The sequence below is a fragment of the Leptonotus elevatus genome, chromosome 9 (genome assembly GCF_054856555.1).
Source record: "Leptonotus elevatus isolate MCC_2025b chromosome 9, RoL_Lele_1.0, whole genome shotgun sequence".
In the NCBI taxonomy this organism is placed as follows: domain Eukaryota; kingdom Metazoa; phylum Chordata; class Actinopteri; order Syngnathiformes; family Syngnathidae; genus Leptonotus; species Leptonotus elevatus.
Genome location: NC_141247.1, coordinates 19,080,883 through 19,556,719, shown reverse-complemented (window position 1 = coordinate 19,556,719; position 475,837 = coordinate 19,080,883). Strand labels below are relative to the sequence as shown.

General features: G+C 39.0%; 19 protein-coding genes and 1 long non-coding RNA gene across 41 annotated transcripts; 12 read left to right on the top strand and 8 right to left on the bottom strand.

Annotated features, from left to right (window-relative positions):
* The first annotated feature begins 28,699 nt into the window (after positions 1–28,699).
* Positions 28,700–41,246, top strand: eda (ectodysplasin A). 2 transcript variants are annotated; one of them, XM_086084959.1, is made up of 8 exons: positions 28,700–29,146; positions 36,533–36,632; positions 38,305–38,343; positions 38,735–38,905; positions 39,233–39,267; positions 39,373–39,424; positions 39,629–39,753; positions 40,015–41,246. In XM_086084959.1, exons 1-8 carry the CDS (start codon positions 28,820–28,822, stop codon positions 40,273–40,275), a joined length of 1,110 nt encoding a protein of 369 aa, XP_085941085.1. In that variant the 5' UTR covers positions 28,700–28,819; the 3' UTR covers positions 40,276–41,246. The 2 variants fall into 2 exon arrangements, with proteins under 2 accessions (XP_085941085.1, XP_085941084.1); XM_086084958.1 differs by having other exon boundaries at positions 39,629–39,759.
* Positions 41,247–43,465: 2,219 nt separating this feature from the next.
* LOC147168691 (transforming growth factor beta activator LRRC33-like) lies at positions 43,466–46,062 on the top strand. Its single transcript, XM_086084450.1, has 2 exons — positions 43,466–43,583; positions 43,693–46,062. Exons 1-2 carry the CDS (start codon positions 43,497–43,499, stop codon positions 45,568–45,570), a joined length of 1,965 nt encoding a protein of 654 aa, XP_085940576.1. The 5' UTR covers positions 43,466–43,496; the 3' UTR covers positions 45,571–46,062.
* Positions 46,063–48,355: 2,293 nt separating this feature from the next.
* On the top strand, positions 48,356–59,965 carry LOC147168690 (uncharacterized). Its single transcript, XM_086085567.1, has 9 exons — positions 48,356–48,846; positions 49,967–50,099; positions 50,208–51,246; positions 51,457–51,593; positions 52,929–53,089; positions 53,796–53,950; positions 54,494–54,579; positions 55,029–55,098; positions 57,999–59,965. The coding sequence occupies exons 1-9, from the start codon at positions 48,706–48,708 to the stop codon at positions 58,789–58,791; spliced, it is 2,715 nt and encodes a 904-aa protein (XP_085941693.1). The 5' UTR covers positions 48,356–48,705; the 3' UTR covers positions 58,792–59,965.
* Positions 59,966–60,556: 591 nt separating this feature from the next.
* LOC147168689 (gap junction alpha-3 protein-like) lies at positions 60,557–68,618 on the top strand. Of its 4 annotated transcripts, none has more exons than XM_086084692.1 (4): positions 60,557–62,842; positions 62,916–63,203; positions 65,055–65,208; positions 65,323–68,618. In XM_086084692.1, exons 3-4 carry the CDS (start codon positions 65,080–65,082, stop codon positions 66,142–66,144), a joined length of 951 nt encoding a protein of 316 aa, XP_085940818.1. In that variant the 5' UTR covers positions 60,557–62,842; positions 62,916–63,203; positions 65,055–65,079; the 3' UTR covers positions 66,145–68,618. The 4 variants fall into 4 exon arrangements, with proteins under 4 accessions (XP_085940818.1, XP_085940817.1, XP_085940816.1 ...); XM_086084691.1 differs by having other exon boundaries at positions 65,055–65,522; positions 65,628–68,618; XM_086084690.1 differs by having other exon boundaries at positions 62,916–63,094; positions 65,055–68,618.
* Positions 68,619–71,215: 2,597 nt separating this feature from the next.
* Positions 71,216–109,122, top strand: LOC147168685 (uncharacterized). Of its 4 annotated transcripts, XM_086084563.1 has the most exons (5): positions 71,216–71,450; positions 89,778–89,902; positions 104,931–105,085; positions 108,125–108,225; positions 108,293–109,122. In XM_086084563.1, exons 3-5 carry the CDS (start codon positions 105,023–105,025, stop codon positions 108,573–108,575), a joined length of 447 nt encoding a protein of 148 aa, XP_085940689.1. In that variant the 5' UTR covers positions 71,216–71,450; positions 89,778–89,902; positions 104,931–105,022; the 3' UTR covers positions 108,576–109,122. The 4 variants fall into 4 exon arrangements, 3 of the variants coding, with proteins under 3 accessions (XP_085940689.1, XP_085940691.1, XP_085940690.1); XM_086084565.1 differs by lacking the exons at positions 71,216–71,450; positions 89,778–89,902 and adding an exon at positions 96,841–96,939; XM_086084564.1 differs by lacking the exons at positions 71,216–71,450; positions 89,778–89,902 and adding an exon at positions 102,611–102,754.
* Positions 71,853–73,997, bottom strand: vma21 (vacuolar ATPase assembly factor VMA21). Its single transcript, XM_086085128.1, has 3 exons — positions 73,821–73,997; positions 73,556–73,665; positions 71,853–72,545 (listed from the first exon to the last, which is right to left on the bottom strand). Exons 1-3 carry the CDS (start codon positions 73,880–73,882, stop codon positions 72,406–72,408), a joined length of 312 nt encoding a protein of 103 aa, XP_085941254.1. The 5' UTR covers positions 73,883–73,997; the 3' UTR covers positions 71,853–72,405.
* LOC147168687 (uncharacterized) lies at positions 74,563–77,418 on the bottom strand. Its single transcript, XM_086084140.1, has 2 exons — positions 76,655–77,418; positions 74,563–75,780 (listed from the first exon to the last, which is right to left on the bottom strand). The coding sequence occupies exons 1-2, from the start codon at positions 77,369–77,371 to the stop codon at positions 75,397–75,399; spliced, it is 1,101 nt and encodes a 366-aa protein (XP_085940266.1). The 5' UTR covers positions 77,372–77,418; the 3' UTR covers positions 74,563–75,396.
* Positions 84,816–99,608, bottom strand: mtnr1c (melatonin receptor 1C). Its single transcript, XM_086084562.1, has 2 exons — positions 98,927–99,608; positions 84,816–87,130 (listed from the first exon to the last, which is right to left on the bottom strand). Exons 1-2 carry the CDS (start codon positions 99,117–99,119, stop codon positions 86,265–86,267), a joined length of 1,059 nt encoding a protein of 352 aa, XP_085940688.1. The 5' UTR covers positions 99,120–99,608; the 3' UTR covers positions 84,816–86,264.
* neurl1b (neuralized E3 ubiquitin protein ligase 1B) lies at positions 103,392–137,826 on the bottom strand. Of its 2 annotated transcripts, none has more exons than XM_086084560.1 (6): positions 137,646–137,826; positions 112,379–112,620; positions 110,596–110,929; positions 107,090–107,824; positions 104,927–105,052; positions 103,392–104,179 (listed from the first exon to the last, which is right to left on the bottom strand). In XM_086084560.1, exons 1-6 carry the CDS (start codon positions 137,731–137,733, stop codon positions 103,932–103,934), a joined length of 1,773 nt encoding a protein of 590 aa, XP_085940686.1. In that variant the 5' UTR covers positions 137,734–137,826; the 3' UTR covers positions 103,392–103,931. The 2 variants fall into 2 exon arrangements, with proteins under 2 accessions (XP_085940686.1, XP_085940687.1); XM_086084561.1 differs by lacking the exon at positions 137,646–137,826 and adding an exon at positions 119,025–119,320.
* Positions 137,827–147,400: 9,574 nt separating this feature from the next.
* Positions 147,401–150,924, bottom strand: dusp1 (dual specificity phosphatase 1). The gene is made up of 4 exons (XM_086085440.1): positions 150,335–150,924; positions 149,954–150,099; positions 149,645–149,864; positions 147,401–148,407 (listed from the first exon to the last, which is right to left on the bottom strand). Exons 1-4 carry the CDS (start codon positions 150,741–150,743, stop codon positions 148,052–148,054), a joined length of 1,131 nt encoding a protein of 376 aa, XP_085941566.1. The 5' UTR covers positions 150,744–150,924; the 3' UTR covers positions 147,401–148,051.
* Positions 150,925–153,998: 3,074 nt separating this feature from the next.
* ergic1 (endoplasmic reticulum-golgi intermediate compartment 1) lies at positions 153,999–176,304 on the top strand. The gene is made up of 10 exons (XM_086085767.1): positions 153,999–154,155; positions 160,363–160,424; positions 164,379–164,451; positions 166,146–166,240; positions 169,576–169,700; positions 171,012–171,116; positions 171,220–171,280; positions 172,213–172,313; positions 173,266–173,388; positions 174,562–176,304. The coding sequence occupies exons 1-10, from the start codon at positions 154,136–154,138 to the stop codon at positions 174,667–174,669; spliced, it is 873 nt and encodes a 290-aa protein (XP_085941893.1). The 5' UTR covers positions 153,999–154,135; the 3' UTR covers positions 174,670–176,304.
* Positions 176,305–178,104: 1,800 nt separating this feature from the next.
* On the bottom strand, positions 178,105–276,650 carry flt4 (fms related receptor tyrosine kinase 4). Of its 4 annotated transcripts, XM_086085761.1 has the most exons (35): positions 276,536–276,650; positions 265,864–265,953; positions 257,429–257,701; positions 255,580–255,633; positions 253,777–253,982; positions 237,192–237,289; positions 218,392–218,488; positions 214,361–214,635; positions 209,344–209,480; positions 209,096–209,261; positions 205,621–205,760; positions 205,371–205,542; positions 204,385–204,502; positions 204,041–204,225; positions 201,876–202,041; positions 199,929–200,064; positions 199,411–199,519; positions 197,874–198,224; positions 195,646–195,792; positions 193,155–193,286; positions 189,950–190,056; positions 189,515–189,650; positions 188,998–189,102; positions 188,337–188,450; positions 187,976–188,064; positions 186,766–186,931; positions 186,578–186,672; positions 183,672–183,794; positions 183,471–183,582; positions 183,205–183,304; positions 181,793–181,898; positions 181,589–181,713; positions 181,097–181,220; positions 180,191–180,276; positions 178,105–178,649 (listed from the first exon to the last, which is right to left on the bottom strand). In XM_086085761.1, the coding sequence occupies exons 7-35, from the start codon at positions 218,466–218,468 to the stop codon at positions 178,427–178,429; spliced, it is 4,122 nt and encodes a 1,373-aa protein (XP_085941887.1). In that variant the 5' UTR covers positions 218,469–218,488; positions 237,192–237,289; positions 253,777–253,982; positions 255,580–255,633; positions 257,429–257,701; positions 265,864–265,953; positions 276,536–276,650; the 3' UTR covers positions 178,105–178,426. The 4 variants fall into 4 exon arrangements, with proteins under 4 accessions (XP_085941887.1, XP_085941888.1, XP_085941885.1 ...); XM_086085762.1 differs by lacking the exons at positions 265,864–265,953; positions 276,536–276,650 and adding an exon at positions 263,853–263,961; XM_086085759.1 differs by lacking the exons at positions 237,192–237,289; positions 253,777–253,982; positions 255,580–255,633; ... (1 more) ...; positions 265,864–265,953; positions 276,536–276,650 and adding an exon at positions 236,024–236,253.
* LOC147168681 (uncharacterized) lies at positions 201,655–220,840 on the top strand. The gene is made up of 4 exons (XR_015096034.1): positions 201,655–201,991; positions 204,078–204,161; positions 220,473–220,601; positions 220,688–220,840. It is a non-coding gene; the product is annotated as an uncharacterized LOC147168681 (long non-coding RNA).
* Positions 268,037–274,222, top strand: npy7r (neuropeptide Y receptor Y7). Of its 3 annotated transcripts, none has more exons than XM_086084059.1 (2): positions 268,037–268,244; positions 269,754–274,222. In XM_086084059.1, the coding sequence occupies exon 2, from the start codon at positions 269,803–269,805 to the stop codon at positions 270,916–270,918; it is 1,116 nt and encodes a 371-aa protein (XP_085940185.1). In that variant the 5' UTR covers positions 268,037–268,244; positions 269,754–269,802; the 3' UTR covers positions 270,919–274,222. The 3 variants fall into 3 exon arrangements, with proteins under 3 accessions (XP_085940185.1, XP_085940184.1, XP_085940186.1); XM_086084058.1 differs by having other exon boundaries at positions 269,751–274,222; XM_086084060.1 differs by lacking the exon at positions 268,037–268,244 and adding an exon at positions 268,252–268,327 and having other exon boundaries at positions 269,751–274,222.
* On the top strand, positions 276,040–279,296 carry prelid1a (PRELI domain containing 1a). 2 transcript variants are annotated; one of them, XM_086085768.1, is made up of 6 exons: positions 276,040–276,165; positions 276,556–276,675; positions 276,853–277,078; positions 278,032–278,145; positions 278,328–278,406; positions 278,786–279,296. In XM_086085768.1, exons 2-6 carry the CDS (start codon positions 276,584–276,586, stop codon positions 278,905–278,907), a joined length of 633 nt encoding a protein of 210 aa, XP_085941894.1. In that variant the 5' UTR covers positions 276,040–276,165; positions 276,556–276,583; the 3' UTR covers positions 278,908–279,296. The 2 variants fall into 2 exon arrangements, with proteins under 2 accessions (XP_085941894.1, XP_085941895.1); XM_086085769.1 differs by having other exon boundaries at positions 276,065–276,111.
* A 157-nt stretch (positions 279,297–279,453) lies between these two features.
* mxd3 (MAX dimerization protein 3) lies at positions 279,454–284,868 on the bottom strand. The gene is made up of 6 exons (XM_086085770.1): positions 284,696–284,868; positions 283,796–283,895; positions 283,639–283,668; positions 283,438–283,552; positions 281,844–282,009; positions 279,454–280,524 (listed from the first exon to the last, which is right to left on the bottom strand). The coding sequence occupies exons 1-6, from the start codon at positions 284,763–284,765 to the stop codon at positions 280,406–280,408; spliced, it is 600 nt and encodes a 199-aa protein (XP_085941896.1). The 5' UTR covers positions 284,766–284,868; the 3' UTR covers positions 279,454–280,405.
* A 1,037-nt stretch (positions 284,869–285,905) lies between these two features.
* On the top strand, positions 285,906–299,355 carry fam193b (family with sequence similarity 193 member B). 3 transcript variants are annotated; one of them, XM_086085766.1, is made up of 10 exons: positions 285,906–286,213; positions 288,087–288,365; positions 289,867–290,065; positions 291,384–291,602; positions 292,509–292,920; positions 293,006–293,189; positions 293,690–293,923; positions 295,369–296,407; positions 296,505–296,580; positions 298,050–299,355. In XM_086085766.1, exons 1-10 carry the CDS (start codon positions 286,043–286,045, stop codon positions 298,144–298,146), a joined length of 2,910 nt encoding a protein of 969 aa, XP_085941892.1. In that variant the 5' UTR covers positions 285,906–286,042; the 3' UTR covers positions 298,147–299,355. The 3 variants fall into 3 exon arrangements, with proteins under 3 accessions (XP_085941892.1, XP_085941889.1, XP_085941891.1); XM_086085763.1 differs by having other exon boundaries at positions 285,914–286,213; positions 289,867–290,053; XM_086085765.1 differs by having other exon boundaries at positions 285,914–286,213; positions 295,369–296,383.
* Positions 299,356–299,606: 251 nt separating this feature from the next.
* Positions 299,607–307,055, top strand: ddx41 (DEAD (Asp-Glu-Ala-Asp) box polypeptide 41). The gene is made up of 17 exons (XM_086085776.1): positions 299,607–299,789; positions 300,224–300,310; positions 300,385–300,535; positions 300,616–300,690; positions 300,777–300,837; positions 300,917–301,053; positions 301,170–301,242; positions 301,425–301,578; positions 301,738–301,874; positions 302,478–302,640; positions 302,904–303,035; positions 303,113–303,184; positions 303,255–303,351; positions 304,849–304,998; positions 305,554–305,625; positions 306,498–306,608; positions 306,698–307,055. The coding sequence occupies exons 1-17, from the start codon at positions 299,763–299,765 to the stop codon at positions 306,832–306,834; spliced, it is 1,836 nt and encodes a 611-aa protein (XP_085941902.1). The 5' UTR covers positions 299,607–299,762; the 3' UTR covers positions 306,835–307,055.
* Positions 307,056–313,931: 6,876 nt separating this feature from the next.
* atoh1b (atonal bHLH transcription factor 1b) lies at positions 313,932–314,576 on the bottom strand. Its single transcript, XM_086085283.1, has one exon. It carries the CDS (start codon positions 314,535–314,537, stop codon positions 313,932–313,934), a length of 606 nt encoding a protein of 201 aa, XP_085941409.1. The 5' UTR covers positions 314,538–314,576.
* A 6,282-nt stretch (positions 314,577–320,858) lies between these two features.
* On the top strand, positions 320,859–463,325 carry LOC147168673 (uncharacterized). 6 transcript variants are annotated; one of them, XM_086085119.1, is made up of 6 exons: positions 320,859–320,915; positions 323,316–323,379; positions 323,545–323,625; positions 349,994–350,145; positions 394,843–394,934; positions 457,784–458,281. In XM_086085119.1, the coding sequence occupies exons 2-6, from the start codon at positions 323,352–323,354 to the stop codon at positions 457,908–457,910; spliced, it is 480 nt and encodes a 159-aa protein (XP_085941245.1). In that variant the 5' UTR covers positions 320,859–320,915; positions 323,316–323,351; the 3' UTR covers positions 457,911–458,281. The 6 variants fall into 6 exon arrangements, 3 of the variants coding, with proteins under 3 accessions (XP_085941245.1, XP_085941246.1, XP_085941244.1); XM_086085120.1 differs by lacking the exons at positions 320,859–320,915; positions 457,784–458,281 and adding exons at positions 321,030–321,220; positions 463,043–463,325; XM_086085118.1 differs by lacking the exon at positions 320,859–320,915 and adding an exon at positions 321,030–321,220.
* The last annotated feature ends 12,512 nt before the right edge of the window (positions 463,326–475,837 follow it).

Sequence of the window (475,837 nt, the reverse complement as noted above, 5' to 3'; positions counted from 1 at the left end):
TAGTAACTTTTGTGTTACACTACTACTTGCTACTCAAAACACTGTCCACACAGTTAAAGGTGTTATGAAGGTGAAAGCCAGAAGGAATGACTTAAGCTTTATTAGTCTCATTATAGAGATCCGGACATCACATGACTTATTCTGAACACGCCCCCATGCGTCAGGGAAGCAGCTGCGCAGCTTAATGGACTACAACGGCGAGGAGGGCAAAACCTAGCGTTTATCCGTCAACTTTCCGTCCAAGAGGGTTGACAGTCACTTTGATGAAAAGGACATGATATACTTTTTGCGCGAGGTGGACATGTTGGATTGCTGATGAAGTGGCAGGAGTGATTTTTTTTTCAACTTGGTGATGCTAGCTGCTGCTAATTCGTCCGCGTCCGCTGTCATTTATGCCATAAAAAGTCTTTTTTATGGTAATATCTATTAAACCGTAGCGAAAAAGATTATTTCCCCCACATTTTTAGCATCTGCTGATTCAGCTACCATGTACAAAGTGCCCCATTAGCTACGCGTTGGTTCCTCTTTTGATAGCCTTGAGCATGCTCATTCCTCTTTTTGCCCTTCTCGTTGTGGCAGCTGTTTCACAACAGCTGTCAATCGTTGTCAAAGTGTGGCGTTTGGCGTTTACTCAAAGTGGCAGACGGGTTTTCTATGCTGCCAAAATGGCTACGCTAACGCCCGTTTTCGGGACGCGTGACATCAACCTACGGATCTCTCAGTTCACCCATTGTTTCTCAGGAGAAAAGACAAAGCAACAAAAATTGAGGAATCACTTCAGGGCCAGGTTCTTTTTAGGGAGCCAAACTTAAAGAAACGTCGAACGAAGAAGAGCCGAAACTCCCACCACACGTACTGTGGGGAGGATCCCAGGAGCAAAGGAGATACATTCTTCTTACTGCAGTCTTAAGCACGGCAATACCTTTGGGAATTCAGGTTTGGGCTCTTTGAAGCACCTTTTAATGACTTCAGAGACAATAAAGATGTAGCGTGAAGACACGTGGAGATCATCTGTAAAGCCTCTGACAAGGAAGAGGAGGGCAGAATGAGATATAAAAACAAATATTGGCACAGAGGCGCCTTTGCACACTCCAGACAGACATTCTCCAGACAGTGAGTAATGCAGGTATGACTCAGATCCCATGCAGATTGTAGGAAGATCATTTTCAGTACACCAGAGAGGCCGAGAACATGATGAGGCATCAATGTAATCCGTACATGCTCTTATAAAGATACAAATACACTCAATCAGAAATATTTGGGCTACGAAATATTAATATCATGTTAATTAGAAAATTTTCTGTAGCTTGGAATTTGTTTACTTTATTTCCTTTTCAAATTTGGGGGGAATAACTTGGAAGTCAACCAGTATCAATTATCATGGACATGGCTCACTCAGGCCTACAACATTGGGAGATTCTCGAAAAGAATATGAGCAGTTACGCTTCCAGTCAAAAGAGTTCCTTGCTAAGAGAATGCCAAATGTATATCATTTGTCTTGTATCGATTTCACCCATTCCTGCTTTTATGGTTTTCAAAAACATGTGTGGGAGATGGCCGCTTATATTGGACAGGCATTGTTGGATCAAGAAGAAAAAGAACAAAACGTAGTCACGCAGAGCTTTATTAAATATCCTCCTACAGAAATTATAAGTAGCTCAGTCTGAATTCACATCTGGACGTTGCACTTTTTAGTTTCCATTCATGCCAGGAAGCATTTATACAGTATTAGAGGTGGCTTACATCTGATTTCCAAAATGTAAAATTGGAAAGGAATTACAGTTAAGATGGCGACATACACTTAAAAGACATTTACATAAGTCAAGAATTTCATTTCTCACTTAATGCTGGCTTGGCTTTGTCTCTGTTAAAGGCTTCAGCTAATGATTAATTCAAGTATCTTACTATGATGTTAAAAATACTCCAGCCGCAAAGATGGAGGGAAGATCGGTAACCGTGTCATTTTCATCATTATGTAATTATTTGTTGACTCAGCTGTGTCATCATGTCTGGGCCGCACTTGGGCCATGTTCAGAACCCTACCAATACCATACAATCATATTAAAATAGATAAATGTACTTTTTTTCATCATTTTCTCCCACCTCCACCTGCATATAGGCAACCACATTAAATGAAAGCATCCTGACGCACGTTAACATGATCACATGATGTTGCTGTCTTAGTGTTTCCCAACTTTTATTGAGCCAAGATAACCATCATCCAAAAGTAAAGAAGATAGAGTAAAAATAAGTGATGATTTCAACTGGTTGGAGATGAATCATAAAGTATTTTTTATTATTATTATTTTTTTAAATCAGAAGTGATGGTATTATATAGCAAACACTCGTCTAGAACCTAATTAGAGCTTGAAGAGTAGGCTAATATTTTTTTGTTATCCAGGTATGTGATGAGAATGAACCCCACTCAACTCCTCTGGGCATTTACCAGAAGATCGATCACTGCTTCCTTCCTTTTAAAAAGCTTTGCTCCATTTTAATGAGATACACCAAGGTTTAGTGAAGGAGACAGAGCTGCCTGCTTTGCATATGAAATATTACAATAGTAATGTTAATTAAGGAAATAATAAATCATGATTAAAAAGAAAGAATATAATAGCAAAAACTTTTTTATATATATAAATATACTATTTGTGTCTGGTTAAAATTAATTATTAAAGTTATCTCATTAATTATAAAAGCACATAAATATTTCAGCCAGTGTATGAATTGACTGCAAATGTGTCTAGGTTGTGAAAGGAAAATGAACGAGTTTTGAGGATGAGTTTCACAAGGCTTGGGGGGGGGGGGGGGGGGGTTAAGGAATGCTTAATCGGCTATTTTGAGTCTGTAACAGAAAGAGACTTGACATTGCACCTGATATTCGGGACATTGAATTAGGGCTGTGCAATTAATCGAAATTCAATTACAATTTCAACTATTACACTCCACAATTACAAAATCAGCATAATCGTAAAAAAAGATTCTTAATACTAATTTTTTAGTTGAGTTTATACATTTGCACTTTTTTTTTGTTTAAACAACTAATTTAATACATTTTGTTTCATCCAAAATTAACATGCATAATTATAGTTTTTCAAATAATTTTATTTGTCTTAATATTTTTTATTTGTTTTTTACGTTTAAAATTGTTCTTGTTTTGTACCAAAAAATAAATGATCGTCCTACTGCACAGTGCACATGCTGCACTCCAACTTCATGTTTTTGCCAACATAAATAAATAAATATATATTATTATAAATTAAGTTTGGTCCAAAAGAAACTTACACAATTATAGTGTTTCTATTTTTTTTATTGGTCTTAATAGTTTTAAATGTGTAAAAATGTTCTTGTCTGCACAGTGCACAAGCTGTACTCTTTGTAACATAAATAAATACATTATTATAATTATATATTATTATAAATTCTGTTTGGTCCAAAATGAACTTATATAATTAGTGTTTCTATTTACTTGTTATGTACCAAAAAATAATCGTTTGAATAATCGTGATTTGAATTATTGCCAAAATAATTGTGATTATTATTTTTTCCGTAATCAAGCAGCCCTACATTAAATGTATGTCCCCTGTTGAAAGAAAATAACTACTGGGACAACATTAACTCCAAAGTATAATATGAGGCTAGAAACACTACCTCCCCCAAATTCATTGCAATCGTTGTTTCAAGTGGAGTCATCAGCATATTTTTAAATTCACTGCCGTTTCCTTCATTGACCATAACAGCACTTTATCTGCTTTGCTGCTTCACCGTTGCAAATCAACAGGGAAGCTTACAGTCTGCATAGCAGGAAGGCCTCATCCAATCACAGGGCAGGGAAAGCAGTTGATGAGAGCGATTGTTGCATAACAGGACAATGTAATATATAAAAAATATATTCCACACTATATAGAATGTCACTATTTCATTCTTGGGGGTAACCAGCGGGGGACGCTTTTGATTGAGTCTCAACTTGTTTACGCAAAAGAATGATATGATATAGCCACGCTGACACAACTCTACTCAATAAGGAAATGGCGTCTAAACTGAAGTTCATAACCCGTAACAGAAATATGTTTGAATCGCGGCTGTAGTGCTCTTTTTTTTTCCGCCGTCACGGTCTTGACTCTGACTCCATGGCACTCGGACTTGACCATTGGACTCGCAAAAATACTTGTATTGACTCCACTGAGTCCAACTATGTGTTTATTCTTGAAAATCCACATCCACCTTCAAAGGCACCTCGACACTTTTGATATTGTTTTTGTTGTTTATTTACACACACGGTTTATAAAGTAAAGTGTTCCACGCCAAGCGTGTTGAGCATGAAATTTCTCGAATTTTGTGGCCGTAAAAAAACCCGAATTTTTCTGTCTTAAGCTTTACTCTTGATCTCATCTGGACTTCGACTCGAACATTTGTGACTCGAACTTGATTTGGACTCGGTAAGAGTGGACTTGACTACAGTCCTGGTGCTAACTGAGCATTTTTATAATTACATGAAATATCAAACGCCCATGCTTAATTTCTATAAATCACTTTTCAACACATTGCATGAGGTAACACACACTGTTAACTGCATATTATTGTGTCGTAGAAATGGACCGTAGGATATTCAAACATTACTCTCCAAATAATTTAACGGCTCTTAACATTTAACAAGCTTAAGAACTGGTTTGCACTATATTGAGGAGGTGTTGTGGCACCTCCAAGCAAAACTCGTGATTTTTTCCGAGATAAAAGGGTGACCAATATAAACGTCAATCTTTTCCCTTCTTCCTTAACATAGAACTGTTGTTACATGCATTCTTGAAATTTTTCAAAGACAAATTCAATTTATGGGATTTGTCAGTCGTGCGTCAAAAGCTATAGTTGAGTTGTCTCCCACTGAAATAGCCCGCTTTAATAGAACAGTCACAGGATACTAGCCTAGAACACAGTTCAAATTGATTACTCACTTCACGAGGACTGCAGACTTTGATAAAGGGTTGATTCATTTTGCAGAGGGCTTGAAATAATAATCCTCCGCTAAACCTTCTTGGCCTTTAGGCTGAAACTTTTAATAATGTTATCAGAGATATGAGACTGGTGTTTGACTCCAGGCCTACTGCAGCTTTTCTTCACCATCCTGCAAAATAGTTGTTGTTGATGCTTCATGGTATCTTGTTTGTGGGGATTGGTTGGAAAACCATTCAGGAACGTGCCCTTGGGTTTATTTTAAATGTCATCAGCGCATTCAGACAGTCAGGAACATGAATGTCAGTCGTGGTTTGAAGGTCCACAACTGTAAGGATTAAGGAGTGATTAAGGTAGCTGGGAGGTCCGACCAGGACAGACCAAGAGAGGATAGCAGTTACATGCTTCACAGGCTGCGACCGAATGCTAATTTATGAAATGCTGGGTTGAGGGCACATAACAGAAACCGTGATATAAACAAACTAAAATGGTTTTAAAGTGCCTCTGGGGCTCATAAAAACTCAATAGAATCTGTGCTAAGTGTGAATTATTTAAAAACCCGAGGGCAATGGCCTTACAGATTGTCCAATCTTTGTCAAAAAGAGAAGCAATGAGAGAAACTTACAAAGTTGGTAACATGTTAGAAGTCATATATTCAGGAATCTATGCTGAAGCTCTTCTAATATAAAATTATTTGAGAGAAAAAAACACACACAAAAACAGATGTTGTTGTGTAATTGCATTGGACTTCTTCAAAAGGCTGGTCTGCTTCTGGATCAAGGGTGCATACATAGTGCTGATGTTGATTGAAGCCCTTTGTGATTTTACGCTATGTACAGAAGTTGACATCTGCTTAAGTGCACAGTACCAGAACTGCGCTTGTTTGGCAGCTGAACAAAGAAAGGCACGCATCATTAAAAAAAAAAAACTAAATCTGAATAAGCAAAAAATGATTTGACACTTTGAGTTAGTGAAAGCCAGCTGGATAAAAAAAAACATTCCCAGCATTTTGGTTTGGTGAAAGTTATCTAAAGCAGTTGTAGTAATTAAGAACCAACAAATACCCATTTAGACTGCCCCATTCAGCAGTTATGGCTAAAACAGAGTAACCAGATTTTCAGAATTAAAAACAGGCCACTAAAATTGTGCTGAAAATCAAATATATAATAAATTCTCACCGATGACAACTTATAACAATCACTAGTCAAGCTGGTGACCGGTGGTTGTGTTATTACTTTAGCTAATGCTTAATGCTATCTTGGTTGACAGTTCAACAGCGCTAAACTATACAATGCACCCACCATTATTTTTGCTCTGTCCCGGTGTTGTGGAAATGTAGTTAGCCCCGAAAAAAAAGGCGTCACTTAAGTTGACATGCGTCTGTTCCAATTTTGGTGCGTCAAATAAATCATAAAATATTTCTATATTTTCTATATTCTATATTTTAATTTTGGTGCGTTGAGTATTTCTATGGATGTTTTGAGATGTCCGACTGAGTACAGTACTGGGCAGCTATCGATTACATTGCCCATGATTCTTAACCACAGACTAGCTGACCCATAGGATTAGAATAGGTGTCAGGTCTTACCAATATGTTAATATTTCACCAGATGGTGCACGTCTCTCACAGCCACAAAAGCTCATTACGATTGATAACTGATAATGTCACTTAATCACGACAGGACAAAGGCTTTGACCATCCTTACCAGCGCCGCAATTGAATTAATGGCATTCATTTAGCCCCAGTGTGGGCCTTTAACCTTATCCCGCCAATTCATCTTCTTGATGATTGACTGAGGTAAAACATGAGTAGGGGGAGGGAAGCAAGAAAATGCAAGAATGAGCCCTAAGAGGGAGAAAAACAACAGCTTGATTGAAATATTCCCACTTGGTGGGATGTGGTGACAAATGTTGATTGACAATCTAATGCCACATTTGAACCCGACTGGAACATGTGACAACCACAACAGAGAGGGCCCAATCTCTTAGTCCTCATTAATAAAACAACCCAGTGTCTTAATGTGTGCTCAGAGACCTCAGGCTCAGTTAGAGGACATCATTCATCTTTAAAAGCCGCGCTTGCTTCAGACCATGCCTACTCAATATTACCGTAAAACAGTGGCAGGCAGTGCATTTTGTAAATGAGCCTTCAGTGGGGATTTACTAGGCTTAATCTACCTCTTAATACCGTCACTGTCAGGTCACAATTATAGAAACAATCATTGTTATACAAAAACAAAACACAAGTGTGTCATGTAGAGTGTAGCATCTTCTTCTTCTTCTTTTTTTTTTTTTTACCTCTGTTACAACCTGATTCCGTAGATAAGAATTTGTCCAAAATAGAAACCAAAAAAAAAATTGCATCCTATACCAAAAACAGCATGTTCGAGAGACTACACAAGCTAGCAGATATATGACTAAGTAAGACATTCTTGTACTAATCATAATAATGATTTGTTTGTTGAGGTCTAGTTTTGAAGTGGTGACGTGAAGTCATATCAATATATCAGGTGCCAGATGTGTTTTCTTTTGTTTTTCTTCCACTGAACTGAGCTCATTACTTTTGTTGAGTTTTTGGAGGAAATTAAAAAGTTATTTGAATTTCATTTAGTAAATCTCTCCATTATCATCCTCCAAAACCTTAGTGTAAAACAGAAGGTTTGTGTTTACTGGCCAAAAACGGGTACCGGTACTGAGAGAACTGAACAAGGCCTTCTTTCTCCGCCACTGGGTGAAATCTAACATGATTTATTTTAATGCTATCACCTCTTTGACCTCATGGGTTTTAAAAAAAAAATGGTTATATTCAAACAAATATTCGTCATAGTGTACTGGGGCTCGTTTTGGAGGCATATGGTTAAAAATGTTGACCTAGAAAAGCTTAAATGGTGATATGAAATAACACAAAAATAATTTGAATGAATTGCTATCACATGCCATCTAAATTTAATTACAGTCTAATAAATACTCTGACATATCATGAATATTGAGTATTTGGAATTTTGATGTGATTTGTCAGTGGAAACTTTGTAAAGGATTTGTAAAAGTTGATTGATGTGAACCATGAGTCAAGCTGAGTAATCAGGCTCACTAATTAAAATACATGCAGTTATATGGAACACGGCTTCCTCAAACTAGAGCATTATGTCCACTGGGTGCAACTCGCTCACAACAAAACTCAACCCAAACTTTCTACAATGTGCAACTTCTGAAAATAATCATGAACAAGGGACACAAACAATACATCTGTTCCTTGCACACTGCAAACTAAAACTCACATTTATTTTGATTAAGTGAAAGTATTAAATGAGTCTGCAACACAGATTTAATCATCTCAGATGTCTGCAAACAAAGCACTCTTCACTGCTGAACCAATGCACTTTTTTTGTACTTTTCACTTGATGATGACTCAACAGAAAGGAGTAAAAGAAAGGTTATGTTGTTATGCTACAGTGGTTAGAAGTTCAATTTAAAAACAAAAATGTAACATTTACCCCCTCTTTTTTATGCAGTATTACCATACTCTCTTCCTTGAGGTATAGTCAACAGAGCAAAAAGTGCCGCAAAATCATAAAATTGTAGACGTGCGGGTTGCTTGTGTAGCTCACATTAATCTAACCGTTAACATAAGAAAACTCCTAGTTTGCAGTTTTGATAAGAAATACACTTCTGTGACACCAGTCCTGAAACTTTTCTGACACACCTTACATGCTGCAAACACACATTTCATCAATTTAGTCACAGCAGTCAAACGAGTGCTTATTTTGCAAAGCTTTATTGGGTCATCTGCAGAGAGACAGAGGGAAATGAAGAGCTCCTCTCGGGGTATTACAATTTTATGCAGCAGCAGGGGATACACAAGACGAATTTGAAACATGTGCAAGTCTGGAGCAGCTAAAAATATAACCTGAGTTCGGAAAGGCCATCTTAACTCCGGTTCAGCTGACACAAAACCAGCCCACATCAGCTGAATACCCAGTTACTTGCTCTTTTCATCCCCTTCCATTAGCCTTGATTGTCATTTAGGGTGACTGCTGCTCCAGTCTTGTACTGCTTCCCTACACATCTAATTAGAATTGCTCTGCTTTGTGAGATCTGTCACTGCTGCTTTACACATTTTTAATGTTCCTTGTGTGTGATATTCAAAGTGGCGGAAGACAATTAAGGGAATGTGTAACCTTCATTTGAGCAACTCCAGTGTGAGCGTCTCGTTGCAAAGCTTATTTCCTGTGTCATGCACACATTTATGACATGGGAAGATGAGAGAGTGTTTAGTTAATAAGGAACAGAATTCTGCACACAAAAATGTTAGGTAACATTTTGGGGAAAATATACCTTAAATGTCGCACAAAATCTGATCTTTTTTTTTTTTTTTTGCAAGATGTCGGTATTGCAGAAATTAACATGATACTTTTACTTCAAAAATTGGCTGTTCTCTTAACTCATTCACCCCTGGCCATTTTCACTGAAGCAACCCCCTTCGCTCGTGGCTGTTCTAATGGATTTTGACAGATTTTGCAAGGCCCACAGAATATTGTGTTCAATTGCTAAAGAAAGATTAGAGTATCTTCTTTCATCAGGAAAAAAAAAAGTATATTTTTATCTGTTTCCGTTTTGCAGGCCATTTTTGTAATAACTACCATTGCTTTAGACGTTCTCTTCAAATTTGTTTTGAAATCTGAACAAACAAACAACAATTGACCAGCATCCCTAGAACAGGTTATGTTTGACCTTTGAGGTTTACGGTATTTATCCAGATTACACAGAGATTAATTTTAGCAAGCAACCATCAATGAGTCTTCTCATACACATCCATGAATGGACATCAACCTTGATGCAAAGTAGGCCATTTATCTAAACAATAGTCATTTTTCAAAATAGACAATACAACAGAGAGGGTCTACTGTTTTATGTGGGCTTTAAGTACTCAGTTCAAAGCAGTCTTCCTTCTCTATTTTCATTAACTACCACCCTCCACAGCAGCGAATCATCTGTGAGCCTATTAATTAGGCCAATCACTGGCAAACAGACCTGTGTTATCACTGTTGCACAACATTCTTCCAGAGCTGAAATGAAACCATGCACACTGTCAGTGCCAGGGAGAGGAGTAATTTAGCTGCGCTTGGACAAACCACAGCCACTAAGCAGCACTAAGTGCTACCACTGGTGTGACAAAAGAGGAGAGGTCAAAGTAAATGTACGGCTTCTATGACAAAAGAGGCCATGATAGCAAAATGATGACGACCACTTGGGCTCTAAGTGGTCAGAAACTGAAAAGTGAACTCTAAGATTTTAAAAGGAATCCTGACTATGACAAGTTTTGATGATTTATTTGGTTGTTACTAACATAACTATGAAATTCATTTTTCAAAAATCATTTCCAGCTTAATACCTTTTGTAGAAACTTTATTTGTACGTACGCTGCCATTGTAATTTACTTCGCAACGTAGTCAGTGCATAGTGACAAAATGGCAGATGGCTCTCTGCCAAACAATGCGAAACGGATATAAAGAAAGTGAGGTAAGCCTCGTAGCGTTCCTAAAGACACAACATGCGATTGGGAGAGTCACCTTCCCCCACGCCGTGCCCTCGTCATTCACCAGATGCATTCAAGTGTTTTGATCATCCCTTTAGGAACGCTACGGAGGTTTACCTCGCTTTCTTTATACCCGTTTCGCATTGCTCGGCAGAGAGCCAGCCGCCATTCAACATCACTACGCACTGAATACCTTGCGACGTAAAAAACAATGGCGGAGTACGTAAAAATACATTTTCTACAAAGTGTATAACATTTTTTGAAAAACAAATCTCATAGGTATGTTGGTAACAACCAAATAAATCAAATGGAACAAGCTTGTCATTACAGCCAGGGTTCCTTTTAAGCAAAGAGACATGAACTGCGAAAATATGCGAATTAGGTGAAAGGAACTTACAGACTTTGACTGAGATATGTATTTTTATTTTTTTTTATTAAATAGACACGTCTATGGTTGGTGCTCCTTCCTTAACTCATTCATTCCCTGCCATTTTCACTGAAGCAACCCCCTTTGCTCCCGGCTGTTTTACTGGATTTTGACAGATTTTGCAATTTTGCTATAAAAGCATGGAACCTACTCAAAGAAAGATTAGAGTCTCTTCTTTCATCAGCAAAAAAAAAAATAATGTTTGTATCTGTTTCCGTTTTGCAGCAATATAGCTAAGTTTCATCATTATTCACAAACCTGTTGGGAAAAGAGCTTGTTGCAACATGGCCCTGGTTGATCTCTTATACTCTGCTGCCACCTGCTAGCCGTTTTGTTTGTAATAGCTACCATTGCTTTAAGCAACTTCTTCAGGTCAGAGGCTGCATCAAAGCCTTCTGTATGCTCTAGCATTAAAAAAACAAAACGAAAAAGGTATAAATATGTCTTTGGGACCATGGCAATATTTAAAATAGAATGCTTTTATATGTTTCTGGGAGCAAATGAGTTAAGTTTATCTGGCGATGACTTTCTGAGAGTCTCTAGGAACGGTGATCTTAAGTCTTCTATGCCCCCCTAAAAATGTGGATGTCAGAAATAAATCCTTTATTTTTGGGGTGTAGGAGGTTGGCTGTACCTTGCTTTATTAAACCCATCTATCACTCAAGTCTCCTGAATCAATGGGATGCGGAGGAAAGCAGTGTCAGCACAGAGGCACGGAAGGATAATACAGTAACTTCCACCGTGCAAGTTAGTGGAGGGAAGAGCATCAAATCCAGAATACATCAGCCCATCCGTCAAACAAAGTGCATGGCTGACGACAAAGGTTTATTATGAACAAACTCACTTGACGTCGTTGAAACTATTGAAGAAGAAAGTGTGGAAAGAGTCTGCTGCAGTATGCAAATCAATGCAGTCAGGTAATTAATCTGACTGTATGTGCAATTAGCATTAAAATATGCTAGGTCATCCCGTATGGGGCTCATCGAGCAGATCCCAGGGTGAAGTGCTTCAAACCAAGCCCATCTGGAGACTACCCTCCCTGGGATTAGTCTCCCATGGTTGAGATGGGCGGAACACATTCTGCAGTTCCACAGCTGCCACAGACGTCCAGGTGCTTGTTAAATAAGCCTAAGCCTGGGGAGTCAAAAGGATATGGAAGCAGTCTGGTGCTGCAGAGTGAGACGAGACAGCGAGCAGGGAGAGAAGAAAGTTGGTGAGCAAAGTGAGAGTGGGAGGGGATAATTGGGCATCTGGTAAACTCCATTTTTGTGGTGAGAGGTGAGAGCGTTGCTATGCAAACAAACATCAAAGGTAGGTTTATTTGAGTTGATCCCTTTTGTAAACGTTGCACCTGCTGCTTCTCAAGGTGAATGGAAAACTACTAGAAAATGTGGGCAGATCTTTCGTTGTTAGGAAAACCCCATTCATCAAAATCCATTGTGTCTCGATCATTAGTCTCCATATCACTTGCAAAATAACTACAAACTACCGGTAAGTTGATTTTGTAGCTCACATATGCATGTTTTTTTTTGGGGGGGTGAAGTCACATTATCATCAAGTTGTACAGTTCAGTTTAATTCACCATGGTACAGTTCAGACATGGATTAATGTGCAGATGGGAAAAAGATAGCTGCTTTGCTGGAAGTGTTTTACTTGAACGAGTTCACCAAACTAAAGTTCATGTATTTGTACTTTTACTTACCCATCTGGAATTTTTAACTTCAGTAAAAATTGGCTATCAAACTTTGAGCAGCCAAGTGTAACGATTTGATTTTGAAGTTTATTTCCCTTACTTTAAAACGTAATGAGGATTAGGAGCTTTAATATGTTTCCTGACTCCATCAACACTGTTTTGACAAAACCTATATAAATGTATCAAATAACTTTCACACGAACGTCAGTCAAAAAGGCCACAAAAAAATGTTGGACCAGTCAACACAGAGTACATCAGATGCACGTAAAAAATAGTGCTGTCAAGCGCTATTTTTTTTAACTAATTAGACGGACAAATTTCCGTAATAAATCGCGATTAATAAAATGTTTCTACTTCTTCTACTTTTTTCTACAAAGCTTGTAACAGACATTTCTTGAGTAAAATCATGAAATAGAAAGTATAGAAAGAAAGACTGTTCTAATAGCTTTTTTTGATCCTTGAATAGTATTCCTCTCCTGTAATATACAACAAGTGTTGCACAAAATGATCAAAATGGACTTTATAGTCTCTTTTTTCTCATAGAAACATTTCTTAAAAATTCTTATAAATTCCCGCTTCCAGCTTTAGTTGTGCCCACAAGTAACGCATTTCAGAAGGGTTGATTTGCAAGACCTGCTGGAAGGAACTTAAGAGGGGTATTTTGCTCTGAGATGATACATCAAAGATGGACAACTACAGCATTTTAGTCTAATATGCTATTTGAATTTGGCTGTGAAAAGTGTGCATATTACTGGAGATTTCTCCGACAAGCATCAAGAAAGTAAAACTGAAAGTAAAACTACCTATAGTCCGTGTTTGTCCATCCTAACGCTTTAAAGAATTTGATCCCCAGAGTGACCGTTTAAATTTTGACAGCCCTAGTAAGAATGGAGCAAAAACGGCCAAATAAGTAAGACAACTATTGCAAGCTGCATCATCCATCAGGCCAAACAAGAACGCTCTAGGGTACACATGTCACAAAAGAAGCGCACGCAGACTATCTGGGGAAGCTTAACCGTGTTTACTGAAGGGTCAACACCCAGAAGAAGCAAGCTCACAGGAAGGTCAACAGCACACATTACTCTTGCTACTCTCTCGTAACCATCAATCACCATCACTAATTCAAATATATTGCTGGCAAGTCAGGCAATTACGCAAGCCTAATTACAAGTAATGTCAGTGAAAGCTGAAAGTCACATCGAGAAATGCAACAAAATGAATACAGAATCAATTCAGACAGAAACATAACAGCTTACAAAATGTTTGCTTGGTAAGTATTCAAACAAGCCACAGTTTCACAATAAATAAGCAGCGGTGTTAAAACATGCACAAGAAAGGCCCAGTGAGCCACCAAGACCCACGGATAAAACAAACATTTTGAGATGTCTGACAAAAGCTCTAATTTCGGAATTTTAAAGACTTCTCTTGGCTGGGAAAGTCATGGGGCGGCATAATGCTCATGCATAAATCATGCAATCATCATCAATGCATATTCAGGGAGGTGGTATCACTCTGCTTCTCTATGGGAGATAAGAAGGAGCTTGCAACAAAAACCAGATGATTACAATTTGTTTTGGGGGGGGGGGGGGGCGTTTACAGCACCGACAGAACAACTTAAAATGAATCCATGATATCAAAGCCCTCCAACTGTAGCGAGGAAGTATAAAGTTTCCATTGGACCCTAAATTGGACCTTGATATGGGAAATGTTCTGATGCAATGTGAAGGAATTCAAAGGTAATGGGTGAAGCATGTTTTCAATAATTGGCTTCCCACTATTAAATATGACTCAGCCTGTTTAATACACCATCCCCATTGGAAAGTGTTAGATAAGTGAGAGGAAGGAGGGAATAAACACTGGAACAGAAATTATCTACCGAGCTCAAGCTAAAAGCATGTGCCTACGCTAAAATGAGTGGGCAGAGCTTAGTAATTCTTAGATTTTGTGCGCAACTTTATTAGTCTGTATTGACTCCCCATGACTACGCAAAATCAATGTATCACTTGGGCATAGAGGCTGGATTTTCAGATGATAGTTTGCAAATTCAACCAAGCAAACATGTTTGCTTGCGGGATGTATCATCTGCTTCAGGTTGTCACCTTGAATAGCTGCTTGCCACTCGGTTTTTTGAGCCAGATTCAATGAGCTCCCCATTCATTTCTCGGGAGCAGTACATTTGTCATAGTGTTATTTCATACAAACTTGTAAGTCATTGTGACTGCTGTTACAGGCTCAGCTTCAGAAAACAGTTGAACTGTGATTGTCCGTTACCTGAACCCTGAGAAACTGTGATGTCATCTTGTGTCGAAAGCAAGTGGCAAAATTGCAGCACCCTGAGATGCAATATTAGCTCATTCACTCCCAGCCATTTTCACAGAAGCAACCCCCTTCGCTCCCGGGTGTTTTACTGGATTTTGAAAGGCCCACAGAATATTGTGTTTTCTTGCTATAAAAACATGGAACCTACCAAAGATTAGAGTCTCTTCATTCATCAGGAAAAAAAAGTATATTTCTATGTGTTTCCGTTTTGCAGCATTAGAAAATAGCAAAGTTTCATTATTATTCACAAATTTGTTTAAAACAGTTGGGAAAACAGATTTGTTGCAACGTGGCCTTGGTTGAGCTCTTATACTCTGCTGCCACCTGCTGGCCGTTTTTGTAATAACTACAATTGCTTCAAGCATTCTCTTCAGTTCATTGGCTGCATCAAAGCCTTCTGTATGCTCCAGCATAAAAAAAAATGCATAAAAAACTTTGGGAGCATGGAAATATTTAAAATAGAGCGTGTTTATACGTTTTTGCGAGCAAATGAGTTAATCAGAATTAGACTAGTGCGGCTGCAAAGAACATTTCGTCTCGACTTCCTCTGTAGTAAGGGGGGGGGGAAATCAAAATCAAAAATATATACCTAGCAGTTTACTAAGATTTTATAACAATAACAAGGACGTGACTGGCACGTCCGTAACTTCCACTACATATTCTTCTTTTGTCAAAACAATATTTAAGGCTAGTCCCTCTCTTAGAATAAGAACCACAAAGAACCCACAACGAACCAAAGAACAAGCAAACCGCACATGCCAAGTCAATGTTTTCATGCTTCCTGAACTGAGATCTCGTGCGATATGATGTCACCTGTGACATCAAGCATGACTGCTACTTTTGGCCGCTCATATCAGAAGTTTCACAACCTGCCTTGCACCATATGATTGAATTGCAAAACCTAATGCTACTGGTCACTTGACAGATATATTGACAAATCGAAATGCCAACTGGCAGCCCGTTTATAAGCAATGATTGGGCAACAACGTAGTAAAAGGAGTTTAAAGAGCCAGGCTCATTGATGTCAGACATCTCTCGGCAATGAGAAATGTAACTATGCCTCCCAACAGGGGCCCCTATCCCCAGTCAAACCGCAGAAGGGATATTTTTCCTGGGGGCCCTTCCATCTGGACACGCCACTGAGGCCTAACGGCTATCAATTGCAAAAGTATACCAATGCATGTAGCAAAGTAACCCGACTCCAGATATGAACAGACTTAAATCTCCTGAGTTGAAAATCTGCAGACTGACTGCAACGCCAAAGAGCAAGGCCTGTTGGCATGGTAGCGAGATTGTGCACACGACTGACGTGATGCCACAGTCTGTCACAAGCTGTTAGGTCAGTTCATTAACCTTTTGATTTCAGCTCAGATCTGAACAGATGTGCAACAGCAGACTCCCTTCAAATTAGCACCATATGGTCAAAATGCAAACATAAACTTGATGTAATTTTTAAAAAAAAAAAAGTATTCAATTCATGGCATAAATTATTCATATATTTGTTTTACATAAGTTTGAGGAAACATCTGATAATCACCAGAAAAAAAGACGGTTTTAATAACAGTTACAGTAGATCTGTTGTTAATTTAAATCTCACACTGTCAATAAAAATGCCTGCAATGGAAAGTTAAAGTTGACAAATTAAGTGCTGGATTTTTACATCTAAGACAATTGGTCATTTCACAGCAGAAGAGGTCAGTGGCTGACATGTACAGGCCCCTGCGGAAGGAGATGAGATCAGTGGACAAGATCGGTTTTATTTTAAGAGATCAGATGATCACTGATCCCCCAAGGTTATGGAACTCGGTGCCGATACCGACCGATCGATCGGTCGGTGCAACCCTAGCCATTACCCCTTTTATGGTCAACAGAATATGTGACAGGTCTCAGTAATCAAATGTATTGAATTAAAGTAGCACTAAGGAACTTTTCAACCTTAATAAAATATTTTCACAACTCTTGTGATGAAACATTGACTTAAAACTAGTTGAATGGAACTTTTGCCTTGGCCTGAGAGGGTCTGTATCATTTTTACTAGCACTTGACATCTTTAGGGAGAATGGTAGGAACACTGTCACACAAAAAACTACAAATGTGCTGACTGCTTTATGGCATACGTCACTTCCCCCTTTCCCCATTCGTTAAGCTGTAAAACAACTGAAACGTTTTGTCTGAGAACACAAAAAAGAAAAAGGGAAGCAACCTGGATAAAAGAACAGTCAAGGATCAATATTGGCCCGGATTTCACTCGCTGGCGTGAGCTAAAAAATGACACAATGTGCTTGTCCTCATGAGAAATGTGGTCTTCATTCAGGCATAACAATACCGCTTTTGTCCATATGGCGCCGCCATAATCAATGTAAACTGAAAGTTCCTTAGTGTTGCTTTAAGTTTGGTTAGTATCTGCCAAAAGTTAGTCAATTGCCCTGAATATTATGAGTGAAACTTGAATTGGTCCTGAGTCCACTTAAACAAAATCAGGTTAGATATTAACTTCATTTGCATAGTGTACTCCCTATCTTAATTGAAAAAGGATTCAGATGAGACACACCTCTCCTACTGCGGTTGATGCCACTGTAATGTTTTTAATTAAACAGTCAATCAGATAGCAACAGCACTAAAGCAAAAATTAAACGCATGCAATGACGGCTGCTGCTTTGAAAATACCAACTGTGAAACTTCCGTAGCTTGTCTACCACCTGAGAACTTCTGGCCAACTTTGATGACACTTATAACCTGTATCCCTTCTTACTGTGTATCTAACTTGCCCTGTGGTTCTATTACCTGGACTGCTAGAGAGGAAACGCAATGCCCAAATGAAGTGAAGCTGGGATGAGACGAGGTTAGCTGTTCCGAGGTTGACGAGATCATAAATGTAAATTCCTTCCTCCGTGTCAAGACAGATGCAAGGATTGGGCAGATCTCATTCCAGCCATATACCTCAAAGACATGCTGGGGTTGCTCATTTTAAGGCTCATCCACTTTTTGGGGGGGAACATTCAACATTCTGTGATAATGGAAACTGGGTCAAACTAGCACTCTCATATTCCAGTCACATAATTTCCATGGTGAGTGAACTTTTGAACATTTCCATTGTACTCTCGAGTGCTGGAAAGAGGAGAGGACTTCAATTTGGTAAGTGAACTTTGGTGACAGGTTTTTTTCCAGTAAGAAGTGGAAGGAGTTAGACCACTTAGACAACTAGGACATGGTAACAGAGCATGGTGGAATAAGCATTCATTCTTCCCTAAGACTCACCTAAAAGACAGGTTAACAAAACAAAAATCTCAAAATTACAACAAAACTGTGCTGTGCTCAACACAAGTAAAATACAAGAAACATACAAGAAGAATTCATACCCGAGGATTCAATATGAGATCAGGGATGCCCCAAAGTAATTTACTTCTAATGACCCAGTATATGAATAATGAACAAAGGACATGAAATGGTGAAGAAAGAACTAAAATGGTTTTACTGCAGCTTCAACAAACTATCCCAGGAGATGTGACGATACAAAAGAGCCATATGGAACATGCAGCTAGCAGAGTAATAAAAGCCATAATAAACTGCTGACAGCAGTAAATATCACATGCAGTTTAGCTGGTGATAAAAGGCACTGATGACATAGTGACTTTGTCAAAGAATTTGGAAAACACTTTTATCATTGAAAAGCTTAACATTTCTCTGACTTGGTGAACACATTGGAGGTATCCAGTTCAAAAAGAAGAAGAAAACTAAGAAAGCGAATACGAAGAAATTCTACCCGAGTAAAGACTACAGGCAGTTATTTAGATGCCACACGGACAACCTGGAGCAGGTTGCAGTGAACTCACTTTAGAAATGGGTGACACGGCTTAGCATTAACTGGCATTTTACTGCTCATTCATGGACAATGGTGGCATGTTATAGTTTGTCAGTCTGACAAGGGCACGTTTCCTGTCCAACCTGCACCACTTCTGCAAAAGCTTACAGAATAGTAAATACTGCATGGCTGTTTAAGCTACTGCAAGATGCTCTAGGGGGCAGAACAATTATACAAATCTTAATGGGGATTATATGTCACATTTGTATAAAGGGTATTTCTATTTTTGAACAAATAGCACCGTTGATTGAGTAATATTAAAAGCATGTAAAAATGGTGTCACTCAATGTTGATCCAGCTTTTTGTCTCACGGCTGACAGACGTTCCCATCCTTTGCATCCGGGTCACGGCACCAATTGAAAAGTTCTGTACAAACCTTCACCCGGTCGTTTTAGCTCACACTATTATGCTAAGAGTAACGACGAAAAGATAACATATTCTCAGTTTAACCTTTTTACTGGATGCCAGAAAGATCGAGTACGCAGCAGTGAAGCCTTTTTCTCTTAATGCGGAAGAAGGCCTAATTTGTCCAAAATGGTTTCTACTCTTATACTGCCTTGGCCACCCACCCACACGGGAGGCGGCTCAGCCTAGCCCTTTTAACAATGTGTGACCCAATGGTCTTAACTGGCTTCAACTATATAAGTGTACAGATAAATAGGAAGGTGCCATGCCAAGACAGCGAGACAACGGCCAAGCTCAAGTCCTCCATCTATTTCTTAAGAGGCCTAATCTTGCACATCCTCATACAAAGCTCCTTGATGAGATCATGCAAGCCCTTTTTTCCGTCTCTCTCTCAAACTTTGAAGACCTAAAGTTGACAGTTTTGTTATTGTTTACATATTCAGGGTGTTGGCAATCATCTTGCATCCTCACAACAAGGCAGGCATTGCCATATACAGTAGTTTTAGGAAACCAGCCAGCAAAATGTCTTTGTGCTTCTTTTTTTTTAAGAAACAACTGCAGACACCTTTATCTACCTTTATGAAAACTCAGATTTCAGCGATTTCTGAAAACTTTTTTACTCCAAATGACTCCCCAGGGTGCTCAACAGAATATCAGAGAAACTGGTGCTTTCTCAGTCTCTACACACAGCACTAAGGGGCCTGCTAGCAATGCATGTATTAAATGTGGGTGCAGCCTAAAAATGGGATGCCTCTGCTGCAGTATTTTAAAATCAGAGCTAACCAGCTGAAGAGCTCTAAAAAAAAAAAAAATGTTGCTCTTCACATGATTATTTAGGTGCAGCTCGTCCTCTTGCAGAGATCTGCGCTTTGGTTGGCTGAATCCCATCCTGGTATCAGCTCTAATAAGCAGCAAGTTAATCGAGAGCACAGACCAACACAGATTCCCCTTGGGAGAAGCAAAGCAGTGCGGCTGACTGTGGTGCTGACAGCCAGAGCGCATTAAGCACACTGCGGCCCAGTGCAAAGACTCAGTGAACCATGACGGTGTCGTTTCTTTTAATAGGGCTTCTATCTCTCTACCAGTCCGTTTCCTCATTCCGCGCTCTTCTTTTGAAGGAACTTATTTTTCCTCTATTGTTGTGACAACAAACAGCCTCATTTCAAGGTTTCACTTCCTTTATTCCTTAAATCCCCAAACTCATCGGGCTACTTTAAATGCTATACACGGGGATGCAGTTGTTGTCAAAAACCTCAGCGGAGTGTGTGGAACTTTAATTGGTTTGCTTAACCTTCAAAACCCAATGAGTGGGGCCGTAAGGCTCATGATTCAAGGCCATGTAATAAAGCTGAAGACGGCACTTCACCCAACGGTGCAGACATGCACATACAGTACCTTGAGAGGCCCTGAGGAAAACAACTGCATATGAGATTTAACACAACATCGGGAGCATGTTGTCAGAAAGGCGTATGGTCCCTAATAAAGCTTGCGGCTATTAGACTTCAGGGAAGTGATTTTTCAACAAAAAATGTGCCAGCAATATGATGACCTGGTGCTGATCATTTTAAATGCTAAATGCCAGAAGGCAAACGTATTTTGGCATGTGGCATTTAACTACATAAAGATGTGTACTCAGCAACTTCTTAACACAAAATCTGCATTTGTTTTTTTTGTTTTTTTTTTACATTCACTTGTGGCCTGAAGCCAAGTTATATTCCATGGAGGGTGTTCTGACAAAAGGCTTTCAGAGAGACAACATATCTGGCACCCAGATAAGACACAGCATAGGACTAAAGGAAACTTATCAGCACCACAGGGGCGACTTTTTTCCCAGAAAGCTGAATTAGCGTGTGTGAGTATTAAGGGGAGTGTGTGCATGTTTGTCTTGTGCATCTTTGATGACTATTTTTAATGAACTGGCACACTTCTCGGATATTGCCGTGTCAGGGTATAGTTTGGCTTATAAGGGCTTCTGAATAAGTTATGATATTTGGAGAGATAATGAGATGGAGGGAAGGTGATAGAGGACGAAAAAGGGGCTGAGATTGTCAGCAGGAAAGTCTCACCACAAAACTGACGGACGGAAGTTTGAGGCACTTTTCAAGGTCAAACTGATTACTTAAAAGTTTTTGTATTATTTTACAGCAAGGGTTCTCAAAGTGTGGTACACCAGTGGCACGTGGGCACCCTCTAGCGGCACATGAAGGAATGACTGACTAAGCAGAGTTTAGTTGTATTTAACTCATTCACTCACAGCCATTTTCACTAAAGCAACCCCCTTCGCTCCCGGCTGTTTTGCTGGATTTTGACTGATTTTGCAAGGCCCACAGAATATTGTGTTCTATTGCTATAAAAACATGGAACCTACTAAAGAAAGATTAGATCTGTTTCCGTTTTGCAGCAATTAGCATTAGAATTTAGCTAAGTTTAATCATTATTCACAAATCTGTTTAGAACTGTAGGGAAATCAGCTTGTTTGCAACATGGTCCTGGTTAATCGCTTATACTCTGCTGCCACCTGCTGGGCATTTTTTTTAAATTATTATCATTGCTTCACCCGTTCTCTGCAGTTTAGAAGCTGCATCAAAGCCTTCTGTATGCTCTTGCATTAAAAATATATATATAAAAGAACGTATAAATACGCCTTTGGGACACTTAAACATTTAAAATATAACCTATATATACGGGTTTCGGAGCAAATTAGTTCATTTCTGAATTCAATACGTTTGTAAATACTTGTTTTAAAAAAATATATTCACATTTTTATTTACATTTATGTACAATGCATTTGAATTGAATCATTATTTAAGTACAAAATAAATGTTAAATTCTGTAAGTTATGGACAGAGAACATAGGTGTGCCGTAACTTAGATTAGAAATGTATAGCCTACACTAAAACCAAAAACTGCATTGGTTATTCAACATGTTTACGCTCTCCCGCTCTGTTGACAACAAATACTCTGGTCAGTTGGATCACAACTCAAAGATCAAAATGGAGTAACCATGTCTAATGATGATCACTTGACCTATGACCAACCAGCAGAAGACTGTTTCGATATTTTTTTTAGCGATAGTGATGATAAAGTTCTGTTCTATATTCCATCTTCAGAATAGGTGATGTGCGACGGCGTTATCCACCATAGAGCATGGATAAACTCTAAATACAGTAGGATCAAAAGATATTTCCTTTTAAACAAGTTCATTTCTGTAGCCATGCCTACAAACGCCTGACAGTGCCACATTTTACTTGGAACCATAGTGGTGGAATGACATAGTGGCATCTGCATTGTTATTTTAAGATGGAATAACATATGCTGGCCTGGTGTCGAGCCTTTGAACTGTGCAATCACTTCAGCGTGAAATGTGGTGAGGGGAAAAAAATTGAATAAGAGCATATCAGATGAGTTTTCTTTTCCACTGTCACTTTTGGCTGTGCCCAGTCGCAAAGGATTTACATTTTGATAGAGTTTAAATACAACGCCAAATCGCACTTGATATGACCCTTTTCAATTGTGGGCCTAAAGCAGGCTGGCTTCTACGATGCCTCGCAGACAAAAAGCGACCATGACGACTTACCATCAATAACACTGAAAAAGGCATTTAAAATGTTTATAGTCTTTTGGCATTGAACCGCAGTCTAAATAACAGAATTGTAAAGGCGACTTTCTCTTTAGTGTTTTTATTTGGTACTTTATGACCTCTGACAAGCACATGCACATAATGATTTCATGAATGTAGATTTTGGTGCTCACTCTACAAAACTAGAGAGGATTGTGCTCTAGCGCCCAAAATGAAATGATTAATTGATGAAAGAATTGTCAAATTACTTACCCTTTCTTTCATAAAATAAATCAAAATGAAAACACACAAAATACAAAATGAAAGTATATTTGTAGAAAACGTAATGTTGACATGCTATATGTTTCAGTCATTTCTAAAGACAGATGATGATCAACCTGCTGCGTTCTGAAAACATTGATTTATTAGGGGTATCAGGCGATTAAAATTTTTGCTCGTAATTAATTGCATGACTTCAATAGTTAACTCACGATTCATCGCAAATTTTAAATCTGTTCTAAATGTACAATAAAATGTATAATAATAATGTTTTTATAAGTTTTCATACTCTGTAAAAATGTTAAATAGAAATATTGCATATTTTAGTCATTAATACAGTAATTTCATAATAATTAATAAAATTGAGTTAAAATTAAAAAGCTTTACTTTTCTGTAAAAAAACAAGTGTGATATTGATTTGTCTTGAGGTCATTTATTCTGCCACTAGATGGCATAATTGCATTTGTAAGTCGGCGACAGCTCAGTGCATTTTTCTTTTCATATTAAGAACTATCTCATCTTTAACATGAAGTAACTTTGCGAAATTCTGCACATTTTTAAAATTGTAAAATACAACTTGACCCCAGTCTCCACGGATATATGCATTATTATAAAATGTATTAATACTAAATTTTGACGTGGACGTGTCTGCTGCGTTGTGACTGGAATTTCCCCAGTACAGGCTTTCCAACTAATGGGCGGTCACCGGTCAATTGCAGATTAACAAAATTAGTGCCGATTAAGGAACTTCAAATTAACTTCAAATTAACGCACTAGTTTTGATACCCCTAGAAATTACACTTTCAAAGAAGGTATCCGAAGTAAAACCGTGGAATAGCAGTACTGATCCGAGGTCACCTTTATGCTTGATTATACATTCATGTGATGAAGATTTGGTTTTTAACCTCAACTGAATATTATGTGTAATGGACCTCTGAGCACAGTAAAGCCTCAACAATGAGACAACCAAAATTGGAAAACAGAAGTGAAACATTGTCCCTCCCTTTCAAAGCAATTTAATCAGGAAAAGATTGATTAACCAGTGTTTGTTCACTTGCCTTGTGGAGCAGTTTCCGGCAAACAATGGTCCTCGCCGTAAGAGAGGCAGTCTAAGTGCGCGTTTTAAAACGAATTAGTTCATTTCCAGTGATTGAACCCGTGCCCTGCTGCCCGCATGGCCAATTTAATAGGTTGCTCTTTTCCTGCAAACAACGCATTTGACGTTATTTCTTCTCTCTGGTGAACACGGCAGCAATTATTTTCTTTGGCTGGCCCTTTCACACTACCATTCACATTTTTTTGTGCTGGTCCATTCAGCTGTGTAGAAGACGCTTGATTGTTAGATTTAACGCACTGCAGCCATTTCCCAGTCTGGGAGCTCAAGTCATTCATCTTGTAGAGTGCTGGTGAACACACACAAAATATAATGTGCACAACAGACATTTCTTTCCCTCCAACAATGATTGCTGAAATGTGGAGGTATCCGAGTTGAGAATATGAGATTGAGGGAGAAAGAACAAGGTGCGCGACGAAGTGCACAGTTGATGGCTTCGGAAATAGACTAAAGTTCCTTGGTCTTGGAGAGAAAATATGAAACACTGACCTTTGACGGTGACACTTCTCATGAAATGATATTGCTGAGGATCCAGAAGTTGAATGAAGAGCGTGACGCTGCAATTGCAATTTATCCCAGGTGAAAATATAACCAAATAGAGCACCGAAAAGATGATGGGAACAGGTAGGCTGAAGGCTAGATTACCTCTGGGTTCACCTGAGGTGCTTCTCTTGATTTGGCCGTGACTTCGAAGCTCTGGTGTGGGTAGTGATTGTTTATTGGCGCTGGCAGAGAGGAATGTGACAGCCTAATACAAGCCCAAAAAGCATCATGGCAAACACCCTGGGAAAAAAAGAGACCATAACGATCATCCTGGCACATATAAAAGGCTCATATAAACATGCATCTGATCGCACTCATATTTCAACACTTTATTGGACTTGGTTTCAGTGTCTACAGGAAGAGGAAAGTCTTCATTATTGTAAGTAGATAACATGATGTGTTTATTGGGGTGTGGGAGCTATTTGTACAAACACATTTTTATATTCATTTCAAATCATGTATTCATATTTTGGCACGGAGAAACGTGATTAGCGCATCTACCTGACAGTCAAGAGGTTTAGGTTTAGAACCTTAGCTCAGAAAACTCTGAGTCTAACTTCTCTAACTCTTGGAAGTTATAACAAAAATAAGAAACAGTAATCTTCTAAAGCATTTTAACAGGGAACTCAAATAATGGAGGCCATGATGACGAATGTTGTTTCCAAGGGGTAGAATGTAAAGGATAACAAGATGACCCAGCACAAAGAAGAGAAATTGAGAAGAAGCCAAATACTTTTTCACGGCACTGCAAAGTATTTCCAAATGGGGCTACATTTCCTTAACTAAAATGTTTTGCTGTTTCAAATCTTGAGAGAGACAAGTAAGGTGAATCGTCGACTGGTGAAATTATAATAATTAAATAATCAAACAATTATACACAAAACCATGACACATATAGGAAACAGGAAAGTTGTGTGCTGCCAGTGCTCAGTATAATGAGCTATATCAGAAGATGTGAAGGCAGGTGATAGGTGGAATAACAGGTGGGTGGAAGCAACGGGGAATTGCGCTACTTTCATCTACAACTCCTCAGAAACTAACTGCTTCAGTTCAGTACAGAGTCACATGAATATCTTCGCCCGAATTGGTCTGATAACATCAACCTATTAAATAGATGTAGGTTTTGCATCATAACGGTTGAGATCCGTTTTCAAAAGTTTGCATTTTCAGTCTCCAAACCCTTGTTGTATTGTTGAGGGCGTGTTAAGCATTTGTCAGGGAAATGAGGGACAAGGTTACATTTGTAAGCATCAAATCAAAAGGCCCCTTTTCCACCCACTATGAAGATACAAAGGCTACTGAGCAGCTAATGCACGAGTCACTTCATTGCCATGAATCACTTCACTTCAATGTGTCCTTATAATGGCAATTAGAAGTCCATTTTAGACCATTTTCACAAAAAGAAGACAATGATATATAGCACATCATAGCAGGGACCAAGGCAAGCATCATCTTCCATTAGCGAGCTTTGGCCCATCCCACAACCCTTCATGGCAGAATGTAACATATCTATTCTGCAAACCTCATCTGGCAGGGAAAGCCTCTAAATCTTGTTATGAGCTCAGGGAGGAACGTGGCACACCATTTATACAAGCTGCATAGAAGCCCTGCGGATGGAAAAGGAATTACTGCTGCTTGCTATTGCCTCAGAAAAAGAAACCGCTTTAATTGTCACACTCTTGCTCATTTGTGTGTGTGGGTCCCTTGACATTGACCAAAGAAACGGAAAAAATCAAGTCAATTGATTGTCATAATGTTTCCTGTAGACTTATATGTTGATATAAAAAAAAAAACAGTCATGTATGCACTGTCTATTGTGAACGTACTACTTCTCCCTGTCATTGTGCGTGCCGCTCAGACGAAGAGCGTAACAAACGGGCTTGGGCTGAGCCCTCACTCACTCACTATGAGGGTTACGTTTCTCTGCCTTTGATTCCACTTCTTCAATCTAAAAGGAGTGGGTGATGATTGAAGAGTATTCCAAAGACACACTGCATGCAACAATAAATCTGTATATAAAACAACATGCTGTTTTCATATCATCAATCTTGCATTAATTAAGCATTATTGTGAATTCTGTTAAACATGATACTGGTATGCAGTTTAATTGATTTACGGCTTGGCAATGCTGCCCTTCAGTGGCAGCTGACTAGAAGCACTTTTTTTAAGGGGACAATACAAAGATGAGAAACAGACAGTGATACAATGACAGTCTGAACAAAATGAGCCGCAATTCACTACTCCAGAGCCTGCAGCATTCTTAAAGTAATCAACTCCATGCTGAGAATATCTCCCAGACATGGAGCAGCTTTTCATCCCGCATCATCATATTCCTATTTTTCCTCAAAACACACAATTACTCAATGTCAGCCGTGTAATTCGATAGAACATATTGTTTCAAGGTTCAGTCCAAATTACATAAATATTTTTGCAACAGTTTCCAGGGAAGTAACCCACAACGGTGATCCATCAAGGCCAAAAATGTAGTTCTTCTTCATGCAATGGTTTGTGAAGTCATGGATGAACAAGTATGGAGTGCCTCTCGTGTCAAAAATCAAAACCACTACGTTTGACAAGAACAAAGCTGCTTTAGGTGGTAAAAAACACATATTAAATCAAGTCAAAGCAATGATTTCCAACAAGGGTGCTGTGAGAGATCATCAGAAGCACTACAATTAACCATCCATCCATTCTGTGTACCAAGTTATCCTCACTTTAATATGAAAACATATTTGTTCATTTATGTCAACCATGTCGTGACAAGCAGAACAATTACATTTCATTGAATGGTGGAAGGTACAATAAACTTGTTGCCTTTCATACAACAGAACAAGTTATGGATCCTTGTGCGTATATACGCATAATGTTCAATTAACCATGCCTAAAATTCAGTAAATTTGTTAGTAAGTTGAGACAAGACCATCAATATTTCAGTATTTATACTTTTTTAATAATCATTATTATATTTGGTGGTGTACCGTGACATTTTTTATAGTGTAAAACGAGTGCATTGCAATAAAGGTTGTGAAACATTAAGGTAAAGCAGTAATGGGAAATTCAAATGATGGGGGGGGGGGGGGGGCGTCCTTGAGAGCCCCTATCCAGCCTGATTTCCATGTCTCCCTCCTTCAGCGCAGCTGAATCTAATGATCAGCTCATCAGCAAGCTTTGCAGAAGCCTGACAATGACCCTGATCATGAATCAGGTGTGTCACTGGAGAGAATCATGGAAAACAGGCTGGATAGGGGCTCTCTAGGACCGAACTTGGGCACCCCTGTATTAGACCATTTACTCCCTAAAACGTGATTTATGCCATTTAGTGGTGAATGGTGATATTACAATTTAAAACTATATCCGCCGGATATTCACGGGGGATAGGGACAGGTCCAAATATTAATTAAATTAAAGAAAAAATAAAGTAAAACGTTTTATTTTTAATGCTGATAAATGTCCGATATGCATTTTCAACAAAAAAACTTTCCGTTTTTGTGTGTGTAAAAATATTGAAAAAATATAGCCGCAAAAAGGTGAATCAGTGGGTGCGTCACCATTGGATCCACTGTAACAGATGAAGCAAGTTCATAATCCCCCACCCAAAAAAAAAAAAATCACATTAGTCACACCTGTTCAGTGGTTTGGATTGGTTCCGCATACCACCCACCCACGATAACACAAAACAAGGTGCCAAAAATGGTAAATAGCACGTTGAAAGTCTGGACAAACAACATGCTTGGCATCAGTTACCGCTCTAGTGTGTTCACACTCATGTAATAGACAATAAAACAAGAATGAGGTCGCTAATATTTTTTCCATGTCACAATGAATAACAAACAGGGTATTATTCTCACAGCATGTAATCAGTCCCACTCGTTGCAGTACCGCAATAAATCCATTTGATGTCGCCCCATCACTGCCTCTGATGCTCCCGGCTTTCCAACCTCTTTGCCCGATCTATAAACCAATCAGAGATGGGGGGGCGGGTCCTAATGTGTCACTACAGATACTGGAAGAAGTTTGCACCGACCTGCCGCCGCTGCTGCTGCTTCAACACTTATGAGTCTCCACGTAAATAAATAGCTGCGGCTGACTATGCCGAGTTAAAGAGCATCTTACTCGCGCCCCCTGTCCAAAGATGACACGCAATGTACTGCCCGTGGATGGTTTCACGGGGAAAGCGATGCCCAGAGGTGAGCCCTGTACGTGTAGCGCCAACTGCCGGAGTCGGAGCAGCAGTGTCGCCTTCCTCGGATTATTCCTCCTGTCACTCTCCCTGCACGCGGTCACGCTTGTCTGTTACTTGGACCTGCGCTCCGAGGTCAAAAGGGAAATAATCCACCAGAAGCGGGACTCCATGTTGACACTCGCGGGGAGCGACTCGGGCAACGCGGCGTCTGCGGCATTCCCTCCCGACCCCCTGCGGTTCGAACCCGGCAGCAGCCGCTCAACAGATGATCTCGAGGTAAATAAATATTAACTGGCAGACTTGATTTAAAATAAAAATATATATACGAGTACATACACAGTTTAGCAGATTTTGTGTGAGCTGTCACTGGCATTTTTCTTTATTTCTGTAAATGTTTGGGGAAAAGTATAGACAACTTTACTTACAGGGCTTTGACAATACTGCCACAGCTTGGGAACATTGCCTATACCCATCTGGATCTGTAACGGGTTCTCTTTGACTCCATTAAGTACAAATACAGATTGTATCTTGAGGGACATATAAACTAATTCACTGTGAGCATGACTGACATTCATGAGAATACAATGCTCACTGTTTTAACTCACCTGATAGGAAACTTTAGTAAATATCGTGTCTAGAGGGCGAGGCAGAACAAGACCTCTTAAAATGTGCTGTTACTTTTTCTGTACTTTTTCGGTATCTACTAAATAATTTATATTGAAACACTATTACATGATAGCATCATAAACGTTTGCCTTTAAGGCAAGTTTTCAGTTCATTTTGTGGGATGACGGTTACAATTTGGCTGAATTCCAAATCGTTACTTTGGGGGCGATTAACTTTGGAGGTGGCACTGCACTCTGGCTTTGTTCTCGCTGAATCAAAACACATTTGAACACAAATGTGTTGCTTTCAAAGCTCCTCCTAAGTAAATAGATTGTTGCACAAGCGTCAGGTTGGTTTTGCAATGAAGGTCAAGTCAAAGTGCTGGAGCAGGTGGTCAGCCAAATAAACATATCGCCTACGAGCAGGTGCATAGCCTGAGGCTTGATGTGCATTCATTGGCACTTAGATGGGCCACTTGGGACTGAGGCCAGCCTCACCTTTGGTTTACTTTATTGTCAGCAGTCGATTTGATGTTCATTATGTTGTCAGTGGCTTTAGAAACAACACTCCTCACACCATTTTACTCGCCTAGGTTCAGCAGCGAAAGGAGAAAGTTTAAATTGTACTACACATCCTAATATCTCCATTGTTTGTGGCTGGCTAACTTTTTACACTGACCAAAAGTGTCAATTAAGATGCAAAATAAATGTCATAGGATTTAGGTGTTTGCTAATCTTTGACACTTTCACATCTGCACAGCCATTTCCACTGAAGCAATCCCCTTCGCTCCCGGCTGGTTGACTGGATTTTGACTGATTTTGCAAGGCCCACAGAATATTGTGTTCTCCTGTTATAAAAAAACATGGAACCTACCAAAAGAAAGATTAGAGTCTCTTCTTTCATCAAGAAAAATGTATATTTCTATCGGTTTCCGTTTTGCAGAAATCAGCATTAGAAAATAGCTAAATGTCATCATTATTCACAAATCTGTTTAGATAAATCAGCTTGTTTGCAACATTGCGCTGGTTGATCTCTTATACTCTGCTGCCACCTGTTGGTCGTTTTTGTAATAACTACCATTGCTTCAACTGTTCTGTGCAGTTGAGAGGCTGCATCAAAGCCTTCTGTATGCTCTAGCATTAAAAAAAACATAAAAAAGTATAAATACGTCTTTAGGACACTTAAAACATTTAAAATAGAACGTATTTATATGTTTTGGGAGCAAATGAGTTAAAGATCAATCATCATTTTACCAGTGTTGTTGAACCAAAGGTGAAATCACAAAGTTGCACAGTGCACACCAATCTCAAGTACAGACATTTTTACTCAACATTAGGTATGTCTATGTACAATTTCCTTTAAGAAAAAATAAACTGCAAAGCTGAGACTATCCAATGAATCTCCCGTGTCCTTCGCTAAATCCATTTTAGATAGGCGAGATACCCGTGGTTGAATCTGTGGAGATGGGCTTGGTATTAAGTCCAGATGGTGACGCTTCATGAGGTAAAAGACTAGCCCAGCTGTAAATATTTAAGCGCCCTGTGATGCTGTCCTCTCCAGATGTCTGCATTAAACAACTCTGATTACACATCCAACAGTTTACATAGTTGGAGAAACAGGAGCATGTGGCGTTTGGACGCAGCTGCCGCACTTGTTAGCTTTTGAGACTTTTCTTTGAAGAATCTTTTCGAAACATTATTCATCGGATTTTTCATCTAAGTCTTCATCAAAGGCACTTTAGCAGCATCGCAACGATTTAAAGTGTGGATATGCAATAAGGGATGATGATGCATACTTGGGAAACTGGAGCATATTTGAGAACAAAGACATACAGTACCTTTTACATGGCAGATACAAAGTGTATTGGCTGTCGTTGTATCATAGCAGCTCAGTAAAAGGTTTGTGACTCGTGTGAAATCCCATCATATAACACATTTTCAATGTCACTTGGTAGATTTCAAACAGGTCGCCTGTTGTTGTTTTTTTGCTAGCACGCATTTTCGGTTAATTGAACAAGTGTGAACGTGAGCATCAACGGTTGTTTCTGTCTTCTGTGATTGACTGACAACCAATCCAAGGTGTACTTCACCTCATGTGCAAAGTTTGCTGTGGAAGGTTGTCAGTTACCCACGACCCCAATGAGGAGAAGCAGTATGGAAAATGTAGGGACGGATTTATAACCAGGAATGGGGAATCCATGTCAAGAAGGTAAAAACCCTGCCACAGATTGGCGTTAGCGTGAAAAGATGCTCCTGCTCAACTGGCAGGTAAATAAGATCATCTCCACTTGTTCTGTAGAAGCACCTGTGGCTAAAGCCAAACTGTTTCAGGGGTTTTACTTCTTGGACGTGGATTCCACATCTCTGTGTTAAGACACTTTGGATTTTGCAGAATATTGACCATTCTAACATGTCACAACAACTTTATATATTGCTACGCCTTTCATCTCGAACAACCACTACGTCACTCTACTGATCATCTGTCAAATCCATCCATTTTCTAGACCACCTGTCCTCGTGAGGGTCAGCTGACTTTGGGCAAGAGGCGGGTATACCCTGAATGAGTCACTAGAAAATCTCAGGGCCTTTGCTGGTCATGTCATTGCTTAAACCACAAGCCACATAAAAGAGTTTTCCCGATCAGACCATGGCTTGTTCAATGTTTCGTCATCTTCTCAAACATTTGTAAATAGTTTGCTCTTTTTTTTTTGCCTTTTGCCTTTATCTCAGTCATGAGATATCTCTTATTTTATCGGATCGTTCCACTAGAACAAAATCTGAAAGTATATTTTGACAGGAAAGTTGATTGCTTTTCAGATTTTGAATAGATCCTCTATTTATCGATGTTGGTCATGCGGTTGAATTCTGAATAAAGATATACATATGATCCAACTTGTTTCATACTAAGAGCAGATGATTTTGGTCATGTGATATCACTATGAACGCAAACACCACCCTCCCTTCAAACAGACACAGGTACCCTAGTGTGCCCTCCAATAACATAGTAAATCCCAGCTGTCTAGCAGACCTGCCCGACTCAGAACATTAAAATGTTTCTCCAGGCTGCGTCTTGCTCTAAAGTTTGGAGATAGGTGTGATGCAATTTTAACTTAAAAAGAATGCAAGTATTTTACATCATGACCCTCTCACTCTTGTAATCCCATTAATTGTGTTTTAAGGGCATTGAGTTGTCTAAGAGTGTTAGGAATGAGACTTTTGCATACCTTACAACAATTGTATGAATTTTATTTTCTGCTCAGATGTTTGCCTTTAAAGTCCTGCACAAAACAGATGTTGAAACATCTGGAGTCCTGTTAACAGCTATCAAAAAGTCAGCTTGATGGGGCACCAAGTCCAGCGTACATGCTGTGGCAGCACCCGGGTGGGCTGTCACCAGCATCTAATTTACTGTAGAACAGAGCCTCCAATATCAGGGATTAATCAGGAGACTCGTAAAAGCACTCGGCTACTTACATGAAGCTGCAACCTTGTGGGAAAGATGGTAGCAGTAGTGTCGATTTGTGTAACATTAGGATGGCTTTCTTAGCTTCCTTTGTGTACATTTGTCCATCTACTTTTTGTGGGCATGGTGAGGGAAGGGGGGGGGGCTGCAACCAACTATGCAAGACCATTTTTCCAGATGAAGAATTTCAGACACATCACATATTAATCTGACTCGGGACCAATTCAGAACGTGCTTAATCTGAAGTGTGTACCCTGCTTTAACATCCCCTTGGGACATTTGTTGTCAGAATTTGCAAATAATGTTACACATTTGACCTGTTTGCCTCACTGCTAGAATTACCTGAGGTTTGAGCACTCATGAGAAACCCACACATGAGTCGGGAGCACATAAATCGTCACCGATATGCATCAAGTGTTTGCTGCCAATGTAACACTGACGGGCACCCACTAGTTTTCACTGTGCATCTGGTGTCTTAAACTATATCCCTCAGTTTTACCTTGACTTTTCAACTGCAATTTTGTGGTTGGATTTCTCCACTATTAAGCAGTTTTGGATAATTACCGGTACCCCTAGAATTCCACATTAGGGCATCATGAGTGAGACCACATTGAGGGCATCGTGGGTTTAATAGTTGTGTTTCCCTCTGATAATCATTTTAAAATGTTTATGAATTCCAGTAGTTTGGAGTGGCTAAATGAAGGGAAAACACAAACAGTTGTTTTACTCTGTTTATAAAAAAATCTTGTGATCATAAAATTACACATCCCCAGGGTGATTGAAATTTAGTCATATCCTCACAGAACAACGGGGAATCGTGTCTTTGACCCACACCAGCAGCCCCATCTCTTTGAAGATTTGAAAGCCCTCTAATTATTAGCATTTTCTCCCTGTGTTGAAAAAGAATGGTTTACTCAATAGTTGGCACTTGGCATACATACCAACACATTGTCTTCCTGATTTACTGTAACGTAGCATTCCTTTGAAGAGTACGAAGGCTATAAATGTTCTAATGAAGTTGTTCTCCTGAAATCATTTCATGTTACTTTATCTAAAACACCAGTTTTACCTAAGTAGCAGCCTGGCAGATACTATAGCTTGTTTGCTTTTTGGCATTCGGCTGCAGTTTCATCTCGGGCCAAAACCTGCATGTGGAATGATGATGTTTGGCTGTCAGAACAGACGAAAGTTTAATGCCATATGCCTGAACATACACCCACAATTCTTTGAGAGGTAACAGGCGCTTGTGCCAACAGCTGTAGTGGAGCTGTGGAGACACCTGCACACCAAATGAAACGCAAACATCTGGAGGCCTGTGTGACGATAAACCATAGTAGCCACACTCTCCCCCATCAGCCTGAAATCCTCAGAAGGTCAGACATGTATATCAGCTTGTCAAGATAGAGATTCCTTGTTAGGGTCCCTGTCAGAAGGAACAGGGGAGGATTCTTATATAGATTTCACAGGTTTACTTTCAGTTTTGTACAATGGTTCCAAAAAATGTATATTTGTTGGTTTGCTTGTTTGTTTGATTCAATCAATTAGCTCAGCCTTATGCTTAGGGCACCGATTAGTGACCGTTTTAATCACTAATTTGAATGGATTATTTTAACAATTATTCAGTTAATTGTTGCATCTCTATTTGTGTTTATATCAATGAAGTTAGGTCGTGTAGTTGTTGTTAAAAGCATTGAGTGCTTTATTGTTTTCCCTGTGATGTCGAACAGCAGAGGGCGCAATTAATTCAGGTCCAGCTAAAAGTGTATGCATTTGACTGATAAGTATTTTCTATTTCTGCTTTTTGTTTATATTGTGAAAAAAATAATGTCAGGATGTTTTAATGAGAGCGTTGGATTTTGACTTTGTTCTGGGGAAAAAATGGTTATGAGATGTAATCTGTTTTACTGTGGACCTAATTTGACCAACTAATCCATAAATGTATTGGTTAACAGTTGCAAAGCATTAGCATCGTACTGTTAGGAAAATATTCCTAATCTTCATGCCCAACTGCATACTTGTGCAATGATAAGAAAGTCATTATAATATACTAATATAAATTGTCAACAAACAGTACATGTATGATCCACTATCAGCAATGACATTGTTTTCTACGTTTAAGCTTCTCATGGAATTATGAATAACGTGAAGTGGCCAAAAACAACGGGCTGTGTCCTTAAACATTCTCAGAAAGGAGGTCCATATTGCTGGTAAATTTTGAAGTACCCGGAAATTCCTTCGGCAGGATTCAATTAAATAGCATCATCCTTGAAATCAATCTGTTTGAGGATCCTTTCCTTGACATTGACATGCATCATTTAACTACTGTGAGGTGCTTCTCTGTTTTCGTATTATGGTGTTTCAGTCTGCAGAAAACCACATGGAAGTTCTTCCAGCTTGGAGGACACATTTCTCTTCGTTGGGGATTGTGTTAACTTGAGTTATGTTCACTTCACTGAAAGCCAAATGGCTAAACGATACAGAGTTATGTACAGCCTTTTGAACTAAGTTAAGATACTGCACGTGTCCCGGCTTTGAGGATGTCCATTGCATTAGCCTCCAAGCAGATGTTTAGTCTCTGAGTCTTGGACCACCATTTATGCTGACAAAGTGCGACTGAACTCTTGGTTGATCAATGGGTGGTCTTGTTGTGTTTCCAGTGTGACACCACTTTCACTTCTTTAACTCTTTACTTTTATACTGATTGTGCTGCAGCTGCTCAATCTGTAAAGACTCAACTCTTTAGCGGGGCTTTGGGAACAGAAGGTGGAAGGTTTAAGACTCACTATGGACCTAGAAAAACGATGTATAGAGCAAAAGACTTGCTACTGATCCAAACAAATCTGGAAAGTGAAAGTGCTTCTGAACATTCCTATTGAGTTCATTGTTGTCTTCTTGGTCTGTAATGATGCAATGAACCGAGGTCCAAAACTTGAAACATTCCGCTGCCATAGTTGATTTTGTCTTAAAGTATAACACTCAGGTCAGCATGTCATCTAGAGTTCACTTGACTGTAGGTCGAGTAGACACAGTCAAAGTGCAACACAAGGCATGCTCCTGAGAACTCACTCCCCAATGGCGTTCTTTTTTTTTTTGTATATAAAACTCGAACTCACAACAACTACGTCAGTCCTTTCATTGACTCACAGTCCATTCACGCTATAACTGTGCAGGCATGGGACCAGGTGCCACATGAATGGGTAGTGATTCTCAGACTAAACACAATTCCTGTCCTCCTTTTGTAAATGAGCGTGAGTTTCACAGTGTTCGTGACGAAGCGGATGTGTAGAGCGTCTACACATAGACAAAGGTGGCTTAAGTTACAGGATAGGTTACAGACCCAGTGGGATAACACAATAACTTGGCAGTACACGAATGCTCTTGCTCCCACATCTTTTCACCACAAACTAACGTTCCGGCCTGCTCATGTTTTTTAATGGTGTTGGAAAAACACTGCTCAATTGTAACCATCATCAGGTGCCATCAATCATTATCTTGTAAATACAGAACATAAGGCGCAGTGCTATTTTAGAATAAAATGTTGTCTGTATAAATAAAAGTGCAGGGAATAATTGGTACCTATTTTTCCTTTCCTAGGGACAATTACTACACAGGAATAGAGACATCCTTGCCACAGAAGATAACAGAGGCATAACTCAAAGGGAGAAAAGAAGTCCCGGCAAGCAGCCAGAAACAGGTATGTGGTATTCCACCGTTTTTATGTTAGGCTTGGTTATTTTTCAGTTATAGTTTCCAAAAACTTCAATGAATCATAGAAAAAAACAGCAAATGCACCTGCAGCCTTTTTGAGCTGGCAAGATGTTTTTTTGACAGATAAATGTGTCCTCTAATTTAATGTTCCTTTGGAGGTGGTTCAGTAGTGTCAATAAGAGGCTGATGTACCGATTTAAGGCCTTTAAATATTAAAAACAGATTGTTAGTGGTTCTCACATTTGGTTGACTTTTTTAATACTTAAAGCTGCTGTCCCACGTTTAGTATTATGCAGCATGCAAGAAAATTGAATGGGATTGATTATTACTTGGATGCAAGCAAGGATAGATTTCACCACACAGAAAAGCATCTGTTGATTTCCCCTTTTAAAAAAAATATCATATCCCTGAAACATCTTTTTGAGATTTCCATTGAGCAAATAGGCTTCATATTATCGATCAATCTCCACTTTCAGTAAACAGGATATTGTAAAAAGCATGGTTTTGAAGATTATGCACTTTTTCAATCAACCATGCAATCATCTGCGGTAATCATCTGAGACTCTGGTGGCTTTCATAAATCTGGTGGAACTGATTCATCATAATCGATGGCTAGACAGCAAACCACATGGGCTGATATGTTTGAATTAGCTTTAGTATCTCTTTTTTGTTTTTGTTTAGAATGTTATGCAAAAAAAAAAAGCAAACCCTTTGATGTTTCATGAGAGAAAGCAACAAGTGCTACATGATCACAAAGCATTCCGACGTCTGTGGCGTGACACTGAATACTTGGGAGGAGGGGAGTTGGTGATTGTGTTTAATTTAGAAGAAAAAAACTCACCTTTGAGACTTTATACATAAATCAGTAAAGTCCCGAGCCTCTAAACACTAATCATTCCCAGCTCTCTCCACTGCTCATACTATACGGACAAAGGCATTTCTAATCCCAGCCTTAGATGTGTGTTTTGTGTATGTGTGTGCGTCAGTGTGTGTTCTCTGCCCTCCTAACGGGCACCAGATTTCAGATAGGGCTGCTCGTTAAGAAAAATCTATGCGGATGCATCCAGTCATGTAGCCAGAGGAGAAATTCTGGCCATATGTTCACAGGGGACTCAAACTGTGAGGTTTTAAGGTTAAATGGCCTTTGTAGTTGTAATGGCATGGTAAACACAAGAGCAGCGAGACGGCCTTTTGAAAATAATTCTTAATCTGTGCGTACAAAAAAAAGAATGCTAACGGTAGGCTCACGCACTGACATGGATGCCCCACCGTAGTCTAGCCGCACACATATGCGCATGGCCGTAAAATAAAGACACATAAACTCACATGCACATTCACACACTTTCATCTGCATTCTCCATCTGGGCTTAATTCAAAGAAAAGGATTTTGGCAGGATAAAGTATCTCTCTAATGATCTTCTCCAGTTCCACTGCCTGTGAATGCTTAAGGCACTTGTTCATACAGATGAGGTGAAACCACATTTACAAATTGCTACACTAGACAAACCCACAGGACTAACTTCAGAGCTCAGTGCCCAATGTGTCAGCATGGAGAGAATACCTACACGGAATAAACTGGACTCTTGAGATGGAATTTAAGATAATGATTGGTACAAAGTGGATTCAAGAGCAATCATTTTGTTTTTCTTTTCTTCCAGAATCGACAGGGAAAGAGAAAAGGAAAGAGAAGAAAAAAGGTAATCAAATATTCTTACAGTTTGTCTATGAGAATGCTCAGTCATCTGGATTATCTAAGGAGGGTTCAACTGAGGGAGACAAGAATATAGATCCAGTTTCAGTCATCAAGGTCACAGTAATCAGCAAGTTCAAAGACAATATCTTCAGTCACCAAGAAGTCGAGTTGTTTTTGTTTCGACTTCTGTGGCTGCAGATCGTTATTTCGATCGTAGCTGTTTTCCAATACTAACCACATTCTTAAAACTCAGTAATCCAGATTCCACACACCATTTATGAATCCCTCAATCGATGTCTACCTTGCTTTATATTGACCGTTGGGCCTTTCAGATCATCACTGTCAAATAATTCACTTGCACAATTTGCCACCCACTTTGCATTTTATCTTCTTAGGAAGGAAAAGATCAGTGCCAGGTCCACCTGGTCCTCCCGGCCCCCCAGGCCCCCAGGGCCCACCGGGAATCCCTGGAATCCCGGGGATCCCAGGAAGCAATGCAGTGGGTCCTGCAGGACCTCCCGGACCCCCTGGGCCACAGGGGCCTCCAGGCGCTCAAGGCCCCGCAGGTACCAAATACAAAATAGAAAATGAGTGGATACTATACTACAATAGCCCAAACTCGAGTCTCGGGGCCCGTTCTTGGATTACACAGCATGAGCCTACATGTAGCTGTGTTCCCACGCTTGGAGGAGGCTCAAGTTGTCAAAATGAATAAACTCATCGCCTTAACAGTGAGATTTTCTAATGCAGGGTGTCAAACATTGTGTGGGATTGCAGAGATCTTTTTGTAGTCTATGGCGTTGCTTGTTTTGATTGAGTCACAATGGTGTCAGATTTTCTTACGTTGCAGTGGTATGGGCCAAAATCCCATCATGTCTCTCTTTTTGTTACAGGAGTTCCTGATCGGACAAAAACAAAAGAATTCCAGGTAGTGTGTGTCACCTACAAAAACAGTCACAGTACACGCCATACAAGAACACTGATATCAATGCCTGTGCATCCTTGTCAATGACATGGCATGTTCACTCTTTAGCCTGCGGTGGTCCATTTGCAAGGACAGGAAACGACCATCCAAGTGAGAGAAGGTGGGTTATCTATTGTTGTGTTTCTTATATGTAGACTCTCTCATAGTTACATATCTTTCTGGATGATGTCAGTGGCAATCCAAACAGAACATTATCTTCGCATGTCTATCTCGACTCAATCATTGCTCTCTTTTTTACAAAGTAGTTCAAGGTAACGACCAGTCTTAACCTTTGCCTTTTCCTGGTTTGCTATGATATGTTTAGACCTTTCTGAAGGCATCCTCAGGAACTGGAAGATGGTGTCCATACACCACCGTGTGTTTAAAATGCACTCTCGCTCTGGAGAGCTAGAGGTGCTGTTGGACGGTGTCTACTTCATATATAGTCAGGTAGAAGTGAGTACGGTCCTTGACGTAACTCTTGTAATTCAATGGTCATTTTAATATCCAAATCCTGTTTCCTTCTCTTAGTCATAAATTTTTACATTTTGAAACCTACTTTTGTACTTCCATCCATGTCTAAATGTAATTTTTTTTAATAGAAGCCCATGTCAGCTACTCAACTATCCAAATGTTTCAGCTGGACACAATATATCTTGTTTGGGCGAGCCTTCAGTCTTTCATAAATTTCCTCTCTCTGCATTTCACCAGGTGTACTACCTCAACTTCACAGACATTGCCAGCTACGAGGTGATGGTAGACTCCAAACCGTTTCTCCGCTGCACCTGCAGCATTGAGACAGGCCAGCGCAAGTTCAACACCTGCTACACAGCTGGGGTGAGCCTGCTTCGTGCTGGCCAGAAAATATCTATCCGCATAGTATATGAGGACACGCTCATCAGTATGACCAACCACACCACTTTCCTGGGAAGTGTCAGACTTGGAGAGATGCCATCTGCTGGACAGAACTGATAACTACTATAATCAGCCCTCTCATCGCAAGGGTGTCTGGATTTGAAGAAAAGGTTAGATCTGTGTGTTGAAACTTCCAGTCTTGCCCAGTGAGATGTGCTAGGACGACACTGAAACCCTGTGTGGTGATAAAGTTGAGGATCACTCAAGCTCACTTTCACAGCCCGGTTGAAAACAGGACGTGATGGACTGTTCTGCTTGTGCTTCCACTGATTCAGTGCTATTGGCCTTGATGAGCTGAATGTCTGTTTGCTCATCAAACAAATGTCACTATTTATAGTCGCCAGCCTCTCTGGCTCTCTTAATAACAAGGAAGGATACTGCTCAGACAGGTATTTTAAAATAATGAAATACTGTTGAAGGGTAATCTTGCATCTCCAAAAAGCACCAGCAATTACAAATTGTCATATTGTGATTTATTTGTACACTACTTAATTTAACTATATTACTACCTACTTGTGGTTTGCCATAAAAAGCAATAGATTCAAGCGCTAAAGCCCGTATTTTACGGAGTGGCAATGGCTTGCAAGTGTTTGCGAAGGTAGCCGATGTCGGGTTCCTTCAAGATTGCAAAGAGCCATAAAGACATTGGACATCTTCTGTTTGCAACCCTCAAAACGGTTTGTGAACGTCTTTGCGACGGTTTGTAACATTGAACGAACCCTGACGCAAACCTTCACCGCTCAGTGAGATCCGGGCTTTAAGTAAAAAAAAAAAAGGGTGGGAAAATCCAAGCAACTGGAGTCAAGAAGTATTCAGAGCATCAGCACTATTTTTTGCGCACATTTTGCACTACAATATCCCTGCAGAATATCAGTGATTTGTGACAGTGCTATTGTTGAGTTACCGTATGAATGCATACACGTGGAAAAAAATTTGTTTATACGTCTGTGTACATACTGTATATAAAAATGGGATATACTTTTGTAAATTGAGCTGATTGATGGATTAAAATGTTTTGTTCTGTCTAATTGTATGTCATTTATACTTGAATAGCCTGTGGTTACTGATTCTTAAGTTTTTCTATTTTCTTTCATGTGGAACTCATCTGTTACGAGCCTTTAAGTGATGTTCTGAGAGAGCCCATTGCCTTTATCCCTAAGGATAGTGTTCACCTTAGCAAAATTTTGAAACACATTTATAAGCAAGTATCTATGTTAGCTGTATGACTTCCTCCAGTGGAGAAATAATTTAACATTACATCGAGTTTTTTTTCCTCCTGAGTTTTTGGGTACACCGTTCCAGTGTTTGTAGAATAAAATATATTTTGCTTTCCAACAGTAAATGAAACCATCCCAATTTATGTGGTAAAAGGTGAACGAGCATATTGACAATATAATACAATAAGCAAAAAGTATTCTAGGTCAAGATGGATGTTGTATTACTGAGAGTTAAATCATTAGTGACGACCCAGACAGTGAGGTTAACAAAATGTTCTCTTCATGCTTTATTTTCCTTGGGAATTAATGCTGTCCAAACTACTCTCTGACTCTGTAATATGCCCAGAGGGTAAATCAAGAATATACAGAGCATGTGATCTGTTTCTAATAGCTGAGCCATAAATGCATTAGAGAAACTAATAGAAGTGGTGATATAGTTATTTGCGGAAAAAAAATATATATATATTGCCCCACCATAACTCAAGTATCATTTATAAATTATGTAAAGATAGGGGCCCCACAACAATAGTGAGGAGTTCAACAGTCACTTGTACTACTTGCAACAGATAAGCAATGCAAGTCAAAAGAAGTCTGCCTTAACAGTTAGATGAAGAATCAAAGTTTCGAATTTGTATTTGATAGCGGTTCTTGAGAACTCTCAAAATGTGTTCCAAAGAGGTGTCAGTGCAAGTGAAAAGGCTCATTTAGCAGTGAAACAGACCCAAAATAAGCAGAAATCTAAGGAGACCAAATCTATAATCTGGAAAGAATGCACTGGCCAGCATAGTAACAAAAAGATCTGGAAACATTTCACAGTAACTAAACAAGTCGGGTGTTCTACCGAGAAGCTTGGTGTATCATCGTCAAACTCTGCAAAAATAGATGCCTGAGGGTGAACATGAGGTCAAAATCACACTCAAAAACAGTTATACCATGCCTGCATGTGTGTGATCTGGTTATCTGTGTTGTGTGCAACACAAATATATAATGGAGTATGTTGAATTCCCCCTAAAGGGGTTTTAATCTTTCCATTAATCTATTTTTGATTTTCTTTTAGTTCATTATAGCTGTGGGTGAGTTTGAGCCTATCCCAGCTGACTTCGCAGGGCACATATAGAAACACAATCATTCCCACTCACATTCAAACCTAAGGACAATTTGGAGTTCTCAAATCCAATTTATTTGGTTGGTCACTGGAGATAGAGTCTGGGTGTGTCTGGGTCGCATCAAATGTTCCACAAAAAAGGGGCTCAAGTATTTTAAAAAGTACAACTATTCCAACCTTCTCAGTTTTAATTATTAACAGTTCCAAACATTAACGGTTCCTCAAAAAACTGTTAAGCTTTCATTTTGATACAGCAAATAAATGAAGATAAAGTTGACGCCTGTTTGCAGGATGCGGCAAGTGGAGCTGTTTGAGATGATAACAAACGGGCGACAGGAGCAGGAAACTGGCTGCCTCTGAGATCCAAATCAAAATAAATTAAATGCCCACCTCGGTTTTAGTAGTCATACGACTCATACTAATGTAAAGAAATTACTTGAGTTTAAAAGGATTATGTTTTCTAGCTCTCTTGGTGCATATGTGCCGCATCTTTGTTTACATCTGCTAACACCTCAGCCTGTTTAAGCATGTCTCTTTATACCTCGGCTGTGCTTCCATCCCCCTCCACACTGCTTGCTTGTTCTTCTCTGGACAATTTTAAAATATTTTCTAATTTGCCCATTCAAGAATACGGAAAGCATATACATTCATAATTCTTTACAAATAAAACTAACTAGCAAATAAAGTGGGCTAATACAAAATGTTGTAAACTGCTTCAGTAAGGTTAAAATATTGCTTATGCATGGGTCCACTATAATGGGTCCAACATGCCATAAAACATGATCACTTCAATGTGTAAAAGGCCATTTTAGACATAACAGTTATCCACTCTGCATGCATTAATTTTCTAAAAATAGCCTATCTAGTGTCCACAGCTGTTTCCCTTTTTTTATGAAGCGTGGCAGTAAAAAGGGTGTGTAAGAGGATGACAGTAGCAGTGGAACAGCAGAGGAAACATGGTGAAGCACATGCTTGCTAATCTCCTACTACTATGGTCACTAGGCCGTCAGCTTCAAACTGGGAAAATGGATGATGGTCCAAAGGTAGGCTCAAAGAGAGGAAATCATTAAACTCCTCACTTTATCTATTCATATAAATTTCTTCTGTGATCTTAAAAGTATGCCCTGATGATGATTAATGTTTCATTTCAAGGCGCAATCTTGGAGAAACCAGAACCTTGATTCTATCCCTCTGGATTTGGATGTACGACTGAGAAGCCTCGACCTATCCAATAATGTCATCAGGCGGTTATGCAAACTTGATTTGCCATACTTGGAGCAGCTGGACTTGAGCAGCAACCAGCTGGAGCTCATCTCTGAGGGAGCTCTCGGAGACCTGGCTCTGCTTGAGAAGCTGAATTTGTCTATGAATGCGCTGAACAACAACCTTGACAAAAACAGCAAAGGCCTACAATCCATTGGTGGACTGAAGAGTTTGGACATATCACTGAACAGTTTGGGGTATGAAGCGATGAAACTGTATCTACGAAACAAATCTTCTCTTGAGCAACTCAAGATGAGTGGGAATTCTTTAACGTGGCTCGCGCACTATTTGTTCAAAGAGAATGAAAACCTAAGGAGCATTATTATCGATGACAATCTGATATCAACAATTGATAGCGGAACATTTGAACCGCTCGGAAAACTAGAAAATCTTAACCTGGCCAAAAATAACCTTGCTCACATCTGTGATTTTAAACTACAGAAAGTTAAATATTTGAATCTGAGTAGAAATTCCATAGAGTTCTTTGTTACCGCTGAGGATAACCACATGTACAGTCTTGAAATACTTGACCTTAGTCATAACAAACTACTTTACTTCCCAATTCTCCCAAAATTTAACCAAATGAAATACCTTTATTTACATCATAATCTGGTGGGCACTTTAACTTCAGAGAAATCAATGGTATCAGAGGCTAATACCCTTTATAATGAAGTCGTCAGAAAGGGTGATTTTACAATTAGAAAAAATAAACTCCACTCAACCTGGAGAATGATGCCGCTGATCTATATTGACCTCCGCTACAACCACTTCACATCTTTTCCCCTGGAAACATTGAGCCTTCTCTCATCTTTGGAAGGGCTTGATTTCAGTTTTAACTGCGTGCAAAATCTCACATGGAATGTCCGACATGACAGTGCATCGGAATACCACAGGCAGCTCTATTTTCACTCCTTAAAGTACCTGAACATGCAAAGCAATGGACTTGTATCTGTTTCGCCGCTCTTTCTCAAGGCGCTCACACAAGTCGAGACAATAAATCTCCAAGACAACTCGGTGCAGCCTTGCGCTCCCGTGGGCCACGTGTACAGCTCCTTATCACCACAACAACTTAACTTGAACTCATCCTGTGTTTCCTTTGGAAAATTAAAAACTCTCAAACATCTGAGCCTTGAAGATAACAACATAAAGATTCTTCAGGCAAATGCATTCCAGGAAAGTTCTTTGGTGTCCCTCAACCTAGCTAGAAATCCTCACATGGTCATGCAAGTTGATTCACTGGATGACATACAAGAAACTCTTCAGTCGTTGGCGATCAGTGAATTGAACATGACCAATTCCGAACTGTTCTTGCCCTGCATGCCAATGCTAATGCATCTGAACATATCCAACAATAATCTAAATGTTTTACCGCAGAGTTTAAATTGCTCTCCTCTGAGAGAACTCAGCATAAGGAACAATGCCTTTGTGTCTTTGAACTACTCGTTGATTCTAGCGTTATCAGCACACCTTGATGTTTTGTATTTGAGTGGAAATCACTTTACCTGTTGTGACAGTAATTGGCTGAGCGCTCTGAATAATTCCAGGATTAAAATGCCTGACATCACTCACACTGAATGCTTTACCGGTGACGGCAGTATCCCTATCGAAGAGTATTTGAAAAGTTATTCGCTGTATTGTACACTTCACATGAAAGGGATTTACTTTGGACAAATCATAATAGTTGTTTTGTTTGTAACTGTATTGATAACGGTGTTCATTATGTTCGCTCGAAAAATGTGTTGTCGAAAAACGTCATTCATAGTGTGACAAAACTGTGCAGTGTAAAAAGATTCAAGATAAACCTGTATCAAAAAATATTCTGTTTAAAGTGACAATGTCAAATTAGCAGGATGTGTATTTTTTCATGCTGTCAGAAACGCGAGTACAATGGCGGTGATCCTGCGCTGTCCAGCCACATCTACGTGCGTGACAGCACTCACCATGTTTCAGCACGCCATCCAGACCCAGCCAGCTCCCTTGCGGTTGGATCTTCCTGTCTGATAAGCCTGTTGATAAATTGAGTGTGAGCAGAAGAATATACTGTATATAAGCAATTAAACAAACTTGCATCCAAATCACTAAGAAATCAAACTATGAATAGTAGAGGTGAAGTAGCAGAAGCCTTAGCAATGGATTTGACCATTAGCGCAATGCACAGGATGTCTGGCTAGCTACTATGCGTCCGAGTATTATGACATCGCCATTCAGCATTACGGTTTTTTTGTGTGATTTTTTTTCCATTTGATTTACAATCAACAGGTAAACTCGAGGGGCTGGTGAAAAAAAAAACATTCTAAATGTTGGTTTCAACATGTGCAGTTAATAAACATTTTTTGGTAACAGTTTGACCACAGAACACTTCTATTTCCATCCGACTTTTTAAACTACTTGTCCTGAGGTCGAATCTAGAACCTTTCGCAGTGGAAGAGGTGTACAACCTTGACCGGTTGCTAGTCCATCACATTATTTCTATTTCTATATTATTTCTAAAATGAAAATTGATCTCAAAACCAAACAAATTGGAAGTAAAGTTACTAAGAAAAGATTGTGTTTAACCTCTGACCCTTTAAGTCCTTCCGTGCTGTATAAATAAGTAACTGTGTTGTTCCTACAACAAATCTCCCAGAAATTGCACCCTCTGTGACTAATGGTGATAAAATTAGCAGTCTTCCGTTTTCAAATCGATGTGAAATGCTTCTTTGTGACCTAAACTGCCTAATTGCAAATGACCAGAATAGCATTTGTCCTGGAGCACATTGAGACCACTGGCAGAAGTAATAAAATAAGGTTAAAATAACAAATAAATGGAGTGTCATCTCCATTAAACCACTAATGACCCATTTAGTGAGGGATGGACTGGTTACAAATTAAAAGCAAACATTTTTAAGATTCGAGACTATTTTACCACCTCGGTCAGCAATCCTACGCTTGTGCTTGCAGACACATGTCTCATTTTCAGTGATACTAGCGCCTTTAGTAGTGATAACAGTAATAATGAACGAAAAGGGCCAGTATGCTCTTGAGCAATAAAACAGCCCCACCCACATTTGGGGTACTTAATCAGATAGCAGCCTGACAAGTCCATGCAAAAAGGACAGGAAAGTGATTGTATTGAATGTTGGTGTAAAATAATGGGAATGTAAGGATCAAATTATTTCAATTATTCTCAGGTGGTGATTAATGGAGCCTGGAATTCAAATCGAATCACCTGTTTGCGTGAACTGATAAACTTGCGAAGACTTGCCATCCATGCCCAATTAAACATAACTTAATACTGAATAGAATCCTGTACACAAAGAGATGCTATATTTAGGATTGTGGTGAAACCAGGTGTCTACTGCTGAAAAGCTGTTCCAAGTGAATGCCAGATCACTCACAATGACAAAAAAAAAAAATTGCTTTGTATTGTATCGAGTATATTTCTATCCAGAGAAAATGAGAGCTTTTAATTATCTCTTGTCATGTGAATCAAAGTGAGGTCTCTCGTATGGTTCATGGTATGGTTTGGTTGAATGTTTGATATTTGCCCTGCGATCGACTTGCAACCAGTCCAGAGTTTGGACTTCCTCTTATTTACAGTAAAGTCACCTGGGGTAAGCCACTAGGTGACCTTAAATAGGGCTTGCACCACATCCACAACGGTGGCCTGGCTAATATTTGCCATATTTGTCATTGGTTGCTCTTTCATATTTTTCTACAGTAGGCCTACAGACTACAAATATTTTACTTTTTTTTTTTTTTATGTTCATCTTTTAATTATTTTTACCAGGAGAAACCAAGCTTAAACTTTAAGGAAGTAACTCCAAAAGGTTGTACTTGTTTGTCACAAATATACTTACTGCAAAGTCTCATCGTGGCAGAATTCAGGGGCTATTTTCTCCAGCAGGAACTGGGGTGTCAGTCAAAGTGGACGGAACTATAAAAACAGTACAAGTACCAGTCAATGTACAGTATTGCAATCTTCAAGCTTCTTCTAGGGAAAAAAATATACCAGGAAAAGCATGCTCGAACAGCTGAACTTTTTCTGGAATCAATCAGATACTGTATTTAACTTGAGTTTGAATGTGTTTATTATTTTAATCTGACCACAGCCAGAGTTAACTAAATGATCTGTTATATCTATTATAGTTTTGTTTTTTTACTAATTTAAGTTATACGGGTTATAGGTCACATTGATGGTGTTAAAGGTTTTGAAGTGATTTACCTTGGCCTCATTTTTTTACAACCCAAAAACCTGGCATTTGAGTATGGGTCTGTGCATTTTTATATCCACTAAATGCTCTTCCATAATATGGCAGAAGGTACAATTAAACTGTGTATTCACTCGTTGCCCTTCGGACAACAGAATATGATTTATGTTTAACTGAACATGCCTATATTTTACACCAAAGTACATTTGTGAATAACGGAAACGAGATAATTGTTTTTGGTTTGTTGACCTGCCATCACATTTTTATAGAGTAAAACAGTGTTTCTCAACCTAGATAGTAGTGTGCCCCGAGAACCAGGGTTGAGAAACACTTGTGTAAAATATATGCGCCTTTAACCTACTTTTGTCAGAAGAGAATGCACGCTAGCAAATAACACGAAGTAGTCCAGAATTAATTAAAAAAAAAAATGTTTCCGTTGATTAAAAAAAACGCTAATGTCATCTAGCTAATGGCTCGTAGCAATGTCGGACAACATGGTGGACAACCTCTTCTCTTGATTGTCTACAGGTGACGTCGACTTCGACAACATTTTACACCCACAGTCCAAATAATATAACCAGTAAAAACGGTTAGGAAAGGCAAAATGATGTTTTCCTTGTTTTTCATTATTGTTTTTATTTCTCTGCGAGCGGCCGAACTAGTGTAGTGATTAGTGAAGACGTGTTAGCGCTCTGCCATACGAGTACAGAAAATGATGAACTCCTCACCAACAATGACGCCTCAGATACTGCTGCTTCATTCCCACGCTGCCAACCAGATACTTTTAAAAGTTTTGCTGTTGGAATCTGCTCGGAACAAGCTGGAACAGGAGCTTCGCGTCATCACTAACAAGGTACAGTAACGACTAAAACGACAATCCAGTAGGACATTAGCTAGCAAACAGGTGGTCGACCGATCCCTCCCGTGAAAATAACACCTTTTAAAAGGGTTACGTTATGAAATGTAAACCTATTTGTACCTTTTATTTTGTTTTAGAAGCCCCATAATCTCGCGTCTCGATTTCCAAAGCCAATTTTGACGTACGTGTATTTTGTACAATATGTCGCCATTATATAGATGTGATAATGTCGTTTTTCCTCCACAAAAACATCGCATAAAGCACCAGGGGTGGCTCAGTTAAAAACACGATGTTCATTATTTGTACTTACCGGTGAACTGCTGTGTTTTGTTTTTGTAAGTGTTAAAATAGGTTAATCAAAATATTACCAACGTATTTTAATAAGGAAGTGCAATTCTGTACAAAGGTTGACACGTTTTGTGTGTGCGTGTTTTAAGACATAGTAAATATCAGAGATGGGTAACTTAAATGCTGGAGGCCACATTGTTTCATCAGTGCTACTGAGGTGTGTGTGTGTGGGGGGGGGGAGCACATTGCACCACACACTTGCTAAACCAATGTATGACAAATATGGACAGAATATGTGCCAAATGTGTGCTCTTAATGTATTTCATTTTTGATTTTGGACAATTCCTCAATATCTGAGCATTGCTGATATTTCCGCAATGCATTGTGACGCTTCCTTTACACGGTGAAAACAGTGTGTTGTATTGCTTTTGCCTGTGGCCAGAATACAAACTAGGCAGATTGGTGTAGTAGTCAAACAGACAATTCATCAATTTTTGGAAATAAATAATAATCCTCACAAATCAAATACAGCGTTGTCGTATAGCACAATAAAAGACCCAGTGTAAGCGTAACTAAGACATGTCTGCCATCTAGTGGTGATTGGTGATGTTACAATTTAAAACCACACGGATTTGTGTTTGTTTGTTTGTTTGTTTTCTTTCATTCTTTTTTCAGATTTTGGGTTATTCAATATTTCCCCCCAGGATTTTTTTTCCCTATTTCCCCCCTTTTTTTGTAATCGGATATTGAATGTTTATGAGTGTTTTTTGCGGCATTATTTTGTATTAAAAATAATAATAAGTTGTTGAATTGCTCTTCCATGAAGGTATATCAAGATGTCCAAGTGTTCCTGACGTCGTCGTTTTCAACAAGTGTCTACAATGACATCTCCAACGCTTTAGATGAGAAATGTCAATTAATAGACAGGGTCTCAGTTCTGCTGAAGGACCTAACATTCGGTAAGTCAACTAGGAAAGCCTTAAGAATGATACCACATTTGCGATTTAGGCAGTATTTCCTGTTCAGCTTCATTCATCTGATTACTCTCTTTCCCTGCCTTCTGATAGAACCTAAAATTTATCAGCACCCTTTACACAAAAGTGGGGTAACAGCAAACCTATGCCAACCATTTGAAGTTAAAAGGCCCCTGTACGCGGATGCACTCAGGTTTGGGCCCTTGCAGAACTCCATTATGGCTACTTCCATTGTCAAAGCAGTCCAGGGCCTGAGAGCTAGACTTGGCGTTCAATGGCTGACTGGGTTCCTCACCACTCACATCCCAGCAGTACAGATGGATAAAAGGCCAGTTGAAAACTGCTGTGTTGATACTGTCTCCTCGCCATTAAGCTATAATGTTGAAGAGCAAGAAACACAAATACAAGTTGAAGAGAAATGCCAACCCGAGGCTGCGATTGTTCCTGCTGCCCTCATTAAGAGCCTTAAGGTCAACACAGAGTCAACTCAGAAGTTTATTTGGGGGCCTGAAGATGTTGTTTATATGCAACACAATAAAAAAACTACTACCCAAATTCTACACATCCTAAAAGCAAAAGCAAAAACCGAGGAGTCACTGGATGCCTTTTCTTTCACAGTGCTCGGAAAGCCGTCTGTGGAAACACACCGTGACGGTCCTCCTGTCAGACACACGTCACGTGAGCTGATTGATGCCAATGCTTCAAAGACGCTTCTTGCAGATACATTAGACCACGTCCCTCTTTTCAAGCTCAAAAGGGTGGATTCAAATGGCTTGCTTACATATTCTTGTGTGATTGCCACCAAGACTGAATTGTGGGATTTTGGAGCTATTGAGGCAATTGTCACACCAGATGAGGCCAAGGAAAAAACAATGAAGCGGTGCTCTGACAACGATGACCGTGAAAAGTCTGAGGGAGACGAGGCTTGCATGACTAAATCCCCAACATTCCCATGTGAAAATTCTGAAAATGATTCTCCCAAAAATCCCCAAACTGAGTCAACAAAAATTCCCAAGTTCCAAGTGCGCAAGTTTGAAGAACTCGAGGTTGTTGTGTCCCATATTCTGAGTCCAAGCAACTTCTACATCCAGCACGTCGACTCCATCACCAAGCTGCAGGCGCTTTTTACTGGGTAAGTTATTTCATCCCCATCTGCTTTTTCTCAGCTTTTTACAGCCCTCGCTGATTCTGTGATCACATTTTCAGAACTTTCGGGGCACTTATCCTTATTGTTCATTACTGTTCTTTGTAGATCTCCCTCCTCCCCCTGTTTTTTTTTTTTTTTTTTTTTTTTAATATTCCACATGTTTTTGATTGCTATTACGTTTTTTCGGTCCTCAAGTTGCAGCTGGGAACCCAGTAGTTCATATGCGGAGCAGAACTGCATTCCAGACATCGGAGCCCATGTAATGGCCCGGTTCCCTAAGCAAGAACAATGGTGCAGGGCTCAGGTGACAAAGATATGTGGTGTAAGCAAAGGTGGGTCCTTGTATTTGTGTTGGAGGTTTGTAGAGGTAACCATTAGGTTAGTCATAAGCAACTGGCAGAAGTCATCCACTCTGCAGTTGGACACTGAGTCTCTTGTTTATTCAAGTAAATGAAAATAAATGTTGGGATAAAAACAATGTATTTTTTTCTATTTCTAATTCAATTATGTTCTATGCACCCCCACTTGTTTAAACACGGCATTCTGATTAATACTGTTTTGGGGAATGTGTATTAAGCAGAAAAATCCACCCATTTTTTATCCATTTCAGGGGGCAGCCATTTTGCCACATGCTATTGACAGAAAATGACATCACAGTTGCTCACGGCCGAGGTAATGACCAATCACGCCTCACCTGTTTCCTGAGTTTGGTCATGTGGCGTTTGCAAGCTGATTGGGTCGTTATGTGATATTGTCAGTCAACAGCAAGTCGCAAAATGGCCGTCCACTGAGATAGATAAAAATGGATGGATTATTCTCGAGCTGGGTATCGATTCTAATTTCCTCAATCAATTCGATTTCGATTCACAAGAGTTTGATTTCGATTTATTTTGCCCTATTCGATTAAATCCGATTCACTTCCCTTCAATCTGTGATATTGATTAATTGAATAACATCAATTCTTCTTAAATATCAAGGATATGATTAAAAACTCCACAAACATTCAATTTTGTGGAGGCAGTAACTGGTTAAATGGTTTAGTTTATTAAAGAAAGTAACATGTTATAATCACCGACACAAACACTGACACCAGCAAGGATGAGATGAAAATATTTTCAGAATTCAAATTTAGTAATTGTAAATATAAAGTTTTAAAAAATCTGAATTTTCTTAAAGTGCAATAAGTCAGGTCTTTAAGAAATGTGAGAATACTTTTAAATTAATGTGAACAGTCAATTTCAAGCAAACAGTAAGATACAAAAAATGGCCTTTAAAGTTCTATTTTATTATGAATTTATGGGAAAAAGAGATATTAAAATAATTGAATCATGGTTTTATGAATCAATATCGGGATTGAAAAGGAAACTCGATTCGATATCGATTTATTTATTTATTTTTAAACCCAGCCCTAGATTGTTCTGCTGTCCAAATACTAATAGAACATATTATTGTAAAGATAACTTTTTGGTTGACATCCACTTAAAAAAAAAATAAAAAATTTAACTATTATGATGGTAGGTTGCATTAGTGGGTTCAAATTACAGTCTGGCCATTTTAATAGTCAAAGTTGCCCATCCCTGCTACAGGTGAGGTCGTAGCGTCTCATTTCACTTGTCTGCTGCCTCCTGGCGGAGACACCTTTATGTATTCTGGCTCTTAATCACAAGATGAAACCACTGACGGGGCCGAGTTTGAGACTTCCATCAAGGTGGAGGTGAGGAGGCTGGATCACGGCGACACCGCCTGCGTGTCACTGTATAACCTCCAGGAGCCGAGCCCAGAAATGTGCAACTTACCACTCCAGGCAACACAAGTCTCAATGGCAAATGTGAGTAGCTCCTTTTTAATTATTTTAACAGCAATATTGCCTTCATGATGTTCCACACGCATGGAAGATCATCAAAAGCGCCAAGACTGTTTCGAGACCACATGTGTGAACTGATATGATCGACGTTAATGTGGTTCTATCAACAGCGCCGAGGCATAAAATAAGGCTGCAATCACTTTTTGTGACCAACAGCGTCTCAGATGAAAGTTGATTTGCTGATGCTCAATCTGCTCTGCTTTCTGTCCCACATGCTGGGGGCGGAGGCTCAGCAGACAGAACAGCTCACAAAATGACAGCTTCAACATCATCTAGTGATTATGACCTCGTCCTCTCCGTGCAGCAGATCTTTGGATCTGTTTATTTTTATTGTTTTTTACAAGGCCAAGAAAATAAAGGAAATAAAATACGGGAGTCGCTGCTCATCCAGGAGACTTCTGAGGGAGGCCGCATCCGTTGTATTTGTGCACTATATTCATATTTTTTGGAGGAGAAAAAAAGTCAATAAGTTACTAACAGACCACTTGGGGTTTCTCAAGAGACCACCACTGGTCTGCCGACGATACTTTAAAAAAACACTTCATTTTCTCAACATAATTATTCACACTCTTATCCCTTACCAAAGATACTGTAGCTACTGAGAAAGGAAACTTCTTCTTCTTTTTTTTTTCTCCGCATGTGTTTTGTCTACTGCCTCCCCTTTTTATAGGTGGTTCCTATAAATGGGACAGACTGGTCCGAAGAAGCAGTTGACTGGTTTAGAGCAATGGTGCACAACCGGACATTCTATGCCAGAATTTACACAAACGAGCCCGGCGTGTCAGTAGAGCTTTTCTTGGAAAAAGGGAAGCTTGGAGTGATGAGGTACTGTGAAGAGTGGCCAGTTAATCAATTAAAAGCATATGATTATCTCATTTCTAAATCGATGGAAAACCTCATAAAGTTATGTTGACACAGGCTAACTTTTTCCTGATGATGTGTTTACAGCAGTCTTTATTGAGCCAAGGCACATGCTTCACATTGGAAAAATCTCACCGCCTTCTGTCATCTCGTTAAGAGCATTGAATTGTTGTGCATGGTAATCTACATGGTTGGTAAAGATAAATTAACACAAACTGGTTGAGAATAGAGAATAGTCTTTGTTTTCGCAATACTGCATATGTAGTCATACACACGCTAATGACACACGCTAACGATGATCGGATATATAATAGAGGGAAGCCACTATTTAAGGATCTACTTTACAATTTGTCAAAATGGTTGCTGTGGAAAAAGGCAACTAAAACAACAAGCTTGGGATTGCCTGCTTTTGCACAGTATACTGTACAGTATTTACGCATATAGTATACAGTATAGGGATGTAACGATATCCGTAGCTACCGGGTCTGTGTCATTTGTGCGTTGCAGGAGGGGCCCGCCATTGTCTTTGCGACTAGCCCAGAACGGACATGCAAAACACAGCAAACTGAAGAATATTAGTTTCCAGAAAAACAGTAAGGATTTCAACTCAGAATGTGATTCTACTTCTTCTGGTTGCATACATACAACTGCATAGAAAGTCGGGTCGGCTAGTAGCTGATGACTAATTTGATATGTTTTCACTGTACTATAAAAAAAAAAAAAGATAATTTAAATCACAGGAAGGAGGTATTGCGTTCGAATAATCAATTTTTACCGAAAAGGAACAGCTGATACATCAAATTTATGCAGAACATGCATAAACAAGAGTATCAACATGGCCTTGGCCCTTGGTGAATGCTTGCACACTGTTGCTGTATGCGAGTCTGCCTCCTCCTCAAGCCAAAAACACGTGATTAGCGACTAGTCGACCCCATGCTCTCGACTGCACTATGAAGTAGGAAATTTGCCAAGTCTGTACAACCCGTACTACTAGCACTACGCTGTCAGATGGCTACTCCTAACTAGATCGTTTACTTTTCAGACCGTGTTCAAGTCCAATTGAGAAAACAGGATTCCGACTGGGAGAAGTACCTCATCTCATGCTACACTCAGCAAAAAAACTAGCCGAAAGAAAAGTTATGTATGCTTTAATGTCTTAAAATAGGTGATAGTGATGCTTTGTAGAAGGTTATTCTTAAATAGGGCTGTTTCTTAAGTGAACTGACTTTTGTCATGTATCAGCAAGCATGTGTAGTTTTATGTAATGGCTTAGAACAAAGTGCACCCATTTTTAGCCACTATTGTTGTTATTAAAACTGTGTTCTGCTCTTTCATTTTCAATTTGACATTTTTAGTTTATTCTAATATTGACTAAGGCTCAACAAAGTTTAAAAGAAGTCTCGTTATTTCAGGTTCCTGTCTTCCAAAGACGTCGTACATCATGGTTTCCATCAACTCAGGAAATAGTTCTTCCGGCAATTACAAGTAGTCGGTGTCAGATTCAAGACTAAAGCGGAAGTGAAGTCAGTTTTCTTTACAATATGTTCTTTGCCCCACTTGTCTAAAAATACAATTCTGATAATTAATATTGGACTGGTGGAATATTATTTAGTAAAAAAAAAAAAAAAAAGTACCACTGATTGTCACACCCGCCTAAGTGGGGTGAAATTCAAAATCACCAAATGATTCCTGAACGCGGCCCTTGCTTTTGCTCACCGCTCCCTCAGCGGTTGGGTCAAATGCAGCGAACCAATTTCGCCCGACTTAGGTGGGTGTGACAATCAGTGGTCCTTAAACTTATATATTATTTAAACAGCAAAATCCACCTGTTTTTATCAACCTGACAAAGTGGTTATTTTGCCACTTGCTGTCGACTGAAAATGACATCACAGTGTCTGCCCTAAGGGCTCGGGTAACAACCAATCACGGCTCACCTGTTTTCCCGACTTGGTCATGTGACGTTTGGATGCTGAGCCTTTAGGCATTGTGATGTAATTTATATTGACAGCAACTGGCAAAATAGCCACTCCTCAGATAGATAAAAATGGGTGGATTTTATTGCTTAATTAATATTCAACAAACACAATGTTAATTAAATAGCGTGTTTAGAGTAGTGGAGCTGCATAGAATTTTTTTTACTTGACTTCTGTTTTAACTTTTTGTCTGCATAAATTTTACTTTGGTTAATATTGAGTACCTATACAATATCATTTCAGTCTACATACAGTACAGTGTATGCACCACTGCTTGTTAAGAGAGGGGGAAAAAAGCTATTTAGAGAATGAGTGAATTGAAAATGTCAGCCGGCCACCTCTTCCCTCCCACTACATTGTCATGAGTGACGCACTCAGTCTTTGTACACTGCGAACAATCCACCATGTTTTAGGGGTTTTGTTTTGTTTTTGTTTTTTATTTTGCCCGTTCAGATGTTCAGCTGTCGTCAGAAGAGATGCAAATTTCTACTTGATTTTCGAGCCAAATGATGTTTGAGAGTCAGGCATGTGAGCAACCAGTATCTTCACAGTGATTGCATTAGCTTTGCTACCAGAAGCATTCTATTATGTTACAGTACAAGAAGTGAGGTTTTGTGTCGTGATGTTGTTGTTTAAGACTGCAAAGTGACTACAAAAAGTAATTCTGTCTACAAAAATGTTTTACGGTCACAAAAGATTTTATTTTTAATTATGAGAGTCATTTAAGTGAATATATATTACAATTCAAAGTTAAAATGTATACTTAGATCAGTCTTTGTAGTGTTTATTTGCATATCTGATGAATGTTAAATAGGTTCTAAACAAATTTCAATCACAATATTTCAGTTAGGCCATATAAAAACTTCTTACCCCCAAAAAATAGGTCTTTATTGAACTACACTTTATCTATTTGAGTAATCTGACCTTTTTTTTTAACTCCTTCGTCATCTGGGGTAGTTGAGGCCTAGGTAAAGTTTACCTCTGAGAAATGTTACCTGACTAGGTTAGAATTTAAAGACTGCTTTAAAACTTTATGACTCTCGCATCACGACTTCTTCCATGAAGGGTTGTCCAGAGTTGAAGAGTTAATACATCATCTTGACACGTGCAACCTGTCAGTGACAGCAGCTCAGGTCAAAGGCCTCCTTCAGCCTTCTGCCCTCCCTAGCACAATAAATAATGAGGCATGGTTGTGTCCACACAGATTCCTTCTTAAGCCCGGGGGTAGGCGGAAATCGAGGCGTTTGATGTGAAAGAGTCTTGTTGCAGCGCAATAAAGAATGCTATTGTATGGTAATGCTTTAGACAAGACCATATGACCACTACGGTGCAGGGCACTGGCTTGTGGCGGAGGAATGATTAGCATTTTCCCAACGCATGGTGTTCTCAACACTGCATTTTGATTTGCTGAAAAAGAAAAACATTTTCAATTCATTTCTCCCTGGTTTGTACACTTTGCGTGTACCATCACCGCTGAAGGTAAAATGCATGCTTTTATCTTTTGCTTGTATTACTTTTAAAGAGGTCAGAACTGGTGTGGATAATTGCCAATATTACCCAGATGACCGTCTAACTTTAAATTGTTTGCAACTGTATCGGAACATCTTTTCAATAGCAAAGTCGGTGGTTAAAAGTCTTTTGCAAAAACAATAGAAGCCTTTCACTCATGTCTGCTTCCTTGGAGGAATTTGTTGGCATTCTGTCTGGAACTGGGCTGTAGGTCCGTTTGGAAGTTCCGTATTAATACAGGGCGAGCTATCACGTGGCTCAGCGGGTGTTCGACAATTGGCTTCGACTTTTTGCGTCTTGTGACGGTGCTAGGCCATCGCCCCTGCTTTTATAGACCCAACGCACATCTTGGCATTTCCTGTCGTCGATCATAGTCAACTCATCGGTTAGGATGGTCTCCTTTGGACCGGGAACTGCTTACGCCGCTTGCACAGCCGGCTAAGCCTGGTAAAGATCGAAAGCTAATATTACAACTTTTAATAAGAAGTAATAAGTTGTTGAAGGAATTTCAACGACATGTAACATGTTCTTCATAAGTGTAAATATTTACAATTGTATTGTTTTTCAGCTCTGGAGTCGAAAATGAACTGGGGGTCCTTTTACGCCTTAATCAGCGGCGTAAACAGGCACTCAACGGGCATTGGACGCATTTGGCTCTCCGTCATCTTCATTTTCCGTATCCTGGTCCTGGTGGTTGCGGCGGAGAGCGTCTGGGGAGACGAGAAGTCTCAGTTCACCTGCAACACCCAACAGCCCGGCTGCAACAGCGTCTGCTACGACCAGTTCTTTCCCATCTCGAACATCCGCCTATGGGCGCTTCAGCTTATCCTGGTCTCCACCCCGGCACTTCTTGTAGCCATGCATGTGGCCCATCGCCGCCACATTGAAAAGAAGATCCTAAAGCGGGCGGGCCGTAACAGTCCGAAGGAGCTGGAGCACATCAAGAACCAGAAGTTTCTCATCACCGGAGCACTTTGGTGGACCTACATGATCAGCATTGTTTTCCGAATCCTCTTTGAGGTTGCTTTCCTTTACATTTTCTACATGATCTACCCTGGCTTCAGGATGGTGCGCTTGGTGAAGTGCGATTCGTACCCGTGCCCCAACACGGTGGATTGTTTTGTTTCCAGGCCCACAGAGAAGACCATCTTCACTGTTTTCATGCTGGCCGTGTCCGGAGTTTGCGTGTTGCTCAACCTGGCCGAGGTGGTCTACCTCATGAGCAGGGCGTGCAAACGGTTCCTTCGCCGCAATGAGGAAGAGTCCAAAGTGGACTGGATGAGTCAAAAATTGTCTTCCTACAAAATGAGATCAATCAGCTGATAATGCACTTTTTTTTTTACTGTGAGAGGTGATTCTTCTTTTAAACTAAATATCCACAGAGAATGTTGCTCAGTATTCATGCTATACTATTTATTTGCAGTGTAAAATTTATTATAATTATTTATCAGCTGTCAGCAACAGTTTTTCAATTTCAGTTTTTACTAACGTGGTATTTGCGTCATATCTTGAAGATAGGTAAAAATATGTGCACCCTATCAGTTCTAGTCTATGTTTGAATTAAAAACAACTCGTTCACAATTTGAACTGCTGTTAACAATTTTCTTTGGTACGTATACAGTAGGTATAATCAGAGCCGGTCCAGGGCATAGGCAAACTAGGCGGCCGCCTAGGGCGCTATCTAGTGGAAATTGCAGGCAAAAAAAAAGGATACAGGAAAAGGTCTCATAAACCGGTCGGAACTGACGTAAGTAGCCGACGTAGCGCCGGCTTCCAAGTGCAGAGAAGACATGTGCGCGCCACAGGAAATCTGAGAAAACTAAAGTTTACAACTAATTCAGTGAACGTTAGCACCTGGCTGAGAAGGGAACGAGGTTCGTATTGGAGCAATGTTTCATTGTTGAACTAATGTTGCTATTTTTCATGTTCATTGTGTAATTTATTGCATAATAAAATGTTACAGTTTTCGTCCACTGGAGTGTGCTAACGCTCCTTAGTAAATATTTAGCAATGCTATTGCTCAAAATTCTGTTTTATTGACTAAGAATCTGTATTTCTGTATGGTTTATTTTTGTTTTAAAGCAAGGTTCAAATGTTTATTTACAATATAAATTGGACTCAAGAAATTGCCGAGGCTAAAAAATGTAATAATTTAAGGCAATTCATTTATATGTATATGGTAGGGTGACCAAATGTATCCTCTTTGGGAGGACAGACCATTTTCTTACGTCCTGTTGGGACGTCCGGGGTTTTTATAAATTCATGAAAATGTCCAGTTGGCATTGCGTGGCTAATAGGAGGTGAAGTACGCTGTGTCTGCGACTGTTACCCCAATTTCAAATGGGAATATGGTCACCCTAGTATATGGCTTAAATACGGTAAAAGGATACACAAAACATATTGTTTGAGTTATTAATGGCAATTTTTGTTTATTTGTATTGTAGCTCTTACAGTGTGTTCACACAAAGGAAGATTTAATAAAAGTTGAAAACCATCAGTTGGAGAGACCACCTTTATTTCAACCAAGGATGCTACAAAATGTTATAGAGCATATACATTTTAGTTATTTTACATTATTATGTTTTACATTATTTATATGTTATATTTTATATAATAGTTATTTTTTTATGACTTCTAGTCCAAATAAATATGAGATCATGACCTGGCACCCTGAATCTGACCTGCTGCTGCTGTTTACAGTGAAAGTTAGGGGGAGGGGTCGCGCATCATCTCGGAGTGTTAGCGCTATTGATAGATGGATGGCTCGCTTATGTTGATGCCTGTACATCAAAAACCTAATTTGTTGGAATTAAGATGTTTCTGGGGTTGGTGAAAGACTCTGGTTGGTAACCCGGTGGGTAGTAGGTGATGTCTGGTCGGTGCTGGATTTCACTTTCCTTTCTTTTCTTTGATCCTTCCTCGGGTTTCCTGACAACCTCACGACTCTAGCTGGATTCTGCACATACTCGCGCACATACAAAATAAAAAAATAAAATATATATATTAAAAAAGAAGAGAGAGAGAGAGCAATGATGATGACATGTCGAATCGGTAAAATTACCGAATGAACAATACTGAGCTCTCTCTTAAAAAAAATATAATATATATATATATATATATATATATATACATCAAAAACCTTTACAATGAAAAGGGCCAAGCCCTCGGGTACTGCATTAAGAAAGCAGCGAAAGGAGGACCAAGTCACCTAGGGCCGGCACCGGGTATAAAAAGTCGACACAAATTCCAGGGTTTTGTGATTTAAAAAAAAAAATGAGATCAAGATACCTGTAACAACATACTTTTTTTCAAGAGGGGAAGTGCAAGTAAGAGATGACAAAATCTCGCAACACACTTGGGGAAATGTGTTATGGTTCCATAAATGGTTGAAGGTTGAACAGTTTTTGTCCTAATTCCATAAGTGTGTTAGACACAAAAAACAAAATTGCTCACTGGAGTGAAATGTGGTGGCAGCATCATGTGTTGGGGTTGTTTTTCATCAGCTGGAATTGGGAACGTTGTCAAGGTTTTTAAGTTATGAACATTTCAAAATCTTCTTTGCAGGAAAGCAAAAGTATTTTATCATGAAAAGGTGAACATCTGAACTTTATTCAGGTTCACATTTCAAATGGCAAATATTTGCTGACTCATTTTACATGAGTTTGATTGGTTAATTCTGAACACGGCTACATCCAAGTTATAAAGGCGTGCACACTTGTGCAAACACATTTAGTTAATATTCTTGCCTCCCCAAATTTTTTTAAATAATTTGGGAGTCTCATTTTCATCACAAAAAAGTGGCATTTGAACAGGTTTTTTTTTTCATCCACTGTGCCATATACCCACTTGTAATCATGTTCATGTTTTAAATCGCATCCGCATGGAATTTCACTGCATTGTACTGACAGCAAATATTTGAAAAAATACTAACTTGTATTAGATATTCTTGGATTGGGTTTTTGTTCTACGGTTCTTATAAAATTAGTGTATGTTGAGTGCATCTAACCCCAAGTGTCATGCTGACACATGTATCAGAGGGTTTAAATCAGTTAATCCCAAAGTGTGGTACGAGTATCATTAGTGGTAGGCGGTCTCCCTCTATAGTGGCACACAAAAGAATCATGGAATTGTTTTTTTACTGAACTTTTATATGCAATACATTTTATTTTGTAGAGTGGCTTACAATAATGCAAAATGTACTTTTCAGGAATAAAACCTCTGCATTGCTTTTAATGAGCACTTGGGCCTATTCTGCTTCTGTATTTTATTGTTGGTCATTATTGTACTTGGAGAGCAAAGTAAGTATTTTATTAGTGGTGTAAAAAGATTGAGAATGACAGAGTAGTGTAATTCATACAAAATATTGTACAGAACAGCTCTTAAGTCCTTCTGTGGTTGTGTAATCTTGCTGCCGCTAATGTTGCATGCATGTGTTCGTGATTGAAATAGTTTATTGGTGCCAGAAAACATCATACAGCAATTTTCCAATACTGTTTTTCACATGTTAGTGCATTACCAACAACTACTGGTGAAACCACAAATTATGCTCAGCTGCTTCGTTCAGTAGCGCATTGCAAGAAGCAGCATTTGTTAGTTGATGCGGCTAATTAAAAGTAAATGCAGCATCCCGACATCTTGTGTGACATTATACATTGATGGTTTTACCTTTTTGACTTTCATTTTTACCTTATAGCTTTCAGCAGCGGAGCAAAAACAAGAAGCTGGAACGGATTGGAGACATATCCATTCGTTTCTAAGGGGAAAGTGTTTTGCATTACAAACTCTTATCTCAAGGCACCATTTAATCTAAATCTCCAAATTACTAATCATTGACTATGTTCCTTTTTATTGCTGATCATTGCTGCTTTTGCTCCTTTCTTTCCACTGTGAGGATGCAAAGGCCTACTCATCTCCAAATCATGCCCCCACCCAATGATAGTAGAGACCCCTGCACTATATTTAGCCACCAGGACCACTTGTGGCCGGAACAAACTGCAGTCGAGCGCCTCATTGGACAGCTGCCCTGTCGCTCACGCAAACAACCAAGTGGACAGGCTGTAATAGTTTACATTCGAGTAACACTGGGCCAAATTTAACCGCAGGGGGAGGGGCGGGCTGGACATGGTTGAGAGTTTGTCTATTAGTGTGTTGTGGTCAGTGGAAGAACCTCGATTGGGGGCGTCCTGGAACCTGCCCGCCTGAGCCGCTCGGTGTGGAACTTAAACTGACGCTGTGGCTGGTAGAAGTCCACTTTTCCTGTCCATTCAAGGGCATTGCTGAGAGGCCCCCAAGATCACGTCGGCGCGGCGGTCGGCCTCATGGACCCTCAAAGACACGTAGGAGTTCAGTACAAGGGATGTAGAAGGTGACAAAGGTGGGTGAATTCTTAAATATTGACTTGTTTGAATATTGAATGGACCACCCCATTGTTGCCCAATGCTTTCTAGGTGCTGACATTACTTCCGTGGTCCCATTATGAACTTCAACCTCGTCTAGCTGGTGTTCCCTTTCACTCAGCGCACCGATCACGTTGCCACTGCTGGGGCCACGAGGGCCACGACTTGCAGGATCATGACTGGAAGCTGCCTTTCCCTGTCTGCACATGCCAAATATATACCCTCTTAAAGTAAATATAATCCTGTTGTGGTCTAGGTGGAATAGACGAGTAGCCCGCCAAGTTGTACACTTGTTTGAACAACCTGACTCTTGAGACTCATTTCACTCTGCTGAACTTGGTAAGACATTTTAGGGGGTGGAGGATACTTACTGTAAGTGTTAGTTTGTGTTATTTTAGTCATGTAATGTACACTATATAGACAAAAGGATTGGGACATGTCGTCATTACAACAGGACTTTGAAATGGAGCGAAATATGGAGTTAAGCTCACTTTCGTAGATTCCGCTCTTCTGGGAACAATTTTGACAAGATGTCGGAGAGTATCTGTGGGATTTTTTTGTTCATTCAGCCAGAGAAGCAGGGTTGAGGTCAGGGCTTTTGTGCATGTTGTTACACACTAAATTCATCCATTTGAACGTGCCTTTATGGACATTCCTGTAGGCTTTCCCTGTACAACTTTGACTTTTGCGTGCTCAATACTCCCCATTAAGCCCTCTTAAGGGCGCCGTCTTATCATTTTGCCTCGGCTTGAAACCGCGAAAGACCATACAAAATGGTGGACGTAAGATGGACACGCCCACTGGCTGAGTGCTTGGGAACTATCTGGCCAAACTAACAGTAATCCTCCCATATTATTAGTAGTAGTAGCAGAAGTATCTACTTATACTAATACTATTACTATTGTTCGTAGTAGTACATAGTAAATTTTGTTGAGTAAATTTTACTCTGAAGAAGACTATATTCGGTCCCAGTATAAACTTTATACTCGGAAGAGAGTAAAATATTCAACAACAACATAAATAACTCAACAGTTGAACAACCACAGAACCTTCATGTTAGGAGACAGCCAATCTAATCACTATATCACAGGTGTCAGGTGGAATGCTCGTATGCCTCCATTTTTAATCTCCTTTGGGACACATCAGCAATATGTTAGCTAACAATAAGTCTAGCATAGAGTGGCTGCCTTCCATGCTGAAGGTTGTGGTATCGTTCCTCAACCCTTGAGCATTTTATTGTTGTTGGGGTTTTTTGTTTTGTTTTTTAGTATTTTACTCTCTTTCAGGTGTAACCATTTACTCTGTTTAGAGTGGGACCGAATATAATCTTTTTAGAGTAAAATTGTGCTTTAAAGTATTTTTAGTGTAGTTATTGGAGTACATAATGTTTTCTTATGTGAACTATAATAATTGTAACATATAAGTTATTAGTAGTAGTAGTAAGTCTGGGAGTAGTCCTTATATTGGTTGTAATAGTTGTACACAGTAAATTCTGTAGAGTAAATTTTCTTCTAAACAGAGTCAACTTGGTCCCACTCGAAACAGAGTAAAATTTACACTTGGAGGAGAGTAAAATATTACTCAGTCTTTTTACTGTGTACAATAGAATTGGCATATCCCATGACAAAAACCTAGTAATAAAAAAAATGCTGAGATTCTAGGTACATTTTAAAATGATTTTTTTTAGTACATTTATTAGTTCATAAAAAAAAAAAAAGTTACACAGGGGTTGAGAAAAGAACACACGGTAGAGCGGCATACCTCAGGGAGTAGATTGGCTAACATTTAGTCAAAATCTCTCCTTGCAAAATGTACTTAGAATTTCTGAGTGAAAAATCTTTTGTGAAATATATTTGTTTTCATGGGGTAGGCAAATTCTCTTGTTCACACTAAAAATACTTAGAGTAAAATTTACTCTGAATATTTGACTGTCTTCCAAGTGTAAATTTTACTCTGTTTAGAGTGGGACCATAAAAACTCGTTTAGGATCAAATTTGTTATCGGTGTAAATTTTACGCATATAGGTGTGGTATTAATGAAAAATACAACTATTAATAAAAATGAGTTAATTGTGGTAGTATTCAACCATTTTGAATATCCACTTTGATTTGTAAATGTTGAAGTTTTAGCCAGATATAGTAAAAAGACATTTACATTTTGTACTAAACAGCCTTTTCCTACTCCCTCCAGTCCCAGCTGTGTGCTCGCAAAGACCATGGGGGACTGGAACCTGCTGGGGAAGCTCCTGGAAAACGCCCAGGAGCACTCCACTGTAGTGGGCAAGGTGTGGCTCACGGTCCTGTTCATCTTCCGCATCCTGGTCCTGAGCGCCGCCACGGAGAAGGTGTGGGGCGACGAGCAGTCGGGCTTCACCTGCGACACCAGGCAGCCCGGTTGCGAGAACGTGTGCTACGACAACACTTTCCCCATCTCCCACGTTCGCTTCTGGGTGCTGCAGATCATCTTCGTGTCCACGCCGACGCTGATCTACCTGGGCCACATCCTGCATCTGGTGCGCATGGAGGAGAAGCAAAAGGAGAGAGAGAAGACTCAGCCGCCAGACAAGCCAGCCCTCGTGGTGAATGCCCACAAGCATAAAAAGGCCCTGATGAGAGACGAGAGAGGACATGTGCGCCTGCAGGGGGAGCTCCTGCGCACGTATGTTTTTAATGTCATTTTTAAGACCCTCTTTGAGGTGGGCTTCATCGTGGCCCAGTACCTGTTGTACGGCTTTGATCTGAAGCCCATGTACACGTGCGACAGGCCGCCGTGTCCCAACGTGGTCAACTGCTACATCTCCCGCCCCACCGAGAAAACCATCTTCATCATCTTTATGCTGGGCGTGGCCAGTGTTTCCCTCTTGCTCAACCTGATTGAGATCTACCACCTGGGCTTCACCAAGTGCCGCCAGGGCATCACCTTCAGGAGAGGCAACCAGTCACTCAGCATCATGTCCAAGGCGCACAGCGACACGGAAGCGCCGTTCGGCCCGACGTATGACGAATACTTCCACGAGCATCGACCTCCCAGCTACAACCTCGCCTCGACTCTGTCCGCCGCCGCCGCCGCAGACTCATCCTTTCACCCCTGTAACAGCAAGGCGGCCTACAAACAGAATAAGGACAACTTGGCGGTGGAAAGGAGCGGCAGCAAGCTGGAGGAATGTGACCTGAAAGGGAAGACGCGAGGATCCGCCCCCGGGTCACCCACGCAGAGCAGGCAAAGCCGCAGTGCCAAGTACAGCAACAACAAGACTAGAATAGATGATCTGAAGATATGAGACATTGCCGGCGAGGCTCTTTGGAAAAATGTATTCATAATGCAGGTTTGACTCATTCCAAGTAAGACTTTCATGGTCCACAAAGTTGATTTTGTGAAACATTTCGTTCACAATAGATGCAGGAAATGGCACATGGTCCACTTTTTTGAGGCAACACAGGACAGAGGAACCTGTAAAGTGTTGGTTGTCCTTAGTGCTGTTCTAATTTCACAGTAATTTCTCCATAGAAATTCATTCATTCATCAAAATTTTTAAGTGATTTCTTACAAGCATGAGAAATTAACAACTCATTAATAAAGAAAGTATTGGTGCACTTAATGGTAATACACACACACAGTACGCCCCGCGCCATCACGGGGTTGCATTTATGGCACTTTTTTTTTAGATATAAGGTATTTAAACACACTTTAAAATAACACATTTTTATAATACCTATATATATACTGAGAAAGAGCCAGAGCAATGCATAAGACAAAAAAAATACACAGTGTACCAATTTCTCCATGTGTTAGTAAACAATTCCAAACTAGCAAATCTAACTTATGTCACAATATTCATGATGTACATTAGAAAATGAACCTACAGCCATCACGTTCTGAAGTCATAAAACGCAGGGTGGAAGAGGATTGAGACGTTGAATCTCTTCCTAGCCTAAACTTAGCAAAAATTAGGCTGAGCTTGTAATACTTCCTGTTTTCATTCTACTTCTTCCAAGTTTACACAGTTAAAAATAGTGTTCCGTCATCTACTGGACTACCGTGGAATTACAACCAAAAACACTTTCCTATGTTGCTGTAGTTTTTTTTTTTTTACCATGACCTTTCTGTAGTGGTATTAAAAATACGCACACACGCTCACAAAAAACTAAAAATACTTTTAGAGCTAGTTTGACTTTCTAAAGCGATATTGCAAATGCCCAACACTCGTCCGCCTTCTCACCATGATTAAGACAGACAACGAGGCACTCTAAAAAGCCCTTGCCAGTCAAATCCCCAGTTCATACACTTTCTGTCAAGTCAGACTTTTTTTTTTAAGTATCTCCTCACTCCCCGCCTTTCATTAGGTGAAGTGCGCACACTCACAGCCAACAATGAGGCGCTCTGATTTGGCCATGCCTGCAGACTATCCATAGGGAAGATGCATTTTCGAGGTGTATGCATAGCTAACTGCATGTCGCACTTGTGCCAGATAATGCTGAAAAGCTATTGCCGTTGTTTATCAGCACAATTCGGTACTGCCTAGTTGTCAGTCTACAAGTTTTAAGCAGTTATCTTCAAACAAATCTCTGAATTCACTTTACAGGGTCTTTAACTGATTTGTGAACACTTTCTACCACTGACTGAGATCTCTTCAACTGCACATTAATACAGCGAAGTAGAGGTCTGCTCAGGTTTTTGAATCGAATTTTGTTAAACTCCATGTGAAAAAAAAATTCCCTTTACTAATTCCATATGTTTATTTCTGACTTGCACACTTTTTTTTTTTTTGACTTGCACTCTTGATGAAACAAGACAGGGTGAACCTTTTCCAAGTGTCAGCATCCAGCATAGTTGTCAAGTGTAATGTTGTGAAATAACTGGCACTGGTCAAAACACTGTATCTAATTCCAGGGCGTGCCTCAGTAGAGATTGCGTTCGTCTCAGGAGTTTCCATGTTTGTATTGTGTCATTATTTTATGACCCAGCAAAAACATCATCCAAAGTCGAATTGTCAGTTTTGATTGCTGTAAAGTAGCTACTTGGTGACACTCATCTTTAAAAAAAAAAAAAAAAAGAAACATGTAAATAAAGCTGTCTTAAACTTTCCGCTTATTTAAGCATTTCGCTTCCCTCCTGATAAAAGTCAGCAAAGGCTTAATTCACATATTTTCGTGTGCAATTATCCCGTGGTGTGATGTGTGTTGAGAGTGAGTTTTCGGAAAAGCACAAGATGCAAATTGATTCGAACATCATTCACTGACGTTAGCACAGATGACAAATGGAGATTTTGCGTGCAAGTTTGAGTTCTAGTATTTGGTATTATTGTAAACCACTGTAACAAAATGCTGGACATTTTTCTCGGCATTAGGCAACTGAATCTACCGACGTGTTTTTTGTTTTTATTCAAATTTTAAAAAAGTACCTAAATAAATAGAACTTGGGCTGTTATAAAAGTAAACGCAAATGTCTGCGCTTAAGTCAAATTCTGTTTAAAAAAAAAAAATGTTTAAGCGACTGTAACATTATGTACAGTTTATTTTGTGTACCACACTTTCAGAACCACTGCCCTCAAGTCATTATACTGTACACAATAAAACTAAAAAGAAAAGTCGTCAACCGCTACCAGATAAGCTAACATTTAGCCTAGCTTCTTCAGCTTCTTCTACTGTTTTTATTTGTATTTTCCATCAGACTGGATGTACTGTGGCACTACACTGCCTCTTACAGGTCAGTCTTGTTACTACAGCAGACATGATTAAATGTGTTGGCCATCAACAGGTGATTTTTGTCATTTTATAAATCTGATGTTCAGAATTGGTATGTGTACACGTTATTACTCATTTGATTGTGGTTGAAATAATGTTCACGAATTGTCAAAAGCTGATTTGTTCTCCACTAATAATTGTGATGTGTTTACACCCACAAACTGCAAAGACACTTTATTGTTTATTGTTGTATCCAGGATATCATGTCGGTGCCTCTGGTTTTTAAAAAAAAGAAAAGAAAAAAGAACTAACTTGTAAATGAGTTAACAACATAGCATGTTCATGACGACAGAGATTCTGACGGGTGTGATAATAATATTCGTGTTAACACTTGTCAAGGGAAGACAAAATGCGTGTTTGTCCTAATATAAATATATTACAAACAAACAAACATCATTAGATTTCAGATGCCGTGGCGTATGCATGTATTTTTTTCTTGTTCCACTTATTGTTCAATAAGAAACACATTTTGGGCTCATATGGCATTTGATTTGTCAAAGAAAGGAAAATGAAACCGGGGGGGGGGGGGACAAAGTGGGAGCATTATTTGTAACTTGGCTTTACAGTAGAAACTAGTAAAGTCAACTTTCATAATATCGTTTTGCAAATGTATTGGATGTTTTGTTAGAATGATGTGGCCAGGAATTATACAATAAGACTTTTTTTAAGGCATTCCTGGATTTTTGGGGAAATCTGTCAAAGTTGAATCTGACTTTTCTTTCCTCACCAAAAACAAAACATTTTACGCCTTCCGCGCTAATAATGCCGTTAACCACAAGTGAGAAATGTTTCATATGAATTACTAATTCATGAAGTGCTTCCTAAAAATGTGCCCAGGCGGGGACACCTCGCTGATTCTGTTCTTAACTCTAAGAAACACCTGGAGAGAATTTCATGGGAAATAACATCTTATTGTTGGTATTTAGTTTAAAACAATACTTTACACTACCTTACTTAGGGATCTATTGTCATCAGCGATGCTGCCGCTCTGCCATCTGCTGGCCACTATGAGAAATTCAATTTCCCCAAGCGCGCACAGAGCAGATATTGTTACTAAAATTCCAAAGTGACTTCATCATCGGTTCAGTCACAACAAATGCAAATAAAACACTGGATTAAAACCATCACGAACAACTGAAGGGTTTATTTAAACCGTCGACTCGAGAAGTGTGTTGTTCATCTTCGTGCCTGCGTTTGGACCTCGTGATGTGCTGACTAAACGGGTCTTCATCACCAACACTTGCACGCCATGCGCCCTCCGCAACTTCACGACCAAAAACTACATTTGCAGAGTGGAGAAAGAAAGAAGCAGCTGCAGACATGCTTTATCAAGCAGAAAATGTTCATTAACTGTGGTTTGCTGCCACCATGTGAGAGGCGGAACACACTTGAAAGGGCATCTGCTTGGGACTGTCGAATTGATTTTTTGGGGACCATATTTGCTAGCACGATCCAAAAAAATAATTGGGGTAATGCATTTTAACGTTCCGTTTGGTCACACTTAACAAAATATATCATCATAAATTCACAATAAATAATTTTTGCGTAAGGGTTTTCCATCGTTGCCTCTCAGACTGCGCGTTACATTTTGTAAAATTGCTTTGGAATTAAGTACATTTAAAAAATATATATCTGATTAAAACATAATGACAACTATTCACAGTTGTGTACACATATTTTGTTGTTTTATATCAGGGAATTTTATTTACTGTATTTAGTGTTATCGTTCAGCCCTAGAACTTGCATGAAGGGTCACTAGTGACGTGTCTCTTCTAGTCTGCGCGTGCGCAAAGGCTTTTCCCGCGCTACCGCCTCTGGCGGTCGTTCAGGACTCATAGAAATGAGAACCTTAGTTACAAACGTAACTTTCGTCTCAAAATACATTTTTTACATAATTCCTTAAACAGTGACTGGGTTGTTTATTTACTCAACTGCAGAGTTCCAGGCATCAATTTGGGGTTAAATGTAGTTTGTCACAGGGAATAAGAACCGGCTGCAAAACCACAAGTTATTTACACCCCTGGCATTGTTTTTCCAAATATAACTTTATGTTAATAGTTTATACTATAAATATGCCAGATTGGGAAAAAAATCAAATGCATTTTATGACACTATGTTTAAAAATAGCAACAAAAAAAACAAGTTATTTACGCCCCTGACATTGTTTTCCCAAATATAATTTTATTTCTGAGTTTAAACATAATTCGTTCCTGCGAAGTGTTCAAAGTCTTAATTGTTCAACCTCCGAAACAATTTCTTCCCATAGGAAATAATGTAAATGCAATTAATCCGTTCCCAAGCTCCAAAACCAGAAAATCCATACTTTAATTTATTTTTATGTTTTTTTACATTTACACCCTGTACAGTATTTAAACAATAAATTAAAAAAAACGTACCTTTTTTGTTGTGGTGTGATGGCATCAGTGTATGATAAATGCCATGTTAATGCTTGCTATAGTTGACTGCTGAGTTTGTGTATTTTACTTTGGGCATATTGTTAGACTACTAAACGGTCCTTGCGTGCGTTGTTTAACGTCAGGCACGTTGTTGAACAGCTAAGGGGGGGGGGGGGGGGTTCCTCGAGCCAGTATTTAAAGAAGTAGTCACGGTAGTTACAACGGCGCGATTATCTCCTTTCTAATTCCACTGTGGTACGTAGCACTGTATGTTTTTCTTTGCTGCCACTGGCACTGTTGTCTTTCTTTGAGCCCATGGCGAAGACAATTGTCGTGGAAATATCCAAACGCACTCAAGTATGGAGCACCTACGGGGGTATTCGTCTCAACTACCGCAACGTGAGCATTCGGCATTGCTCGGCTTCACTCGGCTACCCGTTTTCAAGGTACGTTCGGCTAGCTTGCTTTGCTTGGCATTTTTTACTTTAATTTTTTGGTAGAAGTCCGATTTGTACGAGTTACGAGACGTTCAAACTGCGAGGTTCCACTGTAATAGTTTAAACTATAAATACCAGTTTTAAAAAAAACTAAATCAAGCACATCTTACAGATTTTAAAAAGTGTGCATGTATAAATAGGTGAAGACTGTCATGACTTCTACTAACAACCCTGTTTTGGGTTAACTTAATGGCAGTGTCAAATGTCAGAAATGAACCCTCAAAATAAAGTTACTGTTTTATGTGACTAGCATAGTTTTGTTGTTGTTTTTTTACAACAATATAGACACATTTATGAAGATAATCCACCAGAACAAATGAATAGCTAGTGAAAAATAATCAAACAAAGAGGTTCACATTCTACTTCACAGGTTTATTCAACTTGTTCGCCAATCGGTTTCACACTGACGTCTACGTATCACAAAATAACAGCCGTACGAAAACGCTGTACAATTGGATGTTGGAGGCGCCACGGAACGTCTCTGAAGCGGAACAAAAGTAAAACAAAAATGGTGGCATGCTAAGACAACTTGCAATTTCTTACTTGCGTGTGATACGTTGAACTCAACAATATTGAACAAGTAAGCAAATTGAAATGTTGATGGTCAAACCATTTTGGAATCCAGCGGCTCAACAAAGCAAAAGGGAAGATGTTTTGCTACATGACAGACTTGTGACAGTTCGACAAATGAAAGAGAAAAAAACCCTCCTAAAAACTACCCTCTTAAAAGAAGACAAAAGGGTGGTTGCGAGACATCCAACAGCCTCCACGTAGTAAATTCAAGCCCAACACACACCAGAACCGTCTCATCGGATGTTACGTGTTGAGGCGAGGTAGCGCTCGTGGTGCTTGGGGCTGTTCTGACGACCCCTTCCCAAGGTTTGCGCATCTCCTTGGCTCTTCCTTAATCGTCTTTGGGTTTCCCTGTGGGCGTGCCTTCGTTCCAGGCCACGTAAACAAACATGGCCAGCACCACGTGCACGGCCAGCACGGCGACGATGGCGGCGTAGAAGTAGCTATCCGTGCTTGACATCTTCATTGAGCCTGAGAAGAAGACACAGAGGAGATCAATGCATTAAACTGTGCATAATTTAAGTGTCTTAACGATAAAACTACACATACTTTTCCAAAATAATACCTCTGCCTTACTATGCTACTGTATTGTATACTGCATATATACTATACTACTATACTATATAATACTGCATTTTTTTAGATGGTAATTGGTGTAAAAGATTTAGAAATGCTTCTCTAAAGAGGAATTCCAAAGTTAAATGTTTTCCCCAGAAAACATTTAATTGTTATTTTGATTCACGGTGATAGTAAAAATAAAAAAAACAGTACAAGTTTACATTTATTTTTTCTGTATTATTATTTTTTTAATGGGAATGAACACTTTTTCTATATTAATAATATAATGTATAGTTGATGGTTTTGACAAAGTATCTGCAAAATAGAGGGATGTTCTATACCACTTTTTTTCTTTCTTTTTTTAAGACCGATGCCTGTACGAGAACGCAAGTCTTGAGTAGTCACCGATGCTTAAACCACTAGTAAGTTTGATACATAAAAAAAGGAGAGGTAATTTTGCATTAAGACCTATGTATCCCAAAAATAATGTAATTAAAAAAAAACGTCTATACTGTATAAAACATTTTGTTTAAAGAAAAAATGGGGAAAATATTCTGGGAAAAAATGGAAAAAGAGGGGAAGGTTATTTAAAAAAAAATAACTAAATAAAATTACAAAAAATATATATATATAAAAAATATATATTTCCGTATTAAGTTCTATATCATAGTAATCGGCAAAATTTTAAATGAATACTTTTCTGACAGTGTTAGAGATATCTTTGTCAACTTGCTTAGCTGCAACTCGTTTTGATCGCTTATGGTATGTAGATGTGTCAAGGAATTTTTATACAGCAACACACAAACTATTTTAGTATTTCTTATAGGTTATGCAATGCATGTATTGTTTCCACTTAAATAAATCACTGAAGGTAGTCAGGCTGTCGCAAAACAAACTCCAGACGGCGCTGCACAAAATCTCACCTTCAAATATGTAAGCCTTTGAAGCGAAGTATAAGCCAATCGGTAGCGTGACCATGAGGATGGTGAAGAACAACAATGTCTTGAGGGCTGAAACCAAGGAGCCTTCATTCCTGCAAGGAAGCCAAACAAACACGCACGCGCACAAGTCAGCTTTTGTTCCCTTTGCTGATATTTGCCGTCACGCTGGCAGCAGACTGCAGACGCACAAATAAGCTAACTATGGAATGGATACGAGAGGGGGCATAAAAAAAAAGTCATTTCTTACGTTCTAAATTGAGGCGGGGGTCCGCCCAGGGTGTCCGATGACGCGCTGATGGATCCGTCCATTGTTTTATGGATACCCGACGAGGTAATTTTTTAAAAGAAGAGGAGGAAAAACCTGCAATCGACAGCGCAAACGAACCTTCTTTGTTTTGTGTTACTTCCGCATCAAGTCACGGGACCGTCACATGACCACGATCAGTATCGCGGGAATTGGGAGGTGACGTTGATAGGCACATTTTTGACCGTCATTTTTGTTTTATTTACTTGTTCTAAAATGGTCACAAGATTGCAACGTACACATAATTAAAATGTCCTTATTTTTTTCCCTTTTAAGAGCACTAAATAAATAATTAAAATAAAAGCATTCTATTTACGGTCACCTTTCACAGCACTCATACAACACACAATAAGAAAGACCATAAAATAATTTAATAAAAGGTGTACAAGTCTGATGGTGAATTTAACAATTAAAAAGTGTGTACATTACAACCTATATGTGTCAGAGTGATTCTGGAAAAAGAGAACAAGCAGGCTCGAGGTACAGTGAGGGAAATTGAGGAAGAAGAGAACAGGAAGGAATGTAGTTAGGGCAATATCAGGAGTTATATGTATTTGTTTTAATATATCAGAAAAACTGATCCAAGGATTTGTTCAACCATATTGAAAACAAATGCATTTTTCTTATTTGATATTCAAAGTATTCTCATTTTTTGAATACGTGGAAGAATTTAGGTACACAGATAAACTTTTTTGGGAAGGCTTTTATTGTGAAATGCCACAATTAAAAAATAAAAGTATGCAAAATGATTGAGCAGTGTGAGCTAAAGCTCGCTTTACACGGACTAATGCACTGTAAAACTTGTGAAATGTACAGCAGTCATGAATGCCATTTTGTTACAATTATCGCATGTCAACCCGCTATAAGGGCTAATAAGAGGGGTGCTGATGAATTTTCCATGCTGGGTGATAATGTACAATACATTCATGCTCTGCTAAAATATATATATACTGTATACACTCATAAAAATGCCTCAATCTAAACACCATTGTGAAATAACTGTAAATCTCAGTTTTCCTTTTGAAACATGTATTTGAATAAAAATACATAAACAACACCATCAATATCAGTCTTTTTGGCCAGGCAATTCAAAACAAAGGCATATTCAAAAAAAAATGTGTTACTTCTGTCACGTTTGGAGATTTTGCGTAGTGGTGTGCAGGCATGAGGCTGACCCAAGAGTAGGCAAGAAAGCAAGGGACGCAAAAGAGTCTTTATTAAAACAAAAAAAGGGGGAGGGGGCACAAGGTAGCAGAATAAAAAAAGCACACAACTATCAAGTTAAGAACAAAACTGTTAATGGAAAATGGAACAAAATACAGACAGACAACAGGACAAGACAAGTGGGTGGAGAGAGCTAATTTGCTGAAACAAAAGGGGAGCAATGTGACATTAAGCATATTTTTTTTTTTTTAAGTGTCAGTGAATAGAATGATGTACTCGCATTCCCGTCTTCACTTCAAATTTGCATCTTCCCGAGTCACCGACAGGGCAGACCGAGTTCTCACGAAAGCGTGCGCTAACACCGTCGACAACAATAACAATGGTCGGTCCCATTGACGCAGTTGTGCTGCAGTGGCTCCTCAATGTGAGAATGGTTTGTTGATGTATTGTGTGCGCACGTACATGGTTTGGTGTCACGCGGGGACATAGCCATGGACGATCCGTTGCTGTTACTGTGAGACTGTGCTAATAATTGCCTCAGCAGTGAAAAGCCTTCCTGTATTGCGTTGTTCAAGTGGGAAATGTTTGCAGTGATCTGCTGCATGGCGTCTGCGCTCTGTCTCGACGAGTCCTCTATTAGCTTCAACATCCTCTTCTTTAGTTGCAGGTCTTCCGGCACTTCGGGGTCAAGTCCACCTTTTCTTTTCAGCTGGCTGTTGTGGTGGTTGCTCAGGTTTGCCTTGAGAAAAAAAACAAAATCCGAAAAAAATAATGTCATCGGGGTTGAACAATTCATCAAATTCAAATTGATATTGCAATGTAGTAGAATGACATGAAAAAAAGAAGAAGCAAAGGCTGTAATTTGGAACATCTCTTATAAGCTAAAGAAAATTAAAATTAAAAATAACCTCGCCACCTCGCCGTACAAATTCTGTGCCAGTGAATGTGTACTAGCTTGTAGCATAATAAGTGCAGGGTCACAGGTTCAAATCCAGGTTGGTATTTTTATTTATTTATTTTACAACAGCCTATATGCCTTGAGGGTTATAGTTATGGTTATAGTAGCCTATATTTGATGACAAAACAAAATGAAAAGCTCGGCGATTGACCAATCAGAGCCATTCAAGGCAAAAATAGCGCTAGCAAAAGCGTGTTGTGCCAAAGTAATTACCCCACGAAAAAGAAATGTGTATCACCTGCCCCGGGATATTATAACTTTTACAACATAAAAGTGGCGATTTTTCAAACACTTCAAACATGTGGAAGAAAACCGAAAATATATTAACATTAATCAGTCGTTTGAGCTTTTTCGATGTATAGTGAGATTTCCTACTGCGTGCGTGGTTATTGAACGCACCTAAAGTCCATTGCAGAATTTCTTTTGTTTATCTGTGATTAAATATTATCTTACTTGTTACATATCCTTGTTTCTAAAACTCACAAACACACGTGTCTTCATGCGTTTACTGAAATACGCGGCAGGGGATACAAGTTTCCCCCCGCAGGTAACTACTTTGGCACAGCACCTGTTACGGCAAAAATATCCACTGGTTAAAAGAACAAACAAAATTTATTCGGAAAAAAAACGTTTCTGTTTTACGGAGTAAACCTACCCGGGGCAAGGCACTGCATTGGTTTACAACTGCAGGAGGAGGAATATCGTTGCTTTCGACTGATTGTGGCGAATCTGTAGAAAGTCCCAAAGTGGGAGATGAACTGGAAGACGGTTCTTCTTTTATGTCTTCTACTTTTATGTATTCTTTTTTTATGTCTTCTTCTTTTATGTCTTTATTTATGACATCTTCTTTCATGACATCTTCTTTCATGACATCTTTATTTATGACATCTTCTTTCATGACATCTTTTTTAAAGTCTTCTATTTTTTTGTCTTCTTCTTTTACGTCCTCTTCTTGTTCTTGTATGTCCGCCGTGTCGTTACCAGCGTCTACGGGACACGTGCCAGGCGACCTCCCCCAAATGTCCTCACACAGCTCGAAAAACAATAGCACCGCGCTTCCGTGGCCATGTCGGCGTCCAGTCTGCACCGCCTGTTTGTATTTTACTCGAATGTTTTTTACCTTAGCGGTGATCTGTGCTTTCGTTATGGCATTGGCGTGGTGAGGGAAATCCTTGCCAATCGGATGCCTCGGATATTTTGCCAGAAATGCGTCCGTTACGTCAGCATATTTTAACGGCCAGGATTCCCAGTCAACATTCTCCCGCAGTTTTGCCGTTTTGAAGTCACGCGTTACCCGGAGCAGAAGTTCAACCTCGTCGTTAGTCCACGTGAATGACTCAATTTTCCCGTTCTTCGCGAAGTTCGGCGCCATTGTTGTGAGTTTGTTTGTGTCGGTCGGACGGACTTCCTCTTCGCTGTTTTGGTGACTTTATGTTACAGCGCCACTTACAGGCTTGGCATATATACTACACAAATTAAACCAAAACAAAAAAACATGGCACGTTTTGTTGCTGTTGTTGTTATTGATTAATAGTAAAAGTTGAATGAACACGTCAACAAGATTATATATGAAAGAAAATAAATGTAAATTTTTAATTTGGGACTCAACATTGATGCCCTTTGAGAGACTTTTATCACGTTTTTCCCCCCCCCTTTTAATCTCATTTTGATTGGGTCAGTTGCAATTTGCAAGTAGTTGTTGAGTCATGAGATGTCGATGAAAGTCAATGTGACACATTCCCAAGAGGCACCATAATCAGGCAGAGCTACATGCATTCAGCCTCCTTGAACTAACTATCTGTATACTGTACATGTATATTGGTATCAATATGTAAAAACAACTGAAGGTGAACCATTTAAAATAAGTACATTGAATCAGATATTCATTCTCCATTTTTCTTACTGTTAATAAGACATGAGGTGGCTTTGAAAGTAATATTGGCACGTGAACTTGACTTAATTGAACTAAGATTACACAATGTTGTTGGATGTAATTAATATAAAATCATATGAGGTGGTGGCAGGCCCATATTTAGTTTCTCCAATAAACTCCATCACCTTGGTATGATAGATGTAGATCTGTCAAAAGGACTTTATTAGTCCCCTTCATTGCTCAAGCGTTGACAAATGACAATGAGGATCTTATCGGAGTTCATTTAGGGATGGAGGTTATTGCAAGGCTACGCTAAATTATTTTTGGGCTCATTGCAGACTGACTTCTGACTGTACTTCAAGCATCAGAAATGAATAAGACAAAAGTCAGTTCCACCACTTTCTGCACCGTTATTGCAAATATTGACAACACCGGCTCACCTATTCATGTATTTATTTATTCATGCTTCATTTTAAACCTTTAAACTGTTACTTTAGCACAAATGGAGTCGACACAAGATAAGGAGATGCATTGCCTCATTCATTTAAGACTGTATATTATATATAATATATATAAGACACTGTATGTGGTATAATACAGCCTGAAAAAAATAAATGTTGAATATGCCCAATATTATTTTGAATCCATAAAAATACTAAGAATGTGTATGTATGTAGGATTTTTTGCTATCTTGACAACACGACTGAATTTTGTAAATTTAGAGATGGCGTACTGACTGTTTTTCTGGCAGTGTTGATCTCCCCAGTGGAGCAGCACTTTCTGCTCCAGTTGGCTTCTTTTCTCGCTGGTCGGCTCCTCAGCCGGTTCCTCAAAACGCATTTCCGATAAAAAGGGCACACAAAAGACACAAACCTGTTGAGAAGAGAAACGTAGATGCCAAGAATTGCAAAATAGAACAGGAATTATTTTAAGGTTGTTTTATTATCATGGTAGATGTTCAACAAGTGATTATATCAATTTTTGGATCATAAATAATGTACGATATGAGATGTTTGTTGGTAGCATTGTTTATCTATTCTGCAATGGTGGCAAATGTTCTTCTAATTGATTGAAACAAAATGAGATCATATAATTGCAATCACAAACTTTTATTAGAAGTAATGCCTTTAGAGGAAAAGTCAACCCCCCCAAAAATGTTTTGACAATAACATATTCAATGCAGCCCCACTAATCTAAACATGACATTCTGATTGATATTACATTTGTGGAATATGAGTTATGAAGCAAAATCCAGCCGTTTTTATCCATCTCTTGGGGCGGCCATTTTGCCACTTGCGAACGACTGAAGATGACGTCAATGTTGCTCAGGCAACGACCAATCACAGCTCACCTGTTTCATAAAGCTGAGCTGTGATTGGTTGTTACCTGAGCCCTGAGCAACTGTGATGTCATCTTCAGTCGCCAGCAAGTGGCAAAATGGCCGCCCCTTGAGATGGATAAAAATGGCTGGATTTTGCTGCGTAACTCATATTCCACAAATGTAATATTAATCAGAATGTCATTTTTAGACTAGTAAGGTCACATGTAACATATTATTGTCAAGAAATGTTTAAGATTGATTTCCAACTTCCTTAAAACTACTCACTAGAGCACTGACAGACAGATAATGGAGAGAGAACAGGAAAGTGCTATCTAAGATATGCTGTCACTTTGTGGTGTTTTATTTGTATTACTGTAATTACATGGCACTAAAATGTCTGTACTAGCTCTGCGGTTACATCAGGGTACTGATGGAATTTAAATTTATGGTCTGTAAAACACAGTCAAATTAAAATGTGACTTTTGTTGGCAAGTTTCCAGGTCATTTTCATGCTTGTCATGAGCCTTTTGGGCTGCTTATTTACATTAAGATCTGCTTGTTCAAAAATTTATTTGTGGAACTAATTGCTATAATTTTATTACTCATACAGCCAGCAGCCAGACATTATGTTTGAATACGTTTTGTACAGATATAATCGCACTTCACCATCATTGGCACAAAACGACAGTACTCTAAAACTCGTGTGGTTCACTTTTTGAAGTACAGTTGTCCACAAAACTTTGGTTGAACTCCAAATTGTACCATTTTTAGGTCATTTGACTTTGGAGGTTCCACAGTACAAGCTTAAAGACCCAGTGTGTAGTCCTTAGCGTCATCTAGTGGTCAAAGACTAGCATTAGAAGCACGCAGAAGCACGCACACTACGGTGGCTCAGACCACATTTTGCAAGCCTACCACCAGTTCTTATTTTGCGTGAGCAAACGAGCATCTCAACGAGCGACTTGGGAGCTGTTGTAAAGCCCGGTGAGCGACGCCGAAAGACCGAGCGAGCCGTAATTAGCCGGAGCAGCTAACAAGAGCGGCTAGCGGAAGTTAAGTCGGAGCCATAGGCTGGAGTGGCTAACAAGAGCAGCTAGCAGGAGGAGCTAGTAAAAAAAATAAAAATAAAAAGATAGAAAAACTTGCGAGAGCAAATGTGTCAAGCGACGGGTCCGAATCACGGGAGTTAGTGATGACCACCTGCAGGCACTACCCTTGGAAGGTAAGCTGCGGTCGACCCATTGGGTCCGACACTCGAGGCAGGAACCTCACAGGCTAACTACATTCGCAAAGTTGTCCTTTGGGCATCTTGTGGCGGCGAAACATGGCAGCTCTAGTAAAGTCAGACTACAGCCAAGTAATATAGTAAGATAATTAGTGATTACTTAACATATTTTTTGCATACTATTGACATAAACAGTTTTTTTTTTAATGAATAAATTATTAGTTCACCACTAGATGGCGCTAGGGATCAGCTGCAACTGTCTCCGGCCACATGATCGCCCCCATTATGGTGGGATTAGAAATTTTAATAAAACAACCACGTCAAAAAGAGGAGCTTCATAAAAGGTCATGTTCTCAACGTTATTAGAGTATATAGAATTGGAAGTTCAATAATGGGTTGGCTTCCCTCTTGGCTTGGCACCTCTGACCTTGCGAATAGGATTTCCCATGGTTCCAGCGATGGCCTTTTGGATTCTTCATTTCCTCCATGCTTGCAGTCAAATGAGGCTCCGCACGCTACACCTGTTGTTTGGCTCGAACGTGTTCTAAGCGACTTAGGATAAAATGTTTATATAAATAGATTGGCAGCTGAGTATACGCGTCGCAATTAAAAGTTTGTTTGTGAAGGACTGTGAGACGGAAAGTTGTACCACTGTGACGTTTGCCATCTTATTTTGGATGTCATTTAAAAACAACAGGCTTTGATATGCAATAGTCCCAGAGGAGTGGAACATTACAAACGGGAATAGCTTCATTTTTATTGTGATTCTGTACAGTGAAATTAAGTGCTCTGTTTAATGCAATTTCATATTTTTAATTTTTTTTTAGTACTTGTCCATTTGGTCGCCAGTAAATGCCACTTAAAATGCAACATTTAATTCATTAAAATGTGTTAATCTGCCACTTCTCTTCTATACCAATTTGTTTTCCCCATCTTAACTCATCCAAACCCAAAAAAACGTATAAATACGTTTTAAATACTTTGTCCTTCACTCCACTGACCTGAAGAGGTCGCTTAAAGCAATGGTAGTTATTACAACAACAAAAAACAACCAGCAGGTGGCAGCAGAGTATAAGAGATCAACCAGGGCCATGTTTAAAAAAAGAAGCTATTTTCGCCACTGTTTTAAACAGGTTTGTGAGTAATGATGAAACTTTATTCTATATTCTAATGCTAATTGCTGCAAAACTGAAACAGATACAAATATACTTTTTTTCCTGATAAAAGAACAGACTCTAATCTTTCTTTTGGTAGGTTCCATGTTTTTATAGCAACAGAACACAATATTCTGTGGGCCTTGCAAAATCCATCAAAATCCAGTAAAGCAGACGGGGGTTGCTTGAGTGAAAATGGCTGTGAGGGAATGACTTAATAACTAATAAATATTTTAAGAATTTACTATCCAATCAATATTCCATTAATTACTGTACTTGGATAGTTGCCCCGCCCCCCATTTCGTGGCAGAAATGTTTGTGTCAACCAATTTCTGTTAGCTGATTTTCCCCAAGTCCTTGACCAAATTTGTAAGCATCAAACCTACTTTCAAGGCTTACTGCCAAATGCTATAGAGCAAGATGGCTGCTTTTGTTTTCCGCCATTTTTTTCTTCATTTTATGCTAGCACAAGATGTTTCTGGTATTCGTCAAATAACAAATTGACGTAGCTGAGATCATATCTCGATACTGTGCCGTTTTTGTTGGTGATCTGCCAACAAATAAAAACGTCTTGCGCTATTTTCAAGAAACAAGCATGGGAAGACTTCATTAAGTTATTTAAACACTATCACACAAAATCCCCACGGCTCTAGATGAATCCATCTAAAATAAAAAATAAGTCAAAACATTTGATGCAAACAATGTTTCGCCTCCTTGGACCCATGACACCTAAAGCCCATTGGGACATGTATGAACACATTATATGCATGAGAACACATGGAGGACTAAATCTGATGCACAAATCCATTAGGAGACTGCAGTCGCAGAGACGTGTGCTACTGTAAAATGCAATGGTGTGCAAGAGCTGTAGAAATGCCTGCGTGCCAAGACGAGCTGCATCGTTGCAAGGCCATCAAGTCCATCAAAATGCTTCATTGCGCTTTCATTTTGTGCTAATTGTGTTAGAGGCGTCAGTTTTCCAAATCCTCTTTTATCTCTTGCTAATTACCTTTTTTCGGGGGGTTATTTTCAGCGTGATCACTTGCCATCATCCTTGGAAACAATTTTTGCATGAGCGGCTTTGTGATAAACGTTCAATGATGTGAAGTAGTCGCACAACTGAGCGCTTTTATTGAATGACATGACGTAGAGGTCAAATGCATCCAAATCGATTTTCAAAAGTTTATGAGAAACCGAGGCTGTTTCTCAATATAAAGAACGCAGTGCACTGTGTTGTGAACTCACCAAGTGCGTACTCAAGAACGTTCTTCACAAATCTTGTTGAGAATTTGAATGGCTGTTTACTTATATAATATTACTTATAATTACTTATTATACTGATATTTTCACAAGCGAGCATTCACAAGTAACAACAGATGCATCCTTGGTTTAAGCTAGCTGACAAGAACAACAACCCGGGTATTCCGTAGTCCTTCATGAAAGAACACTAATTATCCTTTGTGTTTGATCAAAATACGGCATTTGAAAACATCTGTTTTTAATTTATTAACCAGTGATTGGTGTTTCTTTTGTACTCTGTATTCATATGGTAAAAAAAAAAAGAAGAAGTGGATTGCTGTTGTTGTTGATGTTACCGGTTCGGTCATTGATTGAGTCAAAAAATGCTTTTTAATGCAAAATTAAAATGAATTAGATTAGTCGATTAATCAATTGAATAATCGATAGATTGATCTATTCTAAAAATATCCGATATTGACAGCACTAATTTCCGAAACAAATCCGGTTGGAATTCAGATCTATCTTGGGTGGGTGAAAGATTCTGGACTTGTAACTTTGTTGGTGGAGGTTTGTGTCTGGTTGGTGCTGGATCTCACTTTGCGTCATATTTCCTTCCTTTGGTCCTTCTTCTGGTTTCCTGGCAACTTCACAATTCTGGCGGCACTGAAGTATCCAATTAAGGTGAAGGGTCTTGGATTTATAACAGGTTGACTCGGGAGGGCTGCCGAATGAATAATACGGAGCTCTCAAAAAGAGAGAGAGGGGGAAAAAAATACTAATTCCAAATGTTCTTGCTTTGCAACGGTAACTTACTTGGGCGGCCCGCGACTGATGAAATTTCACGAGATCACATGGACGTACATATTGCGAAACGGCTAGACTCCAAGCTTATATAAGGGCGGGTAATGCTTTGAACCCTCAGCAGAACGTTAGTTAAATGCACAAAGCACACACCAAAGTTGTTCAGGAAATTGATTGACTAACTGGCTGCAAACTTCTAATGTAACTTTGTAAGGGGACTTGTTCAATTTCAACATGCCGGAACAAATTAATTTCCACCTTTTAGGACCCCGTGCGCGACAAGTGGTGAGTGGGAGGAGTTTGTCTATGTCGATAGATGAGAGGAGTAAAGTGTGATAGCAGGGAGTGGAGGAGGAAGGATGACCCTTGCCATTAATCTGTGACTCTTTTGGTGTGGTACAACCGAGGCCGTCATCCTCCCCGGAGCTCCTTTAGCCACTCATCTGTGGCTGACCTTGCACTGGCATGTTGGATATTTCTTTTCCACATCACAGATGCTGACTCCAAAGTTTGTGCGCACAGGTTTAAGCCATTTTGTTGCTCTGCGAAGTGACAGCATCTGCACCCAAAACATAGTTTGAGTCACGTTGGCATTATCCTACGCTTCTACAAACATTTCATTTGATTTTAGTCGCAGCTTAGTGGTAGAAAACCTGAAAATGGAGCTGATGGTAAAACGTGCTGAGAATATTAAATTGCAAAATGGAAATGAGTCATTCATGTTTTATCTCAAGAAATCTTTGGGGCTTTTCTGTGAGGTGAACCACAGATAAGATTGTTGGGAAGTTATGCATTATCACGTAAACACACCACTGGCTCCCTGATTTATATCATGCCTCTTTGCCTGACTTTTAATATGCATGAATGTATGCCTTGTCTTAGCATCTGCTTTTTAATTTGGTTCGTGTGTATGAAGCAAAACCCTGAGGAGTTTTGTTTTCAGCAGTAAATCATTTGAGGAATTATACTTTTTAATGGATTGGAACCACAGAAGTCCAACAGTATCAAAGCTATTATCAAGTCATTTGCTCCCCAAAACGTATAAAATGTTTTATTTTAAATATTGCCATGGTCCCCAAAACGTATGATGCAGCCTCTGATCGGAAGAGGTCACTTAAATCAATGGTAGTTATTACAAAAAACGGCCAGCAGGTGGCAGCAGAGTATAAGAGATCAACCAGGCCCATGTTGGAAAAAAGCTATGTCCCCAGTGTTTTTTTAAAAACAGATTTGTGAAGAATAATAATGAAACTTAGCTATATTCTAATGCTAAATGCTGAAAAACGGAAACCAGATACAAATTTTTTTTTTTTTTATACCTGATGAAAGAAGAAACTCTAATCTTTCTTTTGGTAGGTTCAATGTTTTTATAGCAATAGAACACAATATTCTGTGGGCCTTGCAAAATCAGTCAAAATCCAGTAAAACAGCCGGGAGCGAAGCGGGTTGCTTCAGTGAAAATTGCTGAGAGTGAACGAGTTAATGAAGTCCACATTCTCAGTGAAAAAAAGCTTGTGTTTGACATCTATATGCATAGATGATGAAATATTACAGCAGTATTACATTCATTGTATTTGCACATCCACCGTTTAATATTCTTGGCCACTACATTCCAAGCAGGCGTGTAATCTTTGGGATCTGAGCTAAGTGTTGAATGAATCCCACATTGGATGGATAAAAGATTGCACTTAAAAAGATCAAAACACACACTTATTCTCTTTCTTTAGTTGTTGACATGCTCATAATGGATCCGACCAAAAGATGCTGTGAGTCAGTAGCACGTGTTTGATGGGCTTTTCGGTTGTCCAGTCTTTGGGTGATCTGATGCTTTTTTTTTGGTTGGCTAACTTCTAATATAAATGCATCATTGGTAATGTAGTGGTTCACACACTGTAGCACATAGGTCTTGAACTCAGGTCCTTGAGGGCGGCAGTCCTGCATGTTTTAGAGATGTTCCGTCTCTAACACAACTGAATCAAATGATCAGGATCATTATCAGGTTTCTGCAGTTTGCTGATAAGCAAATCATCTAAAACCTCTAAAAGCCAGAGGTTATGGGTTCGATCCCATGCCATTGTGATCACCCTGGAGGTATCCTTGAGCAAGATACTGAACCCCCCGTTGCTTCTGATGCTACGTCATCAGTAGGTGAATGAGGAGTCGAATGTAAAGTGGAAAAGCGCTATATATTAATGAAGTACCATTTACCAAAACATGAAGGACTGTGGCCCTCAAGGACCAGAGTTTGAGACCTATGCTGTAAAGCAGTGGTTCTCAACCGCGGTCCCCGAGTACCTCTATCCAGCCTGTTTTCCATGTCTCCCACAGCCAACACAGGTGTTTCAAACGATCAGCTAATCAGCAAGCTCTGCATGAAGCCTCAATAATGATCCTCAGCTGTGTTGGCTGAGGGAGACATGGAAAACAGGCTGGATAGGGATGCTCGAGGACCGGGTTTGAGAACCAGTGCTGTAGAGGTATGGATTGATTCACACTCAGTGACCAACAGTCCAGGGAGGAGTCTGTCTTTTGCTCGCCTGTTGTGACCGTGAACAGGATAAGTGCCATAGAAAATGAATGGCGTGACTACTGCCATGTCTAAAGGCACTGGTTGAACACAAGATTCCCGATTTCCCTCAGGACAACAGTCTGCTATACATTTATCTCTGCTACATTATTGTTTGTTACAGCAGCTGAGGGTTTACTCTTTAGGCCCTCTGTGGCACATCTGGAGGTTTCCACCAGGAGCGAACGTGGGACGCACACAGCAAGGAGAATTGTCTTGTATTCTTTTCGAAAGTTTTGGTTGAGTAGTCCGTAAATGATGGCATTGAGGCAGCTGTTGAAGTACGCCATGAAGTAGCTGGTGACAAAGAGCCACTGCGGTATACTGGGTGCAACCTTTGCTGGGTTTATTGCCACCGCCAAGCCGATGAAGTTCAACGGCGCCCAACAAACGGCAAACAACACAAAAACCATGAACATAGTCAGGAAGTTCCTCACGTCGCTTGGTTTTAGCTTGGCCCCTTGCTCTGGTTTCACCCGGTGCTTCACTTGGATCACCCGGACCCATATCCTCAGGTAGCAGTAGGACACCACCAGCAGCGGGATCAGGAAGTGGATGACCACTACTGAGATTGTGTAGTACGAGCTAACAGTCTGGGCAAAAGTGCAGGAGTATATTCGAGGGTCGTACTGCAGCGAGCCCACAAAGAAGTTGGGCACCGTGGCGATGGCGGTGAAAGCCCAGGTCAGTCCCAGGTAGCAGCAGGTGTTCCTCAGGCTGAACACGCGGTCATATTGCAGGCTGTGGCAGATGTAGCAGTAGCGGTTGATAGCGATAGCCATGATGTTGAAGATGGAGCCGATGACGCTGATGCCCATGATGAAGCCGCTCGCTTGGCAGTGTAGGTCCCCCATGGTCCAGTCGTCGTGAAAGATGGCCGTCAGGACCAGAGGGTAGGGGTACAGCGCCACCACCAGGTCCGCAACTGACAGACTCACCACAAAGATGTTGCCTGGAGAAACAGAGGATGCTTAAACATTTAAACAACAGAACAAAAATAGCCACAGCAGACAGATTCCCTCAAACTGTGACTCTGGAAGTCTAACTGTGACTTCCTCTCATATAATTGAGGCTATTGTGCCATCTGGGACCTGTTTTGCCCAAGAATCAGGCTCAAGCGATCATAGCCTCAACTGACAACAAATATCTTTTATGCAACATCCATAAACTACTGGAAATGCGTAAAAACAGATCCCTTGGGGATTGAGCCTGCGAACAAGTACCATCTTGACTTTAATCTGAGACTTCTTTGACAAATCATTGCTAGTTGTGCTTTGTCAATTGTGTCTTCACTTCTTACGGAAAGCCCATCTTGAATTCTCTTATTATTAACTCTGGAAAATGTCTGAGGCATTCATGAATGCTCGGGGATGAATTCTCAGAAAAAGTGGTTACACAACCTCAGGCTTGTTTTTAACAAAGCAATGATTAAAAAAAGAAGAAAAAAAAGATGATAGTCACAAACTTTGATCATTCAAAAAATTTTGGGCAATAATATGTTATATGCAGCCTCAGTAGTCTGAGCATGACATTCTGATTAATTCTTTTCGAGCGTCATTTTAACAAAACATGCTTTACATTTTTTTATTTCTAGTCCATTAAAACACTTTCTGATGCCATAAAAAAAAGTTTACTGAAAACGTGTTTAATGGGCTGCTGTGGATGAACTTTACATTCAATTCAAGGCCCACCTTGAAGATCACATTTTGCAACAAGAAAGTAATCGGTCATTTTCACGTCATAAAAATCCCATCCTCAGAGGATATTGCCTTCAGATTGTGTAAAGTTAAATGAGGGGCAAAATAGCCGTTTAAAGACCAAGTCAGGATTTTGATTAGGATCGCAAATAGCTGATTTGGACGAAAGTGTTTCCGCCTCTGCTTTGATATGAACTGATTTAATATGAGGAGAAAAGAATGTGCCTTGCATTTAAAGAGGAAAGTGGCACAGTTGCTAGGATGCATTTTGCATAATTTGAACTGCCTATAGCCAGCGCGGCACGGAAGTGGTTAGCAAGTCTGCCTCACGGTTATGCTGTCCGAGTTCAAATCTTGGCTCTGACCTTCCTGCGAGGATCAAACATTTTCTATGTGGATGAATTGCAAACTTTAGGAGCTGGATCCTGTGGGCCTCACTTGGCCCCAATGCAAGCAGACCGTAACGTAAATGAATACCTCTAGCAGTGTTGATTAGAGACAAGCATAGTTATGTATGTAAATGCACATTTTTGAATGCAGATTTTGAATCGGATTTCGTGCAGTGTACCTAATTCAATGGTGTGTTAGTGTGTTACACAATCATATAAACAATACCAGAAATTCAAATTTGCATTTCATAATCCAGACTGTATATATATTTTTTCTTTTCACATCTATTTGTGAGGAAATTGCGTTGGAAGACTGACAGACACACGGACACAGACACACAAATATGGATTATGATTTTAATGTTGTCGTGTGTGTTATTATCCTGTCCTCCTTAGGTCAAAGCTGGAGGTTGCGTGACACTGGATCATCTCAGAGGGCATGAATCATAGAAAATGACGTCTGATGTTGTTACAGTGCAGCTGTTACTGGGCCAGGAAGATAAAATATAAATCAATTGTAATGTTGTGTCAGATTGCATATCAGATAAGGGAGATAATATACAGTGGCGTCTCAATTCATTCTACAGTCCATGAACAGCTCAAAAACACATAAGTAGCCACCCCCCCCCCCCCCCCCCCAAAAAGAAAGAAAGAAGAACATGTCTGTTTGTTTGGTTAACATAGTCACTGTCCACCTACTTTGCAAATAATCTCGATCAATCATTCAATAAATTAAGTGGTCCAAACGTTATCGGAACAGTCAGACAAAAGGAATTGGAAAAAGGAGTTCATTGTAGATAGTGCATAATTTAATTCTCAACATGATGGCTTGCCAAAGCCTGTTACGATCCTTTCACCCTTCATTAATCCGGCTTTTGCTTTATCTATGTATTTTATGGGCTAATTCAGTAGCATTTTCATGAGTGCAAAACAATGGTGGGGCACCAACCACTTAAATAGGAACCATACCAAGAAAAATACAGTACATACTATTTTTTCTGGCATTTTTTTCTTTTACGTTGAATAGCTCTGTGCTAAATCAGTAATCACGCACAAAATGTGTTATCTCTACAATTTTTGAAGGTAAGCTTGCTAACATTAATTTCTAGTTACTTTAGCTTGAGATATATATATATATATATCTCAAGCTAAAGTAAGCTAATTTAAATTAATGTGCTTATTTTAACACTGGAAGAGCCTTCTAAATGTTTCAGCAAGCGTAAATTAAAAGAGTAGAAATGCTTTTCATGAATTCCAATGAAGATATAAGAATAAAAATGAAATTAAATATTTATCTCTTTAATACTTTTGTTTTTTACCATTAGTATCTTCTCAACGGTGGCCCCAATTCAGGTATTAGCTGAGCATCAAAAAAACAGCCCAGGCCGTCGCTCAGCCTTGTTAAAATAAAAATAAACAAATTTGTTCTTCCTTCTTGAGTCAGCTCACTGGAAAATCCTGTCAGTTTGCATTTGTGCCACTCAACTCGCTATGCGCATTTGTCATTGTGCAGGGGTTTGAATTCTGGCTGACATGCTGCGGCACAGTGTTAGCGTCTGCACTGACTGGGCGGGCTGGCCTACAGCCTGAACTTTGGCCCGCTCAACCGTCTCTCCTCCTTATTGTCAAGAGAATTAGGTAAGTACTAAAACACAGCTGGGAAGATAGGGACAATTTATTTACACACGACTTCCATCACTGTTCTTAAAAAAGTCTGTATATGTAGCAATTCAACTTTTAAACAGTTTAATCGCCAACATCATTTGACAAGGAGAAGAAGTAGTAGAAGTAAGAGGAACGGACTGTGATAGACCAGCCTCTCATGTTGTGCTAGCGCTAGTGCTAATGTACAAATATAACAGTTAGCTATAGTCCCCCCTTTTACTGTTGATCTCCATGAAAGGGGTAAGAAACGCCATCACAACTATACAACGCAGAATTGAACAACACTAATCTAAAGTAAGCAGGTAATATTTATGTTATTGTAAAAATATACATTATATATAGACAAAATAACCGGAGCATAGCTAAAAGGAAAACATGAAAACTCCACTCAGGATGACAAGAGTCAAGGATCGAACACAGAACCTCAGAAGCAAAGTTGATAACCACTCAAACACTGTGCTGCCAATTGTCATTGTTGTATAGTGCAGTAAAATGTTAGAATAGTGTAACTGCTTAGCATCGAGCAGGATACTGGATAGTAAAGTCATGTTCGCTACTATGTGAATTAATTTCTTATTATACAGTCTATGGGTTGTGCCTTCTGTGTATTTGTCAGGAACATCTTAAAAAAATGTTGGAAATAAAAAGGCCTCAAGTGGGGTTTTTTTTCAAGCTATTTACATTCCCTTGTGTCCTTACCACCAGTTTCTTGTTATGTAATGAGTCTGTGTGTCGTCTCCTGTCTTTGTTTATTCCTTGAAGCAAATATTGTGCATTTGCATGTTGACTGCTTCTTGCTTTGGATTTTGCCCTTTTGTATTTTTATTCTTATAAAAGTTTTGACCGCCACATGATCCTCATCCGCCACAGGAGCTCATCACAAACAATATTTCAGAATATACATATATATTGGGGGGGGTGTAACCTGACTCATTCGCTCCCTTCTAGCCTACAAGCTTGCATGCCGGTATAAAAATAGATTGCGTATGTTGGCATATTAATGGCACATTGCGTGAGCCGTGCAAAATGGAAAGACAGACACAACAAAAACAAAGACACAATTCACATCAATGGGGAAGGATAAACATACAGCGAGACAACTTGCATGGCTGCACATGATTCTTCAGCTTCTCTGGTTTTTATATTTGCCCCTCAGTCTCACCTCACAACTAACCTAAGAGCGCCGTAAAGCATTCCTTTAATATGACTGAATGCCAGCAACACCTTATTGTTGCCTCCAGTGGTGTATTGGTCCCTGGAGAAGTGGGTATACTCAAAATTATATTTACCGGCACTGGTACTTTAAAAAAAAAAACACAAAAACTTTTTTGTTTTGCTTCTAGAAAAACACCCTGTTTTAAGTAAGTCGGTTAAAGTAAAGTAAATGTTTCCCACCCTACCAGTTACTGCATGCGGATGGAAAGAGAGTACAGCATAATGCGATTGTCGTTTTCTTTACTGATGTGATTTCATCGGATTATTCTAACTACTTCCATGCTTACCACATTAGAAATAAATAAAATGTCATCTTTTATTTAGCTGCCTGGAAATTATGACATATCTAATGTGACATCTTAAGTGATATTCACCAAGGAGCTGTCCTGTCAATTTAAGATGTCCGGCCTGGTTTGACTCAGTCAGTCCAATAACTCAATTAACCCCCACTGCACTCCTCGAACCCTCTGGGACACCCCAGTGTTGAGGTTTTATTCGTGACAACAGCGTATAAGCTGTATTATGAGTTAAAATAAATAAATAAATAAGCCCCTCCCCACATTTACATGAAGCGCCTGACGTGGAAGTTCAAGCACAAGTCATTCTTTCCACCATCTGTTCCCTCTGAACCCTTTTTGTGAGTGTATTTTTAGTTAGTTTAACCCCACCGGGACATCGTAACTTAACACCCCACTGTGGCAGTGTCACGTGCCCCCCGTTAACGGTCACTTTGGAGATCCTCGGCCATTTTGGCACTTTAGAGCGCCCGAGAGCTGAACAATTAATCAATTTCAAATCGACGTCTCATAGCAATAAAATGCCATTCTTCGTCAGTCAGTAGACTTTTTTTTTTTATATATACTTATATGTGTTTTATTTATTTATATACTTATATTTGTTTTATTTATTTATTTATTTATTTATTTATTTATTTATTTCATGACTAGATAAGTTCAGTGCTTAAGAAATCCAGTCCATGATTAAATGTGAACGTTTAAAAGACTGTCAGTCAAACTCCTGGCCTGCGTGCAGGCTTAATTGTTTTGATACATGGCATGGGTCTGGCCTGCACAATAAACACAAAACATTGCTAACAGAAGGGATCCATGCGTTTATAAAGAAAATTACATTGTTATTAGACTTGGACTCATGCATAGAGTGCTTCCCGAGTGTCATCAATAGCACTGATATTTTCACTCAAAGTTCCAGATTATAATAATAATACACCATGCCTTTACAAAATAACACTTCAAAGAGGCATGACAGGTCAGTCATTTGATTCCATGTCACGCCCCAATATCTCTTCAAATGCCAAAATGTTAATCCAAAGTTTGCTTGGAGTTTTGGTTTTGGAATTAAGTTTGACATGCCTCAAATGCACATTTCGCATGTTCTTCTCGTGATTGTGTTGTCATATTCCGAAAACATGTATGTTAGTTTCAGAATGAGAGTAGGATTCATCTGTAAAGCTGGGGTTTAAAGAGAAAGCTTTTCGCAGCGGTGCATTCTGGAGAGAGAAACACAAATATTTAGCAGATTTACATTGACACTAAAAGAATGAGGTAGACGAGCTTGGGAGAATAATTTTTACAGTAGATTTACAGTATTCCACACACAGGCCTAAATATTGTGCAAAAAATGAGAAAGAATCTTCCCTTGAGGGAAAACCCAACACTGTGATTTGTGTTTCATAATAAAACTTACGAACTAAAATGCGTATTGGAAAGAAAGAAAAATAGCACCTTCTCCTGCACTGAATGTGGATCAAAATGTGTCTGTTGGCACGAACACTCCCTCCAATCGGCAACAGCTCAACCTGACCCGTATCACCCCCAAACTTCGAACATTGGGTCCAGTTCTGCTGTTCCTCTGTCCTGTGCTCATCTGGGGCCAAACATGTTTTCATATCTCATCAATTACTGCAACGACCATCACATTTAGAGTCTTCATTTAACCCATAGGAGTCAAACTCCAGTCCACGAGGACCTGAGTCCTGCATGTTTAGATCAGTCCTCCCCATTCCTGGTCGGTTGGGCCGGTTCTGCAGGTTTGAGATGTTTCTGTCAAGCTCTGGATCGTTATCAAGCTTCTGCAGAACTTGCTGATGATATATATCAAGTGTGTTGGAGGACGGAAATATTTCAAACGTGCAGGACTACGGCCCTAAAGGACCGACGTTTGACACCTGTGGTTTCAGAGATGGCAATTCCAGGTCCAGAAAGTAAAAACCCTGCCACAGTTTGCCTTTAGCCACTGGTGCTTCTACTCAACCAGTAGGTAAGAGCTTGTTTACCTGCCGGTTCTAAACTGTGGCAGGGTTTTTACTGTCTGGACTTGGATTTGCCACCTCTGAAACCACGAGTATCAAATGCCGGTTGGGCCGGTTCTGCAGGTTTGAAATGTTTCCGTCAAGATCATCGTCGTTATCAGGCTTCTGCAGAACTTGCTAATGAGCTGATGATATCAATCAGGTATGTTGGAGGAGGGAAATATCTCAAACTTGCAGGACTCCGGCCTTTGAGGACCAGAGAGTAACGCCTGCGGTTTCAGAGGTGCCAAATCCAGGTCCAACAAGTAAAAACCCTGCCATAGTTTGTTAGGTAAAAACTCATTTACCTGCCGGATGAAAGCTAAAGCCAATCTGTGGCAGAGTTTTTACTTTCTAGACCTGGATTTGCCACAGTTTATATAACAGAATAACTCAAGCTTCCAAGAGTCCAAACCGATTTTCGCTACGAGGTGACAGTACTAAACAATCGTCTTTGTAATGGGACTGCTGTATAACAACTCCGAAACGCAGCCAGCTCTTAAGAGGAGATGAACTAAACACCAACGAGAACTTGTACAGCTTTGTTCCAAGACTTTGCCTTCCTTTAAGGAAATCTGTACAATTAAACATTCATATGAAAAAGCCGACACTATAAATAGGTTCTTAAGAACAGAGCAGAGTTTGTTGAGACGCAGACAGTGCTGCAAAATACATTCACTTCAGAGAAGTAACGGAAAGGAAAGGAAAAGGACGGAGAGCCCCCAGGAGTGAATATGGAGTCTTTCGCACATGCCAACTAAATGAGAAAACTGTAAACTACCATGACTGCGCTCATCAGTCAGTCCTCCTTGTTTTGGTGTACAGTGTCCATGTGCAACAGACGCCATGTTACCAGCCCACCCGCTCGCATGCAAGACTTCTCAACGGGGCTTTTTACCCACGGCGCTCTTGTCCGAGACCAGCCAACCGTGTGATTTTCTTTCAAAATCGATAATCAAATTGTCCCCCTTGGTGCGACGCTTCTTGCCAACTCGCTTTTGGCACGTGAATATAGGAGACCATCTTGTTATGTAATATATTTGAAACTGTAAAAGCTCATTATTCCAAGCACTCTCTGACCTAACATACCGCCGCCTGCTTCTCATGTCCTCATTAGCATCACTGCGCGAAAACGACGATTGGTCATTGGCTTCTCACAAGACTTTACAACCTTCACTGAGGTGGCATGGCGCAAACGGTCTAGTCTTTTCAATGCAGAACCTTTAAAAGCAACATATTGACAAATAAGTGCAACAACAGAAATTAATAACAACAACCCTGCGTGGAAATTGCTTGTTCTTCCTCTGCTTTGAGTAGGTTTCCTTTAATTGAAGACTTTAAATTGATTGAACAGCGCAAAGTTGCAATGGTTGATAGCAGAGGTGGGCATTCCGTCAATATTGACAATGACGGACAGCCATTTTGTTGACGATTGCCAATTGATGGGAAACTGTAACCTTCAATCCGTCAATGACGGACGGGCCATTTTGCTGACGGATTTCCGGAGCATTGATGGATGCCCACGTCGAACGATGGAAACATTGACGGACGCTCATTTTGCTGAGCAATCGACGAATGACGGATTAATGATTACAAATGAAATATTGACGGACTGACGATGACGTAAGAGTATCCCGACTGTCGCGCCCACCTCTCTGGCTGTTAGTTTATATGTGACCTGCGATTGGCTGGGACCCATTCAAGTTCCGTTCAAGGGTCGGCCAGGAAAGACTCCAGCCCACCCATGACACTAATGAGGCCAAGCAGGCTAACCCTAGCATGCTTTTTGATATTTTGATTCATCCAGGTCCTTTCATTCTGGACTAGTGCTCTCTTTGTCCTAGAAGACGTTTCACCTCTCTTCCCGAGTAGGCTTCATCAGTTCATGCAACAATTATTTATGTTGCAGGTTAGAGACACGCTCCAATCACAAATATTATCGCTCTGTTAGAATGCGAAACGACACGAACGCTAACACTAAAGAAAATGGATGAATGTCAACCTACTTGTAAGAAACATGAATTGAATGAAACCCCTTTTTGTCATTTAATGTTTATTTATCTATCCCTTTTTAGACACCAGTGTTTTTGGCTGTGAAATTCCTAGGCAGAGCGTTTTAGGGTTTGTTGTGTGCTCCGTTACTTTCTCCTGCACAATTTTGGCGTCATGTGCTGTAGGTAGTGTTTTGGTTGTGGTATTTTATTGACTAAAGATGATTGCTTTTGGGCTTTCACCATTAGTCGGGTTTCCATCCAATTGTTTCAAATTTTTGAAGCAAATTTACTGAAAATTTGCAAAATGGACATGCGGCTTATGCCCGTTTCCATCTGTTCTTCTTTTGCGAATATTGAAAGGGGACTCCGCCGCTGTAGGTGGCAGTATACACCGTAGAGATGTGATCCACTAGTACTTTAAAAAAAGAAGAACAGGAAGCGACTGCGCGGTGCGATGACGTCGTATGAGTTTGCTTTTGTAATTTTTGATAAACCGTAGCATTTCTTTGCGGTTTTCCATCTAAAATTGCATTAATATTCGCTTATTTAATTAATTTCTAAAAGATGTCTGTTTTGACACCCCCCCCCCCCCCCCAACATATCTTACTTTATCGTCTGACATTGCTTTGTGATGTAATATCCGGTCAAAACGTACGACCTTGCAAATTTCTAGCGTTTCCATTCAGTTTTATTTTCGCATTTGTTGAAAATTCAAATATAAATGGGTAGATGGAACCCCCACTATTGTCTGCCGTGTGGGGCCAACTGATGTACATTTGATAAAGAACGCAATTGACGACACCCAGCGTTAAAATGAAGTGAAGGGAAGTGACGGAGAAGACTAAATGTGATAAAGATGATATCAGTCATGGAGCTAAAACACTGCTCTCCTTTCATTGGTCCACTCATCCACTCATCCATTCTCCATACTCTTTATCCTGTTTGCAAGGTTGCTGTGAGCTGGAGCATATCCTAGTCTAGTCACCGTGCACTTTTGATTGGTCGAAAGAGAATAAGCCATTACATTTGCCACCAAGAATGAATTGGAATTTGTCTCCTTTTTGTGTAATTTTCCATCTATGTAGCCGGCGCAGCGATTGCTAGCAGCTAATTCGTCCCTTGGAAAAAGCACAAGAATCTGGTTCAACCATGAAAGTAACATAATAAAACTGACCTGATCTGAACTGTACCGCTCCGTGTAAACTAGTCTAAGTGTTCTGTTCTGCATAATAAATCACAGCCGTGCTTTGTTTTGATAATACCCGTTAATGGAAACTAAAAGTTTTAGTTTCTTCCACATCGTCGCTCTAATTTAGTTTGACCATCAATAGCAGGATGAAAACATACTGTCACTGACCTTCCCTGCCAAATAATTTAATGGTTTTTTTTATTTATTTTTAGAGCCCAGCAACTAATATCCTAAAAGCCACAATGGCAGGACTTTGTGGCCAATTGAGACAGAGGGTCATTCGAAGGACTGCATGTTCTCAAAAGTAAGAAAAAAGTGACTAATAAACATCTTGCTCACCTTCACACTGCTCCTGGGACCCCTCAAGTGTATGACAACATGATATGATGTCGTGTGAAGTGATGCAACAGTCCCTCACCTTGGCAACTCGTGAGCCACTGCAGGTCCTAATACAAGGAAGGATTTAATTTATCAGGGATGGTGGACCAAGGATAAAGCCAAATGGAGGGAAGGGCGTGTTATTATTTATGGAGAGATGTGACAGAAGACCGGCAAGGCTGCGGAAACTCCGTCACATCTAAAAGGACTCACTTTAGATAACAGTCTGTCAAGCGCAGGATTGACTTCAAAGTCACATAATGAGCTTTTTAACCCATTCACTGCCATTGGCGACTATAGACGTCAAAAATTCATTTGAACTATTTATTTTAGTTTAAAAAAAATCCACTTTTGTTAATTTCTTCTTTTTTTTTAAATAAATTTTTTTTTCAAAGAAGAAAAGATTATTACAAATTAGTGGCGTCAGGCAATTACAATTTTTAATGGTAATTAATCGCATGACTTCACTAGTTATTTTATTTTATTTTAATAAAAGATTAAAACAATTAAAAAAAATAAAAAGATTATAAAAATTCGGGCCGTCAGTTTATAATCGTAATTAATCGCATGACTTCACTAGTTAACTCACGATTAATCACAAATTTTATATCTCTTCTAAATGTACAATAAAACAAAAATGTCTAGGTTTTCATACTCTTGTTAACAAAAGTGGGGGAAAAAAATGTTAAACTAATAGAAATAGTTCAAATGAATTTTTGACGTCTATAGCCGCCAATGGCAGTGAATGAGTTAATAGAAGATTTAGGTGCAACCGAGCTGCTTACCGCTAACATTTAAAGTCGTTGAACCCATCTGAAGGTAACAGTTTCAACTTATGATATTGTAATCTTTCAATCGCAGCATCAGTGACGTCACACATGTCTGCTGCAGGAGCTGAAGTTTAAATATAAACAAACAACTGCAGTTTTTTTAATAGCTGTTTGTTAATTGGTGTTTAACATACAAACAAAAGGAATGGTACAAATCTCTTGTCCCATTTACTGTCGTTTCTATCATTTTAATTCCATCCATTTTTAGCGCAGGCTCTCATCCCTTTCCATATGTCCTCTAGAATTCATTCCTCACCGAGGAGATGCACGTCACCCGGCTCCATGTTGGGGCTCGGCATCATAGACAAACGGCAAAAGTCACAACCAAAACACTTTTCATAGTACAAAAAAGCTAACCCAATTGTTGGCGTCAAACTGCCGATTTACAGGCACACACACAAAAAAAAACAAGCATCGATATTCTCTATTCAAAAATGGCGAAAACTCTACAAAAAGTTCGCTGTGGGTTACAATGCAAAATGAATACCAAATGGTAAAATAAAATGGAAAAAAAATACAAATAAGGAGAAATAGCGAAACTGATTTAACAGGCTGCTAAGTTTTTTTTCTTTCCATAAATTATCATAATGTATCTTACTTGATAAGCTCTATATTTCGTTGCTAAAAATGATACAGTAATAATATTAAGCAGTCATAATTGTTATTGAGTTTAGTCGTGATTTTCAACCCATTTATTTACTATATAGCACTTATTTATCCTAGCAGGTGACCAGACAATCACAGGGCACATCAACCAAGCATTCAAACTCATGTTTACACATATGGACAATTCAAAGTCGTCAATGAACCCAACATGAATACGGAGTACCTGGAGAAGAAAGCACGGGGAGATCCGATCATGCAGAAACATGTGAGATTTGAACCCGGAACCTCAGAACTCTAAAGACAGACGTCCTGACCAGTGACCCGACGACTGTCACAAATGATTCCTGCAAATCCCACTTGATAAATTCTGGATTTTGGTCTTCAAATCTTAAATTTAGGGTGCAGGTACTGGAGGGGGGAGGGGGGGGGGGGGCACAAATGTTCCTCCCCACTCAACGTCTATTTCAACTTTCTCACCTGCATTCCGAAGCTTTTTATTCCTGTACACGGACAAGATGACGAGCACGTTGCCCAGGATGTCGACCACGATGGTAAAGATCAGCACGCTGGCCAGCGCAGTGGACAACCCTGCGGAGGCGCTCAGACCCGCGTCGCTCTCATTCCGGGACAAACAAGCGGAGCCGTTCAGCTCCCTCGCCTCCAAATCCATCTCCCCTCAGGGCACGGCGACCATAGCGGACGTCTTCCTCCCTCTTTTGAGTGGCGTTTTAACAAATTAGACTTCACCAGAGGGAGTCTGGAACTCTCTGGTGGTCCGAATCCAAAAGCGCGCTCCGACGCGTGTGATGTCGGGGCAGCAGTACTGAGAGTTCGACGCCATTCAGGGAAAGAAGTTGGCAGGCGAAGTGTCAACGAAGGTCCTCCGGTCCACGGTACCGAGCCGAGTACTACTTAAAGGGGCCCATGTGAGACCTCCGGTGCGTATTGGAAGGATACGATGGAGCTTCATCACTCTTGCACACGCAGCAGCCCCGAGTCCCGTGTTGGGTTTTTTCCCCCCCACCCTGCCATCTATATAAAGACTGCACTTGTGTTCACTGTTCACGCTCTCCAAGGCAGATGACTTGTGAGCGCCTTTCATTACAAGCGTGCGCGTGTGTGCGCGCCCTGTGCGTCCCGATAGGGACTCTCACACGCGCCCGCCCTGCCGCCCGATTAGATAAAAATCCGATGTAAAGTACGTGCTTTAAAAACGTTTAGAGATTATTGATCTCCGCACGTGATGAGAAAATGGCGCCTTCGTGTGTCCACAGGAGATTCTTACAACTGATATCCCTTCCAAAATGAAGAAATGATTGCCTTTAAACGACGTGGTTTGACGATTTAATCAGTAAATATACCAATAAAAAATAATAAAAAAAGGTCCGTTAACAGTATCACCACGAACAGATTTCACAAAATAATGTATTCAAGCAAGTTTATTGCAAGACGATGAAGAAATGATCTTAGATCCTGCAAAGTCAATTTGGAGGCGACCCTGGCCATATTTTGAGTTCAACTTCATTTGTATTTGTCTTTTTAGCTGCAAGTGGCAAAGGGAATGTGTAATATGAAGGGAATGTATAGGCTACACATTTTCTTGACAAAAAAGTTACATGGCCAGATTTATCAATGCTCTCTTACAGGGATAACCAATGTACTAAAAGTTTGAAAGATCGTTCTAAATGCATCTCAAACTTTTTCCGTACCGCCATGATCAATTTCCAGTAAGTTCATTACAAACAATAAACCGATATTTGTATGACAGTATTTTAAGCCACTCGAACGTCATGCTACGTTTGAATTTCAATGCTTTATTTAAACGTATAGGGAAGATATAAACCTACTCAATTCATCATGCAGTCAAAATATAGTGCTAATTAAAGCAAAACAAAGTTCTTAATTAGCTAAACGTTGACAAAAAAGTTTAAACAGTTATGTAGTGTATTGTACATGAAAAGTAAACAAAAAAAATGCTGTTGTACTTGATTTGAAAAAAAAAAAAAAGCGTAAACAGGCTTTTTGCATAGCAAACTTCATTCTAATATTTTTTTTAGGGGTCATCAACTCCAGTCCTCCAGGGCCCCTATCCTGCATGTTTTTAGATGTTTTGCTCCTCCAACACACCTGATCCAAATGATCAACTCATCCTCGAACTCTTCAGTAGCCTGATAACGATCCGGATCATTCAGGATGTGCTGGAGGACGCAAACACCTCAAACTTGCAGGATTTAGGGCCACAGTGGCCCCCAAGGACCGGAATGGTGACCCCGGTTGTGCATTTTATTCCAATTTAATTCTGTGATTCTTCGGCACACCTCATCACACATAAGGGAATAACGTTTCTAGGTTATGCTAGAAGTGATCAGGATTATTTGATTATGTCGCTTTAAGTAGAGCAGAAGACATCATAAACACTAAATTAATTCAAAGAGCAGTCCGATCAATCAAATATATATCAAAATAATAATGAAAGTAGGCGTAAATGATGTCAATACTCATTAACGTCAAAATAATTATGTCGCCAAAACATTCCATTTCCTTCCAGTCCTTAATCAGAAATACCAATAAAGAAACGATAACAATTTTCGGTCCATTTAGGAAGTTCAGTGATGTGTTTAGAACAAAATAGAGTGACAGCACTTAGCTATTATGTTGAAAGCTTTTCAATCATCGCAGCTTCCAAGGGCAAAAGATTTCTTCCAGTTCCAACCAATGGCACTTTTCACAATTTTACAAGCTAGCCCTCGGCGACCACATGAGTATATAAAGATCATTTGAAAAAAAAGTTTGTTATTTCAGTAGATTGCAACAAATTAGTGGCTCTTGGTACCCAAGGCGTAGTGGATAGCAAAGTGCATCTAAACTAGAAAACTGGTACGGAGAGTTGAAAATGTGGAGAGAATTTGTGCATTGGAACAGAGTTCCTGTCTTTCACTGGAAAAACAGCCTTTGACAGCATGTTCTAGTTTTGTCTCAGGAAAAAAGGCGACAGACTAGAATGCGTGTTTGCTCTGATAAAGACATCTTTATTTTGAACAAGCCTGAAGACAAAGAATGCGGCATCACTGTTTCATCTCCCACCGATCGACTCATAAGGCACTACTGTTGAAAAGCACAGCCGGATTTCATGGATTTTAAACCATCCAACAAGAATTTAGCCTCACAATGCAGTTATTGAGGTCGTAGTAATTTCTTTTGAAACTTTCAAGCAGCCTTCTTTATTTGAAAAATGTGCATTCATAAACAAAACACAATTTTTCTGCCTAATCCTTTTAAAAAAAAGCATTAAGCATGAATTCACATGGATCACATTAGAATACAGCACAAGTCTAGAAGCAAAGACTGCCTTTTTGCCAATTATTAAAAATACTTTAAGAAAGCAGTATAACGCTGCACAATTAACTTACCATTTTTTTTTAATGCTAAGAATAATGTCTAATTTCCATTTGTTATTAATTGTATTGTACACTTTTCAAGCTTTAGTGTAAAAACTAACCCAAAATAGGCGAAATAGATAACCCAGCGCTGGGTCAAAAAGGCCTCAGCCAATGCTGGGTTATTAATATTCCCAGTGCATTGGGTTGAGGATTTGACCCAACATGCTGGCTTTTGTGCATAAACATTACCATTCAAGTATGGCACAAAACTGCTGAAGAGCAAGTCATTTTATACATTGCCCCCCCCCCTTCTTCTATGTACAGTGGTTAGCATTTCTGCCTCATAATTCTAAGATTGAAGGTTTGAATGTTTGTTAATAGGCGTTAGCTGATGTTTTTTTTTCCTAGCTAGGAAACATTTCAGGTGGTTAGACAGCACCAATGAAAAAAACAACAGGGTTTTTGTTTTGTTTTGTTTTTTTGCTGTGGCTCAACATAAATAACCTTTATCATATTGGAAGTTTTAGTCAAAGAGCTTCCCAAAAAGTGTTGTTTCTTTTCCATGAATGAGAATGAAATTGAGTTCAATGTACAAAACGCTGGAATTGATCTTGCCCGACCGGTCGCTTGAATCTGGTTATGCCACAAACGACCACAAGAGGGGGATAAAGTCTTAAATGAAAAAAAAAAAGTATTACGTTGGGGAGAACAGCAAGCAAGAGCTTGCGAGCTTGAGAGATCGGTTCCCAGCCAATCACAGGGCTTAGGTAGACGAACAACCGTTCCCACTTAAGGAAGCTTTAGGCTTCCGTGAACTTAGCATGCATGCATTTGGAATGTGATAGGAACCCCCACAAGAATCAGATTCTCCATTCAGAAGGGCCAGAGCCCAGATCGCACCCAGAACCACAAAACTGTGAGGCAGGTATGCTAATCTTCTGTTTTTTTACATTTAAGTTTCATGATGAACCATTCATCCATTAACCGAAATCCTTTTTTTTTTTTATTCAATTTGATCTCAAATTTCCAGTTTAAGAGAAGCAAAACAGGCATTTGAGGTTGAGAGCTATGGACTTTAGTTTATTTCATAATATATTATGTTAAAGTTTGCTCACTGAGTATGGTAAATTTTCAAAACCAACGATAAACAATTTCTCTGGCTCTATAAACAAACAAAAAAAGAGAACAAGAATAATTTTGTTTTATTAGTTGCAAAATCTAGTGTCACATCGTACCCTATATAGTGTGACAACTTACCCATTGATGGGGCAACACGTCACATGTTTACTCCCTCTATTTGATGGCTTATAACTCTGCACTGACACAAAATATAAAAATGACACGAATACAAAAAATATACCTAAGACTTTTGTCTTTTATCTGGTATACATTTTTTTTAAAATATATGATGTATTGATTCCACGAAATATATAGTATAAAAAGTGATACTAGCCCCGGTCTCCCTAATTGTGTGAAAAAAAATTAAAACCCACTTTTAAAGTGGTAGATGCATGTCTTGTGTTGAAACAAAAAAAACATACAGACATTTTTTAACTCACTTTTATTTTCTCTCAATGTGCAAAACCCGACTCTTCATTTCCAACAACTTCTCCCAACAACGACTTCATTAACCCATTCACATACTGCTTACAAACTCCGGGGTGCCTTTTAATCACTTAAATTCTTTCATTTTCCATGACAAAAAATATGGCCTGGATTGTCAGTTAATCACTTGGACACAGAACAAGACAAAATAACAATCTAAGGCACTAAAAGTCTTAACCACGTTTTCCAGCTGAAGCGTCAAAAGATTTGCAACAATAATCTTAACACTTTATCGTTTTGTGAATACATGTAGCAACATCTGAGAAAGCACACTGATGACGATTAAACAACAGTGCCACATAATACATCGCATCGTTCTTTACCAAAAATAACGGCGCTCATTTTTGTTAAGACAGTGAAGCTTTGTTTCATGTCTCCAGAGATGATTAACATATAAAATCCCATAGGCACAATGATGTCCTCTTATGGCTAATCTTGCAGTTGGCATCCAACCATGCCTGAGAGAAGGAGACGAGCGCTTTCCACGCCAACAGTCATCATGGCCGATATGTTTTAATTACATCTTTGATGGGCCTCCTGCAGATTGGGCAGCAGGGGTTGATCTGCTTCTTGAGCTTCAGTCCGCAGTCGTTGCACAGGCACATGTGGCCGCACGTGTAGATGACCGTGTCCACTTCTTGGTCGAAGCAAATTGTGCATTCTCCGTTCTTTTCGCAAGAGGGCCACTCTGAGCCAGCCAGGCCGGGAGAGACGGGAGGGCTGAGAGGGGAACTGGGAGCAGTCACTACATGGAAGAAGAGAGAATGTTTAAACTGTTGGGCAGATGAATAATAATTAGTGTTAGTTACTAGACTCTTTAACCCCACAAAAAAATACTTTGAAAAAGTAATTTGTTTACTTTACTAGTTACTTTAATTTAAAAAAGTAATTAGTAATAGTTACTAGTTACTTTACCCCCCAATTACTTTTTAAAAAGTAATTACTTTAAGTTACTAGTTACTTTATTCTTTAAGTAATTAGCTTTAGTTACTAGTTTAATTTAAAAAAGCAATTCGTTTTAGTTACTAGTTGCTTTAACCCCCAAAAAATACTTGAACAAAGTAATTAGTGTTAGTGACTAGTTACTTTAACCCCACAAAAAATACTTTAGAAAAGTAATTAGTTTAAGTTACTAGTTACTTCAATAAAAAAAAAAATTAGTTTTAGTTACTAGTTGCTTTAACCCAAAAATTACTTTAAAAAAGTAATTAATTAGAATAAAGTAAAAAGTTACTAGTTATTTTAATAAAGTAAAATAAAACGAATTAGTGTTAGTTACTAGTTACATTTTCAGTGCACCATGTACACTGACTGTGTACATGGTGCACTGTTTTGGTCTTTTGGAGAAAACCACACAATATAAGACCTAAAAGTAGACACACACACCGATTTTTTTCCCTGGTCATATGTGGGGTTTCTCACATTTTAAAATTGGATAAGATGTTGAAAATCACTACAGCAATAGACTATATACTGTATGTGTTGTTCTCACCCAGAGAGGATTCAGACGCAGAGGAGGATCTGTTGACGCTGAAGGCCAGATCTGAATCGCTGTCGTCTGGACTGCTGCTCTGGGAAGTGCTGGGAGATGTGGAGGGAGGACTTGGCTGCAGCGTTCCTGGGTCACAAAGATAAAGACGCTAATGAAGAGGTATGCGTAGATGCGCGCTCATATTCATTATTATGTCTTAGAGTTTCACTGGGAGGCTTTATGCTAATGGGGTTGGATCTAAAAAGGTGGTTCCCAGATGATGGGAGTTTTGGGGGAGTTGTGGGAATGGAACGCAACATGAGGATTAGGTGTTGTTTTGAACACCATCGAAAGACACACTCTCTAATGCCGTGGATTGAGAAACCATGCCCAGGCTAAAGCACAGGTTAGCTGGAGTTTACCCTAGCGGATTTCCTGAGCTAATCACGAGCCATTTACACTTACAATCACTTAAGGGTAGATTTGGTGTCTGCAATCAACCTAATGTGCATGGTTCCAGGATCTGGGACATTGAGAAACTCAACATAGGAAGATTACGTCACAGTTCGGCACCATGTGCGCTATCACAGATTGTTTACCCAGCCATGCAAGACTCTCTGGGTTTTCCGTGGATTGATCTTCAGTTGACGATCCTGTCCGCCTCTGACTTTTCCTCCATTGTCGTTCCCCTCGGTAATCCCCTCGGTCTTCTGCCCCCAAACATGAGTTCTGCCTTAGCACACTAGCCTGTCCTCGTGGCCGTTTGGTGTTTTGCTTCAACAACAACAACCTCAGTGTCGGTTTCCCCATCCTGCTATATGTGGATCATGAGGCATTACATGACCTTGCCCCAAACCCCTTCCCAATCTCTAAAGACTCTTTATCGGGACTTAAAAGTTAACCGCTCTTTATCTGGACTTTGAAGGGAACTGCTGTGCTACTTGTTGATAGACTTGCAGTTGTCAATTCTAGCTAATCCTGTGCTCCAATGTACTGCATCTGGTGTCAAATCGTAGCTGAGATTGGTATCAAAACGTCACTCTGAATACTCATGTTATAATTTGCTCAATTGATCTGTTTGTTCCTCATTTTAAACATGATTGTTGTTGATGCTAATTGTGCACGCTGATGGTAGAAACCTCCATGATCTTGTGTCTTAAGTCACCCTTCTCAGTGAATATTCCCATTTTACTATCTGAATCAAGATGGAATTGTTTTCTCTAATCCCCAAATCATAAATGATGTAGTCTCCTAAATTATGTCAAATGGACGGACAAACAAACACAAATACTGTATGTATAGTGCTCCATGACTTTATTTTCCTTGGGGTATTTATTTTCTCATTTTTGCTGTTCGAGTCACGCTGAAACAGTTTCCCGCGCCCCAGAGTTAAAAATGGATCAGTACTGTAATCTTAGGCCATTCTCCATGTGGTAGGAAATAGCCCCCTCTTAATAATGTTTTCCACTTTGCCCATTTGTGTCACAATGGAACCATTGCTCTGCAACAGAATCATAAATGGTTCTGTCTTGCGTCATCCTGTGTCAACCAGGAAAGGGCATTTTGGGAAACAGAAGGGCATAAAAACAATAATAAAGTGCTCCATGAATTTTCACTTATTGTACAATTTAACCTTGTTGTTATGTTGTAAGTCAGTTCGACTTCAGTGTTTTTTAACTTTAACACAGGTTAAGATTTTGCCTGTCATTGGAATACAGTCGATTATAAAGTGGCAAATTTGCGAGTTTAGAAAATGGCAAATTTGCCACTTTATAAAGTGTCAAATTTGAGAGAAAAAACTTTCTTGCAAATCTGCCACGGTATAAACCTGCAAATTTGCCACTTTCTAAAGTCGCAAATTTACTATTTTTCTCTCTCAAATTTGACACTTTATAAAATGCCAAATTTGCGACTCTATAAAGTAGCAAATTTGCGAGTTTTTTCTCCTTTGAATATTGTCCCCGCCCTCTAAAACATGCATATATATATATATATATATTTATACATGGCCCTAATACGCCGTCGTAGCTGAAAGATGTAGTCAATACTGTAAATCTTTTCAGTCCAATTGTGCCGCGACAGAACATCATGCCACGGCAACGTTTTTCAGAATCACTGCTTGGCTACAAATTTTAGGGCTCAAACAGATCCCATTTTCGGCTTTACTTTACATATTCTACTTACCAAGTATCCTGAGTCTGTTGACAGCCCCATGCAGGGCGAAGAAGGCCCACAGCACCTGAGAAGAGTCCACGCAAAGCAGCCTGCCACGTCCCACTCCGTTCACCCCGTGGTGCACCTCCCCGCTGGGCAGCAGGCTGAAGCTGAGTACGTCCCCGGAGCACGGCATGGGAAAGCCGCGGTGCACCACCCAGTACTCCTTACGGTCCAGCAGAACCTCGGGGTCGGCCGGCAGGTCCCCGGCATGTAAACTCGCCGGGTCACAGGACGTCAACCCAAACAAGAGCGCCCCAAAGTACGGCAGACCCAAGTGGCCAACCTCTACGTATAAAGTCTCTCCCGGGTGCAGCGGCCGGTCGCTGAACACGAGAGTCCGACTGCTGTCCAGAAAGTGGATACAGGCGGCCGAACGGTCTGCGGACAGTATGATGTCGGAGCCGCGGATGGGGTGAAAGTGCAAATCGCCGTCGAGCGGGGAGGGAAGGCTGCGGACCACCCTGGAGAATCCGGTGGAAGCAGATGAGGCTGGCGCGGTGGAGGACGAGTTGGACGAGAAGCAAGGAATTAGCTGAGTGTAAGTATTGAGCTGGATGTTGGCCATCTTGGCAGCGGCGGCCTGGTTGTTCTCCAGTTGATTGTTGTTGTAATTGGCTGAGTCGTGGCTGCTCTGGGGCAGATAGGCACTCAGGCGGGCGGCGCTGAGACAGCTTGATCCAACGCTCTCAGCAAACGTGCTTTCTGAAGGGTGAAAAGAAGAGCATGATTTGATTATTTAAGGGTCATCTTTGTGGAAACTCACTTGCTCTTAGGCTAAAAATGTGATCTGCGTGTGTCATTGAGGCCTCCTGATGTTCGTGTTCAGTCTATATCGTTTTTAACATTAATTGTCCCATTGAAGTCTCACTGCCTTGAAATCAGTCCAGTGAATATTCTTAGCCTCATCTCACGTTGTTTGCCACTGAACACCCTTTGCTGACGATTCAAGGTGTTAACTTGTTCATCCATTCATCAATTTTCTGAACTGCTCGTCCTCACTAGGGTCACAGGAATGCTGGAGTCTATCCCAGCTGTCATTGGTGGAGAGGCAGGGTACACTCTGATCTAGTTGTCAGCCAATCGCAGGGCACAAACGGACATAGGTAGGTTTACCCTGCAAGTTTTGGGAATTTGGGAAGAAACCCAAATCTACTGCTTATCCGGGGTCAGGTCGCGGGGGCAGCAGCTTCAGCAGGGAAGCCCAGACTTCCCTCTCCCCAGCCACTTCAACCAGCTCCTCCGACGGGATCCCAAGGCATTCCCAGGCCAGCCGAGAGACATAGTCTCTCCAGCGCATCCTAGGTCGTCCTCGGGGCCTCTCGCCAGTGGGACATGCCCGGAACACCTCACCAGGGAGGCATCCAGGAGGCATCCGAACCAGATGCCCGAGCCACCTCAACTGGAAACCGATGTACCCGGAGAGAACCCATGCAAGGTCAGATGCCGGATTTGAACCCATGACCTTAGAACTGTGAGTCACATGTGGTAACCAGCAAGCCTAAATTGTCAACTGTTCCATGTAACATTGCAATTGATAACTGAGACTCTTTTGGAATATATGTCCTAAAAAGCCAAAGAAAAATCTTCCTTTGTCCGCGAGGTTTTCCTTGGCAGCATTTGTGTGAGTTTAGATAGATACTTCCCTCTAAAATTTTGTTTTTGTATGACTTCAAAATGTTGACTTTTCACAGTTTTTCGTAATGCAGGTTGCATAATTAGCAGGGATTTTTTCCAATTTGATACAAATAAAACTTTTTTATTACTGTCCCCATGACTTCCCTTCCCTGTGATCAAGTCACTACACTGCAGCATTGTAAAGGTTTCATAACACAAGCGCTGTAAACTAATCTGGCACGAGTCGCGTCTCATTTGACTTAGGGTCCATTCCTTTATGACTATTTCTAGTGATGGCGTATAGCAGATGAACACACTGGCCCCTCACCAAAGCTCCTGGGATCTGCCGCCTTGACCAAACATGGCTATAGCTCCTGTCAGAGTGAATATAAACACAGTAAGGGAGGGAACTACAGGGCAGGCGCTGATGGAAATAAAAGGAAACACAAAGGGGCCCAACAAAGCGCGGCAATGAAATGACGAAGGTCTGTTGAAGGAGTCATTAGGACTGAGAGTTTTTGGCAAAATAGAGACTGGGTATCTCCTATATGTTGTTGCTTGCTCAGTGATGCTGCTGCCTATATGTTCAGTCCAAAGTTGACATTGGAACTGGGCAGCACAGCTGCTCTCTGCCCTCTCTGGAAGCTGCTTAAATTAGCTCTGTATTTATTGACACTATGTAAATATGTTCCTGAGGTTTAGCAGTCAACAAAGCCATGTTCAACCTACATGGGCTTTCAAGTTGACCTTTAAAGCTGTCCAAGTGAGTCTAATAAAAATATTGTTTTAATCATCTTAAAAAAAAAAAGCATCTCAGATTCATTTGAGTAAACAATTGTCAACAGTCTCCATGAAGTGATCACAGATAAGCAGTAACAAAATGGTTGAAAAGGAAGACCATGTAACATGACAATCTCTTTACTTATTTTTTAACTAATTTGCTCCAAAAAACGTATAAATATGTTCTATTTTAAATATTACTATCGTCCCAAAAACATATTTATACGTTTTTAATGTGTTTTTTGTTTTATGCTAGAGCATACAAAAGGCTTTGATGCAGCCTCTGAACTGAAGAGAACGCTTGAAGCAATGGTGGTTATTACAAAAACGGCCAGCAGGTGACAGCACAATATAAGAAATCCACCAGGGCCATGTTGCTAAAAGCTCTTTTCCCCACTGTTTTAAACAGATTTGTGAATAATGATGAAACTTCGCTATATTCGAATGATAATTGCTGCAAAACGGAAACAGATCTAAATATACTTTTTTTTCCTGATGAAAGATGAGACTCTAGTGTTTCTTTTCACACGGCCATTGCGGTTTCCCTATCAAGATAATTAGATGTGGCGTCAGCGTGACGGTGACATTTGCCTCAGACAGATGTGGGAACTGAGTCTCGAGGTGTTAAACTTCACACACTTTTCTCTGATACCATCAGAGGCCAATACCTCATGTGAGAGAGGGACCAAGACAAAAGATTGATTAACTTGCATTGTCTTAAAAAAACAAATCAATAATAATATCATTTTTTCCATACAATTTGTCATAGTAAAATTATCATTGTAAAAATCTTTTGTAACTTTAACATATACATACTTTTAATTATATCACAGTATATATGATATATTCTATAATGATCAAAATAAACCACAATAAATATACTCACAAATATCATCAGTGTTCTCGAGCTTTATATAAACATGTTGACTTACATTTAAGCCGTCGGAGCGATACAATCTGAGTGTCTTCATAAGGTAGGATTTATGATACCGCACTTGAATTGTGCATCATTTTAATAGTGTTATGAATGCTGCTAAGTGTATTGGCTCATGTTAAGGAAGTTTGTCGAGGCAATTTACCAAGCAGCGTGACCTCTTGAGTGATGCCGTAGATATCTATGATGGCCCAGAGCGGGCAGCCGATGCTGAGGCCGCAGTGGAAGAGGATTGGCTCGCCGTCGTTGATGCTGTAGAACACCCTCCCGTGGCGATCAGCCCAGAACGCCAGCACGCTGTCCTTCAGGGCAAGTCTCTCGGGCAGCGCCTTGGCCCAGTAGCCGGGCCGCGTCACCAAATCTGGACAAGCGTACTTGGGGATGTCGGATATAATCAGGTCACTGGGGTCGAGACTGGTGAAGCCAAAGCGTAGAGCTCCGCTCCAGCCGCTGTGTACGCCGGTGAGACGAAGCCGCACCTGAATCAAGAGAATCGTAATATTCAGCGGTGTACATAAAAAAAAATATTAAAAGCACAGCAGAGTCAAGTGTGGCACATTTGCCTACCAAGCATTTTGCGTGAATTATTCCGTGAAAGGGGTCGTCCGTTAGAGCCGATCGCTCGTACTTTCTTTGTGGCTTAAAAACATTCAGTACAACAGGGTGACCATATTTCCATTTCCCCCCCCAAAAAAGAGGACACTTTCCCCAGCCTTGAAATTGTGGTACCAGTCGCAGTTACACAGTGTACTTCATCTGCGTCACGCAATGCCAACCGGACATTTTCATGAATTTATAAAACCTCTGGACGCCCGAACAGGACGTAAGAAAATGGTCTGTCCTCTCAAAAGAAGACATTTTGTCACGCTACTTACAGTTCAATTTATCGTTTTGTACTTTTTTCGTAGCCTCAAAATTCCTAATATAATACAAGACTATTGTAAATAAATACTATAAGAAAAAAAAAATCTTGGGGCTTGGGGGGAGGATAATGGCGTTACATCGGGTCGCATTTATGAGTTTGTTAGCGCATCTTTTTTTCACCTCCGTTACGATTAGATGCCATAAATAAGATCTACTGTATCAAGAATAGCACGGTCGATGGTGCGCTACAGGCTCCAGTAGAAACGACAGCCATTCATAGAAATAGGTTGATAAAATATGCTTCTTTTGCGCTAGCTACATACCTACGCCAGATGCTAAGCTATTGTCTATGCTACATTTGAAGGGACTCTGTCCCGCTAATGTGGCCACCGTGTTTGTTTATACATTGCTGTTGATGGGAAAGCCGCCTGTGCCAGCATAGCTGCCACATTGGAAGATTTTAGCCTGCTCGTGTCTGCTGTAAGTCGGTTTGTTTATGACAAGAGAGCAGCACAACCTGGAAATGCATGACCTGTTCCTGTCTGTTGATGGCGGCCATTTCTAGAACAAACAGACTTAAACGGCTACCTCAGAAGGGGTGTTTTGAGTGTACCGGACACTATTTTCTGTCCATTGAATCCGGTTATCCGTTAAATCAAGGTTCCACTGTATTTCACCTTTCACCTTTAATAATGATCCATCTTAAAGTGGGAATTGTCAAACCTAACACAGCCAGCATTGCTGCCACACTTGACCATATGCGTAGGTCAAGCTTGTAGCTAGCTTGTTTACATTAGCTCCACGAGCCAGCTTGTGTGTGATACAGGCACAATATTTATCTATTTCATATTGAAAAACAGCAAAAAAAACAACAGCAAATGGATAGACATACAAAACTCTAACAGGTAATGAGAGAAAAAGAGTTTTATTTACCAAGGGTCTGTTTGCTCGTGGTGCCATCAGAGCTACCACCAGGAAGTACGTGTGAAGTCATGGTGAAAAGGTCTATTTATTTTAACTGCTCAAATATGAACTGTTGTGGACAATGGAGGAAGCAAACTGACCTTCTCGTAGAGGTGGACGGGCCTGTGACTGAAGGTGATTCCATTGCAGAAGCTGTTCTTGCGAGTGGCGCGGCGAAGCTGCCCGTCCAGCCTGATGTTCTTGCCTTTGGCGTGGGGGTGAAAGCGGGGCGACTCCATACTGATGCTAACTGGATGCGCCGACCTTCTCTCAAGTCCGGTGCCACTGTTGGGCAAGGTGTAGTACTGCCTGCTCGCCACCGAGCGGGTTTGCAGAGTCGCATCTGCAAATTTAGAGCAAACCATAGAAAAAGGGTTTTATTTTTCTGCTTCAAAAATACAATTCAACGTCAACGCATGCCAACAGCAAGTTTGACATTTTTGTGATTACAACAATGTCAAACCATTCAAGTTGGAGACAGCAACTGCTGGAAAAAGAAGCAGGTGAATTAGCACCCAATAACTGCGCTCTCAAAAATAAACCAATTATGAGTCAAATAGGGAGCACCACATGACCAAATTACCAATGACCGCAAATTTACTCAACTTTTGGGGTTATTCATTTAACCCCAGAAGTTGGGTCAGATGAAACTATTTGCATGAAGTGGAACTGGACATTTTTCCCGCGGCACCCCTGATGAGCTCTCACGGCACTATGTGCCACGCCGCCCTGTTTGGGGAATCGCTGCTTTACAGGGCAGAGGCCAAGTGTGTAAAGGAGCCCACACAGTCTTCGACACTTCCTTTCCCACACTGACACTATGTACCTCTCAACAACTTTTTTGAGCATGCATTCTAAAGAACTTGCTGTACCAAACACTGCAGTCCTACAAGACCACAGAATGAATACCACGTACAGTGTTTCCATACAAAGGCAGAAGTACAAACACCAAACTGTTTAAATAATAATAATAATAATAATAATAATAATAATATTGTGACACTTGTTAAGGTTCTGCATTGAAGTGAGGAACATAAGGAACTAACCCATATTCCATATGAAAACAGCATAAAATGTGCAATCTACTGACTGATTACTTTTTAGCATTCAACGTCGTCAATCGGTGACAACTGATTATATGAAATACAATACAGAAGAAAAAAATACTTCCAACTCCAAATATTGCTCGTAGCAAAAGAGTATTTCCAAATCTACCACCGGAAAGGTCACATCATCGCACGAGACAAACGATAATCGCATCAAGAGAAAATCACGTCGTCACGTGCCGGTGTTTCTCTTATTTATGTGCAAAGACTGACGACATCCTTGGCCAGCAGCATAAACAAACTGAATAGCCCTTTATTGTCTCCTCATAGTCCAGGAAATATTCACACTATTCAAAGGTTTTATCTTTAATTGTGTTGTCATACGAAGACATCACATTATATTGAATTTAACAAGGGTTGGAAATCAAACAAGAATGATTTGGGTCAATTTATTTTGTATCAAATTAAATTGAGCTGTAAAATATCATATGAGCAATAAAGTCAGCTGTTTTAAACAAAGTAGCCTTTATGCAGAAGAAAAATATATGAATTACTGTAAAGGCATTACATCAAAAAAAAATCTCATAATTCATCATTTATAATACAGTTCATAATTTAGGCTTTGCTACAGATAATGGTTGAAATAATTCGAGTAGCTATATTTTTTTATGTATTCAAACATGGTGTCTTCATTTAAAGCAACAATGATGAATGTTTCAAGGGTTGTCGCTGTTGCCATTTGTTAATTGATTAGCCACTTAATTAGTTTCCAGGACGACACACAAAAAAACGACACAATTAATTTTCATGCAACTGTGACGTGTCGAGCACGCGGCGCTCAAATGTTGGTCCAAATCTGAAAATGAATAGTCTATTAGCAACATTAGCAGTTTTTCCATAGTCTAATAACTCGAACACTAACACTGGCGTCAAAACGGGCAATGAAACGGCATGAGACTATTCTTCTGAAAAAAAATGCAAGAATCATTTGATATTCATTCAATGATCATTTCAGTGTGTTCGGAAAATCTTCCCCTCAAACGACCGTCCTCTCTTTCCATTGAGGAGCTTCAAGCAATTCTCAATTTATTGCTGGAATTTTAGAATGCCAAGTGTAAATAATACATTTGCAACGCTCAACCAATTTTCAAATAGAATTTAGATTAGAACATACCGCTCTGGCTTCCATTTAAGACTACTGATAAATTATGACCCTTCATTAGTTTCTTGAAGAATCAGTGGTGCTGGGCGGCTGCTAACACTAATGGAATCATGCACTTTATATCAGCTCTCTGTTTTTTTTAGAGGTGGATTATTCAAAGTCCTTCACTGGAGGGGGGTTCGTCTCCTTAGTCTGCCTGCCCACACGCAATCATGTCTGTTGCACAGGTTACCTCAGTTCATAGTTTTCACACAGTTAGTGTACAGGTTCCTTTTCTCATCCTTTGTGCTGTTAATGTCTGAGTTTTTAGATATTTGAAGTCAGACTTAGGTAATGAGGGAAAAAAATCATCTGTAGGGTCGGTTGAGCCCATTGCTCATTTTACTGCAGGAGGAGGTTCGAGGTCCAGACTCCTCTGACGGTGGGTCCAAACAGAACAGTCGATGCTGCAGTAGTCACAATTTAAAACCAAAACTCGGCCCTATGTGACATCCTTGGCTCTGGTCTACAAGAGGAAGCAGCGTTCAACGTGGTCAAATGCCAAAAGCCAGTGAACGGGAAGCCTCCAAAACACCTCAAATGATGAAGATTTTGCCCAACATCCACCTGCTGTGTACACACCGTCCGATCCCTGTGGATGACGTGCTCCTCTCGGGCAGATGGCCAAGGGTTTAGAAAGTTGTTTTATTTTATCCCCTAGACATCTAATAGGTCATGAGCTAAAATGTACCAGCAAGCGGTATAAAATTTTACTGTCAAACCATCAGGACCAGGAGCCTTACTTCATGCTTTGGAGGGCTGTAAAAAAAAAAAAAAATGACTCGTGGGTGTTCCAGCTGTAAAAAAGATTCCTTAGAAACCTGAGGTAGCTCTCTGCAGAACAACTCAATCAGATTTTCATCACAGGGAACTTGAATACTTTTTGGAGATGAGTCTATGAAGGGATCTTATGCAGTGCCAGCAAAATGAGTTGAAGTTCGAAGCAGTTCTTGGCTTGGTTTGCTTCGTCTCGGTTATTTTGTAGCAATGTCGTCTTCAATGTTATTCATCTTTACGTTCTTCTTCTTCTATCACGCTGCATGTTTTCCAGTAGAGCTTAGTGATTCCCAGCATGTTGCACCACTTCACTTCCTTGTTTGTATACAGTAAAAAACCCACAAAAAATAAATGGTAGCTTGAAAATCCAAAAGATAGCACTAATATATATCCCGGGGAATCACTTTATTCAGCTAGCCATTTTGGTGCATAAATGCTTTGTGGTGCCCCACCCCGGACAGAAATGAACAATATCTGAGTATTTGTCAGTTTTGCTTTTATTTACAAAATAACGTATCAATATTAATGTTTCAAAAACTTTCACAAAAATATGACTTTTCTTTTTGTGGAAGTTTTGGAATAAGAGACCTACTGAAATTCACTTTTGGATATAAACGATTTCATCACAAAAAATTTGGTGACACAACTATTGCAAATGGGCATAGCTTTCTACCTATTTCTGTGAAGTCGTGAGTAGCCCTTCACTCATGTGTGTTGATTCTACAAAGGTAGAGTGGAACATTTTACACATTTCATTAATTTGAGCTTTTAATTCTTGAGCTTTGCCTTCTTTGTTTCTCAAATGAATATGCTATATGAGTATAATAATAATCATCAAAATAAAGGATACACACAAAAACTCTGGAGCTCTTTTGAATAAGTTCCCTGTAAGCAACAGGTATTAACAGCATGAACAGAACACTGAAGCTATAGCATTTTTATTTCATCACTCATCTGTGATGATGGAGCAAATAAATAATAGAATGATTCCACGTACTCCTTGCAATGTGCTCACGTAGGACTAGTCATCGCTGTTTGGTGCACTAAATTCGGTTTTCTATGGAAAATTTGAGATGTCTGGCAATTGTTGTGGTTACTGAGGTCAGGCACACCTGGATTAATCAGTTTGTCCAATCATGAAAGACAGGAAATGAAGGAGTGGTACTGAGTTCAGGAAGTAGTGGATTTGTGCAAAGAGCCCATATGGGCTCCAGGAGAGGACGGCAAATTTACACGGGGAACGAACCAGCGATCCCGACGCTCGACCTTTGCCCTTAGCGCCGCTATTTATTTAATTTCCCTCAATATGGGCAAAATAATTTTATTATTTTAACATACTGATATTATTATAATTACTATTATTATGATTTTTTACTAGCTTGATTTTGTTTTTGGTGCCCCCGACCCCAGCCGGTTGATGCCCAACGCGCAGTGCGTGATAAAGTATGCCGAGCGCCGCGTCTGACTATAATCATACGTCACAAGACACTTTGACGTAATATGAATGATGTGCTTAAATAACGTGCCATTGTCAACATAAGTAGGGCCTTTATTCTATTTCCTCTCCAGGCTGCACTCTGAAGAGCCATGAGCTTTAATGGAATGAATGAGAATTTCATGGTCTTATTTATTGAGTCTTTGTTAAAGGACCCCGATAGCATTATTTTTTAAACTTTTCATTAAAGTGACTGTTAAGATTCCGTAATTTGACGATAAGACATTTAAATTAATACAGATTGTGTGTCATGCAAGCAGTGAACAGTGACTAAAAACAGTGACTCGGGTGCTGGTAGCGGTAACCACATTGTATCTTTGCCTGAATGGGGGCGTGGGAGTGGAACAGGCAGTAAATCAAAGCATCAGGAACTGATGATCAAATAATGTTCTTTTAGACAGGACAATATTGTTGATGGGAGTGATTCAATTACAATAAATGTTTACAATTACAATGTTTGATGGCCTTAGGTTAATTAAAGTCTACACATAGCCAATCGGTGTGAATGAGCCTGTGAATGGTTGTTTGTCTACATGTGCCTGCGACCAGTCCAGGCTGTAGCCCTCTTCTTGCCTAAAGTCATCGAGGAAAGTCTCCAAGTGGTATACCAACTACACGTCTTTCTCTTGACATTGGCTAAGTAACATTGTGTTTTATACTGTATGTCACATGAACTCATTCACTGCCATAAATTCATTTAAAAAAAAGATTATTAAAAATTAGGGGCAAGAGGCGATTAAATGTTTTTGATTGTAATTAATCACATGACTTCACTAGTTAACTCATGATTAATCACAAATTCATACTCTTGGTAACAAAAGTGGAAAAAAATGTTAAACTAATAGAAATTGATGTTTATAGAGGTCGGCGGCAGTGAATGAATAAAAAAAAAAAAGAGAACATTTCATTAAAAATTCGGGGCGCCAGGCGATTAAAGTTTTGAAACGTAATTAATCGCATGACTTCACTCGCGATTAATCACAAATTTTATATACAAAACTAAATCTATATTTTCAACAAAAGTGGAAAACATTTTTAACTAGCACAAATAGTTCAAATGAATTTTTGACGTTTATAGCCGTCAATGGCAATTAATGAGTTAAAGGGTTCTCCCAAGCAGTAGGTAGCAGTAATGAGCATTACAACTAAGAAGAGAAATCTTGCTATCTCCGTTGAATTTGTTCTTTGTTTTGCAGCAGACCAAAGACAAATTTGACTGCACTATTATTATGATCAACATGTAACAATTATCTGGATTGTGAACATAATCTTATGAGCTGATGATTAAAAATTGTTGTAACTTTCAGTATTATTATATTGTTGATGTGCACGAGGTAAAACCAGGTGAAAAAATATTGTCTATAATGCTTTTTTTTTTTTTGTTACATGGATTTAAAAGTATTCACACTTGGGCCTAAGTTCAGTTCTGTGGCAGTTTATACCATGTGCGTGCAGCATAACAGCTAAATGCTGATGCACCATGTTTGCTTTGAACTCTGGTCCCCACTAATTGACCTGAGTTTGCTAGCAATTTTACATTACAATTTTACACAGCTGGTAAGATTTTTTTTTTTTAATGATCAATTATTGATTAATAAATAATTGTGTCTCACTATAGTAATTAAATGTAACACATTTAATTAAATTTAGGGTCACGGGCACGCTGGCTGCTGACTTCGGGTGAGAGGAGGGGTACACTTTGTTGATCAACCAATCACAGGTCACAATTGAACAAACAGCCAATCACATTCACACCTAAGGGCCATTTCGAGTCTTTAATTCTGCTTTTTATGTTATTGTTCATCTAGAACCTCAGAACCCACATTCATGCTGCCCGTCAGTCTGTGTAATATTTCAGTTGATATGATTAATGAAGTTTAGTATCTTAAAGGTAGTCAAGGTCGTGTTAAAACGACCACCGCCGTGAGCAGGTGACCCTTAGTTGCACTTGATCACTTCTGGAACACTAATGTTATATTATTCGATCAGCATTTACGCGCAACAGGTGATGAAAAATATTACAGTCAGAGAAAGATGCAGTATCTGCAGGGAAACTCCATTGGAGTCAAGCTCAGCTCCCCCCGTGATGCGCGACTCGATCCCAAAAGCTCAATCGGAGGAAATGGCACCAAAACCACGCGCTCGCGCATTCACACACACACACACACACACACACACTCACACACACACACACTCTCCAGTAAAACAATAATCATCACAAATCTCACCTATTAACGGTTTGGGTGTCGTATTCCCCATTATGTCCACAAATTCCGCGCACCGGCTGTGAAATTAATCCAGATTATTATTGCAGCGTCCGTCTGCACATCCATGGGGAGAAGTATCCCCACACGCTCTCTTTCTTCTTCTTCTTCTTCTCTCTTTCTCTTCCACTCTCTCTCTCTCTCTCTCTCTCTTGGGTTCTTTCCGATGCTGACGAGAATCTGCGCGAATTTCGATCAAAACCGCCACCGTGAGCGCGTCTTGAGCGTGTGCCTTCGCGTGGACGCGAGGCAGGCAGCGTGCAAAAGCAAAAGTACCCCCCCCCCCCCACACACACACCCCCACCCCCCACCCTTCACTCCCCCCCCCCCTCTCCTCTCTTTAGGAGCGGCTCCCTTCCACGGTCCGCACCACTTTAAAGACACAGCAAGCAGAAATAGTCCCCAAATAAAACAACAATGCTTCAGGCTGTGGGGCTACAAAGGGTTCTTAAACGTTTTACATTAAATACCACCTCAAAAATATTGAGCTCGCCAAGTACGCGACAGTTTGAGCATCAACACTGCAGGCCTACTTAAATATCAGAAAATAAATAAATAAATATAATGGTTTTTTTTTAATGCATTGCACATAAAAGTGAACTAAAAATTGTACACCAAAGAAGTGATTTGCGACTCATTTTTTTTGTTTCCTGTCAGACCCCGATGTACTTAACACATTTACTGTATTGAGCTTTGAGAATCACTTCCTTTCTGCAAATTTGATGAGGATAACGAGGAACATTTGAGCATTCATTCTTTATCCTTCATTCTTAAAACTGCTGGGTCAAAAATAACCCAATTTTGGGCAAGAATTGGACCGAACAGCTACAAATTTGACCGTCTTTCTGGGTTGTTTTGTCCAAAATCTTTCTATTTTTTTGTACACACAACCCAAAATTGTGTTAGATTGATTCAGTTAGCGGGTCAGTCCCCCCTTTTTTTTGTTTTCCTTTATTTTCCTCAGCAATTTTATAGTTGATTAACATCCATCTTATGCTCTTAAAACTGCTGGGCAACCCAAATTGGGTACATCTGAATTGCTAACCAAAGGCTGGGTCCAAAAAGGGATTGAGCCAATGCTGGGTTATTGACAGCATGCCTAGCAAATTGCACTCTAAAAACAGTTGAGTCCAAAGTAACCCAATTATGGATAAAAAATGGACCGATCCACTTTAAGGGTCGATTTGACCCAACTTTCTGGGCTGTTTTATACAAAATGACCCAAATTTTTGACGCAAGTAAACGATCTGACCAATATTTATGAGTTGTTTTACACTAAAAGACCCATTTGTTGATTCAGAGTTGGGTAAAATTGATCCAAATAGGGAATCGGTCCTTTTCTGACCCATAGTTGGGTTATTTTTCACCCAACTGTTTTTAGAGTGTGGCTTGAAAATTTGGCTCAGCACATTGTATCAAGATTTTGGGTCAAAACTATACCAGGGGTAATCAGAATCGTTATCGGGCTTCTACAGAACATGCCGATGAGCTGATCATTTGAGTCAGGTGTGTTTGAGGAGGGAGACATCTAAAACAGGCGGGCCAGTGTCTCTCGAGGACTGGCTTTTCAGGGCCGCAGGGTAGCAGGTTGTATCACGAGTCAATCCCACGAGTCAATTGAATGGAGCATTTAGCCGTATTTGGGCTCAGGCCAGATAAATGAAAGGCTGCTATGTGAACCACTGTTCTAGAAATAACTTTTAAACAACCCCGATGTGGTCTTAGAGCCTCTCCAGTAAAATTGTAAAAAACAAACAACAACAAAACATTTCTTTGAAAAATTCTAGTAACGTTTTTTTGCTCAGAAATTGTAAGTAAATTTAACAAGGAAAATTTTGAGGACATTTTACCAGTTTATTTATTTATTTAAGAAAAAAATGACTCAAGGGTTGAGGAACTAAACCACGACCTTCAGGTTGGGAGACTCTACTCGCTACCACCTGAGCCATGCCGCTCCTGCTGCGTGTTATTATATTGATGGTGTCAGACGGAATCCTTGTACCTCCAAGAGACAATTTTTTTGTTTTATTTTGGACACACCAGCAATGCAGTACAGTGGCAAACAGCAAGAGTGGCATGGTTCAGGTGGTAGAGTGGAGTAGAGTCTCCCAAGGTGAAGGTCATGAAAATTATTATTATTATTATTATTTTTATAAACTGGTAAAATGTCTTTGAAAGAAAGAAAATAGGTTTTTCAAATATTATTACCTTTCTTTTTTTTTTTGCAGTGTAGGTCAAAATGTCATTTTCATGTGACCGCGTCAAACTGCCCTACATGCAGGGATTCACGTCGATGTCGATCCCACAGCAGTGATCATACGTTGCGGCAAATAAAAGACGGCACACTTTTGATAAAAGTCTGGGCCATCGTATGAGGAAATCCACGTTTTCCCCCTCAACCCCTCCCGTGGCCTTGACTGCTGGACTTCTATCAAGCTGTTTCCTGTCTTCTGGACCACACTGCTCTCAGAGGAGTCGTGGCCTGCAGGCTTCGGAGGACTGACTCAGACGATCAGTGAAGGGGAGGGTCTTGACCGTTAATTTAGCTTTAGTCAAAATCTTCCGATCTCATTAAGGGAAGTGTTCCCATTGCACATATGCGATATATTTATTCATATTTGCGCAATGCGGAAAAAGCCCTTCGGGTTTCAGCCGATGCCAACGCGCTCACAGTGATCTTGATGCCATTTGCATGAAGGCAGCTCCAATCTAAATATATCTGCTAAAACAAAAGCATTTGTTTCTAACTCGTCAGCGCTGTTTGTTTTAGCAGGATATGGTGGCTCCTTATATGAACCTTTGCTTGAATGGTGTTTGGGTCCAAGCGGAGTAGAACTGGAATCTCCCAGCCCCCCCCCCCCCCTTCCCCGCCACGCCCTCGTCGTGGCATCAGATCGAAAAAAGAGCTGCCACGGCAACAGGGGGATCAACGCAGGAAGTGAATATGGAGCGCCGCAATCAAGCCTTGCCGGTAAACAGCCGAGCCACAGAAACGAGTGCTGATCCCCCATGATGCTTCACATACACGCTTTGCGTCGTGTTGATGAGAGTGTAATGACGGCTGTGTTGATTTGACTCCAAACGCCATGGATTAAACGGTCGTTAAGGAGACTGTTGAATGCCTAAAAGATGTCGACATTAGTTGAAAATGTGTCAACGTTATTAGCGAGGAAAGGGTGCGCGTTTTGAGTGTGATAACTTGTGTTTTTATAAGCAGTCTCGTGCCAGACAATCAGCAAAAACAGGCCTACACTCAAATTCCAACTCACGCAGAACAAATAAATAGCCTGCGACGTAAAGCCAAAGCTAACAATTCCGTTTCTCACACTGAAGAGATTGCCTGAAAGCTACCACGGGAATGATCACTTCCTGATTTATGGCAAGATTTTCAAACTACATCATGGCCTTTATGCCCATCAATCATAGACGGATGCTACTTTGTATCATTTTTTGCTCGTTCATCCGCCACTTTCTGTTTGTTCTCAAGGTCCGATTTGTGAATATATTACATGAATGGTCGTCAAGTATGGTTAGTTTGCTACAGAATGCTCAGTTTTGATTCCGATTATGGAGGTGCGATTCAGCTGCTCAGTGGAAGGGCGGATGTATTCAAGTGGGATGCAGGGCCGCAGGCCACCCTAAAAAAAAAAAAAAAAATCATAATAATAATCCTCAGCTACATTTTTTGCTTTATCACCTTACACAGAAAGCCTTGAAATCTAAATTTAAAAAATCCTCAGCTATTTGCTTTATTACCTTACACAGAAAGTCTTGAAATCTAAAAAAAAAATTAAAAAAATTCTCGGCCATTTGCTTTATCACCATACACAAAAGCCTTGAAATCTAAAAAAAATTAAAAAATAAAATAAATCCTCAGCCATTTGCTTTATCACCGTACACAAAACCCTTGAAATCTAAAAACAAAAAATTTAGCAATTTGCCTTATCACCTTACACAGAAAGCCTTGACGTAGCAGTTTTTCAAAAGTTACATTATGTAAACAATGTATAATTGGATTGATTGATTGATTGATTTTACCATGTTTAATAAGTTGAGTATCCCTTTCTTCCGTCTTCTTTTTCTGTTTTTCCACATGCGGCCCTCAAAAGGAAAAAGTGTGCACACCCCTGCTCTTGATGCTACCAAACTAGCTTAATCCAAAATAAACAACTTAGGGAACAAAGGCCACATCAAGATTGATTAACTCCAAATCCTAATTACAGTGTATTAAATATATCCACTTACTGTCAGCAGTGGTGCATTTGAACTGGCTGCAATGTGGTCTACATATGAGCTTGGCTTGACTCTATCCAGATGCCCCCGGTTGCTGTTAGCACAGATATGTCACTCTGATTGCGTTGACAGCATGACAGAAGCCAAGCGGCCTACGGGAGGTCACAGAACAGCAAAAAGCACATCCTTGCTGATTTAAAGGCAGAGAAAGATGTTGGAATAATTTGCCAGGAGACATTGACTTAGTCGGCAAAAAAACATATAAAACAAGCAAAACCAGCAAGAGAAAGGGACTGCATTTGCTTACAAAAGCGCACAATCAGAGTTATAATAGTTTTGGATTTTTCATCATAGTTATATTTTTTTAATATTGTTTTGACTTGTGCTTTTTATATGTAAAGTAGTTAATTTTTATTTTTGGAAAATGCTTAATTTTAGTTTGGTTTTTATTACTTTTATTATTAGTTTTAGTATTAGTTTGAGTTTTTTTTTTTTTTTTTTTTTTTTTTTTTTTTAAATACATGTTGTATTTTAAATACATAGTGAATTTGTGGGGTGCAAAATATATTTTTCAAATGTCACAAAGTATTGTGTAATAAGGTAAACAAAATTACAATTCCCAAATGACTGTTCAGCCTTTTTTATTACAGTGGCAGCCGTACAGTAATACCAACATAAATACATTTAAAATAAAACCAACAGTTTGTGTTTTAAATTAATTGATAAAGATGAAAAAGAAGGACATTTTTAGTTTGTTTTATAAATTTCAAATGCAGTTTCAGTTAGTTATCGGTTTGTTTGTTTTTAAGGACTCTCTTTATTTCGTTAACGAAAATGTGCTTTTCAATTTTAGGTAAGTTATTTTGTTACTGTACTCTACTACCTTTTACTGTCGACAGCAAGTGACAAAATGGCCGCCAGTTGACAGCAAGTGACAAAATCGTCACCCCCATACGATTGATAAAAACGGGTTATTTTGCTGCTCAATTCATATTAGACTACTGGGGACACATAAAGCACATTGCTGAAAATACATGTTTTTTACCAAAAACTTATAAAAACATTCTGTTTTAAATAATGCAATGGTCCCAAAAAAAGTCTTAATATGTTTTTAATGGTTATTGTTGTTGTTTTTTAATGCTAAAGCATAAAGAAGGCTTTGATGCAGTCTCTGAACTGAAGAGAACACTTAAAGCAATGGTAGTTATTACAAAAACGGCCAGCAGGTGGCAGCAGAGTATAATAGATCAACCAGGGCCATGTTGCAACAAGCTCTTTCCCCCCAGTGTTTTGAACAGGTTTGTGAATAATGATGAAACTTAGCTATATTCTAATGCTAATTTCTGCAAAATGGAAAAAGATAGAAATGTAAATCCTGATGAAAGAAGAGTTTCTAATCTTTCTTTTGGTAGGTTGCATGTTTTTATAGCAATAGAACACAACATTCTGTGGGCGAAGGGGGTTGCTTCAGTGAAAATGACTGAGAGTGAATGATAATAACCTTGCGTGCAAGGAAATCATATTTATTCAGTCGATTTTTCTGATAAACGTTTAGAGATATCTATCTGGATTTACCGTAGAAAAAAAGTTTTAAACGCAGACTGCATAATTAACCTAACATCCATTTTTGGGGAAATTTCTTACTGAATCCGGGTGGAACTCCCGATCATAACATTGCATTGGAAAGCTTTTTTATGTCGTGGTTCTCAATCTTAGCAAACGGCTTCTCTCCAAACCCCAAGCATTGCACAAATGGACCAAGTGAGTCATACCACCTTCAATGTGAACCCGGCCATCACACACCAAAACAACAACTATGTTCAATCCGAGAATTTTATATTTGGTGGAGTTACGTTTTCACTGGAGCAGTCTGTTCTACTATAGTGCACTCACATCTGGATCATTTGCCTTTTAAATGGAGCAATATTGGGCTTGAAGTTATTGCCATGTGCTCTGTGCCCTGGCAGATTGTTCCAATTTCGCAAAACCTCAAATCACGAGACTCAACACAAAATGGCAAAAATGTTTGGTTTCTTGGGGGCAATTTTGAGATTGGGATCGTTTCAGAATGCCATGACAATTAAAAAGAAATGTTCTGTTGCGGGGGGGGGGGGGGGGGGGGGGCTCAGGCGGCATCATTATAAATCAATTGAGAGATGAACACAACCCATTCACTGGATTTATTATGGTTTTCATTTTATATGAGCAGGTGGTAGTCATTTTTTTTTTTGTTAAGTTCCAAAATAGGATATCAGGAGTCAGGATTCTTAGTCAAGGTCAATTAGTCAGTGGTTGATCAGTTATTCGGTATGGATTATTTTTGACTGGGTTCCACATTATTCCGCATCATTAGGAGTTTTAATCAAATGTGTGCATGTTCCTGAATCTAAATAATTCCCACATTTACGCCACTTTTGTAACGATGGCTCCTGAGTCTGACCACGACAGAATGTGATCAAATTAGTGCTGTCGCTATCGAATATTTTTTAGAATGGATTGATCTATTCAATCGATTATTGCACTCATCGGATTTATTAGAATTTTGTGTATTACAAAAGCATTTCCCCCCCTGATTCCTGTTTATTAATCAGCGATCGGTGTTTATTATTCCGACGGCGTATTAGGGCCACGTATAAATATTTTTTTTAGACGGTGGCATTATTCCGAGAAAAAAGCTCAGAAAATTACTACAAATACACGTAGCGTAGCTATAGTCTAATGTGAGGATTCGTTGGTGGTTAATGGGACACTGTTTATAAAATAAAAAGGCAGCATGGAGACGAATTCATTCTTAATTTAAACTTTACTCGTCACACACGGCAGCTAGAGCGACAACACTTCCTGCTTCCCTATCAGCTGACTAAACACTAACCAATCAGAAGCTAGCATACTTTAAGCAAATGCAAGTGAATGACGGAGAGCAGCAGATTCGACACATCAACAAAAGAAATACTAAAATGTATGAATGTGTAAATAATAATTCTGGAAACATAAATGTACAAGTAAATATTTATTTTAACAAATTAACTTAAATGCTTGATCCTCAGGGTGTGGACCTTCGCAAAGCAAGGCATCTTTGTCGCTGGCAGTACTCAACGCTTCAAAGTGCGAATGCTTAACATGATATGGTTGAAGCCATTACGATGTCCTTATTTGAAAACCCGATCGAAAAGTGTTGGCACAAACATCCGAGTAGTACACCACGTGTTTTTTTCTCAGAAATCTGCCACTTTATGAAGTGAAAAATTTCTCTGAATATTGCCCTCGCCTTCTAAAAAAATAGATATGTATACGTGGCCCTAATACGCCGTCGTAATTTTGTACTTCGCATTCATATAGTGATTTTTTTCTTCTTTTTTTACAAAGGTGGATTTATGTTGCACTATGTGACCAGTTCGGTCAAGTAAAAACAGATGTTTGTAAATGCCTTATTCTGATTAAACATGGAAGATACTCAGTCTTCTTTCATCAAAGACTACAGAAATTAGTGAACAATTACTGTTGATATGCTGAAATCAGAGGATTTGGACCATTTTAAATTTAAAAAAAATCCAAACGGCTCCAAACGATTACTCGATTATTAAAATAGTTGTGGATTAATTTTGACACTTCTCGATAAAATACAGAATTGTGGAGACACACGATCCCCACACCCAATTGGAAGTTTCAGCCGCATTCTTATGGAAGCCTTAATGAACACATTAATTTACTGGGGCGTCGTGAACTTGCGGAGTTTCTTCTCGGTGTGTCTCAAAGCGTGTTGTTGCGTAACATGGCAGCTCCAGACACTCAAATGGCCCCCGCTACTGAAACACAATGTGAGCAGTCAGGCGTTGAAAAAGACAGAAGGAACAATCCTTCATTAGTCCCACAGGAAAGTCAACAAGGTTACATTTGAACTTCTTTATGCTTACTGCTCATGGTTAGAAATTCCTTTTTTTTTTTTTTCACTTTGAGTGATTTTCTGGTTCTAGAGTGCAGGAGAGCAGCAAGGCTTTTCTTCTATGTTGTTTTCGGCCGCCGAGTCAGTGGGAGATGTGCTAAAAATGGCCCATCAATGCATTTAAACCAGATGCATGCATGGACAGTGTTCTTCCTCCATCTGGTCTATTGTCTCAGCGTTATGTGAGCTGAGGAGCGGATGCGCCACTGATGGTTAAGCAGGAAATACTCACAGCCTAAAACAACACTCTCACACGTCTTCTCGCCGAGTGCAAAATGGCTGCAGATGCTCGTACAAAATACAAAGTTCATTCATATAACGTATAAAAAATAACATAACAATGGGTCAAAAATGAACCGATCCTTGACTACTTTGAGTCAAGAAATGGGTGTAAAACAACTTGTAAATATTGGTCAGATCCTTTACTTGGGTCAAAAAATTGGGTTATTGTGTATAAAACAATTTGACCCATAAAGTGGATCGTTTACAATAATACTACACTCATACTACACAAAAAAATTTTTTTTAAACCTTTTTTAAAACAATTGACATTTTAAAATTATTATTATTATTATTATTATTATTATTTTCAGAGGAGCAGTAGTAATAAAAATACAAATAATTATAATAGTTTAGAAATGTCAATTATTAAAAAAAAAATCAAATTATCATTAGTATTATTATTAATAATAATAATAAAAAAATGCAAATTGTTTTTAAAAATAATCAAATTATTATTATTATTAATAATAATGCATTATATTTAGAGGCACCTTTCTAGGCACAGTTTGTTGGCAAAAATAAATTGAATAAATAAATCATGTTCAAACTACCTGTTTATAAAACATAATTTCAATCCATCCTTTTTCAAATATTATCCTCACAATTTTGTTGTTTTGCACTTAGTAAATCAAGGGACCATTTCACAACAAGAATCCCCAACAAGTCAAGCTTTTCTTTTTTTTCTTCTTTCTTTTTTTACTCTAAAGTGCTTCCACAGTCACATGCTTAATGTAGCGGAAATGACATGACTCTGCTGTTGCCACTAATCGCAACTCTGAGTGGTGTCCAGTCTCTTGGCAAAAAGAACAGGAAAATCCAGTACATGTCAAGTTTTGCAGTTTTTTTTTTTTTTAAACATGACTTCACTTAACACACAAGCCAGGAATAACTCTTCTGGTGAAACATTACAATTTACAAGGCTTTGCTATGCATTTTTAATCTCCACTTTAAAACAGATCAAATATTCTGCCTTAATAAGACGATAGGAATTAAAATGACAGTAAATGGTTTACATAATGCATGTTTTGTGAAAGTAACATTAAAAAGATGGATGCGTGTTGTTCAACTGCAGCGTTTCAATTTTAGCACGGTTGTAAAAGAATCCAGCCATATATGTTGGGAACACGATACATTCTCAACATATGAAACAGCACCGTTAAGACGCTCCCAATTAGGCCTGTTAACATCATTAGAATTTATGACACAAAAACAAAACGGCTTCGCAAAGCAATTCAAGGTTGGTCGGGATTTTGGCCTCCGGCTTCTCAAACGTTAACCTCCAAATGGCTTCACTTGAAGTTTCGGGACGAGAAACCAATCCAAAATCTCATTAAGGGAACTTGAGCGGGTTGGGGAAATTGCGGAGGAGAGCAATTCAAAAGCTTTTAACTTTTAGTTGAATCTATAAGGACCTTTCCCACCAAAAATACCAGCTTTTAGTTTCTCGTATGTCCTCCAATAGGTTTTTGTTGTTCTGCATTCCCACAGCAGTTTCTAGAACATGTCGCCGTCTCATTATCCGTTTCGTTTATTATAATTTTGTGACCAATAATGGCTCACCTGTTTTCTGGGTTTGGTCAGCAAACTGAGCAATGATTGGTTGTTACCTACTTCCTCAGCACAGATGATTTCATCGACAGCGAGTGGGAAAAAAAATAGTTTTTAAAGATATTACCGTAATTGTACATGAAAAATAATGAAGTTATCAAATTCATTCTGGACAAACTTTTTACTGCTGAAAATAGCTAAATCCAGCAGTTTTCATCAGTATCAGAAGGCGGCCATTTTGCCACTTGCTGTTGAGTGAGAATGACATCACAGTTGCTCAGATTTCAGGTAACAACCAATCACAGCTCAGCTTCAGAAAACCGATAAACTGTGATTGGTCGTTGCCTGAGCGCCGAGCAACAGTGACGTCATCTTCAGTCGACAGCAAGTGGCAAAATGGCCGCCTCCTGAGATGGATAAAAACGGCTGGATTTTGCTGCATAACTCATATTCCAAAAATGTCATATTAATCGGAATGTCATATTTAGACTAGTGAGGTCACATACAACATAATATTGACAAGAAATGTTTATGGTTGACTTCCACTTTAAGTCATGGTAGTCAGTAATTCTGGATTAATAAGACACTCATTTTGTTGACATTTTTTCATTCATTGTGAAATCCAAACATGAATAAAATTGGACAGTTTTAACTTGAGCGGAAAGGATGTTTATTTCTACTTTCTTCGGATAAACGCGGTAGTCAGTCTAAAACTTCATCTTCCCAAATTCCTTCTGTTGGCCTCCAAAATTTCAGTTTGGACCAACAACAACGCCTGCACCTCGTTGCCTGTCCACATCTGTGGTAGCTTTTTGGGAGTACGTACTCGGCACTTCATCTCGTAGATGCAAAAATATCAAATATAAAAAGAGTAAGAACTGATGTTGACCTTTAAAAAAAAAATAGGGCATTGCCATCCAACCAGAAATATTATTAAGGGTTGCAGACCCCGCCCCAAACAAGTTTGAGATAAGATCAAATATTTTTTCCTTAAACGCACAAATTGAGCTACACTGACACTCAAACTAGACCACTGGTGTCCAAACTGCGGCCCGTGGGCCAACAGTGGCCCACTTTCCTTTTTTTTTTAGCGGCCCGCAGCATGCCATGCCAATAACGTTTGACATGCCATAAATGCATAATAGAGGAAGTGCTATGTTAAATATGTAAATGTTGCTAACTTGATAGCATTCTTGATAGATATCATTTGTAAGTGTACTCATTTGATTGTGTTTATTATTTAACCTAAGTTTAGTTATGTCTATTTTGCGTTAATTTTTCCTATGCCCAATTTGACAGGCATCCTTAAAAAAAAAACAAATAGAGAGCTTAGCGACCCAATGAGCCCTCGGGGTCGTGACCTGACATACTACTGCTATTATTAACCTTGCGTGGTCACTCGGTCGAAGCCACAAAAGACATCCAGGCCTGCTTGTGGTAATCCCTTCTTCAAAGAAAGATTGCAATGTGTCCCCCCTAAATGAGAGAAGTTCAAGAGCAGCCAGCAGCTGTCATGTTCTATCTCATTGAATGGCCAAGCATACAGTACATACAGTATGGCAGGAATGCCGAGATGTCACGTTGCATAATAGCAGATGCTCTTCCTGTCGTTGGCATGGACGTGCGCTAGCTTCAATGCCAGTTTTCCTGTCAAATGTTGACCATTCTGTTGCGTCTCTAAGAGAAGGCGGAAGCAGCAGATGACCTACGCAAATGTGCTTTTCAGCATAATTGTTATGTATCGGTGCTTATTGCTAGTAAGTATGTGTGCAATAATCCTCTGGTAACTTAAAGTGGAAGTCAACCATAAACATTTCTTGACAATAATATGTTATATGTGACCTCGCTAGTCTAAACGTGACATTCTGATAATGATGAATATGAGTTATGAACCAAAGTCTAGAGGGCGGCCATTTTAGTTTTAATCAGTTTCCAGGGAGGTTCTGTTAGTTTTTATTAGTTTTAGTTATTAAAAAAAGTTTTAGTTTTAGTTTTGGTTTAGTTTTAGTTTAGTTTAGTTTTAGTTTAGTTTAGTTTTAGTTTAGTTTTAGTTTTAGTTCTTACGACGGCGTATTAGGGCCACGTATAAATATGTTATTTTTAGAGGGCGGAGGCAATATTCCGAGAAAAAAAACAACTCGCAAATTTGCCACTTAATAAACTCGCAAATTAAGTGGAAGATTTGTGAGAGAAGAAACGTACGAGAAATACACGTAGCGTAGCGTAGCTATAGTTTAATCATATGAGGATTCGTTCTTTACTCTATACAAAATAAATAAATAAATAAATACAATAAAACTAATAAAAACTAACTTCAAATGGAGCATCCCCCCCCCCCCCAAAAAAAAAAAAGATCAAGCCCAAGCCACGTGAACTGGACTGCTCGAATAACAAATGTACACATGAATACAAAATTAATAAATGCTTAAGGCTAAAGAGATAAACATTTTTTCCATAACAATATGACTTTAGGCCAATCTTGACAGGCTGCCTGTGTATCGTTGGCATTTAGACATAAATGAGCTCTTTCATATTAATTTGGTTGTTCATTTGCATTTATTTTAGCACAAGCCTGAGCTGTAAGACCAAAACATTTACGGATAATAAATGGAATATTGTTTATTGTAATACCAATTAATTTATTCCTTGTGGGGTTTTTTTTATACATGCAAGATGACCTAGAAAAAAAAATAATAATAATCGCATATTAAATTGCAATTGCAATATTGAGAGGATGGAGGATGGGGGGGGGGGGGGTCGAAATAGTTCATTCCTAATCTGAATGCCAGCACAATGAAGTAATAAAAACAACTGTAGTGTTTTTTCCTGTCCAAAGGACATAAACCACCCTTTTAAATCTGAACTATCAACACAATCAAGCCTTCAGCAGTCATGTAAATAAAACACTTTCAACACTTCCTCTTTGGCAGTTTGAACTGTCATCATAAGAAAGAGAGTGTGCTGTCGTTTTTCTATTAACGTGCTCGTTGCAAGTGTTTGTTTTTTACTGATACAAAACCGTCACTGATGCCAAGAGCTGTATGTCTGCCACTCACTGCTGATTAGAATGCAAGCGCGGCGCTCGATAGCAGGTGCTGTTAGTTGACGTCTCCAGGGAAACCGTTCCCATGGAACTCGTGTCCTCGTCTGTGCCGGCCGGACGGATGGATGCCCTTCACGGGGGATTACGTCTGGCTCAACTATCCCAGTCGTCTGACCGTAACATCGCCAACGTGGCCAACACCGTTTGCGTGTGTTCCCGTGTTATCTTTATTATATTTTGAAGAAAAGCATCCATAACTGTTTCAGCTCTTGTGATGGTGACAACGTGCAGCCCTGTAGCAGTAGCACATGAGCCTCAAAGCAAAGACGAATCGGCGGCAAAGGCTGGCTTTGTTTTTTCCGTGTGAGAAAGCGCGCTTTTGGCTGACCCACTATGAAGTAGAACAACATGAACACGAGTGCCGATGTCTTCAAAGGGGGGCAGTTAGTGGGGAGAACATGTTTTTGTTAAAATAGGCTAATTTGGAGGTGCCATCTGATAAAAACCTGTCTGGCTGAATCACTTGACTTCCAATGTCACTTTGTTTTTTTCTCCACTCGGCCAAGGATGACGTGCACCAATGGGAGACCTATGAGAGACTTATGTTGTTGTTTTTTGCATCAATTGTTTACAGTTTATCTGTGAAGTCGTCTTTCTTTTGGCGTTTTCGTAGATGGGCCAATGTACACTCTAAAAACAGTTGGGTCAAAAATGGACCAATCCTCTACTTGAGTCGATTTGACCCAACTTTGAGTCAAGAAATGGGTCTTTCAGCGTAAAGCAACTCATACATTTTGGTCAGATCCTTTTACTTGGGTCATTTTGTATAAAACAACCCAGAAAGTTGGGTCAAATTGACACATAAAGTGGATCGGTCCATTTTTGATCCATAATTTGGTTACTTTTGACCCAACTGTTTTTAGAGTGTAGAAATATTCTTTTGTGCCGTTGTGGGAGTGAACACGACCGACTTGAGTCCCGGCTAATCGAAGAGGCTCCCCTCATTCCCTTTGAATTCAGCCCAGGAAGAATAACAGACTTACTGCAGTAATGTGCAGGATTTCGGTGCGTCAAAGTACGTTTATAAAGAACTGCAAAAAGATCTCCACTTGCAGAATCTGATTGCGTGCGTCCTTACTTAGACCTGGTTTCACCTGGTCTAAATTCTAATCGACTTTCTGACATCAGATGCACAGTAAGCGTGTAATAGAAAAGACCCTTGGTCCACTGGAATGCCTAGCGGTAAACGAGACTTGCCCCAGCACAAAAATGAAGATACAGCAGCTTGACTACAAAAATCGGGTCTTACAAATTGATTGTATTCTAATAAGAGCCCAGCAACTTTACATATGGTCAATTTCCTATGACCAAAAATGTGATGGTTTACACGATTACACTCTAAAAAACAGTTGGGTCAAAAATAACCCAGATTGGTTAAAAAATGGACTGACCTAACTTTTTGATTATTCAACCCAAATTAAATTAATAATCCACAGAACACCCCGAACAAATTGGGTTGCTTTATTCATTTGACCCAACTGTTTGGGTTAATTGAATAACACAATTGAATTGGGACGAAAAGGAACCAAATTAAATAAATAACCCACAATACAACCCAATTTTTTGAGTTATTTGTGGGTTACTTATTTGACCATTTTTGGGGCAGTTAATTGAATATCACAATTGAATTGGGTCAAAAATGAATCGACCCAACTTTTTGTGTTAATTGAGCAACCGGTCAAAAATGAATCGAGCAAACTTTTTGAGTCATTTCATCTAAAATGCTGGGTCAAATTAAATTAACAACCCACAAAGCAACCCCATGTTTTGGGTTGTTTTGTGAGCTTTTCATTTGACCCAACTTCTTGGGTTAGTTGAATAACCCAAAACGTTGTCGGTCCGTTTTTGACCCAATTTAGGTTAATTTTGACCCAACTGTTCTTAATATGTCCATTTCTTAACATTTTAACATAAAAGCAGAAAGACGAGGTTTCATTACCCGTGCAGTCATGTTGCTTGCTATCAGCTATCTTCTATCTGAAGGCTCACTCGGCGTATCGGCACCACATACCAGACATCAAAGGTAGCCTGTCACGGAAGGGAGCGAGCGAATGGGAACCTTGTAAGCTGAGCTGGCGAACAGGACATTTATTTGAGCGCTTACAATGTACACTATGCAGCTCCTCTGCTCCAGCAGGTAAACAAGCAGATGCGGAAACAGGTAACTTGTGGCCTCATTTAAGTTGTCATAATGTCATTGAAACACGTAGGCAGGATAAACATTCTGTTGCGTAACACTTGTCAAAGAGTCAGGGCGGGGACTTGGGATCAGTTTCAAAGGTACTCCGTTCAACATGAGCTCATCTATACTGCTGAGCGCTTCCTCCTATATTTCCTGTTCCCAACCACCGTCCAGAAACCTTCGGTCCTCGCTTTGATCTTACTCATTATTTTCCCTCCCTCGCCTTCAAGTTGTTCCCACCTCCTTTCCATTCCTGAGACCTCTCCCAGACTCCCCCGGGTTCTCTTGTCATGACATTGGCGTGTGACACATGTGAGAAACTTCTACAGGGCCCCCCGCTTTGGACAAGACACCGATATACTGAGAGTGCCGGGTGATGAGGCTATTTTAAGGGCTTGTAAATATGAGAACTTCCTGTCCCAAAGTCTATCTAACGTCTCGGGGGGGATGCTAGATGCAGAAAGAGGCCAGAGTTCTTGTTGATTTGCCCAAAGCTTCTTGTTTTTATGATTTGACCTTTAAGGCCTTAACTAAAAAAATGGAAATTTGCACATAGCTGGACAGTGACAAGTCGTTCTCTAGCAAGAATTCAATTGACATGTAATAGAACATACAGAAGGTATACAAAATATATGAAATATGTATTTTAGTGGCGTCAAAATGAATTTAAAGTTCCTTTAATGCTACTATTTTTTTAACACTCGATTAAGGTCCGCCCCTTGCACTGTGCTTTCATCAAAGTCCAACATGAAATGCCATCTACTGGCAGAAAAATAACCTCAACGCAAATCAATGTCTCACACGCTTTTTTTTTGCTTTTTAACTTTAAATAACTTTATGAATTACTATGAAATTACTGTATCAATAAACTAAAAGATACAACCATATTTGTATTAGGGTAACATGTTTTTCCCCTTTTATGTTGACAAGAGTATGAAAAACTGGGGGGCGGGGGGAGAACATGTTTTTGTGCATTTTATTTTATTGTACATTTAGAACGGTTAGAAAATGTGCGATTAATTTGCGATTAATCATGAGTTAATTATTGAAGTCATGCAATTAATTACGATTAAAAATGTATTTGACTGACAACCCTAATATATATATATATATATATATATATATATAGTTTCATCACAAGTAAATGTATAATACACACGTGCCGATGTAAGCTGCCTTTGACAACAACACACAAAGCAGTCATGTTGGAGACTTACGCGACAAGTCCAAACTGCAATTTGACATCCCTCAAGACTCAAGTCAGCCATTAATTTGGGGATTTCTAAAAAAAAAAAAGTTCTGACATGTATACACAAGGACATAATAGGTAGCACTAATTTTTGGTAAAAGCCCTCTTGTTCCGTGTAGTCTGACATCACCTGTTACTCGGGTTCTAACACGTCGCCATGGAAGAAAAGAATAAACATTGATGTTGCGCAGTGACTGCAATCATCTCCTTGAACCAAAAACCTTTTCTGCCAAGGCCACATTTTGCAACACTCTTTTGGCGCACAAAGCAACACCGTCGAACAGCACAGCCTTGTGTTGCGTAGCGGTACACGCACACAAAAAAGGGATCCAATCACGAGTCTCATTTCAAGTTGAGATGACCTGAATGGACCTTATTCTTATCAGTATAAAAAGAGCATTCAGGCATCCTAATGGAAATTCCACCAGGCTATTAATTCTGTATCACATTATTATATTGGCTGGGTTGCTTGAGAAAAACAATATCCTTATCTACTGTTTAATTACATATAAGTAGGGATGGGCATGGTAATGGTTGAATGCATTATTAATTGGGGGGCGTCCAAATGTTAACCTCAGAGGGTTGTATACTGAAAAATGTAAGGATTTAAGAATGAGCTAAAAAAAATAATACATCAAGCAATTATAGATTGGCCTTGACAAAGAGCAGAAAGTGGAGCAAACCAGTTTTTGCTTTCTTTTTATCAACAAAAAAATAGTGCTACTATTTGACACAAATAACATTGGGGTTGTGTCAAATGTTACTTTAAGACTTTAGACACCGCTTGGTTACTTTTTGATTACTTTTCCCCTTAGAATTCTAGTCTATTCAGGACAGGAAATAAAGATGAATATTTAATACGAAGTGAGGAGGAGCCTCCACATACTTTAGCGTCAAGACCGTGTTGTTTTTGTTTCATTTGGCCTCCTTTTTGCCTTTCGGCTTGTCTTATTCCCATCGCTCTGCCCTTGCTGGGTTCTGGGAAAACCAGGACTTCATCTTTGTCAACACTCCGAGTGACTGCAGCTGAGGGGCAGGCATTTCCTGTCTGTCCTCAACTAATAATAACAATGTGTAATTGCGATAGTAGCAACTGGAACAGTGCCACTTATCAAACGGCGGTGGCGAAAATTCCCAGCTCACGGTTGATATGAAAAGTTTACACACCCCAACGGCAGTTATTTTTTTTTGTGATAAAAAAAAAATGAGACCAAGACAAATACAATACTTTCAAAACTTTTCCACCATTGATGTGACCTATAACGTGTACAGCCTGATTGAAAAAAAATATATATATACGGATACTGTGGTTGCACAAGTGTGCACACCCTCTTATGATTGGGGATGTGGCTGTGTTTCCAATAAACCAATCATATTCAAACTCATGTAAAATGGGAGTCAGCACACACCTGTCATTATTTTTAAGTGTCTCTGATAAACCCTAAATAAAGTTCAACTGTTTTAGTGGGCTTTTCCTGACCTTTTTATTGTCACATCTCACACAAGCCAGGTGTGTGCTGACCACCACTTAACAGGAGTTTGAAGTGATTGGTTAATTCCAAATGCAGCCACAACCCTCAGGTAGTTTTTTTTTATAAAAAAAATATATATATTTTTTTGGCTATTTGGAATTCACCCGGAATAGATTGGAGAAGAAAATAAATGTTACCTATATTTTAATTTATATTTTTAAAATATAGGTAACATTTATTTTCTTCTCTAAATTAATTTATATATTTAAAATATAGGTAACATTTATTTTCTTCTCCAATCTATTCCGGGTGAATTCCATATGGCCTTAAAAAATTAAAATTAAATAACATTTTATTTTATTTTATTTAAAAAAAAAATTCTGTGGTTGCACTAATAATAATTTGGACAAAAAAAATACCAATACTTGTAAGAAAAAGCTGCATGCAAAAAATTATATATATATATATAATTTTTGTACATTATTATTATATTAGTAATTCATTCATGCACATTTCCTATTAGGAAATTAAGTCAAATCAAAGTAGTAGAACAAGTAGAGAGAACTGTCTTACCATCTTCTCTGCGTCTCTGCTCTTTTGCTCTGTTCGAAAACGACAACAGACCGATAAGCTGAAAAAGTGAAGGCTGTTTCTTCCCCATCTTGTGTCTGGTTCATTAATTCTTCCACCAAATGCGTGACGGCAAGTTTCCTCTGCTCGTCTGCTCATAAGAGGTGTGGATTTACTCCTGTTATTCCGCTCCAATACCAAATCCCGCCTGAAATTTGAAGGCATGTAAACATAAGCATGTGGTCTTTGTTATCTCGATGTTCGGGCCAATGAAATTCAACCTCCGAGGTTCAAGTCAGCACGTGTGTGTCGGTGTGGGTGTGTAACTAACTGGGTGTATGTGGACCGTTAAAAAAGACATGTAATGACTGGCTTCTGTTTGTGTTCCGGTTGTGCAGGATTCAAATTTATTGTTTGATCAAAGTAAAATAACAAATTATGTTTACAGATATAGTACAGTATTACAAAAATATAAAAGCGACATTACATAAATATATTTATATATATATACTTTTTTTTTTTTTTTTACTAAACTTTATTCTGATACAGTACTTATATCGAGGTATAAAGCCCCGCAGTGTTTTAGTTCTGCATTTATATTATAATGAATATCAGGACTGAGTACATATTCTAAAGGCAAACAAAATTGTCAAATTACAATGAAATGTGATCTGCATTGACGCTTTGAGGGTTTATTTTCCTTTTATCATTCATTTGATTTGATTGTCAGGAAATTACTGGTAGCCGCTACTATTAAACGATTGGCTCGGGTGACGTTCCCGTTAAGAGCAGCGTTACTTATTAACATTCCGGATCAACGGTCAGCAACCAGTTCAAACAGATTCACACATTTGACCAATAGGCTTTCGGTTAATCAAGGCCATTTTTATTTTCATCCACTAACATATGCTCAACTTGAATTTAAATGTGATGAAAGTATGCAGTGCATGTGATTCATCATTGTGTCAACTTGAATGCAGCCCTTCATAGCGAAAGGAACTACATTTGATAAAATGTATTTTGCAGTACCAAGAATGACCTGTGAGAGGCAGTGTGTTGATACAAATACATGTAGTAGAAGAAGCTAGGATGGATGGATAGATAGATAGATAGATAGATAGATAGATAGATAGATAGATAGATAGATAGATAGATAGATAGATAGATAGATAGATAGATAGATAGATAGATAGATAGATAGATAGATAGATAGATAGATAGATAGATAGATAGATAGATAGATATGAATGGGTGATACTGTAGGAGCTTTGTACTGTTGCAATGCACCACCCCCTCCAGGAGATGGCGCTCACAACCAAACAAACATTGCGTGTGAATGCCAGTGTGTGTGCTTTGGAATCATCATCATGTTGCCATCTCAGATAACCACTCACCTGACTCATTTGTCACATTAGTCACCTGCACAACTCGTTTTGAGGAAATCTGTATCCAACCAGCACCTTTTCCAGTTAGTAGTCAAAAGTGCTTGACGAGGTTTCTCTCACGCAACAGGTTTGATTTGAAGAACAGAAAGATGATTAATACATCATGTCATATCATAGCAGATGAGATACCACGCGAGTCAAATTTTTGGATCTTTTTTTTTGTGGACCTTACTTTAATGGTGTAAAAGCATTCTAAATCGTTTGAAATGTGTAACATTTGTAAAGTAAAAAAAACACACACAAGTCAAAAATAGTAGGAAGAAGACCCATTAGAATCCCCCGTTTCTGCATTAATTATATGAAAACACATTTGTTTGTTTGCTAATAGTTCAAAGACACTGTACTGTGCATATCAGGGAACTGAACTCAAGTCAGACGAGCTAACCCCTACACCATTTGTGACCTAAATTTGAATTGTCATTAACTGGGAAAAAGTGAATTTTTCACAGCGATAAAATACAAACATAGATGAATAGAAAATAGAGGACGCATAGCATTACATGGTGCTCAAAGTGCTTTATCACCCATTTAACTCATTCACTGCCATTGACGACTATAAACGTCAAAAATTAATTTGAACTATATCTGAGTTTATAATTTTTTCCCACTTTTGGTAACAAGAGTATCGAAACCTAAAAAACATTTACATTTAGAACAGATATAAAATTTGTGATTAATCATGAGTTAACTAGTGAAGTCATACGATTAATTACAATTACAAATTTTAATCGCCTGACACCCCAAATTTTTAATAATGTTTTCTTTTTTTTCTTTTTCTTTTTTTTTATTCACTGCCATTGACAGCTATAAACGTCCAAAGTTCATTTGAACTATTTCTATTAGTTTAACAATTTTTTTCACTTTTGTTATCAAGAGTATGAAAACCTAGAATTTTTTTATTGTACATTTAGAACAGATATAAAAATTGTGATTAATCGTGAGTTAACTAGTGAAGTCATGCGATTAATTACACTTTAAAATTTGAATTGCCTGTCGCCCCTAATTTTTAATAATCGTCTTTTTTTTATTTATTTTTTTATTTATGAGTTAACTCATTCACTGCCATTGACGGCTATAGATGTCAAAAATTCATTTGAACTATTTCTATTAGTTTAACATTTTTTTTCACTTTTGCTAACAAGAGTATGAAAACCTAGAAAAAAATATTGTAAATTTAGAACAGATTAATCGTTAGTTAACTAGTGAAGTCATGTGATTAATTACAATTTTAAAAAATTATCGCCTGACGGGCCTAATTAAAAAAAAATTTAAATTAAAAATAAGGGGCATTTAATAGTAATTAACCGCATGATAATTTTATATCTGTTATATCTGTACAATAAAAAAACTTCTAGGTTTTCATTAAAAAAAATTATGAAAAGAAAAAAATGTTAAACTAATAGAAATACTTCACATGAATTTTTGACGTCTATAGTCGTCAATGGCAGTGAATGAGTTAAAGATATGGCGCTACTCTGAAATGACCAAAAAGGTCAGTCAGTAAAAGCTGTCATCAATGGTTCAAGGGAGAATACGTTTAACAGATGAACTCTCTTTGCTATCTGAACACAATCACTGAATCCTTTTGTTGATTTAAAGTAAACATTTCAGACGTGTAGTCAAAACACGAGACAAAATTGTTGTCGCCTGTAGCCTGCGATGTACATCTGCTTTCCTACGTATGCTTTTCGGCCGTGACATCACAGTGAGCGCAGAATACGCCAGAAGCTTCCGCACATTCCTCGAATGCTCCACACAGGATCCGACTGCTGCTTGTGAACACACCCCCCTCGGCCTGTGGCCAGTGGAAAAATACAAGCTTGTCTTCAGGGTCGCAGGGGCAAACAAGGCTCTCGGTGGGGTCTACGACTGTTTGGCCGCCTGCGGAATATCTTCTGGGTTCTGATTGATGTCATTGTTTTGCCATTTCGGTGCCCGGCGTGAGACATAGCAGAGCTGCACAACTTCAAACATTTATATACAATGGTGGAGTTGATGAATAGTGGAACAATCTGTGTGTTTAAAGAGCTGACATAGTGTCTCTTCTTACATTGCGCTTTTGTAAACATAAGTCAATGACAACACGTAATGTTGTGACGTTCTGCCGGGCTGTTCATGTGTCGGGCTATCGGGTTAAAAATCTGGCCTTATCTCGACCCTCGTCACGCAACTGCAGCTTGTCTGCTTTCGTTTGCTTTGGAATATTGCAAAAAAAGAACGCTTTTATCGTCGGTGGCGAAAGACGTCAGGAAGTGGTCCTATCTTTAACGCACGTAGCCTGCAGCAATGCGCCGCGCGCGTGCGACTGTCTTTCAAGGTTGACGGTTCAAGGTTTCTCTTGAGTTGTCTCCCTCAGAAGCAAAGGATTGCTTGTATTCATCATACGTCAATGTCACGTTTAATATACATGACAGGAATGTAAAAACTTGACATCCAGCAGCACTTCATCCTATAGGTTGCTCTTATTGTACTGTATTTCCATAGTAGCATTTCGTATCTTGGGCGAGGGCTGAGCTATTATGGGGGGGAAAAAAATGCTAATCATTTTTATTCATTAGCTTCAAAACTTAGTATTTCTTCACCTACAAAAACTCTAATTCAACTAGGACTTAAAAGAACAACCAATAAATATTTTTTTTAGTAGAAGAAAAATACATTAAAATAATAATAACAATAAATTTAAAAAGTGACGTTGTTGGGCAACATTTAACCCTTTTACGCACAAATTATGATAAACTACATCAGGATTTTTTTTCCTCAACTCATTTTATTACTCTTTAGGCATGGAAAAAAAGAATAATTACCTTCATTTTTTTGAAACATACATTTTTCAAGGAGTTGGTGACATGTCCACTAGAGTGGACAATGAAGTGCATTTGAGCAACTGATGAAATACGTTTGTAAGAAAAGAATAAATAACAAAAATAAATGTAAACACTATTGAAAATGTCTGTTTGATTCTTAACATTATGTTCACATACTACATATAATTTTTGGGAAGTACTAAAATATTGCTAAAATAAAAATTAAATGATGATTTAAAGCACCCAAAAAAACAACAACCTGCAGATGAAGTATTTTCAAAAGCAACAAAGTTACAGCAACACTAAATTGTAGTCACAAAACAGCTAAAGATGTCCAAAGTCCAATTTAGGGGACTCATGATCAATCGCCATTTCCTCAAATTACAAAATAAATACTTGGATATTTTAACAATTATATTATACTCCTTAGTTGTTGCTTGATGCCCAAATATATTTTTTCTTACAAGGGCCTCCTGGAAAAAATAGAATTCCTTCCTTACACGTCACATCTGAACTTCTGTCATCAATCTTGTTGTAGGTCTTCTTTTTTTTTTGCACTTACAAACGTTGACCACTGGATGGCAGTGTATGTCAAGACTACACTAGTGTCCACTGGAGTGACTAATGTCCAACTACGGCAAAAAAAGATTCATTTGTATAGGAGAAAACAACGTTTTAATAGCTGTCCACTGTAGTAACCACTATCCATGAAAGGGTTAAAATGTCTTATTCCTATTTATTTATTTAGTCTAGCTAACATGCATGTGCTATTCAAACGTAAATAGCTACTCACTAGTTACTCATTACTTGAGTAGTTTTAAGTACTAAATATGTACTTAATGTAATTTATTTGGAATACTTTTTTCTTTTTTCTTTTTACTTGTTCTTGAGTCATATTTTTCTAACGTGACCTCTGAATATAGAATAGATAATGACTTTCAAGGGAACTATTAATGTATAGGATAATATTTCATTTTTTTTGTAGGGCGTGTGTTTGCGTGTCTGTGTTTATGTGCACATATGGTGGGGGTTTCAACGAGCAGGAGGCCTTCCTGTCCCAGCTGTAATCTTCTTACAGATTTACTGCAGGTGAGTATTTTGCCATGACATCAATGTGCGGACTAAATCTTCTCGGTCAAGATATCCCGTGTGTGTCCTTACGTCGGTGTACGAGAGATGTAATCCAGTTTTAAGGTCCAGTGAGGTCAGCAAATTGGATGTGATCATGATTCATGGCAATTCGTAAGCAGAAAACCAATAGGAACCTTCTATTTGGCTATCCGTTGATATGACAACATTTTACCAGCTAAATGGCTTCAATGATGAGTTGAGTCTTATATTTCAGCTGTTAAATTGATTTAAAAAAAATAAAATAGGCATAGTTACCACAATCATTGAGCTTATTCATTGATTGACTTAGATTAATGGCAAATGTGTTCTTTTGGCAGCCAAATAGCATGCTATGGCGCTAACGTTAGCAAGCAGGTTAGCCTTTATGTTTTGCTAAATTACTGTCCTATGTGACATTTCTTTTACACTTACACAGGCACAAAAGCATATTGCCAGCTAAGTATGAGCGTGTCATGTGTATTTTACCATTGTTTCTATGTAAACAGGTAGTGTTTTGACAACAGCATCGCTACTGAAATTTCTTAACAGCTTCCTGTTGGGCCACAGCGGAATTAGAGCTGTCCTCAGAGGGACGATATTATAAGTCATCATAATTACATAATGGCACCTGCCTATTATAATGATTATTTTTTATTTCATATATATCTTGTTTGCGTCTGTCACTAACGAATCTTTTTAGAATCGATTATTCCATTGATTATTCATACTTTATTCCATTACTCGTGGGTTTGCCAAATTTGGTGTCATTGAACACAATTTTTTATGTAAACCTGAGTCTGGTGTCATGCTGCTCCGATGGAAGTGGACGTGAGGACTATACTCAAGGATCCGGCTGTGACTTTATTTTTCGCTCACATTTGTCACAATAATCACATCACTTTACACTTAAACTCAATCGCTGCTTCGCGACGGTGGTGAATCAAGCAATGCTAAGCTAGGTTAGCCGGAGAAGCTTTAACATGCTCCAAAACGAGTTCCAATTCAATTCAATAAAAAAAAAATTAAAATCATTCTTTAAAAGAAAAAAAGAAATTAAAGGGGACAGAAAGAAGTAAAACTTGTGATATCTGCCCCTAATCAACTCCCCAAAAAATTATCAACACAAAATAAATTACAGCAAACAGTCGAGATGCTTTCAAAGTTAACAAATAAACAAAATAATTAAATAACATGAACTTGTGCTAAATATATTTTGCCAGTAATTGTGCTTTTAAATTTGCATGTTAATTGGTCAAATTTGTATTTGAACGTTTTTAGTTGTATAAATATTGGCATAGTGTGGTCTCTGTATCCACAACCGAAAACGACACGAACAGCACGTTTCTGTAAATGAAAAATGGGTTCCGCTTGGTTTAACTGGTCACAACAATTTAGTGGAAGACATTTTGCTCCTTAACCATCCTTTAGCTCCCTTTAATTTAAAATAATTGAATTACCAAATCATCTCTGCACAGTTTTCTGAAATGTTGAATATTGTGTTCAGTTGACCATGTCGTCGTAGTCGTACATAAAGATTAAAGAACACAACGTTTTTGAGTTTTCCAGCTTCTTTCATTGTACTATATGACTTTGCAAATACAGAAGTAGCAATAATGTACCGTGTGAATGCTACAGAGGCGCACATCTACCTTCCCACCACTCGTCAATGTATCACAGAAGAGAAAAAATTAACTTGAAGTTAGCCTGTCTGTTTCCATGTCCCCTTTGTTGTCTTTCTCTTTAAATTGTAACGAGGAGGCTCTGATGGCCAGTTATTAAAAAAAATAATAATAATAAAACAGAATCTAAAGAACCCTTTTCCAAATAGAATTTAGAGTACATTTGCAAGCTATGGCGACTGAACTTTATCGGCCAAACTTTTAAGTTTTACAGGCGATACCGGAGTCTGTACGCAACAAATGAAGTGGCCAGATCAAATGTGTTTTTCATTTTGTTTTGGATAAAAAGATCTCTTCCTGTATGGTATGCATAAAACGGAATGATTTGAATGACTTCATGTTAAATTCCCATGAGAACGTGATGATCGGAACCATCCCATCTCATATAAAAACCTCCGGGCCATGTGTCACATTCACGTGACATCACCGAGCAACAACAACGTGATTAATTTCCTGTGGTAAATATTATTTGCTTTGCAAATTATGTCATGTGATTTGTTTTAACCGTGACTATTCAGTGCATAAACTGCTCTATTGATTAAAAAAATCAAATAAAGTATTTGATACATTAGCTCACTTCTGACACATTTCAAAACACTTCTTTTGCATGGTGTTAAATAAAACGACTCTGAAGTCAGAGCTCTGTCGCGAAATGAAAACAAACAAATGTCATTACAGTGTCTGACTGAAAAGGCAACACGAGGGAGACACGTAAGAAACAAAGCGTAGTTTGCGTCTTGATGTGACTGTCCGGATTTTGCACCCGTGTCCTACCTCATGTTGACAGACACTTTCCCAGCCCACGTGGAAAGCAATGCTTTAATGTCTCAATTTGACTATTGACAGAGCCTTTTTTTTTTTTTTTTTTTACTCTCCGAGTGACTTTCACACGCATACAGACAAACAAATGCGCAGGAAGTTCAAGGGACACAAAAGGCGAGTGGGCTGGTGGTCGTTGGGGGGGGGGGGGGTTGCGCATATGTCGCCTATGTCTGAGGCAATTGGTGAGGTCATGGGTGAGTGTTTCCCACAGACGCGTCAACACTACTGATGCTCTGTCTCAAAGGCTGCTTACATGGCAGCGTTTAGGGCCTGTTTACATAAGATTGTTTTAAGAATAAAAAACGTTTCTCGTTTCTTGTTTACAAAAAAAAAAAGTGCTACTGCGAAGAGTAATAATGTGCATTTCCCATGCAAACATCGATGGACCATTATTATTATTTTCTAATACAGAGGATGAGTTCAGATGTATTCATTCATAAGAAAAAGAACACAGGACAACAAATCCTGCTATGTTTTATTCACCTCACGAGCCATTTTGTCATTTGGGCTCAGCTTGCGAACATCGCACGGTGAGCCATGACGGTCATTACCTGAGCCCTTCGACAGCGTGATGTGATTTTCAGTCAACAGCAAGTGCCAAAATGGCCGCCCCCATGAGAAGGATAAAAACGGCTGGATTTCTTCTTCTTTTGTTTAATTCAAAAATACTCACTCAGTATTAATCAGAATGCTCTAGTGGGGGCGCATGGAAAATATTTTTGTAAAGAAAACGTTTAACTTCCCCGATATGTAGGCCTATGTATGTTTTGATTCATATGATCTAAGTTGACCCTGTTGGATCCGTCTCGGGCACCAATGAGTGCAGATGGCCATTTTGTTCTTTAACGCCTTGAGGTCCAACCACTTTTTTTCTCACAGTCCACAAGAAGTCGCAGCCAATGTTGTGGCTAATTTGCAAACCAAACATATTGCTTTCCCTTTCAGAGGCACCTCCATAAAAATGCCACCCACCCCCCCACCACCCGTTCCCAACTAAACACCCCCTCGACTGCCATTGGCATGTGAGAGCGGCGCACGACTGAGCCCTGAATGCTCTTTAGTGGTCACACTTTTCCCAAACGCCTTGCAGCTGCTCCTATTGTGGGCCCCGTAGGGTGGGCTCCTTCGCCAATTCTTTGGGCCTCCTGTCGTTGTCCGGGCCTTCACACTGATTCGAACAGAGGGGAGTATGACCCCCGACAATGGAGGACGTCGTGACATCATACGTTTTCTGTGGGTAGAAAAAAAAAAAATCTCATGATAGGATTCCATTGCATGAACAGAGAAGCAGTTGTTTTAAATATTTATATCAGTGCTGTCAAGCGATTACAATATTTGAACTATATCGCATAGTTTTCCGTGATCAATCGTATTTGTGTACTTCAACTACTTTCTACCAAACTTGTAACAAAAATGTATATCTGTATTTTGCTCTTTGATGATACATCACGTACAAGTAATATGCACTCTAACAACGGTTGGGTCAAAAATAACCCAACGATAGGTCAAAAATGGACCGATCCTCTACTTGGGTCTATTTGATCCAACTTTGAGTCAATAAATTGGTCTTTTAGTATAAAACAACTCATAAATATTGGTTAGATCATTTACTTGGGTCAAAAAATGTGGTCATTTTGTATACAACAACCCAGAAAGTTGGGTCAAATTGTCCCATAAGGTGGATCGGTCCATTTTTTGAATTTAGCTTTGCAAAGTGTGAACTTTTATTTTAGTCCATGTTTGTCCATCTTTGCACCGATGACTCTAAGCTGAGCTGCACACTGTACTTTTTTGAATTGAGGTCTCCGTGTGTCATTTTATATTTTGTGTCCAGCATTTTTGGATTATGCATTCATCGGGCTGATCGTGGTATAAACAACACAAAGAAAGGGTCACTATTAAATGTACAAAGTCATATCGCATTTATTCAGTGGTATAAAAACATTGAAATGAACATATGCAAAAATAGATATACTAGAGAAATATATTACTTTAGTTCAATAAATATGTCACATGGCAATCATTGCAGACTAGCCGCCCACCACGGGGCTTGCAGTACACAGTACAGAAACATGAGGTATTTAATGGTCACTTTCCCCGTCACGTCAGGATCGTCACATCGAGCAAAAAAGGCAGACATTTGCATTCAAAATTGGCCTCTTCTGCCGCATACACAATAAACAGCGGGGATACATTCATTGTTCTTCAAAATGAAGCAGTAACTTGTCACCATCGGTTCATAATTGGATCCCTTAATTAGGAAGCAAAATAGATATTTGGGAGGTCAACATTCCTGAGACTGCTGTTAGCCCTCTGATTTGTTATTCATACATGATGATGATTATCAAAAGCATTTGCCTTCACGTAGCAGAATCCTTTTCACATACAGCCTCACTGAGCTGTTACGCGTCAATACTGATTTGTTGGTAGCTGCCACGTCTCCCCCCCCTTGGATTGACGTCGGGAGTCAAATGCGCATTTCGTGCAGTGATACCAGCACCGCGGTTTTAAGAGTTGTTGAAGTCCGCATGCTAACATCCCATGATGCATCAGCAGCTGGGCGAGGTCGTGATGGGACTGTGGAGGAAGGAGAGCTGACTGGCCGACGAGTGCACCGGGATGGACACCGGGAAGTTGAAAACGGTGCCGCCGTTGCCGATAGCCGGGCTGCCGGCCTCCGACGAGCAGGTGGAGGAGGCGAGCACTTGCGACTCGAACTGGAGCAGCTGGCCCATGAAGCTGAAGTTGGGCGAGATGATGCTGCGGCGCTGCTTGACGAACTCGAAGGCCTCGTCCAGTTTGACGCGGTTGGTGCGCATGAGGTAGGCGAGGCAGATGGTGGCCGACCGGGAGATGCCCGCTTGGCAGTGGACGAACACGCGGCCGCCGTTATTGCGAACTGAATCTGCAAAGAGAGAAAAGGTGGCAATTTAAATTCAACGCCCCATTAAGACACAGGAGCGCGGTTAATGGGCCAGCGGCACTAAAAACAGTTGGGTCAAAAATGTGACGAATTTGACCCAAATTGGGTTGTTTTTGTCCCAGGCGTGTACACACACAAAAACAGTTGGGTCAGAAATAACTCAAACTGGGTCAAAAAAGGGGCCAACCCAACTTTTTGGGTTATTCAATTAATTTAAAAAGTTGGGTCAAATAAATAGCCCACAAACAACTCCCAAAATTTGGTGGCTTGGGTTATGAATTTAATTGGACCTAACAGTTTGGGTTAAATAGCTCAAAAAGTTGATTGGGATCTTTTTTGACCCAATTCAATTGGGTTACTCAATTAACCCCAAAATTGGATGAAATTAATAACCCACAAATAACTCCCCAAAAATGCGGTTGCTTTGTTGGTCATTTAATTTGACCCAACTTTTTGGGTTAAATAACTAAAAAATTTGGGTTGGCAAAATTTTGACCCAATTTAATTGGGTTATTGAATTAACCCAAAAAGGTGGGTCAAGTTACTAACCCACAAAGCAACCCCAAAAAATTGGGTTGCTTTTTCCATCTATCCGTCCATCCATTTCCAGAGCCGCTTACTCCTCACAAGGGGTGGGTTGATTTTTGATTTATTAAATTAATTTTTAATTATAATTAAATAAGCCACAAAGCAGCCCTATTTTTGGGTTGTTTTGTGGGTTAATTATTCGGCCAAACTTTTTGGGTTAAATAAGTCAAAAAGTTGGGTTGGTCCATTCTTGACCCAATTTGGGTTATTTTTGCCCAACTGTTTTCAGAGTGGGGGTGTATGCCCGTGGGGGTTATGCCTAAAGGGGGCGTGGGCCGTGTACACAAAGAAAGGGAACAAACCCCCCCAAAGCGGGCTTATTGATCTGGGAGGAAGGCCGCCAGTGAGCGAGGAGAAGTCGCCTTTTGTGAGGACACAACAAAAGGACGGCGCGGCGCCACGGCCTGGCAACTCATTTAAAAAGCCTGGATGTGTTTGCGTGGGGACGTAGGGGGGCTTTTCTACAATTGAGGGGTGATGATGTAACCAAGGGGGCCATTGCTGAGCCAGCTGGTCACTTTTTGGAGGGAACTTTTTCAAATTTAAATCAACGAGTGAAGGGGGTTGTTAGGTTTTTTTTTGTGCACTCACTTTGCTATTAACCGAAAAGCAGTGTCAAAAAAATACTAACCGATAAACTCAATGGCCTCGTTGAACCAGGAGCTGATATCCGCTTTGTGGTTGTCCTCCACCGGGATGCTCTTGTACAAAAAGGAGTCCTCAAAATGGTTGGGGCAGTTGGCGGAGACGTTGATCAGGGCGGTGATCCCCAGCATGTCTAGCATGTCTTTTCGGGACGCATGGTAAGCGCTACCCAGGTACAGGAAGGGCAAGATCTCCACGGGACCTCCCTAGGAAGAGAGGACAAGTGGACACAGTCAGTCATGGGAGGTGAAAAGTACATTTTTGATGTGATCGTGTCGAAATAAAAGACACAAACCTGATCGTAAAGTGGGGTGTTGCATGGACTGCAGCTCGGATCTGCGCTTCCTGGATGGTTGGAGCTTAGAGGTAAACTGAGCCCCTGGGAGGGAGAAGGCTTGGTGCACATGTCTGGATATTCTTTGGAAAACGCGTCAAATCCACCTGAGGACCAAAATAATAAAAAAATAATAATACATAAGAGCGTGTTGTAAACTCATAACCAAAAAAGGGAACAAATGCTTTGTAACAGAGAAGCCGGAGTCTATTCCTGAATTGTTTACAGCAGCACCAGCTGGTACTGTGACAGCTGAAAACCGCATTTGTTGCTACACACACACACACACACACACAACAAATGCTTGCGAGACACTTTTTTTTTTAAATGATTTATTATTACCTTTCAGGATGAATACACTTGCGCCGCACGGGTCCCGGCAGAGGGCTGCTACAGCCAGCATCAAAGTCCCGTCTTTCTTGGCTTGGCCCAAGTCACAACTGTGATCGTCCAGCAGCACCACCGACTGGTACTCGCCGGACAGGAGGCGGCTCCTGGTGTCCTCGTTGGGGACAATATGCTCGAGTCCCAGGCCGCCCCTGGCGCGTCTTCGCACGATGGTGCTGAAGCGGACGTTGGTGGAGGCCGCGATGTGGGAGCCGTTGAAGGACAGGAACGAGCGGCAGTCCAGCACCAGGCAGCCCGGAGCGTCGGCCTCCAACAGAGCACGGAGGGACGCACAGTCGATGGCGGGCACTTCCATTATGACCATAGTAGGGCGACGGGAAAGGAAAGTTAGATCCAAATACATATAGCTTGAAGCTTGAGGCTGGTTGAAGTTGTTCCGATTAAAACAAGCAAAACAAAAAAAATCTTCAGACGAAACACACACACAAAAAAAAGTAACTTCTGGAGTGTATCCGCTGCTTGTTCTTCCCTCCTGGTGTGACTGTAACAGTAGTTTGCAGCGAAGTGACTGGAAGTCGATTTGAAGCACTTTCTTTATATACGACCGCAGCTTGTGAATGAGAGGCCACTGACGTCACGAGTCCGCCCTCACTGGCGTCCTGCCAGACTGTATGACGTCAAAGGCACGCGCCCGCCTGCAGCGAGTGAACCACACGGGCGCGCGCGTTCAGAACATTTTGGTCCAGGCACGCACACGTCGTCCACGTCCGCCTTCATTTCTCTCTCTCTCGGCGCGGGCACGTAAAGTAACTGTAAAATAATGATGATGATAATAATAATAATAATAATAATAATAATTGATCTACTCTGGTAAAAGTAGTACTGATTTGACTCCTTTACTAAAGTTTTTTTTTTAAGTACAAAAGTCAATTATTTTCTACAGTCTATTATATAGGTTACAACAAAAAATATATATATATATAAATATATATATTTTTTATAATATATAAATATTTTTTTTTTTTACGTCCTACCACTGGTGTTGCCTCCCCTAAGCAGTTAGTCATTTTAATTACACGTTGGTGACATCATGTCATGAAAACACTCATTCTTAGTGACTTGACAAGAATAACCACTGGCGAATGAATAAGTATTTTGTCTGATGTTAGTTTAAGCCAACTATTACATTTACATATTCATATTTGTGTTTTACATTTAAGATTGTCCCTCTGCGCCATATTGATTTAAGGTAAATAGTATTTGCTGACTGAGATCATTGGTTTTGCATAAGCTTTGTGACTGGATGAAATACTTAATGTACATTAGCAATATATACTTCAACGTTTTAAACTGGAGCTTCTGCTAGCATCTTTGTTTTTCTTTTGTTTTACTATCAGTCATTGTATTAAATACAGTGCACTGTATTTAAGCGTTACTATCTGTACAAATTTTCCATGATGTTAGTATATAACTCAATTTCTGTTTTGCCTCTTGACCTGAGAGTTGACAAATAAGAAAATAATATGTAAATATCTGGCACGGGGGCCCATAAACATTTATTCTTTGTTTTTATTAGTCGGAGGTACATAATGTTCAATGCCCCGAGAGTGAAGGCAAACCATAAAAGTTAATCACTGTATAGAAATCTCAAGTCCAGTAAATTTCCACACGCTGAGTACCAAAACACGGACGACGGGTCTTCCAGGAAGACAACGGCACATGGAGATCTTTTTGACCAGTCAGCTGTGACCTAATTGAAGGAAGCAAATGTCATTTTGTTGTCATTAACTTTTTTTCACATGACAGCCACTTGGAGAAACCCTTTTCATTCGATGCCTTGATGACTCATAATGAGTCCTGCTGTCTCATGATAAGGAAGCAGGAGGGTCATTGTTGACAACAGGCGATGTGACTTGGGGCTGCACGAGGTAAACGCCAGAGTGTATGTTGTTGTTGCTATACATTAACTCCCCTCCAGCATGCTTTTTGAGTTTCAATTCAACATGTCTCACCTGTTGTAAATCTCTAAATCCACTGATTCGCATAGTCTTATCTTGTACTGTATGAGTGAGGGCCAACTTTATATTATCTTTTCAAACGTCATTCTCACGTGAGAGAAACCTGAGTAGCACTATCAAGCATCCCAATCCACATGCGTGCCATTATGATCCTGGGTTTTACCTCAGTAAAAGAAAGGATAATGTATGTGTCCTGTGAGAAATGGGGTGAGTGGTGGATGGGAAACCAAAAGGGCAGAAACGCAACTAATCACGACAGAGTGCAAAAACTCTCCAGCCGGTTTAACCTAACGCTCCTGTGAGATGAGTCAACAGCAAACCAAAAGCAACAGAGTAGGAATGTTACACACTTTCCAGGGGAGGAGGGGCTGGAGACAGGCTGTATCCAAACATTTTGTCCTAAATGAATGAATGTGGCCCGCCAACTCATGATGAGTGGGGTAAGCAAAGAGAAGTTCACCCTTTATACTGACCAGCAAACAAGGTCAACTGTAAAAGTAAAAGAAAGTTGAAATTGTTTGTCTATGCAGAATATTGTCATATAATCAATTATAATACAATAAACCACACTAGTTTAGACCATGGCCTGAGAACTGAGCTGATGCGTCAAATCCCATCAACTACAGTCTGTAATGTAAGTCTTCTTCCAGAAAGGGAAGTGAAACAGAGGGCAGCTGCATTTTGCTGTCACTTGTTGTCATCCTTACGCGTTTACTGTCATTGTCACTATAGGCAACTCCAGAGCAATCACGGGAAAACACACAGCCTATATCCAACAACTGACATGTTTTTTTGACCGGAATGTGCTCAATTTCCTAAACCAAGCTAGAAAAAAAACAGAGAGAGAGAGAGAGAGATGACACATTTCGCCAATGTATATCATCATGAGGGAACATTGTGAAAAAATGTACAACTGCATGTCATCATTGTTTTACAAAAGTCAACAGTGATAATGTGAGTAGGATTCAATGTTTGCTTTGGTACACTATTCCAGTAAAAATGTGTCATATCTTATTTTTCCCATACCTTTTTACAGAAACACAAACAATTCTGAGTCATCATTTCTTGCCTAAATTGGCCAACATGACCAATTATACCCAAGAAAAATCCCACGAGTCACGTCACACAATTAAACAAAGATGTTGCATAAGTCTCTAATCTCTTCTTGATTATTCATAAATTTACAATTATTTCCTGTAAAAAAAAAAAAGGGCCTGTTTGATTAAGGAACACAAGGTGATATATTCACAGGAAGACATGAATGATTATCTTGTATAAATGGCAAACAGTGACAATACAGATTTATTCTGTTATTGTCAAACAGTCCCACGTGATTTCTATATAGTTGTTATTTTTTATTTTATTTTTTTAGAATTTGTGTTGTTGACCTTAATATTTTTGTTTGTACTAATAACATTGCTTTGAACCAAAAGAAAATGTTGTTAAAAGTCAGTGCTTACGTTTTGTGAACACGCAGCTATACAATATTAATTTATAGGTGTATTTGTAGACACTTAAATTTGTTTTATCATTTAAAAACAAAACGTTTTCATTCTTTATTTCTGATTTTTTGCGTTCCTTGTCGCCGGAAGTAGAATCTGACCAACCGGAAGCAGCTCTCCGCCAATCGCATTGTGCAAAGCGTCCTAAGGTGACGTCAACCCGGTACCGATGAACAACCGGTAGCTTTGAGAAGAACCGTGTGCTCGCTGTTGTTTGTGGCTTCTTCTTTTTTTTTTGTCCGCTAATCCATCTCCCCGTATCCTGTGCGAGCATCATGCCTTTCGATGTCAGGAGGTGAGTACTCGACTTCCGCTGCTATTTTGGTTCGGATGTGAGGCTACAGTTAGCATCCTTGGAGCTCCTGGAAGGAATGAACGGTGCCCAACGAGCCAGTCCAACTTGCTCCCGTCATCACATCTGGAATGAATATGTGCCATTGTGGCTTTTAAATTGTTTACTTGATGCTTTGCATCAGATATGTTTTCTCAAACCACCCTTATGTTCACCAGGTGAGGAAATAAGGATTTTATAGCCTCAGGGCTCACCGGCTAATGTTGCTCGCCACAGCTGCATGTTTATGCAACAATGCTGCTTTGTGAATTCATTTCACAAAACGAGTAAAAGGCTCCCGATATACATGAATGATTTTGCTGCAGCGGAGAGTCAGCCTGCCCTATACAGAACCAGAGCTGTTGAACTTGTCAATGATGCACACCCTCAATTCAAACAAAGTGCAGGATGTTGACACTGAAACGAGCAATGTGATCACTAGAGGGTAGCATTAGAAATGTGCTTATATTCATCCTTTAGGCTTAACATACTTTTTTTTACATGACCAAATTGAGCATATTATGGAATTTTTTTTAAAGTTTTTTTTTTTTTTAAGCAAGTTAAAGCCAAAAGATAGCTGCAGTGTTGGCACAGATATGGCGTCAGCAAACATGTTACAGTGGCAGATTGTAACGAACCCCATTTTCCAAAACAGAATAATCCACTGAAATCCTTGCAAATAACAATCAAATAATATCTATAAATAGGGCTGCACAATATATTGAATACATATCTAATCTGTAATCTGATTTATGATTTGCTGATTTATATGAAACTAGATCGGTAGAATTTTGTTGAGTTGTCGTAGTGAATACTCGAAAGACTGCAAGCCAAAGTTTTTGTTAACAACTCTAATCGAAGTAGATTAAGCATTTCACATTTAATTACATGGTTCATTTGCCTTTATTTTAGCTTCAGCCTAACTTATAAGACCAAAACATTTATGCATAATATGATATTTATTGTGATACGGTATAATTTATTGCATGTCTTTGTAAAAAAAATATATATGCGGGAAGACCTCGAAAAAACAATCGGATATTAAATCAATCTCAATATTGACATTAAAAAAATCACAATTGAATTAAAAAAAATATCGTTCAGCCCTAAGTGAAACAAGCATTAAAAAAAAAACAATCAATACAAAATCATGTGAAAAGTGCAGTTTTATTGATTAGAACACACTCAGTCATCAACAGTAACAAAGTCACTATCAATAAAGTAGAAATCAAACATTTTACTGTTGCTCTGCTTTAGCAATATATGCAAAAATCTAACACTTCTATTCTTATTATTGTAAATGTCACATCAGTTCATAGCTTTGCTTGTCACAAAAGGTGAACTGTAAAGCATGAAATCAATCCGTTGTGTAGTTTTGGTTGTGACAGAGCCATTGAGTCACCGAGGTTATCTCGTGGTCAAATCCTGTTCAAGTGTTGCGCAGACTCATGCAAAACTTGCATTACAACACCGGGCCAGAAATCCGTTGACCAATTAATTAGCGTAGGTTTCAGCAGAGTGTGTCACGCCTCGCTCTCAATTGCGCCATAAGTTCAAGCTTACGTTTTCCCAGAACGGCGTGCCGCGTACGCAGGATGTCCCATCACACAAACCGCAATAAACGTGTGCTTTCTCATCAATGTCTACAGAAGTTCGATGACATCATTTAATGATGTGTGACCGCGGGAGTTTCTCGTGTTTTGTTAAAAGCACCCCACCTGTACTCCATGTGCTGTATGCGCACCATTTACATTCAATCTTAGGTGCATTTCACAATAGCTTTAAACATTTGGTTTCAGTCTAGTCATTTATTTAGATGACTGGTGCTATGGGTTTTGTGTACCGTATAAGGATAGAAGAACTGTTGGACTTTGAAAAAAATGTACTTTGAAATATATGCATTCACACAAATTACTGGCTTTTCTCTCAGCGGTGTTTAATTGGAGCTACACATTGCCAACTACTGGCCTGGCTTGTGCGTCACGCCGTTAACAGCCACCTTTGTCAGTGCTCTCGTGTCACCCAAGGCTCAAAATAAGCGGCTTCGCATTACAGTTTGCGGGTCAAAATTTGGATTTTGCACCCCATTAAAACACATCGGGTAGCAAAACCGAGGATCGCAGATTTGGACGTTTTCCTGAAATGCTGAGACTTTCCCAAAAAGCTTCGCTGGGCTGGGCCTGGACACACGCTTGTTAGTAGGACAACGACTGTCGAGGCAAGCTTGCGGCACGACCAGCTAGCTAGCAACAAGCTTCGCCGGCTAGTGCGGCTAAAAACGTTGCGGATTCCCTCCCGAGTCAGTATTCATCACCCCCATTGGCGGCGAATAAGCTACGCATCTGTCAAGTATCGTTCTCACAAAGGAATGACGAGGAAAGATGGAGAAGCAATGCTAGTTGCTAAGCTAACCTAAAACTAACATTTTTAGCATTTAACACCCAAATGAAGCGCTTAGAGGGATTAAGTCTACTTTTTCAATTTATAGATGTCTGAATGGAACCGCGTTAAAGCGGAGAACATTTAACAGAAGAGCAGGCAAATTCATCTTTGGACCATGACTTGGTAGAGAAAGTCCACTTGCTAAACAGAAATGAACGACGCTACGCTAACAGCGGACAACAGCCAGGAGGAGTGGCCTAAAGGCTTAAAATATTAATAAGCTGTTAGGAAAATGAATGGATGATACACAAGTAGTATAAAAAAATATTTATGAAAAGAAAAGACGCAAAGCAATTGCTAGTTGCTAAGCTAACTTAAGTCTAACATGGTTAGCATGTAATTACTTTTCGTAGATATCTGACTGGAACCGCGTTAAAAGGGGAGAACATCTAATGTTGAAGTTCGAATAACAAAAGAGCAGGCAAATTAATGTTTGGACTTGGCATGGAAAGTCAACTTGCTAAACAGAAACGGAAAGGAACTACGCTATGCTACTGCTACGGCCTATAAGCTTAAAAACAATAAGCGGTTCCAAAAATGACTGAATGACACACAAGTAGTATAAAAAAATATTTATGCAAAGGTCAGGGTCAGTTACTGTACACCATTCATGAATCATGAACAAAAAGATGATACAAAAATATATTTTTCAATTGGGTAATTGTGCTGGATGATCTCACACGCAGACCCCGGGGGCTTGATTTCTTAGGAAACACACACAATGATGTTTTTAGACTTTTTCTTTAATTAAACTATTAATGGAATTGATTAAACGTTTTATTTTTTTTATGTTCTTGGTATAATTATCATTTCTGTGTAAAATCAGTCACATGAATCAGGCCACTAAATCGAGTCGGTGTTTTAATTTGTGCCTCAAATGGTGCATCATGTGTGGATAAAGTCCAAGGCAAATGTGTTTCTTAAGCTCAAAAACCTTTTTTGTAAGTACTCGTGAACAACTGACTCATACTGACTCATTTGCCTCATAGAAAGCGTTTGATAAGGTTCCTTCTCTAAAAAGCAACGCCGTGTTTTCATTTGTTGGGGTCAGCAGAGTGTGCACGGTACACAATGTCCTCACTAATCACCACACGATCGAGCCCGTTCACGCGCTGACTGCAATTCAGGAAATTACAAGCGTCGAGGATGGCCTCAGAGTCAACATCAATATTCATGATCACATAGTGTCCTAAAGGTAGGAAATGAGCGAGCGTAGCGAAGGTGTGATTCCCCCTGGAGAGTGTGCTGAACACACACAACGTACAGCCGATCATCTTGATTGTCGTCATGAGAAATTCAGACACACAAAATGCTTAAAAAAATCGAGAGAGTGGGAAAAATGTGTCGTTGGTTTGAAAATGAGCGACAACAGCATCGCTGGTGTTCAAATGTTGAATGTAGTCATAATTTCACCTTCAGCTGAAAAACGAGAAGACCCTGTACAGATTGAGTGTTGTGACATTTTTTGCCAAAAATGCAAAATTACAACATAAGTGCCTGTCACATGGCATGTGACTATGAATGTGGAGACAAACGATGTTGGGTAACATCGTGCGTATTCATCCGCTGGTCCAGTTTTAAACGTTAAAACGTATTTGCGAATAGGATCGAACGTATTTGCCAGTCAAAAAACGTTTACTCTACATTGGCGGTCCCACACTTCCATACGTTTTAATATTGAAAACGCAGTCACACGGTCATGCCACAGGGAGTGCATTTTAATGAATTCCGGTGCAGTCCAAATAAGGTAAATGCCGATCGAGCTCAGCGTATTAGTGTGACGGTTCATACCAGCGGGATGCGTGCAATTAACCAATTAAAGTGAAATGGCATGCAGTGCGGTGTGGTGACAAGCGTGGAATCTTATTTATATTGTAATCTAGAATATTCTTTTCAATCAATAACTAAAAGGCAGCCAGTTCTCTGTCAAACTATGAATGTGAAATTTTGTCTAGTGCCATACTTTGTGCCATGAAAAGAATGACTTTTTGAAATGCATTTAAAAAATAATAATTTTTTATCGTATACAAAAATATTATATGCCGTATTTATATATTATAAATACATAATATTTCGTTTTTTGGCACAAAATAAATATAGGCCTACATTGTTCAATTACTTTTTTTATACAAACAATATTATATTTATATATTATAAATACATGATATTTTGTCTTTTGGTACAAAATAAATGTACATGTTCAAAAGGATTTGGATGAAGTTAATAACTTATCAGCCCTACCCTTAATTATGAGTACAGGTTATGTTTAAGATATTTTGGCACCTATTATAATGAAAATGCAAAAAAAAAAAAAAAGTACCGTAGTTAAATGAATTGAACGTTGCAACTTTGTCAAAATTGGGAAATTGAGGGTACACACAAACACAGCCCAGATATATACATTTTTAAATATTCAATTTACACAAATCCTAAATTGGTCAAAAGACAACATTTCCTTGATCATCCGGAGAGAAAATTTTACGTATTGATTTCTAAATGTCATGTACTGTTGTACAGCACAAAATTTGCCGCTTGGGGGAATTTCCATCGCGAGGATGTTGGTCAAGTTCACAACGCTAAATGTTTTGTTCTTCTTCACACTGCTAACTAGTTCAGATTGAATCAGCAGCGCCCCTGCTGGTAACAGCCACGTACTGCACGCCATTAAACCACAATTGCTTTGAAGCCCGATTACTCAAATGCCCTCAATTGACTGAATTCTTAACGATAGGTTAATCGATTATCATGCCCATCCCAGCTTTGACATTTTGTTGGTCTGGAATTCAATTCAGGAATGATGAAATAGCACATCATAGTTCTCAGTTGAAGTGAGAGGCTGAACCTCACTTGGACCCTGAAAAAGGGACGAAAAAACCCAAAGTGAAGTAGCAGAGTCCGGGGCGGGACAGGAAGCACCTCCCTCCCGCTTCCTCCCCCGCCCTGCATTGCCTCAGCCGTCGTGATTTCACTGGCAGAAATGTCAACAGATGTGACTGTTTTGGCAGGAGATGAGGAAGGAGTGCGTGAGCTCGTGTGCTGTCAGTGGTGCAGTTTGAGCCGAAAAATGTAACGCAGCCCAAAAAGGACTTGCGCGTGAGCTCATGAACTTAAATAGTTGTGATGTTAAGTCGCACATTTTCCCTCCTCTTCACTCCTCAAATAGGCTTGAATAACATTACTAGAGCAAGATCATTTGCACAATTTTAAAACGGCAATCGTGGGCAATGTTAACGGAGTAATCCTGCTCAATTCAACAAATAAAATAAATCAAAATGGCAGCTGTCACTTTAGGGCAGGTCGTTTCCCTTTTCCAGCTGCTCAGGTATTTTGTTTAGTAGATGAATTGTCTTCTCAATGCGCTTTATCACGGGTTATATCCTGATGCTGTCACTGGTTTGGTCAAAGTCGCACCATCTTATCGTGACTTTGTTTTTGTTGGTCTTGTACTTTCTTGTGTCAATGTTATGTGTAAGGGATTTGCGTTGAGGTCAGGTCAGAAATATAGTGCAAGCAGCAGGGGTGTGTTGCAAGCAGGCCGTCTGGGCCTGTATAAGTCATGGCAGCGTTCCAGTGCTAACATTCCAGCACTCCTCTGTAATATTGCACAGCTCGACGGGTACAAAGTGTTCCTCTCTTCTCACCACGTCGTGTTTACGTTTTCAATATTTTTTTTTCTCTCTCACCCCGCTTTCCACCCCCCCCCCCCCTTTTCTGCCTTTTTCTTCTCAGGTTGGATATCTACAGGAAAGTGCCCAAAGATCTCACCCAGCCCACGTACACAGGCGCTTTCAGTGAGTGCATTTCATGAAGTTTGTTTAATTATGCAATTTCTTCTCTATTGAGGTGGCAGCCTATGCGTTCATTGTTCATTTTGTATGCATGCTTATTGCATAAAACGTAATCAGCCAAATAGGAACCCTTCAAAATCGTAGCGAAAATCCACATATAGTTGGCAACCATTGAAATGCATTTGGGATGGGGAAAAAAGAACCATTATACATTTCTTAAATTAATCATCCGAGTAATGGGTACTTTATGCTGCCCAAAATCTGTATTGAGATCGGCCTAAAAAAACAACTCCATATCGGTCGTGCCCTACTTAAAATCATGATGATGAATGGCCTTTTGTGTCTTAATGTAATTTCCCGGCTTCAGGATATAACCACTTTTTATTTAAAAAATCAACAACTGGTAAACTCTGTCATGAGGTTTTTTTTCCATCCACCTATTTTTCACAATCACACTTTTTAGTCTTTATTTTAGTCCAAGAAAATATGATTTCATCTAGTTTTGGTCAACAAAAACTGTCAACATTTTTTGTTTAAATTTAGTCAGGACAATCCTTTTACATTTTTTTTGTCAGCAGCTATTATTGAACATTTCCATCCAATCTAAAACTACTTCACATAAAGTTTTCTCATCTTTTTGATTTAAAACGACTTCACACAAAATTACAGTATATCAACAAGTGGCTATTATGACTCCATGCTACAAGCTAGCAAGTTAGCAAGCACTAGTTAGCATTATTGTTGGAACGTTATAGCTGTAGGATTCATGTTACGTTATAAACCACCACCACCAAACTTTTTGTTATATTACCACAATGTCGTTGTGGTAAACAGCGAGGTCTTTCTTCAAGGTTTTACCAAATCATAATTTCCGTCTCATCTTTGTTTGTGAACTGAAAATGTTCACAGATTTTAGTCCAGTCTTTATTAAGTGAGCTACATTTTCGAGCTACGTCATCGCACGGGGCAGTCGCTTCCTGGTCTTCTTCTTCTTTTGAATTATTGGTGGATCACATCTCTTATTGTGTATACCGCCACCTACAGCGGGCGGAGTCCCCTCTCAATATTCGCAAAAGAAGAACAGATGGAAACGATTTTCGCCTCGTCTTTATTAGTCGACGAAAATGCACACTGATTTAGTTGCAGTTATTGTTTATTTAATGGAGGTTTTAGTCTAGTTTTCGTCCGGTGAAAAATGTGTTGGCAAAAATATTTGTATTTTAGTTTTTGTTAACGAGATTAACACTAGATGAGTGGGTGTATTTTTGCCCCAGTTTGACTGTCTTTCAAAGAACCAGTTTTGCAATTAATCTTTTTAAAGAACAGCAATTAAAACACAATGTGGGAGCTGTTATTATTCAAGTCCCCTTAAGCCCATAATCATGTAGCGGTGTGAACGCACGTGCCGCTGTACCTGTTTAATCAACGACTATGACAACAATGTTAATGATGGCCGCAGGTATTTTGGATCCTGAATACTTTTCCTCCCACGCTGTGTGTTTGTCACCACTAAGTCATCATCTAATCATTTCAAATTTCAAACCACTTGCGAAGATCTCATGACACACTTTGGGGCCCCTCAGTCATCTTCTCGCATCGGTCGCCTGATGAAAGCGGGCGTGTGGAACAAAAGGCCAGTCTCCGCAGACCCGGTGACATAATGGTCGAGCGCTGCTGATTACAAACACCTTCCTGGATGACAGGGAGGAGAATGAGGTTGCTAAAGATGTCCGTTTCCCAACCTAAGAGGAAAAGGATGCGAGTAGTTCCTTGGCCCGGTCGGTCACCACCCTTCCTGTCGCCATCTACTGTCTGGTGCTAAAGGCCAGCCGCTTCTTGTGGATGTTGGGCCGACTGGCCTGGGAGGGAACTAGAAACGACCCCCCCTTCACAGCACAAAAGGCCGAATGTTTGACCCCCGGGCACGGTAGTTGGTCTGTTTTAGCGGCACATTCCTTTGGGGTATGGTATTTGCGTTGAACAATGCGTCCGTTTTTAAACGCAGTGTTTTTTCCGGAGCCCCCCCCCCAGCGAGATGCGTAATATTTGTTTGGCCCGCCTGAGCCGATAGAAAACTCTCATTGTTCTCGTTTGGTGTTTAAAATGGGCCTCGGGCAGCGTAACTGGAAAGGTGCGTCTGTTTACAGGAACGCACGACATGGCATCAGACTGTGGGACCTTTGCTAATGTTCGTTTTCAACCTTCCCGTGTGTGAACACTAGGAAGGATGACCTCATGTTATATTGCTCTACTTGTCACTGTTTCCAACTGTACCCCCCCCCCCCCCCCCCCGCCCCCGTCCCCCCAGTAACCTCAGGAAGTAGAACTTTAGAAGTCGTCGCTTCGAGCTGAATCGCTGACTCGTGTGTCATTGCGACACTGTTGTTTGGCAGTCAAACATTACCCAAAGTTGATCCCCCAACAGCCGCAAATTTGACTGTGAGGCCTTGCCAACCGCGAGGTCACGTGAGCGTGATCCTTGGAGACGGTTGCCATGTAAATACGCCTCACCTGCTCGGTGAGAGCGTCCTGGCCGAGGAGACCGCTGTGGTGAGAACCGGTTGAGCAAATGCGTCACCTCCTTCCCTTTTTTTAGTACCAGCACTTAGCTGATTAGTTTTCACTTATTACATTTTTCTTTCAAGCACACATTTTTGTCGAATGAATAATGAATGATAACCTCTGTTAACAGTAGAATGTAAAAGTAATATACTCGGTTCTTATTTTAAAGCATATTGCAAATTCTGACTTTAATTCTGACTTTAATCTCAGAATTCTGACTTTAATCTCAGAATTTTGATTTTGAGAATAAAGTCAGAATTTAAAGTCAGAATTCTGACTTTATTTGTGCTCCTATTACTATTATTTTCACTTTGAAGTGAGAATTCTGAGAATAAAGTCAGAATTCTGACTTTCAAGTGAGAATTCTGAGAATAGTCAGAATCCTGCCTAACTTTTTTTCTCTCTCTTCACTGGCCCTAATCCTCTTCCGTACATATTTTTCTCACTCTCCTTACACACACAAACATTTCCCAAGCTGTGGATTTTGCATAGATTGGGTTAGTTTCTCTCAAAGTTGGGTTCATTATTTTGACCCAGCAGATTGATTGCGTTGGAGATTGGATTTGGGGTTGTTGAACTGTTGAAGCTTGTCACCATTTCAGACATTTTTGTGTACTGAAGTCAAAGTACATTTACACAGAGGTTCAAATATAGTCAGAATGAGCGGTAACATCCAGTTGGGTTCCAAGTTCACAACAATAAATCTTTTATTTTGTTATTAAATTAAAAAAAATTTTTTTTTAAATACATGTAGAATATGTTATATTTTAAAAAGCTGTTTCAAATAAATTTGACTGTCCACGTGCATCCCTAATATTAACATTTTTCCGCGGCCAACCCAAAATGCATTGGCGAACCACTTCCGAGAATCACAGACTTAATTGGTGGTGCACCTGACATTTGAACACATAAATGCCCCTGACCACTCGAGTAAATATTTTTGAACGCCAATATTTTGTGCAAGGTGCCATGGAAAAAGTAAAATATTTCAGGCGGATTTTGTGAGTCACGAGCGTTTACGTCTTCTCAGGAAACGTAAAGATGAGCGTTTTGCCAGACTACATGAGCTCACCTCCTCCTTGCCGCTGTGGTATGGTGGCATTTAATGTGTAATTAGTGTAGGAGGGTGTCTAAAAACAGTGCAACAGCAAGCCTGAGCACCGCCATTAGAGCTGCTATTTACAGCCTCAGTGATTTCATTAATGTCAGCACCGCAGCTCATCCTCGCCTCCCTCGCGGAGCAGACTGGCTCATTTGGTTTGCATCATCCCTTAAAAATAGTGATGTCATTTGAGATTGATATTGGAGAAGTACCATATGTCATGTACGGCTTGTGTGTGTGTGTGTGTGTGAAGCAAAGATATTCATTTACATTCTGCTCCCCTCTGCCCGCAGTTTCCATCCTCTGCTGCGCCATCATACTCTTCCTCTTCCTCTCGGAGCTGACAGGATTCATAGCCACTGAAATGTAGGTACCGCGGCCTACGTTTCCTGAAGTGTATGTTGTCACATCCCGTGACACACTTGCCACCTCGTTGCCGCAAAAAACCTGCAGTCCAGAATGCACAAGAGCGAAACGTCATCAGCCGTGTCACTGACCGCCTTTTGATGCGTCGTGTCGTCAGAGCTAATGAGCGGTCGTGTGTTTTGTCACAGGAAATTGGCTTCGATGTGCATGCATCAGGTCCGAGGCCATGTGTAATTAGGCAAGCCGTGAAGCAGGGTGTGACACAACACGGAAATTACACTGGCGGGGATACGCAAATCCTCACAATAGGTGTTGACAATAACTGCCGATGGATGGATGCGGACAATAAATATTATTCTCTACTAAAAGCATATGACACTATCTTATAAAAATAATGACATCCAGTAATCTCTAGATAAAAATAAATATGGTATTTAATTCATCGTCTTTAATTCAAATGTCTTCGTTATGTTTGCGTTCTCATTTTAATCCGCATGTAAATCGCTAGCAGGCGTCCATGTTTTAGTCATACCGAAAGTCTAAGAATCATGGGAAACATAACATAATGTAAATGACACAGAAAGCTTCCAATATTTGCCGGGATCAAGCAAAAAAAAAGGTTGGGTCATGGTGAAGGTTATTTTAGTAAACGAAAACTAAAGGAAACTAAAATAAAAAAACAAACAATTTTAACAAAATAAAATAAAAACTAAAATGTTAAAAAAAAAAAAAACTATTACTATATAAGTGTGTCACACAGATGTGACGTCATCTAGCAGCAGCCAATAGAAAAGCACCTTATGATGACGTTGCTCCTAGGCGAAATCCAACGCTAGGTAAGAAATGCGTTTCTTTTTTCCTGAAACTAACTAAAACTAAACTAAAACTTAGCATTTTTCTAAATAACTAAAACTTTTAAAAACTAACAGATCCACCCTGAAAACTAATTAAAACTAACTAAATGAAACATACGATGCTTCACAAAGATAATGCACCTTATAACATGGTGCACTTTTTGTATGAAAATGTTTAAAAAAAAAAACGTTCATTTATATAGCACCCAAATACACGGTGCGTAAAATACAGTAATTTATAAATAATGAAAATGGAGAAAAAAACAGTAGCCATCATAAAACCTTGATTTACTGTACAGGAAATGTTTGAAAGTAACATTTTAACAGTGACAGTATTAAAATTGTTAACCACAGTCCATAGAAAACAAAAACTATAAAACAGTCTTACAGGAAAAAGACGACAAAGGCACAGGGTTGCGTCGCAGATCTACTTTTGGAACATTCCGAAGTCTTACAAGTATGAAAAGAATTTGAGCGCTAACGATAATAAAATATGACAAAACCCAAACAAAACTTACAGGAAGATAGCAAGTAAGAACTTGCCTGGTGACGCACAAGACTTCCGGCTCTGAATAAGAGTCACATAACTTCTGCTAAATATTCTCAGTTAAATCTAAAAAAAAGTCTGCTTCCCTTAGGGAATTGGCAATTGATTTGAAGCAGACCAGACTCAAGGAGATTCATAGTAAACATCGGCAATTATTATAAATTACAGACAATCCGTAGAAAACGGCGACATTTCATTGAAAACAACAGAATGGAAATATAAACTCTAAAATAATTTGCTATAAGTAAAAAAAATTTACAGAAGGCAAACTATCTGTGTTCTTTTCTTCCTAGTGTAAATGAACTGTATGTGGATGATCCAGATAAAGACAGTGGTGGGAAGATTGAAGTGAGTTTAAACATCAGTTTGCCAAACTTACACTGTGATTGTGAGTATAAACGCAATATATACACACACACACCATTTTGTATACCTTCCACATTTGCATGCTGTCTGTTTCCATCCCCTCTTTTTCTCCGTCTTATCTTTGCCAAGCCCTTTCTTTGAGGCCTGCGTTTTGGCACGCTCCCACAAATATCCTCGTCCGCCCCCGTTTGATGTGTCGCTGCCACGCGGTCAACGTCCGCCTTTGACATCGAGGGTCCCCCCCACCCCCCTCCCCCTCGGCGGTGTCAGGACGAAGAGCAGTCTCTGTTTATTTTCTCTCCTCATGACTGCGCTGACAAACTATGCCGCCTGCCACAAATCAAACAAGCAAATAGAAAACTGAAGCCCACAGACTTACAAAATCATGACTAGAATGACAGCGAGTCAGAAAAACGGGGTCCAGATTGCTATGAAAGAGGTTTTTAGCATGCAGGAATGCAATAGATATAAGTATTCATAATTTATTATCTTATGTACACATGCATTATTAAACGCCAACAAAATGTGCCTATGCTTAACGGTTAGCAATCGCGATTACCATTACACTTCAAGTAAACAAACAATAACTACCATTTATTATATCTACATTATACCTGTAATAGTGTCTTAAAAGTAACTTACAGTCGATGCGTCAACATTTATTCATGAGTAAACGAGGGTATTAGTCTTTGCTCAACGGTTAGCAATCGCGATTAGCATTAGCGCGCTAGTGATTACCACTTCAGGTAAACAACTAATATCTACCATTTATTATATCTACATTGTACATGTAATAGGGTCTCAAAAGTCACTTAGGTAGATGCTTCAACTTTATTCACGAGTAAACAAGGGTATGAGTCTATGCTAAACGGTTAGCAATCGTGATTAGCATTAGCGCGCTAGCGATTGCCATTTAAGGTAAACAAACACAACAACCATTTAGTTCACACATACATCATTATATCTGCATTACGCATGTAATAGTGTCTTAAAAGTCACTTATGGACGATGCAATATTATTATTATTAATATTATTCCTTCCTGTTCCTGTCTTCTTCTGGGCATGTTTAGTGCATGACCGCCCTCTACTGGTTAAGTGATGAACACCTAAAACCGAGTGGCAGGTTTTATTTTGGAATGATGACAGCCCAAGTGCTTTTTTTTGGACGTTCAGAACTTACTTTCCTGTGCTGTATTGCCTTTAATAAAAATCCACTAAGTACTAAGTCAGTGAATGTTTTTAAGCAGGCAAATAACATCCGCTATTTGGTCACTAGATGGTGAAAGATCAGATCACAACCGCCGTTCCAATACTGTGTGCGTCTGCAAAAAAAAAAAGTCAGTGTATAAAACATGGACGGCCCAAACATGGTGCTGGTGGAGCTTTGCGGCATAACATTTTTGGGGGGCCTATTTTTAAAGTCGGTTTATCCGACTTGGTTGCTTTTTTTTTCGCAGCTCTACAGGAAAACAGCTGTTGACCTTGTGTTATGTATGACGAGATCACTCATGACACGCTCAACAAAAGCCAGACTCAAATCTTAATGATTATGTTCATGCAGCTTGAACTTTGTGATTCTCTGCTTGAGAAGGTTACATTGTATATTTTCCAGCCTTCTTAAAAGGTCGCCATCCATTACCGATGCACTTATGGCGAGTCACGTCATCACGGAAACCTCCTTCACTTTTCAACATCATCTTCCTCCACTGACCTTTATAACATGTTGCAGGGTCTTACTTACTTGCATGACTCTTTGGAAAAGCAGAACCGATTGTAATAACCTCATCATCATCATCCCCCTCCCCAGCCCAGATTCCCTTCTTGCACCTTTTAATCTCTTAAAAAGGAGAAACACTGCTTCATAACTCTGCTGTATTTTGAGATCGCCGTTAAAAAAGAAAACGCAGCAAACGGGCGTCCAACATGCCTTCCACGTCAAAGGTCAGACAGACGGCATGCGGGGGTCTTTAGCGGACATCCCACCGAATGCTCGCGGTCGAAACGTAGCCGGGCGCTGAAAATAGGCCACTGCGAGTGGGCCAACACACACCAGCCTAGGTGGGGTTCACAAGGAGTGGCTAGTGACGACGGAAAAACACAAACAGAGACTGGCATGGGGGGGTCGACGAGGCTGGGTAATATTTCCTCATCGTTAGCCATATGGGTCAACGTATAGTGCAGCGGTGGCCAAACTTTTTCCTTCAAGGGCCACATAGAAAAATCCAAGAACTTTATTAACTCCCAGCCATTTTCACTGAAGCAACCCCCTTCTCTCACGGCTGTTTTACTGGATTTTGACTGATTTTGCAAGGGCCACAGAATGTTAGAAAAGATTGGTCTCTTCTTTCATTAGGAAAAAAAAAAGTATATTTGTATCTGTTTCCGTTTTGCAGCAATTAGCATTAGAATACAGCTAAGTTTCATCATTATTCACAAACCTGTTGAAAACACCGGCAAAAAGAGTTTGTTGCAACATGGCCCTGGCTGATCTCTTATACTCTGCTGCCACCTGCCGGTCATTTTTTGTAATGACTACCATTGCTTTAAGCCACCTATTCAGGTCAGAAGCTGCATCAAAGCCTTCTGTAATATGCTTTTGCATAAAACAACAACATAAAAACGTATAAATACGTTTTTGGATGATTGCAAAAGTCATTTTCTATATATGCTGGGGCCGCTAGAGAATGGACGGCGGGCCGCAATTGACCCCCGGTCCGAAGTTTGGACAAAACTATTGCTTTTGTATGGAGAAATTTTAATTAAAGACGATTTTAACCTCTGGCCGGGAACTTTTTTTGGTATTGTGCCATTCCAGTTTTGGATAAAATGTTCTCGATGGCCGTACTAATGTTCACTATTTCAAATCAACATTTATAGGCTAAATGTTTTTTTGACTTTTTTTTATTTTTTAAGTAGCAGTTTCTTTGAGGTTTTATCAGTTTTTTAAATGGCATTTATGGCCAGCCCCCCAAAAAATTCTACAGTACAATATATGGAGGCTCAAAGATATTTGGAAAAAGTAGCGTCATTTTAGACTTGGCTGTAATTATGTAATTTGTTATATGTCACTATTTTTAGCTTGCTGCCGGTTTGTAGGTCATGCTACCGTCATTTTTGTCTTCAGTAAATAAAAACATGCTATATTGGATGAAATAAAGGTTTGACTTTGCCATAGAAGAATATTCTTCAAAATTTACATTCATGCTAATGGACACTTCAAATCACTGCATGTTGCCAAAGTTTTCCTATAAAAAAAAAAACCCTCATATACTTTGATCCACACGATGTTGTAAATTTAATTAGATTTAACTGTCCCAAAACCCCCTAAAATTGACGGCTATTGCGTATGTTTCCAGTGGTGGGCTTGGACATCCAAGACGAGATGGGCCGCCATGAAGTGGGCCACATCGACAACTCCATGAAGGTTCCCCTCAACCACGGAGCCGGTTGCCGCTTCGAAGGCGAATTCGCTATCAACAAAGTAACGTCTCGCCACACGCGCTCGTTTGCAACACAATCCCACACGTCTCGTGCGTCAGTCTCTCCAAAGGGGTTACAATCATTAACCCAGTAGTCGGGCATTTAACACGTTCGCCCGTGGAATGATTGGAAATGTGTCAGTGATGTTTCACGGTGGGTTAGGAACATCAAGTTTCCGATTCACTAGGTTATTTGTTAACATCTGATGCATTTTCACTTGCACAATGTAATTACCATCAATTTACAGAGATACAAACCCCAGGAAAAAGTTGGAGATGAAGGTGATATTCTCATTATTCCATACATTCCTGAAAAAAAGAAAGAAAGAAAAAAAAACATTTAAATTGTTGAAAAGTATGTGTTAGTATGTGGTATGGCCTGGTTCATACTAGCTCTGGGAAAAAAAGATTCAAATTTCCACTTTCACAAAAAAGAAAAAAAATATAGGCCCTTTTTTTTATTACATTAACACATTCCAGCATGAGACCAAAATAATGATATTCAACCCCCCCCCCCCAAATAATGGCCAATTTGTTCTTGTTTTTTCTGTTATTAACTCATTCACTGCTGGTTAAAATGGATTTTTGACGTTTGTAGCCGTCAATGGCACTGAACAAATACTAAAGGACAAAATATTACAAAACAGCCAAATGTTCTTCCCGTAATTAATATTTGCATTGTTATAAGATAAGTTGACACATTACAGCATAAGACAAAGGTAAGGATATTCTAATTTTCACCTCTCCCCCAAAAACACACTCACAAAAAAAAAAAAACATTGGCCAATTTGTTATTAAGTTAAACAAATGATAAAGGACAACATTTTATAAAACAGTCAAATATTTTGCCCGTAATTAATATTTACATGGTTATAAGGGTTCAGGGACCAAAAATAAGTCATTTTAATCCATTGCATGTTTTTAAATTAATCGGCCGATTTATCAGTAATCAGAGTTTTATTCTGCCAAATATCGCAATTGACTTCCGAAAATCCATATTGGCTGGTTGTGATCCATATTTGTGATTGTGTACAACTGCACTATAAAAATACTGCGAGGCGTTTCTAATATATTTTGCTTACCCCCTTGCGATGGACAAAAGAATAGAAAGAAAAAAACCCTCTTAGTACTATAAAACCAGATGAATCCAGTATTGTCTCTCTGACATTGTCAGTCAAACGTGTTTATTACAGACAAGGTGAATGGACTTTTATTGCTCCCAAGCGCTAATGTGTTGCGGTTTAGTTGAGTTGGCACGCTTATAACTCTGTTGACACCATTTGCATACTGTATTTGTTCATGTGTGTGATCAGGTGCCAGGAAACTTCCACGTATCCACACACAGTGCCACCGCGCAGCCCCAAAGTCCTGACATGACTCACAACATCCACAAGCTGGCATTCGGAGAGAAGCTTCAGGTAGAGAGTGACACACTTAAACACATAAACAACACAAAATGTAAAAATGATAATAATAATAAAAATTTAAAAAACTCATCCGGGGCTTTGTTTGTCCGTACAGGTGCAAAAAGTCCAAGGCGCCTTCAATGCTTTAGGAGGAGCGGACAAGCTGGCATCGAATCGTACGTAATTGCTCACTGCATCTCGCTTCATCGCGTGCGATGACACTGTGATTCAGCGAGATGGAATGCTGGCAGATTGAATGCAAATCTGATGTAAATTTGATCATAGATGACATCAGGAAGAAGGGAAATAAATTTCTTATTTACAAGAATGTCCCAATACTTTTGGAATATGCGCTAAAACGCACAAAATTGAGCCGTTTTTAAATCCATCTCGGGGCGACCATTTTGTCACTTGCTATTAACTGAAATGAGATCACAGTTTCTCAGGGCTCAAGTAACGACCAATCACGGCTCACCTGTCTTGTGAAGCTGAGCTGTGATTGGTCATTACCTGAGCCTGTCCAAATACTTTTGGAATATGAGCTAAACCGAGCAAAATCCGTTTTTAATCCATTTTAGGTGGCGGGCATTTTGTCACTTGCCGTCGACTGATGATGACATCACATTTGCTCAGGACTCAAGTAACGACCAATCACGGCTCACCTGTTTTATGAAGCAGAGCTGTGATTGGTCATTACCTGAACCTGCCCAAATACTTTTGGAATATGAGCTAAACCGAGCAAAATCCACCTGTTTTTAATCCAGCGCAGGCGGCGGCTATTTTGTCACTTGCTGTCAACTGAACAACCAATCACGGCGCACCTGTTTTATGAAGCTGAGCTGTGATTGGTCGTGACCTGAGCCCTGAGCAATTGTGACGTCATCGTCAGTCAACAGCAAGTGACAAAATGGCCGCCCCCTACATTTTGCTGCTTGATTCATGTTCCACATACACAATATTAATCAGATTATTGTGTTTAGACTATTGGGGCTGCAAACACTATATTATTGTAAATACATTTTTGGGGTTGACATTTAAAAGCTTCGTTACAAAAATTACTAATAAATGTAATTTTTTTTGTTTTGTTCCTGTCTTTCTCTCCTTGCAGCTCTGGCCTCACATGACTACATCCTGAAAATTGTTCCAACAGTTTACGAAGATCTATCGGGCAAGCAGAGGTTCTCCTACCAGTACACGGTGGCCAACAAGGTGCTGTAGTCCGCCCCCTTTTATTTTTTAGAAGTTCCGCTTCTGTCATTGATTGAGAAACAATCTTCAGAAAAATTATAGATGAGCCTCATTTGAAGGTGGTTTGTTTGTGTTGAATAATTGAATACACGGTTTATGTAACATGTGTTCCTGATTGCGTACATGCTAGAAGTATGGAGTTTGTGTTTTTTGTTTGTTTGTTTGTTTGAATCTAATGTCTATTTCAAACCCTTTTTAGAGGGCGTAAATGGACAGATTTTTGCTTTTATCGCCAGGCTATGCTCCCTCTCCCCAACTGATAGCGTGACTTCATACTTCTGAGAATCGAGCTTTGGGCTCATCACTGCCACTGATCAAGCAGTGTGCGCGAAATGTGTCAAAATTGTACCACAGCAGTTCCTTCTTCTCACTTGATACTTCCTGCATCTGATTTGACTTAACTCATTCACTGCCATTGACGGCTATAGACGTCAAAAATTCATTTGAACTCTTTCTATTAGTTTAATATTTTTTGCACTTTTGTGAACAAGAGCATGAAAACCTAGATTTTTTTTTATTGTACATTTAGAACAGTTATAAAATTTGTGATTAATCGTGAGTTAACTAGTGAAGTCAGGCGATTAATTACGATTAACAATTTTAATCGCCTGACGTCCATCTTTTCTTTTTTCTTTTTTTTTAAATTTTGGATGGTAATTAATTAACTGCGATTAATCATAAAAAAAATGTTATCTTTCCCCCTAGGTTTTCATACCCTTGTAAGCAAAAGTGGAAAAAAATGTTAAACTAATAGAAATAGTTCAAATGAATTTTTTACGTCTGTAGCCGTCAATGGCAGTGAATGAGTTAAGATTGATTCTGATTCACAAGTGACTTGATGCCGTTATGAGTCGGAAAGACGTCCAGATAAGGATGAATTAGCGCTAATACGTAGCATGCGCTCTTTTCGCAGGAATACGTCGCGTACAGCCACACGGGCAGGATCATACCGGCCATCTGGTTCCGTTACGACCTGAGTCCAATCACAGTCAAGTACACCGAGAGGAGGCAGCCGGTTTACCGCTTCATCACCAGCGTGAGTGACACTTACTGTGGAAAGTCATCCAAACGTCACTTGATTTACATTTGCTGTCCGTAAATGGTCATATTGAGCGGAACGTTCTTCTGTTTCAAATATTTACATGTGGTTTACATAAATGTGCAAGTGTGAATCCAAATCGAAACTTGGTCAGCCGTGACCTCCCGTTGCCGTCCAATGAAATGAGGCAAGTCTGCTCAAATGTTGTGCTTACAAAAGTTTTGGCAGTCCGCTTTATTTTCATTGCATCACCCGCATTTTTTCCCGCTGACTGACAAGCGCGGTCAAGGCGAAATTGGCCCCTTTAGATGATGAGTTCCACCCTAATTGGCCCTTTGTGTTGTTTTGAGTACGGGGTGATTTAAGGGAACTTAAAAGCAGGCGATGACTTGTGCTCTTAGCGCACTCGTGAGTCATTCGTCGAGATCGTGAGTCAAGTATGAGACTCTTTGCTTGCATTCCAGTTTACTCTTACATCGCCTAACACACATTGTTAGCAGGTTAGAAGCCAGATTGTGTGTCAATTTGTGTTAGGGCTCAATTATTTAGAAGAACAATCTATCCCCCCCCCCCTTAATATTGGGATGCACATGAAGCATGAAATAAAATGAATTATTATTTATTTTTTTAATCTACATCAATTTCTGAAAATTGCACTCTGCTACACTGTGAAGTTGATTTGGATCAGATTTGTATTTATTTATTACAATTTAAAAAATATATATATTTTACGTTTAATTTTTTTAATTATTGTTTATTTAAAACAATTTTTTTTATTTATTTATTTAATATATTATTTATTTTTATAATTTTTTGTTTGTTTTTTATTAATAATAATGAATAATTTATATCTATATCCATCTATCGATCAATCAATAGATGGATATATATTTTCTTTAAAAAATTGTTTTTGATTAATAATGATTAATAATTTATATATATATATTGATGTAGATATAGATGTGTGTGTATATATATATATATATATTTATTTTTTTATAAATTGTTTTAAAATTATAATTTTGTTTCTTTTTGATTATTTTAGATTGTTTTTACTTTTTATTTAATTAATATAATACTTTATTTTATTAATTAATAATAATAATATTTTTAATACAGTGTGTGTGTATATATATGTGTATGTATTGTTCAGCCCTATTTTGTGTGCAGATCTGTGCCATCGTCGGAGGGACGTTTACAGTGGCGGGCATCATTGATTCCTGCATTTTCACCGCATCAGAAGCCTGGAAGAAGATCCAGATTGGAAAAATGTCCTAGGACTAAAACCTAAAAGCGACCTTTTTATTTTTTTCTTCTTCCCCCTACCCCTTACGTTATTATTTATAGGTGCAAAGTAGCCCGATAGCTAAACCCAATCCTGCTTCCTTGTGGCGACTGTATCCTGGTGACCAGTGAGGGGCTCAAAGCACAGGATTTAACTTTCAGGCTACTGGCGCTCATCTCGGTTAGCGACGCTGCCCTCAGGCAGGCTCAGTGCGCTTCGGTGACGTGCGGATGCCGACTATCGCATGTCCGCTTCCTGCGGCCAGCTTTACAGTGTGTCAGGGGTCAGCCAAGGGAGCGACAGAAACTTTCAGTTTGTCTTTTGAAATGCTCTTTTTTTTTTTTATTCTTTTTTTTATTGGTCAAACAGTATGGCGAGCCATGCAGGTCACTAAAATGTGGCATGTGCTTCGAGTTTCCACAATCATCTTTATGTTTAGTGGCTGCTGAAAAATGTTCTGAAATTTGTGAATAATGAAGTTCCTCACCACCAAAGCACTACTTTTACATAAGATACAGGTTCGGCCTGGGCAAAAAAGCTGTGACTTAAGTTTTTCAGCAAATAATGGAGAATAATTTCAACAACAACAAAATTCTAATAAATCGAAGGATAGCTGAATTCGCAAATGGAATGCAGGGGGATAATAATAATAATAATAATAATAATAATAATAATTTGTCCCCCACACATACGCTCTCGTGTCATAGTTTCACTTTACACAACCGTGTCCTTTTTGGACCATTTTACAAAACCATGACATTCAACTTTCTCTTTTGTTTGTATTTTTGTTTCAATCAAATTTTGGTAACATGACATGTTTATAACGTTTATGCTGTAATTTAAATTATTTTTTTACATTTGAATAGTGTCTTGGCCACATTGAAATGAAAAACAGTAGTATCATTAAAAATATTATAGGACTATTAAGTCTTCTATTATGATTGTTAAATCTCATGAAAAATTTATTTTATGAAAATAAAGTCCTAGTAATGAGTTATGCTGAAGACTTGCTAAGAAACATTTCTGGTAAAAAGTTCAACTTTAGTTGTAGTTTAGCCAATGCAGTAGTTAATGTTTTGATTTTACACCTGTTTGTTCCAAGTGGGGAAAAAACTAAAATGGCCTTGTTGATATTGTAAACGGAAGTATTTGTAACTTTTTTTTCCTTCCACGAGGATTTGGAAAGTAGCCACATTGACATAGAAACTGCTGGGCTTCGACTTTTTCAGGTCATGTGAGAATTTGGACACAATTTCCAAATATGACCCCCTTTTTTTTTTTTTCATTTCAGTGTGGCCATAATGTTTTTTTGTTTTTTTTTTGTTTGTTTTTTGAGCAAACCAAGTATTGTCCTGCTTGTTTCTTTCTGTTACCGGAAAACTAGTTAGAAAAAGACTGATGTCAACCATTTCCCAATTTGTATTCAATTCTTGTGTTTGATAAAGGTGCCAATGAAGTTACTGTCTCTGACTGAGATTAAATTATTTCTGACATTCTTTGTTTTTGTTTTTTTTAAACTTGATTTACTTTGAGAGAACTCGCTCCCAGGTCCAATTCACAATATGGAACTTTTGTAGTCTGCAACGCAGACGAGATGTTTCATTTCTTAATAAAAGCTCAGTAGCGGACGTTTTTTTCGTCTTTGTTTTGTCGGGGACGTCCAATTCAGGTCAAAACGTGACCAAACAGTCGACTTGAACCTTTGCATCTCATTTGGCGCGCACGTGCGCGAGGTGGACCTTGCTCTCCGGGCCGTCATGCGTGATGTCAGCTTGTAAGAGCTTGATAAGCCGTCACCGTGCGTACGCGCGGCGCCGATAAGAGCCTCTTAGTGTGACTCAACGACTTTTTATTCACCGTAACGTCTTTCAGGCTCAGGTGGCCTCCTCCGTCACCACATTTGCAATGCGCCGCCTCCGCTAAATGACATATTTGGCGCTAATTGGCGCCCGCTGTGTTACGCGAATCATCGCTCAGCTTGTCAATCAGCAACGGAAGCTTATTTAAGATGAATCAATACATCCAGAAAGTATTTTTTTTTTAAATAAATGTAATTTTCCATGACAGTGAAACATCAATAAAATATTGAGTAGAGGCTGTGGGGATTTACAGTGGATATAAAAAGTCTACACACCCCTGTTTTTAGGGGGGGGGGGGGGTGATCTATAACCTGTTCAACTCAATTGAAAATCAAAGCAAAGAATAACCTATTTGCATAAATATGTACACCCTCAAGTTAATACTTTGTTGCAGCACCTTTGGCATTTATTTGATTGGATTCAGGTTAGGATTCTTTTGTTGCCTTAAAGTTTTAGATATTTTGAACTGTTTATAATTCACTCAAGTTCCATCTTAAGTAAAACACACCCAAATAAATCAGTTGTCTGCTATTTGGGGGTGTCAAATTAGTGTGTTAATTTGAAGTTAATTTAAAGTTCCTTTATGCCACTCATTTTCTTAACACGCGATTGCTCGGAAAGCCTGTACTGAATTCCAGTCACAACACGTCCACGTCAAAATTTAGCAGTATTAAATGTAATAATAATAAATGCATATATTTGTGGAGACTGTGGTCAAGTTGTATTTTACAATTTAAAAAATGCGCAGAATTCCACAAGTTACTTCATGTTAAAGATCAGACAGCTCTTAATATGAAAAGAAAAATGTACTGAGATGTCGCCAATGTCTTACAAATGCAATTATGCCATCTAGTGGCAGAAAAATGACCTCAACACAAATCAATATCACACTTGTTTTTTTACAGTGCAGTACTGTACATCTTTTTAATTTTAACTAAGGTTGATGAATTATTATGAAATTACTGTATCAATGATTAAAAGATGCAGCCATATTTCTATTAGTTTTTTTTCCACTTTTATGTTTATGAAAACTTTGATTTTTTTTTATAACAGATATATAATTAGCAATTAATCGTGAGATAACTATTGAAGTCATGCAATTAATTTGGATTAAAAAATGTAATCGCCTGACACCCCTAGATCATACCCTTCACTTTTACTAAGACTCCAATTAGAGCTAGAAAAAAAATCAAATCATGTTGTACATCAAATTTTTGAATTTGGGCCAGAAAGATCAACCTTTGTTTTTAATCGGACTTTATTGCATTAGGATTTTTTTTCCCCGTTGTAAGAAAATCCTTCCATCTTTCATCCTACCTCGTAGTCCAAACAAATGACAAAGACGGCAGATTGTTGGCAGCTCCTTCATTGTTGCCTCTATACCAGTTTTCTTCTTCTTCTTTTTTCAATTTTGAAAGGATGTCCAGTTATCGGTAATGTCACTGTTTGTGCCATATTTTCCTCCACTATGCGATGACGTCACTGTGTAACCTGATATATGGAATCTAGTGGAAAATCCTGTCACCCTCGAGAATGGATAAACTTGCACCATTGATTTGAAAACAGACGTGAGGAGATACATTTCTTTATATCTTCCCGTTTAAGGAAACAGTTGTACAAACGAAGCACTTTGAATACAAAAGCTAAAAAATATACAATACATGTGTTATGAAAATACTTTGGTTTGGTTTTGTAGTCGTAATACTGCCACCCAGTGGCTGCTGTGCTGTCAGGCACATGAATTACAGTCCATCCATCAGTTCCAAGTTCACCATGCGTTTATATATTATTTACACTAACATACTGCAACGGAACATACTAAGCTGGCCGCTTAATTTTATTGTATTTATTTTTTTAATCTTTTCTTTCTTTTGCCACACACGTGTTTGGGTCACACGTTGGTTGAGGCAAAGCAGGGTGCATTTGGCGAGGAGAAGAAGTCACTGGCGCAGAAGCCCTCCTCAGACAAGTGTCCGTACTCGTTGTTGTAGAAGGTCTGACCCGACAGCTGGTTGAAGAAATGTGGACGCGTGCAGCCGGTGGAGCCGAAGTTACGACCGAAAGAACCGCTCGAGGCCGTCAGGGGCTCCGTGCTGCTGCTGCTGCTCATGCGTCTGAAAACGGGACACCGTGAGCAAGTGAGCAAAAACATGTAGCAAAAAAAAAAAAAATTTGGGGGGGGGGGGGGATCGACTTCCACATATGACGTTTGATTTGTGTCATATTTGATACATCCGGTCACAATGCTTTAAATTCTGTCAAAAATATAATAATAAACAGACATATCAAATGTATTAGTATTCCCCCAAAAATCAGAAAGAACAATTCCCACTATTAACTCATTCACTGCCATTGACTATAGATGTCAAAAATTCAAGTGAATTATTTCTATTAGTTTAACAATTTTTCTTTTCATTTTTTATGAATACCTATATATTTTTCGTACATTAATAACAGATACAAAATTATCATGCGATTAATTATGATTAAACGGCCCTTATTTTTAATCATTTTTTTAATTAGGCCCGTCAGGCGATTATTTAAAAAAAAATTGTAATTTATCACACGACTTCACTAGTAATGAATAATCACAAATTTGATATCTGTTCTAAATTTACACAATTTTTTTAAACATTAGAAACAGTTTAAATGAATTGTTGACGTCTATAGCCGTCAATGGCAGTGAATGAGTTCATATGTACAGGTGTCCCTCCTTTCTCAATTGGGGCGATCTTGCAAGATCGCTGGAAAAGCTGGGTGATACTGCCCTCTAATGGATCATCCGTGCAATGCATGTGTCAGATCCTATACGTCAGGGTTTTAACGGGGGGGGGGTTTGTTATACGCATGAAATAGAGGGCTCAAAATGTCTTGTATTTCATATGATACGTTTGGCTTTATAGGGTTAAGGAGTGTTGTCCACATGTTTACATCGTGTAAGCTTATCCGATAAGACCCAAAATATTTATGCATAATAAATAAGATCCAATACAAATGATTACAGATTGATTTATTACTTGTGTTTGGTAAAATAAAAACATGAGAAGAGCACCTTGAAAAAAAATTAAATATTAAGGGAAATCAAATAATACCTGGACTTTTTTGAGTCTGTAATCAAGTACATTATTATCATTATTATTATTATTGTGGGAATGCTATTTACCGTCTGATTCCACATTACTTACAGTATTCGCACAATTTAACGTTAAATATCAACTTTTACCCATTCATTTTCAATCGGGTTTCCATCTAAATGAATGGAGGGTACTGCATGCCTAGGTGGCGTTATTGAGCGATTTTTTTCATTTTTCCGTTGGATATCATTAGTTCCAGTTTTCCATTTAAATGAATGGAGGGTACTTTCAGATAACACTTTTCCATATAAATTTCAACTTGCTTAAAAAAATCACACATGTTCTTTTTATTCTTTTATCTTTCAATTACAAATAATGCTTTGTAATTGTCCACATAATTTATCTTTCAATTTACTTCGTAAGCATTTAGCTTAGCATTCAGCTTTCAGCATTCCCACGCAATTTCTGCAGAAATTGCACTTAGTCTAATTATTATTATTATTATTATTATACTAGTTTTCTAAATAGTTCAGTCCTAAGTAATAAAAAATAGGAATAAGAATGACAGTTGTGTAATTCACCTTTTTGCCACAGCTCCTTTGTGCCTGTGCTCAAGTCTCTCCAACTCCTCCGAGGCTAAAACCATCCCGCTGTCCGTCTGGTTATCCTGAAGAAATAACGTCACATGAAATCTTGTGATCCGCTGACCTCAGCAAAAGCAGTCATCATGCCCTAAAATCAACTTTCTTTCTCATTTGGACGACTGAGAAGATTTTCTTTACTATGTTTATATTTATTTTTGATTGAATGACATGTGAAAAAAAAACTTTAGTTAAAAAATATATCTATATTTAACGCATTCAAACCCAAAAACCTGTAAAAACGTTTTAAAATAATTTGTCCTTCCCTCCCAAAAACGTGTTTACATGTTTAAAAATAAATAAATGCAAGAGCAAACAGAAGGCTTTGATAGAGCTTCTGACATTAAAAGGTGGCTTAAAGCAATGGTAGTAAAAAACTGCCAGCAGGTGGCAGCAGAGTATAAGAGATCAGCAACAAGCTATTTTTGTCAGTGTTTTTTACCAGGAATGTGAATATTGACAAAACCTTTGCTGCAAAACGGAAACAGATAGAAATATAAAAAAAAATCCTGATGGAAGAAGATACTCTAATCTTTCTTTTAGTAGGTTCCATGTTTTTACAGCAATAGAACACAATATTCTGTGGGCCTTGCAAAATCCGTCAAAATCCGGTGAAAACCGCCAGGAGCGAAGGGGGTTGCTTCAGTGAAAATGGCTGAGAGTGAATGAGTTAAGTGTTGAGCAAGACCAAAATACACAATACCGTACATTATACTGCCTCCCCATCTTATACAACTCAAAATCAATATGCTTTCCGTGGAGCTAAAAAGTGAACAACTTTTGAAGGTGAAACGAGGCCAGAGACACATTTCACCAAATTGCTAATAATAGCATAAAAGTTCTTACCTGAGTGCTGTTCTGAGGCAGAATCTCTAAAGGTAGCTCTTCAAACGTCTGCACTCTGGGCCGGCTCGCCTTTGAGGTTCCCGCGAGCACGCAGCCGGCAAAGGGCACCAAGTTATAATACCTGCTGGAAAAGACGAGCGAGAGGTCAGCGCGCCGAATACGTGACGCGGCGTCGCAAAGAGACTTCATTGAATTCAGTCTCAAATCGAACCTCAGCTGACCTGCTGTGCTCATGGAACACGTCACGGACAGTTAAATGAGCTAACCCTCCCCGAGGGCTTGTAAGTTTAATGAGCATACTCCCAAACTGTTAGGTCATTTCACGAGAGAGAAAAAAGAAAAGAAAGAAAGAAAAGACTATTTAATGGCAAGAAACTGAAAAGACCTGTTAACAAAATGGTGTCAAACTCGTTATACTCATACAATCAAGCCACGCCCACCTCTGTCAGTTATCCACCCTATGCATTCTATATGAAATCGCATCATCGGTACCTGGTCGGCAGCGCGTTACAGGCCAGCCTCAACTCCTCTTCAGACGGAGGCCGAGATGACCCCTGCGAGAAGCCGTCGTCTTCAGAGCTCTGCGAGTGGTTCAGAGGGATGTAGTCCTTCCCATCCTGAGAGCAAAAAGTTGATATGATCAATAACAGGAAGTACTTTTCGCTGATATTATTTTTTTCCACAGGTGTATCTGACAGGCAGACTGTTGTCCTGCAGCAGGTCTCCCAGGGTTTGCACCAGGGCGGGGAAAGGGGGTCTCTCTTTGGGCTCTCCGTGCCAGCACGCCAACATGATGCCGTATCTGCCAGCAGAGGGCGGCAAAGTCACGCAAAGGACGCTCAATAAATATAACCTCCATCTCTGCAAGTGGTGTCAAATTCTCTTTTTAGGACTCTAAGTTGATGGTATCGTTTTAATATATATATTTTTTAATTATGCTTATGTGGTAAACAACTGTGCTGCATCACGAGGTGACGCTTGGAAAAAACATACTTCATTTCTACATACATGTTAGCTGTATATGATTAAAACTGATGTTATCGTCTCCACGAACATAATAGAATGGTATATGTTAGTTTAACACGTTTTAATCATGTGCAAGTTAGCAAATTAAGTTAAGTGAAATGACTTTTTTTTTTTTTATGTAGTTAGATCAGCATTTAACTTAAAATCAACAGATGGGCCAGCTCATTCATGAGGTAAAAGGGGGAGAGAAAAAAGAAGTTAAAATGTTCATGTCTTTTTTTAACAGTTCATTTTAATAATAAACAATTATTCGGATTTTATTCATTTACACTCTAAAAACATTTGGGTAAAAAAACAACCCCAATTTGTGTAAAAAACTAAACAAAGCAAAACAAAACAAGGACTACTTAAAAAAAAAAAAGGGGGTTGCTTTGTATGTAACAACCCAAAAAATTGGGTCAACAACCCAGAAAGTTGGGTCAAATTGACCCAAGAATTTTTTTTTAATGCAAATTTTGGATTTGAGGGTAATTTGATTATGAATGAATTCATTTATTTATTTATTGAATGTATATATAATAACGCTGGACTGTTTTCCCAACTGATCACTTGGTAGCTGTGCATTTTGACCAGATTGCGTTACTTTTCCCCAAGGCTGGGTTCATTATTTTGACCCAGCAGATTGGGTTGAAGATCAGATTAGGGCGGGTCGAAGAGCTGGTCGCCATTTTTGACAGTTTTGTTGTGTACTGAAATCAATGTAATTTTTTTTGCTTAACATATCATATGAGTGACTTGCTGTGGCGACCTCTGACAGGAAAGTTGCTAGAAATTCGTTGTTTTTTTTTAAACTACATACTAACAAGCTGGTAACACATTTCTTGGTAACTTTAACTCATTAGCATGGTTATTTTTTAATTGTTGTTGATTAAAATCTTGACCCAACACGCTGGGTCAAATCCTCAATCCAATCCAATCAACCATCTCTAAGGTCTTTTAATACGTACAATTAATCAATGAACTCATTATTTAATTAAACAAACAATAATAAAAATAATAATCATATCTAAATTAAGCAGTTTAATAAGTAAACAGTTAATACAACAAATGCCTCTTGATAATCCAGATGATAAAGATCTTACATTTCAGGTGAGGCCGTTTCTGGCGATCTCATTCTGACGCCATCTTTTAATCGTTTGCAAAAGTCCTCATCAATTTGCACTCCCGGATATGGAGAGGCACCTGCAGCAAAGTGCAGATAGAACAAAGAAACTAGTGCATGAAAAATGAGGCATGACGATTTTAATCTCCCGCAAGAAATCCAACCAAATTCTGCTCCGGGCGACCCCACAATGTTTGAACTTCCCTTTCTTTTCAAATACGTGTCTTGATAAAAAAGTTGCTGTACCAAGTGAAAAGATTTCCCAGAGGAGCACTCCAAAGGACCACACGTCACTCTGGCTGGTGTACACTTTGTCAAAGATACTCTCTGGTGCCATCCACTTCAGAGGCAGTCGGGCCTGTAAGGACGTCAAAGCGGCAGACCCAAATTTCAGGCAAGACAGGAGAGTAAATAGTAACCGCGCAAATGTAAGCGGAAACACCGTACGTTGCCTTTCCTGACGTAGTCCGGGTCTTTGTATATGTCTCGGGCCAGGCCGAAGTCGCAGATCTTCACTACGTTGTTTTCTGACAGCAGAATGTTGCGGGCCGCCAGGTCTCTGTGGATACACTGCGGATATACACACACACACACACACACACGCATGCATCACATGCGTTGTTTCCCACATGGAATTTAATCTTTTGTTAGTTTTACGTCGTTGGCCTGTATACTGATATGTGCGACTGGACTTTGTCTGCCAGCCCCTGCCTGCTTGGCCTACAGTAGCATATTAACTCATTCACTGCCATTGACGGCTATAGACGTAAAAAAATTCATTTGAACTATTTCTATTAGTTTTTTTCCATTTTTGTTAACAAGAGTATGAAAACCTAGGAAAAAAATGTATTGTACATTTAAAAAAAAAAAAAAAAAGAGCAATGATGATGACATTACCGAATGAACAATACTGAGCTCTAAAATAAAAAAAATAAAAAATAAATAGTTCAAATGAATTTTTGACGTCTATAGCCGTCAATGGCAGTGAATGAGTTAAAAAGCCGGCGACCGACAGTCTGCTGGTAAAAAGTTCCGCGTATTGTTTGATATGTAAAACGCCTCACTCTGATGTATTCAGCAATTAGAATAAGTTGAGTGTGATTCTATGAAGTCAGTTTCCACAGAAATGTCTGAAAGGGTTCAAAGAAAAAATGGAATGTCTTTTTTTTTTTAATGATCTCCCTCTCTCCCACATAAAGACAAAATCAATTGGGGCAAAAACAAGCAGAATTGACAAAAGTACATATCACTGCTGCTCAGGTTGTCGAAACTTGTCTCATTAAAACAAAGTTGGCGGCGATTCTCTTTCCTCTAAGACCCTTTAAGTCAGTTTATGTGGACGCGTGTTCAGCCAACACGCCCAGGACACGGGCCACGGCTCAAAATGATGGGGTCTTTGAAGCTGCAGCTCCTCGTCTGAGGAACCTCAGACGGTGTTTTTGTTTAAAAAAATTTTTTTTGAAAAAGACTTAAAACCTTCCTTTTCAGAAAGGAATAGCAACTTTGATTTGTATGATTGTTTTTATTTTATTCACAGTGGTTTTATTGTTTCTACTGTTTGTTGCTTTTTTTAACATAATGGTTATCTTGTTGTGTTTTATGTTGTACCCATTGTAGAACTTTGAGATTTGATTTCAAATGGAAAGTGCTTTACAAATAAATTTTATTATTATTATTATTATTATTATTAGCTGAAAAATTTATAGAAATCAAATCGACATAACAATGTAAGACAATGCAATTTTTAAATCGTAGAAGAAAAAAAGTATTCATTTTGCGGTTGGCATATGCAACATTTTCTAAAACTTTTAAATCAACTAAACAAAACATTTTTGAAAAAAAATCTTTTAAGTAATAAAAACAATTTTAATAAAAATTTAAAAAAGCTCTGAAAATGAATTAAAACAAAATTTACACAAAACAAAACAAACTTAAAACTAAATAAAAACTAACTATAATGAAATAAACTATTACAATCCTGCTCTAAGTTGGCTTGTCCGCTTTTTTTTCACAATCCCGCCATGTTGTTTGTGAAAATCCGAGTCCAGAAAGTAAAAACCTTGCCACCGTTTGGCTTTAGCCCCTTGTGCTAGCTAGCTAGCTCCATGGCAAGCAAATAAGCACCCGCGGCGCTAGCTAGGGAGCTCGCTAGCTAGCATCTGTGGCTAAAGCCAAACTGTGGCAGGGTTTTTACTTTTTGGACCTGGATGTTGGATGTTCTTCAAAACATTTCCGAAAAAGAACAACATGGCATATTTGTTGTTTGTGTACAAAAATCAGACGTCTATTTCAGTCGCGTCACTTGCAGCTGGCTTGCAAGAAACCTTTTCAAAATATGCTTTCCTCACTTGTTTACTTTACTACACACACAACTAAATTGTGTTAATAAGTCAAAAATCCTTGTCAAGTGAAGCTACAGGATGTTTAGCGTCAAACTTTGTTTAATTAAATGATTACATAATCTACCAAGTAGCATTAGTACATCTAATCCTACATTTAGTTTGATGGGGTTTCAGATGGGCAGACGAAAATATGTTTGCTGCCATTTACTGTCATTCTTGTCCTGATTGGACAGACTGTTATTTGCCGCAATGTGATTGAACATTTCTTCTCTTGTAGCGAGTTTACCATATTTTATTTTTTATTTTATACGTAAGGTACATTTTGCTGACAAATCTGTAAATCACACGTTCCACTCTTAACTCATTCACTGCCATTGACGCCTATAGACGTAAAAAAAAAATCATTTACACTATTTCTATTAGTTAAAAAATTTTGAATGAAAACCTAGACATCTTTTTTTTTTTTTAAGAAAAGAAAATATTATTAAAAATGAGGGGCGTCAGGCGATTACAATTTTCAATTGTAATTAATCACGACTTCAATAGTCAACTCACGATTAATCATAATTTTATATCTGTTCTAAATGTACTATACATTTTTTCCTAGGTTTTCATACTCCTGTTAACAAAAGTGCAAAAAATGTTTAAACTAATATGAATAGTTCAAATGAATTTTTGACGTCTATAGCCGTCAATGGCAGTGAATGAGTTAATTTCAACAATGGGATTTGTGTAATCAAAGCTTTGTGGATAGGGCTGATATGACCTATTCCAGCTTCTATTCATCACATTAGTGATGTAGTGTCACGAAAAAAGGCACTAATGCCTAAGTTTTTGAAGGGACAGATTTGGATTCAGTCCCATTCTATCTCGGTTGAAAAGAATAACAATTTGCATACGCTTTCTTTAACTCCGTAATGATCGGAGCCACAATCTCCTTCCTGCAAACGCAACCCCGAGAGACAAATCACCGCTGCTCGCAGCCTAATTGCTACAGTGCTGATAATGAACCTTTCTCGATGCCAGGAACTCCATCCCACGGGCCACTTGGAAACTGTAGCAAATTAGATCTTCTATCGTCAAAGGCGTTTTCCACAAATCCTCCACTGTGGGGAGGAAAAACAAAGATGAAAGTCACGTGTTAACAACCGCACAATACGTTTTTTATTTTTTTTATTTGTTTTGCCAGTAGGACTCACTTTTCTCCACGACGGGTTTCTGACCGGCCGCGTCGGACGACGGCGTCTGAAGGCCGACAAGCGGGGAGGAAGAAGACGGCGAGGGGGGGTGGTGGCGAGCTCTTTGCTCCGTTTGACCGGCTTCGATCATCCGTCTAACTTGGCTCTGAGTTTTGGGAGAGCGATCCTGAATGGAGGAATGAGTGAGAGCTTTAATTGGAGAGTCGGAATCATGTACCTATTTATTAGGGGTGTGCCCAAAAAATGGATCCTCATAAGAATCACGATCTCATTTAGGACGATTCAGAATCGATTTTATTTAAATTATGTTATACTACTATTCAAAAATAATTTGTTTCTCCCACTGGTCACTGAATCAGTAGAGGTTGGCGTTTGTGGATCTTACTCTGCTTCATCTATCCTTCCTCCCTTCCTTCCTTTAGTCCTTCCTCTGGTCTATTGATGTCTCCCTAATCCTGTTGGAATTCAGATGTATCTGGGAGTGGTGAATTATTTTGGATTTGTAACTCTGGATGGAGGGTGATGCCTGGTTGGTGTTGGATTTCATTTTGCTTGATATTTCCTTCCTTTGATCCTTCCTCTGGTCTCTTGACAACTTCACGACTCTGGTGGAACTCTGAAGTATCTGGTTTAGGTGAAGGGTTTCAGGTTTCAGGTAAATGAAAGAGCGCACGCACAAAAAAAAAAGAGCGATGACGACAAAAATGTTTTTATAATGTCTTGTCCTTGTTTGTGTGTGCCTTTATTGGGAGCGCTGTTCATGTTGTACCCGATTTGGCCATTTAGGGGCAGTGTGGTTCCACGCGTTCTGGTACACTGTAAAATTGTAGCCACATTAGAGAGTAGAAGGAAAAAATCATGATCAAATTATTCCGATAAAAGTTTTTTTTTTTGCAGCGTACAAAGAGCATATGCCGGCGAGTAATGTTAAGATGCTTCTCTGTATCCATTCCTGAAGCGTTTTGTATGAATAGCCGTTCTTTTGGGTGATAAAAGTGCCGTGAGTAGCATTAGCATTAGCATTAGCGAGTCAAACTGGAGTAGATCATGACGATTCCTTGCGCATCTATAAATTGAAGCAGAAATCATTGTCAACCAAATCATTTTGAATAAAAAAATCGTTCTGAATCGAAAATCGATTCTGAATCGAATCGTAGACCCAAACATCGGATTGTGATTCCCACCCCTACTGTTTGTAATTGGTTGATACCCTATAGGGGAGGAAAAACTCTCTCTTTGCTCGCAGGAAGTTGGACAGATTCCCATACTTGCAGTATTCCACGATCACCATCAGCGGACCTGTTTAGACAAAACACAAACGAGACCAAATTTGTATTTCTACTTTCCTAATGGGTAAAAAAAAAAAAAATGCCGTGATTATATAATATTCTCGTTTGCGCTTTAAGGATAAATGCCACTGGAGAGAAACAACACTAAAACGGTTCTGCCGTGAGCTCACCAAGCGACAAACTAACAGGAGAAGGGTTCCCGCGAGGACAAAGCATCTGTTCCAACAGAGAGCCAAAGAGCGCAAGGGCTCATTGGGTGCATCCGTGCGCTTCAAAACTGACCGTTTGCTTTGGTGCAGGCTCCGAGCAGGTTGACGACATTCAGATGGTTGCCAATGTGGATGAGGATCTTCAGCTCAGACATTAAAGCTTTGTGCTCGCTGGCCGTGGCGCCGTCTGAAAGCGCACAACGGAAGGTAAACAGTCGCTGATCCGAAATGAAATGTCGGCCTCGTGTGACGCGCTCGACGCGTTGGGTGTGTTTTCACACACACACGCTCGAGAGACGTTGTTGTGGTCTTCCGAGATGCACAATCATTTCACTTGTTTATCTCGTAATTTTGTCTTAATTACCCCTTGGCAAAAAGTAATTCAATTAAAAAAATCAATCACAGTGTGAGTTTCTTTTGGACGAGAACAAACTGCCTCATACAATTAGGGAACATTGTCTGCTGTAAGTGAAACATGAGCTCAACAAACTGCACTATTGTTTTCTTTCATAAGGCTCCTGGTTGAGTGAGATTTAGCAGATTTTATTTTCTCTAAAAAAAGTTAGTCTTTTTTTTTTGGTTGCTTCAGTGAAAATGGCTGGGAGCGAATGGGTTAAATCCAACTAGGAGCGAGTCAAGCTCTAAATTTAATATGGGAAGTGCTATGCCCCAATACATTTATGCATGCAAAAGCATTGGGAATACGGTGATGCACATGAAAAGACGACTCTGACCTTTCAGCATCTTGACAGCAACAGTGTCCAGACAAGCGCTCTTGCTGATTCCGTAGATCGACGCCTCAATGACCTTGCCGAAGGCCCCGTGGCCCAAAACCTTCCCTGTGTCGAGGGGACACCAAGAGGACGGAATATTTAGAGCCATTGATAATCTCAGTATCATGAAGACGTCTTGGCAACGGAGGAGATTGAAAATGCGACTGCATCTGGCAGCAATGGAGACCAGCCAGAAAAATTACAACCTCAATTGCAGCGCTCGGAAAACAGAACGCTCCAATGAATTGCGGCCACGGAACAGATGCTTTTTTTCCCCTCAGGGTGTTGTTAAAGAGCCGTGCAGGGAGCGAGTGCAATACTAAACATTAGCACTTTTCTTGGCAGGCTGCAATCTAAACTCGCCCATTAAGAATTCACGGAAACGTGATTTGGTTTCAATCCATATATTCTCGCCTTTGTTTTCCACTCGTCATCCCAGCATGCACCTGTGCTCATCCCCACCTTGCGGGTCACTCACCCAGTCGCAGTCGGTCCCGGGGTATTTCCCACTGGGAGGAGTCATAAGGCAGGTATTCACACTGTTCGTCCAAGGGAACCTCCAAGGGATCCATGATAATTGACAGATAGCCTGTTTTAATGTCTGCTGGGTTAATCTGAGGAAGAGACGAGAGATGATGCATTTGCCGTCAGCCGGAATTGAAAAATGAATGCGAGCGAGTATTCCCACACGTCACGCTGTGGAGCAGCTGCGTGGTGATGTCATTTGTGACAGAGTGAGCAAAAAAAAGTAAATAAAAAGGCAATTTGGGAGCCATCACGCTCGTCCTTGTTATGAGGGTTAAGAACTACAAATTGGACTCCGAGGAGAGGAGGCTGATTTAGAGGTGAGGCGGAGGTTAGAAAGGGTCCGTCTCATTTCGTCCCGCAAATGCGGAAAGGAGGGGCGCCTGACCCGTTTCACGTTGCAGAATATGAGGATGAGCAAGGCCCAGAAGAACACGGCAAGCGCTCCGGTTCCGATGAGGATTATGATCTCCACGTTGGCTTTATCACTGGAACCTGAGCAGAACGAGAGGAAAGGCATCTCAAGATGGGAATTTTTTTTGGTGTAAATCTACAGAGCAAAAAGCATGGACAATTAATGGTTTAAATGTGGTTGATTCAAGGTGTCTCACTCAAAGGGGATTTTTTTTTTTTTTTTTTTTTACAATAATATGTTCTATGCAGCCCCACTAGTCTAAATATGGCATTCTGGTTAATATTGCATTAGTGAAATATGAGGTAAGTAGCAAAATCCAGCAGTTTTTATCAATATCAGCGGGCGGCCATTTTGCCACTTGCTGTCAACTGAAGTAACGACATCAATGTTGCTCAAGGTCTCAGGTAGCAACCAATCATAGCGCAGCTTCAGAAAACCGGTGAGCTCTGATCGGTCGTTGCCTGAGCCCCGAGCAACTGTGATGTCATCTTCAGTTGACAGCAAGTGGCAAAATGGCCGCCCTTTGAGATGGATAAAAACAGCTGGATTTTGCTTCGTAACTTAAATTTCAAAATTGTAATATTAATCAGAATGTCATGTTTAGATTAGTGAGGTCGCATATAACATATTATTGTCAAAAATGTTTAATGTTGACTTCCAATTGACCTAATTATGAAATTACAGGAAAATGTGATTAAAAAAATAATTAAAATAAAGAATGAGTTTGCCTATAGAGAATAAAATAATTAATTATTCATAGGATCTCTTATTGCAAATTTATGGATATTGTGCATTTGAAGACACTGGAAATGCTTTTTCGTGCAGTGAACAATTGCCTACCTGTTTGTATTCAGATTTTTTTTAAATTCCGAGAAGGAAGCATAAATTTAATTCATTTTAATGTAATTTTTTTTTTAGGGATTTACCAATATTAAATACAGATGTGTTTCAGTTTTGGGTGTAAAATTGTGGAATGGACTTGATGATGCGTTGAAGCTGAGTAGTTCTCTATGTAAAATAATGAACGCTTATATTGCAATTGATAAAATGCTAAACATTTTCAAATTATAATGTGACCGTAGTATTTATTTTGTTCTGTTGGAATTCTAGGTGATTTAGCCGCGCTTCAGTCTATTCCTTTTTCGGTTATTAATAAAAAAAAAATTCCGAAAGGATGTTTGTGTTTTCTTTTCTGTACCATGTGTGGAACCAAAATAAACCACTCATTCATTAAATCATTATTCATTTTTATTTTTGACCTGATTTTAAACTAAACTAAACTTCATTAAATAGCATAATTCAGACCCCTTCTTTCTCAATTTGAGAGGGATTACAAGGTTTTACTGTCCCAGGAGGTTTAACATATCTGGTGTTATGTACACTGTATGTGTGCTCGTGGACTGAAATAATGAGATGTGCACAGAATCTTGGGAAATGGGTGGCCACGAAGGATGTATCCTCCAATGAAGAAAAAACCATGATGCATCTGCGAGCTGTATTTAAAGGAGCCTTTGTATGCTAATACAGAACTATTGGCCTTCAAATAGAAAAGTGATTATGTACATTAGAAATGATCATGGTGAAATGATCACGGGTGATAAATGTCTTGCGATGACCCGGTTTGACCCTCAAACAGATTTACTTCTATTTCCAAAAATATTGGGACATCACCAGGGTTGTTATAGTTTTGGAATTTTCATTTTAGTTAGTTTTTATTTCATTTTGTATTTTAAATTTAACTAGTTTTAATTAGTTTTCAGGGTGGTTCTATTATTATTTTTTATTAGTTTTAGTTTAAAAAAATGCTTAGTTTTAGTTAAGTTTTAGTTAGTTTCAGTATAAGTTTTCTTTTTTTTAATGTATATTACTTGTGCGCAATATTTAATAAACACCATGGCAAAATGAAAAAAGTAACACATTTTTTATCAAGCGTTGCATTTCGGCTGAGTTAAATGGAAAAAACAGGCAAGCCTAACTAGCCATTGGAGCCAAAAGTCAAGCATGAAAAATTGTCGCTTAGGAGCGACGTCATCTGAAGGTGCTTTTCGATTGGCTGCTGCTAGATGACATCACTTCTGTGTGACACATTTTCAAATGTCTTTATTCCGGTTGATATCGAAATAAAATTACTTAAAATAACATTTAAAATCAACCAAAGGCTCATGTATGAAATTAATTACCAAAAACTAAAATGAACGACATTTTTGCTATAATCATAGTTAGTTTTAGTTAGTTTTGTAAACATAAAATGTAGCTTCAGTTACTTTTTGTTTGTTCTAAAATTTATTTTTTAATTTTAATTAGTTTTTTCATTAGTTTTTGTTAACTAAAATAACCTTGGACAATACCAAAATGAAAGGAAGGAAAAGCAGAAAATTTAAAATACCAAACAAATTGCCAAAAATGTCACAGAATTGAATTTAAAAAAAAGGTTGAAAAAGTTTAAAAAGTAACTATAAAATTTCCCAAAACAAAGAAATCCCGAAAATTACCATAAAATGTCCACAAAACGTTAGAAATTGATAACAAAAAAATACAAAAATAAAAAAATACAGAAGAATGGCATAAAATTACCATTATATGTCCATAAAATTGCCACAAATGGCAGAAAATCAAAAAATGTATGAAAAATGAAGCATTAAAATAATGGGAAAATTAAAGGTACTAGAAAATGAATCTCAAAGTTATCATAATGTTCAAATGTTTTGCAGCTCCAGACAGATTTTATTGTTATTTATTTGACCAAAAATGGCTCTTTTCCCCAAAAATATTGGGACATCACCAAAATGGATTACGTTCAACCTTCAGGTTGTAGTTAAGGGTATTTGATTATGATGACACAGCATTGACAGTCAAGGCTGCTGCTACTTCAATACAGTCGACTGATATTTGTATTCTTCTAACATCCTGACATGAAATCTTTAAGGTGTCGCAATGAGAAAATCATCAATATGATCAATTACCCATGAAGCCCTCCACTGCAAACCTATTGAATTATTCATCCTGGCCACACAATTACTCCAGCGGTCAGTGAACTTGATTTTATTGCAATGGTGTGAACATGCCTCCGGCGGTGACGAGTGAGAGGTGACTGATTAAAATTCCGACCTGTGCATAAGCGGTGCGTCAGCATTGAGAGGGTTCGACTCGGTTTGCCCATTGCGGTTGCGTGTCTCACCGATGACGCGGACGGCGGCTGTTGAGTGGACACAGCCGCGCTGGTTGCAGGCGGTGCAGGTGTAAAGGCCGGCGTCCTCCTCCCGGACTCGCTGGATGCTGAGTGTACGGTTTGAGTCCTGCAGCTGGATCCCTGCAAAGGGTCGTATCGTCAGGGGCGGAGCCAGAACTTTTTCAGTAACATTTTTGCATGTGCACATATACGCACTTGTTTCATCACAACTCAGATTATGAGATTTGCCTTGGTTACACAGCACACAGACAGAACCTTGCCGAACAACATACAAAAAAAAAAGCGTTTTTGCTGAGCTTAACTCATTCACTGCCATTGACGGCTATAGACGTCAAAAATTCATTTGAACTGTTTCTATTAGTTTAACATTTCCACTTTTGTTAACAAGAGTAAAAAAAATTATGGTCTTTATAGAGTAGGTTTGTTAGTTTAGATGATTGATATTTAATTTATTTTTCATTATTTATTTTTTGTACATTATATTTAATGGGGGATTTGGCCAACAAATAGCGAAAATCCGAGAATAATTGACAGCCATTAAAATTCAGTCCGATTTTTTTTTAATGTTTTTTTTAAACAAATTTTTTTCCTAAATGCTGATAAACCTCTAATATGCGTTTTACATGAAACACATGCCAAATTATTGTACATTTAGAACAAATATAACATTTTTAATTAATAGTGAGTTAACTAGTGAAGTCATGCGATTAATCACAGAAAAAATGTAATCCCCTGACGCTCCTAATTCTTAATAATCTTTTCTTCTTTCTATCTTTTTTTTAATTTTGTTTTAATTTTTTTTATTTCTAATAAAAATCCAGTAAAACAGCCGGGAGCGAAGGGGGTTGCTTCAGTGAAAATGGCTGGGAGTGAATGAGTTAATAGACTGTGGCTGGTATGATAAGCAATGGCTTCTCAAACATGTTAGTTGTGTACTAATTTATGAAAGTAATGTTGTTGATTAATGTTCACTAGCATCAAATATTTCACTGTTATGGAAGACAATTTCATATTCTGTGTGCAGCTCAATAGTGTCAACAATTACTCAGGCCGGCTGGGGCTACCACTGGCCACCAAGTAGCTCCGCCCCTGCTAGTTTAGCACGACACGCAATGATGCACTTTGTGTGCTGCAACTATTCCCCAAACTCTCACATCATTTGCATCATTATAGCCGTTTTTTTTCATGGTGTCCCTGCTTCAATCTATATTCATTAAGCTCGCCTCCTATCTGTGTGTGTGCGCATGCACAATACACACATGTGCAAATGGCGTTTGTTTGAAACAATTATTCAACTGTATAAATGCATGAGAGGGTTGTGGGTGGACTGGATGACCCCAAAAAAAGATATAAACATCTGTCAGTTGATTGTCCTTGAGTAAAAATGAACAATGGTGTATCGCTTTTAGGTCTGAGTGGGAATCTTGATCTGAACAATGTCCCAAAATATGCAAACTCGGACAATGTGGGTGTTTGAAAGTGTGTACAGCTTGCCAGGTGGGTGTTGAGCTTCTGTTTAAAAATAAGCATTACCTACTGTAATGTTCCATTACATTTGTTGATTTTCCAATAGCTGTATATAAGTAGAATGTCTGTCAAGCCAAGGCTGAACTGTTTGTCATTCTGTTTGTCTGTCTGAAGAAGGTTACGAAGGATGTCAAAAAAGATGAACGGTGCCATTACCACTCCAGGTGTGGATATTTCCACATTCCAGCATGAAATTGAAGGTTTTCTTGCACAAGCCGTGTTTCTCGGAAATGGTTTACGAAATGAGTGGAAAAACACGATTAATTCTGTGACACAGGTTGAATTAGAAATTGTTCTAATTCTATGAAAAAAGATTTCCCCGTAGTTCGTTGCTATTTTGTTTAGAATTTTAAGTTCATTATAGAGTAGGTTTGTTAGTTTAGATGATTGATATTTAATTTATTTTTCATTATTTATTTTTTGTACATTATATTTAATGGGGGATTTGGCCAACAAATAGCGAAAATCCGAGAATAATTGACAGCCATTAAAATTCAGTCCGATTTTTAAAAAAAAAAAATTTAAACAAATTTTTTTCCTAAATGCTGATAAACCTCTAATATGCGTTTTACACGAAACACATGCCAAAAAGCCTTAATAGCCCCCCCAAAAAAATACTTAAAAAAATTATTTTTTAAATATATATAGATTTTTTTTTATTCGCAAAGAGGTGAATTTGTGGGTGCCGAACCACGAAAATGTAGATGTAAAACTATTCATCCTTCATCCTTCCTTTCGCCATTTCAATACTGTCACCTTGTGGCATTTTACAGGTATTACAATAATAATTTCTTCTAGTATTTTTCTGGAAAAGTATGACTTTGGAGATTCCTCTGCCTTTTGTCTCTGTACAACTATTGGCGGTTTTCCGAAATTAAAAAGAATGTTGACAACGGGGTCATAAAAACAACAAAGCCCGTTTCTGATGGCCAATGCAGACGTGTTGACGCACCTGACATCTGGTGGAGCGGCTGGTTGTCTTTGAACCACGAGAGGTGAGGCAGAGGTCTTCCCTCCACGTCGCACTCCATGTGCAGCGATTCCGTCACGTTCACCGTCTGGTTGGTGAGACTGCGCTTGTAACGAGGCGCCTCCAGGCCTGAAAAAGAAAGGACGCCGATCAAAAAATAAAATAGAGCTATTGCGTTTGTGCGATGCCATGCGTGAAATACATCATCAGTCATGTAAAAACTGTATAATGGTACAGAGTGAACCGCCGCGTATTAGCGCATTTTTAAGTATAGAGTGTTATTCAGCCTACTGTAATACTATTGAGAAGCCTCATGTGAAGCCAATTTATATTGAACTAGATGAAGCGATTTCTGGAAAAAAATTGCGTGTGAAAGCTGAAAAGTTGAAGTAGAAACGTGGAATCATATTGAATGAGGTGGAATGTTGTTGAAAAATATGGATTTATTTCGAATTTCATAAATTGGAATTATATTAAATGATATTAAGGGTATGTAAAATGTTGTTGAAAGATAGTGGAATGATATTAAATGATAATTAATTATATGAAATTAAGGGAAATAACACTGGTGAACCGAAAGAAAAAGATCCCGGATACAAGCGGCCGAAATGATAGGACTTAGTGTCGAGCCGCTACTCTTCCGCGTTGAGAGGAACCAGTTGAGGTGGCTCGGGCATTTGGTTTCGGATGCCTCCAGGACGCCTCCCTGGAGAGGTGTTCCGGGCATGTCCCGCCGGCAGGAGGCCTGGGAACGCCTTGGGATCCCGTCGGAGGAGCTGGTTGAAGTGGCTGGGGAGAGGGAAGTCTGGGCTTGCCTGCTAAAGCTGCTGCCCCCGCGACCCGTCCCCGGATAAGCGGTAGATAATGGATGGATGAATGGAATATTCAATATGTGAGTGACAAATGTGGAATTTTTGGTATGGCGGAATTGTGGGAATGTGGAAAATCATTCCCAAGGTGATATGAGTCAGCTGAACATTTTCAATGTAGAATGGGAACAAATTGCTGAATGGGGAATTTGTGGGTAAAAAATTTAGAATTATATGGAATGTGGAAAGATTTTGTATAGTGAAATGCATCAGATTGAAGCGCAAGGTGAATTGAATGAGGTGAACATTTTAAAATTTAAATAGGAATTAAATTTCTTATAGAAACGATACAAACCCTAAGTCCTAACCGTTACCCGTGCACCTAAGAAATTGTGTTGGTGAACAATATGCAATTTTTGCCATGTGGGAATTGGGAGAGTGTTCACCATTGATTCCAAGATGAATTGAATGTGCTGAACATTTTGAAATTCCAAATAAGAGTGAATTCGTGAATGTCTCATTCGAAATGAATGGGGATTTTTGGGGTGAGAAATGTTGAATTGTGGTAAAACGGTGCAAGTTAGGAATGATAACAATAATAGCCCGTGAAGAATGAATTTTTGGAACATGTTGAAGCTGGAATGGTTTGAATTGGTCCAGAAATGTAAAAGGAGTTGAAGGACAAAATGAAGGGATTCTAGAGGTGAAAAATGTTGAACTGTGCAAAAAAGGTGAACGTTTGGAATGAGAACAATAATAGCTCACGAAGCATGAATTTTAGAAACATGTTGAATTTGGAATGGTTTCAATAGCTTGAGAAATGTAAAAATAGTTTGTGGACAAAATATGGCGGAATAAAAAGATATAATGATAATGATACTACTAGATAGAATAACGTGCATTCACAAAATAATTTAACGACTTAAGTCATTCATGTAACATGGGTTCAACATTGTGTACATGCTTGAAGCATGGCGTTGATAAGTTTATGATCATCTGCTATTTTGTGGCATTCACACCCAATTACAAAATAATTATCCGCAGAGGTTTCACTGTACTCAAAGTCCACACACGTGACGGCAGTGAGAGCAGAGGTGAAGAAAATTCCATTCCATTACATCACATCCAGAAGGCGAGCCGAGCAAGGTCATAGGATGTGAAACATTGTTTTGTTCAACCCTGCGGCCCCCACCGGCTCGACTTTCAACGCCGTTGATGCTACTTTCTTCATTATGTGGACTTGCGTGGGCTGGCTCCGGTGCACCCGTGTGCATTTGCAAGCCATGTCCACCGAGTGCGTTTTGCGGGAGCATTTCATGCTTATCCAGCTGTTTCTATTTGGCTATATAATATTGCACGCAGAAAATTGAGTCTGCCGGCTCCATCTCTTTTGTCCCTCACCTCTGACAGACATATATCTGAACAGACAATGCCTCTCGCCGCTCCGTCTGCTCTGGGCCTCGCACGCATAGTGACCCTCATCCTGCAGCTGTACGGCGGGCAGGGTGAAATCCAGGACCCAGCTGTTGGACGCTTCCTGGAAGATGAGCTGTCCGTCAAGGGCGGCCGCGTGGAGGTGCACGCCTCTGCAGTCAAGCTCCTGAGGCCTTCCCTGCAGGGCATGGGGGTCCAGGCGGTACCAGCGCAGCTGCTCGTAGGTGTAATTGTCAGCACGGCAGCACAACGACACCTTGTCTTGCTCCAGGGGATTCTCTGATGGATGCACAGCCACGCTGAAGCCCTCCGGGATGGCTGAGGAACACAAAACAAAAACACTTGAATGGGACATTTAATGGAAAATGGAGGTTTTGTTTGTATGAAAAGAAAGGGGTTTATCATAGTTTTAAAACGTGATGAAATTGTTGATGACGCCCGTGGTCGCCAGTGACGGGACGTTGTGACGTAGGAATGTTGTTTAAGTGATCATTTGAAAACGTAAACACTTGCAGAGAATATTGCCTTGCGGTATTGATATTTAGATGGTTCCTGCCTCGTTAAATAAGTGTTGATGAATATTGTGAAAACGTATTAACATGATCAGATAATTAACAATAATAATTACAAGTAATTCAACTACTGTCTCTCTTCGGCTAGTAACCATGTTGTATTTTTACTCCGTCTCCACAAAAAATAAATAAACAAATAAATACAATAATTCAACGAGTCGCTTTTCTGACGTCACGTCCACTCTTCGCTCATTGGTTCAGTCGACCGTCTGTTAGCTCAGGTTTTTGCCCCGCCTCAGAAATGAGACCGATAGGGCGGTTGACCAGACTCACTCTTCGGCAAAGTTCCAGGCTAATAAAAAGTCTACACACCCCTGTTTAAATGGCAGGTGTCTGTGATATGAAAGAAAAAAATATATACCATTTCACATCATTTTTCCCAACATTCATGTGTAAATATAACTTGTACAACCCAATTAAAATGTCTTTACTTTTTAAGAGGGGGAATAAACATAAACAGCTGAGATAATGTGTTGGTTGCACAAGTGTGCACACCCTCCTATAAATGGTATGTTACTTTGTTGTGTATAGCACAGTGTCTACACTACTGAACACTACAACCACAATACATCAAAAAGTGTGAATCAAAACTGGGTATTACTATATTTGTAAAGGCATTCTTTTCATATATATTGTTTTATATAACAGGCTTTTCCAATTACAGGAAAGATGCCTTTGCAACACCGTCCCACTCAATAATACATCAGTGTTCTCGGGCTGAAAAGGATTTTTCTGTTGAATTTTTCAAACGGTGCCTTCCAACGCTGTAAGCGCAAACAAATGTGCTGTTTCTGCAAGTGTCATGGGGTGCCGAACTCAGAAATACTGACAATTCAAACATGTGCGATGAACACCAAAGCAGACAGCATCCATCAGTCGCACCGGGGAAAGGGGAAAGGGGAAAGGCGAGCTCAGTAGCATAGCCGACTCACTGGTTACGTAGAAGTATATGAGCCGTTCATCTTTGCCGACTTTATTCTCTGCAGAGCACTTGTACAGGAGAGACACGCTGGCGTTGCGAATCTGCAGCCGGCTGACTGTCTGCGGGTGAGAGGAAGGTGGAGGAGAGATGAAGCTGGCTGTCAAGCGCTGCTGTGACAAGAATATGACGTGTTTTGACAGCTTAGCACAAAAGCAGACTTTACTCAGTGTTCATCGAGTACTATGTCAGTTTCTTTTTGTTTTCCTGCAGTGATTTCCTCTTCTGAGGTGGTGCACATGTGTGTGTGTGTTTACATGTAACCCTTGCAGGAAGCCTGCAGAGGAAAAACGTTCTAAATATTTCTACTGTGGAAATGGGTTTTGATTGACAAATTTTGTTATGGAGATCAGAAAATCAGGAAGCGTGCACAAAAACATCCCTAGTTATGTAAATCATCGTCTATCACACACGATCACATTTTGCAGTGTAAGAAGTGTGACAAGTCATAATTAAACAGCCTTGTTTAACCTTCTGTCTTCCGTCCACGAGTTCAACAGATGTTTCGATCGCCTCCAAGTTATTCACAGCCCCATCTAAGCAAATGTCCTGCCAGTCCTGACAGTCTGGCGCGGTGTCACCGCGGCCCTTCCTGTCTGGTCGGACCCTGGAGAGAAACACATTGATGACATCTACCCTCATTGACATTCAGAGCGGAGAGTGGACAGTGGCGGTAAATGAGAACCACATCAAAACAGATATCCTGACGTGATATGAGACCCCCCAAACCACCCCCCCCCCCCCCCCCGTTCACATGCTGATTTGCTTCATATCTGAATATCGACATTACTTTCCGCTTTGTCCCCCATGGATGAACGTTACTATCAGTTATGGAAATTTAATGTATGAATAGCATATTAAAAACTCTGTGAGGTCTTTTTCTTAATTGGTTTCAAAATATATTAAATAGGTTTGACGATAAGTGCTGAAAACGTGCACAGACTGCAAACAAAGTGGGGGGGGGGGGGGACGTCTTTTCCTGTGAGCGGTAGCTAATTTACAAGACTTTAGATTTTGTAAATGTCTCTAAGGCACAACATAATGGTGACTACTTACAAGTAAAGATAAAAAGTCATTTTAATAAAGTCCCAGGGGAAAATTACCAAACAAGCAAACTAGGTCCTGCACTTTTTCACAATACAAACCGAAATGTAGCTTAAGGGTCTCTCATGCTAGCATGCATACAATGGATTACCGCTACTTTCTCATCCAAACGAGAAACTTTCTTGTACTAAGTAGAAACTTTCTCATCCTAATCAGAAACTTTCTGGTTAGAACGGGAACGTTTTCTCTTCCTAATGAGAAACATATTGAAAATTTCCCCCCAATGTCACTTAAGGGGTGACAGCTGTAAGTTATAATCATCAAAACATCATAAAATACTTCCCTATGTGCAATAAATCTACATATTAAACATAGCTGTTTAGCTAATGCTAAGAAAGTTAGCATGTTTTTGTCTCTACTATGGTAAGACAGATTAAACAAAGTATCTAAGAAAAGATTAAAAAAAAATATAGCCACATTCCAAAATATTTTACATAATAGGAAGACATACCTGTTTTCATAGCATGCTTTTGTTTATAAATCACAGACCTGGGGTTGTGAATATAAATAAGCTCCAGGCTAATGTGACCAAACAAGGATAAAGCATGTTTCGCCTTGTTAGACCATGGCAGCAGAAAAAAATCCGTGAAATTCAAGAAAAGGTCAAGAAAAACATACCTCAGGGTACATGAAATTCTACCAAAAATATTTAAGATTAATAGGTGACCTATAAGGACGCACTCACCCACACAAAAGGTGAAGCGATATGAGATCGCCTGAAGCTTGTATGAAGCGAAAATGTAGCCTTGGCGAAAGATGGTGAACAGAAGTTAATATTCGAATAATAAAGCAAGCGTAACACCTGGGGTTAAAAGAATATGAAAAAGCCCAACAATTTACTATGCATGGTGGTGCAAAGGAACTATTCGATCATGTCAAGGGATTGAGTGCAGATGGAGAATGGGAGAAAAAAGCCCAAGGCGGGGAAATATATGCTTGGTAATAAACGTGTGTATGTGTGAAAAGTTGGGCTGGTGCGTGATTTATAGCAGCCAAATATGAGCTCGCACACACTCGGGTGGTTTGCCGTTCTAGCGTATTAGCATACGTGTGGCGGTTGCTGTTAGAAAGCATGAGGGCTGCTGGATGGTGGTAACGAAAAAGAGCTGAGAAAGATCCAAGGAATCAACTCCAGCGTTTGTCTTTATCTTCTCCTCCTCCACTAGTGCCCCCACCTTCATCCTCTCCTCTTCACTCACCCTCACACTGTCATCCTACTCTCTTTTTTTTTTTTTGCGGGTCCGATCGAAACTGCTGCTCACACCAATTACAGAGACTAAAAGCTGTCCAAGTCAGGGTAATGTTTTCTCTTACGCTCTACTGCGGGTGCTGTTGAGGACACACGGGCCCCACTTCCTCCACTGCCAGCTGATGGTGGGAGCTGGGAGACCATAGGCGGTGCACGTTAGCGTCTGGCTGCCGCCGCTGGGGTAAGGACTGGACGGTTCTGCCACTTCTTTCTCATTTATCTGCGGCGCAACTGCGGTAGAGGAGAAGGAGGGGTCATAAAACAGCCATATTCATAATCGCTGGTTCTTTATGTGTCAGCTGTTCTTTACGAGAGCAACAACTTTTTACTTATGCCTTTGTGTTCATTTTGTTACACTCTGTTCAATGAAACGATTCCAAGTGCGCGCCGGCAGCTTTGTCCGTCCTTGACCACTCGTGGCGGCATCGCAATACGTTTGAACTAGCGGAGCTAAGCTAAGCTATATTTAACTAGCTAACGGAACAGTGCAGCAGACGCGCTAACCACTTTTTGATTGTGCCGCACCAGACATTTTTATTAGTCCCCATAATAGATATCCACCTGCATTTGCCTGAGTTTTATTTCAAGGGGACATTTTAACAAGATCACTTTTAACGATAAAACGGAAGAAAAGTAAGCTTTTACACAAAGACTGCACAATTAAGAGTCATAACAGTCAATGTGCCGCTTATACAGAACCCAGAAAAGCCATTTATGGCCAATACTGAGTGCATCATGTCAGCAGCAATGTCTGGTATGCTGCATAAAACACCCCAACTACATTTCTTTCATCATAACGTGAAAGGAGAGCTGAGTGGTAAACTTCTCACTCCAATGCACAGTCAAATTAACTCTCTTACGGCTCTGCAACTAAACTGCAGAAAATTGCCAGATCAACTTTGCCCCCGATTTCTGTGTCATTTTTACAAAACTATAAGATGGAGGGGGACTTTTTTTTTTTTTTTTATTATTTTTGCCTTGGCCTATGCCACACAGGCCATTCCGGTAATTGTCATGAAAATCATTTCGATGCATTTTCCTGTGATTCTGCTGGCAAAAACAACAGCTTGGTGGAGGTTTGTAATTACGTGCAGGGGATTTGGTTTGAGGATGAAATATACCGACAACCATCCATTCATTCATTTTCTACACTGCGCATCCGGGATAACTGGAAAGCTGGAGACTATCCCAGCTGGAAACAAAGTGGAGGGGGAACCTCTAAAATCGAATGGCCATGAAGTCAAACGGTTCCGAATTAAGACCAGTCACACGATAGTTTGACTCGCCTTTGTTGTTCATCATTAAAGTAAAGTCTGACTGTGACACAAAAAGCGCTAAACTAAGGCGGCGAGTCTTTCGCGTACCACTGGAGGGAGTATGTGCACCATGCTTTTAGAATCACTGAACTAATTTTCTGATATTAATATTGCCTTTCTGCACTCTATAGATATATATTAGGGCTGTAACAAAAACCTATTAGAATCGGAAATGTAAAAGATGTGAGTGCATCGACTCAAACAGAATACAACCATTCCACGATTATCATATATCGAGATACGCATCGAACTGTCTTATATAAGATATATCTCAGAAGGAAGTGGCACTTCTGCAGTAGTGACAAGTTCATTCAAATGTATGTAAAAAGAAAAAACAATTGCATCATACCCGCTACAAATGAGCCGTATCATATTGAATGAAATCGTAATCCCAATGAGTCGAACCGAATCGAATTGTTCTACTTTCAAATTGAACCGTCCTTGAATCGTTTCGTACCCTACGTATCGAAAACCGTAATAATCATCCTTTGTGGAAAGATGTGCACCCCTGAGATAGATGGACGGACGGACGGACAGATAGACAGAGAGACTTTGACCAAATCAACAAAGAGCTGTAGTGTTGCATATTTGGAAGAAGAAAATCAACTTTTGGGAAATATTGCCTAAGTAGAGAAAACTTTGAGTTATTTTTCTGAGTTTCTTCACTTTCTGAAATATTCCTCTCTCAGCAGGTTTGGGCATGTTTTCACGGCCCCTTCAGCTATCCAAAAACAAAACTGGAATGAAATCTAGCCAACAAATGGGAATAAAGCCCGCACTGTTTCTCTAGTCACCCGCCATTTAGGCAAATATTTGGGATTTAAACCAACTTTCTCCACAAATCTAAATAACACATATAACCTCTGCTTTGACACATAACCGCATGGCCATATGGCTATAGGGCGAGCAGTTACCATTGACAACAAGTGTGATGTTGAGTCTCCTCTCCAGGCCTGCTGCAGTGTTCTTCAGCACCGGGGTGTAGAGGCCCGCATCCCCGGGACCGACGTCCTTGATCTCCAAGGCGTGGTTAAGGTGAATCCTCATACGCTTCATTTTGAACTCTGGCCGCTCGTTAATCAGCTTTCCGTCTCTGTACCTTTGACACACAACACAACAAAGCGCAGCTGCTCCAGTGCCTCCCGTTGAGGTGCACTCCCCCTAATTAAGTGGGTAAATCTCAAGGTGGGGAGGCCTAATTATGCTTTTAGTGTCTGCCTGTTAGACTTAATGGACACAACGGGGAGCCTCAACCTACCATCGTGTTTCAGGTACGGGGAACGCAGACACATTCACATGCAATTTGAATGACTTCTGGCCAGATGTTACCTCCACCAGTGGTCCACTTCTGTATTCCAGGTTTATAAATGGCTTTTCTAGGATGAAAGACAAGATATTCTACTTGGCATATGATATAAAGAGCATCAAAGATAGCCCTTATTGGCCGTTAACTTGTGAAATCCGACAAGAGGGCAGCGCATATTTAAATCATGACCGGCGGTTGAAAGCGTCTGCGGTTGAATTCACTTTAAGTATGACTCATTTTGTTCTTCCACAGCTATTTTATGGTAATTGACTATCAGTCAAGAGGTTAGGTTGCCATCCATTCTTTTCTTTTTTATGTGCTTATTTGGGTTGTAAAACTCACCTATCCCTATTAGTTTTAGTATTGGTTTTAGATTTTTCAAATACATGCTGTATTTGCGTAAGATAAAAAAAAGTGGCAAAGTAGGTAATGTAAAAAAACAAGCCCTAAATGAGTCATCATTATCAAAGACAAGTATTTAAAAAAGCTCTAGGAAGCTAAAAATGTCAGCACATTGTCATGACATGTAAAGGTTCAAATTGGCACCATGCGGCAATTTCTTAAACTATTGCAAATGGGAGGGAAGATTTATACCATGTTTCTTTATACAACGCCCATTTTGGTCACATAGACTCCCATTATAAATATAATATTATATTATATATATATATATATTTTTATATACTATATACAATTTTTTTTTTAAACGGCATGCATAAAAATATCTGCTGTTATGATGTATTGACGTTTTCAAGTCATATAAAAAATTCCAATTATAGCATAGTTATAGTTTTGTTCATAGCACAATACTGCCTTTATTGTCCATAAGGAGCATAAAAAAATAACACAAATCTAGTAAAAGCATAAAATAAAATATGACCCTCGGGCTATTGTGTATTTATTTTTATATCCTTTCTCTGCCATGAGTGAGTCCATACCGTGAACTATGACCTGCATTGTTTTGGTTTGTGTGGAGTCCACGCTTGTGACGTTGCAGGTGTACGGGCCAGAATCCTTAGTAGAGGCGCTTTGGATGGTCAGGATGTTGACTGCTTCTGTGGCGTGTGACAGTGCATCCCGATGGTATCTCGTGTCTACTGAGTTGTTGGTCTGGTCAAAGGGACCAAAAAGAGCTTTGTTGAACATTCTGCAAATTTGGCGATGTGATACGGGACAAGTTCTGCTAACCCGCTTCCCTGGGTAGGACCACTCGATGGTCACCCCAGCGTCGAACTCCACCTGCACCGTGCAGTTCAGGGTGAGGGCCTCCCCCGCCATCATCTCCACGGGCTCTTCGGGAAACAGCTTGACATCGTAAACCCGACTTCCTGTCCGGGAAAAGACAGAGGGAGGGAGACAGGGAGGGAGGTCACAGTGACATGGTCAGCAGTTTTTCCTTCCTGACACGACCAGAGGAAATGGCTCTCTTTGGACCGTTCCACTATACACAAACTCACAATGTTTCCATTGATGTGTCAGAATATTGACATTAGGAGGATGTAGTGAAGTCTCAATTGTAGATAAAAGACACACAGTAAGATATCTTTGGACGCTACCATCTGCGGTTCTTAGAAATGCCATTTGGTGTATCGTATACGTATAGCGCTGCTAAGCGCGCAGGAGTCTGTGGTTGTGTGATTGTTTTAACGGCCCATTAACGTTCCAGCTCAACGTTCCCGCTCCTGACTCACGTGGCTGTTGCCTTTGGCCGCTGGCACCAGCTATAACTTTCGGTTTACCCTTGGAAGTGAAAGATGAACAATTTCGCACAGGGCTTACCTCATAGTGAGAAAAAAACCAAACATGAAATCTCCCTTAATTTGCTCAAAACCAGTGGAGAGCCTTAGGGCGGCAACAGTGAAATGAACTAAGATTATAGAGTGCTATAATAACACAAATTACGAGCTGGCGCTGACGCAAAAAGGTGGAACTAGCGCACGTGGATCAATATTCTATTTGGATCTGTCGTATTTTGTAGAAAAGGGCTGATCAGACGGCGAGGCGTATTACACAATGCAATTTCTCAGGGCAATAAGGTTGGGTAACACTCGGGGAAACATCAGCAGAACATATCATGTAGGAAAGCCCAGCCTTTAAAAGAAAAAAAGAAAAGAAAAAAAGAAAAGAAAAAAAAGAGCAATGATGATGACATTACCGAATGAACAATACTGAGCTCTTTAAAAAATAAAAAATAAATAAAAATAAAAACACGCCATTACGCAAAAAAACCACTAAAAACATTGGTTAGGAATATATTTTGTTGAAGTAGAAGTTGCAAAAATTCACCTGAGAAAAAAAAAGTTGATGTCCTCTTAAGTAGATTTCCTACTCCTAGCTAGCGTTAGCTAAATGTAGTAACAACAACACAAAAATCAAGCAGTACTGCAAAGGTAGCCAATTATATAAAAATGTTATTCATACACTGAGCTGCTGTAATGTGTGTATAGGGTGGTTCGATTTTTAAAATTCTCTTTTTGATGCAAGATTATGACATCATACTTCTCCTCATTTTGAACTCGAAGCAACGGGGAGGGATAGCCAACATTTCCGCAACCTGCACTTGAAATAACATTTATTATCATAGGCTACTGTTATGAGTTTACTTGGTTTTGTGTTGCGGTAAGGTAACATTAGCGAGAAGCAGTTTGAATGCTCCCCTCTTATTGGTTGAGAACCGCCACTGCTCAAAACACAATTATGACTTTATGTGTTCTTCGCCTTTGGTTCTGTACACATAATGGCACATGTGGTGGCATAAAAGAGGGAAGTCACTTTTGGGGAAATGACACGATGGCAAGAAATAAAAGAAATTGGAAGCAATAAAGACTAATTGGTATGCACGATGATGGCATTTTAATTATTCAACAACTGTGCGCATATTTGGCGGACAGTAGTAGAATTGGTTCAGTTGTGTTTTTGTGATTTAATATAAAAATTTATTTGGAATTGGCCTTCTGAAAACTATGTTTTAACACATTACACAGCGACTCACTACCTGAGTCGAGCTACTGAAATCATTGATATTCCAAATCATTTGGATGATTTTAGATCGCTTCCTGGGGGGGCGGACGCTTCCAATTTGGATGAAAAGAAGCATTACTGAAATCCTGCTGTGAAGAGCCAAATTAAAAAGCAAAGTGTGTTCCAGCAACACAACAATCAACCTTGCCAAGACATCCCGTCATCCCCATATTAGCATAACAATATTGATAACGCTCTTGAAAACATTTGAAGGACAATTAAATCTGCAAACAATTACGGGTGACTAAACAGTACTTAATGATGAGATCTTTTTTCTTCTCCTCTTTTTTGTCGTATGGGCTGTCGCGTCTCATCACAACTTTCTGTGACTTTCAAAAGTTTAATGAGATCTTATTTTATTTCTCCCAAGTTATCATTTATTGTGCGGTATCGATTTAGCCCTGTCAATCTCTGTCAAGGTTACAATTTAAGGAAATTGATTTCATGTCACTGTTGTAGAGATTAAATCCTGTGTTTGTTAAAAGATTATACACAGGAATCCTCATTTTTTGTTTTACTTTTTGTGAGAACTTGATGTTTGACATCTCTTGCAGACTGTGTACATGCTTCGGTGCTGCTGTTTTGGTTAGTGACAGAGTACTAATACACAGTAAATCCTGTAGAGTAAATTTGACTCGATGTAGATAGGGATCAAATCAGACTCGGTTTCAGAGTAGGCTAAGGTTTACATTAGGAAGAGAGTAAAATAAATAATTGAAAATAAGTAAATAAATAAATAAATACACAAATAAAAGTCATTCAAGGGTTGAGGAACGAACACACAACCTTCAGCTTGGGAGACTGCCGCACTACCACCTGAGCTATGCCCCTCCTACTGTTTTCTTATCTCCAAGAGACCAAATATATCGTTTTTGGTCTCTTGAAGTAAGAAGATTCCAGCTGGCATGAGTGATATACTAACACACAGCAGGAGCTGCGTGGCTCAGGGAGTAGATGGGCTGTCTCCCAAACTGGAAGTTGTGAGTTTGTTCCTCCACCCTTGAGTGACTTTTATGTACCTTTTTTCTCCAATTCTTTGACTCTCTTCCAAGTGTAACTATTACTCTTAAACTGAGTCTATTTGGTCCCACTCTAAATAGAGTCAAATTTACTCTACAGAATTTACTGTGTAGGCTCTGCAGTTAGCTTTCTAATCCCCCTGTGTGAACTGAGGTAATTATATATTTTTTCCTAATGGGAAAACGGAGTCGTCTTTTTGACAGAGGTGTTTTATCTTAAGTGGACAATACACCCGGTGACTAATCGTGGCACAGAGTCCATTAGATGGAAACTACTTGTGGAAATACGGCAGTTTATATCCAGACAGTTGCTAACATTCATTTTGTGTTTGTGCCTGCATTTTGAGCGGAATGACCTTTGCTTTACTTTGCCCCCAACAGTTAATCCCTTGTACATTTTGTCAAATTCTGGCAATGCAGGTACTTCCCCTGATGGAAAATAACAGTCCGTTAATTCCCAGCCTACAACCAATGCTGTCATCCGAGTATTCACCCCAATCCGTGTTATCTTTAAATTGGCACAGCCAGTGGTTATTTCACATGACCTCCTTCCGAGTCGACTCCCCTCATTGATATTCCATCGCCTCCTCAAGCATGCGTGCGTCTCCTTCCTGCTCATTTACCTGTGGTGTGGATCAGGTAGTTAGCCGAGTGGTACTCTTTGCCTTCGAGGACAGCCGCGCACGAAAAGCCGATGAGCAACGGCGCGGCGTCGACGACGCGTCTGGGAATGGACCACCCTCTCTTGTTGTCCCACGACAGCTCGTTCTTGTCCAGTGGGTTGGGATACTGCGATCGCAGAAGCGTAACAAGCTAGTAAATGCTCAATCAGCTTTGATGAGAGTGCTAAAAACCCGGCGTCCCTACAAACCGCATAGAGTGTGACGTTGAGGTCGGGCACTGTCACCAGACACGGCACGACGATGTCCGTGGAGTAGCGTGTGATAAAAATGGTCTCCAGGTTGTTTTCATTGGCCTTGTCCCTCCTGAGGAAAGGCTGTTCGGGGTCTGGGTGCAGATGGAAAACAGCAGGTCATTAATGAGATGCCCTCATAGCTGCCGGGATAATGGCAGGCATTACAGTGCGCCAAATATACTGCAGCCTCTTAATGGCCGCAAAGGGCATACCATAACGGCACGTTTATTGATATTACTATAATATGCGTAAACGTACGGCGTCACCCGCCCCCTCATATTTTGATGAAATCTCCAACACCTTGATTCACCTCCTTTTGTGACTCAATGTGGCAGCTAATATGGCGGTAATGTTGTGTCACCCATTTACGCCGCAGCTGTTATCGCCGCAAATGCCCATATTGCCGCAGCGTGAGCGCACGCCGGCGCGCTTATCTCGTAGCGCGCTCCCCCCCCCCCCCCCCCCGCCAGCCACAGATGATGTAGTACGGCTGAAAATTACTCACTTTTTATTTATTTATTTATTTTGCCTTCTCGTCCAAGGCCATTTCTGTTATTGCCGTACTCAAGTGTGAAAAGTCAGAGTCGGCGCCGCTGAAGGATGGACGGACAAATAATACACAACTACTCGGAGGCAATCACAACTGGTATTAGGCAAGAAATGATCGAATTTGAGTGATGGTGGGTGCATGTTGTCCAGGGCAGACGGGTTCAAGGGCCACCATCTGGCAGGGTTAGCAGCATCCGCATGCGGCCTCATCTCATCCCTCCTCTCGCCGGCTTCTAATTGACGACTGAGGCCTCATCTGCTTCTGATCGGCTCACCTGGTTAGATGTGTGGAAACTGTTTTGGCATCTTGTCAGGGGGTATAAACATGCATTTCACATGAGTGGACCTGTCAGTGGGCTTCTTTGTGATATTCCCTCCTATTCTTTTTTTTCCCCAGCAAAAGCAGCAAGACAAGACCTCAATGTAATTCTAACTAATTTACGTCAACATGTTACATCAGATGATCAGAAAAATGCCAGGTGTCAACATCCATTTGCAGTGACACACCCTGATAATTGCTTAAATTAATATGACGCTAAAATCTTGGGATCCTTTCGCTGAAGCGTCACTTCAGAATTAGTTGCCTTACAAATAAAAATGTCCTCACAAATAACTTTTTTTCATTTGATATTTTAAGGTTTATTGTTTCATTGAATCAGGGGTGTCAAACTATGGCCAATGGGGCCAGAACCTGTCCATCAGGGAGTCCAATCTGGCCATGGCGACAACTTAAATGACATTCTGGAACTGGCTGCTACTTAGAATTTGACACCTGATATTGATGTTTTCATGCACACAATTATATATACATTTACAAAGTAAACGGCTAATTCATAATAGACATTTAAGTTTGCATGGTGTGTTGAAGTTGTCAAGATTTCCAGATACAGAACGTTTCATACATTTAAAATGATTATCTAGATCTTAACAAGCTGTTTTATAAATGGACCGGCACATATACAGATCCACTTTGATCTGTAAGTACCTCAAATTGCAATTGTTTTTGTTTGGATATTTCAGATTTCTCATATTATTTGCAACAAGATAATAATCCAACAAATGTGAATATTTTGAATGTACACGTTGTAATTATCTGCGCCAAAACAAATGTTTTGAATGCTTGTTATTTAATGCTTATTAAGCCACCACATATACATTCGTCAGGCTAATTTAAGATCAAATTGGGGTGAACGTAGACCGTGAACTAAAATGAGTGTGACAAAAGCTGCTCTAAATTGTCCAAAAATGTGAGTGTGAATGATTTGTCGAAACAGTATGTGCCCTGTGATTGGCTGTTGACCACTTCAGAATGTACCCAGCCTCTTGATTAAAGTCAGATGGGATTGACTTCAGCTCACCCGTGAAGGAAGAATCCTAAAACCTTTAACAACGGTACCAGGAAGTAACATTTTAACATTCCTAGTTGTAAAATAGATTCCAAAAAAAGAGGTAACCCTGTTAATGTCACGCTATCTATGCACAAACTTACATGGCCAGATTTAATGAGGTGCTCACAAAGTGCAGACTTACATGGTGCCGCCAGTCACATTTGACGAGTGTGGCTCAATTTGGAGATGCGGCAATGAATTTTAATATTATGCCGCACAATGTGAAACCAAGGGAAACAGAATTCACAGTAAAAGTCATTTTTCATTCATTATCATATCTGACATATTTGTCTTCTCAGTGATTTCGCCGGAATGGTCCTGGGAGGAGATGAATATGCAGAAAAAAAGCTTCATAGAGCGCTATTCATAAAGTACTAAATAACCTCTCCAATTAACTCATTCATCGCCATTGACGGCTATAGACGTCAAAAATTCATTTGAACTATTTCTATTAGTTTAACTTTTTTTTCTTCACTTTTGTTAACAAGAGTATGAAAACCTAGAAGAAAATGATTGTACATTTAGAACAGATATTACATTTTTGATTAATCGTGAGTTAACTATTGAAGTCATGCGATTAATTCCAATTACAAATTTTAATCGCCTGACGCCTCTCATTTTTAATACTCTTTTCTTTAAAAAAAAAATAAAAAAATAATAATAAATATATATTTTTAAATGTCTAGGTTTTCATACTCCTGTTAACAAAAGTGGGGGAAAAAAAGTTAAACGAATAGAAATAGTTCAAATGAATTTTTGACGTTTATAGCCGTCAATGGCAGTGAATGAATTAATACAAAATACAAAATATGGATAGAGCTGCCCATGCAAACCATTATCAACCGATTTTAATCTCTAATTTCCAAATTGTTAATCGAGCTCGTCTCTGGGGTCTAACTGATGCAAAGTCAACAACTGCGCGCCTAATTATGTTGAAGCAGCTTTGGTATTGCAATGATAATCGAACGGGGAGAAGTGTTTTGGTAGAAGAGCTGATTTGTTTTTGTTTTTGTTTTTTTTGCCTAAACTCCCAACAAAAAGAGAAACTGAACTCCAAGCCCAGATAATCAGGCCAAAGATCTGCTGACCATCTTTGGCGGGAGGAGAAATGGTTTCTTCAGCGAGAGAACAAATCAAGGCAAAACACAAAGTGCTGACTCACTGCAGCAGCAGTAAAAACAAAATGATTGTTCAAACGCAAAAAAGAGGGCATTTTCTCCAAACCCATCCCTTTTCAAAAACATACCTTGTATATAAACTTTTTTTTTGCAGCGTTTCCCTATTTTCTGTTTTGGATGAGCGTTCTCCAATTTTAAGGCTCATTGCCTTCTAAGTTTTGGCATACATTTTACTGATGCCTTTCTTATTTAGCTAAGTCGTGCTGCCTTTCCCCTACCTCCCAAAAGGCGAAGTTGTACACTGTATATAATGCGATGAATAATTGTTGCTGAGCCTTAAATGAAGGGTGTGTGTAACAGTGATAACTTCATTCGGTAGTAAGCTTTTTTTCGCCAATGTGTACAGAGAAGTGGTTTCATCTATGTATCCATTTTTTAACACTTACCCTGGACTGGTTGCCGGTCAGTCACAGGATGATTTGGAAATATACCGGTATGTAAATTTAAAAATATTAGTTTTACCTATTCTGTTTATAACACAGTGTACTTACTGTAAATCAATATACTTCTAGCAAATCTATTCTTGTGGGTTTGTGTCTATAATGTATTTAAGAGGAACTAAACTTGTTTTTTAAAAGCGAGAATATATTGCATGTATTAGCAGTACTCTAAACATGTGGTGCCTCGAGATACAAGTTTAATTTGCTACGTGACCACGCTCAAAACATTTGTAACTCAAATCACATTTTTTCACTCAAAGGAATGAAAATGCGATTTCAGGGAGTCCTCAAGTTAGGGCGGAGTTCCGTTCTGACGCTGGCGATGTAACCCCAATTTCGACTTAAGTCAGATTTCCTCATTAAAGTTGATTATTACATCAAAATACTTTAATTTGGGGGGGAAAAACAGATTTGCGCGACCCGGACGAGCCGGAACCAAAATTGTGTGTTTCCGCACGGGCATTCATTGCTGACGGAGGGCAGAGTGGCGCTAATTCTAATTTAAACACGGAAATGTGACGCGCCTGGTGGCGAGCCGACCTGCTGATGAGCGTCCGTTGCTGGAGGTAACAACAACACAACTTTAAATACAGTAACTTTAAAATGGTGTGATTACTTTGGGAAATTAATGAAAAAGAAGGTAAAGTCGAAACAACGTAGGTCGTGTACGACGTAACTCAAGGACTCCCTGTAATCCAGTCCAGGCTTCCCCCCAAAAACTGCAAAAAAATTTGTAATGTATTATAATTGTCAGTGTACATGTCCATCCTGCACCGGTTGTGCTCAGATATGCTAATTAGTGTTAGCATTAAGCTAGCACGAGGAAAAAATGGAAGGTGTAACTTCACATCAATTTTGTATAATGTGTAGTTTGATGGCTAAATTCAGCTGTGTGGCATTAAACCTGCCAAACGTCTGCCTGTTGTGAAATAAGTTGAGATGCCCCTAAATCTTAAAAATATTTCCTCGCAAGTCTAAAAAAACACACACAAAAAACCTCAATACCATTGAGAGAATGCCAAAATGGTGTTGCACTGAATGGAGCCGTATGAATGCTTACAAACAAAGACATGGAAGCTAATGCGGTCTTTCTGTTTTCACATCTAGAAAGTCCAATTTTATTTGAGGGCGCCGAGTACATCAAGAAAAGAACTGCTGCAAAGTACTGTACTATACGGTACTGTACGTGTGATTACTGCTGTCATTTTTGGCTGGGCATACTCCAAACGAATAATTAATGACACATGGACTAACAATTCACCCAGGGGTATAAGCTTAGCCCACTTGGAATCCCTTCTGAACAGGTACTAAAAATAGCATCAATTATGAGTGGAACCGTGACAAGCTAATTAAGTGGAAAAACGGGAATAAGTGGTTGGTGGTCCAGCATTTTTGTGTGTGTAGGACGATGACTCACCCCTGACAAAGATATAAGTGCTAACAGCTGTGGTGCCGTCGATGATGGCCTTCACGTCCTTGTAGTAGCAGCGATAGTAGCCGGTGTCCCGGGCCTGCACCCAGGTAAGGATCAACTTCTTGCAATATGGCCTCCCGCGTTGGCCTGGACACTCGCTGACCAGGACTGTCCTCTCCCCCTGGGGCCTGGTGAGAGGCGGCTGGCCCTGACGCTCGCTTAGCTTTTGTCCCATCAGGGAGCGGTCAGGCCAGGCCCAAGCGAGAGTGCGTTGTCCCCTTAGAGAGCCCAAACAAAGGATAACTGAAGGTTTAGAATTTTTAATAGGAATGATAAATTTGTAATAAGAAAAATACAAACCTCAAGTATTAACCCTAACCCATACGCCTACCCTAAGAAATTTTGTTGGTAAAAATGATGCAATATTTAGTTGAAAAGGTTGAATTTCTTCTATGGGCCAATTGGGAGAGTGCTGAAAATTGATCCCAAGGTGAATTGAATGAGCTGAATTTTGAATCAGGGTGAATTTTGAATGTCTCATTGGAAATGAATGGGGATTTCTGAAGTGAAAAATCTTGACTTATGGGAAAATGGTGAAAGTTAGGAATGAGAAAAGTAATAGCCCACAAAGCCTGATTTTTTGGAACATGTTAAAATTGGAATGGTTTGAATCGGTTAAGAAATGTAGAATTAGTTGAAGGACAAAAAAAATGGCGGAATAAGATTTAACCGGGTATAATTTTTATGTTAATTTCGATGCAGGGTGGTCTGTATCTGCTAAATGTAACTATTAAAGTAACTTAGCTACCTTTTTACCTTAATGACCTAACATAGTTACCCTTTAAAGCAAGTAACTAAAGCTACGTTTACACTGCAGGCAAACGCGACCCTAGATCGGATTTTTTTGCTCAAATGTATCTGACTTTTTTATGGCAATCTGAATGACTCAATTCCGATTTTTTTTCATATCCGGACTGGGTCACTTTCATATGTGGTCCTAGATCAGATACGTATCCGAATTTTTGCAATGCAATGCAATGCTGGCTGAATGGCCAGGGCGCATATATCCGATCTCTACGTCAGCAAACGTGGGCGGGGGCATTACTCGGAAGACGTACGTGAATCGGCAAAGTTGTTTTGAGTAACAGTTGTGACTTTATATTTGACATTAATTTAACCCCACTTGAAACACGAAGCATAAAGTTGACATTTGTAGTGATATAAATCATTTAGCCATGCAGATGGCTCATTTAATACGCGCGGTAGTGACGTGGCGTCATCGTTAGGGGAGGGGGGAAAAAAAGGAGAGGTCTCCGTGAGATGAGGAGCTTGAACGAACAGGCTCGCCTAATTTTCACAAAATATTATTTCTACCTCCTCCCGCATCACTCCTCTGTAGATATGAGATGGTAAAAATATGAGCCCCAACGAGGGACTCATAAAAGTCCGTGGCCCCGATACCATGTACGTATTTACTTCCACAAACACAACGTTGTAACTTGTGAGTGACTCGGTATCTTCTTCTGCGCATGCGGGTCGCTTTGCGGTCGCATATACCGTTCACACAGCAGACAGACTGAGGTCGCAATTAACTGCCATTGACGGCTATAGACGTCCAAAAATCATTTGAACTATTTCTATTAGTTTGAATTTTTTTTTGACTTTAGTTAACAAGAGTATAAAAACCTAGAAAAAAATTGATTGTACATTTAGAACAGATATAAAATTTGTGATTAATCGTGAGTTAACTATTGAAGTCATGCGATTAATTACAATTAAAAAAATGTATCGCCTGACGCTCCTAATTTTTTTTAAATAATCGTGTATTTTTAAGAAAAAAAAAAGATTATTAAAAAAAAATTGTTGTTAACAAAAGTGGAAAAAATGTTAAACTAATAGGAACAGTTCAAATAAATTTTTGACGTTCATAGGCGTCAATGGCAGTGAATGAGTTAACAAGTAATGTGAACGCTTACTCAAAAAAAAAAAACGGATTTCACCCCAAAAATCAGAATTGAGCATTAAGACCTGCAGTGACTGTAAACGTGCCTAAGTTACTTTTATAGCAAGTAATTAGCGAAGTAACTAAGTTACTATTCCAAGGTGACTGTAGCAACACCGGGTCATATATAGTACAAGTTATTCAGGATGTTAATTTCAACGACACGTAAGACCGACAATAGTTGCAATTGTTTGCGTGTGCGGTTCAGTGGATGCCTGTCGGGTGTAGCGTGTAATTTCCTTTGTGCATCGATCCACACATCCCTGTTTGTTTTATGGCTTAAATTGAGTTACATGAGTACATTTAAACCTGCAGGCACAATCTGAGCACTTTCCCCGCCTACGCATGTCCACATCTGTGGACAGTTCTAAATGATGATGACTGGAAATAACTCTGGAAATGGAGATAAAAGTATTCTTTGGGCTATTTTCCAATTGTTGTGAGGTATCACTTTTTGGATCATTTTTCTTTGTAAAAATTTGATTGACAATGAAGACTTTCCCAGAAGATACTGAAATTTTATACGAGAAAGACCAAATAAAACCCATGTTTCCCAACACGGTCCAGGAGCAAAAAAAGTGATTCCTAAGAGGGCAATTTTCAACAGGGAAAGAAAATGTGTGAATGATTGACAACTTGGCAGCAGAATGCATGGAAAATACTGAATAAAAACTGTCCTGCTATCAGAATCAATTCGCATAATGGCTGATTATCAGGTGGAAAAAAAAGTATCTCGGTGTTGACAATTCGTTTTTTGTGCTGGGTTTTGCTTTCAATTCATGCAATGTTCCTTCTGCTGAAATGTAGACAGGGTTGACATTGTCATGACATGACATTGTCTACACATTTCATGCATATGATCAACTGTTTATCATGGAAAGGTGTTACACGTAACCTAACAGCATTTACAGTTACAATTCTTTCTGGGCTGGATTTCAAATGTGGCATAGAAAAAATATTGTGAACATTGTGTGCCTTGAAACTTTCATTGTATCACTGGACATTGTGGAGGCAAGGTCTGATTTACAGTATATCACAAAAATGAGTACCCCTCCTCACATTTCTTATATATTTTCATGGGACAACACAGAAGAAATAAGACTTCGACACACAATGAAATGTAGTCAGTGTGCAGCTTATATAACAGTGTAAATGTATTGTTCCCTCAAAATACAAAATGCAAGACACACTTGTCTTTGTATTCATCACCTGGTCGCCGCAGCTCACGCTTAACTCCATCCGAACTAAACACGTTTATCTTGGTCTCATCAGACCACAGGACATGGTTCCAGTAACCCATGTCTGTAGTTTGTTTGTCTTCAGCAAACTTTTTGTGAGCCTTCTTTCTGAGATGTCATTATTTGAACACGCTCTCTATTCACACCTGAGACCTTGTAACACTAACGAGTCACATGACATTGGGGAGGGAAAATGACTGTGCTCAGTTTGGATATTTTCACTTTGGGGTGTACTCACTTTTGTTGCCAGGGGTGTAGCTTCTAATGGCTGTATTTTGAGTTATTTTAAAGGAAGAATACATTTACAGTTATATAATCCGTACGGGCGGCACGGTGGCTGACTGGTTAGCACGTCCGCCTCCCAGTGCAGAGGACGTGAGATCGAGTCTGGGCTTCGGCCTTCCTGGGTGGAGTTTGCATGTTCTCCCCGTGCTTGCTCCTCCCACATTCCAAAGACATGCATGGCAGGTTCATTGAACTCTCTAAATTATCCATCGGTGTGATTGTGAATGTGGATGGTTGTTCGTCTCTGTGTGCCCTACGATTGGCTGGCAACCAGTTCAGGGTGTACCCCGCCTACTGCCCGAAGCCAGCTGGGATAGGCCCCAGCAACCCCCGCAACCCTTGTGAGGACTTAGCGGTTAAGAAAATGGATGGATGGATGGATAATCTGTACACTGACCACCGTGCCTTATGTCTTCAGTGTTCATGATAATTAAATAGCTGCAGAAATTTGAATTATAACCAAAACAAGTTATGCACAGCGTTGCTTCCAAAACACAGCACGCACATACCTGCATGTGATAGTGAGTGTCTGATTGACCGGAATCATAAGGTCGTCTCTGGAGCTGTCAAGAACAGGCGGCGTCATAGAAAAGCCGATCACGAGACCTGTAGAAGGGAACAAGAAAGCTCTGTTGGATTCATGTGTCATACAGGATCAACCGTTTCAATGGCGCAACTGCGCTGCCGTCAAATGTCAGACACACTTCAGTAATCTGTAGGCGGACCGTAAAGCAAGTTGTTCATTACAGTTACAAGCTACAAGGAAATGGAGGGATAACGTTTCGCGGGCTTTTGTGCTGAAAAACAACCAGCCAGACCAGCTGTGGGTCATTCAAAAGGCCACACAGCACTTCAGACTTCTTTTCATGATTGAAGGGCCACAGGTTCTAGATACGATTCGAGACAAATTGGCGAAGAGATGCAACACTTGGACACATCACCAAACATCAATAACAACCAACAACAAAACAAAGACAACTTCATTGAGCAACCAAGTTTAACTCACTTACCAGAAGTTAACACTGATAGCTAATGCTAATCTGTGCGTTTGGGAAAAACAAAAATCAGAAATTCAAAGTAGCTTTTATTCAATTTTGGCTTCATTTCAAACAATTTACGGCTAAAAGGGACAGATTTTCTTCTAGCCCAACAGCCAAGTCAAGCGGAGAAACTTGATGTGAGGGAAATTAGTATATGTTGTACATCTAAATTCAGAATGGCTCACTCACAAACTCATTTGCGAAAATAGGCTGAACAAAAGATTGACTTTGTTTAATTTCACACTTGATGTTCCACAATATCTTTGCTTTAGAAATTAGAAGCACACAAACAACCACAACAAGATACCCTTGACTCCTCTAACCTTGAATGTCGCGTCTCCATGTCGGCTCAGAAGTGTACGATAAAAAGCATTTTCGCTATTGTTTGTCACCGGCTGCATACAATTGAATAAAAAAGGTGAAATGAAAATCAAAGTACGGCAGCAAAACTGCAGAAAATCATTTAATGAAAACATATATAATGAGTCACAAGCTGATGCAAATGTAGTTATCCAACATAAACAAGAAGGGACAATCTGTGGCCTATTATGGCATATGATTATAACAACAACAAAAACTAATAGGCTATGTTCACGTTCAATGTGACGTGATGTCATTCATGCTGTTGAGAAAACGGCTTTATTTATTTTTGTTCCGTCAAAGAAATCCAAAGACTTTTCAAATGGTAACTGAGGGAAATAAATTTCCATACAAACACTCAAAAGGCAAAAAAACTCAACAATGAGTCGGCCTCCAAAATGGTGGTGCGTGACGTCGTGAGAACACTAAACTATTAAGGGTGTAAAGAAAACCAATTTGAATCAGATGATCAAATTAGATTTTAAAAGCTGAATGCATTGAATCGAACCAAATTGTTCGTCTTTAAAATGTAAAGTCCTTGAATCATATCACACCCTGTGTATCGAGTTACGCATCAAATAGGATTTTTATTGGCTCGATGCACACTCCTAAAACAGACAGACAGATAGATTTAAGCTAGATTGCTAGCTAGCTATTAAGCTAGATTGCGAGCTAGTTCTTAAGATAGATTGCGAGCTACTTCTTAAGCTTGCTAGCTAATTATTAAGATCGATTGCTTGCTAGCTAGCTATTTAGATAGCTATTTAGACAGACAGACAGACAGACAGACAGATAAGATAGATAGATAGATAGATAGATAGATAGATAGATAGATAGATAGATAGATAGATAGATAGATAGATAGATAGATAGATAGATAGATAGATAGATAGATAGATAGATAGATAGATAGATAGATAGATAGATAGATAGATAGATAGATAGATAGATAGATAGATAGATAGATAGATAGATAGATAGATAGGAAAATTGCCTATAATTTTTAGGACAACTCATTACATTAACTGTTTGAGTAGATCAGTGTAAGTGATGTTGCCATTTTTTAAATGAAGTTGTAGCTCACATGCTTTTCCTTTGTCATAGCTCTTTGTGTAAAAGGGTTAGAGACTCCTGCTGAAGGCCAACAATTATTTGTTGCTAAAAATCTTTTGTGCCTCTCCTTCTCACAGTGCTGTCTCCTTGGCAACAAAATCAGAACTCCACTGCCCCACACAGCAAAGAAGATCAAACAGGAACATACAGTGCACGTCACGCTGTATACTGCAAACTCAAAGACACAATTCATATTAAGACGAGAGGCAAGAACACATTCTGGCAACACACAATCTGTTGCCAGCCTGGGTCAAGAATGCAGATTAATTTAGTTTCTCTTTCTCCACAACAGTCATAATAGATCTGGAATTGAATCATGTGGGTGGCAGCCAGAGAACTTGGAGAAACCCCACGCAACCACGGGGGAAACCTGCAAGCTCCACAGAGGACCGCCTCAGAACCTTGAAGCTCTGAACTGTAAAGCAGAAATATATTTTGACCTAGACCCGGTATGCTAACATTCACCAGATGGACAAATAAACATCGATATGGTCCCCTGTGACATGAAAAAAAAAGAAAAAAATTGCCATTGTCGTTCTTCGAGTATTTCTTGATTGTTTTTGTTCACAATTGAGACAACCAAACCAGTGAGCACCTTGGCAAACAAACAGATAAAAGTGGGAAATAGTGTTAGGCAATGATTCCTTCGCAGCTTGAGACCCAGCAGGCGATTCCTGCGGCTCCTTCACCGATCCCAAGCTTTGCTCCTAACGACAAGGAAAAGCCATCCTAGGTCATTGTCTCGGGACCGATGTGAACTTACCACCAACAAGAGTCCCATCAGCACCCCTCCAACACATGGAGGCTTTGTGTACTGTTCCTCACACCCGAGACGCTGAGAGCCAAACAGCAGACTGGCAGGTTAAGAAAAACAATAAATGATTGATCCTGACTCAAAGTAGATTAAAACGTTGACAGATAAATTGTATTTTCTTGGACTAAAATAAAGACTAAAATGCTAGATTTATAGTCGACTAAAAAAAGACTAAATCAAAACGGGATAAAATTAACACTACCGTGCGCCCCGGTTTAGATCGTAATATGTATGCGGGAGTGATTCTGTCCGCTCACGCATGTAAACAAGTTAATCCCGAATCTTTCACAAACCGGAATTTTGACTTTAACCCGAATATTGATTGCATGTTAACGTAGTCCCTGTTTTACGACTAACCCGATTTGCGGCCTTCAACGAGGCTGCCCCGACTCCTGGGAACATTGTGTAAACATAGCTTTAATTATAAATGTAGCCCAGGAAAAGTAATAACATAATTTTGGTGTATGTTGCCGGGGGGATACTATTTTTAGACGCAACCTATTTTGTTTGAGGTTTTTCTGTTCTACCGCAAGAAACGGCTTAGCTCATCATTTTCATAACAATTTCCACACTATACACTCGAGTACCCTTGAGCCTTACAGACTTCTTTAAAGTACTCCCAATTTACACGGTGCAAAAAGCGTGTATAACACCAAGCGGGATGTAATGAGCACCATTTTTCCCAATGCTTAATAGTAAAAGGTTTATTTTTAAAATGATATATTCAAGTAGATTACATGTAAATTAATATTAAAACACTTTTGCCGGTTTGTATTTAGTGAAGTGTTTTTTTTTCTTTCATGAACATGATCGTACCAAGAATTTCCCAAGTCCGTGCGTGCATATAGACAAGCCGGCAACCAAATACTAAACAAACGACTTTGCTTGAATATTTCTGGGTGAATTCCAATGTACATACACAAGCGTTGACATTATTATTCCTTCTGGAAGACGTGTACCGAGTGATAAGCCTCCAACGTGACAGTTTCCGTGACGAACGCTTGCCTCCCCAATTCAATCAGTTGTGAGATCGTCCACTGACAGACAGGATGCAAATTAAGAGTCTGTTTGAAATGCCATGACCGACTCGCATGCGCTCACAAGTCCAACGTCGGACCAGGAACGCAAAAGTAAAGACGCGGTTGTTCAGCCCTCAGCTTTAACTCTTGGGATTTTCTAGCAGCCACTAGCCGCTCCCCCACACGAAGATAGCTGACTAGTACGAGTAGTCACCGATATCTATACCAAGTAAAGACACCACTAGTAAAATGATTAAAGTATATCCGAATATAGCGCATTTTCTAGTTCCTGATTGAAAAATGGCCACAAGTTTGGGTGTAAAAATGGTTCTTCCTGTTCATAAATTTGAAAAGAATCGGCATTATAGCAATCGATCTCTGTGACGTGTACAGGAATATCTGAAATACACTTTCGTTGACCAAGTCCACAAAATGTTATTAACTTGTAGAAGTAAAAAGTTTGAAGTTGAACCATGACGAAAAGACCAGTCCTTTGTCGTACATTCGCTATTTGGTGATTCAAAAATAATAATAATAATAATACTGGAACGGTCAGAGTAACGTGATTATTAATAGAAGATCCTTGAGTTTTAAATACCAGCAAATTATTGTCCGTGTGTAAAATGCCGTCAATGAATTATTTTTCTAATCTTGAAAGGGCAGTCTTTTGTTTAATTAGTTTTAGTACGGCAAGGAGCCGTGATTTCTTTGTAAGGTCACACTCCATGAGACTTTTATGGGCCATTGTTTGGCTGTACCGAATGCTGGAAGTTATTAATGTGTTTTTCTCTCGTTTCCACCCACAGTTGAGATGACACATTTTAAGAAAGAGATTAGGTCGACAACCCTATATTCTTCTCTCAGAAACAGGCACAAATAAGTTATCTACAACCATGACTTTACACTTCACGCTTTGTTGCAGCAGACAGTTTTTCACTGCCCTCTGCAGCCTCTTCTATTTATACATCCATCCATTTCCTTCCGCTACCCTTAATCTCCTCTTGAATACAAATTATTTTTCTGTAAGAGGAGAGCCTCATTCGACTTTATTTTGTTGCTGTTAGCATACTGACTGGCGCTAGATTGTTTTCAGAGTTTGCCACGATCATTCACACTCATTTGGAAACCTATTGAGTTTTCAATAAACGTAACATTTAGCTAGCATACAGCTAAATTGACATTTGTAGTAAAATATAGACAAGACATATCAACAATAAAATCCTTCAATAATTCACACTTTCACATTTAAAAAAACATTTTAAAGCGCCTAATTATAAGTAGTAGTGTTTTCAGTCGTTTTTAAGTGCAACAGTTTCTAAAAATGATACAAATAAATAATTTAGGATTGGTCCTGTTGGTCCTCTCATGCAACTGAGCCATTATTCCAACCACAAACTCTTAACTTACGACCAATTATGCCATCATGCTGTGATTCTCAAAGTGTGGCACATGGGCTCCCTCAAGTGGTACACAAATGAATTACTGCCCAAGTACGGTTCAGTTGTATTTAACTTTTAAGTTCAATACATTTGCAATTATGTTTAAAACTTATTTTTATTTTATTTTTTAGTACAAATTCATTTTCGTGAAAAAAATAATTGAATAATTAATAATAATATATATATAAAAAATATTTTAATTTTTGGCTTATGACATATACCCTTATATTTGGACTTTAATGGCATAAATGATAAATGTTTTTCACATGAAATAATGACTTTATTGTATAAAGTTTAATTTAGATTTTACTTTTCATAATTTTTGTAGTGTTCCATCTTTAGTCAGATTTTTTTTTCTTGGAATATTTCATCTTCTTTATTCCTGTAAACCCCACGTCATTATAATGGTACTATAATTGGTAGATCCAATTATTTTTTGGGAGTGGGAGGCCTACTTGGTGTCAAAAGTTTGAGAACGGCCTATTCAGTGGCAAAAGTCTGTGCAATATATGAAATGTAACTTTGTCTCCACAGTGGCTTTAAAATAAATTACAACTCACCGGAACTAATGATTTCTTACTGCTGCTTTAGCAAAGCTTTAGAAAGGAGATCAGCCCAAGGGCTGTAGCTGAGCTGGCCAGTTTGAAGAAGCATGCAGAGGAGAAGTGTTTGGCAAGGAGATGAAATAGATGTTTGCATGTGCATTTAGTAGGGCCTTTCAAAAAAAAAAGAAAAAAAAGAAATGTGTTGAGTAAATCCATTAATAATATAGGCTGAGTACGAGGGGGTGCGTGGTTATAACCATTCCAGCTAACCCTTGATTGAATCGGTATTTGCAGAAGGCTTTCGCGACACAGCATTTTCCAGAAGGATTACCTAAAAACTGTATGATGGCTGGCTTGTTGACAGCCACGTTATAAATTACACACGTACCAGGGGGCCAACAAATAACGAAGCTTCATGCTCTGGTTTCCCATGCATTCCTGCAGCTGGCACAAAGATAAAGCGTGCCATCTTTCAAATACGATGATCACTTCACATTAAATCACAGCTGGAAGAAAGAAAAAAAGTAAAAGCTTACTAATTCTGGACATTTATTTGCGAAATCGAGACATTTCTCCTGAGATATGCCGTGTTTGCGCTTTTGTGAAGCAATGTCGAAGTAATGTGCATGTAGTCTTCGCCAGCTCGTCCAAGCAAATATTTAAAAAAACAAAACAAAGCTGAGTGGTCTATAAAACTTTGAGGCTGAACTAAAAGAGAAAATAACTTTATTATAGAACATCTCTATGGCTGGATACAAGACTATTTTTCACCCATGAGGAGAAATCAGTCAGAAGTACAGCAAAAGTAGTCAGAATGTTAAGGTTGCTTTAGCCAGCATGAGTTTGGTTAGCCATTAAGCTAACATGTGCTAGTAACTAACGTCACTTATTAGCTAATTCAGATCTTCCAATATGCCACAAAATAAAATAAAATACAATAGATATAATCATCTTCTACAGAGCTTATAGCTGCGGCTTCGCTTTCAGGCAAGAACGATGTGCAACTTGGTCGCTGTTAAACTGAAAAACAGAAGCCAGATAAACATTTGTAATTGGGTATAAAGGGAAATAAAACTAATTAGTTTGGGATATATATATACAAATGCCTGCAAAATATGCTGATACACTTTCTGTGCATATTTGCCTCAAGCTCAGATCCTGCTTTAAAACTGTAAATATCTTTCATGGCGGCTTAATTGTCTTTGCATAGCTTCCGCTAGTAATTTGTACCCCGCTGTGGCGTGTTATCCTCCCTTTTCGCATTTACAGTCCTGGTCTGATTGTAAGACCTAAAAAAGATGCGCACGCACACACTCAGAGAAGGGATGAATTTTAAATATTGCCCCCATTCCGATAGAGCAGAAAGTCAATGGATTTTTAAAAACAACACCCCGCAAGCAGAGGTTTATCCACCAAATGAAAAGAGGCTTACGAAAATGAACATTCCCATGTATATTCATTGCCGATATTAACATGTTTTTTTTTTAAATTCCCATTTCCAACCATTTGAAGAAAACAATTTAAGATTTTCTCAAGGCAAACAAGGCTGATCTCAAACTTTGAATTGGTCGCAGTGTGCTATGCTAATGCGACAGTCTATCCACAGTAGACAAATCAAGATACTGATGACAGAGTGATATTCCGCACAGTGTCTGTGATTTAAAAAAATAAAAAGGAATAAAATGTAATTGCGCATCCACTACAGTAGGTGGCAGTGGCGCTCTCATTGTCAGAGAGTGTGCAAGGATTATTAGCTCCTCTGCAGAGGTGTACTTTTGTACAATTTTACAGACAAACTAGACAGGGTTGCAATTTCTGGAGAAATTGCATGGGAATGCGGAATAGTTGAATGCTAATAGCTGAATGCTAATATTTGATATGCATGTGGAATGCTTTATTATAACAATAATGTTACATGACATTGGGGGAAAAATGGATGTTTAAGTTACTGAGCTCGGAACATCGAATTTTGAATTGCTACTGCCACCTGTGGCCCAAAAAAAATTAAACAGTACTGCTCTATACAAAGATCTAGTTTATGCAATATGCTATCTCCTCTATGTATATATATATATATATATATATATTTTTTTTTTTTATATACACTGTATATATAAATACAATTCATTGTTTGTTCATTTCCCCAAATGCAGATTAAGGAAATGTAGTCAAATTCTCATCCTGATCAATTTGTACAAGGGATTGGTAAATACCGATACCAGGTATCACTTTTAGGCTGCGGTCTAGAAATGAGAAGAATAAAAAATTGGCATTAATGCAGTTTTAAGGGAAATATTATGTAGGCCTTTCTTTAAAATGTTCTGTTCATTGAACTCTTGTATTTATATCTAAATTATTTTGTTATACTTTAACTTGTGACTCATCTCTGTGTTTTTACAAGCATCAACCAACATCCTGGCTCATCCCTCCGGTGAATGGATTATTGCATACAAAATATTCTTCCCGCATTTGGGAACTGTTAGGTTTGTTTCCCCCCCAATAAGATAAAAATAAAAGCCCCAACCAAAAGGGTAGGTTTATATTTGATTCGTCCACAACTCTCTTCCAAATTGTTTTTCTAAAATTATCATTTTAAAGAGTTTCCTATTTCATCTATGAATGAAACATATTGTATGAGTGTATAAATAAAACACAAGCGCAAATATTGCGTAAGAAAAGCATTCAGATACATAGACATTTGGCATTACGTTAAAGTGTCGAATTTTAATTGATCTTCTATATTGCTGAGCTTTCTTCCTCGTGGTTTGGTCTCTCCGTCAAGGATCACTGACCTCTCGACCTTCAATGTGGGGACACACCTGCTGACTATAGATAAATCACACGTGCATGTGCAAATAAAAAGCTGCCACAAGGCACTCTCAGCCAGTTAAAAATGTAAAGCTCCTTTTTGACAGGCAGACGAACGCGAGGCGAGCGTCATCAAAGGTGCACATGAAGACAATCCCTTCTCTTCATGGGAACGGAGGAAGGCGCATGAAAAGCATGCGTGGAAAGCGGCGATATGTTTTCCACGGCCAGCAAATTTCCTGTTTTCTTTATCATCGTCGCTCGTCTCCCACTTCCCTTTTTCACGGACGGCGAAGGAGATGTTGCGCCGCTCGCGTTTCCTCGCGCCTCCGTCGTTTGCTCCCTGAGCTGTCGTACGACAGGAAGAGGAAAAGAGCCGCATTGCGTAAATAAACAAGCATAAAGGACGCATCATGGGAGTTATTAAGGGATTTTTTTTGGGGGGGGGATGTATATATGTTGTAGCGGATTGCTGTACAACACCATCTTGTGATTGACAGGCTCGGCTTATATTCCCTGTTGAAGTCGAATACTTGAATGAGAGAAAAACGCTGAACGGATCAGTACAAGAATAACAAGGACTGACACGCGCTTAATGGAACTGCCAATGCGGAGTCAACATTTTTGACTGGCGAGTATACGATCAAACGTATTTTGTGAGTACGTTCGAACACACTCGCAAATACGTTCGAACGTACTGGTAGGCTAAACGCTACAAACGGGGTATTACTTGCGCACGCGCTAGTGAAAAAAGGTGTTTTTAAGCATTTGGCCCACATTATTCAAATACGGAAAATATTTATTCAGAACTTTTTTATTGTTATGTCTGCAGTGCATGATTTAGGTTCGGCATTTTTCCCCATAATGCCACGGGGTATTGACTGTTGCATTATGGGAAAATAAGCTATGTTTGTAGCATTTAGCATACTAGTATGTTCGAACGTATTTGCGAGTACATTGGAATGTATTGAAATACGTTTCCAATGTACTCGCCGGGTCAGTTCGATTTGATTTGGATTCACTTCACTTAAATCCATCAATTCTTCTTAAATATTAAGGGACATGATAAAAACTCCACAAATATCAAATTCCAAATAAAATTTTGCAGAGGCAGTAACTGGTTAAATGATTTAGCTGATTAATGGCAGTAACATGTGTTATAATATTGACATCAGCAAGGATGAGATGAAAACATTTTCAAAATTCTAATTCAATAATTGTAAATATAATATAAAAAGGATTCTGAATTGTCTTAAAGTGCAATAAGTCAGGTCTTGCATACATGTAAGAAAATACTTTTGAATTCATGTGAATAGTAAATTTCAAGAAAAGAGTAAGATACCAAATTATTAATTTATGGGAAAAAGAGTCATTAAAATAATCGATTTATGGTTTAATGAATCGATATCAGGCTGGCATCTTGCTCAAGGACACTTTGACATGGTAACCACTCACCAGGTGTGAGGATCGAACCCACAACCTCACAGATGGGAGACGCCACTCTACCACAGAGCCATGCCGCCCCATGCCTGAGCTATGCCCTACATTCAAACGTACTCGCCAATCAAAAATGTTTCCTTCACATTGGCAGTTCCACGGTCCGTACATGCCAGTGACGAGAAATCTGGCCAAGGGCCAAAACTGGGCCCACTCTGCACCTCCGGTGAAGGACGGGAGGCCATTAAGGCCACGGAGCAGACCCGCTCTGTGGATGTGGAGTCAGTCACCCGGCCTCGGTCTCTAATGTACTCCCTCTGACTCCCCTAAAAGAAAGGGTCCGCTTCCTCCGTCATCTGGAGCCAGGAGATGGCCTGACTGGCAGCTCGGCTTTGATTTCATTGTTCGCACGAAGGGGGATGACATCCACTACGTCGCTGTCCTCGCCACTATTGGGGGCATTTTGGTCTTTCCAACATCCTGCCAGGGGGAAGGGTGCCAAATCAAGGATGCGGCCGCAAGCCATCTGGCTCGGCTTCCTATGTTGAAATCGTCGGTCCCAGCCTATTTACTTCCTGTACCTGCCTCACAGGAACACTCTCTGTCGCGATTCATTTTTTTGCGTGCCATCATTTTTAGCACCGTCCCCCTGCTGAGGCATCCAGTGTGAGTGATGACATTTCAATGATGAGGCAGTGAAAATTTCCCTTTGAGCACACAAAGCACCAAAGACGAGGGCTCCTGTGATGTCTCCAAAGGTCCTAAAACTGTCAGGCTGCAGTAACTCCCCCAAAGGTTAAACTTTCAAGTGCGCTTATTATCCGATTCCTCGAGACCGTGCTCACGTAGACACAGTCTACGCCGCTGACAGCTGAATCACACAAGTCCAGGACAGAGGTTAACAGCATGCTTATTGCCTAAAAGGAGGGAAGCTGGTGATTTAGAAAAGTTTTCCCAGTGACCTCTTACTTATGAATGTCAAGCATCTCCACCTGATAAGGCAAGAGGTGCGATAGGTTAAGAGTGCGTATGCAACCACATCACAATCACTGGGAAGCAATTGGAACATAATAGCAAAAGGTGGCTCTCTTTACGCTTCCGAGTGTTCTAATGATGCTTGTTGCTAAGCAACATGGCACTTCGGAGCATTGTAATGTTCACGGAACGGTCCCCGTGTTTGGGATACAGTTTCCGTTCGAACGTGTGTGGAATGTTCAAGCAACGGAAGCTCAAGACGGCAGAAAAAATGTTCCTCGGTTTGACTTGCACTCGTTCAATGTTTTCAAGATGTATTATTGACATCGATATTGATTGAAGAAGGCTTTTGATGGAGTGGACGACTGCATTTTTATGACAAAATTGCAGGAATTTCAAATGTCATGCGCGAGCCTGGAAGGTAGAGAAGATGATGTTAGGTCTATTATGCGTTTAAATGACCTCGGAGCAACGAAAACTAACAAAAAAAAATCACCCCAAATTTTTTTTTTAATTTGTTAACGGAATTTTAAAAAATGAAAACACTTTTAAAGAAACTAAAACTAATTGAAACTACATTTTATGTTTACAAAACAAACTAAAACTCACTATAATTATAGCGAAAATGTCCTTCATTGTAGTTTTTGGCAATTAATTTAATATATGAGTCTTTGGGGATGATTTTAAATGTGATTTCAAGTATATTTATTTCGATATTACTCGGAATAAAGACGTTTGAAAGGGTGTCACATAGAAGTGATGTCATCTAAGAGCAGCCAATAAAAAAAGCAGCTTCAGATGACGTCGCTTTTAGGTGACAATTTTGCGTGCTTGACTTTTGGCTGCAATGGCTCGGCTTGCCTGCTTTTTCATTTAACTCAGCCGGAATGCAACGCTAGGTAAGAAATGTGTTACTTTTTTCATTTTACCATGGTATTCATTAAATATTGCGCTAAAACTAATATTGAAACCAACTAAAACAAAGCATTAAAAAAAAACTAAAACTAATAAAAATTAACAGAATCTAAACACTAATTAAAACTAAATAAAAAAATAAAATAAAAAAATATATATAATAACCCTGCCTTGGAGTGCCTCAAGGTACTGTTTTGGGTCCCTTATTGTTCACAATGTACATTAATGACTTTCCAGTTTTTGTTACAAAAAGTCTTCAACAAAAACTCACCAAAAAATAAAAAGCTGAGCTAACTTGGGCACATTTACATTGTAAAATATTGTAAATAAACTGACATTCAAACACAATGTGTGAAGTTGTGAACTCGTCTAAAATGGTCAGCAATGCAGACCATGTCAACTTCATGATAATTTACCACAGCGGAAGCACTTGCGTTGTGTCTAATTGTGCGCACTTTCGATGAAAGGTTCATTACGTGTGAATAAGTTATAATGAAATGGATCTCTTGTAGTTGCTGAGTGCAAAATCAAAGTCAGGTGCAAAGTGGTTGGAACAGTCGAAAAACAGAAAATCAACATGGAAATTAATCATTTACCCTGAGTATGTTTTGGTTTTTCCAAAGAAAACAAGCAGGGGATGGATGGATGGAAGTAAGACAGCAAAGTGGCTACAGTGCACGAATGAATGAGTGAATTGAGGGAAGAAGTGAGGCTAATAGAAGGGAAAAGGAGATACTGGATTGCTGTGAGGAGTTAATTGGGTGAGGAAGGATGGACAGAGGATTAATGGCAGAATTGATGAATAGCTACATTGACGGAAGGAATGTGGGTGGAGGGATTGATCTTTAATTCATTCATGTGATGTTAGCAACCCATCTAGAAGATAAGAGCGAGCTACACACTGTATGATATGATGCGTATGCTATTTTGTCCAAATGGGTGTCACAAAAATGCCAGTGCAGCAGGTAAAGTCGATTTTTCCCTGCCTGTTTTGTAATGAAGCTGTCACGGATTAAATGCTTCATTTCAAAGATGACACTACGTTTTTACATATAGATGCACAGAAAATGCAAAAAAAATGAAAACAAAAAAACGCCACAGATGGTTTCCATCAACAATCTTCCACCAACGAGGTCACATTCTTGGCCTTGTGTGTAAATTCCTGCAGTTAAAAGAGCTTATCTCTCAACTTTGGTCATGTTTGGGCTGTTGGTGCTCTAACCTGATGTGAAAGCGACTGACCAGACATGTATATGCCCAGAGAGGCCGCTAGTGCTGAATGAAGAACTGGTCTCCATTTATTTGGACTGCGGCAAAATTCACATGTGGGCCAGCAGAATTCCTCCCTCCTGGGTTTTACTCTCCAGCTGATAGAAGAAAAATATTCGAGGACGTGCCCTCGTGCAGTCCCCGAGGCTGTTTATCGTGAGATCAGCGCAAGGAAAATCTTGGTTTGTGTTGGCTCAAATGAGTCAACCATAAAAGTGGACCACCGCAATAACAGCCAGAACTGAGAGTCACATTTCGCCTATGATCCGATCAAGTGGAGATATGCGTACTTAAAACATCTTAAAGCAACATTGACACCGTCAAAGATCTTTCCGTTTCTCGCGCCTCGCTTCCTTAATCAGCACGTCTTTCAATGGCTAATTACGCTTCGATAAATACAAGGAAGCCGAGCAGAGATGAATCTTTCATTTACTGCAGACTCAATGCAAATTAATCTTTTATACCAGCCAAGTTGCACTTTTTTACGAGGCAAGGAATTCTGCAGCACTTTTAATAGGAGCAGCGTCTTTCAAACTCAAGGCAGGGAAGCGTGAAAGACAGATATTAGAAAAGTGATTTGAGGTTTAAGGCTTGAAGCTTGGCAAACGTGTCAGCCCGTCTCTCTGTGATAACGTTATGTCGGCCCCAAATGGCCAACCTCCACGGTCGCCCTTCCTCTCTCTCTCTCTCTCTCTCTCTCTCTCTCTCTCTATGATGACAACGATGCATACACAACACTTATGTCACCCTCACGCATCTCCCGTTCTTTTCATATCAAGACTGTGTATGGTAGAAAGAGCGTGGAACCGTTAAGACGGTTAAGAGAAGCGTGGGTTCGAAGACCATCACCGATGCCTGCGATTGGCTAGCGACCAGTTGAACGTGTATCGTGCCTCTTGCGTAAAGTCAGCTTACTGAAGACTGTGAACAGGCGCTATAGAAAAAAGATGGATATGTTTCAAAAGCACGTCAACCTTGAAGTGCAGTGTTGTTTCCAACAGTGATGACGTCATAATTTTCTCGACAAGCTAAACGTGTATTTTCAGAATTAAAAAAGGTGACGCTAGAATTTGGCTAAAAATCGAATATGCAATAAATTCTCACCAGGAACTAGTTATAGCAAATGTAATTGCTACTCTATCTGGTGACTGGTGGTTGTTATTACTTTAGCTAATGCTAAATGCTATACTGGTTTGGAAGTTCAACAGCTGTAAATAAGTCAATGCACTCACTCATTATCTAACCTTTTGTCGCTTGGTTCCGGCAGCTATTGGAATTTTGGCTGTGCTGTTTACGTCGCGCCAGTTCCGCATTGTAACATTGGAAATACGCCGCCAGAAAAGCTCACCATGCATCGGGTGTGACTGACAACTGTAGCATAAGGCCAGTAGGACTGTATTTTAAAGACGGAAATGTGCCAAATTACAACCAAGTGTTATGTATGGTAGTTTAGTGACCCCTATCGGCCATGTAAATAGTAACGGGAATGATAACGGGAGTTACTGGGACTCGAACCGTGTATCCATCTGACTGATCAAACAGGCCAGTAATATTTTTACTGTTGACTACATGTTTTGTAACGTCATTTACAACCCCACTGTATCCCATCCCAGAAGTGACGACGAATTCCCAAAAGTGACGACGAATTGACGTCAAGAAGGAACATGCGCAGAACGTGCCAACGTCTTGTTCGTCATATGACGCGGGCGACCTGTGCCGGAATCCGCTCTATTTGGTCGTATTTTCTAGAGCATACTTTGGGCTTTGATGCAGCCTCTGAACTGCATAGAACGAGTGAAGCAATGGTACAAAAACGGCCAGCAGGTGGCAGCAGAGTATAATAGCTCAAACAGGGCCATGTTGCAAACAAGCTGATTTCCCCACAGTTCTATACAGATTTGTGAATAATGATAAAACTTAGCTATATTCCAATGCTAATTGCTGCAAAACGGAAACTGATATAAATTTATGTTTTTCTTGATGAAAGAAGAGACCTTCATCTTCCATTCTTCCAATATTCTGTGGGCCTTGCAAAATCAGTCAAAATCGAGTAAAACAGCCAGGAGCGAAGAGTGAAGAGCTTCAGTGAAAAATGGCTGGGAGTGAATGAATTAATTGTGCGTCTTGTTCCTCTAGGGGGAGTTGTCGTGGAATACGCTCTATTTGGTCTTTTTTTTTTGTGCATGGCAAAATAACCAATAAGGTCGGATTTGTTGGAGGAAATGTTGATATTTCCCATGATTCTTAGACACAGAAGCAAGCAGTAGTTCTAGTACCGGCATGACGAAACCACGCCTTCTAGCGGATGAGAACAAGAATGCAAACACGAAAGTAAATAGGAAGGACTTTAACAGTGAAATTCCTTTTTATTTGGTTAATTGAATGAATTGCTATGAAAACTGTGTGATTGACATACACATGGCCCAAACAAATGGCTTAATAAGTATCATTGGGACAAAACAATAGAGCTGGCGAAATGTGCTTGGACTTGGACTCAAAAGTGGGAATGTCCCGGTTAAACCGCCACCTCTGGTCACCCTATATTACTTGCCAATGGACAAACTAACTGCTGGTAATAACAAAACTGTTCACATTCAAACTTCCGCCCACAGCAAAGATCACAATTGAGATTCAGCATCCCTCATGGTGGTCAGTGGCCTTCTCTCTCTCTCTCTTGACAAGTTCAAACAAAATACGGACAGTGACAATGTAGTGGAAAGCAGGTTTTAGGACATGTCATCATTTGCAGTGAGCTGTCTACACGTGCAGTACTGTTCACTCCCCAGTTTGTGAAATATGCTACATATTGGAATTGGGATTTTAGAAAGTGACTGTACCTAAAAAGTAAAAATAAAAAAATTTAAATTAATTAACAGCTGTTAAGCAGTAATGAGTGATAAACAACTCCAACGTGCGTATCAAGTCTCTCTGAGCGAGACTGCAAATAAGCTCAGCTGTACTCACACATCGCGCAGCTTTCCAAAACTGATTTGCAGCTTCACTTCACAGCCAAATAACAAAACAAGTCGGTGACATCCCCTCTCTTTCCCCCAACGTAAGACAAATCGGACCCTCTGTTACTCCTACCCACTTCAATCCAATCGACATCACTCTGACACTGTATTCACAGCACAGCCTACATGCACTGGATGTGTCGTCAGTCCTGTGGCGTTAACCCACTTAAAGCAATTGGACAAGCATTAACAAAACATTACATTACACATGACAACATCATGCCTCCACCTGGTGCCCTACAAAATACTGCGGGATTGCTCATTCTGTCTATCTATCCATCTATGGCAAGCTAGCTAGCTACGTCGCAATCTATCCATCTATGGCAAGCTAGCTAGCTACGTCGCAATCTATCTATCTATGGCAAGCTAGCTAGCTACATTGTAATCTATCTATCTATCTATCTATCTATCCATCCATCCATCCATCCATCCATCCATCCATCCATCCATCCATCCATCCATCCATCCATCCATTCATCCAAACACCGATGGTATTTGTTATTGCTTTAGCTTGATCTGAAAAGCTATTTTTCACGGTTGCCACTTTTTTTGCACAGCATTACATTCATTAATGCTGATGCTGTTTCTCATGAGATAACACGTTTGACATGGTGACAAAAGTATACTGTCTAACCATAATGTTGGACAGCCAGAAGCTGAGCTGCACTGTGTTTGTTAACGGACTAAGTGTGTAGTGAGAACTCGTACCGAGTAGGTTCTGTGAGGGAACACACATTGTTGGGCCATTACCCTTGCATTTAATTGATTAGTATAAATGTTTTAATGGATAAGTATATATGAACAAAATAACTTAAGAAAATGACGTGGAGGGCCGCATCTGGCCCACGAACCTTCAATTTGACACATGTGCTGCGAACCGTTGTACTGTACTGTTAATCAAAGAGCACTATTGCAGTGTGTAGTGACAGTGAGTGATCCAAACATGGTTCCGAAACTGATTAGGAAATTGTCCATAACATAAAACAAATATATATAAAATAAATAAATAAAAAATTGTCATTTGTTGTACATGAAATTCATATTTTGATGGACCTGAACAAAAAAAAAAAAAAGCCGGGTGAAGCAAAAAGCAAAAAGCATGGAGAACCTCTGCACCTTCATGTCAGGTTAAATAAAATGTACTAATATGAAAACAAAGCATAAAAGAAAAAGGCCACTGTCGTGTCAATGTTCCCTTTCCATGAAAGTTATTTTGTTCTCTAATAGAACATTTGACTTAAACTGTAAAAAAAAACAAAAAAAAACTTCTTCTTTTTTAATCTATCTATCTATGTTAATAATTATCCCAAAAGAAAATAGACACTTTGAAACTTTGCGCCCCTCACGTCCAACTTTTAGCGCGCGCTAAAATGAGTTTTTGAAGTCTCCTCACCTGCTGCACAAGCAACTCCAATCCACGTGCGACAGAAAAACTTCAAATGTGTCTTCATCTCCAATAACTCCTCTGTCCAAGAGCAACAGGTTGGCCGACGCTTCCACTAATTTGCGTCCGTGGAAATAATTAATTAAAGGAGAAGGAGTGGGGTGGGGTGGGGGGGGAAGGGGGAACTCCTCCGTGTGGGGTTGATGTTGTTATGAGTCCACGGCGGAGTTGGCTCAGGTGAGACTCGGCCAGGCGACGCGTGCGCTGCCTGCGTGCATGTGTTCTGGCCACAGGGCAGATCCCAAATGCTGCATGCGTTTGTGAGTGTGTGTGTGTGCGTGTGTGTAGGGGGGGGGGGGGGGGGTACTTTGTGGAAAGGATGCATAGGAAGTGAATGAGTTCCCTTTTCCTTTGCTCGTGACTGGAGCAATCATTGGAGCGTGCGTGTACAATAATAAAGTTTAATGTCATCCTAATGGCTTAAAGACAGTGACATTCAAAAGTATACTCACGCTCACTCTTAAGTATAAGTAAAGGTCATTTCACTCAAAGTGGAAGTACACAACTCTAATACTTAAAATTTAAAAGTACAGACCGACGTGTTCTGCAAATAAAAGTGCAAACAATATTTTACTGTGCAGGCAATATTTGAAACCTTGATACAGCAATGCAAAAATATTTCCATAGATGTGCTTATGTTGTGAAATGACTAACAACAAATTTAAATTAGCTACTGATAACAAATTACCTGCATGTGTTTTCCATAGATTAGACGATGAATTAAATGATGATTATGTGTAATAGGAAGCATGCATTGTATGTGCCTAATAAAAACTAGGGATGTTTGATACAATCAGTAATTATGATACATAAAATTTCCCAAAAAACAATCACAGATATCCCAACTACAGCAAATGTCCTTAAAATTGAATGAAATGAATGATAATTAGATATTTTTTTCAATTTGCTCATAAAAGTATTTTTAAATAAAGCACACAATAAAATGAAAAAAAGAAATAAATAAGATGAAACAAATAAAAAAATAATGTCCCAATCAAAATATGTGGTTGTACAACTTATTTTTAATACATTGAAGTGCAAACAATTCAATTCAATACAATAGCGCTTCAAGTAATTAAGTTTATTTGCTTTTTAAAACAATAAGGTTTGCATTTACCTTTAACTAGCTGTATGTAGCCGGTGTGACAGGGCGGTCATGTGACGCGCACGGCTTTGTCCTCCGTGGATGTAGCCAGCTACGTCCAGCAACATCAGCTGCCAAAAAAAAAAGAAAAAAAGACGTGTCATAGCAATCAGCTGACAGCTTCTGACGAAGGCGGTAAAAAGGTAAATACAAACGTCATTGTCTTCTTAAGGAAAAAAAAAAAAAAAAAGATTGTATAGACAAGATGAACGTTATTGACAAGACGTCGAAGCGCGAGCAGCGTCTTGCTAGCTAATACAGCGGGCTATTGGATTTCGGCTGGGAGATTGTTGAGAGCGTTTTAATCGTTCCATCGTGTGTACGCCATGCGTGAGATGAAAACCATCAGAGGAAGTGTAGCGTAAACGCGTTGTACATCAACTTGTCGATGTGAAAGAGATCCGCAAAAATCAAATCCAGATTGCTTCATATCTCGGTCTTCAGATAGCAAAATATAACTGGATCAGACATGGGCCAGATGTGCTACAGAATTCAGTCCAAATATTCGCAAAATGGATCCAGTCCGGTACTCGTGTCTTTTTCAACAAAGGGACTGTTGTGGTCGAGACTCATTTCCCAGATCTGCAACAAATTTGGACTCGAACTGATCTAGAGTAGCAAAGATGATGATGTAATAACAGGAAGTTTTGACATCTTTGGGTTAAGTTCCCCTTTGTAATATTTATAATTAATGAAGTTTAAGATAAGAAAATTTAATGAAAATGGCAAAACAATGCCAGTTTCTCTTTGATGTTATTTTGTGAATACTGAGAGGAGACTGCAACAAGACCTTAGGCTGCCTTGTTTTTTTGTTTTTTTTTACTAATTCCAGAAATATTTCAATTTCTTCGTCCCCCCCCAAAATTTTTTGTTGTATGTCGTATGACATAATATCCAATCAAAATATGCGGAATGGTATCCAGATCTGTCATCATTTATTTGCAAATCCTGTTCTCATAACCAAGATTCACATTTTGCTTTTACCGATAAGCTGAAAAATCCACAGAATATATATTTTTTTTATGTTTGGCCTTTTTTCCATTCAGGTTATTTTTCACACTTTTTTTTTAATTAAAAAAAAATAGATGGATGGATGGAAACCTTACTATTATCACACAAGTGTACAAAGCTGTTAACCAGTGTACATAGTTCAAAACAGAAACGTTAACATTTCTAACACTTTCATGCATGTTTCTGCCATTCAGTGTGGGGGAATGCCAATAAAATGTGCGCCAAACCTTGTCATTATTATTGATGTCCTCCTTACAAAAAGTTGTTTTTGTATAACCGTATACTTTCTGACAAAAAAAATGAATGCAGAGAAAACATCCCGTCCTTGGCTGAGGTAACTATACCGTATGTCCTTGCGCTTGTGCCAGAAGTATTTTGGGGGAATTTCTAATTGCCCAGCATTCCTAATGTCAACAGACATTTGAACAGAGTTACCGCAGGCATTTAGAAGATGCAAATAAATGCAAGATGAATCGCATTCTGCACCCATATTGTAAGGTCAGCTATTATTTATCCACAAGGTAATAAATCTCTCCAATATCCACAAAGCTTTATCTGTGCAGGTTAAAGCGTCTGCTATTCTTTTCTTTTTTTTGAAAGCACACTAACTTTTGGACTGTACATATTGTTCTATACAATATGAATTCCAGACAAGAGAAAGTAATTTAAGACTTTTTCTTGCTCAGACCAACACAATATATCTCGTTCACACAGTCTCTAGAACGGGCGTCAGCAACCTTTCCTGGCAAAAGAGACACTTTAGGCCAAATGAATAGCAAAAAATCTGTCTGGAGCCGCAAAACATTTGCACATTGTGATGAAGGAAACAGTGTGTTATTAGTGTTAGCATTCTAATGTACAGATGGCCAAGAACTAACAGAAAAATATGCAACATCCGATACGTAGAGATTGATTTTTTCTACCTTTTGTCTTCTGTTTTTAATTTTTTTTAGTGCGTGTGTAAGTGTAATTTTTCAGACTTAGTTTATTTATTTTTTTACTCATTTTTAGACTTTTCCAGCTTTCTGTCAAGTTTCTGACATTTTAGGCAATTTCATGGACACATTCTTCCTTTTTTGGGAAATGTTATGGATATTATTTTTATTTTATTTATTTATTTACATTTTTCTGGCTTTTTTTGTGCTATTTTTGGCTTTTTGAACATTTTCTTTCCTGCCCTTTTAAAAAATAATGCTTCTAACTTTTTGGGCAATTTTGTGTACGTTTTGCGGTAATTTTATGCCTTTTTTTTCTTTTTCTTTTGGGACATATTATAGTTACTTTTTAAACACTTTATTTTCTGCTTTTATATATTTATATATATACATATATTCTAACTTTTTCGCAAATCCCAAAACATTTTATGGTAATTTTCTGCCCTTTTTTGCTTGTTTTTGGACATTTTATGGTTACTTTTTGAACACCTTTTCTGCATTTTATTTTCCTTTTTTGGACATTTATGGTAATTTGGGGATATTTTTAGGTAATTTTTGAAACTTTTCCACTACTTCAACATTTTGACTGAATTTATTATTTATTTATTTTTTAATTATTCATTAATTCATTGAAGTCATGCAATTAATTGCAATTACAAATTTTAATTGCCTGATGGCCCTAATTTTTTATAATCTTTTCTTTCTTTTTTAAATTAGGGGCATCAGGCGATACATTTTTTTAATTGTAATTATTCACATGACTTCACTAGTTAACTCACGATTAATCACAAATGTTATATCTGTTCTAAATGTACAATAAAAAAGTCTAGGTTTTCATACTCTTGTTGAGAAAAGTGGAAAAAATGTGAAACTAATGGAAATGGTTCAAATGAATTTTTGACGTCTATAGCCGTCAATGGCAGTGAATGAGATAATAAAGACCTGCTTGTTGGGATAATGTAAACGTACAATACAACTTATTAAAAGAGAATACTGTATTTTTGTGTTTGCCCAACCCGACAATTTCTGAGGAGCAGTTTGTTGCCTGCGTAAAGACATCAATGTCGAGGCTCTTGCAAAATTACACTTTGGTGTCGGTTTCCAAAAAGATGAAATACTCATCCTTTTGGCACATGAAAAGCATATTATTATTATTATTAGTACCAGGTTGTGTTGAGCTCGGTGGAGGTAATAAAGCAAAAAAGTTTTCCCTCACTAAAGTCTCTTGGCAGAGGTGCGGCAGTTGTCAGATGAGCGATGTTTGCTGCCACAATCTAAGCAAAAGAAGAATGTTCTATATATAAAAGCGCTGGCATGCTGCACACTGGCATGCACCTCATAGTAAACCACTCGCAAGCGTGAGCTACATCCTTCCTTTGCCCCTCGCTGTGGATCCCTAATGTGTTTCCTGGCCTGGAGATGAGTCGGATGGAGTGTTGGCACCTCAAGGACGCGTCCTTGACTCTTTAAGTTGTCTCTTAGGAGCGTGCTGCATTAGAAACTTATGGAAATGACACAGCAGGGACCACCTCGGAGCCCCGCGCGACCGCCGCTGTTGTTTGTTATCGGGGTTTTTATTTGCACGGATGGCTTGTCTAAATGCTGATGTGCGCAATGCAATATTCTATTGGACACTTGAGTGTTTTCTCAACTTTATGACATTATTGGTTTTATATTTGGGATGAGATTTGGTAACTCCCAGCATAACGTTTTGTTAAACTATCAATGTGATTTAGTGTGTTTATCTTGCTGTGAAGCTACGGAGCCGGGAGGTGGGGGGGTGTGAGGGGGGTTCGAGAGCCGGGGAACATTTTAATTACAACCATTCAATCTCAACATTGTGCTTTAAGGTCACAGAGGTGGCTTGCCGTGAGGGATCCGGAGGAAAAAACAAACACGATGACCTCACCACTGCCTGTTAGTCCACACACTCCTGATATTAGTTTCTTTGTGCCTGTGGATTACTCGCTATCACTGAAGATAACAACGTAATAAAATTGAGAAAGATAATCAGGCTTATACTGGGATTCTGTTCGGTCACGCAGCTATATCATTAGGACCGAGGATTTCAAATCGTGGAGAAAAAAAAGAAGCTCGTCAATTTTCTTACGGTGAGGGGAATTGAACATCGATCATACGTGGGTTTCAGTCAGACATTCTCAACAAATGACACACCTGGGCACAGTGTGTGTTGAGTGTGCATCAGTTATAAGCATCCCTTGTTATATGACATCATCCATGTGTTTACACAATCACATTTAACGGACTCACTTCCCTTCAGGGGACGCAAAGTAATGACACAGCAGGGAGTAACCAGTTTGTACTTTTCTTCTATATTGTGCTAAACTCAACTCATTTACATTCTAGAGCAGAGGTCTGCAACCTGCGGCTCGGGAGCCACGTGCATTTAGTCCCTCGCCTGTGGGTCGCTGTATTTAGTAGAACTTTTATTAATTTTTTTACATATTTATTTTAAATTTTTAGATAAAATATTCTTTAAATTAATGGTTTAGATTAAAATAAAAATGTTCGAAAAATGTCAGAGTCCAAATTTGACGAAAGGTAGATGAATATGTTTTTTTTTATGTAAAAAAAGACCATAAAATGTCCCAAAAGAAAGAGAAAAAGCACATAATTACCATAAAATGTACATAAAATTGCCCCCAAAAAGTCTGAAGGCAGGAAAGAAAATGTTCAAAAAGTAACCATCAAATGTCCCAGAAAAAAAGAACATTTCCATAAAATGTCTATGGAATTGCCCCCCCCCCCCCCCAAAAAGTCAGGAAATTAATTTTTAAAAAGGCTGAAAATAAAACGTTCAAAAAGTAGATGTAAAATGTCCAAAAACATAAGAAGAAATCCCCCCAAAAAGACCATTACATGTCCACAAAAATGTCACCAAATTGATAGCAAAAAGGGCGGAAATAAATGTAAAAATAAAAAAAATAAAAAAAATAGCCATACAATGTCCCCAAAAAAAGAAGAGGCAGAAAATGACGTTTGTAAAATTGCCAAAAATGTCAGAAATGTAACAGAAAGGGAAAAAGAAAAAACTAAAAAATTTATGAAAAACGAAATCTGAAAAGTTACACAAACTCAATCAAGGACAAAAGATTAAAAAAAAAAAATCTCTATGTATTAAATGCTGCATATTTTCTGTTCCAGTGCAGCTCTAATCAGGGCTCAAAAAAGATCGGCTTGCTTTGATTTGAAGCTAGCCTCAGATGTTGGTAAATCACACATCTTTGGTATTTCATTCTCAGCTTATACACAGTGGCCGCGTGGGCGAAACCGCGGAGATGAAAAGTGCACAAGTCCAGGCACGCAAAAAAAAAAAAAAAGGACAAAATGGCCCAATGTGTGTATGGTGTGTTCAACATGTCACACCACCCTCACAACATCATTTTCCCCTCTCTGTTCAAACGTGTCTGTTTTCACAGCCGCCTGTTGTACTGAAAAATCATAATTTCAGAGTACAACAGGCGCCTTTGGGTCACAAATATTTGAATTGCATTGTGCAATGGCACCACATACTTAGCTGCGGGTAAGTCATGCACAATTAAGTGTTTCAAATTCGGCGTAACTGGTCAACCGAACGGTGATTTATTATTTATTATTATGGTAGCATTTAAACAGAACCTATCATTGATATGTGAGCAATTATGTTAGCCCAGATTGCTTGTATGCGTGGAAAACATCTGCATTAATATGTAGCAATAGAGCGCCACGCAGGTCAGTCAAATAGTCACATATTTCTGTTCCTGAGGGAAACATTTGGCTACAGAATTCTGTATTTCACAAGCTTGTGTGGCGTGTGGTTGACAGTGGGTTATCTGAGTGGTGTAATCTAATTGGACAGGCCTTGCGCCTCAGGCTACGGAATATTGGACTTTAAGCACCATGATCGGGGAGAGCGATACAGCAGAATTGACGTGTGCCGACGTAAACCAGCCAAAGAGGTATATCACAAGACAAGAGTGATTAACTCATTCACTGCCATTGACGGCTATAGACGTCAAAAATTCATTTGAACTATTTCTATTGGTTTAACATATTTCCACTTTTGTTTTGTAGAGTATGAAAACCCAGGAAAACAATTATTGTACTTTTAGAACAGATATACAATTTGTGATTAATCGTGAGTTAACTATTAAAGCCATGCAATTAATTACAATTAAAAAATGTAATTGCCTGATGCCCCTAATTTTTAATAATTTTTTCTTCATTTTTTTTAAATTAGGGAAATCAGGCGATTAAAATTTTTAATTGTAATTATTCACATGACCTTACTAGTTAACTCACGATTAATCACACATTTTATATCTATTCTAAATGTACAATACATTTTTTCATACTCTTGTTAACAAAAGTGGAAAAAAAATTGAAACTAATGGAAATAGTTCAAATGAATTTTTGACGTCTATAGCCGTCAATGGCAGTGAATGAGATAATAAAGACCTGCTTGTTGGGATAATGTGAAAACGTACAATAAAAAACGTATTAAAGATTATTATTATTTTCGTGCCTGTGTAAGTGTAATTTTTCAGACTTTGTTTTTTTTACACATTTTTAGACTTTTCCAGCTTTCTGTCAAGTTTCTGACATTTTGGGCAATTTCATGGACACATTCTTCCTTTTTGGGACATTTTATGGATATTATTTTTATTTTATTTATTTATTTACATTTTTCTGGCTTTTTGTGCTATTTTTGGCTTTTTGAACATTTTCTTTCCTGCCCTTTTAAAAAATAATGTTTGTGTACATTTTGAGGGACAAAAGAGTCACATGTGGCTCCCGAGCCGCAGGTTGCAGACCTCTGCTCTAGAATGTAAATTAGTTGAGTTTAGCACAATATAGAAGAAAAGTACAAACTGGTTACTCCCTGCTGTGTCATTACTTTGCGTCCCCTGAAGGGAAGTGAGTCCGTTAAATGTGATTGTGTAAACACATGGATGATGTCATATAACAAGGGATGCTTATAACTGATACACACTCAACACACACTGTGCCCAGGTGTGTCATTTGTTAAGAATTTCTGCCTCTGACTGAAACCCAGGTATGATCGATGTTCAATTCCCCGCACCGTAAGAAAATTGACGAGCTTCTTTTTTTTCCACACGATTTGAAATCCTCGGTCCTAATAATGTAGCTGCGTGACTCCAGACTCAGTCACGCTTCCGAACAGAATCCCAGTATAAGCCTGATTATTAGCCAAAAATAGCAAAAAAAAAGCCAGCAAAATTGGCTTTTTTTTTGTTGCTATTTTTGGCTTTTTGAACATTTTCTTTCCAGCCCTTTAAAAAAAAAAATGTTTCTAACTTTTTGGGCAATTTTATGTACATTTTGCGGTAATTTTATGCCTTTTTTTCCTTTTTGTTTTTCTTTTTGGACATATTATAGTTTTTAAACACTTTATTTTCTGCTTTGATATATATATATATATATATATATATATATAAATATATATATATATTCTAAATTTTGAGCAAATCCCAAAACATTTTATGGTAATTTTTTGCTTTTTTGGAAAATGTAATTACAATTAAAAATTGTAATCGCCTACCGGCCCTAATTTTTAACAATCTTTTCTTTTTTTTCTTAAAAATAAAGATTGTTAAAAAAATGTCTATGTTTTCATACCCTTGTTAACAAAAGTGGGGGGGGGGGGGGATTTACAAATATAGAAATAGTTTAAATGAATTTTTGACATTTATAGGCGTCAACGGCAGTAAATGAGTTAATGGCGAAAACAAAGCAACGTTTGTCCTCCTTTGGAGAATGCTGAGTCAGGTTTTTGTCTGCGCTCATATCCACACATTGGAACTATAGCAATGCAAATGAGTACGTTTGGGGTTTTACTAGGCCATCTGCTCTAAAGGTACATCAATCCAAAACTTTACTTGGTTATACAACTACGTCCAGATTCTTTATTTTACTCTCTTCCAAGTGTAAATATTATAAAACTGAGTCTATTTGGTACCAGGCTAAATAGAGTCAAATTTGACCTTTCATAGGAAAGATGTATTTTCAGGGTGCAGAATGCTAGTCTACTAGCTAGCTAGCTGATGTAAATGAAAGTGCTCGAGTTGTCTTATTGTTGAGAAGGGGAAACTCATGCCAGTTGTTACTGGGCATCATTTTTGCAAAAATCTGGAAAACTTGAAATGGTGAAAAACAATTTATTCTCGAGTCAATCTGGTTGTGTTAATACTTTAGCTAATGCTAAATGCTATAACCTATTGGTTGACACTTCAACAGCTTTAAATAAATGTGTGCACTCACCATTATCCAACCTGCTCGGTTCCAGAAGCTATTGGAAGATGGCAGCACTGGTTCCACATTGTAAAATGTTAACTATGTCGCCAGAAAAGCTCAATTTGGGTTGGGTCTGAATGGCGAACGCAGCATTAGCCTCGTAGGGCTACATTTCCCATGATTCTTAGACTCGGAAGCAGGAAGTAATTCTAGTTATGGTATGACAAAAACATGCAACGGACAACAAGGGATACTTGACTCATTGTCATTGAGCCATTTTCAGCAGTCAAAAATTTATATTTTGTCCAGAATTAATTTGATAACTTCATTATTTTTCATACATTTTTCTACTTGCTGTCAACTGATGATGACATCACCTGTGCTAAGGAAATAGGTAACGACCAACCGTGTCTCACCTGTTTTCTGGGATTGGTCATTAGCTGTTTCCTCAGCACGGGTTATGTCATCTTCAGTTGATACCAAATAACAAATTTAGTTTTTAAGGGCTCCGGGTGGCGGAGTGGTACCGTCACTTGCCTACGCTGCAGTGGGCGTGGGTTCGCTTCCCTACCTGGGAGACCGTGTTTGTGTGAATGGGTGCAATTTTAGGTATTAATTGTTAATGAAAAATATTGAAGTTATCACATTAATTATAGACAAAATAATCTCTTCTTACTGCTAAAAATGGCTCAATGAGTCAAGTATCCCTTTAAATTCATTTTTAATTGGTTTCTCACAGGAATCACTATGACAACTGTGTGATTGGCATGCACATGGCCCAAAACAATTGGCTTTCTGACTGGACGTTAGCAAAAACAAAACAGGATGCCGGGATGGGACCTTTGTTAATGGTGGGACAAAACACTGTGGCTAGTGAAATCCGCCGGGACTTGTGACACAAGGCTCAAACTGCAACTGTGCAGTTTAAAGCGGACAGCTGTTCATCCTAGAGTACTAAATACTTTAAGTCACAGCGGTTTCGAACAGCAATCATGTATTTTGAAACAAATCTCGGAATTAATTGTCCAGGGTCTTTAAGAGATACAAATACAGTCACAACACAATCTAATGAGATCCAGCAGCAGAATTGTCCATCCAGCTTTGGCATTATTAACTCATTCATTGCCATTGACGGCTATAGACGTCAAAAAATCATTTGAACTATTTCTATTAGTTTCACATTTTTTTTCCACTTTTGTTAACAAGAGTATGAAAACCTAGAAAAAAAATATTGTAGATTTAGAACAGATATAAAGTTTGTGATTAATCGTGAGGTAACTTGTGAAGTCATGCGATTAATTATGATTAAAAAATGTAATCCCCTGACGCCCCTAATTTATAATAATGTTTTCTTTTCTTTTTTAAATAAAAAATAATAATTTAAATTTATATTTTTTTATTTTTAAAGAAAATATTATTTAAAAATTAGAGGCATCAAGCGTTTAAATTTTTTATCGTAATTAATCGCATGACTTCACTAGTTAACTCACGATTAATCACAAATGTTATATCTGTTCTAATACAACAACAACAAATTCTAGGTTTTCATACTCTTATTAACAAAAGTGGGAAAAAAAATTACAACTAATAGAAATAGTGCAAACGAATTTTTGACGTCTATAGCCGTCAATGGCAGTGAATGAGTTAATCAATGTCCCCCAGAACATCCTTTTACGAGCTGGCCCCAAACATCACATTGCCGGGCCTTGCATCATAATAATACGGGTAGCCTTTTAGGCAACGGATATTGTTGTGATTTCCCTCTGGATGAAGGGAAAGTTGAGTACCAGGCGACAGACAACTAGAGCGGTTGACATTTCGATGTGATACCCTGAGGCGTACTTTTGCGCTGACCGTTATGCATGACTGTTGGTTCTACTACCGTGCCATTTATCCAGGACTGCAATGGCGGCTTTCTTACCCTTAAAGATCTACCCTGAAATAAGAAGAAAAAAAATGAAGCTAAGGGCATTCTTAGCTATATTAAGCTAAATATTACATTGAGGGACGCCCAAAAATGTCGGAGGTTCGATTTTTCAGGCAAGAGGTTGGACTCAAAAGCCAAAGGGCATTCTCTGCAAAGGTTTCTCTCTTGTTTGTGATGTGGAGTTTTTGCACTGTAAAAAAAAGTGAGGAGAATAAAATGCTATAATAATCGTATTGAATAAAGGTTAGAAATAACATGTGGGAATGCTTCAGCATTCTCTCAATAAAATAAAAAATAACTACAAAGCAAGCACATTTCGACAAAGCGCACTTAACTTGGATTTTCCATGTTCAAAAGTGGGAAGAAGTCACACTTTTCCATGTTTACTTAGTTTGCATTTCTATTCTTCATCCATGGTAAAAATAAATAAAATAAAGTAAAACTCCTATTTTTCTGACTAATTGTTTTGAGGAGCTTTGTTTTTTGAGTATTTTAATTGAACATGTTTTTCAGATTTTTTTTTTCTGTTTTACTGAATGTTTTTTTTCTGTCAAAAATGATTCAGAAAAACAGGCTGAAAAAATTATTCAGAAAAACAAGAGGAAAAGTTACTCAGAAAAAGAGGGATTTAGAAAAACAGGTAAAAAAGGGGGGAAATTATTTTATTTTTATTATTTTATTATATTATTTATTATTTTATATGCAATAAGATGGTCATGTTTACTTACTGGCTCTCAATAAAGGAATGAATGTATATTGTGGTTTGTTCTCTAATCTTTGAGGGGAAAACCCCTTTAAAAAAAATATTCAGAAAAACAGAAAAAAAATATTTAGCAAAACAGGAAAATAATTATTTTATAAAACTACTCAGAAAAAAAAATTACTCAGAAAAAAAAATTACTCAGAAAAACCGGGGGAGGAAATATTCAGAAAAACAGAAAAATAATATTTTAAAAAACAGAAAAATTATTATTTTATAAAACAGGGGGAAATTACTCAGAAAAACAGGGGAAAAAATATTCAGAAAAACAGAAAAAAAAACATTTAGAAAATCAGGAAAATTATTATTTTATAAAACATGAGGAAATTACTCATAAAAAAAAACGGGGGGGGGAGGATATTCAGAAAAACTGAAAAAAATTATTTAGAAAAACAGGAAAATAATTATTTTATAAAACAGGGTAAAATTACTCCAAAAAACAGGAGGGAAAATATTCAGAAAAACACGAAAATATTTACTAAAAAAAACTGGGAAAAAAATATTCAATAAAACAGAAAAAAATACTCCAAAAAACAAAGCTCCTCCAAAAAAATGTGTCACAAAAACAGGACTTTTTTTTCAAATGAATGCAATACACTTCCGTACTTTACTTACTTTGTGTCATTTTCTATCGCGCTTATCCTCATTTACGCTCACAGAGCTGCAGCCTTCCAGCAGAATTGTTGCTTAGAGACCATTTACACCCTAGCCTGGTCGAGTCCATCGCGTCCGCGTATGAATAATTAATTGCCTCACTACATAAGTCCATATGACCCGCTAGTAATCTGCACAAACCACCGCATCGGTAATAAAAGATCACCCCGGTGGTGTAGGTCAACTTCTCAGAGTCAGTCAGCGACATCCTGCCAAGCCATCCCCACTGTCATTCTGTTTGTGTGACCTTTGACACGGCGGGAGGAAACAGGACGCGAGTGCCCCGGCGTGTTTGTGCAGATAACCACGAGGAGCGCACTTCGTCTCGTAGTTTGAGTGTCAAGAGATGAGCCCGTGTATCCTATCCAGGTGCCCGGCGGCCCTTACGACTGCCTTCGCTGCCCGTTCATGGGTTTGAGCTTTGATGGTGTTTCATTGATTAGTTCCAGCTAAATCACCACTACAGGGGTTTATTCTTTAACAGGACACAGGCAAGAAAAAAAAGACATATCAGTATTTTATTGATACAGTACATAATTATTGGACAGGGGTCGGCAACCTTTCCTGTTAAAAAATCCATTTTAGGCCAAATAAACAACTGTGTGGAGCCGCAAAACCTTTGAACATTATGAGGAAGGAAACAGTGTGTTAGTGTTAGTCGACTGTACTGAAAGCCCAAGAGCTAATTAGAGCTGCGCCATAACAAAAAATATGCAGCATCCAATACTTTGAGATTCATTTTCTTTTACCTTTCATCTCACGTTTTTGGATTTGTGTGATTTTTCAGATTTAGTTTTTCGTACATCTTTAGACTTTTCTGTCAATTCAGTCATTTTTGGCATGAACATATTATGTAGCGATTTTCTGCCTGTCCTTTTTTAGACATTTTTGGCATTTGTTTCTGCCCTTTTGCTGTCAATTTTCTGATATTTTTGCTATTTTGACATTTTACGGTAATTTGGGGGATTTCTTGTTTGTTTGTTTTTTTACATTTTATAGTTACTTTTTAAAGTTTTTGTTTCTGCCTTTTTAACTCATTCACTGCCATTGACGGCTATAGACGTCAAAAGTGTATTTTAACTATTTTTATTAGTTAAAAAAAAATCCACCTTTGTTAAGAATATGAAAACCTAGAATTTTTTTAATTGTACATTTAGAACAGATATAAAATTTGCGATTAATCGTGAGTTAACTAGTGAAGTAATGTGATTAATTACAATGAAAAATTTCAATCCCATGACGCCCCTAATTTTTAATCATCTTTTTTTTTTTTATTGCGTCAGGCAATTAACATATTTAATTGTAATTAATCGCATGACTTCAATAGTAAAAACATGTTAAATTAATATAAATAGTTCAAATGAATTTTTGTTGTCTATAGTCGTCAATGGCAGTGAATGGCAGTGAATGAGTTAACAATCAATTTTCAGACTTATTTGGCTATTTTGTGTACATAATATGGTATTTTTTTTAGGGGTGTGCCAAAAAATTGTTGCTTCTCATAAGAATCGCGATTGTCATTTAGTACGATTCAGAATCGATTTTAAATGTCCCAAAATCGATTTTATGTAAATTATTTTATACTGCCTTGCCTTTGTCTGTGTGTTCCTTTATTTGGAGCGCTGTTTATGTTGTACCCGGTTTGGCCACTGAGGGGCAGTGTGGTTCCATGTGGTCTGATACAAAAATCGCTCTGAATCGAAAATCGATTCTGAATCGAATCGCAGATCCAAAAACCGGAATCGGGATTGAATCGAATCGTGAGACATTCAAAGATTCCCACCCCTAGTAATTTTTGTGACTTTTGTTTTTGGACATTTGATAGTTTATACTTTTTTAATGTTTTTTTCTGCTTAAAAAAGAAGAAGAATTTTCTTACTTCTTTTTGCAATTCCAAAGACATTTTATGGTATTTTTCTGCCTTTCTTCTTTTGATTTGTACATTCTATGGTTACTATTTGAACATTTTCGTTTCTTTTTTTAAATACAAACTCAAAGAACCACAATAAAGAAGGGAATGAGCATTGGAGCTTAATACGCAGGGCTCATTATTGTGCATAAAAACTGGCGTATCCTGATGTTCATGCTTTGATGCATTTGTTTGGGAATTTGATTTACCTCTCTGCGCCATGGGCGTTCCAAAGTGTGCGGGTTCGACAACTCGTTTTAATCAGTCGGCCGATGGTTTTGCCGCGTTGCTATCCTCAGTCTCTTCTCAAATAGATTATCTTCTTATCCATAAACCTTAGAAGTGATAACAGCCTTTGATTAATAAAAGAAGGAGTAGCTTTATATTGATTGCAACTTCATTATTAAGGTAAGGCAACAGGTGAGTAGTGGAGGTGATCGATGGGCCAAGGCCTCTGGCCGCTGCCATTGATCTCGGGACTGAAGAAAGGGAATGATTTGCCACCTGGCCCTTTGGTGGAAAAAAAATGTGAGCAGGTCATCGGCATACCTTCCTCCTCAACACCTACTAACTGAACCTTTCAACAAGGGCTCTCTTCATTTTCTTAGCCCCTCCCCCTGGGCATCACATGGTACCATTTTATATATATTTAAATAATATTTCGTTCAGAAGGCATTTTAGTTAGTAGCTTTTCATATAATATAGTCCCACATTGTCCACTAATAAATGATGACAAAAGCCATGTTATTTAATCAAATAAAAACGTTCAAACTTTTTTTTGCGATTAATCGTAAGTTAACTATAGAAATCATGTGATTAATTACGATTTTAAAAAATTATCGCCTGACACCCCTAATTTATATACTATATACATTTACTTTATATGTTAAACATATAATGTCGTTTGTTCTTCAAAGCATTCACATTTGTATTACTTTATTTTGTTCTAGCACACTGGGTGACGGGTGAGGCCGTTTCCCATGACACCGGAAACATGTTTGACGACACCATCACATTCCGCTGCCAGCGTTTTGTCTTAGAAGCCGACAATACTTGGTTGCTCTGTCTCCACGTTGAAAGTTAATGGCGGAAGACCTTTCAGGTGAAAGAATCCATTAACTTGCTGCACTGATAATATTTTATGTAATGGCTTTCTAAATTGAAAACATCGCCAGCCAGTGGAACAATAAATTCATTAGTGTCGTCCATCTACCCCTTTAGGTTTGACACCATAGCAATTTTCTTTGCGGCAATTAACTCCCTTTATGGAAGCTGAGATAGTTTTCAGTCCAGATCTAATTCGGGTCTAATGAAGCCCACAAACAAATGATCACCTGATTTCTGTGACTGGAACGTCTTTCTCCATGTGATGTCTCGTAACAGAGTCACATATTTATTTGAATTAAATAAAAAATTAATAAATGATAATAATAAGTAAATAATAATAGTAAATAATAGGGGTGGTATTCTTTGAATGGCTCACCATTTGATTAAATTCCGATTTTTGGGCCTGCGATTCGATTCAGAATCAATTTTCGACTCTCTAATGCTAATTAGCGCGCTTTTATCACTCAAAAGCACGGCTCCACGCTGCAAAAAAAACTACTTTTATCAACATAACTTGATCGTGACTTTTTTCCTTCTACTCTCTAATGCGGCTACAACTTAACAGTGTATTAGACCGCGTGGAACCACACTGCCCCCAAGTGGCCAAATCGGGTACTAAATGAGAATTGCGATTCTTATGGGAATCGATTTTTGAGCACACCCCTAGTAAATAATTATCTTAATTCAAATCAAAAAAAAATTAAATTACAAATTAAAAAAATAATTATTTTTAATTAAATTACATTTAATTTAATTTAATTAAAGCAACCCATTAGTCATCACAACAAAAAGAAAACATACGTAGTTGTGGGAGCTACAGAAAATAATTTTTATTTATGTATTTATGTATTTATTTATTTATTTTTGTTGTTGTTTTTTTAAACTTATTTTTATTTTATTTATTTATTTATTTTAAACAGGAGGGAAAAATGTCCATTAATGACTGACAACTCAAATACACTTATTATCATTAATGTGAGGTGACAAAGATGACTCTGATGTTTTTTTTCAACATTCTGCATTATACAAAGAGCACAAGTTTCACTGACACGTCAAAACTAAAATAAAAATTCAAATATTCACGTCCCGTCTGCTCGTTTATTGTCCTGACAAGGATTTATTTCACAAAACACTCCGCTGCCCGCGAGGAAGGAAGGCACATATTTCTTTTCTAACCTTCTTCCAGGCAGCAGCATTCAGCGTTTCTGCTACTCCAGCAGTTTCAGAGCAGCGGGAGGTCGCACTTCAATTGTCAAATCCTGCTAATTGTGCTATTGATTTGGAAAGCTAACATCTTCTCTCCCACAGAATTTCTACCAGCATTTTGAAATGTGCTTTAGCCACACCATTATTATACGGGAGTATTCACGGAACAGAAATAGGATGGATGGATGGAATATTTTCAAAACCTGAAAGGACATGCGACGGTGATTTGTTTGATTCGCTTGCTTGCAGGGAGGAACGTTACCTCTGGGAAAGCACTAGTTGGAAAAATTGGAATAGTGCAGAATATTTCAGTTATTTTCCACCAGTATTTTGTAAATAGTTTGACAAATAACACACTGACAATAAAGTGATTTTTTTAACGAATGTAAATGTTGAAAAATGAGATGCAACTAAGATGTCATGACAATAATATGTTATATGTGACCTCACTAGTCTAAACATGACATTCTGATTAATATGAAATTTTTGGAATATGAGTTTTGAAGCAACATTGGTTGGTTCCATCAAGGTAGAGTCAGTTTCCAGAATAATGGTAACCTTACATATCATGTTTTTCTTTCGCATCTTGGATTGAGCCTCACTCAAAATCTTTTGACAGATCCTTTGACAGATAGCTTTGATTGAGTCAGATGATCTCCTATTTGAAATCAATAAAGCGCTTGCATGGCCAGGAAAACAAAATGGAGGTCTTACTACAAGTAATCGTGAGGAATATTGTCACCGAGGGATACACTTGACTTATTTCACGCACCATTTTGCCATTAACGTCTCACCTCAACCATGGCTGAAACCTCCACGGCGGCTCAGCGCCGACCCGTCATATTTTCCTCCATCATTTCGATGCGCTCCACATGACGCCGGACTTTCTCCATCTTCGCCTTTAAGTGCTCCAGCAGAGAAGCCTCCTCATCACGCAGGATCTGATGGAGAGTTGGTAATTCCCCACTGATGGGGGGGGCTGCTGATCCTCTCCGACCGGCTGGAGTAAAGGCAGACCGCTGGGATCACGAAGCAGCTTTGGATGCATTTTTTATTACGAGCGGGAATTTACAAAGACTATGAATACTATGATGTTATTCTGAGAGCGCTTATAACACTTCTGCAAAAGTACACATGTGAAGAAGGTGTCATGAATTCATTCTTAGACTCGAAGGTCTGCTTGTCAAACAACTAGAGAATGTTTACAAAGGGTCGGGCACTTATCGTCCATCTGTAACGCACTTAATGTGTTTTCATTGGCATACACCTTTTCTGCGTCTAAATGCACTTTTGTCATTTAACTAAACTCACCTCTTTTTTTTTTGCATTTGACGCGGCTGTAATTTTTTTTACATGACAAATTCCTATTTACTTTTTGTATTTTATTTTTTTTATCTTAACCTACCAAATAACCTAATATGATAAATATTCATTAGTCTAATAAAGCGTATTTATTAGAAAATGCATAATCCTCAGGTTTATGTATTTTGTATTTATTTAAAATACATAAAGTTTATTGTTTGAATTGCATAATAATCAGTTTAACTAAACTTGATAAATAGCATATCTTCGCTGCAATGTGAAAAACACTGATGTCCATTGTTTTTTTTGTTTTTTTACATTTTTATGTTTTGGGGATGAAACTGAATGCAGGCGTCCCAAAAATAAAAAATAAAACAGAAAAAGTAATTATACTTTATTAATACTAAATACATAAACCTGAGGATTATGTATTGCATATGAATAGGCTTTATTAGACTAATGAATATAATTCATATAAGGTTTATTTGGCAGGTTTGTGTTAAAATGATCCACCCCAAAAAAAAAATAAGTAATTGGGAATTTGTCATGTAAAAAAAATTACATACATTTTAAGTTAGACTTGAAATATTTCTGTGAGCGCAGGCATCCGAAAAACTTAAAAATAAAAAAGTAATTATACTTTATTAATACGAAATGCAGAAACCTGAGGATTATGCATTTCAAATAAATAGGCTTTATTAGACTAATCAATATGTATCATATATGTTTTATTGGGTAGGTCTGTGTTAAAAATATCAACATTTAAAAAAAGTAAAAGGGAATTTGTCATGTAAAAAAAACATATAAATCTTAAGTTAGGTTTGAAACATTTCTGAGTGCAGACATCTAAAAAACGTAAAAACAAAAAAGTAATTATACTTTATTAATACTAAATACATAAACCCGAGGATTATGCATTTAAAATAAATAGACTTCATTAGACTAATCAATATGTATCATATTGTCACCCTTTTAAAATAATTGCCTAAGTCATTTTTTTTGCTTTGTTTTGTTTTGCCTAAATCGTTTCTTCATGATGCAAATGGTTAAAGGAATTTGTTATGTAAAAAAAATTATATATATATTTTAAAGTTAGGCTTGACTATTTCTGTGAGTGTATTAGGCAAGCAAGCTGTAAAACAGTCATCGCACACACCAAAGCACGCGTCACTTACTGCATTTGCAAATATCATTACATATATGCAATGGCATACTGTACACAGCCATTATGGAGGGACGCTTGCATCCTTATCTGCTAAGTGCTCTGCAGGAGTGCACCTTTATGTGGTACCTACCATGAAGCCGTCTTTCCTCAGGCGATGGCCCCGCACTGCCTCTTTCAGCTGTTTCTGCGCAACAAAAGATATAGAGATCAGTGCTACAACAAAGACATAATAAGTGTGCCTCATTCAGTCTTGTCAAGTGAAAACGCAAAATCGATGTGACCAAATTGGAAAGGTTATCGCTTTCATTTCTGGCAAAGTTTGGATTAGAAATGCAAAAAGTTTCTTCATTTTCATTTCTTTCTTTTGGGGTGCATTATTCCTTTTTGCTGGAGTGGAAAACTTTCCTACTACTCTGTCAGGATGAAACTACATGCAAAACACCTACTAGATTTTAACATCTATTCAATTTTAAAGATTCATTTAGCTAACATGGACATTTTTGGGAAGATAGGAAGCAAAATCTCACAAAAACACAGGGAGAATTTTGTCAGAATACGAACTGAAACGAGACAATGGCAAAAATAAAATAAATAAATAAATTATATGTATGTGTATATATATATATATATATATATATATATGTAGTGTTTAAAAAGTAACTATAATATGTCCAAAAATAAAAACAAAAACGAAAGAAAAGCATAAAATTACCACAAAATGTACACAAAATTGGCAAAAAAGCCTGAAAAATGTAAATAAATAAATAAATAAATGAAAATGTCCATAAAATGTCGCAAAAAAGGGAGAATTTGTCCATAAAATTGCCAAAAATGTCAGAAACTTGACAGAAAGCTGGAAAAGTCTAAAATGTATTTAAAAAACTAAGTCTGAAAAATTACACTCACGCACAAAAAATATTAAAATATTAAAATATTAAAATATTAAAATATTAAAATATTAAAATATTAAAATATTAAAATATTAAAATATTAAAATATTAAAATATTAAAATATTAAAACAAAAAATAAAATAAAAACACCAGATGAATTAGTTGATGACAAAACATGGAATTTCATATTGTTCTGTGTTTTGTTTTTGTTTTTTTCCCCCGTGAATTTTCTGAACTCGATCTGAAGCACACCTTGAGGCTGAAATGCACAAAATACGCAAGGGCTAGACTGAGGCTTTGTCCACCAGGTGAGAGGGTCATTAGAGGCACTTATCGCTTTTTGTTTGTTTGTACAAGAACTGACTGCCCCCCCCCCCCTCACACACACTTCCCCAACCCCACTTACTTTCTCGTGCTTTATGGTGGACAGCAGGCTTTTTTAAATTTTGTTTTGTTAACTTGTCCCAGGAATGTTATCCAAATGATGCACAAGATTCTTTAATCCACTTTTTTCAACATTATACATTGGCACCTGATCAAGGCATGAACTCTCTTCATTTATTTATTTATTTTTTGCATCGTCAGAAAGATAGTTTCTGACAGGAAGGGTGCTTAGATAGATAAAATATGTTTTAATATCTTTAATATTTACCATCATATCTAAATGTAAATTTATTATTTTTTGCATCCTTAGAAACGTAGAAAATATGCTTGGTCAAATATGTGCTCCCTCCTTTTGCCTGAGGCGCTTAATAATAAGCTTCGCAGACGGGCTTTGTCACGTCTGTCGGCTTGCCCTGGCTGTTGACAAGGTACCCAAAACGTTTCCAGATTTCACTGCATGCTTCTTGTTTCTCTGGGAGCAGCACGCTTTGGGAGTGAAAAAGACGCAACCTACTGTAGCCGCGGAGAAAATGGAGAGCTACCGTGGTCTCATTTTATTTTTGACAGAAGCGTATCGCAATACTATTTAATTCACATTTGTGACTAAATTGAGATTTATAACTATTTCAGTATTCCAAATTTTTCCTGACATTTTAGTTTTCTTGTGTAAAAAAAACTAGCGAAATGATCCCTCGTGGCCTCACCTCAACATGATTAATCTAAGTGCCCTCGCTCATGGCCCTGACTTCTCCCACCATGGTAGCTGCGTCGTAGTACTGGCACATGAACTCCTGAAGGCACTGTGGCCAGGTCACGGGCCTTTGTGTTACCCCTCAAGTTTCTGGAGATGCATGCAAGCTCCTGGAAAAGGTCGCAGCAAATGGCACATGTCAGCTGCTCCCGAATGTTGCCTTTGGTGGGTTGTGGAATTGATGGTGTTGCAGGAACAGCCATGATGAAGTGACACTTTCTCCAGGCTGGAGGGACAGAGAGAGAGAGAGAGAGAGAGAGAGAGAGAGAGAGAGAGAGAGAGAGAGAGAATGATTTTCAGACACACATCTTGTTTATTTGGACTTGATTTGTTACAAGAAATAAAAGGACAAACCAGAATAACACGAGTAGGCGCATAAATGATCTCAGACAAATCTGACGATAACACAACAAAGAATGCACCTATACAAAATAAATGTTCGGCTTCAAATACAGGCAACAACTATCTGAAATGGAATCGGATGATCTCAAATTATTCGTTTAGCTTTTGGCCCACTAGAAACTAATAAAAAGACTACAAAATATATCAATTCTGGGCAAATAAAATGATGTTTAAAGCAAAACATTTTCAAGTTCTTCACTTTGTTTTGCCACAGCATGAAAAGTGTAGGTGGAACTGAAAGTACACTCCTGTGATAGGCCCATTCGGGTGGCAATTAAGTATCGGCAGTCATATAGGTATGTGTTTATTAGGGAGGCTGCACAAAAGCCTTCTGTATGCTCTAGCATAAAAAAACAAAAAAACATATGTTTTGGGGAACACGTCGGGTAATTATCATTTAACTGTTTTGTTATAGTGCACAAATAATGTAATTAATTCAATTTTAATAAACTGCAAACAAAGGTTTTAATTCAAGTATTTACCTGACCAATTTATGTTGCACACATCACCACATCACACACATGAAAGGTGGCATGTCAACAATCTCTTCTCGCTCAATTTTACTGAAAGGACCTGGAAGGGGCTACAATTTTTTTTTTGTCAGCGAATACATTCAATATGCTTCCAGCTAACATAAGATAATATCACCACAACACAAAACCAAGCATACCTGCAACTGTAGCGTATTTTAGTCAATGTTATATATAGTCTGGCTTACTGAAATGTTTGTCCACGTTAGGCATTTCGCTCAAACAGTATACACATTTAAGAGGCTTAAGACTATATTGGTCAGAGCAATAGTCAAGTCACAACTTGTGTTTTATTGTCATTGTGTTTTTCATCAGTTTGACAGTTTGGTTATTTAGGTATTTGACCACTATAGGAGGCGCAATTGAATATGAGAGAATGATCTTTTGCTCATAAAAGTTGACATATTCCAGGACAAATGTCCCCCCCCGCCCCACACTTTTAAAATGATGGCTATGCCCCTGCATGTGTTGTAAAGATATTGACCCTATTTCTTCAACAGTTTGAAAGCAGTTGTATTTTGCCACTGCGCAAACATAGAAGTCATTAGAAAAGTCAATGTGATTCATTGTCGGATCGGCACCTCTCACGACAGCCTGGAGACTTTATTGACTCTAATTTGTGTAATTTACCCTTGCAAATTATTAAAGCTAAAAACAATAAAAACAATAATGATGGTTTGGAAGATTTTTTTAGGCAATACATTTCATAATAATGAAAATTTTGCAGCTTTTAAAAAAAACGGACTTTTAATCATACATTGCTCAAATAAATAAAGGAAGCACATCATTACCACACTCTAAAAACAGTTGTGTTATGTTCAGGTGTTGGATCCCAAAAACGCAGACACTAATAATAGTTTTCACATTTATTTGTAAAAACAAAAACAAATTTTGGGGTTGTTTTGTTTTGTTTTTTCATTTGACCTAACTTTTTGGGTCCATTGAATAACCCAATTGAATTGGCCCAAAAATGAACCAACCCAACTTTTTGAGATATTTATCCCAAAAAGTTGGGCCAAATTAAATAAATAACCCACAAACCACAGACCAATTTATGTTGTATTGTAAGTTATTAATTTGACCCAACTTTTTGGGTTCATTGACTAACCCATTTGAATTGCGTAAAAAATTAATCAACCGAACTTGTTGAGGTATTTAGCCCAAAAGCTTGGGTCAAATGAAATGAATAACCTACAAATCAACCCAATTTGGGTGTTATTTTGTGGGTTAACGTTTTGGTTTATTCAATTAACCCAAACTTTTTGGGTCCATTGAATAACCCAATTGAATTGACCTAAAAATGAACCAACCCAACTTTTTGAGGTATTTAGCCCAAAAAAGTTAGGACTAATTAAATAAATAACTCACAAAGCAACCCAACATTGGGGTTGTATTGTAGGTTATTCCTTTGACCCAACTTTTTGGGTTAATTGACGAATCCAATTTAATTGAAAAAAATAACCAACCCAACTTGTTGAGGTATTTAGCCCAAAGAGTTGAATCAAATGTAATTGATAATCAACAAATCAACCCAATTTGGGGGTTGTTTTGTGGGTTAACTTTTTGGTTTATTCAATTAACTCCAAAAATTTAGTTTGGTCCCTTTTTGACCCCACTTGGGTAAATTTTGACCCAACTGTTATGGAGAAAGGAGAAACAGGAGGAGAGCCTCTGTTAAGGCAATTCCAGTCAACACCTGAGTTGTCAGACACATCATTGACACCCTGGTCTCTTTCCAGATGAGATCACCTTCACTCTGAGCGAGAGATGAGAGAGATGCTTTGGAGAACATTCTGCTGGTGGCGACATCTGAGCTGACTGATGATCTGAATCCTCAAGGTTCAGATGAAGAGCCCCCACGAGATCATTTTTTAATCTCATTTTAATATTCAGATACATATATAAATCACATAGTGTACACAACATTATTAGTTATCTTGATTTGATTTTGAGTATATGATTCGGAATCCAGTCTAGCTTTTTCATTGATCGTTTATTCTCGACTAATTACTGACGATCTGGCCAGATGTGTTGAGAAAACAAATGACGAAAAAAAAGATATTATTGATAAAGTCCTTCATGAAAGATATCTACTCACTCCTCATCAGCCCAGACTCAAATCAAAAGAAAACAGTGGGGGATGCAATCAAAGCATCCCACGCAATTGTTTACCCGGCATCCAATTAGAAAACTTCACACACAGTCAGTCCCTTTAATCAATTCTTAGTAATGAGTGAAGAAGAACGAAAGGCCATCTGTCTTGGAAGTCGAGGCTGCAACAAGGTCATGTTTTCCTTCCATTGAAAGTTGCATAAGAAGCCTGATTGACATTCCACATTTCCATTCTCTCAGTAAACCATAAGGCCTACACTTCACACAGAAACAGACAAAGACAGAACTCGCCAAGCTGTGTGTGCATCGGGTTTTGTGTCTGTGCGACGAGAAGGCGTCACAGAAGATTACTCTAGTGCACTCAAATCAGTCTCACAGCCCCGGACAGTCACAAACCACCATTAGATGTTAAGTATATATGCAGAATCCGTGCTCAGGGTTTGGGTTAACACTGATTTATACCGCCACTGGTGAAGCAGCAAAAGAAGATTAAAATCACCTTCGTTGAGTGGATTGTTCAGCCCCGGCACTCTTTAAAGCCTGCCCGGTGCAATTCAGAGGATTGATAGAGATCACAAAGTTTCTCGCAAGGACATACATCGCATATTGCAGGCAGGTCAAGCAAGGATATCTGACAGGTTTCACTGCAAATTGACTCAGTACACATAGAGAGAGAGGTCGGGGATGGCTCTTGCAATTGAAGGGAAAAATTGAGGTGGAGAGCCAGGGTGCCCTGGTCAATACAAGGCCAGCTCATGTTGCTGAGGCAATCATTATTGTATCATTAAATCCCACTTGCACGACACAAAGATCACCTGGGATGATCAGTTAAGAGGCAACAGCTCAGATGCAATGCTCCTGGATGACCTCACATTCTGCTATTCAATTCCCAAGACATAATTTTAGTGGGTGAACTCTTAAGCTGGTCAAAGTCTTCCTTTGATGGCAGCTCCGTCTCTGAATTATCATTAGTTAACAATCAACAGGTCTTCGGCCTCATAAAAGCAAGTCACTGCTTTGGCTGCATGGCTTTCTTTACTTTCCTTATATGCGTGCTGAGAATGTTTGCTCATGGGTTTCATCTCAATTTGTTTCATCCGTTTAAGATACTAATTCAATAGCCTCGGCTGTGTAAATGTCAAAATGATCTCCAAACCCCATCAAACAGTCACACCGCTCCATGTTGCTCTATTGCATATGCCCTCGGGCAGAAAATGTATTATTATTTCCTCCCAAATACCATTTCTTCGCCCATATTTCAACCCGGAAAAGGTTAAAGTTGTGTCTCATGACTCAGAACATGAAAAGCCATCAATGGTGGTGACCGTAAACAAAAGAGCAACCACCAAAAGTTGGAAACAAGCAGGCCAACAAATAATCTTGCATGTGTCTGCCTCGAGCGGAGACTAAAAATAGCAATTTGTGTATTTATGTAGAAATTTTTTTGGTAGCTATGGGACTTACTGTAATGGCTTTTAAGTCTGCATGTCTCTTCTTATATCCAATTGAATCCATTTTGTTTCTATAGCACATTTTATAAACAAGTGTTTCCAAGGCACTGCACATTGAGATCCGCACACTATCATACACATAGTAAAAAACTATAAAAAAACAGCCAATAAAATACAAAAATACAATAAGTAAAATAAAAATAAAAAATACATATAAAAATATATATAAATGAATACATGAAAATAAAAACATAAAATATATATTTTTTAAATCGATTAGAAATAGAAATAAAAATAAATACATTAAAAATATATATTGAAAAAATAAATCGATAAAAATATAAAAAAATAAAACATGAAAAATCCCAGAGGACCACACTGAACTAAAAGTCAAGGAATAAAAGTGGGTCTTAAGACGAGACTTAAAACACTCCACTGTGGGAACACAGTGGAGTGTTTGAAACGTGGATATATCAACACAGCTTTAAAAGTCAGTGCTCTCGCTCAGATTGTTAAAGTCGGATTAAAATTAAGTGACCTCTTTTTAGCAGACAAATCCTGTTTTTGAGACCCAAAAACCAAATATCCCTCAATTTAAAAAGTGAGAGTTTCAGTTTGCATGCGTCTTTGCATTCTACCATGGCTTGTGTTTCTACTTAAGTCCAACTTTCCTTCATTATCTGACTATGAAAACTGCCAGAATTTCAGCCGCTGTGTGTGCAGTCATTAATCGGCTTCATTCCAGGCTGGACTTGTTATGTGACATCCCATTTATGCAGGGGAAGTTGGGTTATTTATTGGTTTTTTTTTAAGGCCAAACATTGGACGTGAAGGAAATTACGATTATTTTCCAAAAAGTAATTTTCGGTTAGCCTATGGCGCTGTGCGCTTTCATTTTGCGAGCAAAACAAATGTCTTCCTGGAGGCAGCTATGTTTCCTTTGAAACATCCCAACTAGCATTTTGGTTATAACCTGATTACTGATTTCAGAGTCATATTGAAATGCACAATAAATATAACAATAATAAGCTCTTTGGATTGACTATTGCCTCAAAAGGAAAACGTTGTATTACAAAACAGTTCAGGCAAGCTTGTCCTTGTTTTCATCAGCATCAATCAAACAATCGGTCCTTTACTTGTATAGCACCCTTCATACAAAAAAATCAGCACATAGTGCTAAATTAACATATAACATAACTAAAATAATTATGATTTATTAATAGAAAGTTGTTTCATAGGTTAGTGCCGCTTCGCAGTCGGTCTGAGTTCTGACTTTATATTGCTAATATACTGATACCAGAGAATTTGAATATCCATCTGAAAGGGTATAAGAAGATAGTCCAAGACCGTGAAATGTTTTATAAACGTATAAAAGAACCTTAAAATCGATCCTGAAATAAACAGGGAGTAAAAGGCAGGGCCTCTCCGGTGTAACATATTATCTCTTTCTGGTCTTTATCCACAGATGGGCTGCTTAATTCTGCAGTAATTGCAAATGACTAATATTTTTTTTTTTTTGAAAAACTGGCTCGAGATAAAAGCATGCAGTTTTTGCAATGTTATTGAAGTGTGGGATGGAATTTAGCTCAGAGTCAAATATATCGCCCAGTGCTTTAGCTTTGTTTGATGTACAGTAGTTAAAAAGACACTTGGCCCAATTTTTTCCTCTATGAGCCTCGAACTAAAACATTGCACAGTTTTCTATGTCCGCATGTACCGAACGTCTATTTTGCTGGCTGGCTACTCATCAAGAAATTCTCACTTCATAAAACAAGTCGTATTTCCTGGTGTTGAATACAATTACAAAAGGCCCACTTGGCATCCAAATAATGTTATATGGTGCATGAAATGCGGGCTGCTTAAAAGTTTGCAAATAACTTACTTGGATTTAATGTTCCTTCGTAGCTGGAGGTGAAGAGAACAAATGATGTGTAACACCCTCGCTGGTGACAAATTGTTTCCTCTTCAGATAAGGCAGATGCAGAAAGGTTTGTAAGAAGCTTTGGGCCCGCATCCACTCTTAGTAAGCATTAAGAGAAATGTGTCAGGGTTAGAGTTGAAAGCATGACCGGCTTACTAAACTATCAGTGATCCAAAAGTCCTTGTGAATGACTTATAAATGTCTCAATAATTGACACGTCATTTATAACAGATGAGGATCAGGTCTTAGCCGTGATAAATTAAAATATCATTAGGTGAATGTTTGAAGTCAAATAAAGACCGGACACCAGTTATAAAGCGTTATAGATTCATTTTTACAGCCGTTCCTTTGGCGTTTTGCATGTGACTCACAAGGAAGAAGCTGTAAAGATAAATGACTTTTAAGCTGATCTGGCATATCATTTATTTCCTGTACAATGATAAGCAGATGAGTTGGAAAAGTCATCACAAATGTGTAAATGCTGCATAAATCTCTAAGTACTGGTGGGTGGGGATGATGGAGAGCGGAGACCTGCCTCAGACTTCACGCTATGGAGCTCGTACAAGTACTTGACGGTATAACCTAAATACATACATGATCGACTTGTCCCATACTTGATTGTAGACCCTTTGGCCGTGCTTCGTAATTTACTTTATGAGGACATGCTTAATGTACTTGAATCACCTGCCTCATGTGTGATGGAGGTTTTTGACCTCATGCCGGTACTTGATGGTAAGGCTGTGCCATTCATAACAGTTTCATATTTGATTACCCTCTCTTATATATCTGCTAATGGTGTGAATACGCTGACTCTTGGACTTTAAAGCAGATAATCAAATGAGTGCAATTAAATAGGAGTTAACCCTGTAAAGCCTGAACCATGAAATATATGAGAGAAAATTCTGATTCTTTGTAAATAGAGTATTTATTGGTCCTTTTGAACAAACAATTTTTTTTTTTTAAATCAACTTCCACATATGACTTTTGATTTGTGTCATATTTGATACATCCGATTACAATGCTTTAAATTTGTACATTTGTAACTGTCAAAAATATGATAATAAACAGACATATCAAACATATTAGTATTTCCAAAAATCAGAAAGAACATTTCCCACCAGTAATAAGTATAAGTGTCTGTTCTTTCTCAATTGGAGTGATCTTGCAAAGTCGCTGGAAAAACCATCAGCCAGAGCCATGTGTCATGTGACCAGCAGTTGACCAATCACTACGCTGTGATTGGTCAACCGCTGGTCACATGACATGTGAACGCCATCTTGTTACCCTGCTGAAGTTGGCTCTGCCATCAGCTGGATGATACTGCCCTCTCATGGATTATCCGTGCAATGCATGTGTCAGATCATATACGACAGGGTTTTAATGGGAAAAATATATATATTATAAAATATATATATTGTACTTGACGTTGAGGACTTGGCTCAAATGTGATGGAACTGTCTCACACCTGATCATGAGGACCTGTCACATAATTGATCGACTTGCCTCATACTCTCTATATGCTTTGCCTTTGCACCTACCTGATACTTGATGCTACATCATAGTTTATAACGTTAGTCATTATAGTCCCTTGTGGGGGGTGGGGGTGGGGGGATTCAGCTAACAATCTGACGTATGCTTTGTAATGCACACCACACATGCAGTAGAACCAGATCACACACATGCAGGCATGCTAGGAGAGATTCCGAATGAAAGAATGTTGTTCCACTTGAGCTAGGATAAGGCAACAAAGTACATCCTCATGACAGTGTTTAACAGTGTGGAAAATGTATTATGTCTCCTACTTGATTAGGAGGACCTGCCTAGTACTGTACTGCATAGACTGATGGATCTACCACACGCTTGCTGCTGTTGACCTCATGCCAGCACTTGATGGTGTGGCTCAACCTCATAATTGAGGGTCCATAGTGGCCTCGTACTTGATTGTCTTTTCTAATATGTGATTCGGACCAACCTGATACTTGATGATGTTTCTGGACCTGTCTCATTCTTGGTTGTGTAGACCAGCCTCATTCTTGAGCCCTTAAGACAGTCGTTAAAATCCCTGTAAAGTGAAAATAAAAACGTCTTGTCAATTTGGCGCACCACAGAGAACAGTGTTGTTAACAAGCCTGCCAAATTTGAATGAATAAATAAATCGGCAAGTATTTAAAATGAGGCTCAAAATCATGAAAAATAAATGCCTTCTTTCCAGTTGTCAGGCGTTGTGGTCATGTCCGCTAAATGCGCTGATAACATGCCCTGCTGGATTCTTACTTGTCACTCAAATACGTTCTTCCAGCATGTGTGCAAATAGTGTGAGTCACAGCCTGAATATCGTGTGCTGCTGTGTTTAATAAACAGTTAACTTTTCCCTGAAGTGGCTCTGTTACATGGACCCTTACATGGCACAAAAAACAAGCTAGCTAGCTTGCGGGCTATCTAATGTAATAGTTAACTTTCCCTGAAGTGTCTGTTGTGTGGGCCCACATCAGTCAACGAATCAGCTAGCTCGTTAGCTTGCTACCTTGCGGAGACACTGTAGCCCAAATACCACAAAACACATACAACTTCAGTTATGATGCCTTTATCTAGCATAGCTTGCTAGCTAGCTGCATTCTTTAGTGGTACAATTAGGTTATTATTACTAAGTAGCTCACAATTGTGGCAGATAGCTACTAATAGAATGACGCTCAGTGCTCAGTACTTCAATAGTGGGAGACGGCCAACTCAACCAGAAAGCCCAAGTGCGTACTTGGACTTGGTTTTAGCCATGCCCAAAAATCCAGACAAGTTGAAATTGTGTAATATGCTAGCTTAGCAATTCTTAATTGGTCTTTGCACACGTTTTCAGCGCTTATGTTCAAATACGTTAAATGTATTTAGATACCAAAAATTGAATTCACTTTACATGGTCTTTAATGGCGTGGCATGTCGCATACTTGATGGACTTATTTCACGTATATGATAATGAGGACTTGCCTCATGTTTGATGAAACTGCCTCATGCTTGATGATGAGGACCAGTCACACACCTGATGGTAGGAGGACTTGTCTCAACATTCATGATCCTACATCTGCTTCATGCTTGATGGTGTAGATCTCATTTCAGTATGGTGTGAACATTTTCGACACTTTTCTTTTAGTGGCACAGAAGCATAAATCAAAAGAGCCGGTTATTTTGACCTGAAATGTGCCTATTTCGTTGATGGGAAAACCACAAGTCATCACTCATGTTTCTCATTCGACACAACAAAGTCAGTGATGCAGTTTTAGATTTGAATTGAAATACACAGTAAGATAGCACACACACAAAAAATGGTTAGTTCACTGCAAGATACTATGCTGCATTCGAGGAAGGTGAGAAGTCCAAAATATCCCACTTGGATTGTCCTAGTTCCGACTTCAAAGCGCTCAAGGTGAATATAAACAACAAAGATGACTGATTCCAATGAATTAATTGTTGTTCTGGTTTAAAACAGACCGTGTTGTATTACATGAAGTTACTTTTTTTTTATAACTAAATTAATGTAATAATAAATAGTGATGTTCACAAGCTTGTAAATTAAGTTTGGCCATTCACAGTCTATGCCTGGGGGTCGCCATGTTGAGTGATGTCAAATTGAAGCCAGTCAGTGAAGTCAAAGTCCTTTTTTTTTTCTGACTTCGCAACTTGGACCTCCGAGTCTAAAGGGGCGTTCCGGTGCAGTTCTCCTGGTTGCAGTTTGGAAAAGTCCGACTTCCTACCTTCCTCAAATGCAGCATTTGGTCAGCCTTTGAGACCCCCCGACTATGGTGGCCTTAAAGACACAAAAGGTCAAGGTGTTAACTTATTTATGAATTTGTGACTTTTCTATACTAATGAGTTAAAATGTGTGTGTTTTTTTTTAATAACAATACGGAAAAATAGACAAATAACAGCAACTTATAGAACAGCATAGATTTATATAGTAGGCTATCTTACAGGCACTTGTCACAAGTCTATTATGTAACGTTTGCTCTTATTGTGTTTATATCAAACTTGCAATGTGCATTATGATTAGAGGTCCCCACCCCAAACATTCTCGTCCTAGATTGCCCCCTGGGCGTGTCTATCTGATTATGAGGACCTGCATCATACCTAATTATGCAATATGCTTGGCACTTGCTTCCCATTCGATGGCACGTACTTGACGATGAAGACCGAGCTGGTTTAATTCCGAGCCGCCTGATGCTTGATGTGCTCGGGGACTCAACGCTGAGCCACCCAAGATGCGCACCAGGAACTTACAGCTTGGGAGGAGCTTGGCATATCCCCGCTTGTTTCTTGCCACTGTCGGGTGAAGACACGCTTCGGAGAGGCGATATAAAGCGAAAGGTGAGTCCACTGCTCGTGTGATTTTCAACTTTTCAATGACTGCCGGTGGCACGGATCTCTCCGTTTGAAAGAAAATCGATTAGGTACTGTTTGGCGTTACTTGTGTCTGCGTAGACCTCAAACCAATTGTTTGTGGAGGGTGTCAAAAAAAAAAAGAAGTACAAATTGTACCGGTCAGTCACGGGTTGTTTTATTTGTGAATGTGCACCTGTCGGACATGCGTAAATGGAAAGTATTTGAAAAACGTTCGCTCGGATGGAGAGCAATTACGCACGGAATATATCATTATTAACATTCCAATGAACTAACTGAGGATTTCGCTCCAGCAGGTGTATTGGACAGATCAGCAGACTGGACATCAAGATTGATCAGAGAGGGATGTTTTTAACACGTTGTCGGTGTTTAGAAAAGTACTTAGTGCTTATCGTGCTTTGATACGCAGACTATTCAAGTTATTTTATGTTACATTTCATCTTTTTTGTTTTGAGTTTTAATACAAGCAAACAGATGTAGCCTACCTCCAAATTTGAGACACACGCATGCATGCTTTAACCCAAATGGAAATAGCGACACGGTTTACCTTGCATAATGCATCCTTATCAAAATGTCAACAAAGCTGCATGTTTCTTTCTCTGAAACAAACCAGAAATCCTACATTGGCTTTATATAAGCAATTCACTGACAATGTATATAGTACGTTATGTGGTGTTCAATTTGATGAGAATAAATGGTATATTTTAATGCCCCAAATGTATATTTTAGTGCATCTGCAGGTCTAATGGTGCATTGAAATGACTGACATTATCATTATTTCCTGTAGCCCATAAAATGGCACAGGGTTTGGTGCATAACAAAATAAACATTCACGAAGCAGACGATTTAACAAATAAAATAAAGGTAGAAATAGGAGCATATTTGATTGGCGGGTCTGTGCATGCAAAAACTCATTTTCATCTCATTATGTCCCTCTAATGAGTATATTTCATTTGAAGTGGAGGAAGGTGAAACTAAATGCTGAAACCTACAGGAAGAGGCATATATATATATATATATATACTGTATGGGTTTTCATGACATATTTTGGATTAAGTGGTTATGCAATAATGGGATGGCGGGGGGCGCAAGACCTTATTTTCTTGACCGCCTTATTTACTTGAATGTATCCGTGTTGGAATGCTTCAGGTTGCTCCATTTGGCAGTATTTTGCATAATGAAAGAAACAGCAATGAGGTTCACTTGGAAACAAACAGCATGAGAAATGTTTAGGTGATCCACATTGAAATAAATAGGTCTGAGATTAATTTTCAGTTTGGGGAGTTTGAATGAGGAAGGCCATAGAAGGTTTAGGAATCTTTGCTCAGGATATACCCTGATGATTTGGGTTGTGTGCTGAACGTATAGAATTGTGGCATGCCGGATGGTTTCAGTGCAGTAGACATGACAGTAATTGGAAGGAAAACAAATATTCTTGCAGTGACTTATTTCGTTGTTCTCTGTCCTTGACAGAAGCAAGGCGGGCCCGATTCCCTCTCAGGTGTTTGCACAACCTGGAGAAGAAATGAGCCCCCCGGATGCATCCAACGGCACAGGAGAATGGGAGCCTGATGAAACGGGCGTGTGGATTCTCCCCAACGGAAGCAAGGATTTAAGCAACCGCGGCTTCGAAACGGACATCACCAAGCACCTCGGGGTGCAGATCACCCTCATCACGGCTTACTCCCTCATCATCCTGCTGGGGCTTCTGGGGAACGCGCTTGTCATCTACATGATCATCCGCTACAGGAATATGCGAACGGTCACCAACTTCTTCATAGCCAACTTGGCGCTGGCGGACTTGCTGGTGGACACTTTGTGCCTTCCCTTCACGCTGGTCTACACGCTGCTCGACGAGTGGAAGTTCGGCGCCGTGCTGTGCCACATGGTGCCCTTCGCCCAGGCCCTGAGCGTGCACGTGTCCATCCTCACCCTGACCGTCATCGCCCTGGAGCGCTACCGCTGCATCGTCTTCTACCTGGGCCAGCGCCTCACGTGGCACGCCAGCTTCCTCATCATGGCTCTCACTTGGACTATCTCGGCGGTCCTGGCGGCACCCTTGGCCATCTTCAGGGAGTACCGCTACGAAGAGATCCCCAACATTAATCTGCACTTCGCCGTGTGCTTCGAGAGTTGGCCGCATGGGACCAGCAGGGACGGCGTCATCTACAGCCTCTCCATGCTGCTCCTACAGTACATTATCCCCCTAGCTATCATCAGTTATGCTTATATCTGCATCTGGGTCAAGCTGAAGAATCACATCAGCCCGTCGACTCGCAACGATGCCATCAAGCGCCGCAAAAAGACCACCAAGATGTTGGCTCTGGTGGTGGTGGTGTTCGCCATCTGCTGGCTGCCCTTCCACGTTTTTCAGCTGGCCAGCGATCTGGACCTGATCTTCGTGTTCAATGAGTATAAACTCATCTACACCGTCTTCCATATCGTGGCTATGTGTTCCACCTTTGCCAACCCGCTCCTCTACGGCTGGATGAATAAAAATTACAGAAATGGATTCTTAATGGTCTTCCGCTGCGAGGATAAGCCGGATTCTTTTCACCCCGAGGGCTCTTTCAGGACTCGCTCTATGAGGCGGCTGACGCTCAACGGCCGTAACGGCGGACACCCGCCGACTGCTGTGTGAGATGCCGGAAGATAGTTCAACATGTTGCTATTTTGCGGTACTTGTACAAAGTAGGGATGGGCATTTCACCAAATTACCTTGATATTTTTTTCCAATGGGACTGCAGAATCTCTTTCTGTGAATGTTCTGGACTTCTAGTTCCATGTCAGTGTTGTAATGAGCAAACTCATAAAGCACGCAGGGGCGTATTTGGGGGCCCAATACACATCTAATCACAGGGCCATACGCAATAAATTTTGTAGAGTACATTTTACTCTTAAAACTCATTCACTGCCATTGACGGTTATAAACGTCAAAAAATCATTTTAACTATTTCTATTTGTTTAAAAAAAATCGACTTTTGTTAACAAGAGTATGAAAACCTAGATTTTTTTTATTGTACATTTAGAACAGATATAAAATTAATCGTGAGTTAACTATTGAAGTCATGCAATTAATTACGATATATATGCCCCTAATTTTTAATAATCATCTCGTCAGGCGATTACATTTTTTAATTGTAATTAATCGCATTCAATAGTTAACTCACGATTAATCACAAATTTTATATCTGTTCTCAATGTACAATAAAAAAAAAATCTCTAGGTTTTCATACTTTTGTCAACAAAAGTGGAGAAAAAAATGTTAAACAAATAGAAATAGTTCAAATAAATTTTTGACATTTATAGCCGTCAATGGCAGTGAATGAGTTGAGTGGTACCACTCTCAATTTTATTCTGTTTAGAGAACTGAAAAATGTACTCTACAAAATTGACTGTGTGTATATCAGGCAAAAAAATATACATCTATTTATATTGATGTTAATCATGACTAAAAAGTATAGGGATGGGAGAGTACCGATACCAGGCATCCATACTCGCGATAGCAGCTGATAAAAATTAGTAAAAAAATAAAATTGCCATTAATTTTGTGTAATATAAAGGAAACATTCTATATTGGGATATATAGCTTATTCTTTAAATGTATCTTGCATAATTTTTTTCTGGGAGAAATTTTATATATCAAAAGTACTTGTGGTTATCGGTGAGTAATCATACTGTTATCAGCCTGAAAAAAAGTGGTATCCAACATCCCTACTAAAAAGTGTAAATGTGAGAAAATTCACCTATTTTCTCCGCCAGGCAAAGTCCTTCAAATCTGTCTATTATCGCATTAGTGAATCATCTCAATCAACATTTAATATAGTTCACTATTTGGACCGCTCAACTGACACTGACAGCAGTTTGACTACTGCTAGCAAGAGCATTTAGCTTTTGCTAATCGCAGTTACATATACAGTAGGTCGGTAGTCCCACCTCTTCATCGCTATTCTTGGACAGTAACTCCGTCTCATTTTCTTCACAACAGGCCAACTCGTTTATTGTCGTCAATCAAGTCAGGACATGTGCAGTAAGATAATGGAATGATCCATTGCATGACAAGCAGCACTTGACACGATGATAAATTAATTATTTGAATTAAGACTAAAACAATAGTAGCTGCTTTAAATCAAAGAAAACATTATTAGTTAGCTTTTATGAGACGTTTGAGGGCCTCTGGAAATCTCGGGACTCCAGGCAATTGCCCATGTTTGCCTAATGATAAGACCGCTCCTGTTTTACATGTTCTTCATGAGACTACAAACTAGTTGAGACTGACTCAACAGCGCCTTTGCTGGTTGCAGCCAAGCAGTGCACTCCATTTTCAAGATTATTCAAGGACACTGGTCAACAGCAAATTTGAATCAGAGATGGATTTATGGGTCAGTAAAAGTATTTTTGACGCTGATTTGAAAAATGTTTGTATTTTCTTTCTTTCTTTCTTTTTTTAACGTTTGACCTATAAAAGCTTGTGCAATATGGATTTTACCATGCGTTGTAATTTATAGCTATGACGTTTCAGAAAATAATTTCACCTGTTGCTAAACCTAGCCTTTAATTCATAAATATTACTAAATATTTGACATCGGGCTAATGCCCTGCCTTACTTCAAGGTATCAGTACTTACAGCGACGGCCACCCTCTTGTGGCTTTTTTTTTTTGCAATCAGAAACTAGAAATTAAAAGATGAGGAACTGCCATTAATGTCATGCACTTTTAAGGAAAAAATCCATATTGAGATATAAAGGTCTTTCTTTAAAATAATCTGTCTGTCTGTTTTTCTTTTGGAAATTGTATGTATCAAAAGCACCAGTGGTGTTGGTACTTGGTATCGGTGACTACTCAAGATCTCGTACTGGTATCAGTCTGAAAAAAAGGTAGAACATCCCAAATTGTTATATTATGAAAACCTGATGTGGTAGGAAAAAAAAGAAGAATCAGGGCAGATTCAAAATCAGCGCCACAAAAAAAACATTGAGAAAAGTTTACTTTCATCTCAAATAACATTTGTTAACCGGTGTAAAACCGATGCAATAGTCAGAATTTTTTACCATCGCTAATCGATGAATTGATTGTTATGCCCATCCCTGGTACAAAGGTAGCATTTTGACCTTAACAATCTGGCCTTCAGTCTGTGACTTGCTTTATGTAAAGCAAATATTTCATTTGTAAATGTTCATAGTGAACTCATTGTATTCAAATGATGCCCACGAGTGTGTTCATTATTTCTGTAATCTGTACAATGTGTTTCCTTATTAATGCAAATGGCTTGTCTGTACGTAATGTCCACTTAATTATGAAGTCGGCTGCGTTTGTTGAATAATATGTCCCTACTTCCTGTAGGAAGAAGCTTCACTCTTGTGATTACAAGGCCAATTTTATTTTTCTAAATGCTCATTTCTTTATTTGCCAATTTTATCGTGGTGGAGTTTTACCGCAAACTGAGTGACATTTGAATGTACGGCGTCTACTAAAGGCTGATGCCGCTGCTGCTTTTTCTGCCTCCGCAGGAAGTTAATTATGCTGACCTGAAAGCGCTCCAGATCAGATGCAACAGCGTGATTCCTTTTAACGCAAGTGAGAAACGGGATGGTGTGAATAAAGTGCAACGAGGTGTCTCGGAGAATGTGCGAGAGGGCTCTTAAAAGGGATTTCAATTAAGAATCTCTTTTGCTTTCTTGTTGTTGTTTTTTTTCTTCTAAACTATCAGCTGCTGAACTGCATGTGCTTTGCTGGTTGTGTTTTATCAACAACACATCTATGAGCTAAACTGGCACTCGGAACATGGGACACCATGTCAAACGGAAACTTCTGCTAAAAAAAAAGGCACTTAAGACGTGCGTCGGTAAATACAGTAATGACAACGCCTTGTGGGGTGGGGCCTATAACCCTCATCCAAACAGAAGACCGTTTGCTCATCGAAACAACTCCGCCCATAAACTTCTTGACGGCTTTCCGAACAATGCAACAGAGTAATTAACAGCAAATAAAGCATTTGAAAAACAAACAATTGTGGGCTCATACTAAGCGTGTGTTTTTATTTTCCTGCAAAGAAAAGGCTTGTAGCCAGAATAGAGGATAGCTACACAGAACACCCACAGGATGGCTTAGCCTACATATTCCTTTATGTTCCAGAGAGTCACATATAGAAGCTGCATTCTTTGACCTATATCATCTTGGGGGAAAAGACATAAAAAAACATGCCTTGCGCCTTGCATTTGATCTTCCTTTTTTTTTCTGATGTTTTGAGAAATACTCAGTGTGCACAATTAATTAAACATCTGTTCCCTTGTGGAAATTGCTTAAAGGTGATTATAATTTTAAAAACAAGAAGGAAAAAAAAGTAAATGAGTAGATTTACATTACATACTGTAACTTGCCACTTGCATTCAAGTGTAAACAAATTCTTCGTGAGGATTATAAGTAGTTAATTAATCATTAAGAATCAGATAGCTATTTTCTTAGTTAATTAGCTAATTCAGCACAAGCACATACCAATTATGATTATTATAATGATTAATATACTAACAGTCCATTCATTTTCTATTACACTTGTCCTCATTAGTGTCAAGGGTGACAACCAGTCAAACTAAAATATTCACACCTATTGATTTTATTGAATAATTTGGAGCAAATTTCTGATTAGTACAGTACTCCCAGACATCTATTTTCTTTAACCACTTATCCTGTTCAGGGTGGCAGGGAGTTGGAGCCTGCAGCTGATTTAGTATTCTCTCATTTGCGTTTAAGTCATTTTTTTACGCGCTGTAACCATACGCAGTGTGGCACCGCGCCACAGGGGGCGCCTCCGTGTTTTTGTTGGGCTTATGTAGCACTTTTTCGTTTTTTTGGTTGTCAATGTTTACGCGGTGGACGTGTACGGTTATGGTTATGGTTATGGTTATGGTTATGGTTATGGTTAGGGTTAGGGTTAGGGTTAGGGTTAGGGTTGTTTTTTTAGCCTTTTAACTCATTTGCTCCCAAAAACGTATACAAACCTATTTTAAATATTGCCATGGTCCCAAAAACCTAGTTATAAGGGTTTTTTTTTTTTTTTTTTTTTTTTTATGTTTTCTTTATGCTAGATTATAAAGAGGGCTTGGATGCTGCAAAACGTAAACAGCCGCTGATCTAACAAGCTACCTTGAAAGAGCATGAGCCTGATCTGACGGCGGCACATGAAAAGCCATATAGAAAATGGATGGGTGGACATTTCATAAAAGTTAGCAACCTAAACTTTTGCTTTTTATAATGGACAGATGAGCCAGGTCATTTATTGTATAAAACATAAAGTTAATACACAATTGATTTAGTTATAATGAATTAAACAGTTATTTAATCAAACTATTTAAAGAAAAAGTTCACTTTTTACTGATATATTTCATTTGACCCATTTCAGTGGAAAAGACCCTTGATAATGTGAATGGTCGGGGGGAATGGCCATATATACTGTGAGTAAATAATTAAGTACATTTTATTATTATTATATTTTCACAAAGGACTTGCTTGCAAAGTACTTCACATAGAACCAGTCATGCTGTACATGAAATCCAGTCACATTTAGGTTAGGTTAGGTTCCAAATAAATGAACAAAATAATACATAATACTTAACCCAGATGTTATATTGCAAAGCGTAACTTTAGTAAACGGTTAGTGTGAATGAATGTACAGTTGTTTGAGCAATATAAAATACCCGCAGTCTATTTCTACCCTCAAGTGGCCAAATGAAGATATCACAGGTTCACATTATACCGGACATGACGTCATCGTGTGACCTTCCCTTTCGTCCGTGTGGCTTTTGACAGCATTTGTCACACGGATAACTACAACCTGGTACGAGTAGGGAAAAAATAATATACTCGCCCTATGAAGATTTTTTCCGTTGAGGTAATTATTTTTACCTCTGGAATTAGCATCGATCGTCTTTTCTAGGTTTGAGACCGCACGTAGTTCTCGAGCCGTTCATTCATAATTTTCCGAATGCTAGGCTAGCGCGGGCTAGCTATGCTGGTTAAAGAGTGCGGACACGATACGACAGCTACGCTATTACACATGAAATGTATCTTATTCATTCTGACTATTACTACGTTCTCGCGTGGGTAGCCAGACGTTTTAACTTTAACTCTCAAATGTACTACGCTCCCTTGAAACTAAAATGTTTTGGCTGTAAGGCGAGTGGGCGAGGCAGCTATTTAATTATTCTCATATCGGCCATAGTTCCTCTTTATGTCGGAACTTTTTTTTTTTTTGAACTCACCTCACGTTTCGTCTCCACAGGTTGTTTCCACGCCAACCGGAGGGAACAATGGTGAAGTATTTCTGCTGCGCGGGTTTGCTGAAAAGCTCCTGGGACCAAGTTTGCGTTGCTTTCTGGCAACGGTATCCAAACCCCTACAGGTGAGGTCAATGGTCCAACTGATATTGACTTAATCAGTTTGCCTAAAAGTACACTGAAAGTGAAATGTAAAGCAAAGCAAATGATGATGACATTCTTCAACACAACTATTGCTTTTTGGTTTAATCCTCTTTACCTTTAATCCTCCTGATACCAAGTTGTTTTCGTGTCCCTTTCAGTCACCATGTCCTGACTGAAGACATAATTTTCCGAGAGGTGACTCCGAGCAACTGCCTCGTTTCCAGACGTCTTTTGACCAAAACGAGCCACGCTCCACGCTGGATGGAGCGCTATCTTCCAAAGCACATGGCCAGCTGTGCGTACATCGTGGAGGACTCCGTTGTGGACCCTCAGAAAAGAACGATGACCACGCTGACGTGGAACATCAGCCACGCTCGTCTCATGGTGCGACAACCATATAATTGGCAAAATGTCAATTTAAGACAGGCTTGGATGTATTTCTTTGTAGGGTCTGAGCAATCAATCGGCCAACTGATTTAATTGGCCGATATGATATCTTAAAATTGGCTAAAATTAGCCAAATGTTATTGGTTTTACACATTACTACACTACACTACAATCTCAGACAAAGATAATGACATTCAATAATGCCCCCCTTTAAAAAAAATTTACTATTTTTCTCTGTTGTTATTAAACTAAGGGAAGGCAGCTTTATTTTTAATTGTTTTTTTATTATTTTTGTTTCATTTATTATTTCCTTTTATTTAATAATTGATTATAATATTGTATAAATATAATGTAATATAATATTGAATAAATAAATAAAATATTAAAATAATATTTTCAGCCATTTAACGTAAAGTAGATAAAAAACAATTTACAACGTTGTTTTTTTTAAGAATGTACGGCACAAGAACAAAATTATAGGGAAACAAATATAGAAATGCTTTAAAAGACCTTACTCATCCTTTACATTTGGGGCTAACTTTTCTGTTGGCAGCTTATTTCATTTGCGTGCAGCATAACAGCTAAATGCAGATGCACCATGTTTGTTTTGAACTCTGGTCCCCTCTATTGAACCGAGTCTGCTAAAGGACAAAGTACTGTAAAACAGTCAAATGTGGTGCCTGCAATTCATATCTTTGTTGTTGTAACGTAAACGGACCAAAAAAAGAAGTTAATTTTATTGATTACCGGTATATATTTTTAAAAATTTCCAATGAATCTGGATTTTGTTCTGCCCTATATTGCTGCAGCTCCCGTAAATTTGCTGTAAGCTCTTGGCACCCTCACTGACCAGATTTCTTCATCAACGTTGTTTCTCGCCTATTCGTGTCGTATTAAATGACCTCATGTTGCCTATGCTCAACCATCTTTGCCCCCCCCCCCCCCCCCAGTCTGTGAAAGAGCGGTGCGAATACCGAATTAACCCTGAGAATGGCAGCTGGACGGAGATAAACAGGGAGGCTTGGATATCTTCCAACGTGTATGGACTCTCGAGGGCTGTTCAGGTCTGTAACGCAAAAACTATCCCAACCAACATACAAGAAAGAAATTGAGTAACTGGTATGCACCTTTGGATAATTGGTGCATAATATAGTATCGTGTGATGGAGTATGCCCAGATTGGAATGGCTAAAATCAATCTGTCTGCTTTGAATTCAATAAAAAAAAAAAATGTTTTGTCTTTGCAGAAATTCGGTCTTGCAAGGTTTAAGAAGAGTGTGACCAAGACCATGAAGGGTTTTGAGTACGTGCTGGCCAAAATGCAAGGTATGAAGGACGTAAAGTGGTACTATTAGAGATGAGGTCAAAATGGATTCTATGGCGTACTCTCGGTTGGCTGCTGTCAGTGACAGCGTTCTTTTATCTAGTAGTGCGTGTAAAACATTAGCACAAAGCTTGAGTTGCGTAACGGTGCTCTAAAGTGGGGCATTTTGATAAGAGGGATTGAAAACCTATTTACAGATGGCGTCAAAAAAACAAAAAAAATCTGTAGTTTAAGTCCAAAAGTGAAAAATACTTTCCCGAATCCTGATGGCTGTTTTTTTCCTAATTTCGAAATAAAGTCATTTTGTTTTTCCTATATTTTGAATAACTACAGTAAACAGCCAAACCCGACTGCAACTGCCTCTTCTGAATTGTCGTGCAGGTGAAACGCCGTCAAGAAGTTTAGCAGAAGCAGCGACAGAGCGTGCGAGAGAGACGGCACTAGCAGCTAAAGAGAAAGCCAAAGGCTTGGCCTCGCAGGCTCAGAAGAAACAATACGTGTGATGATTCCTTCGCCTCGGATTTCGGGGGACACTTTTGTCATTAATCCCTCCTAAATGCAACGATGCATTTTGGAGAAACCGACTGATCTGACTAGATGCCTCTGTGAGGAAGCAAACTGCTGCTGCGGCGGGTGGACCACGTGAATGACCGAGCCGAGCCTCTTCCAGCCCACTCGTACCTGCGTCTGTCATCCTGATCATGTTCCGCTCCACATCAGCTCAAAAAACTGTTCCTGTTGCCTTCATGCAAGCATCTTGTTTGCATTTAATCTTGTTTTGCTTGCTTTGGTCAACATTTCAGAATTCAATGTTTAATGCAGATTTATTACCTGTGTCAGATTTTTATCTTTTTTTTTTAAATTTAAATTATTATTAAATTAGCTAAACAGCTGGCAGATTCCTTTTGCATGACTGATTGTAATGGCTGTTTAGTAATATAACAATTGCACTTAGAGATATTGTTTCAAAAAAATCAATGGAATATTCTTACACCATGTTTTTACCTATGTGTTCTTTTGTGTTGAATAAATAAGGACAAACATTTTAAATATAGAAAATATTTATTCATAAAAAGCTTACATCATTACAAAAAAATAATTGCTACATAATATTACTGGGCGGAGAGAGTCCGAATGCATACATAAAACAGCATTAGAAAGGTAATAAGGCATTTTGCATATACAAAAAAAGTGAGGGCAAAATGTGCCTTCGGTTATTAAATAGAGCAATATACAATGTCATACAGCAAAACCATTACCTAAGGAAGTTAATAGTGATCAAGAAGAGCCATGGCTGTGCAAGAATGGACAACTCTCACACGTCATAACAGACTCGAGTGTGTAAAGAAATACACCAAATGAATCTCAGGCACAGTCACGTCATTGTGCAATAATGACCACCAAAATCATTCTTGTTACCTGTGTTTTCACTTCAGATTTACTCACAACTCTTAGGAGACAAGTGCAATGCGAGGATGTTCATGTGCAACGAAAGAAAACATAAAATGACATGGTGTATTATAAACCATAGCAGAGATTAATGTTTTAAGTGCAGGCCACGTGTGGCCTTACCAAGATAAACTGTAAGGCTTAAGAAAAGCTCTAACAATCAACTAGAGCAAATCTAGTTTAAGGCTGAAGTCAGTGTAGGCATATAAAAAATTTAAAAAAAAGTCTCTGTTATGTTTGGGGGGAGTTTTTTCTTTTTACAAATCCCTTACAAAATGAATGTCTTCATGGCTTTGGATATGTTTGATACAGCCATCCTAGCCCAGTGATGTGAACTGCTCTTCAGTGCAAATAGACACAGCTCATTCATAACCGAAATCATGATTACGCTTGTGATGTAACATTCAAGCAATGTTGAAAAACTGCCTTTGTAGAAATAGGGGGTCGTTCACTTGTGCAGTATCATTGTCCTCACCCTGTTCATTTTTGGAATGTTCTCTCCTCCTCCCCTCTCCACTGCCATGATGATGACGAGAATGATAATAGCTGCTGTCATAGCCAGGTTTTGTCCATAGTGGAGTAGCAGTGATCAGCAGCGCTGCATGCAATGTGCGGCTCGTCAGAGTCCATGCAGTCAAACACGATGCTCTCCACGTCCACCTCTACGTCCTCTGAAAGCAGCAAAAAGACAGACGGCGTCAAACAGGAAGGAGGACGTTTTAAGTTCACGCATACACCCGTTTTAATTTCTAACCATTGTGCAGTACCTGTGGCGCCATCAAAAGACTGTCTGGTCATGTGTTCCTAGCTTGCGCTGATCTATGGCTATAAATAAACTTACAGTAGACTAGAGCAGGCTGAAAGCACAACAATGTGGCAGCCATGTTTGCAGGGGCGAATGTGCCATCAACGGTAATGTAAGTCAACAAGCCTGCACGTTAGCTTAGCATCACCGTAGGCTGTTGTTTATAGGGCTTGACAGATTAAGCGGCCGACGATTATAATCGGCCCATTATTGCCCTTCAAACATCTGCCAAAACAATCGGCCAATTTCCCTTTAAAACGCTATAATCAAAGAAAAACAAAATTTCCGACGCTGTGAAAGTACCCTGAATGCACCATTTTTGCTTGCGTAGCATTAGCAACTAGCAAGTGTGTCGCGTATGTTATTCTGTTGTCCCTAAGCGTCCTTTAAACCGTTTAATGACACCCCAGTTGGAGTTAACTGTAAAACTAAAACAAATGACAGTAACAATTACATCCACTGTATATTTAAATACATGCTTTGTTTTTAAAACATCGCTAGCCTAGCGCTAATGCTACAAGTGAAGGGAGGATCCCATTCAAATGCTAACAGGAATAAATAAATATATATATATATATATACACACACACACGATGACACTTATGTAGTTAAGCAGCTTTAGTAGTTGAATAAATACTAAGTTTTGAAATCACAAATTGTTTTAATCATGATTTCAATCTCAATCAAATATTCTTGATTGCTATTTTTCCAGCCCTGTTATATACTCTTACCATATACAGTACAGCAGTTGTAAGCAAGTAAGAACGGTTTTATTATTGACACATAAATCTATACAATAACCTTGTATACTTCATTAAATTTGTCAGCAGAGAAAATCTTAGCGAAAGTTCGTGCGTAAGTGACACCCATTGAAAAGGAATGGGGGGGGACGGGGGTGATTTTATGCATTATATGATTTGTTTGCTAATCTGTATTTTTTTTCTGCCAAAAATCGGTATCGGCCTCAAAAAATGCATATCGGTTTACACAGGTTCTAGTTGTGTACACGTCTCTCGAACATGCTATTTTTGGTACAGTACTCAGTTGTTTTTCTTTAAAGCACTTCTCTATGGCATCTAAACATAAGCGATGTGAAAAAAGGAAAACGCGCGCGGGGGGGTGGGGGGGGGGGGGTTCCATTTGTAGAAAAAATCTTAAAAGTTACTGCCAGGAGATAAAACTCACCTCTGTCCGAGTCCGACCTCTCTGACGACATGGTGGAGCCTTGGCTGTTGTTCCTCATCCGCTCGGCCCTTCGCTGCAGCTGCTCCAGACGCACCTGCAGCTCCCTCTGCTCCCAGCGCAGACGACCCTTCAGCTGCTCCGCCCGCTCATCCTGCTCCTGCAGCTTCTGAAATGAAAAAGGTCGGCGTTCAGCGGAGATGTGAGCAAACGTTAGGGGGCAGCTACAAAATGATCAGGGCAATATTTAAGACAATATTGTAGTCGTTTTCAGACGTGGACAACTTCACTTCGATATTTTGACTCTCTCAAGTAGTTAACAAGACTGAAATATTATGAACAGCTGTCAGTTTGCAGTACAGAATGTAGCATTAAAATGTGAGCATTTTTAAATATTTAAATCACTCGTGGGAAAGCCAAACCATGCACATTGTTATGACCACTTCCACAATATCACAAGCGCTTCATCAAATATTCTGTCTCTCACAAAAGAATGTTGAGTGTTGATTGGTCAGAGACGCATTCATTTTGGTGAAAGATTCTGGTTGGTAACCCGGAGGGTAGTAGGTGATGTCTGGTCGGTGCTGGATTTCACTTTCCTTTCTTTGATCCTTCCTCTGGTCTCCTGACAACCTCACGACTCTAGCTGGATTCTGAAGTATTCGGTTTAGGTGAACGGTATTGGATTTTTAATAGGTTTTAGGTGAATTAATGAGTACACACTCACACACAAAAAAAAAGAAAAAGAGAAGAAAAGAAAGAGAGAGAGAGCAATGATGACATGTCGAATCGGTAAGATTACCAAATGAACAATACTGAGCTCTCTCTTCAAAAAGAAAAAAGAAAAAAAGAGACGCATTCATTTAACAAATGATATGATCGTGCTTGTAATTTGCGGGGGTGTAGAAATGCACTGCATCTAATGAGGGCCGAGTGGAATATTATGTGCTACCAAAAGTGTTTACATGAGAGAGTCAAAATATCGACTGCCCCTACCAGGTTTATAAAATTTGGGATTTTTCAGAATACAGTATTACGTTTTTCTCATTTTCAATAGATTTTTAAAATTCAGTTTGTTTTTAGTGCAGGTTTGATTATTTATTTATTTTAATGCTTAATTTTACTTTATTTTTTAAGTTTTGTCTAGTGCAACATATAAAAACGTGACTAAGTATTGTGTAATAAAGTAAAGTAAACTACAATTTCCAAACATCTGTTTGACCGTCCTTAAATACGGCCATAGAGTGAAACTTAAATAAATATATTAAAACGAACCCTGAAAGCTCATGTACTAAATGTATTGACAAAGATGAAAAGATTTTCCACTATAATAATTATAGTTTTATAACAGTAAAATGTAGTTTCAGTTAAGTATTTAAAAAAAAGGTATCTTTTTTTTGTTAATGATTTTTTCTTTCAATTTTATTTTTATTTCGTTAGTTTTCACAAACTACTACAACCTTGGCCCCTTCTTGACCTCTCACAAAAGACACCACAGCTTTTTCCACACTTCTTGCATGAAAACTATTTTTTTTATTAAGGTTTCAGTTTAGTGTTTGATTACAACTCCTCGTTTTCACGCTTACTACTTTCCTACCTTGATGTGCGACTGGGCTCGCCTGAGCAGGTTGAGCGTGGTGTTCCTCACCGAGTCCGACGATAGAGGAACTTGCTTCTTGAGCTGCTCCAGGCACTGCCTCAGCTGCGCTCGTCTGCAAAGCACAACGACAAAATTGTATGACCGCAAGTCGTTCCAAAACGTGGCTCATTCTTCCCCAACATATTAGTCAATAGTCACCTGTTCTTCTCTAGCTCATTATGCGCAGACCTGCATTAACAGCATAAGAAAGGTGTGTTAATTCAAACAAATGACGGTAATCATAACTGCCACGCTAAAAGCCAAACAAGCACACCACGCCCTGGTGTCAGCTGTGTGTATTATGCAATGCATTCACCTATTGCCACCAGCAGATATCTTCTTGCTCTTCTGTTTGCTTCTCTTATCAGACAGAGTCGGACTGGGAGGCAGAAGTGAAGCGTAGCCGTGTTCAGCCTCTGGAAAACCCATCATCACAAATATGTCAAACTCCCTCCATCCTACCCTTAAACTGCTGACAGGAGTAAGAGTCTACATGTGGCCTCCAAGTATGATATTTGATTTTAGACATCCTAATATAGAACGAGGAACGATTCGGGAGGAAACCCAAGAACGTACACACTTCACATGGGAAGGCCGACATTCGAACCCTGAACCGCAGGACTGTAAGGCAGACGTGTTATCCACTAGTCCAATATTGACGCAGCCATCAAAACTCATCACTCCTTATCTAAATATTTTTTTATAGATGTTAACTGTATCGAACGTTTACGATCGTTTAAAATAGACGAAAGTCGAGTCCGTCATAGGCATCAGCTGTGTTTGATTTTGGCGCCATCACCCGCCTCAAAATGTCCACTGTTCAAAATGCTAACATCGGAAATCTCTCGCGTAAAATAGCCTTAAATGCGAACATAGTACTGCCGATGAATTAAACAGCGCAAAATATTTTCTTGGATGTGCTCATTCGCCGTCACAATCGCTAAAGGACGCTCGGATTATTTTTGAAAGTAGAGCAGATTGGCGCCTTTGAGTACAATGATGTGAGCGATATGTAGGTCACTGAGTCAAATGGAGAGCTCGTCCAAAATAGCTGGACATGCATATCGATCAGCTCGCGTGCTATTGCTCCTATTTTCGTCCTCATATCATGTTTGCAGATCATAATTGCACTCGATCCACTGTGCGTTTTGTTGTTTTGACGATAGGCAACTTCGCCGCCTTTACTGACGTTTGTTGTGAATAAATAGACACTGACCTCGCTCTCTCCTCTCCAGGAACTCAGCAGCACGAAGAAGCACCTGGATGTTGCAAATGGACCCTTCCATTATGTTATTTATTTATTTTGTTCAAAAGAACAACCTAAAACAATCAGGAGCCTAAAGTGGGTGAAGCACTTTCAGTCTGACTGTAAGTGTGCAACGTCCTCAATCCAGTCACTAAACCCCAACACTGACGCTGCATTCATGGTTCGGGCTAAACTCGGACATCTGAGAACTCCCAGAAAAAAATGTCCGTATTAGTACAATATTTGTCAATGGAAATACATAAATGTAACGTATCATATTTCTTTTACTTAATTTGTGCACACATATGACAATTATTAAAGTTTTGTGTTAAAAAAAAATTCGCATTCGTCCTCTTTAGTAAAAATGACATTGTGCATATATATCAACCAATTGTTAAATAGAATCAGATTTATTTTTAGAAAAACATAGCTTAAACATAACACCTATGGGCAAGAATTTATAGAAAATTCATTTTTATGGTGCGCCTTTTCTGTCATAAAGTCTGCGACTGTACGATTTTGCAATGTCTTGAACGCATTCAGAGACAACGACAAACTTCACCGTCGCGCCCTCTCCACCGCCCTCCCCTTTTAAACAATAAATTACTCTGAATTGATATTGTTTTGAGTTTTGATCAATAACACATTGTACAGTACTGTATATTGTTTCCCCCTCGGCTCGGCATATGCAGTAACAATGTGTGTGCACAATCAAACTCACAAATAAAACAGGTTCCAAATACAGCACAATTCCGAGCGGGCACTTTTGTAAATGTACAAGCTATTATTTTACGCGGTATTTGTATTTATTTTATTGTATTTTTTTTTGTAAACTAAAACATGTTAAACGTTAAGATGAGAAATAACGTAGGTACGTCTCTTAAACTTCACAACAGCAGTCTTTTTTTTTTTTAAATCTTCAAGATCAATTTGAATTTAAATGTGAATATTGTGTTAACGTTTTGAATTTAGTTAAATATCTAAATAACACAAAAAAGTTGATCGTGTAATATCTTATTTATCATATCATTTTCAGTAATGAGGAGAGGTTTGCCCTCACTAAAGCTGGCGGCGCTAGCTTCAATTCCCGCGTAGACTTCAGTTGTATTCGCCGTACAAAGGCGAAGCCGCCTCGCCAGCAGTATCTGTAACCTATGAACTCCCGAGTGTGCCAGACCAGTCCTCCGCCATATTGACTGTTGTCTTGACTGGAGGAGAGAGAGAAAATTTTGTGGTCCGAAAATAAACGAAAGTGTGCTCTTGGAATTACTGAAACTGGTGCAAACTTGGCCAAAGCGCTTTGCAGCCCCGATCGCGATGGCAAGGAAGAAAAGCAAGCAGCAAGGCGTCGCTCAGAAGGAGCTTGCACCCGGGCAGCAGACCGTACCGAAGAATACAGTCTCTCCCGGCGATGCAACTGGCGGCGGCGGCGGTGGTGGAGGAGATGCTGGAGTGGAGAGGCTGACCACCACCACCAGGGCGAACCAGGCAAGCTACTTACACATTTCACAATGGGCTAATTCGACTACGGTTCGCCCCGCCTCGCTTAGCCTTCATACTATGTGCCTAATGAAAACAATTCCTCCCACAAGCTAAATTGTGTATTTCTTATCAATCGATCGGTTTAAAAGCGAACACAATAACAGTGGATGGAACGTTAAGAGTCCGACAAGCTTTCAAGCAAACGTGTTTTTGCTTCACTTCAAGTGGCTGTGCTACACCGCCTGGCTCGGCTGCTTGGCATCGTGGCCGTGCAAAAGCCCATGTCGTGTGCCAGACAGGTGACATTGTGCTTCAGACAGGTCGTCCAGTTTCCAATGTTAAACACACAACAGTGCAGCCGCCCCCGCTCATGTTAGCCGCGAAGCTAGTCGTGCTATCGGCGGGCTAGCACGCAAACGTGCTTGCTAGTTGCTACCTTCACTTTGCGCACATTACAGGAAACGGCGGCTAACTACGCTACCAGCTAATCGGGCTAGTTAGCGCCGATGCATAACGGCTTTGTAACGGTGTAGCTAACACTCTCGACGTTTTATCCTAGTCGCACCCGAAACTGTAGTCTTTAATCCATCCCTCAGACGCTGGAATGCATGGTGCAAACATTTTGAATGGTAGAAAATCATGATGGCATGCTTGAGGCGAGATATCTGTCAAGTCCACTCACCTTACCTGGTACCTCTGAACTTGGCTGCTTGCTAATGAGTAATTACATTTGAACCCATGCACTGGGAGGTAGAATAATATTGTACTTAGACCCCCCAAAAATGCTTTATTTTGGTCGCTAGGCTTTATTTTATGTTGTAAATATAGTGTTCAGCGCCTAAGAACTGCAATCCTCATGTTTACATTTCACTGTTCATGGAATATGGAAATGTTAAAGTTATAAAGCCACAGATTTGTTTGCATTATTGTTGTAATCGTGACAGATACTTATATTTACAACACACTTTTTTGGTAGAAGTTTGCAAACTTGTCATAGTGAATGCTTAAAAAACTGTGAGTCACTGTTTAGTAAGTTACAACTCTAATTGAAGTAGATTAATAAACTATCTTTCATATTATTTCATGATAGTATTTCATGATCGTGTTTATCGTAATACCGATTAATATATTGCTTTTGTTTGTTAAAAAATAAATGGGAAGAGGACCGTGAAAAAAAGAAAGAATCATATATGAAATCACATGATTGAGAAAGCAAAAACAAAAAGAAGAGCAATCCAAGCACTTCTAAAATCCTCTATAAAATTTAAATTCTCCGAAATACAGTTACCTGTGTATCCACCTGTCATCATTTATGCAGCATCATCTTTGTGTTTAATTCAACAGGACTGGATTTCACACTTAGACAAGACATTTTTATTTCAGTATTTTTGTTTGGTGGTGTTCCATGTCTCAGTAAAGGTTTGGAAACACTGCCCATAGATGCGAGTGCCCATGTTAGACCAATGTAGGTGACGTGGCTAAGTGTTGTGACGTACAACACAGGGTATAAATTCAACCAAATTTGCATTTAATCCGTTTAGTTTTTTAATCATTAGTTATCCTGCGGGCAGATATTTGTTCCAACAATTAATAATGTGACATTGTAGTAACGAGTTGTTAAATCATTACTTCAGCTCAGCCAATTATGTAGTTTTAACTACAATAATATAATGCACACTGTATCTTACGAGACAAAAAAATGACCAATTTAATTGCAGCTTGTAGTTAAATTTGAACTTCCAACATGAAGCAGCACACCCCGTTATTTCAGGTTATGTCATGTCTTGTTAATTATCCAGGAAAGTGACGTCTTCCGTGTTGCAGTTTGACAGCTAATAATGTGCTATTAAATCACACTGGTATTCTTTTATGTCCTCAGCCGATGCATACCTGTTGCCTCCTGTGCCACCGTGAATATAAGGACTGGGGGGCGAATTCTGTGAACGGGCTCCCCGGGGGACATGGCACCAAACTGGCCGACGCCGTGCCCGCACTCTCCCAGGCCTTATTGCGCGAGGCGCCAGGGCGTAAGCTGGCCGATTCGGTGCCCTCGCTGTCCCAGTCCCTGCTGGGTGAGGTGCCGCTGTGGATATGTCAGAGCTGCTGCAAGAGCGTGGAGGAGGAGGAGAGACGGAGCGCCCAGGAGCAGCCAACTGGGGTAAATTCAAGTGAAGGGAACTGGCTCGTACTGTATGCCGGATGATATATTTGCACTAGGGGTGGGAATCTTTGAATGGCTCGCGATTCGATTCGATTCCGATTTTTGGGTGTTCGATTCAATTCAGAATCGATTTTCGATTGGGGCCGATTGTTTATTTATTTTTTCAAAATGATTTGATTGCCAATAATTTTTGCTTCAATCTATAGATGTTCAAGGAATCGTAATGATCTATTCCAGTCTGGCTTGCTAATGCTAATTAGTGTGCTAATCGCGACACTTTTATCACTCAAAAGAACGAGGTCCACGCTGCAAAAAACAACTTTTATTGGAATAACTTGATTGTGACTTTTTCTACTCTCTAATGTGGCTACAACTTAACAGTGTATCAGACCGCGTGGAACCACACTGCCCCTAAGGGGCCACATCGGGTACAACATGAACAGCGCTCCCAATAAAGGCACACACAAACAAAGGGAAGACAGTATAAAATAACCTAAAATAAAATCAATTTTGGGACATTTAAAATAGATTCTGAATCGTACTAAATGAGAATTGCGATTCTTATGAGAATACACCCCTAATTTGCACCTTTTTAAAAAAAATTAAATTACTAATTTAATAAAACTTGTTTGGTCCAAAAGGAACTTGGATAATTATAGTGTTTTAAAGAAATGTATTTGTCTTAATATTATTATTTTTTTTACATGTTTAAACATTTTCTTATTTTATACCAAAAAAGTAATGATTCTCCGAATCATGATAACATTTATTACCAAATTAAACATGATTAATATTTTCTTCATAATCGAGCAGCCCTAACAGCTAAGTAATAAAAACGGAATAAACTGAAATGGACTTATTGCAATACAGAAGCTAGGAGAGGGAAGGTATGTCACACTTTTTCACATTCTTAACTCTCATGTAAGTATAAAAGCAGTTGTCTTTTATGTCTCCTTTGATTAATGATCGCAACTAAAAGTTACTTTAGCCGTTTAGATGACTGGTTTTACCATTGCCGTCACATTTTTCCTTATCCACTTAAAGTGCAAATCTGACTTTATTTTCTGAAGTCCTACAAGATTTGCGGAAGTCGTCAATGCTAACTGTTCAACTTCCGAGTTTTTGCGTGACTTTACAAGCATTTCTTACCAGAAACGTGCTCCAATTCCGAATGATAGTATTTGCGAGTTCTGCTTTCTTGTCTGGACAACCTCATTGTCTCAGTTTACTTCAACCTTTGAACAATTTTTGAAACGTTTGAAGTTTTTTGGGGTCAGATTTTCTTGGCAGTTCCAAATGCTAAAAATAGTTGAATGGTATGACTGCAGCAGAGTCTCTCCTGTTATGATTGTGAACTTTTGCAGTAGCTTCCATCCGCACATATTGAGTCACTAACAGTCTGATTCCGTTTCAACACCTACTTACTGTTGCTGCCAGGGATAAACTACAAGGCATGTGCTGAAATAATTGTGCGTGTGTGTGTGTTTTCTTATTGCAGGTACCATTGTCACACTCTTCCTCTTGCAAGTTCCAGGGCTGTGGGAATGGTTACCCGGAGCAAAGTACTGTGGATTGGGACCCGAGTTCCTTCCTGTCAGCCCACAAACTCTCTGGGCTGTGGAACTCGGCCCACACCAACGGGGGAGAGCACTGCAGCCACAGTGCCTCCTTACACCTACAGCAAGGTTTGTCGCCTCGTGAGTGACGTTCATTCAGCAGCTCCGTTAGTTTTTTTCCCCCCCTTTATGTAACTTATTAGTACAATGTTAAGTTTAAAAGGAAGAGTTTATTTCAGGAGGCTTTTTGATTGCTTCCTCTTCTGGTCTCAATTGTCTTTGTTGTGCTCATCTGATGCGTCACTCAGGTTGTATTTTTAGTAGAGCTGTCAAATGATTAAATTTTTTAATCAGATTAATCACATTTTAGAATTCTGATTAATCACGATTAATCGCCTAATAAAAAAGCCTTCTTTTTTTTTTTTAAATCAACATTTTCCCGCCGCCAAATTTGAAGAGCACCGGTTAAGTGTTAATTATTTTGACATTTAATGTTATGAGGACGTCTTCAACATTTTACGGATCCACTGCACACGCTCATCCTCCTCTTTTTCTAATCAGCTAATCACGTGCATAATTTAAAATGGGGGAAAATGACCCCAATATTTTGACGTGAACAAATATTCTAATTGTGATACGCAAACATTCATTAAATGCTTTACTTTGATGCATGAAATTATGTTTATTGCTCAAACACAACCTGTGCTACCTTAAACGTAGCCATCCGCTGTCACGCTAAAGGCTAATCTATGGTCAAAATTAATAGTGCGATTAAGCTGCGATCATTTTTTGTGATGAATTAATCAATTAATGCCTTAACTTTGACATTTTTAGACAAACATGAAATTCTAACTGTACTGAACTCAATGACTTGTGTGCATCATTAGTTAGCTGGTAAAAAAAATTCTACATAGTAAGGCTGGGAATACTCCGCCTCTGTTGTCCCACTTCCCCCCTGTTAAATGCTTGACGGTATAAAGTCAACAGTCATCTGCGCTGATAAGCTCTCTACATCGAGAAAACATTGGCACACTGGCATGGAAACAAAAGTTTAGAACATGAACTGAGTGATTCTCCCATCACATAAATGCATACATTCGAAAAAGATTCATGGAGTGTTCCCTGAGAGAATAAGGCAACTGTCAATGTGCTGCCACAGCATGTAATGCTCATTAAAATGAAAAAAAAAAGAACAAGTCTGGAGCCACACTTAAATATATACATTGGCCCACGCGTTACTCCCACAATTTTGTAGAAATCATTTAAAGTTTTTAACTATTTATTTATTTTTTGCTCCTGGCAACATATCCTCTTTGGCAGAGGAAGAACATTTGCATAACAGTTGCATATGACAAAAGAGCAGGGCTTTAAAAATAAATATCAAGTAGGGGGAAAAAGTACACTCTCTTCTTATTGTAATTTGACTGTAATTACTTTTTGTTATCTTTTCGACATCCAGGTTTAACAACGGGATCGGCCTGTCATGAGAAAAGAGGACTCCACGAAGCACCTGGGAAATCTGCTAAAACGTCGGTAGCCAAAGTGTGCCCCTACAGTCACCCGCTGACCCAGAATTCCAGTGGCTCCACTGTTGGGCCCCCTCTCTCTACCTCAGCTGACCTGTGCAAGACCACCCCCAAGCATTTCAAGAACGTGTGCCGTCGGCCAACGCCACCAGGTGGGGGGAGTGCTTCTTCTTATCGTACATTAGGATTCAATTGTGGAATGTCACTTCACTGCATTTGAATGTATTTAATGCAAAGAATATTGTTTTTATTACAGGCTTTGTTTGGTTTATTCACATATTATCTTTTTATTGTTCATTTACTCTATGATATTTAAACCCCCCCCCCCCCCCGGGCCTGGAATAAATAAATAAAACAAGATTACAGGACTTTTGATAATGTAATAATTAGGGGTGTCAAGCGATTAAAATTTTACATTTGTTTTAAGTGTACAATAAAATGTATTTTTTAAGTTTTCATATTCTTGATAATATAAAAGTGAACTAATATAAATATGGCTGCATATTTTAGTTATTTATACAGTAATTTCATCATTAGTCATAAAATGTAGTAAACATTAAAAAGATGTACTGTAAAAAAATGACTGCGAGATTGATTTGTGTTGAGGTCATATTTCTGCCACTAGGTGGCATAATTGCATCTGTAAGACATTGGTGACAGCTCAGTGCATTTTTCATTTCATATTTTGAGCTATCTCATCTTTAACATAAAGTAACTTGTGAAATTCTGCACATTTTTAAAATTGTAAAATACAACTTGAGCCCAGTCTCCACAAATATATGCATTATTATAAAATTTATTACTGCTAAATTTTGACGTGGACGGGTCTGCTGTGTTGCGACTGGAATTCCCCCAGTACAGGCTTTCCAAGTAAGGGGTGTTCATTAATCGCACGTTAAAAAGAATTGTGGTGCTAAAGGAATGTAAAATGAACTCACAAATTTTGACACCCCTAGTAATAATAATTGTAATAATGATAACCCAGTGGCCCAATTTAAAGAACTGACTGGGCTTTATAATAACTATAAAATATGGTTGTGTGACATGATTCCTTCCAGGTGAAGCCTTCCACGCCAGCGACCATCATCAACACACAGACTTGTCGGTACCCCCCAATAGTCCCACGGGCCTGTCTTCCCAGCATTCCTCCCTCCTGCCACCGAAGCCGACTTCGGGTCAGCACAACCACGTAACCTCGTCATCTGCCGCTGGTGTCGCAGGCCACACCCCTTTCTCCCCTATGGTACCAAACCTCCATGGGTCCACAACTAAAAGGGCTTCTCCTAGTCCGGACAGCCCGACATTAGTCCACAAGCCCAGTCCGTGCAAAAACTCCCACATTCCCGCTGTGAACACACAACACGGCAAATCGGGCACATCAGCGGCGGGCTGTAACCACCCTTGTAACGGGCACAGTACGGGAACGGTGGCCTCTACAAATGTGGGAAGCTTGTCAACTGGGGCCTGCAGGTTGGTATTGATAATGCAATCAACAAACTTAAGATGATGGATTCCAGGTGACTTAAAGTTTGTCTTGTTTCTTTTTTTCTTGCAGGGACCAGGCATGTAAGGGGCACAAAATGACGAATGGGACGATGTGTGAGCCGTCGCTAGAGTTAGAGGAAGTGGAGGATGAAGACAGCAGCTCTGAGAGGAGTTCCTGCGCCTCCTCTTCCACTAACCAGAAGGATGGGAAGTACTGCGACTGCTGTTACTGCGAGTTCTTTGGGCATAATGCGGTAGGTACAATTTTATTCTTTGCCGCACACTGTTTAGTAGGGCCTGGCAGATAATCAGCCAATATGTGTACTTTTAAAATTGACAAAGTTCTGCACATTATTATTTTCAAACAGTCAAATGTTCTACCTGTCTTTCATATCCTTATTGTTATAAGTAGAGCTGAACAATTAATCAAAATAAATAAAATAATCATATATTAAATCGCAACATTGAGTCAAAAAAAAAATAATCAAAATTATTTTTCACAATCGTTCAGCCCTTGTTGTAAGTGTTTGTGAGACAAAAAAATATCTTATTTTATTAACTCTATATATTGTTTTAATTAATCAGTCAGTTAATGGGTTTTTACTTTAATAATTATCAGAATCTCATTGGCCTTAAAAAAAATAAAATCTATCAGTCAGGCCCTACTGTTTAGCACAGTGTTTTTGATTATTTGTCCATCCTAATTCTCCCAAATAGTGAAAAGCTAATACTGAAATCTATATTTCAACTTTAGCCTCCAGCCGCCCCAACCAGTCGAAATTACGCTGAGATCCGCGAGAAGCTGCGGTCGCGACTCACCCGACGCAAGGAGGAGCTGCCTCAGCGCCAGGACTCGGAACTCGCAGCGTCTGGTGCCATCGACAACCGGGATGTGGATGAATTGTTGGACTTCATCAACAGTTCTGAGCCCAAACCTGTAAACAGTGCCAAAGCAGCCAAAAGGGCTCGTCACAAACAAAAGAAAAAGGTATGTTAGTTATAAAATTGGGTTTTTACCTCCTTTCCTGAAGCTACATGTAACTTATTCATTGGAATTTATTCAGGTTCACAATCATTCACAAAAGGTAAAACTGTGTAACCTCGAACATTTCAAATTTATAGTCACCGATACCAAGTACCGATACCACTAAGACATTAAATTCCCCCCAAAAACAATAACATAATTTTAAAGAAAGGCCTATATATCTCAATATAGTATTTTTCCTTAAAAATGCATGAAATGAATGGCAATTTTCTATTTTTCTAAACTCTGGTTCCTGATCGTAAAACGCATTGACCGCCATCGCGAGTGCCGATACCTTGAAATAATGTTACCGATACCTGGTATTGGTACTCGGCTCGCCCATCCCTACTTCTACTTGTTTTTTTTGCTAGTTATTAGTCATATTGCTTTTGGCGACATCTGCTTGGTGAGATTGATTTGTGGTTGTGATATTTGCTAGATTGATACTTTAATTCATCCTGTAAGAGAAATAGTGCCTTTAGACCCCTTTTATGTCGCAATAAGTTCCAAATCTAGTTTTATGATTATTAGTAGGCATGGGCTGATATTAGATTTTGACTAATGTTGTTCCGATACCGTTTTTTGGCCCCCGATACTGCAAAACTGGGTATCAGAATCTGTATTGGCTGTTGCAGATACCGTATCAATACTTAGGTTGTTGTTGTTTTTTTTACATGAAAAAGCTGCCCTGCCATTGGTCCTATATTAGCGTAGGAAATAATGGTATCGGCAGTTTACTTGTTAGTACTTGCCGATGCCACTGTTTTAATGCAGTATTGGGGCCCCTCCCGATACTGGTATCAGTATTGAAACAACAACTGATGTTCACTGCATGCCGAGCCAAGATATCTATCCTATTGGCCCTTGGATGCTCTGAACCAATGACAGGGCAGCCTTTTCATGTTGAAAAAAAACAAACAAACTTACAGCTCTAAAATGTCCTTTAAAAAAAAAAAAAATTATTATGAATTTCCTTCAACACAGTCTATTTCATTTTTAAAGAAAATATATAATTTTTGGTACTTTAAGAAATGCGTACCTTGCTAAGTTTAAATAAATGTTGACCTTCTATTCTTCTTAGTACGTGACAGTGTCTTATCACCAGTGGTCTATTTTTAGAACAGGCCCCAGTTACTCGTGTTGTCCTTGCGGACACACTGGTACCTACACATGCACACTCCAAATGAAACCACTTTCGGGGCGCTGCATGTAACTAAGAAATGTCCTTATGTATTACCAGTATGTCTTAAACAAATAAAGCCAGTGCTCCAAATGCTAGATGTCATTTTAAATGGACGCAGATAATAATGATAATCATTTAACTCAATTTCATTTGTACACAAAATAAGCAAGATGATGATTTTGATGAAGTCAATCATTTCATTACCCGCATGCCATGTGTGTTTCAGGAAAAAGCTCTGCAGGGCAACGCGGGCGCTGCAGGCAGCGATCCCGCTTCTAATCCGACAGAGTGCATGGACGAGCCCGTGCCCGACACCGCCGAGACGTCACGCTTATTGGATTGGCCGCAGCTGGAACTCGAGCGGGTCAACAGTTTCCTCACCAGTCGTCTGGAAGAGATCAAAAACACCATCAAGGACTCCATCCGAGCCTCGTTTAGCATGTACGACCTCAACCTGGACGTCAACGACTTCCCGAAGAAGGCGGCCACGCTGGAGAGCAACCATTTACTGTCCCATCTGAACGGCTCCTCTGACATGCAGCAGATAGATCTCGACCTGGCCCCTCTTTCACTGGGAACCTTTAAGAACCACATGGACCTGGTGAACGGATGGGAGGACACAAACCCGTCGCCGGATGCCACCGCCAACTCCACCCCAGCTACAGGGAACACGGGCGGGTCCAAGGATATCCAGCGCTTGAACACTACACCAAGTCTCTCCAAGCTCATTCGAGTCCACTCCCCAGAAAAATGCACTTCCACAGCATCGGAGAGTTTGCCGCAGGTACCGGCCCAAGTTACAGCGAAATCGAAGGAAGACCTCTCCGAACCTAAGAGCAGCGCAGTTGGGAACGGCGGTTCAAAGTCCAAGAAGAGTAAAAAACAGCAGCAACAGCAAAAACAGGAGCACTCGTCTTCGGAGCACAATTCCAAAGTCGCCGAGTCAAGGGTGGCGGAAATCATTTGTAACGGCTCAAAAGCTGCGCTCAAACAGCTCCAGCAGGCGGCGGACAGCCAGAGAAACGGCCTGAAGAAAGCCGAGGAGAACAGATCGTCCCGGCACGCGGCAGCCAACGGAGCAACCGTCGCCCCGCCGAATGCGCACAGGGTCAAAGGTGACAGCGAGATGCGATCGGGGCGATGTGAGCACGATCCCGAAAGCAGGGCGCATCCCGGCAATCCGGCAAACGGGCAGCATCAGGCGCAGTCCAAGGGGAAGAATAAGAAGAACAAGAGCAAGGGTGAAAAATCCGCTAGTGCTATTGGTGCGGGATAATCTTGATATTTATGCCAACGTCAATTTCTATATTTGTGTGCGTGCTTTCAAAATGTAAATTCTAATTATTTTCATTGAATCTTTAGATGACGTCTTTCTTCCAAAAGATGTGGATCCTACGTCGATGGATGAGATTGATCGGGAAGTGGAATACTTTAAAAGGTAACACATTGGAACCTTCAAAGCCGGTTGAAAAGATAGATATATGGATGGATGGATGGATGGATAGAGACCTTTTTTGCCATTTTTTTCCAAACTTAAAAACTTAGCATCCCACAATATGCATCAATAATCATGGCCTAAGATGTACATTATAAAATCAACCTACAGCTATCACTTTTACAGCAGATGACGTTCAGTAACTTATAAAAACTAGCTTTTCCTGAAAAACAATACTTCTTGTTTTGTTCTTCTTAAAAAGGGAAGTCAACCTAAAAATTATTAACTCATTCACTGCCATTGACGGCTATAGACGTCAAAAATTCATTTGAACTATTGCTATTAGTTTAACGTTTTTTCCACTTTTGTTAACAAAAGCATGAAAACCTAGATTTTTTTAAATTATACATTTAGAACAGATATAAAATTTGTGATTACTAGTGAGTTAACTAGTGAAGTCATGCGATTAGTTACGATTAAAAAAAATTAATCGCCTGACGTCCCTAATTTTCAATAATCTTTTCTTTTTTCTTTTCTTTTTTAAATCGTGTCAGGCGATTAAAAATGTTGATGGTAATTAACTGCATGACTTCAATAGTTAACTCACGATTAATCACAAATGTTATATCTGTTGTAAATGTACAACAACAAAAAATTCTAGGTTTTCATACTCTTGTTAACAAAAGTGAAAAAAAAGTTAAACTAATAGAAGTAGTTCAAATGAATTTTTGACGTCTATAGTCGTCAATGGCAGTGAGTGAGTTAATACAAATAATACAAAATATTTAAAAAATAATCAGATTTAACATTTTAAAATATTTTCTATGCAGCCCCACGAGTCTCAACACAGTATTCTGATTAATATTGTGTTTGTGGAGTATGAATTAAGTATAAAAATCCACGCCCTTTTACCCATCTTGGGGCGGGCATTTTGTCAATTGTCATTGTCATTGAAAATGACATCACAGTTGGTCAGCTTCGGTAACGACTAATCACGACGGCTCAGCTTGCGAAAGTCACATGACCAGACTCAGAAAACAGGTGAGCCGTGATTGGTTGTTCACTTTTGTGATGTCATTTTCAATAGATAGCAAGTGGCAAAATGGCCCCTAAGATGGAGAGAAAACCGGTGTTTTTTGTTGATTAGAACGTGTTACACAAATGCAATATTAATCTGAATGTTGTGTTTGCACTACAGTACCACCATCTAGTGGTCGCACAAAATAGTTATTAACAGTCCAAATAATAATAATTCTGCAATGGATGGGGTTTACAATAATTAATTTTTTAACAACATTTGCTGACTTTGATTGGGAGGGGGATGCTGATGATTGGTTCCTCATTCGAGTTTTTCCCGAAACTTTGGTTGAACTCGAACCTTTCGACTTTGGAGCTTTACCTGTACTTTGTCGTTAATTAAGTGTCATTTAAAAGTTTCCTCTTTGTTTCTCTCTGTCCTGTCATCTTCTTAGGTTCTGTCTCGATTCTGCAAAACAAACCCGCCAGAAGGTAGCGGTGAATTGGTCCAACTTCAGCCTCAAAAAAGTTCCCTCCAATGCAGCTCAATAACCGACGAGAGCCCGGAGATATGTCACACCACAAACTCTTTCAATAGAGCTGTGTTTGGCCAGAGGCCTTCTCTCATTCCCAGTTTTCTTCTTGTCGAGTAGAGGGACCTTTTTCACTACTCATTCAAAAGACTGATCGTTCAACTGGTGGCTAGTCAGCCAGGGATCAATATCAAGGCCAGCTCTATCCTTCTTTTTGCTGTTATGGCAATGTTCACCAAGTGACAGGTCCGAAATGGGAAAACTAGTGTGTTTGTCCACTGCATTCATGTGCTGACGTATGTAGTATGTAAACATTTACCTTAAATGAAATAAATGTTTTTATCAGAAATCTTACATTTGAACGGTGTTAAACTTTGGACTTTAATTCTGGTGCTCCCCCTCCCCTGATGTTGTCACGTTCAGCATGCTTGACAAATGTCCTCAATGTTTACTCACAAGCAGAACGCAATATATTTGGTGACTTTCTATAAGTATGAAATGAGGGTAAGCAAAATTCATTCATATACACAAGCACTTTCAGTGAACGTTTTTGACATTTGGCTCACAAAATGCACTCCAACACGTGATGGTTACCAATGACGACGTGCCCATGCATGATGTGTTTGAGAAGATGTGGTCGCTCACTCAAAATGTATTTTCTCAACGTCGCTCCTACCTTGGTGTTCACTCTCGTTTATAGTGTTAGCCAGTGTAGTTTTAGAATCAAACATCTATCGCAGAGGGAATTTTGAGTTAAACATTTGAACCCACACTCAAGTCATTTTGATGCTTGTACATATTAAGTGGTTATTTTTGGGCCATTTTGAGCCTTTGGCATGTCTTACAAGGGGTTGTGTGTGAGTGAAACATTTTCAAACATACTACTCTTCTGTTTCCAATTAGAATTACAAGGCTTGATGATATTTTAAGGAAAACCTTCACATCTTTTGGAGAAACAGCTGCATCAACAGTCCACTTTTAGCTGATGGTTATCCTTGCGATAGATAAAGTCAATCTTTATTCTGTCATTTTATTTCCATGATGCTCTCCTGGTTTAATTCATTTAGAGAAAGAGGATCTTAATGTTTTGAATGTAGATTTATACTATACCAATAATAGCCAAGTGTATGTTGGCTTGTTTTGTTTGTTTTAAAAAGAAACTCACTTTTGATACTGTGAATAATCTTTCGTTCCGGAAGATTAAAATGATGCAGTTTTGACAAACATATATTAAGTGTGGCGTTTGTTTTTCATCAATAATGCTGCATTGGATGAATGTGGGGAGTCGTGAATCTCATTGGCTTAGTTACATCAATGCGTTCGAGACGAATGTGATTTCGATTATACCGCAAATGGGACCTGCCCGTTCAAAGAGGCGTCCTAATTCACTTTTCCTGGCTGGAGGCGGGTAATCCGACTTTACACGTTCATTGAACGTAGCATAAGTGCTGTTGACGTCACTGTGTCGTAGTGCAAGCTTTGAGCCTTTTAGCTTTCCGTACTTTAGCTTTAGCTTTGGCCGACAGCGAGTTTGTGATACATGTACACTAAATAAAATTTTACGTTTTTGTGTGGATAATTGCTCAGTTAGCGTCACAGACTAGTTGCCCACGTAGGCACACCGTTTTAAAAAAGATGGAAGACGATCATCAACTTAAAAAGGTAAGCGCCAATTAAAAGTATGTTACAGCGGGTAACATTCAGCATTAGCTTTAGCAGCTAGCTAACTCGTTAGCAAGCCAAACCATTACTGTTCTCCTGGTCAAGCGTTCTGTGAAAATAATTTGGCGCACATTAGGTACTTCCGAATCAACTGTAATTTCTGTATGTGTTAGACTTTAACGAACTTCAAGGTAAAACAACGTTTAAAACGACGTTAAAAAGTAAAAAAATATATATATATATTACAGACTGCTCATTCTAATCATTTAAGGGGAAACTCAGTTTACATTCTGTTGTTTATCAAAGCAAGCACCTCATCACTATGCATCAGTTGTATCATATACTCAGTTTCAATATTAAGTATCGTGTCATTTGTTAAAAATAAACACCTGCGTTTTGCTGTGACATTTTATCCAAACGTAATTTGTTTTCAGAGATCTCATGGAGAAGATGAAGGTTCTGGGTCGGAGGATGACGATTATGTTCCTTACGTTCCTGTCAAAATCCGAAAGCAACAAATGGTATGCTATCGCCCCTCTTTCAGTGGGTGTACTTCTTTGAAGTAATCCTATAAACCACATACATCTTTTCACAGGTGCAGAAGATGTTGCGATTGCGTGGTAAAGCAGTGGATGATGAGCACAGGGACAGTGGGGAGGAACACAGGGATGAAGACGAAGGACTCGGTCCACGTTCCAACGTCAGTCTCCTTGATCAGCATCAGCATCTCAAGGAAAAAGCAGAAGGTTTCTATTTTAAGAGTTTCATTCTGGAAAAGTTTCACCCCAAAACAATCATTAACACTTATTTTGTTTTGAATTAACAGCACGCAAAGAGTCGGCCAAGGAGAAGCAACTGAAAGAGGAAGAGAAGATTTTAGAAAGTGTTGCAGAGGGCAGAGGTAAAAAAAACAAACAAACATTTGTACCATACTGTAATAAATTCAAACCATTCTTAAGGTGGGGAACTATCCCATTTTTCTGTCAGCTCTGATGTCTGTGAAGGAAATGGCCAAGGGTATCATTTACGATGATCCAATTAAAACAAGGTGAGAACATTTTACTGTACTTTTTAGCAATTTAATAACTTTCCGAGCCTACGTTTCATAACCTGATGGTTCTTTGTAGCTGGAAGGCTCCGCGGTATGTCCTCCATATGCCAGAGACACGAAATGAACGCGTTAGGAAGAAGTTTCACATCCTGGTTGATGGAGACGGCATCCCTCCTCCGATCAAAACCTTCAGGGAGATGAAGCTTCCTTCAGGTTCGACTATATGCTTAACCCTCACCCCTTCGACCAACCCGTATACACACTCACCTTGGTCTTTCTATGTGAACATACCTGAGATATGTCCGCTAACAATTATGTCGTGTTTGCAGCAATTCTAAAAGGCTTGAAGAAAAAGGGAATTGTACATCCAACGCCGATTCAAATTCAAGGAATCCCAACAGTGTAAGTCAAGTATGCACACATATAAATTGTATTTTTCCCAAATTAGAATGCTCACTTTTATTTATGTTATTAGCATAGAAGCTGAATTATGTTGAATTTTTTTTAAATATTTTATATAATTTCTGGTTCCTCCATACATGATACGGTATAAAATGTTCATACAATTTAACCTGTACTTTCAGTCTATCAGGTCGCGATATGATCGGCATTGCTTTTACTGGCTCGGGAAAAACCTTGGTCTTCACTTTGCCCATCATCATGTTTGCCCTGGAGCAGGAGAAGCGGCTACCCTTCTTTAAAAGAGAGGGACCCTATGGACTCATCATCTGTCCTTCAGTAAGTCACAGCCTATTTTTCTCTTAGACTTTTTTTTTTTTAATTACAATTATTTACAATGCCCTGACTATGCACAGAATCTTAAAACCTAAAATGATAGAGGTTATCAGCATGTTGTTCTTCAGCAACTCAAGAAACCGTGATTTGACTTTGCACCAGAGAGAGCTGGCCCGACAGACGTACGGCATCATTGAATATTACAGCAAACTGCTGGAGGAGGAGGGAGCCCCTCAGATGCGAACGGCCCTCTGCATTGGTGGGATGTCCGTCAAGGAGCAAATGGAAGTTGTGAAGCAGTAAGTTAAGGTCATAGTTGGAATACATAATCAGCAGCAGCTCATTTCTTTGATTTAAGACCCGCAAGTCAAACTCTTATTTTCACAAATTGTGGCTTTGGTTGTTGTTGTTGTTTTTTTAACAACTTCAGATCGGGGAGGCCTTTATTTTTTATGTATTACATTTGTGAAATAATATTAAATGATATGTGTCTTGCATGGATGTGATTAATTATGTGATATTTTTCCCCCGTGTACCACTAGAGGGCGCTCACATACCGCCCTTTGAGGATCACTGTTTTAGTGCAGTGGTTCTATACCCCGGTCGGTCCTCCAATACCCCTATAGAGCCCGCTTTCTACGTCTCTCTCAGCCAACAGAGCTGAGAATCGCTTTCAGGCTTCATGTAGAGCTTGTTGATTAGCTGATCAATTGCAACACCTGTGTTGGCTGAGAGTGACATGGGAAACAGGCTGGATAAGGGTACTCGTGGACCGCGGTTGAGAACCACTGTTGTAGTGCATTGAAATGCACAGCAGTCGTGTCTCTCGAGTGCCTGCCTATCCATCAAGTGTGAAATGACAAAAGCGAGCAAAGGTACTATAAGATGTTTTCCGCTCGCAGTGGTGTGCACATGATGGTCGCCACTCCCGGGCGTCTCATGGACTTGTTACAGAAGAAGATGGTGAGTCTGGACATCTGTCGCTACCTGGCGCTTGATGAAGCTGACAGGATGATTGATATGGGCTTTGAGGAGGACATCAGGACCATTTTTTCTTATTTTAAGGTAAAGACTAAGGAGAAGGATTTTGAAAAATGAATTGAATGTGATGTTTTTCCTCCTCAATATTATTTCTCTATATTCTGGCCCAAACTTTTGTGGCTTAACTTTGTACTTCTTTGCAAAATCTAGTATGACCTTCAGTCAGATTCTTTGTGCTGATTAGTGGTTTATATCTTGGTAGTTTTATAATACTGGAAAATGTTGAGTTTGCAGTGCAGTATGCGGAAGAGGAGCAATGTTGTAATTAATCTCATCTTTCTTTCTAGGGACAAAGGCAAACCCTGCTTTTCAGTGCCACCATGCCCAAGAAGATCCAGAATTTTGCCAAGAGTGCTTTGGTCAAACCCATCACCATTAACGTAGGCAGAGCGGGTGCTGCCAGCTTGGATGTCATCCAGGTACATCCAACATCCAGGTGTTTGCATTCCGTTGCCAAACACTTCCCGATGTAAAAGTTGACTGACTGTTTGAACAGGAAGTGGAATACGTCAAAGAAGAGGCGAAGATGGTGTATCTGCTCGAGTGTCTCCAGAAAACAACACCTCCCGTCAGTACTTAAATACTCATCAAAATCTGACACGCATTTGTGAATGCATTTTTTTTGCTCTTACCCAAAGGTGTTGCTATTTGCTGAGAAAAAGGCTGACGTGGACGCCATCCACGAGTATCTGCTGCTGAAAGGTGTGGAAGCAGTGGCCATTCATGGAGGAAAAGGTACAGGCATTATTGTGTTCAATACGTCCATCAACTTGTCGTCAGACAATCATTCACACTTGCGTTCACATTTATGGACAATTTAGTCTGTCTGTGTTGCTTGTAGTTCCTCATCAAAACCACGAGATGTCCTTTTTGCTTCATCGTTTTCACAGAGCCACCATTGAATTGAGTCCAATCATTCCCCCATCTTCCTTAATAGACGTGGTTCTTTGATGGGGATTTTAAATATTGACATGCTTCCAAAAACGTATTAATACGTTTTATTTTTATTTTTTTATGTTAGAGCAGTGGTGCCCAAGTCCGGTCCTCGAGAGCCCCTATCCAGCCCGTTTTCAATGTTTCTCTCCTGCAGTGCTGCAGGAATCTAATGATCAGCTAATTAGCAAGCTTTGCAGAAGCCTGATAACGATCCTGATCATGAATCAGGTGTGTTAGTGGAGAGAAACATGGAAAAGGCTGGATAGGGGCTCTCGAGGACCGAACACGGGCACCACTCTGCTAGAGCATACAGAAGGCTTGATGCAGCCTCTGACCTGAAGAGGTCGCTTAAAGCAATGGTAAGTTATTACAAAAAAAAGCCAGCAGGTGGCAGCAGAGTATAAGAGATCAACCAGGGCCATGTTAAAAAAAGAAGAAGAAGAAAAGCTATTTTCCCCAGTGAACAGGTTTGTGAATAATGATGAAACTTAGCTATATTCCGATGCTAATTGCTGCAAAACGGAAACAGATACAAATATACTTTTTTTTCCTGATGAAAGAAGTGACTCTAATCTTTCTTTTGATAGGTTCCAAGTTTTTATATCAATAGAACACAATCTTCTGTGGGCCTTGCAAAATCAGTCAAAATCCAGTAAAAACGAAGCGAAGGGGGTTGCTTTTAGTGAAAATGGCTGGGAGTGAATGAGTTAAAAAAGTGTTCAGGGGGGGAAACAAATCAGGGAACTAACTATTTAAATATTTTAATAGATGCTTCTGACCCTGAGAACTCTCTGCACATTCTGTCTTTGTTTGAAATTAAAACTAGATCAGTAAAAATTTAATACTTAATGTATTTTGAAATAAAAATAAAAAAAACTATTTACTGTAACAAACAATAGGCAGCTATTTACTTAAGGTTTTATTAAATTTTTGAAGACATGCTACTGCCCCTGGAAGATTCCTGAATTTTGTGTTAGATTTGTAAAACAAAGATGCCTATTTTTTTTTTAACTCCAATATTTTATTAACCCTAAACGTTGTTCAATAAACATATGCTTATTTTGTATTTATTTTTTATTAAGAGCTGGAATTAAAAACAAAATTATGCCAAAATTTGCCCCATTAGGGGAAAATGAATATTAGCTCCAAATATCGGTTATCGGCGTCCTTGACTACTAATAATCGGTATCGGCCCTGAAAAAAACATTGGTCTGTCTCTATACACTATACAGCTGTTAAAAAGGAAAATTTCCACACAATGATAACATAAGTCTCTTTTCTTTTTCTTTGTTCCAGATCAGGAGGAAAGAACAAAAGCCATCGAAGCATTTAAGGGAGGAAAGAAAGACGTCCTAGTGGCCACAGATGTGGCCTCCAAAGGTCTGGATTTCCCGGCCATCCAGCACGTAGTCAACTACGACATGCCCGAGGAGATCGAAAACTATGGTGAGAAAATACTCTTGTGTGCTCACGACGGCGCTGGCTCGCTCCTTATAATGGTTCAGCTGTGAGTGCCTTCACACCAGCTTCACGAGTCCCGAGGACTCTGTGTGTTAAAGGGCAGTAGCTTAAAACCTTTCCAGTTGGTGTTTGCTAAATAGGTTTTGGCGTTATATGAGAACAAACAGCGAATTATAGGCTAAATCTGGACATTTCTTTAATTAACCTACTGGAGAAATTGCAGAAGATCCAAGAGGTTTTTAAATATTCAGTAAACATGAAAAATGTATAGGCAGTCACAGTCACTATCCATTATAGTGTGACGGCCACGTCGCTTGCAAGGAGAGCAAGCAGCTTAAACTCTACATAACATGAAAGGACTTCAAAATGTGCATTAAGAAATTGCTTAGCTGTATTATCATATTTTTAGCAGTCAACTATCGAACCATATTTCACTCACGATTGCCTTTTCCCGTTTCTGTTTGGACTTCATCAGCATTCATAAAAACATTTGCAATGATTGTGAAAAATATTCAAATATATTTGTCTTCTTTATTTCAGTCCACAGAATTGGAAGAACAGGGCGCTCCGGTCAGACTGGTATCGCCACAACGTTCATCAATAAAGGCTGTGGTAAGGAACTGCACGAATGATGACGACCACAACAAAAACACACATAATTATCTCCATGCATGGTCCACAATTAGTCATACCCTGGTCAAATTTAGATTTTTTGATTTGTTAAATGAGTATCCTCTGGCTGGAAGTGAGACAAAGAGTGATAAAAAGACTGGCTTTTTTTTTTTCACATCCTGACAAAACGTTTCATGTTAAGAATGATTCATACTTTTTCTCAATCCAGGTTTTGGTAGGCAGTGTTTTAAATTTACAGTTGATTGGAATATTGTAGAAGCTACCTATGCAATAAGTTTCCACAGAGATATAAGTTTATTATTATTTTTATTTTTTTAATGAAAATATTTGTCATTAACTAATTCACTCCCAGCCATTTTCACTGAAGCAACCCCCTTCGCTCCCGGCTGTTTTACTGGATTTTGACTGATTTTGCAAGGCCCACAGTGCTATTGCTATAAAAAACATGGAACCTACCAAACGAAAGATTTGAGTCACTTCTTTCATCAGGTGTATTTGTATGCGTTTCCGTTTGGCAGCAATTAGCATTAGAATATAACTAAATTTCATCATTATTCACAAATCAGTTGGTTTTTTTGAACACTGGGGAAAATAGCTTCTTTTTTTTCCAACATGGCCCTGGTTGATCTCTTTTACTCTGCTGCCACCTGCTGGCCTTTTTTGTAATAACTACCATTGCTTTAAGCGACCTCTTCGGTTCAGAGGCTGCATCAAAGCCTTCTGTATGCTCTAGCATAAAAAAAAACAACAACATATAAATACGTCTCCGTAGCAATATTTAAAATATAACTTTTTTATATGTTTTTGGTTAGTACAGGTTTTTACATTTTCTTTTGCTACTTACCCCACAGATGAGTCCGTGTTGATGGATCTGAAAGCTCTGCTTATTGAAGCCAAGCAAAAGGTTCCTCCGGTTCTCCAGGTGCTCCAGTCGGGAGACGAAACGATGCTGGATATCGGAGGTGAGGCATTCACCAAATTGACAATAAAAAAAACCCGTCTTTATTTGACTGTGTGTGTTCTAACAAAATATTCTTGTGGTCTTTCATAGGGGAGAGGGGTTGTACATTTTGCGGTGGTCTTGGTCATCGCATTACGGACTGTCCCAAGTTGGAGGCAATGCAGACCAAGCAGGTCACCAACATCGGGAGGAAGGACTATCTGGCTCACAGCTCAATGGACTTTTAAGATTCTTTGGGGAAGGGAATATTCTTCACTGCTCACTGACGAGCTATTATGCGTCCACCTGTGTGTGGTATCATTCAAACCAGGAGGTAGAGCTTTGCAGGCCAATTCTGAACGTCATCAGAACACCGATGAGCTTCATAACATTTTTATACCAATTGTAAATAAATGTCTCTTTTTGGGAGAAAAAAAATCTGCTGTTGAATAAATCTTCTCTTCTGTAAGAGTTGGCTTGTGATCTATCAAGAACACTTGCGTCTGACAATCACGTCTAAAACCTCATTTGAACTTTTGACTTTCGTTGTGTAGCGACGTCAACGCTGACATCTGCAAAGAAGGAATGACGTCACCTTTCGGAATATAAGGACAGTATGTTTCTGGAAAATCTACATTTCAGGTCTAGTCAGGCTCTTTTAAACATGAACGTGTGGGATTAGTTTTACACTTAGTTTAAATACAATAAACACTTTAAATGCTATAAAAATGGGTCCAAACAAACTAATTTTCCATACTGTAGGCATGGGTGGGCAAACTGCAGCTTGACCACTTAACAAAGGGTTTTAATGTTTATTTTATCATTTTTCTCATGTTCTCAATGTCCAGTTTGTTTACTTATCATCAACCAGTTATTTACTAGAATAAATACAAAAATGTTGAGTGGACTGTATATGTGAGATTGTTTTATAAATGTTTTATTTTTTAGTTCCAATAAATTAACCAATTATTTAATGCAGTGCTTCTCCTTTTTTTATTTTTTTACCCCCAGGGAGGAAGAAAATATTTCACGTCCCTAGAACTCTCCACCACGATTATAAATAGTATCAATTTGTCTATAAAATTGCTTCAAGTACATCTCTGCAGATGAGCTCATTCTCCTTGTGTATTTTCTGATAATGACAGTGCCACTGCCACCTACTCTATTGGATGTGCAATTACACTTTATTCGAGTACAGTAAAAAAAAAAAAAAGTTCCCTGAGGAGGTCTCATGCATCGCACCAGGCCCAAAATGAATTAAAAAAAATATATATATATATATATATATATATGTGAAAAATACTTGGTGGGCCATATTAACTCATTCACTGCCATTGATGGCTATAGACTTTAAAAAATTAATTTGAACTATTTCTATTTAACATTTTGTTCCACTTTTGCTAACAAAAGTATGAAAACCTAGAATTGTTTTTATTGTACATTCAGAACAGATATAAAATTGGTGATTAATCGTTAGTTAACTAGTGAAGTCATGTGATTAATTACAATTAAAAAATGTAATCGCCTGATGCCCCTAATTGTAAAAAAAATATTAAAAATGAGGGTCATCAGACGAGTAAAATTTGTAATCAAAATGAATTGCATGACTTCAATAGTTGACTCACGATTAATTACAAATTTGATATCTGTTATAAATGTACAATAAAAAAAAAATTCTAGGTTTTCATAAAACCTGGGGAAAAAATGTGTTGAGTGAATGAGTTAAGTATGTGTCTAAGTGGCAAGGTAACATGTTGCTTCTGATGCTGCGCCATCAGTAGGTGAATATTGAATAAATAGTCAAAATGTAAACCGCTTGGAGGGGCCTGGTAAGGTGGAAAAGCCTGATATGAATGAAGAACCATTTACCATGTACAGTTGGTTAAATTATGCCAAAGGCTGGTGCATAGATAGAAACTAAACTAAATGCAAGTTAATATTTGTCAAAAATCATAGCATGAAATGAAATATTTCAAAACATTACGAAAATGTAAACAAAAAAGAAGAAGCATTTATGATTGATATGAAATGAAATATTTGGATTTTATTAAAACAATTATCCTCTTGTGATTATAGTACAAGGAACACATTTTACAACACATTTATTATTGTGTTTGTATTTAATATAGATAAGCCCGAGGCCAGTACAACCATCTGGGAAAGATCGAGTAGATAGCACATTGCGGAATCTCTAACTCCTGTTATGTGACTTCTCCAATTCTTCTGCTTGCACAAGCTCTGCACTTTCTTGCATCTTACTTCTTTCAAAGCCATAAAGCAGTGATAAGAAGGTGGCGTGCTCACTGTCATATTTACCATGCCACCGTGTTTGCAGAAAGATCCTGGTGAATCACACGAAGGGGGTTTCGAGAAGGCAAACGGATTGACCGTGAAGAATAATGATCTTTAGTGGAAGTGGAAAAACTGGTAAGCGCTTTCTCATGACGACTGATGTTGTAGCTGTCAAGTCACTGAGGAGGTGATGATGATGATGATGATGATGATGGTAAAGTTAATAGGTAAGAGCACAACCCAAAATCCTATTCCTAAGCGTGGCATTATAACAGTGTATTTTGTAGTATTATACGAATAAAGTTGTATTTTTTTTCTTGGATAAAACTATTATTCTTATATTTGGCCACCGGGGGCAGTATAATACAGCCAGAGCCTGTATTCCAATTCACAAGGCTGTGTCCTCCGAAGACCGAATTTGTCGGCTGCATGACGTCACTTCCGGCGCTCGCACGGAGATACACATGAATGGACTACTTCTTGACAATCCATTCATATATATGCAAGTCCGTGCGTGCTGACGGGAGTGACGTCATATTCGGCCTTCGGAGGATACAGCCTTGTGAATTTTGGACACAACCACAGACAGAGCCGTATATAGAGAGAGTTTGGCAAACTCGGTTTCTGCAGGGTAACAAGATGGCGTCCGTATGTCATGTGACGAGCGTGATTGGCCAAACTCTCTATATACGGCTCTGGTCACAGACAAACAAAGCCTTTCACGACTTCTACAAGTGACTCAGTAAGTGCAGTAATAGCCATTTTTGCACATGACAAGGAATATTTTATAAGGAATAGATTTGTTCAATGTTCAAATATCCGTTGCTTAACACTTTATAACACCACCGCAATGCTATTTTATTAGCTATGGTATTTCCTATTATGTGTTAGCATGAAGCTAGTAGACGTACAGGAAAATTATGCCGTTGTTATAAACCCAAAATGTTTAATTCTATTTTTAATTCAGTAAATTGTCCAAAAGTGGCAAAAAATAGCTTGGAGGCTCTTTTTTGTTGTTGTTGTCAATCTACTTCTGCTTGTGAAATTAGTTGAGCATGAACACACTTCCAGTTGTGCCTTAGCGCATTATATTACATTTTCAAAGGTTTAACATTGTACTGGATCAAATTTTGCCGGTGTACGTCCCTCGTGTTGTGATGGTAGAATCAAGTGTATACCTTCTGAAAGCAACATCCAGAGGCAAAACTTTTAGCTTTCAGTGCATTATAAATTCGTGCAATCAGCAAAAACAAAATTTCAGCAACAGCTACAGCCAATAATTTATTCAGAGCTGGTTTGGACACATCTATTTATTTTCTTTCCTAATGGATTACACGTCAGCTAGAAAATACAGACACGTGAGTTAATTTGTAGAAAGCAAGCAATTTTCAGAGGGCCTCGCCTCAAAATATTCCATTTTGCTGATGCGTTTGTGATTTGGCCTCAGTGAATGTCCCATTTAGTAGAAAGTAGAAAACTAGACTAAAAGGTGAAGCACACTACACAAATATTGCAGATTATACACTACAATGAAAATGTCATATTTTGCATTTGGTCAGGTGGTTACAATCAAGGTTTGTTATTGTCGTGACGCGTAAGAGTCATACATTAAGTAATCCTGAACCCCAATGTTCATTTGACACATTTGACATCATCCACCATTTTTGGAGTCCTTACTGTACTTGAAATCTCAACATGGGCCAAATACAATACCTTCTTCTATATTAATGAAATCATGACACGTCATTTTTGGGCACAAGGTCAAACAGCTGAGTGCTGACTCGTCGATGGCAGTAAAGTTGCAATAAAACCGGTGCTTACAATGCCAAATAAATCAAGAAGAGCTGTCTAGTAAGTTTCCTTTTTTTTTCCCCCTCTTCAATTTTCACACATTCAAAGTATAGCATTTGGGGGCGGGGGACTATTTGGCAGCCTGGCTGGCTAGCTGTCTGGATAGCTAGCTGCTAGCTATTTGTCTAGCTAGCTAGATATCTGTTTAGCTAGCTAGCTATGAGTTTAGCTAGCTATCGGTCAAGCTAGCTAGCTATCTGTTTAGCTAGCTAGTTACCTGTAGCTAGCTATCTCTCTTTCTAGCTAGCTTGCTAGCTATCTAATCTATCTGTCTATTAATCAAAGTAGTATTGTTTGGCCATATGTGACAGAATGTGGCACATTCTTTTTAATTTTGTTTTTGTTTATTTGACATTCTTGCTCTGATTAAAAATGACGGATTAAAAATAATGGATCAGAATGTACAAAACATTATCATGTATAATAAATCTGATATTGTTGTTGTAATGCAAATTAATTTACTGCTTGGGTTTGATTAAAAAAATACATGCTGAGAGGACCTTGATTTTTTTATTATTTAAAACATTTTCAAAATTAAATTTTTTAATCACAATAGCAATATTGAGGGTGGGGGTGAGGAAAAATCACAATTACATTATTGTTCAAAATCGTTCATCCCTCCTTGGAAGTTAATCAGCAGTGGATGGCTCAGGAAGGTCTTCTTTAATGACGCCTCTGTAGTATTTGCAAAGCGGGCTTTCTCTCGTTAAGGCAAACAGCGGCGGAGGAGGGAATGAGGGGCACATTGCTCAAAGGCCAGATAATGTCACGGATCTACAAGCTTTATTACGATCATCTAGAAAGAAAGAAAAAAGGTCAGCAGCCTGAAATAGAGAGAACCTGTGGCCGTGGTCGTCTCCCTTGGCGTGTCAGCAAGTTTCCTGCTACACGGAACGACATCCTGCCTGCCAATGACATCAAGAAGATGGAGCAGGAAGACGAAGACTTTATCAACTGCTTCGCCGACGTCGCCCCCCTGCAGAGGTCTGCGCCAATTTGACACGCAGGCTGGCAGAAAGCACTTCTAAGGGACTGGAAAAGTTCCAAGCGCCTCTTGCTTTCAGAGAGCCCGTTTCCATTTGTTCCCCCGATAGGCTATTAGCGGAGGAGCAAGAGCCACTTTAACTGTGACAGATAACCATGCAGCATCATTAGCTTTATTAGACTCTCACTCTTTATTTGCTTTCTTTTACTTGGAGAGTGTGTTTCTAGCTTGCGCGTGTGTGCATACCTTATTTGGCCACACAAGTGGGGTCAGATTTGAAAACATTTCTAAAAATGTTTATCTTTGTAAGAGAACCACATTTCCTTGAGTTGAAATGGACACCAAATGCCTCATTGCAAGGCAGTAGAAACATAAAGAGACCTTTTAAAAAGTATTTATGGTCAAATATAAAGTTGCACTGAACATTATTGAACCACCTTGTAAATTACATTACTTGGGTTAGTGGAGCTCAGAGTTCAAACTAAATATGGTGAAGCTGCATTTAGATGTTATGCTGCATACGAATGGAATAAGCTGCCAACAGTGAATGATTTTAAATCCTGTGTATTAGATCAATTTCACAGTACGGTCTTCAGAGGTGGCACATCCAGGTCCAGAAAGTAGAAAAACTGCCACGGTTTGACTTTAACCTCAGATGCTAGCTAGCTAGCTAGCACCTGGGGCTAAGTGCCACAGTTTGGCTTCAGCCCCTGATGCTAGCTAGCTCCCTAGCTCTATTGGTGCTCATTTACCTGCAAGGGAGCGAGCAAGCTAGCTAACTAGCATCAAGGGCTAAAGCCAAACTGTGGCAGGGTTTTTACTTTTTGGATCTGGATTTGCTACCTCTGATAGTCTTTTTCAGTAGTAATTAATGTTAGAAACCTATGTTTATGTATTTACTTTTAAATGTGTTTAAATGCCAATGTATGGCACATATGCATAATGTATGTATGTGTGTTTATATGTACTGTATGTATGCATGTATGTAATAAAAAGTGTCCTCAGATCCCTTAAAATGCAACTCATTTGGTCCCAAAAAACCATATAAAAACGTTCTAGTTCACATATTGCCAGGTCCCAAAAACGTATTTCTAAACGTTTTCGTGTTGTTGTTGTTTTTATGCTAGAGCATACAGAAGGCTTTTATGCATCCTCTGACCTAAAACAATAGTAGTTATTACAACAACAACAAAACGGCCAGCAGGTGGCAGCAGAGTATAAGAGATCAACCAGGGCCATGTTGCAACAAGCGCTTTCCCCCAGTGTTTTGAACAGGTTTGTGAATAATGAAACTTAGCTATGTTCTAATGCTATTTGCTGCAAAACGGAAACAGATACAAGTATACTTTTTTTTTCCTGATGAAAGAAGATACTCTAATCTTTCTTTTGGTAGGTTCCATGTTTTTATAGCAATAGAACACAATATTCTGTGGGCCTTGCAAAATCAGTCAAAATCCAGTAAACCAGCCGGAGCGAAGGGGGTTGCTTCAGTGAAAATTGCTGGGAGTGAATGAGTTAAGTTATTATTGAATATTATTATTTATATTAAATTTCTGGACGATGAAGCTAGCTTATCACCTATAGAAACACTAAAGTAGTTGATTTACACCAAATCTGTACATACTGCCCTCAATCCACTTTTATGACCGAAATAGAATTTGTCACCAATAAATCAATACATTTGAACATTTTTATTTCCGGATTTAAAAGTCTGTACACAATATAGCTCCATATTCTCTTTATTGTAGCAAAAACTTCATATATCCTGTATTATAAATAATAATGATTTACCAAAATGTAGAAAAATAATCACATTAAAGATGGTTATAAGCTCATAAAGTGCAATCTGAGAGTTCATTGTGACCATAAAAAGATTTTGAAATATTCCAAATTTTTTTTCAAGTTATTTCAAAATTTTCTACCAAACTATCACTTCTTAACCTTTTTTTCACTACCTGAGCAATCAGCACTTCAAAGTTGTCCTGCACCTTGAATGAGATGGGCCTGCATGTATATTTTCTGCAAAGTTGCAAAAATAAAAAATAAAATAAAAATCTAACTTCCTGTTTTCTCTATTATTGTGCTTTTTTTTTTTAATCAAGTGACATCTTAACCATTCGATGGCATATTTTAAAAACTATTAACTAAACAATCCAAACCGTCGTGCCATCATTTTCTAACAATGTTATTGTTCATGGTACTCCCCCGTGATGTGATTTAACGTCCTCCGTTTTGACTCTCTTCTACGTCACTAAGATGAGAAGATTCTCCATCACTGCATTGGCAGGAGTTGCTTTTATGAAGCCCGCTTTTAGGCCCGAGTATGATGAGATGGGAGGAAGAGGAGTCCCTCCGCTCTGTCCGCGGGTTCTGCTCCGTCACGTGAGTGTGCATCACGTTCCTCCTGCAGGAGCTTTTCTCCGCGGAGGCCGGATGCTGCTGGACCATCCCGGCCAGGATCTCCGACAGCTCGGTGATGTAAATCTGCGCCATTTGGAGGGTGTCGTACTTGGACAGCTTCTTCTCGTTCTCCATCGACGGGATGACGCTTCTCAGCTCGTCGAAGGCTTTGTTGAGGCCGTGCATCCTCCTCCTCTCCCGGGCGTTGGCGGCCACCCGCCGGTGTCTGTGCGGGCCGCAGTAGGGCGGCGCCTCGGCCGCCTCCGGGATCCCCGCGGCGGACACGTTGCCCGGCATCTCCGGCGCAAGGTGCTCCGACGCGTCTGTTCTTGCGGCGAAGACGCGCAGGGAGTTGGGGCAAATCCAGTTTTTGTGCTCATCCACATGCTGAGTCCAGATTGGAAGCTCTGTTTTGGTGCTCATGGTGAAGTGCTCTCAAGTTGTTTGCACTGCAACATGCATGCAACAATTTATAACTGTCCCCCCTCCCAAGTTGTTCCAACCCCCCCTTAGTGTCACTGACTCTTGACGGGTCCGCAGCAGCCAACCCCCTCTGAGCCTGTCACAGCAATTAAACAAAGCGTCTTTTTTTTTTTGTGGTCATTGTGCATTGTAACTCTATATCACTACCTTATTATTAACTCCACGCAGAAGGTAGGCTATGAATCATTTAACAGCGTGCCCTCAGAGAAAGACTCCTAACTAATTGTAACATACAATTGGCAGCCCAGCTTTAAATCAATCAACAAATGCACCAATCACATTTCAAGATTCATTTGGGATTAAATAAAGTTATTTGTTATGTATGGAAGAGTATTGCATTCACTTGAAAAAGGAAGAAGAAGTAATTAGTTCATAGGCTTTGAATTATTCTTTTTCTACTTCTTCTTATTATTTTATAGTTTCTGTTTTTAGAGTAATTTATTTCTGTTGTATTACTTTTTTCCTGTTATTTTTCTAATATATTTTTCTAATATATTTTTCTGGTTTTCTCAATTTCTTCCCTTTAAAAAAACATTACATTTTTCTGAAAATTGTACCAGTTTTTCACATCCTCCCCCAGAAAACCCTGTTTTTCGGGAGGTTTTGTTTATTTTTGCCTCCCAGAATATTATTTTTTTCTGTTTTCCTCAATATTTAAATATAATAAAATATGTTATTTAATTTTTTTGAATAATTGTTTTTCTGAAAAATTTACCAGTTTTTCAGATTGCCAAGGGAGAAGGCTTCTCCAACTTGAAGTTGAATTGCCAAGTAAAGTACCTGTCATGGCAGTTTGTGGAAAATCGATTCGGATGCATTTCTCATGCTTGTTAATTGGCCTTCAAGGCGGGTTTGTTCTCAAACAAATTGTAAAGACTATTTGCAGAAGAATAATAAAAGGAACAGGTGGAAGGCAAAGGACCCAGACACACCTGTCCGTGGCAAAGCCAAGATAGCTGATAAGTAAAGCCATTTATTGATCATTAAATACATCATGTACACCCAAAGCATACTGTACGGACTTAAGCCAAAAAAACCCACATTGCATTTTAATACAGTATATGTACTTAAAAAAAAAAAAATTTAAATCAATAAATGTGCCAATCACATTGCAGATTCATTTGGGATTAAATAAAAAAGTTGTTATCTATAAGGAAGTCTGAGTAATTAGTTTATGGCCTTTGAATTATTATTATTATTATTATTGTAGTTTCCGGTTTTCAGAGTTTTTTTTCTGTTGTATGACTTTTTTCAGTTTTTTTAAACAATATTTTTCTGTTTTTCTGAAATTATTCCCTTTTAAAAAAATTGACTTATTTGATTTTTCTGAAAATCCTCCCCGTTTTTCAGGTAAAAAATTGTTTTTCCTCGAATATTTTTTTCTCTTTTATTTTAAATATTATTTCTAGTTTTCGTACCTCTGGGTCGAATGTATAACAAATCTAATTATTGTAATACAGAATAATTCATTGCTCGTGTTTGTCAACAAATACGTGGGAATAGGACGTTAAAAAAAAGAATCACATTAAAATGCAATAATGAGGAAAACAAATCACAATTAGATTAGCTTTCAAAATCACACATGAGTTTTTATAATGTAAATGCTTAGAGGGCCAGATTAACTCATTCACTGCCATTGACGGCTATAAACGTCAACAAATTATTTTAACTATTTCTATTAGTTGAACTTTTTTTCCACTTTTGTTAATAAGAGTATGAAAACCTAGACATTTAAAAAAATATATATTTTATAAGATTTTTAAAGAAAAGATTATTAAAAATTAGGGGCGTCAGGCAAATAAATTATTAAAAGTTAGGGGCGTCAGGCGATTAAAGTTTGTAATTGTAATTAATCGTTAAGATTAGTTAATAGTTAAGATTAATCACAAATTTGACATCTGTTCTAAATGTACAATAATTTTCTTCTAGGTTTTCATACTCTTGTTAACAAAAGTGAAGAAAAAAAAGTTAAACTAATAGAAATAGTTCAAATGAATTTTTGACGTCTACAGCCGTCAATGGCAGTGAATGAGTTAAGCCTCCTCCACAGACCAAGAAATGAACTTCTAGCAAACAGATAAATGAAAAACGACAAATAAATACATGATGCTCCATTTGCTTGTCAGTTCAGCCTTGGAGGCCTTTGCTCTGCGCTCTTTTGAGTGTCTTTCGTTTAGTTGTGATGATGTCCAAATCAGAGAAAAGACAAATTCCGTTCCGAGGCCAGCGTGCCTGTCGTCTGCTGTCCCCTGGCACCCCAACGCAAGACGAGTCGCCCACGTCTCCCATATGCCGCTCACCGCGGCAACTGGGCTTTCACGCCGACGCGCCGTACTCTGACACTAGAGCAAACGCCTCATTAGGTCATCAATTACAAGCCGGGAACCTCCTCAGCACCGCCGCACAACATCAGACGTGTTTTGCCACCACGCGCACTTGAACAAATTAAGCATCTCTCTTTCTCGTCTGCTGTTTGTGTGACAAGCATGACTGAGCGGCAGTAGTGAAAATCACCGTGACCTGCCTGGCTGCCAGCAGTGTAATGAGGCCTGCTTTTAGTTGAATAAATTGGCACACTCCGTCCCGGGGTGTCCATTCAATTCGTGGGCTGCATGAATATTTCATTCCTTCAGCCCCACTGGCAGAGCAACAGCCTGCAGCCCTGCGCGCTGCCTTTCAAAAAACACAGCTACACTTCCCATCTGGTGCGGGGCCGGGCGGGGAGGTGTGAGGAACATTTTGAAGGTCAACGCCTTGTGACCTCCTGCAGGGGAGACACTGATGCCTCACAGCAGGCGCCGGCCAGGGAGGGGACACACGCCGACACTGTTGCAACTCTCGGTGGAGAGCGATGGAGGGGAGACGGAAAAGTTCATCCTCAAAAGAGTTTACTTGTTGGGAAGACTTTAATGCCCAACTTACGGGGGAAGTCAACTCAAAGAATGTTCTTTACCATAATACACACTAAACACAGTATTCTGATTAATATTGCGTTTGTGGAATATGAATAAATAAATAAATCCACCTGTTTTTATTAGCGGTGTCAGGCAATTCAAATTGTTTATCATAATTAATTGCATGACTTCAATGGATAACTCACGATTAATCACACATTTTATATCTGTTCTAAATGTACAATAAAATATATATGATTTTTTTTATAGTTTTCATACTCTTGTCAACATAAAAGTGGAAAAAAAATGTTCAACTAATATAAATATGGCTGCATCTTTTAGTCATTGATAGTCTTTTCATAATTCCAAAAATTGTGTTCAAATTAAAAAGATGTACTGTACTGTAAAAAACGAGTATGGTATTGATTTGTGCTGAAGTCATTTTTCTGCCACTAGATGGCATAATTGCATTTATAAGACGGTGACAGCTCAGTGCATTTTTCTTTTCATACACAGTAAATTCTGGAGGGTAAATTTGTCTCTATTTTGAGTAAATTTGACTCTATTTAGAGTGGGACCAAATCAAATCAGTTTTAGAGTAATATTTACGTTTGGAAGAGAGTAAAATAAAGAATTTTGAAAAAGGGTTGAGGAACAAACTTACTGCCTTCAGTTTGGGTGACTGCCATACTACCACCTGAGCTATGCCCCTCCTACTGGTTGCTTATATCCAAGAGACCAAAAACATATATTTCTGTCTCTTGGAGTTACAACACGAACGATATACTAACATACAGCAGGAGCTGCGTGGCTCGGGGAGTAGATCGGCTGTCTCCCAAGCTGAATGTCGTGAGTTCGTTCCTCTTGAGTGACTTTTATTTTATTTTTCAAATCTTTATTTTACTCACTTTCAAGTGTAAATATTACTCTAAAACTGAGTCTATTTACTCTAAATAGAGCCAAATTGACTGTGTATTAAAAGCAATACAATAAATGAATTGCGATAAGGCAAGATTGCTGCAGGTTAAAATGTGTTTTGTGGACCAAAATCAAAAAACAATTTATCACTATCCGCCATTTTGGTTGTTTACTTTCGCCTCAAACGCTTTCAGGTCGGAACTGGGAAAAGCCAGCTGGGATAAATCCGACGTTGGCAACGACCAATCACGGCTCAGGACGGAACATCACATGACCAAATTCAGAAAAGTGAGTCGTGATTGGTCGTCAATAATAAAAGCACTCTCGCATGTACATTAAATTGTGTTGTTAGAAAGTTAGTGGAAATTAAAACAGCAGTACTTTTATGCGCATGACAACAGTGGGATATTGCTTTAATTCTTTTGCTTTTCAGTTAACACTTTAACGCTAATTGCTGTTTTATTTTGCGGGGAAATAAAACCACAGCCACACACACAAAAACAAACAAACAAACCATCCAAATGTGTAATTACTATTTTACACCACCATTACAATTTTAATTTCAAGGACCCCAGGGATTGCAAGCACAGCGCCAGCACGGGTTTTGCCATATTTAAATGAACTCCAAGCTATTGCTATTAACCGGCAGATTTGGTCCACATCACAATAGTTTTTACATTTACAGTACATACGGCGTAAGACTAACAAAATGTCTAGCGATAGTTGTGATGCTCCAGTAATGATGAAAGAAGATGCAAACCACAGAACGCTTAGCAAAATGGCCGCAAAAACATTTTAAATAAAAAGAGTTTAAACCTAGGTTTTGTGATATAACATCAACTTGTAGAGAAAAATACAGGAGACAAAAACGGCGCTGGCAACTCTCTCGAATGTTTATCCCAACCTTGCTGTATTTATCCACATGACGCCAACACACGTTCAGGGTGTGCAGTTCACGCACATTTGCAAATGGAACACAGCCAGGTGAGCTGTTATGTTGCTACTGCTTTGTGTTTGGCGTGACAGGTCATCTCTCAGCTTGTGGACTTTTAATGAAGAGAGATCACACAATTAAGGGTGATAATAATAATGGATGATGGCTGAAGGGAGGCCTTGCCCTATGCAAGTGAGTCAGTCCTCAATCCTGCCCTACATTGCTGCTAGTCCATCGTTTACTAGGAGAAGAGCTATTGGTGGCTACACTAGTGCCTTTCAATTTCAACATTGTATCTGTGTAGCACAAGTGAGGCCCCGCAAAAACGGCAAGGATTATATTTCCCCAAGATGCCAAATTAATTCAGTGCCGCTTCTCAGAAGCTAACGCTGTTAGCTAATGCTAATCAGTCCTTGTGGCGGCCGCGGATCAGGGTGCAGAGACGGTCGTTGAGTAACCAGAAGGTCGTAAATGAAAACAGCAGAGGCCCCAGAATTGAACCCTGTGGAACACCATACGTTCAGTTATACTTGTGAATTCATATTGCACTTTTTTTCTTCTTCTTTGCTCGGCATAGAATGAAGGGATTACAATAATAAAGAAACCACTTGACATATAACGAAACATTTGAGTCGGGTATGTTTCTTGACCTCCGCCATTAAACGCCTGAGACTGACAAACCCAGGCTAAACCATTGGCATAGATGTTGCGATATAGCAGAGGACCAATCAGAGCAAAGTTGTTTTCCATTTTCAAAACCACTCAACTTTATTGCTAGATCACTTTAAAACAGGTGTGTCAAACTGTCTGTGGTCTAATAATCTATAACAGGTCAAAATATTTACAAGTAGGCTACATTTTGAAAATATTCCCATTTATTATTATTTTATTGTAGAGTAATCTGAAATGTCTTAACAAAAATAAGCCTATTTTTTTTTTTGCATCAAATCCTGGGTAACAGCCAAATTTCAGAATGCCATTTAAGTGGATATCAATGTGCCCTCCAGTGGACAAAATTAGCAATAACAGTAGTTTTTTTGTGAAAAAGTCCAATTTGTGTTCTGTCCTCACAGTTGGACCCCTGATGCATCAGTTCTGGCCCCCCGGCCGTGTGTTTAACACCCCTGCTTTAAAACATCGATCACTGAAACAAACACAAAGTGCTGTACATGAAGTAAAAATTAGTCAGTTAACTTCAAACAATAAATTAACATAAAAACAATAAACAAACTTTGAAGACTAAAATAATGGCATGCTGAGTCAAAAGCCAAAGAATAAAAATGTGTTTAGAGACGAGTTAAAACAAATAATATATGGACAGACAAGGGCCTTGCCTAGTGTTTAGCCACTGAGCCTTCAATATTATAAATTAATAATAATAATAAAAAAAATACTACTAGCAGCTACTATGCATAGCTACTAATAATTTAATAATATTTTTCTTTTTGCTGTTATAAACTTTCAAACTACCAAACTTTATTGCACCAAGAGAAGCAAACGTTGACAAAGGTGAAGTGTTAAGCAGGTGTGATTGATTATATTCGCTCATTTTCTTACAATGGAGGAAGAACGGTGAGGTCAGCCATATAGTCAGTAATTAGCCACACACGCACGCACGCACGCACGCACCCACACTCACGTGCACATACACCACCCGAAGCTACGGAGGTGCTTCTTTTTTTTTTTCTTCCCCGGCACATACATTACACATCTTAATGCAGGGGATTCATTCCACACGCAAATTAGCACAATTAGCAGCCTCATTAATTTGGTTCAAGGGAAGTCATATTTCAGACGCAGTAACGCCTCATTAAGTCAGTCGAACTAATTGACGGATGGTGTAAAAGAACTATATGGTCTATGGAACGCTTTTTAAAGTAAGTAACATTTTTATAGTCTGTCTATCGCACGGACGTCGTGCTAAAGCTAGCAAGTCTGGTACCTGCACTAGCATGTGGCGCTTGGTGCAGGAAATAGACGAAGCCCTAAAGATTAAATGACATGTTTGGATTACAACGTCGTTGTTTTGCCCTTGCCGTTGAATTAGAAAGTCACAACAAAATAGCTGACTTTGCACCTGCTGGGATAAATTCTGAAGTTCCTAAAATTTATTATTAAAGGTACTTTTATTCATTGATGATTTGATCTAATTATATAACGGGCAAATGTATTTACTGTATATGAAATATTTGCAAAACCCAATTTTATTTTTAAACTAGCTATTTAATTGAACATATTTTACAAATACGTGTTTTTTGAAACCATTTGTCCATTACAAAAGTCAAATGTGAGCACAGAAGTTTGTCACCACTGCACTATATGGACAAAGGTTTTCTTCATGCCGGCAACACACATATTAATCAATATACGGACCGTCACATGATCAAACCCGGAAAACAGGTTAGAGCACTTGTATAATAATGGGTGGATGAATGTTGATGATGGATTTTTTTGCAAAAGCCAAATACTGTACATCTTATATCATCTATGCCACATTTGAATGATTCAAAAAATCAGGAAGAATGTAACATAAGGCCTCAGAGTTGTGAATAACTGAAAAATGTCATTCTTTCCGCTTTTTCTTTGTGATATGCGCACACTCAGAGCCGACAACGAAGCACTCTAAAGCAGACATGCCAACCTGAAGCCTAAAGTCAAGTTTTACTGAAAAATAATAAAATCCTTCTCTTTGCTCTTCCCTTCCTCCTTGGGACATGCGGGCACTCATGGCCAACAGAAGTGGCAAATCCAAGTCCAGAAAGTAAAAACCCTGCCACAGTTTGGCTTTAGCCCCAGGTGCTAGCTAGCTAGCTCCCATGGTGCCCATTTACTTGCTAGGAAGCTAGCTCCCATGGTGCCCATTTATTTGCTAGGGAGCTAGCTAACTAGCTAGCTAAAATCAGGGGCTAAAGCCAAACTGTGGCAGGGTTTTTACTTTCAGGCACTAGCTAGCTAGCGCCCTAGCCAGCTCCCATGGTGCTTGTTTACCTGCTAGGGAGCTAGCTAGCTAGCAAGCACCAGGGGCTAAACCAAGACTGTGGTAGGGTTTTTACTTTCTGGACCTGAATTTGCCAACAATGAGGCGCTCTAAAGCGAGCATGCCAACGGTCTATTTGAATTGCAGATGCATTTCCGGGGGTGTCATAGCCATAGTCGTGTGTTTTTATGGCTTGCCACTATTCTCGTGTGTAAAGCTGGTCCCATGTTGAAGATATTTTTAGTTCCCACACATGAGCCTCAAAACAATACATGCACATGTCATGACAAACAATAGGCTGGAGCATCCATTACGCGTTGTTAAATACTAATCCACCAGTGACAGCTCTCAGCGTGTCTGCATGGTGCTGAAGTGTCTTGAGCTTTTCTTCTTCATTTGATGGACTGTGTCCTCAGAGCCGACTCGGCGCTCCTCTATCTGCCATATGGCACGCTACCGCAAGAAAGGAGCTAAGTCCAACATGCAGAGGCTGTCACATGTGACATTAATTACGCATCTTGAATGATGAAGCCACTAATGAGCAGTGAGTAGGTTTAATGCAAAATAGAGGACATTTTTGTAAGAGAGGCTTGTAGGGATGCTAAGCGAATGCAGACGGATTTAGGTGTTATTAAATAATTTTTTTTATAATACTGTCAAAATGTGCACAAGCTAATCCAATACAAGGGCTGTGTATGGGGGGGAAAAAAAGCAACATTTTGGTAGTGTGCATTCATTTTTAGTCAATTAAGGCTACCGAAACAACTGAGATAATGTGGTTGCAGAAGTATGCACACCCTCTTCAAGTCAGCAGCAGCACACACCAGACGCCATTTAAAATGCCTCTGATTGAACCCAAATACACTTAAGCTGTTCTAGTAGGCTTTTCCTGCCATTCCCCCCTACCTCTCCCGCTTCCAGTAAAAGCCTCCAGGTTATGTGCTGACAGTGACTGTTATTTCAAACTGTTCATAATTTCTTGCACCTTCTCTCAGGCCCCAGTTGTAGTTGAAGAATAACAGCCCCGAAGCATGATGCTGCCATCGCCGTGCTTCATAGGTATGGAGTTCTTTTAGTGATGAGTAGAGTTGGGTTTGCGGCAAACATAACTTTTGGCCAAAAAGTTCAACCAAGGTAACATTGGACTTTGGAGATAATGAAACCAAGGTTGAACATTTTGCCCATTTAATATTCATTTATGAAATTCTTCTTGATTACTTTTAGGTGCTGCGCAGTGGGAGGACCGACTGTTCCTGGGTTCGAATCTCATCACAGGCCCTTCTGTGTGCAGTTTGCAAAATCTAGGTGGGTTATCTGCAGGTGATTTGGCTTCTTGTTAACCACGTGATGTTTTAATTTTTTTATTTTTTGTCTATATGTGAGCTCCCTGCCTTTAACTCCTTAACAGGACAGGCAGTATAGAAAATTAATGGATAATGATTAATATGACTTCACTTAAAATGTATTAATATGTCTGCATGTTTATATACGGTTTATGCCAAGACTGATAAAAAAAAAAAGAGCACATGCTAAGGTAGGGCTGCTCAATTATGAAGTAAATATTAATCATGATTAATATTAATCATGATTAATTTGGTAATAATTGTAATCACAATTAGGACAATCATTAGTTTTTTTCTACAAAACAAGAAAATGTTTAAACATGTAAAAAATATTAAGACAAATACATTTCTTTGAAATACTATAATTATATTAAATTAGTCATTTTAAAATGAAAAAAGTGCAAATATATACATTTAAACGACTCAAAATTAGTCTTAATAATCTTTTAATTTTGTTTACAACTGCCGATTTTGTAATTGTGGAGCGTAATAATTGAAATTGTAATTACATTTTGATTAATTGCACAGCCCTATGTTAAGGAGAAATAAGATATGCATTTCCTGTCTTCAATAGATAAAAAAATAAGTGCAAAACACTTATTTTTTTATTAATTTGAAGCTAAAAGCTATCAAAGTGAGTAAACACAAAATCTCTCACTATTTGCTTCAACTGCAACTACCACTAGATGGCAACAGCACAACACCTTTACTCCAGAATTCCCTGCAGGCTCTGACAACAAACATGAGCTGCATTCACTTAAAAAAAAAAACTCTAATGGAACATATTGATGTTTTTAAAAAACACAGCTGCACACTAGATACCGTGAAATTATATAAATACTGTAACTTTATTTACCTCCCAGTTCCCAGACATGCATCCAACATTCATTAGGGAGGGCAGACACCTCCAGGGGGCTCAGCAGTGGTCAGTAATCAGACACCTATTAACTGAAAGGCTGAAGATGTTATCATAACAAGGCTCAGATCACTTCCCTGGGGGATTACGTCCCGCAAGATCCATGCCAAGACAACCTGTGATGATCGAATCCCAACCTAAGCCGCCTTCTCTTATCCCTTGGAATGTTTTCAGCGGTCAGTAGGGAGCAGCAGCACTCTGCTCTTTGCCGTGATGAGCAACACTTTGCCCATTGACATCTTTGACCTTGTGAATTAAAGGTGCAATACAAAGTGAGGACTCTTAAGAAGTCATGTCAAACCACGTGAGACGTTTTTTTTTCTTCTTTTAAAAAGTGCATAACCTTCATGTCTTAAATACACACGTAGTCAGTAAAACGCTTACCAAAGGGCTCCCCTTTGACTTTCTTCATTTGTCGTCTATCATGACGTCTTTGTCACATTTGACTGACATTCCACACTGAGCTTATTCAGAAAAAAATAATCTAATCGTCTGATAATGTCGTCTGTCACAATGGCGGTCAGAAGGTTATTTCGACAAGATTATTTCATTTGACACATAGTGACAAGCAAAGCCAACTTTAATTATAATCATCCAATCCCTGAAATTTGCTGCGAAGGATTGTTCATCAAGTTTCCGTATGGATTTTCTATGGTTGATTAATGTAATTGGATTGGAAATCAGCGACGTTTGAGCTGTTGCATCCACGGGTGCGATATTTTTATTTCTGCTTCTCCAAGTCCAAGTGTTTTTCAGAAAGCAGAGAGAAAACAAACCAGACGGCACATATAAATAACCGAAATTATGAAAAGATTTTTTTTTTTTTAGCACCTGACTACTGCCACGCTAACACTTCACATTGGTGCGTTGGCTCCTTCTTAAAGTAGCTTTGATGAGAAAAAGAAGGTGTGATGGGAGAGAAAGAATAGTGGAGGTTTGGGGTGAGACTTGTGCTTGCGAATGTAATCATCGAGACCAAACGCATCGTTTTCAACTCTTATAGTGGAACCTCGAAAATCGGACACCTGAAAAGTGGTACAAATTAGCCTCAAAAATCAAACTGCCATCAAGACGTGATCACAAATTGTGAGAGTTTAGCTCAGTGAGCATTGAGGAGCTTAACTTTTTTTTGGCGATCTACCAATAATAGGCAAAGTGTAGAAGTGTTACCACAACCATGATAACCGCAGAATAGGAAATTACAATTTTGGAAAGTTATTTAGGAAAACAATTAGATTAAGCTTCTTTCCACAAAAGACAATTTGATTCAGTTTTCAATACGTGGGATGTAAAATGATTCAAGGATGGTTCAATTTGTGGAACGATTCGGTTCGATTTGATATTGAGCTTATGATGCAATTACTTTTTTGAACAAAAACATTTGAATGAATTTTTTTGTTGCACCCCTAATGTTAGTGCATTAATTTTGAGTTAATTTAAAGTTCCTTTAATGCCACCATTTTTTTTACGCACGATTAATGACCGGCTCTTACTTAGAAAGCCCGCACTGGGGGAATTCAAGTCCTAACGCAGCAGACACGTCCAAGTCCAAATTTAACAGTTGTAAATTTAATAATAATGCATATATTTGTGGAGACTGGGGTCAAGTTGTATTTTACAATTTAAAAAAAATTTGCATAATTTCACAAGTTACTTCATGTTAAAGATTAGATAACTCTTAATATGAAAATATAATGCATTGAGTTGTCACCGTCTTACAAATGCAATTATGCCATCTAGTGGCAGAAAAAGGACCTCAACACAAATCAATATCACACTCGTTTTTTACAGTACAGTACATCTTTTTAATTTTAACTAAATTTTATGAATTATGAAATTACTGTATCAATGACTAGGATGCAGCCATATTTCGATGTAACATTTTTTCCCACTTTTATGTTAACAAGAGTATGAAAACGTATTGTGCATTTTATTGTACATTTAGAACAGATATATAATTTGTGATTAATCGTGAGTTAACTATTGAAGTCATGCGATTAATTACTATTAAAAATGTAAACGCTTGACACCCCTAATATATATATTACTTAGCAGATAGATATGAACATAAATAGACTTAGTTGAAAGTAAAATGGGTAAGAATTAGTATGAAAATGACCAGAGAAGCGAGAATCCAAAACAACAAACCGTGTTGAGGATATTCAACCACAAAGCTGAATATTTAATGATGCTGCAAACACCCTGTTATGTCTCCATTGATGTGTCTGTCAAGGATGGGATTAGTTTTACTTTGTACTATCGTGAAGTGGTTTTACCCCTCTTATATTGCAGTAAAGCATGTCAAAATGTTACTTTAATGATTCACCTGTCGAGTTATTAAATATTTGTGCCTAGAACTAATTAGTGACACATTCTTTGGGATTTTTTTTTTTTAAATAATTGGAAGCCAACCAAATTGTGTTGGATTTATATGTAATCCTCATGTGATGTAATAGTGAGCTGGAAGAATGACTAAAGGATTAGCGCAGGCAGCCATGATCACACTTCCTCTCCACCCCATCAGCCCTCACCTTAGTCACCCCAGACTTAAGTGGAGGTTAACTTGTTGATGTCTCAGGATTTATCCGGGACATATATTCCCAAGCTTGTGGTTAAACTGTATGACAATCATTAGCACCTTGTCCTTCATTGTGATCCTCATTTTGCAAAGTGCAAGTGGGAGAGCTGGGGGAGGCAAAGTAGTAATGTGGGAGCCTCTTGGCCGTAGGAGGGTTGAGCAGAGATGGATGAGATGGGTGAGGCATAGGTCAAGGTTGAGAAAGAAGAGGAGACTGGAGGAAGTGGATAAGAGGTTTGAAGAGTGCGCTATTAACAACATTTAGAAAGAAATGGGATCAACGAGCAGGCACGTAAATCCACAGTATTGCTTTTCCATGTCACGTATTTGCCCATTCTTGCTAGCCATGGTTTATAGGGCTCAATCTCAAATAGATGTTGATTAGGCCAGGGTTAAAAAAAATAAATAGAATAATCGATATCGATTCGATTTTCCTTTTTGAGCATGATATCGATTCATAAAACCATAAAAGTCGATTATTTTAACTCATTCAAACCAAAGTATGTTTTTTTAATATGAATAAAACAAATGTATACATTTATTTTCCCTATGCTAGAGCATACAGAAGGCTTTGATGCAGCTTCTGACTTGAAGAGGTCACTTAAAGCAATAGTAGTTACAAAAAACTGCCAGCCAGCAGGTGGCAGCAGAATATAAGAGATCAACCACGGCCATGTTGCAACAAGCTTTTTCCCCTCAGTGTTTTCAACAGGTTTGTGAATAATGATAAAAAATTGCTGCAAAACGGAAACGGATAAAAATAAAATTCCTGATGAAAGAAGAAACTCAAATTTTTATTTTGGTAGGTTGCATGTTTTTATAGCAATAGAACAAAATATTCTGCGGGCCTTCCAAAATCAGTAAAAATCCAGTAAAATGGTGAATTAGTTCATGCACCCCCCCCATCAATTCATAAGAAAAAACAATTTAAATGCCAATGTTTTTGTATCTTACTGTTTCTTGAAATTTACTGTTCACATGAATTCAAAAGTATTTTCTTACATTTATTAATTGATTTATTGCACTTAAACACAATTCAGAATCTTTTTAATTTATATTTACAATTATTGAATTTGAATTATGAAATATGAAATATCTTCATCTCATCTTTACTGATGTCAATTTTTGTGTAGCACTCAAGTAATTACTTACTGCCTCTACAAAATTTTATTTGGAATTTTCTTTTTGTGGAGTTTTTTTTTTTTTAAATCATGTCGATTTTTAAGAAGAATTGATGTTCCATAATTAATCAATATCACATTGAATTGAATTGAATTGGGAATAATTGAGATTGAATCGAACTGAACTCTTCAAATTGATTGAGGAAAATTAGAATCGATACCCAGCCCTAATATTGATAGACTTGACAAGAACAGCAGGAACAGGAATGAGACATGCTACACAAAGTGAAGAAGAAGAAGATTTGATAGTAGTTGAGTTATATGTGCAGGGAAAACCCCATACAGGCTGTGAATATTTAAAAAAATCAAATGAAAATCAGCAAGAGCTTTTGTTTACTCTTAAAACTGCACACTACCAGGATTGGTAATGGAAACGAAACATCTCTTACTTGTTTGTTGATGTGGCGTTTATAGTATTTGGAGGGAGGCATTTATTTTATCAAGTTGATGATGTTCTCTTTAACTAACTAGGATGAACTACGGTGGCCCTAAAGAGTGGGGGAAAAAAAGAACCCAGGTTGCATCCCGTGTTAATGAACTGCTAAGATCTATTGGAAAAGTTCAGACCACAACTTCCCAACACATTCAATCGACGCTGATATATTTCAGTCAAGTCATGTGGGAACACTGTGACAGTAGTTTCTCCTCTGAGTGAAATTACTTTTATCTTGGTTGAGTGACAAGTGGGAGGTTAGTGGAGGAGGGAACACAACAAGCTCAGACATGTTGTGAGATCTTGACACTTGGCACCAACACCTCCATAAAAAACAAATATAAAAATACGCTTCGCTTATGACTGAACCAGTTTGCTCTTTAATTTAAAAATGAATTTTTATAACTGCTTTTCATCTAATTCTATATTTAGAAATGTTTCTCATCCAAATAATTACTGTCATCCATTCACTGCTTCATTAGTGTTGGATAAAGGTAGAGGCTACATCTAATTTACATAAAGAAATGGTGTCAGAAACGGTTTCAGATTTTGGTGTACGATTATTGTTGAGAAAAAAAAGCTTTATGTTTTTTTCCGGTTATTATTGTAGACATAAAAAAAATCACACCAGCATCCTTTGAATTTTTTTATTTTTAACAACAAAAAATAACTGAAAATATATTTGTTTTTAAAACAAATACAGCAGATTAGACAGACTCTTAAAATAGCGCTCTAAAATACTCTCTTTTTCTTTCATCTTTCAATTTCTTTCCATTTCAACCATACTTACAGATGAAATGTTTACAGGCGATTTGTGCAGTTTACTGCTACACATGTAGGCATTTTGCAGCCATAAATGCGTATGCCGAGATACGTTTCCTAGGGGTGCCAAAATGGCTGCCCCGCGGCTTTAAAAGTCTCGGCCTATGGCGTCCCCAGCGGGTGGCTGGCGAGGCTCGCGGGAGCTTCCCGCCCTGTTGCGGAGTTGGGGAGGCGGCCAGCGGTCGGTCGGTGGCGACGGAACGGCGAATGGTGTGCTGGTGGTTCTCGCCTGCGGCGATGGCGGCGACAGCCGAAAGGCCCGACCGTTGCGTCCCGCGTGGCCTCCGCCACTCTTGCAGCAGCCTTGTTTCGGCCTCCCCTTTCCCTACGTCCACTCAACATGGTGCAGGCCGGGCCGCGGCCGGCGCGGGGACGCCCACTGCCGGTGCCAGTGCGGCCCGATCGCCTCGGAACCCTACCCACAGCCATCGGGTACGCAACTCTCCCCGGGCGGTGTTCAAAGCTGAGCCCTGTGTTGTTGTGCGCCCGCTAAATGGGCCGTGTGGAAACAGAAGAGCTATGAACTATGCCGCATGGCTCGTTTTGCACCGCACGTGAGCGGAAATAACCGGTGTTGCTAAACGGTTGCGGTTATTAAGTCCTGAAGTTGAAAAAAACCGCGGTTATTTGTAAAACTAGTTAATTGCTGCACCCCTAGTTGTAACCCAAGGACACCCTGTACATAGAAATGCTGAATATGATCAAATACAGTGGTACCTTGACTTCAAAATTAAATTTGTTACATAACCAAGATTGTAACTAAATGTATTTCTAATCTCAAATAAATTCTTCCTGCTAGAACAAATTTCATTTCAATTCATTTGAGACACCCAAAAACCAAGTGTCGAGTCAAGGTATATTTTATTGTATTATTGCCATCCCTTCATATTAACCAATGTAAGTCAAGCAAAAAAAAAGAAAAAAAATACAAATATGTGCAACGGTGTTCCAAAGGGTTCAATTGTGGGGCCTCAGCTGTTTTCATTGTATCTGATTCCCCTGGGCTCCATCTTAAGAAAACAGTGGTGGTTGTTTTAAAGTGCTCTATAAAAATTTAGTTGAGTTGAGTGATGGGAGTTAGCGTCCTAATTGCCTGATTTGCAATCCAGCACAACTAGCTATTCAGAACCTCGGGTAAGAACCAGGTTCACTCTTATATGTACCCTATCTCTGCAGCTGGTACCCTAAAGTAGTGCCTCTGTCTTCCTACTCTTACAAACCGTGTAAATCCTGGATTATGTTGACATGATATAAATACACATGAGGATTTTATCATGTGTAGTGCGCTCACGTAAGCCCTGAGCATACGTTACACAAGTATGTCAATGATGTAGTCAGTGTGGCCCCCTTCACATTCTGTATCTTATGGAGGGAATTCATTAAAATTGTTTATCTCATGCTTCATGCGTCTCACGACTTTACATCTACAAACTGAACTCCTAACAAGCTGCGGAGCAAGGTTATCCATTTCCACAATTTTAAGCTAGTTAGCCTACATGTAGACAGTTCAGCTACCTCCAGAGATTACACATGACACAGTAAAGGGACTCCCACAACAGAATTAAAATGTCAAAAAAATGTCTTGCATGTACATACGTTTATGTAAATAAATACATAAAGTATGGATGCAAAAGTAAGTATTTAATGGTTTCACTCAATATATTAATAGGTTAACACCTCAAACTGTCGGATGTGGTGCTGAATAACAATCAACATTTACTCTATCCGTTATTTTCTTTTAAGGAAATCATTTGGAGTGAGGATTTGATTGTGCTGCTTGTCACTATACGTCGCTGGTGTAGATCGATGAAAAAAGATGCGTTCATTAAATTCTAAGTTTAAACTGAAATGTATTAATATTTGTATGGATGGATGGTCGTTCATTATTAAATTAATTGTTTTACTCTCTCGTTATTCATAATTGCTCTTAACCAAACAAAAATATTAGGGGTGTCAAAATTTGTGCGTTCATTTTGAGTTAATTTAAAGTTCCTTTATTACCACTAATTTTTTAAACGACCACCCCTTACTTAGAAAGCCTGTACTGGGGGAATTTCAGTCACAACGCAGCAGACACGTCCATGTCAACATTTAGCAGGAATAAATTTAATAATAATGCATATATTTGTGAAGACTGAGATCAAGTTGTATTACAATTTTAAAAATGTGCAGAATTTTGCAAGTTACTTCATGTTAAAGATTATATTTATCGCTTAATATGAAAAGAAAAATGCATTGAGCTGTCACCAACGTCATAGAAATACAATTATGCCATTTAGTGGCAGAAAAATGACCAACGCACACACTAATTTTTTTTTTACAGTGCATATTTTTAATTTTATGAATTATGAAATTACTGTATCAATGACTAAAAGATGCAGTTAGTTTAACATTTCTTTCCACTTTTATGTTAACAAGAGTATGAAAACTTAGAATTTTTTTTTTATTGTACATTTAGAACAGATATAAAATTTGCGATTAATCACGAGTTAAATGTTGAAGTCGCGCGATTAATTACGATTCAAAATTTAAAGCGCCTGGTGCCCCTAAAAATATATATTTTATTTTATTACTCTATGAAAATTATGAGTAGAATACTAAAATATTATATAGCTGCAACCTTACTTGGAAGCTCTTCTGAAGTTGTATTGCAAACGGTACCTCAGTAGCGTTGTGTCAAGATGAGATAATACCGAAAAAATATATAAAAAATAGCATGAATGGTTGATATCACACGGTTTGCTTTTATTTACAGTAAAAATACCACTGCTTCCGTTTAACCTATTCCATTTCATGTATTTTCTTAGTTCCAAGCAGCAAATGTTTCAAAGCTGGTGAGGTCTTCTCGTCTGGTCGGTTACGTGGCCATTGAGGAGTTGAACGGGCCCAGTGGGATTCCGGACAAAAATGCCTGCTATCACATTTAATACACCACTTTTCATATATGAAAAGAGGCATTTGGAAAACCACAGGGAGCTATGACAATGACAGATACGATGATTTTTTAACCCTCACCGCCGCCGCCCCCCGCCCGTGGTCTGTTACTTCTGCTCTATTCCGCACTGACTGCTCTCTCCCTAATGGCTGTCCCCAACACCTTCGTTCAGTCAGCCAAATGTCACATAGCTGAAACTGAAATATCAACTTGGCACTCAATATGGCGTAGGAAAGATGGGGGAGGCGCTGCCGTCTTGTCCTTAGGGAAGCTATGTGTCTAATTATCACCATGCCAACCTGCTGAGTAAAAGGCCCTTTAATTGATTATTGCATTGTTTTGTCTGATGATTTTTTTTCCCAAAGCGTTGCTATTTCTGTAATGGCTCAATAGTCGTATCTCTAGATTGAGTACATGGTGCGTGCATTGAATTACTGTACAATAGTTTCACAACGCATTTAAAAATAAATGAGTTTTCTAACCCCAGAAATTAGCATTGTTAAAATGTTTGTTTTAGAAATCTAACCAATTCCTCAATTATTAACTCATTCAATCCCAGCCATTTTCAGTGAAGCAACCCCCTTCGCTCCCGGGTGTTTTACTGGATTTTGATTGATTTTGCAACGCCCACAGAACATTCTGTTCTATTGCTATAAAAACATAGAACCTACCCAAAGAAAGATTTGAGTCTTTTTATTGTATCTGCTTCCGTTTTGCAGCAATTAGCAATAGAATATAGCTCAGTTTCATCATTATTCACAAACCTGTTGAAAACACTGGCAAAAAGAGCTTGTTGCAACATGACCCTGGTTGATCTCTTATACTCTGCTATCACCTGCTGGCCATTTTTTTTGTAATAACTATCATTGCTTTAAGCGACCTCTTGAGGTCAGAGGCTGCATCAAAGCCTTCTGTATGCTCTAGCATAGAAAAAAACATAAATATGTTTTTGGGACAATGGCAATATTTAAAATAGAACGTGTTTATACATGTTTGGGAGCAAATTAGTTAAATAACTTTCACTAGATTTGAAAAGAAAGACCTATATAACCCAAAATAAAATGTTTCCTTTAAATTGCGTGAAATGAATGGCAATTTTATATTCTTATAATTTCAAGTTTCTGATCATAATACAGCCACTAGAGGGCGACGAGGACCAATACCTCGAAATAAGGCCCGTTCTCGGCCCGATACGGATACCTGGTATCGGGAGGGAACTGGGTCTAAACTTTTTGGGAGGAAGAACAAATATCTTTATGGTTTAAGGTAGAATTGGACTGTTACGTCTTCCAGAAAATACATTCCCAATGCTGTAAGTGATTTTCAAATGTAGGATTCCTTCAATAAGTTGATTGAAAATGCAGTTTCAGAGCACATGTGGTACAATTTCTTAAACTTTATGACATCAGCTGCGGTCTGCCTGAGGCAGAGTTTCCCTGATTCACACATTCGTCATTTTGTTCAATTCTTCTAGCATGTGAGCCAGTGCCAATAAATAAAACACCGAAGCGGTGTGTTCACTCTACCATGAGTTGTATTCTCCCAAAAATGAGTGGTTTTACAATGTGTTTGTTTTATAACCCAAATCCATTCCTCTTTTGCTGTGGTTTAAGTAATGTTTTTCAGGTTTGATGATGTCATTCCCAGGAAGTGTTATGCTTGTGTATCTGTGGTATTGTGATATTGCCAGGTCAAGGACGGATTGGCGTGTGAGTGCCACATTTAAATGGAATGAGGAGCCTCTTTGATTGGCGGCAAATTAAGTCGGTTGTGTTCACAATGTCGCAAAAACGGCTTGTTTTAAATGCGACACGCAGCACCTGTTTACACGGGTCTGCTTAAAATACCAACACTTAGTCCACTCCGCCCCTGCGCAGATTTAGACTTGCACTGGGCGTGAAAATAGAACCCCCATTGTGGACGTGAGTCTGAATGGTAGTTTGATTGTACGTCTTTGCGCTATATAGTGTAATGCTGTAATATTTAACATTCTTGTCGGATGACTGTATTTTGAAGATGAGAGAGACACACACATTCAACACTTTGTTTAAACACAACAGCGCTTCGCCTATTCTTGTTACAGACGCCTACTAGAAAAAAATTAAAACGGGATAAACTAGTAGCACATGGTAGATAGAGCGAGGCTATATCAGCGTTGGCCTTTTCAGTGTGTGTGTGTGAGTTTGTGCATACACACACAGCCTTAAAGTTCTATTTTGTTTGTCTCACAAGCCTAAATCAATTCAGTTAAATCCACTTTCACAGACATAAATGAAAGACGACTGCTCTGGGTTTTATTGCTTGGAAATGGAACGAGCCGACAATAGTTGCCTGCATAGCAACATAATACATTGAATAAGCACAGCAGGGCAAACGGCAACTTTGAGTTGCAATCATGAGAAGACTGAAAGCACATTTTTTTCAATTGTGAGCAGTGCAAATTGAGATACCCGATGGCACTGCGTATAGTTTAACAGCTGGTATTTTGCAAACATGTAGACTTCTCTATGCTATATGGCCTGATCAATACTGAGAAAGCACATTAATAATAATCAGAGCAGTTATTGACCAACACACGTGAGCTATTGAATAGTTAATTTGGTGATCCAGTTTGCTCGGACCTTTAATTCTTCTACTTGTAGCTGCACACTTTAGACAAAGGCTTTAACAGACATGCAAAAACGGTTACATGCATGCTCTCACTAGAAGTTAATTGGAGAATAACAGAAAACTGTGGCAGCATGTCTGCTCTAATTGCTCCCTGACTTACACACACTCCTGTATGCTTGTATTCGATATAAATAACAAAAAAAAAAAAAAAAGAAGCTTTAACTATCATTTTTATGAATCCGAACTTGTGAATTTCAATTTTTTATATTTTTGGCTGGGTTATATTATTGGCTGGAAACTATAGAAAGAGTTACTCAATTTCAGTTAGGCCTGGCACACACCTAAGGATTCCTTTCTTTTTTTTTCTTTCTTTTTAAAATTAAATCTCAGGAGGTTGCTTTTCAGGTGAAAAGTATTTTTATTTTCACAATTGGGACTTCCTAGGCTAAACTGGGACTCAGGGTATCTTATTTCATGCCATATCATGTGGAAATGTGTGTTTCCTTGAAAACTCCACTTTAAATATAACTTGAATGATAAACCAGATACAGTTAAAACTACCAGATAATAGTAACAAAGTAAAATAATAAATAAAGTAAAATAATAGCAATTAAAAACAATCAATAAACTACGTACCGGTTGTTCCTGATGTGCTCGTGTTGACCTCTTCGGGGCAGCGTGGTGCCGCGCATGCACACTTAGAACGAGATAAAAAAAAAAGTAGAAGAAGGAAGTTGCAATTGAGCTCTATTAATATTACTTGTTTTTCATAGATTAGGAAGAATGTTTGCCTTTTGAGTATTGTTATATTACCAGTGTGTATGTGTTTATTTGTGAATATTCCTTTTTGAATGAGTATCACTCCCGGATGCTAATTTCCGTGAGCATGTCAATGGGATTTTACATTGATTTCAGCATTAGCTCTGGTAATGTTTTTAAAGCGAAACGTGTCTACCAAGACACAGTACTGAAAGTCCAATGACATGACTACAAAGTTGATCATCGAACTGTGGCCCAGGGTGTCCTGATACTGACTCTCTTATGTTTAAAGGGATACTTGACTCAGTGAGCCATTTTCAGCAGTAAAAAGTAAATATTTTGTCCAGAATTAATTTGATAACTTCATTATGTGGGGAGGTGGGGGTAGTCGTCCCAATGCTGCCCTGCAGGCGTCTCTAACAGAACTAGAGTCCACAGCGGGAGTGCACTCCAGCACCTCCTCCAAGGATCTAAAAAGGCAAATATCCATGAGGACTGTGCACGGCTTAGGCATTCATCAAAGCTGAAAGAGCACTGTGTGATCATAAGAGTAAGTAAAAGGTGGCTCTTTGCCATATAGAAGTTTGTTTATCCTGACCCCTATCAGAGCCTTTGTCCATGGGAAGACCCTCTCCATACTAATTATGGTCAAGTTGTTTGTTGTACAACAGCTCTTTCCCTTGTTTACTAATGAAGACCATGTGTGTTGCTGCTGCAGCCTTGATTAGGATGGATTAGGTGACCTCTACTCGCCCCTGCGGGCATCCATAAAGAGAGACCTTAAATGCTCATCTGTTCTACCTTTCAGACAGCGTCAACGTTGCCTCGGCCTCATCCAGTGTGGTTTGTTTGTATGCAGTAGCTTGCCGAGATCCATCCGTGTTCACTAGATGGCCATTGTGAAAGAGGGCTGAGCCTCTTTCAAGTGCACCTTGGTGGGACACCTGAGGGGAGAGTGTGACCTCGAGGTTCCTTCAATCCATGCACTATTGGTTTTGTTCAGCTAATTAAGAAGCGCTGCTCAGTCTGATTGGTTTCCAGTGTGTAATTACTAAACCTTCCGTTGAGTGGCTTTTCCGAGTGCCAGCTTGTCTGCCTCTCAACTGAGAGGAAATTAAGCAAGCGCTTGACCATGCTGAAAGCTAAGGTCACAAGCGTCATTTCCCCCAAACGAACTCGATGGTTCTAAACACAGGGAGAAGGTGGGGGAGTTCGCTATGTTTATCGGGCTCTTCACAACTGTAAGCCTAAACTAATAGTTTGCTGCCTTGTGGACTACTTTTACCACTTCACGACTGGTAATGTTTGGACATAAAGAGTCACGCCTACATTTGTTGTGCATTTCTTTGTGATAGAATGGGTATTTTTATGCCTTTTTATGCTCATCCAGATGGCCACCACTGGCATACACACTTAAATCTACCTGAGTATAAATCAGTGTTATCACCGGACTAAAACTAGACAAGACTAGACTAAAACCCTCATTAGTAAACAATAACTGGGACTAAATCAATATGCATTTTTTGTCGACTAATGAAGACGTGACGAAAATGTACTTCACTAAAAACTGGACTGAAATCTATGGACATTTTAGTTCATTAACAAAAACAAGACAAAATTATATGATTTTGTAAAATCTTGACTCTGCTAATCTGTCAGACACACAATGACACACCCCCTTTCAAATCTGCAGCTAGCGAGTGCATCATGCATAAACACATGGGACTGACAGGAGGTGGATTCACAGTAAAAAATATTTAAAAAAATACAATTGTAAATTGTAGTTATAATGTAACATTAATCCAACGGCTATAACGTTTCAACATTAATATGAATCCAACCACAACTAATGCTGGCTAATTTAGCTCACACTGTAGCATGGAACCATAGTAGCCACTTGTTGATATACTGTAATTGTGTGAAATTGTTTTTTTTATCAAAAAGATTAATGAAAATTTTATGTGAAATGTTCAACATAATCTGCTGACCAAAAAAATATGCAGGGGTATAATGACTGTCCTCACTAAAACTAGACTAAAATGTTGACAGTTTTTGTTGACTAAAACTAGACGAATAAAATTATGTTTTCTTGGACTAAAGTGAAGACTAAAATGCTAGATTTATTTTATTTTTATTTTATTTTATTTTTTCGATTCATTTATTATTTTTATGCTAAAAATGGACTAAATAAAAACGGGAGAGGTTGACTATGATAAAAACTAACAAGCGTGAGTGAAAACTGAGACAAAATTTTAAAATGGCGGCTAAAATTAACACTACTGCAGATGAACTTCGTTCATTTCAAATCCTGCCGACTCACTCGCTAGAATACACCCCAAAAAATATTGCATGCAATTAGTGTAAAAAGATGTATCCATCTATTTTATTGTTCGTTTGCTTCCAATAAAACTGGACACCACGCTCGATGCATAAATACTTGATTGTCGTGGAATTAAAAACAAAAAAATATTAAATAATGTCAACATTGTATTAAAGTGAAACAATTGAAGTTGTTGAACTGTTTCAGCTGATATTTTATGCATTTAAGGGAAAAGAATATTGATTGTCAATGTGAGTTAACATCCATTTCTGAAACTAAATCTACAAATAAAAATCTGTAATATACACCTCCCTCCATCTGCCATTGAGTAAATAAATCCCCATTTGTGGACATTCAACAAACCAAAATGCACTCAGAAGTCAGCGCAAATGGAGCGATCGGCCCGTCTCTCATTGACAATGATGACGGATGAAATACAGTTGCTTTTACAACAACAAAATTACTTAATTACTAATAATTTGTCAAATGCATTCGAGCTCATATTTTCCTTTCGCCAACATTCACTATGACCATGTACGCTTGGTAATAACGTCCAATTGATGTCATCAAAGTCTCAACGTCTCCGATATGCACACAGGAACACTTTGTTGGTGCCGTTTGATGGTTCTGTTACCATTCAGTATTCATAAAGCTTCTAAGAGGAGACTATCTTTTAGGTGAATGGCTGCCATGAGCGGCATCAACAATATCACTGCTTGGAGGGAGAAGCGGAGCCTTCAGTCTTCAGTGGAAAGGAACAGTGAATAAAGGCGCGCCTGACTTAAAGCTCGGGAGAAGACGAAAAAAGGGAGAAAGAAATGCATTTATCAGACGTCTGGAAGAATGAACATGACACGTTATAAAGGATTAGTAAAGAGCAACATCAGAAAAAGCATTGTATTCCAAGGAAAATTATCAATTCATTTCAGATGAATTGGCTTCTAATCTTCAAAGGCCTAACACATTAATTTTTCTTTCAAGTCTTTGTATTTTAGTCCGTTACATCATTAGCGAGCAAATCAGTACCAAAAAATGTTTAAAGAGGTCAGAGTAGAGAAACAAGCAGCATAATCTCAACAAATAAAGCTAATTAAATCTTGTTTTGACGAAACTATCTTTGCAAGAATGTTGCACAATGATGCAATGATTCTCTTACAGCTGCGCTTCAAAGAGGAAATAACTAAATCAAGCATACTCGACATCGTTCATTCAACACTCTTATGTTGTTGCCCCCTGAAGAAAAAAACAAAACAAAAAAACATGATGAAATCCCAAAAAGGAATTTCAAAAAGCAAATTACTGTCCATAAGCGTTTGAACCGAGTGCTCAGCAGATGCTTCCCTCCCGCACACTGCACAGTGATGATGTCATCACAGGTCATCAACAGCAATGGTGTGAATGAGCTTGAAAATTAGGTGAAAATGTGGACAACTTGAAGCACCGCCTCCACATGCTGAGATACGTGTGGCGTCAAGCGATGAGTGCTGCCAGATGCTAAATGAGTCCACATGAGGTGGTTAGATAGCATAGCGCAAATGCAGTGCTGCGTTATGGCTGTGAAAAAGTGCTCATGTCCAAAACAATTATGCATTCACTTTGATCGGCTACATTTTACATAAATGCCTCTAGTGAGCAAAATAATTGGAATGTGTGACTGATGGGTGTTTATAGTTGCTCAGGTGTTGCTTAAACATTATAAAGTGCCTGTTTTGGGCTTTGCATTTATTTTATGAAAACTGCATTTGCTGTTATGCAAACATGAAGACAAGAGAGCTGTCTATGGAAGAAAAGCAAACCACTTTAAATCTGAGAGAAGAGGGAAAATCGATCAGCGCTATTGCACAAACATTGGGCATAGCTGATGCAACAATTTGGAACGTACTGATTTGGAACATGGAACAATGTTTTATGGACTAATTAGACCAAGATTAACCTCCACCAAAGTGATGGAAAGTCCAAAATATGGAGAAAGAAAATATCTGCTCATGATTAGTGATAGACTGATATGTTTTTTCAAGGCAGATACCGATGCAGATTATTAGTAGTCAAAGAGACTGATGACCCATGTTTCAAGCCAATATTCATTTGCAGTAAAAGAAAAAATATATAAAAAAAATTTTTAATGACTTTTTCTTTGAATTTTAAACAGATGAAGAATTGACAGCTTTGTTTAAAAATTCTAACAAAAATTGCAAAGGGGTTCCAGAGTCATCAGCCTGTGTTAAGCTAAATTAAAAACTAAGCAAGTAAATAGTTCCCTAAATTTTCCTACTGTAAATAATGTTTTCCAAAATTTAAACATAATTTCTTAAAAGATATAGTGACACAACTTGTACGTGAATACGGCCACACCTCATCGCAGCAAGCTTTAATATGGAGGAAATATGAATTGAACAAGGCCGAGGTCTTGTAGAGAGGACAGAACCTTAACAAAGTCAGGATCAAAAGTACTGCATGATGTTGAGAAGTTGCCGCTTATCTGAGTGAATTTAAAGCTGCTAGTGAAAGTTCCAATCAATGGAATGTTAACTTTGCGAAAAGTCGACCTACGGCAAAAGAAATCCGATCCATCATTTGAAGAGGAAACTTTCAAGGCTAGTCGTGGCTGGTTTGATCAATTCAAGAAGAGAATCAACATTCATAACACCTCTCTCATAGAGGCAGCAAGCTCTGCAACAGAAGAATATCATAAGGAATTCCAGAAATTGATTGAGTAGAATGGCCTGACACTTCCCCCCACATACTGCAATGGAAGAAACTCTAGAATTGGACCTAGATCATCGCATAATGGAAAACAATACTGGATCAATAGCCCAGGACAGACTTTTTGTGTTTTTGCAAATGCATGAGGTGATTTGAAGTTTAAGCCCTTTATCGTGTATCATTTGGAGAATCCCTGATCAGAAAGTGTAAAGGTCAATTTGTCGGAAGTCAAATCCTAAAATGTGGTTCATTCAGACAAAGTCTAGGGAGTGGATGGATGCACATCCTCCAGAACTTTTTCTTCCGTCACATCACTCACCAAATTAAGCTGACCAAGTATTATTATTTTTTTTTTAAAGGAACGTTTTAGTAAAAGCTCCCCTTGAAAAATCTTGTGACCTCAGTGACTGAGAAGTTTGTATTGTAACACTGATCATTTCCAATGGAGGGCATCTAAATGAATTTTCAACATTCCTCCTATTAAAAGTGAATTTAAAAAGAACCCCGACTGTCATGACAAGTTTGCTCTATATTATTTATTTGGTTGTTACTAACACAACTCTGAGATTCCTTTTTCAAAAACCATTCCCGGTTTAATGCATTTTGTAGAAACTTTATTTGGACGTACGCCGCCATTGTTATTTACGTCGCAAAGCATTCCGTGCGTAGTTACGTAGAATGGCGGCGGCTTTCTGCCGAGCAATGTGAATTGCCTATAAAGAGAGCAAAGTAATTCTCCGTGCCGTTCCTAAAGGAACAATCAAAACTCTTGAATGCGTCTGGTGAGTGACGAGAGCACGGAGTGGGGGAGGGTGACTCTACCCATCGCATGTTGTTTCTTTAGGAACGCTACGAGGCTTAACTTGCTTTCTTTAAAGGCGTTTCACATTGCTCGGCAAAGTGTCTGTCGCCATTCTACGTCACTACGCACGGAATGCGTTGCGACGTAAATAACAATGGTGGCGTACGTCCAAATAAAGTTGACCATTTTTTACTAAACTGGAAATGATTTTTGAAACATTAATCTCATAATCATGTTAGTAACAACCAAATAAATAATATAGACCAAACTTGTCATGACAGTCGGGGTTCCTTTTAAATGCTCTGCCCACTTGCGACCCTAGTTGTACTCAACAAGAGCTGGCTGCACTAATTAATGTGTTACTTGTGTTCAATTTTCAAAGTTTGCCCCGAGCCTTGACTTGAGACTTTGTGACCAGTGGGAGAGCGACATTCATCGCAGCAGATCATGTTGAGAAATAGATGATGGCGAGGTGTGAGCGACGCAAAGCCTGTTTGACAGGTTCATGTCATGATGAATGGGAGAGAAGACAGCAGGTGGACAGCATAGTCTGATTTCTGCTTTCCCCCCTTTTATCACAGCGTGAGTCCCATGCACATCGTGCTTGCTGTGCTCAAGAGAATGGAAAACACAAAAACCTTTCTTGTCTTTCTCTTTTGCTCTCGCTGTCCTTTTTTCTTGTGCTCGGTGTGGGTGCCCACTCAATACAACTGTTCCATTTCATCAGGTTTTTATCCCATTAAATGAAATCAAAACAGGATTTCAGTTACCATTGTCCAGGTGACACACTGCGTTGACTGCAGACATTTTTTTTCTGCATGATGCTCAAAAGCTCGGGATGCAATCTGCAGTGCAGCGGTTAAAGAATAGACAAAATCAAGCTTGAATGAAAACAACATTGTGAGCTTTAGAAAGAGAACCCAAAAGCACCGGCGCTTTCCAATGTGTTGCAACTGTGAGTCATCCATGTTGCACCAGTTACTCTCCGAGTCATACTGAAGAGGTTTCTATCACTTAAAAGAAACATTTCCCACTACAACTATAAGAGCACCAGTAAAGAATAAACCTTGTTTTTTCCACTCCAGTCTTCTCCCATACCCGGTCGCCCATTGCCAATTTTCACATTGTGGGACTAATAAAAGTTCTGTTAGTGTCCCTAAAAACAATTAGTGCATCAAAAAGGTACTCACGGTTATATTTTACTACATTTTTACATGTCTATTAACACCAACTGTGAATATTTGCTCAATACAAAAGGTGTGTGGAAATAATGTGCAACAAGTTCTCATTATAGTTAAACATTATGGCTGGTGCCGTTAGCACTAGTGCTAATTCATGCAAATAAAGTGGTGTATATTGGAGTAAATGTTTCTTGAGCTGGTAGTATTTGCGCTAATGCTTGTATGTATGTATGTATAAAATGTAGTTCATATGAACAATTTAGCTGGAAATGTTTACGTCCATACTATAGCTATCGGTCTTGAAATAAACTGATCATTTTAGCTTGTGATGTTAGTACTACTTCTAATGCTAACAAAATAGTATCAATTTGTATCTTGAAATAAAAGTGTGTGATTATTTTCCCTTTGTTTTATTGTTTAGCGCCAGTGCTAATGCTAAGAAAACATAAAACATGGATGTATCTTGAAATTAACATTTTGTGGTAATTATAGCTGGTAATGGTAGCATTAATGCTAATCCTAACACAACACAATATATTCGAAAAATTTAAGATGTGTGATAAAAAATAAATAAAAATCAATTTATGTTAGCTTGAATGCTAACACAGCATAAAATGTGCATTTTTTTCCATTTAGGAGAGCAGGCAGTGGGTTGTGCCCATCTTGTTGCTCATGGGGAGTTTGGGGATATTTAGCTCCACACGTCAGGTGGGCCTCTATAATTATAAGAGGTGACTGTATCTTCAAATAAACATTGTGCAATAATTTTTCCTGGTCATTTTAGCACCAACTGTATACTTTTCCTAACAACACGAGAAATGTCTTACAATCTATGATCGTTTTAGCTAGTGACACAACAGGAATTGGCCTATTTGGTCCCTCAGAATTTTACTAAAGAGTTTGGCCTGTGTCATTTTAATGAGCCAGACGCTATCCTACTATGACAAACCGCACAAAGCAATCCACAAGACTTTACCTAAAATATTACAGAGAACATGTAACTGCCTTCCATTGGGGAAAGTGACTGTGTGGAAAAAATAACAGCAGACTTTGATTCCCAACATCCCTCAGCTGAGATACAGATATTGAATGGCATTCATATTGGTCTGCCTCAAGCCATTGAACAGTGACAGGTGAAATAATCCCTCACTGGGACAAGGGGGATTTCAATTGCATTTGGATGGGAAGAAAGTACTGTGCAAAAGGGCCTATTCGTTCCCTATTACCTAGCATGTTGTGCAGGAGTCTTACAGAAAGGCACACGTTTTTCACTGAAGGCATGTTAACTAGGGCATGCTGTTGAAAACTAATATGAATATTTGTGTTCCTAATTTTATGCCATTTACACGGCAGACGAATACTTACAGTGTATAACTTGAAGATTCATCATGCATACGCTGAGCAAGGTGGGAGCAGTCGTTAAACTGCAGGAATCCAAACAGAGTAGGCCAGAAATAACGAATGAGGGAAAAGGACATAGAAAGGTTAGCTGGTTGTGTCTTTGACTCTCTGATGTTTGCCTTACTGAGTAGACAGTTTTTCAACGGGAGGGAATTAAAGTCACCTTGGCCTGCGTGGGGACAGGTGACAGGAGGAGTGGGGAAGCTGCAGCTCCCGGGCTCTGGCTCTGACTCCCGCTGATGTGGGCCAGTCTTAGTCGAGGTGACAGGCGCGGAGAGCTGCTCACCGGGGGCCCAAAAGACCGCACAGCAGTTGGCCCGGGAGACGCGGCGTAAGCACATTCTGCATAGGAAGTTAAAGCTACGAGGGTAAGAAGTTTCTTCCTGTCCGGCTGTCCTATAACTTGATTTAGTTCTTGCCACCACCTCAACTGTCACAGTCAAGCCATCAAATATTGATGCCTCCCGGAGGTTTTCTTTCATATTGCTGTAGGGGGTACAAGAGCGCAAGGTAAGAATATGTGCTGTTTTTGCCATTAGTTGCTCCATGCAGCATTTCAAAACAGCGGAAGTTGGATCTTTTGTCGCTGCGTCTTCCGGGTGTATCATCTTAACGATTGGTTCTCAATCAATCTGCCGTAACGACGTTGTGCGTGCTCGTTCCTAGCTGCACATGCGCACTTTGAGTGTTTGTAGCATATAGTCGCTTAACTTCGGATTCAGCCATTCATCGTTGTAGCTCCACTGATCTCACCGGATACTTAAAAAATGTCTGAGAGCCGCAAGAGGACATCCGTCTATGAAGTGACGCCGGATGCAGTTTAAAGGGCATCATTTTGTCAGCGATTAATTTGTGATCGGTAAACCTACATACAATACATCTGAACATGAGGGTGGAAAGGTGCGTGCGCCACATTTTTGTGCGAACACACCCTTCATAAATGAGGCCCCAGGACACTGATCCATTGGAAGGGCACTTCACAAATCATTGCACCCTGACTTCCCACAGATTATCTGATTACAAATGATGGTGTTCATGGACTTGATGTCTTTGACTTACAATGGAGTTCCGTTCCTACAGCAGCGACGTAACACAAAATTGTACAAAATTCGGAACGTGTCGCAATCCAGTTATTTCCAACTTTTGTGCTGATGAATGTCATGGATTCCCTGACCAAGCACAAATAATTGTTGCCCGCCAAATACCATGCATTGAGTTGGCGCTAGATCTGAAGGCCCTCTTCTTTTGATTAAGAAGGTCCTGGATTTATGCAAGGATTAATTTCTGGGAAAACAGTGCAAAATTCTGGTTGGAATGATGACATCCTCACAAAAATTAACGTATCTAGTGATACAATCTTTTTCATCTGTTATTGCCATGTGGATAACAGAGTATGTCCAGTCTGTACACTCTAAGCAGCCCTGCAGCGTCTTTCTGGCTTCCTGACTCCACCTCCTAAAAATCCTTGGACTACAGGAACATATTTAGGTGTTAACAGGATGAGAATGTAGTCTGATAATTCAAGTGGGGTCAGCACTGTATGCATCCCTGGAGTTTGCATACTGCATGGCCAAAGTTTTATTGTCTTTTGTTGTGTAGAAGGCATACGTGTGAAAAGTAGGTAGTACTAAGAAACTGCAGTGATTACATTCCCCAGTTATGATGACATGAGCCTCTGGTGCAGGCTCTGTAACCTGGCAACAGGTACATGAATTCTATCACAAGCTGCTGCCTCCATAGAAGAGGGTGGCATGTACACTTATGATTATGGTGGACGACAATTAGTGACATCAGTGATGTTCTCATATAGCCACGTCACAATAAGGCCTAAATTGCACTTGTGGTATTCCTTCTGTGATCAGTGTGTTAACTAGCTTCTCCATTTTATTTGTTAGTGATTATGATGATGCCCACAATGATAGACGGAGTGCTTTGACTGTCTCTTCCTCGCCCGTACTTTATGGTCAGCATTGCACCCTCGTTACCGTATGCGCCTGCTTTGAAACTCTAGGGGAATCTCGCTCGGGCTTTGCACTGGGGCGCAGATGTGGAAAGATCCAACACCTGGTCACGCGTGTAGTGAGCATCTGATCAGCAATGCCTCTCAAAAAGTTAGGGAAAGTGAAGAAATACAGGACCGCTGGGGAAAAGTAGGGAAAGTTTTCCTGGTAGTCATGTGATAACATACACAGAGAACTTTGTCCATATACCAACTATTTACGAAATTGTGAAACAGACCTGCTGCAACAAATTGAAAAGATGTTTGATATGTTTTAAACCTTTTCACATTTTAGACGGTTTTGTGTTTAGTAGTACGTAGTGTTGTAAGACCATACCAACCGAGACAAAGACATTATTGGGGACTAGAGCGTATGGACACTGAGACAAGACCAAGATTTCCTGAGGTCGAGACAGAGACCGCGACCAAGACTTCTTGAGGTCGAGACAGACAAGACCAAGACTTTTGGAAGTTGACACTGAAACAAGATCAAGACTTTTGGAGGTTGAGATGCGGTACTCATCTGCAGAAGAGTTTGTGATTAAAAGGTGCTCTAATTACTATTTTTGTAGTTCTTGAGATTGGTCTTGGTCTGGAGTGTTTTTAAGGGTCTTGGTGTCGTCTCGGAAATCAAAGGCATTTTTACTTAGTCTTCTCGGCCTTGGACAGAGCGGACTCTGGATTTTTTCTTGGATTATTTGACCTTGGCAGAGGTCTGCCCTTTTCCCTTGACATTATTTCCTCAATCAAAGATGTAGTGAAGTGAGAGAATTCTTAACATTTTGATGCTGATCATTCAGTATTATTATGATTATATAATGATATATATAGGGTTTAGGTTTTCATATGCGAATATCAAATGTGTGTGTATGCTCTTTTCCTGAGCCCGTGCTTCTTTTTCCTCATTCCTCCCCACACTCCCAGGTCGGCATCCATCACCACGCAGGAGGCAACCTCTCGTCTGACAGCTTTGTCAATGCAAATTAACACAGTCTGTCCGAAGTGGTCTCAGCCAGGGAGAGCAGCTGCTGCAGGGCTGCCCATTGCGTGCTCAGAAAAGCCCAGAATAACTGACCTGCTGGTCCAGGGGCGTCATGCAAACTGAAATTCTGGGGCAAAACTGGAGTGAACGGTAGTGCAGGGGATGATTCCCAGACAATTTTAGTTCCAAATAAATGTTTGGGGAAGTGTGGCACAGCAGTGTGTGCTCACTGCTGAACAGGTCTACATATTTAAATTTAACTTATTTTACTGTTAAGCAATTGGGAATCACTTTTCACTTTTCACTTTAATCCATGGATACAAAAATGGGTTGAATGCAGTGCAGTCAAGGGAGAGAGATGTCAGAGTAAAGGGGGTATCATAACAGTTTCCCCCCCTCAGCAGTTTTGGGGGTTTGGTTCCTTGCTTAAGGGCACCTTGACAGTGCTCAGGAATGGAACTAACATCTGTTCAACAAACTGTTCCAATTAAAAAAAAAAATCCGTCCTTGTCAGTTCAGTTCTCAAACCTGTGACCCTTTGGCTGTAAGCCAAGTTCTTACAGACTGAGAAGCCAATAGCAGTTTTCTTCTCTCCCTAGTCTCAGCGTGTCAGTCCAATGATTGACAGCTGACCAGTCTACGGTGTAAGCCGCTTCTCACCTTGAATCAGACAGGATGGACTACAGTTTATCCGGGACCAAGGATGACAGTGTAATAGAAAACGAATGGATGGATGGATCTTATTATCATCTCTGTCATTCACATTGGAAGTTTATACAGCTCTGGATCGCATCCGAGTTGTTTAAATTTCAAAATCTATGTTCCCATAGGAAATCATAAGACTTTATTAAAACCACTCATCATTTGGTAACATTATGCAGTTTCTCGTCATTTGCCATTCGTCAGCAAATTGGGCCTCCGTCAGAGACGGACTGACGGACAGTCTATCATTACTGACCACCTCTGCGTAAGTATATTCATTTTAATAACACATTTCTATTGGATAAATGTATTGCTTTTTGAGGTGAATAATAACAAAAGTCCAGTGGCACCGAGAAAATTATTGTTCAATGTTGCTAAGGATGACTAAAATATTACTTTCACTGTTTCACATGTATTATTTACCTGGATGCTGTCTGCCACACTTAAAAGGCCTTTACCTGTAAACATTGCCTCTGGGCAGGGGTTCTGGGTCTGTTGAATCAAGGGGGTGGGGAATTTATCTCCTTGCTCTTTTTCGCATCTCGTTTTCAAACAAACTTCTCCATTACCAGTTCTGCGGTCAAAAGCTTAAGAATGAGGAGATGCACTTGGAGTTAACCCTTTTGATAAAGTAAGAGGATATCTGTCTGTACAGTCTATTCATAACGCAAAAATACTTTTTCGTCTGAAGCAGTGTAGTCATACTCTACAAGCAAATAAATGAAAGGTATTGGATTTGTAAATCACACATAATGTATAAAATGACGGCACGAGTCTATATTTAAAACCAAACGGCAGTTATCATGATTATTAATGTGCCATTTCAAATGAATACAAATGTGTTGACATATGGGAGAGTTGTTACTAAGCCAGATTTCTGTCTGAGCTCAAGTACAAGAGCTATCTCCGAGTAAACAAGGTTGTGGTTGTGTGGTGCTTTGATTTTGGTTTCTTTACAGGAGTGATTTGGTTGCACTAATCCCCTATGGAACCAAACTCGCACGGTGGTTTCTCCACGAAGAAATATGGCCTATTTCTTGCATCAAATGAGCTCTCTTGGGGTTTATTTGTTAAATTGCAAGGGACGCAAGATAATTCATATCTTCGTAATTAGTCATGCACAAAATACATCACAGAACCCAATACAGTATGCCTTGTTACTAATAAAGAAAGGCGCTACAGTTTGAGATTATGTAGATTTAAAAGCCCTCCCTGGGGTTTTTAATTCATTATTTATTCCCTTATTTTGTCTGTGAATAGAACAGCAATGTGAGCAGGTTTGCACTCACAATGCTGAGCAAATTCAGAGCAAAGACAACAGTAGACGGAGGCGACTCCATTGTTCGTCCCGCTTGCGTTTCTTTGAAGGACTCATTTGTACAATATTGGCGCGAAGCAGAAGAACGTGCACGTTAATGTCAGGTGACTTATCAGGGTTGATGATCGTGAGGAACCGTCTTGCACGCATGCATGGTAGGCTGCAACCTAGTAAAAAAGGGCTTCTTTATGGCATTGCAACCTCCAGCAATATCAATACAAACATTGTATGAGTAGTCAAAGTCATTCTCCCATTCATGGTCAATGAAGCAGCTCCGAGTGGTGTATCAACATGTCAACACAGATTAGACTCTCACTTCTTTGCTTGTACAGACCTTAAAGGGAGAATCTCGCATGTCTTCACAGTAGAAGATGTTGTCTAAAAAGAAAACAACTCAGAACTGAGTTGTGAGCACAGAAAAAAAAAAGATAGAATTTAGAACCTTCAAAGACGCATAATATATAATAAGCACGTAAATAAACACGACGCCCAGAAGTGCAACATCAGTGTCACTTGCTTCCGACATGAAAAACAGTCTGGAGTTCACTTATGATTGCATTTTTATTAAATCCCATTTGCAGTCGCACGCGCAGATGGATTCATCTAAAATGTCCAGTGAGATTGCAAAGATAGCTTGTCATGTGGTTATAAATAAGTGATGCTGTTGTGTGATGTTGCCTGATCACAGCGGACGAAAGGGGCCACATGAGAAGATGGCGACGGTGGGGAAGTGGATTGAGTAGATTGGTTCTCCTTCAGGCCACCTGTCACTCCTCTTCAGCCGCAGCGAGAAATCATCCAATTCCACCTGCATGCTTGGAGAAGGTCACTGGCATGGAGGTTGGTACTTTGAGGAGAGCCCAGAGAATCGCTCTTACTTAGAGCGCCGTCTCCTGGGAGCCTTGTTCCTCTCTATCACTTCCCAGACTGCGGACGAGCTCAGATGCTTGGCTCACATTCTGATCGTTGCGCCGTCCAGGGGAATTCTGTTTGAACTCTGATGATTTTGCACATATTTAAGATGTTCACGCAGAGTTCAGTGCTAACATTGCTAGCCGCTAATGCTGGATGTACCGGTAAATGCTGGTACCAGTCAGCACATTTGAGTAAGCCTGGTTTGCTAAAAAGTTATCAGTCGGAACGGCAATTGTGTCAGGCTGTCAGTATCAAATTTCCACCTCTTCTACTGCCTTTGTAAAGCAATTTAGCGGCTCTCGGCAGTCTATTTGGGGCACTTAGCGGTTAGCTGCTAACACTGCTAGCCGCTAATGCTAGATCTACCGTTAATTGCTGGTAACAGCTGGCGTATAATACAAACAAAGTTAGCTGAATTCATTTGCTTATTTTTTTTAAGTGTCCTTAATTGCCGATTGAACTTGACTTGACAATGTTGTGTTGTTGATGTCGGTGGCAACAGTTTGTGATGGTAATATAAAATGCATTAACTACATTTAGGAAGATGAGTGAGCCGTTACTTGGTAAGGTATTTTGAAGTTGGTCTTCTCAGGATGTTGGAGGCGTGTTACTGCCATGCATATTGCATAGCATGAACAATTGTTGCTGCGGTGGACTTGACTTAATAAGCGGGTACCTGAGGCGGAAAAAAATGCCTTGAGCATTTTTTGAACCGTGGTACTCAAATTACTTGGGGACTTGTTCCACCCCTAATCTACATTATTACATATGATTACACTTCCATTTTCTATACTGCTGCTTATCCTGTTCAGAGTTGCAATGAGTTGGAGCATATCCCAACTGACTTTATGCAGAAGGCGTATTGCACTCTAGACTGGTTGCCATTCAATCACATATGATTATATAGAAAAAAACTTTTTTAGGGGAAAAAACCCACACATTTTTATGCATTTGGTTATGGTAGAATTGGACTGTTAGATCTTCCTATAAGTACTTTCCCAATGCTTTGGATGATTTGTCAAACATAGGATTCTTTGATTGAAGTTGATAAAAATTTCAGCTTCATATCGCACAAGGTATCATAAAAAAATAAATTAATTACGACTTGTCTTTCTTCAGCTGCTGTCTGCCCGAGGCAGATTGTCTCAGATTCACACACTCAGCATTTTGTTCAGTTCTTCTCACAGGTGAGACAGTGCCAATAAATAAAACACCGAGGCGGAGCGTTCACCCTGCCATGAAGTACTGATCATGGCCTTCATTGCATCATTTTAGACTAAAAGCATTTTTCACTTGATCTTGCTGCATGTACTAAAAGAAAAAAAAACATTTTGCCTGTCTGTCTGTGGCACCAGAGCATCTAAAGCACACACGGGATTCAGATGACATCTATTCAGTCAGTATCAATCAAACCAGTCAGATGGATGACGGCATGTTGTAGTAATCCAGTGCTGCTCTATGAAATATTGAAAGCAGAGGTTTTGCTGTTGACTTTGATCACTGCGGGTCATGCCAGTCTTCCCGAGCCCTCCTCACCTGTCAGCCTGGATCATAGCAGCGTGTGTTTCAGGCCACAGCTCCCCTACGACTCGCATACAGTATTCTTCTGCCGCTCATGTACAACAGCGATGGCTTCTTAAAAACCCAGACTGTTAATTTATTTATCAACTCTGCTGTATCCTGTGTGTCACTCCGAGGGTGAAACACTTGCCACTCGGTGCACCAGCATCAGAGACCGTTACCGCAGAGCTGCATTGATTCATGCGCTGTAAGGCTAAAAAACGGCCATGTCAGAGTCAGAAAGTCTGAAAATCATTTTTGATACACTGGCAGGGCAGCATGGCAGTCTAGTGGTTGACTTGTCCGCTTTGTAGTTGGGAGGTCCTGGGTTAGAATCTTGACTGTGGAGTTTCTGAGTGGGGTTTGCATTTTACTGCAGCTTCCTCCCACATTCATTCACATACATGATGAATAATTGATTGTGACCTGTGAAAACTTATACTGTCATTTGTGACCTGAATGAAAATTGATGTATAATAATAATAATAATAATAAGAAGAAGAAGAAGAAGAAGAAGAAGAATTAGAGATGTCAGGTGATTTTTTTTAATCGTAATTAATTGCATGATTTCAATAGTTAACTCACGATTAATCACACATTTTATATCTGTTCTAAATGTACAATAACATTTTTTAAAAGTTTTCATACTCTTAACATAAATGTGGAAACAATGTTAAACTAATAGACATATATGGCTGCATCTTTTAGTCATTAATACAGTAATTTCATAATTCATAAAATGTAATACAAATTTAAATGATATACTCTGCTGAAAAATTTTGCAATATTGATTTGTGTTAAGGAAAATTTTCTGCCAATAGATGGCATAATTGCATTTGTAAGACGTTGGTGACAGCTCAGTGCATTTTTCTTTTCATATTAAGAGCTATATAATCTTTAACATGAAGTAACTTGTGAAATTCTACACATTTTTAAAATTGTAAAATACAACTTGACCCCACTCACCACAAATATAAGCATTATTAAATCTATTACTGCTAAATTTTGACGTGGACGTGTCTGCTGCATTGTGACAGGAATTGGCCCAGTACAGACTTTCCAAGTAAGCGGCGGTCATTAATCGTTTATTAAAAAATAAGTGGCCATAAAGGAACTTTAAATGAATGCACTAATTTTGACACCACTAATAATAATCTTCTTAGCTACATATTTGTGTCTCGATAATAATAAATGTTACTTCATTTATATAGCGCTTTTCCACCTTACAAGGCCTTCAAAGCGCTTTACATTTGACTACTCGTTCACCTACTGATGACACTGCACCAGGAGCAACTGGAGGTTCAGTATCTTGCTCAAGGATACTTGGACGTGGTCACAATGGCATGGGATCAAACCCGCAACCTCTGGGTTGGAAGATGACCACTCTACCACTGAGCCACGGCGCCCCCATAATGTCCTATATTCACTGACATTGGTGCCAACAATTTTGTGTATTGGGGAATTATCAACCCTAGTTTCATTAGCTGAGGATTTGTTGGGGTCAGAGCACTTTTCAGATTTCACATTGGGACTTGGCACTCGCTACATTTTGCTCATTACCAAAAGAACACTACAGTAAATCCTCACCAATGAGATCACCCACATTCCACACAGAAAGGCCACAGCAGAGATCTCTCGAAACTGCGAGGCAGACGTGCTAACCACTCATTCACCGTGCCGCCCAGATTTAAATCTGCAAGTGAAAAATGTTTCGTCAATAGTCATTTAAAAAGGACGCGGTCTTGTCAATTGGAAACTAAAGATAAGCAAAACAATTTCACTGTCTGTGCAAACAGAAATTGGTCATTAGTTGTCTAGTTGTAGTCCAATTAACACCCCAACAAAAGGTCGTACCTTGCTTTTAATAACATGCACGTCTTGTTTGTTAATGGTTAAAATTCAAATCGCACGATTCTTAAATTAAATCCCCCAGCCTTTAACCTCTTGCAATTTAGTGTCGCTTCTCTAAAAGCAATCAACCGCCACGAGCTCAATTTGAAAAACATCCACAAGCAGTAATGCGCAAATGTAGCGTGCAATTTGATGGCTGGAGATGGAGTCATATAGTTTGTGTTTGTGTCTTAAGTACCAAGCTCATTTATAAACAAAAGTACTGTCTGTCTCTGCATGTGTGTTGTTGTTGTTTTTTTTAAACCAAAGAGGTAGTTTAGATACAACTGCATCCCATTCCAAGAACAGGTTTTGTAATCGGTGTAAACAAAAGAGCAATGTTCATGTCATTTAGTCATATGCTGACATGTGCTACGTCTGCATATTGCTGCATAGATTTTCTATAAACACATCAACGTTTGAGTGATAGATTTTACCTTGTATGAATCTACATAATCCACACAAGGAAAGGGCTCCATTCGCTACGTGTCTGTGCTTCATTGGATAGAGAGTAAATGGATGTATAGTGAACCCCTATCTACGATAGGTGAAAATCTGCGATGAAGAGAGACCATTACTCGTTCTTTGAACTCATTAAAACACACATTTTTAAGTGTTCCTTAGTGCCTTTTCTCACTTTCATGGTCAAGAAATGGGAGACTTTTGCATGACATCACTTTCAGGAAATGAAAAGAAGACTTCATTGCACAGATGGAGAAAGCATGCTTTGTTTCAAGCTTTTTTTCACAAGTTTACTGTAAAACGGACCCAATCAAACAAATATAAAAACAATTTCCTCACGTTGCAATTTCCTCAAATGAAAGTTTGCTAGCTTAATGTTTTGACTCCCAAAACGTTCTATTTTGAATGTTGTAAGTGTCCCAAAGATGTATTTATAAAAAATGTATATATATTTTTTTATGCTAGAACATACTTTGATGCAGCCTCTCAACTGAAGAGAAAGGTTGAAGCAATGGTAGTTTTTACAAAAATGGCGCAGAGTATAAGAGATCAACCAGGGCCACGTTACAAACAAACTCATTTCTGAATAATGATGAAATTTAGCTATATTGTAATGCTAATTGCTGCATAACGGAAACCGGTAGGAATATACTTTTTTTCCTGATGAAAGAAGAGACTCTAATCTTTCTTTTGGTAGGTTCCATGTTTTTATAGCAACTGGTAACTAGTTACTATTTTTTAGTAACAAGTACAACACTGCTTTTAATCAAACTTATTTTTTTAGCACAGCTAATCAGTAAACTAAGTTACTTTTAAAGCCAGTAATTAGTAAAGTAACTAAGCTACTTATTCAAGGTAACTATGGCAACACTGCTTGTTACCCAGTACACATTGCTTTGTAATTTCATCGTCATTGGGGTTGCAGAGTTCTAACATTAATGACAATGTTGGGAATTTACGGGCGGGTATTCCATTCCGTTGTATGTAAAGAGGCTGCTCAGTAAAGGTCAATCAAGGCTCGTGGCAGAGGTTGTCACACGTGAGCGCCATATCGCGTGCCATCGTCGTGATGGCTCCTAATGACCTCGAACAGACTCCTGCTGCTCCGTATTAATTCAAGCAGGCCTCACACTGTGAAGGTCGTTGTTATTGTGTCTGCCAGAGTCTGATAAAGCCCTCGACGTCATCCTTCAGAGACTATAAGGACAGGGTGTAGCCTGCAAAGACTGTAAAATCCCTCTTCCCTCAGTCATCTGTATTTATTTACCTTGTCTTTATTCCTCGGTACCAACACCCATTGCTTTCCGCCCAGCCGCACATACGGGGGCCCTAATATTTTCCCAAGAGTGCCCACGTTTCTCATACAGTGATGAATAGCTCGGGCTCTCGTATCGATTTCCAAACCGAAACAATTTCAGCACAAAACAAGTCGCAGTTTATCATATTGATTTTCTCTTGAATTTACTTTCTCACGTAAGGTGACACCGTTCATGTGAATGAATGGACTTAGATGAGTGCTTAACACGAGCTGAGCGAGTAGTGACTGAGGTGTAACAACAGCGCCAGTGACTGCACACAAAGTACTTCTCAGCGAGAAGTCGATGCGAGAACGTAAGGACGACAGCTTGACGAAGAGGAGTGAAGACTCTTTTAAGAGGTGTGCAGGCATTGTTGACTGCTGAATTTTATTCCATTCAGTCGGTAATGGGGGTTTTTGTATGTATAATCAGTAATGGAGGTTTTTGTCCTTGTTGCACTCACCTTCTATCAACAGCTCATACTGCGGCATCTCATCGAGTGGAAGTCTGATAGCTGCACTTTCACTGTCATTTTCACACACTCAATACGTGATAACATTTATTATTCGGTGGCGAGTAAAGATAGACTGATATGTTTATTTCAGGGCCAATACCGATAATTAGCAGTCAAGAACCGATATTAATTTCAGTAAATATGGAGGGGGTCAATCTTGACTTTATTATAATGTCTCAAAGCATGTTTTTACCAGTCTTTCTGACTTTTCAAAGTGTAAAATTATTTTTAATTTTTTAATCCTGTCCTTTTAAATGTCTAACAAAATGTTCAGGGAGCTCCCAAGGTTATCAATGTCTTAAAAAGTTAGATGGAAACTTAAACAAGTAAATACCATAGCTCTAGTTTTCTACAGTAAATATTTTTTCCAAAATGTAAAAAAAACTAACCGAATTCTTAAACTTTCACATTTCTTTGTTTTAATGTAGAAAAAAACACACCAAATGGTTTAGAAGGTTCCCGGGGTCAGTAGCATCTCTTATAAAGTTAACTACAAATTTTAATAAATTCCCTGAGATTAAAAGGGTTTTAGCTTTACTTTTTATCGGCCGTCAGATTTTATTATTCATTTTTTTAACTCATTCACTCCCAGCCATTTTTACTGAAGCAACCCCCTTTGCTGTTTTACCGGATTTTGACTGATTTTGCAAGGCCCACAGAATATTGTGTTCTATGGCTATAAAAACATGGAACCTACCAAAAGAAAGATTAGAGTCTCTTCTTTCATCAGGAAAAAATATTATTAAAAAATGAATAAGTATGAAGTAAAAATGAGTATATTTCGATCTGTTTCAGTTTTGCAGCAATTGGCATTAGAAATACAGCTAGGTTTCATCATTATTCACAAATCTGTTTAGAACTGGGGGTAAATCAGCTTGTTTGCAACATGGCCCTGGTTGAGCTCTTATACTCTTCTGCCACCTGCTGGCCCTTTCTGTAATTACTACCATTGCTTCACCCGTTCTGTGTAGTTCAGAGGCTGCATCAAAGCATTCTGTATGCTCTAGCATAAAAAACATAAATAAAAAAAAAGTGTCTTTGGAACACTTAAAACATTTAAAATAGAACGTAGACATAGACATTTTTGGGAGCAAATGAGTTAAAAGGGCAGATACCGATATTTGCTATCCTTAGTGGCGAGGACAGTATTTTGTAATTTCACACGATATGTACAGAAAACGCATAATTTTTTTTTTCATACTTATCTGATAAAATATTTTAAATGGTGAGCAATGCCATTTTAGATTTAAATCATCGATAATATTGAAGTGCACTGGTCACTCGTCAACTGTATCAGCGAATCAGCCATTTTTCTAGTGATCTTGTATTTTTGATTATTAAACGCACATCTGTTGACGTCAATTTCTTTCCAAATCCAATTGTTTCTCACTGCTGCTTTAAGTGTAATAACAGAGGAGAGAAGATCATTGACAAGCGGGTCTATAATCACTTTATACCTCGGTAACTTTGCCTGTTTTCTTTAGATGGAGTCAAGTGTCAATTCAGTCTCTTAATACCAGATTGGATTTGATTACAATCTGCTGACAGCGCAGCCCGTGACACACCTGGAAAAGCTTGTAGCTCCATCCTGAATGCATTAATGCTGACAGTGGAGTCACAGGCGGGCGGACGCGCCCTTGGCCACGGTGATCTCAGCCTCACCCTGAACGGTGACCGGCACCGGCGGCGCTGCCACGGCTGGAAATTGACTGCAAGTGAAAAAGCCTATTAGAGTAGCTAAAACAAACAAACAAATGTGGCCGAGCAGTAGATGACAGCTTGGCACAGCCAGCACATTATCTACTTAACCTTTTGTCCTTTGCTCACTCTGCCTCGCTGTTTTGCAGCTGCTCAAATGAGTGTGATTATTTGGAAAGCTGAAACTCAAGTCATATTATTATTTTCTATAATTGACACTCAGGGTAATTTTCAAGTCCTCAAGCGTTAGAAAAGAATTGGAATGTTTTTAATTTCAAAAAGGGATGTTCAATGCCACTTTTTTTCCACTGATACAGTAGTAATTTGGATTAATAAAATTTCATTTAAAGTGGAAGTCAACCTTAAACATTTATTAATATTACAATTTAATATAATATTACATTTTAGTAATCAGTTATGAAGTAAAATCTAGCCATTTTTTTTTCATCACACACAAACAGAAAGAGAGCAATGATGATGACATGTTGAATTATCGAGCTCTCTCTCTAAAAAAAAAAAAGATAAAAAAGAGCTCACCTGTTTTCTGAAGCTATGCTGTGATTGGTTGTTACCCAAGACCTGAGCAACATTGATGTCATCTTCAGTCGACAGCAAGTGGCAAAATGGCCGCCCCTTCCCATTTAACACAATGACAAAAAATTGTGAACAACGACCTTTCTTTCCAATGTGTCAAACTGCCACACTACAGCACCAACTACTGCTGAGGAGGGCTTATGCGATTTCAGATTTTAGCTCACTAGCCCCTTGTCGGTAGTGTGACCCGTTTTGGGCTTTTTGATGGTTCTGACCAAACCATTTCAAAATAAAATACTGCACAAGGTCTGTTATTACTTTGTGCTCCAAAACCAGGAGGCGTAGGATTGAAAAGTAGATTTTGTGGCTAAAAAGTTTGGGCCAGTTGGCCCGATACGACATTCTCCAACTTCTGTTGCAAACTACAATTGCGTTTTGCAGCCGTTCAACTCATATGTACTAGCAGTGGGAGATTTTCTCCTATAAAAGCTTTACAGTTTCAGTCCTCAATGTCCAGTACTTATTTAAAGTGGTAACTTACTCTCCACTCGTTTGAATTTACTTTCTCCCACAATGCAAAGCTGCACACTTGTGACGAATTGTATATGTGTGTGGAGAAAGGGAATAAAGCGATGTAACACAACCATCAAGACAACTTTACGACAACAGCAACGGGAAAAAAAGCAATGAATGGAAGTAATGGCTTTTGCTTGTTGTAAAGGGGAGAGGCCTAAAAAAGCAGTGGCAACATCATCTTGCTTTATTCTGCTGTGGATTTTTCTGGATGATTGTTGAAAGTAAATCTTAAAATTGCAGGTTATATTTGAATGGATTGGACAAAAGCTGCCGTGCTCTTGAGTTCAGTTATTGTAGTCAACACTACAATAGATGGCTCGGTTTGTTTGCAGTCGTACCGTGTTAGTTTTGCTAAAAGAAAAATACCATTGTTTCATCTTTGGCCTATTCTTCAAAATGCTCTTGCCTTAAGATTGATTCCACCATGTTGGCACAAGATGTGGTATGCTTTCAATCATTTACTATTCCGCTGCAGACTTTTCTCGCCGCATCATTCTGATGAAAGATGACTTTGTTTTCACCTCTCCAACCTATCTGATTCCACAACCTTGAGGGATTTGTGTTGTTTTGTTGTAAACACTCTGTATTTGAATTCATGAAGATTTTTCACACTGATACCACTCACTACCTGCTCCTGGTTGATTCTGACATCATGGGCATACGTTGTCTTTTGTGGTCTTCCAGTACTTTTAGTTTCAAGCTCTTCAATGCCTCCTTTATTTTGAAGAATATACCAAACGGTCAATTAAGCAATTTGTTTGCCCATCTTGATGAATAACTCCTTCTCTTGCATTAAGATTTGTTAGATATGATTAAATTAGTATAATCTAACCCTCATTTGTCTTCATTTGAAGTAACAAAGAAATCGACTGGTCAATTAACCTGATGAGACTAAATTGTCCCAATAATGTCCCTGAAATGAGTCTCTGAAAATGGAGGTGGTAGGCATATGACCGCAAGAAAAATATCCTAAAATGTCATTCTTTCACCCTGCAAAGGGACATTCTCAGTGAGCACTAGCGCCATCTAGTGGTCAAAGAATAGCATAAGGAGCACGCACAATACGGTGGCTCAGAAAGAGCACATTTCGCAAGCAGACCACCAAGTTTTATTTTGTATGAGCAAACGAGCATCTCGGCGACTTGGCAGCCATTGTGAAGCCCGGCGAGCGATGACGAAAAAACCGAGCAAGCTGGAATTAGCCGAAGCAGCTAACGAGAGCAGCTAGCAGGAGGAGCTAGTAAACAAAAAAAAAGCTAGTAAAAGCTTGCGAGAGCCAAGCAGAAAGTGACAATTAATGACGGGCCCAAATCACGGGGCCACCTGTAGGCCCCAGCTGTGGAAGGTAAGCTGCGGGTCCGACACTCGATTAAATAGCACCCGGGCTAACCACATTCGCAAAGTTGTCCTTTGAGCATCCGTAGCAGGAAGATGGCGGCGAAACATGGCAGCTCTAATAAACAGCAAAAAAAAATAAAAAATACTAAATAAATATAAATAAATATATTAATGATAAATTGTGACAGCTGGTCTCAGTCACATCTGTACTCCGTTTACAATTTGATTTCTGACATTCGGAACAACAAAAATGACAATAGCATAATGTTCAAACTTAATCTCCATCATACTTCTTTAATAAGATGGATTTAGTCATTCGTTTAAATGTAATTTTTGAATTGGATTCTTTGATTTCTTTATTAAGTTTGTTTCATAAGATGTAATATAATTAGTGATTACTTGGCCTGCGATTATATTTTTAAAAAATGTATGCGATACAACATATTTTTTGCATACTATTGACATAAACATTCAAATAAAAAAATGAATACATTTTTAGTTCACCACTAGATGGCGCTTGGGATGTCCCTTAAATCATTTTTCCTAAACTCAAATTTGGCCTGTGTCTACTACATTTTTACCCCTAGCCTGTGTTGATCAAAGAAAATGTTGAAAATGGAAATAATGGAGGAATGAAGGAAAAATAATTTTGAGTTGTGTGAAGCTTTACAGATCATATTTTTGTGAAACCTCCAAGATGAAAACCATCTCAGTCCCACCTCGATTGTTTTATGTCAAATCGATTGTGAAGGTCTTCAAAGGCAAAATCACAGCAATTGCCACTGTCCAAATACTTGTGGACTTCAGTGTAACCTGCTCAGTTGGCAGGGTTAATAAAACAAGCACTGAGAGGCCACTGGAGCTGCAATGAGCCATAAAGCACAACTCGGAGCATCAAATTGCCTCTTTTAGTAACAAATGATAACAGCGTTGTATTCATTGTGCTGATTACATCCGACTTTTGGTTTGAAAATGAAAATTACTGTCCTCCTTCCTGTAAAATTGTTTCCAAAAAGGGCAATGTCACGCAGGATTTTATGAGCATCGTGTTCAGAGTTTGATGGGGTGTGCAATCAGGCCGGGGTGACCTTTCGAGGTGTGCCTACAGCTGGGCCCCCAGGCTGCTGTCAGGCTACGGTTGGCCCTCACTGACCCCTCGGTGCTCAGCGGCATCTTCCCGCGTTGGTGTCTGCGGGCTGTCACACCTTTGCAAGCCCCATCTTGATAGAACTGTCTGAGGAAAGCCGCTGCCGAACTTTGAATGTGGTATTATGAAACAACTGGTGGCCTTGATTAACTGTAGTTCTGTAGGTGCTTTTTAACTGAGTGCAAATGAGTGCAACTTGACTTGACTGACTGCGTTTCAAATTTCCGGTCCTAAAGCCTTCACCACAAAGAAGACAAAGTGCAAAGTGTTGGTATAAAATCATCTCAGGCAAAGCTCTTGTGTGGATCTAGCTGCATCACCGGTCTACTTAATGTCAGCCCAGTGACCAGACACAATCGATGCGGAGTCTAAGTGCAAACCAGCCGTAAACAACTGTGCTAAGAAAAAAAATTGGCTTGTTTTTCTCTTTTTCGTTTTCTACTATGACTGCTGCACAATTCTTTGTCTACATATTATTCATCCTCCAAAATTATTCAAACTGGCATTCAAAACATTATTCATTATATGATTGGGGCCCAAGCGCGAGGACAATGCAAAGGTCTACGGAGTTTTGCAAAGAACGAATGGACCAAGGTTTTTAGAGTTAATGAAAACAAATTTGAAATGACTAAAACTAAAATTAAAAACACTTTAACGGAATAAAGTAAACATAAGTGCTTAAAAAAATTAAGGCTAATGAACTATAATTGTAGCAAAGGTCCTTTATTTTCATCGTTTTTTGTTAATTTCATACATGACCTTGCGGGGTTTATTTGTTTACTTTATTACGCAATGACCAATACCAGTATGAGTACTCAACTCTTGAGTAGTCACTGATACTAGTACTTCTGATGCATAACATTTCCGCAAAAAAAATACTGACAGACAATTTCAAAAAACCTATATACAGTATCCCATTATAGATTTGTTTGTTAAATTTGCATGAAATTAATGGCAATTTTCTATTCTTCTACTTGTATATCAAATTTCTAGTTTCTGATTCAAAACGGCCACAAAAGGGCAGTCTCGTGAGTACCAATACCTTGAAATAAGGCCGGGTATCGGCCCAATACGGATACCTAATATTGGTACTTGCCCATCCCTACTTCTCGCACTTGACAAATACTCCACATACACTTTAAAAACAGTTGGGTCAAAAGTAACCCAATTATGGATAAAAAAAAATGGACTGATACACTTAATGGGTCAATTTGACCAACTCAAAGTTGGGTCAAATTGACCCAAGAAGAGGATGGTTCCATTTTTTCATTTGTTTTGCGTTTCATAAAAAGTCCAAACATTTGATTAGTAATAAACCCCACAACCTTTTAACCTTACTGCCAACACTCAAGTTTGTTTTGAGCTGTTCTCACGCCGCAGCGCGTTGCAAATTCATGCGTGTATGTGTATGTGTCTATACATCTCATGCCGAGACAAAGATGGATCCCCTACGTTGCTCAGCCTCGACCCTTGCGTGTCAGCCAATGTTCACTTAGCCGGCCCACCACCGCTACGCGGCCGGCGGCGCATACACTGTGCGGGAGTCTTTGGCCGGGGGCCTGAGGTGGCGCACTGCGCTTCAAACTGCAACAATAGATTCTCGTCACCTCCACCATGTTGGAGCCAAAAGTGAAGACAAGCTTCTGTAAAGGACAAAAGGCTATGAATTGATTTATGAGTGTTCGTGGGGCTGTAATGTGCGGCAGTAACGAGGAATCAATGGGCTAGAAAAATGCCAACAGCAGCGCTTTATGTCCGCTTTTGTCTCATCTGGAATTTAATTAATTTGAAATTCTTTTTGGGGAGAGAAGGTGAAGAGGTTCTTTATGATCCAGTCAGCAGTGAATGCAACATACATGTAGATGATGACGTTCCTTCAAAATAGCTGAATAAATAGTTTTCTTCTTTTCTGCAGTGAAGAAAGACGACAAAGGCGAGAGATTTTTTCATTTTTAATGCTCTGGAATATGAGCTGAGAGAAAAATGATGAACTCTACCTTGAGATGCTTCACACGTCTGCTCTTTTCAAAAGGTGTTGCCTGACCTCATATATATTTAAATGTCGGTCAATATGATCTTCATTTAATTTTAACCACTCTCGGAGGAAAGTGGCTTCTAATTGGGAATTGAACACAGACAAAAACAACTTTTTTCCCTGGGTAGCATTCCAGTTACGTAAACTGCTTTTGCATTTTTAATGTGTTGATACTGTTTCACTTTGAGGTCAAAAAGGCAAATTTGGTATTTAGCTTTTTCTACCGGTATGGTAGAATTTATCATGCATGTTGATGCTTTCTCTAAAACTGTAAAAGCAGTTAAGGCGGTTATAAATAATAATAGAATACTTGTGGTGCTGCTTTAATATTTGAATGCTGGAGGGGGCCACATTTTTCATCAGTGCTACTGGGGGGCACATATTGACCATTCACTTCCTAACTCGGATGACCAACATTTTAATTATGTACAGAAAAAAAATCTTATTGTCATATTTCATTTCTCATAATATCTTTTTCAATGCATGTGTAAAAGATCCACTATTCAATAACAAAGGGCTTGTAACTTTGTTAATTTTTGGTTAAAAATGACCATTCAAGGACGGCACAAAACTGCTGAATAGCAAACCAACACAAGACCAAGTGCAATTTCTGCAGAAATTGCGTGGGAATGCTGAAAGCTGAATGCTAAGTTGAATGCTTATAAAGGAAATTAAAAGATAAATTATGTGAAAATGACAAAGTATTAATTGTAGTGAATTGGGGGGTTTGAACCGAAGTCTTACAGTGAGGCAGGCAATTGCTCAAACCACTGTGCCATTGCTGTTGTCGAAGAATCTGTGACATTGTATATAATTGTAGTGAATACGTCAGTATATACTGAAAGCTTGCGTTGAATTTGAATTTTGAATATAGAATGGAGTAAAAACTTAATAATGACAAATGACATCAAAAGTAATGGATGTGTAATCATTTGACAATGATTAGTGTTCAATGTTGCATTTGTACTAAAGAGTTGTCCAAGCAGGGTTTGAACCCGGTGTGGCAAGCAATTGCTCAAACCACTGACCTGACTTGTCTTGTTCAAAATTATGGCTTATGGCGTTTTTATATTAAGTGTCATCTGATGCTGAAAGCTATCAAAGCTGAAATGAAAAGAAAAAAAAAAGTAATCACTTCATCAAAATGGATGCAAACGGTACCATTTTGGACTCATGCTGACAGCTCAAATACTTCCTGGTGACTATTTTGATTGCAATATAAATTTGTGACCTATGTTCTGGACTAAAATACCATCATGGACATACTTAAATAAATCCAACGTATCCCCTCTGGCTTTCTCTCATGAAACTAACAAACTGAGGTAGGCTACAGTATGCATATTGAATTAGTTACAAAAGCGCTTAGTGAATATTCAATTGGAAGTCATTTGATTTCATGGACTATAGACCTAAGTTTGCCTGTAAATATTCTCATTCATTTCAATCGATCATGTCCATGTCACATTTCAGGGTTAACATTTTCACAACAGAACTGACTTCCAAGCTGTCGCTCAATTTTGTTGAACAAAATCCCCGCAATATAAACACATTTGGCAGCATCTTCGAGTGGTAATGACAGATTGGAATGTGTCGGGGCAGCGTGCACTTGTAATACTCGATACATGTGTGAAATCCGTTGCCAAAAATCACATGCACATATTTTTCGGAGAACTCGGAATTAACGAGATTAATTGAAACGGGTGGAAAAAATTATGCATTTTGTGCTTCAGAAATTGTAGCTTCCGACTTTGAGTATAACAACATACTCAAATTATGTATCAGCCCTTGCTACTTGTCTGTGGTTTGGATAAACTTGCAACAATTATCACTTTGTGTGTTATTTATACGCTCTGTGCCCGACAGCCTTTTGTCAGAGAGCAGCCAAGGTGACTAATTGTACACAAGCTGCCTTCTCAAAAAGCGGATCTGCTGTTAAAAAGGTTTGTTTCTCGAACAAGGCGCTGAAAATAACCGACAATGGAACACTCACACGATGCTCATCGGTAGTCAGGCCAGTGACCAGACTCCGTCGTGACTCCAGTTTGTGTGGGCAGTGTATGAAAATATATCATCTATCTCATGAAATGTATTTTGTAAAATGTTATTTATGATCTCCTCGTGCTTGACCCTGATGAGGACGAGCGGCAAAGAAAATGAATGGATGAAGTCAGGCATGAGTTGCTTATTCTAGTAGTCTAACAGCTTTGTGGCCATTGCTAGCACGTGCTAGCAATGAGCTGCTGAAAATTGTATTTCACTTTTGAAATTTTATAACCACTTGCAAATGATTTATGTTGTCTGAGTTGATCTGCATGTAGCAAGTGTGGAGCGAGTTCCTTACAAATAATTAAAAAATAAAAATAAAACAGGATGTCCAATTTTAGCTCCCTTTTAACTAATTCACTCCCAGCCATTTTCACTGAAGCAACCCCCTTCGCTCCCGGCTGTTTTATTGGATTTTGACAGATTTTGCAAGGCCCACAGAATATTGTGTTTTATTGTTATTTAAAAAAAAAACATAGAACCTACCCAAAAAAAGATTAGAGTCTCTTCTGTCATCAGGAAAAAAAAGTATATCTTTATCTGTTTCCATTTTGCAGCAATTAGCATTAAAATATAGGTAAGTTTCATCATTATTCACAAACCTGTTCAAAATACTGCAACATGGCCCTGGTTGATCTCGTATATTCTGCTGCCACCTGCTGGTCGTTTTTTGTAACAACTTCCCACGCTTTAGTGACCTCTTCAGGTCAGAGGCTGCATTAAAGCCTTCTGTATGCTCTAGCATAAAAAAAAACATGAAAAAACTTATAAATACATTTTTGGGACTCTGTCAATATTTGAAATCAGCATTTGATTCCTCAGAGATGTGTGTCTTGACGTCTCCTTTAGCTTCTATCCTAGTGGACGGCCTCAAATCTAACACATGTAGTAAGAAAACACTTTTATATTTCTTCTACACACACATTTACAGGATGGGTGTCAATTCCACAGTTCCATATAATGGACACATACAGACACACCTGCAGCTCTATAAATCTTCCCTCTTGGTACATAGCAGTCATGTTACCCATCCAGCTAAATCATCCGGGCATGTGCAGGACAAAATAAGTTCCTCTATTTTCGGCAGCCTGCTAACAAGCAGACAGGGCTGTACAGGTGAGCAGCCTATATGCCGAGGCTGGCACCACGCAAAGCTCCGAGGCAGAAGAGCCGGCGCGGCTAACAACACGTCTGCCGTTGAGTGGCCTGGTGTAGGCACCGGCACTCCTGGGAGGACAGTAATCAATAAAACCCACAACCCTGGAAGAGTTGCGGGAAGAAATGTGTTGAGGCAAAACAGGCTCATTTGGAGTTAAACTGTCTTATCAGTGGGCTTGGAGCAGCTGGCTCAATGTCTCTCGAGAGAGCGCAAGGCAAGAGAGGCTGCTGTATTCACTGTAGGACGCTTTTGGGCAGGCGCCACAATTTGGAGCGTCAGAATAATTGGCCAAATGAAGGTGGAGAATGCACTCAAACTGTGTGCACATGCCAATTTGTGTTTAGTTTTTATCTCCTGACAACTTGTTTACTCACTACTGTATTTGACAAATGTCGGCACGCTCTGACATTTACAACATCCCGTTTTAGTCTGATCTATTTTTAACCTAAAGGCCAATTTCAAGAGGGGAATTAAAGATAAAAACTTTTTTTTTACGGGAAGTTCCGAATTTATGAAGCGCGCTCAAAAAAGCAGCTTGATTCTAAACCTGCAGAATAATATTTTGTGGATTGGAAGATGATGCAAAATGATTACGTTCAAGTATAGGGATAGAGACTGACCAGGCCGATTATCGGCGGCGATATTGGGCATTTTGACCAAAATCGGTATCGGCCTTTTTTCAAAATCTGATGGCCGATAAACTGTAAAGCTAAAACCTTTTTCTTCTCAGGAAACTATTTATTTACATTTTCAGTTAACTTTATAAGAGATGCTGCGGACCCTGGAAACCTTCAGAACCTTTTGTTTTTGTTTGACATTAAATCAAAGAAATGTGTAAGTTTAAGATTTATTTTTACTTTAATTTAGGAAAAAACTGAGTTCTGGTATTTACTTCTTTAAGTGTCCATTTAATTTAAAACGTACTGATGATTTTGGGAACTTTTTAAGAAACTGAAAATGAAGTATATTCTCTAAGATTAAAAAAAAACTTTCAATAAGCACTAATGCTTTAAGACATTACAACAAAGTCAAGATTGGCATTTGTATTAAAACAATTTTTTTACGCCAATATTATTTTCCCCCTTTTTACTGAAAATGAATATCGGCTTCAAATATCGGTTATCGGCCTCCCCGACTACTCATAATTGGAATCAATCTATCTCTAATAAAGTATTAGCATAACGTCCTGACTAAGGTTTTGTGGTGTTAGCAAAGTTTAGTTTATGTATACTAGGGCTGGGCGATATGGTCAAAAAATTAAATCTCAATTTTAATTAATTAAAACATTAAATGTATCAAAAATGTATTCAAAAATTATTCCCTTGCAAAATGTTCATCAAAATTCAAAATCAGTTTTAACAAACTTAACATTCATAGTTTATGCTTAAATGCCATAATTAAGTAGTCGGTAGCTATTGTAAACATGTCTTGTAAACCCATCCAGCATTCTGCCTCAATTCTCAAACTCACAATAACATTTGGATGTAACAGAACAAAAAAACTGCTTTTAATAATAAATGTCATTCTGCCACTTGTGCGAAATTACAACTCACAATAACATTTGGATGTAACAGAACAAAAAAACTGCTTTTAATAATAAAGATGATTAATCAAATTCATTTGATTTATTGTCCAGCCCTAGAGTATACTGTACTATATAGAATATCAACAAAAATAGAATACTGCAATGATCTCGAAACAGGACCTTGTGGTACACTATAAAATATCAATTCCCGTGCGCTGTAAAAATATGCAATAGGTCTATATTTTCTGACCATTTTTTTCACTGTGAACACCACATGTGTCCGGGATTGTCAGTATAATGAAGTGATCATTTTGTGACAAATATTCTTCCCCAGATTTATATTATATGAAATGGGAGATAATCGATAATAAAAAGATTCATATCTCTATGAGCGCAAGAAGTAATTTACATCAAACGGATTTTGTGACATTAAAGTCACCTCTGTCAAAAAATTATTAACTTTTGGGGATGAATGACTGTGGAAGCAGGTAGTTCATATCCGGGAGGCACACTTGTTTAGCCCTGCTTTAATTAAAGATACAGCTCAATATGCACGTGGTCATAGTTCTCTGATAAGCTCTTTTAACTGAAATGGAAAATAGTTTGGGGGTCATATATCTTATTCAATCACTGAATGACAAGGTAGTGATTTGATATTCACATAACAGGTTTACAAGAATGAAAATATGTATCGTGTAAATCTGGATCTTGCGCACCTTCAAACAGAATGACAGACGAGTCAGTGTTCTCGGTGGTAGCTGGAGAAAAATTACAAGCGCTGGTTCCTCAACAATAGACTTTTTTATCTTTACTTTTTTTGTCAGAATATAACCACATTTCTTTATGAAAAGAAGAGCAAATAAGAATAACACTGACTTTTTTTTTTTTTTACCCTGCATGAATTATCCCCAAAAGAAGGTGACTGACATTGCTTATTCCAGTTTTTTCTTCTTCTTGGATTACACTCTAAAAACAGTTGGGTCAAATATAAGACAAATTGGGTCAAGATTTGACCAATCTAGCTTTTTGGAGTTATTTAACCCAAAGGTTGTTTTGTGGGTTAATTGTTCGACTAATTTTGGGGTATTGAATTGAATAAGATGATTGAATTGGGTCAAAAATGAACCGACCCAATTTTTTTAGTTATTTACCCCGTTCATTCAAGCCAATTTTTTTTAGGTATTTAACCCAAAAACGTTGCACAAAGCAACCCATTGTTTGAGTTGTTGAGTGAGTTATTCATTTGGCCCAAATTTTTTGTTTAATTGAATAACCCGAATAAGTTAGGAAAATTAACCGACCCAACTTTTTGGATTAGGTAACTCAAAATATTGTGTCAAATTAAAATTAATAACCCACAAAATAACCTACATTTTTAGGGTTGTTTTGTGGGTTATTCATATGACCCAACTTTTTGAGTTAATTGAATAACTTGCATGAATTGGGTAAAAAATTATCCGACCCAAGTTATTAGCCAAATTAAATTAATAATGAACAAATGATTGATAACCCAAAAACGTTGAACAAAGCAACCCATTGTTTGAGTTGTTGAGTGAGTTATTCATTTGACCCAAATTTTTGGTTTAATTGAATACCCCAAATTGGTTAAAAAATGAACCGACCCAACTTTTTGGGTTATGTAACCCCAAAATATTGGGTCAAGGTAAATTAATAATCCACAAAATAACCACATTTTTGGGGGTTGTTTTGTGGGTTATTCATATGACTCAACTTTTTGGGTAAATTGAATAACCCGAAAAGTTGAGTCGGTCCCATTTTTGACTCAATTGATTTTAGAGTGTAGAATTGTTTGGAAACCTATTCTCGGTCACATCACGTTTGACCATTTGTTACAAGGCATAGTTCATAGAGCTCAATCAATAAATCGGCATATGCCAGTCCCACACACTCATGACTAACTAGGGTCAGACAATGTTGTGCCACTGACAATGTTGTGTTTTTTACTTAATACCTGAAACACCACAAATGTGTACTGGGAAGAAAGAACTTAGTCGCCTTTAATTAGATACTGTAGTGATAACAAAAGAAGTCTGTTTGAGATTGGAATGCACTGCAATTGGCTGCCGATAAGTCCATGGTCTTTACGGACTCCGGTCCAAGGTAAAAACCTAATGAGGCTATCCGTATAGAACATGGGTGCATAGCCAAAAGGCATCTTCATAGGAGCTCATGGCAAAGTACATCGGGAGGACTCAGAATGCTATTTTTACAGGAGACTTTACAATTATATTCAAATCCATCCATCCATTTTCTATACTGCTTGTCCTCAAAAGGGTTACAGTTGGGCTGGAGCCGATCCCAGCCATTAATATTATATTAAAATATGCAATCCTCCAAAAAGATGGATTTTTAGTTTAATACATTGATTTCACCTGCGCGACCTCCCCGCATACTCACAAATAGTAATCTTCTTTGAAAACTGAAGTACCGTCACCTTGTGTTTAGTTACTGCTTGAGACCATGGAAGAGAGTTGTACGGCTGCTAGAGCAAAGCCAAATAAATCAAGTGTCCCATATGCTGTGTCTTCAATAAGTAGAGACATACAGTTCACTTTGGGTAAAAATCTGCCATCCCAGATCCATAGTGTGTGTACGTGCCCAGAATAGGCGCGACATGCGAAGTGCTCGTGGCACGTCCGGCCGACCGCAGACCTTTTGGCTGTCATCCTCGGTAGGAAAGGTGCGACCGAGGTGACATTCACGTCTTAGGTAATTATCAGGACTATGATGTGGGAACATTAATGATGTATGAGGGCTCAGTGAGGGGTGAGAATGGCTGCTTCCCAGGCCCTCATTACATCGCCAATCCCGGCAGAGAGAAAAGCCGTGATGCCACACCCAGCGTGGATTCTACACATTTTTCAGCACTCAATACGGTAACAACTATTCACACTCAGTGAAGTGGAATTAAATTTAGCATTCTGTGTGGCTCAGTGGGTAATATCGTTGACCTTGGACACGGGGTTTGGGGTTGAAATCCTGGTAAAAAATAAGCCAATTTGTGTCAAAAATTGACTAATCCACTACTTGCGTAAATTTGGCCCAATTTCCTGCGAACTGGGTCAACCCCAGATTATTTATGTTTTGGGTTATTTGCCAAAATAAAAATAAAAAAACAACAGAAAGTTGGGTCAAATTGACCCAAGTAGTGGATTAGTCCATTTTTGACCAAAACTGAGTTATCTATTTTTTTTTAGCTATCCTCTAATAGCTGAAAAATAACCCAATTTTGGTCAATATTGGACTGATTCACTACTTGGGTTTGTCCAAAGTTTTTCTCCCAGTTGGTATTGGTACGTTTTTTTGTTTTTTTTTAACACAAATAAGGTTATTTAGAACTGTTTTTAATTTTTAATAAAAGTGTGGAGTCGCTTTTTCTCCTTAGAAAATGTTGGTAACTAAATTTGCACTGTTTTTAAGCACAGCTATACTGATAACCTGGTAACCAATTTCTTGGTAGTGTTAACTTACCTCTGTGGATAATTTTATCCCTTGTTGGATCAAAAATCTTGACCCAATGTGTTGAATCAAACCTTCAACCCAACGTGCTGGGTGCAAATAACCCAGCCATTGGCTCAGTCCCTTTTGCTTTAGTTATTGCACCTAATTTGGGTTACTTTTGACCCAGCAGTTATTAGAGTGTAGGATTTTCTTGATAAAATAAATGTGTGCATGGGGTTATTTAATTAGTTAAAAATTAATTACATTGATTATATATATATACTAAGCAGTTAGGTCGTTTTCTGTGTATACACAGATCATAAAAAAAAGAAAACCGCCAACAATAGAAATACACACTTAGGAGGAGTTAATATATGAACATGCTTGGGCATGGTAGAGTTGTGTCAGGGGGCCGAGTGGCTTTGAACAAGGTCTCTAACTCCCACAATTGCTCATTGGGTGTTGAAAAGCTGACCACTGCTCACGAAAGTCAATAAATGTGCTTGTGCTTGCTCTGTTGTGCTAATTGTTGTAATGGGTTGAAAGCATTGGAACATTTGAATGCATTTCCAATATATGCACACAACAATAAAGGCGACCTTAATCTTCTAAACTGGCTTCTAAACAGTTGGTCGTTTATCAATTCTAATTTATCTGCTCAGTGCAGCGAAATAAATATTGGCTTAACACTGCAATGACATTATGAAAGGGAATCCGAATGTCAGATTGAGAACTTTGAACTTGAGAGACTCGATTTTGCCCTCTTGTAACCAGAATGGACAAGATGTCTGATTATCTCTGATTAAAAATGATTAAGCACCTACTTGCCCAAGTCAATGAGTATTGATTGCGAGGAGCCCTGAATGCGGTGCTGGTGTGGGCTGATTCCAACAGATTCAACTTCAAATTTCTCATTTTAAATCAGAGAGGTTCTCATTGGCGAGATGGAAATCATTAAAGCCGTCCACTTCTCTCCTGTACGAGGATTATGGATCTCTGGGCTGTGTCCACTGCTTGCATGCTGAGCAGAGGCCAAGCTGCCAGTCAATGCGGAAAGAGAAGAATTAAACGAAGCATTAAGATAGGAGAGAAAATATGTGAAATCTACATTGGGTGGCGTGACATGGCGATCAGGAAACCATATTAAAGAGAAAAATAGTTCGGATTCAAATTGTACGTTTGCATGCTGATAAACTGCAGCGTTACGTCGGGCCGCTTGTGGCACACTGCTTTTCTTGCCCTCACAATAACACGTGCATGACTTCCTGTCTAATCAGGTGTGGTATCCATGGCAACGGAGAGAGCCGAATGTCATGCACAGCATCCTTGTCTCACGACGCTACTGGCAAGCGGCGCATCTGCGGGGCTCTTGTTGGATCATGTTGCTTTCAGTCTGGATGTTCTAAATGCAACACGTCCTCTCAAACACGCCTCACCGGGCAACGGGTTATGAATCCCTTTCTGTGGGGCTCTGAGATAAATAAATAAATACGCTACATTATTAAATCGATGATTTAATAGTGTAAGGCTTATTATCTCTCATATCTCTCGCAGCCTCTCTGGAGACTTCAGCCCAGTGAGCAAATAAGGAATTAACTCCACAAGTGTGCTTTTGCTGTTTCCTTCGTCCCACTATTGAAGGGAATTGAATCGGGATCGACTACATGGGAATCAGGTGAAGAAACTGTGACACATTCAGTGACTCAGCCAGCGACAATTTCATGCATTATGTATTGTATATAATTTCCGGAATTTGACTAATCACATATATTTTGCATTAGATGAGAATACATTGTTTAACTCATTCACTCCCAGCCATTTTCACTGAAGCAACCCCCTTCGTTCCCGACTTTGTTTTATTGGATTTTGACTGATTTTGCAAGGCCCACAGAATATTGTGTTCTAATTCTATAAAAAACATAGAACCTACCAAATGAAAGCTTAGTCTCTTCTTTCATCAGGAAAAAAAGTATAATTCTATCTGTTTCCATTTTGCAGCAATTGGCATTCAAATATAGCTACGTTTCATCATTATTCACAAACCTGTTCAAAATACTGCAGCATGGCCCTGGTTGATCTCTTATACTCTGCTGCCACCTGCTTGTCGTTTTTTGTAATAACTTCCCACGCTTTAGTGACCTCTTCAGGCTGCATTAAAGCCTTCTGTATGCTCTAGCATGAAAAAAACATTAAAAAAGTATAAATACGTTTTTGGGACCATGCCAATATTTAAAATAGAACATTTTAATAAGTTTTTAGGAGCTAATGAGTTAAAATGTTCATGTAAATTTTATTGTCATGCAAATTAATTGTCAAACCGGCCTGTTGCGTTTTGCTTTTTCAAGTGGTCAATGCACCAATTTATTATATAAAGCGCCATTAACTGTGTCATAGTTACATTATTTATATTAACATTTCCACAACTAAACCAGAAATTGACAAGAATAGAGCTTCTGGCCTGTCAGCATTTGATTCCTCAGAGATGTGTCTTGACCTCTCCATTAGCTTCTATCCTAGTGGACGGCCTCAAATCTAACACATGTAGGAAAAAAACACTTCTACCCGTTTCCATTTTGCAGCAATTAGCATTAGAATATAGCTAAGTTTAATCATTATTCACAAATTTGTTTAGAACTGTGGGTAAATCAGCTTGTTTGTAATAAGGCCCTGGTTGATTTCTTATACTCTGCTGCCACCTGCTGGCTGGTTTTGTAGTAACTACTATTGCTTCAACCATTCTGTGCAGTCAAAGCCTTTTGTATGCTCTTGCATAATAATAATAAAACATTCTTTGGGACACTTAAAACATTTAAAATAGAACGTATATTTACATTTGTGGGAGCAAATGAGTTAATAATGCTATATGTGGGGGGTAATATGAAGTTCAGTATGTAAAGAAAGTAAATATGTTTACTTGTGATGCATGTTCAGTGGAGGCGGCTTGAATGTGAACAAGAACAATGGTCGCAACTAGTCATTTACTCCCAGGGAAGGTTCAAATTGCTTTCTGGTTGTTATCATGGCCGCAAATAAGGGAGTATGATGGTGGAAACTGCTATAAGGTTCCTTTAAAAAGTAAAAGTAAAGTAAAACCCCTTCCCCGTTGTGGGGGATTCGTTCCAAAACATACATATTTTTAAGGTCTTTGAAAGCGCACTTTCAAAAAATACAGAACCATTTAAAAACATTTAATATATTAGATGAATGCATGAATGAACGAATGAACGAATTTTATTTCTCAAACACACATACGTGTATATATAATGAATGAAAGAAAAAATATCTGAATTTAATCATATAAAACATAAAAATACAACTCAATACATGTTTGAAAAAAAAGGAGTATGAAGAAGTATAGACTTTTTTTTTTTAACTCCTACCCCTATATAACTTGCCGTCACAATGAAATATTCTCAAACAATAAGACTTAATTCAAAACACAGACCTATGGAGTCACATAAAAACACAACAAAACAAATAATCCACAATGTAATCCACAAACACCACAGTGCTTAATATGTTACATTTCGTCAATGGCACTATAAGCATTAATTATTTTATATTTTAGTTTTTCCTTAAACCCCGATAAGAAAGTACATAGCTTCAGCTCATCATCAAGACGATTCCACAACTTCACACCCAAAACTGAGACATCTGTATTTTACATTAGTCCTCACTTTACATATTTCAAACATAATCAAACCCCTTAAATTGTAGATTCCTTCTCTTAGTTTAATCAATCAATCAATAAGAAAAACATATTGTACAAACAGTTTAAGTGTACCAATTCCTTTACGTATTTACAGTAAATCAATCACATTTTTGCCAAACTAACCAATAATATACATCACTAATCATGCAAGATCAAAGTTGTACAATAATCATTTTTTAATCTGTTCAGCAAAAATGAGGTTTATCTTGAAATACTTTCTGTTTTCACTCTTCTTTCAAATGTAGATAGCGTTGAACACAGTAGTGTAGAATTACACACAAAACAACCAAATTTTGTTATAACTGGATGAAAAAAAGAAATACACAAAATAGCATGACTGTGAACCTGAAACCTGGGATAGAAAATGGATAGTTGATTATCGATTTCTTTTCTTCACATAAAAAAAAATGTTGACTGGAATGTTTTTTTCCTTTCCTCAAATGAGATTAACTTTTGATCATGACAAGTAAACCGTTCTGCATAGCACATAGCAAATATACATTTAAGTGCATTCTTCAAAGTGGCTCTTTACAGAAACCATTATTGAAATCACACCATCCCAAGGTGAGCATTTTTAAATTCAAGAAATAGAGCGCTGCAGCACAATGAGAGTTATTGTCATATTTTTTACGCCCTGCTTCCCGCACAAGTCGGCCTCGGCATGCCTAGCGACTGAAGGGTCTATAAATGTTCCATGCTCTGCGTCCTGTGAGTTACAAGGCTCTGGGCAGGCAATAACTCACACCATTAAACATAACGAGGGCCTAGACATCAGCAACAATGAAAAATCATGTCTGATCCTAAAATGATGAGATGTAATATTCATTTCCTTAATGCATTCAAGTGGTAAGACTTTTCAAAGTGACTGACAGGTGCACTGTCTAGAGGTCAGTATAAAAAAAAAAACTTGGATCTGTCCCTTGAAACATGCTACACAAACATAGATTGGATTACATTTCTAAATTGACAACACAAAAATACCAATAGACTCAACATACTCAACAGACTTCTGAATCCAAATTAAAAGAAGCAGTTATTTGCGCTTTATAGCAGAGATTCTCGACTGTATTTTTTGGACTATAAGTTGTTTGTGTGTATAAATCACAATCAAAATATACATCATGAAGAAGAACACATATATAAGTTGTTCTGAACTATACTGTAAGTAGCAATTTTTTTGAGTGGGGAAATGTATTTTGTATAAGAACCAAGAACAGTAGAGCTCAGTCTGGCACCCAAAATAACCGTTCAATAATCGTGGATGCGTTCGGAATGCAATCCTTCACTCCAAAAACTCAGAGCGTTGTTCAAATACGCCTTTCGGTTATTCAGGGTACCCCAAGAAGGCATCAGGCAGGACAGATGGAAACAGTTCAAGTACGAGCTGCTGATTGATTTATAACATAGGCTGCATTCAAAAATTAAAAGGAGGGGAGCGCGTTTCTGCCTCTCTGGATGCACACAGAATGAATTTCCCAACGCACTCCGTGTTGACGGCCAAAAACTTGTTATGAAAAAAAAAAAAAGTATAACTCCTAGTCAGAAAACTACAGTATTTTCTATACTGCTCATCCACTACGGGGTCTGGCGCCTCTCCTCGGTGACTTTGTATGAGAGGCACGGTACACCCTGGAATGATTCCCTGTCGATCACGGGACCGACACATAGAGATGGTCATCAATTACTGTAACATCCATCCATCCATCCATCCAGGCATCCATTTTCTATGCTGCTTATTCGCCAATCGCAGAACACATATAAACAACCACTCCAATTTACACTTAAAGAAGATTCAGCGTCTAGGGTAACGTGCATAATTTTTTGAATGTGGGAGAACATGCTAAGGCCAATCACCTCACTGCTATCCTTAAACTAACATCAAAAATACTAGCATTGCCTGTAAGGAGGTGTGCATTTCTAAAATAATAAAATAAATGGACATTCATCTATGAAGTCAAAATCCAGACTTTTTATAGGTTTCAAAAATTCCTTGTCTGGTTTGCCTTACTGTGTGCCACTGGGCTGCCCAATCTTTAAGGAGTGTAAAAAGCCAAAATTCAGGAGATGATGATTTCTATTCAACGCAGGCATGTATTGAATATTTTTGGGCATCACGAGTCCACAAGGTCACGCCGTTTGATGTACTGTATTGCAACATTCGAATGTATTTTTTAAACTGTGAGTCATTTTTTGGTGTAGGCGCTGCACCTCGCACATTGCTCAGAGTTACTGGTTTAAATTTAACGGCCTGAAATGACGATGGTGCAATTCATTGACACGCACAGGACATGTAGGATAGAAGTTCATTTATAAAAAATTTTTTTACTCATCTATGTTATGTAGATTTATGTCATTACATACCCCTGTGATTAAAATCTCTCCTCTCTGACACCATAACGCCTCAGCAGAGCACTAAAAGCAATGAATGGCAATCTGTTAACGCCATACTTCCTCTGCCACGTTCATCTGTTACTGCATGACAATCAAAATTCAGCAATTAACCTGCTCAGTCACCCCGCGGTGAGCGCGAAGGCTGGACTGGAGCTCAACTTCAGAGGTGGCAAATGGAGTTAAAAGCGACGTGGGGGCATGAGGCTCGCAAATGAAGGCTGACACCGAGACAGAAAGCTCTTCATAAGATATTTCACATGTCTTGTTAGATAACTTTCACCTTTGTAATAGCAATGTCAGGGGACAGACAAGGTACCTTTTGATGACTAATTGGAATATTCCTCATTTATGTGTCAAGGCAACACTGTAGAATTACGGTCAGGTTCCAAACACGCTGAGCTGAAACAACTACGGTCGATTAATTATCGCTAGATAACTGTAAAATGTGACAATACATGGAAGAAATGACAAAAATCGGCAAACTTTTGCTATGGTCTTTTCAGTGTTATATTTCATTGTCGACACTTTGTCACAACAGTCAGTTTTCTTGCAGCCTTTCAAGAACAAAATAAAGAAAAATACCCTTTGTTAGTTTGACTTGTAAGCAATAACCATCTCCACAGGTGAAACAGACCTGGTTACAATCCTTCCTAGGTTTATAAACCATACATATTCTCTCTAAATTGTAATATATCCATCCATTATCCATCTAACTTTCATGAGCCAAAGAGGAAAAAGCCTGTGATGGCTAATGATGATAAAACTAAAAAGTCAAAATCAACTTTTACTTGAAAAACATTTTTCACTTGTCAATAAGCTAAAATGTTACCCGTGCAGTGCGCCAGGACTGGATGGATTGCATTTGAATTATATTCTTTGGGAAAACTGATAACTTGGACCATTTGTAAATTGAAAGCAACAACAATCATCCCCAAAGATGTACATTATAAAATGAACCTACAGCCGTCACTCTCTGTAGGTGTAAAAAGCAGGATTGATGAGAATCAAAAATCATCAGCAAAAACTAGACCAAGCTGCAACCGACTTCTTCTTTTCTCTTCTTCTTCTTTTATATTACACTTTGTCAAACAAAAGTGCACCACCATCTAGTGGTTAACAGAACCTTTGATAGAGAAACAATGCATAAAATGGATGGCTAGAAACGGACTATTCCACTTTTGTCAACTGTTAGCTAGAGGGCTACATACAGTATATGGTGTAGAACTTCTTGAACCTTTTATTTTATTTTGTACATTTTGTGTGAATTCCAATTCCATATAAGTACAGCAGGTTGATCGGTGTCTTCAAACTGTTTAAATGCTTTAAGAAGCGATGATGACAGCCGTGTTGTTGAAGCAGAATTAGCTCCTGTACCTGCCGCTACCTTAACCATGGCCTCTTGACAACCTAAAGAGGAGAAATCAACCTGCGACATGTGCTTTTTCTGCCAGCAACGTTTGAATTGCATAATATCCGTGCAATCTAATTGTATCCAATCATTGCAGCCTTGCGTGCCATCCGTCTTTTTTATTAGTACCTTGAGATGTGACTTAGTAATGTTTATTGGTGAACCGATTCCACATGAAAAAGTGAGGTGTTCAAAAGTAGGTTTACCTTCAAGGTTGCATAAATTACAAATCTTGTTTGGGCTGAGTTTGTTTGGGCCGGGTTAGATATTCTATAAACATGAAACAGGAAGATTTCAAGGACATATTAAAGTAAAAAAAATAATAATCTGCTTACAAGATAGGAAAACAGGGAAATTGGTTCCGCGCAGGCATGGCAAGGATGCAGTTGTCCATCACAAGGATTTATGAAATTGAATTTCAATGGCACATTGAGCAGTACATTAAGAGTTTGCCAAAAATGAGAATCGGAGCTGTGACGGATTGAGACGAATCACTGGCCAAACGAGCCGACAACAAGATGCCTGAAGCATTGTATTACTATTCAATTAGCATTTAAGTGGCTTTAGGGAAGAATTGTTTGGAGTTGTCTTGCAGATAAAATATGAGTGCCTCCTGCACGTTTTTCCAATTAGAGCCACTTTGACGGTAACGCTGAACCAGATTTGTCTTCTCCATTGTGGTGCACTGCAAGCATCAAATAAGCCAGAAGAGCCAACTGAACAGCAATATCACAATAGTTAAATGTAACTTCTTTTTTTAATTTGATTTGATTGTGAGTGCATCCTCACGTTTATCTGTCACAATCATGTTCGCAATTTCCACACATATGGCGTAATCACATGTCTCTCAGCATCCTGTGGAGCTCTCTTTGACATCCAGGCAGCACAATCCAATTGCCTCTAATTTATAATAACGCTATCAGGTGGCTCTAAATAAATAATAGAATTTTCAAAAGTACCATTTGGCCAAGAGGGAAAAATATGCACTTTTCCATTATAAATCTTACCACCTTTGTCTTCTCACAAACATCAGGCACTGAACTTTCTTTCTTTTTTTTTCTTTTTTTCTTCTTTTTTTTTTAAATAAATCCATTAGGAAGACTAATAAGCGTGGGAAACCTTGCTTTCAGTCTCATGGTGCATTAATCAGTGACGCTCTAATATGCTTTTGGTCTGATGATGGCTATGGCTTGCCCGGAGCTGATAAACACAATGACATACGCTTTGTGTCCCCGATGGACTTCTATGCGGCTAACTGAAAGAAAACCAACACACCACAAATGCACAGCAACAACAACAACAACAGTAACCTGCATGCACCCGTTTTGTTCCTCACAATCAATTTGATTTTCCCTTTTTAATTATGTCAGAATGATGATGTATGCGCCACTAATAAGACATGAATGGGAAATGAAAGGTCGGTGAAAGCGAGATAAATGACTCCCATTATTTCACCAATTGGATAGAAGCCCCTCTATATGTTCTAATTTGAATGATAATACAATTCTGAATTGCTTTGTCCTAACAGGCCACTTTCTCCATGATAAGCAGCCCGGCAAGATAACCTTGTCCTGTAACCCAGACTCCCGCTAGCTTCACAGGGCTGTAATTGCTTATAATGAAGGCACAAGACATACAGTACACGCGTCGCAAGGCTGCATGTTTTTCAAATTGTAAGGATGGAGGATCTTACATCGACCATATGTTTATAAAGCCATATTCACGTATCCCATTCAAAAGTATTGGAGTGTAACCGATTATTTGTTACGCGCCCATTCCAAACTGTATGACGTCACTCTTGAACACGCATCCTTCACGACAGTACTTTATGACAAAGATTTCAAACTAAATGAAACACAAAGCTCCCTCGATCTGCGGTTAAAAGTTTAAAATGAGCTGATATCTTTAGCCTGTGCATAAGCAGTAGAGGATAAGGTAGCTTTGCGATTTATAAATAATAAATCACATCATCCTGGGTTTAGAATACATTTGAGAGGCGATAAAGTGTTTCATCCGGGTCGTGTGATATTCGTGGCAATCACTTGTAAGTTGACATGCGCCCGTTGTATAAGTTACTGATGACAAGTCTCGGCGGGTCTATAAGCACAGGAAAGACTGAGGCAAAACAAGTCGATTGGTCGGCGTGCAAGTGTGGAGCAGAGCAGCTGGCTTTGAAACTGTAGATTTAACGTCACATATGGATAATAAGTCAATATAATTAGATCACGCTGGGGATTGCATTTTATGTGCGCGGCAGTGCCATTTGGCATAAACTCACAACCACACTTGATAGATCATCATTGTCCCAAAGTATTTATATCCTCTAGTCAGACCAGAAATACACCCAACGTACTCATTCCACCTAATTAACTCGGGGACCCAAACAACATGACTCAGGAAGTCGGACAAAAATGACAAAGAAAGCAAGCAAGCCTTCTTGTTAGGACATAAGAGAATGGAAGAATCGTATTGGCATGAAAAGAATGAACACGCACATGATAAATCGCATATCGTCTCGCTCACATCCATGCAGCCATCTTGGATCTGTATTATGATGTCTTTAACATTTCTTCCTGCGACATTTCCGAGCTTTCATTAATTGTGAATAACAGGTATGCTTGTGGTTATTGGAAAGTGTCATCCCAAATTGGAGAAATGTGTTTTGGGAAATTCATTGCAGTGATGTGCTTTTGTGGATTAATTTATTTTGATTAAACCCACTATGTTTCACTTCATGAAATTAATTGGATTCCTCATGCGTTTGAGTCAGCGGACAAGCAAATTAATCAAGAAATGGCAAATGGCTTTTTGTTATGCTAAAGTAGAGATGTTGCCATTTTGTGCGCACACGATTGTGAGTGAGACCATGACATGTACTGAAAAGCTTGATAATTAATGGCTGCGTGACTTTGTCTGGAAACGTGGAAATGAGAAGGATAGATAGTTTGATTCATTCAATTTCAAAACCTTACCGTAGGTACTATTTACATCCTGCCCCCCTTCTGACAGCCTTGGTAGCACAAAAAAGTATGTTGTCTTAATAATTATAGCCTATTGGTTTTATAGTACACTGATCCAAAATAAATATATGTTGATGTTTCTATGGAAATTATCCTTTATAAATTATCCTATTTTGAAATAGCAAACTAACAGCAAACTGTTTGTTTACCTAGCAACACAAGCTAGCTAGATGCTGTAGCATTTTTTCCCCCCGGTTGCCAGCATTAGCCACCATTATAACAGAAAACATATTTTTCATACTCATGAACTCTATAAGTATTATTTGAGTCACTCTTAGGGAAAAAATAGAATGTAGTTTGTCTACAAATGGATTAAGTCCAGCTGAGTACTTAGAGGCGTGACTGATGTAAACAAGTAGCTGCCATTTTGCTGTTGGGGAAAATGTCCTTATGCAACAACTTTGGTGTACAATGATTTTGTTTTTTAATTGAGTGTCTGATGTTGTTTGACATAAAGCTGTGTGGCTTTAGGGTTCAAGCATTCTTTCTTTCTTTCTTTGCTAACCGCTATTGCCCTAAGTCGCCTGTCTAAAACTAAATGAAACTAAAATGAAGTAAAACTACTCATCCTTTTAGGATGCCTGGTGGACCTGTAATGAAAAAATGAGCAGGGCATTACTTTCATTTAGTTGCGTTTTATGGGTATTGGTAGAATTTAAAAGTATGCATGTCAATGGCAGACAGCATGAAAACACATCTTGAACTTTGTGGTTTCATTGTCTGGATGTCCCGTTTAAGTAATTCATACTCAACTGCTGGTTGTGAAACGTTAGCATCTGCTGTTAGCATCTGCTTGTTAAAATGACATTTTGGATGCAATCGATACTTATGAACTATTACAGCCAGGAAAACGACTTGATGATTCTTTAATTATCATTTTCAATGAGTCTCACATTAGAAAAACATACTGTGTATGCTTATAGGTTGATTTAGCACTCAATTTTAAATGAAGCAAAAAACACTCACCAAAAAGCAAAATGCACTTGTAATAATTAACAATTGAGATATTTAGCTGCTTGTTGAGCTAAGAATGAAAATACAAAACACATTTCTAATAAAGTAATTTTAAAAACTGTCAATGAGTGCACTATCAATCATTTGTTTATTCCCCCCGCACCAGCTGTTTTGTTTGATTTCAACACCGTCAAACATAAGTTGCAGAAAAGCATCTGTTAATGTCTTTCTTCGTATCATTTGTGCTTTGTTGGAGCTCCAGAAAGACCCAGAAGACCTTCTGTACCAAATCAACCTTGATTGAAAATTCATAGCATCACACTCCTTAATTACAGGGGAAAGGGGAAACAAGTTTGGAAATGATAGCAGAGACATCACTAGATATTTTTTTCTTCTTCCGAATATATCAAAGCGTAGTTACTCCGAGCAGATGATAGGGTGCTGTACCTGATTTTAATTTTTTTTTATCTTGCAATTCTGCCCCGTTGTCTTCTGAAACCCGCCTACCACTGACACGGCCTTCAAGTTATTATCGCTCTCCTTCCTTTTTTCCTCAGCCCCAAATCTCCACCATGCGCATTCCTCCCCCCTCACTCCCCAGGACCACTCTGCAAGTATCAGCAGAAAAATACTGCGAGATATAATGATTATGCGACGGCTTGTGGTGCGGAGAAAGCGGTGACAAAATGCACTTTTTGACACTTGATTTACAGCAACAAAACAAGAGCATAAAAAAGAACATGCATATGAGATGTCATTAGCATCGCAGCTGAAGAATAGAAAGAGGAAGAGATATGTTGTAATGGAGGCAAATTTTAATCTGAGTAAACTATGTAAATTCCACTCACACAACAAAGGGATCATCAATAAGAACGGGATGTTCATTAAGCTCAGCCAGCGTTAATATATGGATGTTTTGGCTAAGACACACAGCAGAGTGGTAAGCAAGCTCACTCGAGCATGATTCCTCATAATCGCGCGACTCAATTCAAACGTGTGAGCCACAACGGGAATGATACAAATCGTATTAGCAGCTCCGGCTTCTAAGCACAAGAGTAGGAGTGACCTACTGATCCTTATAACCTTTCAACTGTTTTTCTACTTGAGGATAAAAATGTAGACGCGCATGAAACGGAGAATGAGCTAAGCGCAGTGACATTCAGGAAGTAATTGACGTACCGTTTTGTTGATGAATAAGTAATGAGGCAAACACTATTAGAAGGTATAAGCACACTTCAAACAGCTGTTTGAACATTGTGACAGGTTCAGGATTTTGCCTCGAGAGATTTTTAGATTTGTTTTTTTATTTTATTTCCTACCTTGCTTGATCCCAACACACAAAAACACTAACATTTGGATACAATAGATATAATTAAATACATGAGGACAAAGAACACACAACAGTGCATAATGATATTTTAAAAGTCATTGTTTTCACAAAAAAATCAAATTATTGTATTTATTTATTCTGTACTTTTAAGTAAGACCCCACCCAAATGGATTTTTTTGAGGCCGATGTTGATGCAGATTTTTGGCAGAAAACAATAGATTAATTGGCCAATTCATTAAAAAAATATCTAACATATAAAACTGTTGGAGGATTTGTATTTGTATTATTTGTAATTTGTGACATCTAGGTCAATTCCTTGCACAACTTGCATCTCTAACCTAAGCCTTGCTTGTAAAAATTAACTCAATCAAACCCATAAACGTGTAAACATGATTTTTAATACTTTGTCCTTCACTCCCAAAAACGTTTTCACATGTTTTTTTGTGTTTTTTTATGCAAGGGCATACAGAAGGATTTGATACAGTTTCTGACATGAAGAGGTGGCTAAAAAGAAGTAGTTATTCCAAAAAACGGCCAGCAGGTAGCAGCAGAGTATAAGAGATCAGCCAGGGCCATGTTGCAACAAGCTCTTTTTGACAGTGTTTTCAACAGGTTTGTGAATAATGATGAAACTTTGCTATATCCTAATGGTAATTGCTGCAAAACGGAAACAGATACATATATACTTTTATTCTGATAGAAGAAGAGACTCTAATCTTTCTTTTGGTAGGTTCCATGTTTTTATAGCAATATTATGTGGGCCTTGCGAAATCCGTCAAAATCCAGTAAAACAGCCGGGAGCGAAGGGGGTTGCTTCTGTGAAAATGGTTGGGAGTGAATGAGTTAAGAATTTGCTTTGTTTTGAATGTCAGGTCTATAGAATGACCTTAACATCAAATTTTATTATACATTCAGTATTTAGGGATGGAAGGTCATGGTATAAATCAGGGGTAGGCAAGTTCGGTCCTAGAGAGCCGCAGTCCTGCATGTTTTTCATGTCTCCCTCCTCGAACACAGCTGAGAAGCTCCTGCAGAACGTAATTATGAGCTGATGATTTGAAACACCTGGGTTGAAGGCAGGAGACACCGAAAACATGCAGGACTGTGGCTCTCGAGGACCGAACTTGCCTACCCCTGGTATAGATTTATGTGTAATAAATTATAAGAACAGTATCACTTGTGTACAACTGCTGTGCTGCTGAGTACAGTACATAAAAACAATAAGCAATTTGGCCGGTTTATTTTGGTCGATGTTTGAAGGGCCATAATCGTCCGATTTAATCGGCCGGCTGATTAATCGTCTGGCCGTACTTTTAGGTTAAATTTGGGTTATGTATTTTCTGCTGAGTTTTTATATCTGACAGTAAAATAAGTGTGTAATCAATTCTATGGCTCGGCTCATATTTGATTTTTGTAAAACATGTTGAGTTAAAGTTCAATTACATCTTGATACCTTTATTTCAAATCACTTGTGTGGGTCTATAGAGACAAAACAATATTTTCAGTCTGGAATTCTTTATATTTTAGTTGTCTATTTTCCTTTTGGATGCAGTCAACTGTGTTTGTGCTAATGGAGACCATTAAACGGTGAATTTGTCTAATGTGTGCACCTTTGGAACACATACACAGCATGCACATCGTATTTTTTAAAGCTGATTTTCCTTTTTTAAGTGTATATCACACGTCGTGCATACTCATTTTGTCCATCTAACTGAAGTCTAATCAGACAGCTGAACCTGCTGACATTCCTCCGCCCACTCACAATTGCTCGCACTAATTCAGAGCTGAAAACATCATTGTGCCGTTAATAGAGGGAACAATCAACAACTTAGAGGACTCAAAAGAAAGAAGTACAAAGAAAATAAATGGTCTTTTCATGAGTTCTTCACAGTTTAAAGGCAGGTTTCTATGTTGCTTTCACTGCAAAGTGGCTACATACAAAGCGGAGGCAATGGTTGCAAAGGTGGCAGCTGTACGACAGTAGAATCTCCCAAGTCAAAGCATTTGACTAAAAAACTTTTGGAACGCGTTTCAGAAATCGGGCCAGCATCATGCATGACGTCATGACAGAGACTTTGCGGTTTGTCTCTTCTCATATCGCTGGCAAGTTTATGCATTCCAGGAATGAGTGTGCACACAAAATACTTAGTAGTATTTTATTAATTTGCATATTGCTTGCACTGGGAAGCAAAGGGACGACTGGGCGAAACTTTGCTTCTAGCTAAATTCTGACAGGATAATCAGACATTTCCTGCTTGAGCACACCAAAACAACATACATGGTGAGTTAGCTAATGATTGTGACTGGAAAAAATACACCTGAACTGTACAGTATGTGTGAATAAATGTTTTTTTAAATTTAGGATTAGACTGAGAATTTTAGAAGACCAGAAGCTTGTCGTTTTGACTTTTGAGGCTTGCCATCACAACTATGTGATTGACAAACACATGGTCCAAATAATTGGCTTGCTGATTGGGCAAAAAAATAATAATCTAGGACACAGAGACAGCACCTGTGTGACGAAAAAAGGAGACTGGCCAAATCCTTCCGTACTTGGGACCAAAGGTTCAAATATAACCCAGACTGTTCTTTTAGCAATTTTTTTTTTTTAAAGCTCTTATATCACTGGTTCTCAACCCCGGTCCTCGAGTACCCCTATTTAGCCTGTTTTTCACGTCTCCCCAGCCAACACAGCTGAGGATCGTCATCAAGCTTCATGCAGAGCTTGCTGATTAGCTGATCGTTTGAAACACCTGTGTTGCTTGTGGGAGACATGGAAAACAGGCTGGATAGGTGTACTCGAGGACCGCGGTTGAAAACCACTGTCTAAAATAAAGCCCTGGATGGTGAATATTTTGTTTCTCAAAATCTTTTTGGGTCATTGACATTAGTGCCCTCTGGTTCATGTTCCTTCATAACGCTGCCGTCCATGTTTTTAAGATCTCTATCTATCAGGATCTCTGCTGCGGTTGACGTTACTCTCTCGATTTCCTGTTTTGAGAGCCGAAGGTATTCAAATCAGCACCATGGAAAGGATCCCATTGTATTTGCTTCACGTCACAAACTGCAGTAGATCCTTCTTGTGCATTAGATCAGGCTCTATAAAATAGGCATTGAAATTCTTTTGGTCATCGTCTGATAATAGACATGGAGGAAAAGAGAAGTGCAGTGAGAGGTTGTGAACTTCCTGCTTTAGTTGAGTGGCAGAAAGTTTCCCCTCCCATGAATACCAAGGACAACCTTTTTCCATTATTCATAGGCCAGCTGTTCTAAGGGGCCCATATTTACACTTATATTGCACAGCCAGCAAGTGGCTTCCCCTTTTTTAATATTGCGGCTGCCAGCCGTCTTTGTCCTCTCCAGATGAACGAGCAGCCAGAGCTGCTCCGGGGCCAAAAGTGAGCACCGATGGATGTCAGGCAGGCCATATATCATAAACAAAACCTTCTAGTATCATATTTACTATTTGAATTATTAAACAGCGTTTTATGACGGCTTTAAACTCAATGAGATTGCGATTATAGTTTAATTATAAATCCACTATAGTTCCCAAGGATGTGGACTTGATGAGCTTCCTCATATGGCGTCAACTACAGCTCTGTGCCACGCTTTAAGATGTGTGTGGAATAATGAAGAGCACAATTTGCCTGGGTGGAAACCTCAGTCGGGTATACAACTGCAGTGATCAGCCGTCATTACACGACCACCCGCTAGCAGCGCGGGCAAATGAATAACGCATGAATCCCTGTTGATGAAACATCGGAGAGTAGTTACCAGTACCCAGCTGTCTCATCGAGACCGTATTCATCGCCGAGCCGAGCCGATCTGCGCCGTATACAACCGAAGCAGGTGGCGTGGCAGTCTCACGACACCTCGAGGCGACGGCGAACAGGTTTCAAAATGACCTGGTTGAGCAACCGCGGGCAGATTGTTTGGCTGTCTCCATTTCCCTAAGAGTGCCTCACAGGGAGAGAGGCTGGTGTGTGTTACACAAGCCGAGATGGCCGATCATAGAAATGAATTAGAGGCCACCACCCAGTAGATACTATTGCAGACCAATCCATGGCGGCTATATGGATCTAAGGCCTCATTCTGCAGCCTGAGCTCATTTATCCTGAGCACAGGTCAGCCGGCGGGTGACTCGGGATAGTCTTCCCAATCCTGGCCAGCCTCCCCGTGGGATTCAAATGGGATTCATGTTCGAGAGCAGTGACAGGCTAAAGTTACGGAACAAGACACATATCTTATTTATTGTATGCGGTCAGGCTACACGAGAGCGTCGACCTTAGCTGGAAGTGGCCTTTTGTTGTTTTTCATTTTCCACCCAGGACTGTTTCTGCTGACACCCTGTGACAATGTAAACACATTTTGATATGATTTACACACTTTAAAGTCATGGAGAGATGTCTGAACATGTTGCAGCACTTCTTGGTTCAATGTTGCACAAACCGAAATTGACACACTGGCGGATGGTGTGTAAACAACATCTGACAAAGCCACATTGGCATTCATACTTCATAAACAATGTAGTCATTTATATTTGCCCTTGCTTTACAGTTCTGTTAGGAGTTGGCCATCATTTTATGCTATTGTATGTTTCCAAGATGCTTTTAGCGCTTCACAATAACAGAAGAGTGACACACCAATAGTTAGATTGGCAGCTTTCCAGTCAAATGTCAAGTTAGTTCCCTTAAAGCAACACTAAGGAACTTTCAAGTTTACGTTGATTATGGTGGCGCCATATGGACAAAAACTGTAATTTTATGCCTGAAGTAAGACCATATTTCCCATGAAGACAAGCGCATGGCATCGTTTTTGAGCTCACGCCAGCGAGCAAAAGCCAGGCCAATGTTGTTCCTTGACTGTCCTTTTATCCGGGTAGTTTCCATTTTTCTTTTGTGTCTCCTTAGACAAAGCTTTCATTCATATTGACTTCCGTTTTTGGAACGAATGGGGAAAGGGAGTAGTCACATATGCCGTAAAGCAGTCAGCACATTTGTAGTTTTCTGTGTGGCAGTGTTCCTACCATCCTCCTCAAAGTTGCTTAGTCCTTTTGTGAATTTAAAAGTCGGCTGCATTCCCTCCAGCGCTAGTCCCACAAGTACGACCAGTAAGAAAATTCCACCCATGAGCACAGTCGAAAATAGGGCCCCTTGTTTTTTGGTGATTATCAAGAAAGTTCAAGAAATTTTGACCCCCCCCTAAAAATTAGGTGTGAAAAAAAAGAAGTAATCATCATCAAAATGATGGCCAACAGTGAAAACACCCTTCACCATGGACAGAGGGTAATGATTGGTAGCAAAAAAAAAACAATTGAGGCCGGTTACTTTTCCTTCTTCCAGAGAAAGTACCGCAGTGTTAATCCTCCTGTGTGTGTCAAGTCAATATGTCTGCATAGAAATGTTGGCACAGGTGAAGCCAAGGTGCTGAGACATCAGAGAAAAATGGGTCGCGGATGCTCACAAAGAAGCTTCTGAGATGCGGAAGAGGCGGTGCACTGCATCATTTGCATTGCTCGGGCTCAAATGTTGTAGTTGTTAATGCTCCAGTGTTGTTTAGTCTCAAGAGAGCGGCGGAGGTGATGATGTCACAGAGCCTGGCTGGCATGTAGGGCAGCAGCTGCCTCATTTTGGAGTCGTTCCACATTCCCGCGCATCATTGTGAAGGAGATGTCGTCTGTGCAGAAACCTATCTGACAGCCCCGAGTGAAATGAGGTGAGAAATCAAAGTCACATTCTATTTGGGAGCATCTCCATGGTGCCAATCTAGAGAATGGGATCACCAATCGCCTGCGCCCTCATCTTCTTCGGCTTTCTTAAATACAAAGTTATCATAGAACTTGAACGAGCAGTTCTGATTTTCCATTTTCTGCATAAAAAAAGACATCTGATAAAGGAGTATTTTTCATAGTCACAACAAGATGGACGACATTGTTGAAAATCTCATCTGAAATGAATAGTTTGAAGCTTGTTTACATTTAGCGTGACCTTGCACAGGAAAAGCTGATACAAAAGCTTCACCCCGCCTCCGGCAATTGCAAAGTAACCCGTTAGTGGGCAGTGAAAGCAGCGCGATGAATGGCCCCTTTCACCGTCTGTCTATTAGTTTTCATTAAGCGGCCCACGAAAACCTGGAGATTTATAGGCCACATTTGCTTTAAATTCAAGCCCGCTGGGTTTCATCTGATTGCTGCGCAGGGAAGACAATGATCAGCTTTCATCCGTCTCAACACGCCGCCTCGATTTCCATAAAGTCTTCCTGTCGGTAGGGGAACAGGAGACTGTCATAGCTCACAATGTCACGGTGAAGATATCCACCGCAGTTGGACTTCTTGTTGCATCGATGCCTGTCTTAGTCTGCGCAGCGTAAGCCAGGATCTCTGCTGACACATGCGCGCCTCACGTGTCTCATGTCGCAAGAAACGTCCATCAAGACCATTTAGAGACACATGACATGTTTCTTCCCTTCTTCCTTGACCCACAAGAAATAAAATCCACATCTCCCCAAATAGAGGTTCTTTTAAATCTTAGCAGTGGAGCGCAATCGAAATAGAATTAAACTGATTCAGGGTGTTGCCATCATAAAACCTCAGTTGTATTTTCAGTTTTTAACATTCTTTATTTATCACTTTTTATTTTTCTTCAATTTCTTTCAAGTCTACAATAGTTAAAGTTAAAGTACCACTGATTGTCACACCCACTTAAGGGAACCATGGTTAATAGTAGCCTAAAAAACAATACAACAGTCTGTACCAGGGATGGCCAAATGGCATATTACCATGGTGAGTGGCCCCTTGATTAACCCCCCAACCTCACCCCCAACAACTAAATGAATAAAAAACTATTTATACACCCCCCCCCCCACACACACAAACACAAACAAAAACGACAACAAGAAAAAACAGATAAACATTCGCTATTTCATTCAGAGTCTTTATATCCAAAAATGCAGTGTAACAACAGAGAGCAGGGCCGGAAGCAGAATACAAAAATACAAAGTAAACTTAAAAAAAATAAACTCTCGGAGGAAAACCAAAATGTAAAACAAAAACAGAAAATAAAAGAAGATGCATGGGTCAACAGTTGTTTTAAGTTGTAATATTATCATTCACCACTAGATAGCAAACACCGCTTACACAGGGGTATTTTCCTGCCCTGTACTACAACATAAGGAGGAATAACATGCACGATAAACCTCAATGATATTAAAATTTTTAACGAAATGAGTTGGTTGAGCAGTTTTGGTAGGCGGGGTACACCCTGAACTGGTTGCCAGCCTATCCAGGGCACACACAGACAAACAACCATTGACACCCACAATTACACCTAGGGACAATTTAGAGTGTTCAATTAACCTGCCATGCATGTCTTTGGAATGCGGGAGGAAACCCGGAGAAAACCCGCACAGGCACGGGGAGAACATGCAAACTCCACCCAGGAAGGCCAAAGCCTGGACTCGATCTCATCTGTCCTCTGCACTGGGAGGCGGACGTGCTAACCAGTCACCCTCCGTGGCGCTGAAATTTATTATGAAAAATGAAATATATTAAGACCAAGATTTTTTTTTAATTCACATTTTTTTCCATATTTAAAATATTGTTGTCATACAACTGATTAGGAACTGCCTGGTTCCATGTGCCCCCTCAATAGCAATGAAGAAGAATTGTGGCCCTTTTCCATTATTTAAGTTGTCCATGTCTGATCTATCTCCTGTGATGCACTATAATTATACTATAGGGTTTTAGACTGTATATTCTTCTTATTCTATTTTCTCACTTTGTCAGGCTGGTTACTTTGGAATACTGTATGTGTCACCAAAATCCACAAAAGCAAAATATTAGAACATCATGTCACTTGATAGTTTTTCTCACCGCTCCCATGGCGAGTTATCAATTATTCAGCCGAGATCAAATAAAGGGTAGCAACGCCCTGATTGTTTTTCCACATCTATGCGCTGTCCACTTACCACATTAGTTTTACACGCTTATTATTCCTCCTCCTCGGAAAGGAGAGTGTGATCGTTACTATCCTGTGCAGCAATGTCAAGTATCGCCTCCATTGATTAATATGAACTGGCATGTTGATATAGAATTTCCTCCCCACCGTGAGATCAATAACTTCTTCTTCGTCTCTGAGATGCCATGAACCCATTGGGAAAGATACGTCCATCTGAGGGTGAATTATTGTGAAAGGGCAACAAGGCCAGACACATTTTCAAAAACTAAACGTCGTCCTTACAGCACAGAAATAATAACGGTGACTTGTGTGCATTTTATTCAATGTGCGGATAAATCCCATTTTAACCAATCAATAATACTGCGATCCATCACTTGTATTCCTCTCTTCCTGTCAGAACACTCTAATCCTTTCAAACTATAGTCTGCATTCAACACACTCATTCTGAATTAATGCTTTGCTGAGAGATTCCAAACTCGGGGCCAAGGTCAACGGCTCCCCTTTTTGGTGGAGGTTCTCATCCATGCCAGATCCACCACACCAGCATCTACTGAAACTCAAACAGAATTTGCTTCTCCCACTGGTCTCTGAATCAGTGGAGGCGGGTGTTGTGGATCTCAGTCTGCTTCATCTATCCTTCCTTTAGTCCTTCCTCTGGTCTCCTGATGTCTCCCTAATCCTGTTGGAATTCAGATGTTTCTAGGGTTGGTAAAATATTCTGGTTTTGTAACTCTGTGGGTGGTAGGTGGTGTCTGGTTGGTGCTGGATTTCACTTAGTTTTATCTTTCTTTCCTTTGATCCTTCCTCTGGTCACCTGACAACTTCAAGTATTCGGTTAAGGGTCTGGGATTTATAACAAGTTTCAGGTGAATTAAAGAGCACGCAAAAAAAACTATGATAATGACATGTTGACTTGGGAAGGCTGCAGAATGAATAATACTGAGCTCTATCTGTCTCTAAAAAATATATATTCCAAACTCCATTTTGGTTGGCAGCCATGTTATCTCAGACCTCACATGTGTTTTATTCATACTTCGTCAATGCAGACATCCACAATCAACCCCGATGTACTGTAGGCAATCCCTCTGATGCCTTCATGTCGCTCACACTTCCAAACACTTTGTTTTCCACATCTCTGTCTTGTTTCATTGATGCCTGATGGCAGCGCTCCATCTGTTTCCACAACATTAGCCTGGATAACATTAGCGTCAGGGAAGTTTATCAGTGCAAGGCCGGCAGCCTGGCACGTTTGCAAAAGGTGCAGGCTGCAGCCGCGGTTCCGAATGGCCCGTCAGTGAGTCATTCCGAGCGAGCTACTCTCCTGATTGTTCCTCCTGCAGAGCTGAACTGCCTGCTGTTAGCAGGCCTGAGGGACAGCCGGCTTTGTTCGCCCGAGCAAGTAAAGAGAGCGAGGGAGGGAAAAATCAATTCCTCATTAAACAAATTTGTAAATGCTGCATCAAAAGGTGTTCAACATTTGCTTTGCCGCGGCTGTCAGCTCGATGTGACCTTGAGGACGAGACGTGTCGTCGACCGTGCGGGAAAAGGTGTTGTTTTTTTCTCTGGTGGTTGATTGATGGCTGCATCTTCCTTCCCTTCACTTTCTCACATGGAGAACGCAAGGCTCAGCACACACAAATCTGAAGAAGAGACCTTGCATTCAGACGCGCATGTATGGAGGACCAAAACTGTCAAAATTGAAAATACACAAATGACTAAACAAATAAATAAATGACTAAAAGTGAAAATAAAAACGGATATTAAAAAATAAAAAAGAGATTCAAAAAATAACAATAAATACAAAAATAAATACAAAAATAAATACAAAAATAAATACAAAAATAAATACAAAAATAAATACAAAAATAAATACAAAAATAAATACAAAAATAAATACAAAAATAAATACAATGAAATATCAATCAATAAATAAAAACGCTCTGCTCTCATATTTATTTATTTCATGCTACAGACGCTCTGTCAGGACAAAATGTTATTCAAGTGAGGGGGCGGTCCTAACTTCTAAGCATGTCTTGGGTTGGACTCCGACGTTGCAAACTGCGTTTCAATGGTTGAGTGAGCGGGTCGGCAAACAAGGAAGTCTTGCAGAGCGTTTTTATTTATCGATTGATATTTAATTCTATTTATATTTTTGTATTTATTTCGACAATTTTTGTATTCATTGTTATTTTTTTAATCTCGTTTTTTATATTTGTATTTATTTTTACTTTTATTTATTAATTTATTTATGAATATATATATATATATATATATATATATATATATATATATTTATTTTTTTTCAATTTTTTTGTATTATATTTTTTATATCCATTTTTATTTTCCATACGCATGTGGCTCACTGAATATTTGCTTGAAAAACAAAACAAAAAATGTCAAATGAGAAGAAAAAAAACTAAATGGAAGAAGAGCAGGTGAAAGTCCAGTCACAGGCCAGAAGCGGGAATGTCATCCTGGCTTTGTCCTATCTTAGCAGACGAGTGGGATCAACCATCCTTATGTGCTCATACATCTTTTCTTTCACACATGACCAGCTTCCCCCTTTGGAATTGACACCTGCAATTTGTACTCATTCCATCTCTCTCCACAGGCCACCCAAGGGCTCCTTGGCGAGGGGTTCTTGCTACGACTCAACGAAGTCAGTCCACACGGACCGCCTAACGGAGCCCCCCTCCCACTGAGGTAATCCCTCTAAGGCATCCTTGTAGACACAAAGAAATGTCAAAGCTTTGCCGCTAGGATCAGTCTATCCGTGCATCAAAGGTAGGAGATTTAGCTTATTATAGCATGAATTAATTTGCTTGGCACAGGTGGGACCATTTTTTTTTTAAGTCAGTTCGAAAAAGTTTGTTGGCTTTGGTACAAAACAACACAGAGGCTGCTGCAGAAATTACCACCTGTATGTGCAGAGCAATGTAGAACATTATGTTTTCATATAATATGATGAATACTGGCTAACACCAATAATTTATCACACTCATTGGAGACTAGCTGAAAACTTCGGAAAACACGGTAAAATGAGCTAGTTTAAATGATTTAGAGAATGTTCTGCTGGGATCTTAAGTCAGTTCCTATTTGAGCCGTTCTCTTTTGAGGGATTCCAAGAAGGATAAAAACAGAGTTGAAAGAGTTTTCATGTTATCGTTGATTATAATTAGTGCATTTTTCAAGTATAACACACACTTGCAAAATATATTCTGCGCTACCCGGTTTGCTGGAATCTACATAGTAATTTGATAAATTGGGGTATCTCATGTTCAGACACATTATTTGTCTCCGAAGACGATGAGCGTTGTTCAAAACGCCATTGTGGGAGAAAAGACTTGCTTTAAAAAATACTTCGTCATCAGGTAAGACGTTTGTTTTTATTTACGTCTGTTTGCTTATTCTTCGCTCCGATCCGTTTTGGGGAAAAATCCACTCTTGAGGTCGTCATGACTCTTGGTGAGCAGCTAAAATGATGGTATTATATAAACATTTGCTACATTGGACATTACATATTAGATTGAAATGAAAGTACACCTTTTTCACAACCCCAGGTACGAGTAAACATTTATATATAATGTGACAAAATTATCGTAATTTCCCGTGTACTCGTGTATAATACACCCTGCCAATTTTGGGATGATTTTTCTTTTATTTTTTTGTTCAAGCAAAAACAAAAACAAAAAGTGTAATTCACGAGAAATTGTTCCAGAAATTGAAATAATTTAATTAAGCATTTAAAGAGTAACTCAACACTTAAATCAACTTTTTTTTTCTCCGCTGATAAAGTGTATAAACCGGTGTCTACAAATGCTGTCTGCATGTCCTGGTAATTATTTTGATATTTTCGTGCATTTTTGTTGAAAGCTTGAATTTGGGGCAAAAATTTTGTGTTTGCTGCCATCTTAACTCATTCACTCCCAGCCATTTTCACTGAAGCAACCCTCTTCACTCTCGGCTGTTTTACTGGATTTTGACTGATTTTGCAAGGCTCAGAGAATATTGTGTTCTATTGCTATAAAAACATGGAACCTACCAAAAGAAAAAGACTAGAGTCGCTTCTTTCATCAGGAAAAAAAGGATATTTCTATCAGTTTCTGTTTTGCAGCAATTCGCATTAGTATATAGCTTAGTTTCATCATTATTCACAAATCTGTTTAACACTGAGGGGAAAAGAGCTTGTTGCAACATGGCCCTGGCTGATCTCTTATACTCTGCTGCCACTTGCTGGCCGTTTTTGTAATAATTACCATTGCTTCAAGCCTTCTCTTCAGTTCACAGCCTAAAAAAAAAGCTATGGGACTATGGTAATATTTAAAACAGAACGTATTTATACGTTTTTGGGAGCAAACGAGTTAAGGTTAAACACGTACATAAACACAATGTGTCTGTTTGTCCTCTCATTACACGTGAAGCTGCAAACCAACGGTCCTCCAGGCAACAGCTCCTTTTAAGCGCCAATTTCAAATCTTATTGAGGTCTGGAGCAAGAGTCTGATTTCATGTTGCGTTACCCTTTAAGCGTATTTCGCAAAATAATGAATAGAGTTACCTCATTACTGTTGTACATTATGAAATACTGTACTTTATTGTCGTTAACACTGGTCAACATTTTTTTACGGCATTTGTTTAGTCAAAAGTCAGGTTTCCATCCAATTGTTTCAAAATTTTAAGCGAATTTAGTGAAAATGCGTAAAACGGGCACGCGACTTATGCCCGTTTCCATCTGTGCTTCTTTTGTGAATATTGAGAGGGGACTCCGCCCCTGTAGGTGGCGGTATACACCATAGAGATGTGATCCACCAGTAATTTAAAATAAGAAGAAGAAGACCTGGAAACGACTGCGGCGTGCGATGACGTCGTATGAGTTTGTTTTTATAATTCTTGATAAACCGTAGCGTTTCTTTGCTGTTTTCGAACTAGAATTGCATTAATATTCGCTTCGTTAATTAATTCCAACAAGATTTCTGTTTTGTCGTCCCCCCAAACATACCAAACGTACTTGTGACTTAATATCCGGTCAAAACGTGTAAGCTGTATCTGGTCTTGTCAGCGTACAAAATCACTTCAAAATCTACCACTTCCAAGCGTAAAAACTTTTTTGCGAAATTGTAGCATTTCCATTCAGTTTTATTTTCGCATTTCTTGAAAATTCGAATAACAATGGGTGGACTAGAGTTGCAAGTACATTTTTTTGATATGATTTTTTTGGTGCTAATTCTGAATCTGTAAATAGTAAATTATTGTGACTGAAGCCACATGCAAAATTTGCGGTATACGTCACACATTATCATTACATTGGCGGGGGCGGGCTTCTTCAAGAAGGTGGCGGTAATGCAGCAGAAGTATTTGCCAACTGCTAAAGGAAAATAGAAGAAGAAATTGAAGAAGAGGAGGAAGTAGTAGTCATGGCAACTAATGTGTCAAAAGAGGTGTGACGTAAAAAACAACAACGGTAGGTTTTTCTACTGCTCTTCACTCGGGTTCAATTTCCATCAGTCTTTCTCGTGTATGTGGAATATTGTTTTTGTGCCTCAATAAATAGTACCACCTTTTATTTAGTTAAATGATGCAATCAATACAAAGTAATCCGCAGGCAAAGCAAACAATTTCCTCAGTGACGTACGGTCCCTGAGTCAGATTTGATTATCACCATCCAATTTGTGAAATGTAGTTTCTCAAGGAGCCAGATATGTCCATGTCTCCAGGCGAGCAAACAATACTTACAAGCAGGCCATTTATTGCCGTTTCCCACAGTGTCAGCCACCTTAACAATCCCTCTGATGCAGGGTAGGAAGCAGGCGGAGATGAAGAAATTGTCCACAAAAAAACAGAGGCCCTGTCAACAGTCCAGTAATAGAAAGGCGAGTCAATAAGACACGAGGGGATGAATCGTTGGCCCTGTTATCTGTTAATGGCGAGGAGTTCGCGAAGGGTTATGTTATCCAAGGGAATAATATTTGATTTATACAGAGCATTGTTTCAAGCTAAATGCCATATCCTATTATTTGATGCATCTTCATCACTGCAGACTGCGAGCAGCAAACAGTCAACAAAGTGACAGAAGGAAAATGCTACATAACAATCTTCCTTTCACCCTCACGCACGAGCACACGCATTGCGGTACTTTTAGACCTGTTGTCTGGGAGACAAACACTTGTTTGGATTTGTTGTCAAGGCAGCAAAAGTGGGAGTGGGGGAAAAAAATAGCTTTTTCGTTGACATTTTTCGATAATCCATCTGCTGCGTTGGAACAAGCAAAAGGTGATATTGGGAAGGAGCTGGAGGAGTCTTTCCAATAAAATGAGTTTACCAAAGCGGAAGCGGCGTTATCGATTTGTGCTACTATTATTAATGTAGAAGAATTTTGCTTGGTTGTTGAAAATAAACGAGGTGGATTCTATTTGTAGCATAAGTGGAAAATGCTGTAGGAGTGTTGTAAGGGGAGGGGGGGGGGGCTTGTTGTGCATTAGTAATTTCTTCTTCTGCTGTGTAATTAGCTTCACACTGGAATTTGTCTATAATTATGAATAACAGGTTGTCCGATTGCTTATAATCACATATGATTGCTGGGGAAAGGTTAAGCCGATTCAATCCATCAGCCCAAATTGCTGCGAAATATCCCCAAAACACCAACAAAGGCGGGGGGATTACGAAGCCGGCTCATTAGGGATGCTAAAGGATCACAATGTTGTTTTTGAAAATAAAACCATGTTCTTTCTGCGTAAGGAGTTGGACAATATTCTTACATCTTGTAGAAATGAGGAGCAACAATTTAAAGTAAATAAATAAATAGTGTGGCCTAAATATTCTCCCGCAGCCGGTTTCCTGCCACTTTTTCCCACCACGTCCCCTGACTGTGTCATTTCATTGTTCTACTCTCGCCCGCTCTCTCTGTATGTTCACTCATCCAATAATCATATCCTTCTGTTCGCCTTATGCTGCTAAACCGCGCAAAGACAATTCATTGTCTTCCTCTGACAATATCAAGTTTTTACACACAATCAATCATTTATTCAACACGTGAAACGTGCTGGCCGCACATTTGGGATTTGTCAGCTGATGCTGTCCTGTGCCAATTGGAAATGGGATGACCCACGCGTGGCAGAATTAAGACACAGTTTAACCAGGAAGTCCATTTCCATGACATGAGGAAGTTTTTAAAAACAACAAACGATAGTTTTGATAAAAACGTTGGAATCTGTCAAAACGATTGTCCTGACATGCATATTAATTACAGTATTTTACAGTATTACAGTTATTTTTGCGGGTCAATGTAGATGAGGAAAATGTTCCTTTTAAATATATCATTTTGACAGCATTGTTCCAGAGGACCAAAAATGCCAAAACAAAAAATAAATGTATAATAAAAACTGATGTAAAATATATTTCAAAAATTAAATACACACACAAGAATAAATATAAATGGAAATAAAAATTATATATATATATATATATATATATATATATATATATATATATATATATATATATATATATATATATATGAATGTACACACAGTGTATAATTAAATAAATCAATAAATTAAATAAATAAATAAAAACGTAAAAAAAAACCAAGAAGCCCTTTGAGACTCTTTTGTGATTAAGGGCTATATAAATAAATAAAACGTCTGAAAAAATATGATTAACTAGCTGTCTGTGACCAAGCCGAAATGTGCCCCCGGCCCACTTGTGGGTCCCGAGCCATCAGTTGAGGACCACTGAGGTAGAACATTAGGAGAGATGCACAGTGACGCACATTTTCAAGGTGGACATGAATTCCACGGCCATCGGCGATGTGTTTAGTAATTCCTCGTATGAATTTGTATTCTCTTTTGATCCCAATGCTCCAAAACAGCCACAAGCACTAATATTCTCATTCCTGTCTCACTGTCAAAATGAACAAGGTGGTCACTAAACGGAATACTAACCTTACTCCCAGTACAAACAAAATGACACCACAACACATAATAAGTATGTAAAACACACACATACACAACTAATGCTACTATTATGAGAGGAAACAAAATACACCTATAAATGTATAAAATAATTCCTAACACTACTTGACAAAATGCCACTAGGCAGGCAGGCAAGTGTATTTTCAACTCCTGCTGTTGCATTGGGGAAGTTAGCGACATTTGGAAATAGTTGTAGCTAATTTCATGTTTTAAAGGTAATGTTAGTTGTTAGTTGTTTTTTTTGTAGTGTTATAGTTGTTGTGTGTTCTACTTACTTCTGCATCATTTTGTTGTACTCTTAAGTTAATGTTGTGTTTAGTTGTGATACACCAATATGTCCGAAGTTGCTATCGGTTATCACCAGCTCATTTTGCTCTTATATTGTTTGTTGCCACATCGGCCAAGAGCAGTGAATCTTGTTTTGCAAAATTACCAGCACATGGTCTAACTTGCCTCCACGCAGATTTACGCTGTGCCGGATTTGCGCCAATCATGAAAATGGAGCCTTTACTCTTTCATTTTCTGAAAACAATCCTCTGAAACTTAATTTTTTCACTCATTTTAGCAGGTCTGTGAATGGTGTTTGAAACGCAACAATCTAAAACCTCTCAGTTGTTATGAGGTTGTTTTACTACTAAATTGTTCTTCTTTACCCTTGCACCACCCCTTCCCCTTTCACACATGAGCCACTCATGTGGATTCCGAGGTGCCATCACACGCCGCCATGCTCCTCGCGTGGCCCGGGACACATCAGCTTCCCTCCGGTTGCATCCGAGTGAGAAAGCCCTGTCAACACGTCCAACACGAGGGCCTTGTCTTGAGGGGATGCACAGAGGTAGAGGATGACAGAGGAGGGAGGGAGGCGGCGGCGGCGGCGGCAGTTAAGGGGGAAGAGGCAGGAAGCAGGAGAAGTCCAGGTCATTGTGCGATCTGACAGCGGAGGGCAATGCCAAGCTTCATTTAGAATTCCCTCCCTGAGAAGCAGCTGTTACATCTTTTATTGGAGGAACAAAACAATGGCGTGCTATTTTCATATAAGAGCAATTTTCTTAAGAGTGGCGTCTAAAGGGGAGCGCGGTGAAAAAACAGCAAGATGTGTTCGTGTGTGTGTGTGCAGGCGTGGATGGGCTCAAAAAACAAAATGCTTTTTCTTTCTTTTTTTTTCCCCGGGAGTACAAAGACAGCCAGCGTGCAGCTCATTACTTGCTGCTTGCTGCTCAGCTCTTGTTGCCTGCACTTGAGGCTCGCACCCTGTCATTGCAGGGGTCAGAAGCCACCTCAGATGGATAGCCAGGAGAGTCGTCTCCTTACACCTCCAGACAAATCAATACCTAGATCCAATTTTATTCCTGCAGGAGCCCGCCATCCCATGAAAATAGGCTTTTGGCGGAGTTGCACAGTTTGAGTTTCATTTAATTAAAACAAGGAATCACTCAAGCATCGCGGCTCATTTCTGCAAAAACAATACGCACACAAACAGAAATTGCGCATTAGCGGAGCAGTGAAGAGTCTCCGGAAATAAGCAATTCACATTCGCAGCCTCATTCGGAGTATGATTTCTTTCCCTTGCATAGCATTTTAATACACTGCAGGGGTAAATAACAGTTTGTTAATCAGCATAAACTGCTTTAAAAAGTTGGACAGGCAGAGTTTTGGAAACACCAGAAGCAAGGTGCTTGCTTATACAGCACAGGAAGCCTGAGGCAACCATTGGATTTGTTGTTTTAGCAATGCCAAGGCCATTGTTAAAAAAACAAATAAATAGATAAATAAACTCATTAAGCCGTATATTTGAGTTCTTTTTTCATCTGTTTGTTGGTTACGTGACGACTTGCTGTTTTGGGGAGGATGACCAGATGGGTGTTGCCATTATAATTCTCAGGGGTGGACAGCTCCATTCATGCTGACTCACATAGTAAGATAAATTTCTGTGTCTGCAACTTTACACTCATCTGAATTGAATTAGTTCTTCCTTGGCCAATGCACTACCTTGAAAATGTTTATTTTTGTATTTCTTGTGCAGTTTTGCCTACTGTGGCGCTTTAAAAAAATCACTGACGACAATTGTATTTTTAGACATGAACACATTACAAAATAAGGCAAAGGCATTGCACATTACCTGACTTGAAAAAAATTGGCCACAAATAAAAATCTGCTGAATATTATAGGACAAAGTTGTCATGTTTCGGTTCTGTGGGGTTGGGTTTTTGTTTTATTTTGGGTGTTCATGTTCATGTCCAGACGGAAGCGAAGCCGGCTTCGTTCCTCAAACAAATCTCGTACACACAGAAGCATTTCAAGACTTGCGTGTGTCCAAAAGAAGACGCTGAGGACGTTTAACGGCTGTAATGTATATGTTAAGTCTGGAGTGGCGCTGTAGCGCAGCCACAGGGAGTTAACGGAAAGCCTAGAAGAAGAATCAGCGACGAAGACGACCACTTTTTTTTCCTCTAACTTTATTGCAATCTACAGAACAAACATGGCTTTTTGCATGTATCAAAACAACATGAAAAAGACGAACGAAGTGACAATGGCGGATGATCCAAGTACAACACCGCTTGTTGAACGTGGGAATAAAGAAGCAAAAATATTTTGCCGCAAAAGCAAGCTAAGGAGGCTGCGCAAAACGACTACGACACGGCTACCCGCCATTGTTGTTGACAGACTGACGGTTCGCGCACAGTCACGCAAGAATTGGAGCATACGTCATCGAACTGCGACCATTACGTCATCACTGGAGGAGTATCCTGCATATGGTGTCCAGACGGACGCGGACGGGGCGCGTTTTGAAATCTTTCCACTCTGGAGCCCGGTTTTAAAAGTGATCGATTTCAAGCTCCGAAACCGAGTGTTTAGTGTCTTGTGTTCCTTGTCATTCCCCTTGTCTCGTTATGTCTACCCCCGTCCACCTGCGTGTTTCTTCCCTTGTGTGTGTGACCAATCAGTGCCCTCAGCCAATTGTGTTTCCCCAGGTGTGTCTCATTAGTGTTGGTGTATTTAGGCGCCGTCCACACAAAAGCCAGTTGCAATGTATCCTCACAAGTTTCTTAACGTTTAGGCCGTTCGTCCACACGATCCGAGCTTGAAACCGATCACTTTTGAAACCGGGCTCCAGAGTGGAAAGGTTGACGATTAGATTGACGATTAGATAATCTGTCGAAAACCTGCTTCCGGCAATGCTTAGTCCTTCAATTTTTCAGTTTCCCGTCATTCATCAACAAAATAGCCGTCCGTCATTGACGAATTGACGGACCTTCCATCAACATTGATGGAATGCCCACCTCTGATTTTATTGTAACTGTTATAAAAGTCACACTAGTAGTCAGACATTTACAGAGTAGGATATACTCAAAAGAAACCTTATAAAACAGAGTATGTTCTATGCTGTTAATGATAAGCACATTTCAAATGTGACTTTCATATGAGAAGATACTTTGTCCGAACAAACACTTCTTATGTGAGTGGATGATGGCCAGCAGGCTGAAATGTATTGGTTAAATATGTTTTTCTTCTGTAAATGTGCCATTTAATAGAAGTGTTTTGATCTTCGTGTTGTGTTCCTGGCAAGATAGATTTTTTGGCTCGCGTGTCCTGGACTGTATCCACCTGCAAAGAGCACTTGCGTACCCACCGTAGTCCTCGCCACGTATGTTTTTATTTCATGTGACGATGCATTTTGATGCAGCAATTGGGGTGTTTTTTTCCACTAAATGTTTCCTTTCAGTGGTCCAAATCAGTTGAAGAGTTTACAAAGTTGCTGTTTTTACCTTTCCTCGCTGCTTCCACTTCTCTTGGGTGTACACCTTCACTGGCATCAACCTGTGTTACATAATTGAATTCATTTGACGTGATTTGGAAGGACGCGCACATGTCTTTATAAAGCTTCGCAGCTGACAAAACATATTAGAGCAAAAAGTGAGCCATGAGGTCAAAGGGACTGTCTGAAGAGTTTAGCCATAGAAGGGCAAAAGTGGATTGAAATTTTAACAACACGTACACAATATGACGGGATCAGAATACTTTGGTACATAGTGGATTTTATTGCACAAAAGAGATGGTTAAAGTCCCTTGCTTTATTATTATTATTATTATTATTTAGTGTTTTATCTTGCCTTCATTTGAAGGAAGTGAATTTATATACATTTATATAGTTTCTTTGAACACCTTAAAAACTGTTGGGTAAAAGATTATCGAAATTATAATCCAAAAAAGGACTGACCCCACTTTTTGGATCATTCATTTAACCCAAAAAGTTGGGTTCTTTATTATCATTATTATTATTATTATTATTTAAATGATTGTCTTTTATATTTTATGTTTTGACACAAGTGTGCAGTTGAGAATAGCAGTAATTAATGACGCTTTAAATTGAAAATGTCGTGTTAACCCAACTTTTTGGGTCATTAATTTAACCCAAAAGTTGGGTCAATTGAATTTTATTTCCATCCTGTACAAAGCTTGCACAAAACAAAAATTGGGTTGTTGCGGACAAAACAAACCCCAAAAGTTGGGTCAAATGAACAACCCACAAAACAACCCCAAAAACTGGGTTGACATTTTCACATTACAAAACAAGACAAGCCCAACAACCCTAAAAAAATAGATTATTTTGTAGGAACCCCACCAAAAACAACGGGTTGTTTTAACAAAACAACTAAAAAAGTTGAGTCAAATGCACAATCCAAAAAACAGCCCAAAACATTGGGTTGTTGTGTATAATTTTGTTTGTTTTGTTCAAAATAACCCAAAAAGTTGGGTCAAATGAACAACCCACAAAATAATCCCAAAAATTGGCTTGTTCTGTACAAAGCAACCCAAAAATTTTAATGAAATGAACAGCCCACAAAACTAAAACACTGCGGTTGTTTTGAACAAAAGCAACACAAATGGTTGGTGTTATTTATTATATATATTTTTTTACCCAACTTCATAAGCCAACAAACAAACCAATTGTTGGGTTATTTTGTGGGTTATTAATTTCACCCTTTTTTTTGAGTGAAACAAAACCCCAAAAAGTTGGTTCGGTCCCCCTTTTGACCTAATTTGGGCCATTTTTGACAGCTGTTTTTAGAATAAAAGTAATTCCTTAGATAAAGATAACATTCCTTTTTGAAGGTACCGTGATTATTTAATGACATTTTCTCAATCGCTTTGCCACTTCCTGTAGTGTAAAGCCCCTTGATGTCCACCGGTTCAAAAGACGAGGCTAGTTAGCCTTTCTCATCAGTCTCTCGCAGTAGGACGCTCCAGATCAATCAGAAGTAATCTGGAAAATGTCAACCTTCCATTTTGTTACACCGCCACCCCTGGAAGCTTAGCAGGCAGGAGGCGAAGCGTCACGTTTAATTATGAAGCTATTACGTTTTGATCTGTGTGAAAGCCCTGTCAGTCGGAAAGGTGTGAGAATCTCCCACCCGTGACCTGTTTTCCCAGAATTAAAATCTAGCTTTCTCTTGCCCAACATAATACCTTGTGATTAACAACACAATGTAGTTTCATAAGTGCTGCCGCAAATGACAAAGTATCAGAGGACATTCGTGTTGTTGATAAAAATGAACAGAAAAAAAAGCTGTTTGTCAGCTTTTATGTTACAGCAGAGTTCTACAAGGAATAATTGTGGGGGACATATTTCAGACGAGCCTCATGCTCCAGTTCGCCATTAAATCCTAATTTAGTCAGAGGCAGTCCTCACTTGTTTTATGTCGTTTTCCCAAGAAATGACGTATGTGGCTGGAAATTTAACAGAAATAAGATTATTCACAGAAAATGGAAATCAAGTGTTAATGTGATAATACTTCTGCGCCTCTCACAACTAAAAGATGTTGCAATGTATCATCTCCATCCATGCGGTACCTCGAGTTCTCCGCCGTGTCAGGAAATTGGATGAGAAACTGATGATTTTCTGTGTTTGCGCGGCCACTTTTTATATTCGTAAGGATTTACATTTGTCACCTCGCAGCATAACAAGATTATGTTTTGTTATTTGATTCCACCCCCCCTCGTCCCCCCACCCCCACCCCCCCACCGTGCCGTGTCAACTGCTTTCATGCACATAAGGAATAAGTGGATTGGAGCATTCGGAAAGGTGGTAGGTTGGCTACTTACCTCTGTTGTCAGGTTGATCCCTGCCACTCATTGCTGCGTGTTCCGCTGCCAACTTTACTGGAGGTTGGCTAAAGTCACATTTGCGCTAACACTTAACATGTTATTAACGCTGAAAGGTTTTTGAGCTGGAAGTCAGACTTTCTGCCACCCGAGGCTGTATTTATACTAAATAAGAGGAAGAGTGGCTGAAAATAAAAAGTTTCTTGACTCTTTCACATGTTACACACCATGCGTGGACTCTGTGCTAGCCAGAATAGCATTCCAGCTAATTTAGGACTATTGAGTAGGGATTAGCATTCATAATGGATTTATTGTATAGTAATAATGACAAATGTTGTTAACCGAGAGAAATTTGATAAATCTAACATAACAGCAACCACATTAACACACAAGTACTTCAGGCCCAACTAGTTTGCTGGTTCTGAATTTTTCAGCATTTACTTAAACATGGAAAGAAAGAAACATTTCAACTATTCCAACACTGAACAAACTCCATTTCAGGATATATGTTGACCTCCAATGTATTTATTTGTTGTTGGGAATTCGGTTTTCAGTGTAGCAACATACAAGTTTACTTTAAGTGCTTTCTTAGCATTAGCCTTTACAAAGTTATTCCAGAGTGTGTCAATAGAGCGTTTGACATGATGTTAATTAATGAAAATGACCATGTATTGATCGCTTAGACGGCTACCTCTACTTGCGGAAGTGGCACACTTGGTCTTTCACAATAAGAACATGATACAGGAAGTGCTATGTGTAAATGTTGCTATTTGCTAGCTTAACAGCATTCTTAATAGCTGCCATTTACAAGTACTCATTTGATGATTTGTATTATTTATCTTTGTGTTTGGGTTTGCTTCGCAATTAATTTAGCTATGGTTTTTCTCTTAGACCTTTGACACGCACTTGTAGTGTGATTCCTCAATGCACATTTCCATCTTTCTTGTGTTTTGTCTTTAGCCATCTCCTGATGTATTTGTTTTGGATACTCGACAGGGATCATGGTTTGTTCATTCAAGTATTTATGATTTATTATTATTATTATTATTATTATTATTATTATTATTATTATTATTATTATTATTATTATTATTATCATTATTATTATTATTATTATTATTATTATTATTATCTATAAGTATTTGTCAGTATGTTTCTGGCTAACCCCGCTCTGTCCTTAAAACCACGGCCCAGGCCGGTGGTTGTGTGGTTTTCAATAAGGGGCTCCATTTTTAACCTAAATATGAGTCCCTTTTATTTATTTTTATTTCAGTTTGTAGTTATTTATTTTGTGGTTTTGAATGAAAATGACATTTTCTTTTGAATATTACAGTAATTACTGCTTTTGTCTTGACCCACCTCAATGAATGGCCCTTTGGCTCATTGAAAATATTATTTGTGGCTCTATCCCTTCATCTTTCAAGGTTTTCCTATAATTGTTAATAAATGGTTTGTGTGGGAAACGTCTTTGAATACGCATCTCTATATGATGAATACATGAAAGCATTGGAAAAGATACAGACATTGGAAAGGCTGGGTTGCTTAAAGTATCAGCGTTAATTGGTTTGATGTGTCCACTTCAGCGTGGTTTCATTCCATTGTCAAGCCTTTTTGGAGCAGTAATCATCTGACATAATTGAATTAGGAATTGCGATCAGAGGTTATTCTACACAAAGTGTCCTCAAATCAAGAGTGCGGCAAAAGGAGTGGGTAGCCCGGGTGAGAAGTTGAAGTGACAGCCTGTCGCCTGCAGCTTCTCATCCAGTAACTCGTTGTGGCTGCCCCTTCTTGTCCCATTACTTGCTGCAATATTTCAAAGTGATCCACTGTCAGAAATGCCAGACATAACCATTGTCATGTTAAGCGAATTGCACTTCACATGAGCGACAGTGGTCAGCGCTACACGGGCAAACGCCTTGTCTTGCCCTACTAGCAGAACAAAAGACATTTCAATGAGAAGCTGCGGTGATATACGAGGGCAGTCAGAAAAGTTCCAGGACTGGTTACACGAAAGCTAAAAAACTAAAATCCAGGAATTCACACTACAGAAATATCTTATTTATATACATCCAAGGCCTGTTTGTAACGTATTGAGGGCACTTAGTTGTTTCCAAAGGTATTTAAACACTTTTAGAAAAAAAATCCAAACACAAAACTTTTAGTTTGTTGTTAAGCTTTGAAATGTATCTGTTGTGACAGCAGTCCTGGAACTTTTTCAACACACCTTGTACGTAAAAATGCTCTCAGAAATACTTATTTCTAAGCTTATATAAAAGTAACCATTACGGGTTCATTACTAATGTCCTTCATTCAGCAAGAGTTCTTATCGTCCTTCTTTCACAGAAAAGCATACCAAGTTGACCTCCAAACAAACTCAACAGTGTGCAATACTATTCAAAACTGCCAGTTTATATCCCTTAAAAGCACACTCACAAGCAACTTTATTATAGATTATGTTATGCCGAGTCCAATGGTGGGAGGATTTTTGCAATGTAATGCTGTGTTTGTGCAATGGCTCACACAAGATGTATTTACCAAGAAGATTACAATAAATAAATAGGAACATGGACACAGTTGGACTTCACACATGTAAACATACTTTGCTCCATCACAACTCACAAAATATATTCAATGTATTTTAGACTTGCTTTGGAAAATACCGTCCGCCGGGACCGCTGTTTTTATTTACAGTCACTTCCTTGTACATCAGTCAGGGAGCTTCTTTGATTGGCTACATTCCGTTCCACATCTCAATTTACAAACTCGGGATATATGGGCTTTCCCCACACATGAAGATTTTTGTTGGTAAATATTGAATGTTTAATATTTAAGATTGTCGGCCCAAGCCTGGTTTGGATCCTGTTATCGAGACAAATCCGTTCTTAATGCACCTCAGATAATTAGGCTGCGTTCAGATTGCAGGCAAATCAGATTCCTCATCAAATCTGATTTTTAGGGCTGACTGTCCAGACTGTTTTTAGCAAGTGTCCAAATTCGATTATGGCCCTGTTCAGTCTGAGTCACATTATTGACCCATCTGACAGGTTGCTGTAGCAACGATGTCGAACGGAGGCGGCGCCCACCGCGTGTAGTGTTTGACGTCATGTGACGCTGTTTAATGCTCCGTACTTCCCGTTCCTCGTAAGCGCGTTAAGCGGTTTTCTTTTATTTTTTTCTCTTTATTTTCATTTTTTTTAACGACCATACAGCTTTGACTGGGCATTATTTCGCCATTTCCGGTTGCGCATGTGAAGATCTGATGGGGTAGAGAGACCGGCTTCAGCGCAAGTAACGTAAACTGTCACTGTGTTTCCGGTTGAGCAAGACAGGACTTCTTCCTTGTCATCTTTTTTCTCAAGTTCTAGATTCATGTTCAACCTTTGAAGCACATTTTCGTTTACATTTAGGGTTGACTTCTGAGTTGCTTGAGTGCCAAAGCATCTCCAACTCATCTTTGCTTCAGTAGAAAGTATTCATATTTATTTTGTGTACAGACTTGGCGCTATCATGATGTTGGAAGCCTGCTTGTTGATTTGCACCTTTAACTGTGAATTGGAAGCAGGACATCTCAGTGATAAACAGATGAGCAAGGCCAGTAGGTGGCTTGTGTGCTGCCTCAGCCCTGCACTACTTACAAAGGGCCATTAGCCAAGGTCTGCAAATGACAGATGAAGGCCCCCTAATGGTGCAGGATCATGCTGTGATTTACAATCTTTATATTTAACCAGCGAGAGATTAATTCTCACCAGCAAATTGACGGATCCAAGGAGGTGAGAAAGGCTTTTTCGACATCACCATTCCTCACTGCATCTTGCTGCCAGAGGGCAACGCTCCTGACCTTGAAAGGCCAGACGTGTTGGGTGCGCTGCCTCCTTTGTTCTTTGCAGGGTACCGCGCATCCCACAAGCCCCAAGCCCAAAAACAATTCACAATTCACCTGTTTCACATCAGGGACTTGTGTGCAAGCAAGCGTGTAAAAAATTAAGGACTGAGAGGCAAATGTGGCTAAAGCGAGGATACATTCCATTCTGTTTCCAAGTTGCTGGTTGTCTGCTACCTCACATTACACTGGGGAACAATTTGAAAATAAAAATCTGTTGATTTAGATTTTTATATTGATTAAAGCTAACAGTGACATGCTGATTCCAGAATTGTTTTTTTCTAGCCAGTCCAAAGCTTACCCTCCAGATAAGCAAAATTCTGCTGATCAGCTGTAGTAAGACTGTAGTAAGAACTGATTACGATTGGACTCATCTTCAGCTACGTGGCAATTTATTTGTGCAGGCACAGTTGAGACAGTGCGGGCAGAGTTTGGTGCAACTCCGAAAAGGTCAGTACTATCAATATCTGAAAAGACAAAGCTAGCATAGTAGCAGTTAACCCCTTCAGACCCATCGACGGTCCCAGTGGACATGACATATACGCGTGTCTAAACCAATAAAACGCATAATTTTATTTTTGATTCAACACAAAGATAATAAGTCTGCTATCATGGAGGAATCCATAAATCAGAGAATATTTACTGCTGAGAGGTTGAAATTTCAAGGATTTGGAGAATTTTCAACTAAACAAGATCTTTATGAACTTGATCATTGAGTAATTGTCAATTAATTAATCTCAAATTTGCCCTTGCTGTGTTGCCAACTTGCCATGTCTCTTGTTCTGAGTGTGATTACCCAATTAGTTTTATGTCTAGTGGAATAAAACAAAATAACATAACGATGTCATTGGAAGCCACCATAGGACACATGTAAATGCACCAGGACACGTAATGTCCCCTGTGAGGATGAATGAACGGACCAATTTTATGGTCTCCCATGACAGCACTTTGAGTAACGGTACGACATACCGCACTTGGAAAATAATGGCTTTCACCTCTGCCTCGGGATGAAGTCTTGATTATGCATTCCAACGCATAATCTGAATACAACAACGGAAAGTCATGTGATTCTGGTCCGTGCTAATCCAGCTTCCACCAATTTGTAGTTGGTATGACTTTGCTACCAGGATATTTGAAGTGCCAATGATTGATTGTCCAAAACGTGTGGTGCCCCTTTGATGCACCACAGTTCGATCAAAAATGGAAGTTAACTGACTATCCAATATTTCTACTTTGTATGGAGGGAAAAACAAACTAAATCTACATTCTCAAGTTTTAGGACTTGTATTAAAGGTTTAATATGCAGTGTGGTCTTCTGTATATTGATCTTTCTTTGCACAGATAAGATGGATTTCCAGTTCCCTTTAGCAAAGATTCAAGAGCAGCTCTTTAAAATATTCATACCACCAAATGTTACTGATTTGTTGGGGTTTGGGATTAACTTGACACCAAAGGGTTTGTTTAACAAAGGAGTTTATTTCCCATATCTGGAGTCATTTGAAAAGAGGCAGGGAATTCTGGGCGAAGTACGAACACGTCTTTGACAAGCAGTCACATTCCAACAAAGTGAATAAAGGGGATGTTTAGGTCTATTCTTCTTTGTACGGTGTAATGAAACAAAATCCATAAAACATTCTTTGTTAGAACCATTAAGTATATACTCACAATTCAACGTTGGCCCGAAAGCATACACAAAGATTCCAAGGTTCTTAAAGGGATACTTGACTCATTGAGCCATTTTCAGGAGTAAAAAGTAAACATTTTGTCCAGAATGAATTTGATAACATCAAGATGACATCACCTGTGCTGAGTAAGTATAGTTAATAACCAATCATGGTTCAGTTTGCTGGCCAAACCCAGAAAAAAAGGTGAGCCATGATTAGTCGTTACCTACTTCCTCACTACAGGCGATGCCATCTTCAGTCGACAGCAAATGGAAAAATTAGTTTTTAAAGTTATTAATTGTACAAGAAAATTAATGAAGTTATGAAATTCATTCTGGACAAAATCTAAACTTTTTACTGTTGAAAATGGCCCAATGAGCCAAGAATCCATCCCAAAAAGCCCTTTTTAATATTTTGTTTTGTTTTAAGGTTTTAAATATAACTGGCAAGTTCAGTTTACGAGTCGATATCAATGTCTCTATGTTGCGTTTGCCGTCTTCTTCAGTGAGTGATGGCAGATCTCAAGTTTCATCATTCGTAGGGATGCGATGATGACTTTGTGTGACCTCAGTTGTGAATTGAAAATCTGCTTTAGAAGATACTGTACAGGTTAAATAAAGAAGAAAAAATATTCGGCCTGACAAATAAACTCGAAATCACACAGCACACATCATTTAAACATATGGCCTCTATGGCTGTGGTCAACCTAATTTAATCAATAACTACCACTAGCATCTGCCCCCCACCTTCCTTCTTTTTTTTCTAGACTGGTCACGATCGTGTTAGTTTGTAGCTTGGCAAGACAGATTTGTGATATAATGTTCTCAAGCTTACAAAAATCTTTGCCTGCCCGCACCAACTACGTCTTTGGAAAACATTATGAAGCAAACATATCTATTTTTCCATGCTGTTCAAGCAGCCATGAATTGACTAAAACAGAGACAAATGCCCAAGGCGTTTTCAGTTGTTTATCACAGGAGAGCTGCTATCACATCAATATATGGTACCAAGACATGACTATGCTACATTATTTATTTTTGCTTGCATATACGTACTGGCCACATAGTTATTTATATAAGAGCAAGTATGTTTATCATAAAAACAAGTTGCATTGCAAGTCTCATTTTTCAAATCTGCTCAAAAGCACAAAGCATTTGTCCGATAAAATTGATTCACGAGACAGACATTGAGAAGGAAAGAGAGGAGAATGTTACAAAACTTAAGTTAAACAGAAACATCATTTTATACTCATGTCACTGCAATTGCTGATAAACAAATACACGGCACAGAACACTCTGGTTAATATACTTCCAGTATGTTTCATGGTCAAGATCAGTCTGTTAAGACTCAAGGCTCCACAGTCTTTCTATTAGGTTGTTTGCAGCCATGTGAAGACACTTTGCGTCTACATTTTTGATGCATAGAAAATTTAAGTGGAATTCTTACTCCCTTTATTTGAACACAAATGTCTGTACGTTCCAGTAAATACTTGGCTCTTACTTTTTTCAGTCTTCACAGATGACGTGACGAAAATAAGACATAGAGACATGTCAAGATGTAAATACAATGGCGTATTAAGGCCACGTATAAATATATCAATTTTTTTAGAGAGACATTTGGAGAAAAAAAGAATCATCTCAGAATGTTGCCCCCACCCTCTCTCTCTCTCTCTCTCTCTCTCTCTCTCTCTCTCTCTCTCTCTCTCTCTCTCTCGCTCTCTCTCTCTCTCTCTCTATATATATATAACAATCATCAACGTGTCTAATTCTAACAGATTATCAGGGGAAAATAGTAAAATAAATATCATTTTTTACAACCTTAATCACTCCATATGTAATGTGTTACCCTGTCATGCAAAAGCGACAATACAGCATCAGGGCTGTGTTTCGGAGTATATTTGCATTTGTTTCAGTGTCAGCTCATGACACACATGACATTGCAGAGCGCTCCTGTGTGACCCTCTTTGTCATCACCTGACAAATGACTCCAGTCTTCTTCTCTCTATCTGTCCATCCAGCACGTACACAGGCACAGATTACCATGATCAAGGTCAGTTAGGGTGCATTGACCTGCGCGAATCACAGCAACGTGGAGGTGCTCGACACCTGCGGGTGGATTTAAATTAAGGCTCGCACCCATTCAGGAAGATATAAGAATGACAACGATTTTATAAAATCAGTTTTGTCTAAAGATTCTGGATTCTGTTCTCAAGTGTGGTGTATTTGTTATATTGAGATATTTGAGAGAACGAGCAACCATAAACATGGGGTAAAAACCTTAAACTTGTTGTCACTTCAACCAAAATTCCATTCAACCAGGTTGTCGTGTGTGTCAGTGGAAGTTCTGCCGACACACACTCGCTCATCCAGTCACAACACTAACAGCAACCGCATTAGCTTTGTGATTGACAGGCAGCAGGAGTGGACAGATAACAACGCTTGATTTCAAATCTTCCTTCCTCCTCTTTCCCTTCTTTTCCTCGGTGGCGTTGGCAGAATCAGACTGAGGAATGAAGCGCTACAAAGCCAGCGGCAAAAAACGGTCAGCCGAGACAGTCACTGTATTTGTATTTTGGCCTAGCGCCAGTGTTTGGGCGGGCGGTTCTCTGACCACAGATACGTCCCTCACAAACGACATAATTTGTGTATATCTACTATGCGTCTGCTATGGATCATGGAGGCGTTGGTCAGTGAACTCACGTTTTAACAAAAAAACAACAACACAGCTACTGGCCATAGCTGACTGAGAAACAATAAGATACAAACAGCTCCCACACTAGCTTCTCCCTCTTTCCCTCCCATTCTCACATCCCAAACAGAATGATTCGTTCAAGAACTCATTACAGCACTTTCCTGATGTGTTCGCCATAACCCCTCAACGCATAACAATAAACCACACATAACCCATACCCACATAATTGTTAATGTTACTCGACAATCAGCTTGTGATCATTTTCATAGTGAGGTCGTTCCCATATCACTTGGCGCTAATGTACTGCAAGCTAGCGTTAGTCTAAAGTTAGCTGTGCTGACATCAATTCATGAAATTATGTGTTACCTACTGTTACATTGTAAACATCATCATCAGGGTTTTTTGGTCGTAACTTGGAGGGAAATGTAGCAAGTTAGACCAGCTGCTGTTCTCAAACAAAAAACAAGCAAAGCCAATAGTATATTTTTGGCCATTACGCCTGAGAAAAATTTTGTTTTGTTTGTCAGATAATTAAAGCTGTTCTATTTTTTAACATATTACTGTTTTGTCAGAATTTGCTATTAGCATTTGGGCTTGATCGCTATCCCTCTCAAATAACGGCGATCCACACAGCAAGTGTTTGTGTCCACACCAATGAACGTAAATCTGACACTTTTCAAAGTGTTACTTTTTTTACACCTAACCAGTGTTACTCCAACACTGTATAGTGTTAATAATCTACACTAGTAAACCCTGAGTAGTGTTGAAAGTACTCTACACTAGTGTCAGTGTCAAAAATTTAACTCATTGTAGTAAAAAGTACTTCATTTATATAGCATTTTCCCTCCTTACAAGGCCCTCCAAGTGTTTTTGACTACTAATGACACGGCATCAAGAGCAAATTTGGGGTTGACATAGTGACTCCGGCCTGGGATCGAACCCCAGCTCTTAGGGTCGGGAGAGGACTATTCTACCGCTGACCCACAACTCGGTGTATCGCGATTGAAATGCCGACAGCACGCTGAAAATTAAAAACTTTGTCCTTCACCGGAAATGGGGGTGTGGTCAATTTAACACTCAAGGTAGTGCTATTCAGGTTACACTTAGCTTCCGCTCCAACAATTGAGGAAATTTACCCTGACAGAGTAATTTTTTATCCTAACAGTGTCAGAATAACACTGTTTACACCAGATTTCATCGAACACTGGAAATATTTGCTGTGTGCGCTGTACATTTTCATCATTGACAGAGCACACAAGCTGTAGAAAAGACAGTAAAACATGAACATCAAAACAATTGCTCTTTAAAGTCTTCAAGTACTGAGAACTAAATGAACAAAGAAATGCTCTTTAAACTGTGGACGACATGATTGCGCACCTGCGCACATCTTATGTTCACTCCTGGGTATAACATACCATTCTTTTGAAATAGAGGTACAGCCAGAGGAGTAATCAGCGGGTATGTTTTATATTACTTTGTAGCAACAAGTTGTAGTGTGTAATTCTGCTCCTAACGCAGGGCTGCCCAAGTATCGGGCAGCATCTACTTGCCAGTGGGGTTAATGAGGCCGACCCAGTTAATGTTTGGGGTTAGGGATCATACTTTGATAATCATTTGCATTTGTCACTTTATGTAATGAGAACATGGATTGAAATTTAGGTTTTTATGTATCGGAGCTTTCAAACTTGCCGAAAAACACTACTCAGGACGACGAAGCGTACATTAAACCTAATGAACGGTGACATGGTCATCTGCTGAAAACATTTAGCAGAAGCTCGAGCAGGTGTGCACGTGGTATTTAACATGGGCTGAACGTGTTCAAAGTCGGTTGGTTTCAAGTTGATTTTTTTTAAGAAATAAAATAAAATCAGACCTATACAGTACATCCGTAAAAGCTTTGGAAAACATACCGTTTTAACAGATATGCCATTTTATGATGATCAGCAAGCCCTTCTTCTTATTTTTCTTTTCTTTTTGGCTTTTCCCTTTAGGGGTTGCCACAGCGAATTAGTTGCCTCCATCTAACCCTGTCCTCTGCATCCTCTGTTCTCACGCCAACTACCTTCATGTCCTCTTTAACTAACATCCATAAACCTCCTCTCCGGTCTTCCTCTAGACCTCCTGCATGGCATTTGGAAACTCAGCATCCTTCTGCCAATGTACTCACTATCTCTCCTCTGAAACCATCTCAGTCTGGCCTCACTGACTTTATCTCCAGAGCCTCTAACATGCGCTGTCCCTCTGATGTACTCATTCCTGATTCTATCCATCCTGGTCACTCCCAAAGAGAACCTCAGCATCTTCATCTCTGCCACCTCCAGCTCAGCCTCCTGTCTTTTCCTCAGTGGCTCTGTCTCCAGACCAAACAACATGGCTGGTCTCACCACAGTTTTATAAACCTTTCCTTTCATTTGAGCTTAAACTCTTCTATCACACATCACACCTGACACTTTTCTCCACCCTTCCCAGCCTGCCTGCACACTCTTTTGTGATTATCAGCAAGCCCACTCATGACAATTTGTCCAACAAATACCCAGTCGACTTTTCACTCATTCCTTGTTAAGTTTCCAATTGGGTTCTCACACAAATGTAATGGGAGGCATCCTTGGAAAAAGTATTTACCGATCATGAGATATTGATACATCTAACTTGTTCGTTGGAAGATGCAATCAAACTAAAAAATTAAACATCACTTTTGCAATGAAGAAAAGAAGAAGAGCGTAATCAAGAGCAGAGTGCAGGCAAATTGATGAATGAGCTTTTAATCTGCATTGAAATAGCCGCCTTCTGAAATTGAGCTGTGCTCTTCACATGGCAGCCTGATGTATGAGAGGACCCCGGTGCAACACACACACACATTTATTCGAATATGTTTGTCCTTCCAACGTTGACCTTATTTTCTGGTGTTAATTAAAGGCCTTCTTAATGACCCTCTTTGGTTCACTGGTCCGATTGTTATGTGCGAGAATACATGTAGTATGTGCCTAAGACATGTGCGATTCTCAGCTTGTGTGCTGAACTCCCAGAACGACACTAGTTTGTTGTACACCTGCTTGTCTATAATTGCTTTGTAGAGGAGTTGAGGCTGCGACTCTTTTTATGAACCACTGAAACAACGGTATTAAAAGGCGGTGTGCAAACCTGAGAGTGCTGGTAGAAGGATGGAGACCAGGGTATTAATGAGATTTTATACCACTGAGTCAACAGTCAAAAGTAAACAAGAAGGAGCTTGGGAGAGAGGAAAATGCTGCAGGCAAAGCTGGCTAGGATGGGAACATGCATATAATCAGTGGAGTTTAGCTCTGCGCTATTATTCTACACTCGTCCAGGATTAGTGTGCATCTCTTTCGCATCCACACAGGCCCCTTCTTTATCGCAAATCTGGCTTTAATCCATCCACCAATAGACTTTACACAAAACACAATGATCAATCACATACTGCCGACTAAAAATCGGAAATATCTCATTTCATATATATATATATTAGAGGCTGGACTTATTCACATACAGGGAGTCCTTGAGTTACGACGTACGCGACCTACGACGTTTTGACTTTACGACGCCCGGCACCTTCTTTTTTGTTAACATTTCCCACAGCAATCACGCCATTTTAAAGCTAAATTAGCTACCGAGAGGCTTTAACACGCACGTGAAATCCGACTTGTGCGGAAATTCCGGCTATGTCGCCAGCGTAGGAATGGAACTCGTTCGTAACACGAGGACTCGCTGTATTTGTTTACCATTTGGGGCCTTGAACAATCTAATGACCATTAGCTCACTACATGCATAAATAAAGCACACATCACACGACGGTGTGCAGTCCTCACTTATGTACACGCATCACACGTGTTGCCATTCTATCAGTCCCGTGACACTAATATACACAACAATATGCTAGGATTCATTCTCACTCAAATCTGAAAAATGGCCAATGGCCATCTGAATTTGAGCCACCACCAATTCCTGCACAGCCCTAGTTATGACCATTACGGCATTTGACTCCGGAAGTTCCACTATATACTTTCAGTTTACATGTCAGTCTGCTGAAATATGCAATTGCACCTTTATCAATTGCACATTGCTCATTTGTTCGTTCTTACCTTTTGCATTTACAGCTCTCCCCACAAGTTGAACCAAACCCAAATTATGTGTTGCTTGTTTTATCAAACTGAGCGCTGAGCGATAATGACTTCCAAAGCGTTCACCACACTGGTCTATCAACACAAAGCTTGCTGATGTATTCACTTGTCACTTTCTTGCATTGCCACTCAACCTTGCACCTTCTCTCATTATCCTTTCAGATTAAAGGGAAGGATGCAAAGTCAATTTATCAGCCGCAAGCGCACTTTTCCCCTCCTTGCGTTGTTTCTCTTTGGCCTACATAATGGCCGGTCTTATGTTGAAAAGGATCCAGAGGGGAGACTCTAATAACCCAGATAGATTGTTCTGTTACATTTCTATCTCAAGACACTATGTCTTTGCCTGCCAGCGCCCAGGTGCCTTGCTCACAGCATTCACAGCACTTCCTTTGCCATGTAAATAGTATCTGTCACCTGGAGTAACAGTTTGAAGCATGGAGGTGGGAGGGGGGGGGGGGGGGGGTCGTGTGAGAAAGCTAAATTTGAGTCGGTAATCGCAAAAGCTGCTGCTACCTTGCTTGTCAAATGTTGGTTGGTGTGATTATTCATGTTTGTGCATTATTCAGTGGGAAATTATATTAGCATCATTTCTGTTCTATTATATTCTGTGTGTGTGTAAATGGGGGATGAGTTTTTTGTCTGGGAATAAATGTCACACACATTGTGCGAAATATCATTCTGATAAAAGGAAAAAAAAAAACAAAGCTTGTGGTGATGTTGTGAATGGATGTAGTCATGCGGGCCAAAAGGACCATGAAATGCATTAGGCCTCTGTCACTCTCCGCTCTGGTCAACCATTAAATATTTTACTTTCTCTAGAGGTACTGAGCGGTGCCGCTGTGTGACTGTTTTATCATATTGTACAACTGCAAGCAACACTCGTAAGTAGAGGAGTATAATTTTAACTGTTGATGGCGATGAATTTGAAAGCGAATAAGCAACTGGTGAGTAATGCATAACACATAATAAAAACGTGTTTGAGTGTGGGGAAATACAAATACCTTGGGGACCTTATACAGTTGATGGCTACTATTGTAGTTATGCATGCTAACCTTGAAAGAAGTGGTTCACATCAACACTTTTCTGCTGGCTTCCTACACCTGACTTTGCTGAGAACACGGCAAATTAACTTCTTTATCTGATTCTTTTTCTGGTCAAATCCCATGTTGAGATCCCAAGAAGGAAATGTATAATAACTATAGGGGCAGTTCGGCCCGGTATATGAAATGAGGTTTGAGTACCAATCTGCGCAGACATTCTCTAGTGTACAATTATGTCAAGACCTTTGGGCCTCTGCTACTATGGCACATGATAGAAGGTGACCTGATTAACCTGCATGCTGACGTTAAGCACGGAGAGTCTGCTTTAGTGTGACACCTAATGTAATCCAGGGTTAATTATGCACTCTAGACATGGAATTGAATGTTGAACCTATTTATTAGGATGTTACCCGTGAGTAAAGACAAACAACACAGCAGAGGGTTGCATGAGAGCCATTAAGTGAGATTTATATCATATCAGATCATATATCTTCAGAGCTTCGGGCAGAGTGTGTTTTGTAAATACACTTTGGCAGGTCTTCAAGGCATCCCGCTGTCATTACTGGACAGATGAAGGGTTCTTTTTTTTCTTCTCGGGTGTGAGCAATAGTTTAAAATGATGAAACTCTGGGGGCTTCTGTCTGGCCTGGCATGAAGGATGACTGTGCCGTGAAAATAGGGCATTGTCCCGCACTATCATTTATTATGAGCGTTGGCCGTCTTTGATGGAGGGCAGCCGGGCAGTTGGGAGCGTAGATCATTCATCCAGAATGAGGGGCTGTGACTAAGACTGTGTTCTTTCTGTGCCTGCAAAGTTGGTTGAACACAACTCGGACAAGGCTGTTATGGGAACAGGTTTAATGTAGGCAGCTGCGTTTTACAAGTTCATGAAAGGATGCTTTGGAATTGTATTTAGTTATATATATATATATATATATATATATATATATATATATATACACACCACTATTTTTTGTAAATTAATGACGATTAATGACCACCCCTTACTTGGAAAGCCTGTACTGGGGGAATTTCCGGTCGCAACGCAGCATACACGTCCATGTCAAAATTTAGCAGTAATAAATGTAATAATGCATATATTTGTGGAGACTGGCGTCAAGTTTTATTTTACAGTTTGAACAATGTGCAGAATTTCACAAGTTACTTCATGTAAAAGATTAGATAACTCTTAATATGAAAAGAAGAATGCACTGAGCTGTCATCGTCTTACAAATGCAGTTATGCCATCTAGCGGCAGAAAAATGACAACACAAATCAATATCACACTCGTTTTTTTTTTTTTACAGTACAATACATCTTTTTAATTTTATACATTATTATGAAATTACTGTATCAATAACTAAAAGATGAAGCCATATTTCCATTAGTTTAAAATGTTTCCACTTTTATGTTAACAAATGTATGAAAACATTTTATTGTACATTTAAAACAAATATAAAATTTGCGCTTAATCCTGAGTTAACTATTGAAATCATGCGATTAATTACGATTACAAATTTTAATCGCCTGCGCACAAAAGACGATACTGTTTTTGATAAGTGTGGAAACGATTCAAGGACAATTTGATTTGAAAGTGGAACGGTCCGATTCGGTTTGACTCAGAGGGATTACAATTTGATTAGATACAGAACAGTTCAAGAGGGTGTGATACAATGAGTTGCTTGTTGTCATTTTACATACATTTGAATGAACTTGTCAGTACTGTAAAAATTATCTGTCATCTCTCTAAATAAAAGATGATTTGATATGTATCAATATATTTTAAACTGGAACAATTCGATTCAGTGTGATTCCATGCACTCGCGTCTGTTACATCGAAGCCGATTCTCCGATTCGAATCGGTCCTCGTCACCGCCCTATTTGCTATGGCAAAGTGTCACATATTCCAACCTTCAACCCAAAGCAGTGACAGCCACGATCTTTGAATACATGCATGTGTGTTAGTACAGCAATGTGCAAATCTGAAAGTGGGACCGTGGATTGATTGTGGCGTACACTCCTCTGCCAAGGGGACATGTTAGCTGAGTGACAGAGTGAAATAGGCCAAGGTACTCTGTCTTGGATGTCACTCAAGGGTGCATTCTGCTAATGTACCCAGCTGTCTACCTCCAAACATATCTCACAGGAGGCTGCAGCTTGGTTGCAAACATCTACAATCAGTCATCTCCACAGCTAACGTCGGCTCCATATTCACAAACAATAACAAATATTATTCTTGCGCGTGCAAACAAAAGAAAATGAGCCATGGCGTAGTTCTTAAGCATATGCCAGTATTGAGGAAAAAAACCCTTTTTCTCCGAGCAGACAGTCTGCCATCTGCAGCTTGCACCTTAATATTTTATAAGATGGCATGTTTAATGCACAAATCCTGCAATCTGAGCATTGCTGCCAGTAAAACAATAAGTTAGCCATTTGCAATTACACGGAGCGAGTCTACCGTTGAAACTTTTTGTAAAGCCTTTTCCACAACCTGCTGAGAGAGCAAACCCTCTCAGCAAGCTCCAGTAACTTCACAAAGTTCTTTGAATCTGGTTTCAAACAAATAAGTGGTAATTATGGATCGACTCAGCAAGGCACTCAATTACCTGTAATTAGCACAATCAAAGCGCCAACAGAAAATAGGTGGAATTATAACTCCGCTCTGCATATACATGGAAATCAATGATTGTGTTCTCAATTGCGTGGATGTCGCAAATAGACCAACTTTTAATGAAACTAACAAAGCAATTAATTACCAGGCAGTGATTATGTGTTGCTACAGTATGGACGTCTATCAATCATTTTTCTGTTCCACATCCTCATATAAGCATGAATTTTAAATAAATCATTTGTGTCATTAAAAAAAAGAAAGGTGGTCCTCTTTCTTTCAACAGCCTGTACTTTACAATGTCTACAGGATGATGACAGCTTGCTTCTTACATGTCCTCCAAGACAAAAGAGAAGAAGAAGAATGCTGTCTTGTTACACTCAAACTGACAAAGCTGTCATCACAGAGAACGCATTATTATTTAAACCGAACATGGGCGGAAGTGTAATGCAAAGTGACTTGTCAAAACAAACATCAAGGTAAGGCAAGGCAGATGAGAAAAGAACAAGAAATAAATAAATTTACACATAAACGTAATAACACAAACAAAAAATATGGTTTAAAAGTTTTCAAAAGGAAGTCTTTAATTATGCCCCCCAAAAACTCTGCTGTTGAAAGGTCTTACCACAGAATATACCACAGACGATAAACAATGTGCTGTAGCTGTCTTTTCTTTGTACTACTTCTAAAAAAATATATGTACAGTGCAACCTCGGAGTTTGAGCGTCTCAGAACTCATACAAATCGAACTTCAACCCAAAAATCTGAGGAAAAAATAAAAATAGTAATTTTTTTATTGTTTAAATACTGTACAGGGTGTAAATGTTAAAAAAAGAATATAAATTAAAATAGGAATTTTCTGTTTTTGGAGCTTGGGTACGGATTAATTACATTTACATTATTTCCTATGGGGAAATAACATTTCAGAGGTTGAACAATTCGGACTTTGAACACTTCACAGGAAGGAATTATGTTCAAACTCCGAGGTACCACTGTATAATTATTTTGATATAATATTTAGAGTGAGTGAATTAAATAGCTTAAATTTATTTGAAAAGCTAATGTTAATTAATTTCTTCCAGTCTCAAACTATTGCATTATAAAACCTTTATTTAACATCCCTAAACATCATAAGTAGGTGATAACATTTTAACATTCCTAGCTATTTTAAACATGTGAAGCGGAACTAACCACCACACCAAACAAACAAATACACTCGTAACCCTACAGTTGTGCTAACATCACTTTCATCTTGTGCTTACGCTTGGCTGGATGTAATAAGACATCACAAATCCGACCAGTAAAACATAGAAAATAGATGCAGTAATAAATAAATCTGTGTTTTTTTTCTTGTGTAGCACTGATTGACATTTAAAGGGCAGAAAAGCAGACTGAATTAACATGTATTGTTCTACAGCTTGAAATTCACTTGTGACTGTAGCATCTTATTCAATGCTTGTTAACTTGTAAACGTTACTACGCTGCTTGCTATGTCAGGTCTGACATTTGTTTATTGAGTCAAACAGCGGAGATAAATACACAAGAAATTCTCGGGAATGCGTCTGCTATATACATGCATAGAAAGATGAAAAATTGTAATAAACGCAATGTCATTTGCACGCTACAACATATTTGGACAGCAAATGTAAATATTTTTTATAGTGTGGTATGATTTTAGTATTTAGCAGGCACACATTCGCAGTCTCTTTTTTTTTCTTTTTTCGGGAGAGCTCAGTATAGTTCATTCGGTAATTTTACCGATTTGACATGTCATCATTGCGCTTTTTTTTAATTTTTTTATTTTATTTTTTATTTTGTATGTGGGTGAGTATGTGTGTGCATGTGTGCGTGCGCGTGCGTGTATACTCATTAGTTCACCCAAAACCTATTAAAAATCCCATACCGTTCACCTAAACCGAATACTTCAGAATCCAGCTAGAGTCGTGAGGTTGTCAGGAGACCCGAGGAAGGATCAAAGAAAAGAAAGGAAAGTGAAATCCAGCACCGACCAGACATTACCTACTACCCACCGGGTTACACATTCGCAGTCTCATGCTAGCAGTCTCATGCTAGCAGTTAGCTTGAGCTTCAGGGACTTTGCTAGTTGAAGTTTTGTTTGTATAACCCTGATAGCCGGAATTGTGCGAAATCGGAAGGACATTAGGATAACATCCAACCTGTCAATGATAAATCATACAAATTTAATTACAGGCTTATTTTTCTGCTCTCTATTATGTCAAAACAGTCATTTCCGACCACAATCCGGAACATTTAGGAGAAGAGAAATGATATCAGAGAGAGTTCATTGTTGGAAAGAAAGCTTGGGTTGATTTTTCGTTGAACAAATCAAGAGGCTTAGTTGGATATCAAACAGCCCAAAGGCAAGAGTACCTCATCAGTTGATTCCATTCACGTACGCCTCCCGTTTAAAAGAAAACGAACCCCTTATCCGTTATCTCTCAATTTTCCTCGAATCACACCGAGGAAAGGTGTTAATGCTTGCGTTGTAAGATAACGGCTTTCGTCCATGCTCTTGCGCAATCATTGCTGCGTTTCATAGTTTGTGAGCTCTTATTGTGTTTGAGTGACTGGCACCTGCCTGCTCATTGTATTAGACGGTTTAATCTCCAACCTTTGTCTTTGCTATGTCAACTGTTACTTTTGGGATATTATGGAAGCACTGCATTGGAGAGATTAGATAAGGGGAACCCCCCCCCCCCCCCCTAGTATTCATCTGTTGTGCAGTACAAAAAAAACTCCTTCAAATACTTAAATACTCTTAAGCTGGATTTACATTCTGATTTTGAACTTGCAAGTTTTATAGCGTCCTGCAAATGCATTGAATAAGATATATTCAGAATGGGATCAGGTATCGTCGAAATGTGGATACAAATGTGAATTTTATTTGTATAGCTTTTCAAGCACAAACGGAATGTGCTAAAAGATAAAAAGCTTGACAGCACTACAGTATATTTATTAAAAAAAATAATTAAAAGTTAGCGAGAATAGATATGTTTTAAGATTAACTTTAAGTGAAGATATTGTTGGAGAGCTCCTTAGTGTTACACCATAATAACTAAAAGCACCTTCAGCTGATTTTGAATGTATAGATGGCAGGGTTCTAATAGTTTGGTAGTTTTCATTATAGCTAGTTTTTATTTCGTAATGTGTTTTTTAATTCACTTAGTTTTAATTAGTTTGCAGAGGGGGTTTGTTAGTTTTATTAGTTTATATTTATTTATATATATATATATATATATACATACATACATACATGCAATGATGTATTGTTTTATGTGATCCATCACTGTAAACAGAGCCATATCATATCATATGTTTATTTTTTATTTTTTAATGAACATGTAAATTGGCAGTCCAATTATTCGGACACAAGCATGAAATTGGAATTGTGCACAGGTACGTGCAGTGTACTGTAAATCCAGCTATCCAAGACCGATGCCACTTAGTAGTAGAATTCCTCCAGATGTTCTTCGGGTCTGGCACATAGGATTGCTGAGCACTAAAAAGCCAGCTCGGACTGCCGCTGGGCATGCTGGGAAGCGTGCGCCGAATACACCTGGTTAGAAAGCAATTATCTTCTTTATACATAGCAAAGTATGAGAGGATCCCACTGGAGCACATTTTAGCCGATACATGATGTACATATGTTGTTTGCGGGGGGGAAAAGTTGAGATGAAATGAATTTAGCAGGACAAAAAAGTAATTTCCACATGAGGTTGATAAATGAGGACTGGCTGATGAAGGTAATTAACTGCATATGTTAATTTCCGCTTATCTTTTGCTTGGCTCTCTGATTCCCCAGAGTAAAGCTCCAGGCCATGACTGGGACTCTAAGATCAGCCAGAAATGATGTGCAACCTAAGGTGCTGCATGTGCACTAATCACAGTAACAATGTAGTCTAGTATAGCATTAGCAGCATATGTGCACAATAATGATACAATCATGGAGATACACCTTTTAATCTCGTAAATAACCAGGCTTGACTACGGCGGCGTATTAGGGCCACTTATAAATATATTTTCTTTAGAGGGCGGGGCAACATTTCGAGAAAAAAAAACTTTATAAAGTGGCACATTTACAACTTTATTAAGTGGCAGATATGCAGGAAAAGACGTTTCCTTCACAGTATTGTTTAAAAAATATATTTTTTTTACCATTCACTCAACATTTTGATAAACAATTTAAGACATCCAAGAACTATGATTTCAGGCAAATTGGAGACGCCATTATGCAATTTTCAAAATGCCAAAACCTCCTTTGTGTTACATATTACTGATAGACTGACATTAATGAGAATAATATGCTAGTTGACCTTTACACCTGAACGACAGTGTCTCAAAATATTTGTAGCGTTCTCAGAAATGAAATGAAAAGGTTAAACAAGCAGGGAATCTACAGCCTGTTGTCAAAGAATCCATGTCCAGCTATCCTAATTAGAGGCCGTGTCATTGCGTAGCTTCTTTAACAACACCATGGCTACTGCGTGCCGGCTGCTTGGAGGCTTGACATGCTCAAGTCTACGAAGTGTACTGCATGAATGACATATCAGTCACAATGGCGGCTAGCCTAATGCAGGAGGCAAAGGCACTGAATTCCTAAAATCCCACTCTGTTGGATTTATTTTCTTATCTGTTGTGAACCAGCTACCCCCCCCCCCCGACTACCTGCCTTGAATATGTGAAATGTGATGGGAATGTGTGCTAAAAGCAGCTTTGTGCGTGCACACATGGATTCGATAAGAACCAAGGACGGAGGACTTACCAAGCGCCGATGGAAGCCAGAGGAGACACATAAACAATGCGTCACTCCATTATCACAATATAGATTTTTGTCTCTTCTAGTGTAATTCAATCTGCTTGACTTCTTTAATGACACGCGCTGACAAATGCTGAAAAGGACACAAAGCAAGCCAACAAACTTCAGAATGTACTACAACTGCAATATGTGACAGTATGGATTTTATTTCAATTCCTGCCAATTTATCAAAGTAATAGCTGGCCGCAACACTTGCTTGGGTGTACTTTCGGTGCCATTGAGTGTTTAAAGCAAAGAAAGAACATTGCCTGCTGCTGGGAGAGAAGTGTAGTTTGACTGGCTACTGTCTTGAGGTTCATGTTGTCAGAAAATGGGGATTGATTTAACACAGATAGAACATATAGGCAGTTTTGTCTAAGAAAATGTCCACTGTGTTGGCTCCCACCCCCAAAAAAAATCAATCCCATCTCATGCCTTGTCTCACAACATTTTTGAAGCGAGCAGACAAAATGTTTTGAAAAGTCACATTTTCAAAACCGCTAAAACATTCCATCAACAGCAGCCATCGTTTTTAGACAAGTTTTACATATCACTGGAATGCTGCTTTGAAATGAGCATTTGCAACCAACTAAGAGAGTTAGCATGTGTAAATTTTGTGAAATGAATAGCTAGCTAGCTGGCTAGCTAGCTACCGTGGTTGACATCAATTTGTTTTCGCTAAAATGTTTCGCTAGAATGTTGAAGAGCAGCAAAGACTTCTGAGGTACTACTACCTGTTAATTGTTACTTCGAACATGAAATACCAAACAGAGCAAAATATTCTTAATAATATTGCTGTTATATGTAGAAAAGGTCTCGATGAAATTGACAGACACACGCTCAGGCAAATAATTGTTTTTGCTTGCTCAAGAGGGTGCTCAAAATGAAATCCAAGTGCCTTGTTTGAAATAGTAAAAGTGCATGATTTCTTCTGGCCAATCGGAAATGACAAAAATATTAAATGCAGTTCATAAAAAATGTAATCTCAAAAAAAAAAAAAAAAAAAGAATGCTACAATATAGTTAGCGTCCTGGTTGACTGCAGATGACAAATCATTACAATTGAACTAAAAGTGCCATTTTGATTTTGGGTAGACTGATTAATTCACCAGAGGTTTCATCTTTAACCATCCTTCTACTTTTTGTGCAAATCAGTGTTTGCATAATTCTAGCTAATTTTCCAACCATCAAATGGCAACCAATACTGTACATACTATACCTTGTGTTTTTCCACATAGCAGATCTAGAAAGCCTTGATAGTTGTCTTTTTTTCTACACTTTTCTTTGGAGAGTGCAATGTTCTATGCAGTATCGATTCTGTGCTTTGCTCCCCTCATAAAACCCAACCTTCACCTCAAAGCAGCATGATGAAAATGTTGATGCTTGTTTGCCGTCAGATTCCAGTAATGTGTAAATGTGAGAGCGCGGATTGATTGTGGAGTATGCAGTTCTATCAAGAGGACATGTTAGCCGTGACAAAGTGAAATAGGCCAAGGTACTCTGTCTTGGGTGTCACTCAAGGGTGCATTCTGCTAATGTACCCAGCTGTCTACCTCCGAATGCAACTCACAGGAGGCTGCAAATGTCTATCGTCAGTCACTTTTTCGCAGCTGACGTCGGTCGCACAGTCACAAATAATTATAAAGATGGTTTTATCAGGGGCAACATGCTAGGAAGTGGTTATGCCTCACAGTTGTGATCTTTCACCGAGTACTGTACTCCGGTTTTATTGCACACTCTGAAAAACCTTTACAGTAGGGTAATTGAAGACTCTAAAGTCTATACTGTCCATTGGTGTACCCTAGACATCTAGCTTCCCTTCTACAGCAAACACTGTAGATAATGGATGATTTCCTCAGTACAGTCGGAGCTCGCTCACCAGATATAAAAAATAATAATAATAATTATAAATTATCAAAAGAATAGGGTTTGATCATCTAAACAACGGCACTCTTGCACAAAGACTTAATCAACCTCTGTAAGGAAAGGAAACAAGCTTCATAAGTATAGCTTTAAAAAAAAAAATCCTTTCGAATTTGAGTGGTGAAGTTAATAATGGAGATAAAATGTACCATTAATCTGGCCAATTCAACATTGGGATTTGAGTTTCTTTTAATCTTATCTTATTTAGAATTCTTCTTGAACAGATTCATTCCACTGCGATGCTGGATCTCAACATTTTCAAGAGCATCCTTGCCTGTTGGCCACAAAAGCCCTTAGCCTCGTCCTTCTTGGAGTGTTTGCATGTCCACCAACATACGCCTGAAGTTTGACATTTAAGACATGTAATAGAAGTGACATGATCTTAGCGTCGATGGCACACACACACACGCATACAGAGGTGAACAAAAAGATAACAAAGAGAGCAGACTGTCTGCACAACAAAGCAGGAGATAAGATTTCAGTGTGATTACCTCGTGTCAGTCACAGATGATCAGATGTTTGAGTTGCCCAAGCAGGGAAAGCTCATATCATCTATGAACCCCTTTGGCTTCTTTAGTATCTTCGGATCGGACAAGAATTTTTTTCATTATTGTTAACTCATTCACTGCCATTGACGGCTATAGACGTAAAAAAATTCATTTGAACTATTTCTATTAGTTTCACATTTTTTTCCACTTTTGTTAACAAGAGTATGACAACCTAGAATTTTTTTTATTGTACATTTAGAACAGATATAAAATTTGTGATTAATCTTGAGTTAACTAGTTAAGTCATGCGATTAATTACAATTAAAAAAGTTAAGCACCTGATGCCCCTAATAAAAAAAAGAAAAGGAAATTAGGGGCATCAGACAATTACATTTTTAAATTGTAATTAATCGCATGACTTCAATAGTTAACTCATGATTAATCACACATTTTATATCTGTTTTAAATGTACAATAAAACAAATTCTAGGTTGTCACGCTCAAAAAAAAGTGAAACTAATAGAAATAGTTCAAATAAATTTTTGACGTCTATAGCCGTCAATGGCACTGAATATAATAAAAAATATTGTGTTATTACTGCACACACTCATTTAATGTTTAGCTCTTGGTCGAGAATAAAATTAAATCATTTTCTTAATATGCAATGAAGGGTGAAGAGGGTTCAAGTATTAGTAGCCTACACCAAGATTATTATCAGAGGTGGGCGCTTTCGTCATTACATCGGTCCTTCATTAACGGATTCCTACCTTTCAGTGATTGCTTCATGTGACGAAGCCTCAAATAAATACACGGACTGAGCACCAACGAAAGCTTTACGTGCGTACAGACAGACGGTCCTTCTCAGTCCGTCACCAAGTCAATTGTCAGTTTTCAATCACCTCTTAGCTGATTGGCTAGAAGAAATCATGTGGTCTAGTGACTCATAAAATAAACAACGTCAACATTTTGGGTTGAAACCTATCTTTCAAGTAAGTACTTGTAAAGAGTCAACAGTCAAATGAACACAAATGTCTGCAGGATCAGCGCATTTCGTGAAGGAATCTTGTCCAGGGTGGACGATTATAATTTTAAGCAATCGGTGTGTTTTTCTGACCTACTTCTGAGGGTTGATCTTCCAGGCTTTGGGCTTTCTGTAATTGGTGGGCGGGCACAATGGCGTAGTGCTTTGATGTGCACGTATCGATTGATCTGATACACGACTCTGGGCTGACCTATAGCATATTGATTTGAGGAAGCTGTCTGCCCTGCGCACGTCACCCAAGCTGATAAAAACTCATTTGACAGAATAAATGCACGAGATGTGAATTATGGAAAATCAAATGTCAGACACGTATTTTGATTCTATTCAAAGACTCCCGACTGTGTCTTTCAACAGACATCGTTGTTGCTGCTGATATTTTTGCCCCTCAACTCTGACGGATTTCTAATGGAGTTTACGGCGTTCTGCTGGATGGGTTTTGAACCTGTCTGCTCATTCAAAGGTCGTGAGTTCATTTCACATCAGCAGGTAATGGAGTTGACAGGGTTCATCTGAGCTGTGTTCTTAAAGCCTGAGGGGAGCTGATCTGCGTCGTCTGCAACCAGCAGCCAAAATCATCCTCACAGCTCGCTCGTTTGGCAATAAGTAGGACAACCCTCGGGGGTTATTCGATTGTTTATGCGTGCAGATGTGGACAACATGGATGTGGGCATATCGGGTCCTGCTGTGGTATTTTACATTGAATGATGTGTCGGCGGGAAAGCTGATGAGACGAAATGATTCTACTCAGTGGGCAAAATTACGGAAAAGCACATCAGAACGTGATGCGACCAGACAAAGAGGACATTCCAATTGGAGTCTGTGCTAATAAAAAGGGCAGATATATACGATAAAATATCTTCACCCAGACTTGCTGCACTTTTAAGTGTGTGGAGCACAGTGGGGAGTGGCCATTCAGGGCTCAAATTAGAGTCTGATGAGAGAATCTAATGATGCTGCTTGCATGCTTCAGTCCACATCCAGAGGGGCCAAATATCCAATTAAAGCACTCTCTCGCTTTCTCTCTCCCGCTCTGTCAGATAATTACTGGAAAGCCTGCATGTAAATTCAATTCAATAGAATACCTCTGGAGAAAGAGCTTACAATAACACACCCAAATGTCTTCGCTGCTCTGGAATTGTCACTTACCAGGTGTAATCCATCAAATTTTGTGTTGGGTAACACACATTTCCCGTGTACGCCGACAAGCAAAATGATTTGACCGCACTGTTATTTTGATGGTGCACAATTTTTTAAATAAATGTGTAAACATCCTCCATGTTACACCTACAATCTCGAGTCAAGGTGAAGTAGTACTTTTTAACTTACTTTGTGACTGGTCGGCTGCCTGTTTGTTTGTCTGTCTGTCTAGCTCAAAGCTAGCTAGCTAACTATCGTAGCTATTGTATCGTAGCTATCTGTCTAGCTAGCTAGCTATCATTGATATCTACAGGTAGCTACTATATCTATTAGGTATGTAGTATGGTAGCCCTATCTCCTTATCTAGCTCTCTAGCTAGATATTATAGATAGCTACTGTAGCTATCTAGCTCGGTAGCTATCATATATCATATCATATCCTCTTCTATCCATCCATCCATCCATCCTAACCCATCCCATCCATGTTTGGACCGCCACCCAACTCAATGACAGTACACATACTTTACGCATGAAGCTATAGCATCAGAGGCAAGGTCAAGTTCTTCTGCTCACAGGCAGCCTTGCAGATATCGTAACACACCGAGGCTCTTATCATAGTAACTAAAATCGATCCATTTTGCCTTGCACATAGCCCCAAGATTGCTTAGCAGAGAATATACTGTATTTATTTTTTACTTTTCTCAAGCTTGTATTCCCCCCCTCCCGGAGTCTTCTCTTTTGCTTGTACCTCTCCAGCTCTACACTAGGTGACATCATTTTTTACATATTTAACCAAAACACATTTCATGAGAGTTGCATTCCCCATTAAGGAGGAGTCTGTGCACATTTTCACACTTTCTCATATTCTCATCAATATGCCGTTCATCGTGATTTGTGTTGGTGGTACGAGTGCTCTCAAGTGCCTACAACCATTGCCTGCAATAGATGCTCTGGCAGTCAAAAGGCCGCTCTTGTGCAGGTGCTGCTAAGTGATTCTGTCTCCACTGTCCATGTGTGGCGGATAACACATATGCCGCCCGGTGCACTGCCCGGCCCCTAACCCATATTATGACCATTCAGCGGCAAGATGATGTCAGCTCCCATCACGACTGTGCTCCATTAACCCTCCTCGCACGCTGATTGTGATTTAATGCTAACTGCTCCTGATTCTGCCATTGCTGCTCCTGTCAGTTTGGAATTGACAACAGGAAGGGTTAGTGTAGCAAAGCCGAGCAAGATGTAGGACTGATGGGCAGGAAAGTTCAGCGACTGGTGCCACAATAAGATTGAGGGCTATACTTTATTTTCTGACCTTTCACACTCTGTCTCTGCTATCAGAAGTGTGTACAAAGCAGATCCGGCAGCCAGTCCAAATGGTTCCAACGCACAATCTGTCGCGATGATATTCAGTGGCTCATCCAGCCTCTCCATCTTTGCGCTGAGATGATGCATCGGATGTGGCAGTGCAGCCGAGCACTTGTTTCCATTACTGCACTGGAGCCCTTACAAGTATATGCGCTACGGGGGGGGGGGGGGGCTAAGATATGATCACAGTAAACCATATATCGATAGATATCTATATCTGGCTTCACAAATTACTGTTATATGAATCTTGATTGACTAATTGGTTTTAAATTGTTTCCATAAGTCAAATACACATATCATTTGCATTGCTCATTTTAATAGCCACCTTGTCTGTGCAGCAGCCGAGCTTGATTAAATCACCTAAAATGAGCATAATAGCTCAGGCTAGGCTTGGTTGAACCTATGTTTTACACACCGTAATTGCACCAGACATGATTTTGTTCCCAGGGCTGCACTGTGTTTTCTTATATGAAATTGAAAACTGTGCTGCATAATAAAGTGTCGTGGCTTCATTTCACTTATGAAACTGTCTTTCAGCAGCGTTAACATCCAGGGTAGACGAAGACCTGAGAAACAAAATAAGAGACACGGTTGAACAGAGAGCCCACAGTCTGTCTTTTTTTTCTCCTCGCAATCTTAGACAGGCACAAAACCACATGCTGAGAGTCAATTAACATAACCCTGCCATAGAGCTGCACTACACACAGATACAAACAGCACATTTAAATTCAGGCAACCTGCAGGCATTCAGATAAAGCTGCTGTAAGAAGTTGCACAAACTACCTGCAAATAGAAAAAGTAAAAACATCCAAGCGAGACCTTTTTTTAACATCAGGTAATGGAGAAAAGGGATCTGTATTCCAAATAATTTATAATCAGGCTTCTTTTGAAAAAGTTTTGCAGCCCTGCCAAACATTCGATTTGGAAATAGTTTTATGTGTACGAAATAGCTCTTACAGTAGTGGGCTGATCAATTACAGAAAACATAATAAACACAATTATTTTGAGTGCCATTGAAATCACAATAAATAAACATGATTATTCATTGATTTCAAACCTTTGTGTTTATTCAGCTACCAAAAATCAACTTTAAACTTAAAGAACAACGAGAAAAAATAAATTAACAAGTAGAAAACAAAAAACAAAAAAATTGTTGTTCCTGCTGTGCGCACCTTGGCCAGTTGGGGCAGTGTGGTGCACACATGGAAATACACTTACATGAAGATAAATACAGTAGAATGTGGCAAACTTTATTAATATTACTCATTTTTCACATATTAGGAGTATTATTATATGCCTTCTCTGTATGTGTTGCTACCGTGTTTGTGTGTAAATATTCATTATTCGAAGAAAATGTCAAATAATATCATGATTTTTTTAAAGCTAATTTTTGCTCGCCGATCAATAAGCTTTTTCCAGTGCAAGCATTAAGCTAGCGATGTGCCGGAAACCAACTATTTCTTGTTGTGCAATTCTTTGCATCGTGTGTTTAATTTTACAGTACTGCGATGTCAATAAACAACATAAAGCGCACTCTGGGAACGCATATGAACATACGCCACAGGGGCAGTCAGGGGACTTGGAAACACAGGAAGTTGCATATAAATACACTGCACCTTTCCGCACATTACTTGTTTTTCTTCGATGATCATGTTTTTATGATCGTGAGAAGCCAAGATCAAAATGATGATAACATTTTGATGAATTGCTCTGCCCCTTACAGTATAATAATATAATCACTGCATATTGTCACTGCATTAAAATGTGTTACATAGATGTCATGGTAGAATTTCATTTTTCAATATCACATAATATATATAATATACAAATCTCTTATCATGAGCTACTCTGTCATTCCCATCCCAAACTTCCTGTTAAAAGTATGTTTCTGCCCATTAAAACAAATGCAAATATCGGTTTATGTGTTCTTTCAGCAAATCCTTTCTCCTCTCCGTGTGACGCGTGTAATGGCTGCAATAGTACAGCTCACGCGGTGACCCACACGAGGCTCTTATCCCGCTGCACCGGGCTCGCCGCACAGCAGAATGCGCTGCCTTTTAAGACGTGATTGCTGTATTTGCCACATTCACTGCCTTTGCTGTCTTTTTCATTGTGTACACCCCAGTGTAATAACAACAAGAGTGGGATCGAGGGAGGGAGCCATTGTGTCCTTGGAGAGTCATTTCCGCTTCAGTGGAGATGAGTTTTAGCATGGAGCTCTTTTTCGAGTGGGCACAAAAGTGGCAGATGTTGGCAGCTGGAAGTAACTGTTGTTTTCTTTGTTGGAAATATTTTTAGTAAATAATTGGTTCATTCGATTCACCTCAATTGCAGGAAAGCAAATGCACGTTAGGAAGAGTAGGCAGAGTACTTAGTGCGTTCATTTGAAGTTCCTTTATCACTTTTGTATTTTTTATTTTAACGTGCGATTAATGACCACCACTTATTTGGAAAGCCTGTGCAGGGGCAATTCGATTTTGCAACGCAGCAGGCACGTCCACGTCAAAATTTAGCAGTAATACATTTCATAATAATGCATATATTTGTGGAGACTGGGGTCAAGTTGTATTTTACGATTTAATTTTTTTTTTGCAGAATTTCACAAGTTACTTCATGTTAAAGATTAGATAGCTCTTAACTCTTTGACTGCCAGACGTTTTCAGAAAAGGGATGCCGTCAGTGCCAGCCGATTTAAGCATTTTGACTGATCTTTCAAGGTCCACAGAAAATGTTCTGTTTGGACTATGGAAACACACGTACTACCAAATGAAAGATTGGACTTTCATCTTTCATCAGAAAAAAAGAGTTTGTTTCTACCTTATTCCGTTCTTTAGTAATCAACAATAGAAAATGGTTAGTTTGACCCAATTTCGCCTGTTTTGGACCAAAATACGGAGAAATCAAGCTTTTAGTGAAACGATATTATTTCATGCATTCTAGTGAATTTTACACTTCTTTTTGTCCATGAATGATGCCACAAACACCTAAATAGTGCTTTACTTCTATAAAACACTACCACCAAGAATGAAAAAGTGTTTTTTGATAGCAAAATACGTTTATTTACATTCAACAGTGTAACAATTTGACAACAATTTGGCAAACTATTTACAAATGTGTGCAACTGTGGTGCTATTTACAAATATGTGGATGTTTCAACGACAGTTTTTCTTTGTGTAACACTCTCCTGCGTGCAAGGAGACGCAACAGCATTTGCACAACAGATTGCCTCTTCGCGTGCGCCACTTTCTTGCAGGCCGTTTTTTTCCGGGGAATAGCAAGTATATACTGCAGTGTGTCATCAAGTCTAATATCAGGATCATGCTACGGTTTCGTTACGTCTCGCTTCCCCGTGTCCTTCAGTTGCTATACCGGGTGGTAGGAGATGTTCTGATCCATTTTATCCACTCCATTCATGGTGGCATCGTAGTCCAGAAACAGTGTCTTCTCCGTGATCAGACTGTACCCGCTCCTCCGATGAATATGCATTGGACTCGGGGTACTCTTCATTGTCCGATCGAATGTCCGCTTGTGCAGCTCCGCGTTTTCCGGCGTTAGCAGCGCTAGCCGGTGAGGCTTTATGACGAGAGAATAACGGCCGCGTCAATGCTTCCAACTCCGGCGTCAACCTCGGGAGTGACCATCATCATCATCATCAATGTGCATTGGTCGATGCTTTTCGACTACTCTCCATCGTCCGATCGAATGTCCGCTTGTGCAGAAGTACCCGGCCGGCTATTGTGCGCGTTTTCCGGCCTTAGCAGCGCTAGCCGCGCTTAGCCGGTGAGGCTTACTACGTGATCATAACAGTCGCGTCAAGGCTTCCAACTTTGGCGTCAAGCTCGGAGTCATCATCATCGTCGACATCAATGCGCTTTTTAGTATTGATTGATGCTTTCCGTCTTTGAAAAAAATGCTCAAGCGTGAGCTGCTTGCAACCGGTTGATTGGTCAGCCATTGTGGGCTTCATCAGCCATGTCTCCTCAACACTCTAGCTCCGCCTCACGTCTTCTACTGACGCCCACGGTGGGCGGCCCATCCAACCTTGTGCAAAGAGAGTCATCGCTGCCCTCTAGGGGCCAAAACGAGTCTTTTACTAATCAGATCTGCCTGATACTTTCAGCACAGCTGCCCAAGGCTTTCCTGCACCCGTTTTCAAAAAAAACAAAAAAAAACATAGGGGACGTCTTTTAACGTCCTCGGCGCCCTTCCCTAGGTTTATGCTAAACGTTTTATAACGTTTATGGCAGTCAAAGAGTTAATATGAAAAGAAAAATGCACTGATCTGTCACCAATGTCTTATTAATGCAATTATGCCATCTAGTGGCAGAAAAAATTACTTCAAAACAAATTAATATCACACTCAGTGCATCTTTAATTTTAACTCAATTTTATGAATTATTATGAAATTACTGTATCAATGACTAAAAGATGCAGCCATATTTAAATTAGTTGAACATTTTTCCCACTTTTATATTTTATTGCACATTTAGAACAGATAAAAAAATGTGTTGATTAATCGTGAGTTAACTATTGAAGTCATGCGATTAATTACGATTAAAAATTGTAATCGCCTGACGCCCCTATTTATTTTGCGTGAATAACTTTTCATGCAGCGATGATATCGCCATAGATCAACACACTGATATCCATAACTATAACATAATGGAGCAAGTAATTGATCATTCATTTTCCCCATGGTCGATCAAGAAAATGTATTCAAATATGTTTGAGGCTTTGAATTTTCCACTGTCCCAGTTGTCTTGAATGCAGCATTCACCCTAACATGAATTTCGGCGATCTCCTCAGAGCGCTGCCTCGAGGTCTTGTTAGAGGAATCTCAGCACGATCCTAATTGATTCATACCATGTGGGAGGGAATGAAAAATGCAACTATAGTCAGACGTCAAATAATATTACCCTTAGCGTACTGGGCCTAATGTAATTAGGGCCTCCGTGTCCCTTTTTTTATCCTCTTGGAAATATATGAATATTGGATTTAGAAAGCTCTGCCATCGGAAAGCAGAAGAAGCCCAAGCAATTTGAGATGACTTCATATACTTTTGTAGTTTATAGGAAATGTCGACGGCGCAGTCCATCTGATGTTGATACTCTCTGGCTGGTTTTCCGCTCGTATACAAAGGAGGCAAACTTTACAGCCACCATTAAAAGATCCTCTCACTTAAATCAAGCATATTCCACAAAGGTCACAAAATCATTGGAGGAGCGAGGGGGCTTTGCCGTGCGGACACGTCTTGCAATATGCACTTTGACAAGTGCTGCCGTCCCGTGAGGAACACCTCATGGCACGATAAAGTAACTAAAGAGATATGCTGTGTGCCAGACTGCTCTGTCCAACAGACTGTGTGAAAAGCCTGCATGTGACATGTGCTCCCCACTGGGGCCGCGGGGGAAGGCTGACGATTCACTATGAATTTGCCTTTGCGCACATCATCTGTGTCAAGAACAAAAGCCGCCGATTGGATAGCGTCTGCGGCTATTGCTGCCATTAGATACGTGCTCAAATGGAGAAACAGATCATTGGCAATTAGTAACCCGCGCAGGCGAACGTGCATCGCATTTTCAACCTGAACTCACAAAGTGACTGAACCTGTTAAAAGTGTTGCGGTGGTGTGAAGTCACAGCAAATCCTCTTTTGGTGATTTTCCAGCTCACCAGTGAACGGGTGAGTGGTGTCTCTTGGCACCTTGAAAGGACAAAAACACTTAAGTCAACTCGTTATTGTACAAGTTGGAGCTGAGATTGAATGCCAGCCAGCCATTCATTTTCAAAACTGTCCCCATTAGGGTTGCGGGTGAGCTGGGGTTGATCTCAGATGACTTTGGGCGAGGGGTGGGTACGAGTGGTGCAACGGATCACAAAAGTCACGGTTCGGATCGGATCACAGATTCGAGTCACGGATCGGCAAAAAAAAAAAAAAAAAAAAGATAAATAGTAGCCTACTTTGCCTTCATTTCTTTTGTAAAGCGCTTTTAACATTAAATAAAAATAATAATAATTCAAAATGTCTAATATAGCCGTTTAAGATTTAGGAACGCAACTTTTAAGTGCAATATGAGGCAGAAACATTCTTATTGTATATATGAGCCATGTGTAAAATAACAAAGTATTAATGGCTTAAAGTTGTGTTCCTACAATCTAAATGGCTGTTTTTTACATTTTGAGGTGAATGTTGTTGTTTTTTATAAAATGAATGAGGAAGTTCTATTTTTTCATGTATTTTTATTATTCATGAAAAGACCTCAACGTGCAATTTAAGGCACATTCCCTTCCCTTAAACTTGTGTGAATTACAAAGTAGCCTTGATCCAGAATATTGAAAAATAATTAAAGTAAGCGATCAGCTGTCAAACTCACTTACAGCTATCAGCCACTCGTTGGTAATGCTAACAGTTAGCCGCTAGCCACTTACCACGGAAACCTCTGCCGTATCATACAATGACAGCGTAACTAATTTGCGGTTTCTTAGCATCTGAAATTAGCGATTGAATATGAATTTGGGATAGCGTTGTGTTGATGTAGGTTGCAACTACAATGTCGATCAGAACTACGATAAAGAAAATCGGCTAAAATGAAAGTGGAGCTAGCTATCACGCCACAACGTGGGCCAACTTCAAAGTAAAAGTATACTAAGGCTATTTGCCGTCAATGTATTATTATATTTGGTCCACTTTATTTTGAAGTTAGGCTTAGCCTGTTATGTTGAGTATGTTTCAGCTTCCTTGACATGTCTGAACGGTGTCCATTGTGAATGCGCACTATTGTTGTTGTTTTTCCCCCACGAACCAAATCCGCCTATTGTGGGCGATCGAATCGTGTGGCCTGATCCGAACCGACCACGGATCAATGATGATCCATTGCACCACTAATTAATACAGAAATCAGTGAACAATTACTATAAAAATCAGTGGATTTGGACAATTTTGAATAAAAAAAAATGGCTCCAAACGACTGCTCGATTATTAAAGCAGTTGTCGATTAATTTGATAATCGATTACTTGTCGATTAATCGATTTATTTTGACAGCTCTAAATGAATACATATTGTTTATCTATTGTGTTGTGGTGATCGTTTTTCAAGAGATTGAGCTTTGTTAAAATAGAATTCAATTCAAGTCCATGTGTATAGTCTCAGAACTGAGGGCATGTTCATACAGAGGAGCTTCGCACATGTTATACCTGGATTTCTGCTTAAATTGATCACAAATTATTGCCTGAACTTCATCCTACTCACAGCAATGATGTAATACAGTCGACCTAATCTAGCACCACAGAAACAAGCGTTTGATTGTTTTTATTGGCGACACATTCTTAGTGCAGGGTAGCAATAGTAGGTGAACCGCAAACTAATTGGAGTGTCAGCCAAAGTGACGAGATTGGAAGTGTTGATTAAAGCTGTGCTGTTCTATAAAAAACAACAACAACAAAAACTGCGTTTTGGGTCACCTGCTGTGAATCAAACCTTGTACTTGTATTAGCTAGAAATGTAGTAAGTTGGATTCTCAAGTTTTTTTTTTCTTGAGTACCTCAAAGTCTTCTCCACTTACGTTACTGATTTTTATACGATTGTCTCTTATGAACCTTTTCTGTCCATTGTGTTTTGCTCATGAACACATCAAAATGCGAACAACATGAATCCTAAAACCACTGACCAACTTGCTTGACGCCCCTAAAGAACAAAATAGTGTAACCTTTGCGTTGCCTCCTATCTGACATCGGCCTTCTTCAGCTGAGCTTAGAAAGTTATTAAGTCGCCGTTGTAATTGGCATAATAAGCCGTTTTAATCTTAAAGTGATCGTATTTTCTCCATTTTACGTCTTCGTCGCATTCTTGTAGTGTAACCGTGATGGTGAAGGACACTCTTAAGAACATGGTTGAAATGTGAAGTATGTGAGTTGCTTTCTGCACTTCGTGTAGTTGCCAAAGCAACTTGAGAGCCTGTAAACACAAAGTGAGCTAACGGACACTCTTGACTGCAGAGGCTTTGATTGTTGCTTGCCCTTCTGAAGAAAATGTGACGTGTAGCATGGACGCTATCTGCGTGTGAGGATTCTTGGTGCCGAGACGTAGGCCAAAGTCATGCAGGAAATGGAGCAGCGAAGGGAAGAATGTTGTTTCCTATCAGTGATGAGGACGCTGAAATCTCTTCCTCAGTTGTCATCCACGGGAACGCCAAAAACTTTTGTCAAGAAATAAACTGTCAGCTCCTGAAGACATTTACATTATCAAGATTAGACGTGTGACTTCAATTTTGAAAATATTGCACAGTGGCGATAGCACATACTACTACAGAATGAGACATTGTCCATACTATGGGTACCCAAGCGCCGGTCTGGGAGCCATTTGCGTAAGGAGGACCAAAACTGCCAAAAAAAAAGATAACATAAATAAAGAAATACTTAATAAATAAATGTAAAAATAAAAATGGATATATATATATATATATAATTTTAAAAAAAGATTGAAAAAATTTAATAATTGTGGAAATTAATACAAAAGTAAATCTATGAATGGAATTAAATGTCAATCAATGAATAAAAACAAAATAAAATAAAATGTATTTATTTCATGCTGCAGCCGCTGCCAGCATGAAATCCGCCCTGAAATGTTATTCAAATGCATTTTTTTGTTTTTTGTATTTATATATATATTTTTTGTGTTATATTTTTTAAAATCTTTTTTATATTAATTTTTTCCCCGCTTTTATCCATTTATTTATTTAGTCATTTCTTTATCTTAAATGTTGGCAGTTTTGGTCCTCCATTCTTGTGGTACTGGTCCGCATGCCATTTGGTAGTAGGTCCAATGTGGAATATATGGTAGCAAACATTTGCAACCCTAAACAATATCCCCCAGAAGCAATACTGAAAGTGGAAAAGTACAAATTATTTGTGGTATTATAGTATTCATTATCACCTTGAGCATGATTTTCCAAACACAAAATGTAAATCTGATTTATGAAACAGCAATTTATTACGATTCAGTGCAGCCTCCTCTACAGAACAGAACTAATTAAGCATCAATATTACCATCACGAATACTCAATATAAATGTAATATTTATTACAGGAGGTTTTGATCTGTAAACTTGTGACCTCTTCACTTGTAGCTGCTCGCAATTACAGAAAGTCAGCGTTGCTGGTTTGAATGTAATGTTTACATATTAAGCTGCATCACTCATTGACTTTAATTACGATCAAATTCAAGTCTGTGGGCGAATGCGGCTAAATTGCTTCTCGCAGACAGGCCGTGCGGCACGTATAAAACTCGGCCCGACTGTCTGATGTGTAAAGCCGCAGACTCATGTTGTCACCTCCGGTGCTGCAAAAAGCGACTGTGAATTCAGAGGGCCGTGCATTCCCACACGTCAACTCGGCGCTGAAAATACAGCTTGCGTTAAAGTCCAAAACCGTTGACCGGAGCAGCGTTTTTACGAGCACGGTGACTTTAACTCTACAGCGCACACACCTTGCAACACTTATTACTTAATCGCTAAAGCAAGCAGAACATTTGTTGCGAACTTGACATCAGGGCTTTTCCGCTCCTTTTTATTGCGATATCAATACGCTGTGCTAATTTTGGAAAGTGTTTTTAATATCAAGGCGCTGCTAACAGCTTTATATCATTAAAATGTGCACCATGAATTGCAGTGAGGCTGCGCAACATGATAATGTGTGCAATAAATCGCTTAACCTCTGTTATGATAATATCACATATTACCAATACGTTATTGATGAAGATAATATCATGGTATTGCAATTGGGTATTAATCTATAAACAGTAGGACCTCCAACGTTGAGCTTTATATGGTCTGTTCAACCGGTTGTCTTCCAAGTTGTTCTAATGAACAAACAAAAAATCCCCAGAGGAAATAAGTGAGTTAATTACAGGGAATGTTTTAGATCGTATTTTAACATCTCTATGTGATATTAAACTTAAATAAAATACGGAAGTGTTGAACTGACAATATGGAGTCAACATTTTTGACTGGAAATACGTTTGAACGTATTTGTAGGCTAAAAGCTAAAAACATAGCATTTTTTTCCCATAATGCCACGTTGTATTGACTTGGCCTACACTATACCAATACCTTCATAAATTAAGTATGTAAAAAAAATTATTGCCAATTTTTATGATTTTTTTTTATGTCTGCAGTACATGATTTCCATTCAACATGTGTTCCCATAATGCCACGGGGTAATGACTTGCGCATGCACAAAAAAACAAAACAAACAAAAAAAGCTATATTTTTTAGACTTTAGTCTACATTATACCAATAAGAAAATCAATTAAGTGTACAATTATTTGTAATTTTTACGATTTATTATTAAGTGTTCAATGCATGAATGTTTTCGCACGTACTTGCCATATAGTATTGACTTGTGCATGCACATATTAACTTATTCACTGCCATTGACGGCTATAGACGTCAAAAATTCATTTGAACTGTTTCTATTAGTTTAACATTTTTCCCCACTTTTGTTAACAAGAGTGTGAAAACCTAGAATTGTTTTTATGCATTACAACAGATTTAAATTTGTGATTAATCGTGAGTTAACCAGTGAAGTCATGCGATTAATTACGATTAAAAATTGTAATCGCCTGACGCCCCTAATTTTCAATAATGTTTTCTTAAAAAAAAAAAAAGATTTAAAATAAAAAAAATATATATATATAGAATTTTTTTTAAAGATAAAATTATATATGTTCTATATGTACCAAAACAAATTCTAGGCTTTCATACTCTTGTTAACAAAAATGAGGAAAAAATGTTAAACTAATATAAGTAGTTAAAATTAATTTTTGACGTCTATTGCTGTCAATGGCAGTGAATGAGTTAAAAAAACAACTTTTTTTTTGCCTTTGACATACATTATACCAAAGTGAGCATTGTTTATTTGTAATTTTTATGATTTATAATAAGTGTCCAATGCATGATTTCCGTTTAATATCTTTTCCCATAATTCCATGAGGTATGTGCATCCACAAGTCAATAACCCCCGTGGCATTATGGGAAACAAATGCAATGTTTTTAGCATTTAGCTTCAAACGTACTTATTTATTTAAACACGTTGTAAAGTATTTGCCAGTCAAAAATGTTCACCCCACATTGGCAGTTAAAGAAAAACAATCAAACTGAAATAAGTAAAACTACTCAACATTTGAAGATGCCTGACAATTGATAAGGAACAGGAAGCAGGTATTTTCAGAGTGATACTGTTATCTAGTGTTTCTTTTCTTCATGGATATTGCTCGAAATAACAACTGTTGCTGAATGACTCCTATGGCCTTCTATTCATGTTTCATAGGCTGCACATGAATCCTCAAGCATTGTCTGATAACAGGTTGTTATTGAAAGGTGTTTAGGAGGGTGCGAGATGTATAGCCATCCCTGTTTTAGAGATGGCGGATTTCCCACCTGCATCCAAGTGACACTTTGACAGTAGCAATCCCGCCTTATCTGTCCTCTTCCTCCTCACCGCTTCCTCTTTCCACACACATTACCCTTACCTTCCATCATCACCACCGGAGCCATTTTCAAAGGTCTCCTGTGATAAGTGTGTTGAATTAAAATGCTCTCCTTTTAATTACTTTCCGTATTAGGTCTCATCCAAAAGTGCATGCATTCTATACATTATGTATGTTTCATTTCAATCTCCATGAGGGTTAAGCTTGCCTTAGGGCAAAACACACAAATGCAATTAAATTGATGATAATAGAGAGGAAGCATTTTTTTTTCCCACAGTTGTGAAGGAAAAAAAGGAAACATCTCACATAATGATCGTTATGTGAGAACATGAAGTTCATTATTTTGCAAATAATGAGAAGGAAAACAAGATGCTTTAATTACAGTGAAGCCTGTTTTCTTGCCATGCTTACAAAGTGTCCTGACACTGAGGACAGCTATGATTGCAATTGTGCTTGCATCTTGTTTTTCGATGTTTCCATTTTATTAACGCACCTGTCGTGTTCGTTCCAGTGACTTGTGAACACGATTTTACCTGCATGTACAACACGCTGATAGTGTGCAGCTGAATTACATGTCCTTTGTACTCTTTGAGCACACATGGGCGATTTGTCTTTGACTGGCAGGAGACTGGCAGATAAGAAAGGAAATGGAATAAAGACCAATTACAGCCAGAAGATCATATGTCTGCTGAGAGGTCAACACACACAAACGATGACACAAAAATGACCCGGCCGGCACTACATGAGTTTTGTTTGGAAGGCTAAGACACAAAGACGCACTGATGTATATAGATGACTTTTTTTTTTTTTTCAAACGGTGTAAATACACTTGGAGGGGGCAGACAGCAATAATTGAAACTGACAGCAGATTGAACACAATGGCTCAGTGGATTACAACAATCATAACCCCCATGATCATCACAACACCCACCGCATGTACACAGTGGAAGCAAAATTGCGCTGTTGACATCAAACCGTTGTAGTTGTACACCGACGAGCTTTTTTGGCGTTATGCCGCTGAGCCATTGTGTCACCCTGAGGCACCCACCAGCTCGTGCCGAGGGTGCTGCTGCATGATCCATTTATATACAACATCATTCATTCGTTTTCTTATACATACAGATAAAGATAGCTGTCAAATTAAACGGCAACAACTGATATACAATTAGGGCATCTCTACATTGTAAACAAACTGTTTTTCTTGGTTGTTTTGCCACAAAATAAAAAGGGGGTTATTTTGTAGTAAACAACACAGAAAGTTGGGTCAAATTGACACAAGTTAACAGGTTGGTCCAACCAAATATTGGCTCTAATTGGGTTGGGTTTGACTCAGCAGTTTTAAGAGTGTTCATTAAATCTATTTCAATGTCAGTACACAGTACACTCTTAAATCTGTGGGTCAAAAATAACCCAATTTTGTTTAAAAAAAAAAAGGCACGAGCCAATATTTGGGTCATTTTGACCCATTTTTTTTTTTTTTACTAAATTGTACATTACAAAATAACCCAGAAAGTTGGCTTACTTTAGATACGGAGCAACCTAAAGTTGGATCATATTGACCCAAGTAGTCAATCGGTCCCCTTTTTGGCCCAACAGTTTTAAGGGTGCACACTGTCAAAAATGGTTCATATCCTCACCTCGCCCAAATCCAATCTTGAAGCCAAACTGCTGGTTCAAAACAATGACCCAACCTTGGGTTAACCTAGTTTGCTGAAAATCAACCGCACCCTTAAAAATGCTGGGTAAAAAAATAAAAATAAAATAAAAATGAGTATAAAATGGCCCAACCCGCTACTTGGGCTGTTGTTGTTGTTGTTGTTTTTTATACAAACTAACCCAAAGTAGCTGGCCAGTCATTTTGCATCTAAACAACCCAGCAACTCAATATTGAGTCAAATTGACCCAAGTAGGTCCAGCAGGTTTAAGAGTGTACCTAGTGAGTGTGTTAGAAAAACAACCCAACATTTTTTAGTGTGTCAGTAATTATACAGTAGTTACTTTGTATTGTGTAAGGAGATATGATTTATCTGATTTATTATATAATTTATTTTGTTTATAATTTGAATTTAATTCTAAGTTTAGATTCATTGATCCAATGTGATTGCTAGGTGCGGCACAGCTACAAATGAATACATATATTATTTCCTAAAAAGTTTGACTCTGAGTATTCACGAGGCGGCAAAAACATCACCAAAATGTACAGTTAACACATACAGTGTAATGGGATCAGTCATGCCTGCCAATCATTACAACAAATACCACAAACAGCATTTCTAGGAAAAATTCCATATTTCATTTTCAATTAATTTCTCATTTTCATGAAGTCAAAACGTAATTGCATGCGAGTGAGAGCAAACATCTGTCCCCATCGTTTTCAATAAGCACAAGCTGTCAGGCATGTAATCAGAAAATGGCGCGCTGTCACTCATATTACTCTTCCAGTCAATGTGCAGGCCGTAGATGTGACAATTTGGACCTTTGATGCTCATTTCCTCGTGAGAGCCATGGGGGGAAAACACACTTCCTGACTTCTGAGTGGGCTTTTAACCACTGATGCTCCCCTTTCCGCAAACAGGACGCAAACTATCTTTTCTCCCCCTTTGAAGGTTGCCTCTTATTTGACGTGACTGTTGCTTTAAATGATCACTATAAACACAATGCATAACCATTTTTGAAATGCTGATATTTGTGAATATTATCATGAGAAAAGCGCATTGCAGCAGCATCACCGCTCGGTCCTGAGAGATGAAAGGCAGAAACAGTGAATTGCTATTACGGATGAAGAGCACTCAAAGGAATGCAACGGGTGGCCACTTGGGGGTCAGTTCTGCGCATTCGAATCCCTGAGGGGTTTTTTTTTTAGGGGGGGGGGGGTGTAATCTCAAGGTGAAGCATGCTTTGATATTGCTTGTAAAGCTTCTATCTTTTCTCAGAAGCTACACACAGACAGGGATTTTGGCGCAATGGCGAGTACATTGTGTGTAATACTAAATAACCTTTTTTGTCATTATGAACAGGGTATTTAACAAGAAAAAAATGAACTGTGTCACCCTGTTGTCCACCCTGTCATCATGTGGTAACTGCCCCTTTAGGAAAACGTCAGATTTTTGACAACCATCTTTTTCTTTAATGGAGGCTAAAACAGTGGTTATAGCTGCAGATGAGATTTTTTACACTTGTGTTTCAAATAGCTGGATGTCACATTAACATGTCCACCCTGCCGTCATGAAATATCAATTAATATGAAAAACTTTCAGAAATGTGATTTTTTTTTTTGTTAAATAGTACACAGTCAGCTTGCAAATGAAGGTTCACCATGTAAATGCAAAAAAATTGCCAAAAATGTCCACCCTGTCATTGTCCAACATGTCGGCAAGCTCACGTATCTACACCTTCTTAAAATAATCGCCTATGTCATTTTTTCAGATATTTCACAAAACACAAAAAAATTAACCATTTGCATCATGAGGAGAGGATTTAGGCAGAACAAAAAAACATTTGCAAAAAAAGAAATAATAATTATTATATTATATTATTATTATTGATCAATTTTATTGATAGTCAAAAACTAGACTGTGCTGAAATACTTCCTGTTTTTTTCTTCCTATTTGAAAGTGTGCTGCCATCTAACGGTGAACAGTGGCATTACACCCAATATATACTCAGCAAGAACATAAACGCTTTTGTTTTTGCTCCCATTTTTTATGAGCTTAAAGATCTAAAACTTCTTCCACATACACAATATCACCATTTCGCTCAAATATTGTTCACAAACCAGTCTAAATCTGTGATGGTGAGTAATCCAGCCCACCTCACAGGTGTGCCATATCAAGATGCTGATTAGACACCATGATTAGTGCACAGGTGTGCCTCTGGTTGATAATTTTGTTGAGTGTAGATAACAGAACTAAAATGATATGGATTCTAATTATCCCTTGGGGTACATATGTGAAGCTTGTTCTTTGAAAGTATGAGACGCTGACTCCAATGTGTGCATGATTAATGACATTTTGAGTTGTGCCCATCAAGTTGACTGCAGGCCACAACTCACCTCTATATTTTCCGCGGCTCTCGTTAGCCAGTGCGCAGGTGTGAACAAATAAGAAACTAAATGCTTATGCTTGAAATCTCAGTTAGCCATCCATGCAACAAAAGGGCATTTATTATGTAGCTGTGGCTGAGGGCTCGGCTGGTTTGTTTCTTGAAGCGGCCGCCGCTGCATTTTACGCTGAGAATAATTACCTCCTTCCCCGGGAGTAACCACATCACTCCGCGTGTTATTTCAGCATTTCAAGGTGGGTAAACACCAGTGATGCATGGACAAGTAGCTTTGTTGACAGCATTATATTCTACAGCAAGTATTTAAGCAAATTAAAAGCATGACAACACACCCTACTAAAAGATTAAAGCACTGTGGAGCCCAAGGTGTCCCAAAATAACCTGCGAGCTCATCTGTAATGCATTCTCACACAAAGGCACCGGGTGTGTTTGGTTTAGCCAATAGCTCATTATTTAAGAAAATAAATCTTATTATAGTGCTAAGGTACCTCGAGAATTTGTCGTGGCCTTGAAAAGAGATAGATGAGACAATAAGACCTGGGAGGCGATATTGCGGAGGCGTATCATCCCTCACTTCAGCGTTCAGCCGTCACGTTTGCCGTGATGGTTTTCAAATGGAGGTTAATGCCTTTGCTATACATTCTGCAGATGAGTTATTTAATATGCTAAAATAAACCCTGAAAATGCTGCTGAGAGTGCATCGTTCCGCTAAATTTAAGTATTGGCCAAACATGAAGCTGTAAAGTTAATCATGCATACTTTGTGTGTAATTATTGCATATTTTATAACAAAGGCTAATTAAATGATCAGTGTTGGTTGAAGGTCCGATTTTACTACCATAAGCTCAGTCATTATTATTATTTTGACTTGCAAATGCAGACTTAAGTGAACTCAACACCAGAGGTGGCAAATCCAAGTCCAGAAAGTAAAAACCCTGCCACAGTTTGGTTTTAGCACCTGATGCTAGCGAGCTAGCTAGCGCTAGGGTGGCCACTTCCATAAGGTCAAAAAGGAGGACATATTTAAAAAAAATTAATAAGTGTTCCCTTGCTATAACACGGTTCACTTTTCACGGTCTCTCTGTTTCGCAGATTTTTTTTGTGTGCAATGTTGCATGCTTTTTTTCTTTTTACAGTCATGTGAATGGAGTCAGGGTGCGAGCTGGGGTCGAGTCAGACGCATGGCCTTGACCACTGCGTCCATCCACACAACACACGACCAAAGGAAGCTTTAGAAAGTGGAAGGAAGTTTGTATGGCAGCAGATGGCCCCTAAGAGGGATATATATATATATATATATCAGATATGTGAATAATGATGAAACTTAGCTATATTCTAATGCTAATTGCTGAAAAACGAAAACAGATAGAAATATCCTTTTTTTCTGATTTTTGGTAGGTTCCATGTTTTTATAGCAATAGAACACAATATTCTGTGGGCTTTGCTAAATCAGTCAAAATACAGTAAAATAGCCAGGAGCGTAGGGGATTGCTTCAGTGAAAATATCTCGGAGTGAATGAGTTAAAGGGCACCACTTATTTTTCGTTTTTAATTGACCATATTTCCTTTTTCTCATGTCATTTTCATTGTCAAGTCTGGCCATGCACTTCATAATGTGCACAGTTGGAGAAGTGCATTAAAGTCTGACTGATTTTATATTTCTGTGAAAAACAAAGGTAACACATAATCATCACAGTGTAATTGCTAGCCAGTCGTGCTTGCAGGACGCCGACCTGTCCAGTTAAGAAGCAATAATGCCTGTAAATCAATTTCACCCACTGCTGTGCTAATGGGAATTACAACAGGTGGAAAGCAGTTAGCAAGACAATCTCTATTAAGGGATTGTTTTGCAGACCATTTCCCCCCTCGTCTTTTCTGGCTAATTTCTGTCCAGTTTAAAAAATTTCTGGTGACCTCATGGCTAGTGGCATCTGTAGACTGCAGCGCATGGAAGTTGTTCAGGAGTTCAGAGTTTGCCGTGTCGCGTAGCTCAATGTCAAGAGTGTGGAAGAAATGCCAGGAGACAGGCCGGTGTACCAGGAGAGGTGGAGGACAAGACAACCGCATTTTTAGGGAGTGCAAGTAACCCAAACTGGGTGAAATAAGTAACCAGTGGTGGGCCCAAAAGGGGGCTTAGTTGATGCTGGGTTATTTACAGCCAACACAATGGGTTGTGAATTTGACCCAGCACATTGGCCCATGATTTTTGATCTAACAATGGGTAAAACATACCCATTTATAGCTAAATGATGCAAAATGTATTACTTTTTTTTTTAAAGAAGTAACACACCTGGAACTTGAACCCAAATCCCTTTCTGAAGTGAGTAAACTAACCACTAAGCCATCCAGCCAACACCAATGTTTTCTACGAAAATTACGTAAAATTTACTCCATGGTGACTAGGTTCAACTTTTCAGACCACCAAAATCCAATCTGCTGGGTCAAAAATACTTAACCCAACCTTGGGTAAAAGTAAACCAATCTGCTCAAAATCCGCAGCTACCCAGTGAGTGGATTAGGAAAATAACTAGCATTGATTTAGTGTGTACTAGAATATGGAGGCAATACACACATTACAGTCTAAAAACAGTTGAAGTAAAAAAAAATAATTAAAAAATTGGGTTTTAAAAAAATGGGCAGATCCAAATTTGTATTTATTTGTTTAACACTTTTTTTTTTAAACAACCCAATTTTTGAGGTTGTTTAGTGGGTTATTCATTTGACCCAACTTTTTGGGTTGATTGAATAACTCAAAAAGCTATTATTGTATTGCCATGAAACAAGTCCAAATATGTCAAGAAAAAGGGGTAAGACTTGACAAGCTTTCTCTTAATTAATTAATTAATGCATTTTAACTTTTTCATACTCCCTTTTCAACGTATAAAGTGTGATTAACGTTGACTATTTATATGCCTTCTCTTCTATTAATTTTTGTTTAACTTCTGTTACAATATTTTCAGTTATATGTTCAATTAGCAAACAAACAAAAGTTGGGATGGTCCCTTTTTTTTAGACTGTAACCTGAGATCTCATATGTTACGTTACATGACGTTACGTTGCGTTACGTGTCTCATTGTCTTACTATCAATGTGTCATTGTCCTTAAAATATGTGTCGGTATTTGTAGAAAAAAAATGTGAGCGGCTGACTTCTGCCAATAGTAAATCAAACAAGTGCAGATTTGTTCAATACATAAACGTAAATGTGAATGATTCACTGGAACACCCAACCCCATTTTATTGCCAAATAATTTTTTGACACTTATCATTTCAACGCTCTGCTTATCACTGAATACTTTTTGTTTTTGTTTTGTTTGCAGCTTTGTAGCATTTAGTTTGTCGATGATATCTGTCAGAAATCTTTGTGTTGTGTTCACAACCAAGAATCATATTAACGTCTAATCTCACGCTCTAAGAAGCAAAGCCAGATGAAGATGTGGGAGATTTTGACTCGCTGTCTGTTTTCACATTTAGCGATTAAGATCCCTGTCTGCGTTAATCCTGTCATATGCACTTTTTTTTTGTGCTTAGATTTGATTGCAATAGCAACTGGAAATGATCACTGCAGATGTTTCGATGAGACGCCATTTTAAGAATGCGTAGAGGCTACAATGTGATCAAAATATGATTTTTCTTCCTGTTTAAAAAAGAAAAAGCAAAGCCACTGTTGGCAGTGTATCCGGATACAGATCATATTACCTGAGTGATGGAGCTGCACCTCCCTAATGTCCACTACAAGTGTGTCACTGTAGGAGCTCGTGCATGCACAAGGAGCTCTTACGTTTACAGGGATGCCCACTCTGCTGAAAAATAGTCCAGTCGGAACATAATATAATATTGCCTTTTGCACTAACTGTTTATGCTCTTGTGGTCTCTTAAGATGCCAGGGAGTGAGTCGACAGTCTTGTTTATTGTTGTGGTCATTGGCCTTATGCTGTGCAAGAAGGGAAATGTGCGTTTGAAAGTGAAACCCTTGGGATGAAGCGATGTGCATGCATCCCGCTTTCTTAAGACGCGCTGTACAGGACAGCAGAAAGCAAGAGGCAATAAGCTAACACTTGAAATCAAGTTTGCTGAGCGCACATTATGCCAATGTAATTACATGCTAATTGAACTTAATCCGGGTTGATACACGCATGTTATTGTGGCCGGGGCCGGATGACAAAGCCATTTAAGACAGTTAGAACAGCACAAGTCCATTCTCGTTGTTAACTGCTTCGCAATGATATGAATGGACATGAGCTGTTGTGAATATTTTGAGCACACTGAATATAATCTTGACGAATGACTTGCATGGAGTGTCATGTTAAAAAAAACACGGAAGAGGATTAGGGCCAGTGAAAAGAAAAGAAAAAAGGATTCTGACTTTAATTAATTAATTCTCACTTTAAAGTCAGAGTTCTTAGAATAAAGTCAGAATTCTTAGAATAAAGTCAGAATTGTTCAAATAAAGTCAGAATTCAGAAAATAAAGTCAGAATTCTGAGATTAGAGTCAGAATTCTCACTTTAAAGTCAGAACTCTGAGAATAAAGTCAGAACTCTTAGAATAAAGTCAGAATTCTGAGATTTAAATCAGAATTCTCACTTCAAAGTCAGAATTCTGAGAATAAAGTGAGAATCCTGCCAACCTTTTTTTTCTCCACTTCACTGATCCTAATCATCTTCCGTAAAAAATAAAAAATAAATCTACACATCCCGGTTTTTTTAATGAAAAAAAAAATCTCCATCACTAATGTGACCCAAAAAAAAAGTTACAAGGGTGTGTACTTTTCATATCCACTGTATATTGTGCCATAATATCTGAATAGCCATAGTGACTTTGCTGATATGACCTTCACTTATATTTATGTGCAAATTATAGGCATTGAAGTAACGTCTGTCTAATGGCAAAATTGGATAATGGTGGATGCATGCGGTTGTTTTGTGAAATGTTTCCTTTATGCCGGTGTGACCTTTTCCAGAGTCCTCGGGAAGTCTTGTTTTTTGGGAAGGTCATTAGTCACGGAGTAGCGACCGGGAACGTGTTTGTTTTGTTACTTGATATTATTTATTTATATTTGTTCAAATGTAGTAGACAGTAGTATATTTTTGGATTCAGCCTAATTTTCAGTTAGTCGACTTTAACACTCAAGTAGAAATATATCCTATGTTACCATATTTGAATGTTAATTGTCTATTCATGGCATTAGCTCCGAACACGTTAGCAATTGTATGTACAAGTATGATATTTCCTTTTATTTTATTTTATTTATTTTATTTTATTTATTTTTTATTGAGTCTGAGTTTTTGTTGTTTTTTAAAAATTCTCTCCTATGTTATTTGCTCCTGTTGCAGCATGAATTTCCTTTCAAGGGACAATAAAGCGTTTCTGATTCTGAATTTGGTCAGGTATGGTGGTACTTGAAGCACTCAGTATTTTTTTTTTAGGTGGCACTTAGTGTGTAAAAGGGTTTGAGAACGCCTAATCTATAGTTGATATGGTGTACGCTGCGAAAATGTGCCCTGACAAAAAAAAAAAGTATTGATTTTGTTGTTCTTAGTGTTGTATTTGGTATGCTTGAATGCCCAGTTAGTGATTTAATGGTGGTGCAGTAATGCTCATTCAGCTGAAAAGTAATCCAGTTCAAACTTAAATTATGTTTTTGTTCCCCCCACAATTTCCTATTAAGTTCACATGAGCCCATGTTGATACTTTCTTCTTCATTTCCTCTTAAAAGCAATTTCAATGCTTCCTGTTAAATCATGTAATTTGTAATATCACACGTTTTTAGACTATAGTCGAAATTATCTCTCAGCCATATGACGGGTGGTTTAATTAGGAACGTGTTTCATCAAGATAGTGTAATGACCTTTTTTGTTTGTCTTAACTGATTAATAGGCTCTGCGCTAGTTCATAACATTCACAATATTTCAAAGTCAATAACTGACGACAGAGAATGTGTATGGAAATGAGCCCTTTTTCTTTTCTTTTTTACATTTTTGCATTGCATCACACATTCTACACCGCATGTGCTCATCAGTGGCGGGGGCCACTGTGGCGATGCTTGGCGAATTCCTCTGCTGTCAGTGTTGAAAGGTATCATAGTAGGGGGTCTTTCTAATTAAACCGCTGGCCAAATCAAGATGGTGGGAGCTGCTTCATGTGCTTTGCAAAGTGGCTTCAAATCCTCCAGCTGCCTAAAACTTGGCCTCTATTCAAGGTGGTGGTTGAGGGAAAAAAAATAAAAATTTCCTTCACATCCCCTCTTCTCTCTTGCATCCTCTCTTTCCTTATCCATATTTCATGTCGAGTTGCGGAGGTGCGAGATTGTGTGAAAGTAATCCACTTCTGGATATTTAGTCCAAGATTAAAATCACTCGCCTCACTGCCTACAGTTCTGTTCCTATTGATTGCCTTGGTCCAAATGTAAGTCAGGGATGTACAGAACATTTTCCCCAGGACGTTTTTTCAAATTGTATCAGTGTGGGTTCACCACGATTAAGCCATGCAGTGAAAGAACGTGTTGCAAAAGGAAAATGTAAACCTAAATACTTCAATGCAGGGATTCAACAGTATCATAACTTGGTGATAAGAGTAAAAGGCGGATTTAGACTTTGTATTGATATTATTTGGAAATGGGAATGTTGAAGTCACTCACTGCCATTGACGGCTATAAACGTCAAAAAAAAAATTTTTTACTTGCCGGGCAGTGAACGAGTTGCTTGTATGCAAGTGTCCACTAATAAAATGTGAAACTGCATATGGTTAAAGGCTGATGGATCTAATCTGTGCAAAAGTTCATATTGACCACGTTGACTCTTCTTTATCCAAGAAACAATTTGATAATAAAACAGCTGATGACAACAATGTGATTACTGCCATAGGTGTTTTATCAGTACTGGATGTTTCTTAATCATACTCTGAACTCTGAGCATTACACGAATGTGGAACCAGAAGTGTTACAATTTCAATTGAGTTGACACAACAAGTCATTATCAATATAAAACGTCCCTAGTAGACTCTGGTATTTATTGACTGTATAAATAGAATTTCATTGCCATTACCCTAAGGCATAGTTTCCATTTTTTAACACTCCACAGTCTATGAAGAAGCACAGCATAACCCTGATGAAAAGAAAATGTCAAATAGGAGCAAGCAAATGAATATGGTGTAGTATATATTTTTACCAACCACCGTGTATATTGCTATGAAAAGACTAGAATCAGTCATGTACAGTAATTCCTCACAATGCTCGAACTAGGAAGTGAAGGAAATGCAGGCAGAGACGGACGGTTAGATAGAAGCCATAGCTAGCTAGCTAGCTTGCCATAGATAGATAGATAGATAGATAGATAGATAGATAGATAGATAGATCGATAGATCGATAGATAGAAAGAGAAAAGTAAGACGGACGGACTGACGGACAGACAGCTAAATAGAAGCCATAGCTAGCTAGCTTGCCATAGATGGATGGATGGACGGACGGACAGACTAATTTCAGCATAGTAGAGGATGGATGGACGGACGGACTAATTTCAGCATGGTAGAGGGCGAGAGGCCTTTGAAATCATGTTTACTGGAGACTGTTGAAACAAACCCACACAAATGATTAGTGTGGCGTCGTATACATGCAAATAGCTCTCTAAGTGTCTCATTGAAAGTATTTGTGAGAGTGGACTGTTGAACACATTTTATTTCACTGTGCGTCAGAGATAATTGGCAATGATAATTAACGGGAACAAATTTGTCCTCTTGTGTGTGATATTATAACTGCTTTTTATTTATTTATTTATTTTTAGTCCTTTTATAGTTATGTTTTAAAAAAATATATACCACCATCCTTCGAAATGAAAAGGTTAATTTAAGCTAATAAAACAGGACAGGAGAGAAATTGTATGCAAAGGTAAACTGAGTAGAAATGCACAGCAGTTGACTGTAATACTAATAAAGTCAATACAGTTTAACATTTACACAGTCAGTGTCCATTTAGAGTCAAGAACTAAAATGAAATCCTGAGCATTTGCTTTTGATTACTTATGTAAATATATATTTGTTTACCCTGACTGTGGTGTAATCAAGAAAACTCCATCTACGAGGACCCGAGCAAACGAGCGAGGCGAGAGGCGGTTTCGTTGCAAGGACTGAGCTGACAGCGCATGTGTCTCTGTCTGTTTGCTGTTCAGCGCTGCCTGCCAGTCTCTCAAGACTGTCAACATGGGCCAAATGTCAGTGTTTAGATTTCACAACCTTCCTCCCAAAAAAAAAAAAAAAAAGCGGTGGTGCTGTACTTCAAAAGGCTTTCTTATTGAGGACTTCTTGAAGTTATCTTGTTTCCCTTACATCTAAAAGCCTTTAGCGCTTACCCGTCTCTTGGCAATGGGATCATTTATTCAGGAGTACAGCAATAGAAATATGTATAGGAATAGGATGTGGAAAATAGCGAAAGTCATGTATAGTATGCAGCTTGTCCATACGCGATATCTCAGAAACAAGCTAACAGAATTGCATTCATTCCCGAGCACGGATTCTCTTTATTTCCTGACTTCCACTCTGATGCCATGATGGACTTGCCATTTCATCAGCAGCTGGTAAATGCCTTTTTGACTGTGTTCAAAATGGCTGAAACATTGGCACTGGAGGGAATGAGATATAAAGCGCTATTTGAAACCACGGTGTGTAACGCTGAGGGAGAAGAAGGGGGGGTCTCGAGGGGTCTGTTGGCATGAATACTGACACGGCTCCCGCTGCATGTACAAAGGAAAGCTCAGATGGGGAAAAGCTGCATGGGGCTTGGCACAAAGTGCTCACAATGGCCGGAGGATGACAGACTATGCGAGTTTTAAGGTTTTCGGTAATGACCATCCATACTGGGCAACCCTCAAGGCTACTGTAGCGCTTCAAGGAATCAGACTTGTATTGGGTTTACTCTGTTATGTTTGCGCTTGGGGCTGGGTCATTGCGTTGTTATGGTCCGATATTTGTTCCTTGCGATGATGTTGTCAGTTGCTGTGCAGATGATGTGGCCCTTTCACTTTGTCCAGGCTCTCTCGTTTTGTCATATAGGCCTTTATTCTGTCATATAGAATTGAGCATAGACCGAGCAGAAGTTGCTCAGTGACACTTTGGTCAATACGTCAACGTTTCTTATGTTCTTTCATCTGTTCAAGGTTGCTTCCATGCATCCAGCGCCGCTCTCTCAATCGAGGTATCGCCGCCAAAGGTTTCCCCGTCAAGTGTTTTCTTCGAGGCCATCTGAATCCAGCCCTGCTCTCTGTTGTTACTTTGTATTTTTGAATATAAAGACTCTGTTTCGTAACATGCCGGGTGCTAATTCCGCACCTCACTTGACGAGTTCTCTTCATAGTCCTTGTTGAGAGGCTGGTCCTTCATTAACAACAACAACAAAAAGCCAAAGAAAATCTGATAATGTGGAGTTATTTAATGAGGCCCATGCTGTAATGGCGTTCCATGTAGTGATGTGCACGACATTGCTTTAAATTGTCTACGCTTTTAAATGTGCAACTTTGGTGGTGGTGACGATGATGTTAATGATTCGTAAGCATCACAAAAACACTGGCTCAAGATTTAAAAAGAAAAAATATATATTCCCTGACTTTATGGGTCAACCTATTATGTAACCCAAGCTATTTTCCTCAATGCTCACTCATTGCACAAAACACCACAGACCTGATTCGACCAAGTGGCATAACAGTGCATATTTCTTGTTTGTGTGATGTCAGCTAATAAGGACAAGGCCCAGCTGCGAGAATATACAATATATTGCATACGACTCCGAGCTGCTGAAGCATGCAAGATTAAAATCAGATCAGAAACAAGCCCCAGGAGTTGGTGTCTAACTTGGTGTGAAAAGCCTTCGCCATTTTGCGGGAAGCTATACAGCAGCCGTGTTGATTCCCTGAAGAGGAACAGTTTTAATGAGCCTCTCCCATGGTGACTTCCACTATCAAGATCCTGCTATTTGACTTTATTTATTTATTTGTAGCCGCCTAACTGTAGCCAAAAAAATAAATCAATCACATTGTAGCCCCACATTTTCTCGTCTGTCTGTCTGTTTATCCATCCATCCATCTATCTATCTATTCATCCATCTATCCATCTATCATCTATCCATCTATCTATCTATCTATCTATCTATCTATCTATCTATCTATCTATCTATCTATCTATCTATCTATCTATCTATCCATCCATCCATCCATTTTGTTCGCTAACCAGCTAGCAAGCTAACGAGCTAGCTCGACTGCGACAGGGTCATCCTATATGTTCTCGCTTGGTGTTTGTGTGTCCTCTCAGAAGAGAGACACCTCGAGGAAAGTGTTAACTGTTTATGAAACACAGTAGCGCACATTTTGCTACACAAACAAACATATTTGATTGACAAGTGAAGGTCGAGCAGCACGTGTTAACTGTGCCTTCAGCAGACACAGCTGCAAGGCGGGCTCTATTTATCATGACTTTGGAGCCTTATTTTATGTGTACCTAACGATTAATTTTTTTAATTCATTCAAATTTGGCAGCCTTGTTAGCAATAGGCTACTTTTTTTGTCCCTGTACATGCTCTTTAAGGCATAATTAGCAGTAACTTAAATATTAGCTCACATTCATAATTTTTCTTTCCTCCATCCATTTTGGTAAGTTTATGTTATCCACTTGGGAAACCAGTTCTTTGATCTTGGCAAGCTGTCAGCGTGTTTGTTTGGTATTCAAACTTAATTGCCTTAACTGGATAGCTGGTGTCGGTGCCAAATGTCGAGAAGCAAGGCTCGTTCCCAGGCAAACATAGCAGAGTGGTACCGGTCAATGTTATTAGATTATTATTAGAACACATTTTGAGCAGTTCTGACACAGGAATATCATGTTTGTGAACTTTCAGAGTGGATATGAGAGTCTAGTGGAGGTGGATGCCTACAGTGTATTCTGAGGTCTATGGGAAAGAGTGAACTTTTTTTCTTTTTCTTTTTTTTAACGTTTTTTTTTTGTGGTTAACCCAATGCCTCGAGGGATTAGGTTAGCCTTGGGCCGGAAGATTTAAAATCCTGGACTAAGAGAAAAGCACTTTTTTAGGACTTAGTAATAAAAGCTGGGGTTGAAAGGTTCAAATGTTGTGTTACAATTGATTACAGCACATTTTATCAAGTAACATATTTTTTTCTAACAGAATAATAATTGTAATAGATTGTGAATTGCATTTTTTTCCCCCCATCAAGACTCACAGTCGAACTGTGGAAAGCTCCAGGAGCTGAAATGAAGTCTAGTGACAATTTCATAATTTCATTTAGATACAACCGTAAACCCTCTGGTTGCCTTTTTAATTTTACTGCAGTGGAAGTTAAGAATTTTGTTTGGAATGGGGAAAACCATGCCTCAAAAGTTGCACTAAAACGCTGCATTAGATTATTTTATTTTATTTTGTATGTGACCCTCATTCCAAAAAGAAGAGCTGTCCTAACAAGCAGTGTAAGGAGAAAAAGAACAAAAGAATTGGAAGTTACTTAGAGTAACTCTCATTCAAAGTCGGGATACTGTTTCACTATAACTTTCAATATTAATCAATTAATATTATATAAGGCTGAGTATTTTGTTGCCTTTTACGCTTGACAATTATAATGTTAAAAAGTGAAATGACAGTATTTGTGACACATCACCATTATGCCTTCTTCCTTCATCACTGAAGTGATTGCAATTTTTTGCAATTTGCATTGGAAACAACTCCTACTTTTATCTGTAATGTTGCCGGCAGGCTACATTGCCATATCTTCCGATTAAAACTTCTTTTTTTTTCATTTGCTGAGATTAACAGCACCTGTTAAATTGGACACAAATATCCCGCCTCATCCTGCCACGTCTCAAAACATTGCACACGCTAAACTGAACAGCTGCACCCCTCAGATGATTCCCCCTCTGATTCAGACAGTTAGCCAAGCAAATAATGTCACCACCTAAGTTGTTGTAAAGCTTTGTTAGTATTGAGAAAACAGGAGAAAGGCTTGAATTGATATTTTGAAAACCTGTATTATGGCGAATGATTTGGGAGAGACTTCACATAAGCAATTGCTGCTCTGTTTGTATTATTGGCTAATTGGCTAATGTTCCTTAAAGTTTTACGATCATAAAAACTGAACAGTTTAAAAGGAACCCCGACTGTAATGACAAGTTTGCGCTATATTATTTATTTGGTTGTTGCTAACATAACTATGAGATTCATTTTTCAAAAATCATTTCCAGTTGAATACATTTTGTAGAAACTTCATTCGGACGTACGCCGCCATTGTTATTTACGTCGCAACGCACTCAATGCGTGGCGACGTAGAATGCCGGCTAGCTCTCTGCCGAGCAATGTGAAACGCTTATAAAGAAAGCAAGGTAAGCCTCCGTAGCGTTCCTAAAGAAACAACATGCGATCCGGAGAGTCACTCTCCCCCACGCCGTGTTCTCGTCAATCACAAGACGCATCAAGAGGTTTGACCGTCCTTTTAGGAACGCTACGAGGCTTAGCTTGCTTTCTTTATAGCTGTTTCACTTTGCTACGTACGTTCAAATAAAATTTCTACAAAATGTATTAAACTGGAAATTATTTTTAAAAATGAATCTCATAGTTATGTTATTAACAACCAAATAAATATATATAATATGGAGAAAACTTGTCATTACAGTCGGGGTTTCTTTTAACATTTACGATTGGTATATGATGATGGTGAGTAAAACTATCTTAACACGCCCCACACCATAGGATAATCACTTTAGAAAATCTTCACGAGACATCCGGCAATCGATTTGCCAGGAATCAAGAGGCTGTGTTCACGCTCACAACGGCGCATTGACAGCGCCAATGCAAATTTCTAAATAATACCAAACGAATTCAAACTCCACCCGTGCGCACAGTTAGACTGCACTTTGCGCTAGACTTGCGCTAGGCACAAAAATACACTCTAAAAACAGTTGGGTCAAAAGTAAGTCAATTATGGATCAAAAATGCACTTTATGGGTCAATTTGACCCAATTTTTTGACCCAAAAAAAAGGCTCTGACCAATACTTATGAGTTGTTTTACACTGAAAAAAACATTTCTTGACTCAAATCGACCCAAGTAAGAGGATCTGTCCATTTTTGACTGTTTTTAGAGTGAACCACACTATTACACACTTTTTCAACGTCGTGGTGTCATGACAGGTCAGGCTGTCATGGAGAACATATCGAGATTGGTTGAAACAATTCCAGAGCGGAAATAAACCTGTTTGCCTGTCACTCACTGTAAGTCTTGAACAGCAGCGAGACGCTATAAATCATCCTCTTTTCAGTCATAGCATTAATATTTAATGAAGCTGCACAATGATGTATGTCAGAATGCTGGAACAGAATTAGTCAACTTCCTGTGTGGTTTGGTTACTTCTCAATACTTTTCAGTTTGGGCGTGTGATGGAAAGGATAAACCACCTTGAGGTGGTTTATTTATAGTCCAGCTGTGACACTGGTGGATGACTTCAAAAAAAAATCCTTATGGGAATTTGAAGTATGCTTTGCATAAAACAAACTGATGGATGTAGACTTGGTCCTAATGGCACCACGGTCTGAAAAGTGTGCACGTGCGCGCGCGGTCATGTGTGTCGGCGAGATCACAATGGCTCATGAGAAATCCTCCACAGGGATCGGTTCCGGAAGACTGGGCTGCCGTTAGGGAACACGCGTCCACATTCAAGCAGCCAACAATTTCCAACTGAGCCTGAATTTCCTCCCTGGGCCTGGTGTGTGCTTGTTTTTCCTAAACATTGTTTGCTTGCCGGGGTGTCTTTATATTAGTTTTCCTCAATTTAACAGGAAAAGCGGCGTGCCGGTTAGTAATAAACATTAAATCCCTATCGGCTTGTGTCCCATGAAAAATAGATAATGCTCATTTCCACAGTGACTGGCAGACTTTTTTTTGGTGTAATTTCAGGTATTTTTTGCAGGAGATAGAAGTCATTCATTTATCTGGTCCAAAAGGCAAGCTGGTCCCATTTTCTCATATTTTTTTTTTCAAGGACAAGTGCCTGGCTTTCTTCTTTGGCCTTATCAGCAAATATGAAAAATAAACAGGGTGTGAAGTAGGTCATGCCTTTGGTTCAACCGCCGGGAAAACAGCATTTAAAAAAAAAAATACATCTGTATCTCTATTGATTCTATGTGTTTTCATCCAGCACTATTATTGGTAGCACTGTGCATTCTTAATGAACTGTATATTATTCGTAATCATGAGCGCATGCTATTGCTTAATGTGAGGATTTTTTCCACTGTATGACATAATTAATATTTCTCGGGTCATTGACTTTAAATGCCGGTGACTTGGATTTTCAAATGATGTGACAAACATAATCACAAGCAGCATTTTCATCTGCAGTTAAATGTGTCTGTTGTTTTTGTTTCATGTAGGCCTGCGTCCAAACTGCGGACTGTGGACCATTTGCGGCCAGTCATCTATTTTTAATGGAGCGCAGCCTATATGAAAAATAACATGACATCATTTTTATTTACATTTACAAAAAAATAATTGTAACATTTATGTTTTTAATTTATGTAATTTTCAGATATGTTCATGCATAATTTTTTTTTTAAGTTGATTTATTTGGAAATAATATTTATTGTATTTCATATTTATATAAAAAATAAGTACACAGTAAATTTTGTAGAGTACATTTTACTCTAAAAGTAGTAGTCTATTTGGTCCCACTCTAAACAGTGTAAAATTTACACTTGGAAGAGAGTAAAATATTCAGAGTAAATTTTACTCAAAGTATTTTTGCTGTGTACGAGGTCCCATGACAAAAAATAGTAAAGTCGTTGTTTTTTCACTTATATATAAAATATATAAAAATAGTGGGTACATTTTATTAGTTTATTTAAAATAAAATAAAACGTTACTCAAGGGTTGAGGAATGAACTGATGACCTTCAGCTTGGGAGACAAGCTATGCCACTCCTACTATTTGCTAACATCCAAAAGGAGATCAAAAACATTCTTTCGTACACAAAAGGAGTCAAATTGACTCTGAATATTTTACTCTCTTCCAAGTAGACTCTCTCTAAAATCTACTCTACAAAATTTACTGTGTTAGTTTAAGTCTGTTTAATAAATGTTTATCCTGGTGTGTTTTGAGCGTTATTGAGTTTGACACTCCTGCTGGAGGCCGACACAGGTACCCTTCCTTCTGTGCTGCGCATACGCCTACGCACACAACATGTTACTCAGGTGAGTCAACCCTTGATTACTGCAATTTGATGTCGAAAGAACTGTTTACTCTGTCTAGACTGAGGCCTTATCTTATCACACAGTGTCCAAATTATACACGTTGATGAATATTTTAGCACATATTTGAGCTTTGCATTTTGGTTCTAGCAAAGGAAAGAGTTCAACTGAATTTTGTTGTTTGTTTCATTAACTGCATGTTAGAATTGGAGAGGGAAAAAAATGGAGAAAGTCTGAAGCGCTATTTGTGATAAGTGATGTTTACAGCTCATTGTCTCATGTGTTGTTAATTGCTTTTATTCTACTCTGAATCAAAACATTAGGGTAAATATATTACTTCCTTCTACATTATTAAAAAAAATTAGGCAGTCTGCCTTTTTCTTCACAAAATGAAAAACATGGTTTGACTGAATTTTTTTTTTGCTTTTTAAAATGTTTTAAACGAAGATACGTGAAAGTTTAATTTCACTAAAAACTAAAAACAAAACAGTCTTTCTCTAGTTTTAAACAGTAGCTGCTAAAAACACATATGACTGCAATTCATTGTAAAATAATTCAATGTTCCCTACCTCTTTGACATTATTATTCTATATGAAACATTAATCATTGCTAAACTGTTTTTTTTCCAAATCGTATATTATTCACAGTCATATTCCACCTCATTGCTTCGTCTGTCAATCTATCTTTCCTGCCTTTGGTAAGGACACGCAAACCAGGGGAATTAGCTGTGCTGTTACCATGGCAACTGGTAGCTCATGATTTAAAGCCAGAATGTCACAAATACATTCTGTACATTAACGAAACATAAGTTAATCGTGATAACCATGGAGTCTACTGCTGAATCAATTTTGACACTCATGTAGGTGACAGCTTACGATTACAAATGTTTGATATTTGGTGGTATTAGTGGTGCCGAACATGGGTAAAGCAGGCGACCAAAAGTCTTCCCAAAGTTGCAGGAGGTTTGTTCATTCTGGATTAATTTGCCACATGCTTTGTTGTAAATAAATGATAAAAAAACAAAAAAGAAGGTGTTAATCATTCATAAAGATTCTATTGTGGAAAATCAGTGAATGCTTTTGAGTCTTTGCCATTTAGATTTTTGAACAGAACGAATCTTAATTAAAAATGTTAATTAAAAATGCATATCACACAATGGTTCAAAAAAATCCAAACAGTGCCCGTCTCATGATAAAAGGCTTTGTTTTTTGTTCATTATCACAAATGTCAATAATTTATCTCACGCAGTTATTTTTTAAAAAATATCTGAACAGGAACTAATTGGCTTCCTCTTAATCACTTAATGAGGTTGGATTGTCTCAGAAAATGTTGACACTCTTTTTCTTCCGCAGGACTAAATAATACCGTAACTTTTGTCTTGACGTGTCACTCCTTCAATTCCCTCAATCCCTCAGAGGCTTCAGGAAAGAAGCACGGGGGAGAAAAACAAACTCCATCAGAAGGATAACATTTCTTTGACACGCACAACCTTGTGTGTCTAATGTGTAAGAATATCCCTGTATCCTGTTGACATGTGATCTTCTCAGTCTATTTGGGACAACTTGCCTCACTGAACGCTTAGCAAGTCTTTTCAAGCGGCGTCATTCGTCAATTTCAAGAGTGTTTGTGGGCTGCAGATTTTAGAACACATCAAAACAATGTTGCCCGTGTCAGACTACCCACACTTAAGGCCTTAATCTAAAGCTCCATACCAGAGGTGTCAAAGCCATTTTTCCAAGCCACATCGCCATTATTGTGACACTCAGAGGCTCGCTTGTACACATAAAACTGTGAAAATTTATTTTCTCCCCTCATCATATGAAATTATAGCTAACAACTGTTGTGTACTGTTGTTTAGTATGACTGCCTCGCAGCCGAAAGATTTTTGGGTTTGAATCTCAGTTAAGGTCTGCGTGTTGTTTGCATGTTCTCACTGAGCTTCCGACACTCTAAAAACAGTTGGGTCAAAAATAACCCAACTATGGGTCAAAAATGGACCGATCCTCTACTTGGGTCGACCCATGGGTATTTCAGCATAGAACAACTCATAAATATTGGTCAGATCCTTTACTTGGGTCAAAAAATTGGGTCATATTGTATAAAACTACCCAGAAAATTGGGTCAAATCGACTCATAAAGTAGATTGATTTTTTTATCCATAATTGGGTTACTTTTGACCAACTGTTTTTAGAATGTACTTCCTACTGCTGGGTTAAAAATAACCCAAATTGGGTGAAATAGCTTACCCCAAACTGGGTCCAAAATGGACCGAGCCAATCCTGGGTTATTTATATACCCAGGGCATTGGGTTGTGTTGGGATTTTAATCCAAAAATGGGTAGAAACTACCCATGCTTATGAGTTAAAGATACTCGACCGATTCATTAATGGGTCAATTTGACTGCATTTTCAGGGTTGTATTTTTCCAAAACAAACCCTTGGATAATTTTCTTAAAAATTGTTTTTTAAAGCACAAAATTGGGTTTTTTGTCCAACATAACCCAATTTGTTTCCCAAAAAGTTGTTCAAATTGACCCAAATAGCAGGTTGGTCTCTTTATAACCCAAATAGTTTTTTTTTTAACCCAACTTATTTTAGCATATTAGTATATATAAATATTATATAAAATTATTAGTATTTTATTACCAATATTTGCAACAACAAAACAACAACAGCTTTGGCTCTTCAGTCCGCCTAAATCCAGTCTTCAACCCAATCTGCTAGGTCTCAACAATTAAAAAAAAAACTTTGGATAAAACACTCTAAAAACAATTGGGTCCACCACATGGGACAATTTGACCAAACTTTTTCGCTTTGAATAAAACTAAACAAAAAATTGGGGTGTGTTTTTTTTTTTAAACCAAATTTGGTTACTTCTTACCTAACTGAATTTAAAGTGAAGTAACCCAATTTTATCTCCACAGCTACCGAGCGAGTGGGTTAGGAAAATAACCCAACACATTTGTTGTGTGTACCATATTCCAAAAATCTGTACCTTAATTTATTGAAGACTTTAAATTATCCGTAGTTGTGCGTATATCTTTGCAAGGCACTTTGCATGCCTCACACATTCAAGCTCGGGCCACCACTGCCTGTGACCTAAATGAGGACAAGCGGCTAAGAAAATGGATGGATGGATGTTTGTGACAAAGTGTACTAGTAGTTAGGCCAGTTTTATAAATAGTTCTTTATTTCACCAATCACAATTTTAATTTTCAGCTTGATGTGTATAGTTTTTAGGTGAACTTTCGGCACTAAAAATCATCCGTAATATACACACTGGGTTGTTTTCCTAACATGCTCGTCTTGGTGCTTTGACAGAGATGTGTGCGGTATGCTGCATTGGTCATCTTGCACAAGTCTTGCAACACACACTGTATGAGTACTATGAACACACTCGTCGTGTGTCGGTTCTCTCACATTTAAAAAATACATCGAGATGTGGAAAATTGATGTCTGTGTGTACCTTGCTTGAGGCACAAAAATAGTTTTCATCTTTTTCTTATGATGTTTTAAGTTGTGTCCATTCTTATTTCAATGGTGGCTTGTACCCCAAGTCAGAGCTTTGCCACCCAGTATCAAAAGTAGGTAGTACAATGCAGGCAAGACTGAACTTAATGTCATGTTTTGTGAATTTTATTTTTAGAACGTGCCATGACTTTGGATGCAACTGCTGTAGACCATATGAAAGACTTTCCATTTTGGTAGTTTGACAATTTGTTGTCTCCGTCTTGTGTTAGAACAATCGAGGGCACAAGCTGTATGCACGCCGATAACAACAGCAAGATCTCTGGCCAACTTTTTCCCTTCGTGATTGACCACATTTTGGCGTCAAGGGTCTACTTTTGAATGGATTCTCATATATTGTGATTCTGGCATCAACAGATGTCGTAGGAGCAGGACTCAAAGGAATCAGTGGTTTCTTTTGTGAACAACATAAAATTTAGCACATGTGAAAATTGTCACGAGATAAAAATACTGGCCTGGGCTTGAGAACATCCATTATTTCCCACATCGCGCAAATGTTGAGTCAGAAGGAGACTGTTGCATGGAAATGAACAGTCAACCTGATGCTCTTCTTCTTATCACAATGGAGCACTGCATTTCGACAGGTCTTATCATATCAAAGACACGTTGCTTCTATCCGTGTATAAATTAGATGAAAACATGACTTTGTGTTCTCTGTGACATTTTTTTTTAACCTGCTGGGATTATTTGCTGTAAATGTCACCTGGGACACAGAGTGACAAAATAATGACTTTTTTTTTTTTTTTTCAGGCCAAGCAATTTCCCAGAAATAAATCAGTGGGATGTGTGCGGCACATCCAGCGTGTGTGTACTTGCCTCCTGATCAGACGGTCTCGGTCAATACCCTTCTGACACATTCTCCGCCATTGTGCTCTGACAAGTAGATTGGACCTTTCACAAACAGACAATGAGTGACAAAATGAAGATTTTATAACGCGCGGCGCATGTCCCAAAGTACTGAAACAGATGCACAAATGGATCACATTAAGGTTTAAAAATGTTGAAGCGGGTCTCCAAGAAAACCTATTTCCGCTGGAATACTCTGAAATTGCCACATGAAGCTAATGGCGAGCCTGCTCATACATGCATGCTCAGAAAATATTAGTTAATTAAGGTGTTATTGAACTGGGTGGGTTGCGTGACAGAAAAATCAATTGGCTCCATTAACATAGTAACTGTATCTATTTGCGTGTCAAATGTCAGAGAGAGTATTGAATTGCAATGTGACAAATGCACGTTTCATTTGTGCTTGTTACGTGACACTTTTACCGACAAAACAGTGCAAGAGTAGATCACATTTAATCACTGAAGGTCATTACACTAGTTCGGATTTTAGTGCATTTTAAATCAATTGAATTTCTTACACTCTTAAAAGTGCCGGGTCAAAAAATAACCCAATTTTGGTCAAAAAATGGACCGGCCTGCTTCTTGGGTCAATTTGACCCAATTTTGGGTAGTTTTGTACATAACAACCCAGAAAGTTAGGTCAAATTGACCCAAGTAGCGGGTGGGTCACATTTTTGACCAAAACTAGGTTGACCCAACTTGGGTTTGCTAACCCAGAAATTTGGGTCAAATTGACCCAAGTAGCAGGTGCTGGCTTTGGGTTATTAACCCAGAAGGTTGGATCATATTGACCCAAGTAGCGGGTGGGTCACATTTTGGACCAAAACTAGGTTGACCCAACTTGGGGTTGCTAACCCACAAGTTGGGTCAAATTGACCCAAGTAGCGTCTGGGTCCAATTTTTGACCAACTTTGGGTTGCTAACCCAGTAAGTTGGGTCACATTGACCCAAGTAGCAGGCAGGTCCAATTTTTTTAAACCAAAATTAGGTTGACCCAAGTAGCAGGTCGTTCCAAATTTTTACCAAAATGTTTTTTGTTTTTTGTTTTTTACACAGCACTTTTAAGGGTGTGCATATTAATGCGTCACAATTTTGTCTTAATATTCATAGCATTTCAGAGATTCTGAAAGGAGTACCAACATTTGTATACACACTTAAACCTGCGGGGTCAAAAGTGACTCAAATTGAGTGAAATAGCTAACCCAGCGCTGGGTCCAAAAGGAACCAATATTCCCAGCACATTGGGTTGAAAATTTCACCCAGCAAATTGGGTTAATATTTGGATCCAACATAGGACAAAAATTCTCCACATTCATAAGTTAAAGCAACCAAAAAAATGGCTTACCAGGTTATCTGTATATCTCGCCCATGCCCCAAATGATCCATTCCTTATAAAATGTAAAGAATGTAAGCATGATTGAAAGTATTAAAGCAAAAATAACCCAATGTTACAGATTTAGTCATGCCATTGACATGACAATATGCTTTCACAATTTCTACCTGAAAGTCAAATGAATAAAATACTGTACAACGAGACAACGGAGTGCAGACTGCCAAGGCCAAACAGTTAAAAACGGCGGCCTCTCTTATACAAAGAAGGCATATTAGAGTAGTCGTAGTCGTGTCCCCAAATAAGCTGCTCTCGATTTCGACCTTATATTTCTGCCAAGGCTAAACTGTTCAAAACAGCTGCCTCTTTTATACAGAGATGCTGAATTAGAATAGCAATAGCCGTAGTGTCCCTCAATAAGCTACCTTGGATTTCTATACACAACTGCTGTCGCAATATTCTAAACATAACGTTTGATTGTGGACTTGGAAATACCGTACTAAGACATTTTGTTTTAATTATTTAAATGCTGATGAACTTGGATTATGAATGTTCAGGGCAGATGATTGACAGTGAAGGTCTAATTGATGTATGCCCATCAAAATGATGCAGCTAAATTATCCATTCAACTAAAAGTTAGGCTTACTTCAATGTGAGATGTAAATGCAGTGTCTTTGTGTCAGTTGACCTTGCTGCACATTGTTACATGCTGAGAGGACCATTAGCGACTTCTATATATGGCTTTGTTATAGAGCGCCACTAAGGAAAGTATACACAAGATATTTTGTTACCCTACCTTCTAAATACCATTAGAAAGAGAAGCTGACAAAATTAAAATTAAATATGAATGTGCTGAAAATGGACTCATGGAAATTTGGTTTTGTACTGTTTTTGTTTTAGGTCATTATCCAGTTGGAGGACCTTTTGCTGAGTCCTTTTTTTTTTTTTGGCACATTCTGTAGAGTGCCGCTCTTGAGATGTTGTTGTATCCTACTCAAATTGGAGACATCCCGTGTCAGCCCCAGAACATAAGCAAGCCTCCTCCTTGTTTCCTTGTATGCTCACTGTTCTTTTCTTTGTTCCCACAGTAAAGGCAAAAAAATGTCAGCAGCCTACTCATTAAAGAAATAAAACCCCATTAAATGCATATTGCTTCTGGGAAATTGTTCTTTGATGATGAGACAGAAGTAGACATTTTTGGCAGGTCACTTCAGCTTTGTTTTTGCATATTCCCAAATGATGCATGCAAAGAAAAGAACACTGAAGTACCAACTGTGACACATTTGTGGGGCTGCTTTGCTACATCGGTCTCATCTTTACAGGATGTCCTCTCAAGACATTTAAGGCATCCTGGAGTGAAACGTGCTGTCCAGCGTCAGAAAGTTCAGCTGAAGCGGGCAAAAAGTTTGTTTTTGTTTTTTTACGTAGATGTTTAGAAATATAATGACTAATTTATGGGAGTGAAAACGGCTGCAGTGGCCAAAACATTCCTAAATAAAATTAAACTGCATGAATAAACTAACCACCAGAGGGTGCTAGAACTGCACAAATGGAATACAACTTTGCCTTTTTAGCAGATGTGCTGCTTTTAATTTCGTGACATCACGTATAAGATATTGTAGCAATTTTAATTTTGCGATATTGCCATTATCACAAGTTTCATTCGTTTGGGTTTTAAAATAATTTCATTGGTCCAGAAAAATACATGTTCCAAGTTGCTTCCGTTCTGGGATTTTCTTAAATTAAATATTTTTTATTGATACTGAAGAAAAAGATGACTCAAGTTTTCATGGGACAGTGACAGTCTACGACGGCGTATTATGGCCACGTATACATTTTATTTTTAACATTTATTTTTTTCAATATCCCGAGAAAAAAACTCGCAAATTTGCCTCTTTGAAAAGTAGCAAATTTGCGACTTTATAAAGTGGCAGATTTGCGAGAGAAAAAAACTTAAAAGAACTACGCGTAGCGTACTACTCGACTATTTGTGCCAATACTTTTCGGTCTGGTTTCCAAATAAGGAGTTAGTAATTGCTTGAGCAGAGATTAATCATTTGAGGTTAAGCATTCGCTTTTTGAAGCATTGTGTATGGCCACTGGCCAGCAACAAAGACGAGGCGCTTTGCGAAGGTCCACACCTGGACAATCAAGCATTTAAGTTAATTTGTTAAAATGTATATTTACTTGTACTTGTTTCCAAAATTATTATTGACACAAGTATTTAAATTGTTGTGTCCAATCTGCTGCTCCCCGTCATTCACTTGCGTTTACCTAAAGTATGCTCGCTTCTGATTGGTTAGTGTTAGTCAGCGGATAGGGAATCAGGAAGTGTTGTCGCTCTCGCTGCGGTAAATGAAAGTCAAAGTTTAAATTTAAGAATGAATCCTCTCCATCCTGCCTTTCATTTTATAAACAGTGTCCTATTAACCACCAACAAATCCTCACATGATTAGACTTTAGCTACGCTACGCGGTTTTCTCGTAAATTTCTGCGTTTTTTTCTCGCAAATTTACGAGTTTATTGTCTCAAAATCATCCATCTAAAAAATATATATTTATACGTGGCCCTAATACACCGTCGTAACTGTCTGTTCTCTTAGCAACAGAACTAATTTGCATTCATATACTTTGAAAGAAGTTAACCTAGAGTAACATATTTCAGTTAACATTCTCCCACAGATGGTTTTCCGGTATCCAGGAAAGGGAAGTTTTGCGTTTTTTCTCCTGATGCAAGTCTCAGCGTGGCAATGACAAAGAGTGACACAAAAACAGGGAGTCATAAAACATTCAACATCATTCAAAGTCTCTGCTCCCATGCACACCGAAACAATCTGACATTCAAAACTAAAAGAGAATGTCGGTCCAGGAAACATATTTAAGGAAGTCGAGGTTTTTTTTTTTTCATTTAGAATAAGAATAAGGACATCTTGGGGGAATACAGCTTGTGGGAAGGAAAATTGTATGGCTACACTGTTTTTTCCCTATCATCAATTCTTAGCATTTTAATTCAGAATAGACAAAAATGCTTGATGTGCATTATCACTTTTCTGTCATTTGAACCTGTCACTCTTGTTCACTAATCATTTTACCCAGTGATGAACATTATAGTTGTTTTGGCATTATGTTTGGGATCATTACCCTGCTCCATCACAAAGGCTCCCCTCATGAGTTTCATTGCATGTTTAAAATGGCAGACAAAAGGATTTGGTAAATCCACCTATGCTATCTTCTCCGCTGGGTTTCGCAGATGAGTGTATACTGTATGTTTGGGATTGATAACTCCTTTCTCAAAAATGGAGCCTTCCATAACTTTGTTAAACGTCCACCTTTGTCTTATCAGTCCGTAAAAACTCTCCCCTGTGTACTTCTTCAAATTCCAGCCTTTCCTCCCCATTCTCCTTGCTAACGAGCGTCTTGTGGTGTAGCCTCCTAAGTCTTTTACGAAGGGATGAATGTGATACAGTCACTCCTGCCCTCTGGAGGGTGTTGCAAATGACACTGACAGTTGTTGCGGGGCCTTCTCGGGAGCTCTTGCAATGTTTCGTCGTCAACTTGCTGCTGTTTTCCTTGATCTACCCACTCAACGTCTGTTACTTAGTACTACACAAGTGGTTTCTTGGGACACACTTGTCATTCACATGTACTAATACTTTTGCTGGCAAAAAAAAAGAACACTCTTAAAACTGTTGGGGGGAAAGTAACCCAAATTGGGTGAAATAGCTAACCCAGTGCTGAGTCCAGCAGAGATTAAGCCAATGCTGAGTTAATTATTATACCCATTATGTTGGGTTGAGGATTTGATTTAGCACGTTGGGTCAAGATTTTGATTATTGCATGTTCTCACTAAGCTTCTTACTTCCTACTGCTGGGTCAAAAGTAAACCAAATTGGGTGAAATAGCTTACCCAGTGCTGGGTCCAAAAGTGACCAAGCCAATACTGGGTTATTTACACCTAAGGCTTTGGGTTGTGTTAGGTCAAGATTTTGATCTAACAATGGGTAGAAACCACCCATACTTATGAGTTATAGATACCAAGAATAACCCAGTTTGGGTCCAAATGGGACAGATTCACAAATGGGTCAATTTGATTCAATTTGGATGCAATTTGATAATTGTCAGTTAGACCTGCCAAATAATGGGTTATCTGGTTATCAGTATAGCTGGTTAAGAATAATGGCAACGTTTTTGAATATCCATCACTCAAATGATACAACCTTTAAAACTGCTGGGTCAAAAATTGGATTGATCCACTAACTTTTTTTGAGTTATTGTAAAACAACCCCATTTTTGCAGTTGTTTTGTACAAAAAATTAAGGTTGGGTCAAATTGACCCAAGTTACCAGGTAGGTCCAACTTTTGACCCAAATTGGTTCCTTTTTGACCCAGCAGTTTTAAAAGTGTATGTTTACCACAAGTTTAATACCGGGTGCCCTTCCTGACGCCACTCACCCATTTTCTATGGGTGGGCCATACATCCCGACTGGGATTTGCACCCCCGATCCCTGTGTCTAAAGTCAGCAACGTTACCCACTGATCCATCAGAATTTACTTCAATTCCAGTATAGAAAAAGTTGTCAATCTTCAACCCCAAATGCTGGGTCAAAATATTGAACCCAACCTTGGGTAAAAGTAACCCAATGTGCTCAAAATCCACAGTGGGTTACAACTCAGTGTTTGTTTTAGTGTGAAAGGAGTTGCCCTCACTGTTCCAGTGCGTTTGTAGGAGTGTATATGACTCAACCATTTAGACCTTTAACGTGTAGAATTAGCATAAATTGTCATTAAAGATACATCTCAAATCAGAGGTATAACAATACATTTAAGAGAGTGTCAAAATCAAGAATACATCTTTTTTTGATTTCTTTTTTTATGAATTGTCTGCTTTTGATTTATAGAAATGCAATCAAGTGGGCAATTTCCTATGATTTTGTGCTTGTACTATTTTACATTTTCATCAAAGCACATTCTGCGGCCCTATCTGCAAAATTGAGAAATCATCATGGCTTGGAGATTGGAGGTTCAGCTTCATCAGCAGTCTGTGCCGCTCAAGTGAGAGACCTTCATCCCCCCCCCCTCCTCCTCCACCCCCCCCCACCCCACCCCACCCCCTCCGACCTCCTCCTCACTTTGTGCCTCTCTGTTTCTTTGACTCCACCACGTACTCTCATTTGGGCTTTTGCATCTCTCGCACCAAGGCTGCTTCATCTACTATTGTGTGAAATAATTATTAAACCTGCTCATATTTACTGCATTTACATTCCGCTGGTGAAGTGAGCTCACGTGGTGTACAAGATGGTTGATCTCACAAAAGATATCCCCCCCCCCCCCTCCCCCAACCCACCATTTGGTGTGTGTTTCATCCCAAATCTCCCATATGTGCTCCTTTGGCTTGAGATGTAGTGAGCGTGAAGGCCATATGATCCACTTCGTTTCTCATTAAAGCATTAAAGCATCCAGTGATCCCTGTAAACGGGGGCGCCGCCATCCCGTCTCCGTCCCCATTTTCTTTCAAGTGACACTGACAGTGGAACATTCACAACTGTAATTTAGCCACAGAAAGATTGAAGGACCCTTCGGGGTCACTGTAAAGTTAATGTAACGCTCAACCTCGACTAAGATTGTAATTGTTTATCTTATAATTAATCTTCCAATGGCCATATCAACAATATCTAATTAAACCGATGGACTATTGATCCTCATGCAGTCGTTCTGTGTAGTAATTATGAACAAAATGCTGCTGCATGCAAATCTGAACCTCAATTTCACTCTCGCTGGACTGCATCCTCATAAGTGGTTTGCAATGTAATATGCAATCCGCTGATGGCTTATTAAGATCTTTACAGTCATTTAATCTGAGACTGTGGTCAATTATATCTCTCTGGAGGAGCGTTGCAGTTTAATTTGATATAAACAAAACAATAGGCTGTGAAGCTGTGGTCACGATGGAAGCCGATACGCGAAGCCTGCTCGGCTGCATCCTCCTCTCACGGGACGTCCGCGTCTTTGTGCAAACAATAAATAATATTAATTTCATGGCAGACACCTTCATCGGATCAATAGCCGTCGACTGCATCGGTTGTTTCTGTGAGTGCGTGGTGAGAGTAATTACGTCGTTTATGGAGAGAGTCAGGAACACAAACGCATTAGTAACATACAAATGAGACTCATGTTTTCTTAATATCTATTAGTCAAGAACGTCTCTTTGGGGCCACGGCGCCTCTAAATAATTCAACATATTACGAGAGAAAAGGTGCCTCTGCCTCGGCATATTTGTGAT

Bases quoted from the DNA above. Each gene is read 5' to 3' on its own strand.
- flt4 (XM_086085759.1), bottom strand. From the start codon at position 236,081: ATGAAGACACATTTGAAGTTTTTCTGTCGCACGTGGATTGGAGTTGCT. The intron at 204,226-204,384 runs GTAGGTTGAGGC...TGTGTGTCAAAG, and splicing joins CCCGTACCTGAAACACGATG to GTACAGAGACGGAAAGCTGA. The intron at 193,287-195,645 runs GTGCGTCAACAC...GACCCTTTGCAG, and splicing joins GCCGCTCCACCAGATGTCAG to GGATCCAGCTGCAGGACTCA.
- dusp1 (XM_086085440.1), bottom strand. From the start codon at position 150,743: ATGTATTTGGATCTAACTTTCCTTTCCCGTCGCCCTACTATGGTCATA. The intron at 150,100-150,334 runs GTAATAATAAAT...TTTGGTCCTCAG, and splicing joins AAGTGTATTCATCCTGAAAG to GTGGATTTGACGCGTTTTCC. The intron at 148,408-149,644 runs GTTAGTATTTTT...CTCTCTTTGCAG, and splicing joins CGAGGCCATTGAGTTTATCG to ATTCAGTTCGCAATAACGGC.
- npy7r (XM_086084059.1), top strand. From the start codon at position 269,803: ATGAGCCCCCCGGATGCATCCAACGGCACAGGAGAATGGGAGCCTGAT.
- neurl1b (XM_086084560.1), bottom strand. From the start codon at position 137,733: ATGGGGAAGAAACAGCCTTCACTTTTTCAGCTTATCGGTCTGTTGTCG. The intron at 105,053-107,089 runs GTAAGTAGAATA...TTTGTGACCCAG, and splicing joins CAACAGACTCAGGATACTTG to GAACGCTGCAGCCAAGTCCT. The intron at 104,180-104,926 runs GTGAGAACAACA...TCTTCCATGTAG, and splicing joins TGCGTCTGAATCCTCTCTGG to TGACTGCTCCCAGTTCCCCT.
- prelid1a (XM_086085768.1), top strand. From the start codon at position 276,584: ATGGTGAAGTATTTCTGCTGCGCGGGTTTGCTGAAAAGCTCCTGGGAC. The intron at 278,146-278,327 runs GTCTGTAACGCA...TTGTCTTTGCAG, and splicing joins GACTCTCGAGGGCTGTTCAG to AAATTCGGTCTTGCAAGGTT. The intron at 278,407-278,785 runs GTATGAAGGACG...ATTGTCGTGCAG, and splicing joins CGTGCTGGCCAAAATGCAAG to GTGAAACGCCGTCAAGAAGT.
- LOC147168689 (XM_086084690.1), top strand. From the start codon at position 65,080: ATGGGGGACTGGAACCTGCTGGGGAAGCTCCTGGAAAACGCCCAGGAG.
- LOC147168673 (XM_086085119.1), top strand. From the start codon at position 323,352: ATGATGCTGCCATCGCCGTGCTTCATAG. The intron at 323,380-323,544 runs GTATGGAGTTCT...GATTACTTTTAG, and splicing joins GCCATCGCCGTGCTTCATAG to GTGCTGCGCAGTGGGAGGAC. The intron at 394,935-457,783 runs GTAATCCCTCTA...CATCTGTTCAAG, and splicing joins GGAGCCCCCCTCCCACTGAG to GTTGCTTCCATGCATCCAGC.
- atoh1b (XM_086085283.1), bottom strand. From the start codon at position 314,537: ATGAGCACCAAAACAGAGCTTCCAATCTGGACTCAGCATGTGGATGAG.
- eda (XM_086084958.1), top strand. From the start codon at position 28,820: ATGACACGCAATGTACTGCCCGTGGATGGTTTCACGGGGAAAGCGATG. The intron at 36,633-38,304 runs GTATGTGGTATT...CTTTTCTTCCAG, and splicing joins CGGCAAGCAGCCAGAAACAG to AATCGACAGGGAAAGAGAAA. The intron at 38,344-38,734 runs GTAATCAAATAT...TTATCTTCTTAG, and splicing joins AAGGAAAGAGAAGAAAAAAG to GAAGGAAAAGATCAGTGCCA.
- LOC147168687 (XM_086084140.1), bottom strand. From the start codon at position 77,371: ATGGCGCCGAACTTCGCGAAGAACGGGAAAATTGAGTCATTCACGTGG. The intron at 75,781-76,654 runs GTAGGTTTACTC...TTTTTTCTCAAG, and splicing joins AATGCAGTGCCTTGCCCCGG to GCAAACCTGAGCAACCACCA.
- mxd3 (XM_086085770.1), bottom strand. From the start codon at position 284,765: ATGGAAGGGTCCATTTGCAACATCCAGGTGCTTCTTCGTGCTGCTGAG. The intron at 283,553-283,638 runs GTGACTATTGAC...TGTGCTTTGCAG, and splicing joins AATGAGCTAGAGAAGAACAG to ACGAGCGCAGCTGAGGCAGT. The intron at 282,010-283,437 runs GTAGGAAAGTAG...TTTTCATTTCAG, and splicing joins GAGCCCAGTCGCACATCAAG to AAGCTGCAGGAGCAGGATGA.
- mtnr1c (XM_086084562.1), bottom strand. From the start codon at position 99,119: ATGGATTTGGAGGCGAGGGAGCTGAACGGCTCCGCTTGTTTGTCCCGG. The intron at 87,131-98,926 runs GTGAGAAAGTTG...CTGTTTCTCCAG, and splicing joins TAAAAAGCTTCGGAATGCAG to GCAACATCTTTGTGGTGAGT.
- LOC147168691 (XM_086084450.1), top strand. From the start codon at position 43,497: ATGGTGAAGCACATGCTTGCTAATCTCCTACTACTATGGTCACTAGGC. The intron at 43,584-43,692 runs GTAGGCTCAAAG...TTTCATTTCAAG, and splicing joins AAATGGATGATGGTCCAAAG to GCGCAATCTTGGAGAAACCA.
- ergic1 (XM_086085767.1), top strand. From the start codon at position 154,136: ATGCCTTTCGATGTCAGGAG. The intron at 160,425-164,378 runs GTGAGTGCATTT...CTCTGCCCGCAG, and splicing joins CACGTACACAGGCGCTTTCA to TTTCCATCCTCTGCTGCGCC. The intron at 172,314-173,265 runs GTGCTGTAGTCC...CTCTTTTCGCAG, and splicing joins AGTACACGGTGGCCAACAAG to GAATACGTCGCGTACAGCCA.
- fam193b (XM_086085766.1), top strand. From the start codon at position 286,043: ATGGCAAGGAAGAAAAGCAAGCAGCAAGGCGTCGCTCAGAAGGAGCTT. The intron at 296,408-296,504 runs GTGCGGGATAAT...TTGAATCTTTAG, and splicing joins AAAATCCGCTAGTGCTATTG to ATGACGTCTTTCTTCCAAAA. The intron at 296,581-298,049 runs GTAACACATTGG...TCATCTTCTTAG, and splicing joins GAAGTGGAATACTTTAAAAG to GTTCTGTCTCGATTCTGCAA.
- vma21 (XM_086085128.1), bottom strand. From the start codon at position 73,882: ATGGACGGATCCATCAGCGCGTCATCGGACACCCTGGGCGGACCCCCG. The intron at 73,666-73,820 runs GTAAGAAATGAC...GCTTCCTTGCAG, and splicing joins CCCCCGCCTCAATTTAGAAC to GAATGAAGGCTCCTTGGTTT. The intron at 72,546-73,555 runs GTGAGATTTTGT...TCTTCTTCTCAG, and splicing joins AAAGGCTTACATATTTGAAG to GCTCAATGAAGATGTCAAGC.
- LOC147168690 (XM_086085567.1), top strand. From the start codon at position 48,706: ATGATGAACTCCTCACCAACAATGACGCCTCAGATACTGCTGCTTCAT. The intron at 50,100-50,207 runs GTAAGTCAACTA...GCCTTCTGATAG, and splicing joins GCTGAAGGACCTAACATTCG to AACCTAAAATTTATCAGCAC. The intron at 53,951-54,493 runs GTACTGTGAAGA...TGTGCGTTGCAG, and splicing joins GGGAAGCTTGGAGTGATGAG to GAGGGGCCCGCCATTGTCTT.
- LOC147168685 (XM_086084563.1), top strand. From the start codon at position 105,023: ATGTGGAGGGAGGACTTGGCTGCAGCGTTCCTGGGTCACAAAGATAAA. The intron at 105,086-108,124 runs GTATGCGTAGAT...CGTCCTCACTAG, and splicing joins ATAAAGACGCTAATGAAGAG to GGTCACAGGAATGCTGGAGT. The intron at 108,226-108,292 runs GTAGGTTTACCC...ATCCGGGGTCAG, and splicing joins CAGGGCACAAACGGACATAG to GTCGCGGGGGCAGCAGCTTC.
- ddx41 (XM_086085776.1), top strand. From the start codon at position 299,763: ATGGAAGACGATCATCAACTTAAAAAG. The intron at 299,790-300,223 runs GTAAGCGCCAAT...ATTTGTTTTCAG, and splicing joins ACGATCATCAACTTAAAAAG to AGATCTCATGGAGAAGATGA. The intron at 300,536-300,615 runs GTTTCTATTTTA...TTGAATTAACAG, and splicing joins TCTCAAGGAAAAAGCAGAAG to CACGCAAAGAGTCGGCCAAG.